Genomic DNA, 576,716 nt, shown 5'->3' on the forward strand with positions numbered 1-576,716 from the left:
CAATATAGAAAGTTCACTGATAGATGTTAATCAGGATTATTTTTATATTTTTCAAAATAATTTGAGGTAATGTAGAAATTGATACATGAAACAATGTTAATTTATTCGCAAAACTGAAAAAATTAAATTTGGTAAGCGTTTGTGATAGACTGATGCACAAAGTAAGATGTTTTGCTGTGATTCTTTCTCATTTGCAAATACACAGGGGCCCTGTCAATGAGGGGCTTTGGGAGTTCATAGCATTGCTCAATAACGCATCATTTGGGAAGATCAGCATGCCTGGCCTATGGAACATCCTACTATTGATGTACTGTGACATTTGCTCCCAACTGGCTGATCTGAAAGGAGACATAATATGCATCTGAAAGTCTAGGCTGGGGTTTCTATCAACTGCCAAAACATCTTAGGGAGATATTTATGCAAGCGAGATTAGAACAACTTGACACAATGGTCAGATATAGGAGATTCCATTCTATACCCTACAATGAGCGTTTCTGCATTTGTGGAGCTGCAGAGTTAGAAGACCTGGCTTACATCCTATTTGTTGCTTGTATAAAGAGGTAAGGGACAGGTACCTTGGTCTATATACTAAACGAATGACCCATTGGGATCCCCATATCAAAACTACTTACCTTATGTGCGCCCAGAACCAGAAAATAACATTTAACACAGCAGATCTGCATATATGGGACTGCATATATAGGACTGATTGGGGTAGATTGCAGAGGTGACACCAAAATATAATTTTATCATATTTTGTCTATATCTTAAATTATTGTATTCTATTCCAATTTCATTTTAGACTGTATTTTATTCCAATTCCATTTTAAATTGTATTTTATCAAATTCCATTTTATATTGCTTTTACCAAATTTTAGTAATAATTTGTTTCTGGAACTTTGCACTTTGATATGGCCCAAGGGCTAATCAATAAAGACTCAATGTCAATGTCAAGAATGTATACTGTCCTACGGGATAGGGGGAGTTTTTTTCCTTTAAACTAATGCATAAGGATATTGGAAGACAACTAATGTGGCTTTGAACCCATTCAGCAATTGAGCACTTTGGGTGCACTGATATGTCATTTTACTTTTGCTTAATTTAACCAGAGTTTGGCAGATGGTTAAATATTTGAATAATTATGAAGAAATAAACATAATTTCCACTATCATTTTTAGGAATTTGGAAACTTAGTATTTGTTCAATTGCTGAATTTGTAAATAACGACATGGTAACTTCATCTAAAGTTTTTGCTGTTTAGACAAAGGGAGTAGAGAAAATGTACCCTGGACTAAGTGAAATCCCTGCTACCATTATAGAATCATAGTGAAAATAAAGCTCCAGTAGGTTCACCATATTGCGAAGAAAATATTTTATATTATCTAGATATAGGCACAAGAGAATAATTGTGGAATAAGAGAATGGAATATGACAAATATTAAGATATGAAATGCTAGGAAAAGGGATAACTGCTTACATTTGGAATAAGCAGATTTCTGCATTTTAAAAAACTAGAATAAAATGTTAAAATTCTATGCAAAAACAAAACTCTGTATGGACGTGAAATCACTAGAAGTCTACCTGAATCAAAGCAGGTTTCACCTTTCATATAACTATTATACACAAGTATATACCTGTACATGGTATGGGTTATGTAATTAATTTTATCTAGTAATTGACAAGATTGGGAATGAAAATAGCCAGTTTGATGTAACCAACCAAAGAGGAATAATGGACAGGTCAGGATGCTCTAGGAGTGCCATTAGAGAGCAGACTTAAATTTATTGTTCATTTTTAATAGCAGCTGCAGCTTTTGAAATTGATTGCTTCAAAAATGCAATTGATTGCCCTCAAAAGAAAGCTTTGCTTTCTATCTTCATTACTGTCTCCAATGGTGCAGGCTTAACGTTCTTTTGCAGGTTATTAATTGTAGTTAATTTACAATGTAAATAGTTGACAGCCTTTGATCTACATGGGCCTTGAAACTGCTCCCAGAGGGTAGGTCAATATTATGTGTTTTACAGGTGATCCTTTCATGTTCCGTCACTATATAGATGCTTATATGAGAAGCTGGAGAAGTACCAGGAACTATAGGAGAAACTAGAGGGCACATGGAAAGAAAAGACAAAAGTGGTTCCAGTGGTGGACTTTAACTTTAACTTTTATTTAATTTCTATACCGCACCCTCTCCCAGAAGGGACTCGGGGCGGTGTACAGTCATATTAAAAGCAATAAACATACATAATATAAATATAAAATAAATATAGGTGTGGCTGGAGGAGGTAACATATACTTTGCTGTACAATAATAGTTAAAGTTAGATTTAAAATTTAAAATTTAAAATACTTTAAAAGACTACCCCTAAAAACTATCCCGGGATAAAAATATTTGCCAGGAGGTATAAATGGGACTATAAATGGGCCAGGCCGGCTAATTGGAACAGGTGGGCCTTGAGTTTCTGTCGGAAGGAGCGGAGGTCGGTAGTAGTTCTGATATCGGGGGGGAGGTCATTCCAGAGGGTTGGGCCCATCACAGAGAAGGCTCTACTCCTGGGCGCCGCCTGTTGGCATTGCTTGGTGGACGGCACCCCGAGGAGTCCCTCCCTGTGAGAGCGAATTGGTCGCAGGGATGTGTGTGGTAGGATGCGATCCCGCAGGTAACTAGGTCCTGTGCCATGGAGCGCTTTGAAGATGGTGATCAACACCTTGAAACGCACCTGAAAAACCACAGGCAGCCAGTGCAGCTCGCGCAGGAGAGGTGTTATGTGGGAGTACCTAGTACTCCCCATGATAGCCCGCGCGGCCGCATTCTGAACTAGCTGCAGTCTTCGGGTGCATCTCAAGGGGAGCCCCATGTAGAGGGCATTGCAGTAGTCCAGACGGGACGTCACCAGCGCATGAGTGATTGTGCGTAAGGCGTCCCGGTCCAATAGGGGGCGCAATTGGCGCACCAGGCGAACCTGGTGGAACGCCCCCCTAGCCACAGCTGCCACATGGTCATCCATCGACAGCCGGGCATCTAGGAGGACGCCCAAATTGCGCGCCCGTTCCACAGGGGGCAGTTGCTCGCCCCCTATGGCCAGCGATGGAGTCCACTGGTTGAACCGAGGCACCGGTAGCCACAGCCACTCTGTCTTGGAGGGGTTGAGCCTGAGTCTGTTGTCCCCCATCCAGACCCGAACGGCTTCCAAGCACCGGGACATCATTTCGACAGCCTCGTTGGGGTGGTTTGAGGTGGAAATGTACAGCTGTGTGTCATTAGCGTACAGGTGGTATCCGACCCCAAAACCACGGATGATCTCACCCAGTGGCTTCACATATGTGTTGAACAGAAGGGGCAAGAGGACCGACCCCTGCGGCACCCCGCAAGTGAGCGAGCTCAGGGTCGACCTCTGCTCCCCTGCCAACACACATTGCATCCGGTCGGAGAGGTAGGAGCCGAACCACCATAAGACGGTGCCCCTTACTCCCATCCCCTCCAGCCGGCGCAATAGGATACCATGGTCGATGGTATCAAAAGCCGCTGATAGATCTAATAGGACCAGGATAGAGGAGCAACCCCTATCTCTGGCCCTCCAGAGATCATCAACCAACGCGACCAAGGCCGTCTCCGTGCTGTGCCCGGGTCGGAAACCGGACTGGCGCGGGTCTAGATAATCGGTTTCCTCCAGGTGCTGTGGGAATTGCTGTGCCACCACACTCTCTACAACCTGCTGCACTGGCTTCCTGTGGTCTATCGGGTGCGTTTCAAGGTTTTGATAACTATCTTTAAAGCGCTCCATGGCTCAGGACCTAGTTACTTGCGGGATCGTATTCTGCCCCATACATCCCTACGACCAATTCACTCGCACAGAGAGGGACTCCTCCAGGTGCCGTCCACCAGAAGTGTCGAGGGGCGGCGCCTAGGAGTAGAGCCTTCTCTGTGGCGGGCCCAGCCCTGTGGAATGACCTCCCTCCGGATATTAGGACTACGTCTGACCTCCGTTCCTTCAGAGTTAAGCTCAAGACCCACCTATTCCAAGTAGCTGGCCTGGCTCAACCATGATCTAACTATATCGCTCCTGACGGGTTTTTATTAGTGTAATTCAATTAAATTTATTTATTGGGGTTTTTAAATATTGTGACTTTTTAATTGTTTTAATTGTTAATTGTTTAATTGTTTTTTAGCTATCAGCCTACCTCCTCCTTGTATACGTCTTATATACGTCCTTCTTATATGTATGTCCTGTCCAGATTTGTATTGTATTGTATTGTATTGTACTTTGTATTTTATTTGTTTTATTGTACGCTGCCCCGAGTCCTTCGGGAGAGGGTGCGGCTTAGAAATAAATATTCTATTCTATTCTATTCTAACCTTCGCTAAGAAGGGAAGGTTGGAGACAGGACGATAATTAGCTAGTTCCGTCGGGTCCAGGGAAGGCTACTTGAGTAAGGGCCTCACCACCGCCTCTTTCAAGGCGGCCGGTAAGGACCCCTCGCCCAGTGAAGCGTTCACTAGACCCAGGAGCCAGCCTCGTGTAACCTCCCAGGATGCCAGTACAAACCAGGAGGGGCACGGGTCCAATAAACATGTAGTGGCTCGCAGCCGCCCACGTAACCTGTCCAAATCCTCAGGGGCAACAGAGTCAAACTCCTCCCAGTGTGGTCCCTCAAGACTCGCTTCTGACGTCTCCTCTGGTCCACTGAAGGGGGCCCATCCACTCCGGGTCTGAGCGATTTTGTCCTGCAGATAATCCCCAAACTCCTCTGCTCTGCCCTGTAGAGGGGCTTCCCGCGGCCTCTGTGATAAGAGGGAGCGGGTCACCCGAAACAGGGCGGCAGGGCGGTTATCAGCGGATGCAATAAGAGCGGCACAATGTCTACGTTTGGCCGCTCTTAGTGCCACAAGGTAGGTCTGTGAATAGGCTCTTACCTGTGTTCAGTCAGATTCGGAGCACGAGGACCTCCACCTGCTCTCTAGGTGTCTCCTGTGGCGTTTCATCACCCTTAGGTCCTTGGTAAACCAAGGAGCCAGGGTGGTTCGTTGCCGCAGGAGAGGCTGCAAAGGCGCAACCCGGTCCAAGGCTCCAGCAGCCGTCCTATTCCAGGCGGCCACTAGGTCCTCCGTCCGAGAGCGGGTCAGGGCTACAGGAAGTGGCCCAAGCTCCGTCTGGAACCTATCTGGTTCCATCAGGCGCCTGGGGCGGAACCATCTTGGACAGTCTGGTTCCGCCTCCCCGCGGCGGGGGGTAGCGCCAGGGAAGTCGAGCCGAAGAGATGAGTGATCTGACCATGACAGGGGGGTAACGACCAAATCCCCTATTCCCAGATCACTCGTCCACTGCCCAGATACAAAAACAAGGTCCAGCGTGTGGCCGCCCTCGTGTGTGGGGCCCTGAATTAATTGGGTCAGGTCCATGGCTGTCATGGAAGCCATGAACTCCCGAGCCACCTCGGACGCTTCCCCCGTCGACGGCAGGTTGAAGTCCCCCATAACCAAGAGTTTGGGGGTCTCAACTGCCGTCTCTGAGATCAGCTCGAGGAGCTCGGGCAGGGCTGCTGACGCATAGCGAGGAGCCAAGTATACAATCAGCAAGCCCCACTGCCTCCCTGGGCCCCATTTCACACCAAGGGATTCACACCCGGATATCTGTGGCACAGTGAACTCCCTCGGCTCCAGACTCTCCCGTATAACTACCGCCACCCCACCACCCTTACCCAGGGCCCGGGGCTGATGGAATGCACGGAAGCCCGGTGGGCACATTTCCACGAGGGGTAAACCACCCTCGTGGCCCAGCCAGGTCTCCGTTATCCCTGCAAGGTCCAGCTCCCCCTCCAAGATCAACTCATTGATGAGGGGGGCCTTGTTGACAACGGACCTTGCATTGCAAAGCATCAACCTCAGGCCCTGGCTCTGTAGGTCCTGGCCACCTAGACTGCGGGGGTTGGTACAAGCGACCGGGCGTGTCCAACAGCCATGGTCTCCCAACCGACTACGAGATCTTCTTCTATCCTCGTATCCACCCCTCCCCACGACCGTTGTAATAAGGCAACCCTCTATTGGAGTGTCATTCTCCTTCCCCCCCCCTACTCCGCTCACTTCCCTCCTGACCTCACCTGTTCGCCTGGCACTAGTCCCCCTCCTGGCCTGATTAGCCCACCCACCCACCCACCCTGGAGCCCCGTAAAAAAGATAAAAAACATTTCGTTAAAAAACCCCTAAGTCTGCGCTTCCTCCACCTCTCTGGGTGGAGAATTCAGGGTTGTGATTCCTAAGTTAGGAGAGTGGTTCTCCTAACAAGATTCCAGAAACATGAGAGCTCTCTGTCCACACCAAAGCAGTGTTAGGACAGGTAAGATACTGCGCAAAAACCTCAAACACCCAGGCTTGTGATTTACACATACACATGCACCAGGGGTGGGCTCTGGCTGACACTACTGCTGGTTTGCTCATGTGCGCTTGATGCACGCTGTGTGCGCATGTGCAGTGAAATTAAAATTGTTCCATGCATGCACAGAAGCAAAAAACAAGATGGCGCCACCATAGGAGAACTAGTTCGGGGGCATGGCAGGCCTGGGTCACTGCCGGTTCCAGTGACCCAGGCAGCCAAACCACTCAGCTGAACCGGTCCGAACCAGTAGGAACCCACCAGTGACATGCACACATATGCATACGAACTTATGTGAGAGAGGTGGGGAGGAGAAATTGTATTTATTTGGCATTCTGAATACCATACTAAGCTCATTCGAAGGTGGCTATCCCTATCTAATTCTTTCTAGTTCTATGATTTTCATCAGCACTAGCCAAGCACATGCAATGAATGGGCTAAGGATGCTGGGAATTGTCTTTAAATTAACAAAAACTGAATCACATCTGGAAAACATTCTAAAAATTCTAGTCCCACTCACTTTGGTGACATGACAATGCCTTTCTGTGCCTGTTGGGCTCCCTGAAAAGTCGATTGCTTCTGGCTCAAGGAAATGTAGCAAAGGTTATTTCTTCTAGGATGGTGTTACCTCTCATTTCTCCCTTCTTTTCTCTCACACATGTAGATGCTACACCAGGTGCTACCTTATCCTTTATTCCAGCCAACAAAATGCCTTCCAGTAAATAATTGTTGGATTCAGATGTATGATACCACTAATTTGTAATGTGGTACCTATAGTTTTGGCTTAGCTTGGGTATGTATCTATCTAGTCTGACTTAAGTGTTACGTGCATAGAACTGAGGAGAGGGGTAATGGTGCAGCCAGTACATTGTTCTGGGGCCCATGGGGCTCAAAGGGGGCCCATGAAGGGATTTTTTTAAAAAAAATTACAAAACCAATTTTTAAAAAAGAAAAACAATATTGGATATATACTTCATACTCTATACTTTGTGTGTGTAGCAAAACCGCCTTGCTCTTGACAGTCTTTGACATAACCTTTATTAATCTGAAACTCAGTAAACAGTTATTTATGTAATTTATTGAATTTTAATTTCATTACTTGTTTAAGTTCATTTCATTTATGAATATATTTTATATATCATTTCAGTTTTATGAATGGTTACGAAATGTCATCTCAAAAATCTGGAGCTCAAAAATGCAAGGAAAAGCAGAAACGTGTGTCCATGAGAGGACCCATATTAGTCTTGTTCCAGCACTTAATAATCCTCTCGGCAGCCCTGTACGTGCAGACTTGGTTCCACTAAGCACAGCTGAAACACCTACAAGAATGCAACTAACAGAATTTGCACAGGTGAATGAGTGTCCTATTTGAGCAATGATTCGATAAGGCTGCTTTAAGAGCTGACTTCTCTGTTGAAGCCATGGAACATTTCGTCGGCAATTTATCAGCATGACTGCACTGTTGGGAAGTAAACTGGGGAGATTTGCAAATTCAGAGAGGCATAGAGTTTTGCACTTTAGAAGGAAAGGACATTTCAAACCTGGGAAATACATTTTTCCCCCAATGCTGGATAGATGTAAAGCCTTTGGCTTTAGGCATAGGACACGAAGGCTGGAGAAGATGGTTTCATTCGAATTACACAGGGTATAAAATTCTACCCAGAGAGATCATTCTCTCTTCCTGTCCCCCCTTCCAATAATCTGAGAACATAAGCATTTCCCCCTTCTTGTTCTTTTCTTTATTACGCATGGACCCAATTTTTAACACTAGAAATTTTTATTTTGAAAGATTCCATGGATATAGTGGGAGATGATGGTTACTTCACAAGGCAAATGGCTATAGGCATCCAATAGCCAATGACAACAAGGTCATTGCTATTTGGGAAATATTTGCAGAACTACAGGGACGCTGGCTGGGGAATTCTGGGAGTTGAAGTCCACATGTCTTAACATTGATGAAATTGATAAAAGTTGCTTTATGAGATCTACTTATTGCAATTCAGGATCACTAAATGAAGCACTTACCTCCACATTCTGAAATTTCTCTTCGTAGTACTGATTTCCCACATTCTTTGTTCACAGTTCTGAAAAATATGAAAACAGGCATGTTGTGTTTTCAGTAGATTTTTCTTTCAAATTGTCTTGTTTTCCCTCCACAAAACAGATACTCCAAGATCATGTTGATGATTGAAAATCATCTCCGTGTTGATTTGTATGGATTTGGCTGTATGGAAATGCTTATCCCTTGGGAATGTTTTTTTGGTCTTACTGCTGTCATCCAGATATCAAGGTTTTATGTTCCATCCAGATTTGCCAAAAAGAAATTGAGTGATACTTTAAAAAAAATGGAAATGGGGAATAAAATGCTATGGACTTTGTGGCAATTCTATGGGACTTCAAAGGACACAATTGCCAATTATTGGTGGGGGAAGGTACTGGAGTTGTAATCCATTTTAAGAAAGGAACAGTGGACAGGGAAGGTCCATGATAAGAGCTACTGAGAGAGAAGGATAAGGGAACATCATATCATTCTTCCCAGGTCTGCACAAATGCCTGAATGCTTTGTCTAAATTTTTGTGTGTTGTATTCCATATTAAGGGATGTCTAAAGATCTCAAAACAAAGACTGGTCTGGAGCAGGGATTCTAACTATGCCTTTCGGGAGGGAAGCAAGCTAGCTAGCAATAGGTTTTCATCTTAAACTTCCCTAAGATTTTACGGAGCGAGCATAACTGCGTTAAAGGTTGCTAAGGGAGTGGCCGGGAGCCATCACAGAAAACCATTTCTCTATATTTTCAAAGATGTGTGCGCACGCACAGAACTGAAATACACATGGATTAGTGAAGTGATGGCTTTGAAAAGGAGCTGTTGCATCAGGCTATAGCAAGGAGCAGCTATAATTCCTTGTGTAATTCCTCGCCGCCGCCCCCCCCCTGCCCCACACCCCAGCTTTTTAATGAAGGGTGGGACAAGCTGGTAACAGCTTTACGGGTTGCTAAGGGAGGGGCTTTGACGATCCAATTTTCTCTATAGATTGGCAGAGAAGGGGAACGTTGCATCACGCAAGTGGTGGCGAGGGCACTCCCGTTCTTTCTTTCTTTCCCTCCTTCCTAGCCTCTCCGCGTCGCCTCCCCCCCCCCCCCCGCCGCTTTCCCCAACGTGCGAAAGAGACAGGAGCCTCACATGATCCGCTACAGGCTGTGCCTTTGGATGACTACGAGAAAGGAGCGAGCAGGGAGGGGCCGCGGGGTGGAGACAGGCAAGCAAAGGGCTAGATCGTGCGCTCTGCAGCTGTGCCCGCTGCTACCTCCAGTTCCACCGGAGATACTCCCTTTCCCTATGGATCGCCCCTGCGCCGCCCTTTGGAGATCGCGAGGGGTTTAGCATGGAAGAGGTAAGGGGGCAGCGTGGCTTCTGGGGAAGGCTGCTAGCATCAGGGCGTGGCGCTTCTGGTGTGCTTATTTGAGAGGAGAGGGCTGTATTTGCCATAGGGAGGGTGCGTACGGGAAGAAGTGGAGGGGTGATGACTTTAGTGGGTGCGGTGCGTCTGGTCTGGATGGACGTCGAGGTGAGACTTTGATGGCAATAGAGGGTAGGGGGTGGGTGGAGGGAGAGAACGTGTGCTGAGGCGTTGGTTGGTAGCAAAAGTGCCCGAGGCAGGGCTGCAGACTCAGTCACAAGGGGTGTGGGAAGCCGGGATGCGCCCGTGTGGAGCGAAAGCGGGCAGAGGCGGCTTCGGTGGAGATGCCTGGGGATGGATGAGAACAAAGCTTTTCAGGAGGAGGGTAGGGGATGGCATTTGGTGAGTTGGGATTGTTAAACATCTGTGGGTCACCAGAGACCCTGTCGGATAAACACTGGGCAAAGGCGGTGGTTCTTTTGAGCGCCAGAGGTGCTGCTTGGTGCTTTCAGCTAGGAAACCTGATGGAGGTGCTGAAGATCTAAGGTGGAGCTATTCTGAGTAAAGTATTTCGGGATATACAGAAAAGACAACAAAGAATATTGGTTGCCTTTAAAAAACAAGCCACATTTTAATTTTTGACATTTTAAACTTTAATTTTACCCTTTAAAGACTAGCCATATTTTGGTGGAAGCTGTGATGGGCTAGAAATGATCCCATCAAAAACAGGTACAGGAAATGTGAAGATTATAAAGTTATAATTCAGGGCATGGCTGGGTGGTGCTGGACCTTTGTGTCACCTGCTGGGCAGCTGTAATGTCAGGCAGAACAAGAATCAAGTGACAAACTGAGTTTCAAAAGGCAATGAGAATTGGTGGCATAATATAAACAGGGTTTTATGTGACAGTTAGGGAGTGCATATCATAAACAACTGTGATATGTTTAATAGTTTTGGTCTTAACGTGAATCCAGCCATAATGTTATAAACCATAGTCTTGTTCATACTGAGTCATTGTGTCTTCTTCAATAAACCATCATTACAACAAACCAGTGTGCAAAACCAGCTCTGTAATAGGTAAAAATTTTATCAAATGGAGTACAATGGACATTTGAATTGAGGTAATTAGGCAAATGATTAATCAGAAAAGCCTACACAGAGTTAAGGTGTAGGACAATAGGAGCATACAATAGATTTACAGAATTTGGGCGGTTCTGCTGGGGGGAAAGAGTTGAATTGTTTAAGATGTGGGATTGAGATAATTTGGATTTGGAGGGATGGAGGCAGAACAGTGCTTTGATTAGTTGGATCAGCATGTGAGTTTAGGGAGCTTATGAATATTTACAGTATATAAGTTGCCATATGATTTTGGAAGTCTGAAGCCTTAAAAAAACTATCTCCAAAGCATATTGTCCCTAGAAGTGACATTTAAATCCTAGAGTTTAAGAACGGAGGGGGGATTATTACTTTGTTATTACATTATCCAATTATGACATAAATGGAGTTCAGCTTGATTTTATGGATTAATTGCATGGATTTGAGCAGTAAAAAGAAAGCACTATACAATCCTTATTTATTGTGCTTTGTATATAGACAGAGGCAATGGGATAAAATGGTTGGTATGTCAGACTATTTTATTTTTCACATTTTTATACTGTTCATCTCCTTCAAAGAGGGTCTAAGATTTTTAACTCAAATTCAGATCTCCATTTATCTAAGAAGTTTACTATGATGTCTACTGTCTACCTCAGAAGATTGCTGTAAAACCAAGATAGGAATAAAGAGAAATGGGTACAGAATCATATATACAAGTTTGAGACCTTTGGAAAAAGCTGAATATTTTGAAATTGCAATGTATTATGTTTTGCTTTATTTTAATGTGTGCAGTTTTTGGATTTTTTTTTGTCTCCAATACAATACAATACAATACAATACAATACAATACAATACAATAGCAGAGTTGGAAGGGACCTTGCAGGTCTTCTAGTCCAACCCCATGCCTAGGCAGGAAACCCATAAAAATAATAAAAAACACATATCTAATATAAAATATGTATCTTTTTAAAACTCTGATCACTTACTTGTAAAACATTTATTTAAAAAGTTTGCTTTATTTTCAGGAAGTTTTAAGTTAAAATGTGAAAATAAGAAAAATTGTTTTTAAGCAATTTTAAAACAATTTTATTGGGATTATTTTTTGCTTGGAATATTGCCAAAAGTATCTCCAGTGAGATGTTTGGATAACAGTAAATAAATTTCCTTGAAAGATAATTTATTAATTCCCTGCTGATTTTTCTCAGCAAAGTACAGCTTTGAAAAATGCTTGGTGTTTTCTACAGTCTTGATTCACACAGGGTGTCTGTGAGATCAGTGGGCCATCTGAACTGATCCTAAATCCTAGAATAAATCTGGATGTCTAGATTTTCTGTACATTCAATGATTCCAAGTGAAAATGAGTACAGGAAGTCCTCGACTTACAGAAGTTCATGTAGTGACCATTCAAAGTTACAACAGCACTGAAAAAGTGACTTATGACCATTTTTCACAGTTAACGACCTTTCCGGCATGCCCCTAGTCAAGTGATCAGAATTCAAATGCTTGGCATCTAGTTCATATTTATGACGGTTGCAGTGTCCTGGGGTCATGTGATCCCCTTTTGTTACCTTCTGGCAAGCAAAGTCAGTGGGGAAGCCGGATTCACTTAACAACTGAGTTACTAACTTATCAACTGCACTGAGTCACTTAGCAACAGTGGTAGGGAATGTTGTAAAATGGGGCAAAACTCACTTAACAACAGACAATTTGGGCTCAATTGTGGTCATATGTCGAGGACTACCTTAATGTACTCTAAAATTGAAGAGTTAAGGGGGCGCTTCAGTATAAGGAAAGCCAATTTTCTCAAATAATGCTGTGGGGAGGCAATCACAATTCTTTTCTGCATTTCCACAATACATATGCGCCGATAGTGGAAGCCTTAGTAAAAGTATTCAGTTGAATTCTAAGCTATCAGACTGAGTCTCCTTCTGCAGTAAGAGATGAGTGATTGGTTTGGTCGTGTCTTAATGGGGCTTATGAGCTCAGCCAATTTTGATTTATTCAATAAAACTACATTTAAGCAGGCCAGGGCTTATTGTGATATGTGAATGTAGCCATTGAGTTTATGTCTAAGATTAGATTTGGGCATCTCCCAATCTATGCGTCATTCTTTTAGTTGCAACATGTCACCAGTTCTGATCAGAAATCATGTATAATTTGTGTCTCAATTGATGCAGAGGCCTAGGAACCCTTGTTTCTGTACTTTTCCATCTATCAACCTTAGTTTTGCCTGCTTATTCCCTATACGTTCCTCCTTTCCCAGGAATTTAATTATTAGAAATAACAGTCTATGGCAAGATGTCCACTGCAGAATGGAAAGCATTTTGGTATCTAATGCTAATGAAAATAAATTAGAATAGCCCTAAAAATTATACCCATTCATCTTTAAAGGCTTGCCTGAATACAAATGCCTTGTAGCAACATGCGGATATTTAAGACTAGCTGGTAATTAAACAATTGCACTTTGAGCATGCTCACTGGAAATTGGTTCTTGCTTCCAGTTTGGCAGAGATCAGTGTGTTCTATCTTCTAGCTGCTAATGCATTATATGAGCCATAATGTATAATTATGTATCCCCCAATGCATTTCTATTTATCATTTTATTCTGGCTTTTGAACCAATGACAAAATCCAGTGACACTTATTTCCTTTTCAAATGAAGTATCTGATGCACATTCTTGCATGGAAACATTTGCAATTTTGTCAGAAAAAAGTATGCTGGGCTCTTGTTGTTGGTTTATCCATAAAGCAACACAAATGTTTTTTTTCTCCTGTCCTTGAGAAAGGAGAAAAATATGAAAATGTTTTTTTTTTAAAAAATGCTACTCCCACAGTCTACAGGAATGAGGCTGGAATCATATGTGGGATGTATTATGAGTTATTTTTAGGGCTGTCTTTGATGGACGTCAAGCTGTTTGATGCTCTGTGGACTAACAATAACCATGGTGGGAAAACCAGCAACCTCTTCCTGTCCTAAATGTGTGGTGGGGCAGAGTTCATTGTTTGATCTACTATTTTTGTTGTTTCCTACTTATTTTGCCTTATTTGTATGCTTACCAGGGCAAAAAGGCAGTCTACTTCTCTTCATGCAGGGACTGATCATCATTTTTTAATCTCTCAAAGTCAGTATTCCTATGATATTCCTATAGCTTAAAAGAATCTTTGCTTTTACCCAGAATTATCCAGTCACACAAATTATCTAAACTGTAGGGAACACAATCTGTAGTACAAGTTACTTGGCTTCTTCCCTCATTTTATCTCCTAACATAAGGAAAAGCTTGTTGGGTAAAAATTCTGCTTTTTGTTTATTAGTGGGATCTTATGGTAGAATTGAAATTTGGCCTTATATGAGGCTGATATCCCCATTTTCATCCTCCCCCCCCCTCACCACCTTCCCAAGAAATTGGCTATGCATATAATGTGTCTGTTCTCTGTTACAGCTGAAATAGCTTTGAGGCATAGAGTCTAATGGCCCATAGAGCCCAATGGCTGGAGATAAATGGTAGCACATCATCTTAGATTACTGACTTGAGCCTGGTTGATTAACTACCTCCAAATGCTGCTCTTACCTGCACCCTATAATATGGTCTCCAACCTTGGCAACTTTAAGACTTGTGGACTTCAACTCCCAGAATTCTAGGAGTTGAAGTCCACAAGTCTTAAAGTTGCCAAGGTTGGAGACCCCTGCTCTATAATACCTACATTGTGCTAAAAAGGATCTGGGTAGTTTGTGGTACAGCATGTGGTCCCAAGCATGTGGTGTAAACCACGTCTCCTAGATGATGATTTCATACATTGATTTCATACATTGTATGTCTTGCTTAACTGTGGATTATTAAACCTATCATAGTTGGTTGATTTTACATTGCAAGCTAGGCTAAAACCAAGCTTCCTGCCTTATAGTTTATCAAGTGTAATTAATTAGATTGTTAAAAAAGCAAAGAATTATATGAGAAACTCTCATTACAGTTGTGGGATGGATTGAAGTAAAAGGCAATTCTCAAATAACTTAATAGAAAATAGTAGCCCTCTTTTTGCCAAGACACCTGGATGGACAGGTCTGTGTAATTATTGGGGACTAAGTGTGATTTGAAGAAGAGTTTTCTTCTTAATGAGGAAATGGTGACTGTCAAGTGTTGAATAATGGTTTATGTTTTTGGACGATGGCTGCAGGAGATGGTGACTGGATGCAGTCCAGCTAAATTGGGAGAAGCTAGAAAAAAGGATAGTAAAAGTGCCCATCAGAAGTTGGCAGGGGCAAAAGAAAGAAAGAAAAGGAAACAGTGCGCTAATGAAAATTGGACAATAGAAATATTTTCTAGGAAGGAATGAGTTCTACATTTAGGCAAGACAAATGAAATGCACAGGTACAGTATAGATGGTACCTTGCTCAATAGTAGTAACTGTGAAAGGGATCTTGGAATCCTAGTGGACAACCATTTAAATATGAGCCAGCAGTGTGCAGCAGCTGCCAAAAAAGCCAACACAGTTCTAGGCTACATAAACAGAGGGATAGAATCAAGATCACGTGAAGTGTTAATACCACTTTATAATGGCTTGGTAAGGCCACACTTGGAATACTGCATTAAGTTTTGGTTGCCACGATGTAGAAAAGATGTGGAGACTCTAGAAAGAGTGCAGAGAAGAGCAACAAAGATGATTAGAGAACTGGAAACTAAAACATATGAAGAACGGTTGCAGGAACTGGGTATGTCTAGTTTAATGAAAAGAAGGACTGGGGAGACATGATAGCAGTGTTTCAATATCTCAGGGGTTGCCACAAAGAAGAGGGAGTCAAACTATTCTCCAAGGCATCTGAGGATAGAACAAGAAGCAATGGGTGGAAATTAATCAAGGAGAGAAGCAACTTAGAACTGAGGAGAAACTTCCTGACAGTTAGAACAATTAATCGGTGGAATAGCTTGCCTCCAGAAGTTGTGAATGCCCCAACGCTGGAACTCTTTAAGAAGATGTTGGATAGCCATTTGTCTGGAACAGTATAGGGTTTCCTGCCTAGGCAGAGGGTTGGAATAGAAGACCTCCAAGATCCCTTCCAGTTCTGCTATTGTATTGAGTTGCCTCGTGTGTGTGTGTGTGTGTGTTTATATGTGTGTGTGTTTGTGTGTGTTGGGCAGCATATACTCAGTCATATACTGGTAATGAAATGCCTGAAACTTTTAAAAGTAAAATAGTTGTAACAAATAATTAAACCACTCAGGTATATAAAAAGCAAAGTTGCAATAGTTTGCTTTTTTCATGTAATTGATTCTGCACCTGCCAATCAAGTGTGACAAGAGAAGGAGCTATTCAAGGTGCTGAAATATCCCATCAGTGCTGGAAATCCTGTTCAGAATCCCCCACCTCAAAGTTACTTCTCTTTGAAAACATTTTTTCAACCAGCTATGAGAACTAGAAATATCTATGTTTTAAGCAAACATAAATTCTGCTGAGATTAAGTGGATATTCCAATCTTCCAATCTTGTTAAATTCTGAGGATTCCAGTCCTTGACCATGCACATACTCTGTTAAAAATGTGCATTCTCCATGTCCTAGTTCAATAGTGAAGAAAAAAGTACATTTTTTGCAAATAATTTCTTCCTATTCGTTAAATAACTTGTTATTGTTCCTGGAGTTTTCCTGAAAAATCAGTCCTAATGATTAATTTGACTGTAATATTTTTCCCGTATGTATGTATGTATATATGTATGTATGTATGTATGTATGTATGTATGTATGTATGTATGGTATGTAATGTGTGTGTGTGTGTGTGTGTGTGTGTGTGTGTGTACTTTGTGCATACTATAACTTTTGGGCGGAAGAAGGTTTGCTTTGCAGAAGAGATATGCTGTATTGAGTTATATTTCTACTGACTTCCTGGAGAGCATCTGTTTAACTGTAGTTAATAAACAAGAAGTCTGCAGCTTGATAATATCTCCTGGTAAAATGAGCAGCTGTAATTGAGAAAAGTTTTAATCACTGAAACATCTGAGATGCAAACCGCTCCCACTGCTCCACACGGGCCTGAAATCCCAGTTGCACAAAGAATACACAGACGTAAGAGGAAAATATTTTGCTATTTGCTCCCAGAGAGATCTTGGTGGATTCAAACTTATCCTTCTTCTAAGCATCCGTTCCAAGTTTCCTTCTCAGCCTGGTGCAGACTGAGAATTGTGGAGGGTCCCAGGCTGGGGAAAGAATGGAGCATGCCTATTGAAAAATTGACACTTTTAATTGTTGTATTTTAATTGTTGTATTTTACTCTAAGCACCATAAAATCTGGCTCTATACGTTGCATATGCCATCGGACTCTGAATGTTGGCTTGGATGCTAAGTTAGGTTGGTGTCAGTGCTGGTTTCTGTTTCCAACCCAGCAATCCTGTCATCTCATACAAATATCCCGAATTACTTATTTACCATTGATTTTCAAATTCATTTGATGTCCTTGAAGATACAAATGGTTGTGGTTTGAAGAATCTGTCTGCTTTCCAGCTTCTCTTGGCTTGAGGTCACTTATTTTCTTCCCTTCCTTCCAGTTTAAATTTCAGGAATTGGCTACCTCCTTTGTCTAATATTGCAATGGCTACACACTTTCAGTACCCTTCTAACTACTTATGTAATGTAATCCCTATCCCCATGCTTCTTTTTTCTGCCTTTCAATTCACCCTCACTGGATTATTATTTTGATAAGCCTGTTATGTAAGACTATTGTAGCACTGGCTCTTAATGTTTCTATTTCCTCGTGTTCTTGATGCTTTCTTTCTACTCTTCAAGGTGGAGCCTTTTATTCCTGTCTTCAAGTACCCACAAGTTTTTCACCCCAAGAAATAAAGATGTTGAAAGGAACATTTTGGAGAGTGGCCAGATATGTTCTCCAACAATCTTTTCTAGTTCCTAAATACAGCTATTATATGAATTGCTTCTGTCTATAGACTGTGAGCACAAGGGAAATAGGCCTGGCAATGTTCAGCAATATGGGGAGTCAGATTAAAGGTAAAAGTTCCCCTCGCAGATATGTGCTAGTCGTTCCCGACTCTAGAGGGTGGTGCTCATCTCCGTTTCAAAGCCAACGAGCCAGCACTGTCCAAAGACATCTCTGTGGTCATGTTGCTGGCATGAATACATGCCAAAGGCACTTGGAATGCTGTTACCTTCCCACCAAAGTGGTCCCTATTTTTCGACTTGCATTTTTATGTGCTTTTGAGCTGGTAGATTGGCAGAAGCTGGAACAAGTAATGGGAGCTCACTCAGTTACGCAGCACTAGGGATTTAAACTGCTGAACTGCCAACCTTTCTGATGGAGAAGCTCAGTGTCTTAGCCACTGATCCACCGCATCCCTTGAGTCAGATTAGAAAGACTTATTATTGAGGTGTGACTTGTTGAATAGTAAGAGCTGGGTTTCTACCAGTTGTCCAGCAGAGCAATCCTTTATAGAGTAATCTTTCCTATGCCTTGCCCCCACCTCTAATTCCCAAGTTTCAAAATAACACACTAGGACTGAATGCAAGTACAGTTTTTGTCTGAGATGGGGCAGACAAGTTTTGGGAGTGTGTTTGAAGAGGGCATCATATTCAAATGCCTATTCACAAAACGACTGTAGTTGATCACAAAACGTTAATGGCCAGGGCACAGAATTGCCACAGAATGGTCTCTGGTAACTTAGTTGTCTGCTGTTCTAGCTTAATTTTTTCTTCACAAACACAATACTAGTCTTCAATTACCTACCATATGTGTTAAGAGCTCAAGGTGCTGAGAGAAATTCTTATTTTTTTAAAAAACCAAGAAAAACTAGAGTATATAGAAGCTAGTAATGTGTTTTGGCATATGCAATGTATTTATTTAAAATGACATTTGCTATTTGAAAACAATCAAGCCAAATGTATGCCCTTAAGAAGATTAATACTGCTCTCTATCCTGGCACATCTGGGATTTTTTTTTGCTGGCACATCTGTTATCTCTCTTTTTTAGAGTTATAGTAAATGACCTTGGATAACTGTTTCCAATCAAGACTCTGGGATTGATTGGGTAACTTGTCTTGTTCTAAACTAGAGATGTTTTGGATTATAATTCCCAACATGTTTCAGGTGAGTTGTTGTACAACATTTCTGAAGATTACCAGGTAAGAGGCTGATCTGAGTTATACTGTTGGAATGAAAGTTTATTATATGAGACACCTGAACCTTGGAACATGACCCTATGACTGATGTGTTGCACCTTCCTTCCTCTTCCTGACATTCTGCCCATGAGAGAACTTTAGAATTTTCAAAGGTGGTCATGTTGGCTTTTGAATTCTGGGAAATCCACTAGAAAGCATTGGTGGAAGAAACCCATCCAAGACTCTCCTCTGGCACCCTTCAGATTTTCTGACAAATCAACATCCAGTCTTCTTAGCCAAAGTCCATGAAGCCTAGGAAATTTCTATTACAAAACATCTGGAGGCACTTTGAAGAAAGTGGATTTCTAGCATCTTTATCTTCCAACACATTCTGTTTTCCTGGGTTCTAGGCAGGCAGCAGAGATTCCCTCTGCTGGAAGGTGGCTAAAAAAGTGGGCCTCTTGCCTACTCAAAATAGTTTCTCCTTTGTATCATAAGCAGATAGTCTTGATTTTTTTAACATGTGTTTTTTTATATTGCATGATGCAAGTATAGGTGAGTTGGCTAGCAGCATCAGTGCAAAGACGTTGTAATTTAAAACCACAAATTAGCAGTGACACAGGTATTAAAATGTTCAAAATACAAGTCAATACCTCTAAGAAACTGGCTGATTAAAACAATACCTCTTTTTTTTGGCCACACCAACTTCTTGGTCAAAGACTTAGTAAAGAAAAAATGCTGATGAAAATTCAATTAAAGCCGGAGTGAGCTTTATCTCAGAAAGATGTTGCAGAACTTAGAAGATCCACTTAGAAAGGTCTCTCTTGAACAATTGACAAAAGTTATTTAGAGTTGGCAGAAGAGAAATAAATTTCTGATAGAGATTTATAAGGGCACTTCTCAAATGTAATCAGAATAGGAACTGCCCAAATTTAGGTCTCGTGCCTTTGAGCCTTAAGTGTGATTTCCTGAGTGCCCTACTTTCAGATGAGAAAATTATAAGCAAATTTGGGCAGTTCTGGTTCTTTTCCCCCCATGAGGAGAGTTGTCTGTTGGTAATGGGAGAGGGGGTAGATAGATGATAAGACATACCTCTTTTCACCTGTGTAACTAATTCTCATGCTAATACAATGTAAAAAAAAGCCGCTACCCCAGTGGTGAAATTAACTTTTTTTTTACTACTGGTTATGTGGGCTTGGCTTGGTGGGCGTGGCAGGGGAAGGACATTGAAAAATCTCCATTCCCACCCCACTTTGGGGCCAGCCAGAAGTGGTATTTGCCAGTTCTCCAAACTACTCCAAAATTTCTTCTACTGGTTCTCCAGTGTCAGGGGAAGTTCCACCCTGAATTAATGAGGCGTGGACCATTGGCTCTCCTAGCAGCATATTTCCGAATAAGCAGAAATAAAACGCGAAGCATGTTCTAATAAAAAAAAACTTTAATATAAATTCAATTCAATTCAATTTCAATTCAATTTATTAGATTTCTAGACCGCCCCCTCTCCCCGGAGGGACTCGGGGCGGTGTACAGGAATAAATTTAAAAAACCGTACAAACAATCATATACATAGCTAAAAATCAAATTAAACAACCCCTGTACGAATTTATAAAAATTAAAAACAGACCCTAAAACCAATCCTAAAAATTTAGAAATAAAACTGAGGTGGGAAAGGTGGAATTAGGCCAAGCCGGCTAGCTGGAATAGGTGGGTTTTAAGTTTCTGACGGAAGGATAAAAGAAAATAATAATACAAAATTTGCTATCTAAATCTTACATTTTGGCAAAAGCTATGTTGCCCACCTTCTTGGCAGGTGAACGGAAGATCAGAAGGAAAGTAAAAAATGTGTGACGTATTATGTGACATGCGCATTAATCATTGTCAGATAAGAAACAGTCCAGTCTACTGTATAACTCAGAATATAAGCACAAGTTGGCAAACCAATTAACACAGTGACATCCAGAACCTGTCAGAACCTGCTGAATTTCACCCCTGCGTTACCCTAATAATAAAGATAGCTCTGAGTAAATGCAGATAGACATTTCCTCACCACTCTGATCAACATTGTCTCAGCCACACACTTAGAATTAAGTAGTAGAGTTTCCTAATTTATATTAACAGTGCTGTATGCCCGAACCAGAGAAAGCATACAATAATCTGTAAAATAAGATGTCTGTCATGATAGATCTGAACGAAAAAGTAAGAGGAAGGGAAATATCAGATTTAGCTATTTCCTTTTCCTTTGTGATTTGAATAAAGCCAATAACATTGCTAAGATTAAACCTGCTGTGCCTCTACTTACGGCATTCTGAGAACACAAGGCGTTTAAATTTAAATGATTCTTATGCTATAGCTAACTTTTCACAAACTAACTGATTTTGGACACAGTAGATCTATTGTATAAAGACTCCACAGGAAAATTAAACATCTTTTATGCCAATGGACAACTTTAGAAGTCTGATTCACAGATGCTGTCACAAAATTGCTACCATGGTTGCAGCCACAGTCAGTCACAAAAGACTCAGTCACTAGAAGGCAAGCTTTCATCTTCCCTATCCCCTCTTCTAGTCCCCTATATAGCTCTCTTCCACTTTTGATGTTGCTGTTTTTTCTGAGCAGGTGGGACTGTTTCAGGGGTGGGTTTTAGCCAGTACACACCCGTATGGGTGTACCGGTTGGTGAAATTTATCGTGCCTTCCCATACCTGTACCGGAACGCTCCCTCCCCTTGCATGCCCCCCCTGCTCAGTCCCCCCGCCTGCCCAGTCACTGCTCACTCACTTGCCCCGCCTGTCCACACCAGGCTTGCCCCACCGCTCCCTTCTCTTTGACAGCCGCCTTGTTTCCTGTTTGGGGGGAATCCATGCAGAGGGGCAAAAACGCATGGATTTTCCTACTCCCCCAATGGAAACCAGGTGGCTGTCAAAGAGAAGGGAGAAAGGACAGGCTGCAGGGAAATCCATCCCCTTTTCCTGCCGATCATTCTGTACTTGGGATTGTAGCACCAGAAACACATCCCCAAAAGGCTCAATCCAAAGCCTTTAGCCTTGCAATCCTGGGAGGGGTGTCTGTGCTGCGATTCCAGAGAAAGGATAGGCTGCAGGAAAATCAACCCCCTTTTCCTGCCGATCGTTCTTTACTGGGATTGCAGCACCAAAAATCCAAATCCAAAGCCTTCAGTTTTGCAATCCTGAAAGGGGTGTCTGTGCTCTTATCCCAAAGAAAGAATGGTGTGTGTGTGTGTGTGTGTGTGTGTGTGTGTGTGTGTGTGTGAGAGAGAGAGAGAGAGAGAGAGAGAGAGAGAGAGAGAGAGAGAGAGAGAGACGATCCAACGGAGAGTTATCCAGGGCTGGCAGCAATGTTCTCTCCATCTCCCCTCTTCTCTCTCACACACAAACACACACGGATCCCTCACCCCCCCCCCAAGACAGCCACATCCCTTCACTGACCTGCTTACCTGCTCTATTCTCAACTGAAAAGTAGTCTGTGGGACTACTTCCAACTTCGCAATACTTTTTTTTTTTTTTACGTTGGAAGGTCTGAATTTCTGGTATTTTTTTTGCCATGGTCACACAGACTAATTTTCTTGTCCTAAACGTGCAGTGGAAAACAGAGCTGGAAAGCAGGTTAGTGAAGGGATGTGGCTCCCCTAGGAAGGGGGGAGGGTTTGGCATGGGTAGCCTGGCTGAAGGGCCTTCAGGTAAGCCGGTGTGGGGCCTTGGGGCAGCTCCGTAGCCCTGCCTTACTTCGTCCTCCATCCCCACCCCCCACCACCTTGTTCCGTTCTTTGCAACATGCAGCCTCTCACAGTAACAAGAATTGCAGGCAATTCCCATGATTGCCTGATTCTCAACCAGCCAGGTGCATGGTAGGAGGGAGCTTCCTGTCCACTTGAAAGGGAGGCTGGGTTGCATAAAGGGGCTTCCCCCCCAAGATCCTCTCAAGCGCTGGGCTGCAGGCTCCACCCCTGGGAGCCTCAATTGGGGCCAAACTCTTGGCAACTGATTGAGGTAAGACTGTTCTTGAAGGGGGTGCAAGGCACGTGGGGCCTCCTGCTACTTTTGCAGCCTCAATCGTTGCAAAAGCAGCCATGATTCTTGTCATGTCTTCTCCCCCCCCCCCCTTTGCGGGCACGGCAGGGTTTTCTGCCTCTCGCCCCTTTATGGATGCAACTTGGGGGTGGCAGGTGGGGCGGGGTGGGGCGTGAGAGAAGCAAGACGCGCATCTTGCCTGACTTCCAGCTCCGTCATATTTCTCGCCATTGATGGAGCTGGAAGTCAGGTAAAACACGTGTCTCACTTCTTCCCCTGCCCATCTGCCACCCCAAGTTGTGCCCCAAAATAGTAAGATCTCCCCGAAAATAAGGCCAAATGCTTATTTCAGGGTTCAAAAAAATATAAGACAGAGAGAGGGATGGGAGAGAGATAAAAAGAGAGAAAGTAAGAGAGAAAGAAAGGAAGGAAGGAAGGAAGAAAGTGGGAGAGATACACACAAGAAATGAAGGAAGGAAGAAAGGAAGGAATGGAGGGAGAGCGAGAGAAAAAAGAGAAAGAGAAAGAAAGAAAAAAGAAAGAAAAAAGAAAGAAAAAAGAAAGAAAAAAAGAAAGAAAAAGAAAGTGGGAGACAAAAGAAAGAAAAAGAGGGAGAGAGGAACAAAAGGAAGGAAGGAAAGAAAGAAAGAAAAGAGAAAGAAAGAGAATTTATGACTGCAATTAAGCCCAAAATTTTGGTTGCTAAGCAAGAGCATTGTTAAGTGAGTTTCACCACATTTTCCAAGTTGGCCATGCCCACCCAGTCACCCGACCGCCAAGCCACTTCCACCCAGTCACATGACCACCAAGCCACTCCCACAAAACAGGCCACACCTACAGAATAAGTTCTAAACAGTTTTGAAACCCACCACTGGACTGTTCCCATGCAAAACAGCAGGCTAAAATTACCCACTATTTTTTTTACTAAAAATAGCCTGAGCAGCAGAAGTCGGTTGCTCCTGGTTTGGGCCGGATCGGGCGAACCGGTAGTAGCAATGGCAGGAGGCTCCACCCACCCGCCCGGACATGAGCAGAAGCATCCAGGTGGGGGCGCGCCCGAATCGGTAGTAGAAAAATTGGCAACCCACCTCTGCTGTGCAGGTGCAGAAAGTATGAAAATAGTTTAAAGCAAATATTCAGAATTTTATCTTATGTAAACAAAAAAGAACAGAAGCATTCCTAAAGTCCAGGGAAGGAATATAGAGTTAAGAAGAGACTCAAGCTGGCTCCTCTCTGGCTCTGGGAGATAAAAGAGAAGGGAGGAAAAGTACAGTCAAATTGTAGGATTCTGTTATTATAGTCTTTCAATGGAGTCAGCTTCCTGATCTGGCCTATCTTGTGAGGCTAACAGCAGGATTATGTGAGGCCCAGAGGTATTTTTGTTGCTAAAAGCTGACATTGATTTACAATAGCCAATTTTCCAATTATTCATGTATTTTAATTAAAATACAATTTTAAAACCATAAAGTCGATAAACTAGAAAAGATAGTGCCGAAAGGTATATTGGTTTCATTGACATCTGATTTCCTGGTTCTGCCCGGTGACTGTTGCGGCCTGTAACATGTTCATCCTTGAGGCAAAGTATTCCTTTTCATGCAAGGTAATTGAAGAAGTGTGGGGAAAGACGAGGCTTGACACACTGAGGAATGTCCAACTCTATTTTATTAACATTTAACAACAGCAAGCAATACAGGAGAGAATCCCGTTCCTTTGCCTGACAGCTATTTATACAAAGAGCTGTCAGGCCGAAGGACCAATCAGGGAAGCGGATCAGCCCGCTTTCAGCCATGCTGCGCCTGATTGGCTAAGGCGCAGCATGGCTGTTGCTGGCTGACAACAGAGGGAATCCCCGGTCGTATGTCGGGGAGGAAAGGAATATAACACTCCTTCCCCCCTAGCGAGGACGCATGCGTGACAGCGGAGCATGCGTAATCGCTAAGATAGGCTGGGCGGCGTCGGACACGCCCAGAACGCCTCAGAACTGGGCAGATTGTCGGAGGAGGAGGTGGTGTCCGTGGGAGCTCCTCCCTGGAGGGAGTGGAGCTCCGGGCGTCATCTTGAAGGCCCAACCCAGCCGGAGGCGGAGACTCAGGAGCAGGTAGGCAGGGCCGGGGTGGCGCGGCCGCTGGCGGGCTTGAGTCAGGGAAGTTTGAATTGTTTTGAGGGACAGGCTGGCCTGATTTAGGGAAGGCCAATACTGGGTGCAACGACGGAACTGGTAGCCCAACGGGGGCTGGGACGATGGGCGGCTGTGGAAGGCGGAAGGCGCCTGGAACAGTCTCTGTTGAAACTTCTTGCGGCCTGGGCAATGGCCACGGCGGGGGAATCGGGTGCGGCGCCAACCCCAGGGCCTCTGGTGGAATGGTCGAGGCCGACCTTGCGGGGTTGTTGTGTGGATCCGAAGGTTCGCGACGCCTTAACTGATCCACGTGGCGGCGCCAGTCTGCACCGTCGGCGGTCCGGACTCTGTAAGAGCAGGGGCCGGTTACAGAAGTGACGGTGGCAGGCACCCACTTAAGATCCCTGGAGAAAGCCCTTGCCCAGACTGGATCGCCCTCACGGAAGGAACGGGGAGGGGGTCCCAGGTTGCTCGGCTGTGCCTCAGAATAGGTTGGGTGCAACCTATCTAAGGTGGTCCGCAGGCGCCGGCCCATCAGCAGCTCAGCAGGGGTTTTTCCTGTCAGTGGACACGGGGTGGAATGCTGAACCAGTAGGTAAGCAGCCACCCTCGTGGGCCAGTCGCCCTTGTCCATTCGTCCAAGGGCGTCCTTGGCCGAGCGGACAGCGCGTTCCGCCCGGCCATTGCTGGCCGGATGATAGGGAGCGACTGGGGCGTGCCGGATGCCCCGGGAGGCCAGGAACTCCTGGAACACGGTGGACGCGAACTGAGGCCCATTGTCCGACACAACGACGTCTGGCAAGCCGTGGGTGGCAAACAGGCGTGTTAGTGCTCGGACAGTGGCCTCGGCTGTGGTGGAGGACATGAGGATGAGCTCCACCCAGCGCGAGTAAGCGTCCACCACGACCAGGAAAACCTGGCCTCGGAAAGGCCCAGCGAAATCCAGGTGGAGGCGTGACCATGGGCCGCGAGGAATCTCCCACTCCCGCGGCGGGGCCGCCGGAGGCGCTGGACGGGAGACCTGGCAGGTCGAGCACCTGGCAACCCAGGTAGCTATCTCGTCGTCCAGACGGGGCCACCAGACATAGCTGCGCGCCAATGCCTTCATGCGCGCTATGCCAGGGTGGCCCTCATGGAGGCGAGACAGCACCTGGTCACGCAGTGTGGGTGGAATGATCACCCTGTCCCCCCACAGGAGGCACCCACTGTGAAGGGACAGCTCTAACTGCCTGGCCTTGTAGGGGCGGTGGTCGTCGGACACCGGCCCCCCAGGCCACCCCCGCAGAACCCAGGTCATCACCTGGGAGAGGGTGGGGTCGGCCAGAGACGCTGCCGCCACATCGCCCGCAGAGAGCGGCAAGGCGAGGTCTGCAATGGCCAAAACAGACAGGCAAGGCACTGTCTGAGGGTTGGAGACGGGCAAGGGGCAGCGGCTGAGGGCATCAGCGTGCCCCAGCTGCTTGCCAGGGCCGTAGACCAGGGCATACGAGTATGCCGCTAGGAACTCCACCCAACGTGTCATCCGGGGTGACAGAATGGGAGGGGTCGGACGGTCACCGGCCAGAAGCCCAAGGAGCGGCTTGTGGTCAGTGAAGAGCGTGAAATGCCGTCCGTAGAGGTACTCGTGGAACTTTTTAACCCCGGACACAGCAGCCAGAGCCTCCTTGTCGATCTGGCTGTAGTTTCTCTCCGCTGGAGAGAGTGTCCGGGAATAAAAAGCTATGGGGGCTTCCGAGCCGTTGGGGAGGACGTGGCTCAGGACAGCCCCCAAACCCACGGGGGAGGCGTCACACGCTAGAGTCAGGGGCATCCTGTCACTATATTGGACTAGGACTGCCTCTGACGTCAGCATATCTTTGACAGCCGCGAACGCATGCGCTTCGCGGCTGCCCCAGCGCCAGGCCGCCGATCGGTCGAGCAACCGATGCAGCGGCTCGGCTAGTGACGCCTTGTGCGGCAAAAATGGCGCGTAGAAATTTAAAAGCCCCAAGAACGACTGCAGCTCCGCCTTAGAGGCGGGGGTGGGGGCGTTCTTGATGGCTGCGACTTTGGCAGGGGTGGGGTGGATTCCGTGGGCATCTATGGAGAAGCCAAGGAAGTCCACTTTAGGCACAGCAAATGAACATTTGCTGCGCTTTAATTTGAGACCCGCGCCCCTAAAACGGTCGAGGACCTTCCCCAGTACTTCGAGGAGTCCTGAGCGGCTGGATGCAGCGATCAGGACATCGTTGAAATAGGGTACAACGCCAGGGAGCCCATGGAGCAATCGCTCCATGAGGCTCTGGAAGATCCCCGGGGCCACGGAAACGCCGAATTGGAGGCGGCGGCAACGGAAAGCCCCTCGGTGGGTGACGATAGTCTGCGCAGCCGCCGCTTCGTCATCCACCGGGAGCTGCTGGTAGGCCTGCGCCATATCCAGTTTCGCGAAAATACAGCCCTGCCCCAGGGAGTGGAGCAGGTGCTGTACGACAGGGACTGGATAGGGGTTTGCCTGAAGGGCCAAATTGATGGTGGATTTAAAATCGGCGCAGAGGCGTATGGAACCGTCGGCCTTCACAGGGACCACTATTGGGGTCTCCCAACGTGAGTAGTCAACAGGCTCCAATACGCCCTGCGCCAACAAGCGGTCAATCGCCTCATCAACTTTGGCCCTTAAGGCAAAAGGCACCCTGCGGGCCTTCAGCCTAATGGGAGCAACCTGGGGATCTAAGTTAAGAGAGATGGGGGTGCCCTTGTATAGTCCCAGCTGGCCGTCAAAGACGTCCGCGTAGGCGGAGATGACAGCAGCTACGTCAGGGGGCGTGTCTGAGATGGAGTGCACCCCCTGCACGGAGAGACCAAGGGCGGGGAACCAATCCAGCCCCAGCAATGCGGGGAGGGGCTTCTCAACTACGAGGACTGGCAGGCAACCCGAAAACCCCCCGTATTCAACCCTGACCGTATAGCAGCCCAGGGTTGGGATAAGTGACCCCTGATAGTCCCTTAGGGCCACGGGGCTGGCAGTCAATTGGCGTTTAAGGACGCCGGGGCACAGTTTGTGAAAGTCAGCCCAGGCAATTATGGAGCGGGACGAGCCGGAGTCCACCTCCATTACACAAGGCGCGCCCTCAATGAGGACTGACGCCTTGATTCTGTCCGCACCTGCGGAGGCCTGGTAGATCGCCTCAGCAGGGGCGGCTGCTGGGCCTGGCTCCACGGTGTAGCAGCTGGCTCTCGAGCGCGGCTGGCGGCGGGGCTGCTGCGGTCCTGCTGTCATCTGCTGGCCTGTGGCTCCTTGGGGTGGTGGTGGTGGCAGCACAGCTCGGCAAACTTGGGCCAGGTGCCCCTTTTTTGAACACCGGCGGCAGATGGATGCCCGGAATGGGCAGGCGGACCGGTCGTGGCTGCCCCTGCAGCCAAGGCAGGTTGTCAAAGTCTGGCGCGGAGGTCGCGGATTGCGGCATCTCTGCAGTTCTGCCAGGCGAGCCACGAGCTCTTCCTCTTCTTCAGCCGGGCTCGGCATGGGCACCAGCTGATCAATGAGGCAGGTATGCGCTGGGGAAGATGGAAACGGGTGGCGGTCCATCTCAGCGATGGATTGCTCAGACAACTCCACCGCCCGTGCCTCAGCGACCGCCTCTGCCAAGGTGATTTCTGGCCGAGCCAGGAGACGCCTCCTCAGCCGGCGGTCCCTGATTCCGCTGACAAATTGTTCCACCAGGTTGTCCTCCAAGTTCGGGAACTCGCAGGGTATAGCTGTGGTCCGCAAGGACTGGAGGAACTGGCTGACGTCTTCGTGCGGCTTCTGGACGCACTGACGGAAAGCATACCGCCTGGTAATTTTCGATGGGGTCGGGGCGTAATGTCCCTTCAGCTTGGCCATCAGCGTATCCCAGTCGAGATCGTGGACTGGCAAAGGGGCTGCCAACGCCCGGGCGGCGTTGAACATCGGGGTTCCGCAGCTACTGAGGAAGAAGCTGCACTTCTCCTCCATCGGGATACCCCTTTTCCCGTTGGCTCGCAGGAAACACTCGAAGCGTTCCAAAAATCCCGTCCATCCTTCTCCCTCGGTTCCGAAGGGAGCGAACGGAGGAAGCGAAGACATAGCGGCTTGGAGTTGTGCGGCTCGGGGAGCTAAACTCAAGCGGCTGTGTGAAGAGGTCGGGTTCCGTCAGGGTCGTCGCCTCAGGAGTATCCCACCTTCGTCGCCAGTGAAGAAGTGTGGGGAAAGACGAGGCTTGACACACTGAGGAATGTCCAACTCTATTTTATTAACGTTTAACAACAGCAAGCAATACAGGAGAGAATCCCGTTCCTTTGCCTGATAGCTATTTATACAAAGAGCTGTCAGGCCGAAGGACCAATCAGGGAAGCGGATCAGCCCGCCTTCAGCCATGCTGCGCCTGATTGGCTAAGGCGCAGCATGGCTGTTGCTGGCTGACAACAGAGGGAATCCCCGGTCGTATGTCGGGGAGGAAAGGAATATAACAGTAATCATCCTCATCATAATGATATATTTATAGGTAAAGGCAAAGGTTCCCCTCACACATATGTGCTAGTTGTTCCTGACTCTAGGGGGCAGTACTCATCTCCATTTCAAAGCTGAAGAATCAGCGCTGTCTGAAGACATATCCATGGTCATGTGGCCGGCATGACTAAATGCTGAAGGTGCACGGAACGCTGTTACTTTCCCACCAAAGGTGGTCCCTATTTTTGTACTTGCATTTTTACATGCTTTCGAACTGCTAGGTTGGCAGAAGCTGGGACAAGTAACAAGAGCTCACTCCGTTACACGGCACTAGGGATTTGAACTGCTGACCTTTCTGATTGACAAGCTCAGTGTCTTAGCCACCGAGACACCACTGCCCTTAATGATATATATATATATAAATCTATATAATACCTTCCCTTTAAAAAAAGTATGTGGGCCTGGCATTTGATTTGATTCTATAAACTTCTATTAAGCTAATTCATGTTGTCTCGTATCCTATTTTCTTCCCATGTTGAATTTGCGGATTATCCTGGTTCTGATGATATACCCTTTATTAATTTAATATTGGATAGTCCCCTTTCTGACCCCAACGTTCCATTAAAATTAATAATGAACCTTTTAACTAAGATCCATTGCTAATGATCTGCCCACATCTTCTGCATCTATCTCTACTAAACTCTTGCTTGGTGATGTGGTGATGTTGATGCCTTTACATTTCCTTTATACAACATTCAATTCTTCTATGTATGCTTGTGCTAATACCCCTGAAAGTTCATTACTTTAACAATAATTGTTATAATTAGCATCGTCTTGTCTCTTTTTTCTCATTCTTTGCCCAGGTTGAATATAAATGGTAAACAGAAAGCATTAACCAATGATCATTTTAGTTAGGACAAAAAGGCTCTCCAAAATATAGGTCATTGTACAGTATTTGTGAGCTTTAATCAGTGCCTGCCTTCTGTCTGCAGTTTAAAAAGACCACACTGCACGCCCCACCGCAAGCTGCTGTCAAGCTAAGTCCTCCTTTCTCTTGTTTAGCCAAGATTGCTACTGATCTGACCCTCAGCTCTTAGTAATCCTTTTCAAAATTATTCTCAACAAGGCTGGATTTAGCTGTGATTTCCAGGTTGCCTCAGATCCTCCCAGTATAGGTACATTTCCTTTAAATGCATATGTACATTTCCAAAACTCTGCTGATACTTCTGGAACATCATTTTATTTCTTAGTTTTCTCTGTTCTCTGGCTCAGATGCATGTAAAACACAGGGATAGTGTAGCCTTGGGCTTTGCATAGCATTTTTGGACATTTGGCAGACTCTGAGCTCTCCAATGGGCATATTAAGGACCCAGGAAAGTCAGATTATCTTCCTCCTGTTATCTGTTATAGTTTGAAAAACATGTGATTACAGTATGGCTGGCAAACGAACACACAATTCTTTAGGCAGATATTGACATTTTAGCTGTTATTATTGTTGAGTTGTGCTATCAATGGTCGAGTGGCATCTTCCTGGGGAGTATGTTTTAAATTGTCTTTCTGAACAACTAAATGTGTTTTCATTATAACTAGAAGCTTCTTTTAAGAGCTGCTGTTTTTAGCTGAAAGGAAGGGTATAAATTCAATAAATAATCAGTGCTCATGAATGACCACCTCTGCTTCCCTTGTTGAAACTGGTGGGGGAGCTTCCCTGTTGGGTAAATGGAGCTGCTGATCCACTCTCATTTTCTGACAATGTATTTAGGGCTCAGTCAAGAAGGATCAGAGATGATTTGTAGGAAGATTTAAATATCAGAGATTGCGGTGATGTTTCCCAGCCTGATTACCTTTCCCCCCCTCATCTGAGAAGCGGGAGATAGTTTGTCTACTAATACCATCTGTCCCAATGTTTCTGACCTGATAAAAAGAGTAATGGCTTTGCTTACACTCGTCCGTTTGACACCATTTTTGGCAGTACTGTGAGTATCTACTATCTGCAAAAGGGTATTTGCAAGATATTTGTGATATCTTTGTATTTCTAGCAGGCAGGACAGGACTTGGTGTGCTTGAGCCTATCTAAAATTGTGGACAAGCACACCAAGGAAAGTGATAGGGTACAGGGATGGGTTTCAATGTTTTTTACTACCGGTTCTGTGGGTGTGGCTAGGTTGGGGGGCATGTGACTGAGTGGGCATGGCCAACGTGACATCACTCATGCACACTCAGTCACATGACACCCCCCCCCACCTAGTCATGGCCATCGAAATGGTAGCGAAAAGTTTTGGGACTCTGACAGAGGGAGGGAGGGAAGAGAGGGGGAAACCCCCCCCCAAAATAGACCACCAGATATTTAAGGTGTGGAAAAGCCATAAGTTTTCTAGAAGGAATTGAAGCATTCAACTTTGCAGCCCGGAGGCCACGCCTGTGTTTATAAATCTGGCGGGTGAGTGGAGGGGGATACAACGGAAAGGAAAAGATGGGAGATAGGAAAAAATGCAGGCGAGGTGCTGGACTGTGCAAGCAGGGTGAGAGGGAGGGAGGGAAGTTCACCCAATCCTGGCTTGGCACAAGGGAGGAGGAGGAACAGGCTGCAACCCACCAAAACACCCTCAGGTGCAGCAGGGGCCATGGAAAATTTTAGAGCCCGGATTGCACACGCGCACTTGTGCCCTGCAGTCACACGTGTCACCCCCACCCCACCCCAGATTCTTCCTATTGTGGCTTAGGTGCAATATTGGAGGGTATCCCTAAAATATATGGACCAAGTAACAGCACGACAAAGCAACACAAGCGACTCCATGCATCTCTCTCTGTAAAGTTGCTCGTGTGTGTCCATTATATTCACACATACGGATGGAACATGCATGCATATAAAACCCCCATAAAAACCCCTAGGCGTGCTAACCATAGTGAAAAAAAGATCAGCTTTGGGGTTGGGGGTGGAGAGGTCTTCAGCCAACCCCCCTCCTCTCTGCACCCATCCCCTCCCCAGCCAGATCTGTTTTGCTGTAGTTTGCATGCAGAGAGATTTTCCAACTGGGCCCTGCCTGCCCCTTTGACCCGTCTGCCCCTTTGACCTGCCTCACCGAGAAAGCGGCTGCTTTTGATTTCCGCTGCCAAGAGGAAGCTTCTGCTGCTGTCTTTACAGGCACTGCAGAGGTGCACAACTTTCTGTAGGCTTTTTCCTCAATGGCAACGAATCTGGAGCTCTGAGGATGCTGCGGCCGCCTGCTTTGCGGAAGGCAAAGTAGCTGATTGCTGTGAGGACTCAATGATGACTGCTTCCAGCCCCAGCAGGGAAAAACCATCTGTTCCCAGCCAGGACGAAACGGCAGCAAAGGCAAAGAGGCCTGGAAAAACCAATGCTCCTAGCTAGTTGTGGCTCTCAATGGCATCGATTGCCCCAACTAGCATCTTTCAAGCCCGGAGAGGGCGGGGGGCTGCTTAGAGTGAGTGAGGGAAGCACTTCCTTGCCGCTGGCAACGGCCTCAGGAGCGCCCTTTGCTATATTGCTTTGCTGCTGCCGCTGGGATTTTTCCTCAGGGCGATCCCAGGTGGCTTGGCAAAGCTGTTGCCTGCAGGAGCTGAGGGGACAGGGTGAGATGGGACCGGAGTCAGGACTTGATGTGCCCTTCCTGGCCGCTTGCCCAGTAGCCTCCCCATCTCTTCCTTCTGTAACTGAAGAGAGAGAGAACCCAGCTTGGCCAAGGTGCCTCTTCCCGAGCCAGAAGAAGCAGTTAAGGGCAGAGATTGTGACGCTCCCCAGTGCGAGTGAGAAAATAAAGACCCTTTTCTCAGGCGGTGTGGGGTGGAATTTAAAGCTAACCTGGAAGGGGTGGTGGCCTGGTGCTTGCTGCTTTTTCTAACTCGAGGAGATGGAGCTCAGCCGAGTCAGTCTCTCTCTCTCTCTGTGTGTCTCTCCCTATCTCCCTCCTTCCTTGGGTGGATCTGGCAGGAGGAGCGGGCAACCTTGCTGGACTTGAGGAGGGGAGGAGGCGGAGCTGTTGCCTAAGGGTGAGGGCAAACCTCGGCCACCTCTGGGTTAGTGTGGAGAGCCATCTTGAGTCTCCTTCTCTCAGTCTCTTTGCGCCTGGAGCATCCTTCTCTGGGCAGGGGTGAAGAAGAGCCGCCGCCCTCCTCCTCCTCATGTGGCTTCTGCCCAGCACTCTCTCTTCTTTCTCCCCTTTGCCTCCCCACACTTGTTTGCCCGTCCCAGAGAGCTCGGTCTACACCTCCCTCCGACCTGTCTGCCTTCCTCACTGGCATCATTCCTGAGCGAATTCTTCCATCCTTGGCTCTTGCGAAGGGATCAAGCCTACTGCTTAACTGGAAGCTGAGAGGCTTCTTTTCCACCCAGCTCCTGGCACAGGGCGCTGAAAAGACCTCTGGTTGCTGCTGCCATCTTTGCGCATGCGCAGCTTTCTTTTCACCGGCTGAAGGAGCCAGCTAAGAAGCTTCTTTGCCAGCCAACCACTTCCCAGCTCTGGTCAGCTTGCTGTCTGATGGACGCGTTGGGTGGGCAAGTGAGCAGCAACCGGGGGACTGGTTCGGGGGCGTGGCTAGCCTGCCGATCCTACCGGTTTGGAGAGGCAGGCCTGATTTTCACTACTGGTTCAGCTGAACCAGTACAAACCAGTAGGAACTCACCTCTGGTAGGGTAGGGTGGTTACTCTATCCTTCAAATTTGCCCAATTATTTTCTCTCCTTTTCCAATTACTATTTATTCCATTGTTTGGGAAGTGAGTGTATGTTCATTCAGAACCAGTCATAATTTAAAAGACATTCAGACTTCCGGTTCCGGCGGCTGATGGCGACGGGCAAGCCTTGTTCGCCCCGCGCTTCCCCGGTGGGCTCCCCACTCCTTGGGGGGCACAGGACGCCCCGTAGAGGCTCCTGCCGGAGGGGCGGCACCGCGGGAGATCCCCTGGATCGGCGGCGGCCGGTGGGGGGGCCCCCGCCTCGCTCCAGGCACTGGGGAGCACGATGGGGAGACGCTCCGGCGTCTTCGCTGCAAGGCTGTGCGGAGAATAAGCGAGCAGAAGGACGCGGCTGCGGTGCGGTGAGGCGTAAACTCCCTTCCATTCCCTTTACCAAGCTGAAGAAATTGTCAGCAGTTTAAGTTTTTTCCTTTCGGCTTGATTTGGAGAGGCGCGGCTGGAGGGAGGGGGATTTCCCCCCCCTCGGACAGGTGGCTTGAAACAATTCTGCTCTCAGCCCCAGGGGAAGGAGGAGGGGGAGAGCCAACCAATGATGTCACGCCCTTACTAAAAGTGAATTTTCGGATTTAACCCCATGACATAATGATGATCTGGAAACTTTGGGAACTTTGAACTTTGAAAACTTTGTTATGCCTCTAAACCCGAAGCTGGCAGGGCAAGATGGCACACTTCCGTTGTCTTTATGAACTGTGAAACCTGACTCCACCTTTAAAACTTCAGGCTTCCGGTCTTTGTCTCCGTGCTACTCAGACAAATCTCTTGTTGATTGCTACCTTCTGAACTCCCTGGAGTGAAAAACTTTGCTCTATTGCCAGGGTATTATAAAAATCCTCTTCTGCCTGGACCTTCTGTCTCCTGGACTCTCCTGGCTGTTCTGCCTCTCTGACTGATCATTCTCTATACTGACTGAACTCTTTACTCCATAAACAATGTCACCTAAAAAAACCACCTCCTGGAAAGCCTGGCTTTGCTGCCTCTGCCCCGACATCTGCAACCTCCAGTCCTAGTATACAATCAACGATAACAGCTTTGATGCAACCTAAAACTACAGAGATGGAGTTTCAACAAATGTTCTAGCAACTTCTACAGGGACAAGAGGAAATAAAGAAACAACTAAAGGAGATGAAAGAAGAAATTAAAGAGAACCAGGCTCAAATTAATAAGAACTCACAGAGACTGGATCTTTTGGAGGGTGGGACGGCTGAGATGAGGGAGGGGATGGAAGGGGTGCAGAAGGGAAACAAAGAACTTGATACCCAACAGATGAAAATAGAGTTTGAGAGAATGTCCTTTTACCTTAGATTTCAAAACGTGATGGAGGCAGATGATGAAAATATAAGGGACATCATGACAAGTATTTTGGCTGAATACATCCAGAAAGAAAAACAACAGATGGGGTGGGAAATAGATCTGGTTTATAGAGTGAACTCAGCTTACACTAGAACACATAACGTACCCAGGGAGGTACACATTAAATTTCTCAGAAAAAGTACAAGAGATGAAATTCTGAGTGCACAAAGGGGGCAAGCCTTGACATACCAAGATAGGGAAATAACCATTCTGAAACAGATCCCCAAGAAAGTGAGGGAAAAAAGAAAAAGCTATTCGCAATTAGCGAATAAATTATACCAGAAGGGGGTGTGGTTCAGATGGCTGATGCCTGAAGGTATGCTAATATTCTGGGAGGAGACAAGAGTTAGAATTAATACACCCATAGAGGCGCAGGCCTTTATGGAAAAAAACAAAGCACTCCTAGAAAAACCAGATGATCCTACAACAGACATGCAGGATACGGGAGGGGCCGGAGCTCTGTCGGCAGAGGGAGATGGGGCAATACCGAGAAAGCTCAGATCACAAAAATGAGCAAGAAAATCCACCTGACATAAACTGATCGAAATTACTAACTGAATTTATATGCTGACTATATGTTACTACTTAGTAATGAATTTTGTGTAAATGTATACTATGAGTATGGAGGGAGGGGGCACCTACCGCACATCGCAACTGCCAAAATTTGTAACCTTTCCTTTACCTTTTTCCCTGTAAAATGTTAAAAAAACCAATAAAACTTTGTTTAAAAAATAATAATTAAAAAGACATTCTACAGCTTACCATATTAGATTACATTGTGACCCTTACCTGGCCTTGACGATGATGATGTGTTGTATTGAAATTAGATGAAGAAAGGATCTATGGTAACTTTGCATCTTTCAACTGCCTTGTTGTAAGTTTTGTTTTGTTTTGCTTAAAGAAGGAAATAAAAATGCTAAGTACAGTATGAGTGTGTGTGTGTGTGTGTTTGTTGTGTTTTGCAAATCATCTACACTTGTAGGGTATGGCTCTCCAGTCTCTTAAACAATTAGACATCCATGAAGTAAATAATAATGATAGTTATAGTAAATAATGATAAGCGTTATGACATTATCATGTAAATGCTGCAAGTTATGTCTTTACAACAGATATTGGGAACTCATTATATTATAATTGTGTCATTTATGCTATGCTACCATATGAAACTATATGTTATTTTGACATCATACCTCCTGTTTAGGATAATTTTTTCCCAGGCCTCAATTTTTCTAGCCCTCTTACAATGATCACAATCATTTTAGAAAAAGATATGAAGATGAGAATTTAAGGTTGAGTGTTTCCTTTGACTTAATTCTAAGATTCAGTATATTCTTTAGTTTCTTTGCTCATAACAAACATATCTGGTACGTAGGCTAGATCTAGAGAAATCTGTCTGAAAAAATATTCTTTGAAAATTATATGCTATTTTTTATTTACAGCAAAAGATACCAAAAAACTGTTTGGATTTTACTGGCATTGTTACTTGGAATCTGATCTTTTCTATATGTATTTTAAAAATGAAAATATCTTCAACCATTTTAGCTCCTATCCTGCATTCTGTAATTATGGAATTCATTGGCCTCTGGTATGATAGACATCAACAGACATTTAAAAAGTGGTGTGGAGGGCGGGGGAGGATATAGCTTCCATTTTTAAATGTTTAATAAAAGCTAAATTGAAATCAAAATCTTATTACTAGTTAAAGTCTTATTCAAAAGGAAATCTAAACTGAATACAAAACCTTGTTTAGTTGAGAGCAACTCATGTAATTAAAATGCAAAAAAACAAAAGCAGCTTATTTGAAATAAAATACCTGTTTTCATTTTTTAAAAAAAGTTTTCCCTAATATGTAAGTAAACTATACAATTCATTGTTACAGCTACTGTGGTGACTTTCGGAAAAGGTTTGAGAAACACAGTTGAAACTTTTTCTGTGTAATCCAGTAGAACCTTTACTCGATCCTACAAATAACAAATAAGGTAGCTGTTTTTGTCATGTTCTGATTATGGAGTTTTGCCTGATCTGTAGAGACTGAGAACATTATAATACAGACTTTTGAACTAACTACAAGAATTCTTGAATTTATTTAAGAATTTTGAACAGTATATATTATTCATGTCCAGTCTTCAGCACTGTTCTTCTTGCATATATTACTGAAATCTCCAGATACTTCTCTAAAAGGAAATATGATACACCTTATATAATATTTCTGATTTCCTGAACCTGCGTCTATGAAAGAGTAATACTGAAGAATTTAAATGTCAGTTTAGCAGTCTTTTGTATTTTTCAGTGATGTAACAGGGAACTTATTCTTCAAAGGGGATTTAAGTATTATAGTAACAATTTAGTCTGCTAAGGTTAAATTTTATTTCTTAATACTTAAGTAATTTTTTAAACTGCTTTGTTTGGATGTCCTCTAAGGTATCTACTGACACTAGTTTTTATCAAAATAACATTTTAAAAAGCCTCCCTGAATTTCTTTGATCAAAACATTTTTAAAGATTATTATCCTACTTATTTTTCATATATAGTTCAAGCTGGTGAACATGGCAATATTCCTTTCTTCTACTTTCCCACACAATGAACTTATGAGATAAATGGGGGTGCAAGAGAGTGACTGGCTCAAAGTCAACCAGCCAGTTTTATATGCCTAAGGCAGAATTAGAATTCACAGTCTTCTGGTTTCTAAGCCAGCAACATAAGTATATCAAACTGAGTCCCAATTTTGAAAATATATAATACTTTATGAATGTTCTTGAAGAAAGAGGGAAGTATGGGGTGGTAATAGAGTCTCATGATATGGTCTTTGGATGATTAAACTATAGAGCATTTTCTTTTACAAAATTATTCAGTTCTATGTTTCACACAGCCACTTTTCAACAGTTTTTAAATTAGAAATGTATGAAATTGGTCTCTTTACAATTATTTGATGTATATTTCCTCTCTTGTCTGATGGTTTATCTATGAAAAAATTGTTTTTCTGTCTTGAACATTCTTTCTCTTGGGGAGTATAGCAATACATTAATTCCATATGCAAATGTAGCAGTTGACTTTTATTGCTTTGCAAGGAATATATATGTTCACACGTGGAGGTTGGTCATATATTTTTGTTTTAACCATTTTTATTAGTTTTATAATATAGCATACAAAGAAAATACAAAAGTAAATAGTAGGGAATTTAGGCAAGGGAAAAATGGGAGAAAGCAAAGGGAAAAAAGAAGAAAAGGCATTGACTTCTGACTCTCTTTAGTGCAGTAGATAAGTCATTAACATCAAACATCAACTTTTTACTTTTACATAATAATATAAACTAGCCATTTCTATAACAATAAATCTATTTAATCGATAAAACTGATTCAAAGTTTCAAAAATCAAAGTTTCATTTTTTTCCACGTCAAGCACAAAGTTTAGAAGGGATCTCCAAGTAGAAATAAGCTGACCATTAATTTTTAAATGTGACACAACTATATTTTTATTTTTAAATTTTGCTTTACCAGAGATAAAAAGGGGATATCAAAAATATATTCGGTTGCCAAGGTTTTTCCCCCCCTCATTCTTAAGCCCCTGGGTTCGCTTTGAAACTTGACATCTTGTGCTTTATGACCCAGGTTCTTGACAGTTTGATTTCCACACTGCCCCTGCCAGAATTGTTTTGGGGAATTATGAGAAAGTAGAATGACACTCTCTAATGTTACACTGCAACTGAAGTCAATGCAATCTAAGTACCCAGAAACACAGGCCTTCTTCCCCATGTTTATATAACTTGGTTAGGGCTCCATCAAATTGGAGCTTTGCTTTCCTAAGCTCAACTGGATAAAACACAGGGATCAGACATCTGTTCCTTCTACAAAAGTATAATAAATGCTTTGGAAATTAAACCTCTCATATTGCTATCAAAAATACACTACTTGCTAATCCTGTTTACTGTAAAGGGACCATGCTATTTTAGAATTTTTGGAACACATAGAGTATCACTGGAAAAAAACCCTGGCAATTATATTTTTAAAATTGCATTAGCTTGATCAACCAAAGATGTAAGAAAGTGCTGCATGAAATCACTCCCTCTTTCTTTTTTTTGGGGTGCTTGGCAATCCACATATATTTACAATAGTTACAATCATGTGATTACCATTTACAATATTCCCAGTCAGCTTCTAACAAGCAAAATCAATGGGGAAAGTCAAATTTGCTTGAAGACTGCAAATTCACCTAACAACTGCTGTGATTCACTAAACAACAATAGCAAAATTGGACATAACTAATTTAACAATCATCTTGTTTAGCAATAGAAATTCTAGTCCAATAGAAAGACATGGACGTAAGTAGAGGACAGCCTGTGTTTGCTTTCCATGTGGGAGTGTGCTGTATCAGAAAGCCACTAGAGGGCGTATGTTCTCCTTTTATTACTTAGTTCCCTTCCAAATGAAAGTTCCTACAATCAAGTAATTCGAAATTAGACACCAACTTGCCATTGTGGAATATAAATTAAGTGACAGGTATGCATTGATTAAGCAAACAAGTGTAGAAATACACGTGATAGTGAAATGATCAGCTATGAAATGAGTTCCAAAATATTTATCTTAGTCAATGCTAAATTTTCAGTCCATGAACCTCTTCTGAGACTCCTCTAGCACATGGAGACTGCAGGGAATTAGCACAGCAAAATGTTTCTGTACATCTTCAGAATATCTTTTTCTCACAGCTGAAGAGTGGTAACCTGACTCTAAATGCTAAAACAGAGAAAAGGAATCTAGTAAAGCACTTTTGGGAAGGTCTGATTCTAAACACATTTACTTTAAAAACATTGTGTTTCTAGTAATAGCTATTTTTTCTCAAGAAGGCAGCAAATGCTGTTTGTGCCACTTTGCATTTTCATAGCTATTTAGATTGGCTAAAAACTCTCCCTATACAGGGTATCCTCTGTGCAGTTTTAAGACTTTTGGGACACTGTTTGAAATACAGCAAATCTTTGGCTCATAGGTCTGTATTGTTAAAAGCCCAGGTATGATAGAGCTGCTTTAGTCTAATCCTGCTGGCAGGATGCACTGAGATTAAGACATGTGGGTTATTTTTTAAAAGATTGTCTAGTAAGTTTAAGAAAAAAATGCACTGAGAATGGTGTTTGCATAAACATTCTTGGCTGCTGCAAGGAAATGAGTGGACAGCTGTCTTCAATTCATCCGCACACAAACCCAAGTTCCCAGGTTGCTACATCAGATTTAGGATTAAGGAAAAGGTAGCCCTTGCAGGCTCAACATCTCCCTTTCTCATTCAGAAGCACAAATAAAAGGTTATGCTACTCCCATATGTTCCTTAACCCATACTCTGTGAATGCTTCCCCCTCCCCACTGATTTCTAACACAGAAACAGAAATATAGAGAACTCATATGTCCGTTAATATAAATAAATGAACAATATCTTTATGCGCTTATGCTGTAGCGACTTTGTTTCATCCTCTGTATTTTGTTTTATCTCAAACAGCCAATTTTGAGTTCCGCAGACAACTTAAAAAAAATATTAAGATTGCTAATGTTTTGATGCTAAGGGACCCATAAGACCCCTGAAGGGAAGGCACACACTTCCTCTAATTTCCAATACATCAATACTAATTTCCAATACATCCAATACTAATTTTCAATACATCCAATACTAATTTCCAATACATCCATCAAGTCAAACTGTCTACATCCCATAGCCAGTCTTGAAATAAGATTAAGATGGGTATATTAATTTATTTACAAAAATTATTGGCCGCCCATCTTACTACAAGGTAATTCTGGGTGACTTACAAACGTAAAAATATATATCCGTATCTATTTATCTGTGTGTCTCTGTGTACTTACACACACACGCGCACACAAACGCACACACACATGCACGCACACGTGTCAATAGAAGCCAAATGTTATGATCCAGTTAAAGAAGGGGAGGGCAGGGGTAGGATGGGAGTTCGGAAGATTTAGAAGATAATTCATATTGTTCTGAAGAACCAGGAGTTGAGATACTGAGACTGGTCAGAATGATCAGCTCAACATGGTGGGAATCAAAAAGGATTTTTAAAAAATGTTTACTGTTTTCTCTTCTAGCCTTTATAGAGCAGATCTCCGTTCAATCCTTTTGCCCACTTATGACTTGAGGTTTTGGGTCACATGCCATGTTCTCATAACCATTGAGCAAGGCGGCACCAAAACTGGAAAGCGGACAACAATGGAATAAAACTCAGAATTAATCACTCCTATTTGCATAATGTCTTTTAAATTGCTTACATCAGATTCAATACAAAAAACTTTTCATATCAAACCATTCTTCCCTAACACTCTTCTCCAGATGCTTTGCGTTATACATCATCCCCACACCTGGAGGGCAGCTGGGGAATGTGGGCTAAGTGGCCAAAAGTATGCTTCTGTGGAAGCTTGATATATTTTGAAGATTGCTTGAAATAAAATATAAAGTATTCTCTACATCTGCCTTCATTTGAAGATTGGTGTTTTCATTGGGAAAAACACCCAAGCCAAATATTCTCCCTGCCTCTCTGTTCTTGTGTTTGCTGTCACATGTCATTCTCTCTATTTGTACAAACTCCACACACACACACATATTTTTTTTCCTGGGACTGACTAGCTCTGGCTGCAACTATACACTGTGTCCTGTGATCTCATCCTTCGGATGAAACTCCGTCTATAGAGCACATGCTGGCTCATCCCTCTGCTTGTACCAGGCTGCATCTGCCCGGCCTGAAAGTGTCATTATCCCTGTGCCTGGCTGTGACAGCTTGCTATCATTCTTCCTCCACACACACCCTCTACAGACACACACACACAAACCCCACCCCCAATGCTAAACCCCCCCCCCCGCCCCCAGCTGCTCCTGTTCTGTTCCTCTGCAGTCTGCCTTGGAGTGGGGCTGCCTTCACAGGCTTGGTTTAAGACTCAGTTTGAGAAACTCTTTTAACACTCGTGAGGTTAAGCTTTTGTATTGAGAAGATTCTCAAGTATTTATGATACAGCAGTATTACCTCAGGTTTCACATGCAGGTGCGGCTTTAAAAAAAAACACCCAAAGACTTAAAAGACACATACATTATGTAACCGTGTGAAATTCTCCATTTATTTTCCCTTGTCAGGTATCTTTGCAATTAGTACCGCCCACCAGAGACGGCATCATTGGGCAGCATTTCTCGACAATGCTGTCTCAAAATCCTCGGAAACCTCAAGGCTTATAATTCTGCCTAGTTTATTCAATAGCTGGAGAAGCTTTTTCCAGCCTGGGCCGTCATAGGTCCAATTCCCATAGGGAGGAAAGGCGCTCTAGTGGATGGGAGCTATAGTACTATAACGCATCGGAAGGCCCCCCGACAGTTAACCTGGACGATGGAGAGTGTCACTGCCTAGGCGCCTGCTAACTTGCTTCTCACCCCAATGATTTTCCAGCTCAGGATCGTCCCTTCTCCTCAGGATCGCCCTTCCCCTCTTCACCCGCTCTTTCTTTTTTCTCCCAGCCTTTCCTGTCTAATGCTGGCGCCCGGGCCATTCTCTGCTGCCGGATCTGGGGCAGCCCGCTTGCTCATGTGCGCTCCCACAGCTCCTCCTCTCGCCCTCTGTGAGCGGCTTAGTGGGCGGCCAGGCCTTCTCTTCCCTCCTCTCTTCGCCTTCCCCTCGACACCGCCGCCCGCCTTGGAAGAGGCGGAGCTGTCCGTACAGCCTGGCCCAACCGAGTCGAGCTTCGCCGAGCCTGGCTGTGGCTTTTACTGCCCCCACGGCCGGCCCGCGTTCCGTCCCGCCAGCTCTCGCTTCCTTCTCGGCCAACTTGGCCGCTTGTCCGCCCCGTCGGGGCCAGTGCCGCGCCCGATGAATGGAGTCGCCTTTTGTCTGGTTGGGATCCCGCCGCCAAAGAGCCCCGAGGACAGCCGGAGCCGGGATGGGGAAAGCGGCCCGCGGGTGCGTTGGTTTCGGAGCGCAAGAGGGGTAGTAAATGGGCTTTTGGGAGGCAAATAGTTCATTAAACTGCTGGACGTGGAAAGGGAGGCTATCCAGACAGAGGGAAACCGGGAGACTGATTAAGGACGGGCAAACGGGGAGGTGGGGGGTGGGCGGCGAAGAAAGTTGGGCGCAATGAACTGGGGCTTTATACTGGCCGAATGGCGGGAGAGCACATTCGTTGGTTGCAGGGAATTCCTCTGCTCAGTCTGTGCCAGGAAAGCTACGGCGCTCCTAGTGCTGAGAGAGATGGTGCCCAGGAATCTAAGAATAAGAAGGGGGAGGATTGCCTGTTAGGTTTAAGAATGGCAGATGGGAAGTTGAGTGAAGATGCTACTGGGCAACGTGGAAGGTCAAATTGGATGAGAGGGTTGACCGAGGACGGAAACTTGAATCAATTGCTCAAGGCAGATAAATGTGTTTTTGAGATGGTACAAGCTGGTGATGCAACTGGGAAGCTTGCTTGTAATGGTGGAATTATAGAAAGGTCCTAGGATTCTTTGAATCTGGAATGGACGCTCTGAGGAGATTATGGGGACAAATTGTGGAGGCAAACTTTTAGAAGTGAGGGAATATTGCAGCAGAATGCAATGAATGCAACGTATGATATTTATATGGTGTTACATTTATAATATAAGTCCGAATTTCACTTCAGCAAAGTGAGCAAACTTGACCAAGTGAGCAAACTTCACTAGGGTCATTTCCTCACTAGTATTGAAGAGCACCTTCATAGTCTTCTTCACCTACTCATCACTGAAGTGAAATAACTGATGTGAAGTAACGTTTATCCACATCTCTTCTTTCTTGGCATAAGGGTAGTTGAACTCTTGAAAGTCCTGTAAATTGCTAGTACAGAAGTGACTTAAGTTTGAGTAATCTTATGAATATTGTCCTACTGATGGACTGAAGTTGATTCAGCAGTCATATCGAGATGCTCCAAGTATATAATTTTATCTGCCTTATTTGGAGTGAAACATACTGTAAATCTGTGTGATGTAAATATTATGATGAGAATGAACGGTAAACTGAAGTACTTGGTTTTATATACTTCTTGGTATCCATATTTTTTTGGTACTAGTTGTGGAAGATTTCTGACCTTGATACTATGTTCTTGTTTTGGAGACAATTCTGGTATCACCATAACCTGAAATTCTGTTTCTGGCATTAAACAGGAGCTGTTTGAAGATGTAAAATAATCACCTCATGTTGGTCACAGATCCTAAGGAGAAAATACAGCATAGCAGTTGACTTAGATTGTTCTAAGGGTTAGAACAATCTTGCACTTCCAATGTTTCCATATAATTCCCAGCCATGTTTCATTGCTATATGAAGTGGAAGAATGCTTCTTTCAATCTCGTTCTCATCTTTCCCTCATTCATTTAGCCTTCATAGATGCTGGAGATTTTGCTGCCATCTTGGTATAGGGTATAGGATAGCTGATCCAAGGAAATATTCTTCTATTCTATTCTTGATTTCCTAAGCAAAAATTGCTTCAGGATCCTGACTGAGTAAAGGATTCTGAGGTTAAGACTTGATGCAGATATGGTAGGCTCACATTCAAACCCACAAATTATTTTCCAGTACCATACGCATGTCCTTGCTTGGTGGTCTGATTCATACTCAGAATTAAACATATTTTTTGCATGAGATGGAGAAGAAAAATGTAGCAGGGAAAATAGATCCTGTGAAACATATGCATGGTATCAGTATACATATAAAAGATAAATGCTCTAATATAATTTTGTGTTGCATGCTGCAACAACAAAACAAAAACATTAAAGCTAAGAAAAGCCCAAACTCGTGTGATTTAATGAGATTTCAGCCAAATTTGATTTTTTAGATTTTGAACATTAGTAAATATCTTTTATGAGTGCTGTGTGAACAACTGTTCTAACAAAATATGACTTGTTTTAACTTTTCAGAAGTGAGGCACTGAATTTCTTTCCTGACCCATTGAAATGTAAAACTTCAGTGTAACTTGAATGTTAATTTTCTCCAAACCAGTTAATCCTATTGAACAAGTTATTTTGGAATCATTTTAGCCTGTATAGCAGAATAAACACAAAGCTTAATCATCACCTTTGCTGTTGAAAAAATCACTCTCCTTGTGTTTGAAAAGGCAGTGTCCTTTTGTCCTAAGATTGTGTATTTGCTTGTTTGCCTGCTTCTCTGTTGCCTGTATATTGCTGGCTGATCCCTCTTCCCACCCTCTCTATGTTGTTGGAGTCAAAAGCTCTTGAACTGAACTTTCTTGAAAATATACCCTAATGGAATATGTATTTATAGCTTAATTTAGACTATAAATTAATAATGACACTTACTTTGGTCAAGCTTTTGGATCATATAGGGTAGCATGGGTTCTTCTTCATATTGTATATGGAATTGATTTCTGTGTTGGCCCTGAAAATCTACGCCTTGACTTCTCCAGAGTTTAGAAGATCAGGGCCTTTGGTTCAGGATATGGGACTTCCAGACAGGCCTTCTTTATTTTTTTTAGAAAAAGTTTATTCCAGGATTTACCTGTCTCCGCTTTAGTATATTACACTGAATATGCTTTCTTCATACTCAACTTTCCAATTAGAAAATCGCCCATGCCTTTTTTCTTTGTCTTTTCTTCTGTTTAAAACTCTTTGTCAGCTTGGTCTCTCTCACAGGCTCCAGGCTTCCATGCTTATCAGCTTCGCAGTGTACAGAAGTTCCTGCCTGCTTGTCCCAAGCTATCCGGTTCAGCTTGCATTTGAAAAAAAAAAAAAAAGCTGGATAGCTGTGGCTTAAAATAATGTGATGGAACGTTGTTCTTTCCAGTTGAATTTAATTCCAGTTTATAAACAGTATTTCTAAATTTCAAATGTTTGCCACTCAAGCATGATTCTAACACCTGAGCTGTGCTGGCTGGATAGATGCAAAAATAACTAAATGAAGCATTTACTTATACCGTCCTATACATCTGTTCTTAAATATTCATATATTGCTCTAAAAGAGTTTGCCTAAGGGGAGCAAGCCTTGTAGGTCGTTAACCTTAAAAGCCTTAAATGGATGAAACAAATGTAATTTGGACTGACTTTCTTCATCAATCTGCTTGTCTGCTAGGATTGCTGTCTGATGTCTTTATCCTGATATGCCCATTAGTTGAATTGTGGTAGGTGGTGGCTTGCAAGACATTTTTCTGGTGGTAGTAGTTTGCCTTGAACATGCCTTCACCAGTGAGGCCAATAGTTTGAACCCCAGGCCAAAATATGAGTTTACTGAGCAATTGAAGAATGTTAACTAAATATAAAAATAATGGAGGCAGGAAGTGCAGAAGAATAGGATGCAATCCATTTGATCTCCATGTAGTATTGGACGGTTAGCTTACCACCAGATGTGGTGTTTGCCACAATTATCAGGGTTTAATCCACATTTGGTAGCCCTATGATGTTTGCTTATTATACATATTTCAGTTCAAGCCTCGGCTCTCAGTTGATATATATTCCCAGATAACTTAGTTCTATTATAATTTGAATGTGTAAGGTGTCTTTAGAAAAAAAAAAGTCCTAATCACATACTTTATATTTTAGGATTATTAGCTTTAGATCTGATTGAAAGATGGTGGAAGTTGGCAGAAAAGATTTATTGTTATATAATAGTCATCCATATGTGTAGCCTTGGCCCAATAGTTCTGTTGTTTTCAAATATAACGATGATGAGCGTATGGTCCAAACAATCATGGTTTGTATTACTATGATTTCTCAAATAAGCCAAAATTGGATTGAATAAGCTACAATTGTCTGGATACACAAGCCATAAATTATAGTTCATAAACTATAATTTGGCTACTCCAAGCCAAGTAGAGCATATTATGGCTTTATGAATTTTTAAAAGCCAGTTAATGACTCCCACGTGAATTATAAAACTAGATGATCTTTAATTGTGTCTAAGTTTTTAGCAGATTTAAAACTGCTGCCATTCCTCCTAGGTTATTTTAAAAGAGGATAAACAGGATTGGATCTGGCTGGGATTTGGATGGGAGAGCATTGAGAAGTTTGACAAAAACAAAACAAAACAAACAAACAAAAACACAAGGAAAGGCAGAGACAAACCATTTCTATATTGTTGTTAGAAAAAATGGATGTGTCCCCAAAGAAACAAGATGTTGAACATGGCTCAAAGGGACTTTGTGGCTAGGAAGAAATCAAAATGGGTGCCCTGTACTTCCTTGTACTGCAGGAAATGGAGGGGTTGGAGCAACACTGCCGTTGGAGAAAAGCTGTGCCACAATTGCTTCTGAAGGCTTTATTTAGAGCCATCTGCACTGTCTCGTTTGCTGCTCTCTTGCCCTAAAGGGTTGAAACCACTATTAATCTCTTAGCAGTAATTTAACACTACATTATGGCTGACCATGTGGGAATCCTACCAAGACAAAGGCACACCCAATGTTGTTCTGGCAGTTGTTCCAGATAAATTAATTGTGAACATCATAGAAAGTTATCATTCGGTCTAGGAATTCATATCTCATTTAAGAATGAGCTTCCTCAATCTTCCAGGAGATTGTTCTTGAGAGAAGTTAACTAGCATAGTCTTTTGGGAGTTGAATCCCTTAATTTTAGCAGGCGTGGGTATAGTCATCAGAAGTTAGAGGAGGTAAAGTCCGTCACTTCTGGTTGAAGTCACATTTTTCTCTGACTGTGCAGGTGGCCTGTAGGAGAGATATCTACGCATATACAATGTCACTTTCTATTTATTGACTTGTTACACCCAGTTCCTGCACAGCTGGAGCTGGAGGCAATGATTTCCCAAATGACAAAAGTTCTTCCACATCTTTTCCACTCCTCATCTAATTTACCAGTAACCTCGCCTAGCTGGGCCTTCCATCTTCTGCTAATGACGATTAAGCATTTCCATTGTGCTATGAAAGTGTATTTTCCTGCTAATGCAGTGCTCAGATTGCTAACACTGAATGGAGTTAAGGTGTGGACCATAAATGCGGTGGTTTTAAGAAAGGAGCACAAATACCAAGGGAAAACACAAAACAGAGAAAAAGGCCAGTGAACCAAAGGAGGAGAAAATGAAGTAATTTTTGCATTTATCTGGGTTACAGAACAAGGTGCTTATTTTCCTAAGAACACATGGCATTTTCAACATTACATATGTGATCTAGATTTGGCTGTTCCAAAACACTGTTTCTGAGGAGTGAAAAGAAAAGTTCTAAAAAGGATGCAGCGGTATTTGATTAATTTTTGCATCTCTTTTTCCTTGTTTCAGGGTTCATATTGTTCTTGATTGCATTGGCTGCTTCATGTTCTAGGATAATTTTGTGTCTTCAGATAAATAAAAACAAAAGTATTCTCTGGATATTTGCCATTCGCAAGGGACTTGTTAAGACAGTGCAAAGACTTGGTGATGGAAAAATAGCATGCTAAAATAGCACATGTCCTTTGTTGCATTAGCTTCCATCTTTGCAACCTCCATCTTAAAGGGTGGATACAGAAGATGTGTGTGTGTGTGTGTTTGTGTGTGCGCGCGCTTCTAAACCCACATGGTTTATTAAGAAACTTTAGCCAATTTTACCATGTTATATGCATCATAGTTCTTTAATTATTTTTTTTTCTTTTTGTCTAGAGCAGGGGTGTCCAAACTTGGGAACTTTAAGACTTGTGGACTTCAACTCCCAGAATTCCCCAGCCAGAATTCTGGGAGTTGAAGTCCACAAGTCTTAAAGTTCCCAAGTTTGGACACCCCTGCTCTAGAGCTATTTATGGTTTAAAAGAGCACTCTATCCTTACGGAGTCAGGCAGTCTGCCACATAAAGTGAAACCAAGAGGAAAATGAAGATATTTAGTTTTCTCTTTGGTGGCCAACGACTAGTGTGCTAGCCTCCTGAGACAGAGCAAATGTAGTGGTTAAGTATCCTGGTTAAAGTATTTGAATATCAGCTGAGGAAATTCAAGTTCAGTTTCCCACTTAAGTTTCAGTTCAATTATAAAATTTTAAATCAATTACTTTCTCTCAATTCAACAATCTCAGAGGACTATTATTGTGGGGATAAATGAAAAGACTACTCAAACACATGCTAATACGAAACCTCAGGTAACATTGGGCTGTAAATATAATAAATAAATGTGTTCATTTCTGCAATCAGTTTTGTATTCTGACAGAATTTCTACCATTTATTTTAAAGTACTTAATAAATGTGTCAGTAGTTTAACATTCCATCATGGTAGTACATTCAAAGACCAGCCCCATCATGTCCTGTCAGCCTTCCCAGTTAGACCAGACAGGAAACATGACCAGATGAGCTAATTTCACTCTATTGTAAGGCTACATTAACAGAATATTGCAAGTATGAAAGTACAAAACTCCTACCTCCTTTACAATCTAAGAAGCAGGGGTTGGTCCCTTCTGAATCCCTTTCTCGTTATGCAGCTGCATCCATTATTCAGCTGCAGCCTATGACCTCCCTTATCTGATTGTCCCCTAAGCAGCATTTCTTTGCTCATCCCTCAAAGTCTTTCTCACATATGATTACATCTTCTTATATTTACTTATTACAAGAGTCAGATAATGTGTGGAGTCAAATAAGTGAAATTATGGCTGCAAGTTACGATTAAAGCTTCACGTATTTTTATGGGCAACACCATCTTATAAGTATCCTGGTAGTGCTACTTACCCGATTCCAAGTAGGTAAATAGATCTACAGCAAAAATTAAATATTGTTAAAATCCATATTAAATGGATTTTATAGATGCAACAAGGTGGTGCCTTATTGAACCACCTGTGCCCTGAACAAATCCAGATTATTCATTTCTTTTCTAAAAGGGCTTATGGAGCCATCAGTTGCCAAATTTTCTTATCTGGATGCTATTCTTGCAAACCCTGGTCATAAATGTGCACCTATTCCAAGTCCATGCTAGTGTGATATTATGAGGCTTAAGTATTAATTTTTCTTTTGGTATGTTTTTGTTATATTTTAAAATTATTATTAAATTTGTATTGCCATCTATTTGTCCATGGCGACTCATATGGATGGTCTGTGGGATAAAGCTATCCATTTATCTGCAAAACCTCTTGAAATTTTCATGTGAGGACAAAGAGATACATAAGCATCTTGCTGCTAAGTATAATTCTGCATGCTATTTAATGGATCACATTTGCGCTACCAAATATGTATAGCTATTATGTACATACTAGTCGAAAGCAACAGAATCAATCTACATTTTTCTTAATTAAAAAAGAGCATATTCCTAGAACTTACTTGAATTGGTAAAAAGTATAAAGGATGTTTAATGGACTTTTACAGTTTGTACATCTTATTTTTGGTCCATATTCTCCACTGGTGACTTTCCCTTAAAGTGTACCTTATAGTTGATGGCTTATTTATGGATGTTGTTTGGCAGCTGCTGGAATTTCCTAGCTTAGACTGCTACTCTTTTTTTTCTCTCTCTCTACCTCCTTCCCTCGCTCCATCCATTCCTTCCTCTATGTCTCTCCTCCCCCCCCAAACTGTTGAACTTGAAATACCAGAAAAGTGTGTAGTCATACACCTTTTGCATATAAACTCTGTGTTTAGGAACTAGTGAAGGTGCTGAATGCTGAGATGGCATCCCCAAATTTGAATTTACAGAATCAGCACTGAATTGTATGCTCTGAATATGATTATGCTCTTTCAAAATGCCTTAGAACTAAAAATGTGAAGTTGTGGCTACCCATATGTTGCTGAATTCTAACCCCTTAGCATCCTTCAGTATTGGCTATGCTGGCTGGAACTATTTAAAACTAGAGATTAGTAGTAACCAGAGAGCCTGTATTATATATTAGTGAATCAATTTGTTCTAGAATTCAATCCCAGAACCAGTTTTTGGTGCGGGTTCAATACTGGAACCCAGTTTGTAGTTTGTTTATTGAGCTATCACACTTGAAGACCAGCAAGTTCCTAAAGATTCTCAGACTCTTAATTTTAAATTCTCTATTTGTAGTTTATAATCTCAATTTTAGAGAGCTTGCAGTGCCTTGAATACATGATGTATGCAATTTCAAGATCCAAATCTATTTGTTCTGTAATTTTATATTAATGAATCTTTAGATATGAAGCTAAAATGAAATCTGTAGATCAATAAAAAATATTGTATCATGATTTTTAACTAATTTCAAGATATTTGCTGTACAAAGCTTTTCAAAACTACATATTCTGGCATGTTATGTGGCAAAATGTGGCAAAATACAGCATTCAACTGAGTTTTAAATTTAATGATGGTGATATTTCTTATTGCATGAATAACTGAGAATAGCAGGAAGACTGAAAGCTACTGAAAAGAAGATAAGAGCTTTAACACTAAGTAAAATAGAACTTCTCTATAAGCTTGTCTGCCTAGGTGTAGAAAGGAGATGATGATCTAAAAAAAGCCACTGCCATCTGGAACAAACCAAGTCTGCCTGAGCAATTCTCAAAGGCTCCTAGGTTTTCTGCCATTCCAGACTTTTCTGTTTTGTTTTCTTATTAGATTTATATCCCATTTTTCTTTCAGAAGTTTAGTGAATTCATAGTGCTCCTTCTTCCTACTTTTCCCCATAGCAACAATCCTTTGAGGTACCTTGCGATGACTGTCAGTGACTGGCCTAAATTCATCCAGAAATCTTTCATGGGTGGGAATGGGGTAGAAGACGAATCTTTAAGTCTAGCAGCTGAACCACTGCACTATTGATTCCCTAATATATGCAGCAATAAACAAACTATAAACTGGGTTCTAGTATTTAACATGCACCAAAAACTGGTTCTGGGATTGAATCCTAGAACAAATTAATTCACTAATAGTGTACTGTACTTGTGGCTTGTGGCTTGTTTCTAAAAAAAGTTTGGGCTGAAAGACATGTTATTTTGATAATATTAATGAAGCACATTTTGAATTAACCTTGTAAATAGGGTGAGGACATGATGTGGAATATCCATAGAATATATTTTTATCTCTGATCTGCCCAAGATTTGATACCTGCCCATGATATTCAAATAAGTGCTCAAATTTGGTGGCATCCCCAGGTGTTAGTTTAGAATATAGGTTAGATTCCATGTAGGATGTTTTAGGTTTTTAATTGTTGCTTTTCTCCAAACTGTCTTTTGATTATATAATTCTGTATTTTTGTTGTGTTTTTATTGAGATACTTTGTAGGCCATCAGATTGGTATGACTTATAAAGAAATAAATATATCTCATCATTAAGAATGCCTGTTTCCGCTTTGGTTGAGTCCTGGGATATGTGTTTTAGCCCAAAACTCTGTTCTGGATCATTTTAAATACTACTACTACTACTACTATTATCCAATTTTACAAATTTTATAAAACACATCAAGAAATTGCAGCTTCCTGCAATAACACCAGCGGAACTGCAAAAAACTGCGCTCTCGGAACATCGCATATTTTAAGAAGATAATAATAATAATAATAATAATAATAATAATAATAATAATAATAATAATAATAATAATAAAAAAAATAAATAACAACAACAACAACATTATTTCACATTTATTATATATGGATGATTTGAAACTCTATGGTAAGTCAGAAATAGAAATCCAATCACTGACAAACACAGTCTGAGTATTCAGCACCGATATTTCAATGCAGTTTGGCATGGAAAAATGCGCCACTGTATCCATAAAAAGAGGCAAAATCACTGCGTGTGAGGGAATTAAAATGCCCAATGGCCAACTAATTAAATGCAACGAAAATGAAGCCTACAAATACTTAGGCATTCTGCAGTTGGATAACATCAAACATGGAGAAGTAAAAACTATTGTCAGGAGAGAGTACACCAACAGAGTTAGGAAAATTTTGAAATCTAAATTAAATGGTGGAAATACAATCAAGGCCATAAATACTTGGGCAATACCAGTTATAAGATACACAGCTGGTATAGTTAACTGGACACAAGCTGATTTGGACATTTTGGACCGAAAAACCAGGAAATTAATGACAATGCACTACAGTTTACATCCACGCGGTGACACTAATAGATTATACCTGCCCCAAAAATCAGGTGGCAGAGGATTATTACAAGTGAAGCAAATAGTTGAAGAAGAAAAGCATGCACTGGCTGATTATTTAAAAGAAAGTCAAGAACATCTATTAATCGAAGTAAAGAACAAAAATGTACTGAAGGCCCAACAGACGAAACAAGAATACAGAAAAGATGTGATAAAATCAAGAATGGAGAGTTGGCAGAACAAAGCATTGCATGGTCAATTTCTGGAAAAAATAAAAGATAAAGTGGACAGTGAAAAAACTTGGTTATGGTTAACAACAGATACATTAAAGAAAGAAACAGAGTCACTAATCCTGGCTGCGCAAGAAGAAGCTATCCGAACAAATGCCATTAAGGCCAAAATTGAAAAATCCTCTGATGATGCCAAATGCAGACTCTGCAAAGAAGTTGTTGAAACTGTTGACCACATACTCAGCCGCTGTAAAAAAATTGCGCAGACTGATTATAAATTGCGGCACAATTCAGTAGCACAAATGATCCACTAGAATTTGTGCCAAAATTATAATTTTAGAACAACAAGAAACTGGTGGGAACATAAGCCTGAAAAAGTCACCGAAAATCAGATGGTCAAGATCCTATGGGATTTTCGTATACAAACGGACAAAATACTGGTGCATAACACACCAGACATCACACTGGTTGAGAAAAATAAGGTTACAATCATAGACATCGCAATACCAGGTGATAGCAGGGTCAACGAGAAGGAACATGAAAAAATCGCGAAATACCAGGACCTAAAAATTGAAATTCAACAATTATGGCACAAACCAGCAGTGGTAATTCCAGTGGTAATAGGCATACTGGGTGCTATTCCAAAAGCACTGGAATTACATTTAAAACTCACCATCAGTCAAATGCAAAAAGCTGCACTGCTTGGATCCGCACGTATATTATGAAAATACGCTACGAGGTCCTAGGCCCCTGGGTGGGTAATCAATGCCAAATCCGGCGAAACAACTGGCCACTGTGATACAATTGTATAATAATAATAATAACAACAACAACAACAACAACAACAACAACATAGTTTCCTTCACTTAAAAAAGAATGGAGTCTGGTTCACACAGCACAATAGACCAATGATGCCATCTGTTTTGGATTGCCTATTTTGGTAAGTCCTATTCTGGCTTGTAACATTTTAACCCACTCAGATGTCTTTTAAATGTATTGGGAATACAATTCCTAAAGTTCCCTGAAAGCATAGCCTTAGAAGCTATACTGAGAATTGGAGTCGTAAAATTTTCAAAAAGGTACAATTTGGGAAAACTGGTGTATATTCAGTGTACTGGAAAGACCCAGTGGATTCTAGCTTATTCAAAATGCTGAAGTATAGAGTGTACAAACCTCATCTAGATGTTCTTAAAGAGAATTTATCTATATCCCCAGTGAAAATCTGTCACGAGATAAGGATATGTGCTTTCTATCCAAGCTTGAATTCAGCCACTTTCCATTTCAAACATTTCTACTCATTGTCTAACACAGTAGGTCTTCCTAATCTCCTAGCCTTCTGTTTGACATGATTGAGCATGTTCTGTTCTAAAATGGTTGAAAGAACCTTTAACAGTAACATCCTTCATGGAGCTGCTTGTGTGGGAAAGGGTAAAGATTTGTTGAGGAGGGAGAGGGGATGGGTATTGGCAATGGTAGCCTTGCAAGCACAGTAGCTCCATTGTGGTCCTTGATATATATCTTCCTCACATTCTTGGCTCTTTGTAATGATTCACCACAGATCACGCTTCTGCAGTCTCTAAATGGCGTCTTAGCTGGAACAAGTAGATTGTCTTTAGTGGGTCACTCTTTTATTTCATCTCTATTATTAGCGCCTAAGCCAAACATATATATGAATAATGAATTGTACTGTGCCTGCTCTATAGAGCATAATTAATTTTATGAAGGCTATCTAGTGGATTTTGAAAACATCTGCAGAAATCGGGTTTAATCGTTCAGATTTCTTTACACTTAGTAGAGAAGGTAAGGATCCAACATAAGTGGCTTTGCTCCCTATGCTTTTCAGATAGGTGATGTATCCCACCTCATGATTCCCAGACTCGTAAGGAATTGAGGAAGTAATGATAATAGTTTTCTGGACTGTACTAGGTTTGGAAATGAGAATGTAATAGAACAAAGTTGAGATGTTACAACATTTTAAATACAAACTCTGAACTTCTAAGTTGTGGTCAGCAATAGTTAGCACATGTCTGAGATTAGAAAGATAGCTTCCTAATGTTTTGAAAAAATGAAAGGGAAAAAAACCCTTCACAGGGATGGACAGCCTAGGGCCTTTCTCCACAGCTGAGTTAAAGAGCTATTCATCCATTTCCAAGATGCAAAAAGTTAACACTGGCATGAAATTTAGTATCAACCATTGCCAATTCTTATCCTGCCTCTGCATCCTGTTTCAGATCACTGCAATCACCTAACTCCAAGGTGGCAAAATCTAGTGATAGTAGAATTGTTTCCTCTACAGTCTGCTAAATTTTTAAGAAATGAGTATGCTAGAAGTGATTTTTTTTCTAATATAATGATACAGTGATGAAAAAAGCACTGATTGCTGAATTTATCTTCAGTTCCTTTATACAAAAAGGTGAAAAAATAGTAACTCTTTAGAGCAGGTGAGGATGACACACTGATAAAATTAAATCAACTAACCACATGGCTGGCAATGGATCTTGCCCAGCAGCTAAAAAGTCTCTCCATCCATCTTTAAAAAGGTCGTAATCTATATGAGAATGAATTTTGTTGCTGATCCATTGCTGAACCCTCTTCCTGCCTCTTTCACACCTATCCTGTATTACCTCTGAATAGCAGTGTCCTGATGAAATACATGCAGCACATGTTAGGCAAAGCAAGAGACTGATTATTTTGCCTTTATAGCCCTCCCTCTTCAGTACATCACAGCTGGCAAGAAAAATAACTGCTTATCCTGGGCAAAGCCTCCTTGCAAAACTTTGTCATCTCTAAACTCCTTCCTATGCCCATTGTTTATATCTCAATCCCATTCTGCCATGGCCTTATTTGGATAAAGTTAAAAAAAGTTTAGAGTCAGGAAAGAACTGAATCACAAGCAATACTTTTATTTAAGATTTCTCTACTTTACCTTAGGTTCTTTACATGGGTCTCAAATGCTGATTCACAGATTTCTGTGTTCTGTTTAGAGACCATAAAGGGGTCAAATCTATCATTCTATCAGTCAAAAATAGATCATGCCAGACTAATCTTATTGCATTCTTTGACAAAGTGACAAAATTAGTGGATCAGAGGAATGCCGTTGATATAGTTTACTTGGACTTCATTAAGGCATTTGATAAGGTAGACCATAACCTACTACTAGATAAAGTAGAAGAATGTGTGTTAGACAGCATCACCACCAGATGGATTCTACTTCCTGTTTCTGTGGACGACGGACATGCTGTCTGCCGCTCGCCATCCCGGTGGCCCCCCCCTGATCCACGGGGGGGGCACAGGATGCCTTTTAGGGGCGTGCTGCCGAGAGGGCGGCTTGCTGGAGCCCCCTGGAGCAGCGGTGGCTGCAGGGGGCTGCCAGCTTTGCCCTAGGCACTGGGAGACTTTGGGGGGGGCGCGCCTGCCACGCGCGCTTTCGTCTGGAGGAGATCAGAAGAAAACGCTCCACTTGAAGGCAACAGCAGAAATGCGGTGAGGGGGGAACCCCCCCGGTGTCTTTCTTTTTACTTTCTTTGAACAACTAAGTAAATGAGGATTAGCAGTATCCTTAAGACTTTGATCTTCGCGAAGTGTTAAGATTGGAGAGGGGGGTTTGCTCTTCCCCCCCTCTCGGAAAAGCGGCTCTACACGATCTCTCTCTCTCAGAGGAGAGAGGGAGAATTGGGAAAAAAAACCTTTGATATTCACTTCTTTCAAGCAATGGGGTAACGATCCTTTTTAACAATTGCGGAAGAAAGAAGTGAGCTGACCTAAAAAGCTATGAATGGAAACTTTCTAAACGACTGTTCTCCGATCCCTGGGGAGGGCTGAGCCAAAATGGCGTTTCTTCCCCCATTTCTGTTGTTGTTACAAATGAACTGTCGTCTCTGAAAAAACTTTTTGGGCTGGAATTATAAAACCCAGGTGAACCCTAGAGGAATCTCCTTGTACAACTCTTCCTTGGATTGGGAAAAATTGAACTTAACCAGAGGGGAGCCGTATTGAAGATTGATATCCCACACTGGACTTTGCCTGTCTCTTGGCCCCCCCTGACGGCGCGCTCCTACAGACGCCATCTTTTCTGCTTAGACCTATAACTTTTTTTGAACTTTGAAATGCCTGCAAAAAAGCCTCCACCCAAACCAGCCTCGGCTCCATCTTCTGCTGTCTCAAGCCCGGTTCCCCCGCAAACGCAATTAACCTCTTTTTTGCAACCAAAAGCTCCCGAAGGGGAACAGCATTCTCAAGAAACGTTCCACCAAATGTTTCAGACACTCTTAAAGGGACAGGATGAAATAAAAAAGCAGCTGGCAGACTTAAAGGAAGAACTCAGACAGAATCAACAACAGAGTTTACAAAATAGTCCAAAAATAAATGCTCTGGAGGAGGGTGCTGTGGGGGTGGGAGAAGAGATGAAGGCTTTACAAAAAAAAAAAAAATGTTGGGTTTGAGAGTTACATGGAAAAAATGGAATTTGAAAGGATGTCTTTTTTTCTTAGATTTCAAAATATACCTGAAACAGAGGGTGAAGACTTAAGAGAGACTATGATAACAATGCTAGCAGATTATATTAAAAGAGACAGGCAGCAGCTGGGGTGGGATATTGACCTGATATATAGAATCAATTTAGCATATGCTAGAATACACAATGTTCCAAGGGAGGTACATGTTAAGTTTTTTAGAAAGACTACAAGAGATGAGATTCTAGGAGTTCAAAGGGGGGAACCTCTAAGATATAAGGACAAAGAAATAACCATTCTGAAACAGATACCAAAAAGAATAAGAGATAAGAGGAAGAAATTCTTCTTTCTAACTAAAAAGCTATATGAAAAAAATATCTGGTTTCGGTGGTTAATTCCAGAAGGCTTGTTGATTTTTTGGGAGGAGGATAGAGTGAGAATTAACACAGTAGTGGAGGCCGAAGCCTTCATGGGAAAACATAAGGACCTCCTAGGTGAAACAAGAGACGGCACACAAAACATGAAGGGGGGAGGAGCCTTGGCTCAGCCAACAGACAGGGGAGAGGAGACAGCAATGAAACTTAGGTCACAGAAATGAATTAAAAACATATCGCAATTGCTAATATAATGAAATGTAGAAGTGATATAAAGTATGGTTGAAGATGTCAAAGAATTGAGTAAAATAACTGCTAATATGAATGTAACAATGATATTTTGATATATATAAAATATGAAAGAGATGCAAGATTCCGGGGAAGTACCACCTTCCGTATGATGTAGCTGTCAAAAAATTTTTCCCACACTTATGTACCCTTTTCCCCAAAATATTTGAAAAAAACCAATAAAACTTTTGTTATAGAAAGCATCATCACCAGATGGATTCGTAACTGGCTGACCAACCACACTCAACGTGTAGTCCTCAATGGAACTGCATCTACATGGAGGGAGGTATGCAGTAGAGTACCCCAAGGCTCTGTTTTAGGCCCAGTTCTCTTCAACATCTTCATCAATGATTTGGATGAGGAAATAAATGGGGAACTCATCAAATTTGCAGATGACATCAAGCTGGCAGGAATAGCCAACACTCCAGAAGATAGGCTTAAGATACATAATGATCTTGACAAACTTGAATATTGGGCACTAGCTAATAAAATGAAAAGAGTAAGGTTCTACATTTAAGCAACAAAAATGAAATGCACAGGTACAGTATAGGTGGTACCTTGCTCAACAGTAGTAACTGTGAAAGGGATCTTGGAGTCCTAGTGGACAACCATTTAAATATGAGCCAGCAGTGTGCAGCAGCTGCCAAAAAAGCCAACACAGTTCTAGGCTACATAAACAGAGGGATAGAATCAAGATCACGTGAAGTGTTAATACCACTTTATAATGCCTTTGTAAGGCTACACTTGGAATACAACATTCAGTTTTGGTCACCACGATGTAGAAAAGATGTGGAGACTCTAGAAAGAGTGCAGAGAAGAGCAACAAAGATGATTAGGGGACTGGAGACTAAAACATATGAAGAACGGTTGCAAGAACTGGGTATGTTTAGCTTAAGAGAAAGAAAGACTAGGGGAGACATGATAGCAGTGTTCCAATATCTCAGGGGTTGCCACAAAGAAGAGGGAGTCAAACTATTTTCCAAGGCACCTGAGGGTAGAACAAGAAGCAATGGGTGGAAACTAATCAAGGAGAGAAGCAACTTAGAACTGAGGAGAAATTTCCTGACAGTTAGAACAATTAATCAGTGGAAGAGCTTGCCTCCAGAAGTTGTGAATGCCCCAACACTGGAAGTCTTTAAGGAGATGTTGGATAGCCATTTGTCTGAAAAGGTATAGGGTTTCCTGCCTAGGCAGGGGGGTTGGACTAGAAGACCTCCAAGGTCCCTTCCAACTCTGCTATTGTATTGTATTCTCTTCCTAGTTGTACACTAAACTCTTAAGATTTTTAAATGTTAAGCCTTTCAACTATAAAACTGTTGGCAATTCTGATAGACTTGCCGAAACCTCCCACCCATCATCTCATGAGAATGTAAAATGGCAACATCTATGTGCTGTATTGTACTATGTAAGTAGATATGTGGCAGGGAACGGTCTGCATATAGCTAGAACAGAGTTGCTGGAGTAATACAAAGGGAACTCTTGTGCTACTCCTCCTCTCCCCCCCCCCCCGCAGCATTTATGATCTTGTGCATGTTTGAACAAACGTCTACTAGTATAGCATGGATGTGTCTCTTTCAATAGAAAATAATAGAGGCAGGTTTCTAGAGATTGAAGAAGATGTGTCATCCTGAAAAGGTGAATAAGCATGAGAGCATCCCATCCAACTTTGCCTGCAATGGAAGAGTGGCAAAGCATAAAATGTTTGTATACCTTGTAGCTGTCATTAGTTACTCTTAAGTTAAATGGGGAAGCATTACTTTAATGTGGGTAAAGACCATTTAGCTCTCACTCATATGCTGGGAGGAAATTGAAGGCAACTTCATGGGGACGTAGCAGAAAGGTGTTGCCAGGGCATAGTTCTAGCATGAAATTAAGAGCAAGCGAGGGAAGAAAGAGTGTCTGCTTAAAGAAAATTGTAAAAACATGGAAATTTTTGGTGAAAATCTGTACTACAATGTAGACAGGGTAAGCTAACAGGAATATTTGCTTTTGACAGCACATAAAATAAAGCAGCAACCAATGTCATTAACACGTTAGACATTTCATTGATATTAGTACTTTAGTTTTAGACTGGACTAATTAAACATATTTTAAAGATAACAAATGTGGGGTTAGCCTGATTATCTGAATGTCTAATAAAGTGAGATGCCTTATGTGCAAAAAAGTTATATGTTCTTTTCACGGCACATTCAAGTAGAACTTGGTACACTTTCTAAAACCTTAGCGACCCATTATTTGATACTGAGCAAGACTGAACAACTGTGCAAGACTGAAGAGCTGCTGCCCGACTCTCTGGCCATGTTTGCCCAGTATGCTTAACCATAATTAGCTATCTACATTTATTCTAGCATAGTGTGGAAACTTAGGGACAAAACTGTTAGATTGGGAAATCCTTAACGTATTGTGTGAACCCAGCCATTATTCTTATTCAGTTAATGTAATGATGTGTAGCTATTTAGATTCAGGGTGGAAAAGAAGGAGAACATGGGAATCATTTTAGAAGAGACCCTTCAGTAAAATGCAAGGAAGGGAAAAATACTTTTAGACTTGCAAGATTCTGATATTGTAATCTTTCAATAAAGATATATTTAGTACTCATAGTTATGCTTTTTGCCTGGACTTAGCTTGAAAACTAACAAGTAGTGATCACAGATAGGAATACTTAAAATACATTTCACTAACAGTGGGGAAGAGCAATCTGAATATATGTGAATTTGGATAATGGTTACTATTGAGACAGCAACAACTCTCGGTTTCTTGGTTATATTCACATACCTGCTTTTATAAACATTGATAGTTATCTTTTGGACCTATTCATTCAGAAGCAGCGAAGCAAATTATCTGATTTTGGGAAAACAGTATTTTCATGCCTTGTTATTTTTAAGGACCAATATATATTATATTAAGGACTCCCTACTAAAGTAAATTCAGAAATATTTTTGTTGTTGTTGATCTATTAAATTAAATTTATTATATGAAGAACTTGTACAATACTGGATTCATGGAGGCTGGGAAGCTTGTCCTTAATATGGAAGAGAGAGGGTAGTTATAGAATGCAGCTTTTGACAGAACAAAGAGATTTTTCATTTCTCCAATGCAGCCTCAGAATTGACTCAACCCCCTAGAGAAAATATATTATGGGTGAGAATATATGTGATCAAGAGAAGCTTCACTGAAAAACTCCCATGTTTTTGATTATGGCATGGGTGGTCTCAAGTGGAGTGTGAGAAAAAGAGAAAAGAAAAACATACCACTAATAATCTTGTGGAGAACATCTGGTACATTCTGAAGGATAGCAGAAGAATAATGAACTGAAAATAATTTGCTTCCCTCTTATGAAAGAGCAGCAGTGGGAAATGCCACAGATAGTGTTATCCTGTCCATGTTGGATAAAAATAAACCTTCTTGGGTTGTATCTCAAACAGGATTAGAATTAACTTACTTCTCCTTCAGTCATCATCACTAAGAGAAGGCTGCATTGGGAAGAGGAAAGACATAGTCATCACTATTGTCTCTCAGCTTTTACCCAATTTTGGTGAGTGATACAAATAAAGGGCAGGCAGGCAGGCAAGCAGGCAGGCAGGCAGCATAATGCTAGAAATCCCATGCTCGCCCCCTCTTCTCAGATCTGAGTTCAAATACTGAGGAATATGGGTGTATGCAAAAATAGCAGTTGGAAAAATATAAATACGGGCCCTAATGGACTTTGCTTGGACTTCCCATAGAAACCATCTCTTTATCCTTCTCCAAAATAGATTCTTGTGATATTTAAGCTTTAACATTTAAGCAAGTTTTTAAAAGATGTGTGTGTGCGTGTGTGTGTGTGTGTGTGTGTGTGTGTGTGTGAGAAGGCTGGTGTGTCGGAAAGTGGGAGGGACATTGTTTCTCCACTGACCTTGTCATTTAGGATATCCCGCCTGAAATACTAAGACAAACCGGAATGTGAGTTATGAGGTCTCCCTTCCAGACTGAGGCAGGAAATAGCGCATTGTTTTGCTTTTGTATTTTATTTTTTTGTGGGTTTTGTTTAAAAAAGGAAAATAGCCACGAAGCCAAGATCTATTTGCAGGGTCCCTTGTTTTAAAAACAGGAAGTCAAAAACTCCTTTTCTGGGGGAAATGCCTCTGGTTTCAATGCTGTTTGTTTGGGCTTTTTTCTGAAGAAGGCTGAGGAAAGAGAAAAGGATGTAAGTAAATGGTGGGGCTGTTTCCTCTGTTTCTAGAAGGCTCTATTACATTTCCTCTTGCATTCTTACCGCCATTCCGGGATGAGTTAATCTAAGATTCGACTCACCCTTGGACCCTATTTTAAGGATCAGGTTTCTTTCTTGAAACATGAGAAACCATGATGACATATAGAGCATCTACAATGTATATGGCAATGCTTCTCAACTTTGATAACTAAGATTTGGGGACATTGGTAGTTTGCTGGCTAGGGAATTCTGGGAGTTGAAGTCCACACATCTTAAAGCTGGTATTTAGGGACCATGCATGGCATATAAATGGGTCGCAGTTAGATAGGGAGTGGTTTTAGGTGATGTTTTCTCTTAATTATTTATCTTTGGTTGTTCAGGAGGGAATCTAACTGTTGTCTTCTTACATTTTTACATTTTTTGTGCTTCTCTATTTTTTTTTTGGTCTGTTTTTCTTTTCACAAAGAGGTCTACTGAGAAGGAAAAGATAGAATGAGATGCAATGAATATTTTGTTGTGTAGGAGAAATGCCAACACGTCTGGTGTAAAGCTCCTTGGTGAGGGAGCTCGATTTAGTGCCCGCATAAACAGAGTGAGAACCAGAACTAGTTTTTAATGACTTTAGGTAAAAGATGCCATTTTGAATGTGTTCCTTCCCCCCCTTCAAATGAAAAACTAATTTAGTAAGAAGGGAGCTGGGCTAGAATGCATCTCTATTACATGATATTTTCATAGCAGCAGAAGAAAATACAATGAACACATAGGGAGAAGTCTAAAATCCAAGGGTCCATCTACTTTAAAGTCTTATGTTCTCTGTTTGCTAACCATATTTTATTTATTATCCAATTTTATAGGGCTGCCCATCTAAACCTAATAACTTGGAATAGCTACCAAGCACAAAAGTATATATATATAAAATTGATAGAAAAAGTAGGAAGAGACGCTGGGTAAAATGATTCTCAAATCAATCAAAGCAAAAAATTCAAAATGAGTTCCATTAACATCCTAGGGCCTGAGGGAACAGCCAGGTTTTAAAGACATCTTGACAGGCCATCAAGAACGGGATAATCTAAATTTTAGTGGAGAGGTTGATTTACATGAGGGCCATCTGAACTTCACTGGGGAGACTGTTCCACAGGACTAGTTGTATTCTAGGAGCTTCCAAAACATGGGTAGAGGAGCGATAGCCACTTCCAGTCTTGTTTCCCACCAGGTAGAATTTAAGATATCCTGCCTGTGGAGGAACCTCCTTTAGCCTTCCAAAGAAAGATGGCATGTTTCTGCTTGTTACATGTCAGAATATTTCAGAATTATCTTCTCCACCAGAGGTGGGTTCCTACCAGTTCGGACCGGTTTGGTTGAACTGGTAGTAACTTGGTAGCCTGGGTCGCTGGAAATGTCAGCGACCCAGGCCTGCCACACCCCCAAACCAGTTCTCTTGGCGGTGCCGTAGGTGGCGCCATCTTGTTTTTGCCTTCTGCACATGGGCAGAGCAATTTTTGTAGCACTGTGCATGCATGCCCATACAGCATGCCTATGCGTGCGGCATGTTCCTAAGTGAACTGGCAGGAGCGGCAGCTGGAACCCATCCCTGTTCTCCACATAGTATGAGGGATGTGAATCTGCTGTACCATTTCCATCTTCACATTGTTGTATGTGCTGCAGTGAGGAACACTGAGTGTGTGTTTTGCCTTAGGCAATACTCGATCTCCCTGAAAGGAGAATGCTAATCTACAGGTAGTCCTCGACTTACAACCAAAATTGAGCACAACATTTCTGTTGCTAAGTGAGACAGCTGTTAGATGAGTTTTTCCCTATTAAAGACCTTTCTTGCCAGTTTTTATGTGGGTCACTGCAATTATTAAATTAGTCACATGGTTGTTAAGTGACTCTGACTTCCCCATTGACTTTGCTTGTCGAAAGATCACAAAAGGGTCACATGACCCCAGGATATTGCAACTTTCATAAATTCATAAATTTCATAAGTGTCTGAATTTTGATCACGTGACAATAGGAATGCTGCAATGATTGTATGAAAAACGTCATTTCACCTTTTTCAGAGCAATTGTAACTTCAGAGTCAGTAAATGAACAGTTGTAAGTCAAGGATTACCTGTAATTGAGTCTTGCCTGTTCTTTAGTAACAATTAATTACTGCATCAAGACCCCTGTACTGAAAGACACTGTCTGTACTTTTGTGTAAAATTCAGGCAAAACTCTATTCTCTTATTGCTTTGTCTTCTAACATCTGTATTTGTATGATAGCTTTGTTTACAGGTGATGAGGAAGCGGGAGAGAGGGAGGTGTACGTATAAAGCCTTTGAAACCAGGAGATGGTAGTTAATAGTGATGTCACTGAAAGAATTTAGGCTATCTATCTTTTTACTATTGGATTCTAGTGGGCATTAAAATAAAACAGGTTTGTTGAGCTTTCTGGAAGCTTAATAATCTGTTTCATCATAGTTTTTTTTTAAAGAGAGAAATTTATATATGTAAAAACGACTGTGTGTGTGTGTGTGTGTGTGTGTGTGCGTATGTCTGTGTGTGTGTGTGTTTTCCAGCATAACTCTGGAACACCTTGAGCAATTTCAACCAAACTTGGTACACAGATGACTTACTCTCTGGAGAAAAATACTGTGGGTGTAAGACACCCATAACACCCCTCAGGGTGTGTGTCCTGTTGCCATAGTTGCCATGCTTCACAGTACTCCACAAGGGGGCTCCCTCTGGCAAGGGGGAAAATCCAACATTAAAAATTATGTTTGGTCCGGACATCCCCCCACCCTATAAATAAATACCCGGCCAATGCCGGGTTATCGGCTAGTGTATAAATATAAATCTTGTTGTGTAGCTTCAAACAGAAGGATAAATTCATCCTTCAGTTGTGTGAGCCCAACATTACTGAGACATGGCCCAGATGTCAGAGCTGTCCTTACTTTTGGGGTCCCTTCAGTCTTGTCTCTTCCATGAATTATGTTTTGTTTTTTTTACTCGCAGGAGAGCCTGGTAAAAGTAAGCAAAGATTACTCTATGTTATAAGTTGAATTGAAGAGTCAATATTACCAGACATTAGGAAACTGATGAATGTCCATTATTATCTGTAAATGGTCAACCAAGCATCCCTAGAAACCTTTAGAGGTTTCTAAAGTTGGCAGTGCTGTTTTTTTCCTCCATTGCTCTTGATCTAAGGTTCTGGAAATGCGCTTTGCCTCTGATTTGAGGGTATTAGATTATTGAATAGGAATTGGAGAAATACTGTATAGGTATACTCTCTTTCCAGTCCTTCATCATTACACCTTACAGGTAACCTTGAGTCAGCTTCATTTCGTAACCTAACTTACTTCTCTGTTATAAGCACAATCTGTTGTATAAATGTCTAAGGGGCAATTGATCCAGATTTCTTAGAGGGAAGCTCTAAGGATGTAGTTATAACTAATTAATTATACCTAATTAATTAATTAGAAGTGCTATTTGGGGAGGGAATTGAGGAAAACAAATAGCAAGCTAAACAAATGCCTGATACACAGTGAGAAAACCATGCCTTTTTCATGTATGTTGGGATTAACTGAATGATGCAACACTTGTTTTATACAAAAATAGTCCTAGTATCAATTCTTGACTTTTGTAAGTTGATCTGGAAACTTTTGTATCTGGAATCCTGAAATCTTGCCAACCAGTGTTAACAATATTAAAATAAATGAATCAATGATTGACTCAATAGAAGGCAGCTTCCTGTCTATGCTTAAAATTGTAGGTCTAACTTGGACTAGGAAATATGATTTCCAGATGGGTTGAGGCTCCTCTGTCTTTTTGAGATTGTTAATTTGAGATATGCATGGTCAATTCCTTATGCTTTTTGTTTGGAGAAGGTTGGTTGCTTGTCTCTGAACTGGAGATCTTAGGATGGTCTGTTACAGATTTTGAATGCAGCGGGTGAAGGTCATTTTTTGAATAGTAAAATGCGGCCACATTTGGAAGATCAGGAAACAATCTGGATCCCCAGGATGTTCTGCTACTAACCCCCCGTAGAAAGATTGGGCCAAGAGCCCAGTAAAGGAACTCACTTTCAAACCTGAAAGCGCCGAAAACAAAACTTAGCCTAAATTGGCAATCCGAGTATTGAAGCCTGCCAAAGAAGACAGAAGTTTAGTCATGATGCAAAGGACCCTGGATGAAAGCCAGATGTGAATCTGGCATTGACCAGCAAAGGGAGGCAGAATGGAGCATGGCTGTAATTATAATTTAAAAAATGCTTAAAATGTCTAAAACTGCTTTCCTTCCTATGTTCACACCCTGCAAGACATGTCAGCTATCCAGATAGCACAGGATGAAGAAAGCTATTGTGTTTAGGCCCAGTCCACTTTAGCTTAATTTTCTTGGTCACGTTCTCAAAAGCTTTCTCCATGATCCCAAGGGATCAATTATCTGCAACTGGATGTGGCCAGTATAAAGATCTGGCAAAGGTTTGCAGCTTTGATTTTTGCAGAGGAAAGAGGTATATATACTCCTTTGGCTTCCTAGGAGAATGACAAATTTAAGAAATATGCTACTGATATGTGAAGAAAAAAAACCTATAGCATTTTGTTTAATCCAACCTATTGTCCCAAATAGGAAACAATAGCACAGTCTCTAACTGAGAAACAGCCCAGCACGGAACACAACAAGCTGATTTTTTACTTAGTAAGGAAAGTGTTAAGCAGCTGCCTGGCACCATACATAATTAGCAATGCAATTAGCGCTTTCATTTTTCATACTTAAGCATTTATTTATGAAGCTTAACACTTTCTTGATGAAAATATCTCCTATTCCTAAACTAATATTCTCCCCAGTTGTAGTGTCTATCCTAAATAATAGCTTTGTAGACAAATAGCGGCTAGAGTGTTAAATACACTGCAGTAATCCAGGGTGAAACCTTAGTTCATTGTTCAGATACTACAGTCTCAGACCTACTGGACCTGGCTTGTATTGCTGAAAAAAGTCGCCAGAGCTAAATTTTGTTCTTTATTTTAAAAAAAACCTGATGTTCATGCTGGGATACGTGAATCTAGTAAGTATCTAGGAAAGATTTCAGTTCCACTTTCAAGGATAATAATTAATCAGTGAACCTAATATTCCAAGAAGTCTAGGCACTGAAAGAATTAAAGCAAGACCTGACTGTCAATACAGATAAATAGGCAGAGGCATCTGAAACTTTTACTCCCACTTCCCATTTTCTTTATTTCAACTTCCTGCTATGTATGTATAATATAGATAGCAAAGACATCGATTCTTAATTAAATGGTGACACCCATTCTAGGGAAAGAAATTAGGTTTTAGCACACATCTCGCCATCCAGTCAAACTTTCCTACTGGAGGAAAGGTCCTTTGCCTTTTGAATAATTTAAGGAAATTTCTCTGGAGTAAATGATGCCAGCATTACTAGGTCATGTTTTATTATTGAATGGGATTTTACACAACTGACACAATCTATGTTCAGTTTCTAGAGTCCATCATTCTTAGACCTGTATTTCTACAGTATTACAAAGACTGATATATTACAAACGCTGCAGTTGTTTGGAATGCCTCATAGAGGTTGTTCCAATTTCTTTTGTCAGAATTACAAGTTATAATTCCTATATAGCCCTTTGAATATAGCCCTTTGACTGGAAGAATTCACTAGGACTCTGCAAAGCAACAGAAGGACATTTTATAAAGTACATTAGTGCAGAAACATCTGTCTTCAAACTACTGAGGCAGCCTCAGTCCATGAGAGGCTTGACATGGTGGCTTTAAAGGCTTTTCCAGAATGCATGTTCATGCACATATGCAAACAATGTGTCCAACAAAGTGAAGCAGCTGTTGTATGCCTAAGGATACCGGGATGACCTGGGAAAGCCTTATAACAGCTGCATCAAGTCTTCTGGAAAAATCAGCTGCTTAAGTGCTTCAGGGTGGGACACTTGGCTTGCACCAATGTGCATTGCAAAGCACTCCTTTAAATGCTTTGCACAGCTCTCAAACTTATTATAGCAAATTAAAAAAATCACTGATGCAGTTGCAGTGTAATTTATATTGCTGAATGCCTTCTCTGGCAGAACCAATCTTCTCTACATTTGCCATCAAGCTCTGATTGAAGTGAATGAGTAGGTACGTCAGATCAAGACCAGGTAAAGATGAGAAGTATAAGAGAGTTATCTCATCAATAATGTGGCATATAGCTGGGATGTGTGGGTAGAAGGCACAAGGTACATCTGTTGTGGGTAGTACTTAGCCACCGATTGCTGAGGTACGCTCAACCTGGTTTCTCAACCTGGGCAAATTGAAGATGTGTGGATTTCAACAGAAATCTTAAAGTAGCCTAGGTTGAGAAACATTGGATTAGGAACTTATGCAAATCATTCCAACAGAGATTTTACTGCCTCCCTGTTCTTTCCAGAAAGAGTTTGTGTATTTTAGTGTGAAGGGAAGTAATGTTATATGAGGTTGCTTCTGAGTTTATTTTACTTCACACTACAATGCGTATCTCATTTGGGATCTGAGTTGTGATAATCAGGATGGAAAAAACTAATTCTTCTCCTTCACTCCTTGGTTTTAAAGTAATCTTCCATATTAGAAAAACCCCCTTATTCTTCTGATGGCCTGTGATAGGTAGGTAGGTAGGTAGATAGGAAGGAAGGAAAGAAAGAAAGAAAGAAAAAAGAAAGAAAGAAAGAAAGAAGATGGATGGATAGATATTGATTTATACCTGCCCTACCACCTCATGAATTTAAGGTGACATTTTTTATTATAAACTCATATTTGAAATGGTATAAGAAAATAGTCTTAAAACACTACAGTATCTTTTGATTAAAACCGTAACAGCATTTAAAACCATCTTTGCTAAAGTTCAGGAAATTCCAAGGTAAAGAGATAGATCTTCAGCTAACTTCTAAGAATCCAAAAGGAAGGACTCTGCTTCAGTAGAAGTTTATTCCAAAGACTGGATGCTGCTCTAGAGAAAACACATGCACTGAAAAACTCTTGCACAGATTTGACCATTAGCAATCTCTCCCCAGATCTCAAATTGATCAATTGACTCGATTTATATAGCTGTCCATCACATATTCATGACTCTGAATGACTTATAATTAAAATGTATACACTATCCAAAACAGAATAAAACAACCATACAAACAATAAACACTAAAACAATTTTTTAAAAGCCAAGCAATAAAGTCACTGAGATAGTACAATGATTAATAAATAGCATAGCCATTTTATGGGCTTTGCCCCATTCTCTGATCCCTAGGCCAAGTGAAAAACCCAATGCTGTCAAGATTGGGACCAGGCTGACATAGGGGGAATGATGTTCCATAGGGCAAATGCAATAGCAGCAAAAACCCTATTCCTGAATCCAATCAGATGTCACTTTCTAATAGATGGAACACATTCTGTTCTGCTGGACATGAGGAAATAGGTAGATGTCACTGGGGAGAAGCAGTCTCTCAAATAACCCTGTCCCATGCCATGTAGGGCTATACAGTTTTCACCAGAACTTTAAATTGAACCTGGGAGCGTGTGACTCACAGAGCAGAAATGGTATGCAGAGATCTTGAGGTGCACATACTTTGCTGCATTTTGAACCAACTGAAGCTTCCAAATACTCTTCAAGGGAAGCTCTATGTTGACGAGTATGGTCGGTACTTGGGGAGACAATCTTTCAACTATCCAGGTCCTGAACTCTTTAGGATTTAGGATCCTACGAACAGGCAGTGAAGCACTTGCAGAGCGGAATACACATCTTCCAAGCCTACTTACTATTCTGGTTGCACCATTCTTCAGCCCCAAACTATTTTCAAGGGTAGTTCCACATGGAATGCATGCATCATTGAGGTCAGTTTACATCCTTCTGGAAAATGGCACAGTAGATTACCATTGAAGCTACCACGATAGACTTTGCAATAGGATGTTTTGTGTAGAAACATAGAACATCCTAAATCTATACCTCATCCTATAGAAAGAAAACAGTCACACCAGTTAAGGCAAGTTTTTGAGTTTTTAAGAACTGTCCATAAAGTTTATGTCTTACTGGGAGATACAGCCTCATCCAGCCCATCACAGCCTGTATGTTCTGATTTAACACCTCCCTTGGTTTAGATAAAAGGGAGAGCTCAAGTTGAGAATCATCTCAATAAAATTGGCCGTAATTCAATTACACTGAACCCCACAGTGTAACTCCTATGGAGTTGAACAGAATATCCCAGCATGATATTTGAGACTATCCTTGAAAGTAGGAATAGCACCACTGCCATAGAGTCCCTGTAATTACTAACTCATGGAGTTGGCCCAGTAAGATACTGTAGTCCATGGTATCAATAGTGGCTGAGAGACTGAGAAATATCGATAGAGGAGCATTCCCTCTGTCTGTTTTATAAAAACAACTACTACCGGGCTACCAAAGTTATTTCTGGGGTGAAGCCAGCCCTACAATTATGTCAAACCCGGAACATTAATTTGCTGTAACAGTTGCCATAGTTGTCTAGCTACTATCTTCTTAATGACCTTGTTCCAAAAGGAGATGATACCGGTAGTAGAAGGACAATCATTTGAAATTAGAAGCTGGATCAGTAACATCAGCACTGAACACAGTGATGGACTTGCTTTTAAGAGCTATGAAAAGTAATGTTCAAGGGACAGGTGACCAGAAAAGGGTCAGTGAAAATCTTATCTATTTTCTTAGGTCTCAGTGTTTGAAATTAATCTTGCAATAATGATCAGTTGATTGTCTGATTATCTTAGTTCAGCTTCAATTTTGGTGCCTAGATCACTGTGAAATTGATTTTTTGTGTGTGTATAAAATGCACCAAAACTCATTGCATCATTTATCTGAATTGGGGTTTAAGTATTAAGTAAGTATAATCTTTATTGTCACTGTACTTAAATACAACGAAATTGGTTAATCTGGCATGCTGACACTGGTCAAATATTTAACTACTTGGAAAAGTTCTGTTGGGGGACTTTAGAGGAGGCTTTGGGGGGCATAGGCTTGTCCATGCCTATGCCCCCCAATAATCCAAAGGTTTGTGTTCTTGCTAAATTGCAAGTCTTTACTTCAGTCTGCCCAGTATACAGTACATCCAGCTGTGTTACAAGGCCATGACCAGGATGCTGCTTTGTTAGCTTTGTAAGTCAGCAGATCAATATTTGTCTGCAGTTTTAATGGGGTTTTTGTGTCAAGCCTGGTAAAGCCTTGTGTGTACTTTTATTATAGACATAGCAAAGAAGCCAGTGCAGGCAGGTAACATTGAAATCCTGTTGTTTATTCTATCATTTGGAGATGACAAATGACAGTGGATAAAAATGGTTAGTAATAATAAAAATAGTAATCATAAATGTGTGTGTGTGTGTGTGTGTGTGTGTGTTTGCATTTTCACTGCATATTGAAAAAGATTACAGCAATAAAAGAAATAAAAAAAGATCCATAGTGTAAAGACAAATAAAAAAGGAAGACAATCAATCCATTATTCCTGTTTTTCAATTAAAAAATATTGATGAGTTCATGAATTTTCTCTAGGGAGAAAATCCTAATGACTTTTCATCTGTCAAAAAAAAAAAAAGAGCAGAAGAAAACATTTGTTTAATGTTAGAGAACTTTCTTCAGCTGTCTTCTCTAATCTGGCACCATCCATATGTATTAGAAATGAGAATTTTAACAATGGCAGTTTCCACTATATTTGCAGATTGTCTGTTCTGGAAGACAAGTCTTCTATCAGAGGATATGAATTGCCCATAATACGATAATTGAAGGCGATTGAGTTCTATTTCTTTATGGCTTCATGTGCTCTGCAAGCGAGCCAGTTGTGGTTTATTCAGTAAACTATGGTTGAGCCACCTAGTCTGGCAGCTTCCTTTGAAACATGAATAACTTTGGGGAACAAATCTCTGAATCTTTCTTGAATGTTAATACTACATTAAAAATACTTCTCTTGAAGCATTTGAGGTTTCCTAGTTTGTGTGATCTGCCTACTATATAAAAAGGGTGGAGAAATGATATGAATGGCACCCACTCTTGAAGATATTTGTACTTATTAGCTCCAATTTAGAATGAAAGATCTGTGGAGGAAGGCATATGACCTCACAGCTTGCTAATATGTCCTTGCCATATGTAAAATCTACACACTGGGCCCTTGTGTGGAAGAGACCTCAATGGTGGCGTTTTTTTGAGAGGGTAAGGGTGCAAACAAAGTTACTATTCATCTTCAGAGATGTCTGCCATCACAGCATTAATGAGACTGGCAGTGCTGTGACTCTTTTAGGACTGTGAGTTCAGGTAATGAATCATCATGAGATGGAAATTACCAGTTGATGTAATTCTATTGTCCCGGGTTGTGCTCATCATACATATTTTTAAACAGATCAGCCTGTATGGTTTGATAGAATCTAAAAGTTGTGCATTAATTGTAGAAATTACTGGCAATGCCTTGGCAAACCACAGATGCTGTTGAGACACACAGAGGTTGTTTTGTACAAACTTCATGTGGATAAAGTGTCTCTCCCTCTCCCCTCCTTTCTAAATCTTTCCATATGGAACCAACTGGTTTAAATCTTAGTAGTAACTATTGGCTGAATTGCCATATCTGTGAAATATTCATAAACATTCTATTCAGTCAGGTAGAAGAGCTGCTGGGAATAATGTTCCAATATCAACAAGGAAACCATTTGGCTTTGAGAGAATTTTTTTTTTACAAGGCCTAGATTTAAGGTAGGTAAATTGCTGGGCGAGAAGGTAGGTACCGTAATACAGGTAAGTGGACTGAGAAGGATTGGAATATGACCACGGCCAGTGTTTTCCAAACGTGAAACTTTAAGGTATGGGTGCACATCTAAAAGTGTCCAACTTTGAAAAACATTGATCTAGGCAACAGAGAAATAGGTGTAGAGGGAGAAACAGAAATCCAAAGAGATCATACCAGTTTGGTCTTTCACAGACTAGCTGGCAGTCAAGTTAGTAGCTCGCATGCTTTTAAAAGCCAATTACCATCAAATCATAGTATTTGTTAACATCTAAGTTTGAAACCACTCTGCAGATTCAACCCTGGAGAAAACACACACTGCTATTTTCCATATTGGAGCTGCTTTAATCGTGGGTATTGCCATGTCTGGATTGCACCTCTCCCCCCCCCCCCCCAAATATTTGGTTCACATAAAGATCTTTTGCCATCTCTACATAGTCCAGGTGTATTTGCATGGTGGTATGCACGTACAGGAACGGCTGGTCTCATTCCTTTCCTGCCAGCATTCCAAGTTCTCATTTTTCAGACAGCTGATGATGTTTGGAATGGGAGCTGTCACTGATACATTTTTTTCCAGCTCTTTTGCTTGCTTGTGCCACTTTTTCTGTTTATTATATTTTCCTTCATTCAAAACAGTGGCTTCGATTTAATTAGTGTTTGCTTTGTAAGATACAGACGATCAAATGGAATCAGTAACAGCTGAACTTAGTAGAAATCAACATATCCCGCCTTCTGAAAACCGAGCATCTTTCTTGGTTGGACTGGGGCCATGACATTTGGTGTGCCATCAGGGGTGCAAAACTAATAGGTCGTAGTTTATATCTTGCCTTCTTGTAGCTTAAGGTCTTCTAATAGCTGGTTCTTAATGTTGCAAGCTAAAACCCGTTGGTTTTGTTTGCATGTCATACTGATCCACAAAGTAGCCAATCATATTGCCCTAACGTTGTATAAACTCAACCTACTTGGTTAGGTTACCAATCAGGGCTTTATGCAAACCTAGAATAGAGTCACTGAATAAACCATTATTAAGCTGATCATGTATAAGTATATAGTTATTCAGAAGCACACATTGTGCAACTATCTCGTATTTCCTCTAACCCAATTGTGATTTTTTTTTTGAAAAAAGAGCAGGTATGTTAATGCACATTACTTCCATTTGCTATCTCCCAAACGATCTCAGAAGGAAAAAAACATAAATATTCCTCAAGGACTGCAATGTGACTAGACTTTGGTGAATGGAACTTAGTTGTATTCATAATTGTCTATTCAACAACTTGCCCCCAAATGTGCATGTATAGGAAGTAATATATTTAGGAAGGGCATACCTAATGATAATGGATTTGGATAATTCGCTTTAAACCATTAGATTGAATGTTGTATACATTTGCTTTAGTTATAACAATAACCACACGATCACATAATAGTTAAGAAAAAATGAATAAATTGTGAATTCAGCCAAAAACTGAAGCCATAGTTTAGTTTTGGCTTAAGCTGTGTCTTGTTCTAGAGAGACAAGTAGATATGACACTAAAGAAAAACCATCAGAGGAGGTTAATTTGTTTATCCAGTGCCAATAATAGGAAACTATGTTGGAGTGATCACGAGCATGTGAGTCTGAGTGGCTGAGTGGGGAATGTCCCATGCATTATGGTGTCATTACATGGTGAATAATACACTCTATAGCATTCATATTGTGATGTCATTTGTGTTACTTACATAATCACATCATGATGGATATGACCTCTTTATGGGTTATAACATATAACTATGGCTATGCATTTTGTTCCAGTATATATGATCCTTCTTAGTAAGCCATCATTTCCGATAAACAGTGCTGATTCACATATCAAAGTCACACAACATCATAAACTATAGTTTGTTTGATATAACATATAACCTAACTATTGTGATTTGTAAACCAAATTTACAATTATTTAGTAAATTATGGTTAAACATGCTCTGGCACAGCTGGGTATGTGAATCATTACAATATAGTTTGCACTTGACTAAGTATATTATTTGAATCTGGTCGCTTTGATTTGTACACTGTAGAGTATGAACCAAATGAGTTTTTCATTGCTACATATTATTCTAACTTTTTTTCTTTTTCTAAGCTCAATTAAAATGATATATTCTTGTCATTTTGAATTGTAGGTCATTGCCTCAATTTTCTTCCTTTTCAGAATGCACTTTCATCTTAGGGGGTATTCTGTAATACAGGTAGTCCTCGACTTAAAATAGTTCATTTAGTGACTATCTGAAGTTACAATGACACTGAAAAAAGTGACATGACAATTTTCCACATTTATGACTGTTGCAGGTCACATGATTTGCACTCAGATGCTTGACAACTGACTCATATTTGTGTCAGTTGCAGTACCCTAGGGTCATGTGATCATCTTTTGCGACTTTCTGAGGAGCCAATGGGGAAACCAGATTCACCGAACAACTGTGTTACTGACTTAACTGCAGTGATTCACTTAACAAATGTGGCAAGAAAAGTCATAAAAGGGGGAAAAACTCATTTAACAAATACCTAATTTATTGACACAAACTCTGGGCTCAATTGTGGTCATAGGTTGAGGACTACCTGTACTAAACTATCATTAAATTATATTCAAATAGAGAAGTTGATTCTTAATCTTTAATGATCTTCAAATAGCCTTTTTTTTTGCCCCAAAGATTGAAAGTTTTCCCAGATAACATGATCAAAATTATAAGAATCCTTTGAAAATAGGTGGGTTTTCTTGTGAAGAAAGAACATTAGAGGAATATCAGTGGTTATTTTAAACTGATCTCTGGGTGAGATGCTGGGAATTCGGACTTAAAACCCTTAGATAAGGCTTGCTGACTACTGGAACATTCTCTCCTGTTTGCTCTTTGACTTCTAGTTTAGGACTGTCTTGTTTACTTAGACTTTTGCTGGACATCTGACATCTTGAACTGCTGACCTCTCTTTGAGTTCATATCAGTTCTTTTTTCTCATCTGAATTTGGGCTTTGTTCAGGATCCCGATCCTTGTGGTATAACACTGATACTATTCAAGTCTCTTCTTTGCTTGACTGTGATTCTCATCATGAATATAATCCAGGGGTGAAATCAATTTACCTTCGCTACCGGTTCTCAAATGTGAGTGCGCGGACCTTCTATGCTTGTGTCGAGCATCCAAAACAGGATGTGATGACATCCGGGTGGGTGGGTGGAGCCTCCCCCCCCCACCGCCGCTACAGGTTCGCCCAAATCAGATAGAACCGATAGAATTTCACCCCTGATAAAGTCTATCTGAACCAGTGTTTCCCAAATTTGGCGCTTTAAGATACCAACTTTCATGTTTTGAGAGCTGCTTTTTAGTAACACACATCCAAAGAAAACAAGCTTTCAGTGTGCCATAATGTTATCCAACTTACAAAGTCAGTCCTTCAGTACAAAATAATACCTAGGGTGCCAGTCAGAGGTGGTTGCTCCTGGTTTGGCCCGGTTCAGCCAAACTGGTAGTGGCGGTGTCGGGAGGCTCTGCCCATCTACTCGCGTGCGTGCGCACGAGCGAACTGGTAGTAAAATCGGTACAAACCTACCACTGGTGCCAGTACAATAGACAACAGGAGGACAGTAATATTGGTAAACCCCTTGAAATAAAATATAAATTTGTTGTATAAACAACAAATGGATAGAAATGTGCCATTTACTTTATTTCTAGAAATATTGTAATATAAAAATCTTTGTTTTGGTAAACCTAAACAGAACAGAATACTATGAGCAAATGTTATAGTTCTCCAAAATATTTGTACAGGTTTGATATTAAAATTAGAAGGATGTGTGTGTGTGTGTGGGGGTGATGGGGGACAGGGGAAAGTAAGAAAAAAGAAGGAAATGTGTTTAAAATGCTAAAGTGTCTTTAAATGGCATGCAACAAGTTACTGCCAGACTTAGGGGTCCTATGTACAAGGGGCTAAGCACATTTCAATTTTCATCATGAGGTACCAAAATAAATTAATGGTAATGATTTAAAAATAAACAAAACCTCAAAGGTTGTTTGTATGACATACTTTATTGGGTCAAGTGCTGATGTCATATATCATGCAAACTCTATAACCCATTTAGCTAAATTCATCCCAGGGATGTTTGAGGCTAAATTGAGACACACCTACGCCCACACATTCATACTTCTCCTGGGACCTAGTAAATTAGTGGAGTATTAATCCTTTCTTCCATGTAGAATAGATACTATATTTTCTTTTACAGTACTGGATTGTCCCATTCTAATTTCCAAGAACGTAGCAAAATTCTTTCCAGTTGTAAATGCCATCTGGAAGTATAGGGTTTGAACTTGGCCTTACAGTTTTTATTTATTTATTTATGAATCTTCTTAATAATTGCTATTATTTTTTCTGCTTTTAACCCTGTATTACTTTATTATTACACTTGATTTTACTTAGTTGTTGACCATAAAGTAATAACAAGAACTACAACCTTCTTTCTCTTCTGAAACAGGAAATCCTAATGCTGCCCTGTAAAAATGCTGCCCTGATTTTTCTAAGACTTCCATTTGGTTATCTTTACTTTTTTTTACTGTGGTGGCCATGCAGAAAGGGGGTGGAGTCAGAGGTGGGTTGCTACCTGGTTTGGCCCTACCAAAAGAATGAATGGTTTAATTAGGATGACCCTTTCTTTTTATTGGGGGGGGGGGGAGGGACAGGATCTTTGTTTTATGTATGTATTAAATGAATTTATATATAGTACTTGACCATCTCAGTACATGATTCTGGGCAGCTCACAACATTAAACAAATAAAAACTTAGTGTACAGAAACAGAAATCCAAAATAAATAAACAATTAAAAACAGACCAGTCAAAAAATCATAAAATGCCCTCAGTTCATCCAGGAAATGGCAATTGAGGGATCACCATCTTACCCAAGCTGTGGTTTGGATAGCTTCAAATAAACACTGGGTTTTCATACTTCCTTAATTAATTCAAAAGTTGCTTATTAACAGATTTTAAGATAGCAAATTTTTGTTATTCTGGGTGAGTTTGTTCAATCTTGTTTTATGTTAGTTTAAGTACTTAAAAAAAAATCTTATTTTGGAACAAAGAGCAAAAGTGATTGGGATATTGATTTTAGAAAGTTATAAACAGACTAAGGGACCAAATGGATTTAAAATAAGATTTTGAAATTAATTACAACAGTTGTTTAAAATTCCATTCACATACACATATACATGATTTTGAAATTAAGTGTAAGAAACGGTATAGGGTTTCCTGCCTAGGCAGGGGGTTGGACTAGAAGACCTCCAAGGTCCCTTCCAACTCTACTATTGTATTATTACCTTCCAATGGGGAATGGAGGTTGAACCAGAAAGAATTAAAAATTAGAATTGTGGCAGAAGAGATCCACTAATAAGAATGGAACAAAATATTTTTGGGGAGAATTCAAGGCTATTTGGGAATAGTAAATTCAGAAGCTATGCTTAAGATTGTCTGTTATCATAAAAAATGATTTAAAATTAAATAAATTTAACAGGATTGGCTGATGTCCTATCAGTGAAAAGAAATATACAAATAAGAAATCAGAAGAGTGGCTTTACTACTGAATACTGAAGTTTTAAAATCTGTTTATAGGTAAGAAATGAGATATGGGGAAAATATTTTTGTTGTAATATCAGAGTAGGCAATAAGTTACTGAAATTGTTCGTACTTGTAATTAGCAGGAATTAGTTCTTTATATATTTGTTTTATTTATTATTTTTCTGTTCATTATTTTTCTCTACAATTTTTTTCTTTTTCTTTTTATGTATTTTTTAGTTTGTATTAGTTTTTATCTTTATATCTGTACATTTTAATTATATATATATGTAAAATTGTAGGTAGGGGCATGTACATCTGTTTTGCAAGCTGAGATTTGCAGGTTTCCACAAGGGGGCAGTATGATTATATGCCAAAGTTTGTTTGACTAATATGCAGATTTCTGGTGGGTTTATCACCATTATATGTATAGCATAATCAAGATTAGTGAAAAGCACTTGCACGAGGAGAGTAGGAAGAAACCAGAATGGATCTAGCCAAAATGATGGGCATATTTGTGGCTCTGGGATAAAAAGAAGAGAAAGAGAAAGAAAACAGGATGATTACCAAACCTAATCCTTTTCACAACATACATGAGATGAAAATCATAAACATGAGGCTTTAGTATGATTTTTGGAAGGATAAAGCTTGGTTGTAACATTAACTTTAATCCCTGGCCTTATATAGGAAAAATGTATCCTTCCACCTCCGAAGGATTCTTTATTGTAAGGCAGTCGCGAAGGAAGAGGGCGAAAAATAATACACCTAGGAGAATAGTATTGTCCATTCATACATTATTCTGGGACAAGAACTCACAGTCTTCTGGTTTCTAAACTGGTACTTTAACCATTACGCCAAATCAATCCTGAAATATTTGCTTTAAAATGTTAGTGCTTAAATGTTTACATTTCATGTCAATGATTTAAAGAGGCAATTCATATGATTTATTTAATACAAGAGACAATATGGTATAGGCAGAAATGATTTCTAAATTGGTTTGATTACAAAACATGCAATTAGTGGAGATGGAGACTTGCAGGTAAACTTTTAGAGTAAGGCAGAATTATATAGTATGCCTTGAAACAATAGAATAAGAAGTCATCCAAGATGTTCAGGCAAGACTGCTACTTCCTTGATCGTTTTCATCCCTTGTTCTTCATTTGATCTTCAGCTCTGATTTGCTCATCTGTCTAAGTTTCTGGTATTTCCTTTGGTTCTGATGACAGGTTTGCCTGCAATGGCTCTTTGCAGCTGCTTTGCAGCTGCTTATAGCTTATATAGTCTGAAGTGCTGCTATTTTTTCTGCTCTAGGATGCACCATTCCAGTTGTTTTCTCCCAGCTTTTTCTCTTGGATTAGAGAAGTAAATGGGGAAGATGTAGAAGGATAGTGAATGCCAATCTGGATGTGGTCATTTCCCTCCTTATCTAATGAAAAATCTAAGGCAGGAGTGTCAAACTTCCAGCGTCACATTGCTGTCACTTGACATATCACAACTTCCCCCCCCCCTCAATAAAATGTGGGTTGGCGTGATGCATCCGGCCCATGGGCCACGAGTTTGATACCACTGATCTGAGGGTAGCCTCCTGGTATATTTTAAATTTGGATTGAGATCTCATCTGCTTTGTGTATTCAGCTTATAGATTCTGACATTGTGACCGAACAGTAGCAGCTTGTGAATTTTTTCTGTAAAAGGAATGTTTGGTAGATTAAAGGAAGTTGCAGAACACTCTAATACACAGGTGTCAAACTTGCAGCGTCACATTGTTGTCACATGATGTATCACAATGTTTTCCCCCTTCATGGAGCTGGAGTGGGTGTGGTGTCTACGTGATGCATCCGCCCTGTGGACCGCCAGTTTGACATCACTGCTCTAGTATGTAAAATCAGATAGACAAGCATTCAGACAGAAAGACTGATGTAACCAGACATGCATCTATAAGTCCAACCAAAATTATCTATTTTTCCTTATATAGCGCTTTTTCTTTGCTAATTTCAGTGTCTTTCAAAATGTTTGCTATCAGCGTTACACCAGGCATACCGTGTTTTCACGAAAATAAGACGGGCTTTTTCTTGACCCCCCCCCCCGAAATAAGCACTTGGCCTTATTTTTGGGGAGGTCTTATTTTTGAGGTGCAGGAGATGGCGAGCTTGGTCACCTCACGGCTGCTGCTGTGTTGCAATATGCGCTATTGTCCGGGGAGGTCTTTTTTTTCGTGGAAACAGGATAAAAAGGGTCAGTCACACATCCTGGCCAATCAAGTGTTCACATTTTATATAATGATAAGGCCAAAATAAACCAATTTCAGTTTTGTTTTTTTTGCAGTAGTGGCCGAAGGGTTCAACAGACCCTAGTTTGCTGATATGGGAATTATCTTTTGATGTAGACAGAGTTCTGTCTCATGGATCATAGGTCCCTATTATAATTTTAAAATTAATTTTCTTTCATCCTGTCCCAGCCTTTCTTCTGTCTTCATTGTGATGTAATCCTTATTCCATTGCTTTTCTGCCAGGACGTCTCAGCGTTGTGTAAATAGCCAGCTGCAGATGTGAGAACAGGATGTGTGCATGGAAGGCCTTGGTGTGAGGAATGCAGAGTTCTGAAAAGCATTGGGACAGGCAACAGTGCAATGTCACAGTAACTGTTCCTTTTTATCTTTTATCAGCTAGATGTAGGGGGGAAAGCCCAGAATTTTTGGCTCCATCCGCTAAAGATATAATTTTTGCTCTGTCCATTAAAGACAAATTTTTAAATATATTTGGAGCTAACTGAGAATATGAAACATTTTTGGAAAGATCCCAAGATTTTCTTTCAGATTGGAGATGAAGCAATTTCTATGTTGCTTTCATTTATATACATTTATAATTGTCATATACTATCCTTCAGCTAAGATTTGCAGAGCATTTCATCATAATTTGAAATCAGTGTCTCCTGGTGGACTTGACGCAGAGAAGCTAATATTATGCGAGTCCAAGTAATGAATAAGACTATAAACAGCGGTACGCAAGTTAATTTAATGCTTGTGAAAGCAAAGTACAAGATGGGGTTTATCCCAGTACTAGATCAAGAATACAGAATTTTAATCCCAAATGTCTGCACTTCAGAACTGCAGAAATTTATTGTGTAATGAAAACAACGGAAACAGATTTGAGTTTGGGTTCTTCATCACAGAGGAAATTCTACACAGAACTTGAATTTAAGAATTTCTGTAGGCAACTTACATCTGTATTTATTATTCAGATTTCTGGGTCTGCCTTCTTCTCACTCGAAATTGCTCTTGACTATTGCAATAGTGGTATATGAAAATATTTTGTCCAAAGCAAGCTTTGCTATCATTGGGCCTTACTAAGTTTTTTTTCTCATTTATGTCTTGCTTGAGGTCTTTAATTTTAGGTATGCTGATTACATTCTGCAAGTACCAAAGCGTTACTGTTGTTTACTGTACCTTGGTGGGTGGAGGCGTTATCTTGTATCACCTAAACAGGCATGAAGGATCTTCAAGAATGCAGTCATATCTTTGGGAGCTAGTCTGCAGGCTTCACCAGATATGCTGAAAAGGTAAATTGCTCTGCCACCTGTGATGTTTTCTCCAATGTTTCAACATTTCTTGAATATTTCTATGATTTCCCATCATTGCCCTGCCTTGGCAATTCCCTTTCCCCCCCCTCCCCCCCAAAATATGCACACTGGATATTATTTTGATCCATCTTTCCAGCATGTGCTTTTTAAGGAGACAATCACAAGATCAAAGATATTCATTTTCAAAAGGCAAGGAAGATAAAGAGAAGGGGAGGCCATGTCCATAATGTTTCCATGTTTGTGTCAAGAGTCCCACAAATAAAATTTGTATTTTGTATTTATTAGTTTGTCAAACATGTACAAGATAGCAGCTATAAATATAAACATGGATATAAACCAAAGAAATGAACACAAATAGATGTGGATAATAGGACAGAGACGTTAGGCATGTTGGTGCGCTTATGCATGCCCCCTTTATGGGCCTCTTAGGAATGGAGTAAGGTCCACAGTTTAAGTGCTTAGACAGTTTAAGGTTGGAGCTGTGAGGTTAGAGGATGTAACAACAGAGTCAGGTAGAGCATACCAGGTGTTGACCACTCTGTTGCTGAAGTATTTTCTGCAATCGAGTTTGGAACGGTTTATCTTGAGTTTGTATTGATTGTTTGCCGGTGTATTATTGAGGTTGAAGCTGAAGAAATCATTGACAGGTAAGATGTTGTAGCAGACAATTTTATGTACTGTGTTTAGAACATACCACAGGTGGCGCAGTTCCAGATTGTCCAAGCCCAAAATTTCAAGTCTGGTGGCATAGGGAATTCTATTGTGAGTAGAGGAGTGGAGTACTCATCTTGTGAAATATTTCTGGACCCGCTCAATCGTATTAATGTCCGATGTACAGTGTGGATTCCAGGCAGATGAGCTGTATTTGAGAATTGGTCTGGCAAAGGTTTTGTATGCCCTAGTTAGCAATACAATGTTACCGGAGAAGAAGCTTCACAAAATTAGGTTAACAACTCTTAATGTTTTTTTTGGCAATGCTGTTACAGTTAAAATAAAAAGAAATGAAGTGATCCATTAAAGTACATTTCAGTCTGAACAAGAAATTAGCAATTGCCTCCCCTTTGTTCAGTCCAGGAACTGTAACACCCCTCGCTCCACTCCACTCCAGTCAGCTGCTTTTTGAAAGAGGGAATGCCAGAAATGGATTTTTCTTGCCAAATGACTGAGAAAACAAAAGACCTTTCTCTTCCCTCTCTCATGCTATGGCCAGTAATGGCTGAGCTAACCAGCATCAGAGGATCTGAAACAAAGTTTGCCCCCAACCTCCCAAATGCATCACTTCTCCAACTCATGACAAAATTGAATGATAGACCCTCTTTTAAATAGGAATAAATCAAAGACTATATTCAAGGTTTTTGGGATGCCCAGAGAGTAAAGGGATTTTTAAAATTATCTCTCCCATCCCCACCACACCTTCTTATTGTGTGCTGTTTAAATGTAATCTTTTAATGCATTGTTTTGTTTTTACCATTGGTCAATTAAATGGCTTTGCGTGGAAATCCAAAATACTGAAATAATTCCTAGGATGAAATAGTCATCAGTTTGTTTTATTGTCTTAATGAAATATTAATCCATCCATTTTAAGTGAACCCTCCTTTGGATGGAACCCCTACTGGCTGCAGACGCCAGGGCAATTGCCTCCATCCATAAAGAGTTTATTCTTTAAAAACCTCTGATTGATTATTATATTAGGCTTGAGGACTAATTATGGAGCAGTTCGATTCACTCACTTAAGTTATCTGGAGTTACATGCTCCCCAAAGGATTTTAGAGTTATATACCTACCACCTGTTAACCAGTGTCAAAGAACACGGCAGCAAAAATTCAGATAACTGTTGGATGGCAGCAAGACAATATAGCTATCCAATTGTAGTAATCCTACTATGTTTGCCTTTTCCAGCAAGTTTAATACAAGATGTGAAATCACAGTTTGCTTTTTCATGGTTCCCGGAATAAGGTAGAATTGGTGGAGTTCATACTGCACTGAGTTTTAAATATGATAATGACTAGCCAAAACCAAAGAACATATATTATGAGCTGAAAGTTAGAAAGCTAGTTATTGATCTCAACAGCAATGAATGAATGGTTTTTGCACCCAGGTACTTCAGTAGGTTGCTACTATTCTTCTCAGGATTATCCATGATAACATCTAGACAATGTAGATCAATCTAAATTAATAAAAAAGAAGTTGATCCTGATAGGGCTTGGATGGAAGGCTTTGCAGCCCATCCTTTATCAAGCCCAAGATTTTGAATCTGTATCAAGGAAAGAATGTTTTTCAGCTTATGCTACTTGCTTTGAGATTATTGATTGAATTATTAATTTAGAAGGTTGCCCATCTAAAGCTAGTGATTCTGATCAAATACACAAATTAGTGCAATTAAATAAGAACAATGCAGATGCCTAGCAAATTTCTCCCCTAGCATATTGTAATATATACCGTACATCTTGGGTTCAGTTAACTCCTCACTCCAAGGTCTCAAGAAATAAGGACTACAAAGCCTTCTGGAAGAGTCTATGCTATCTGAATCTCAGGAGGGGGGATGTTCTATAGTACATGTTTCATAACAGAGAAGGCATACCATTTGGACTTAGGTGACACTATTTCACAGGACCTGGAACATGTGGTGGGATGAGTAGAAACCATCGAAAATAGATGGACCCTAAGGTAACCTGGCTCTGTATTATGCAGTGCCTAATAGGTGGAATCCAACATCTTGAATTGCATGCAGAAGCCTACTCGAAACTGTAGAGAAATAGAGAAAGCCTTGAAAAAGGTATGTAGTAGTCATTAGGAGAACATGAATTTAGCTTGGAAATCCAGGAGGGGATGACAGAGACACTCAAGGCTGCCCCAGCTTGATTGGAAGGAGGAAGATCGCAACTCTGCTAGACTCTCAAGTTGTTTTACCCTATAACAAGTTGAGTTCATGCAGTGTTTGTTTCCCGGCTTGCCCTACTTTAAAGGGATGACAGAAGCCAGTCAGCTCACAAAGAAATGATGTTAAATGGCTGTACTATGATATGGCCATAATTGTATTCATTGATGAATTCTGGATCAGCTGCAGGTTCCTCCAAAGCAGCTTGATCTGCATTGAACATTACTGATCACCGTTTGACCATGAGGTCACTAAAATATGAATGACTATAAGCAGAACCTCCCAATCCAGGAATGGGAAGATTTGATGCACAAGACAAACATTGACAACAGCTGTTATCTGTCCTTCATGCAGGAATCTCCACTCGCCCAGATTCCACATCAGCTTTGTTGGGGGGGAGGAGTGTTTCTACTCTGTCCAGAAATGGATGGAAATTTTCCAAATTATGGTGAGACAGCCGAACCTAAAGCCAACCACATGGTCTTACCAACATTGAGTCAAATCCCCCCTCCCCCCCCCCATCAAGTTGCCTAGAGCTTCTAGGCAGTGAAAAGGAATCTTGATGATATTTCTGTACACATCCAGGAACAGAGATGTGCAATTGAGTATTTTGGCATGCTCACAATACTTGACTTCATGCTGATAAATGACCCCATCCCATGGCCTCATACAGATGATAAATAGGAATAGGGAATATACCCTGAATGAAGGGTTCTAAGGCTGGATCTGTCTTACTTTATCAAAACTGACTGGAATTGACTTTAGAGAAAACCCTTTTAAAACTATGCTTCCCATCGCCAACCTCCTAAGCCAATCTAGAAGGATATTGTGATCTATGGCTGGGATCTCCAAACTTGGCAGATCTTGATTTGTAGATTTCAACTTCCAGAATTCCCCAGCGATCGTGGCTGGTGAGGAATTCTGGAAGTTCAAATCCAAAAGTCTTAAAGTTGTCAAGTTTGGAGGCCCCTGATCAGTGGTATTGAAAGGCACTGAATGATCAAGAAGGAAAGGCACCGAATGATCAAAAAAGGCACTGAATGGTACAGGATGAATGCATCATGCCCATTTCCAGTCTACTAGAAACCATAGCCACAAGTTTCTTGAATAGCTACAAGCTTCTGTTTTGAATTAATGGCTGATGCCATATATGAAATCCAGATAGGCCCATTTATGAGAAGGTGACAGCCTATCCAATTGGCCAGCCAAGTTTTGATAGTGCATACCAAGTTCAATCCTCCCATCCATAATGAGCCATTGATGAAATAGACTGTATTCCATACTTTGCTTGTATTAAGTAGCAATAGCAACTTCCAAAATTTGAAGTCAGTGAATCTCCAAAAATCAAGTCCTAGGGCAGAGCACAAACAGCTGGCATGTAGTATCACTGAAGAGTATGTCTTTCTTGAGACCAACCTCTTTGCCACGTGTCTCCATGCCCATTGTCACTGTTATGTTATCACCTACTCTTCCCCCCCACCCACACAAGACACCATTCTCTACTAAGCCTTACCTATCCTCTTTCAGAACAAAGGGCCCCATTATGTTGTAGAAACATCAACAGGAAATACCACTAATTCTCGGGTGTCAAACTTGCCGTGTCACATTGCCATCACGTGACATTTTGCCACGTTTTTTTCATTCACGGAGCTGGGGTGGGCATGGCCTGCACTTAACACATCCAGGCCACGGGTCACCAGTTTGTCACCCCTGCAACATGGACTGGCTAACTCAGAGAGTTTATACTGCTAATATAACACAGAAATAAATTTGCAGAATAGTTCTAATAACTTACTGGGCTGTAACAAGTTTTAGTGCCTGATCTATAAACAGCTTTTTCTGGCTAATTTAGTCACCGGTATTGGCTTATAAGATGGGATAGCTATGAAGGGCAGGCATTTAATTGCTCATCTTCAGATAAAATTCAGTCTCCAAATTAGAGGTGCTCTGCAAACAGGGCAAACAATCAAAGCAAAACTGTCCTTTTGTAAGAAATAACCATAATACAAAAAAGAAACTTTTAGGTTTGTGGAGGTTGAGTGACCGATAAAGAACCCACACATTTATGGGCATCATCATCTGGTTTGGTTTACATGGTCCCTGGAGTTTCCTTTTCTTCACTCTTCCTAGTGTTTGCTCCGTTAAGTCAGCAGAGGTCTCTGCAATCCATGGGGTAGCTCCTGAACTGAAGGAACTGTATATGTTTGTGAAAATGATAAAGACTGGCATGAGGTTGCAGCTGCATTCTGGGACATCTCTGCTTTCTCTCAGCATGACTATCTATTTAGGGCACTCCTGTGCAAAACTCCCAAATATGTTGGAAGGAGTCCAGCTGCTCTGGTGTTCCTGCGTGTAGAATTTGCCCCGATGAACATTGCCTGACCTTTTTCCTCTTTCAAGTTGTTGGGGACTAATATAGTTGGAAGAGATCCTCAGATTTTCACTGTATATTTTTTGTTACTTTTAATTAACAGAATAAGATGTGGGCACTCTAAATTGGGAGATGATATGTTATAAATGAAATATTAATTATTTTGGTGAATTTCTCCAAGAATATGTCCTGGTAAAATCGATGTAGGCCTCAATGTCCATCTTTCTGTCATCACATTCGGTGCTCAATTCCTTCTAGATTCTGAAAGGTATAGCTAATAATATTATTTTAACTTTATCCTTTGGAAAAATTAAATTCCAAGATAAAGTACTGTAGGAGAGAAAGAAAATTGACTAGGAAATGAATGCCTCAATTAATGTTAAAACACAAGGAATTGGACTTTAGGCTCTTATTATTGAATCGTCTTTTTTGTGTGTGTGTGAGATGAGAGAAGCAGGTTAATCAGTAATGAAGGAAGGCATTCTGCATGTGCTTTGAAAGCAGTTTTTCTTTTCGGTCTACGTCTGAGCTCCTCTTGCATTGAAAGCAAGTTTCCTGACTTAGCCTGAAGTAAATCCTGAATCAAAATGAAGTCTGCTAATTCACCACACCTTAAATCTCACCTCACACCCTTCTGTCTCCTGCAGTTTGTCTGATTCAACGCAACACCAGATATGCATACATTGACTAAAAATATGCAGCATGGCATGCTTGTCTAGCTGGAAAGCAGCTGTGTGATAAACATTGGCACCGAGTTGCAGAATTATATTTGCATGCATGTGGAGGTGGGGAGGTTGATCAGGGTCTCCTAACCAATAACTCCTTTTCGTCCTTCTACACCCCCCACCCTCCAGTTTCGTCCAATGGATGGAGATCTCTGCTGTGGTCAAGAGCTGGATTTTTCTTCATAATTTCTCATCATTTTAGAAAAAAAGAGTGGCTTCGCTGTAAATGCCAGTGCTCATAGGTTCAGAAAGGAATGGAGACAAACACATGGAAATGTTAACAATGGCACAGAATTTAAAATTGCATAATTAACCAGCAAAGAAGTTGTGCCAGATATGCTTTGATTACTTCGGTGTACCATATTGGACTTAGCTATACTGCAAAATGGAGGTGATGTTTCCCTTCCTGAGTGCTGGGATATTGTCCATTGTTATTGTTATTTCATCAGCTGTAGTAGCCTTAAGAAATGGACTGATCATAGCCATCTTGCTATGTTATATATATCATGCACTGACTTGCAAGGGGCTTATGTTTTAATATTTATTGTGTCTACCATCCAGGACTGAATATAGCAAGTTAGGAACAGAATACAAGCAGATGGGAGTTTCCCCATGTTTTTGATCTTTATTATGTTTATGATATAATGCATCATAAATAAAGATCACAGTTATTTTTTGATATAATCTTTATTATATGAAATAATATATTGTGATATATTTCTGCCTTATCTTTTCTTCTAGGAATCCAAGATATCAATCCAGGCGCCAAACATACATTCTTTCCATCAATTTTATTTTCACAAGAAACTCGGATCTCTTCAACCTAGTATAGTGAATGGAAGCTTTCTGATAATGTTATTTCAGTTTGTACACACGGACAGAAAAATCAATTATCACTCTTCTACCCATTCATAAGAACTCATACAATATTGACACGAATGGAAAAATTCCAAAAAGGCTTTCTGAGTTGGCCTGTTGTTGGAGCTCATTCATAAATGCATATATTTAATTTGAATGTTTGCATTTATATCTGCTTAGTTACAGTTTTTATTGTACCTGCTCCATATATATGGTTATGAGTGGGGTGGGTTTTTTTTTGGTATGGGAGGATAATGGTGAAAATATTCATATAATCATAGTACTATAAATATTGATACATTCACATATTTTTTCTTATTACTCATAGGGGAACTTTTTATGCACTGGGTCCCCCATTCTTACTCTTAAGTAAATAAATCAAAGTAAACGTTATCCAGTAAATTTTCAATTAGAACTTCAGAGGCTGAGTACCGGTATACAGATTTTGAAGTGGAAAAAGACTTGAAGGCTGGGTGAGGCGACTGCTTTTCTCTTGTTGGGCAGTTGGGAAACAAAGCCTGTTTTCCCTCCCTCTCTCTGGCCTGTTATGTCAGCACCCGCAGCTGTGCTGAAGCAGAAAGCCTCGTCTTGTTCCTTGGGCTCTGTAACTTGGGCTTGTTGAAACATGTGAGAAAACGCAAATGGGGGCGAATCTAAACTGGGCACAAAGCTGTAATTTTGCTTGTGCCATCAGGAAAGGGAATCTTGAAAATGGGGCCATGGGAGGAGTTTGTGGTTTGAAAAATAGCTGTGAAGTGGAAGGTCAGGAAAGAGGTGGCAGGAAAAGTTTACAAGATTTCTTTGTGGCAGCCGTGGCAGGTTGGGCTTTGTGTGGGAAACCACTGTGGTAGTCCCATGCCTGGTTCTAGGAGAACATCAGAAGTGATTATTTTGTGAGAGAAAATATGTGCATGTTTAAGAGTTCACTGAAAGAAGTTCATCTATTTATCAACATCTAGATAACTGTATGCCAGAAATGAGTGCAAATGTTGCCGTTTGTCTATTTGACATCTGTTATTTGTGGAGAAATTTTAAAAGAGGATGAATGTCTAGTTATATGATTCAAAAATAAACAAACTGAAGTGGAATAACCGAGCAATAGTTTATCACTCCAGTAGAAGCCAATCTGAAAAGCACTGGAGTAGGGAAAACAAGGACCGAGTAAAAGTAGTTTCTAATTTTGCTTTATTTGTTTTTCACACTTCTTCAGAAGCATTAAGTATATATGTAATGCGTAAAATAGCAGGAGGACAAATTTTAGGAAGTAGCTGGAGGGAAAAATGTGATCACCACCTAAAAGATAGGCAGAAAAAGCTGGAGGATATCACACAGCCACTGTCCTGTTTTCTCTTTTTTATGTATTGTTATCTGATCTCTCCTTAGCAGCTAATTATTTCTTTTCTTCCCTCTCCAAGCCTTTAGGGAAAATGAACTCAAACAGGTACTTTTCTCTAAAGTGATATAAGGTAATAAACAATGGAAAGAGACAAATAACTGGCACTCCAGGTCTATTTATTTGGCAGAATGAGAATGAATTGGACAACCTCAGGGAAGTCATGTCAGTTTACAATATAATTCTATGTGAATAATCCCTTCTGTGTTAATTATGGGGGGGGGGGGGAATCACACTATCATAGGGATACAGCACTTATAAAATAATGTGGTCTCTACTTACAACTAAAAATAAATCCATTTTTCTTCATATGTGACGACCCAGACTCACCAGCTCTGTTTAGATGGCTGTACATGTCACCATAGTTTTTGGCATTTTTCCTACACTGTATTTTTTTAATGTATTTTTACTCCCCCCCTCCAGAAAGTTTGGTTGGTTTGATTCATGAATTATTTGGATCATTTGCAGTCTAAATGTCTAAAATCTGCATAGAGTGAGAGAAAAGAGTCTCATTCTCTGCCTTTTTGGAAGTGAAAGAAAAGGATAGTGAAATGTACAGCAGTGTGTGTGTATGTGTGAACAAAATGGGCTCCTTCCTAGGAAGGGGGTGGGGCTATCCTAGGTCATCTGAGCAAGAAGCCATCTGGATCTGGCATTGAGTTATTTCTCTTCTTTGCCTTAATCCTTCTCAGGTTCTGATCTCACCCATTATGCTTTTACGTACAGTACATAGACATCACAAATTGTTAAGTTTCTAGGCATAAGTGCAGATTCATATAGGTATGCAACTTTTAATACTAATTTAATTGGCAAATTGATGCATTGGCATTTAGCATGACTTACCATACAACCCTAGGCCTGCCCACACAGCAGAAAGTCCCTTTGCATTTAATATAATTTGTTCCTAGTATTGCAGCTCTACATACAAAGTGATTTTCATGAAACAGAATGGGAATTTAGCATTAAAACTATTTCGGTTATTTTTGTGTGTGTGTGTGTATGTGTGTATGTGTGTGTGTATATATATATATATATATATATATATCCTCTTTAACAGATTAACAGAGGACCTTGTAGGTAATCCAATCCAACCCCCCTCCCAAGCAGGAGACTCTACACCATTTCTGACAGATGGATATATGAATTATATAAGAATATATGGGAATGTAAGATGTGGGTTTTATCAAAAAGGCTGTTTTGGTTTTTTCAGAAAGAAGGGCAAGTGGAGAAAAATCGAACACACACACACACACACACACACACACACACACACACACAGAGAAATGCATGGTATAGGAATTGCTATCTCAATAATGCTTGGCATGCTTCCAGACACATTCATATATTTTTCCTTCCTTCCTTTCCCCCCCTCTTTCCTTCTTCAACATACTTCTGCAAATGTTTAGAATAGCTGGAATGCTTCTTTGTCTCCTCTCTGTCCCCTTGATCTGACTCAAAAATACCATGTGGTTGAAGGAATAGCCTGTTGTCTTTAGTGACATGGGTTCCCTCAGAAATACTGTTTCAGCTGGCTGAACTGATTCTGCTTTTTCTCCTTCTTTACTGAACAAAGTGTTTTATGCATTTTCGCCAATGCATTTTCAGGCTACTTCACAGTGGTTCTTTGACTGCAGGTTCTTATTTCTTTTGATTTCTTTTTCTGTTTATTTTCTCTGAAACGAAGCTCCATTGTCTCTTGAATATTTTGAGTGGTTTTTTTTTAATCCTTTGAGTCAGTATTGACTCCTGATGACTGCCTGGACAAGTTCCTGCTGGTTTCATTCCAAGATTTTTTATAGTAGTTTGCCATTGCCTCTGTCCTAGGGCTGAGAGAGCAAGACTGGCCCAAAGTCACCCAGCTACCTTTGTGCCTACGGTGAGACTAGAACTCATGGTCACCCGGTTTCTAGCCTGATATCTTACCCATTAAACCAGATTGGCTTTTCCTCATCCTTTTACCTCTGGGGAAAAATCATGGCACTATAAAGTTTACGATTTTCAGCAAGAGAAGTTCTGTTTTGATTCTGATTCTCCAACACATGCTTGCAGACCCTAGATATGTAACAACCTGGACATTAATGAAAGAAGCATTTATTTTATTTCATTTGCTGTGAAGTTGTCCTTCCTATCTCTATTCCAATCAATTTTTTTCTGTCAGGGTTAAAATGTGGCAGCATTGATTGGTTATGTCTTAAGAACTGAAAACTTTGACGTCTTAGTATGTACACTAAGTATGTACTAAGTATATATTCAGTTTGCCATAACTCCCATACTTTAATCTCTGACTCCTAGTATAATATAAGCAGAGGTGGGTTCCACAAATCTAGAGTGCCGTTCAGAACCGGTTCCAGCTCCCTCCCCCCGCCTGTCCACACATCATCAAGATGAAGAGCCAGAGGAAGAATTCTGGGAGTTGAAATCCACAAGACTTAAAGCTGTCAAGTTTGAACACCCATGGGTTTTTTTTTTCTAAAGGGTTAGGGGTGCAAGGATCTTGTAACTTGACAGCTTTAAGACTTGCGTGCTTCAATGCCAGAGTTCCTGAGCCAACATGACTGGAGGAGGAATTCTAGGAGTTGAAGTCCACAAGTCTTAAAGCTGTCAAGTTTGAACACCCGTGGGTTTTTTTTTCTAAAGGGTTAGGGGTGCAAGGGTCTTGTAACTTGACAGCTTTAAGGCTTGCACACTTCAATGCCAGAGTTCCTGAGCCAAAATTTTGGTTGCTAAACAAGGGTGCTGTTAAGTGAGTTTCATCACATTTTACAAGTTGGGCCATGCCCATCCAGTCACATGACTGCCAAGTCGCTCCCACTCAGTCACGTGGCTGGCAAGCCACTCCCACCCAGTCAAATGGCCGGCAAGCCACTCCCACCCAGTCACATAGTCAGCAAGCCACTCCTACCCAGTCACATGGCTGGCAAAACCACTCCCACAAAGCAGGCCACACCTATAGAAGAGGTTCTAAAAAAATTTGAAACCCACCACTGAATATAAGGCTATATTACTGGCCTATTTGTATGGATTATTGTATATATTTTTGAATCAATACACTTGAAGCCATTTAATTACAACAACAACAACAACAACAACAACAACAACAACAACAACAACAACAAAAATTATAGGCCTTTTTGAAATTACACTTTGGTCCTGGGAGTCAGTACAATGAGACATATGAAACTGGCTCTGATTATTCCTAGCAAAGACAGATATAATATTAGAGAAGAGGATCAGGGTGGTCCCTTAGCTGTGGAAATCCAGCTTCGCATCTGAAATGGCAGACATGCATTCCAGCAATAGCAGCAAATCAAATGCTAGTTCAGCTGTTAGTCTTGCTTTTCCTTAGGTTTCAAAAGATGAAGATGTTCTTTAATGAAAAATATGGAACGTCAGACAATCAGGACTATGTATAGTTTGCTTTTGTTTCCAGCATACATGTTATTTTTTAAATAGATCTTGGTTTGGAAGAAGAAAGGTATGCTTTGACTGAGTGCAGGAAAGAAGAATACCCCTAAATTACCCCTCTCCTCTCCTCACCTCCATATTAAGTCTGTTTACCAAGAGGCCTCTACATATGTTCAGAGGACAGTCCTCATTTTATTGTCTATTTCCATGTTCCAAAAAATAATGGTCAAAAAAAGATTCTGTGACTAAAGTAGTAAACCAAATTAAGACTTAAATGAAAAGAGCTTTCTTAATGCTATCTCTTTCCAGCTTCCAGGTTTCTCATCTCCAGAACTAAGGGGATCAACAAAGCTGAATTGGTATTAGACGTATGCCATCCTTTCTCCCACTCCCATCCCAAACACACAGCCAACTAATTCCGGCTCATTAAACAAGATTGCTTCCATAGAATTGTGACTGCCAGCAGCATCACAGTTTTCTTTGTTCTCTTCAGAATAGCATCCCAGGGGTGCTGATATTGCAGAAGGACTGAAATGGGTGCACTGAATGAACTAACCCCCCAGTAATGAGACTGTTTTCAGTAGCACTTCCATGTGACCCTCTAGAATCAACCTTTTTGAGGGCGAGAAAGTTGCTGTATGCTTTTCTATATCCAGAATATTCACCCCAAGAGCAAACTATTTCCTCCATCTGAAGAATCTTTTAAAACTAACTTTTTGGTTGCTATGTGTGTTTTGGAAAGAGAATCCCCATCTGCAAATCTTTGGAACATAGAATGAAATACTCTTGCCCATTCATCTTACTTTCCCCCGTCCTATCTTACATGGTTTAAATTATAAATGTAACATATGGGGAAGACTGTAGTGTAGATAATAACAATAATTCTCATAAACATTGAGTCCTTTTATTGAATGCTGGAAAACATATTTAATATTGTAACAGTTTATTTAGAGCTTTCAGTCTGCTCCATTTTTGGGAGTCTTGAAGATGGATAACAGTGATTTAGAAGAGCACAACTTTATGAAGATTTCAAGTAACCTCATATTGGCTGGAAATTATTAGTTACTTAAAATAAGCCATGAAAATTCCTAAGCAAACAGGTCCAAGAAAGTTCCTAGGTTTCTCTCACCTTATAGCAGCCAAAATAGAGAGATCTTAGGATAATCCTTCTGAAAATGATTGAACTTGAGATACCACAAGTTATTGTGAGTGGAGGGATTCCATACTTGCAATAGAAGTGCTGATGTGGATGTTACAGCAATGCGGATGCTGAAGAAAACAGCTAAATCCCCAGTCAACCCACAGTAATATTTAAATGCCTCCTTTGCATACTTATGAACAACTTCTGGTTTGTGTGATTCATCTATTGCTTTCTAAACTGGTTATGCCAATGGAATATGAACACTGTATGCTAACTATGATGCCATGGCTCATTGATTGGGATAGTAACTCCCAGAATTCTTGTGGGGATATACTCATGAATCTCCAACTGTTCTCCCATGCTTTCCACCAGTGCAACTAATACAAACAAGTCTGTCTTTGACTCTGCATTGACTTGACCATATAGACCACATTAAGTACTTTTTTCTGGTGGGTTTGTTGAAATATGAGAAGTGAGAAAGCAGAGAGGGATGTCTAAGTACAGCTCTACCAAAATTGTCCCCACCACTTTGTTTCCAAAATTCCCCATACTTTTTGTAACATCCATTATCACCTTCTCGCAAAATACAGAAGCAACGTCCTTACTATTGGAGTGGGTGCTCTGTTTTATGCATACTTTGGAATATCCTTTGCTTCACTCTTGCCATAGCTAAAATTAATTTCCAATTAATTTTAACATTTTCTTGGTATGTATGTGGAAAGTGGGGTAGAATCAGAATTGAATGAATGGAATGTTACTTGAGAAAGAAAGGATGAAAAGTAGATAGGAGAGTAGGATAAGTGAAAAAGATCTGGAAAGAAAAAAGATTGTGGACAAGACAAAGGGTTACAACACATTATAGCTTCTAAAATAATTATCTTGAAAGAGGGATCATATTATTAGGCAGAAACATTCATCCATGTACTTTATTGAATAATTACGTGCTCTGGATTTTACATTAATAGTTGATTCAAATTCTGGATATTTTCTGGTTTTGATAGGATCTAAGATCCATATCACATCCTCTTTGAAGTAAGGCATGTTTTAGAAGACTCTCGCTGTTCTTTATATTAAACAGATGATGAAAGCAGCTTATCTTGAGTAAGTTTATAGTCAATCAGGACCAAATATGCAAGCTGAATTACTAGATATTAGATCAGTGTTTCTCAATATTGGCAACCTTTGAGATGCATGAACTTTAACTCCCAAAATTCTCTGGCCAGGCTTGCCACAGCCTGATCTAAATAGTTTGATATATCAGATAATTATAAGGAAGAAGTCAAAACTTTGTTGATGACATCATGTGAATAAAGATAAAATCCATCATATATTGTGGTGTCTGAAATATTCTAATTCAACAGTTCCTTCTTTCCTTGGAGTTCTTTTTAGGAATCTTTATGTTTAGCATAGGTCATGTATGATCCAAGATTGCTTATTGAATAAGGACCCTATGTTGAGTGTCCCCCATGTTCACACTGCAGAATTTTTTGATCAAAAGAAAATTAGGTTCTTTTTAATTCTTTTCAAATAAATTTAAGAAGAAAGTAAATTGTGTGTACGTTCTGTTATTTGGGAGAAATGCAGGGGATTAAAGAGAGTGTAACCGTAGCAAAATGCACTTAACTCTTTCCCTTCTCTCTCCCCCCCCCCCCAGTAGCCCAGCTCAGCCTGAGCGCTGATGGTGTCAGCTGGAGTGGGCTGGGTCACTGGGAGGTGGGGTGGGGCAGAGATGGTCTGATAGTTCAGAGCAGCTGCAGGACTGTCTGTGTGAAGGAGTAAAGCTCTATTCTCTTTCTGCCTGCCTAGCTGTCAAGTCCCAACCCAGTCTCTCTGATTTGCATCCATCTCATTCTCATCGGGTAGATTTTGCTATGCTATTGCTGCCTCCTCCTCCTCCTCCTCCTCCTCTTCCACTTCTCCCCTTGCAATTAGCTTTGTGCATGCAGCCCTAGGGGCTTTTCCCTCTCTGTTTCCACCTTCTCTAGGAAGGGGAACGTGTTATTCCAAGGCCAGTTGACATGTTCACTTGAGTGTATGTGCCTACAGATATCTGGCGTGCCTGGACTTGGAAATCAACGTTTGATATGCAAGACAAAAGGCTTGAGACAGCGAGAACAACTTTTTGAATAGGAGAGAAGAGAAACAAATGAGCAAATAGGCTGAAGCTCAGAACAGTAAGGGAGAAAGCTGTGTTTTACTGACCAGAGAATCTCAATGAAACTAGAACAATCTTGCTTTGGGGAAAAAAGCTATTGAAGCCTCCAAGTTTGCTCTGATCAGCTGGTTCTCTCCCTTTTGATATTGTTGCTTCTGGATCAGAAATTTTCTTTGCTTCAGAGTGGAATGGTAGAAGAAGGTAGAAGCCGGGGAGATCCAGCTCCCTGTAGTGGCAGGCAACAGAGATCTCCACACTTTCCTGCCTCATCACAACGGGACATTTCAGTGGTAAGCAAAGCAGTATGGAGTGTGGCACGAACAGGGAATGGATGGCATTTTGAGCAAGCTGTTGGAGTAGATTGTAGTTTGCCGGAACCCCGTTGCATCTGGCTGACAAGTTTGCGGAACAACGATGCTGAATGTTGGGAGAGACGATGGCGGCGTGCTGGAGCAATGATGGCCTGGCAGAAATGCCAGGCACGACCCAGGAGGGCCAGGAAGCTCACGGTGAGAGGGGAACGTTGCCCTGTCTTTTAGGATGTCTGTAAACTTTTAGCAAATCATTTACTTCTGAGCCTTGCTTTTCTCATCTGCAAAATAGGAATAATTGTAATGTAGTTTTATGTTCTATTAATTAGCAGAATGACCAAAAATAGCCATGTAAAATTATTTACCTTATAGAAGTTATTGATCCTGGTAGAATGCATTATTGATCTGACCCCCCCCCCCCCCGGCTTCTACATTCTTCTCAGTACTATGATTGATATTTAAGTTTTGGAAAATAATTAGAGAGATGACTTTCATATGTGTGGCTCATATTTTCTCACTAATATATAATCACTGAAGATCTATAGTTCTGAAAATTGAGCTAGGAGTTGGTGGTCAACAACTCAACTTTCAGCCGAGCTTGAGATCTGGCTCCTTCATTTTAGAAATGAGAGCTGAGATGTGCCTGTGCCCTTCTCAGAAACATTGAATAATTTCCCCGGAGCATATATGTAAACACCTGATCCTGTTTTGTTTATTTGTAAACTACTGACTAATGCTAAGGATGACCAAATGTAGCATCTTTAAAGCAAGGATTCAGTCTTTCCATTGCTTTTATTTATTGTAGTGATGGTTGCTTTTGCGTTTGCTTGTTAAACAATTGCTGTATTTTGATTTTTATAAGCTACTTAGTAGGAAGGGAGGGCAAAGCACAAGATAAAATCACTCATTAGGAAAAGAGTGGATTCCTGAATGGAAGGAGGAGGGAAATCAAGACAACTTTGTACATACTAGATGGGCAAGCTGCTGATTTGCATGGATTTCAAGGAGTGTGGATAGTAGGCAAGGAATAAATGATAGCTCATAGCCTTGGTTTCCATGATCTACAACAGGGGAATACTTAACATAACAATGACGTAAAGGGGACTTACGAAAACGTATTGGTTCCTTGAACTGATAAAGGTTGTGCTCTGTTTTAAGAATGTCAGATTGTTTTGTGAGGCTATAAGTTGGACTTGAATTTGGGAAAAGTGGTTACAAGTCTTTCACAAACATGAAGTTTTATCTTACTTAATCTTACTTACTTATTACTTAATATTACATGTATATTTTTTGGGTATTTCATGTTATTCTTTCTATCAAGGGCACCATGGACAATTATTAGATATGGAATGGGAATATATCTCATTTATTGTTTCCTAGATCCCTAGGAAGTAGCTTTGAACAATTACTAACTCAAAATGAGTTCAGGAGCTTTATAGCTGAGTAAAGATTTGGATGTACATTGTGCGATTTTCTGCATTTGTTAGAATTGTTCCTAGTCAACTTAACTTATTATCTGGGTGAAAACTGAGTTTTTCAACCTGTGACCATTATGTAAATTTAGAAAACCTGTATATCTTTTAATTTGTATAATGCATTCAATAGGGTAATATTTTCTGTATTTTAATTTTGCTTTTACTAAGTTTGAAGGTAGTGAGAAGCTGTAAACTTTTCAAGAAACTGGATTGTTTTTCTTCATGTAATTGTTGCACGTGTGTAAATGTCACTGAGTCTCCAGTTGTTAGATTCTATCCATTGTGCATTAAACATAAATGATTCTTTTCATGCTTCCAGTCAAGAGCTGAGATTGACCACAAGTTATTACATCTATTATCTGATTTTTACCTTTTAGTTTTACCATTTGTTTATTGATTAATGCATTCAATCCATTTATGCTGTCATTTTATTAATTTACATGAATATACTGCAGCTATTTGATAAACGTATACCAGACAGGGTAGGTATTGAGAATTACCATTTCTGATCATCTGTCAGGATTAACTCTTTAGTAGGCCTGTTGTTCATCTATGGAAATTCACAACCTTTTTCCTGGTTACTTTTTTTTCAATTCATCTGACGTCCCAAAGCAGGCAAGCAAGCTAGTATAGCAAAAGTTTGTTCTCCATCTATATAATGATAATGAGAGTATAAGGCAGGTTAATGAGTCTAAAGAGCACTAGTGTATTGACAGTAAGTTGTCAAGGGCCAAGCTTGCAAGCAATAATGATTGTAAAATACTGTAGGATAGATACCATATACAGATAGCCCTTTACTTACAACTCATGACAAGTGGTCATAAGTTGAGGCATCCACATAACTGAACCAATTTTAAGACTTTATGACTGTCCAAGCAAACACAGAAGTTGTAAAGTGAGTCCATGCATTCCTATGAGTATTGTTTGCTGAAAACTGGCCCCAAAGGAAATTCACAAAAACAATTATAAATCGCAGTTACATAACTGTGGAATACTGCAATCTACCTTAAAAGTGAACTGGTTTCCAAGTGCCCAAAATGCAGTCATGTGATCACAGGGCAGGAGCTGGGTTTTAAGTACATTTTGGAGGTCTGTTGTAGCTTTGATCATTAAGTGACCAGTTGTTAAGCAAGGACTATCTGCGGAAACTTGCAATTTTAAGAGTTTTAATGCATCTGACTAAAACATATTGTAATTCCCATTTGGACCAGGAAGTATTTTTTCATTCATCAGTAAAAAGTTCTGCAGTAGTAGAAGCAACTAAGAAATCATATTTATGTACTCTTAAAACAATCAAGAGGGAGCTTTTCAAGACTTAAGAAAGCTTACTTTTAAATGGAAAGAAAGTCTGAGGGTTTGCTTGTGTAAAATACTCTAACCAAAATTTTATATTATCCAATGATTTAGGTTATGTGAGTTTTGTATAGTGATGACTTTTATCTTTTGTATATGCATGTTTTCCCTGACAGCATTTGCATCCTAAATCTATTCAATATTGAGAGTATATTGAATAGAGATAAGATATTTAAAAGTACAGATGGTCATCTAATCTGCGTTTTTAAAGTAAATTAAGTGGGAAAGGATTATTGTTTGGAATAATTGGCTCAAATTACTTATATTTTTAAAATGTGAGAATTGCCTCTTACAATATATGCAAGTTTGATTTGACAGTGGCTGTTGATTGATATGGAGAGAAATAGCCCGAGACACCAAGTGGCAATGTGTTCATAAATTATTCAGAAACATTGAAAGGTTCACTACACTTCTCTTAGTTATTCCAATAAAGAGATAGTTCAAGATCAGCATATTAATTCATGATTAAGGAAAATGTGACTCCAAATACTATTGTTGGAGGTTTATATGTAAACCTTGGAGTATACTGGTGGAATGTAGTTGAAAATGGGGAAAAGATATAGAACCAAAAGTGAATTAGGTCCTCTCTTTCTCTCTCAAACTTGTCATCTTTTTTTTTCTCCTGCCCATGTCCTTCCATGAGGAAGACCAAGACACTTTTTTTCAGAATCTGAACTGACTACATGCCCAAGACAAGTGAACCAGTTAGTAAGATAGATAGATAGATAGATGATAGATAGATAGATAGATAGATAGATAGATAGATAGATAGATAGATAGATAGATAGATATTGGATTGGCAATGGAAGGACCAGGTTCTAATCTATTCTCAGCCCAATCCTCATCTCAACAATTGTTATGGAAAAATAGGAGGAGAAAGTGAGGTGGTACTACCTGGTGTTCCTGTATGAAAAGCAAGACATCGATTTTATAACTAAGTAAATGAGCCATTAACTAATTCTAACCCTTAGCCATTGAAGTTGAAGGCAGTCCCTATCTCTTGATCCAATCTATTTCACAAGGTTATTATTTTTGGGAAAAAGGGGAGGATGCTACATGGATTACCTTGAACCTCTGGAGAAAAAGGAGATTCTCATTATTGTCTGCTATGGCCCATAAAAGTCTTACATCGGAGTAGAATGCTAATGAGTCGATATTTGTTTATTATCTGGAATTTTTTTTATCGAAGATCAAAAAATTGTTCCTGACTAGGAGTGTTCAAATTTGAGATGTTCAAATAATTCTGAATTTGAGATGTGACATGAAAGTCTAGTCTGGGTAACTTTGACCCAACAATTCTTTCTCAGCCCATAACATCAGGCTTGGGCAACAAGTTGATTGGTCAACCAATGTTGCAGCCAGTGAATCAACACTCAGTTGATCGGAAAAAAAGCAGAATCTGCATTTCTAGGAAAACACTGGGAAGAAAATTGCTTGTGTAAACTTGAGGAGTGCAATGTATGTTCATGTACTTGTGTAAATCAGAACTACTAATTATTATTGCTGTTAGCATAGCTGACAGTTATATAATAAAAGCAACAGTGGAACATGGTTTTAGTTGTAATGTGGAAGGAAAAGCGTGAATGTAGGTGCAGAAACCTTCTGCACTTTGCATTGCGTCCCTACTTCCTCTGCTGATCTTTTGTTTCCTGTTATCAGGAACTTTGGTCATTCAGTATGAATGAATGAACAAGAGGCCACTCGTGCAAAGTTTTAATCTGTGTGCTTGGCTTGCAGTGCATCCACATCCGCTGTCTCTTCCTGAGGGCTGCTGAGTCCATTGACAATAGGAGGCAAACTGCAGAGCAGACAAAATGCACATGGAGAATGACCTGGGGGCCAGCCAGGCACAGAAAAGAAACATTGACAGACAGGCTCAGAGAGGGTTAGACTTTTGTCCTAGGCTGCATTCTCTGAGCCCAGGAATCTGCCATGCAGGAAGAAGAGGGCAAACTCACACAGGCTGTTTTCCTAGGGAGCCAAGTCAGTCACCTCAGTTCCAAATCAGATATCATTTGGGAAAGGTAAGAGTGTGTTGAGTTACATATACAGGTCAGACCAGTTGGGCTTCCTTCTCTTTAGGATTTCAGTCAAATAAACTAATCTACAACAGCTTCTGTATTTTTAGGCAGCTGAGTTCTTGAATTAGTCATAAAAATAATTTATGCATCATTCTAAAACTCTATTTTGTCCATAATCATTTCCCATCTTGCTTTTACTGGCTGTTTTCATTCTGTATGAGAACATACTAGAGGCTAACATTCATGGCTTAACAAATGTCCATGGATGGGCATGGAGAATAAACATAGAAAGAGGGGCTCCAATTTCAAAGGTTCAGCACTTGAGATTTACAGTAGTTCCTGATTAGTTATCTTGTGTCATTCTTCGGTTAATGCTGTTCGAGCCTAAAACATCCTCCTGATCTCCCTTCTTCCCTCTACTCCAAATTGAATTTTCTCTACTAACAAACTTACTTCAAACTCTTCAATTCTAGCAGCATTTTCACAATTGTACAATTCCTATCTCTATCTCCATAATTTGCAGTCAGGCACTTGTCCAGCCACCCTGTTACTTTCCAAGTGCTGATGGAAGTTATGATCTGGGGTTGTGGTCCATCTGGCTGGGTCCAAATTAGAGCAGTTCTGCATGCTCCTCTCCTCTCTCCAACCACAACTTCTTTTTAAGACTGATTATAAGACCAGGGAGTAACAGTGTCAGCTCAAAGCTGTAATCAGATGCAGAAATGATGCTCTCAGTAGAATTTAGCGTGGAGTTAGATGGTGCCGTATGGGGCAAATATCTCCAGGCAGGTCATTCTAAGGGCAGGGGTCAAGTGGAAGCCACGTTCTGAGCCAAGGAGAGATGACATCAAGAAGTGGGGGGAGACATAGAAGTGCAGGCAGGCACTTAAAGAGGACACTGGCAAATAAGCACTGAGGCAATGAAGAATGAGAACCCAAGAAGAAGGCTCAGACCTTCATAAGAAAGGTTAAAGACTAGAACTGCATAATCTTAGGAAGATACTTCTTGTGTTGGAGGAAAATTTGGCTAAGTGGGCGCTTTTCATAATCTATGCCTTCTGCAAATAATATGGGTGCCGCTTTTAATTTTTTTTGTAATTTGGGAGGAGGAAAAACAACTTTATATACATGCTAACCTTACAGACAGTCCTCAGTTCGGGACCTTAATGGAACCTATCCAATATGGTTGAAAGTTGTAATAGCCATTAAGTGAAGTGCCGGCTTGATTGCCTAACTTATAACCCCCACCATCACTGATCATCTTAATACAGTCGTTAAATGACCCATGGGTTGTTAAGCAAAATCACAGAGTGGGTCACTGGCCTTGGGGGAAGGCCCTGAGAGGCCTAGCCCAGGCCCTGCCCCGGGCTTCCCAAGCCCCCCCCCCCCCCATGCTTGGCTTCCAACACTTTGGTCCCTGCAGGCATTGGGCCTGCTTCCTACCCCAGCAGGCCCAGCAGCACCTACTCCTCATTCTGCAGCCATTGTGCACTTACCTTTGAACATCTCCTGAACTTTCCCAGTTTAGGCCTCTCCATTCCTCAGCCGCACAGGATGATCCCAGAAGCAGTGGCCATTTTCTGCCTAGCAGCATTGAACTGTGAGCACTTTGAAAATGGCCGCTGCCCCAAGATTGTGCCATGCAGCCCAAGAATGGAGCATCCTTCCTTCCTTTTCCTAATTCAAGCTGTGGAGATCCTCAAAAGGTAAATGAGGAGAAGGGTCTGGAACCGTGAGAAGCAAGTCCAAGGCCTTTAGTGACCAGGTGGGGGAAATAGGCGGGGGGTTCTGCTGCAGCGTCCCTGAAGTTGTCGTAAAGCGAACAACCATGGGGGTGTTTCAGCAGCTGTAACTTTGGAATTTTCACCATAATGTTGAATGGTTGCTAAGTAACCGATCATAAAGCAAGGACTACCTGTATTCAATAATATACCAAATTTGGACTTTTTTTGGGTCTTGACGCAAAGGTTGTAGCCATTGTCAAGATTAACAAATATCATAATATCAAGGCATAAAGGAAATGTATGCACAGGGTGGAAAACTAATAACTATTGGAATGTCACTTCATATACAAATTATCCAAAGCAAATACTAAGTTAAAATAGGTAGCTAGTTGTTTGGCTTCCTCTATCTGTGTGTTTTAGGAACACCTCTATACATACTGTATCAAATGCAGAAGGCATTAATATATTCAGGTCTCGAAGGATGTCTTACACTTGGAACCATGCTGTATTGAGTGCCTAAATTATGATTGAACCACCACTATGCTACTGATAGGTTTTCAGGTACAATTCAAAGTGCTAGTTTAATCTATAAAATCCTATATGTTTGGCTCGCAGGTATCTCCAGGGTGACCATATGGAACTGGGCCACTGTAAAAGTATGCCTTGAATGGGCATGTTCAAAGTCCCTATATGCATAAGGTGCAATTGAAGTCCTGTTTTCTCTGTAGATTGCTTTTTTTCCAGTTTTCCCTGTTCATTCTTTGAGATTTATACAAGAGGCCTCTTTGGGTTTCAACCATGACAGAATGTCGTATGCAGGGAGTTAGAGTTGGCTCTCCTCAGCGGCTGACCAAGCAGTCCTGAATTTTTCAGTCTTTCATAGAGCCCTTAAGGCTAGTATCTTTTAGCAAAATTTTAGCAAAATTTGATTGCTAAGGAGAGCAAAAACCATCTTAGTCTATCCTAGATAATGATTGTATTACAGTAGTTCCTTGGTGCTTGAGTGTATTTATTGCATCATGAATTTATTTATTTGGCAAATTATATAGCTACCCAACTCACAAATGTGACTCTAGGCAGCATACTACAATGGACAGTTAAAACAAGTACAAACAACCATTAAACACAATTAAACTTAAGCAGCATTAAGACTGTAGGAGAATAGGCAACATTCTAAACACAATGTAACTGTATTGCAGGCTCCCTTTTCCCATGAGTTCCCCAAGGGTGCTGGGAAAATTTAAAAACTTTCCAGAAGGTTTTTAGGATTGTTGCCTCACCATGGAAGGAATGTTATCCAAGGTAGGAGCCATGTCAGAAAAGGCTCATCTCCTGGGTTCTATGATCAGGTGTAACTCTCTGACATGGCCTATATAACATACTCCCCCTACCAGACCTGAGGGCTTATACAGTTATATTTTGTTTTAACCTTATTGTTTCGGAGATCTGTAGGTTGTTCAAAGTTGGTCATAATTGAGCAGCATAGAAACCTAATAAAGTTTTAGAGAAGTCTCCCTCAATGAATCACAAAAAGAATGTACATTTATTTTATTTATGCATTTTTATGGAAGTCATATTAGAAGAATCACCCTACTCTGGATACATTATGCAAAGACCTACAATGTAGAAAAGATATGGAGACCCTAAAAAGAGTGCAGAGAAGAGCAACAAAAACGATTAGGGGACTGGAAGCTAAAACATATAAAGAACGGTGACTGGAACTGGGTATGTCTAGTTTAAGAGAAAGAAAGACTAGGGGAGACATGATAGCAGTGTTCCAGTATCTTTGTGGGATTGCCACAAAGAAGAGGGAGACAAACTATTCTCCAAGACACCCGAGAGTAGAACAAGAAGCAATGGGTGGAAACTAATCAAGGAGAGAAGCAACTTAGAATTGAGGAGAAATTTCCTTACAGTTAGAACAATTAATCGGTGGAACAACCTGCCTCCAGAAGTTGTGAATGCCCCAACACTGGAAGTCTTTAAGAAGATGTTGGATAGCCATTTGTCTGAAGTGGTGTAGGGTTTCCTGCTTAGGCAGGTGGCTGAACTAGAAGACCTCCAAGGTCCCTTTCAACTCTGTTATTCTAAGACAACCTTCCTTTTCTCTTACCTGTGTCATTTATGAAGTGACTATATCAAAAGCTGATTTTGAGAAGCCATCTTCCCTTCATCATTAAGAGTTCTATTATTTCCTAATAGAAATATTGGCTGGTTGGCTGGTGCATCTTGAGGATAAAAAGTGAAAGAAAGGAAAGTCCTGTTTCCTGATCTTGATTCTGCAAATTTAAGGCCTCTCTTCCTCTTCCATAATTTAGCTTGGTACTGAATGTATAACAATTTAGTGGTTAGGGTGGGAGGATCACAGATAATCCTTGTTACTGACTGCCTTGTTTAGCAACCATTTACAGTTACAACTGTGATAAAAAGTAACTTTACAACCAACCAAGCCTTGTATTTACAAACTTTACAGTTCCATAAAGCAAAAGAAAGCATAAGAAGAATTGCAGTGTCACTTAGTGACTGCTTGATTTAACAACTGAGTTGCCAGTCCCAAATATAGTCACTAAATAAGGACTACCTATGCTGAAATAGTGCTAGAACGTTCTTTGGCATGTAGAAGCTTTGACACACATCAGCTTCTTGTCCATCTTTTTTTCTGAATTGGTCTTGTGTAGAGTGTTATCATTTATCTGGAATGAAACAGAATATTTCACAGTTTGGGGCTCAGTTGGTGCCTTGGAAAGGTGGTTGGAAATTGCATGAAAATGAGGTGTTTTTTTGTTTTTTTTTTAATAAACTCCTTAAGAAAATGGTTGATTTACTGCTTTAGATTTTGAAAACCATTTGTCTTCTTTTAACTTGATCCTGACGCGAAGGGGTAATAAACTAGGATTAGAGAAAATAACTGTGAGTAAAGAATGGCATGCTGGCTGGGGAAAGAGCCAACCCTTCATTGCCCTTTTCTCCTAAAACCTCCTTGTTTACAAGCCTTCAGCAATAAAGGAACTACTACTCAGATTGGCCTGGAGGCAGATGGATTTTTGTTTCCAAAGATAACAAAACTGATGGTATGGTTACTGGGGCCCTATTAGTCTAGATGCTATGTGAAAAATGATACAAATGATAACTTTAAAATTTCAAAGATTCGCCCTTTGCTTTCTCTCTGTATTTACTGTTGAATAACCAATTTAATTTTCAGTATTATAAATGTCTCTCCATTCAACTCTAACCTGTTCCTCTCCATTAATTAGGCGTACTCATTTTAATTTATCTGATTAAAAAATAAAATTTGCAAACCTCAATGCCATTGGTTAAGTTGTCAGAAGTCTCAGAATGATCTTGACACTTGTGACACATCTAATTTCATCTAAAAAGTTTTGTTGTGGTTTTTAAAATAAATTTCAATAGAATAAATTCATATAGTACACTGAACTAAACTCAAACAAACCACATAAATGCAGAGTGTGCCAAGCAAGCCTTTTAAATGATCAGGGAAGCAGTTCAGAAATAAGATGCTTGGCAGGACAAGACATATTATAGATAGAACTATAGGACTGTGGGGAACTCCTTTCCCCTTGGTCTTTATTTTACAGAGCAGCAAAAAAAAATCCTAAATGTTAACTATTGTACACACGGACACTATCTTGGATTTCAGTATCATGCTTTTTTTATTCAAATACCAACTTATTATTCTGCTTAGTGTGATGAGCATGCCAGCGAAGCTATCACTGGGTGTGAGAAGGAAGTCACTTTTAACCCACTCACTCGGTTACACCCTTTCCCTAAAATCTCACTCTACATTTAATGGAGTTGCTTTTGGCGTCCCTTAGGCTGAAGCAAACCAGCTGATGTGGCATAACGAGCAACTGCCTCAGGGGCAGCACGCTTGCAGACAGAGTTGTCTGTTGTGATAAAATATAGCTTATTGTAATTACCCTGAATCCCCAAACCTGCTATTTTCTCCATTTTTAATTGGGCTTGAGGAATGATAAACAGCAGGCTTTTACGATTTCCTCTATTGCAACTACTTTGTTGACTGGGTAAACGTTCCAGGTGGCTAGCTCACATTTCACATTTTCTGTCGGTTTTCATCAGTGATAGTTAAATATGTATAATATTTATCTGTGCTTTTTCCGGATTTATAATTTGTATAAGTCTGACAACTTGTTAAAATTGTCAAGTGAACATTGGTTTCTCCTCATTTATATTCCACAATACGAATAACCATAAATATTGTGTCCTAAATTAAATGTGAATTTTTACCTCATTGTTTGATATCAGAGTGGATTCTGTTGGTTAATTTCTTGCTATTATATAAATATAGGGATCATAGTAGCATGGAACCTGTGGTCGAGATATTGCTGAATTATAGCTTCTAGCAACCCCAACACAGCAAGGATGAGGGGAGCCCAAAAGTATCAGAAAAGCCACAGGTTCCTCCTTGACCTACATGAGTTTTTGACTTCCTGAGGCATTAATTGCTTTGTTCTTGCAAAGTCTCATTGGAAGCAGAAAATATTGCAACCTGATAACAACATATTGCAATTTTTTGCCATAAAATGCGTCTGAAGATGATGACCATTCTCTTTTTTTATTACATTTTTTTGATGTAATAAAAATACAAAACAGGAAGAAAGATAGAAGATAAGAGATAGAGAAACAAGAAACTAGGTGGGGGGGGGGGAGAAATCACACGCACTAACAATTGTGCCATCTGTCCCTCTTTCTATTAAGTAACTGTCATCTTAAACTTTTTCTGTTTCATCTAATTTTTAATCCTCAAATCTCATAATTATCAATGCATTTTCTCCCTGCTTTCAGCAAAAAGTCCATATAAGGGTTCTAATTTTTTCAAAAAGTGTTTTTGTTTTTCTCTGACCAAAGTAGTCAAGATTCACCATTTCTGCAAGTCCAATTGATTTTATGACCCAATGTTCCAATATAGGGTTTTCATTGCTTTTCCAATATATTTGCATACAATAATCTTGCCTCAGTTACTATATACAATATTGTTTTCCCATATTTTGTTTGTGTTTCCTTAAATTTATTGAAATAATAGCGGTGTCAGCATTTTATTACTTTTTAATATCTTTTGCATCTTTGAATGAATTTGACCACAGGAAATAAACTTCCTTCATGCACAACTCAGTATTATAATTGCTATGCCACTATGTTTCTACTATTTTTTTTGGGGGGGGGGGAGTTTCAAGGGATCAAAGTGCTTCATCCTTTTGGCAGAGAAAATGGATGGCAGAAATAGGGAGGTTGAGCAATTGGGAAGAAAAAAGTTACAGCTCTGAAGAGGCAGGGAAGCTGAGAGGCTGAAATAGAAGGGAATTCTGCTTTTTGGTGGGAGAGACGCACCGAAAAGCAAAGAACTGAGCAAAAGGAGAATAGGCACATAAAAATGTTGCTGTGGGGAGTTTAAGTGGAAGAGAGGGTCAGCAAGGAAGCATGAGAAGTGGGGGATGGGGTAGTGCAAAGAAAACAAAGCAAGGAAGTGATAGCAATGAGGTTAGTCAGTGATTTGAAAGGACTGGCTTAATCTTTTTGAGCGCCTTAGTATGATTATGTAAATAGACACAGAATAAATTATTAAAGAATTGTATATATGTGTACCCTTTCCCTGTCCTTGGGGAAATGTGAGTGCCCATGAGTACGAAGGCACCATCTGCAGCTTTGTTGCTGGGGCAGCTCATGGTTTTGTTCAGGTTATTAACAGCAAAACAGCTGTTTGTGTTTGGGTGAGAAGTTTCCCCTGGGGTGGAGAGTGTTATAGAAAAGCTCTCTCTCTGTGCATTGGTGGGAGAGGGTCCTGCCTGACATGGTGTGCCTTTGTCTGAACAAGGTATATATAACAGTGTATTGTCTGGCAGTTTTGTCCCAATTTTCATTTCTCATAATGAGCGTTGCCACTTTCCCTTTAGGTAGAATATGATGGGGTGGGGGTGGGGGAGACCACTCAGAGACTGTCTGGTAACAAACCCCCCACTCCTTTATTTATTTTGTTCGTTGGAGGTAGGCAAATTTGCCAGAAGTATATGCGCATGTAATTATAATAATGTGTTAATTAAAATGATGCGTTTCCTTTGACTTGAAAGGTTTGTTCAATTTCTGCCCCATAATCTTCAATGTGGAATATGCACCATTTCCAGCCTTTTTTTGTTCCATGTTCTTGCTTCCTTTCTTCATTCTCCCTTACTTTCTCCTTTTCACTGATCAATTATTTTTGTAACACTCTTTTGGCCTCAGGCAAAGCTATAAAATAACCCTCTTTTTTTGGTTAAAAAGGTACAGACTTGCATGATATTTTTGCTCTCTGAATTCGTACACCTCTTAGTTAAACCTTTCTGTTCTTGCTATTTGCATATTGGTCTCAGGCCTCTTGTTCCCTTCCTTAGTAATGTTGTAGTTGACATGTTACATGAACTATAAAGCAATCACTACTACTGTTTCTCTCAATGCTTTAAGAACATGACTTAATTTTATTGAGATAATACAGGTGGAATGTAGAGTAAATCATACTGGATCCAGTAATGTCAGTGCCCAATATTGACCGGTTTTCTTATTGTTTGATCCTATAATAAATTAGAACTATTATATTTATATAGTATACACATTACACCTCAAACACGGGAGATATATGTGTTAATATCTCCATCCCAAATATAAACCTGTTAACTAATAAGCCATGAAGGAAGTTAGACAGCAATCCATTTCCTGATATACTAACTTTCTGTGCTGTTCTTCTGTTTGTAATGGAGGAGCATTCCATCATATGAACCTCTTTCAGCAATATGAAATGGTATAGTCCAAGTATTTTGCTACATCAGTGAGGACTAGCTGATGTTACATTGGAAATTGTTGTGGCATATCCCAGTGCACTTTAAAAAATTAATATATATATATATATATATATATATATATATATATATATATATATATATATATATATATATATATATATATATATATATATATATATATATATATATATATATGTTTTCTGAGGTTTTCGCGGGTGTTTGTATGTATGTCTTTGGTTGTTCGGGTTTTCTCCCGCGTTTTCTCTACGCGGGAGAAAACCTGAACAACCAAAGACAGACAGACAGACATACATACATACATACATACATACATACATACATACATACATACATACATATATATGTAATATATAAAAACAAGAGAGCCACTCTTGGTATAATGGTTAAAGGTGTCAGGCTTTAGAAAGCAAGAGACTAGAATTTTATTCTCACCTAAGACATCTGGGGGACTTTGGGCCAATTGCTCTCATTCAGCCCTATGAGAAGTCAATGAGAAAGGAAAACATTGTCAAGAGAACTTCATTGACTTGTCTAGGAAATCCCCAGGAATCAAAAATACCTTTAAAGAGAAGGTGTGCAGATGTATAGGCACCTGTGCATGAACATGCATGCACACAGACCAACAAATAGACAAAAGTGCACATAGTGGAAGAATGTTAATTATTCCTTACCACAATTCGTCCTTGAAATTGGTAATGCTCCTATAGTGACAGAAAGATAGCCAGCTATTTCAAGTACTATTTTATATTAAATATTGATAACTTGTTGATGTTACTTGTTCTTTTGAAATTATATTGTGAAACAAGGATGTTCTATTTTTACCAGAACTTGTAAGTAGGCTTTTTAATGAAGAAATGTCTTTTCTACTGCTGCTTTTTTTTTAAAAAAAAAATCTAAATATTTCATTTCCCCCCCTTCATGTTATTTAGGATTTCCCCACTTTTTATCTATTCTTTAGAGGACCATCTCATTTTGTATATTTTCAACCTATTCTATTTCAAATAATTTTCTATAAATCCACATTTCTTTTGATTGTACTTGTGGTCATTGTCCATTATTCATGCTTCTATTCCATACAAGTAAGGCAGAATATATTCCTCAGAGAAATACTTTTTTTTCAGTCTCAGTGCCACTTATGACATTCTTGGGCATACCTTTTGTCAGTGAGATTCCAATATTAAATCCCAATAGCAAACAAATGTATTTTTCAAAAAGCTGTTCTGTTTTAGATACATCTTCTTATATTTATTTTTTATTCCTATCGATCACTCAAAATACAGCTCAGGATAGTTGCTTGTTCTCTTGTGGATTTAGTTGCAGACAAAAACAGAAGGGTAGACCAGAAGTTAACCTAGTGGTCTCTGGATGCCTTGATTTCTTAAGTCCCATCATCTACACCCAGTACAGTGCTCTCCAATCAATAATGAGATCATCTGGTTGATGGAAGACTTTCCTTGCATTCTCTCTTCCCAAGAGATGTGGCCTTGATTTAATGTGGAGCCTCCTGCCAATTGCAAAAAATCCAGATCCAGTTTGGCCTTCATATACAAACATTGAAGATTTGTTAGAAAATATTAATAATAATAATAGTAATAATATCCTATTCTGGTTGGGTGGATAATGGTTTTATAATACTTAAAACCTAAAAGTTCACCCATGAACTCATTCAAGTAAATGGTTCAGGGGCTACGTTATCAGCAACAAAAGCAGAACTACATCAAGAAAGAATGATTTTTAGAGAAAACTAGAATGACTTATGTTTAGCATTGTTAGTAGGACGGGTTTGACAAAGCAACAACTGAAAGAACTGAGTTTAAGATAAGCAGGCATAGCACAAGTAAATAGATACTTGGATAGGTATTCCCTGAATGAAGTTATAATCAGATAATGAAAGAAAAGGGGCTATATTTGTGACACCTATTCCTGCCATTCCATCAACAATGCATACCTGTGGTCCCATATTAAAGGAACATCTATAAAGTAGAAACTACTTTATGTTTATTGTTTTGATGCAATCATGAGTTTTCATGATTAACTAGTTAGTCTGACATTGATTGTCATTGTGATAGAAAGCCAGTTGATTTAGCCATTTATTCTCTACTTAATTTTACTCCCCCCTCCCACCTTCATAAGGAGCACCTAGCTGTCTTTGGCCTATCTCAAAATTGCAATATTGTTAGCTGGATTAATAAAAGGTGAAGAGGCAGATCATGAAAGGGAGTAGTTGTGCATGATATTGCGTGGGGAAATGTGGATGAATGGAAGCAAGTATATAACAAGAAGTCATTTGGGTCTCCATTCATACATAATTATTTTTAATTGACAATGAGTTAAATTGTGTTCTTGTTTGCACATAAAACTTAGACATACTTACCCTTTTGTGCACAAAACATAAACTAAACTAATTGTGGTTTACTGACATTTGAATCCATATTGTATGTGTGTCGTGATATGCTAATTTGAATATGATTGGCTTTGTATATAAAAAAATCGCATTCTTTTGGTTAAACTGAATGTTGCAAAGGAGAAATAGAAATCTGTATTCTGAACTGGAGGACATTAGGTTGGAAAAACTGACCTAACCTATGTGCGTATATTTTATTCTATTTATAAATGCATTTATTTGATCTGGGGTAAACACTCCTGTGTTTGGCTTTAACAATACTATGTTTTAGTATATGGCTAAAGTCATAGTAGATTCTAATATTACTATATAATTGCAAATATCTACACTATGCACATGCACGCCAATCTCCAAAGGAAAGAGGAGGAGGAGAGATATTTATTTGTAAATAGAGGTAATCCTGTTTACAAAGAGGTCTAGGGTGGTTGCTTCTGGAATTATACTGAGAGATTAATTTCATGAATACGAGGCAACCTTATTAGTCTTCTCTTCTAAATGGTGGGTGGGTTTTGTTACCGAAAGATAGGGATGGTGCGCCAGTAGAGTGTAATACTTGAGAACCATTGGGAGTATCTAGGCATTGTGTCCTAGGATAAAGTAGCTCGTGTTTTCTCTTCATTAACTCTGGTTCATCGCCTACAAAAGCTGCTGGGAGGAAGGGAGGCTGGAAGGGCTGAGTGATGAATCTGCGTTTTCCACCTGATCTTTTTGCTCTTTTTGCTCTTTTGCTGTTCTGCTTAGAATATTCATGCTTGACTCTAGCTAGCCGACTGCCTCGGGGAGGTTCAAAGGGGGCTGTATTGGAAGTGGTTTGAGAGTGGGGTTGACTGTCAATTGCTCATTTGGTGCATTGCACCTGCTCACTGAAAGGGAGCTATGCTAAAATTGACAGTTGGGGGCCTGCTTTTCCTCTTGAAGTGTGTTATTTCTTTATCATACTAACTCTTTATGCTGCCTCTTCCCCAATCACAATCTGGCAACCTGCTAATTCTCATAAAACACTTTTCCAAATCTCTGCTGACAGTATCTGCTTTCTCTTTCTCTTTGCTTCTTTGCTGCTTCTTCTTCTTCTTCTTTTTTTTGATGGTGATCTCTAGCCTTGAAAGTAGAAATATACAGTGTCTGTATATTGTTGGTGTCGGTATCACATATATTCTGTTTGTTCCATCAATGTATATTTTTATAAAAAATAAATGAGGTAAACTAATTACTTTCATATATCTATGCTATTTCTCTTTATGTGGAGAATGCAGGTATTTGACACCCATTATCTCAGGAAAAATATAGGTCTTTTCAGTAATGGTGTGAGGCATACCCATGTCTGTATAAATCTATGATCGCATATACATACGCAGACAGACACACAGACACACACACACAAAACCTGCTTCTTGCGCACCCACAATTTCATGCATAGGTTCACAAACATTCTTCCCAGTGGTGGGATTCAGCCAGTTCGCACCTATTTGGGAGAACCGCTTGTTAACTTTCTAAGCAGTTCGGAGAACCAGTTGTTGGAAGAAATCTCATTTTGTTTTTGTTCCACTTTACAGGGCTAATCTTGTAAGGAAGGAAACATTCTGGTGTTGTTTCTAACCTCATCTTTATTGCCCTGCTTACAGGAACTGCCTCTCTGGTTAACCCTTATTACACTGTAAAGGCTAAGGTGAAGCGCCCATTGACATGAGTGAGGTTGAGTTAGCCACACCCACCCAGTCACATAACCACCGAGCCACTCCTACCCAGCTGGTCATTAGGGCAGAGAACCGATTGTTAAATTATTTGAATCCCACCACTGATTCTTCCTATACCTATGTTTACATAGCCTCCATAAGAAAGTAAAATTAATTGCCACAGAAATATCGTATTTTTCCGAGTATAAGACACACCGTTTTTCCTCCAAAAAGAGGCTGAAAATCTGGGTGCGTCTTATAAACTGCATACAACACTTTTTGCCTTCCGAAGCTCCGCCCCTTCACCAAAATGGCCGTGCATACCCTTATGGAGGCTTTCAGAGAGCTCCTGGGAGGTTAGGAGGAGAGAAATGAGCAAAAAAACAGGCCATTTTTTGCTCCCGCCTCCAGCAGCACTCTATAAGCCTCCATAAGGCTTTGCATTCAATTTTTTTGACAAAACACAGTCCTGTTTTTGCGAAAATGGGCCATTCTTTGCTTGTTTTTTGGGGGGCCACCCCCCAGGAGTATTCTGCAAGCCCCCCCAAGGCTATTCATGACTTTTTAAAAAAAGAAACGGGCCCGTTTTTGGGAGGTTTGCATAATGCAAAACCTTCCCCCCCCTTTGGAAAGCTCTTTAATTGATTGATGAGAATTACATTAATCAAGTGCTGTGCCAGCAGAAACAAAGTCTTAGGTGCTGCAGATTGTCAGCGATTTCCTTCTACAGCGCATGGATAAACATGGAAACATCTACCTACCTATCTACACACACTCTCTCTCTCTCTCCCCCTATCTACCTACTGTATTTCTCTCTCTCTCTCTCTCTCCCCCTCCCTCCCTCCCTCCCTCCCTACACACACTCTCTCTCCCCCTACCTACATATTATATTTCCCTCCCTCTCTATTTCTCTCTCTATCCCTTTACCTACCTACCTACCTACCTACCTACCTACCTACCTACCTACTCTCTTCCTCTCTCCCTACCTACCTACTGTATTTCTCTCTGTTTCTCTCCCTCTCTATCACTCTATCTACCTACCTACTTTTTAAAAAAATTACCTCTTCAAAACCTTGGTGCTCCGGTGCATCTTATACTCCGGAAAATACGGTACATGGTTCTTATTCTTTTTAGTGAGCTAGAGTGACATTCAATATTATTATCTGAAGGAAAGTAAAAACCCCTTGCTTGCCCATCCTTCTAGCAGAGATGCTTCTTGCAGCCTGATGATCATTTGTAGGCACATGGTGGGAAGAGGCTATGGATCTCCAGGAGGTCTCCACAGCTGGATGACTCTTGTGAGCTATTTACCTTTGGTCTAATGAATGCATCCAACTGTAACATGTGATATAAAGTCTTTGGACTAAGTAATATTTCAAGACTCAGGTCATTGGACAACTTTTGTTCTGCTTTGTAATGGTTGCCTTAGGAACAATATCAGTCCCTTTTGGGAGAAGGGGCGGTCTATAAATACGAATAATAAATAAATAAATAAAATAAATCAGGCAAAGGAAGGGCATAATGTGGCCACTTTTTTCTCAGGAGGCTAGATCTCTCCATAATATGCCTTGCTGCAGAAGATATAATATTGTCTGTCTTTTCCTTGCTTTAAACTGGTTGTCCTATTAGGTTCATCATCTTCAGTGTTGGATTACTGGGAAAATAACAGACCCCTCTTTCTTAGATACAGTAATAAGCATTATTTTTAAAAGCTTCCTCTGGAGGAAGGAGAATTTGGCATATTCTGTTTTGTTTAATTTCTGAGCTTTGTGAATTGAAGATAATGTAGAAGAATGGACATAATAATTTATTCATATATGTATTCTACACGGGCTAACCCTGCCCCAAGTCTGGGAGATCAGCCAAGTTCTCCTAGGCGCTGCTTGGAGTGTCCAAGCATGGGTTAACTTCAGCTTGCTGCCCAAGGACTGAGTTCAAATCTTTGTGTAGCCACGCCTCCTGCTCCCTCCAGGAGCTCAGTTTTAAAAACTCAGTCGCCCTAAAAGGATGCAATTAGAGAGTCTCCAGACCTTGAGCAGCAAATTGAACTCTCCATACAGTTAGTGTAGCCTCTTTTTATTATTTTTGTATTAGTTTAGTGTAGTTTGTTAAACTAGTATTCTTATAAAAGTGTTGTGAGAGCGTGGGACAGGCGCTCGGAGCACGTGGGTCTTCTGCGATTTCTGCGGTCAAGGCTCCACCGGGAGGCGCGTTAGCGGCTGCTGACGGGCTTTGAGGGCAGGTAGGTAGCCAGGAACCCCTCGAATTTGCTGCCTGGCCTTTAAAACATAGATCGGAAGCCCTACTGAGCTCTCCAATCTGCAGGCAGTTCCCCGGTGTGCTCCGTAGCAAGTTTTCAAAGTTTTTCTGAAATCTTCAAGGTGGGAGCCAAATCCATCTCAAACATATTACTCTGAGTTGTGTATATACTTTTGTATCTGCTTTTCCTATTATGCACATTTTCCAAACAATTATCCCAATTATTTTAAGTATTGTATTTGTTTTTGTCTCACTTAAATATTTTTATATGGACGGTTTCCTTAAATTGTGAGTTTCAGCACCAGTGTGGATAATGTAGATAGAGCTTTTTAATTTCAATTCTATAAATTAAGAAACTGCAAATATGATAAATTAATTTAAAATATTAAATGGAACACATTTCTTATCCATCTGAAACTATCTTCTGGAGAGGGTATTTTTCTCAATTAAAAGGATTAGGTTAAAAGTACAGATGTTACTAAGGGTTCCCTCACCTTAATGTGCCGATACTAAAGATAGCGTATTCTAGGGAAAAGCAAAATTGCCAAAATAGTAACTGCGTAGGGTTGAAAAAAAATGAACATAATTTTGTTTAGGTTAGTTAATAGGATTAAGAGACATATGATTGCTATTAAAGGGGAGGATGTCATTTATAGCACTATGTATCGTAAAAGACAGATGATAAATCAGAGGTGGTATTCAGTTGGTTCTGATCAGTTCTGAGAACTGGTACTGGACCTTTTGAGTAGTTTGGAGAACCGGTAAATACCACCTCTGAATAGCCCTGCCCCCATCTCTTCTCTGCCTCCCAAGTCCCAGCTGATTGGGAGGAAATTCGGATTTTGCAGTAACCGTCCGCTGAAGTGGGGTGGGAATGGAGATTTTACAGTATCCTTCCTCTGCGATGGCCACCAAGCCACGCCATGCCATGCCATACCACGCCACGCCCACCAAGCCATGCCCACAGAACCAGTAGTAAAAAAAATTGAATCCCACCCCTGCGATAAACCATTGTTTATAATATCTAGATGCAAGCTAACAGGCCTAATGTACTAATATATAAGTTAAAAACAATTTTGTTTAGTAGCTAAAATATACGTTTTTGTGCTTAATATTTCTTCCTTTGCTTTTTTTGTGTCTTTTATGCAAATATATCAAAGAAAGAAAGAAGTGAAGTATATTTTAGGGAAATGTAAGCTGAAGAATGATATTCTACATAGGTGAGAACATACAGATATCTGCTCCTTTTGGGGAACTGTGTCTACAAATCACAAGATGCATTTGGCTTCAACAGAGGAAACGTGTGATGCAGATTGCATTCATTTTTCTATATCTTCTTCTTCAGTTAGTTGGCGGAAGAAAAGGTTCACGTTACTGTTTAAAAACTTGGCAGAAGATTTGAAAAATATTTGTTTAGAAATGTACTCCTCCTCAAAGCCAGGTAGTACTGGGCTCTGGTCATAGCAAATGCCACATTTTTCTCTCTTAAATTAACATTGCCAGATATCTCAGTGATTTGAAGGGATTGAAAATATGGAGAGGATCTCTTTTTGTCTTCTGTAGGAGAAGGCAAGAATCTGGAGAAGCAGTGGTTTCTGGGACTGTTTTCTTTTCAAGAAGCCCCTGTGGCTATGTAATTGCTAAGTGGAATTACATAATGTTTGCTTGTCTGCTGCTTTGCTTCTTGGCAGCTCTCTGAAACATTCCATTAACACAGAGAGGATCTTCCGCCTTTGCTTTTACTACCTTTTGCATTCAAAATGTGTGATGCTTGTTTCCCTTCACAAGCACAACGAGGAAGCTGGGGTTATCGCCAGGCAGGCGGATGGGTAACTTGCTTAGAGTTAGGCACTGAAGAATTTTGAGTTGAAATCGTTTGCTTTGTTTGTAGGCTGTCAAACTCCAGACTTTTTGTTTTATTTTATTCTTTCCATCAGATTAACTCTAACTTTTAGTATCTACTGGGATCTTTCTATTGGCTAATGTGGAACTTTTGTTTCCCCCGCCCCTCAGCTGCTTCTAGTCATTAACCATCACAGACTTAGACCTAGAAGACTTAGAATAACTTTACTGTCGCTTTAAATGTACACTAATCCGCATACATTAAAATGAAATTTTGTTGTATACAGCTCTCAAAGGGTCACCATCTTCAGATACACACTACATAAACATGACAAATAAATAAATAATTATGCGTATACCCATATGCCCACATATATTATATGACACAGACAAACAACCGTCTAGTTGGGATCTATACATGTAGATAGAGAGAAAAATGAATTTTGTGAGTTTACCAGATGGATGGCATAGGGAACAAACTGTTACAGAATCGGGTAGTCCTATAGAAATACTTTGAAACCTCCTTCCAGAGGGGAGCAACAGAAACAGACCGTAAAGTGGGTGTATGGGATGTCTAACAAAGCTTTGAGTTCTAAGCACATAGTACTTATAAGCAGTATCCTGAATAACTGGAAGCGAGCTTTCTATCATCTTCTCAGCTGTCCTTGCCACTCTCTGTAGGGACCTTTTATCTGACGCATTGCTACCACCAAACCAAATAGTGATGCTGTTTGTTAAAAAACTCTCAATCATGCCTCTGTAAGAAATGGCCAAGACAGAAAGAAAAAGATGTTATCCTCATCCGATTCAGGAAATACAGACGCTCGTTTGCATGCTTCACTACGAATGATCTAAAGAGAGATCAATTCAGATTGTTACTTATCTCCCCAGATACTTAATACTGTTGACCATCTCTACAGCTGCATCCTTGATACTGAGTGGAGTATGATTATTCTGGCTCTTTCTAAAATCTAGAATGATCTCCGTTGTTTTATTAACAACCAGGTTACTTTTATTGCACCAGTCCACCAGAGTCTTCATCTCTTCCCTATAAGCAACTTCACTTTTGTCCTGGATAAGACCCACCACTTCTGTGTCATCTGCATACTTCACAATATGATAGATTCGGCACAGCAATCGTGGGTCATCAAGGTGAACAATAATGGACTCAAAACACAGCCCTGTGGGGAACCTGTACTCAAGGAGATAGAGTTGGAGACTTCTCTTCCAACTTACACACATGGGCCTATCAATAAGGGAAATCAAGTATTCAGTTACATAAAGGAGTATTAAAACCTAAGAGGCCCAGTTTCTTCACCAAATGCTGAGGAATGGTTGTGTTGAATGACAAACAGAGCTGGGTAGAGTGGCTCATATGAAAATCTTGTTGATCTAGAGAAAATATGAAGGTCTGTGTCACAGAGGGTGCCAGAGTGATGAAGGTAGGCAGCTGCAACTTCTTCATTTTCACATCCATAGATTGCTCACTTACAGCCCTACCTGATAAAATATGTGGGCCAGTTTTGTCCAAAACTAGAAGTAAATGCTGGTTTTGGGGAAAAAAACATCATAAAACATGATCAGCTGCTTGCAAGATGCGGCAATGGCCATCAATGCAAGCTGGTTGCCATATACCTGACATGCAGTAACTTGACTGTGGGGGAGGGCATATCATCGGTACTTTGGAGCCAGATTGTAAGTATTCCTGGGGAGTTCTTGGAACTTTGAACAATTGCTAAGCATCTGATCTTAAGTTGGGGACTACCTTTAACAAACATGCCGAGCAAGATACAGAAATCTGTAACATTGACTTCTTGTCCAAGGCAACCTATTCTCCATCACTAACCTAATGTGGAACCTCTGTATATTAAAATCCATCCTGGGTGAAGCTTTTCTTGAAATGTGTTTACAAGCAACTTTATCTTACATGACCTGTTTTGAGAACATTTTGTTTCAAAACAGTATATGAAACATCTGACTAAATAAATAGTTAATATTGATCACAAATTCAATTCCCCTGTATACATTTTGTTTATGTTAACCTGCATTGTCTGTTAATGAAGAATATTTAATATTTTGAGGTCTCCTTTGCTGTCTTGTAGTTTCTCCAAAACTCAAAGTTGATAGCAAGCCATGTGGTTTGAACGATGAGACAAAGAGGTGTATAATTCCCAGGGCATAATTCCATCCTAAAGTATACAGTGTCATATTGCAAACAACAGGCATTCCACAGCTTTAGGGAGAAGAAAGGAGACAGAGAGCCTTTAGATTACATGTCAGCCTTGACTGATGCATTCCTCTGGTTTACTGATGGAATGTGGTTTTGGGGGGAGCTCTCTTGCTGTCTTAAAATCTTACAGTGAATAGTGGTGGTAGGGACTTTAGCAATAAAAGTGTGGTTTATTCAGATAGCTATAGTTTGCAAACAGTGGGCAATTTTTTTCCTTGCTTGTGTTAAAATTTGCCTGCATTTAAAACTGGCAGATTTTTCCTTTCCTTTCCTTTCTTTCTTTCTTTTTTTTAGGACTCAGGTTGCAGTGATGTGGAAAAAGAATTTCCACTTGGATCACTCCCCACCCTCCATGCTGAGACCAGTTCTTTTCTTTAGCCCCAAGGTGTCATATCTCTCAGCTCATTCCTTCCCTTTCACTCTTTAATTCATCACCCTGGACCTTATCTGTGGAAAATAGAGAAGGAAGCTTTTAAAGCCTGCCAAGCAATTTTCAAGCACTACTGTATTGTTTCCATGCTGTTTCCTTCCATCTTTTAGAAGTTTGGACTGAGAACTCAGTGCATGATAAAAGTAAAATTGCAGATGCGAATGTTTCTCTGTTGAATTCAGGAAAGAATCCAATGTATAAAAAGCAGTTCCTTTTTATTACATGGTCTCTCAAAATATTAGAAGTTCAGTAGTTGGATTTTTTTGGGAGAAATAGGTATTTAAATCCAACTTCTTGTTTGGGATTTGAAGGTATTGTCAGGCATACTTTTCCCCTCTCTCCAAGCACGTACTAGGTATCAATTTATATTCAACAAATGTTCAACAGCCTTTGTCTCTAGGTCCTTATTATTCGTAAATGTCCAGTTATTTTTGGAGGGGCTTCTGTTCTTTGTTATCTTAAAGCTTAGAAACCAATAATAATCATATAAAAATGGAAACTTCCTTAATTTGATAAGAGATAGATTAGGCCATGATTCTATCTTGCTACTGCTTATTGTGTCAGGGACCAAAAAAGATTATAAGAACAGGTTACATTTGACATGAACAAATTGTGAAGGGGTATTGTTATATTTAGGATTGGAGTGGGAATTGACACTGGGAAAAATTTATTAGTGGCATTAGGGTACTCGTCCATACCTTCATATTGCAACTCTAACAATCATTTTGACAGTACTTCACTACTGACCCCATGACTGTTATCTTGGGAATACTTAGATTGGCAGATTTAACAGTATAGGTGTCAAATACAGGAATGAAAAAAAAATCAGAATCCAACCAGCAACTCCCCCCACTTTCCCTTATCCTTAATTCATACTGATTTTTCCCATTGGTGATGTAAAAGAAAACTGACTGCTTGTTCAGTATCAAAAGGCTAGTCTGAGGATGATAATGTGGCAGTGCAATTTGAAACTGAGGGAAAAGAGGTTAAGACAGAGTATAAGGAAGTCATTCTTACACACGTCTGGCCAATTTTCAAACTAATTGACAAAACTATATCCACAGTCGTTTTGGGGTGTAAGAATGAAGCTGGAAATTATTTGATTTATTGCAGAATGGATATAATACTATGCAATCATACAGAAGCTGAACCAATCCAGGGATAACATAAATGCAGTTGTACTTTGAAAATGTTCTGGAAGGTATAATTGGAGATTATTTTATTTTATTCCACAAACAATTCATTGAGGGGTGTGTGTGTGTGTGTGTGTGTGTGTACACACACATACACATACCATGCACAGGGTCTACATCTGGTTACATCTGGTCCTACCTGCTTATGAGTCAGAGGGTCCAATTCTGTCCATTTCTGTTCTTTTCTGCCTACAGTGAACGATGTAAAACTCATTCTGGATGCAAAAGTTCATGATTTTTCAGATAGACAAATGTGTTATGATATTCAGAGTTAATACAGTAAAAAAAAAAATCAACCCTCCCTCCCTTAGGAAACATTAATTATTTCACTCTTAATCTTACTTTTCTCCAACTTGATAAACTCTTAGCAAATGATATATTCAATAGAAAAATCCCATAACTTTATAACAGGTTGAAGGAACAATACTATTCTTTTTACAACAAACTGAATTCACTGGGAAAAGTTGAAGTCTATCTCTCCAACCTAGAGCCCTCGGCCCACAAAAGAAAAGAGTTTCTGTCAGGAAGGAGCCATTGAAGCCAGAGAACTGAAGAGCTGGATGTGTTCCAGGAATATCTACTGCCAAGGCCTTTAAAAACACTTGTTTCTCTCCCAACCCATTTTTTTGAAAAGTATTTCTAGCCAAATATAGTCTGTTTTAATCACCAAAAATCTGTGTTCAAGTATTTACATGGGTGAGGGGGTGGATTTTATCTTTCTCCTGATATTTCTTGGAACTTTGATTTTGTGCTCATTCTTCTCCTTTTGTTTTTAACAACAGCCAAAACTGGTCCAGAGAGATGGTACAGCCACAAATGCCAATGCGCCCCCCATGGAGTCCTTTCCCTGGGTGGGGCCAAAGACAGTGGTGCTGCACAAGAACCTTCAGGGCGGTTATGGCTTCACTCTCCGGCATTTCATTGTCTACCCCCCAGAATCAGCTGTACACACCAACGTGAAGGTAATGTGCTTTTGAATTCATAAAATACATGCAGTCATTTGGGAGCTGTGTATTTATCACACACTATATCAGAATATATTCCTGGAGGTACCCAGTATGCCATCTTGCTTAATCAAAGCAGGTCTTGTATGTTCAGTTCTTGGAGAACTGGAACCTGCTTGTGAGGTGCATCATAGAAGACAGGTAGGTTACATGTAAATACTATGCGGAAAAAACACCAACTCAAGATGTGTCGCTAATGTGATATTGGAGACACTGCTTCTATTGCCCACCTTTTGTTTACATAGGTAAATCTACATTTTACACTAGAAATAATTAATTGATTACAGACTTGATTTCTCTTCCCCCCCTCCCCCACTTTAATGTGCAAAGGAAAGAAGAATTAGATCATCGGCTTATCTAGCTCAGAATTGACGCACATAATTTTTGGCAGGAGTCTCTTCTGCATGTTATGTTAAGTTATCATTTATGTTCAGTTCTGCCTTAAATTGTCCTGAATTAGCTACATTTACAGTTACATGACATACTCACTAACCAATGAACTATAGGATTCACCTTCAAATAAGGGACTTTTTATCTTTCATGAATGGATTACATGTGGTGATTTTGTTCTTTGATTTTGACTTACTTACAGTCTTTTTCTTTGTTTTATTCTCTTTGATCCTCTCAGATTTTATTAGCACATGTCCATGATTTTGACTTACTTACAGTCTTTTTCTTTGTTTTATTCTCCTTGATTCTCTCATATTTCATTAGTACTTGTGTCCGTGGTTGCCAATTGCACAGATTAGGCACTGAAGTGCCCAAAGCAAACCCAACTGTTGACAAACCTAAGTGCTTTTTCCCCCATTTCTTGTGCATTAGCCAATAACTTTCTTCCTCCTCTTCCTTTCAGGAACATTTATTGGCTCCTATATTTCTCTCCAAAGCTACTTTAGCTTAGTAATATATCTAATTGCTTATTGGTATCTCAGGAATCAAACATATCTGCTTCTTTTTTCTGTTCTTCTCAAACATAAATAAGTTTATTTTTTTTTAAAAAAATTACAGAAGTATATTCTGTTAGTAAACAGTAATAGCCTCATTACCTTTCAGATATATTGATTATAATTTCACTAAATATAGTGTGCCTATTAGTCAAAATAACTTGGAATTCTGGAAGGTGTACTTCAACATAATTGAGAGCACCAAGCCAGGAAAGGTAGGTACAGATTTGTGAATTCTTTATACCTGACCTGCCATATCATCCTGCGACAAAATCAGAAATCTATTTTTTTATTATTTAAATTATTTATTTTATTTTTTATTTTAGAAGTTTATATTGCTGCCTATTCGCACATGGTGACTCAAGGCAGCTTACAACAATATAAAAACCACATATATAAAACAATAAAACTAATAAAACATAATAATCATATAATACATTATTAAATAATATAATAAAATAACCCCCCACCCTGGCAACAACACATCACACGAGCCATTTAATGGGCTCCATTCCACTCGGCATTCCCCAGACCTGCGAGCAGAACCAGGTCTTCAGCGCCTTCCAGAAGGAATGATGTTCCAGAGAGAGGACCATCATGGAGAAGGCCCTTCTTTTGGGTCCCACCAGATGTATATCCCTAGGGCAGTGTTGGTGAACCTTTTCGGCACCGAGTGCCAAAACAGGAACATGTGCGTGCCCAGTTCTGGAAACCAGAAGAGCAGATGATTTTTTGGTTTCCCTCTCTGCTCGCCCCCCTGGTCCCTACTGATGACCCAGTTCTGTAGCCCCGGATAGGGAGAGATAGTTGAGCGGGCAGTGCCACCTCCCTTCACTGGAAAGCTGGAGCCCCCTCCCAGCCTTGGAGGCATTCCCGGGGCTCAGATTGGGGGGTCAGCAGGCACGAGAGCTTCACCCCAACTCTGGCCAGGATGAAGCGCCCCTCCCAGCCCGCCACTGAGAACAAGCCATGGTAGCCCCCCCACTTCCTGGCCCCTGGAGAAGGCCACTGAGCTAGCCTTTTCTCTTTCACAAACACCTCCTGAGAAAGGAGTAGAATCACTATAAAACTGCCCAACCCAGTGTCATCCACCACCAAATAGGTAAAAAGGTTAATGAGTCTCTGTGGATTTTACTCCACTAGCCATACCCCACTTTAGAGGGCAGAGCTTATCTCCAGTTCAAGGCTGTTGAGGCAGGACTGTTTGAACACCTTTCTGTGGTCCTGTGGCCAGCATGCGATCATGGAACACTACTGCTTTCCCACTGAAGTGGTACCTATTTATTGAGTAGCATGATGGCTCAGTGGTTAAGAAGCTGTCAGCTGGATGCCCCAGATTTGAGACCTGAGTACCAGGGGACTGGGTGAGATCTTCGTTCTTGTTCTAGGTCCTGCCAACCAGAAGTTTGAAAGCACTTTGGTAGAAAAGTAATAGCGTTCCACCAGTTAGAAGAAACCACAAATCAACCCCAGAAGACTAAGACGTTTATTGAGATTGGCTATAATAACAAGCTTTCAAGTCTGATTGTGCTGTGCCTCCTCCCCTTTTTATATCCACATGAATTTGTTGTCTGTCTGAGACACTTACATGCAGTTTCTGCTTGTTTTGGACTTAAGCCATACTTTTTTTCTTCATCACTTGGTAAAGGATCCATCAAGGTCATCTCCTTTATTCTTTAGATACCAGAATCGGTGGTATTGAAGGACATTAAAGATTATTTATTTAATTGGTCACTCATTTGGTACACCATCAGTAAACAGCACAACTTATCAAATCAAATCTTTATTACTTTATTACTTCATAGCAATACTTTATTACTATGAAATCTTTATTATTTTATTACTTCATAGACCAGCATCAGTAAGCAGCAATACATCCACATAAAACAACACAGTAAACCAATAATAAAAACAAAGACCGATCATCAGAACACAAGGGGCACACGCCTTCTATTCATCTCCTAACAATGGTTATCTACCAACAAGACCAATACCATTTTCACCCCAGACTTGTATTCAGACTGAAAAAGTCTAGATAATTCTCTTCTTTTAAATATTTCTAGATTATTTTCTTCAATTGGAGCATGTTTCTTAAAATGTGGTCCTATGATCTTGGAGATCCAAGACACTCTGAGAAGACTTTGAAATTAAAATGATTTGCCGTTCTGTGTTAAAAAAAATAATGCAATATTAGAATCCCATCAAAAAATCATGAAAAACAATAGCACCGGTAAACGCATCAATTTTAATTTTAATACGTAAATATTGATAAATATAACCCATACAAGCAAAAGTTCTTTTAGAGTCCTCCTTAATTTTTAAAAGTGGGAAAGGATCCTGAGAGAGAAAAAATTAAGAAACCTTGATTTAGAGCACACTCACTATCCTCTCAGCAACACCAAAGGGAAAGCTTGGAGTTTGGGCAATAGTTACATATGGCCAATAGTTAGAGGGCCTCTTAAGGAGACAGCACACCATCGCTCTTTCGAGGCTGTTCATAATTATCCTTCCCAAAGTGAGGCATTGATCACTCATGGTTCTGGTCTGCATAGGGACTTGCTGGTAATATGTTGTCGCTTTATCATAGACCAAAAGAAGCTCTGATTATGATGACAATATGATGCCATCTGTGAAAATTCAAGACATGTAGAGTTTTGAGCAACTTTGTTAGCAAAATGCGGTGCAAAAGAGTCATGATTTCCAACAGATCTACCAGCATATCTGTTTGCAACATGGAGTTGGACATTTTAAACAAGGCACCGACGAAAGAGAAGTTGTTTTCTTACTATGTTGTCTTAAACCTTGTGTTATACACATATATAGCCAAATTACCTTTTTATCAATCAACTTAAAACAATGTTGTAAGAGATCTCTTTCCCAACATACACACTTTTCTTCAAATTGGTTCATACTAAGATGAACCTACTAAGCACGAACTGCTTCATAGTAAGATGAACCCCTCATCCCATATTGCTGTTAGTACTATTGTAATCATATAGTGGCTGGCACCCTAATAAAAAAAGGCATCTTCATGGAACAACACACAGACCTAACTTTAAGGCACCAAACTCACCATAAGGACCAGGGTAAGCCTAGCCTTTCCAGTGCAGGATCCTTCCTATCTTTCATATTGTGACCCAACAGTATTTTTCCTCTTCACAATGAATTCTAGTTGGTATAAAGTAGTGCACTTCTGAGTTCTTTCTCATATCCAAGTAAGGAGAATAATGGCAGTCTTCACTCCCCATTTCCCCACCCCATGTAGTCTAAGAAGACATATTAAGTAATATACTTTTTCAATGAGGGGAAAAATGTTCATTTTTATATGGTTGGTTACAGCAAATTCAGGATCCAAATAGGAACTAAGACAATAGATAATTAGCCCTCAATGCAAGTTTTCTAGGCGCTATATGGTTTTTGTCTGGGTAAAGTTCTCCCTAACTCATCTGTACTGAGATGGGAAGAATCATCTCCATCTCTTTGTTCAGTGGCTACAACCCAGAGATTTTCCATTTCAGTTTGCTAAGTTGTCTCCAGTCCCTTAATCATCTTTGTTGCTCTTCTCTGCACTCTTTCTAGAGTCTCCACATCTTTTCTACATCTAAACTACTATTAGTTTAGTTTATCTTATTATCTTATATTATATTTCCTGTCTGATAACAGAATTTTGCAAATCTGAAAATACAAACTTCCCTCTTTTAGTCATTTGAGCCATTAGGCACACTAAGCCTTTTTCCCAAGTCTCTTTTTCTGGCTATAAAGTGACTGCACTGTCTTGTCTAATTGTTTCTTCGGCAGCATGTTCTTCTCTCTTTTCCTAAGGTCATTCTTACATTCTCTCACAGAGTCTATGTCCTTTCTCAAGACTCAATCAAATATATCCAGACTACCTGAATTACGAGGTATTATTTTCTTGCTTCTTGTCTCCCTATTGCTCTACTGTATACAGTAGTAAGGGAGGTGCAGTGGATAAGTAGTTAAAGATGCTGAGCTTGTCAGCAGGAGACACTGAGCTTGTCAAGCCAGAGAAGCTGGGGTTCAAGACCTGAACTCTGCACAATGGGGTGAGCTCCCATTATTTGTCCTAGCTCCTACTCATCTAGCAGATTGAAAGCATGCAAATGCAAGTAGATAAATAAATATCACTTCATTGGGAAGGTCATATTTGGTATATATTCATGTTGGCCACATGACCACAGAAATATCTTAGGACAACGCGGGATCACTGGGTTAAGAAACAGAGAAGAGCACCACTCCTTAGAAATGACTGGAGAGGGAAAATCTTTATCTTTACACAGTAGAAATGAGTTTTTATACAAATAATGTGTAGTTTGTGGAGCCTTTTTGGCAATGAGACAACAAAGATGACTTTTTATTAGCAAAGTCAATTTTTTTGGAATTTCTCATAGATAGTTCTCAATTTACGACTGCAATTGAGCCTGCAATTTTGGTCATAGGTTGTGATCATTGTAATACAAATCTCTAGACACTCTCAAGTGTTTATTTATTTTTGATTTATATAATAAATATTAATAAAGTATAAGAAAACAATTCAGGAATGAATCTCTCATGCACATTATTTATAAAAACACATTGTGATTACAGTTTATGTTGTTATTCACGGTAATTTTAAAAAGACCTCTAGCTTTTGGTTAGATCCACAAGATCTTTATTATTGTAATTTGGTGTCCTTTGAATTACCAAATTGGGTGCAGAAGTACGGCACTTCCATTTTTGAAAGTTATAAGCCTCATCTCTATTTGTCTTGCCATGCAATTCCACACTCACTGAATCTGTTTCTAAATGGCTGAAAACAACTACTTCTGTATGTCCTGTTCTGTTCAGATATAATATCTGGTGTGTAGAGCCAGCTTTCCACTTACAGACCAAAGAATTTACCCCCTCTTTTTCTTCTTTTTTTGCTTTTGTCATTTCAGAAAGAGAAAATGGGTCCTTTGCCAGATACGTTCAAAGGCATTGGAGGGTGGCAGGAAAAGAGATGGGTTTAGGATGTGTTAAACCACTCCCTGTCTGTTTCATTTCTGCAGTGTCAGCTCCATCTGTACAAAAGGGTGACTGTTATGTTCCATGGTTTGGACAAAAGGCTGCCCCTCTTCTCTCTAACCCCCTCCCCTCTTTAGATACAGCCAACCAAAAGTTGGCTCTGTTCTCTGTTGATCCCTTTCTCCACCCAAGAATTAAATCTCTATCCAAAGTTCTTTCTTTGTGACAGAAGTTCTAAAACTTGAGTGATCTAAAAGTTTTTTTTTTTTTTTTTTGTACTGGGAAAGTTTGGCCAGTGCGGGAAACAGCTGAGGACCTCAAAGGAAGAGCAGTAACATTGGTAAAAGAGAAAAGAAAGACAGCCAACTAGATAGGTGAAATATACAGATATAATGCCTTGGTAAGGCCACACTTGGAATACTGCATTCACTTCTGGTCGCTACGATGTAAAAAAGATGTGGAGACTCTAGAAAGAGTGCAGAGAAGAGCAACAAAGATGATTAGGGGACTGGAGACTAAAACATATGAAGAACGGTTGCAGGAACTGGGTATGTTTAGCTTAAGAGAAAGGACTAGGGGAGACATGATAGCATTGTTCCAATATCTCAGGGGTTGCCACAAAGAAGAGGGAGTCAAACTATTCTCCAAGGCACCTGAGGGTAGAACAAGAAGCAATGGGTGGAAACTAATCAAGGAGAGAAGCAACTTAGAACTGAGGAGAAATTTCCTGACAGTTAGAGCAATTAATCAGTGGAACAGCTTGCCTCCAGAAGTTGTGAATGCCCCAACACTGGAAGTCTTTAAGAAGATGTTGGATAGCTATTTGCCTGAAATGGTATAGGGTTTCCTGCCTGGGCAGGGGGTTGGACTAGAAGACCTCCCAGGTCCCTTCCAACTCTACTATTGCATTGTTTTGTATTGTATTGAAACTCTGGGGAAAACAAGTTTGAGGAAGAGCCCTTTTGGGTAAAGGCACAAGGCAGAGTAAGGATATGCTGTTGGTATCTTATTTGGAGATGAGGACAAGCAACGCTAGATAAATATGAGAATAAAGATAAAGAATACAGATAATGCTGTGGTAAATAAGAACATTTGCTAAATCAGACCACTGGTACGTACTGTATGTATTAATATGTTGGCAACTCAATTCAGAGTTATGGTGGCTTACAAGCAAGGATTTAAAATATTCATTGTACAACACAAAAATGTAAGTGATAAAACATCCATAATAAATATAGAAACCTAAACATCTGTAAGAATGATATTAAATGTCTACTATAAACATCTCAACCCAAACAATAATATTCTAGCATCCCAATAGGATAATTAATAAAAAAACAATACTAATCTTGCAATAAAATCATCAAGAAGGCAATCCTGAAGCCCTTAAGAATATTTTTTCTTTCAACCTTTTTGGGAAACCTGTCACAGAGTCTATTGAGTTCAGTTCCTTGTAGCAGTTTTAACTTCTCTTGTGTTACCCTAGGACCGCGAACCTATGGCACATGTGCCACGGGTGGCACGCGGAGCCATTTGTTAGGGCATGCGAGGCATTGCCCTGTCAGCTGTCCAGCACGCATGTACGGGCTGGCCAGCTGAATTCAGCCTTTTTTAAAGCTATTTTTCGTCTTTCCCAGGCTCCAGAGGCTTTATAGGAGTCTGGGGAGGGCGAAAACAGCCTCCCCCGCCCCCCTGGAGGCCCTCCGGAGGCTTCAGGAGCTTCCCTGAAGCCTCTGGAGTGCAAAAAAGTGGCCCTATGGGCAAACCAGAAGTTTAGGAGCAGACTTCTGGTTTGCTCGTAGGGCCGGTTTAAGACCTCTGGAGCCTTCAGGGATTGGCTCCGGAGGGCTTAAACTGGCCCTACGAGCAAAATGGAAGTCCGTTCCTGAACTTGTGGTTTGCCCATAAGGCTGTTTTTTTGCGCTCTGGAGGCTTCAGGAAAGCTCCTGAACCCTCCTGAGGGCCTCCCGGGGAGGGGGAGGGTGTTTTTGCTCTCTTCAGGCTCCTATAAAGTCTCTGGAGCCTGGGGAGGGCAAAAATAGCATGCAAAATATGGGGAGGGGGGTGCGCCTGTCAGGTGCTCCTGTGCACTGTGGGAGTCGTGCATTGCATTATGGGTGCGGCACACCTGCGCATGACCCCCCTGCGGTTCCCCCGGCCCATGGCACACAAGCCAAAAAAGGTTCGCTATCGCTACACTAGGATAATTGGAGATTAGACTGTGAGCATTCTATTTCCTTTTGCAGGACTTTGTATTTTGTGATTTTTGTCCAGTTCTTTTCTGTTCTGATATTGTCAGATAGTGCCACATCCATAATCCAGACTTTTTTTGTCTTTCTTATCAATAGTTGTTAAATCTGGGGCATTATGTGTCAGGTGCTTCTCTGTTTGAATTCTTAAATCCCAGAGCATTTTAGCTTCTTCATTTACTACTATGCTTTCTGTTTTATGGCTCCACTAGTTTTGGTTTGCAGGCAAATGATACTTCTTGCAGGTATTCTAATGCACCATTGTTGCTATTTTGTCTTGGTGTTCTTTGCAGTCACTTTGTACTTTGTAGGATCGTGTAGTAGCTGTGTAGCTTTCCTCTATTTATAGATGCCTGCAAAGCTTATATGGTTGTCAAATTGACAGTTTGGGAAGCATGCATTTTTGGTATTCAGATATCTGGTTACACCCGGTCGCTTGTACCAACCCCCGCGTTCTAGGTGGTCAGGATCTGCAGGCCCAGGGCCTGAGGCTGTTGTTATGCAATGCGAGGTCCGTTGTCAATAAGGCCCCCCTCATTCATGATCTAATTTTGGAGGGGGAGCCGGACCTCGCGGGAATAACGGAAACCTGGTTGGGCCACGAGGGAGGGTTACCCCTCGTGGAAATGTGCCCACCAGGTTACCAAGCATTTCACCAGCCCCGGGCCCGGGGAAGGGGCGGTGGAGTAGCAGTGATTATCCGGGAGGACTTAGAGCCGAGGGAGTCCACTGTGCCACAGATGTCCGGATGTGAATCCCTTGTTGTGAAATGGGGCCCTGGGAGGCCGTTGGGCCTGCTGATAGTATACCTGGCTCCCCGCCATACATCAGCGACCCTGCCTGAGCTCCTCGAGCTGATCTCATCGGTGGCGGTTGAGACCCCCAAACTTTTAGTGATGGGGGATTTTAACCTGCCGTCGGTGGGAGAAGCATCAGAGGGGGTTCGGGAGTTCATGGCTTCCATGATAGCCATGGACCTGACTCAAATGATTCAGGGCCCGACACACGAGGGAGGTCACACCTTGGACCTTGTTTTTGTCTCTCGCCAGTGGTTGAGTGATCTGGGAGGAGTGAATTTAACCATCACTCCTCTGTCATGGTCAGATCACTCACTCCTCCGACTTGACTTCCCTGGTGCTACCCCTCGCTGCGGGGAGGCGGAACCGGAAAACACTAGATGGTTCCGCCCCAGGCGCTTGATGGAACCAGACAGGTTCCAGACGGAGCTTGGGCCACCTCCTGCAGCCCTGACCCGCCCTCGGGTAGAGGACCTGGTGGCCGCGTGGAATAATGCGACTACCGGGGCCTTGAACCGGGTGGCGCCTTCGCGGCCTCTCCGGCGGCAACGATCCACCCTGGCTCCTTGGTTCACCCAGGAGCTAAGGGTGATGAAGCGCCGCAAGAGATGCCTAGAGAGTCGTTGGAGATCCTCCCGATCCGAATTTGACCGAGCACAGGTACGAGCCCATTTAAGGACGTACCTAGTGGCATTGAGAACGGCCAAACGCCAATATTGTGCCGCTCTCATTGCATCCGCAGAGAACCGCCCTGCCGCCCTGTTTCGGGTGTCCCGCTCCCTTCTGTTTCAGAGGCCGCGGGAGGCCCCTCTACAGGGTAGGGCAGAGGAGTTTGGGAAATATCTGCATGATAAAGTCGCTCAAATCCGGAAGGATTGGGTCCCCTTCAGTGGCCCAGTCGAGACGCCAGTGGCGAGTCTTGAGAAACCTTTTTGGGAGGAGTTTGACTTGGTTGTCATCGAGGATTTGGACAGATTGCGTGGACGACTGCGACCTACCACATGTTTGCTGGACCCGTGTCCCTCCTGGCTTGTACTGGCTTCCTGGGAGGTTACACGCGACTGGCTCCTGGGCCTAGTGAATGCTTCGTTGGGTGAGGGGTCTCTCCCGGCCGCCTTGAAAGAGGCGGTGGTGAGACCCTTGCTCAAGAAGCCTTCCCTGGACCCTACGGAGCTGGCCAATTATCGTCCTGTCTCCAACCTTCCCTTTTTGGCGAAGGTTGTAGAGAGTGTGGTGGCTTCTCAGTTTCCATGACATCTGGAGGAGAATGATTATCTAGACCCGCGCCAGTCCGGCTTTCGCCCTGGGCACAGCACAGAGACGGCCTTGGTCGCGTTGGTAGATGATCTCTGGAGGGCCAGAGATAGGGGTTGTTCCTCTATCCTGGTCCTATTAGACCTCTCGGCGGCTTTTGATACCATCGACCATGGTATCCTGTTGCACCGACTGGAGGTGTTGGGGGCCCGGGGCACCGTTTTGCGGTGGTTCGGCTCCTACCTCTCCGGCCGGATGCAACGTGTGTTGGCAGGGGAGCAGAGGTCGACCCTAAGCCCCCTTACTTGTGGAGTGCCACAGGGGTCGGTCCTCTCGCCACTCCTGTTCAACACATACATGAAGCCGCTGGGTGAGATCATCCGTGGTTTCGGGGTGGGATATCACCTGTACGCTGATGATACTCAGCTGTACATCTCCACCCCGAACCACCCCAACGAGGCCGTCGAAGTGATGTCCCGGTGTGTGGAAGCCGTACGGGTCTGGATGGATGACAACCGACTCAGGCTCAACCCTTCCAAGACGGAGTGGCTGTGGGTTTTGGCTCCCCGGTTCAACCAGATAATTCCATCTCTGGCCATTGGGGGCATTCAACTCGCCCCCGTGGAGCGGGCGCGCAATTTGGGCGTCCTCCTGGATGCCAGGCTGTCCATGGATGAACATGTGACAGCCGTGGCCAGGGGGGCGTTCCACCAGGTTCGCCTGGTGCGCCAATTGCGCCCCCTATTGGACCGGGACGCCTTACGCACAGTCACCCATGCGCTGGTGACGTCTCGCCTGGACTACTGTAACGCTCTCTACATGGGGCTTCCCTTGAAATGCACTCGGAGACTGCAGTTGGTCCAGAATGCGGCCGCGCGGGTGATTATGGGGAGTACTAAGTACTCCCATGTGACACCTCTCCTGCGCGAGCTGCACTGGCTTCCTGTGGTCTATCGAGTGCGTTTCAAGGTCTTGATTACGATCTTTAAAGCGCTCCATGGCTCAGGACCTAGTTACCTGCGGGATCGTATTCTGCCCCATACATCCCTACGACCCATCCGCTCGCACAGAGAGGGACTTCTCCAGGTGCCGCCCACCAGACAGTGCCATGGGGCGGCGCCTAGGAGCAGAGCCTTCTCTGTGGCGGGCCCAGCCCTGTGGAATGACCTCCCCCCGGATATTAGGACCACTACTGACCTCCGCTCCTTCCGTGTCAAGCTCAAGACCCACCTTTTCCAAATAGCTGGCCTGGCTCAACCATAACTTCGTAACGCTCCTGATGGGTTTTTTAATTTAGTAATTTTATTTAAGGGGATTTTAAATTGTGTTTTTAATTGTCTTTCACCTATAAGTCAACTCTCCTCCATGCACATATGTATATGTCTCTGTTCTTTTTGTATATATGTTTGTCTTATGTGTATTTTTATCCGTTTTGATTGTACGCCGCCCCGAGTCCTTCGGGAGAGGGTTGCGGCTAATCAAATAAAAGTATTATTATTATTATTATTATTATTATTATTATTATTATTATTATTATTATTATTATTATTATTATTATTATTATTATTATTATCATCTTCCATTTCCCAAGGCTGATGAACCATGTAGTCTATTCATTTTTGTTTACATTATTACTAGATTATGTATATACACATACACTTACACTCTTATATATTATGTCATGTCATATATATATCATGTTCCTTTCATGTCATGTAATGTAATGTCATATGTCAAGTTTCTTTCATATAAGTCACTTGAAAGGTAGGATATCAGTCTTCTTAATAAATACATTTCTCATATGCTTTATAGGACTGAGGCATTTCTATTTTTGTTTCAATCCAAACATTGTTCATCTTGAAAAATACTTCCTTAGATATTTATGTCTTCCTTGAAAAACAGTTTATTAGATATTTATCTTTTTAAATATTTGGTGTCATTGTTTTACTTGATATCTGTAGTGGTGGCATAACTTTAAAAAAACACCTCTTTTCCTTTTTTGACTGTTGCTGTTTCTTTTTTGGATTTGTCATAATGTTAAAGGGATAAGAATCTTGAGACATTTCAATCAATTATGGGATTTTACAATGAAAAGTAACAACAAAATACTACATAGTCAATCAGATTTGATTACAGAATCATGGCCTTGAGGACAAGTGAAATCAAGTAAAAATTATGGAGAAGTAATGTCAATGAATTAGTAAACATTTTTTTTTATGAGGAGTGCCAAATAATATAGTGAAAGATAGTTTTGATTATTAATATGTAGAAAATTTCTTGCAAAAGCTGAAAATAATATTCAAATCAGCATGGTTTTTTTTTATATTTTGCATTTATTTCTATATAATGAAGCACTTTCCGTTCACTTAGCAAGCTCCCTTCCTGCGATGCTTGCCACATGGAGCTTACAATAAAAATTAGAAACAATAAAGAAGAGAAGGATGAGAGTAATATAGGAACGAATGGAAGCAGATTAATTTCTACAAGGGTTTTTTTTTTTGGTCTTCCCTTGTTCCATTGAGCATGTTTATTTAGCACCACCATTCTTCCTCTCTCAGCATGGTGGTTTTTGACTCTGGAGCCAGATTAAATAAAAAGGTAAGTGAAGAAACCAAACCAGGAAGAGGGCCTTCAGCAGTCTTTTTGAAAGATTCCCATCTCTAGGGCAAGGTGGAGGCTCACCAGCAGGGTGAGGCTCCAGATCCAGGGGCTGGGTTTCGATGGAAATGATTCATTAGGGTGGGAGCAAGAAACCATGTCTTTCATACCAATGATTTTTTTTACCAACTGCTAAAAGATGTCTTCATCGCTTCTTTGTGCCCCATGGGAAAATAGGTTACCTTATGCTTGCAATGGAAAGTACGAAAGATACCAGCTGCCAGAAGCAAGTAGGAAACGACTAAGAGATAGGTGTATGAACAAAACAGAATTACAACTAGGGATTTTCTCTCTGTTGTCTGTGCTCCACCCTTTCTGGCTCTTGATTGTATTTATCATCTTAACCAGAACAGAAAATTCCATGAAATAAATAGAGCTAGTTAAAAAAAAAAGCAGACTTGAGATTAACAATACCAGTAACAATATCATAGTGGTGACATTCAGTTGCCATTCTGAATGGAAATATAAATAGGATAGGATAGTAGTAATAATAGTAGTAGTAATAGTAGTAGTAGTAGTAGTAGTACTTTATTGTCATTGCACCTCGTACAATGAAATTAAATGCCATCTTCAGTGTACATTATACATAAGAAAGCTATAAAAATAAAACAACAACACTTATCCTTCACATTTTATGGAGTTGAATTGAAAACCCCTGATATTGCACTAATATTGCATTATACAGTAGAATTCAATATAATTATTGCTCTGGGATATAAACTGTATTTGTCCTTGTTTTTATTGTCCTATACCGTCTGCCAGATAGTTAAAAAAAGGGTGCCCAGGTTGAAATGGATCTTTAAGAATGTTTTGAACTTACTTAAGGCAGCGGAAGCAGAGGTGGTTTCCTCCCAGTCCTGTCCGGTACGTCAGAAGAGCTAGTGAAAATCTGGCATACCGCCCCCCCTCCCCCCGAACCTCCATCAGAAACTTTTTTTTAAAAGCCCTTTTTCCCTGCCGGTTCAGGAAAGGGAAAAGAGGTTTTAAAAACTAAAAGAGAGATAGAAGGAGTTGGAAAGGGAGGAAGGAAGGGAAGGGAGAGAGAAAAAGAAATAAAAAAGAAAGAAGGAATCTCACTTTTTAACCGGGATTCAGCAAAGTAGGAAAAAATGTTGTTGCTTTAAATCAGAACTGAGCATGCCTGTCTGTGGAATTCTGGGAGTTGAAGTCCACAAGTCTTAATGCTACAAATTTTAAATTGAAACCTGCTTTAAATTGAAAAGCTGCTCAAAAGGAAGTTTGCAAAGTGACATTCAGCAGTTTCTTTCTGGGTCAACTGAAAAACAAACTGGATACAAGGTAGGATTCTTATGTGGTTCTATGTTTTTGAAGTTTTGGAGTTTGTGCAATATGGGCTTTGTGTTTCTGAAAGGGCTTGAGTCATTCCCTGCTTGTGAATGGAGCCAAACCTTCTATAGGTTCATCTCATTATCTATCTGGCAGGCATGTGGAATGAGGCTTTCTGGGAGTAATATTTTATTATCCTAAAACTAGCATCATAGATTTGCATCAACTGCAATGATGGGGGAAATACTGTATATTACGAACAGAGTTGTATTGCTCCATCACTTCCCTTCCTCTTACAGATGCCTATTCTCACTTTCAGTTCTTCCTGAATAGCCATATATTATTGGCAAATGGCATAGGATTTCTGTTTCTGGGTTTCTCTTTCTGTGATTCAAACAGGAGTGAATGCTGTTAGAGCCAAATTGCAGATTTAAATGGATCTGTTCAATCAAATAATTAATAATGGTGCCAGAATTCACAAGTAGGAAGCTTGTAGACATGAAGGCAAAAGATTGCTTAACCTTCTTCAGCTAACTAACAGCTAACTTTCTATCAATACTCTCTGGTTTGAAATAGCTTCTTCCTAGAGCTACTGTGCAGTGGCTCAGTGGCTAAGACGCTGAGCTTGTTGATTAGAATGGTTGGCAGTTCGGCGGTTCGAATCCCTAGTGCCAAGTAACGGAGTGAGCTCCCGTTACTTGTCCCAGCTTCTGCCAACCTAGTAGTTCGAAAGCATGTAAAAATGCCAGTAGAAAAATAGGGACCACTTTGGTGGGAAGGTAATAATGTTCCCGGCATCTTTGGTGTTTAGTCATGCCAGCCACATGACCATGGAGACGTCTTCGGACAACGCTGGTTCTTCGGCTTTGAAACAGAGATGAGCACCGCCCCCTTGGAACGACTAGCACATATGTGTGAGGAGAACCTTTACCTTTAGAGCTACCTGCTTTGCTTCCCTTTCTTCTGAAAACGTACTTTAATGAAAAAGGTCTAAATGTAAAAGAGGTTTTAGCAATAATAGAGACTTCCTTTCTAAGATCAACGTAAGCATCCAGTATGATCACAATAACTTTTGAGACAGACCTTGGAGCTAAAAGACATAAAATATTTGTTTACCAGATTTGTCCATGAGTGCTGCACACAAGTGTTATCCTACAGCTTTATAGAGGAAGTACTATGAGCTTTTCCTGCCTCTATTCTTCTTTTCAAGTGTTTTGTGTTGTGAAAAAGGGATTTATGATAGAATTGATGCAGGACATTCCCTTGGAGTACCATCATATTTTATGTTCTGGGGAAAACATTGAAATATTCCTTAAAACATATTAAAACTCAAGTAATTATGAGAACAGACAGGTGTGTGTACATTACTTCTAAGAATGCCACTACAGTCTCTGCATATGCTAATTAATATAGTGCTATTGGTGTATATTTAGAAAGAACAGGAATGACTGGTCTCTATCTCTACAAGTTTAAAATTTTTAGTTGTAAGGAAATTCCAGATAAATTAGAGACGGGTGGATAAGCAAAGGGAGATTATGCAATGATTTCAATTACACATGCTTTGATTGAGTTATAGAAAACTTACGTATTTACAGAAACCTAGTACACTTCATGGATATTAATAAATTTTGTGATGGACTAAAAAGAAAAGTCAATGAACTGTTTTAATAGTGGTGAGCAATTCCACAAGAATCAAGGAGGAAGAGAAGATGATAAATAGGAATAAGGTTTGGAATGGGAGTATGAGTGGCTCATCATTCTCATACCCCTTCAATCATTCTGTGCCAATCTTCTTCCCATGCCTGAAGGAATTGGATTTCAGAAAGGAGTGTGCTTCTACAGGTGATATAAGCAAACATGATGTATTGCGTAGTGTGGGGAGAAAGAAAAATTCTCTTTTGCAAAATCTCTTTTCCCATTACATTTGCTGTTAAACAAGTGCATGCAGTTGAGGTGGCAATAGTTCTCTGCATCCTCCAGCAAAGCAGACAATTGCTGCTTAGCCTATCCCATCATCCCAAAAATTCAATTTCTGCCTTACTAGAACCAGTCAGATTCTATAAACATGAGTTTATTTAGCATCTTCATTTCTGCATTGCTACATTTTTATGGCTTCATATTTGAATATATGTTAGCTGAAGGGTCTGTTTTTAAGAATCTTACATTTTGATATGAGTTGACAAGATCTAATTCTCAGAGGAGAAAAAACATTGAGTTAGGAATAAAGGAAGGTGTTACAGCCTTTTGAGATAATCAAGGAAATATGCTGGCATTAAGGTTTGAAATCAAAGTCTTTCTCACTTCAAATTAGTTATCAGGCAGAAGCTTCAGAGATTTAATTTATACTTAACTACAAGAAAAAAAAATCAGAATAATACAACATTAAATTTGATAAAGGTATATATATATATATATATATATATATATATATATATATATATATATATATATATATATATATATATATATATATATATATATATATATGTTTACAAATACCGCTTACTTATAGTTTCCAATTGTCACTGTGTTCCTATGGATGAGAATTGGAGCAGGAAGCAGAAGACATAATTGTTTTCTGGAAACTGCCATCCTATTTCCCTTTGTTGAAAAACTGTAATTTAGGAAAGGGAATGCTCCCTCCTCTTGGGATTGGACTATTAAAATATAACTGTTTTTTCTTATGTTTAGCTTGAGAAATTCAAATCTGTATTTATAAAGTAAATTGAACCAATCATCCCTAAACTTAATTAATTATTCAAATAGTTAAGAGGATGTTTAAATGCTCATTGGGGGGTTCACCATCTCTACTGTTTGTGGGAGAGGCAGATATGGTGGGGGCCGAGGGCCAAATGATGTTCGGAGGACGCGGGTTTGCTGTTTAAGAGCATTCCGACCCTCATCGCCCTTCTCGCACCCCCGGGTGCTCGGGATTACAGGACCCTGGTCTCCGGCTGGTGTTGCTTAACGCCAGGTCCATTGAGGATTTGGACAGGTTGCGTGGACGTCTGCGACCCACCACATGTTTATTGGACCCGTGTCCCTCCTGGCTTGTACTGGCATCCTGGGAGGTTACGCGCGACTGGCTCCTGGGCCTGGTGAACGCCTCGTTGGGTGAGGGGTCTCTACCGGCCGCCTTGAAAGAGGCGGTGGTGAGGCCCCTGCTCAAGAAGCCTTCCCTGGACCCAACGGACCTAGTCAATTATCGTCCAGTCTCCAACCTTCCTTTTTTAGCGAAGGTTGTAGAGAGTGTGGTGGCACAGCAGTTCCCACGTCACCTGGAGGAAAATGATTATCTAGACCCGCGCCAGTCCGGCTTCCGACCCGGGCACAGCACGGAGACGGCCTTGGTCGCATTGGTTGATGATCTCTGGAGGGCCAGAGATAGGGGTTGTTCCTCTATCCTGGTCCTATTAGATCTCTCGGCGGCGTTCGATACCATCGACCATGGTATCCTGTTGCACCGGCTAGAGGGGCTGGGAGTCAGGGGCACCGTTTTACGGTGGTTTGGCTCCTACCTCTCTGATCGGACGCAACGTGTGTTGGCAGGGGAGCAGAGTTCGACCCAGAGGCCACTCACATGTGGAGTGCCACAGGGATCGGTGCTCTCGCCTCTCCTGTTCAACACATATATGAAACCGCTGGGCGAGATCATCCGTGGTTTTGGGGTGGGATATCATCTGTATGCTGATGATACTCAGCTATACATTTCCACCCCGAACCACCCCAATGAGGCCGTCGAAATGATGTCCCGGTGTCTGGAGGCCGTACGGGTCTGGATGGATGGCAACCGACTAAAACTCAACCCTTCCAAGACGGAGTGGCTGTGGCTTCCGGCCTCCCGGTTCAACCAGGTGCTTCCATCTCTGGCCATCGGGGGCGTCCAACTAGCCCCCATGGAACAGGTGCGCAATTTGGGCGTCCTCCTAGATGCCCGGCTGTCCATGGATGACCATGTAACAGCCGTGGCAAGGGGGGCATTCCATCAGGTCCGCCTGATGCGCCAATTGCGCCCCTTATTGGACCGGGATGCCCTACGCACAGTCACCCATGCGCTAGTGACGACTCGCCTGGATTACTGCAATGCTCTCTACATGGGGCTTCCCTTGAGATGCACTCGGAGACTACAGTTGGTCCAGAACGCGGCCGCGCAGGTGATTATGGGGAGGACTAGATACTCCCCTGTAACACCTCTCCTGCGCGAGCTGCACTGGCTTCCTGTGGTCTACCGAGTGCGTTTCAAGGTTTTGATTATGATCTTTAAAGCGCTTCATGGCACAGGGCCTAGTTACATGCAGGATCGCATCCTGCCCCACACATCCCTACGACCAATTCGCTCACACAGAGAGGGACTTCTCCGGGTGCCGTCCGCCAAACAGTGCCGGGGGGCGACACCCAGGAGCAGAGCCTTCTCTGTGATGGGCCCAGCCCTGTGGAATGACCTCCCCCATGACATCAGGATTACTTCCGATCTCCGCTCCTTCCGTGTACAGCTGAAGACCCACCTCTTTCAATTATCTGGCCTGGCTCAATCGCAATCGTAATCTCTCTTATTCCTCCTACTGTTTTTTAAATTGTCTTTTAAATGTCAAATTTTTAACTGCATATTGGGTTTCCTACAATTGGGGTATTTTAATGCTGATTTTTAACTGTCTAAATGATGTAATTTGTTACCTCCTCCGTGTATGTGTGTTTTGTATGTATGTACGTTTATGTGTTTTGATACATCTTCTATGTTTTATATGCTCCATTGTACGCCGCCCCGAGTCCTACTTGGAAAGGGAGCGGCTAATAAATTCAAATTATTATTATTATTATTATTATTAGGTCCGTGGTACATAAGGCTCCCCTCATTTACGACCTCATCCAAGAGGGTAGAATGGACCTGGCGTGCATTACGGAGACCTGGTTGGGCCATGAGGGGTGTGTGCCCCTTAACGAACTATGCCCACCAGGCTTCCGGGCGTTTCACCAGCCGAGAGCCCAGGGCAGGGGCGGGGTGGCGGCGATGGTTATCAGGAAAAGTCTCAGACCTCAGGAGGTCACTGTGCCTCAGATAGGCGGGTGTGAGTCCCTCTGTGTGAAGTGGGGCCTTGGAGCTCAGGTGGGCCTTTTTGTTACATACCTGTCTCCCTGCTATGTTTCATCGGCCCTGCCGGAGCTGCTAGCTGTATTAGCTGGATTGGTGGTTGATTTCCCCAGGCTCATGGTCCTGGGGGATTTCAATCTGCCTTCCATTGGCGAGACATCCGAGTCAGTTCGGGAGTTCATGGCTTCCATGGACCTAACTCAGTTAATTCAAGACCCCACCCATAATGGGGGACACATTCGACCTGATTTTTGTCTCTGGGCAGTGGATGAATGATCTAGATTTAGGGGATATTTCTATTCAACCCTTGTCATGGTCTGATCATTTCCTCATCAGGCTTGACTTCCATACTGCTACCCCTCACCTCAGGGAGGCGGAACCAACTAGATGGTTCCGCCCCAGGCACTTGATGGACCCTGAAAGGTTCCTGATGGAGCTTGGGACTTTTCCTGAATCCCTTGCTCACAACTCGACCAAAGCCCTAGTGGAGGCCTGGGATAGGGCTGCCGCTGGGGTCTTGGATCGTGTTGTGCCTTTGCGGCCTCTGACCCGGTGTCGATCCCGGATGGCTCCCTGGTTTACCAAGGAGCTCCGGGAGATGAAACGCCGGAAAAGATGCCTAGAGAGTGGCTGGAGGGCCAGCCGGTCCGAATCTGATCGAACACTAGTAAGAATTCATATTAAATCCTACTTAGTGGCGATAGAAGCGGCAAAATGGCAATATTTTTCCGCTCTTATCGCTTCCGCAGATAACCGCCCAGCCGCCCTGTTTAGGGTGACCTGCTCCTTACTTAACCAAGGAACTGGGGAAGACCCCTTGCAGGGTAGGGCTGAAGAATTTGTTCAGTATCTGCAGGATAAAATCGCTCAGATCCGGACAGGCTTGGACTCTGACTGGGTAGATTTGGGTGAGCCGACGGGGGTGAATCTTGAGGAGACAATCTGGGATGGGTTTGACCGTGTGACCCCCGAAGGCATGGACAGGATTATGGGGAGATTCAGTGCTGCCACTTGTGTGCTGGACCCGTGTCCCTCTTGGTTAGTTTCGGCTTCCTGCGAGGTGACACGAGGCTGGCTCCAGGCGATTACCAATGCTTCATTGAGAGAGGGGTTCTTTCCCACCGCCTTGAAGGAGGCGGTGGTGAGGCCCCTCCTCAAGAAGCCTTCCCTGGACCCAGCTTCTTTAGCCAACTATCGTCCGGTCTCCAACCTTCGCTTTGTAGCAAAGGTTGTCGAGAGTGTGGTAGCACGTCAGCTTCCCCAGTACCTGGATAAAGCTGTCTACCTGGATCCGTTTCAGTCGGGTTTCAGGCCCGGGTACAGCACGGAGACGGCATTGGTCGCGTTCGTCGATGATCTCTGGCGGGCCCGGGACAGAGGCTGCTCCTCTGTCCTGGTCCTATTAGACCTCTCGGTGGCTTTCGATACCATCGACCATGGTATCCTACTGCGATGACTCGGGGGGTTGGGAGTGGGGGGCACTGTTTTACAGTGGTTCTCCTCCTACCTGTCGGATCGGTCGCAGTTTGTGTTGACTGGAGGGCAGAGATCGACCCCCAGGCGCGTCACTTGTGGGGTGCCCCAGGGGTCGGTTCTCTCACCCCTCCTGTTCAACATATACATGAAACTGCTGGGCGAGATCATCTGTGGTTTTGGGATATGGTATCATCAATATGCTGATGATACCCAACTTTTCATCTCTACCCCAAACCACCCAAACGATGCCCTCGACGTGATGTCCCGATGCCTGGAGGCTGTGCGGATCTGGATGGGGAGGAACAGGCTCAAGCTCAATCCCTCCAAGACTGAGTGGCTATGGTTTCCGTCATCCCGATTTGTACATCTTGTTCCATCTTTGACAATAGGGGGAGAAATTTTAGCCCCCTCAGAGAAGGCTCGCAATCTGGGAGTCCTCCTGGATACGCGGCTTAGTTTAGAACATCTGACGGCTGTGACCAGGGGGGCCTTTTACCAGGTTCGCCTGGTACGTCAGTTGCGCCCCTTCCTGGATCGGGATGCTCTGTGCACAGTCACTCATGCCCTCGTCCTTTCTCGCCTGGACTACTGCAATGCTCTCTACATGGGGCTGCCCTTGAAGAGCACCCGGAGGGTTCAGCTGGTCCAGAATGCGGCCACGCGGGTTGTCATGGGGGTACCTATGTGCTCCCATGTTACACCCCTTTTAGGCGGCCTGCACTGGTTGCCGGTTGTCTTCCGGGTGCGATTCAAGGTATTAATTATGACCTTTAAAGCACTCCATGGCTTAGGCCCAGGGTACCTGCAAGACCACCTACTGCCACCAGTAGCCTCCCACCGTCCAGTACGATCCCACAGAGTTGGCCTTCTCAGGGTGCCGTTGGCCAGACAGTGTCAGCTGGTGACCCCCAGGGGGAGAGCCTTCTCTGTGGGAGCGCCTTCCCTCTGGAATGAGCTGCCCCGGAGCTTCGCATAATCCCTGACCTCCGGTCCTTCCGATGCGCCCTAAAAAGTTGGCTTTTCCAGCAAGCCGGCCTGGCCTGTTATTTTAACTTATTTTAAATGTATTGTCTTTTAATTCGGTTTGTTTTTGGATATGGATTTAATTTTTTTTTAACTTTTGGAATGTATGTTTTTTAATGTTGTACGCCGCCCTGAGTCCTTTTGGAGATGGGCGGCATATAAATCCAAATAAATAAACAAACAAATAATTCAGTGACTCTCGAACTGGCTTTTTTGATCAAAAATATCCTGGCACTAAGATGATTTGCACAGTACTGTTGCTACAATAACAGAGTTGTCAATACATCCCAGGGAGTTTTAGCCCACCTGGCCAATGTTGAGGAACAGGATGTGGATCATAGTTTCCTTTTGTAATAACAGTGAAACTTAATGGGAAATTCAAACCTTCATAGAAACATTTTTGTTTAACAGCTGGAACAGAATCATTTTCTAACTGATCACAGTACAGAGAAGAGATTTGCTTCCTTGTCATTCTTATCCAGCATTGTACTAAGAAAACCATTGTACTCTGAACTCTTCTCTCAAAAAGCACTAACTATGATGGGTGGGTAGCTTTTATATTTTCCTTCCTTTCTTCCTCTTTTCCTTGGCTTTAATTGTACACACTGTACATGCACATTGTTTTTCTGCTGTTTTGGCTAGTGGGAGTGGAACAGGGAAGAGGGGTTTTTTTTCCTTTACAGGCTGATGCTGAGTTTTCTGGATTTGACATCTGTTTGCCGTGGTTAACTCTTCTATTTTAAGGCTGGTTTGAATTATATGTAATTTTATGCTTAGCTTAACTGAAAACTTAAAAGCAAGTTGGCCAAAGTTTGTATGTAGACTAGAAGATTGCAATATAGAAGCTGAAAATGGGATGCTATTTACGAGAAATAACAAATTTAATTGATCAGGTGACTATTAATTTAGGAATAGTTCTAAGTTAGTTGTGGCACAAGGTATAAGACAATGAGAACTATTCAGTTTAAATGGTAAAATGTAAGCTAATATATGCCTTAAAGGTGCTCATCTTTGGCTTGATTGTAGCCATTATTGCTTGAATATCTTGGGTTTTCTGATAAATCAAATTAGCTTTTGAAAAGAAAATATAATAGCAGAGAGGCCATAATTCTATAGTAGATTGAAAATATTTCATTTAAAGAAGCTTTGAGATAAAGCAAGATGAGTACATGGATAATTGACTTACATGATAGCTTCAAATGCTGATATGGATCTTATAAATTGCATACATAGTAATGATTCTAAAACTTGTTTTTAGCTATAGCTGCATACCTGTTCTGGTCAATAGTATAAATCAGGGAAGCCACTAAATGCTTTAGAAGCTACATAAATTTATGGACGTCACATTTAAAATGATCTTCTCCTAAAATCTACAAATAAATGTTCCAATGATTGAACACTAGTCACTATATTTTTAGATAGCCAATTTAATGGTAAAGATGCAGTTCCAAGAAAATATGTGGTATTGCACACAGAAGCATGAATGGGATCTATTATCCTCAGTTTAAAAAAAGGAAAATAACAATTTCGCAGTTATACATCTAGAATTTTGTAGGTAGACCTTGATATACAACCATTATTTTAGTGACACTTTGAACTTAGAACAGCACTTCAAAAAGTGACCTATAATAGATTCTCACACTTATAGCCATCACAGCATCCCACCAGTCACTTGTCCAAAATTTGGGCACTTGGCAACCGGCATATATTTATGATGTTTGCAGCATCCCTGTGTCATATGATCCCCATTTATAACCTTCCCAGTTGGCTTCTGACATCCAAGTCAATGGAGAAAGTTGGATTTGCTTTATTATCATGTGAGTCACTTAAAAACTGCAGTGATTTACTTAACAAGTGTTGCCAAAGTATAACATGATTCATTTAACAATTACTTTGCTTAGCAATGGAAATTCCAGTCCCAATTGTGTTCGTAAGTTGAGAACAAAAATCATGTGGATGTTTCCTTTTACAATAGCCAATCATAGGTAATACTAAAGGTTATTAAACGAGGATATATTATTACTCAACTGATTTTAGAGGTTAAAGCGAAACGAAAAGTGCAGCATGGTTGAAAAAAAAGTGCTATTAATATAGCTTGTCAGTTCCATCAGATTGCAATCAGACTAATTATACATACAGGAGATTCATCTAAATCAATCGGCTTTCAGTTAAGATTAATTTGCTTCATTTATTTCAGCATAAGTAGACTGGATCAAGCCCAGTAGAATTTCCACACATTGTTTATAGCACATTCTATTTTTTTTCAATTCTTTTTGAACATAAGATTTAGTTTTGGAATGTAATAGGCTGTTCAGTATGAACTAAACCCATGACTGCTCAGTTCTAATAAAAGGACCCCATCACCTGGTGAACTTACAGGAGTATAACAGGTGCAGAAGTGAGCCAACGTAAGGCAGCATTTGCAAGTTCCTCTCTTGCCTGTGAGCAATGCTGATGACATTCTTGGTATTAATCTTTGCTTCCACAGTTTCTCGGGTTCCCTTGTTTCTACAATAATATTAACAACATTTGTATTACAACAGTTCAGAACTAAATAGGTATCTTTACTACAGACTACATTCTGTAAATTTTGCACTGCTTTTAAATTAAAAAAAAAGTTTGTGTATTGATTTTTAAAAATCGCGATGCACATTACATATATTAACAAAAATATTTATATAAGTGAAAATGACATGTATGATAAACAATTATTTGCTGTCAGTAATACATACATTAGAATTGTATACCAGCACTGAATGTTAGAATGGCCCCAGTCTTGTTACCTTTTCTTAAGACCCTAAAACGTGGCTATGTTCCTGAGCCTGGGGCTGAATGTGTTAAGGGCCCCCAATTTGGATGTTCCTGGCTATATTGCTAAACTGGCCAAGTATCTTGCTCCCATATATATTTAATTTGGATGTTTTAGTGTTTTTATTGGTTTTACTGTTTCTATTATTTTAAAATGTTTATAATTTTTGAATTGTAAGCCAATCAGAGTCATAGACTGAAATGGGCAGCCATAGAAACTGAACAATCAAATAAACAAATAAAATAAATTAGAACTATAACCCTTTCCTGGAACCGGAACTTTGATATATTATGAAGTGCTAGTCTATTTAGAAATCAGGAATTGGGTTCTGCACCATTTCTTTAGTCTTGCTTCAGTTGAGGAAAAAAACCTTTCAGCATCTTTATTATTAGAACACAATTTTCCTGCTCTTCACTACCCTGGATTAAAAAGAAGAATTACAGGTTTTCAAATATCATCGGTTTTATATAGAAATGTTTTATTATATTAATATTTAATGTAAGTAATAACAAGCATTTCTGTTGCAGCATCAGTAATTATGGATAATAATTTCAATCCGGTGTGTCATTTATGACTTTTTGATCTATGGCAAATGCCTGTTAAATCCATATACATTGCATTGTATTATAAATCTTATCAAACATTAGCTAAAAATAAGAGACAAACCTATATGCCTTTTTATCAGCATCTCTAAGGCTCCAGCAACATAATTTAGCAGTGCGTGGAATTTTGTGATTTTCTAAAAAGAAAAGTCAATAGCAGGCTTAACTTTCCTTTACTAGTTACTTTTTTTTTAGGATTAGTACAGTGGTGGGTTTCAATTTATTTTACTACTGGTTTGCTCGTGCGCATGTGCAGAAGCGTCCGGGCAGGTGGGTGGAGCCTATGGCCGTCGCCACTACCAGTTCGCCCAACCCGTGGTGAACTGGCAGAAACCCACCTCTGGATTAGTTACTTAAACTATTCTACCTGCTGTTTTGTCCAGTGTAAGGTTAAATACTTTGGAGAGGGAAGCAATCCCCCCCCCCAAAAAAAAAGAGAAAGAAAAAGAAAAAATGTAAAATGAAAAAGGACTTCTCCCCTGAACATCTGTGTATAGTGTAAGTGGTATGTGCGTTTTAACATCTTCTGTTTTCTGTCCTCCAGGAAGAAGAAAATGGAAACAGAACAGGTATGTTGCTGTATTTCTTTGATCATTCCTTCGGATAAGATGCATGTGCTAAACAGAATGTTTAATGTCCGTCAAGGTGTTGAAGGAGGAAGTGTACACCTAGGACAATTTAACATGTCAGTTTAACCTGCTTGTGTCTTATGCTGCTTCTGTTCCTAAAGTCAATTTTAAAATTTTGAGTCTTGATTATGGTGGTTTGGCAACAGAGATGGGTTGGTGCTCAGTCCATATCACAGCCATTGCAGATTCTTATTGGTTGTTCCCTGTGTCATACCTTTCCCATCAGCTCAGGAAAAGCAAGCCTCATTGGCAAGATTCTGTATGAGTACTGGCACTTACCTTCTTTTAAGGATTATTTCTTCTCATTAGTTCCCTTTCTTTCCTTATGCATTTCCTATTTCCACTTTATTCTTGAATGCAATACATTGGATATTTTAATTCATCCATGTATTCTAATTAATTTTTGTTATATTTGTTTTCCCTCTCTTTCTCCCTTCTGCTGAAGACAGGTTAGGATTGATTTACTCTTTGTGCTTCAATGGATAAAAACATAAAATCTCTTATGAGTCAGGCTTGACCTCTGGTGATCTCATGAATGCATATGCATAATTTTATCGGCAATACTACAGAATTGCTTTGCCATTGCTGCCTTCAGGATGTTTTTGATTTCCCAGTCTAGCTTACCTAAAATTCCCTATAACTTTCATCCACATATTCAGCAGGCTCAACCCTGCTTTGCTTTTGAGCCCAGACAGAACCAGTGAAATCATGAATAAACTCTTTCCATTTGCAAAATCGCTGCAATGTCACAAATAGAATTCTTGATATGCATGCAAAGACCATCATTCTTATAATGGTCGAATGCAGTGAAAGGCATATTTTTATCTAGAAGGATACAACATTAGCCTTCTGCAGTAACCTTCAAGGCTCACAAGAAAACAGGGCCATGTACATACAGATAATCTCAATCTGAAGCAGGAGCCACAAACTCCCCCCCTCCCCTCACCACCCTCCAGTCAGAACTCTTGTTTGTTTGCCTTTATTGTATACAAAGTCAGGAAACTATAAAACTTGATATCCAATTATCATGTGTAGCATGATCAAGTGGGTGGTGGAAAAGAGTAGTGTTGATGGCTGCGATCATCTGGGTAGCAGAGGGAGCCCTGGACCTCCTGCTGAGTGGCACAGGTGACCTGGGCTCCCAATTGCCACATGGCACCCCACAGACATCCGCTGGAAATTAGGGGGGAAGGGGCGGCTCAGGGGAGATGAAAAGGGAAGGAGGGAAGGAGACTCATGGTGTAGGGAAAGAGAAAGAAGGGATGAAGGAAAGATGGAGAGAAATTGAGACAGAAAAACAACAAGAGGGGAAAGAGACAGTGGAGATGGGAAAAAGGAAACAGATGAGGAGGAGGTGAGAGAAGGGATAGAGGGGTAAGCATTTTTCAGCTTACCCTGTCACCACCCTACCACCTGGTCCCTGCTTAGCAGAGTTGCATGGGAGCCAGTAGGAGCCAGACAGAGGGGCGGGGGAAGAGGTAAGCCGGTCCAAAGAGAGAGAAGGAGAACAACACTGATCCAGAGGGAGGGAGGGAGTGAAGCTAATCCAGAGAGAGTAGTGAGAAAGCAAGCCAGTGATTAGAGACAGGACTGAGGAGGAAAACTGAGGTAGAGGCAACTACGCGAATGATCAAAATGAGAGATCTTGAGACACTAGGTTAGTAACTATAAGCCAAAGGACCCCAATTTATTTGGGAAAAAGGGAAGAGGGATCTGGATTTTTGTGGCCCTATTGGGGGTAATGTTACAAACGGGGGCTCATCTGGGATCTTCTTTTATCCTTTCTTCAAAGGGGTGGGTGTGACCCCATCCAGAGCAATGAGCCAAATGGATTCCACCCCTGTCACTATGCGGTGTGAGGAACAGAGCAGTGAGATAGAGACAAGTGCAGCAGTGGACCCCCTCCCTGAGGATGCCTGATCAAATCCTAAAGGCAATGAGGGCCCATGTCCCAGATCAGAGGGTTTACATGGTAGATACAAAGAGGACAAAGATTCTTCTCACTCTATGTGGTATTAGAGTGGAAGGAAAGGATCCCAGAATGCTTTAGGATTAAGAGCCTTCAAGGATGTCAGGGCAAGGGTTGTATACCTGACCTTCAGTTGTTCCACTGAAGTTGTTCCACTGATTAATTGTTCTAATTGTCAGGAAATTTCTCTTTAGTTCTAAATTGCTTCTCTCCTTGATTAGTTTCCACCCATTGCTTCTTGTCCTACCCTCAGGTGCTTTGAAGAATAGCTTGACTCCCTCTTCTTTGTAGCAGCCCCTGAGATATTGAGACACTGATATCATGTCTCCCCTAGTCCTTCTTTTCATTAAACTAGACATACCCAGTTCCTGCAACCGTTCTTCATATGTTTTAGCCTCCAGTCCCCAAATCATCTTTGTTGCTCTTCTCTGCACTCTTTCTAGAGTCTCCACATCTTTTCTACATTGTGGTGACCAAAACTGAATGCAGTATTCCAAGTGTGGCCTTCCCAAGGCCTTATAAAGTGGTATTAACACTTCACGGGATCTTGATTCTATTCCTCTGTTTATGTACCCTAGAACTGTGTTGACTTTTTTGGCAGCTGCTGCATACTGCTGGCTCATATTTAAATGGTTGTCCACTAGGACTCCAAGATCCCTTTCACAGTTACTACTGTTGAGCAAGGTACCACCTATACTGTACCTGTGCATTTTGTTTTTCTTGCCTAAATGTAGAACCTTACTCTTTTCACCATTGAATTTCATCTTGTTAGACAGCGTCCAATGTTCAAGCCTGTCAAGATCCTTCTGTATCTTAAGCCTATCTTCTGGAGTGTTTGCTGTTCCTGCCAGCTTGATGTCATCTGCAGATTTGATGAGTTCGCCACCCATCCAAGTCATTGATAAAGATGTTGAAGAGCACTGGGCCTAAAACAGAGCATTGGGGTACTCCGCTGCATACTTCCCTCCATGTAGATGCAGTTCCATTGAGGACTACACATTGAGTGTGGTTAGCAGCCAGTTACAAATCCATCTGATGGTGATGCTGTCTAGCCCACATTCTTCTACTTTATCCAGTAGTAGGTTATTTTGTCACATATTTGTGACAAAATTAGTAGACCAGAGGAATACTGTTGATATCATTTGCCTGGACTTCAATAAGGCATTTGATAAAGTAGATCATAACCTACTACTAGATAAAGTAGAAAATTTACACACGGGCCCTCTTGGATGCACAAGAGATATTACTGTACCAGGATTGCCATGATAGGCACCTGAAGCACCTGACCATACAAAAGTTGGGCAATTTGGAAATTTGGGACATTGGAGAGATTCCCATATGAGGGTATCTATATATTCAGCTAACATTTGGCCCCCCAGTTGTTGGATACTCTGAAACCTTTGACACAACATCAATGATTAGCCACTTTGTCCAGATTCCGTTTTAGCCTAAAATACTGGCCCGGAATAGGAAACAGAGAAGCAGATGCCTTATTGAGAAGGCCTCATGGCACTAAGGCCACTGGCAAAGAGTGGACTAGGATATCCCCAAATGCTACACAAGCCATATATCAAAGGATCGAAAACTGGGTTAGAGGAACAGTGGGAGCCGAGGTTCCTGGGGTCATAATACGAGTGTCCTCATGTTATACTGCAATCCCACCCAGATGAGAGAAGTGGGGATGCTAGATATTAAGCAAGAAGAATTTGAGAAGGGATCAGGTGGAAGAGCCACTCTGTGGATTGACCTTGAAGGCTGTGCAGAGTGGTCATTGGGAAATCTTGTTGACCGACTCCCTGAAGACAGTCTGGCTGCTGCTTAAAAAATGTGACCGGTTCCAACTTCGGAGTGGGGTGTCTTATTGGAGAGGCCTCTCCAATGGCCTCGAGGAAAAGTGGCAGCTGTTCCTCCCAGAGAAACATAGAAAAGTAGTACTATTCACATTACACAACGGCCATGTATATTTGGAGCAAGAAAGCACCTTCAAACCATTGAGGGATCAGTTCTATTGGCCATGTATGAGAGCAGAAGTTGAACTATAGGTCCTGTATATGCTGCATTCAGCAAAAGGCCCTATCTTCGAGGTCTGCTCCACCTACACTGCCAAGGGCCCATGGAGCTAGTCTGAATTGACTTTCTGTATCTAGAGCCTGATATTAATGGGCAGGGGAATGTATTAGTGATGACAGACCACTTCACTCATTACACACAAGCATTCCCAATGAAAACCAATGGGCAGTCATGGTAGCCTAGGTTCTAGTGGAGAATTCCTTCGTTCATTATGGGTTGCTCCAGCGAATACACTCTGATCAAGGGAGAGACTGTGAGAGGTTGGCTCATCAAACAATTGCTCAACTTGTTGGGCATCCAGAAACCATACACCATTCTCTATTATCCCCAAAGGGATCTGCAGCCTGAGAAGTGTAACCGCACTCTCCTTTATATGTTAGGAACACTGAACTGCAGAACAAAAGCAGCACTGGAGTGGACACATTTCTGTCCTGATGCATGCATACAACAGTATGGAAAACGCGGCTACTGGATACTCTCCCTATGGCTGATGTTTGGTAGGAAAGCCCAATTGCCATTAGACTTAGCATTTGGAGTTTCATTAGACCAGACCACATTGGCTTGTCTGAAATTATGTGGACAGGTTGAAGAGGAATCTGAAAACTGCATATGAGAGGGCCCAGTCTATCTCAGAGATCCGAGACTGCAGGAACAAAAGGATTGATGACCTGAAGGTGAGAATCCAGAACTTGCAGCCAGGTGATTAAGTGCTACTGAGGAATCTGGGCATCCCAGAGAAACATAAACCAGCTGATTGGTGGAACTCCCAACTCTACATTGTTTGTGAGAAACCAGTGAGTACCAGTATACCGGATCCGCCCAGACAAGGCCATGGGACCACTGAAGATGTGGTACAGAAACCCTCTCCTACCTTTGGATTAGAGAGTACGTGTCTCCCAGCAGCATACATTACCTCCCGTGGAATCCCACCCAGAGATGAGAGGTCCAGTGATTTCTATACATCCGCCTTCTGTGCCAAAGAAGGAGGAGGAGGAGAGGACAGTGATTAGGAGGAGAGCTATATGAACTGGTTATTATCACTCAAGGTCTTTGAGGTGGACCCACCCATGTCAGACACAAGTACTGGACCAGGAGCACTTAGGCCAGAAGCACCTGAATTTGTTTCCCATGTGCAGGAATAGGAGCACTAGTAAGGGCAGGCCAGTAAGCATTCTACGCAACAGCTAGAAATGCAGAACAAGAGACAACCTGACATACTCCCAGAGAAAGTCCTGTCCATGCCAGCTGAACCTAGATAATCAAGACCAAAAAAGGGTGATTCATTCCCTGCAAAGACTGACATAAGACTCTTTGGGCCACAGGATGGCAGAGGTGGCATTCACTACCAGGCAGACCTCAGAAACACAATTTTAGCCCAATGACCCTACGGGGAAGGACATGCCAAACCCATCTTCCAACACATACACAGACGCCATTGATAGGAAATGCTATAGATTAGCATCATCTCACCAGTGAGACACTTACAATGTACATACGGGCTATTAGTAAGCTGGCTCTCTCTCTTTGGGGGACCAAATAAATTTGGGTGGAGGGATTATATAGCTGGGGTGACGAGGAGAGCAGCATTGATGGGCAGCTCTTTTGGAAGTAGCACTATACACATAATATTCCTTTTGTGGATTGCATTCATTTACTTTGCCAAAAAGTGACCCACTGAAAATGGTTAGGTAGTGTTTGGCAATATAATTTTTTACTTAGGTCAAAACCCATCGTAAGATGGAAGTCAAACAATTATAAATATTTTTCTCCATGTTAAAATTACAGTTGAATTTCTATTGCATTCTTTTAAGTAAAAAGAAAAAAAAAGTGGTTTGTTTGGAAGACTTCAAACTAAATATATAATATATTTGGTTTGAAGTCTTCCAAACAAACCACCCATTTTATATCTACATACTATATGTGATTTATAAATCCTCCTTTCAAAATGAATTCAACCTTCCCTAATTTAAGTGCCTTCTTGATATGTGGACTACAGTTCCAGAATTCTCAGCAATGTTCCAACCAGCAATGATTGGAAAAATCTGAGAAAGGATGTATGTGATGGAGCGTTTGTAGTCATATCTGTTAAGTCTTTTAAAAGAATGACATCAAGGATTTGAAAAGATTAAGGCAATTTCAGTTTTTTTTTTGTTTTGCATTTTAAATATTTATTTAGCGTATGGCAAATACATCAACTTATAATAGTTAGAGAGCCATGAGTTCTACTGAGATGTCTGGCTGCCAATTTCAGTATATTTTTAAAGGCACTGTAAGAGAATCAGTGTGAAGTCAGTTAAGTTTTAATTAACTATTTTCTCTCTCTTTTCCATTTGGAAGACAGGATGCAATTCCAGTGCCTTGAAGCAGAATACTAAATTGAGCAGACTTAATGCCATCCCAGCCCATCAGAAATACATTTTTTCTCTTTTTCTTTCATAAAAATATTTTGACTTTTCTGGATGCTCCCTTTAAGATGTAGGCACTGAGCACTATTTGAATAGTTAAATCAGGGCAGTATTGTAGTAGTCATGGAAAACAGCTGTGCATTATTATTTTTTAATTGGATGATGATGATAATGTGCCATCACATTGATATCAGCTCTTAGTGACCATATACATAGATTTTTTTCCCCAGGATGATCTACCTTCAGTATAGATGTTCAGGTCTTCCAGTGATGTGCCCATTGCTGCTGTAATTAAATCCATCTACTTTGTTGTTGTTTGTCCTCTTTTTCTTTCTGTCCATGAATTTTGTAATGCCATATGATTATTTTTCAGGGAATGTTGGGATAATTTTGCATAAAGTTCCCATTTCATTTAATTTCATAGACAGCCTGCCAAACAATTTGTTGTTGCCATAATTCAGTTCTCAGAATTCTGCATGGCTTTATCATAGAACATGCAAATAAATAAGACAGATATCAAAACTCCTGGTACTATATATATGTATATTTAATCATCAACATACAGCGCCTCCACGGAACCGGTTGGAACCCATGGACACCATCTTTGTCAAAAATGTAAAGGAAGATGGGCCAGCACATCAGGCTGGTCTCCAGACAGGTAAGATATGAATGTCTTTATTACAGCTATATGTCAGTATTTTAATGACATGATCAACCCATTTCCCCTGTTCCCTGTTAGTAGCTACTATGCACTAATAGCACACAGGGATGGTTGGATCTATATTGAAACAACCAGTCTTCCAAGCTGTTACCTCCTGCATCATATCCTTTTCTTTTTTCCCAAACTGAAGCAGAAAGGGGAAAAAAAGATAAATTCCACAAAAGTTTCAACGGTTCTCCCCTCCCTTTTCTGTTTCTCTTCCGGAAGAGTAAAAACCAAATCAGATATAGAGATGAAATGTGTGGGATGGTTCCTTTTTCACTGGATATCTCAATTATGTAAGAGATAAGGATTAATTCATCTCACATCAGCAGTTGCCAAGACACTTGGGACAGAGGAATAAATTAAATCTTATGCATGACTACATTTACCTCTTGGGAGGTTAACTAATGCACCAAGATCCTCATTATTGGCCCACTTAAGAGTTTTGTATAACATGACTTTATGTAGAAGTTTGAAAAAACAATTCTCATTTGATTTTTTTCGTCCTGTTTTTTCATACTGTTATTTGGAGATCTTCGTATTAGTAAACTAAAACAAGCACTGTGCAAATACGGAAAATACTCCATGTTGCTGCCTTATGCACATTCATCTCTCCAATTTCCTTGGTTTTAGTGTATATGTTACTGTGAAAGTCCGAAATCTGGTGAATGTCGACATTCACCGGTGAATGTCGACATTCACATAGTCGCTTGGTATATGTCCGAAATATTTGCTAAATACCCTTATCCTCTCGACACCCTTACCCTAATACCCTTATCCTAATACCCTTATCCTCTCGACACCTCGGCTCCTCGCTTCCTTTTAAGCATCTTCTATTCACGGACTTCTTTTTTTTAAAAACCTGCGATCCTGCGCGGTTAGAACGAGTAGTTTCCAGGACCACGAATTGAAAAGCAAAAGTAAAGCGTTACGCTGACTCGTTATATATATGTCACCGTGAAAGACCGAAATTGGTATGTGTCGACATTCACCGGTGAATGTCGACATTCACCAATTTCGGTCTTTCCATTCACCGGTGAATGTCGACATTCACCAATTTCGGTCTTTCACGGTGACATATACATAAAAACATTGTTCCCTATGATTCTTTATTTCTCTATACAAATCAGGAATCTGTTTTCCTACCCATCTATCAGGTTCTGTCTGAAGATACCAGCTTTTTCCAGAATAAGCTTATAGTCTTCAATATTAATTAAAGCTCCTAACCAATTTCCATTTTAAATGAGACTTTAGACAAAAAGAAACCATTTATAGCTGATCTCCACCATAAATTTATTATCATTGTATGAGGAATTACAGATTTACCCTCATGAAGCACAGCAATTTCTCTCACACTCATATTCTCTTGGAAAGAGGGTGATTCGAGATTTACAAATTTGAATGGAAAGTAACCTGCTTTCTATTTATAAATTGCCTCCATTAATGTAATGGAAAAACTGATCAATATTCCATCTGTTCAAGTTTTAACAATGTACATAAACATTTGTTGGAATGATTTCTTGTATTAATGATATAATATATTTTTGTTGTTTCCTTCTTTTTTCTATTTTGTTTGATTTGTGTCTTTTAACCTTTTAATTTTAGTTCATTTTAGAAATTAAAACAACACATTTTTTAAAAAGCAATTACTTTATTCCAAAAAGCATCTCTTTTTTTTTCAAGCTATGCTTTTTTTTAAAGTGTTACTTTTCCTACTGCAGAACATCTAAATTCAAAGGTTTTTTTTTTTAAATGTAGATTGTACCTTGCTATCTTCCTTACTATCTTTGTGAATTGTAACGTTAATGTTAATATTTGAATGCTTTATCTTGTTTTTATTTATTTTATATGCTGACTAGTGTTGTCGCTAGACAAGAGGGGTGACATATAAGTTAAACGAATGAATAAATAATAAAAATGGTTTGGCAAATTTTATCAGTAAAATATGCTTTCTCTTTTCTCTTCTTTGCTTTCAGTGCAAGATGCAATGGATGTAAGAAGGCTGTGCTTTCTCAGTTTCCTGTCTTTTTATTTTTTTGCAGGAGATCGACTGGTTAAAGTAAATGGTGAAAGCATCATTGGGAAAACCTATTCACAGGTTATCAGCCTCATACAGAACTGGTGAGTTGTTTCCACTATCCTTCCTCTTCCAGATCTGTTATAGATACCAATAAAATCCTGTGAACTTCATAGCATTATAGCATTAGAAGCAAGGAACAGATATAACTGATTCTGTCAATTAGATAGGTGAAACCATGTGAGAACAAAAAACTTGTTAGGCCTAAGATCATAGTCCTTGATGCTGCCATTTTCTTTCTTTCTTCTTCTCTTCTCAAATGCTGTTTGAAAATTGATTGTAAGGCTCTTGTATCAGGCTTCCAAATATTCTCCTGACTACTAGATTGCAGCAAAGCATGAGTAAAACTGTGAGGAGTACATCTCTTGAAGAGGTGTGGGCAGAATTCATGCAAGTTGTGAAGAACATTTCAGCGCATTATTACAATATATCAATCTTTTCCAAAGTTTCATTATGTTTTTAGGGGAAGAGTATCAGAGGTGGCTCAGTGGCTAAGACGCTGAGCTTGTCGATCAGAAAGGTTGGCAGTTTGGTGATTTGAATCCCTAGCGCCATGTGAACTCCTGTTACTTATCCCAGCTTCTGCCAGCCTAGCAGTTCGAAAGCATGTAAAAATACAAGTAGAAAAATAGGGACCATCTTTGGTGGGAAGGTAACAGTGCACGGCCTTTGACGTTTAGTCATGCCGGCCACATGACCACAGAGACATCTTCGAACAGTGCTGGCTCTTCGGCTTTGAAACGGAGATGAGCACTGCCCCCTAGAGTCGGGAATGACTAGCACACTTATACGTTAAGATTAAGAGAGGTTTGATGCCAGAAGATTTAGGAACCCCTGTCTTACAAGATGGTAGCTAGGGCTTGCATAAGACAATAAACAAGCCTCTTAGTCATCTTCTCCATTGTCTTCTTTGACAGCGTAATTTAATTTGCTTTAGAGAAAAGTCCTTTCCTTTGCTCAAAAGTAAAATGAACTGCTTGCTAAATATGGATCTAGGTCAGTGATGGCGAACCTTTTTTTGCTCGCGTGCCACAAGTGGGGGGAGCGCAGGGGGGTCGAGTGCAGGCGTGCCGCACCCATAATGCAACGTGCGACCACCCCAGTGCGCATGTGCTCAAAACGCGCGACCACCCCCATTTTTACATTTTTTTGCCCTACCCAGGCTCCAGGGGCTTTATAGGAGCCTGGGGAGGGCGAAAAGAGCCTCCCCCGCCCCCCCGGAGGCCCTCCGGAGGTTTCAGGGACTGTCCAGAGGCTTTCCTGAAGCCTTCGGAGCGCTTAAAACGACCCTCCGAGCAAACCGGAAGTGACTTCCGGGTTGCTCGGAGGGTCGTTTTAAGCGCTCTGAAGGCTTCAGGAAAACCCCGGACGGTCCCTGAAGCCTTCGGAGCGCTTAAAATGACCCTCCGAGCAAACCGGAAGTCACTTCCGGTTTGCTTGGAGGGTGGTTTTAAGCGTTCCGAAGGCTTCAGGGACGGTCCCTGAAGCCTCCGGGGGGGCGGGGGAGGTTCTTTTCGCCCTCCCCAGGCTCCTATAAAGCCTCTGGAGCCTGGGGAAGACGAAAAATAGCTTTTAAAAAGGTGAACTCAGCTGGCCAGCGCGCGCATGTGCGCTGGCCAGCTGACAGGGCAGCGCCTCGCGTGCCCTGACAAATGGCTCCGCGTGCCACTTGTGGCACGCGTGCCATAGGTTCGCCATCACGGATCTAGGTTGATTCAATTTCAGGTTATTTAGAATGCTGGCTGTATCCTTTTGTTTTCCTCATCTTAGTTTCCCACATCCTCCAAATATTTTTATCACATGTGGTAAATAAATGATTTTGCAACATAATTATTGCTGGCCTACTAATTTCACAAGTATCTATTAAGTTGGATCTGCCAAAATAATTGCCGTAACTGTTTATTTTGGGCTGGGAGAGGACTAAATACAAAGTCTATTCTGCTACTCTCAATTTTGGTTGCTCTTTTCACATTCCCCACATTAGGCCTGTCAAATATTTACTGTACTCTTATTTGTGTGACTTTAAGAATTTGGTATTTCTTCTATTCCCCTTTCCTACTGTTAAAACTTTGGGTGGTAGGGGACAAGGACATTCCCCATGGCAGTCTGTTTTCTTTTCAAGGACTCTAAAATTAATTATGGAATCAAATTAAACTTCCTTACACAGACTAGTCTGTCTACTCAATGAGTTTATAAATCATCCTTTAATCTGTTCTGGTAATAAAGGTAGCATTAATCATTTGGCACTTAGTTTATTCCTTATTTCTTAGGTTTTTTTTCCCTGTTATATTCCCCACCTTGTGTTATTTATAAAACAATGTCTAATATTCCTTCTTCCTCCTATTTTTATCACAACTGCAACCCTATGAAGTAGATTGGGCTGAAAGAGTGTGACCGAAGTCACTCATCTGGCTTTTATATTTAAGGTCGGACTAGAACTCACAGTCTCTTGGTTTCTAGACTTGTGCCTTAACCACTACACCAAATTGGCTTTCCCCCCCAAATCCGACAGATTCAGAATTTAATCACAAAATATAATACCCAACATGAAAATTGGATGATTTTTCCAAAATTGTGAGGGACTTTTTTAAGAGCAGGTCTCCCCCTGGTGGTTATGTAAGCACACTTCTGAAAAAGTTTTCGACAGAGGAATTTTGCTCAAGATACCATTGATGTTTGGTGCCAATCATGTCATGAAAATAGCCATATGAATTTTGTGGTGTCATGATATACTCTCCCCAACCATTGTACTATAATGCAGTAAGCAAATATGTAATTTAATATAGTTATGTTGCCCTATGTCACTTCCCACAGATGTCCATGCAGCTGTTGGAATTCAATATAATTGAATTGAATTGAATGAAAATGTGGAAAGTCAAGAAGGCTGCATATTTCCAAACATATTTTTACACTGAAAGTCAGAATGATCATACACGCTTTGTATAGCAGTGGCAAATTTTCTGGGAACTTTTCTCCTTTATGTGACTTTCTAAAATAGATTGTTTCATCATATTGTTTGAAAATTATAGAGAAAATGTATTAGAGCTTATCTTCTCACCATTACCTTTAGAAGAGCAACAACTCTTAAGCTTACAAGTTTGCAGGTGAAGAAATTATAATTGAGGTTTTTTAAAATTTAAACCAGGCAAACAAAAGAGGTTTATTTGAGAAAGAAAATAACGAATACAGAATTCTAAACTAATATTGCTGAAATCAGTTTGGCTATCTGTACTGAGTTTCAGTGTTTATGCACAGATCCTTACAAACAGAGTAAAATACTAGAACTTGATTTAATATTTCACTGAAGATCTAGAGTAAGATTGGAATCCATACAAATTACAGATATGTCAGGTCCTATAAAATCCTTGACTACTCACTCATTGCTTTACCAAAGGCAGATTGCTGTTTGCTTCCATTGAGATAAATTGTAGGTCAATCCTTAAAACAATTAGAAGTTATTTGTATCCATTGTAGAATCTTGCATTTTCATTATTCAAAAGGTAGATAGTCTGGAACAATAACAGTAACAATGTGGAACGTTCGAATCCAAACATACAGACATCTGGCCCACAACATGCCTGATATCACTATTATAGGAAAGTAAAAGTCTGGTTCATTGATATTACAATACCAGGTGATGCACAAATTGAAGAGAAACAGTTTAAAAAAATATCACAATCTGCAAATTGAAGTTGAGCATTTGTGGAGGAAGAAATCAGTGATTACACCAATAATAATAGGAGCACTTGGAGCAATACTCAAAGAGTTGCGTAGATACATGGAAAATTTAAAATTATTAGACCTGAATATTCAAACATTACAAAAAAAATCTTTCTCAGAACTGCCTATATATTCAGATGTTACCTTAATAGCTCTTAAATTCTTGATTAGGACTTGAACTGTTAAGTTTTTACCAGTCTCAGACTGTGAATGGAATTGAAGCTTAAATCAACAACAACAGCAGCAGCAGCAACAACAACAACAGTACAAGAGCTGGATTAGATCTTGAAGAGCCAACATCTAGATCTGAATTAACAGAGAAGATTAAGACTCAGATGGAAACACTGAAAGAATTCGATTGCCAAAACTGAATTAAGTTAGTAAGAAAAGTTTAGTTAAATTATTGAAGATGGTGAATGAAGCTCTTGAGACTACTCCAACAGAAACATTACCTCAAACACCAACTAATGTACACAGCACTTACGTTACTATTGAAGAATTGGTCTTGAAAATTAGAAAGAATAAAGCAATTAAGAATGGAAAACCAAAGTGGAAAATCCGGCTGGAGTTAAAAAATAAAGATAATTCGATTGGATTTAAATTACAAGGATTATAAGCAATTTGAAGAATTTGAGGCAAGGAAACCTGAAGAATAAAAAAAACCAGAATTAGCCTGACAAGAAGATATGACCTGGAAAACAAGGAAATTGCAGTTGTGGTTGAAGAGTTGAAACAAGGAGGTATAGCTATTGCAGGGAAAATAAAGTTATAGGATACCTGAATAATGCAGTTTCAGCAAAATCCACAATTTTGAGTGAACCAGCATTATTTCTATAAGACCCTTGAAAGTGGACATAGTGCTACTACAAGTGAAAAACCTAGCAAAAAAATACCCTGAAATTTTGGAAGAACTTGCAGGAAAACAACAAAAACACAATGAAAATGCAAAATGGATCAAGCAGGTTAAAAGTAAAAGTGACTAGAATGGAAGATGTTGACATAACAAAAGAAATGGTGCAAAAACAAGCAAAGAAGGTCAAAAATGGAAGTGCTCTTGGTTTAGATGAGCTGCATGGATTCTGCTTGAAATCACTAACATGTTTAAATGCAAAATTAGATGAATCAGTTCTGGAAGCATCAAAAAGTGAAAAATGGTAACAACTGAAATAACCTTTTGATTCAGACGGATGCAAAAAAGGGAAATAAACCCAAAAATTAAAAGCTAATCATTTGTCTGCCAACAACATACAAATTACTTACAGGCATTATTGCAAACCAAATTTATGGATGTCTAGAAAACAAGGATTTGCTACCTGTAGAACAGAATTGTGCTACAAAAATTAAAAAAGAACCAAAGACCAATTGATGATTGATAAATCTGGTTTTGAAGAATTCAAAGAAAAGACGAACAAATTTGTTCATGGCCTGGATTGATAAGAAAGCATTTTATTCTGTTCCACACAGCTGGATTGAGAAATGCTTAGACATTTTTGGAATTAGCAGCAACATCCAGAAATTCCTGGAAAACATCCATGAAGCTATGGCAAACTAAATTGATGGCCTGTGGAGAAGAACTTGGTGAACTTGAAATCAAACAAGGAATCTTCCAAAGCGACACATTGTCACCTCTGTTATTTGTACTTTTGATGGTGCCATTGAACAAAACAAACTGTGGCTATAAACTGACTAAAAAAGTGTCGAAAATTTCCCATTTGCTCTACGTGGATGATATAAAATTATTTGGGAAAACAAAAGCTGAATTTAGCTCACTGCTGAAAAGCCCTGAGGAGTTTAGCAGATACATTGAAATGCAATTTGGCATTGACAAATGTGCAACAATTGCAGGAAAAATTATTGAAGATGATGGATTCAAACTTGATAACGAAGAGTTGATAAAAGCAATAACACCAGAAGAATGGTATAAGTACTTAGGGAGTCGGAAGCCTTTGACCTGTTGCACAAACAAATCAAGGAAGCTACTTCAACAAAATACATAAAGCAAGTCCAGAAAATCTTGAGATCAAAGCTAATTGGAGGAAATATCATAAAGGCAATTAACATTTGGGCAGTGCCTGTAAAAGATAATCAGTTGGAATAATTGATTGGACTCAGCTAGAGTTGCTACAGTGGTTATGTGTCCTAGGTGTAGTTATTTATTGGTCAGGGTCGGGAGTATCACAGTTAGTATAGGGAAGAAGTATTAGCTATGTGAGATCCTAAATATGGTATATAGGAATGCTGGATATATGGATCATAAGAATGCTGAATGCTGGATATATGGGTCATAAGAATGCTGAATATATGGCTCCTAAGAATATACGGATCATAAGAATGCTATGAATTTACTCTGTGAAATTACTCACAGTGATTGTGAGGCATGACAAAGTAACATATATATGACATATACAAAGTGACATCCTGGCTTATAGTACACCAGATTGAAATGTACTTAAAAAGAAGAAAGTGTGGATAATTGATGTGGCAATATCAGAGGATAGTGGAGTAGAAGATAAAGAACTGGGAAAGACCACAAACTATCAAGATCTGAAAATTGAAGTTGAAAAATTATGGCATAAACTATTCATGGTACTTCCAATGGTTCTCAGCATACCAAATGGTACTGTAACAGTTGTCCCAGATGGAGCTGGGATGACAAGGAAGAGATTCAGGAACTTCTGAGCGGATCACAGATGAGTGTCATAAAAACATAAGGGAGTGTGAACCAGGAGGCAGTGGGCAAGAGGAAGAGGAGCAGCCAGGGCTGTTGGAGGAGCGACCAGGCAAGAGCCTGGCTGAATAGGAGAGAGAAGAGATGGATGACTAGGCAGAAGCAATGGGCAGAGAAGAATGTCCCGATGACCAGGCAGAAGCAATGGTGCATCTGAATTTGATTACTACGGATGAGGAAGAATTGCTACCTATCCCTATCCAGGGGCATGCAGGGCTGAAAGGAGGGAAGCACAATGGCTGGCCCCTCCTAATGAGCTGCACCAGCTGGCAGCTACTTGACCCAGCAAAGTAAAGTTAGAGGCAACTGGTCTGTTTGCTTCCCTATTGTGTGTGTACTCTTACTTTGTGTTTTCCTGATTCTGGACCATGCCTTGGTTTCTGACCTCATGACTAGACCTTGTACTTTGGTGCTTGGATTCTGGACTTGGACCTTGGCTTTGGTTACTGTGTGTGGAATTTGGACTTGTGCCTGGACTTCGGACTTTTATGTGTGGATTTGGAAGTTGTGGCTTGTGCTCGGACTTTGTACTTGCTTTTGACTTTGTGCCTTGGCTGTTGTGACTCGGATTCATTGGGATTTAGCATTTCTTGTCAGTGGGATCCGGGGAATAATATTAGGGGCTTTCAGTGTTTAAAAGCTGTAAAACTCTTTTGTGTGTGGAAAATGGAAACACCAAGTCAGCCACAGCAAACAATTTTGAATGGCACTGCCATTCAAACCTGCCCATTGATAAAAATTTCCACCTGTCAATTACAAAAGCTACACTGCTTGGTCCACACATATACTATGGCAACAAATTATGAATCCTAGGTTCTTGGGAAGAACTCAATGGATAATCAGTTCAGTGGCTGCCAAAGATGTAATGGCTCCCTCAGATGCCAAATCAGACAATGTGGAAGGGCCAGCTCCGGGGACATCAGAGGGGGACAATGGGTAATGTCAGGGGGATGTGGAAGGCTCTTGGTCAGAAGCAGATCATCAAGATGAGATGGTGTGGAGGATAGTGGTGGAATCTGCAAGCAAGCAACTGAAAGCAGGCAAAAGGAGAGACTTAGTTGCTGCCAGTGGTCACACGGGCCAGAGAAGATATGCAGTTGTAGCTGGTCAGTGATGAAGAGGAGTTGCTTCCTCCGCCAGATCCTAGATCATGCAGAGCTGAGCAGAGGGAGGGACAAAGGAGGTTGGGGGGTTTACTCAAAAGGATGCAGTCTCACCCCTCCCAATGAGGCATACTAGTCGGCACCAATTTAGTTTGGCCTTTGGAGCTGGAACATTGTCAGAGACAACTATTCACAGTCTGTTCGTGCTCTCTTCCTTGGATCTGTTGATTTTATGGGGCCTTTACTCCTAGATTCCTGCTGTCTTCCTAATGCTTTTGAACTGTGGCCTTTATTGACTTCATTGTGCCATGATCCCATTGACTCTGTTGTTTCTCATGTCTTGGATTAGTTATTGAATTTGTTGACCTTTGGCTTCACTGATTTTGCTGGGAGCAAGTTTCTAAAGCATTGAAGTCAGGACTTGGGGAATGATAAAGGGGCTTGGTGGTGTGACATATACACATTAAAGCCCATGTGTTTGTGTATGTATGGACTGGGACAGGGCAGTTTGTCTCTGACCTAAGCATTTTTCAGGAGAAAGTCCCATAAGCTCAGTTCCATGAAGCAACTACTTGTTGACAATACTTGTCTGGCCCAAGAAGTTGCCTTCTATTGTCACAGCTGGATCCGTTGCAAGTATCTGGGCCAGCCCAACCCAGTCTCTGTGCCAGTTAAATTTGATGGCAGGCTGGCACAGTTTCTAGTGTTCTTGGCCAGTGCCAATTGTTCATGAGTTTGTGAGCAGGGACTCAGATTGGGGAAAGGTGGAATTAGTGATTAGCCTGTTGACAGGTGCTGTGGCAGGTCGGCCACCCCATTTCTGGCCTGCTGTTTGGTGACCTTGCAGGGTTTTATGCTCAGTGATAGTTCATTTGTCATGGCAGAGCTGCCAAGAATACAGCCCCAACAAACTGAGGACAGCCGCAGTTTGGGATTAGTGACTTTCACCTTGTAAACCAGGAAATGAAATTGAAGTGTGGATAATTGATGTGGCTGTACCGGGGAATACTGGAATAGAAGACAGAGAATTAGGGTAGATCGCAAAGTATCAAGATCTGAAAATGGAAGATGAAAGATTATGGCATTAACTGTCTGTGGTAGTGCCATTGGTTATCAGCACACTGGAAGCCATTGTAATGGTTTTGCTGGATGCTGCCTTGGACAACAAGGTAGAGACGGCTTCAGAGATTTTGGAACAGGGCAGAGAGGAGTGCCATGGAGATGAGGATGATTCTGAACCGGGAGGCAATAGGAAGAACAAAAAGGAGAGGCCAGGAACTTGGAAGGGCTGTTGGAGGAGTGACCACACGAGTATATAGCTAAAAAGGAGAGATGAGGGACACAGCTACAGCCAGGAGACTTATTATTATTATTTTTATTTAGGAGATTTATATTGCAGCCTATTTGCACATGGCGACTCAGGGCGGCTTAGAAGAATATAAAACACCATATAAAAACAATAAAAGTAATAAAAGAGAGAACCATATTTAATAAAATAAAATAACTCCCCACCCACCCCACTCCGGAGACAATACATCATATGAGCCATTTAATGGGCTCCATCCCGCTCTGTGCTCCCCAGGCCCGCTGGCAGAAGCAGGTCTTCAGCACCGTCTGGAAGAGTGTTAGAGTGGGGGGCATTCTAATCTCAAAGGGGGGGGGGAATGATGTTCCAGAGAGAGGAAGCCACCACGGAGAAGACTTGTATTACCAGGCAGAAGCAATGGGCAGAGGAGAGTTGCATCTCCAGTTGGTTAGCAGGGATGAGGAAGAATTGCTACCTCCCCCATCTCAAGGTGCATAAGGCTGAACGAAGGGAGGCACAACAGAGATCAGTGTGACTACTTACAAGCAGACAGCCTGGCCCCTTCTAATGAGCTGTTCCAGTTGGTGGCTACTTCACCCAGCGTGTGGAGCGAAGTAAAGTTGGAGGCAATTGATCTGTTTGCTTCCCTGATGTGTGTGTGCTCTGACTTCATGTTTTCCTGATTCTGGACCTAGGTCTTGGTTTCTGACCTCGTAACTGGACCTTATAGTTTGGTGCTTGGATTCTGGACTTGGACTTCTAGCTTTGGTTATTGTATGTGGAATTTGGACTTGTGCCTGGGTTTTGGATTTTTGTGTGTGGATTTGCGAACTTGTGGCTCGTGCTTGGACTTTGAACTTGCTTTTGACTTCATGCCTTGGCTATGCTGACTTGGATTCATTGGGACTTTGCGTTTCTTGTTATTAGGATCTGTGGGACCATATTAGGGACTAGCAATGCTTAAATAAAGCTGTAAAAATCCCTGGTCTATGCATGTATGGGCACACCAAGTCAGCCACATCAAACAATTTCCGATGAAAGTGCATAGCTGCTCCAAGAAGATACCCGTCCATCATTGCAACTGACCCAGTTGCAAGTATCTGGGTCATTAGACCTCAGCATAAATGCCAAGTTTGTTTGCTGAATAAATTTGATGGCAGGCTGGCACAGTAATTCAGTATTGTTTGACCAGTGACAGTTATTCATGAATTTGTGAAAAGGGATTTTCAAACTGACTGGGACAAGGTGGGATTCGTGATTTAGCCTGTTGACAAGTCCTGCGACCAGGTCGGCCACCCCATTTTCACTCAGTGGCTTTTGTGGGACTTTGCAGGGTTTTGTTGAAGTGCAAGTTTAAGTATCCTGAGAAAGTCCAGACCAACAACAGGCATCTGCAGGAGTTGAACAAGTGGCAGCAGGTGGCCAACTGCATTGGGTATTTTCGTCTGGTAAACCAGGATCTAAAATGGAATGAGGAGGCCTTTACGGACCAGTTTCAGGAGGGGTGAAGCTGTCAGATTAGTAGGCAAGGCAGGAATCCTTCCAAACCTTCAGGAGTTGATGTACCTGTGTCTTCATATTAATAGCTGCCTCAAGCAAACAATAGTGAGAAAGTGCAAAGCAAGGTTGCCAGGGCTGTGCAAGAAGCGGCACCAACTCATGAGGAACTTATGCAAGCCAGACATGCTCAACTGTGCATGAAACAGGCACAAAAGGACCACCGTCATTGGAAGGGCTCTGCCCCAGCACCAAATCTATTCTCCCCCAACATTCTCAGGCCGGCATTGGTCCAGCCTAAGCAAGCTGGGAGAGCATGGACACACCAAGTCAGCCACATCAAACAACTTTGGATGACAATGCTTAGCTCATTCAAGAAGATGCCTGTCTATCATTGCAGCTGACCCAGTTGCATGTATCTGGGCCATTAGACACCAGCATAAATGCCAAATTTGTTTGCCAGATAAATTTGATGGCAGGCTGGCAGAGTTTCCAGTGTTGTTTGACCAGTGCCAGTTCTTCATGAATTTGTGACAAGGGATTTTCAGACTGATTTGGATAAGGTGGTATTCATGATTAGCCTGTTGACAGGTCTTGCGGTCAGGTTGGACACCCTGTTTCTTCTTCTGCTGCTCTTGGGTGACTTTGACTTTGCAGGATTTTGTGTTCAGTGCGAGTTTGAGGATTTTGTGAAAGTCCAGACTACCACAGGCATCTGCAGAAGTTGAAACAGGTGGCAACAGGTCGCCAATTACATTGGTGACTTTTGCCTGACAAATCAGGTCCTAAAATGGAATGAGGAGGCCTTAACAGACCAGTTTCAGGAGGGGGCACATAGACAAGACAGGAATGCCTCCAACCCTTCAGGAGTTGATATACCTGTGTCTTCAAATTAATAGCTGCCTCGAGCAAACAATAGTGAGATGGTGCAAAGCAGGGTTGCCATGGTGGTGCGAGAAGAGACACCATATCATAAGGAACCTATGCAAACCAGACATGCTTGACTGCGTGAAACAGGCACAGAATGATCACTGGCATTGGAAGGGCTCTCCCTGCATTGTAGGAGCAGGTCATTTGACAGACAAGAACAGAGACCACGTGAGCATCAAATATATTCTCTCCCAACAATCTCAGGCCGGCCTTTTGTCTAGGTTGACCAAGCTGCGAAGACCATCAGAGCTGCCACAAACACAACCGCAGCCAACTGGGGACAGCCACACATTGGGATTGGTTATTTTTCCTGGAGAGTTACACAATTAACAGTTGAGCACCCACAGAAGTCACCTGGGATTGCTCATTCAGAAAGCATCTGACCAGAAGTGTGCATCTGAGCAAATGTGTATTCTTAAAAACAGGTGCAGGATCCATGCTTAGCCTGGTGACATGTCCTCCGCCCAGGTTGGCCAACCCGTTTCTCACTCTGCTGCTCTTGGGTGCTTTGCATGGTTTTGTGCTCAGTTGAAGTGCATGTTTGAGAAGCATGTGAAAGTCCAGACCACCAAGAGGCATCTGCCGGAATTGAAATGGGCGGCAGGAGATGCCGAGTAAATTGGGGACTTTTGTCTGGTAAGCCAGAACCTAAAATGAAACGAAGAGGCTTTTACAAACCAGTTTCAGGAGGGGCAAAGCTGTCAGATTAGTAGGCAAGGCACGCATCCCCCAACCCTTTAGGAGTTGATGCAACTGCATCTTCATATTAATAGCCATCTCGGGCGAATGGTGAGGAGGTGCAAAGCAGGGTCGCCAGGTCCCATGGTGGTGCGAGAAGCAACACCACTTCATGAGGAACCTCTGCAAGTCAGACATGCTCGACTGTGTATGAAATAGCCAGAGAAGTACCCCTTGGCATTGAAAAGGCTTTGCCTGCATTGTGGAGGGGCAGGTCATTTGCAGAGAACAGAAGTCATGTGAGAATCCCTAGCACCAAATCTATTTCCCCCCAACATTCTCAGGCCAGCTCTTGGTCCAGCTGAGCAACTTGGGAGGCCACCAGAGTTGCCACAAACACAGCCCCAGAAAACTGAGGACAGCTGCAGGTTGGGAATCCATGAGTCCATGGACAGAAATTGGCAGTGCTTGGTATTTTAAAGTAATTCAGTTTGATTGTCTGAAAAGTTTTACTCGCTTGGTAGTTCTGAGAACATCTGACCAGAAATGTGCTTCTGAGAAAAAGTGTAGTTTTAAAAACATCAGAATTTTGAAAACAGCAACACTTCAACCTTAGTAAGTATTTATGTGATTTCAATTTTATCTTTAGAACGACTGGTTTAATTTAGTGCAAACTTTGTTTTGCTACTGTACTGTTTTTAAGTTTGGATATTGTCCTATTTGTATGCAAATTGCTAGTTTAAATGGACATATTGTTTGTCTAGAATCTTTAGTTTGTGCTCTTCAGGTGATATTAGGTAGCCGACTCAGCCACTATTTTCTGTTAAACTGGCTGCCCATTTATCAGCCTCCTCTTCCACAAAGACCCTGCAGGAGAAGGCAGTATGGACAATTGTTGGATCTCACAAAGTGAGAGCTATGGGCCATAAACATGGCTTTTGATGTGTTGCTGCATAATAGTGATAGTGTCACTGGTGAACTTAATAAGAATAATAAGGTGGCAGTTACAGCTGTCTGTGATGATAGTGATTCAACTGGGCAGGGAATTGTGGTCCATGAGGAACAAGTTGTCTTGGATAAGGGAAGAAAAAGAAAGCTATCTTCTGGTTGGGGATTTAACTGTAAGAGGTGTCTAGTTAGGAAAGGATGTGGAGATTTTGAAAGAGGTGAGATACCTGCCTGGTGCTACACCCAGCAGAGAAAAGAAATACATTGTTAAGATTGTCAAGAATGCTAGTAAGGATTGTGGTATTGATGTTCATATTTGCACTAATGATCTGTGTTAAAAAAATGTGTTTCCTGTGCAGAAAGATTTCTAGAGTTTGGGCCAGGAACATAGCAGTCTTATTATTGTAGAGGCTTTACCTGTATATAAGGAGCAAAGGGAGGAAGAATAAGCACTTATAACAGTTCAATATGCGGCTAAAAGAACGGTATAAAGTTGATGGCTTTTGTTATTTTGGTCATGTTATTTGCAGTTGGTCTCATATAAAGGTGAATAGGAGAGATGGTTTGCATCCATCACAAAAAGGAACTGAGCTACTTAGTATTAAATTTGGGGTTTTCTGGAGAAGCATTTAAACTGAATAACGGAGACAAAGAATTAATTGATACAGAATATTTCTGCTCCAACAATCTAAAACTAATGGGGTTGTCATTGTTTCAAAGATAGATGTTTGTGTGATTAGTAGTATTAAGGTCGCTGCTAAGAAAACAAAATCAAGATTTTGATAGTGTGTGCCATATCATCTACACTAATGCTTACAGTTTAGGCCAGGGGTCTCCAACCTTAGCCACTTTAGGACTTTTGGACTTCAACTCCCAGAATTCCTCACCCAGCTTTAGGAATTAAAGTCCACAAGTCTTAAAGTGGCCAAGCTTGGAGACCCCTGGTTTAGGCAACAGTCTTTGTGAACTAATAGCTGTTACGTCCAGAGATAGCATGGTTCTTGTTGCAATTACAGAAACACGGTTCAGGGATTCAAATGATTGGGGTATAAGTATTCCAGGCTACATAGTATGCAGAAAAGGCAGTAGAAAATGGGATGGGTTGGAGTTGCTATTTATGTCAAAAAGGGCATAAAACTACAACTATTTCAGAAAAAAACATGTGATCTACTTGAAACTCTGTGGGTTTGATGACAAACTAGAGAAGGATCAGACATCAGAATTGATGTCATATACAGGCTTCCAGAGAATTCTGATAGCATTTGAGTTTAGGAGATAACCCAGATGGCAATCAAGGGAAAGGCTGTAATCTGTGTGATTTCAACATGCACAACTGGACTCTTTCAACTGCACTTAGAAGCAGGAGCAGGGATATATTAGAGGAATTAAAAACTGCTTTTCTAAAAAAAAAGGTGCGTGAACAGGAAAGGCGCCCCTTCTGACCCCTAAACAGCATTAGGACTTGACAGAAGTATTCAGTGAGAAGGATTCAGACATATTACCAATCACCCACCCTCACAGACTGCTCCATAGAGATACTGCTGGCAGCAAAATTACCGAAGCCATAATTATACTCTTTGACTCCAAGGGATGAACTCCAATCCTTTATAGATAAGAATCTAACACAGGGTTTCATTTAGCCAGCAAAATCCTGTATGGCACTGCATGTACTATTTCAGGGAAAAAAGATGGGTCCCTTTGCCTCTGCATGAATTACTGTGGCTAAACACCATTTGCATTGAAAACATCTCCTTGCCACCTAACCAAAAGGAAGATATTGACAAAATTAGACCACAGGGAAGCACATTACCAAGTATCCATTAAAGAAGGAAATGTGTGGACAACAACCTCCAATTACCTCTTGGAGTGCTTCCAATTGTGAGTGTTGCCTTTCAAGCTACAAGGAGTTCTTGCAGTCTTCATGCAATTAATTAACAAAGTCCTGCATGAACATTCGTATAAATGGGTCCTAGTTTACTTAGCCGATATTCTGATTTATACTGAAACTATGGAGGAACAATGAAGCTGGTCAGAGTAGTACTGAAAAAGCTCCATGCCACATAATTATACACAAAACTCTCCAAGGAGTTCCACAGGGATAAGATTGACTTTTTGGGCTAATTGAATATTTTCCCACAAGGAGGTGGAGATGAAGCTGTGAGCGATACTAGAATGGTGGAGCCCGCATACCCGAAAACCATTCCAAAACTTCTAGGGATTTGCTACCTTCTATTGGCAATTCATCCCCTCATTCACTCAAATAGCGTTCGTTATTAACCTAAAGACAAAGGGAGAGGGAAAACCTAACCCGAGCCAGCCCCTTAAATGAACAACGGAAGGCCAAGCAGCTTTTGAAAAATGTCTATCCATAGCCAAGCCCGTGCTAAAACACCCAGACCCAAATGCAACATGCAACAAGCCGATGTGGTAGTCAGTGGCGGAGTAAGGCTCACTGGTATCGTAAGCACTGACAAATCTTGGTGCCCCCCTCCCTTATTTGTATATACTGTACAAACAAAGCCAAGCTACATTGGATTTTTTTTTTCTTTCTCAACTTTGTGGTCCCCTTTGGGCCTGGTGCCCTAAGCATGTGCTTAGTCTGTTAATGGTTAATACACCACTGGTAGCAATGAGGGCTTTCATCAGAAAAACCACCAAGGGATGTTGCAGCCATGTGCTTACAACTCTAGAAAACTATCCAATTCTGCGTGCAGATGGGCAGCCTGGGAAAAGGAAGTTTATATGCAGTGAGCTCTCCTCATCTGGAGACACTTTCTAGAAGGCATTAAAACCTCCTTTGAGGTGTGGACAGATCACAAAAATCTGGAGGTTTTGAAAACACTTAAAGCAGAAGCTGAGAGCCATATTTACCTTTGAGAAATATTCAGAGCCAGGACACATAGGGAAGAGCCAGGACAAAAGCTAACTTAATTTAAATACTGTAATAGATATTATGAAATCCTTGCTCCCCATACACTTAATCATTTTCTTAGTCAATACTGATTCCTATACTGTGAAGCAACTTGGGACCACCAATGAAAGTCCTTGAAATTTCACATGCCTATAATGTGAAACTGGCTAAATAATCTTGCATTCTACTTCTGAGTAAACATATTGAAATAATTACTTTTCTATTAAAGTTATTATTATGGTTCATCACTCAGCCAGATGTATAGGCTGGATTTGCCATAGTTATATACACAACAATATGAAGTCATAGCTGCCAGTTTTTCATCTGGTGCTCCTATATTAACATGGAATGTAGAGGAATGGAAGAACAAACTGTGATCTATCTAAATTTCTGTACAATTTTGGTCTGATCGCAGTATAAAAGATCTGGTTAACAGTTGGGGATGAATAAATCTTGATACCTGGATTTAACTCCTGGGTCACCCCAACATAGAAACTAAAAAAAAAGACCATGCAATAAGGGGTCTGGTCTATTGGTCTATTAATCAAGGAAGAACTGGGATGGAAAGGCACAGAAAAGAAAAGACCGTAGGTGCCTTCATGTGGCTGCCCAAGATAATATTGCAGTACTTAAATGTGTCAAGTTTTTGAAGTGGCTGGCTGAACAAATCAGGCTTAGAAAAAAACATTAAAAAATTACATGCCTCAACATCTCAGAAGTTTCTCTAGAGCAGTGGTCCCCAGATTTTTTATCGCCATGGACCGGTCAACGTTTTACCGCGGCCCGCTGATGGGAGCGATGTTGATTGTTTATATTTTAGATTGTTTTGATTTAATAATTTTAATTTAATTGTATTTAAACATGCCTTCAAAATAAAATACAGTTACACAAAAAAATGAATATAAAGTGATTTAACATTTTAACTCACTAGAACGCTAAATCAATGAGAACTCTGAGCTTGTTTCTTTGCAATGAGATGGTTTCATCTGGGGGTAATAGGAGACAATGACACCAGAAGTGTGTTGCTTATGTCCAGTTTATTCCGTTGTTTTGTTTTGGTTGCTGTCACTGCAGAAAACCCCACTTCACACAGATAGGATGTCGGAAATGGCAATAGGGATTTAAGTGCTGTGGTGGCAATCTCAGGGTATTCCGCCATGAGTTTAATCCAGAACACCAGCAGAGTTGTTGTCTCAAACATCGTTTTAAGGCCACCGTCATTTTGTAATCTCCTGCAGTTAATCTTCTTCTTGCACAGACATGCTAGATTCGCCTGGTTTGTTGACAAATGGGTCGCAGATCCATTCCTTACCAGTTTGTGGGTCTTTTGTGGTTGGGAAGTAGCACTCAAACTCTTTTAAAAGCAAAGACAGGTGATCGTGCACCAATTGGGAGAATGAATGCTCAGTCTCAGTCTCGCCTAAAATCCCTGCTAATGTCTGAAACATGTCCAAAATGCCTCTGTTCACGCGCCGTCCCCACAACTCCAGTTTGGCTTTAAATGCAGCTACTTTATCTGCCAACTTGAAAACAGTTGTCATTTTTCCCTGAAGGGACAGATTGAGTTCATTGAGCAGGCTGAATATGTCACACAGGTAAGCCAGTTTTGCGACCCATACCTTGTCACTGAAATGTGCTGCCAGCGGTGACTTCTTTTCTGAGAGAAATCTTTGCAATGGCTCTCATAATTCAAATACTCTGGTTAGCGATTTTCTTCTGGATAACCATCTTATTTCTGTGTATAAGAGAAGGCATCAGTGCTCTGTGTCCATCTCCTCACAAAGCTGCTCGAACAGGCGTGAGTTAAGGGCGTGTGCTTTGATGTGGTTAATAACTTTAATGACATCAATCAATACGCTGTTAAATTCAGGTGACATTTTTCGGTTTGCCAGCATTTCCCTGTGAATGATACAATGCATAGATTCACTCTCAGGTGCAGCCTCCTTAATCCAAGCAGTTAAACCAGACAGTCGTCCGGTCATGACAGCAGCTCCGTCTGTGCATATGCCGACACAAAAGGACCATTTTAGTTGTCCTGATATATAACCATCCAATGACGTGAACAGTTCTGCTCCTATGGTGTTGGTTGGCAAAGATAGTGCACATAAGAAATCCTCATGCACATCCTCCTGATATAGATATCGCACATAAACAAGTAGTATTGCCTTGTTGTCAATATCTGTAGATTCGTCAACCTGGAGTGCGTACCATGGTGATGTATTAATCCTCTCCAACAATTGTGTCTCAATGTCTTCGGCTATTTCCTCAATGCGCCTAGTCACAGTGCTAGCCGACAAAGGCACATGTGCTATCTTTTCCACAGCAGCCTTTCCTAGAGGTTCACGGCAAATGTCTTTAGTGGAGGGCAAGATAAATTCTTCACCGATAGTGAATGGCTTTTTAGCCTTCGCAGTACGGTTAGCCACCAAATATGATGCTCTCATGCATTCTCCTTTATTGATGTGGTGGCCCTCATAAATTTCTTCTGTCCTTCGTGTTCCTGTTTTTTTCTTTCAAAATACTCCAGGGGCTTGTCTTTTAATCCAGGGTGCTTGGTGTTCAAGTGGCGAAGCAGTTTTGAAGGTTTAATTGCCTCATTAGAAAGCTGGTGCCACAAACTATGCAGAGCGGGGTTGGTGTGTGGGAATCACCTGTCCCGATAAATCGATATTTCAAGTAGGACTCATGGTATTGTCTGTTAAAATTTTTATGTTTCTTTGATGTTGAAGGCTCTTCTTCTGTCTCTTCACTGGGCCTTTTCTTTTTCCCAAGGAAACTTTCTAACGACGTCTGTTTTGTACTCATTTTTGCTAATTTGTGGGTTAAATTTGAGCAAACACAATATACACGTACACCAAGCACTGTTAAACATGAGAAAGTACCGGTGAACAGAGAGAAGAGCGCCCCGATATCACGATATTTTGTGCATGCGCGGTATTGGTGTGGCTTTAGGTGACGTCTCTCAGCTCCTGGTTAACCTCTCGTTCATGGAAGGTCGAACAAACCCAAGAGAAATACACCACAGTAAATAAAATGGAAATAATTTCATGTTCCTTGGGCGGCCCGGTACCATTTGATCCAGGGGTTTGGGGCCACTGCTCTAGAGCATAACTCGGCTTTACTTCATGGTAAAGCAAGGGAGTCCCAATCGAAGAAATATTTTGCATTTGTGAAGCACCTCCCACTGAAGATACCTGACACATTTTTGTTGACAGCAAATTTTACTATCGAGAAAGGGCAGCTTATTTAGACCTTTAATTTCAAAACTAAAAAATATTGGGAGATATCTGGGGGGGGGGGGGGGAGTCTTGCTTATTTTAGGGAACTAACCTGCACACCATCAATAAGGTTGTAATCTTCATTTCAAAGGCCATCTCAAAGAGGACAGAATACCTTTGTCAAATTGGGTTTAATTGTAGGGATGATTATGTATTATAAAGTTTTGTTTTATTATTATTTGAATTTTTATATCAGTTTTACATAGTCAAATGATTTAATAAAGTTCTCTTCTTTTTTTGCCTTATACTATTTTATCTTATATTTTATCTTCACTTTATCTTTAACTATTAGATTTTATTCTATTTTAACTCACTGTAGCTATTTTAACCTATTTCACTGTAATCTTTTCTGATTTTATTGTAAAACACTGTGGTTGATGCTCCTATTTGCTATGATCAATTGACTAATCAATAAAGTATATAATATCACATTGTGATTCTCCTGGTACGTTTAACTTCTGATGTTTTAATTAGACTTTTATTCTGTTCCTTTTTTAAAAAGAAAATAGCTTTTCCATTTGTATTAATAATTAATGTTGAGTTCAGATAGACCACAAAAATGTTGCAGTGTGATTAGTTTCCTGAAAGGATGGAGGAGAACGAGATCTTATGAGAAAGTCATCTTTAGGGAAAAACCTTATGTTCTCGTGAGATTTTCACCCTATTAAAAATAATTTACATTAAAAAGTGCTTAGGCAAAATTGACTGAAGGTAATACTGAAAGTATTTATTTTCTGGAAAAATTGCTGACCCCTGTAATTAAAAGTATCTGAAACCCAAATAGAAGAGCAATATTAGTATCTTGTCTATTAGTTTTATGGAAGAATATTATGCACAGAAAAAAAAAGCATTTCCTTCTCTCCATCCTTTCATTAAATGGAACAGAGGTGAGGAATCTATATTTCTCCAGGTGTAGCTCAACTTCAGCTCCAAGCAGTGCCACGCCCACTTGGCCTATTGTGAAGGATGGTAGGAATGGTAGTTCAGCAACTGCTAGTTACCATATCCCCATTCTTGTTTTTTTCTTTAATACCTTCTGATAATATAGAGGGCATGCATAAGTGCACTAACGTGCCTAGCGTCCTTGTCATTGTATTTTTATTAGCTTATTCTTGTTCTTGTTTTTGTTTGACATGGCATACTGGTATTGGTTTGGGTAAAAGAGATTTGACTATATAGTCAAGAGTCAGTGTATGTGGAGAACAATAGTGCCCTTAGATAATTCTAGACTCTTAATTTAGCAATCTTGTGTGCTTGTGCATGGGGTTTTTAAAGTAATCCTTTAAACTCTTTCTAAACTGAAGTTTGATGGATGTATTAAATTACAATCCCTTTCTTATCTACCAGTACAGCCACAATGCTAAGGTTAACGGGGAGAGCATAATCCCACACATTTGCAAGACACCAAGTCAAACAGAACACAGATGTGTTATGGCAATCTTGCCAATTTGGAATCTAGGTATTAGATCTAATGCCTACCTTTGAGCACAGCCTTGCTTGAGCTTTGTTACAGTGCAGTGTGGTAGAAAATTCCTATTCATCATTAATCTTTTAAAAAATGCCTTCTCTCTTCTGCAGTGAAGATGCTTTGGAACTCTCCATTATGCCAAAAGATGAGGATATTCTGCAACTGGTGAGTTATTTGCCAGGGACAGGAGATATTCTCCTGACTGTTGATTGGAAAGCAAGTTGGGCTTAATGATATTTTCACCAAGTATCTTTTGAGGGTTTAAATGTACCTATGCATACACAAATACAAAAACACACTAACACACCAGTGTCTATTGATTTGAATGGAGGAAAACCTTCAGGGACGAGGCATTTGGGGACAAAGAATGGCAGTTGAAAACCTAGAGTAAAGAAGCAGGGCTTAAAGAGCCTTGTTTATCATTTCCCACTAATTCTGTGCTCTGAATTTTTTATTTCTGAAACCATTGAAAAATAATTGTGTTTTTTTATGTACTACACATAGTTGGGTCAAAAATTAGATTGCACCAGCCATAGCAATATATAGTACAAATTGTTGTGTACCGAGGCCGTCCACCAGCAGGTGGCGCTGTCCCGGTCTTCACTGATTGGCCCATCCGTTCGGCGGGAGAATGCTGGTTACCCCATTGGTTCCCCGACTGACAGCTATCAGTATAAATCGCTGTCAGCCGGGGTTTCTGTTGCTCTGTTCTGTCAAGTTACTGTTACTAATAAAAGGTTAATCGTTCAGCAGCCTCCTCGTATTTCATTACCTCAGAACGTAATAATATAGCCAGGATCAATATTATCATTAATGTTCTCTTTTAGGGAAGGGTGCTGAAGAAGAATACATCACTTAGCAAAGTAATAGCAGTGTCCTTGGTGTTTGTGAAGAATCCCCCTTGTTTTCATTATTCCTTCCCAATGCTCAAAGTTTTCCTCGTGTGAATTTTAAAATGAAGCTGGTCTTCCATTCTCACCAGAAGATGCTTGTTTGTGTTTTAATATATATGCATTTTGTAACATTACTTATAATTTTTAATTTCAGCTAAGGTTTATTATAGTTAATAGTTTCTACTGCAAGTAATAAGGAAATAGAATCTTTTCTCTGGGCTTTGAAGCTAGATAAAGGATAGAAGTTTGCTTTATTTTTTCTGAAATAAGAAGTGAGATTTCTAGGTATTTCATTCTGGAAATTATTCTATACTTAATGCACAGACATATCCCATATTCATAACATCTCCATCTGGATTGACTTTGTGCTTACAACATGGTTTTCTCTTTGCAGAGGGAACTAGTGTTATTCATGTTATACACTAAGACTCAGTGACTACGATCTTGCTCATGACTCCTTTTGAGCCCAAAGAAAGAACTCTTGTATTTTCTCTTCAACAAGCTGAGAATACCAAAAGACTCATTCTTTCAGGGTTATAAATAACATGAAGACAACCAAGGTGATTTACAAAATGGAATGAATATCCCAGGTTGATACACAGAGTATAAGAGCAAACAAAGAAAACACTGTATTTTATGTAGTCTGTGATGGGGTGTTTTTTTTAAAAAAATTGAGCAAACAACAAAACCCATTTTTATTAGGCCCTTAAGAGGATGTACAAGTTTTGGACTAGAATTCTAGTACATAGCTAGAATTCTAAATGAGGTGGTATTAAAGTCAGAGGATTAAGTAGAGCTCTCTGGTGGCTTGAATCAGTTAGCTTGGTAGAGCTGACTTGCTTCAGATGGCGCTGCTATAGAAGTATCAACATCTCTTAAAATTAGACCCATTGACCATGGCTCCTGGGAGTTGGAGCTGAGCAATATTGAAAGTGTGACAGATTACACATTCCTGTTTCAGAGCCTTGGGTTGTATTAATGGCAAAAAAAACAGCAATTAGCAGCTTGCTATTTCTTTTGCTTTTTTTTCACCTCCTTGTTTACTTTGTTCTTTTTCTCTTCAATTCTATCATATCATATCTATCTATCTATCTATCTATCTATCTATCTATCTATCTATCTATCCATCTATCTATCCATCTATCTTTCATCTATCTATCTATTACAATTACAGGAGCTTCTGTTATAATAGCCTCCCAATAACTTCCAAATTTGAACAAAGGCATTTTGAAATTGTATTGAGCACTACTCTGCCTACAATTAAGCATTGGCAGAAGGGTTTATAGCCAGAGATGCAGGAACTGTAGGTCTGTGCAAGGCGCTGTTACCCTAAGTTGCTTTTGCTTTTACATGTCTCATAGCAAAGGAACCTTTGTGTGGGTTTCCCCCCTATCCTGGTGCCTCACAGGGGTGTGTCGGCATTCCTGTGGTGCGGAAGCCGGCTTAGCCAGCCAATGACAGAGCCTGGGTTACAGAGTTACTCTTGACAGGATGCATTAAGAGACATTCTTGGCTCTCTTCACCCCTCCCACATTGAGGCGTCCTAGTTTATGTCATTTTTTCCCCCTGAAAGCAACATTTAAAAAGGAAGATTGAGAAAGAGAAGAAATATTAGCTTGAGCATTAGAGATTTCCAGGGGAAGGGAACATTTCTCTTTTTGAAGAAGGGAGACCGAGAATGCGCAACAAAAATACAAGACTAGAAATACAACAGAGAAGACAAAGGTAATGATTTTAAATTCTAAGCATTTCATCCCCATATAAATAAACATTGTGCTATTTATGTTGGGCCAGTTCCCGACCAGAACTAGGGTGACTTTTTCCTGGCAGACAGAAAGGCAGAATTTGGATTTAAGGAGAAGCCTAGCCACTTCTGAACAGCATGTAAAATAGAGTGCGTATATGTTTTGATAGACTTGTTATCCTGCGTCAGGATTAAGCAAGAGGAGTTGAGTATTTAATTATTTTCACAGGAGCTGCTGCCAGGCAGAAATAAACAAATACCATATAGCATAGTAACCAGCCTTTCTTTTCTTTTCTATTCTTTTTTTCTTCTCTTTTCTCTTTTCATTCTTATGGCTCCTTTAAGCGAAGGTCTGGTTTAAACATAACTCCTTTTTTGGAACTTGACAAGTCCCTGGCCTGAAATGTGGTTTCATCTATCAAGGGCAAGTTTCCAGTGTGTAATAGAATGGCTAGGCCAGGAGAAGTTGATTTTTTTTTTCTCGATTCTGAAGCATGGTATTTGGACTTTATTATTATCTAACAAAAGTCTTTTCATGGTTAGGTGGTAGTTTAGGGAAAAGAGATATTTGTGAGGTGGGATAAAAGCCACACCAGTATTCTTCCAGGCCATCTCTCAGCAAACCTGACCAGACATTTTTCACTATGATGCAACTTACTTTTCTTTGCATATGTATGATTTCCTAGTATGACTGCCAACTTGCAGAATGTTAGATGTGAAATGAGTCAGCCTGTTTTCTATTCTGAAGTTCAGAGATTTATACATTTCTTAGTTTTCTTCCTTTCTCTTTAATGAGAGACATAGCCTTACCCCGATACCTAACTGTCATAACTTCACGTTCCTCCAAAATATATAAATAACATCCATTTCTATATGGATTTTAAATACTAGCAGCTTCCTGGCAAATCTCCAATGTTATTTTCAACTTTCCTAAACTCCAACTGTAGGAAATCTGGTGGTTGAGGAAGGAGAGAGGGAGTTGACTTTAATACTTTGAAACAGGTTTGTGGAATGGTATGTTTAAATAAGATGAAAAAGAAATATAAGGCTGCAGTGCTATGTTTACTTTGGTGGAGCATGCAGCACTAAACGTAATGGGAATGATTTCTGAGGAAAAAAATATCTACCAAAGTGACACTGCATCACTTTTTGGGGGGAACAAATCCACATTCTCTCCTGATAGATCTCTGATGTTAGTAGAAGTTAAGAGGTTCACTTTTAGGAGTATTGGGGCCTTGTTTTGGAGAGTTCTGGGTAATTCTCCCTTGGTGGCCAGCCCTTTTAATACTTCCCATTCCTTGGGTTTATTGTCACTTTGCTTGCCAGAGAACTGACATATCTTGAGTTGCCTCACACTGTGAGATGGGTGGGGTATCAATTTAATAATAAATTTTTAAAATGTCATGGTTCTTCCTTAGTTTTGTAACCACAACAAAGTTTCTTGCCTTCTCGGAAAGCCAGTAAAGAAAAGTATAGTTAGTGGAACACGAGCTACTCTTTTTCAAAATCTCATTGGATGCTTTTGCACCCACAATTGTATCTTTGCTGTTTTGTTGATCAAATTGACATACTTACAAACATACCAAAAACCAAAAGTTGACAAAATGTTCTAAAATAATATGAACTAAACAATCAATAACTTTTTTACTGTCTAAATTGATTGAACTGCTGTATAAACATCTGGCGAATTTGTAAGTACATAGTAAGGAAAACATTTGTGACTATGGCAATGTGCAGAAGCATCTTATTCTCTAGAAACTGGAGGATCTCATGGAAGGTACAAATCAGAGGTGGGTTCCTGCCAGTTCTAATCTCTTCTATAGAAGAGGTTCCACAAATCTACAGTCTCGTTTAGAACCAGTTCCATCTCCCTCCCCCCACCCATCCGTACCACGCTTGCCCCGCCCGCTGCTCAGTGATTGGCTGGCTCACCAATCGCCCCGCCGGCCTCTAAGAGTCCCATCTAAACCTTAAAGTCTTAAAGCTGTCAGGTTTGAACATCCCTGGGTTTTTTTTTTCTAAAGGGTTAGGGTTGCAAAGGTCTTGTAACTTGACAGCTTTAAGACTTGCGTGCTTCAAATTCCAGAGTGTCTGAGCCAACATTTTGGTTGCTAAGCAAGAGCGTTGTTAAGTGAGTTTCACCACATTTCGAAAGTTGGCCACGCCCACCTAGTCACATGATTGCCAAGCCACTCCCACCCGGTCACATGGCCAACAAGCCACTCCCACAAAGCAGGCCACACCTACAGAAGAGGTTCTAAAAAATTTTGAAACCCACCACTGGTGCAGATGATAGGGTCAACTGGAAAGAGGATGAAGAAGCTGAAGAATAGTGATGCTAACAAATGTGAAGGTCTAGTGGAAGAAAAAGAAAGTTCCTCGGAGATTACGTTCAGCATGTGTGGGATGCATGCTCTTTACAGAAGGAGGCACAGACAAGGAATTATAAAAGTTTAAAGTTCTTCCATTTTTAACTTCCAAAAATAATTCTACGGTTTGCCTTAGATCACTAGTATTAGCAGCTAGCTTTGCTAAAGGGACAACTTTTGAATAAAATATGATCACTTAAGGCACCTGTCCTCTTAAACACTATAGTTGTAGTTTTCCTTCATACTGCAATTCCTGGCTCCTTTACTGTTGCTGACTTGGCGTCTGGATTGCTAAGGAAAACATTTCTGACTGCTAGAATTGGACTTAAAGTATTCCATTGCTGAACTGCAATGTGTAATGCTAGAATACACAGCCACATCTGAAACATAACATCCTGATTAGCAAGCTGGTTAATTGTGGGTTAGATGGAATGACAAGTGGATATGTAGACAGCTTTAAAATCCGACTCAAAGAAAGCACAATAATATTTCTTCATCAAATGGAGTGTTATAAGAGTCAGTCCTAGGTCTTCTGCTCTTACATATTTTCATTAATGATTTGAGTGAAGCATGAGTGGAATGGTTATCAAACTGAAAAAGTATACAGAATTGGGTAGCAAAGTTAATACATTAGACGTCAAAATTGCAATCCGGATCTTGTAAGTTGGAAAACAAGCTGAAAGTAATTATGAAATTTAAAAATATAAAATTGCTCATATAGGAAACAAAAAATTGAAATCAAATTGAAAAATACTTCATGGGGCATAATTAGCCTGTTAATGGGACTTGTGGAAAAAAATGGAATAGTGATCAATTGTAAACTTAATCAATCACCACTATAATAATATAGTTGCAAAGGAGACAAATGCAAATATTAGATTTCATTAACTGAAGAATAATTTTCAAATTATGGGAAGTTAAGTATTCCCTTTATTTTTGTCAGATCTGTGCATCATGCATTGTATCCATTTCTGAATATCATACTTTAAAAGGGATTCTGAAAAATTGAATATTTTCAGAAAAGATGATACAGGAACTAGAAACTAAGTCAATGAAGAAACTTCATATATTTAGTCTTGAGAAAAGATTACTTGGGAGGGTGGAATGTGATAACACCCTTCAGATACTTGAAATGATACATGAACAAAAATCTTTTTTCAGAGTGTTGATGGTTGCCTGATTGGACATAAAGGTCTCCCCAAGTCCAGAATGTCTCTGGGAAACTTACAATGTAAAATAGAGAAAAAAAGGAATTTAACAAATCACTGAAGGTGATCAACAAGCATCCTACCTGAACTTATGGGAAAATAACTATGTTTTTAAAGATTTCTAGAATATCACCAGAGTTGAAACTATGCAAATTTCCGGGGAGCTATCATTTAATTTACAATTTAATCTAAGGAAGGCAGACACATTGAATATTACAAACAATGTATTTATAGTAAGAACAGTTCAAATATGAAATCAATTACCCAGAAATGTAATTTTCCTTTCATTATATATGTGCGGCTGAGGCTAGACAGTTATCTATCTGCAAACTTTAACTTGAATTCCTGCTCTGAACACAAATTCAAACTTGATGGCCTAAATAATCCATTCCAAGCCTGATTATTGTAATTGATAATTCACAGAAATATTATTGGTAAAAAGTCATAGAATTTATGTACTCCATGATTTTAAAATATAGACTCCATATAATTTGTAACCTGTTCATCTGTATACATAAATATTTGACTCAGTAGCTCAGTTTTCTAGACCAGTTCTTACCCATTTTTCCCTTTGTTCCTTTTTCCAGGCATATTCTCAAGATGCATACTTAAAGGGCAATGAACCATACTCTGGAGGGGCACAGAGCATTCCTGAGCCACCACCTATATGCTATCCTCGTAAAAATTATCCATTTCAGTCAAGACGGGATGTTTCAACAGCTGAAATTTACCAGGGACAACAGGTGGATAATAGGCAGTCCTACCATTCAGGCTCCTCAGGCCCATCTTCTCCTTTGAATAGCACTGCAGTTCACAAAACTCATCTAAGTGCCTGGACTGAATCCAAACAAAATTTCACTAGCAACCATTCCAGTCCTGCCCATTGTACAGAGGAGGTCCAGTATGGAATGACTCAACGGGCACCTATTCCAAGGCATATCCCAGCTTCTGGTTCTTTCTCCCAGTACCCCAATAGCAGTTGTCCAGGTTCTGTAGCTTCTCCCTCATCTTACATTCCTTCCACTTACTCTATGCCCAACCACGGCTGCTATGGACCCCCCAAACATCTTCCTGATCATCAACCACATGGTGGATTGAAGGATGCTCATCGTGAGGGCAGGCCCTCACGGGAATGCATTCGAGCTGGACCCAAATCTATTAGCCGTCTAGAATGCCAACAGGCCTTGTCCAACTGGATCTCAAATCAAGTACCACGGCGAAGCTCTTCAGAGGAGCGATGCAGTGCTATGCCACCTCGTTACCGAAGTGTATCACAAGACCATCTGGGAGACGTTTCGTCTTCCAGGGGTTGGTCTCATAGTGCTTCCCAAGAAACTTTAATCCAGTCTTCAGCTCATGATAACTGGACTTACCGTGCAAGATCAGATAACTATCTGGTGAAATATGGGCAATCCATGGAAGCTCTTGAACAGGCTGACTTGGTTTCTCCTAGTTATGGAAGGTGCATATTGCCATCAGACAGGTTTTACCAGCATGGGCAAATTAACCGAGCCCAGCCTAATCATCCAAATACTTGTATTCCTTCTGCCTCTTCCAGAGATCCTCCCTCTGTACATGTGCAAAAACATCCTTCTCAGCCCAACCTCCAGAGCATTGATGACTCTGGTTATATTGGCTACCGAAGCTACAGCCCTTCATTCCAGCGTCGGACTGGCTTACTCCATGCTCTTTCTTTCCGCGATGCTACTTTTGGTGATCTTCCAACATTTAATATTTCTCAAAGGCAGTTGAGTCACTCAACACCATCTTATGTTGAGAAGTCTTTGCCTACTGCTGTGCTTTCAAGTGCTCCTTCTACTTGTCCAGACCCTTTCCTGGCCAGCAGCCCAGAGATCCTAATGGACCAAAGATCAGCCAAACAGGAGAATGATGTGAAATCTTTTGAGCAGATTTCTTCATCTCAAGCTATAGAACCACTACAGTCTGATGCTGATGAGAGAAAAGATGAAGTAGTTCTTCGACAGAAGCCCCCAACTGGACGTAAAATGCCTCCTCCTGCAAGGCAGATGAATTTTGTCTTCCCCAGTGATCTAAAGGAAACAGACATTTGTGATCCACCTGCACCGGCGCCGGCAGCCAATAAAGAAAACAAGAAGGGTGTGGCCCCTTTGGCTACACCAGAGGATTCACTTGCGTTCATCCCATTTATTGGTAGGTTTACAAAACAATATTCTGTTGAAGGAGGGGGTAAAATTGATAATGTGTTTATGCCTGGTGCACTATTTCAAGATCATTTGGAAGAAAGCAGAAGTAGGAGATATTTATCTAGGCAATCTTTGGACCCAAATAAATTGTCCCTGGCCTTCATTTATGCTATTTCCTTATGTCAACTATGTTTTTGCTCTTGAGATTTATTTTTCATAGTCAATGTATATATGTATACAACTTAAACCTCATATGAATGTTTAAATCAGTTAGAGAGTTAGGGGTCCTAGAAATGGATTCTAGTATACGATTTCTCCAGAACAGAATTTTGTTAAGATAATTCCTTTGTCAACTTCATAAATTGTTTGCAATGAGGTCCAAACATTACTAAATAAGACTACTATAAAAAAAAACCTTGGGGGTGGGGGGGTGGGGAATGCTATAACTGTGCAGAGTTTATGTCTTTCTGAGATTTAGAGTATATTGGTGTGATTTACGTTTGAGAGCTGCACAGCTGCACAAAGACAATGTTAATTTTGCTAGTAAAATTATTAATTTTGCTAGTAATTTTCAGGAAATTGTCGATTTATCATATATGGTGAATATGTGAAAAACTTTGGATGCAAATACATGCACTAATTTAGATTTAGGAATAGAACTGGATCTTATTACCTGTAATGTGCAATTGAAACCAGATACTTTTCTGTTGGGATTTATGGCTAACTAAATGGATAAATAGATGGGAAAAAAAGTCATGGAACTTCACTTTTTTGAGCAAAGCCCTGAGATTATGATGGTGATGGAGCTTGCAGGGATGGCTAAATTGAATTGTTTTTATTAGAGGAGAGGCAACATTTACTTTTGGAGCTGACTGGAAGCTCTTTAGAAACTTTTTGCATGAAACAGAAAAAAATAAAGTTTTGATTTGAATGTAGAAAACATTCAACAACAACAACAAAAACTTTGTAGTATCCATAAAGGCAATTTTATAAACCTAGTTATATTTGCTTTCATAGGAGCTTTTTATTTCTAATTTTTTTTACTCTTTTGTACTTTTGTCTTTTTCTCTCTCTTGAATTTTCCTTTCTTTCTTTACTTTATATTAGTTTTTGTTAGTTTTAATCTCCTTTTTAAAACTTTTAATACATATATGAGTAATTTTTAGGAAATTCTCAAGAAGAGCATTTTTCTCTTCTAATCTTCCATTTTCAAACTTTAATTGCAGCCCTGTTTTTTAGTTGCATAATATGATTAAGATGCTAGTAGTTCTATCAGTTTGCAAAACAGAACTTTAATACAAATGGCAGATTCACAGCCCAGTAGTTGATGGATACAAAAGAGCAGAGTTTGGGAAGACATTTATTCTTTGCCTTTGCACCCATGAACATTACATCCAGGTCATTAGCCATAGAGTCATGGGGATAAATGAAAATTGCCTAACCAGTTGTTGGCATTCCTTCCTTGATTTTTGTTAGGTCAGACTTTATCATAAAGACTTAACTAAGATACTTGCCATTGAGCTAGATTAAAGAAGGAGAATAACAAGATTACTTGAATGGTCATAAAATGAGGTGGGATGGTTTCTTGTAGAATGGAATAGTTTTTGATCTTTGATATATTGATGAATGATATATGGTCCTTAATACAGCTTGTATTCTTATGCTTGCAAAGAGGAATTATACATTGGTGGTGCAGTAAGGATTTTTTTGCACATTGTTATTTTTCCAAACCAATGAACTGATGGAAAGAAATTGTGTAGAAGGGCTCAGGGCTGTCTATCATTACAATAAATCACTGAAGACAGAAAGAAAATTTGGGATGGACAGAGAAATTGGCAGAATTAAAAATGGGTTTAAAATGGCCTAGATTCAGCAGTTTGGAAGGTGTCCATTTTAAGTCTTTTTCCTGATTATGTGACTAAGAGCTGTGCATATGCAGCCTGCCCTATGCTTTCCAATTCCCTCCCTTCCCCATCTCTCTCTCTCACACACACACACACCATACCCCCAAGGCATAACATGTAACATGGGAAAAATATTGACAGGTCCTATGTACATTGCTGGAGAAGAGGAATTTAAAAAGCCATTCTTGCATGTTTTCCCAACCTTGTTTACATTTTAGGCACATGTCTGTAAGTGATTCATGGAGGCAGTTTTGAAGTGGTGAAGTGAAATTGGAGAGCTTGCATCCACTTTTCCAAACAATCAATCAGCACAATAGCTTCCCCCCTAAATAAATATTGTATACGTACAGTTTATATCCTATGGACAGTGATTCACTCTCCCTCTATACAGAGAGTGAGAAAAGGGAATCTTATTTTTATAAAAAGAGTGATAGTGAAACTGATGTAAGGATCACTCAGCTTGATTCAGTGAGGAGGCTAGAATTTGGGTAAGCTGTATATTACTTTCTTCTCTATCTTGGCCTCTGATCTACCATGCCACAACCATCTCTTTTCCAGATTCTACATATCCTTGCTTCATCTGTTAGTCACCTTTTCCTATATATCTGTAGCCATGGGCTGTACCATTTAGAAATGATTCCATGTTTTTGTGGGAATTTGGGAAAATCTATGATGAGGGCATCCTGAATTCTTTCTTGCTGTACTTTGAGTACTTAGGGAACTGGATGTCACCATTCTTGTGTCGGTGCTGAAAGAGCTAGTCCCCCCCCCCCCCCCAATCTTTTACTGTATAAGATGTAACTCATAGTGAATAGACATGATTAGAAGACTTCAACAAGAGATTTGGAATGAAGTATCATGACTATGTTGATATTTCTCAATTATATACCAACATCTCAGGTACAGAATTCCTGTGGAAATCTTGCCTCATTCTCTGGAGATTGTTAGAGTTTGGATGGGAGAAAACCCTCTGAAGCAGGCATGTCTAAACTATTGGCTTGCCTGAGCCACATTGAGTGAGAGAAATTGTCTTGGCACACATATAAAATATGCAATATAGTAAATGTATATAAATGCATCTGTATACAATCCATCATTTTATGGTTGTTCTGTTTCAGATGAACCGACAAGCCCCAGCATTGATCTGAAGGCAAAGCACATCCCTGCTTCCTCTGTTGTTTCCAGTGCCATGAATTCTGCACCGGTGCTCTCCGCTAGTCCTTCTTCACCTACCTTCACCTTTGCCATGAATCGCCATTATTCCCAGGATTGTAGTAAGTACTTAGCCAACATTGCCTTTCTTGAACTTGAGCTGTTCAAATTTGGATTGCAAACTGGCTTGCAAACATCCAGTAATCTACAAGATGACTGCAAATAACTAACCTTTTTGTATAGCATCGCTGCCATCTATTACATATCCAGATGTTTTTGCTCAGTGTGATAGCATTACCTTTAGCTCATAGTATCAGCTTACATTAGGTAGCATCAGTGAAAAAAAGCAAAAGAAAGGCAAAACTCTCGAAATTATGTAACAAAATTATGCTACTTCTTAGCGAGATCCAGTCCTTTCTCGCCATCGTTATCTCATTTACCTATATGCGGTTTTTCACTGCTTGTAGTTACCAGGTTGTTGCATAAATTAAAAACAATATCTGGCAAGCTGGGAACTCAGACCCAGAGTATGCGCGCGTGCGCGCGCACACACACACACACACACACACACACACACACACACACATATATATATATATATATATATATATATATATATATATATAATGTTGTATTTGTGCTGATAAATAAATAAAGGGAGACTAGTATGGATCCATTTGAAGCTATTTAGCTCTCATCAGCTAGCCATACCCTTACTGGGATTTGAACCTGGGCTGTGTTATATATTAGGCAGATTTGTTAGCCGCTACACCACAGGCTCTCCTCCTTTATCAGCTAAGCCAGGGAAATAGGTATGTATTTGTGTTACAACCCCTGGTATGGCCAAATATGCCCAAATACATACCTATTTCCCCGGCTTAGCTGATAAAGGAAGAGAGCCTGTGGTGTAGTGGCTAACAAATCTACCTAATATATAACACAGCCCAGGTTCAAATCCCAGTAAGGGTATGGCTAGCTGATGAGAGCTAAATAGCTTGAAATGGATCCATACTAGTCTCCCTTTATTTATTTATCAGCACAAATACAACACAAATATAAAAAGGCAACATTAAAAATAAAAATATGGGTTTCTGCCTGGATGGTTTTCTGTGATGAGCTGAAGGACAGAAAGAGGGAGTAGTTATATATAAAATGAATGCTACGGTAAGGACTCAGTAGGTAAACTTAGTACCTTTATGGTTTGTATGAACCATTCTGGAGCATTCTGATAAATTTTACTTGTTAGCATTGCAGTTTTAGTCAAATTAGAAAAATGCAGATTTATTATATATTGTTCTAGAAAAATTCTAGGAAAAATTGCATCAGATTTTCTCCTTGAAGTGATTTGCTATGTAAAAAAAAAGGTGGGGAGGAGATGACAGCATGTTTACAACAAATTCCACTGAAACGGACTCATAAGGAGAGGCAGTTGGATGGGGAAGGAAATTTAGAAAATTATCAGCCTTAAGCTTTAGACTTATAAACTAGTTATTTTTCAGTTGTGCCTTATATATATATATATATGTATATCTAAGGTAGTCATTCTTAAATTGTGTGCTATGAGAGCATTACAAAATGAAATTAAGAGCTACCACAACTCTGAATTATTCAACAATGAATGTGGGTGGGAATATTTGTGTGCATTCATGCACAAGTGCACTACACACTTATGGAGATAACAGAAGGTAGATCACTCTGATATTAGGTCACATTAACTTTTTTTATATTTCCAAAGTGTATTCTTAGGGCTATAAATATACAGCGCAGTTGTGGGTTCCTACCAGTTCGGCCCGGTTCGGCTGAACAGGTAGTGGTATGGCAGCCTGGGTCGCTGGAACTGGCAGTGACCCAGGCCTGCCACGCCCCTCAACCGGTTCCGCCGTCATTGCCATTTTGTTTTTTTGTTCTGCGCAGAACAATTTAAATTGAACTGTGCATGCCTGCGCATCCAGCTCGCATGCAGCACACATCCAGTGCGCAGCACACAGACGCGAACAAACCGGCAGTAAAGCCAGGGAGAACCCACCCCTGATACAAAGGCTCCTCAAGTTAAATTTGGTTCTTTAATCCGAAGAAGTATACCTCAAAATTATCAGAAATTTAAGGAAGAACCATATTCTGTCTCTTCCTAGATAGGCATCTAGGAAGCCTGCTAAATTTTGACATCATTATGCTGACATGAATACTTAATATATAAACTTGGAATTCATTTATACATAAATTTTTGAATACCTATGATTTAGAATCCATATAGGTCAGTTTCTTCACATCCTCTTGTTTATGAGAGAAGGAAGAAGATGCGAGATGTGTACTAAGAACTGACATAAAATTATATATTGTGGCCTACATGCATTCATTCAGTAATAAACGTACATTAAAGGTACAAGTGAAAGACATGGAAGTGTAGGAAAGAAGAAGATATTTGCATTTCTTGTGAACATCATCGATTTAACTTCCCTCTGTAAGATATCAAACTACTGTAGAACAAAAAGCCAGTTTGAAGTATTTCAGGTTCTGATAAAAAACTTAGATCAAGAGGTGCAGAAAGGATGGAAATTAGTGGATTTCATAGAGTTCTTCCTGATAAAGGGAATAATCAGGATCAAACTGAAAAGAGGCAAAATCTGACTCTACATCTTTGATAGATAGACCCATGGGTGGGCTTCAAAAATTTGAGCAAGTGGTTCTTTGCCTTGTTGCTGGGTCGGCGTGGTTATGGTGGGTGTAGCCTAGTTGGCCTCCTGCACCATGGCGGGGAGGGGGTTTGCCCTTCCTGGGCTGTGGAGGCTTTGACCGAGCCTCCGGGAGGGTAAAAACGGCCTCCCCAGGTCCTGGAGGCCCTCTGGAGGGCAGAAACGGGTCCATTTCTGACCTTCCCAAACTTTCGGTAGGTCTGTTTTTAGCCCTCCCGGAACCTCCACACATGCCCTGCACTTACCTGCATCCTAAATGGGCCATGTGGGGACTCCTGGGAGAGGTTGGGCAGGCAGGGCAGAGCCAGCCAGGAGTGGAATTTTGGGGTTCTCCGAACTGCACAGAATCTTAGCTACAGGTTTTCCCAAACCCCTGTGAATCCTCAGCAGCCCACCCCTGGATAGACCTACTGAGTGTTTTATTATAGTAATTTGTGGGAAGTCTACTTTCAGATTCCATCTCCTTGAACTTAATGGTATCTGTAAGGCTTTCTCCATAAGCATGATTACTTATGGAAAACATTAGAGCACTAAACCTGAGGATAATGTTGCTTTAGACCAATTTCTGGCAACCGCTATTGACAGACACTCTGCTGTGAGATGTACAAATGGGAAAGAATTCAATCCACTCTTGCCAAAAAATGATAGGCATTTCCTTGAGATTCTAAATTAGTGCTTGGTGTTTTAAAATATGCATCTCTTATTTACATCCAAGCAGGTTAGACTGAGCCTCCCAGTTTCTACAGAGTCATGTTTATGAGTAATTCTTTCATAGTTACCCCTTCCTGTAACAACTGTACATATATAGCCAAGTACTAAGTTGCATTTTTGACTGAAAAATGCTTTCAGCCAGTGTAATTTATTATATTGCCTGTTGATTGCCTTGTAGAAGCAAGGGAAATTAACTTAGATATACACGTTAGAGGAGGTTACTGGATAACTTTGAGGAATAAGAGTTCTTCATGCTCAGAATTATCCGAGATGGCAGTGTTTGAACTCAGAAAGGGATTATTCTTTCTGTATAATGTTCCCATCCACTTTAGTACATTTTCTCTGTGGATTCAGATTCTTGAATGAGATGAGCCTTTTTGCCCCTTCTGTGCTGTTTCGTCTTTGCTGTCTTGCCAACATTTGTCTTCGTACTTGTCACAGGCAATATCAAAGCCAGCCGTCGATCTTCCTACCTCTTAGCCATAACCACAGAACGCTCCAAGTCATGTGATGATGGTCTGAACACATTTCGGGATGAGGGAAAACTTTTAAGGTGGGTTTGGTACTTTGTACATTCTTTTTGGCATTGGTGAAGAGCAGCTACATAAAGTGGAAGGCAGACTAATTCTGCAGAAGGTCTTAGAACAATTTTGCTTCCCTGAAAGTTTACATACGTTTTGTCTCCTGCCAAATGAGTTTTTAGAGCACTTTTTTAAAAACTGCAAAACCTCTTAACTAGAGCTGAAGCTGTTAATATAAGCAGTGTTTTTTTCTGTTAGACATCTCAGACTCTGAGGCAGCTTTCAACCTTTGGTCTTTATAGCAAAATTAATCTAAGAATTGTATGAGTCCGTAAAGAAAAATGAATAGGTGAGAAATTAACATGTGACAATCTTAAGATATTTTGATATTGAGTTAGATATTGGGGTTCAATAAATAGCACTTTTAAAAAACTTGAATCAGTTATTTGAACCAAAAATGTATATTAATTACATGTGTGAGGAGAACTATTTATCTATATATGATCTATAGGGAATTGTTACCGCTGAACATTTTCTCTAAGACATACTATTGTCTATGGTTCCACATGCTGATTTGAAATTGATGTAGATAGTATTAATACTACTATCTTATAGTATTAGTGATTAGAACTAGTGATGAAACAATCAGGTACATCTTGCTGAATTGACTAAAACTTTATACTCAAAAAATGAGGGATGCCCAGTGAAAGGATCCTATTCAATAAACACAGCTCTTTCTTTTTTTTTTTACTTTGTATTGTTTATGCTAACCATACGTAATCTTGTGTTTGCAGGAGGTTGCCAAGTCGTGTGCCTAGCCTACGTATGTTAAGAAGTTTCTTTACTGATGGGGTGAGTATTTGTGGTTCTCTCTTTAAATAAGTGTGAATGGGTAGATTTGGTTTCCTTCTTTCCCTATACTTTGGAGAAATCTAAATAAAGATTTAGAAATGTGCTAGCATTACACTCAAAAGCATTCTTTCCAATTACAAAGATCAGGGTTTTTTTCTGGCTAAGGGACACCTTTTATTATTCTTGAAACCTCTATGGGCTGCAGATGTTATAATTGGAAAATGCAGAGCTATACTATTGTGTTGGGGAGAGAATTTACCCTTTAATAATACCATCAAAATTTGATATTGATTTCATTTATTTTATAAACAATGTTATACAACATAAAATGTGCCAGTATGAAAAGGTCATTGACCCAATCAATTTAATTAAATGGAAAACTAGGGCCCACTGACTACTGTATTAAATTATCACAGCTAATTTAGATCACCCATGACTTATCTAAATCCCATCATCATAGTGAATTTCTTCCCATACAGATTCTAGAAACATATCATGCCCTACTTAAAATAAATTACCAAAGATCTCTATAAAAAAAGTCAATGTTTGGAAAAATTTACAAGATCATTTTTACAGCTTCAGCAATCCATAGTTAGAAACACAGACTAGTGGCTTTTCCCAAGAATGGCTTTTCTATAAAAATTGCTTAAGTGCAGCATAACATTATGCATGAAATCACAAGGTACCCCTGGTAGTACCTAGGGATTTGCAAGCCTTTTTTCAGTTTTGATGAAGTCAATGTTCAGTATACCACCACCAGGAAAGCATAGAGATGTGAGAAACACGAATGTAGCATGGATAAAAATGGACAAAACATGATTCATTATAGTTATGTGCCTTGTTTAGAAGAAAATTTATACTTTTTCCAGAGTTTGCTTAAAAACACTTGGATGACCTCCCAGACACCTTGGTGAATACACCATTGACTGCTAAGTAAAAAACCATAACTTTTCAGGATATACTGACCTTGTTGTATCTGAGAGAGAAACTAAGCACTGAAATCCACAATAAGAATCATATACCTGTGATAACAAAAAAAGACACTGCTATGGCTGTGGGTGCTTCCATGTCCCAGAATGGATGATTGGCCATCACTGAAAGAAACATGTATTTTGCTTTGGGTCAGAAAAATCTACATGAAAATTTCAGTTTATTTGTCAGCTGAAACTGATGTGCAGGTAGCTCATGCAATGAGGCAATAATTCCAACATACAAGGAAGTCCATAAGAAAATGGATGGAGAAAAATATTCATTGTTTTGGAATGATCAAATCAAAATCTGGATGTAAAACTGATCCAAATAATATGGCTGGACCTGAAAGAGAAGTTCAATTCTAAAATAAATCTGATCCAATTCACCATTGAGGAATGGGCCAGAAATATAAGAGACTGATTGCCAACTATATGAAATGTTTTTATTGTAACTAAATGTGTAACTAATTCTATGAGATTGAATTAACTTTAGGAAAATGGCAGCATTTTGGTTGATTTAGATTTGAATCAGTGGTCAGACAATTGCCAGAACACTTCACAAGTCCTGTTGTCCATAAATATATATTTCTTATTTCTTCCTATTGGGAACAAAATCAAATGTCATGTGATAGTAAGACTATTGAAGTACAGTATGTCAGAGAGAACTCGGTTTCAGTTACTGAATATATCTAACTGCACCACTTTGATATAGTCACTATCTTCAACCCTGACTTACTAGCACAGTCGGTGTATCTTTCCTTCTTTCTGCCTTCTCCAAACTAAGCATATTGTTTTTTCCAATCAGACAACATACTGCTTGGTTAGGACAGCTATTCCATTCTTCTGTTTAATCACAGCCGCATCCTTCTCTATATTCAGCCTTTCCTTTCTTAAAATTCAATATTTCTTTTAATCCACTGATGATATTTATTGAGCTGTGTTTTCCTCTCTTCTAACAGTCTTTGGATAGCTTGGGCACCTCTGAAGACACACGTTCAAAGAGGCATTCCACCTCTGATCTTTCGGATGTCACTTTCAGTGATGTGAGGAAAGAGGGCTGGCTCCACTATAAACAGATCCTCACCAAAAAAGGCAAAGTATGTCTGAAATTTTCTATAAGGCTCTCCTTAAGAGAAAAGAATAATGTTAAGTTTTGGTAATACAGGGCATCTCTGTTCATGTGCATGATAGGGTTTGAGGAGGTAAGAATTGTAATTTTACAAACCCATAAAACCTGAACTTGTAATGATTTCAAGAATGAAATGTTTGGGTAATAGTAGAGGTGATGATTCAGTAGAAATAGCCAGAACATTGATTGGAATAGGTTAAGTTGGCCAAAATAAAATTAATTCAGTCGAAATAAAATTTTGATTTCAATGAGAGTTAAATATTGGTTAAATATTAAATTATTCTGTGACTATTCATTGTGATGACTGAGGTTAATGAAGGCTGTAGTTTATTAACACCCATAGGTACACATATGTTTATCTCCTTTAAAGAAAAGATGGTTGAACGGAGGCATTAATAGAGAATTATAAAATTACTCCTGAAGAAAGTAAGAATATGCAGGGGAATCAATCAATGAAATTGATTTGTTATTAGGAATTGGCTGCTTCAAGATGTGGCTTTGTCGTCTGAAATTAAAGTGGGTAGCAATTAGTAGGTGTTGGGACACTTATGGATTTTTCTATGGGAAAGTGTGCTGGGATATGTGCATCCTTTATATAAAAGAGTCACTGTATATTCCTATTGCTTATTAATAAACAGATATGAGTCCAGTGCTGTCCTTTGGCTATCAGGGATGATGAACTTAGGGGCAAGTGGCACCAATGATTGTTTCTCTTTTGGGGCTGCCATGAATAGGAGGAAGTAAATCAGGCCAGGATATTGCAATAAGGATTTGTTTCCTATTCAATGCAAACTGGAATCTCTGACTTGCCCCAGCTTCGAATTCTGTTCACTGTATTCCTTCATATAGGAACGAAACCCAATTCAGTACAGCAACCCTGATTTTTCTTGGAATCTGAGTGTTCTTTCCTCTTTTTCTGCTGCTAACCAACAATGTTTTAATGTTGGGTCTTTCTTTTGCAAGAGGCCTAAATGAATTTTCCATTATCCCTGAGGGTTCACCTCTAGCTCTCAGCCTTTGCTAAAGCTTTGCCCTTGTGTAGGACATCACATTTCTCTTATTAAATCAGAGCTATGAAGAATCCTATATTCCTTCCCTTCTTGCTTCTTTCCATCGTCTTCTTTGCCTTAGACTGCACTCTTATGCTTGCTTCCACCATCTTAGCCTCCTTTTCCTACATACAGGCCCCTGTAAGTGGAAAATAAGTTCCAATCACTAGGTTACATTATAAGTTAGAAATTATTCCTACCACCTTTACCTATTCCTTTCCCTCTCCTTGCGCTTTGGTTGTAACGGATGGGATCATTTCATAAACACACTTGTAAGTTTTCCTATCAATGCTGCCTTTATTTAATGAGAATGTATCAATGCCTGTCTATTCCCAGTATCTTCTAAGACTCTAACAGTGAGCCCATTAACATATTTTCCCCCCAGAGATGTTTGTATTACTGCAGATATTTCATTTTTCCTCTAACCTTTACAGTTTTAACAAACACCTATTTTTGCCACAGTTGTAACAACTACAGGTCCTTTGACTTTCCAGTGCTTTCCTTTTATTTGAGCAGGAGCTAAAGCAGGGATGAAATGCTACCAGTTCAGACCGGTTCGCTTTAAAAAATGCTAGCAGTTTGCCTGAACCAATAGTAAAAAAATGCTACAGGTTCGGGTGAACCGGTATTTCCGACAATCAGCTGTGGTTCACGATTTATATTAGCTAGAATCGTCGGATTTCCCGCTTTCTAGCTAATCTAAATTGCGTGGTGCAGCAGATCTCCCCCCCCCCCCCATCCGGGTCGCTGTTCTACTTACATTTGCAGACTTGGAAGCCTTCAAAATGTTCCTGTTTAGCACTGTGCTGGCACGCCTCAGGTGTGCACGCGTGCAAAGCTCCTACTTTCCTACTTTCTGGAGTAGGATTTCTTCTTTGGTATCTTCCTTTCTAATATCCTGTGACCATTTTGCTGCCAAGCAGTCCTCAGACAATTCTACTGCCCTTTGATCTGTTTCTGGGTTGTGCTGTTACATTCAAAACCTCACTTTAATAGGGAGTATGTGTAGGAACTATTCTAAAATTACTTCCTCTACCACTTTTCCTTTGCTCCTTTCATCTGGCCTCAACCATTTCCTGCCTAAGTCTTCTAACCCCACCCACTATTCATGAATCCCTTCATGGTTGTCATTTGTCATAGCTTCTATAAATTCCTCTCTATAGATGTAGGAAAATCATACCCGTATAGAATTATCTCTTTAACATTACTTCTCTTGCTTGAAAGCTATTATAAGCTCTTTCCTATTAAACATAGGGCTAGTCTCACTCCCAGGCCATTTACAAGAGTTAGCAATTTACCAGGTATTTCAAACCTGATAAAGTAGGCTTCTATGTCTTCTTCCTCTGATAATTTAGAGATTTTTATGTCTTTGGGACCACCTCCCCTCTCCGCACATTCTGAAAATCCTAGAGATGATATGCCTCATCTGATGACTGTATTCTTTTAAGGAAGTCTACCAGCCTCCGCCACCCCCTTGTCTTCTTGCTCTCTTTCACTCCTTTTTAATTCTGGCCTGGCCCTCTACAAAGCAATTGTTATCTTTAATTAATGAATTTAATTAATTAATGTTATCTTCCCCCAACCCCCACAATTTTAACCTTAGACTGTCTGCTGTTGACCTCAACTCAGCATTCCTAAGAGGTCTGTAAGAGGCATGCATAAGCGCACCAACATGCCTACCGTCCCTGTCCTAACAACCCCATTTATTCATATTCATTTCATGTATTCATAATCTTGTAGGTACTTACATCTATTATCTTATACATGCTTGACAAAACAAACAAGCAAACAAAATAAAAATAAAGCCTTTCCTCTTGCTGTTGCTCTAACATCCTGGTGATGATATTGGCCCAGGTATGTGAGCCTTTTCTGACCATTCTGCCTTCTTTGGCTTAACTACAGGCATAGGGTGGATACTTGGCTCAAATTAAGGTAAGTAGTCTTTTCTAAGGAAGAATCTTCCTTGCTACCTTTTCCATATCCGTGTGGTAAACTGTAGGTTCTGGTGAAAGATCTGATTTCTGCAGTCAATATGATGGTGGTTTCCTGCAATGTCTGAGCTCTACAACAGTCAAACTACCTTTGTGTTTGCACCTAATGTTTTGCTTTTTCATGGCAGATATGATTGTATGGTTGTTACACTCTATTGGACATCCCACTTCTACCATTTAGTCAGGAGTTCTTTTAAGTATAACTAATTTCATGAGCTCACAACACAAAAGAGCCAACACAGGTCTCTAGACAACACACACACACACACATGCATTCACAAGCTATTACTCACTCCTACTCCACTTTTACCCACTGCTATTACTAGTCCAATGACTGCTACTCTAATTTCACTCCTTATAAATTCTACAATTCCTACTCTTTGTGAATACTGCTAGAGAAAATTAGCTTTTTAGCTGCTTTACTTCCACACAGAAACAAACATCCCCTTGCCTCACAACCATCAGCCATTTCTCAGCACAGCTTTTATAGATAATGTTTCCCTGCAGGCTGAGGAGAAAGGTTAAAGAGACTGAAAACAGCACAAGTGCTAGTCATTTTCTGGGCAGCCTGTTCTTTAATACAGAGATTCTGTCAAGTAACATTGGAATTTTAACAAGGAAGGGGAGGGTGCAATCTATAATTGGTAAAAGAGCAATAAGAGGGAAGGAGCTCTTCCTTTTCCATTTAATATATATACATTCTGATTTGATGCATCTTTATTGTTACAGGATCCAGTTGCTTTAAAAATAATACAATAAAGGCTTATATTTTAGAACAGGTTTCTCTTCTAGTAGGGAATGACAGTTATGTATTGATATGCTTTGCATGCCAATTCTTGGAAATGAATCTGTATTGAAATGTTAGCAATATTTTAATATGGAAGTTGTTAGATTAATAACAGTTTTACAAACAAGCAGACATGTCAATGTGCTTGGTTTTAATTTCAGATTTAAAACAAGTATAAATCTATAAGATAAATCTGTTCAATACTACAAGACAGCTTTAACTTTTGAAGACCCTAATTATTCAGTTTATATTGCGTTGTTATATTTTTAGAAGACAATTATAATTTTGGCACCATGGTGAAATGCCATTTTTGCACGTTAAAGGGTCTAGGCTTGGCTCAGCACATTTCTAGGTAGGTCTAGTATAAAATTCTGGAGAGCTACAGGAAGGATGCGATGAATTGTTTGATATAAATCCAGATGGAAGGCTGAAAACAAGAAATGATCGTAGGATTAACCTTACATGGCATTTGGTTTTGAGTTCATCAAACTGAGTCAAGCTAGCTGCAATCTTTCTTAATATGGGCACCCTATGTAGAATTGTATACTGATCATTTTTTGAAACTGAAATCCACATATCTGCCCAGATTGGGAAACACTAGAGTACATTCATCTCCTGAGCTAACATGTTGACAAAATATAAGATGGAATTTCCAGTTACAGTAAAGGAGGGGAGTAAAGAGTCTATCTTGGATTCTCTCCATAAGAAGAAGGGACAGAGGCCAAACTCTTGAAGCCTGTAATTGCCTGTTCCCAAGAAAATGCACTTAGTCCGGCAAGATTTTTGTAAATAGAGGACAAATAATAAGGAAATTATGTTGGCAGTTACTTTTTCATGGAGTTGTTCTCGTTCCTTGTGCCCAACAAATTTGCATCAGTCTCTCACTTTGTTTTTCCTACATCCCTCCTGGGGATCTTTTTCTCCTCCTCATCCTTCTCATGTCTCATCCCTCCTTTCATCTCCCCTCTGCAGAAAGTTGGCGGAGGCATCCGGCAGTGGAAACGTGCCTTTGCTGTCCTGCGTGCACACTCACTCTACTTATGCAAGGACCGAAGGGAGGCTGTGGCCCTTGCCCCGCCCCCAGGTGAGGAGGAGCAGCCACCAATCAGCATCCGAGCGTGCCTGGTAGACATCTCCTACAGTGACACCAAGAGGAAGCACGTCTTCCGGCTGACGACCGCTGACTTCTGTGAATGTCTCTTTCAGGCCGAGGACCGGGATGACATGCTGGCCTGGATTAAAGCCATCAGGGAGAGTAGCAAAGCCGAGGGCGAGGTGAGAAGTGGTGGCTTCGACACTGGCCCTCTAAATATACTTCTTTTAGCAGTTCCACCATTGCTTTTTCTTAATTTATCTTCCACCCTTGGGAAGAACCCAACTGCAAATGCTTCGTGTAATTATTAACTTGTATGGCTAAGGACAGTCAAGGCTTTCCTGCAATATACAAGGATCTCTGGGTACTTTCCAATGTTGCAACCACTGAATGGAAACATGGCAAGGATTGTGAACATAAAGCCTACAGAGGCTACTGAACTACACTCACCAAAACTTCAAACAGAATAGCCAATGGCTGCTGGAATGTATCGTAAAGCAATCTTTAGAGGCTCATGATTTGTGTGCCTATAGCATCTTAGAATTGTAAAGTCTGGGGAAGAATATTATCAAATTTATACAGTTCCTGAGTTCTGTTCTAATGTAGAACATTGTTGTATTCGGGTCTTACATGTAAGAATCTTACATGGGAAAATACCTGAACACATGGGATCTTACATGGGAAAAGACCCGAATATAACAAGACCAGCATACCTACACCCATGAAAATCTACGAAAACGTGTGTGTGTGTGTGTGTGTGTGTGTGTGTGTGTGTGTGTGTGTATGTATGTATGTATGTATGTATGTATGTATGTATGTATGTATTTAAAGATCAAACTATTGGAACTGTTAGGAGGTTTTTTTATCAGTAATTCCAAAAACTTTTGATTTATTTTAACTTTTTCAAGAAAGTTGGCAAAAAGATTGTTTCAGTCAAATAGAAAAACATTGCAATGAGAGTTTACTGGAGTTTTCATATCCCTTATCTGTTTTTCTCCCTTCCCTTCTGTATTCCTTTTTTTAAAAAATCACCAGGACCCTGGGTTTGCAAGCCAAGCACTGATCAATAAGAAACTAAATGATTACCGAAAAGTGAGGTAAATTACTTACCATCTTACTATTTTTCTCTTTGAGAATTAGCCCTCTTCCTGCCAAAAATTATGTTTCATATTTCTTAGATGATAAATCTAAATCTAGTCTATTTCATTTGAAGTTCAGGTTGCTATCCATTAAAAATATTGCTATATACATTTTTATATTTATTTATTTTATTTTATGAAATGCCTTTATTATTTTTTATACAATCCTCAAGAGAGCAGACATATCTATTATTCCTTTCTCCTCCTATGTTCTCTATAACAATTCATAAGTGACTGGGCCAAGATCAGACAGCTGGTTTATGTAGCTACTGTGCAGTGGTGGGTTGCAGGTGGTACGCCCTGATGCGGGCGTACCAAAGCCTGCCCGGAACACCGGATACCGTTCAGGTATGGTGCTCTGGAGAGCCCACCCGTTTGCCCACGCTCCTTACCTGCCTTTAAACTCTTCGGCGCTTCCGTGCACAAGCATGGCGCATAGAGCACCTGCGCGACTCTCCACCGAGCAGCTGGAGCGTCGCGGAGGCTCACGGAGGTATTGCTGGATGGTAAGATGCATGTGCGCGCACTGCACACATTCATGTGGAGGACGCCGGGTCTCACTGCAACTGTACCGGTTGCAATGGGATCCAGAACCCACCACTGCTACTGTGGGACTAGAACTCGCAGTTTCTAATCTGATGCCTTAACCACTACTTTAGATTGGTTTAGGATGAACTGGAACTCTTTTCAATCTGATCTACAGAAATCTTTATGATTCAGGGATTTGTTTTCTAAGAATGTAACATTATAGATTATATTAATCCCTGTTTGTATAGTGAGGTTCAGAAAGAATTTACACCTTATCGCTGAAGGACTTGATCTCAGGAGATGTATTTGAGGAAACTGAAAAATTAGAGAATTATATCCATACATCATACACACACGCACACACACACACACACACACACACATTTTAAAATGTTACAGTTTACTCTTTTAAATATCTGGATGAAGGTCAGTTTGTAAAGAAACTCTGGGTACAGTGATCTCAGCAACTCGGCATATGCAAGCATGAGACTTTCCCCCTCCAAATGGTAGGGTGGGATTCTTTTGTGAAAATAGGTAACATTTTGGGGAGGGGTGTCTTAGCTTATAGCTTCCATTTGCCCCTGCTTTGTTTATCTTGTTAACTTTGGTCTGAATGTATGTGTGAACAGCAATCAGGGACAAATTAAAAACATGCATGGAAGAACACTGTACATACATATGGATAAAAAAAAAAAAAAATTGAAACCACTTCTATAATTTCTGCTCCCAGTCTTGACATAGTAGCTTGGACTTCTATATTAGCATTCCCAGAGTGTTCTTCATTTCTTCAAGTTTTGCCGTCAAATCAAAGGGAACCTTGAAAAGCAAAGTCCTCTCTGTGTTTATGCATGCAGAATATATAGGATGGTTTATTCCTGAGTTTTGAAGCATGGTCTTTTTTCCTTTCAGTTCCTCAGGGACCAAACCAGATTCTTCCCCCAAAGGTCTTCGAGTGTCAGGGATGAAGTCAGAAGGCCAGAAGCAAACAGGAGTAGCTCCACCCTACTCCCCACGGCAAGATGGAGTAACAGTAAAAGGTATAGAAGGCTTGTGCAGTTGCTCCAGAATGGGGGATTACTATATAGACCCACTTCCATTATCTCTATCCAGTACCTATTTCTGATTGAATTTTGTACTCTGATTCTGTTTCCTATTTTCCTAATCCTAATCTTATTATGTGTCCCAACTTTGCTTATTTTGTATAGTCAAAAACTAAATTAAGAACAAGATTAAAATGTATAAGTTAAAAGTGAAAACCAAAGCTAAAAAACTCAGAATGCTAAAATGTTAACAAAGCAGAGTCAGTTCTCAAACGACCAACCATCCTCAGAGTTGCATAGATTCTTAATCTTCCATGGTAAATGGTTGAGCCAGTTCTTAACACTCTTTTAAACAAGCAGAAGAATGGTTTGCTTGCCTCACCCTGAAGGTAAGATGTTACAAAGCATGGGGGCAACTGCAGAGAAGGCCCTCCTCCTATAACACACCAGTAGACACACATGCAGGGAATCCCATCAATTCTTTGATTGATGGGATTCCTCGCATGCCCTCCTTGCTTGACTGGGTGGGATGAGTTGATGTAACTGAGACAAGACCAAGCACCCTGGTCCCATGCGTTGAAGAGCTTTAAGAGTGATAACCACACCCTGAATTGGACCAATTGAATTGTTCTTAAAGTAATGCCAAATTTTGTTTATGAAACAAGAAAAAACTATCAAAAAGATTAGACTATGACCTATGACTTATCACTTACTTTGTATGCACACTGGCTGACAGCTTATGCGCCAGAGACAAGTGTCCAATCACACTTGACCAGTAAAGAATTGTGCTATTCTATTCTATTCTATTCTATTCTATTTTATTTGACTAGACTGCACTGCACTACACTACACTACACTACACTACAGAACACAATTATTTACTAGTCAAGTGTGAATAGACACACAAGGAATTTGTCTCTGGTGAATAAACTGTCTGTACATACAAATAAAATGATAAGTCATAGGTCATAAATCATACAATATAATCATAATTATGATATAACAACAATTGATAAATCATAATATATCAATATGAGAAGATACTAGAAAGATGAGAGGTGAGAAAGATTAAAAGATGAGAAGTATGTGAAAGATGACAAGAATAATAGTAATACAGCCTACTGCATGGGTAAATATCTTTAGGCATAAGTTAGGTGTTTAGCAGAGTGATGGCATGGGGACAAAAACTGCTAGATAGTTGCCATTGACGGCACTGTCCCGAGTCAGAATCCAAAATGGCAGCGTTGATCCAAAACCACAGTTACATCATAATGAATTCTGCTGGAGACTTGGATTCAAGTCTCTTCAACTAGGGATTTGTATGATGATCTCAGAGAATCATTTGCAGTTTTGTATCTGCATTTTTGTGAATTTACTTTTTTAACACTTTGTTTTATTACTGACTTAAAAATGTGTTACATAAATTCCTAATGATAGTTTTAATAATGTTCCAAGAAGCACCCCGTACTATACACTTTTTGTCCCATCTGATCCGTTGCATAAAGATGAGTTCAAGTGCATGGATATTCATGTGATGACTTTGGAGACATTGGAGGCCAAGACTTTTTCAAGTGTCTTTCAAGCACAAAGTACTTTAAAAGTACTTTTATTCTCCAGTTTTTAGAAATGTTTTGTGGTCATGACATTATAGTTTTTAAACTGGTTTTGAGATTATTTTTCATTTTAATATCTTATTTGAGTATATTCTGATATATGTATTCTTTTTTTGTTTGTCATAAATCTGAAAACTTATATCCTCTGTAAGGCAGGTTATGAATTCTATAAAATAAAATTTGATTTCTTACTCATCTCAGATTATTTCTTCTCATAATATCTGGACTGCATAATTTCTTCTGTTATCAATACTTTTGGTATACAGGTGAAACTTAAAAAATTAGAATATCGTGCAAAAGTTCATTTATTTCAGTAATGCAACTTAAAAGGTGAAACTAATATATGGGATAAAACTCATTACGTGCAAAGCAAGATAGTTCAAGCTGTGATTTGTCATAATTGTGATGATTATGGTGTACAGCTCATGAAAACCCCAAATCCACCATCTCAGAAAATTGGAATATTACATGCAATCAATAAAACAAGAATTGTATATAGAACAATATCGGACCTCTGAAAAGTATAAGCATGCATATGTACTCAGTACTTGGTTTGGGCCCCTTTTGCAGCAATTACTGCCTCAATGTGGCGTGGCATGGAAGCTATCAGCCTGTGGCATTGCTGAGGTGTTATGGAGGACCAGGATGCTTCAATAGTGGCCTTCAGCTCTTCTGCATTGTTCGGTCTCATGTCTCTCATCCTTCTCTTGGCAATGCCCTATAGATTCTCTATAGGGTTCAAGTCAGGCGAGTTTGCTGGCCAATCAAGCACAGTAATCCAACAGTCATTGAACCAGGTTTTGGTGCTTTTGGCAGTGTGGGCAGCGGGAAAATGAAGTCAGCATCCCCATAAATCTCGTCTGCGGAAGGAAGCATGAAGTGCTCCAAAATCTCCTGGAAGACGGCTGCATTGACCCTGGTCTTAATGTAGCACACTGGTCCAAAGTCCTGTTGCTCAGTGGTCCAAAGTCTTCTTTTCTGATGAGAGCAACTTTTGCATCTCATTTGGAAACCAAGGACCCAGAGTATGGAGGAAGAATGGAGAGGCCAATCAAGCACAGTAATCCCATGGTCATTGAACCAGTTTTTGGTGCTTTATGCAAAAGTTGCTCTCATCAGAAAATAGGACTTTGGACCACTGAGCAACAGGACTTTGGACCAGTGTGCTTCATTAAGACCAGGGTCAACCCAGCCGTCTGCCAGGAGATTTTGGAGCACTTCATGCTTCTTTCTGCAGACAAGCTTTATGGAGATGCTGACTTCATTTTCCAGCTGTCCACACTGCCAAAAGCACCAAAACCTGGTTCAATGACTGTGGGATTACTGTGCTTGATTGGCAGCAAACACGTCTGACCTGAACCCCATAGAGAATCTATGGGGTATTGCAAGAGAAAGATGAGAGACATGAGATTGAACAATGCAGAACAGCTAAAGGCTGCTATTGAAGCATCCTGGTCTTCCATAACACCTCAGCAGTGCCACAGGCTGATAGCTTCCATGCCACGCCGCATTGAGGCAGTAATTGCTGCAAAAGGGGCCCAAACCAAGTACTGCTGCCATTTATTGTCAGGGGAAATTACACTCTGAGCTAATGAGGTGTAGACCGTCGGCTTTCCTAAAAAGCATATCTTCAAAAAAAGGGAAAATAAGACCCGATAAAATGTTCTAATTGAAATAAAATTTAATATGAAAATAAAATAAAACAAATCTATCTAATTGTTACATTTTGGCAAGAGCAATTGTCGTCCACCTTCTTGGCAGACGAACAGAAGAAAAAAAAGTCTCTGGAATGTGTGAGCAGGCGCAGTACATCACTTGCTGATAAAACCTATGACCTGCGTAGTGATATCTCAGCATAGCTAGCAAACAAATAACGCAGTGACACCAAGTACTGAGTACATATGCATGCTTATACTTTTCAGAGGTCCGATATTGTTCTATGTACAATTCTTGTTTTATTGATTGCATGTAATATTCTAATTTTCTGAGATTGTGGATTTGGGGTTTTCATGATCTGTAAACCATAATCATCACCATTATGACAAATCACGGCTTGAACTATCTTGCTTTGCATGTAATGAGTTTTATCTCATATATTAGTTTCACCTTTTAAGTTATATTACTGAAATAAATGGACTTTTGCATGATATTCTAATTTTTTGAGTTTCACCTGTTTTTTCCCCTTTCTATTTTTATATATTCTGCCCTGTTGGATTCTTTGTTCCAAAATATTCGTCCTGAGCTTGCTTATATCATAGGAACTTTATGAAGAAACCTTATCACCAAGTATCCTTTTCCCATTCAACACATTTTTCATAAATTTGACCGTAGATATCTTTGACTGATCTGCTGTTTTTATTTTCTCTACGATTTCTACTTCTCAGTTAACGGTTTCTTTTTTTCTCCCTCTTCTGTCCAGATGACAGTGTTCCTCAGAAAGCACCTTGGGGCATCAACTTAATGAAGAAGAGCAAGAAACCTGTTCCAAGAGCATTTGGTATAAGGTTAGAAGATTGCCAGCCAGCTTCTGACAACAAGGTAGTCTTTTCAATTGCACTAGATCTTTTATTCTGCATAAGAAAAGAACAGTGTCTAGGGAACTTTGTTAAGGAAAAACTGTTATCACTTCAACATGCCCAATTATCTGCCATGGGATCTAATTTGTGAGCCTTCTGCTTAGAACATAATTACAGCTTAGCCTGTTTTCTTGGTTTTAGTAAACCCGTAGGCAGGTGTATGCAGGGAAAGAGATCTATGTTGAATTGGGAAATGGGGAATGGCAGTAAAGGACATTGAGTTTTAATCTAATGGGAAGAACTAGATTGCTCAGACATAGCGTTATTTCTTGAGGAATATCCACATAACACTTTCCTAAATAAGAAAGATGGCACATAATGTTAGCAAAATTAACATGGCTTGAAATCTGATTGGAGCACAATATTGTTTGTGGTTTCTTTGGAAATGTGAAACTCATTCCTGAATTTCATTCCCACTTAAAAGACAAGAATCCAAGTTTTGAGCATGGATTCATTAGTAGTCAGATCTGGAAGTTGCTCCAGAGAACTTGGATTTGAGTCCTGGTAAAATAAATGTGCTTAGAACTCAAAAGATAATGTACTGTATACTGTATACGACAGAGGTGTCCAAACTTGGGAACTTTAAGACTTGTGGACTTCAACTGGGGAATTCTGGGAGTTGAAGTCCACAAGTCTTAAAGTTCCCAAGTTTGGACACCCCTGGTATACGATATATCTTTGGGACTAGTCAACTGGTTTAGGCTTCAAATTGCTTCTACTGCATAAAAAAGGTTCTTGGTTTTTAAGGTTCCCAACCCTGGTACCAGTATCTTTATCATCTTGTCTTCCACAGAAAATCCCCCTGATTGTGGAAGCCTGTTGCAAGGTAGTGGAAGACAAAGGTTTGGAATACATGGGCATCTATCGAGTCCCAGGGAACAATGCTGTGGTATCCAGCCTACAAGAGCAACTAAACAAAGGGGCAGCAGACATCAACTTGCAAGATGAGGTGAGAATAAGATTGCTATGCTCATACTCTGCTCTCTTCACTTCTATTGAAAGAAAATATCCCAGTACTATTAGATAGTACTGACACCTAGCTGTCAGTTGCTTATAGTACATGTGTTTACACATGAGGCCTGTATATGTATTGTTTTGGGTTAGTTATGGAGCAGATCCAAAACCAGTCCACAATGGCCTTTCTATTAGAAGACACGGCAAGATCAGCAGCAAATAAATTTGTCAAATAAATAAAAATGAATAAGTAATGCAAATACTAATAACATTTATTAACTTGTCTTAGCTTCTTAGCAGTCTTAATCTTATTATTAACAGTGTGAAGAAAACATTACTTTCCTATTGTTAAAGAATTCTTGCAAGGATTATAAAAGTGAATATACCAGAATTATTTTGAGCACTTTAAATAGTTTGTACTCCAGGTTTCTGGATTGCAACTTTCATTTCCTTTGTCAGCTTGGCAACAGGAGTTCTTGCTCAAAACAATGGAAGTTTAGAATCTTAATGCATCAGGATGACACAAGATTATGTAATATTACTCTTAAGTCCTTTATGAAAGTGTAAATATTTCCTCCTGTTAATCAGGCCCAGGAAAAGTAGGGAATAGGCTTCTTTAGTAGAAGACTACCAATATACTTGCAAATGCATAAAATGCAGCTTCCTACACTGTGTGCACAATTATTAGGCAAGTTGTGTTTTAGAGGATTAATTTCATTATTGAACAACTACAGTGCTCTCGTAAAACTCAAACCTGAATATTTAAGAAAGTAAAAGTGAGGTTTTGGCTTTCTTATGAGAATATCTATGTGTGCAAAATTATTGGGCAAGTATTAATGTGCAGATTTATTATGCAACTCTGAAAAAATAAAAAGTTCCCATTTCACTCATTTATTTTATCTGTTAAAGTGAGAATAATAAAGAAACAACTCAAAATATACAAATAAACATTTCTGACATTTCAAAAAAAAAAAAGTCAGTGACTAATATAGCCACCCTTCTTTTCAATAACAGTCATAAGCCTTCCATTTATGGAGATGCATTTATGGAGTCTGTCAGTTTCTTTGTCTCTTGATGATAAACCTTTTGTGCAACAGAAACCACAGCCTCCCAAAACACTGTCTAGAGAGTTGTGCTGTTTTCCTTTGCCATAAATCTCCCATTTAAGAAGGGCCCACAAGTTCTCAATAGGGTTTAGAACAGGTGAGGAAGGGGGCCATGTCATTATTCTGTTATCTTTAAGGCCTTTAACGCCATGCAGTGGAATATTGTCCTGCATAAAAAGCATTGTTTTCTTGAAAGATGCAAACTTTTTCCTGTTCCACTACTTGAAGAAACTATCTTCTAAAAAATGGCAGTAGGTTTGGGAGTTAAATTTCAACCCAAAAATTCCAACTAGCTCATCTTTAATAATATTAGCCCATACCAGTACCCCACCTCCACCTTGCTGGCATCTGAGTCGAAGTGGAGCTCTGTCCCCATTACTGATCCAACCTTGGGTCCATCCATTTGGTCTATCAAGAGTCACTCTCATCTTTTGCCAGAAGGAATGCTAATTTTCTGGGAGGGCAGTAGAATTAGAATTAACACAGTTGTGGAGGCGGAGGCCTTTATTAAAAAAAATAGTGCCCTCCTAGATCAAACAGGGGACAGTACACAAGATGTGAAGGAGGGAGGAGCCAGCAGACAGGGGAGAGGATGCAACACTTAGAAGACTCAGATCACAAAAATGAGCTGAAACATTTTTGCAATTGTTGTTATAATGTAACTCTTGGAAGTGATATAAAAGATGATTGAATATATTGATGATTGAATGTAAAAACAAAAAGCTGCCAATGTTTATTCAAATTTTGATGTTTTTTCTTTTCTTTTTTGTTAAAGTTGTGAGATTCGGGGGGATTTCTACCTCCCGCATGATGTAGCTGTCAAAATTTTTCTACACCTATTTACCTTTTCCCCTAAAACATTTGTAAAAAATCAATAAAATTTTACAATTAAAAAAAAAGAGTCACTCTCATCTCATCAGCCCATAAAACTTTTGAAAAACCTGCCTTCAGATATTTCTTGGCCCAGTCTTGTTGTTTCAGCTTATGTGTCTTGTTCAGTGGTGGTTTCAGCCTTCCTTACCTTAGCCATGTGTCTAAGCATTGAACACCTTGTACTTTTGGGCAGTCCAGTCCAGGTAGGTTGCAATTCTGGAATATGACAGCACTGGGAGATAATAGGTTCCTGGTAGCTTCACGTTTGATTCTTCTCAAATATTTTGGCAGTTAATTGTATCTTTTTTCCTCAACACTTTTCTTGTGACCTTGTGGATTATTTGCATCAAAGATTTGATGGTTCTGTGATTATCCCTCAATATCTTAGAAATTTCAAGAGTGCTGCATCTCTCTGAAAGACTTGTGACTTTTCAGAGTCACTTAAATTTCTTTTTTTGGCCCATTTTGCCTGAGAAAAAGAAGCTGCCTAATAATTATGCATGCCTTGATATAGGGTGTTGATCTCCTTAGGTCACATCCTCCTTCATTACACAAATGCACATCACCTGATGTGCTTATATCCACTAAGTACTCAAGTTTATAAGCTTGGAGGTGGAAAGTATGCATAAACATGATGATATGGTCAAAATATTCACTTGCCTGATCATTGTGCACACAATGTATTATAATCTAATTGCTGATCTAATTAGAAAAAGTAGATGAAGCCAGTGAAGAATGTTGGTAGCCCTTGCCGGGGCCATTTGCCTTCTTTAAAAAATTATTTTTTAGAAAATAAATGTTTGATCTCAACATGCTTTATGGTGTTTGGGAAATGTAAAATGTTTTATGTAATAATAAGTGAAAATTGAAATTGAAATAAGTATCAAAGAACTGTTTTCATTTTCCAACTCCAGAGATGGCAAGACTTGAATGTTATTTGCAGCCTCTTGAAGTCTTTCTTTCGGAAGCTCCCAGAGCCTCTATTTACCGACGGTGAGTTATGGTGGTCTACTATCCCTTCGCTGCTTTACCAGTCATGATTTTTCCCAGAAATTCAGACAGGAAATATTAACCTTTGATTTCTAAGGGACTTTGTATGATCTTTTTCTGGTTGAATCAGAGCATAGTTTCTCTCTTGCCTAAGCCATAGCTGGTAAAACACATTTGTCTAAGAGGTGTAGAAGTTGGTATTACAAAATCACTCAGGATTCAGCTTCAGTTTCATTTTTCAAGAACTGATAGAAACTTTTATTCAGACTTTTAGGGCCTGAGTTTCAATTGGAATGTGATTGTGGGGGGTGGGAAAAACTCTTCACTTCTCTGGTAACTTGCTATTATAATGCAGTTCTCACAGCTGCACATTGCATGCTTCAACTAAAACTAAAATATGTAGTTTCTGTGAAGAATGATTTCCAGAGCTTGGGGTATGAACTTAGTAGTGTAGGTTGTAGGCTTATCTTTTCAGAGGTTTTACCAGTATATAAGGAGAAAAAGGGAAGGGCCAGTGTGTAGCAGAATTTAATGTGTGGCTAAAGGAGTGGTGCAAAAGGGAAGGCTTTGGTTTTATTAATCATTATGTCTGCAGCTGGTCCAATAAAAAAACTGTACAAAAGAGATGGTTTGCACCCATCCAAGAAAGAGACTGAGTTACTTGGCATTAAATTCACAGATTTTCTGGATAAACATTTAAACTGAACAGCGGGGACAGATAATTAATTGATACGGAACATTTCTGACCCCAGTAATCTAAAATTCATAGAGTTATCAGTGCATGTAACACAGATTTTTGTGCGAGTAAGATTATCACTCCTGCTGTCAAGCAAAACCAAGCATTTAATAGTGAGTGCCATACCATGTGCATGAATCATACAAGTGGCAAGAAAATAGAGGCAGTCAGGCATAACACAGGTTATGTAGACAGTAAACACAGGGTCAATCAAAATGGACTCAAATGTCTATACACCAATGCCTAGAGTATGAGGAATAAACAGGGCAAATTAGAAATTCAAGTAAAAGAGGGCAGATACAATATTGTTGCCATTATAGAAACTTGGTGGGATGAAACTGACAAATGGAACATACAGCTAGAAGGATTTAAATTATTTAAAAGAAATAGACCAAATAAAAGAGGAGGTGGAGTTGCACTATATATAAGAAATAATGACCTCTCTACAGAAATAGAACACAACAATGATGAGAACTATCTTCAATGCATTTGAGTCAATATTAAAGGTTGGGAGGGAAATGACATCGCCATAGTCTATACTACAGGCCACCCAACCAAGCAGAGGAAGTAGCTGAACCTTTTCCTAGTCAGCTAACTAAAGTATGTAGGAAGCACACTACAATAGTAGTGGGGGATTTTAACTACCCTGACATCAACTGGGAAACAAACTCTGCACCAAGTGGAAGATCCAACAGGTTCCTAACAAACCTAGCAGACAACTTTGTTTCCCAAAAAGTAGAGAAGGGAACAAGGGGATCAGCCATATTGGACTTAATTCTCACTAACAGAGAGGAAATGATAGAAAGTGTTGAAGCCACAGGAACCCTGGGGACAAGTGACCATGCAATATTGGAATTCAACATTATGCAAACACAAGTAGTAGAACAAAGTGAAACTAGAGTCCTGGACTTTAAGAGAGTTAATTTCAATAAACTTAGAGAGAGCTTGGGAAAAATTCAATGGATGAGAATCCTCAAGGGGAAAACAACTCAAGAAGCTTGGGAAATTTTGAAAAATGAGATTACAAAAGCTCAGTCTAGCACAATACCTATGAAGAAGAAAAATAACAGCTCCCAAAAGAAACCAGCATGGCTGCATAAAAAACTCTCTGACAAATTAAAAGACAAAAAAAGATAAGTATAAAAAGTGGAAAGGGGGGGACATAACTAAGGCAGAATATCAGCAAATAGCCCGAGCATGTAAAGATGAAGTGAGGAAAGCTAAGGCTCACAATGAAGAAAGGCTTGCCAAAAAAGTAAAAAATAACAAAAAAAGCTTCTTCCAACATGTTAAAAACAAGAAAAAGTTAAGGAAACAATTGGTCCACTGCTGGGAGAAAGTGGCAAGAAGGTGACAAGCAACAGGGAGAAAGCAGAACTATTTAACTCATGTTTTGCATCTGTCTTTACACAAAGGGATAAAACAGTCCAACCTATCAAAAACAGCACCACAAAAATCAGATTAGGAACACAAGTTGAAATAGGGAAGAAAATGGTAAGTGAGCACCTGTCTACCTAGACGAGTTCAAATCACCAGGATCGGATGGATTACACCCCAGGGTTCTGAAGGAACTGGCAGACAAGATCTCAGAACCACTGAACTATATCTTTCAGAGATCCTGGCGCACCGGGGAACTACCAGAGGACTGGAAAAGAGCTGATGTGGTTTCCATCTTCAAAAAAGGGGAAAAAACAGATCCAGGAAACTACAGACATATCAGCCTGACCTCAATACCAGGAAAGATTCTGGAAAAGATAATCAAGCAACGAATTTGCGAACATCTAGAAGCAAACAAAGTAATAGCTAAAAGCCAACATGGGTTTGTCAAAAACAGATCATGCCAGACTAATCTTATTGCATTATTTGATAATGTGACAAAATTAGTGGACCAGAGGAATGCCGTTGATATAGTTTACTTGGACTTCAGTAAGGCATTTGATAAGGTAGATCATAATCTACTACTAGATAAAGTAGAAGAATGTGGGTTAGACAGCATCACCACCAGATGGATTGGTAACTGGCTGACCAACCGCACTCAACGTGTAGTCCTCAATGGAACTGCATCTACATGGAGGGAGGTATGCAGTAGAGTACCCCAAGGCTCTGTTTTGGGCCCAGTACTCTTCAACATCTTCATCAATGATTTGGATGAGGGAATAAATGGGGAACTCATCAAATTTGCAGATGACACCAAGCTGGCAGGAATAGCCAACACTCCAGAAGATAGGCTAAAGATACAGAAGGATCTTGACAAACTTGAACATTGGGCACTATCTAATAAAATGAAATTCAATGGTGAAAAGAGTAAGATTCTATATTTAGGCAAAAAAACGAAATGTACAGGTACAGTATAGGTGGTATCTTGCTCAACAGTAGTAACTGCGAAAGGTATCTTGGAGTCCTAGCGGAAAACTATTTAAATATGAGCCAACAGTGTGCAGCAGCTGCCAACACAGTTCTAGGCTGGATAAACAGAGGGATAGAATCAAGATCATGTGAAGTGTTAATACCACTTTATAAGGCCTTGGTAAGGCCACACTTGGAATACTGTATTCAGTTCTGGTCACCATGATGTAGAAAAGATGTGGAGACTCTAGAAAGAGTGCAGAGAAGAGCAACAAAGATGATTAGGGGACTGGAGACTAAAACATATGAAGAACGGTTGGAGGAACTGGGTATGTTTAGCTTAAGAGAAAGAAGGACTAGGGGAGACATGATAGCAGTATTCCAATATCTCAGGGGTTGCCGCAAAGAAGAGGGAGTCAAACTATTTCCCAAGGCACCTGAGGGTAGAACAAGAAGCAATGGGTGGAAACTAATCAAGGAGAGAAGCAACTTAGAACTGAGGAAAAATTTCCTGACAGTTGGAACAATTAATCAGTGGAACAGCTTGCCTCCAGAAGTTGTGAATGCCCCAACACTGGAAGTCTTAAAGAAGATTTTGGATAACCATTTGTCTGAAACAGTATAGGGTTTCCTGCCTAGGCAGGGGGTTGGACTAGAAGTCCTCCAAGGTCCCTTCCAACTCTGCTATTGTATTGTATTGTATTGTATTGTAACTGTAGTAATAATACCACAATGCATATTACTGCATGGTAGTATGTGTTGTGTGCGGAGGTAAGGACTACCTCATCTAATTGTTTTAGAAGAAGATGGAGAAAAGAATGCCCTGGTAGTTGTGGCATAGTGTAGGGGAGGAGGGGGTTCATTAAACCATAGACAGTAGCAAGACACCAAGAAGTGATGGTGATTTCTTTCCCCAATGCCTGAAATTCTTTATATAATACTTTTGCTGCCTGCAAAAATCCATTTTCTTTCACAGGAAATGAATAATTTCGAAATGCAGATTCCCAAGCTGCCCTAAGTTTAGCAGGGAGAGAGAAAGCATAGTTTAATTTCAGGAGGGAAGAAATCAAATGTTTTAGACAGGCAAGTTGTAGTAAGTTCTCAAATAAGTTTTCAAGAAGCCTGTTAGAATTATATTTTCCCAAGCCAGTAAGGCTGAAATGTTTCCAATTTGCCTCCTATTTCCATGTCTTGAAAAAAACTGGCACTCTGACCTTTTCAGGTCTATTCACTATAATCTATAAATGAGGTTTTATTAAGAAAAGGAGCTGCATTTTCCTTATGTTCAACTAAACCAGGGGTGTCCAAACTTGGGAACTTTAAGACTTGTGGACTTCAATTCCCAGAATTCCCCAGCCATGCTGGCTGGGGAATTCTGGGAGTTGAAGTCCACAAGTCTTAAAGTTCCCAAGTTTGGACACCCCTGAACTAAACACTGCTTAGTTAGGTAAAAATGGGTTAGACTCATATGGCAATACATGTTTATTTCACTAACTCTCTATTTGTGTCAGGTCAGGAATGAATTCAAATAGTTGATTGCAGGAACACAATTTTTTACGGGCTGAGTCTATGGCATGAGGACTATGAAGTTGTGCTGGAGGAATTCAGTCCATTGTTGCTGATGCAGTCATGGAAGAGAATAGGATGTGACAAGAAAGAATATATATATAAATTAAAGAAATTCATTAATTAATATATATTTTTCACAAACAACCAAACTTTGGGGAGGTCACGGCGTATCTCAGGCTTTAAATTTCTAAATAGCTAAGAAGCAGTTACCTTAAGATAGCTTTTCCTTTCAGGTATGCCAGATTACATACCGTATTTTTCAGAGTATAAGACACACCTTTTTCCCTCAAAAAAGAAGGTGAAAATCTGGGTGCGTCTTATACATTGAAGATGGCATTTTTGGCCTACTGAAACCCTGCCCCCTTTGCAAAAATGGACGTGCAGAGGGTTTGGGAGGCTTGCAAATTGCTCCTGGGGGTTGGAGAGGGCAAAAAAGAGCAAAAAACGGCCCATTTTTGTCCCCCCCAGCCCTCAGGAGCACCTACAAGCCTCCAAAAGCCTCTGCATGCCCCCCCTTTTTTTCCTCGTTTTTGGCCCCCTCCAGCCCCCAGGAGCATTCTACAAGCCTCCCAAAGCTCTGCATACCCCTTCTTTTTTTCTCTCCAAAAAATGAGGCGTGCAGAGGGTTTAGGAGGCCTGCAGAGTGCAAAACCTTTTTTTTTTTTTAAATTTACCTCTTCAAAATCTTGGTGCGTCTTATACTCCGGTGTGTCTTATAGTCTAAAAATACCGTAGGTCCCATTACTCACAGATAATAACCAAGATTTATTTTTTAATTCCATCTTTCTTTTGGAAAGTGGAATCACACCTGATTTTTCAGAAACTTATTTCCCCCTATAATACTATGCTGTACTTGTTCATGGCTATGATAAAAGTGAATGTTGTATCTTCCCCCACCAAATTTACAGTCAAGTGTTTTCCTAATTATTCTTACCACTTAAATACAAAACAGAAGTTAAATAAATTAAACAAATTCAGAATTTTGGATTTAAGAAATTAAGTTAGTAAGAGAACTCAGAAATTAGCAGCAGCTCTAGATACCTTAACTCCCAATCCCAAAGCTGAAATTAAATTGTAGAAATGAATGGTGTCTTTCAAGACGTATTTTGAATCTCATTCTCAATTGTTCTGAACTGCTCAATTTGTTTTGTCCTAAAATTGATACCACAAATCAGAAATGTTTTTCTTTTCAAGATAAATACAATGACTTTATTGAAGCCAACCGGATCGAAGATGCCAGTGAAAGGATGAAGACCTTACGCAAACTGGTAAGCCCCTGGAAGTTGCTGCTAGTTTTTTCCTTGGAGAACTACTATGGGGAAATGTCAACATCTGCTCTCTGCTTTGAAAGGAAAGGCTGCAGTTCAGTGATAGAACACTATTGATTGATTGATTGATTGATTGATTGATTGGGTGTGTGTGGAGAGAATCCAGGATAGGATGATTGAGCCTCTCCTATATGCTTTCTGCACTCCAACAAGGAACAATCTTCATAATGAAAAGTAACACTTCCTTTTATGCTGAAGATTCAGTCTCTAGCATTTTAAATTAGCCAGAGATAGATTCCCATCAGAAGTCTTTCTGAGCCACTGAAGATTATATTGAACTTAATATATCTAGGCAGCGAGTGCAACTTCTGACCACCAATACATCAGCTTCATTGGACACAGCTAGACCATAGAATACTTGCTTTAAATCCTGATATCTCACATTATACACTTTAAAAGAAGGTACTATTGTAGAGAATGGCCCAGATTGCTCAGTAACATTATTTTGTGTAAGATTAATCTTGAATTTATAAGAGATAAAAGACATGTGAATATAAGCATCAGTCTCCTGTAGTAGGGGATAGAATGAGTTTGTAATATGTTTGCTTGATGCAGATCTGAAAACTGATTCTTTTATTGTATATATCACTGTTAAGCACATTTCCCCCTTCCTTTTTTTCTTTTTTCTCATGTATTAAGAATCACTGTATCATTATTGGTGGCCTGCCAGTTTCTTTATATGTCTTTTGATGTTTTTAAGAATTGAGAGCATGAAGCATTCCTTATTCAATTGAAAGCCATCTGGGTAACTAATTTAAAACAAGCTTGAGGCGGGAATGTCACACAGAATTAATGCAAGAAATAGTGGGCAGTACTAAGGCAAGCAAAACACACTTTTCTTAAAGAGCAGAGAACACGTAACTATTAGGAAACATTGTCTAGCCTTGTCATAGTGCAGGGCATACAAATATACATATTATTGGTATGCTTTAAAAATTCTTATAAGAGTAAATATATTCTTATATAATATATAAGAGAAGATAGTATGGAAGACTATCTTTCCTTATAGAAGAACAGGGGAATTCTAGAGCTGACATCTTCCTATGGTACCACTTCTTTTGTGTCAATTTTTAAAAAGCAAAGTAATGGTTTGAAACTAGAGAAGGAGAGAGAATAGGATCTAGTCTCATAAAATGAGACAAATAAATACTCCTGATTGGTTTTTAAAAATATATTTCTTCCATCTCTGATTCAGATCCGGGATTTGCCAGGCCATTATTATGAGACCCTCAAGTTCCTGGTGGAACACCTCAAGACAATTGCAGACCATTCTGAGAAGAATAAGGTAATGTTTGTTCACTGCACCCGCCATCCCTTCCCTACCCAAAAGCCTGTGTACAGTAGAATATTCAACTATTTCATGGAAAGGAGGATTAAGAGGTACATGATCTAGGAAACTGAATTTTTAGTTTGTTTGTGGGATGCAGCTCTTCAAATATCACTAAGATTTTATCTGGGGACATATCAGCTTTATCTTTCAAAATTCTGTTCACCAATCTGATTCTCTTCCAATGTGCTCTTATGATTTCTAATTATTGGAATAAACACTTGGAATGACAGACATAACAGCCCAATATGCCTGGACTTCACCAATGAAGAAACCTGTGATAGTTCTGTATCCTGTATTCCTGCAACATATTCTCAAGCGAAAGAAAGGATGTAGGGTTTGTGGGTTATGGTTAGGAAACACTTTCCATAATGGAATATCAGAGATCACCTCTTGAATATTCATTAGAGAGAATCTTTTCCTAAGAATTTAACACTGAAAGCTTTTTGCTTTAGTTGCAAGAATGAACAATTCTGCCTCAAAAGGAAATGTCCGTCCATCTCTTCCTAATTTAGTTAACCTGTAGCATAGATGGAAAGTTGTGGCCCAAGAAGAAATTCTCTCCCTCCCTCCTTTCCTTCCTTCCCCTATCCATCCATTTTAATTCAATTAACCTTCAGAATAATATAATTCCAGACACTTTTAAAAAAAAGGGATTTAACATCAATACCTTAGCATATGAAACAATGATCAATGAATGAATTTCACTTGTTTCTTAAAACAATTCTTACTTTTTGTATTTCGTTGTAATATGTACTTTTAGCTAAGAAGCACAAGAATCTTTTACTCACTTATTATTTTTGTGAATGGATTGCCAACTAATTTTATAATAACCTGTAGATGAACCAGAATTCACATTATGTAATAGTTTTGCTGTTTATTTCCGATTCTTTAAGTTCTTAAACTTAATAGTTAATTTTGTTTTGTTCAAAGTTGAAGATAAACTCATCCAATGAAGACTTTTCAACCTTGTCATTTGGAAGGTCTCTAATAGCTATAAATGGCTAATAGGCAATTTCTGAAAGCGATTAGAAAGTGAGATTTGCAAATTTATTGTCCTTTAAAAGGGACAGCTGCCATTGCAAGTAGGATTGCTAATCCCTTGGTCTCCTGTCATTCAAATTCATGGAGAACCATTGTCCTTTGGTATGTTCGCATGGAGCAGCCATCAGGAGCATACATGAACAATTGCCCATCCTTTCCTTGTCTGGAGAGGTTCCATGGAAGCAATCTATCCAACTGCTTCTTTGGCCATTGTCATGGTTATCAGCTCTGCAAAAGCTATTTTCAGTTTTTCAAATCTCCCTTGGAAGTCCCCATAATTCACCTTTTTTCTTACCCAGCAACATATTTTAGGAATGGCCTAAGCCAGCGATGGCGAACCTTTTTTGGCTCGTGTGCCACAAGTGGGGGGAGCGCAGGGAGCCGTGTGCAGGCGTGCCGCACCCATAATGCAATGCGTGACCCCAGTGACTTCCGGTTTGCTCGGAGGGTCATTTTAAGCATTCCAAAGGCTTCAGGGAAGCCTCCGGACGGTCCCTGAAGCCTCCGGAGGGCCTCCGGGGGGGCGGGGGGGCTCTTTTCGCCCTCCCCAGGCTCCTATAAAGCCTCTGGAGCCTGGGGAGGGCGAAAAATGGCTTTTAAAAAGGATGAACTCAGCTGGCCAGCGCACGCATGCGCACTGGCCAACTGACAGGGCAGCGCCTCGCGTGCCCTGACAAATGGCTCCGCGTGCCACCTGTGGCACGTGTGCCATAGGTTCGCCATCACTGGCCTAAGCAGAGTCTGAACCTTGATGGGTTTAAACAAAATTTCCCTCTATTGTACTTTGATGAACTCCCATGTGGTGTTTCAGGCCTGTTTTCCTGAATTATTCTATTTGTAGTCCTTATATAAAAGTAAATTTCTAAACTCCCAATTTGCTCCCTTCCTTACCAAATTCCACAAAGAGATATCTGTAGTGAAAGGGCTGTATAAATAACAGACTTTCTAATTTCCCCCTTGTGTTAGGACAGGGGTGGCGAACAAGTTCGACAAAAAGAGCCAAAATTTTAAACTGTGAGAGTCAGAGAGCCACACCACGCGCTCCCTTTCGGCGCTAAACCCGGAAGTACGGTCTTGCCCCGCCCCTGGCGACGCGACGATGCTTGCCTGCGCTCCACCAGCTCGGCTGGGAACGGAGACGTTTCCTCAGCGGAGCGGAGCGCCTGAAACGGACGCAGGCTCAGCCTGCCAGGCTGCCACCACTCCACTGAAGACATTGCTGAGCAGAGAAACGTCTCCGTTCCCAGCCGAGCTGGTGGAGCGCAGGCAAGCGTCGTCACGTCGCCAGGGGCGGGGCAAGACCGTACTTCCGGGTTTAGCACCGAAAGGGAGCGCGCGATCCGGGTTTAGCGCCGAAAGGGACAAAATCCAAACTTGGCAAAGAGCCACAGTATACAAAATAATGATAAGAGCAAAGAGCAAAGAGCCGCATTCATTTTGGCCGGGAGCCGCATGCGGCTCGAGAGCCGCGTGTTCGCCACCCCTGTGTTAGGAGAATGTGAAATGAGTTTGCTAGTTGCAACACCCCTTCCTGCTACATGAACTCTGCTATGCTTGTTTGTGTCCTGCAGAATTTAGAAATCTGACTTCCCTGAGTTTAAATTGCCTTGAATTTGGCTCTTTGCCATATTTAAAACGGTTCTTTGTGGATGAGATGCATGAAAAAAAATATCATAGGGCTTTCTTAGAACTCAAAACAGAGAGGCTAATGTGACATGAATTCAGAGATAAGATGTATAACTTCACTCCAGCCTTGTTGACAACTGTTCCATCTTATAGAAACAAAAATGGAATGGATTGTATTGCAGATGGAGCCGCGGAATCTTGCCTTGGTATTTGGCCCCACGCTAGTTCGAACGTCGGAGGATAACATGACTGACATGGTGACACATATGCCTGATCGGTATAAAATTGTGGAGACCCTCATACAACATGTAAGTAGCAAGGGGGGATTGGATCTAGGATCTAAGTAGTGGACAATTTAGAGTGGCCTGATTCTATATACATTGCCAAAAGTATTCGCTCACCTGCCTTTACTTGCATATGAACTTACTGTAAGTGACATCCCATTCCTAATTCATAGGATTCAATATGACGTCGGTCCACTCTTTGCAGCTATAACAGCTTCAATTCTTCTGGGAAGGCTGTCCACAAGGTTTAGCAGTGTGTTTATGGGAATTTTTGACCATTCTTCCAGAAGCGCATTTGTGAGGTCACACACTGATGTTGGACGAGAAAGCTTGGCTCTCAGTCTCCGCTCTAATTCATCCCAAAGGTGTCAGGACTCTGTGCAGGCCAGTCAAATTCATCCACACCAGACTCTGTCATCCATGTTTTTATGGACCTTGCTTTGTGCCCTGGTGCACAGTCATGTTGGAAGAGGAAGGGGCCAGCTCCAAACTGTTCCCACAAAGTTGGGAACATGGAATTGTCCAAAATGTCTTGGTATGCTGAAGCATTCAGAGTTCCTTTCACTGGAACTAAGGGGCCAAGCCCAGCTCCTGAAAAACAACCCCACATCATAATTCCCCTTCCACCAAACTTTACACTTGGCACAATGCAGTCAGACAAGTACTGTTTTCCTGGCACTCGCCAAACCCAGGCTCGTTCATCAGATTGCCAGATGGAGAAGCGCAATTCGCCACTCCAGAGAACGCGTCTCCACTGCTCTAGAGTCCAGTGGCAGTGTGCTTTATACCACTGCATCCGATGTTTTGCATTGGTGTTGTATGGCTTGGATGCAGCTGCTCGGCCATGGAAACCCATTCCATGAAGCTCTCTGCTTACAGTTCGTGAGCTAATCTGAAGGCCACATGATGTTTGGAGGTCTGTAGCGATTGACTGCAGAAAGTTGGTGACCTCTTCGCACTATGCGCCTCAGCATCTGCTGACCCTGCTCCGTCAGTTTACGTGGGCTACCACTTCGTGGCTGAGTTGCTGTCGTTCCCAAACACTTCCACGTTCTTATAATACAGCTGACAGTTGACCATGGAATAGGAGCAAGGAAATTTCACGACTGGATTTGTTGCACAGGTGGCATCCTATCACAGTTCCACGCTGTAATTCACTGAGCTCCTGAGAGCGACCCATTCTTTCACAAATGTTTGTAAAAACAGTCTGCATGCCTAGGTACTTGGTTTTATACACCTGCGGCCAGGGGAGTGATTGGAACACCTGATTCTGATTATTTGGATGGGTGAGCGAATACTTTTGGCAATATAGTGTATATCAATAATTATGCATATGAGTTGATTTTAAAATTGTCTTCAGAAGTCCTTGCTTGGTGTTGTCATTAAATGTATCATCACATGAATCACAAGTATTTGTTGGGAAGATTCTCTATTTGGGGAAGATTGCTTTATAAAAGGAATGTGTGATCTGCTAGATATTATTGAATGACACATACTAGCAGCAGTATTTCTAATTCAGGAGCATATGGGGAGTCCTACTTTCCCCATTGCTCTTTTAAATAAATTAAGGGCAGTAATAGTACTAAAGCATCAAAGGTAAACAAAATAATAAGACCCTTTATTAGAATATTAATTCTGCTAATTAGTAGCACCCAGTTCTTTATTTTATAGTGTGCAAATCCTTTACATTGAATTGTAGTGTTCAGTTTCCGGATTGATTGCAAATAATTCAAAGGATTTCTATTTTTAGATAATAATTTTTAAAAAACCCTTTCAATTGTTTTATTAGAGTTGTAAAGATATACTTCGGTAATCCCCAGTAATCATTAGGGCAGAAGAGGAGAATTTATTTATTATGCCTATATGATCATACTCCTCATAAATAGTGTATGGTATTTATATGCAGCCTGTTTCTTCAGAAGGTTATGTTGGTGTACACCATTCTTTTCTCTCACTTCCTCTTTTTATCCTTACACCAATCCTGTTTAATATAGTAGACTGAGAAAAAAATGTTTGGTTCCAAATCACTCAATCATTGTCATGGCTAAATAGAGATTTCAACCTGGATCTTCTTGGTCCTGGCCCAGCTTTCATTATAGCTGGAAAGAGCTAATCATGCTCTAGTTTTGTATCTCCTCATTCTTTATGCATGCCCAAATTCTTTCCAAAGAGTTGGTAACTTCTCATTCAGAAGTTCAAAGAATGGTTCTGTATATGGCTTATCTGTTTTAAAATGTTACACTTAGTTTCAGTAAGCAGTGAAGGGGTGCCCCAACATGGCAAGTACTTTTTGGATTGTTTAGTGTGCCACATTAGCATGTAAAATATGATCAACTCTAAATGAATACAAGCAGAAGGCCAGAGAAAGTGTCAAGTGCTTACCTCAAAAACATTGGGGTATTTATAAGATGTGTCAGTTGACTGTAAGACTCATATTTCTAATTTAGGGCAGTAATCATGTATGACTTCACGCAATGATTCAGAGCATGTAAATTATATTGAATTAGCTCTTGAATATTAAGTCAATGGTGGAATGAAGCACTGCACAAATCTTGCAACAGACTGTAAAATTTATTTGAATCTGAAACAAAAAGCTAACTTCCTTTTTCTGCGGGGAAATAAGCATCAGTGTTGAGCATAAGAGAGGAAGAGAGAGTACCTACTGGCAAATGTTTGTGGAATCACAAATATATTCACCCCAAACCTGAAAGCCATTTTGCAGAGAAAACATTTCTAGCTTCTGAGAATTTTATCTTAAAAATATTATAGTAGACAGGCAGCCCTCCCAGAGAGATAGCATTTTGATAGGTAATTTTGGGTTCAATTAATAAGCTATATGTCTCTCATGAAAAATTAAATGCTAGAAATAAAATCTGGTTCACAACCCAATATTTGTAATCACCCTGCTGTGATTTCATTTAACATTGCGTTTTATATATAAAGTATACTCTTGATTTTATTTGATTCTCTGATTTCTCCTTTGTTTTTTTCCCCACAGTCAGACTGGTTTTTCAGTGACAAGGAAGAAAAAGGTGAAAAGGTAAGTGATTAAGAAGGAGGCAATACTCACTTTAAGGCTGACTGCTGAGAAATGCCAGAAGAGAAATGTCTCTAATTCATGACATGGAGGTGCTTTCTTCTGAACTCTGTGCGTTGTTGAGAATCCATTAATAAAGGAAGACAAGGACTGTAACTACTTTTACAGAGGCAGCATCCTTAAGGATAGTTTTGTCTCTCAAATTTTCTTTTCTTTTCTTTCCAACTCTTGTTTTCAAATACCTGCATTGACATAGACACGTATATGTATCTGTCTATTATGTCTTCAAGTCAAACTGTCTTTGGAGTTTGCTGTGTACACCTGTAAAGGAGCCAAATCTGTATTTTTTAATCAAAATACTACCATGTTTCCCCAAAAATAAGACAGGGTCTTATTTTCTTTTGACCCTCCAAATAAGGGGTTGGCCTTATTTCGGGGAGGGCTTATTATTTTTCAGGTGCAGGAGGCAGCAAGCCCACCAGCCCCACCCCCTCAGTCCCACCACCTGCTTGCCTGCGGCCACAATGACCCAAGTTCTCCTTGCATCCTGGCCTTTCCCTGCCCTGCTTGCTGGCTGTGAAACAGCTGACTGTGCTGCTCTGGCCTCGCGGGGGGGAGGGGCTCTTCCTGGCAGAACGAATGAACACACACACACACACACACACACACACACACACACACTCTCTCCAAGACAGCCACATCCCTTCACTAACTTGCTTTCCAGTTCCACGTGCAAGACAAGAAAAGTAGACTGTGCCTATGGTAAAAAAATACCAGAAAATACCTTCCAAGTTCTTGAAAAGAAAAAAAAAAGATCTCGCGAAGTTGGAGGTAGTCCCACAAAATACTTTTCTTGCCCTGCACGTGGCAGTGGAGAATGGAGCAGGAAAGCAGTTTAGTGGAGGGATGTGGCTGCTCTGGGAGGGGTGGGGTTAGGAATCTCTCTCACACACACACATACACACCATCCTTTCCTTGGGAGCTCTGCATAGAGTATTTGGGGGATGTGCGTCTACGCTGAGATCCCAAGGAAAGAACGATTGCCAGGAAAAGTGGGGGGGGGGGATTTGCCTCTTATCCTGTTCTGAGTCTGTGCTGAGCCTCAGAACAGGGTAAGAGAAAGTAAAATCTCCCCTCCACGTTTTCAAGTTGTTCGCAAAAATGCCCCATTCCGAACCTTAAATGCTGCAATCCTGGAATATGCTGAAGGCTCGAAATGGGGCATTTTTTCAAACAGTTTGAAAATGTGAAGGGGGATATTCCCGCCTCTCCCCCTGTTCTGAAGGTCAGCACAGACTGAAAACAGGATAAGAGACAAATCCCGCCTCCACATTTTCAAGCGGTTTGCAAAAACGCCCCATCCCATGCCTTCAATCCTGCAATCCTGGATAATGTGAAGGATCAGAATGGAGCGTTTTTGCAAACCACTTGAAAATGGGGAGGGGGGGATTTTGTCTCTTATCCTGTTTTCAGTCTGCGCTGATCTTCAGAACAGGGGGAGAGGCGGGAATATCCCCCTTCACATTTTCAAGCTGTTTGCAAAAACGCCCCATTTTGAGCCTTCAATGTGAATATGCAGGTGAGAAGCGAACTCCTATAGGCATGAAAATCCATACACTTGGGACATTGGAAGAAGCCCTGCGAGGAGACGCTGCTGCCGAAGTGCAGGAAATCTCCCCCCCCCCGCCCCAACTTGCAGATCGTCCTTTCAAAGAGGAATTTCACCAGGACGAAGAAATTGCTGAAGGCAGCGTTTGTGTCGCCTACATCCTGGTGAAACTCCTATTTAAATGGACGATCTGCAGGGGGGAGGGATTTCCTGCACATCTCCTTGCAGGGCTTCTTCCGATGTCCCAGGTGCATTGATTTCCATGTCTTCCTTTCCTGTTCCGTGGATGGAATTGCGAGCTGTGACTGTCACCGTTATGTAAGGAGGGCATGAGGCATTTGGGTTGTGTTGCTTGGCCTCCGGCTTCTTTTGCAGCTGCAATTGGCTGCAAAAGCAACCGGCATTTGCCGGAGACAGAGGCCTGAGTGGCACCCGTGAATCAGCTGTTTTGTGAATGGAGCGGCCCAGCTGATCCAATTAGGGGGCCAAGAAGCCCTGAGGTGACCGGGGAAGGGAAGGGCTGCCCCCAGTTCTGGCTAAACCCACCCCTTTACTAGGGCTTATTTTCGGGAGAGGGTTTATATTTTTGCCCACTGCGAAAATCTGGCATGGCCAGATTAGTTTCAGGACATGTTGTATTTTCAGGGAAACATAGTATGAAAAGTGTGAAACACAATGATAAGCTAAACCTATTTCCAAAAGAGTTGGGAATGACTAGCATATATGTGCGAGGGGAACCTTTACCTTTAGGTCCAAAAAAACAATACCTGATTTACATACTACTATATGTTTTGGCGTATAAGACACACAGCAGTATAAGACACACCTTAGTTTTGGGGGAGGAAAATGGGGGGGGGGGATTCTGCCTACCAAGTAGGCAGAATGAGGGTAGGCACCTGAGGGTAGAACAAGAAGCAATGGGTGGAAACTAATCAAAGAGAGAAGCAACAGAACTGAGGAGAAATTTCCTGACAGTTAGAACAATTAATCATTGGAACAGCTTGCCTCCAGAAGTTGTGAATGCCCCAACACTGGAAGTCTTTAAGAAGATGTTCCAGCCATTTGTCTGGAACGGTATAGGGTTTCCTGCCTAGGCAGGGGGTTGGACTAGAAGACCTCCAAGGTCCCTTCCAACTCTACTGTTGTATTGTATTATTGTAAGTATTCATTTGGCTAGTCCTTAGCCTGGTTAGCTTCAGCACATTAGTTCTCTTGCAGGTTTTGAGGTTGGGGATGGTGGGGCCTGTGCTTCTAAAGCACAGCTGATTGTTGGAGGGAGCAGCAGTTAGAAAAGCAGGCAAAGCCTGGAAGATCGCTTAGCTCATGTTTTGGCTGAAAAACAGCTTCAAAAGCACAGTTGATCCTCAGAGGGAGTTCCAGTGACTAAAGCAGGCAAAGCGGGGAAGGGTTAAGAGAAGGCAGCAGCTGTTCCGGGTAGCCATTTTGGGCACTGCACATCAGCATTTGGAGGCCAAAAACGCAACGCGCAGAGCTCAAAGACACAAGCCATTGTCGATGGCAATCTCTGCAGCCAGGAAGAGGATGTGCGGAGGGTAGGATAGGGGCTGGAGGGCTGGCGGGGCTACATTCATGTATAAGCATAAGAGTGCAAGTATAAGACACATCCAAATTTTCAGCCTCTCTAGGAGGGAAAAAAGTGCATCTTATACTCCGAAAAATACAGTAATAGAGTGTTGGTCATAGCCTTTCTTTGCGCCATCAACCTATCAATTGGGCTGTTTTGATTTATGAGTTTATAATATTAGAGCTTTATCTCATCCCTTAAAAAAAAATCAGTGGTCAGCTCAAGACAACTAATATACCTCCTGTCTCCTATTTGCCCCACAATAACAGCCCAGGGAGGTGCTGAGAGAGAGCAACTGACCCAAAGTAACCCAACCACCCCATTTTTTAATGCCTAAGAGAGGCCTCCTGCGTACATCTCCTGATTTATAGGTCAGCACTTTCACCAATGAATTGCCTCTCAGTTCAGCCCTTCTCTGGAAAATTGTTAATTTGCTTCAGAAAAGTCTTGAGAAATTTGTTCTAGCTAGGGAGAACTCGGGTGGACAGAGAGAGGCGAGCCAGGACTTCAAGCAGCTAACAGCTTTTATTCATAACAGGTTGCCAGCGCGGCATTCGCATTTCGCGTGCGTAGCTAACAGGCAACAGCTGTGCCCTGCTTTGACAGCCTTTATATATGCCGGCTGTCAAACCGGGAACCAATCAGCATCGAGCACAGCGCCCTCTGGTGGAACGGACCAGAGGGAAAACTATAATACATAACAAAATTGATCACCAGCATGCTAGAAATGTTTCAAGAGTGTTAGGTGATATTATTTCAGTTGCCCCTTATGGTCCTCTATCATGCCTATGGTGTCTCACTGGTCAATTTTACTGCAGCTTCCATGTATAGATATTTGTTCACGTTAATGCTGGCAGCAAGTGGCCATAACTGACAGGATGCAAAAAAAAAAAAAAAAGTTTATGGACAAAATAAATGGTTTACAGAGTACAAAAGGGCTTGTAAGTGCTATCATGGCCCTCATGCCAAACTAAGCAAAACAATAAAGAAATTGTCTAAATAAACCCCCTTCGTAGTGGAAGTAGTTTAAACAGTGGTAGGATTCAGCCAGTTCACACCTATTTGGGACAACCGGTTGCTAACTTTCGGAGAACCGATTGTTGGAAGAAATCTTATTTTGTTTTTTTCCCCACTTTACAGGGTTAATCCTGTAAGGAAGGCAGGAAGGAAACATTCTGGTGTTATTTTTAGCCTAATCTTCATTGCCCTGCTTACAGAAACTGCCTCTCTTATTACATTGTAACAGCTAAGGTGAAGCGCCCATCGACCTGAGTGATGTTGAGCTGGCCATGCCCACACAGTCACATGACCACCGAGCCACGCCTACCCAGCTGGTCATTAGGGCATAGAACCAGTTGTTAAATTATTTGAATCCCACCACTGAGTTTAAACCTATAATTCACTCAATAGTCACAGGATGAAGAATACAGAATTTGACCCTCTTTTCCATTTTAAATCAACATATAGTTTAAACCTTTTTTTCTTCTAAGTACATATGTATCCATTTCACAGACCCCTATAGATGAACAAGAGGCCCAGTCAATGCCAAATATTGAGTACCTTCTACCCAACATTGGAAGAACAGCAGCATCAGGAGATGCTTCAGGTAAGCAAACTGAAAGTTTTGACTGAATGAGATCTCCTGGACATGAAAATCCCCCAGAACAAGATTTCCCATAGTTGTTCCAATCTTTGTCTACTTTTGAATCAAGCATCCAAGTCCAATAATTCCCCATGGATATATGCATAGAGGTTCTATTAATCCAGTGTTTCTTAAGCTTGGCAACACTTTAAGATGTATGGATTGCAATTCTCAGAATTTCCCAGCCAGTTATGGATTAATCTGAGACAAATATGTAAAAAAAAGGGGATACTCTGACAGCTTCTGAAACATTGGACTCTAGGGAGTTTCATGGAGGCAACAACTAGGAATGCCTCCCCTCCATGCTTTCTCTGGTGCTTTGCCAGTTGCATTGATAACAGCAAAAGTAATGTTGTGATCCTTAGAATTTAGGCATATGTGGCTATTTCATTCTAGTTTACATCTGTGCTAGTGGTGAAGTAACATTTGCTTTGCTAGAAAAGAAACCAACATTTAGAGTTAGATCTCTTTATGTTCCATCTATGGTTGCTAATGCTGATGAGCATATTTCTGATTAATAGTGATGTTTTTGTCCTCTACTAGTTATAGCTGCCTTTAACTTTTCTGCTGTCTTTCTTCTCTTTTCTCTCTTTATCTTGTGTCTCCTCCTCCTTCCAACTCCAGCGGATCTGCCGGAGCTCTAGAGCTGGTACAGTGTGGTTGTGCTCTGATGTTCATGCACTAATTCCATTGGCTGATTATGAGAGATGGGGAAAGGCAGAACTTTAGATTTTGGCTCCTTATTGGATTTTTCATGTTGATTTGAAAAAAATGCTAAAGGCATTTGCCATAATGTAAAGATTAGGGTGTGGTTTTGCCTTCCAATTATTTGCCTTCCTGTTTAAAATCAGGGAGCTTCTTAAAGTCAACCAGTAGAAATTCCCATTTCGAGCAGCTGTATATGAAAGGGTGATAAATGAAATATCAATCAATCTAAAACAAATGCTTATGGGCATTTCTAAGTAATTTTTTGATGGGGAAGCAACCGCTTGATCTATTGAATTTTCCCACTATATAGATTGTGAACCCTTCTTTATTTTCTCACTATTTTTAAAATCTTTTTTTAAAATCACCATATATAGGTTTGGGAAGCATAAAAAGGTTAATTCTTATCTTTGGCAGCATTAGTAACATATAAATCATATGTTCAGTGCCTTAATATGACTATTATTGTGTCACAGAGTACTCTTACATTTTTATTAGATAATTTCTAATATTCTAATTTCTATTTTCATTTTCTCTTTTTTCCTTTTATTACAGTATAAATAACTTGAGTAGTAAAGCATTAAAACATAACATTTTTAAAAAACAATAACTAAATGTGATTATATTAAGTATATTTGCAGTCACACTTTAAGGCTTCAGTATAATACTCACTAGGGATAAGCTGTCACTGAGGTTTATTATTTAATGAGTAGATATTAAATTATTTAAAAAAAAACCTGAGCATTGTAAAGTAAAATAATCACAATCATAAATGTTAAAAGTTTTCAGTAAAGTTGTTTGGATAAATTCTTATTATCGGATGTCCAGAAAAATGTGCTGAAGGACATTCTTCACCCAGCCTTTTTTGCCTGACTACTCTAATTTTAAACTGAGATATGAGTTTGACGTATAATTTGATGAAGTATCCCATGTGGCTTGAGAGCCTGTAGTATATTTTCCCACCCACAAATATCAAAATTCAATAAAGCTTTTATCTCAAAGTGTGATGCCATTTCCTTCAGAGACAGTACTTCTTTAAGGTGGGTGTTGAGTAAGTGTGATTGTTTTGCCTTTTCTCTCTCTTGTGATTGCCAGCCACTAAATTCCACATGAATGTTGTGGTCAAACCTGCAATGGAGTAACCTCGTGGGGACATCCATTAATTTGTCCATTGGTTTCATTGTTGCTGACATTGCTGTGGCAAATATATGTGTGTACTTGTGTGGGGAGGTTTGTTCAGAAAAGTTTATTCAAACCACCTGCTTGATGATGTGCTCATTTTATGAGACCACTGTTAATTCTGACAGATTTCTTGTGGTTCCTTCAGCTGGGCAGGAACCATTTTTGTTGGCTTAAAAGCCCCTTTTCAAATTGATTTTTGAGAGAAGCATAAGGAAAAGCTGATTTAGTGACTAATGTCACTGTAAGAGTCGGAACAGAATTTTAAAATTCGTTTTCCATTTATAGGGAGGGTGGTGTGATTTTTTTTAAAAAAAGCTCATTGGTGCTTAACATACCTGTCTTAGTTCTTGATTGATGAAAACCATGAGAAATTGTGCAGTTGATACTCAGCAGCTCACTGTCATGATGTGGTGGTTTGAAGGCTGCAGAGAATAGGGTGATGGCTGTTTACAGCCTATTTGATTGCAAAGCTGTTTACTTCTGACTTTAGTTTGACAGCTTTTTCTCCCCATTCTCCCCACACCTTGCAATTGTCCCTTGGTTGCTTTCTTTGGTTGTCTGGCTTGGCTGTTGACAGTGCTTAAAATGAAGAGCATAGGAGGAGACTACCTGGTATGATTACATTGGCATTGGGCAGTTGCTACTCTTTTCCTAGTTCACACTGTCTATTAGTAGTTAGCTTTAGGGGAGCTCCCTGTTGCAACTTAATTTGGCAGAGGAAGCAATTTCTTCAGATCCTCTCTCCTATCTGCATATAATTGTTTGAAATGCAAGGTATAGAATTTGGACAATGACAGCTATCCCCAAAGACTTATGAGAGCCTCCCAAGATATGAATACATAAAAAATAATCTGATAATTCATAAAGGGCTATTATAATGCTTGCTATTCTTTTGATTTGACTGATCTTTGTGGGTTATTGTTTACTAAATATATTCACATATGTATTAATGCTCTGAAATAATTTAAGGCAATATTAAAATTGTGTATGTAAACTCATTCACCCAATCCCTCTGTGCCCCTCTGTGAGGGAGATGGGGAGTTAATAAGTTTAATAGATAGATAGATAAATGAATGAAACCTGCACACTCTAAAATGAGGAGGAGGAGAAGGAGGGGAGGAAGAAAGAGGAGGAGGAAGAGGTGGTGGTGGAGAAGGAGGAGGAGGAGATGATGATTGAAAAGGATTCTCTACTTATTTGCTTCCTAATACATTTTTCTTGGCATGGCATTTAAACAGGAGCCTTCGAGGCTGATCGGAAAGTACAGATAAAAGTCCTGGAATTGAGCATTGGTAACTCTGAAACAGTATATCTTGAAAGACGTTCCTTGTATATCCTCGGGAACTCTGAAACCATTCAAAATGTCACATTAGTATCTTACATCACATTACCAAAATCTCATGATATTTCAGTTTTGTGGGAGTTAGGGCAGATTCTCTACTGAGCCCTGGCTGTTGTCTAAAAAGACAGCAAAGTATTGCTGTGATGAAATAAAGAACTTCTACTTTCAGTTAACAGCCCAGTAATGTCATTGTAAATAATTGAAATTTCTGGACCCTTCGCAAACATCACCTCATATACAACATATTGCAATAATCCAAAAATAAAGGGTGTCAATTGAAGTATTTTTAACAGTTCAAGCATTATTCCTTGGAACAGTTTTTGAGTTATAACCTAGCCCCCATAAAGTTTTGCTTCAATTGTGCTAAGTAATTAATAACTTTCTTTAGAACTGATCACATAATTTCCTTTGGAATTCATATCAGTTCCTCTTTCTCCTCTTCCTCCTCCTCTTTGGGAAAAGTGGTAGAGATGAGAGATTAAAACTTGAAATAATTCAGTTCTTCTCCATACCTCCATGGAAAATGTGTTACAGTCTCTCTAAATGTTTCAGGCTATATTCATAGTTCATCCAGACAAACTGAGTCTGGAATTACGCATCTCCAGCATGAGTGTTGCTTTTTGAGATGAAATGTTGACACTTTTAATAGAATTTGTTATGTGCCTATGCCTGTATGAATGCATGTGGGTATGCAAATGTGTGCATGTATAATATGTATATATTTCTTATTCCTTTATAGCTAATTTGGGGCTTCTATTGTTTAAGTCCCTGCAGGAGATTGGTAATAATGACTGGTAATAGGTCTCCCACTGATACTAATTTTTTGTGCTTTCTATACTAAATTTCATTGTCACTGTTCGCAAATGTATTGGTTATTTCCATTGCAGAAACTGTTATCCTGGGCTGCTTCTCTTTCATTTAGTCATCCACAACTGCATCATTTTGTTGAGCATTTCAAAAATGAAATAAAATGAAATGCATTTCTTGATTAATTTCCAAATACTCTCTGGTATATTTCTGGTCATTTTTGAGATCTTCCTTTCATATAACTATTTAATAAAAAGTAATCAAATAGCTGAGAAGAAAGATTTGCTTTCATGAAAAAGTATTGAAAGATTAACTGACTTTGGAATACCTATTTGTGTATTTTGTGTACTTCTCAAATTGGGGGTGTTCTCCTACAGGATATGTCAAAGGGGATACTGTAGTCCTGAATATGTAATTAGTGACTGAATTATTAAAACAACAAAGGGAGCTGTCAATCTAAAACTTGTGGTTATAAATCCCTGCCTGCTTCATGATATAGATTCCTGTTTTAGCGCATGTGAGGCCCCTCTTATATCTGTAATCATTTTCTGTGGCCAGCACAATGAAGAGGCAGAAGGTAGCATAGGAACCTGGTGTTATACAACTGTTCCCTCCATTTTTCATGTTGATGTTTTAGCTGGAAAAATCATTGGACAATATGCTTATTTGGCTTTGTTGATCCTTTGATTGCATGCCATCAAGTCAATATCAAATCTTAGTGATCACATAGATTTTCTCCAGGATCACTTATCATTGCAATCATTAAGCCCTTCAATTTGCTAATCTTGCACAGTTCCATTTTTAACTCTCTTCTTTTTGTGTATTAATCCCTGCAGATTCAACTAATAGTGGATCAGCTAAATCAAAGGTAAGATCTCCTCTGGATTATTTTTGCATTTGAGAGATGTTGGGGATGAGAAAAAGATGGTTAAGCAAAAGGCCCTTAAACTTCCCAAGTTGGAAGTAAAGAGTTTGTGTTACTTTGACACATGGTGTGTCTTGATTTAAATTTTTTTAAAAATAACAACAACCTTGTAGACACTCAAGCATGACACATTTTTCTGGTGTTATGATTTTTTGCCAGCAGCTGCAATTGGCCTTTTCAGAGAGCTGCTTTGTAATGTACTTCTCAGCAGGTTGCAGGTGACTGAGTTGTATTCCAGTGTACTGACTCAACTTACCCTTTTCTTTCTTGCCTTAAACTAAGAATAAGATTATTCCACATCTCCTCTCATGCTTCTTTTCTTTTTTACACCTTTTTCTGGTTGGTTTTATATGTATATGTAGCAGTGAATACACTGTTCTAAAGCATTATACCACAAAAAAAAAAGAACTGGAAGCCAGAAATTAGTTCCATAGTGTGCATAATACATTTAATTAAAAAGAAGAAAAAAAGTTGAACAGAGAAGAGAATCTCTGAGAATCTTTAGTGGGAATATCTGCAGGTGTTTTAGTGCATTTAGGGGATCCTAAAATTAGAATTTCTAATTGCTCTATCTGCAAATATGTTTCCCAAAAGAGGGGAAATAATTCACTTTTTAAAAAGCAAAGTATGCTTATGCAATAACTAATCTATATTGTTAATTACCATTAAGGATTCTGTAGAGTAAGACATTACTAACCAAGGCAATCCATTCAATAAACAATGCCAATGTCACTGGATTTTTTTTTAAATTTTTTTTTTTTGTTATCTGTTCTTTAGCATCTCTAAAATGTTCTGGTTTTTTTGCTTCTGTTCCAGGCTTCATGTGGCTCACGGAAAGAGCACTACCATAAAGAGATGCTTGCCATCTCCTTCATCTCAGCCGTCAACCGCAAGAGGAAGAAGCGGAGAGAGGCCAAGCGTTTTGGGAGCAGCACAGATGATGATTCTGAGCATGAATCAGCTGTCAAGAGAGACGAGGAGGAGGAGGAAGAAGTAGCTCAGGAGGAAGAAAGAGAGGCTGAAAGATTCGAGAGTAGCAGCAGAGCTCCAGTTCCTGATGTGCAGGATGTCTTCCAAAGCCGGGCAAAATTAGAAGCAGAGCAAGTAGAAAGAAAAGTGGCACCCCGAGGAAGCCCAGAGTTGGCCCTGGATGCCCGCTCAATTGTTTCAGGTTACTCCACTCTGTCTACCATTGATCGCAGCCTATGCTCTGAGGTGCAGTCAGTAGCAGAGAGCCGTGGGGAGGAGGCAGATGATGAGCGGAGTGAATTTAGCCATGTGGAGACAGATACTGAGAATAGCTTTGTGCCAAAACAGCTTGGGATGCTTCCCAAAGGAGCTGGTGTGGCAGTAGTGGAGGAAGGGGGGGCTGCTGCTTCTGAAAAGATATCACACAACCGAACCTCCTTTAGTTCCCATCACCTCATGCAGTGTGACACTCTGGCACGGCGCAAGCTTTTGCGGCCCCGACACAATAGTGAGTCTTCTTCCAAGTGTAGCACTGATGTCCCAAGTTCCAGTTCCCCAGGCAGTCAAGAGTCATTGCAGCCTGTGGGTGCCCCTGAGATCCACACCCGGCTTTCCCTCACAGAACAACTTCGACTCCGCCTCCGCGGCTCTGCAGATGACATGCTGGCTGTGCGCCTGCGAAAGCCACACTCACCTGAGACACGGCGCAAGAAGAACAGTTGGCGGCGCCATACTGTAGTGGTCCCTGGTGGTCTCAAAGACCTCAATTATGAGTGGAAGGAACAACATGTATTGGGGACTACTGAGGCTGGTCCACTAGACTCCTCGAATAGAGGTGCGCTAAGGGACAACAAAGACTCTGGGCTTAGCAGCCTAGAGTCAACCAAAGCTCGGTCTTCCTCAATCACACCAGGGAACATGACAGTTCCTAACCAGCAGAGTGAGCCACAGCATCGTAAAGGCAGCTCTGAGGGGCGTTCAGCTCCCCGACGTACAGCCTCCTTACGTTTCCACCAATGTCTTTAGGTAGCCTTTTGTTGAAGCTCTTGTAGAATGGATGAAAGGAAAACTTGGCTTGCCCATGGTAACAGCCTTGTCTTGAGAATGGAGGACGGTGCTCATAGGTGCAGCCACACTTGAAAGTTCCTAGTACTGGCCTTACTTTGTCTTTTTTCATACCTCGATCTGCAGTGGAGCAAGAAACTCTCCTACCTACCCCATACTTATCCTTGTTTTCTAATTCCCCCAGATATTAATTTAATCACACCATGGTTTTGTGATTTGTGAATTTATTTATTCTCCTCTTTCCTTATCCCCAGGATGGCAGTCAAAAACGAAACAAAACAAAAAAGCTGAGGTAGGTCTGATACAAAGAGGGCCATTCATTCAGCCCATTGAAAGATCTTGATTTGGGATTGACTAGAGTTATCCAATTGATGGGATAAGCAGCTTCATCCCTGCTTCAAAATGCTGGGTCTGCAAATAAAAGATATTTTTGGAGGAGGAGAGAATCAGAAATAGAATTCCTCCAGTTAATTTTTCCAATTTTCATTAGTCCATGGTACCTCTTTTCTGTATTTATCTGAAAGAGGCCTTGGAACTGGGCAAACCAAATGAGAGTTATTCATGAATTGAGCCCACATCCATTTAATCACTGCTGTGAGTTCACATTGACACGATGGATTCCTCTCTACCCAAAGTTCCTCTCACTGTTATCTAAGTGGCAGTTGATTGCGTTGGGAGCTTTTGAATGTTCCCCTAAAATATCCATTGCTCCTTTTCTACCTTTCCTCTAGAAAAGCAAATTCAAAAATCTTCCATCTATCATAGCTTGGCCTTTGTCAGGTTCCTACAGGGAGGGTTGTATCATCTTGACTCCTAGCACATGCATCAAAATCTTGTAGATATAAGCAAACTCAGGATTATGTATGGTATAGTCTCAGCTGCACTTGAAGACTGTTTCATGTGAAAACTGCAGAGGTATAATGGTCCATGAAAGGTGCATGATCTCTACCACCTGTAAAGGGCACTGCTGTTTTCCTCCTCCTCCTAAAGCACAGGTGTCAAACTCGATCACGTCACATGATGTATCGCAACGTTTTTGCCTTTGCAGAGCCGGGGTGGGCGTGGCCTGCACGTGACGCATCCGGCTCGCAGGCCGCCAGTTTGACACCCCTGCCTTAAAGTGATGTTGTCTCTAATTTTCAAAAGTCACAAAAGAGATCTATGGCATCACACTATCTGATGCATTGCAGCTTTGGCTTTGGAAGCTTTGGCTGCAGTAAATCTGCTGGTATTTAACAGCATCTCAAAATGCTTTGGTTTTGTTGCAAGACTAACATGATATATATAACTGATGATATGAATTCTAATGATACAGTACTAAATGGTACAACTCACTGTGCTTTTAAGAATATAGTCCCATTTTTTGCTTAGCTCATTTAAGATTTTCTTGTGAGTCTTAGCTAAGGATGCAAACTTTTTCCAGAAGGATTTTTCCTTTCAGGCTGTGACTGTATCCCCATTTGAATAGCACTCTCTGCTCCTATTCCCTCATAACAGATAGCACAGTCTAGGGGAAACAGATGTGATTAATACCATTAACACAATACTGTATGCAGCATTCACGAGGGCAGTATTTTAGGGAGAAAATTAGCTTAAGCAAATGATAATTGCGTGGAGTGAATCACCTGCTAAGGTGACATATGTGTACCGTGTTTTAGTTAACAGTGCTTTTCTATGTGACTTCCTGTGTTCAGTGGGGGAAAGGATGAGTACAGGCGCTATGTGATTTTTTTGGGTTTGGAAAAGAGCAAGAAGAGGTAGAGGAAAAACACACCAGGGCCCTGTGTAGACGTGCCAAAAAGGAGCCTCAGTGATTTTTTTTAAAAGAGCGTAAGTTGACATGATTCCATGCAAGCCTTTGTTAGGATAAAAGGCTGAAATGTCAAGTCCGTGCCATTTTCTGCTTTACTGGTAACTTCTACAACTCACCCTCTCTTACAAAAGAGCAATATTTGATTTTTATGGTGCTACTTTTATTTTCAACAGTGTCTTTCTCTTTAGTTTTCTCATTATACCACATGGAAGTAAATCAAGGAGTCATTTTATTACATGTTGCAGATCAAGTAGGGTTTTCCATTTTGCTATTCCTTGCAATCCCTTCAAAATGAGAGACTTAACATTTGTTTTTATCTTGTGGATATAAAAGATTCCCACATCATGTGTCTCTGTAGAATTTCATTTGGTCATAAAAGCAGGAAGTACTTTTGTGATGAATAAATATGAGAGATGATCTTTTAAGATACATGTTTTGGTGTGTAATAGTTACTACTTCACCCCTTATGCCTCAATACAAAATTGTTACCCCCCTTGGAAAGAGTTGCATAACCCTTAAGAAAAAAATGTTGCTGTGAAATAACTTTTTCCACTTTCTCATCAAGATACTGTATATTTTAATTGGAAAAAGGAAAAAAAAGTCATTTGGGGAGGGGGGGCAACCAAATTAAAATCCTGACATTCTTGAAATTCAGAGCAAACTGCTGTGTCTAGCATAGCCTACATCAAAAGTACTCTTTCTGCAAAATAATAATAATAGAAAAAGTGGCAAATTGCTCTTGAATTTCAGTATTTGCTGATAAATTCCAAATTCGTTATCACTGAATGAAAAGGAAATATCATTTTCATGGAAATAACTCTCCTGCCACATGTTGTGTTGTTTTGTTTATGTATCATATTCCAGGTATTACACACGGATGACATTCCAGTTGTAACACCAAATATAAGACTCAGGCTTAAAAAAAAATCAATGAATATATTAGGTTATAATGCAAAACCAATTCACAACAAGAACAGGCAAGGGACAAGATGTCCTTGGTTAAGGATAGATTTTAATGCTGGTCTTGCTGATATTAAATGCAGCACCTAATTGGGTTTGCCACTGATTATAGACATGTTGCAGTACATTTTTCACTATAGTCTGCCTAGCTCATTCTATGATGTCTGTGGTTTAATGGCAGATGGCTATTTTCTGTAGGAAGGATTAGCTATAGATTCTTTGTAAAGATGTTATGAAGAAATGCTTTTGTATCTGGAGTTTTAAAGAACAAAGTGCATTAAAGTTGATGGTTCCTCTCTGCCAACATCAATTGACAGCAACACTAGGCACTAAATGTCACACTTTGACCCAATGCCATCGTACAGTCCCTGCAGGGTTGGTTGCAATGTTATATTTCCAGGAAGTATGTGTCACCACAGATTCAGCAGTAAGGCCAAAACAGAATGACAATGAATGGGAGCTTGCCAGCTTGATAATTATTCCAAGTATTTTATTTTTAAAGGGGGGGGGGGGAGAGCAATGTGTGTTTTGGTGCAAAACTGAGATCCTGTTTATACAGCAAGGTCAAGATCCTATTGGTTACTGATTCTCCACTTGTAAAGTTGAAAAGACAAAGGTAATACTAATTCTGTAACTTCCTAACCAAGAACAGAACAGGCCTCTCAGGCCTGCCTTCATTTTCATTATGAAATGAAAGGGTCAGGAGTACGGTCTATCTTGATTAAGCTAGTCTGGTAGCTTGGTAATTGAAGAGGTAAAAACAATTTTAAAGTACACTGTATGTAGCATCTATACCAGGGGTGTCAAACTTTTTTCGAGGGCCGGATCAGCATTATAGTTGTCCTTCGTGGGCCAGCTGGGAGATGGGACGGACGCCTCCTGCAGTACCCTGCCGGGCAAAATGGGGTGCAGAGGGGCTGTGAGCAAGGGCCCCCATGCCCCATTTTCAGCCTGGATGGCCTCTAGCACTTTGTCGGCCAAAATGGGATGTTGGGGGGGGGGGGAAATACATGCATCCCATGCATCCCATTGGGCCAGCACTGTGCTGTAGAAGGCCATCCAGGCCGAAATGGGTTGCCCCCTCTTTTTGGCTGCCAGAGGCACCGTGCGCCAGTCCTTTGCTATTTCCAGGCCAGCACTACAGGCCACATTTAAGTACTCTGCAGTCCAGATCCAGCCCACAGGCTTGAATTTGACACCCTTGATCTATACTGAACTTTCAAACGTTTGAAGCATTCTTGTTGAACTGTCACAGCCATCTTTATAAATTACCTAATAGAATTTGTAGTGATTATAAAGAGATGCAAAACAATCCCACATGAAATTAGATCAATTATACTCTTGCCTCTGGATCTGGGCAAGTGACTGGTGCTGTACATAGCCCCAACTCCCTTCCCTTAAAAACTTCCAGCATATTGTGTCCAGAGGTGTCATTGGGATGTGTCAAAAAGTCAAGATGGTTTGTGTGATTCAACAATTGAAGCTGTGTGATGCATGATGAAAAAGAGGCAGAGTTTCCATTGTTTAGGTGCAACGTTTCCCTCATACGATCTTGACTTTTTGAACAATCCTGCTGGTGGATATTCCTGATTATCTTTTGGGTTATTATTTAACAATAATGGCTCAGTGTCATTCTATGTATATGACTTTTTTTAAAAAAAGAAACCATTTTGCAATCATTCTTAAGGATTCATTGTCTCACTGCCAGTGTATGTGTGAAAAAGCATCTCTTTTGCTCACAACTGGATTCTCCCTTCCAGACAAAATCCATCAGATTGAGACTACCCAGTTCCATGTGAAGTAGAGTTGGACTGCAAGCTAAAGTGGTGGTTTATACTTCAAAAATTTCAATTGAAGTCAAAGTATTACAGAAGTGCCTCCTTGGTGCTGTCAAATGACAGCTGTTTTTTTTTTAATATGCATCTGGTGTGCAACATATGAAAAAAGGACAGAGCTATGATCATCTACTTGCAGCTACCATGTTGACTTCTCTTCAAGCCTTTCTTACAAGCATACCTGTTTCATTTTTTTTTATTTTTTATTTTTTATTTTTTGGTTTTGAGGGAGACATCCCAAGTTGTCTATATGTGCCTTTCACAAGAAGACTTCTTTCCCTATTTGTTACAGGCTCTTCAGTATCTGGTGGTTGAAGTGTTAGCCTAAGGGGTAGTCAGTAAATGTACAAAATGTATTAAAATATTTCATTGAGATAAACAATCTTAAAAACTTCAATTTTTAACTGTTCATGCAACTCCCTTATTGCTTCTGCTTGAAGGACATTCTATGAAACTTGAAAGCTCACATAGGATTTAGGTAATTGCATGTCTCCTCTTCAAAAAGCGCATCTATCTTCTAGTGTTGGCCTGTTTGTGACTATGAAAGTCGATCCCTAGCGGGATGTAAAGAACTTAAATTCTGTGATATTGGAAACATAAAAGGAAGGTAAAACCACAAGGCACCAAAACTACAACTTCCCTAGCAGGTGTACAGTTTGTGCTGTATTTGAAGAAGCAGAAAATTTGTCTCTGCTTTGCTCTGTCTTCCATGTGTTCTAAGTATATGTCTTACCACAATTCCATTGAAACTTTGAAAAGGAGCATGTAGATGTGTGCAGGTGTGGAATTTAAAACTGAACAAAATTAAGTAGTTAGCTGTACTGTAATATGTTGTCCTTATCCTTTTATGCAACTATGTGCTGTAAAGTTTTATTCACATTTTTCACATTTATTTTGTAAATAGCTTTTACATGTGTAACATATGATAAAGAGTTTATAAGGATTTTAAGGGGAGTGGGGGAAGCCCAAGACTTTTATTTTTTTCCTTTTTAAAATGGAAGTTATACAACCGTAGATATTTTGGTGGTTTTTTTTTTTTTTAGAAAAAACAAAACTTCCTTGCATGGTTTGTCCCTCTTTTCATCTTTATGTTGTATAATATATATGGTCAAACAAAACAATTCTGCTTTAAATATAGCCCCAAAATTACAATTATATATATATATATATATTGGAAATAAACTGCCTTATTCAAAAAACAAGTTTGCTTACTTATTTAAAGCATAAGCTCTAGCTAGTAAAACACACTATGGATTAATAGTGTTGAAAGTATGCTATTAGATGTGATTTATTTGCATCAATTACCAATTATCCATAAGCAAAAGTTTGACAAAAGAAAGTTCTCTTCACACTCCACTGTAATACATTAAAAATAAACACATTATGAGATCCCTACTATTTTAAATTATGCAGCTTCCACATATTACACAGTTGATATTTTTCCTGCACGCATATGAAGCATTAGTGAATTATATCAGGCACTGAAACTGTACATAATCATACGGGAACTCTCTTCTTGTAGCTTCAGAGGGTTTATCAAACATCAATTAAGTTTCAAGGTTTTGCAACAATAAAATGTAGACAATTGTTAATAGTAGCAGCAAGTCAATTTTACTATTAATCTAAATAAAACAGAATTTAGATGTTAATTTTTTAAAAAGATCTAATCTGAATAAATTTGGAGGAGTAAATTAGTGTGCAATGATGCCTTTCTCCTTCTTCCACTTTTGGGCCTCTTTTTTTTTTTAAACTTGCTCTTCATCTTCTGCTTATATGGCAGTCTAGCTTCCTTTTCTCGAGCTCTCGACAGAGCAGCATGGATGTTACAAAAATGAGGGCATGGCATAATGTGCTCGTATCTCTCCATCTAAGAGCTTAGAAAATAGAAAGTGGGCTGTACATCATAAAAGATAAACCCTCATCTTCTGGTAAGCTCCAAATCTCGAAATCAGTCAATAAGAAGTGACAATGTAAAGGATATGGTGTTTATACAGTTTATACACTCCGCAAAAGGTGCACATAAGTACAGCTTAGTATTTAACATGCTAATTTATAAACTAATTTAAACCCAAGGATTGAAAATTAAATAGAAATACAGTGTAGAATTCCTTCCTACGGCAGGGGAGATGGTCTGCATTCAGTCCTGGTTGCTGCCAAAATGTCACCTCTGGGCCACCTCTTTCCCTTCTTTACCTTTAACCAGCCTGGAAAGATCCTTCAAGACCAAAGACTTCTTCAAATAGAGGACACGACTATTCTTGTTCCTGTTCCATCTGCTCAACTTCTTTGGTTGTATGGAATCCGAAATACCTGCCTCTAAGCAAAACTGTAAATCACGTTTATTTTAAAGAATAACCCTTAAAACTGTAATTTGCATCTGTTTTTTTTTTAAAGGAATAACCCCTTAAGAAATAAACCTTAAGAAAAGTATTATGGGGAGGAAAGAGTATTTTATTAAATTCAGACACACTGCTAGAAAACACCAGAAATAGAAAAGAAAAAAAAAGAAAAAGAAAAATTAAAGGAAAAAAGCAACCTTCCTTCATTTGGAATTTCTGACAAACAAAGATCACAGTTGTCACAGAAGAAAACATGGCATAAAATTTATACATAGGACTCTACCTACAGATAGCAGAAAAGATTTACAAAACTTACAGTGTATTTCAAGACTGCTTGTTTCAGTAACCAGTTTTGGTATGGTATCTTTTTTTTTTTAATAGAGTGGTCTTCTATTGTTTTTGTGTCCCTTTTAAAAAAAACAGTACATAATAAAATCCATGCGAAAGATAGGTCATCAGTCCTTCATACACAGCGTTCAAAGATTTCTGTTTTATTAATTTTTTTAACCTTTTTTTTAAAGTGCTTAAAACAACAACCAGACAAGTAAAGCGAGGCTCATGGCATGCAGTGGTGATCGCTTCCTCCACAACACGCACATATACCTATTACATCAAAAGTACATGCATATTTTGGTGCTTTGTAACTTATATTTTTAAATTTGACACGCACGCACACACGCACCCACACACACATTTATTTTAAATAAAAGGAAAGCAGACTTATTTGTGAAAGTTAATTCACTGTGTTGCTCATTTGCAGTTTGATGATGTGACACATTCATACATACAAACATTGTGCCACGTACTTAAAGTGTATTTTTAGGCAAATGAAAGGATCTAAAACAGAATTGCTCTGGAGATCACTACCTTCCCACTTACAGATTTTTAAAGCTGCCTTAACAAAGATTATTGGCAGGATTTGTTAACCTGATGATTGTGAGCTTCAATTTTGCCTGAAGAAATCCTTTGTCCAAAGTGACTTTTATGCAGTACCTCATGGCAGGAAGTGATCACTTTATTGCCTCCCAGCTATGGTAGACATTTCCCATGTGGGTTGGTTGGGCAGATGGAGTTAATAACTGGTTTGTAAAGACAGGGAGACTGGGCATTACTAGAATCTGTTTATATGCAGGGTTGCTCCATGCTTGTGGCTTTGCTTTAATCCAGAGAAGAAAACTTATTTGAGTGCTGCCTAAGCTTTTTATGATTCTTTCATTCTACTCTTACAGAAACTTCCTAGTGACTTTGATACCTTGTGATGACATAAAATATCAACTGAACTTTAAAAATGCTGCATTTGCAAAAGTTTCAAAAGCCATGCCTAGCATGGGGTGAAAAAATGCTTATTCTTTTAAATGAAATCAAATAAAAATAAACTGAGACAGATGAAGAAAACTATTAAAAGAGCAGTTGAAATAATGTATAAAATGCTGAAAACCTTAAAATGTAGATAATTTTTTCTTCTCTTTCCACATCAACAAAGATGGGAATTAAAAAGCTGCAGTGAGTGAGTCATGATTCCAAAAATGATGGCTTTTTTCTATGCATTGCTGACAAATTGTTGCAAAACAACAGAGACAGGTCTATTCATTTTTTTCTACTCTGAAAAAATATTTTCACACCTGCCTTTTAGGACATCTTTTCTTGCCATGGATTCCTTCTACGTGTTGCAAAGATTCCCTACAACATTTTAAATTTATTTATTTATTTATTTATTACTTGAACTTATTAGTCGCCCCCTCTCCCCACAGGGACTCGGGGCGACGTACAAAAGTATTATATAGCGTACAGAGGAGGTAAGAATAAATAAATAAGTTACAATACCTAAAAAAGTTAAAACCCCAGTGAAATTAACCCTTAAAAACTAAAATTACCAATTAAAAATGCCCTGGGCTGGAGAGATTGTAGTATTATGCCAGGTCAGCTAGTCGAAACAGGTAGGTTTTCAGCTTCATACGGAAGGAGTGAAGGTCGGTTGTTGTCCTGATGTCTGGGGGGAGGTCATTCCAAAGGGTGGGGCCCACTACAGAGAAGGCCCTACTCCTGGGCGTCGCCCTCTGGCACTCTCTGGAGTGACTACTATAGTCAGTTTGAGGGAGACTACAGCATGGATGAGCTAGTTTGTTGGTGTCAGCATGACATTGAGTATGCTAGCATTCTCCAACTAACTCAGCTCACATGATCCTCCATCAAGAAGATTGTGAATTATGTAATTGGTGGTGTGCTAGGGGAATTTTGATGAAATTTACTGCTTTTATGTGGTTCTCCAGAATACAGTTTGAAAACCACAATTCCAAAAATGCTGGATTGGAGCAAGGCTTTGATTCCAATGATACTAATTTTCTATAAGCACAATTCATTATTGGGTTACTTAAAATAGCAAACACAGATCTTAGTGTTTTGGACTGTGGTCTACCCAAACAGTAGAATATTCAAATCTCTGTTAGGCAAGGACTTTCCCAGTGTTTCTACCCAGATCCCTTTAAGCAACAATGCCTGAACTTGAGCCTGGGGCTCTGGGCAAGGCAATGCACACAATTTATATCAGAGTTAAAAGTTCTTCATGAATCTAAACTAACAAATAGCTGTTTCTGTTCTCAGCAACAAAGGGTTATTATAGTTTTCAAAAATTATTTTAATTTGGAACCATCATTAGAATGCTACACAGAGAGAATATGCCAATTTATATATATATGAAGATTAGAAGAAAATGACTTTGAATACATTGAAGAGAAATATATATGTTATGCTGGCATGTCCATCATTGAGAAAGTGTATTCACTAATACTTCATAGAGTCAATTAGGCATTCTGTAACATAATTTGCAACTTTAGTACTCTCTTTTGGATAGGTATCTTCTGTTGGTGTTGCAGAAGAATTTTAATGCATGATAATGGTTACATATGTATGAAAAATGAACTAATAAAATGGGTCTATAAAATGATGTAAGATAATAAAATTATACCATTTCAGTTTTTTCACACAGAATAGCATGATTTGAATTTTCAAATATTTAGCCAGACTAATGATGTAGCATAGTGCAACATAAACCATAAAGGCAGTATGCATCTGTTGGACATTTTCTAGAAAAAAATATATCTTGGTTTTCCAATTTAAAAAAAAAGATGCTTAGACACAATCCAGCTTGTGTTTGTCCAGATAATACTAAAGGCTAATATAAAAAATAAAGCCAATATTCCAACGCTGAAAATTATGTATTTTCCACTCCGGATACAATGCTGAGCATTAGATAGCAAAAACTCAGTTGGGAGCTCGTTCTGAAGAAAATGAGAGCTAAGATGCTCTCAAGCACTTCCACCTAGGGCTGGTTAAGTTAGTCCTAATCCTAAAACTTTAGGCAAGCTTTTGGCATGGAATCAAGTTTGGAGGTTGAAAGAAGGTGACCCTTTTGTAGTTTTAAACTGAATTTTTAACTACATTGTTGTTTTAATTATTTGAATTGGCGATTCTGAATAATAGTCATGGGCAGAAATATTATGCATGTATCATTTAAATACGGGAAATAATTTGGCCTAAAATCTAATTGTTGTAGGTCTATCATTTCCAAGATAAGGTTTTTTTATCTTATTTTCTAACAGGAATTGTTTTATTTAACCACACGGTAACATTTTACTGTGGGATGAGTATAAGCAATCTACAGCTGGCATGTAACTCTCCCAAAACCTATACTCTAGTCCGATACATGGCACAACTTTTCTTTTTCTGATGCAGATGGAGGAAATGCAGTAACCTAAGACTTCAATACTTGCAACAATTTCATCAGAACCCTTAAAAGAAAAAACTTAAAATCCTACCTCCATCAACACACTCAGAAATTCACTATATTGTTAAACTATCTCTCCATACCCCTAGTTATCTTAAAATAATTACCAGATCAAAAATTTGGCTCCTGATGCATAAAATTTGCCTCTCGTGCTCTAGGGAAATAGTTTGTATGTGATGTTGACTTTATCTTGATATGTTGCTTAATTCCTGTATCTTCATATTGTAAATTTGCAACAAGGATATCATGTGTATAACTAAGTATTCCAGACTAAGGAATAGCCTGGGCATATGTGGGAAGGGCATATGACACGTGCATGTTGAAATCATATAAATGCCATTACTTTATGTGGTTGCATCAAAGAATGTGATGTAAGAATGCAATTGTGATGTTATCACATGTGCTTTGTCATTTTGCTCTCACTGATTTCACACAGATGCCACTATTGTATAGGGCAGTGACCCCCAACCTTTCTGGCTCTATGGTCCGGCAGCCACAACACAGGGGAGGGAAAAGGGATGGTTTCACGCATGCGCCCACCATTGCCCAAATGGACCTTCATGCACTTGCAGGCTTGCCCACTGCTTGCTTGGCCTGGTTCCCAATAGGTTGGGGACCCCTGGTATAGGAGTCTTTGAACCCTTTCCCATAATGTATTATAATATGCTCTTTGTTTTTCAAAGACATTACAGCCATGTTCTATTTGTTATGACTTCACTATTATAACTATTGCTTTCTTTTGCTGTTCTAGACTCACTGCCAAATTTTAGTTGTAAAATTCAGTGTATTTTAACAGTTTGAGAGTAAAGTGCTTTTCAGAATAAATAAATTTAATTTAATTTCAAATTTTAAAATGTTTCATTGGAGCTTCCTGATAGAATAATATTGTAGAATGCTATTGTCTGAAAAAAATAGGGTGAGGGGGAAGTCTATGATATCTTAATATATATTAAGGGAAAAGACATTTAATCCAATGTAATCATTTTAGCAGGGTTAAAATGAGTAATTCTGTGCAAAAATGATATGGACCCCAAAATAATCTTACATACAGTATTTGTGGGTTCTGTAAAGCCAAACAGATTTTTTTCTGTTTTGTTGCTATTTGCTGCAGAACAGATATTTATATACACTATTAATTCAATTCCTCTTTTATTGTAGTGGTTCCTTTTCCCAAATTCTGAAAACAATAACTGGCAGAGTTATTAAATAATTTGTGAGTGTTTAATCTTTTAAGGTGAATAAGACTTAATACATAGGACTTAGTCCTTAGTTCCCTAGTTCTTAGTCAGCATAGATTGTATAAAAAAACCCTTATTTTACCTTATTAAACTACAAATCCCAAAATGCACTGTGGTACATTTAAATTAATTTAAGACATATTATAGAATGAATTTATAATACTGTTTACAGTACAGAAAATTCTCATCAGATTTTAGGACTCCTGTTGCTTTATTCTTTTGAAGCCACTTTTTTCTGTTAAGTAAGTTTCTTTAGTCTTTGTCTAAGAACATCTGAGAGATATCCAAGGATTTATCACTACAAAGTATACATTTTTTCCAAATGAAGACACATATTGCCTCAGATCTTTAAAAGAGTTCCATATGTCTTATCTTAAAAGTAGGCTAGTGATAATATTTCTCACATATATTTTTCTTGGAGCTTTGAATCAGGAGCAACAATCAGAACTAACAAATGTTTATAAAAGATATAAAAAACATACACTCAATTAAGTGAGCTGTAGTTCAGAAATATTTATGCCTTTTATAGTAATAACATTTGGAAAAGGACTATCAGACTCTTGATATTTAACTAATACAACATAGTTGTCCTAGAATGCCTACAAAGATTTGGAGTGGCTAGAAGCCCCTGCTTTATTTACTAGTAAAAGTATCTAGTAATGCCACTTGCCATTGAATTTGAATTTCAGTAGCTAACTCCTGGGAAACATCTTTGTTATATTGGGGGTTCATTATCTTAAAGAGCATCAAGTTAAAGTCTCCTGAAAATTTAGGTCAAACTCTTTGCAGTTGTGTGGACATGTTTACATATTTTTTTTCCAATAAACAGTTGACTAATGAAATTTATGTAGAGTATATATTAAACCTTTGTATATTAAACCCTTGTCAATAAACTCAATAAATATTTTAGAACTGATCTGCTTATTGATGACAAAATGAATTTAAATGTTTTTTTAAAAAAATACATTTTGCTAGATTTGGAGATCTATCTAAAATTTTAAGAAAATAAATTGATGGGTGATGGGCATATGAAAAATTGCTTTGCCTATAAACTTTGCTAACTTCTTAGAGGCACAATCAACTGATGCTGAAGGAATAACATTATGTTTTACTTAGACATATATTTCATTTGTTAAATATTAATTTATCCCTTTTTTATTCTGGATATGCCTATTTAAAATTTTAGGTCTGTCCATGTTCTTTTGATCTTACCCATTTTGTAAGTATAGACCTCAGAACTGAATATGGTTCTTGATTCAAAATGTGCTGTAGGCTATTGAATGAGATTTATTAAGCATGGTGATGACAATAATGTAAAATTTTTTTAAAAAATGAATTAAATTAAAATTAAATTAAGAAACAAACACCCTACAGTATTTTATTCTTCATTATCCTCAGAGCTTGAAGTGGGAAAGAGGAAATAATACATAGGAAAATTTCAAAGTAGATTAGAATTAATTAATTGTATTACAATGTAAAAGCATTTGCTACGAAGTTTAAATCAATATATTTAAATCAATATAGCTATCGTTTAAAATAAGTGGAATCACTAATAAATCATTATAACAAGAACACAATAGAATTTCTAATTTTGTCTTTAAAGCCTATGTAGATCATAGCTATTGATGAGGTTGGAAAAGTAAGGAAACAGACATTGGACAAATAACTTCTGTTCCCCAGAATGCCCTTTGCTGGTATTCGCTAAGGCAACCTTCCTTAAAATGACACTCCAGTATTTTCATGCATAATCTGAGGACTGATGGAAGCTTGGAGAAACAAGAATCTCTTTAATCAAATGACTGATTCTTGGAGCTCCGCAAAAGAAGCTGTGGTCTAACTTATATGACTTTTGTGGCATTAATTAAAATATCTATATGTAATTCTCAATGACATTTTTTAAATCAATTGAAAGTAAGTGAAATAAAAACCTATGGGGAACTTTCTACTTCCATTCTAGGAAATCCTAGAATTTAAGTTTTTGTCAAAACGCTGAGAGGTACAATCACAATTCTTCTGTTTGTTCCAAGAATGCTTTTTCAAAAGGCATAAGGACTTTATTCGTTTTTTCATGAAGACATTTCGCTTCTGATCCAAGAAGTTTCTTCAGTTCTGATTGAATTGAAGCTTCTTCAGTCAGAACTGAAGAAGCTTTTTGGATGAAAACAAACAAACGTCTTCAAAGAAAAATAAGGAAAGTTCAGTTGTCTTTTGAAAAAGTTCCTTTGGGACAGCCATGACCTGGGTGACTGAGAATCTACACAAATAATTCTTCTGCTTAATTAACCCCATCTCCAACTATCGTCAAGTTCTTTGAGATATAAGAATCACAGCTTAAAGGCAATTATTAAAAGGATATGCCTTCAAGACTAATTACAAGTATAGGTAATTCTTCTCAATTACTCAAATGTAGTTCTTCTTTTGCTAGTCTTTTGACTCTCCTTTCTGCCCAAGAGGAGGGGAAGGAGGAGAAATTGAGTGGGCACCTTAAGCTCCATTCCTGCCAGAGACACACAGATAAAGAGGAAACATGAACAATGGAAAACTGACACACAAGGGCACAAATCTAGAATGTTACAACTTAATGAAACAATTTCCACAATGTCAAAAGCCAAAACCAACAGGAAACATGCCCTGCACAACCACAACTACCCCTAAAAAAGAATGGGGCTTTTCAGGAGCAAGTAATTGCCCTGTGGAATAGTACTTTTAGCTGTTTGCACCATCATTACTTAAAATAGCTTCTAAAGCACAAAGAATTGAATCAAGGAGAAAACAAAATCATTCATTCTCTCTCTCTCTCTCTTTTTCTCTCTCTCTCTCTCTCTCTCCACTCTCTTTCTCTCTCTCCCTCCCCCTCCCCCATATACTAGACACAACAAGAAATTCATTTTCTTTTTTGTCAATATTTATATATTTATATTACGTATATTATATATATATAATATGTAAATATATTTCTTAAAACAAATATATAAAATGTTAAGACACTTCACTGAAATGTAAAGAGGTTGCTTTTTTGTTTTTTGTTTGTTCTGCAATCCCAAGAAATTGCATTATGGATTGTTGTTACATAGTTAATTTTTAAAACGTTTTTAAAACTTCGTTATTCAAAAAAAGATTTTCTTAAAATTTTTATACAAAAATGATTTGATTTACAAAAAAAAAAGACAGAAGAGAAACCATAAAAAACGAATACCCACTTTCCTCCCACCAAAAAGTCCCAATAATAAAATTAAAAAGAACAAGGTAGTCAACAAAACCAGGAGTGATTACATCTTGTAATATGTTGCATACAAACTCTTCATTTTCTTTTTTTACAATAGCACACCATTTTGCTATACACATGAAGAGGCATGCCCTCACAGATGCACGTATTCTATGTCAAATATTTATTCATATACTGTATGTGCTTAACATTTCAGGACATAAATCTGGGAGGGGGGGTGTTAATTATCACACAGAAACACCACTGAAAAGAATGGGAATTGTGCCAGGATGTGTTTTTGCATCTGCCCAAGTACCATTGATTTCATGGTGGTTGTGCATGATGAGAGACACACAAACACACCCGATGGGTTATGCCCTTTTTTTCTTTCTTTAAGGAACTTCCTCCCTCCCCCAGCCCGCTTCCTCTTGGCATGCCTTTCTGGACACATGCATGCATATGGTGTTTTTATTTTCATAAATTATCCATGATTATAAACACTCACCCACCTTTCTTGCCAGATCCTCAAGGGTTTCAGAGTTTGGCATTTGTGATTCTACCAAAACATTCTTCCCTTACCATACATACTCACATTCCCATGACTGATATATCTTCTTTTCTGTGCTGTATTTTTTAAAAAGGTCATACTGTGCAGATCATCATGCAGAATCTAATAGAAAATCACTAACACTTCTGCATCTCATCAGTTAAAAAAAAACAGAATTATTTTTGATAACTTACTAAACATAAAGGTTTTTTTCTATCCAAACCCAAGATGAAAATTCTTTTCCAGAGATACAGTAGTACATTTAAGCTTCTGGCAATCGCTCCATAAATAGTCAAGAACCATCCAATTTGGTTGATCTTTCTATAATCCACTACTCTGAAACTCAGCTCTTTTAGAGACTGAGACATAATCCTATGGGAAATTCTTCCATGAAAGCCCCACTGAATTTAAGGACTTCCCCAACTGTCCTTTCTTTCACTCCACGCTATCCCACTGCCCCCCCCCCTACTGCCATTCTTGTCTCCTAGTTTGAGCTTTCATAAATAAGGAACAGAATCCCTGCAAATTTCAGATTCTGCCAGCATCATTTTTCCAGCCTCATTTTGAAAAAAATCTGACAGTCACCTGGACAAAATCACCTTTGCCCCCACCCCACCCCCTGCACCCCTGCAATTGCAGCAAATATTACTTAGTCTCTTTTGATTTGCTGCAAAGTTCGCATAAAACTCTTCTTTGTCCTTCTAACTTAGCTTCTCTGATACCCTGACGCCCTCATCTCCCTGACTATTGCCTCCTATTTGGTATCCCACACATTTGGGGGGCTCTTTCCCCTCACATACATGGTCACTGAAGAGACATTTAAAGTGCTACATTCGATGGATTAATTTTCTAGGAAGCGTAACTTTCCATTTTAGACCCTGTTCTCAACACTGTTCAGTTAAACCTTCTGCTACCTATTATGGATGTGTCCTGCCTCCTTCCCTCCCTTTTTTTTTAAAAGTGTACACTTAAGAAGATTTAAAGGGGCTAATATTATTACCAGCTTGATATTCAGTGCTTTTACCCCCAAACCCTTTATTTTTCTGCTAAATCAAATCCAATGTTTTGGAAGGAACATTACCCCCTCCCTCCCAAAGCTATCAAATTGCAAGAGACATGCGTGTGTGCACACATATGCACACACGCACATACATACACACCCATATCCCACCCCAGTCTTTGATACAGCAAATAGAACAACAGAAATCCACAATAGTGGAAGCACACACATGCCCCAAAGTCAAAACACCATTGATTCATGAATGATTTAGCACATACCTACAAAGATTCATATTAATCTATTAATTACAACTACCTTTGTTTTTCATATAAGGAAAGATGAATAGCAGCAATGTCCAAGGGGTTCTGAGGCATCTTCAGAAATGGGTCTCTTCCCTTCCCACCTATAGGCTTCTGATATGATTTGGTTTCCCTCCCCCACCCATGTGCCCAATAATGTCCTTGTTGCTTCCAAACATGCTGCAGAATGTTTGAATATTCTTTGAACAAGAACCTAAATTGCCAGAGTAGAAAAGTGAGATTGGGCTAGGAATGGGTGAGGAAGGGCAGGGAGGATTCATGGGAGAAATAGAGACCTCGTCAGTTACATTATAGCATGTAAACGGATAAACCAGTTGGTCAACTTAGGAACCGAAGAGGTGGAACAGTCAACTAGCCATTCTTGAGCACACTAAGATGCCCAAAGTGACCCTTTTGGCTAAGATCAAGTGTAGTATAAGCATTGGCCATTTTGGAAGTGACCAAGATTGGCCATTTTGATGTAATGCTGAAAAATACAAGGAAGGGGGAGACCTTTCTGAGGTGCCTCAGGAAGAGCTGGGAGGAGGAAACAGAGAGACACGAGCCCTCCCCAGACCACCCCACCCCCACCCCCACCCCCATTACAGTATGTAGGAAAAACTACCAACGGAGAATTTGGCAAAGGAGCTTCTAGAATGAAATGGAGGAGTTCCGTGACCCAAAGGAAGTCAGAACTGGGATGGAGGTCCTGCCCGAAGTAGGTTTCTCTGAGACTGGGCTGGAAGTCTCATTCCCCGTGCCAGAGTCCTTGGTTGATCTAGCGGCCTAGAAAGAAAAGCGAGATTCAGGGAAAAAAAGAAGGTGAGGGGGAGAAAAGGGAAATGGCCAAGGGAAAAACAAATATTTTCTTCTCAAAGGGCAGAACAAAATAGAAGGAAACAGAGAGAGAAAGGGTAGGGTAGGGGCTAATTGGGAACATGAAAAAAACCTAAAGCAAAAGGTGTGCTTGACAAAAACATGAGGTCAAGGTGAGTAGCTTGTTAACAAGATTACTGAACAAGGGCAAGGAGTGAATGTGAGACGATATAAAGAAGACAGAATGAGAAGAAAGAGAAGTCGGGTGGGAAAATACAAACACACAGGCAGGTTGAAAAAAGGGATTTAGGGAAATGAGGAAGAAAAGGAATTAAAATATTTAGTTTGTAGCCATGGACAGTAAGCTAGAACAATATTATCCTATTGCAGAAGCAGGCAAAGCAAAAAATGAGAATAGCACAAAGGAGGAAAGGAATGCTGGTACTTGCAAAGGTGCTGTTTATCAAATTTAGGCCCAAAGAAACTATTTTTGGTTGGGATTAAGAGATGTCATTTGTTTTTGAAGAATGACATAATATGCAGACTACATTTTGGATTTGGGATAGAGGGAAGAAAGCTCTTTTTTATTTTTATTGCTAAATATTGTCAAGTTTTTCAAGTAGTTCTCAGTTTGACAGCTAAAGATGTGGTAAGGAGAGAAAGAAAAAACAGGTGAGTGAGAATATAATATAAACCCATTGTGTATAAACAGGCTTCTTTTACAGTCATCACTTAAGTGAATTCTATCTATTAAACCTGGCCATTTTGTAATCCCATAAAAAAACCTTTTCTTCTGTAGTTGAACACACATGAAATAAAATCACTTGTCACGGGGATTTGTTGTGGATTTTACACTAAATATATTAGCAAGGCACTCAGAAATGTACTTGCTTGAAAGAGAACTGGATGGGTGAACGATAAAATCCAATTCAAGTACTAAGACGCTACACTAATCCATTCATGGATACTTCTGTGATAGCACATATATCCGTCATGCTATTCCTCTACAAGATAAGAGACATTATGAAAAATGTAGAAAAGGAATAAAAAATATTAAGCCAACAAAATTAAAGGTATAAGATACAGGTAGTCCTCAAGTTACTACCACAATTGGAACAAGAATCTTGATTGTTGAGCAAAGACGTTATCAAGTGAGATACCAATGTGACTGCATCACTAACAGCCACAATTCTAGCAATCCCAGTTGCAATTAGAGAAAAACAACTTCCTGCCAAAGGAGGCAAGCAGCTCTCTACCATGTGCAGAAGGGAACTTACGTACTGGACTGGAGAAACAGTGCTGGATTCTTCCCACTTTGCTTCCCCCAGTTCCCCTCTCCTCTGAACATGGAAAGAAACTTGTGTGATGGCTGGAGAAACAAAACTCAGATTTTTGCAATCCCTGCTTCATTTCTCCAGCCCAGCGCACAAGTTCCCTTCATGCAATAAAACTACACATATGCATAAAGTTTGCATTGAAATGCAGGCAAGCCTAAATATATGACTAGAAATGCTGCAAATAAGTCATATCAAGAAGGTACTGGTGATATTCTAGAAATCAAATCCCATAATCCTCCTCCAAAGATATTATGTAATGTGGTGAAAACACTACTCATATCGCTCTAAGCCTCACCTCCGTCTGTTGCCATTTGTGCCAAAAGCAATAAAGAGGGACGATTCTGATGTAACTTATTCTTGTAGATAAGATTTTTTTTTTGCAAGAGGTGGCTTCTAAATTTTTGCTGAGATTTGCCTACAAATCTCAGCCCACTTGCTATTTCAAATTTTGTGTCATAGCTAGCTTAGTGATAAAGGCAAGTGTTTACTGATGCATCTGCACATCATTCACGTAAATTGTTTTGGAGAAAGCTGACCTTTAGAAATGTTCCCAACAGGCAAACAGCACCTGTGCTAGGTTTGTATTGCAATAGTATAAATACATAAAAATAAAAATCATGGGATGCAGAGATATAGAGTGAAGGGGGCTATGCAGAGAACAGTGATGAAGGAGGGGTTTTAGACTCATTTTGCTCATAATGTATATCTCATAATAAACCATGTTTCCCCAGTCTGATATCCTCCAGATACATTGAGACTACAACTTCTAGAATGTTGCCTGGGCATTTTTACTTTTAATACATCTAGAAACAAAATGCAAAACATTTCAAAAGGTCAAAAGAAGACAGCCAAATGCACCACCAGCCATTTATTCTCCCACGTTTAGAGTAAGAGGGGAGAACTTATTTATATATTGCCAAATGAGCAAAACGGAGAGTCATTTAGGGAGATATTGAGCACATGGGAAAGCAAGTGTCCATGGTCTTTGATCTACTCACATATGACAGGAAAAGAAAACAGAAGCAGGAGTGAATTTTGGAGAAAGCATCAGCAAATCAAAAGTGCTTAGGGACCAAAAAGGGAAAAGGATTTATGGAAAGGAAAGTCAGGTCTCCGGGAACAAAGGGGGATGGGGAAACAGGTAGACACGTTGTGCTTAAGGAATGGAAAAATGCCGGTTGTTACCTTGCTTTGTGGCCTCAGAAAGTTGGCAAGCCACTGGGTACACTGTCAGCATCAGCAAGAACACAGAAGCATGTCAACCCAGCTGACTACACCATTAAGTCCCTAACCATTACTAATGCACTTAGACCAGTAGGATGGCAAGAAGTTTGGATAAATAGTGAATAGTGATACCAATAAAGTAGAAAAATTGTATTGTGTTTGTAATTCCTTCATTTTCCAGAGAATGATAAATCAGGAACTGTCCCTGTGCATTGCATGATTATAACTGTTAAATATTGCAGTCAATTAGTTTATGCTCAGATAGGAAAGGCTCAACTTAGTGCTGAACAGAACTGTCTGCATAAAAGTTATATCCACTAGGTGCATTGGATTTTCATTTGGAAATGTATAAAATTTAGCCCTCTTCCATCAGAATCATAAAACTGGCAAGAGTTTAAATCTTAGACTGGGAAGAATTAAAAAAATCTTGAAAAAAGACAGTGATGAATCACTTCTGTACTATATTGTTGCCAATGAAATTATATGGATGTATCCATGGTCTTGCCAGGAATCAATGTCAAATAAAAGAGGACTTTAACTTCCCAACTGCAATCCCAATAAAAACCCCTTGTGTGCTGCATTTAGATGTGGGAAAATCAAATCGTTAATGCTGTAAATGGAAGGTTTGGTTTTCTTATTTCTAATTGTGTTGCTGGGGAAGAATTTTCATTGTGATTACCTCTACTGGGAGGAAAATGAAACCTCCTATGTTGCCTATGTAGTTGTGAAAGCAGGGCATTAATATAGAATAATTAAAACTATATGCAGCTGCAGACTGGATAATTCACATAACAGCTGCTATTTTCATTGTAAACAATTTTATACAGCTGTTATAAAGGCATGTAATATACTGTCAATGTTTGTAGCTATGGGAAAGACAGAATCATGATAAGAACAGTACCAACACTAAAATATTCTCATAAAAATACCATTTGTCATACTTTAACAGTCTGATGTTTAGATTGCTTGCCTACCTCATTCTCCATCCAGGCATATTCACAAACAAAGAACTGTATGGCCAGAGAAAGAAAAGGAATGCTGGGATAGGGCTATATGACTGGGTTTTAAATGGGTGGAGGGACGGGGGCACCGCTTTGAAGAGCGAAGAGACTGCTGATATAACTTGAATTCCAGAAAATGTACTGGGAGCCAATCTGCCCATCCAGCCAGAAAGTAACTTTAACCCTTGCCTAAATGCTGATGACAGTTCCATATAATTTGACTTTCCACTGCTGAAATCTAGAGAAGGCTGTTTTGACTAATTAAACTTATTGGGATGCTATGCAACAGGCATGTTTATTGCTTTGTCTACCTTTCTTGGATGAGAGCTTGCAATTTTCCAGTCCTGTTTTTCAGGCCTTTCTACACAGACAAGGCAAAGCACTATAAAACATATAAAACTGTCCACAGCATTTTGAGTTTGATCCTAGTCAGAAATCTAAAAGAACACCCAGTAGATCATTGAGGTATGATTGATGTATTCATCATGGCACACTCTACATGTTAGGGCTCCTCAAATTGACCCATGAGATTAGCTATTTCTCTTTTGTGTGTGTGCAAGAGTAGTTCTAGCTCATTAGAGGAGGAAAAATGAAGAACAGTTGTAGAATATAGAAGGACTGAATCATTACAATCTGTGGCCAATATCCATTTCTTGGGCAAAGTGCTCAACGAGACAACACCTTATCAGATTTAGACATTCTTCCATCATTTCTCAATCCATGTTAATCATTAGGTATAGCATAGACTGGGAATTTATGGGTGATGAGTCAGACCAGCAGAGTTTCCAGAAAAAGAAAAGATGAAGAGATTGATGATTGTATTTTGAAAGGCAGCTCCTCATGAGGAAGTCTGCAGGACCAGGAGGCATTGAAAGGGAGCTGAGGAAGAAAGATACAGCCTCAGCAGGCCCTTTATGGACATCGGATACAACTCTGCTCTACCTGTTTAGACACATTTGAAATACTGTTATTTAAATGCTAAAGAGATCTTCAGAGCAGCAGAGCAACCAAACCATCCAGTGAGTGCTCTTATGACCTGAGGTATGTTCAAAGGACAAGATGGGGGGGAGGGAGGATTTAAAAATTAATCTGAGCAAAAAACAAGCAAACCCGTTCTTACTAACAGGTTGAACTATAAAAATTTTAATGGATAAAGGGGCCAGTGGATTTTGAATTTTAGTTTAAGTTCCTTCAAATTCATTAAATAAATGGCACATATGTCCATGGGAAAATGTTTGAGTTCTCCATTGGAAATAACAAATGGATCATTATTTATTTTTACAAATTTTAAATTGTGATGTTATTATGTTATCCTGAGAAAGCTGTTTTGATGGACGAGATCATTAAAATAAAATAAATATCAATTCATGCTCAAGGGAACCAATCCAGATGAAAATAAATAACTAAGATAAGTATTAAAGTTTTACCTCCAAGTCAATGGGGAAAAATACCACCTGCATAGAAACTGCAGCATCTATGAAATATTAATGCTTGGCACAATAAGCTTAGAGTCCATGGGGATTTTTATTGATCTCTTTAAAAAAAGATTGCCACAACTTGCAACTTTCAGGGACCAACTCATTCATTTTTATATTGCCTCCCAAAAGTCTTATTATTAATTCAGCAAAATGAATTATAAAATAACTGTATTCAAATGTATAGGTAGTAAACATAATTTACATTAAACAAAAAGAGATATTAACTTCTATTTGATGGTTCTTTTTAATTATTCAGAGGATTTATTTTAAATTTCTCGTTTAATATTTTTGATTGATTTTGATTGTTTTTCCTCAAGCCATTATAATGCAACCATCGTAATTGCTCTAACTTTTTTCTGCTTTTTGCCTTCAAAAAGTATTGCAGAGTTACTGTGAACTGATCTTTTTATAACTTTTGCAGAAAGTTTTTTTTTCAATAGCACCTCTTATGACATCTCTATATTTGGGTTATTATAATGTGCCAGGCATTCCGAAAGGGTAAATTCAAGCTAATGTCTGAAATCTGGGTGACTCTTCTGGAAGATGCATGCGGACGGTCCTTAACAACTGAGAGAAAGGGGTGGGTGAAAACCTGGGTGAAAGGCGTGGCCTATTTTGAGATAACAGTAGATCTGGAAAAATGATTGTGCTCTAGTGTTTGGTGTACATATACCTGCAGAGAATGGAATAATCTCAATTTCCACTGTCACTGTTAATAAATAAATAAATAATATCCCTTCATTTTGAAATTCCAGTCTATAAATCATTGTGTACTTTACCTCAGTTAGGATAAAGATCAATACAATTTTAAAACCACATTCCAAATCTAAAGGGCTATTAAGGATCTACATTCAAAATGGATGCAAATGTGCCTCTCTTCATACCCACCCAAAGCCTCAGAGACAGGACTATTTTCCTGGGAACAACTCCCCCCACCCTACAACTGCCAAAATGAAGAGTTGCTAACCTGTCTCCATGCTCCCCCAGAATAATGACAAAGTGGCCTACAAATAAACTACCTGCTGTTGTCCCTGGATGCGCATGTATTCCATGCGTTGCTTTATGTGTTTGCTTTTGTCTGGGGTGCCTTGCTGGGTTTGCTTTAGTCGTGATGCTGGATTGACCATCTTCATGGCTGGAATCGAGACACCGCCACCACTCTGGGGAAATAACAGATTAAGTGATATTGTTGGGGATAGATTAAGAAACAAGGATGTTGAAAACTGACACAATTAATAGTTTAAGGGATTGACTTTGGTTCTGCAGTTGTGATGACATAGTGTGAATTGGCAGCTGTGTTTCCTGCCAAAAGCAAATGCCTCTATCCACCAGTAAATTGAATTGCTAGGATGTCATGAAATATCCCCAAGCATTCTAACTGTTCAATTACTATCTGTCTGATAATTTTGACCCAAAATGCACAAAAGGACTATTTTTTTCCTTTGAATTCTCATCAGGACAAGTATTTCTTGCAACCTTATCTGTTTCAATTTTATTGTGTTGTGGCGCAAGAAAGTTCAATAGTTTTTAAATGTAAAACCATGTTCCATCAGTATTCAAACATATCATATTACACTACCAAACACATCACGTTCTTTGATCAGCCTGTCAAAGAACAGACAGATAGTGATGCCATAGGCTCAGGAAATTACAGAATGAGAGTTTTGTACAAGTTTTTAAAATGAGTCCTTACTCTGTTCACCCCAACTTCCTTTGCCAGTCTGAAAATGCACGAGACGTTTGGGGAACAAGAAGAGTTGAACAAAGAAATAGAGAAGTTAATTGAATAACAGAAAATAACAGAGGGATAACGTAGGAATGAGATAAAGGGTTTTATTTTTAGCATATGGGTTTCTTCATACAACTTAATGTAGCAGATCTAGCATAGGTAAGATGTAAAGCAGTTCCTGTAGATAGATAATTTATGCTCAAAAATGTAATAATAAATATGTCTTATCCTTCACCTCAAACAACTTAAATAATAGTTTTAAAAGTGTCAAAAATCTTTTAACACTGTAATACAACTTTTAAAAAATAATAATTTAAAGCAGTGCCAAAATAATTACAATTTTAGCCGAAGTATTGATAAAGGCTCACATCACTTCATAATTTATCTATTCAAATACACAGAAAAAGTAGGAATGTTCTACCTATACCAATTCCAATGAGGAAGAAGAAACCAGTCTACATAAAAAGCTTAGTGAAGATCTGAAAGCAATGAGAACCACATTTAGGAAGGATACTGACAGAGCTGTAGAGTTAATGCCTAAAAAGTAAAGCGTGGAATGACCTGAGATACCCACACTATAAAATAGTTTCTTGTTCAAAACAAAATAGCCAGGATATTAACTGAACAGTGAAAAGGGCAAAATGCTAACAGATTGTACACACAAACACACAGACATGGGCAATGCTGCTAACACTTTGATTCGATCTTCTCCAATAATAATATAAGTAATATAAATATAAAATGGATAAAGGAAAGGGGCTGAAACATGATGATGATGAAAACATTTTCAGGATACATCTGTCTATGACTAAATTTAAAACTGCAATCAGATCAGCACCATCCCAGGTATTAACCAATAGTTTCAATGAGCGTTTACATAGTATGGGAGGAGAAAGGAAGTTCTAGGAACATTAATGGATCCAGGAACTATTGAACAGTCAGTTTAACATTAACACTTAGGAAAATTTTAAGTATTTGCATGTGCTTTGAAAAAGATGAGGCAATCATCAGAAGTCAGCATGAGTTTTTCTAGTGGTTTTGCATGATTAACCTTAATAGATGGGAATACAACCTTAATAGATGAGGATATTGAGAACATAATACATTTTGATTTCAACTAGGCATTTTTCAAAATACCCCGTTATTCTGATTAATAAATTTGATATATATGGGCATGACAATTAAACTGCTGCAAAGCTAGCTTGAAAGTGGTGTTTAATGAACACTTAAACACTCTTCATCAAATTAAAGACAAACATGTACTATGATGAAACAAAGTTATGTTCTGGATCTTCCTATTTTTAATATTTTTATCAGTTTATATTATTTTCTCAGCAAGATTAAAAAAGTGGAAGGAAATATTTTAGGGTGATACAAATTGGGTGTGAGAACACACACTCTAAAAAAATCCTTAAAAGTAATGTTGACAGTAGAATAATTTACCAGGAGTTAATTGTGTTCCCTGTCAATAGATTTGTTCACAGGTTAAACAACCAACAATCACAAATACTATGAGCAGGGAACTAATTCAGTGACATAAATGGTCCCTTCTAATTCTATGATTTCTCCATGCGGATTACAAAAAATGCACCAACAATTTACGGACAGATCCACGAAATTGTATGCAATTTTTATACTGAACTTGGATTCTTGAGAAAACTGCTATTTTGATTTTATTGATGCTAATTACTGCTTGTGCTGGATGAAAGTAGATGATTAAATCTAGGAATCCCATTTCCAGTAACAACTTTTAAAAAATGTATCTTTTACTCTGTCAAATGCTTTATGAATATCTAAGGACAGGAAGACTAAGAGAGTTTGATACACTTACCTTCTGAATTAATATAGTGGCTATATGAGAGAAGAGACACAGAGACTTCCTGTGTTTTATTCCCATCACATATTAGGCAGATTTGGAGTACTAATGTTATCTATATATTTTAATTCTCTTCCCCAAATTTAACAAAATTATCAGTTATGTGCAAATCCTTGCCTGAAATCATTGTCAAGACAACTTGGCTTCATTGTACAATTCACAAGTTTGAATTTCAACAAGCTTGAACATAAACTTTATTTCAATATGTTGATATTCATGTCAGTATATATTTACATGCAGATACCAGAAACCTAAAAATATTAGGTTTCATTTTTTTCTATTTTCACAACTTTCTAGTTCTTAGGGAATGTTCATGAAATTTTGCAATCTACATTCAGAGATGGGTCAGAATTTCCAGAGGATTAAATCCGAATGCATAGGTCTTTGTATGCCTAAAGGCTGTCAACCAAATTATAAAAATATTCTTGATTTGCATGTTTTATGGAGGTTATCATTTTTGAACAATTTCTTCAAAATTGTTCCTTTGATAAAAAGCTGTATGTGAATGTGAGCACATGCATATGTAATATATACTACTTGAAAATAATAAAACAACTGTAAATATCTTTACCCCAACAAATAAAATTAAGCTCTTTAAAGCTCATAGCTATAAAAAAAAATCAGGCAATCATAAAAAAAAATCATCTCTCACATTTTATTAACAGGATTGAGAATGTTTAACTTGCTAATCGATCACAATTTGTGATTAATTTAGGTTCCTGGGTACTGCAACATTTAAAAATGCTATAGTTCTAACTCAAATTTTGTCATAGAACAAGAAGATTATAGGAGAATTATAATCATTGTCTTCACATATTTAATTTTTGGCATGGGGGAGGGGGAATAATACAGAGGAAAATGCAGGAAGCAGAGTTAAAAACAGAAGATGACTATATGTCTGAGAAGCACAATGAATGAAACCTTCATCATGAAGCACCCAGATATCTGAAATAAACTTTAGTTGCCAAATATTATCCTAAAATAATGGAGGATGCTTATCAAATTAAGGACTTTGTTCTCAGTTATTTATTTCTGTAGTTTGGAAAAAATGTAATAAAATGGAGATTGTGTCTAAGATCTTCTTTTAAGAAACTAACTAGAACCTGTCATAATTAAAGTTAAGTAAACAAAAAGACATAATTATATTTAAGTAACAAAACTGGGGAAAAGCCCAGCACCTCCACTGCTTCCAGCTGCCGCCTTTCTTCCAATTTCATAGAGTTTTGCTGATTAATGTAGCATGTAGAAGATTGGATCTTTATCACTGCTGATTTGAAAATTCATGGAAAATCTAACCTTCTGTGCAATAAACCTACTGCCTATTTTCCCAGTGTGCAGATAAATATGGGTGGGGAAGATTTCTTTTTAAAGGGAGACCAAAGCAGGCCTTTAAACCTGAAGTAGTATGAAAAAACGAGACCCTTCCAGCTTATGCAAAAGAGAAAAATATATATATATTTTCACATAACTGAGAAAATTTGTTTTAAAGTGCTTTCTCTTCCCAATTTCAAAGGGAAGGAAAGAGAAGAATGTAGGAGGAGGGCAGCATTTTATATTTACAATTCTGTCTAAACTGACATTGTCAACCTTTCATTTTATTACATAGCCTAATTCCTTTAGTAGTTCTAGAATTCCAAATCAGAAGACAACATACCTTCCTAGCTCTTTTTGAAACAATTGGAAGAGAAATTAATACTGTAGCTATAGCTAATACATGTACAGTTCTATGCTGGTTGGCTTTATAAGAAAAGGTATTTTTAACTGCATTTCAGAAATAAAAAAAGAAGAGGCTTGTTTTCATCCACCAGGATTGAATATTGTTTGGTGCAGCTTCTTGTGTATTTGATTTATTTTTTACCAGTTCAAATCGCAAAATGTTCTCATTTTATAGACATGTAAGAAGTCCATAAAACCTCCCAATCTTGGAAAATAAATAAATAATCTGCAATGGCATACAGAGAGATTTGTCCTCTCTGCTATATTTGGAATGGAGAGTGAATTCAGAAAGTTTTCATGTTTCACTCCTAAAACAAATTCACATACTTTAATTAAGAAAGCCAAGTCCATTTTTATCAAATTGTGTCCCTTGACTTCCTGGTAACTAAAAGGAAAAGATTTTGGGTTGGTTCACAAACCTAACTCTTTTCTGGGATTTGGTAAGAGAAATACATTAAATACAAATCTAATCTTCTAGTTCTATACGGCACAACATCCCCCTTCTCCCTATCTATTAATGAAATAAATAGATTAAAATATAGAGTATGGCTATTAGCTGAAAGAATTGGAGAGAAAGTAGATGGACAAACGGTGGTATTTCGTAAAGGGACAATGACACTATCCATTTAAACTCATCTAAAATTATTTTCACTGTTTATCCCCATCGTATCATTTCAAGCTATTATTTTTATTTTCTAATGGTGGTCATGGGTTGCTAAGAATTTTGCATTAGATATTCAAGGAATTCCCCCCCCCAAAAAAACCCTCTATTTTCCCATGATTGACAGTGAACTACAGTTGCTGAACAACCGAGCTGTGCTAAGTAGTTTAAATTTGTAGTTCAGATCTGTTCAAAATGAAAACTCAAGAAAGCTCCCTTCATTTCTATGAAGAGGCAGTCCTTAATACATTTTAGAGATAGATTTGATGGAGATGAGAAAAGTTAGTACAAACAGGAAGCAGAATGTGGTAGTTACAACAGTATTAAAGAAACAGCAATAAACTTAAAGAACACCAAAACTATTTTTATAAAAAGAAAGAACAGATAATGAAGTTAAAACAGTTCATTTGACTTTTCAAGTGAGACTGAAGTCCCATTTTACAGAGTCCCAGCAACTGGTGGTTTCATACCTTTTCTCTTTTAAACAAATGAAATCTTGAGAGGACAGACAGTAAATGACACTTTCAAGAAGAATCGAGAGGAGGAGCAGATCAAGAGGAACATCAAACAAGTTAACCTTTTCAACAGAAACTGAGACTTGGATAGTAAAAGAGGCTTCGAGATGATTGGAGAAGAATTAGGAGGGCTGTCATTGGCATTTGCACTGTTTTGAACCTTGCATTCTAACTTCACATCCCTGTCAACAGTAATGCTACTTCTGGGCACATTCATGCCTTCCTTTCCTTCTCTATTTTTTAATCTTTGGATTTTAACTGTCCAGAAATATTAGGTCAATAGATGCCTGGCAGCTAAATTACATCGATAGTCATTGATGGTCTCTTCTAGGATGTCCAGCTTTTGGCAAGTGTCTTTTTCAAATGTCTTGGATTCTTATAGTCATGACATCAACAGTAGCACACACCTTTTATTTTTCATCCAGATTCCTTTACTGATCTTCTCTTAAAATATCATCCTCTTCCGTAGAATTCTGGTATTGCTGCCTAAACAATTTCTCATATTTAGCAGGTATTTGATTCCCAAGGGATTGTAGATTTTCTAAGGGAAAATACTATTCGAAACATCAGCCTGGTTACCTCTAAGCATCTGTTTTCAATCTTCATTAAAGGTTTCTCAAAACTGAAAGTATATCTTCTGAGTTCTGTCTTCTTTGCTTTTTAGTTCTGTAGTGCCATGTTTGTTATCCAACCCCATGAGTACTTCACCTTCTTCTGTGGATGAAGAAAAAGTCTTATCACCAAGTATGACATTTGATAGGATGACACAGCTGTTTGTCTCATGTATGGACCCCAGCCCCTTTAGCAAATGTTGGTAGATTCTTTGCTTGGTTGACCCCAGCATTCACAACTATATGATATTGCTTTCCAGTTGAATAACTTTATCCTCCAGAGATGTTTTGACGCTTCGTGTATTATACTTCCCATTCCCCTAACCAATTACACAAAAGTACCAAAATATGTAGTTGTTTAGAGCCACCCCATCCCAACTTCCTGTTCTGCAGACAAAGAATGAATATATGATGGCCTTACTACACATCAAATGATGAGTGAACCAAACATTTCACTTTCTTCTCACTGTTGCTCAGCTTTTCCAACAAGGCCCTTTGTTTCTTTTTCATTTGTCTGTAATCCATCCAGAGTCCCAACTGCCCCTCAATGCTTCAGTAATAGGACTGCATAACTCCAAGCCTGTTTGTGGCTTAAATTTAGGAAATTTGGATACTCATACAGAAGGAAACTTCAAGCCTGCTTGTGGCTTAGATTTAGAAAATTTGGATACTCATATAGAAGGAAAAATAAGAGGAAAATGGGAATTATTACCAAAAGAGGCCACAGAGAGTCCTAACTCTTAGGAAAAAAATTATACAGAATTATTGAGACAGGAGTATTTAAGCAGTGTGCAAATCAGGAAATTTCTCTGTTCAATAATCTAATTATTTTAATAGTGTGGGGTTAATGGTTTGCCCACATAGACCATTCCTTTATCTTAGATAGTTGGTATCCTGTGGTCCTAAAAACTTGGGATAATGGCAGATCAACATCTCTCATTACAAGTCATACCCAAACAAGTAATACACAATATGGGTTAAATATTGGGAATAACTGAGGAGCAGAGACAAAGAAATAACTCTAGGTAGCTTCCCAACCATCTCTATGCTGACTGGAGAGTCTGTACATTTGGAAGATGCCCAGATTGAGGAAAAAGAATTTTTATGAATTGTCACTTTCTCTGGTTTCACCAACTTTTTTTAAAGTTGACAAGCTTACTTTGCTCATTCTTGACTCTCACAGCCTGCTATTTATGAATTTATGAAACTCTTTGTTAAAGCCACATCAAAATTGGCATTGAATCAGGGAGGAGAAAGTAATGCATGCATGCAGCACACGCCATGAATAGGCCCCTTTTGTGGCCTATTCAACTATTTTATAAACAACTTACTTCCAGGAAAGAAATAATCAACTATATAGTACATACACACACTATCTATCTATCTATCTATCTATCTATCTATCTATCTATCTATCTATCTATCTATCTATCTATCTATCTATCATCTATCTATCTATCTATCTATCATCTATCTACCTATCTACCTATCTACCTATCTACCTACCTACCTACCTACCTACCTACCTACCTACCTACCTATCTCAGCTAGCCAAAGATGGAAGCTTTCCTTAGATGGTGTTTGTCCTCTCATAATTAACAGGGGGTTTAATAACATAGATAAGAGCAGCTTTCATAAGCAAATGTCAATGTGGAAAATCAAAGTGGCTCTCCTATTTTAATTTCTCCAAGGTTAAGCTAGGTTCCAAATTCTTTCCTTCCTAAGATTACTTTCTCCATAAAAAATAGGCATAAGAGGGGAAAGTTTTTAGGAACTTTCAGGAATAAAATTTCTTAAATTTGGGAACGAAGAAGCCTTACCTGATAAATAAAGAGCTGGGGGAAATTACTAGGGTATGTTTGTGGTATAACAAGTGGGAAAAGATTCTATGGTAACTCTTATTTCTTGAATTGCAGCATTTTCTTGGGCTATGTCCTCCTGCTTTACAATTTGCAGGCTTACCTGAATTGTAGTGCATGGACACTTGGGACATTGAAGTTTGGCCCAGCTATATGAAGACTGGTAGAATAGTCTATTAATAGAAAATGCAGCTAGAATGTTAGATTGCTTTCTCCACATCCTCAACCTTCCAATAAAAAGGAGTCAACAAAAATTACAGCAAAAAGAGATCTTCTGTTGTGTCATCCTTCCATGAAAAGGGCAAAAGAGCATTTGAATATGCCATCAATTAAGGACCTGGAATTTTCAGCAGCCATTTTGTTGAAGCCAAATACTTTTTCCTCACCTTTACATGAGCAAATATATCATAAGAGATACAATAAGAGAAGAATCCAAAGATAATGTAGACATACACTTTTCCTTACTATAAAACGAAGCATGGTCATACATAGATGGGGATTTTCCCATTTAGTTCTTTGGATTGTTCTACGTATTTTTTATTTGATCCTAATCTCTATTAGTTTATAGATAAAATCCAGAGGCAGAAAATAAACACTCTTCCTTCTGTGTACATTTATACTTCCAGTTTCAATACTATATTTTTGTTTGGCTTTAGACAATTTTCTCACTTGGAATTTCTCCCTTTTTAAATTTATATTTTATTATCCACCAGCAAATCTGTAACTGTAAATTGAAATGACTAATTTAATTAACAGATGATGCAATAAATAATTTATTTATGGCAGATGAATGGTTTGAATTGTTTCCCTCAACTTTCCCTTGGGTATAAAATGAAGACATTTTTTTTCCTTAGAAAAATTAGGCAAGGGAGAGTTAGGGTCACCTGCAAGAAGAAGACTTTCATTCTCAAAACCAAGATATCTTAAGAATCCTCAGAAGATGAAGACATCCACAATATAAGAAATGAATTCTATTTATAATTCCAAATTATAAAATGAATTATTTATTTAATTATTAAATGTATATGGCACCCATATAAATTTACGGGTTTGAATACTAAAATAGATTTGTATAAAAAATTCATTTAATCTATTTCATGCCCTTAGAATTTAGACTAATTGTTCTATTGCCCAGAATATTTCAAAATTGGCCCAGATCACAAGTCATCTTTTCAGGAAAGCTTCACTCATGTTATTATCAAACTACACACATGTTTGCAATGTTATATAATCCCCTTAACTAAGTAGAGATAACCCATCCTCCTACGAAAGTGAGGGAAGTGCTGAAAAGCTAGAGTCAACTGAGGTCTCTAGGAATAATGTATTTAAGATACCAAGCACATTCTAGGTATCCTCTGAAAAACACTTAAAAATATTATGCTATAAGACCTAGTGAAATTGGACTTGTAAGGCAGCATATCTGGCATCTTCAAATTGTGTTACAGCAATGCAGTGGCGTAATCTTCTGACGTCTGCTACCAGTTTGGTAAGTATGCTACCGAGCACGTGCTTTGTGTGCATGTGCACCTCAGGCGCGCCCACCCAGTGCTAAAAAAGGAACATTTTGAAGCTTTCCGAGTCTGCAAAGGTAAATAGAACAGTGAAGGGGGGGGGGGGAATCCGCTGTGCCATGCAATTTAGATTAGCTAGAAAGCAGGAAATCTGTCGATTCTAGCTAATATAAATCACACGTCACAGCTGATCATCATCCCAGCTGATCGTCGGAAATATCAGTTTGCCTGAACTGGTAGCATTTTTTACTACTGGTTTAACTACTGTTTTGGGCAAACCGAACCAGTAGCATTTCACCCCGTAGCTACGCCTGCAAATAATCATCTACAATGTTTGTATGTGAAGGATAGCCTCATATGCTATGAAAAACATGTAATTGTCTCATAATGAACATCAGGTGATTAGAAAAGTAACCTTATTTTTAATATAAATCAAATTATGAAAATATGAAGTGGACCAGCCTTCCCCAGCTACAGTCCAATGTATCTGGAAGGCCCCTAGATAGGGAAAAAAACAGAGGTGGGGGTCGGAGGGGAGTAGGTAATCCATTTATAATGAAGCCAAACCTGAAAACCTAATTTTCCCAAAACAAAACTCAGTAACAATAATAAATATTAATAAGTAGGCATAAGCCACTTTAAGGTGTCCTGAGTAAACTTATTGTTTGTATGCCCACTAGGCTATGAGAATTGGCTTCAATAACTTTCAGGACTTCCTTTTGGAAAAGAGTTGAGATAGCAAAAGCCCTAACAAAGCACAGCTTCTAAATGGTATCAACATCTATAATATAAATGATAGTTCTTCAGTGCTTCTGAGAAAGAATTATTCTTAAGTCCTGAAAACCAGATGGAGGCAACTAACATTCCAGATTCAGCATATGGACTGGAGGTTCACCATCTTTGACATTTGCTATGGAATTGTAGGAAAATGACAAAGAACCATGCAGTCTTTAGAATGAGTATTTAGGATGTTAAAAAGAAAAAGCTAAGGAAGAAAATTAGCAAGCTGAGCAACGGCTATCAGAATTAAAACAATGTTATAGTTTAGCCAGATCAGAAACAAGTAGATTTGGCAAGACACTTGCTAAGTATAATTATATTTTGAAAACTGAAAGGGCAGAATTCAGAAACTAAGTATGAATTACAGCAATTATGCATTATTGGAAACAATATGGCACTAAAGCTAATGTTATTATATTGGCTCATTAATCAAATCTTGTATTTAAATATATGCTCCAAGAAAAGAGTTATCATAAATAAAGGATTTTCATTTTGGGATTGCATCTCTATATTATATAATATCCAACTGTCCACATAAGAAACAGGTTTTAATTTATCATATTTAATTTATTCATATTAATGTTTCCCAATGAGAGAAATAAGAAACTGATACCAGGAAAGAAGAACAAATGACCTATCCTGATTTTCAATATATTCATTTCAAGTTTCCTAGGATAAGCATCAGACAGAAGACACATTTAATTGGGATAGTTTTCCAGGTTTTCCTTTCATTGTAAGATTTACAATGCATCATGGAGTTTAATTCTGTAAATGCTTTCTGTTCCCCATTTTAAAGTCCTTCCTTAATCAAATCTTCCCCCCTCTTATAATTACTTATTCCAAAATGAAACACAACAAGGCAATCATCTTGTCAGTTATTGTTCCTTTTTTCTTTCTTTGTTTTAATGCCTGATTCTCACATCCAAGTGTTAAACCTGGGAACAAATAAGGTGTATGGTTAATGTTAAGGCTGAAACATGTTTATTGCAAATTTTAAAAATGTGTGGGCGTGGGAGTGAGACTCAGAACTGAAATTACATGACAGAATAATTTTTAGCTTTTTCTGTTTCCCCTCCAGCCTTCCTTGAGACCCTAATCATCATTCACACTGCTGTAGTTGAAGACTTCCATTAACATCAGTGGAAGGTAGCAAGTTCAAGATTTATTAACCCAAGACAAGCAAACAAATAAAGCAAGATCCTTAACAGACCTCCCTTCTGTTGCTGAGAAATACATAATAACAAATTACATACTTTATTATGTATATATGTAAGTTTTATATCATGACTTCCCCTTGAAGCCATGGAATATTCTTGGTAATATTTCAAAGAGAATAGACAAACTTTATTTCCCATGGAGTTCATTGAACTGTCAGATGTCTACCTTGCACTGATTGGTCTATAACAATCCAGGCTCAGCTTGACCTAAACAAACATCAGACTCCCATCCCCCCCAACCCCCCCCCCCCAGCAACTATGAAATAGGTAACTCATACATATAACAGGTGAGAGACACAATCTATCATGGCCACAGTCGATGGGATCTGGGGAAAATATTCAGAAACCCAAACGAAAGTACTCTGAATACCAATGAAGCCCATATTGTAAATTGACCAATTTACCTCCATATCATTTTATCAGTAGTATCTCAGGTGTGTTTGGAAGTTAGGCAAGAGGCAGAAATAGCATTTTTATGGAAATTGATGAATAACAACTTGTTTCTCCAATCTGTAGCTGAAATCCTCTTAGGTTAAGGCTCAAATTTTTACAGTGGTTTAGCCCACTGATTTTAAACAAACATCAGACTCCCACCCCACCCCAACTCCCCCAGTAACTATGGAATAGGTAACTCATACATATAACAGGTGAGAGATACAATCTATCATGGCCACAGTCGATGGGATCTGGGGAAAATATTCAGAAACCCAAACGAAAGTACTCTGAATACCAATGAAGCCCATATTGTAAATTGACCAATTTACCTCCATATCATTTTATCAGTAGTATCTCAGGTGTGTTTGGAAGTTAGGCAAGAGGCATAAATAGCATTTTTTAAACCTAACAGTGAGACTGATGCATATGAATAGAAATCACTTATTTTTTGGATTCAATGAAGTGGCTCATTATTTTTAAACTATAATAATATTTTTATTTCCAAAGATGATAAAATAAGTTGTTAACTCATAACTAAGATGACAATAGTTGAGTTAAAGCAATTCCGAGTTCAGAATAAATGCACTATCAAGTATGGGAATTAGTACACAGGCTTACTAAATGGTATGACTTTGATCAGAGTACCTTTCTTATTTATAAGAGCAAAGAAATATAATTCAGTACAAAAGAGTGAGATATAGTTCATAAATAAGAAGCAAATATGGCAAATTGTTCTCATGTCCAGTTCCCCAAGTAGTTTTTGTACCCCTGTAAACAGTTCAATATTTTAGTACCCTGCAGGTTTTCAATTTTGTATCAACATAATTCACACCACTTTGTGTCAGTAGAATGATAAGATAGCATAAAGGCCATTAGTTGATTAATGTATAGAAAGAAAGAAGAAGATGAATTAATAAAGGCTGTAGACAAGAATTGGACCCCTGTTAGAGAGTGGGTAACCAGTCAGAAGGAAAGAAGAAAGGAGTTGTAATCCATCTGAACAACAGCTGTTACCTTCCATCCTTTGGTGGTTACGGTGGCCCCATTGGGCCACATGTCTGTGGTTGGCACAGGTTGGTCGCAACGAAATTTAGGAATAAATGAAGAGCTTCTCTGAAATACCTGAGGAAGTCAGAACATGGAAGGTGGTTGTTTTTTACATAGAAAAAGCAAAATAACGTGGATTGCTAATTCTGGTTCAAGGAAGAACATTTATCAAATTAAACCTAAAATAGAGTTTTGAAGAAGAGAAGAACTCCAAACCTGAGAACCAATAATCCAACCATGAGGCTTAGTTACATTGTCTGTTTCAACTACTTCAATGTAGCTGTTTAAAGTATATCTATAATCAGAGTTTACACGATATATAATGAAATTATGAGGACTTCTGCCTGAATTTAAAGCACATTTATGCATGACCTTTAGAAAGGAAATACAACAATAAACAACGGCATGTATTTTTTAATGTTATGGAAATTGGTGAATAACAACTTGTTTCTCCAATCTGTAGCTGAAATACACTTAGGTTAAGGCTCAAATTTTTACAGTGGTTAGCCCACTGATTTTAAAATAATGTTTGAGTAGACATGGCAAAAGGTTTATTTCAGGCTAAAAGCTCCCAACAAATCTATACTTTTGGCAATTCTATATTTCTTTTTTACAGCCAATAAAAATGTTATTTAATTCTAAAACTGTTTCAAAAGCCATTAATATTAATGAACCTGCAATATAAAATTATTTTTTATAATCTGCTTTCCCTGCTATTTTTTTAAAAAGTACTGGCCATGTATTGCTTTGTCTTTCCATGGTTCCATTCTGTTCTTCATTTGGTCTTTCTTGTAGACCAATTTGCTCTTTCCAGTAATCAGTAAGCCTTCACTGATTATTATTATAAATATATACTTTTTTCATTAAACATGAAACTCAGTCAACTGAACACTCAAAAATGCATCACAAATACCATTGGCTATTATTATTATTATTATTATTATTATTATTATTATTATTATTATTATTATTATTATTATTATTATTATTATTATTGACACAGTCAGTCAGATGTTCAGTCTGGATTTGGCATTTTTGACTACCTATCAAGTTCTTACCAAGACCAGGGATAGGCAAATCTGGATGTTTGATGATGTTACAGATATCATTGCAGGATGGAAGCAGTTCCAAGTAAAACCACCTTCTGCAATTGACTGATGGCAAATTTGACAATTCCTATGGTGCTCAAGTGGTGCTCCACCATATTCAGAAAAAACACTATTTTTGTACATAGAAATATTCTACTCATTCATCTCTACCATGGCCTGCCGAAAATCTACCTACAATGAATATTTTTAACACTTTAAAAATCCTCTAAGATCTGACACAATCTCTTATTTTTTGTTTTTCTTAGATTTAACTTATTTATAGAACTGAACAGAAGATAAATTTCCCTGATTTATCATTGCTTTCAGCTTTCTTATTTTTTATTGTCACCTTTTATGCAATGGAAGCCTGAATTTTGTCATTATTCATTATTCTGCAAAAGAACCATGCAAATAATGCATCATAGTGATGCATTTTGTGTGTATATATATATATATTTCAATCTTACACGGGAAAAGACCCGAATACAACAAAACCAGCATATGTATGTATGTATGTATGTATGTATGTATGTATGTATGTATGTTGGTTTTGTTGTATTCGGGTCTTTTCCCATGTAAGATTGAAATTGTCTTTGCAACATTTCGACAAGATCTCACCTGCCATCTTCAAGCTTGGGCTTAAAATGGGAACTGAGCTGCCGTCTTTCTGTAAATCTTGGTGGGAGGGGATGGGGTGCTGGCTTTGTTTCAGTAAGTGGAATGATTGGTTGTGTGGTTGTATCATGATTGGTAGATTGGTGCTGATTGGTGCTGGCTGTGTGTGCATTGTTGTTTTGTATTGTAACGGCTTGGGTGGTGGGTGGTGTTCGTTTATTGGCTAGGGCTGGTTTCCAGATGTTTGGTAGGTGGGAGGTATCATCACATTTATTCATGATTTCATGAAGGAGCCAGATTAATCTCCAAAACAGAACACCTCAACAAGAGAATAATTATGGAAGCCATTGAAATAGAGAAACACCCCCACAACATGAATAAATGTGATGATACCTCCCGCCTACCAAACATCTGGAAACCAGCCCTAGCCAATAAACGAACACCACCCACCACCCAAGCCGTTACAATACAAAACAACAATGCACACACAGCCAGCACCAATCAGCACCAATCTACCAATCATGATACAACCACACAACCAATCATTCCACTTACTGAAACAAAGCCAGCACCCCATCCCCTCCCACCAAGATTTACAGAAAGACGGCAGCTCCGTTCCCATTTTAAGCCCAAGCCCGAAGATGGCAGGTGAGATCTTGCCGAAACGTTGCAAAGACAATCTCAATCTTACACGGGAAAAGACCTGAATACAACAAAACCAGCATACCTACACCCGTGAAAATCTACAAAAACAAATATATATATATATATATATATATATATATATATATATATATATATATATATATATATATATATATATATATATATATATATATATATATATATATATATATATATATATATATATATATATATATATATGCATATTATATATATATATATATATGCATATTATATATATATATATATATATATATATATATATATATATATATATATATATATATATATATATATATATATATATATATATATATATATATATAATCTCCAAAAGTACATATAGTGCTAATGGTCACATGTAGCTAATAGATTAGACACATTGGCTAATATTTTAAAACTAACATTCAGAATCATCTAAGCAGAATACTTTCTATTATTCAGTTGCCCACAAAATTGAACTATTTCTTTGCATACTGTTTTTAGTCCCATATTTAATTCAAGCTGATCTGTATTAAACTACTCTACATTATCTCCATTTTCAGTGTTGTATTTCAAGTCATTCAATCATATAATAACTGGAGTACCTGGACAATTCTTTGGATCTTATAAATCTTGGGTTTTATAATTCTTATAATTAAACTCCTTTGTAAAATGTACTATCCTCTACTCAGATTTCACTACTGGATTTGGAACCCACAGGGCCACTTTTGTCAACTAGTAAATATTCAATTTTTCAAAACTTTTTTCCAACATAATTTAATTATTCTTCCTTCTTGGTACAGAAAGTGTGTTTGCCTTTTTTGCAGGATTGGGTTGGGGGTGAAGGTGGCAGGCAGATTATTTCCTGATATCTCATTCTTTGCTAAATTAATAACTATGACAGATACATAATTTTTAAATGAGGTGAACAGCATTACCTTACAATAACTTACACACACCTGTTAAGTGGTCCCTTTCTTGAATGCATCACTATTTAGGTGGTAAGCAGATGATACAGTAGATATTGTGGTATTTATTTTATTGGGATTAGGTTATATAGTTGTAGTAGACCCTGGAGAAGTATTTGTTCAAATTTGTATTTTTGCATATATTTTTTATAAAAAAGAAGAAATGGCTAGTTAAATCCCTAGAAAAGGATGTTAAACAACCACTAACTCATTATACACACCCACTGAATATTAAGTCAATGGCTTTGATAAATATTTGGTCCCAATAAGCATTGTGCTTCTGAAATAGAACTATTAATATTGTACCAAATATCTCGTCTGCAAGTTCAGTAAACTGAGTTTTAGCTTAAAAAAACTATTATATTAAAAACTACGTATTATATCTACAGTGATGGATTTCTTATATATGATGCTTATAAACATCTGGATTAATTTTTGAGACAATAAAGGAAGGTAAAGTACTTTCAATAATTTAATATTTTTTTAAAGTTATTTTGTAAATGGTATACTGTATTTTCCAGACATTCTCATCACCTTTTAAAATTTATCTTAAAATAACTATATGATAGTTACATGTGTGCAATTTTGTTAGTTTGGTGTAATACTATAGTATATAAATAAATCTGAGTTTGATGAAATCTTTTATAAGTATTTGTATATGAAAATTACAAAAATCAACACAATACTTGTTGGGAGACATTCTCAAACTAGTACAGAGGACTTAAATAAAACTGAGTTTTCAACAGAGAGATATTGTTGAAAACATCAGTAATTCCTGATCAGGAATTCCTTGGTTATATACTCTAGTAAACTATATTAGTATACAAACGGGCTTTAGGTAAACAATTGAAAAATCAGCAAGGTATTCATTGCTTGATCAGGACGGACGCTTTACTGAAGCCTTTCCTAATCTGATGTCCTTCATATGTATTGGAAATCCACTCTTTTTTTCACCAATTCTATACAGTCACTGGCCATGGCAAGTTGAAGAGCAACATACCTTAAGGAAGGGGTCCCCAACAGTCGGGCTGTGGCCCACTACCAGGCTGAGGCCTGTTTTAACCTGGACTGTGGGAAAGATAGGCAAATGTGTGCACATGAAGGCTCATTTGCATAAGTAGCGGAAAAATGCATGTGTGTGAAGGTCCGCTCACACAAGCGGGGGGCAAGTGTGTGCATTCATTCATGTGAGCAGAGAGCACTCTTCACTTGCACACAAAGTTCAATTTGTACAAGTGGAGGGGCGTACCTGACTGTGACTGTGCTCACCTCTTGCACAAATGGAGCGGTGTATGCATTTGTGCGCCTGCCACTCACACACCCATACTTGTGCCTATTTGGAAAGGTTAGGGACCACTTAAGGCATCGGGCTGAGAAAGTCTGTCTTATTGTATAATGATATTATAACAGATTTATATAATGCTTCACAACCTATGTCAATGTTGAAATGTATCAGTCAGTCAGTCTTAGACCAGCATAAGCAATGTATTCATGAGCAATGTTCCCGCTAAGCTGCGTGGCTGCGCGGCTGCACGGCCGCGCGGCCACGCATGTAACAAGAAAACACTGTGCAGAAGTTTCAAACTGCCGCACAGTGTTTTTTAATGTCTTAAAATATGACTGAAAATATCCCCCCTCCCTCCCTTCTCTCTCTCTGCACCGAATTCTCTCCTCCATCTGGTGATTGGTGAAATCAAGGAAGACTCTGCCCGGAGACCGATGATGTTGCAGAAGGGAGAATTCCCATTGGTCCTCTGGGGCTTCGTCGGTTCCTGGGAAAACGTGATTCGCTGGTTGTAGCCTGCATTTCTCTGCACATCTGGGGTTTCTCAGTCATTGCATTGTCTGAAGCCCCGTTCTGGACTCGGCAGTCTTTCTGCGATCTCTTCACTTTGCAGAGAGAAGGAAGCAGCGTGGAGTTGGACTGCCTGAGCAAAGGGGTCCACGGGATCTTGAGCCTTGATTTTTGAGCAGTACCAATCCATTCCACTCTTTCCTTTCCCTTTCTGTCCTTCTTCTATCTTCCTTTCTTTTTCCTTTTCTTTTTCCTTTTCCTTTCTCTTTTCCTTTCTCCTTTCCTTCCCTTTTTCCTTTTCTTCTTTTCCATTTCCTTTCCTTTTTCCTTTCCTTTCTCTTTTCCTTTCCTTTTCTTCTTTTCCATTTCCTTTCCTTTCCCTCTCCCTTCCTTCCTTCCTGGGGGTCTGAGGGAGAGGGAGGGCACCCTTTTCCTCCTTGCCCCCCTCCCCAACATCTGCTCTGATGGCAATTATGGCTTAAAAAAAATTCAGGTACTCAGGGATGAAAATGTGCCGCTCAAACACTATACTTTTCCATACACACTGGAAAAAAAACCTAGAGGGAACATTGTTCATGAGTGTCTGTGAGTACTCATAAATCTATCTATATTAATAAATGTATTAATAAAACCTAGTTGCGATATCTGATAATAACCTGAAAAATGAAGTTGTAAGAGTAAACAAATATTTGAAACTGCAGGAGAGAAATACTGGAGGGGGCAATTTGGAGCATCAAAATGAAACCCACATGGAAAAAAGATAAATTCTCCTTTCCCGTCTGCATCTGCATTCCAAATCCATAAACTGCAGTTACAGAGAATTTGTGTTAATATAATGTGCAAACCAGACCACACACCAGCATGCCATATGTAGTGACTTGGCTCTTATTGTCCAGTTCTTATTGTCTGGTGACACAAATACAGGCAGATTCAATAAACACTTATGAAAGATTCCTACAATAGCAACTTAAATAAATAATAAAATAATAACCATATAATTGCTCAATAGAGAATGTTTTGAGCTTGTTCCAAAGTATGAAGATTTGGGAGTCTTGTACCTGATCAAAGATTCAACAGCAGAGGAGTACAATCTCTAGCAATCAAGACTATATTTAGGTGAAGAATATATATTTGCTGAGATTAAGTCATAAAGTTATCTGCATAATGAATCTCTCCTTTGCAAATTTCCAGTCTGGCGAGATTTTTCTCAGAATTTGTTGAATGTTAAAATTGTTTCTTTGCAAAACTCTAGAACCTCAGACCTTACTTTTAGTCTAATGCCCTTTTCCCATCCTACCTCAAGCTCAGCAATGATCCTATCCTCCTCATCGTCATCTTTGATGGCAGAAGCAATGATGGGGGGTGTTGAAGCAGGCCTAGCAACCTCAGATACGGTTCTTCTCAGTTTCACTTGAGGCTTTTGGGTTTCCAGCTCTTCTGATTCAGCTTTCTGATATCATAAAAAGCAAAAAACAAAACAAAAACGTGTTAATGGGAAGAAAGAACAAAGCTAAACCACTGGATCCTCTTTGGTTTTACTGGTCCATATTTCTTCATTGGGAAAAATGGTCTGTGTACCTTCATGAAACTGGATTCTTTTTTGCTGGTGATGATCACCTCTCCTGTGCGGGTGGTTGTCAGCCCATGAGAAGATGGAAAGCTTCGCCGGGGTGGGGGAGGAGGGGGAGATTTGGAGGGCTTCTCTGTACGATATCTGGGCACCGTCAGCTCATCTACAATGATAATATTATTAGAATGAATTAGAATGAATCCATGTTTATATTTATACCTACATGTTTGACAAACTAATAAATTCAAATACCATGGCTAATAGTTAGACCATTTTTTAAAGGAACAATTTAAAACTAAGGAGAGAAACATTAAAAGTGGCAATTTGGAACATTTAAAAAAATGGGAAAAGTATATATTCTCTTTCGCCTTCCTCTTAAGTTTTCCCCTTAGGTTTTAAGGGGAAGAGGAATATTCAATCCCTTCCTGCAAAAAGTTAAAACAAATCATTTTCCGAAATTCCAATTAATTAAACCAACTACATGGATTCCTTTTCTGATGAATTACATGAGGCTGCCAGTGTTGTAACAATGATATTAGAACATGAGACAATTCAGCTGAGGTTACACTTTCCTCATAATTAAATCTGCAACATGTTTTTCTGTTGCTGATAAATAAAATACTGGTTAAAATAAACTATTTCTCAAAGGACTATCCAAGTTTTTCTACAGGTATTATAAGATAGGCCTTCAACCATGTTTGTAAATGTGTGGTTACTGCATAAATGTGTGATTACTTAATTAAATTTTCTACAGTGGCCCTTACACCAAATCCCCCATATTGTCTCTAAAATACTGTCAAGAATTAGCCAAAAGGCATGTGTGTTTCTTGTAATTTTCCACTGTCTGTCTCTCTGTCTGTTTCAGTTGTGACTCAGTTTCTATTTTAAATAACACATTATTTGTCAGTCCAGGAAGCAACAGGTCAAACCCACTCCTCGATGTGTGGCAATCCTGCTTGGTCCTCTCCTTACAAGCTGTACCCAATTTTGTGTCTGTCTTACCCGATCCCCGGCGACCATTGGGGTCCATTTTGGTTGTGGTCTTTTGTGCATGCTGGGGTTTGGTAGGCTTGTGCTCTGGGGTGGAGGCAATGCTTCCACTGCCACCACAGCTGGAAGACTGCTTGTGCTTGGCCGCAAACTCCAAATCAGGGATGGCTTTCATCAGCTCAGCTTGGGTCTCTTCCAGAAGCCGGTTAATGTCTTTAGCACTGTATTGGGTCAAGGCTGCACGTTTTTCCTCCCAGTCTCGTTCTGCAGCCTGTAAAATAGGTTTGTATTAACTACAATGCGGCTTCTGTACAATACTGTTCAGTTGGCTTCTATTACAGGGGTGGGCTTCAAAAATTTCAGCAACGAGTTCTCTGCCTGGTTGCTGGGTGGGTGTGGCCATGGTGGACGTGGTCTAGTCGGCCTCCTGTACCACAGGGGGGGGCATTTTCACCTTCCTCAGGCTCTGGAGGCTTTCTTGAGCCAATTGGGGGGGGGTGAAACTTCCTCCCCTGGGCTCCCAAGGCCTCTGGAAACAGAACTTCCAGGAGGCCTATTTCCCCCCCTCCCCGAGTCTCCGCACTTACCTCGCATCCAAAATGGGCCATGTGGAGACTCCTAGGAGGGGAGAGGACTGAGGGGCCAGGTGGGGCAGCCAGGGTTGGGATTTGGAGCCATAACATTAGCTACAGGTTCTCCTGAACCTGGGCAAACCCATTGCAGCATACCCTAATCTATTATGTGGCCATTCTACAGACAAATTCTGGCTTTCCAAGAAGTGCTGAGTCTCTTTGTGGTTGAGAAAATGGGGCAATGAATAAAGAACCCTATTCCCCATTCCAGTTTGATTGGAAGTGCTATCATAAAGTAGGGAATCAAAGTCATTGTTACATTGGAAAATTCAGGAAAATTGCTGGCATACATTATCAATTGGGCTGGGAAAAGGATAGTTCCAGAAATAGTTAGGACTCTCTCCTCTCTCTCTGCTTATACATTCCAAACCAATTCCTTTGAAGTTGGTAGGGAGGGTGAGTTGCCTGCAAAAAGTGCTGTTTGATTCAACTTCTAGGAATTATGGGAAAAATAGTTTCTTTACAAAGATTTTTTAAACTGAGTCATTGAAGTCCATCGGGGTTCAGGCACACAATTCTTCTATGTATATACACAGACAGATATAGTACATACATACATATAAAATACTTAACCTTATATATTGTGTATCCCAATTTTGTGAATTTAATGTATAATTTTCTTGTTTCTTAATCTTGGAGTTTTAGATGGAAGGTGGAATGAAAAATAGAGGATTGTAAATGGAAGCTATATTTGTCTGACTATGGTAAAATACGGAAGAAAATCTATACGGAAGGAAGAGAATGTGGAAGAATATGGAAATCTTGCCAGTAGTTGTAAACCATTTGGTGCTGGAATAGCTTTTCTCAACTGGTGCTTTTCATGATTCCAATTACAGTTTTTATTATTCCTTCCTTTTGGGCTGGTTTTGGAAATTTAGATCAGACCCTGGATCAGTCCAAGGACTATCAGTTGTCAAAGGACAATGCAAATTCAACAACAATGCAAATTCAGGAGCATTCTTCTTTTTTGTGTGCTCAAAGTATATAAATTTCACTCACCTCCACAGACACTGATCTGTCCATACTTTTTTTGCTAGGAGTATCAGAGCCTGTTTGGGGCTTGGCACCAATCATTTCTGAGCCCCGGGATGGATTGCTACTTTTGGATGCGTGGCTCTGCCCTTGGCTTGGTCCAAAGCTGATTGTGCCTAGGCTGTCAGTGGAAGAAGTTAGGTCATGGAGGTTCGTTGGAGGGCTGGTGGGAAGCTCAAAATCCAGGCTTCTGGTGAAGTCACTTTCCAGCTCTACCTTCTTTGGAGATTGGTTGAGAAGGTTACTGGAGGAATCCCAGACACCTTCATCTACTTGCCTACCAGGAAAATGCCAAGAAGAGTTAAAAGCAGGTTAGGAGTTTCAGAAAGAAGCTTGCAGGTACAGCAATATACTAAAATGGTTCTTCTCATGTATTGTAGTTTGTCTGCCTGGAGGAGCTATTTTTGAATCTGCGTGCATGTATGCATGAATAGTAGCATTAACAGAATGATGGCTGGTTTCTGAAATCAGTGAGAACAAGAGAAGCTGTGACCATCAGGAAGAAGCAATCATGAGTGGATTGTAATAGGGATGATGATGGCAGTTGAACCCCAGCAAGTGATAAGAGGGCCTTGGGTCTAAATGCAAATGTTAAAGGAAGTCTTCCGATTATACAGCCCAGAGAATGGGCCACATACACCCAGTATATTTCCATTTGCAAAATAAGTATATCTGACCCCTGTCAAGGTACAAGGGACAGAAATACAACACTTAAATTGTATGCTAGTACATTTGCAAGATAGCTAAGAGTATCTATTAGGAATGCTAATACCCCAGCCTATTCCCAAGGGGTTTTTTTTTTCTCTCATTCAGGAAGGGCTCACTCACTTGCGGACTTCTGTCAGGGTGTCAGTCACTGCCTTGCACCGCTTGAATAAGCCATCCAGGCGATGTGGCTCTTCTTTGAGGAACTTCACAGCCTCTACCTCTACACGAAGAACTACACGCATTTTGCTCTGCAGGCTGGGAAAATTAGCTGCAATGGCAGGAATGAACAGAGAAGGAAATGAGAGGCATGGGAGTCAGAGCAGGTTTTGAAAGAAGGTTTTTAACTGAAGGCAATGGGGGCATGGAGCCAAGTAGGGAAGCAGGAGGGCAGACTGGTAAGGCTTAGGATGAGTGAGAAATGAGGCTTTTCCTGGTTGTTGTTTGGCAAAGATGAAACAGCACTGACCCTCTATCCAAACACCCATCCCAGCACTTTTCACCTCCTGCAAGTAGTCAATTTTAGCCAAATAAACACTAGTGTGTTTTGAGGAATGAGGGGCATGAAGAAGGATTTGCAAAATCATAACTGTTCTGCTGATGGATAAATACCATGTGTTTTTGTTTTACAGACTAATCAGGTATGATATACTATAGCTACAGACGATATGTAAGGAAGGAGAAAGACACTTAGGATATCAGCAATGTGGATTGCTGACAACTATACTAAATACACTTATCTAGCACAGCATAAAGAAAAAAGTGGTCCAGAAACTACTAACACTATACTTAGGCAGATATTTTATCAAGACGAACTCTTTAGTGCATCATGAAATATATCTGCACCACCTTCCTTTTATTTTGATTTATCCACGTAAATGTCAAAAACCTGGCAAAACAGACAATAAAAGGCCCAGTGAGAAATGTTAGGAAACAAAATGCTGTCAAGCTGCTTTTTGACATTTACAACTCAAAATGTGAAAGGGGAAATGAGACTGACATTTGGATAATTTACCAAAGGCATAGTTGCTGTTTACATTTCTTGGAAAACTTTAGGATTTTCTGTAATCTTTCTCTTGATCCTATTGTATTGATGTTTTGGACATTTACCAGAAAAGAATAAAGTATATTATCCTCTGGATTATTGGGTTTGTCCTTTTTTTTAAAGCAGCACTACAAAGTGATATCCAATTGCCTGAAGTACAGAAGCATTGTCTCCAGGTAGCAGATACATAGAGAAAAGCTTGTAAGCTCATACAACACATCCACACAGCAATCAAACCAGTACAAATGCCATAAAAAAGGAAAATGGGTCTTACTCCTTGTGATGTATGTACAGGATTGCAAGCACAGTACTTCTGTCATAGTAATTGGAGAGCATAAAATAAAGCTGATGAGAGTTCTACCTGGGAGACTGCCATGCTGAGAGATGCGTTTTGAAAGAAAGACTGTATCTTTATGCAATACTATTATGTTGCTCCTGGAAGGAGACAAGGGAAAGGTCCAAGACCTCTGGCTGGGTACTGTGTCTACTTTTCTGCCTATCTTGAGTCTTGTAAAGAGAACAAATTCAAAGTACTTTTTGCCTCGATGATTCTTAAGATAAAGATCAATATGTATTTTTGATATATCAAAAATACAAGCACGAAATATGATAAGAATGTTCAGCAAACAGGGTTTTTTGAAGTCATTTGGGAAATTATTGAAGTAATTTAGGATATGCATAACATATTCCAGCAGGTAACTTACATTTCTCTGGATATACTGACCATGCAAAGCTAAAGAGCACGATGAATGATCCTTATCCTTTTCTCTTTGATTTCCAACCAAACATAAAAATATGATTACATTTCTCACATTCTTTCTTTCTCCCTTATTTTGCTCAAAACATTTAAAATGATATTTTGCAACAAGATAATTGTAAACATTTACAACTGAAAATTGATGACTACTGTAAATATACCAGCAGTTATTGGCAAGGCTGAACGCAGAACTTTGGAGTAGAATCCAGGGTCTGGGTCCACTTAAGAGAATGAGCAGAAGAGTCCTCAAAAGCAATGAAGCAAGACTGCTTCACCATGTGAAAAGGGGAAATTCTTATGAGGCATTAGCTTCCGGAAACTTCCATCTAATGCAATGCTCACATAGTAACTTAAAATGTTGCCTCATTTTTAATATCAGGACATCTCTGATTGCTCGAGACCAACCACAAATTATAGAGATTGCATATGAGATCTACTAGTAAATTCTTTGGGCATTTGCTTGATCACAGTTGGATTATTGGATTTAACAAGTCTTTGGTCTAAGACAGCTTCAAAATACAAGTGTCATGACTTATGTCCTGGAAAACCCATGGCTTCCAGATTGTTCATAATGTATGTAACAAATTTTGCAAGTGTAAGGACAATTACTATAAAAGATTCCTCATAAATTTGCACTCAAGAAAATACAGAATATATAATTTTCTTGTTTCTAAAAAAATACTTCTTGAAATATGTGGGCTGATGTGTTTGTTACTTTTTAAAGAACTTAGACATTATTTTAATATGAAGGTGTAATTAATGAATATTAAGGATAAAGAGCTGTGAAAACGTGCATGATACGGAAAATAAACCTCAAGTCAGCAACTTTTGAATATGGAACATTGTATGAACTAATAGAAACACTGGAATGAATCTAAGAGTAAGCAAGAAAGGGCCATTCATCCACCAATAAACAAAATCAGCCCTGCCTTTTCCTGGGATCTTGGAGCTATCATCTGCAATTGTCATGCAAGTTTAGGAAAAGATGTGCTTGATTTATGAAACTGTAAACAAATGCTACCTGTATATCCTCCAAAACATATTTTTGCCTTTAATTCTAAATCACAGCACAATCTTAATATATCCTACCTATAAATTTTCAGTTTAATTTCTAATGAGGGCTAGACCTTTCCTGATTTGTTTGTATGATTGTTTTATAGGACTGCTGAGCTTGGTAAATATGATACCAAATGTTACCATGCACGATTTCTCCTCCATGAAATAGACTTCTTCCAATTTTGTTATATTTATCTGATCTCAAACCCAGCCCCATCTCACCTTTCAGTTCTGTCAAGGTATCTCCCAACTGTTTGAGCACCAGTGATTTCTCCTCTAGCTCTTGTATGGAAATGAATCTGTGATTATGCATCAAATCCTTTTGGATCTTCTCTACAGATTTTTCCAAGTCACTGTGGATACACAAAGACAATACACTGACGTCAGGGAGAAAGGGAAAAGAAAAGACATCTGTTGCCATTCTCTCGAAATGTTATAAAAGGCAATACAGCACTAAGAAAGTTAATTTCTCATTCTTTCCTGACCACTGGCCTTCATCTTCTACTTTTCCTCTTTCCATGAGGTAAACTAGTGGTATAACTTGGATTCAGACTCTTAAATAGCCACTTGCCTGTGGAAAGTTACAAGTAGGACCAATCCAGGTGGCTGCTATATATATATATGTATGTGTGTGTGTGTGTGTGTGTGTGTGTATATATATATGCTGGTTTTGTTGTATTCGGGTCTTTTCCCGTGTAAGGTTGAGATTGTCTTTGCAACGTTTTGGCAGGATCATACCTGCCATCTTCAAGCTGTGGGCTTAAAATTTTTAAGCCCACAGCTTGAAGATGGCAGGTGTGATCCTGCCGAAACGTTGCAAAGACAATCTCAACCTTACACGGGAAAAGACCCGAATACAACAAAACCAGCATACCTACACCCGTGAAAATCTATGAAAACAAATATATATATATATATATATATATATATATATATATATATATATATATATATATATATATATATATATATATATATATATATATATATATATATATATATATATATATATATACACACACACACATACATACATACATACATACATATACAGTGGGGCAAAAAAGTATTTAGTCAACTACTAATTGTGCAAGTTCTCCCACTTAAAAAGATGAGAGAGGCCTGTAATTGGCATCATAGGTAGACCTCAACTATATGAGACAAAATATAAAAAAAAAGACCAAATGATCACATTGGCTGATTTGGAAAGAGTTTATTTGTAAATTATGGTGGAAAATAAGTATTTGGTCACCTACAAACAAGCAAGATTTCTGGCTCTCACAGACCTGTACCTTCTTCTTTAGGAGGGTCCTCTGTCCTGCACTCATTACCTGTATCAATGGCAACTGTTTGAACTTGTTATCAGTATAAAAGACACCTGTCCACAACCTCAAACAGTCACACTCCAAACTCCACTATGGTGAAGACCAAAGAGCTGTCAAAGGACACCAGAAACAAAATTGTAGACCTGCACCAGGCTGGGAAGACTGAATCTGCAATAGGCAAGCAGCTTGGTGTGAACAAATCAACTGTGGGAGCAATAATTAGAAAATGGAAGACATACAAGACCACTGATAATCTCCCTCGATCTGGGGCTCCACGCAAGATCTCACCCCGTGGGGTCAAAATGATCCCAAGAACGGTGAGCAAAAATCCCATGATCACACGGGGGGACCTAGTGAATGACCTGCAGAGAGCTGGGACCAATGTAACAAAGGCTACCATCAGTAACACACTACGCCGCCAGGGACTCAGATCCTGCAGTGCCAGACGTGTCCCCCTGCTTAAGCCAGTCTATGTCCAGGCCCATCTGAAGTTTGCTAGAGAGCATTTGGATGATCCAGAAGAGGATTGGGAGAATGTCATATGATCAGATGAAACTAAAATAGAACTGTTTGGTAGAAACACAACTCGTCGTGTTTGGAGGAGAGAGAATGCTGAGTTGCATCCAAAGAACACCATACCTACTGTGAAGCATGGGAGTGGCAACATCATGCTTTGGGGCTGTTTCTCTGCAAAGGGACCAGGACGACTGATCCGTGTACAGGACAGAATGAATGGGGCCATGTATCATGAGATTTTGAGTGCAAACCTCCTTCCATCAGCAAGGGCATTGAAGATGAAACGTGGCTGGGTCTTTCAACATGACAATGATTCCAAACATACCGCCCAGGCAACGAAGGAGTGGCTTCGTAAGAAGCATTTCAAGGTCCTGGAGTGGCCTAGCCAGTCTCCAGATCTCAACCCCATAGAAAACGTTTGGAGGGAGTTGAAAGTCCGTGTTGCCCAGCGACAGCCCCAAAACATCACTGCTCTAGAGGAGATCTGCATGGAGGAATGGGCCAACATACCAGCAACAGTGTGTGCCAACCTTGTGAAGACTTACAGAAAACGTTTGACCTCTGTCATTGCCAACAAGGGATATATAACGAAATATTGAGATGAACTTTTGATATTGACCAAATACTTATTTTCCACCATAATTTACAAATAAATTATTTCCAAATCAGCCAATGTGATTGTTTGGTTTTTTTTTTACATTTTGTCTCTCATGGTTGAGGTCTACCTATGATGCCAATTACAGGCCTCTCTCATCTTTTTAAGTGGGAGAACTTGCACAATTGGTCGCTGACTAAATACTTTTTTGCCCCACTGTATGTATGTATATATATATATATATATATATATATATATATGTATGTATGTATGTATGTATGTATGTATGTATGTATGTATGTATGTATGTAAATGTGTTTGTTAGTATAATGAAAAATTCAAGTCCACTAGAATGAATTAGCTTAAATATCTCTGTATTTGTTTTTGGCCATATATATGAAGAAGCCAGTGCTTTGTGTTTGCTAGAATGAACAACAAACAACATGAAATCAAGCTAGTAAGTAATAAACCAGTTTTAAAAATCCCCAGAGATTGTACATCTTAATCATTTGACAGATTTATTTGGGGACGTAGGAAGCAATCAGGAAGGTACCAAAATAGAACTGTAATAATGTAGAACTTCGGCTGCTTTTAAATTGGCTGAATCAATCTCAGTTTGATTTAAAAAAAGAATCATTTTTACATGCAATGAATTATGTGCAGACAAATGAAACTATTGACTAAATCTTCAGTTATGCCTAGAAAGTATTTTAATTTTAAAAAGTGGGGGGGACCTCCCCCATCCCGGAAATAAGGTTCAGTTTCATTAAAGAAAAAAAAAAGGTACAACTTGAAAGGTTGAAATCCTGGATTTGGAAGTAATGTAGATTCATTATAACAGTCTCCAAGTTACATGTTTTTGATGAATTTAAAAAAAAGACACCAAGAAATTCCCAAAAGTCATCAGCATGATTAGATCCAGGAAGCTATGCAACTTCCTCAGCAGTATAGTAACTGTTTATGTAAGATAAACGGGGAATGAGAAAGATAGGGACTATATCATTGTCATAATATGTACCTCACATCCAGAGAAAATCAGTAGTTTCATATGGATGATAAAATAGATGCGGACAAAGAGGAACTTAAGCCAGTAAGCAGAATGAATCCTCCAGAATTATGTTCACCAGGCTTGAATCACTCAAGGCCTTTGACCTAATTTGAGACAGCCCTCAGCCTAATTTCAAAAGCTTTTTGAAATAAGTAGTTCAGATATCTGACAAAAGTAATTTGATTCTTTTCCAGAAATCTGTTGAAGGAGCAGGAGGGAAAGGAAAGTGTATAAGTGTGCGTGTGTGTATGTATGAGAGAGGTTTTTTTTTTGAAGAGACAGAAAAATAAGAGAAAATGGCTGCTTAATTCACTTTTTGTGATGTCTCATCCAGTTGAAATGGAACACTCAAGAGAGTGAAGATGATGGCCAAAATTTCATAGTCAAAGCCTTGACCCTTTCTTCTGCATTGCAACTTTTGTAAAAAGTAGGCAGCGCTTCACTTGTACAATCACAGCTTGTGGTTATGAATGTTGCCATAATGCGCACCTTTATATCTTTGTACTTATAGCTGTTTAGGTTTAAAAGGAAGAAATATTTTTAATTCCTAAATTCTTTCTCAGCCTCTTTGTCCAAACTAAACAACTGATTACCATTCTGATTGGCGCATACTTGAAGGGCAAGATATATATTTTCAAACCAACAATGCTTTACTTGTCTCAGCAGTGTAAATATTAAATCTAACTGTGCATTATGGTATTAAGTTGTATCACTCACAGAATACTTGACCTTGAAATGCCATTCCCACCAGAGGCATACAGGGTCACTTCCCCCAGCCCCCATAGACTATGACAAACAAGTTCTTCGTGATGATCAAGCCTTGCCCTAGATCAGTGTTTCTCAAACTTGGCGACTTTAAGTCCTGTGGACTTCAACTCCCAGAATCCCCCAGCCAGCATAGCTGGCTGGGGAATTCTGGGAGTTGAAGTCCACAGGACTTAAAGTCGCCAAGTTTGAGAAACACTGCCCTAGATAAACATGAACATTTTTACAGGATCCTCACTTAAGCTGCTGAGTTATGAGTTCTTCCTCATTGAGGTAGCGGAGGCGTTCCTCTTCAACCAGAGTGCGCTGCCGTTGTAAGGGATCTTCCTGTTTGCGCATGGTGTCGGTCACCCGCACACTGATTTCAGTCTCTGTCCGTCGCAACATGGTCTTCACTGTTTCTTGATTTTGAAGCTGAAATAGAAGGGAGGGGGAAGAAAAGCAACAGGAAAATAATCAGATGCAACTAAGCTGCTTCAGTCATCAGAGCCACCTTATATTGGATTGTGCAAAAAAGTGTATTAAGAAGAGTCTGGATCTGAGACTTTTCTGCACCATATCTGAGACTTTCCTGAATCATCAAGTGTCTTCTTCAGTGTGCATCACTTTCCTCTTACTGATTCTGGTTTTGTTCCAATGGTACTTGCTTTGATCTAGCAAACAGAACTGCTTTTGTACACAAATTTGCCAGACTAAAAATTTTGTGTGCATAGTGGCATTATTAAGCACGTAGGAATCCTTGTATGCTCCAATCTAACATGTGAGGTATTTTCTTGTGGAACCACCAGAGTGTGTTTGATCATGTGCATTTGTGCAGTCCTGTGTTATTTCTACAGTTTGTTATGATTTAGGATAAGGCTCCCTAGGGTCAGCTGAATGATAGCTTTCCATGGTCATAGCTAAGACATTAAAGGAAAATTGGAAAAGTAGAAAGCAGATAAAGCAATCCACACTGTTTCTTCCATTGACAGTCAGGACCAATCAATCATTGGTGTAGGAAACAACTGTTAATATTAATAAACCATGGAATTTAAAGAAAGATGCACAGCTAATTCCCTTCAGGAATACTGTCACAGTCCAGCATTAAATTTTCACTGCTAAACAGATGTATAAAATGGATAAAATAATTTATTTTCACAACAAACATATACGCTTACTTCTTTCCAATAAGATTTGCACAAAAGGAATACTGAATTGGTTATATAATTAAAAAGGGTTTATATGTACCTACATTTAAAAAGACCTCTGGTTATTCTGTTTTCTCCCAAACAATGCAAAACTAGTGGTAAAGGAGACAGTACATGAGGAATTGGACCTAAATGTACATCTAAACCAGGGGTCAGCAACCTGTGACTCTGGAGCCACGTGTGACTCTTTCATCCCTCTGTTGCGACTCCCAGTCGCCGGTCGGCTCCACAGTTGATAGGGCTTTTGATTAGGACAGGTAGAGGAAAAAGGACACCGCCCTAGGAGGAGACTCCATGGTGGGGGAAGCGGACTTCCGGTTGGCTCCAGAATTGAATGGGGGTTTCTGGTTAGAACTTTTGTGGCTCTTTGAATGTTTAAGGTTGCCGACCCCTGATCTAAACTCATAACACAAATTAATATTTATAGAGTCGCTTTATTGATGAGATGGGGACATATAAATTTTATTAATAAATATTTGTTTTATATTTAGAAGCATACAAGGTGTATACATGCATTTTTATTTTCTGTCCAAAGTCAGTGAATGTATGATTCTTCAAAGGCCTGGAATTTTCATTTTGTAATTTAGACTTGTGTGTTGCCATTGGAGAGAAATCCAATCTTATTACTGTTACATGCAAAATACCGCAGCTGTCATAAATAAAATCTGACAGCCTTTATTGTTTAACACTTCATGTTCTTCTATAGTCATGCTGAAATTGGATTGGAACACTGCATACATAATTAGAATTGTTTAAATTTCTATGAGACTAATTTGGATTCCAAATTAAGAATGGTTAAAAACAAATACTTTTAAAAATATAACATAGCCTAGTGCTATCTTCTAACATTAATAATACTTCTGAATTGGCAATCAATACTTATTTTTTGTTTCTCTCTTCCATAGAGCTTGATTTCTTTTACTTATATTTGCAAAGTAACAAAAGAACATACCAGCTAGTCAAAGCTGATCTTCTAGAAATACTAATTTCTATACAGATTACATATAGAATTTTGCATGTCCTGACCAATGTGTTATGAATCCCTTGCCATTGGCTATTCTAGCAGGGTCTGGTGGGATTGGATGCCAGTTTATTTATCTTTGGAGCACCCTTTGTTGAATGCATTTGCCACAATCCAAACCCTCCCATAGGAATGAGGTTACTACATGTGATTGACACCACAGAAGACATCCACGCAAATCTGGACACCAAATCTGTTGCAGAGTTTCAAAGCATCTGGGAGAAATGTGAGAGTGTGAGCCATTTGCCTTTCCACCACTCAGCACTGTTTGCTGCTTTCCAGTTTCCAACAAGCTGTCACTGTTAATTATCTCTGGAGTTAAGCAACTCAGAGAAAAAAACACAAGCACCTCCCACAGTTTGGGAGGGAAGATCAGATTGCTGGCTCTGGATGCACAGCTACCATCTGCCCTTTTATTTGGTGCCACAGACTCCAAATTAATCTCACCTGGCACCAAGGCAGTTTGTTTTGGTGAGCACAACTAATGAGAATAAATGTCAACAGAAAAGAGAAACAAAATTGGGAGCAAAAAGATAGCAAGGCAAACTCTTGTGGCAAGGTGGAGAAAGCCAAAATCTTATTTTTCATGGTGTCTGAAAGACAAGGAGAGATTTTAGGATTAAAATCCATCTTATCACTAAGTTAAATGAAACCCAAATAGAAATGGAAAAATAACAAGCTGGATTCAGATAACGGATCCATGTGGCCCATTACCAGGGGTGGGTTCCTGCCAGTTCTAACCTCTTCTATAGAAGAGGTTCCACATCTACCATGCCATTTAGAACCAGTTCCAGCTCCCTCCCCCCATCCATCTGCACCACGCTTGCCCCACCCACTGCTCACTGATTGGCTGGCTCACCAATCGCCCCGCCTGCCTCTAAGAGTCCTATCTAAACCTTAAAGTCTTAAAGCTGTCAAGTTTGAACACCCCTGGAGTTTTTTTTCCTAAAGGTTAAGGGGTGCAAGGGTCTTGTAACTTGACAGCTTTAAGATTTGCACACTTAAGTGCCAGAGTTCCTGAGCCAACATGACTGGAGGAGGAATTCTGGAAGTTGAAGTCCACAAGTCTTAAAGCTGTCAAGTTTGAACACCCCTGAAGTTTCTTTTTCTAAAGGGTTATGGATGCAAGGGTCTTGTAACTTGACAGCTTTAAGACTTGTGTGCTTCAAATGCCAGAGTTTCTGAGCCAACATTTTGGTTGTTAAGCAAGAGCGTTGTTAAGTATGTTTCACCACATTTTACAAGTTGGCCATGCCCACCCAGTCACATGGCTGGCAAGCCACTCCCACCGGGTCACATGGCTGGCAAGCCACTCCCACCCGGTCACATGGCCAGCAAGCCACTTCCACAAAGCAGGCCATACCTATAGAAGAGGTTCTAAAAAAATTTGAAACCCACCACTGCCCATTACTGTCAGTATTGATTGGCAATAACCCTTCAAAGTTTTAGACAGAGAACATTTTGCAATCTTAGTTGATGCCAAGGATTAAACTAAGACATTCTGTGAGTAATGTGTATGTGATAATGCTTAACTATAGAGTTTCTCTATACCTACATTTCATTTGCATTGCTCCTTGTTCTTTGTGCCCCTTCCTTTCTCCCTCAATGGAACAATGGAAAATTACAAGGAAAGGTTAGTTTATTAAATGGAGTCAAAATGTGTGTGTGCAGGAAGAGAGGAATGAGCAGTATTGAAATTCAGTGTCTACGATTGCTGAATGAATACTGTTGCTTTCCTCTATGAAAGAAAAGTGAGACACAATTAGTTTTTGTCAACCTTAAAATCAATTCACTCCTTATGGAATTTAGCCAGAAACTATTTTTTTTTCTTAAAAAAGAAAAGAAATAAGTTCTGGTTTAGGTCTTTCAATTTTGTGTTATATGAAGGATAAGATTACATCAAATAATATAATTTTATTTCCAAGTGCCTCTCCAAATTCTCCATCAAGTGAAGCTAAATCCACAGAGCTGTATATATTGAGTAATTTGAACAAATTTGCAATGCTTCTGCTTCACCTAATTTATTTGTTTTCTGGTGTTATGCAGAGCACACTCTGACAACTGGGCATCAGATTCAGCATTCTCTGGCTTCTGAACTCTGACTATGAAGCATCATTTACTTTCAAAACGCATCATTTCTAATGCATGGGGAAAAGGTTCAGTCTCATGGAACCAACATAATATTCTAAAATTTTCTCCTCCCTTGGAAAAAGAATAAAAACAATATCCCTTCCAATTCAGCTTACCTGCAGCTTCTTGAGTTGGTGCAGCTGGTTGCGGAGTTCACTGGCATTCTGCTGCAGGTCATGGAGGTGCAGCTGCATGTGCAGGCGAGTGATTGCAGTGGGCTGCCCAGCTGGTGTGCCAGTAGTTGATGTGGGTGGAGGTCCAAGAACTGGAGTCCCTACATTGCTCTTGCTTGGGTCTGAAACAGAAAAAAAAATACCAGAAGTGCATGATAATCCATGGATATTGAAAAAAAAAAGAGAAAAATTATGTCATTAAAATCCTTTATCGAGCTTGGGTAAAAATACAAATTCTGTAACTTTCAGTTCAAAGCATTATAAAATTATTATCAAAGAGAAGACAATATCCTGAGCAACACCCTCTGCATGAATAAAAAAATATACTAGTGTGTAGTAGCTTCATTTTTTACTACAAATTGGTCTGGATAATGCTATTTTTTTTCAGCAACTGCAGAGAACTGTGAATTTCAGTATTAGCTTCCCCTCATTTATCTAATACTTTTCTTTCAAACCAGCATGCAGGAGGGCAGTTATGTGAAGCTATCTTACCTCAGTTTATCTTTGTAACAAAGCCGATTTATTTTTTAAGGTAAGAATAACTTCTCTCACTTTAAACTGCATTTTTAATATCATGCTTCAAATCTGTTCAACTATGGGGGCATCATCAAGAATTTGAAGCAAGAGTGAAGTCAAATTCTTGCTTCCATTTTGTTCCAGACAGCCCCAAAAGTGGGAAAAGTACCAGTGAATATGAGAAGAGCATACAGGTTTCTATAACTTACAGCAGAAAAGGAAAATCACAAATAATAAAATGGAAGGGTGGGAGATTTTCATGAAACTTCCTAACTCTAAAGTCCACCTATCAAGATAAAAAATACTTTTAGTATATTTCTCCTGTTCCAGATAAAGCAGCAACTACAATTGGAATTTATACTTCTGGTTTTACTGCTCTGTTATTGAATTTAAGATTATTTCTTTTTGTTGGGATAAGTAACATTTGAGGATGGATTTCAAATGCTCACTTACGTGCTGATGGAGGCGTTCCTCCGTTGGTCCCTTCTGTTTTCTCACTGTAATGACAAGCAAGACATAGATATTCCAAAACCATTTCTAGGTTTAAGATGTTTAGATGGGAGTAAAAATTATTACACTGTCAACAGCGAGTGATTTGTGTATATGATTAAAAGTGAACCTTACTTGCATTCATAATATTCTAGGTGTCCGCAGTAATGCTAAACATAGAAAACACATTTATTCATCTCAGATGTAGAATGTACATCTTTAAGTGGGAAGCATGTCTGCTCCAGGTCACAGAGAGAACAAAATTCTATTATTTATTTATTAACTAGATTTAGAAGGTTTCCCAACTCAATCAGTGTGACTCAGGGTAATGTACAAAGCTTTGCCCCAAGAGATAGAAGAGTTGAAAGCTGAGTAGTGGAGGTAGGAAGAGGAAATAATTAACATTATATTCCTGAGCTTTTGATTAAAGGTTGGAATTACGAGAAGTGGAAAAGTCCAGGGAAATAAGCAGAGAGCTTTTGCTTCAGGAAATTGTATCTCAGGAATAGGTAAATAAGACTAGAAGCACAAAACTATGTTAATTTTTATCTTTATTTTTTTCTATACAGTATTATTTGAGCTTCACTAACTTTTGTTCTTTTCAGCCTTTTTTTAAAATAACAGGGTGTGTGCCCAAAGATCTAAATTTTTCTTTATGTTTTCTACCATGCAACTTGATAGAAAATGTATGGTAGACAAGCTTAACTTAGGATCTATTTGTCTCTTTTTATGTTATCTCATACACTTTGTTTTATTTATCATGAATATTTGCACTTTAAAAATGTTAAAAAGTAAGATTTAATTTTATTTCTTTAAAAAAAAATAAAGTTTGATTTTTATTAATATCTTGTGAGGTTGATCTGTTTTTCAAAAAAGGGTAGGAAAGCATATGTACATTGCCAAACTTGACGAAACAGTAGGAGTTTATGCTAAAGCAACAATTTTGTATCTCATGTCACCCCATAAGATAGGTCAGACTAAGAAACAGACCATGCAAACCTAAAGATTTAATTGGAACTATAGTAACAAAATATTACAAGTCTGAATGTCCTTTCTTTCCCTTTCTTTCAAGGCCATCCTCTACACAATATTCACTATATCACCCCATTCTCATTTTAATTATTAGCGCCACCAAAGCAGCATGGATTACCAATGTCCTATTTCTTTAAAAGGAGGAGTGTGCTAGAAACCATAGCAATAACAACCCTTCCATTATCCCAATTAGGTACAATTTAAGCTAAGTAACTGATTACTGTACAAAGGTACTTCACAAGATATTGATGGAGTAAAGGAAGTGATATCCTCAATAATGATTCTCCTTGGAATAGAGGGCTATATAATGCGGGAAGGATGAGTTTGGAGATATGTATATAATCTTTGTAAAATTTGTCAAAAACAGATCATGCCAGACTAATTTTATTGCATTCTTTGATAATGTGACAAAATTAGTGGACCAGAGGAATGCCGTCAATATAGTTTACTTGGACTTCAGTAAGGCATTTGATAAGGTAGACCATAACCTACTACTAGATAAAGTAGAAGAATGTGGGTTAGACAGCATCACCACCAGATGGATTCGTAACTGGATGACTAACCACACTCAATGTGTAGTCCTCAATGGAACTGCATCTACATGGAGGGAAGTATGCAGTGGAGTACCCCAAGGCTCTGTTTTAGGCCCAGTACTCAACATCTTCATCAATGATTTGAATGAGGGAATCAAATTTGCAGATGACACCAAGCTGGCAGGAATAGCCAACACTCCAGAAGATAGGCTTAAGATACAGAAGGATCTTGACAAACTTGAACATTGGGTACTATCTAATAAAATGAAATTCAATGGTGAAAAGAGTAAGGTTCTACATTTAGGCAACAAAAATGGAATGCACGGGTACAGTATAGATGATACCTTGCTCAGTAGTAGTAACTGTGAAAGGGATCTTGGAGTCCTAGTGGACAACCATTTAAATATGACTCAGCAGTGTGCAGCAGCTGCCAAAAAAGCCAACACAGTTCTAGGCTGCATAAATAGAGGGATAGAATCAAGATTAACACGTGAAGTTTTAATACCACTTTATAATGCCTTGGTAAGGCCACACTTGGAATACTGCATTCAGTTCTGGTCGCCATGATGTAAAAAAGATGTGGAGACTCTAGAAAGAGTGCAGAGAAGAGCAACAAAGATGATTAGGGGACTGGAGACTAAAACATATGAAGAATGGTTGCAGGAACTGGGTATGTCTAGTTTAATAGAAAGAAGGACAAGGGGAGACATGATAGCAGTGTTCCAATATCTCAGGGGTTGCCACAAAGAAGAGGGAGTCAAACTATTATCCAAGGCACCTGAGGATAGAACAAGAAGCAATGGGTGGAAACTAATCAAGGAGAGAAGCAACTTAGAACTGAGGAGAAATTTCCTGACAGTTAGAACAAATCAGTGGAACAGCTTGCCTCCAGAAGTTGTGAATGCCCCAACACTGGAAGTCTTTAAGAAAATGTTGGATAGCCATCTGTCTGAAACAGCATAGGGTTTCCTGCCTAGGCAGGGGGTTGGACTAGAAGACCTCCAAGGTCCCTTCCAACTCTACTATTGTATTGTATTGTATTATTGTATTGTAAAATGTTGCTCTACTACTAGGTGTTTTGCCTCATAGTTATTGGAATAGAAACTTTATGGACTGATTGGTTGAGCATATATGGCCCGAGAGTTATTGCCTTAAGATCATCTGCAATTTGGGTGACCAACTACAAAAGATCCATGTTTTTTCACTTAAAATGCATCTTGCCACTCTACTATAATTCATGACTGAACAAAGATTCGGCCAAAATCCCATATACTATCCTTTATATCACAGTGACTTTCCTTCTATTTTTAATCCACTACAAAAACAATTTGGCCAGTTTAGTTAGATTGTTGAAAATATGAAGTTCACCATCTCTATCAATGCCAAAGGGAAGAGCAGCAGTTCATGTAGTTTCACCCATCAAGCCCCTTACCTGGGGGTCTCTCCATCTGAGCTTCTCATTAATGCACTCTGTACCAATCCTGTGAGGCTGGCAATCTGTTTTTCCATCGCTTCCATGCGGTCCCTTAATAAAAAGAGAGAGGAAAAGGGAGAAAGACTGTATACATTAAAAGATCCAGACAAAGCAGTAGGACAGATATATGCTTTTTTTGTTGTTTCCTAGTATTATGGCAATATTAGTAAACATAAGAATACAGTATCGCATCCTGCCCCATAAATCCCTGCGACCAATCCGCTCGCACAGAGAGGGACTTCTCCAGGTGCCGTCCACTAAACAGTGTTGGGGGGCGACGCCTAGGAGCAGAGCCTTCTCTGTGATGGGCCCAGCCCTGTGGAATGACCTCCCCCTTGACATCAGGATTACCTCCGATCTCCGCTCCTTCCGTGTAAAGACCCACCTTTTCCAATTAGCTGGCCTGGCTCAACCATAGTTTTATCCCATTGCTCCTGACAGTCTTTTTTAAATTTGTAATTTTAACTGAGGGTATTTTAATTGTTAATTTTAATTCTATGATTACTATTGTATGCTTTTAACGATTGTTACCTCCTCCATGTACATGTACGTGTATGTGTTTATATGTATGTGTATATGTATTGTATGTATATGTATATTTGTATGGGTTTTTATTGTACGCCGCCCCGAGTCCTTTTGGAGAGGGAGCGGCTAACAAATTAAATTTATTTTATTTTATTATTTATTTAGTATATTTATTTGTATTCAATTTTGAAACAGCATTCCTGCGCGTCTCTCAGTTTGATAATCTAAACCTGTTTGTAATAATATAAACAAGCTAAAAGTATAAAATCACCAAAGCAAGAAAAAATAATAGCAAAGAAACAATATCATATCCCAGATAAAACAGCCAGGAAATTACACCTTAAAAAGCACCTAAGACTACCCACTCAGTTGTCAAGTAATGTAAGGGCAGAACTTGCAAGAAAAGGAATCTAAATAAAGGTACACAGAAGACCGGAATGCTGCAACAGTATTTTGCATTGTTGCACTGGATTAATCTACTGCTGGTGTAAGCACATGGCAAATTAAAAAGGGAAAAATAAACAAAGATCTGGAAAAAAAAATAAAACAACACTGGAAATGCCATTATTAGAATACTTTGGAATAAGGCTTCCTTTGCCTGACTCCCTTTGAGTGACTGCCTTCGTTACTCAATTTTATTTTATTTTTACAGAGGATCAAGATAGCTTCCATTTGTAATTTTGCTGATTTCCCCCCATTTTTTTTATTCCAACTAGCTTTCTCATCTGAGAAAAGCTGAAGAGAAGAGGGACAGAAAAGAAGGACCTTACCCAGGCCTTAAATCAAGAGACATTTATGTCATCATCAGCAGGAAGCCTGCTTAACATGTCTTCCTCCAGTCCGTAAGAAGACACAAATGTATGCCAACATTACTTGCATTGTCTTACAGCTGATCTCTGCTCTGCGTTGGTAATGAGACAGCAGTGGGAGGTTCTGTTCTGACAGGTTAACATGGAACTGATTATGGAAAATGATTGGTGGATTTCCTGCTGCTGAGAAAAACAACTTCCAATTGCTCTCCTTAATCAGAGGTGAGGCTAGGGAAAGAGGTTAATTTTGACAGATAGCTAGACCTATCTCCTGGCTTTAATTGAAAGCAGACTGCTGATGATTTATTTCTCTTGCATATTTGCTCAAATCCTCCTTTCTTCTTTGTGTAATATTTTGCTTTTCACTCACTTATCTGTCTCTTTTGTGCTTCCTTGTTCTTTTGCTTACTCATGTTCTCTTGCTGTCTCTTTTGCTTTGTCGAAAAAGAGCTGACAGGGGGCTATGGGCAAGTGGACTCACCACTTCATCCAGCAGAGTGCTCTTTTGTGCAAGCTGCCTTGTCAATCAGGCTCTAGTAATCTCACATGAGAGTGCTAGACCCATGCAGGCAATTATCCTTCATAGTGCCTGATCATTGATTATAAAAGCACTAGTCAAGCATCCCGTGCTCAAAAGCATAGTGTGTCTCATCACTCCTACTACTCCAGCCAAAATGACTCCTATGGTCATTTTGGCTGGAGCAGCTGGAGTGATCAGATACAAACAAACCATTTAATAACCCATGTGCATTTATTTTAACATATTGGCACAAAATAACCAAAATCACTTGGGTTTTTTTGTGGCAACAGCATCAATAGGGTAGAAATCTCATTTGCTCATTTGTCATTTTTGTACTCTATCAAATTTAGTTCAGAATAAGAAAGCCTGCATTTTAAGATCCAACTTTCCAGTATGCAAATTATTCAAGCTGCTGATCCCTGTGTTATTAATAATGGTACATCTATTGTTAGCAAGAAATGATACACTTCCACCTTTTTACCTTGTTTCGGTATCCTTGGCAGGCACAGGTGAACTGAATCCAGAATGAGGTCGTTCCCCAGGTCCAGGGAATAGTTCTGAAGCACCTGAAGAACTGAGATTCCGTGGTTTATTGACAGGGCTTTCCATGAACACTGAGGAACAAGAGTCCTTGCGGAAAGTCTGCCGTACTGGTGAGGATCGACTTGGAGGCCCTGAATAAGGGCTGTGAGGACTTTGGCTCTGCTGAACATCCACCAGTCGGCCATCAGCTATTTTCTGGGGAGATGATGGTGGCAAACGGAACCCCATCCCTGGGCCGTAAGTATCACTGTAGATCTGTGCATTGGGCTTATATAAACTATCTTCCAGTTCTGATTGTAGGGCAGCAGCTGAATAGGTGCTAAGAGAACGCACTGAGCCCCGCTTATAAAGCCCTCCAGGGTAAGCGAATGGATCCCCCATCCCAGCCAGTGACTGAGTAGATGTAATGCTCAAACGTCCCTCATGCACCATACTATATGGATCAGCATACAGGCCTTCATTCTTCACCAGAACCATATTTTTTCCCACCAGGTCTTCATCCGGCTTGACATCCCGGCGCTCCAAGATAGCACTTGGACTTGGTGAGACTCCCTGAGCTGGAGGGAGGTTGGAGAGGCGTTCTGCGTGATGCACAGGACTGCCAGCATAGGAGGGTGGGCGCCCACCACTGTAAGACATACGGGAACGGGAAGGTGAGGATGACTGGAGCACTGGAGGAGGAGAGCCAGAAGTAAGGTGGGAAGCAGGAGACATGCTGTTTAGGCGCCGGGTGGGAGAGGATTCTCTGGAAGTGTAGACCACCTCCCTCTAGAACAATGAGATGTCAGAGAAATTCAGAATGTCATAAATCTTTTCTGCATTATCACAGTATATAGGTGAAAATATGTGATCTTATCATATGAAACAACATATAAGTGCATAATATATACTGAGCTGCATAAACATGGAGAACAAAATGTCTTATTCTTATTCCGGAACAGAGCTAGCTAGCTAGCTAGCTAGCGCTCTCTCTCTCTCTCTCCCTCTCTCTTTTCTTTCTTATAGTTTTTTTTTACTGATGATTCATTCCATCCCCTTTTTTGGAAACATATTTTACTCTGATGAATGCCTTGATGGGCGTATTTATTATTTCCCTGCCAAAGTTCTGCTTATGCTAGTGAAATAGTCATTGGCAACTTGCCAATGTTTTTCAGCTTCCTGACTTCCAAGTTCCAAAGAAATTGTTTTCCTTACTAAACTAGGTTGTTCCTTATAATAGATGGATAGCTTGTACTTACTTTTCTAAAACTAATCACTTGTGGGATTAGTGGGATTTTTCCATGTAGGAAGTTGTGGGATAACATGATTTTGCACTACATAAATGCAAGTCCCATCCTACATTTTTCAAAGCTCATGGACACCATCCATTAACAGAGGATTCTCTATAGTCTTTTCTTTCTTACGACAGAACTACAGAACTAAATTAGAATCCCTCAGAAGCAAAATTTTATAGGATATATAAATTGTTCCCACAGTGGAGATACTTAAAAAAAATTCTGAATAGCTAAAGCTCAGGGAAAATACAGATCTTCCAGTGATCCTCTCTACTGAAGAGATTTGATTCAAGTATTTTAGTTTTGCTGAAAAGGAAAGAAGAAAAGAAGGGGTGAGGAAGGTGCTTAGATTAGAATTGTTAGGATTTTTCAGTTACTTTCTGAGGAAATAATCACCCCAGTGCACATCTATAGCTCTCAAACTGCAAGGAGGAAATTGCTGTCTTCTGCTAGAGTACATTGAACATTAGAGGAAGATTATCACTGCAAATCTGCAGAACCGCAATGCTAGTCAATGCATGTCTACATGCATCATATAAAAAAAGGTATTAATGAAACATTCCTTAATACGTTGCCCATTTCATCTCTTGTGGCACTGACAATAAAGAACAGAATGGCCTCTGTGCAATGCTTTGCTCTTACCCGAAGGTCACCATTGGTGATGTGGGATCCAGGGAATGAGGCATAAAGTGGTTCTTTCCGGTAAATTTTGATAATACTTCTGTCCTGAATATCCCTGGAAGAACAAAGCCCAAAGAATCACATGAGATAAATGCATATTAGCTTTCGTTATCATTTCAGGTCCTAAAATATGCTTGAGCACAGTGATAGGAGCAACGGTGACAGATGCATAATGCACAGGCATTTCCTGTGCCATTGTTTCCTGTTCATTCCAAAAAGCCTTCAAGCAGATCACATCAGAGTTTAGAATTCATAATCTTTTTGCAGCAATCTGTTGCTTTGATATACAGCAGCATGTCCATGCAAATAGTTCTGTGGGGATCAAATTTGTACCTAGAGTCAACATTGTATGAGTCCTTTACATCTGTGGGCCTCCTTTCTTACTTGTAAGTTTGGGCTGAATTGCCAAAGCTCACACAAAAGGAACCATGAAGATCTACAAAGGGGTGGGGGTGTTTCTAGCAAAATGGATCCTCCTAGTGTTATCAATCAAAAGGTACTGTTTAATTAAATCTCTTTTATTCCTGAATGAGTTGTCGACGAAAGGTAAAAAGAGAAAAGAAGCTGTAGGAACCACTATAGGGAGGGCTACAAAAAAGAGATTAAAAAGTGCTAGTCTTGTATAAAAATACTTTGCAAGAAAATATACCAAGTTCCTCAAGGGGGTGATAAAAACAAGGATGACTAACTTGATAGAAGTATTTAACAATGATGCATAATAGAAAGAGAATGGCTAGAGACAATTTTTTATCCGTTTCCTAACACTAGCATCGTAACAATAGAACTTGACATTAAATAATTAAATTGATTGGCAATAGATTTTTTTTTTTGCATGACAAGGAAAAATGTTTCTTTCCATAAGAAATACTCTACTAACAGAATCAGTTACTGCAAGATTTATTTATCTATAATAATGGCTTCTATGTTGCTACATTCCCATAGACTGTAAATCACTTACAGAACAAAACACCACAGCAAAGGTAAAATGTAAACTTATAAAACTCCCAAAATCAGGACCCATCATCTCATAAGGGTGGGTTAAACCTCCATAGCCCTCATACTTCCTTGGAGGGTCAAATCTTTATGGCCTTTCAAAAGATGCAGGTGGACTGCCAAATATCCAAGAGTAAAGGTAAAGGTTCCCCTTGCATATATGTGCTAGTCATTCCCAACTCTAGGGGGTGGTGCTCATCACCGTTTCAAAGCCGGAGAGCCAGCTCTGTCCAAAGACGTCTCTATGGCCATGTGGCCAGCATGACTAAATGCTGAAGGGGCATGGAATGCTTTTACCTTCCCACCAAAGGTGGTTCCTTATTTTTGTACTTGCATTTTTACATGTTTTTTAACTGCTAGGTTGGCAGAAGCTGGGACAAGTAACAGGATCTCACTTCATTACGCTGTGCTAGGAATTCGAACCGCCAAACTGCTGACCTTTCTGATTGACAAGCTCAGCGTCTTAGCCACTGAGCCACTGCGTCTGTTCCAAATCAGGAACAAAATCAGTCTGTTCCAAGAAGGCTTGCCTTCTCTTCTTGATCTCATCTGCACCTTCAATGCAGAGAAGGCAGTCTCATAGGTATAAAACACTGAGTCATGAAAATATGGCAATAGCTCACAGTTCAGACAGATTGAACAAAGAATGATTTTTTAAATATCATATTGCTATAGTAAACAAATAAATGTTTATGATAATCATGATCAAGGCATCTCTCTTGCCAGGTAAGTATGCTGGAGTTGGTGTTCTTAATGATTAGAACAGGGAAAAAATATAACATTATAAGTAAATACAATGAACCAGGTATGTTGCCACAGGCTGTATTTGATTAATATTTTCCTAAAATATATTTTGACATATTCTTGACAGAAATAACATTTCTGTTTTCATCCCTCTACCCAGCCTTCTACAATTCCTCTGGAGCAAAAAGAAACATTAGGAGAAACTTCTTGATGGAAAGAAGTATTTGGCAGCAGAATAATAGAGCAAAGGGTCTATTTTTCTATTGCTGAAAATCTTCTAGAAAAGCTGAAAGCCATCTTTCGAGGTTCCTTTAGCAAGGGATCAGACTAAGGGATAGAAGACCTTTCCACAGAGATCATACAGAAGTGAACGTTCTGTTTCCACTGTTATTTCCTACCAGGAGTTAATATCTACAGCAAGACATACCTGACATCCTCCAATTCATAGAAAACATTGCGGGATTCGTCTTTAATCAGAATGGCAGTGTTTGGGGACTTGAGCATCCCCATTGTCAACTTCTGAGGAAACATGTGAACAATGAGGGCATGCAGAGTATCCATGCTGCTGATTTCGTGGGTGATATGAACCCTCCTTGTCTCATCCCCAAACTGTAGGAAAAGGATTCCTGCGGAAATGGAGAATAATAGGAAAAAATAGAACAGGAAGGAAACAGTTCAAAAGATGGAATTGTTGAGTGACTCATAATTATAAATTTTAGCAAAAGGTTCTCTGCCCGGTTGCTGCTGGGTCAGCCTTCTGCACCATGGCGTGGGGGGGGGCATTTTTGCCCTCCCCAGGTTCTGGACCTTTTCCTCAAGGATCCGGGAGGGTGAAAATGGCCTCCCTAGGCTCTGGAAGCCCCCCGGAGGCCAGAAATGGGGCAGTTTCTAGCCTTCCTGAACTTCTGTTAGGCCCGTTTTTTACCCTCCCCGAGCCTCCGGACGTACCCTGCACTCAAAATAGGCTGTGCGGGGACTCCTGGGAGGGGGTGGGTGGGTGGGCAGGGCCAGCCAGGAGTGGGATTTGGGGATTCTCTGAACTGCATAGAATCTTAGCTAGAGGTTCTCCCGAACCCCTGAGAACCATCAGCAGCCACCTCCCACTGCTCCCAAGTAATTCTCTCACATTTGTATGATGATAGCATATGACCCAGGAAGCAAAGACGGTAACTTTATTTTTAGTATTTCCAGCAATTGAAAAGAGCTCTGAAAAGAAATCTTTGTAATGTTTGGCTCTTCCCCCTGCCCCCATATTTCTATTGGGGGGACAAAAAAGGTGACCCATGGTGGTGGAACCAGAACTTTGTCTTTCATTGAGTGGCTTGGAGGAACATACCCCACTTCTCAAAATTTCAGTCTTTTGGCTCCCAAGCCACGCATTTCCCTGAAACAAGCAACAGTCACAGAGACTGAAATCCTAGAGAAGCCCTAGTTTTGCAGTCTCCTGCAGGATTTCTTACATAGATGTTGGAAGTTTGTTTACCTCAAACAAATCTGCATCAGCTTCAATGGCTAGCTCATGGTTAATTGGGAGAATTAGTTAATTTAGTTTTAGAAGTTTCAGAGACATCTATCTCCAATTCCCCCATCCTCTTGGGCCCTTGTTAATAGGTGCATAAATGGTAAAATATGGAATAATCTTCTCCAATTTTGCATGTTTCAGGTATAGAGAACATTGCCAAAAAGATTCCCAACATTGCCAAAAAGCTCTTCTAGATTGTTATGCAATTATAATCTAGCATATTTTAAGAACAACATTATAAGGGGAAAAAATAGAATCACAAATACAAATGGAACTATGTGCTGTCAGATATATGGCTAAATATTCAATTTCTATTTTAGTATGTACTAGTAGCACATGCAATTAGTAACAAGATTTTGAGATGTGTGAGTATGAAATTACACAATCTCACCATTTTCACAGAAAAGCTAAAGTTATTAATAGGTGATCAGGAATATAGCAACAATCAGGAGACTGGAGAGTAAGTAATATTCTGCTTCTTCTACTCTATTAATTCAAAGATTTTAACTGATGCTTTGATTGTCCTGGATTTCTAGATTTATTTTTTTATTTTTTTTTAAAAAATAATGTTTTGTGAAGTTTGGAAGCTAAGTTGTTGCTAATAAAAATAATTGTGAACAAGTAAATTAATATGGCTAAACTTTTTGAATTCACTCAAAATACTGGTATCCTTGGAATAGCATTGCTTGTTCTCTCTAGCAGTCATTTTCTAAGACAGCCTTTCCAAATCTGGAACATGCTGGTTATGATGGAATATAGTTTTCATTATCTCTCACAGAATGTCTAATGACTCTGTTGACTAAAAGTCAGAACATCCAGAGAAGGATCTATAGAAAAGTTTTATGCTAGGGTCTTTCCTACACTTATAATCCAATATCTTTTAAACTAAGGATGTCAATATTTTAACCTTAACCCTAACCCTTCTCTCCTAAAAATGTCAGACCCTTTCTCCAAAAACAATTTAAGTAAATAAAATAAACATGCTACTGCTTCATCTAAGATGCTTATATACCCTGTAAGTGAAAAAAGTGCTTATACAGAAACAGATTTAATCACATCCTCTTTGAGTGCTACACTAGAAAACCTCCAAAAAGGTAACACAAAAGCAGCTTTCATTTAAAAGAAAAATGACATTTCCTGCCCAAGATCATGCACTGTAGTGCACAAAGAATTTACCTGGTGATCGAAGTTTTGTTTGGCTGGTGGAACGAGACAATGGCAGGCTTTGCCTAAAGCGATTCATTCTGTTGAACCCAATGGGCAGTTCAGCTTCAGACATGGTTTCCAGAGATTCTGCTGAAGCAAAGGAAAGCTTGGCTTGATCAGCCAGGCCAGGCTGAGAACCCTGTGAATGCCGAGAGCTTCGGGTCTAAAAGCACAACAGAGAGAGAGAGGGAGGGAGGGAGGGAGGGAGGGAGGGAGAGAGAGAGGGGAGGGAGGGAGGGAGGGAGGTGAGACATTAGGACAGATATTTTCTATCACATTTCTAAAACACAGACTTAAACATGTTATTGTCTCTCAACATTTTGATATAGCCAAATGTTCAGCTGTTATAGAAGGAATCCTCCTTTTGTTAAGAGAAGGGAAATTTGCTAAGGATTAAATATGAGTTGGCAGCAGAAGGTTGTATCTCTAGTTTGTATCTGTCATCTTCTTTGTAAATTAAGCATGACAGTGAGCCCTGAAACACAACAACCTGTTGGGAATAAAAACTGCTCTCAATCAAAACAGAACCAGACCTAGTGATGCTCTTACACCATTCAATTTGCCCTCCATATTTGGAAGGCAGAATGTGTGGCAGACCGAGCCTCATAACAACAACAACAACAACAACAACAACAACAAGGCTGGAAGACAAATGGAGAAATGTGATTTCTGAAGTGCCCCAGTTGCCTCTGTATTCCAATGGTCAAAAAAGCATCTAACAGAACCACCAGCCAAAATATAGCTAACAACTCCCCAAGCAGTAACAGGAATCTTTGCGGATCCATCAGATGTCAGTTGTGGACCTGAATAAGTTTTTCCTTCCTTTGGAAGGGGGCAGCCATAGTCAAGGCCATTATCACAAGGAAGTGATCTGTCCATGGCAATGAACTGATGGAAAAGTACCTCCCCCAAAAGATAACAATATATTTGCTCCAAGGTGATTGCAAGATCTAAAACATAGCCATGTGCGCAAGGGCCAGTGGTAGCCTATGACAAACATGTGATTGCCATGATGACAATGAACTTCCAAGTGAGCTCTAATTCCAGAGAGAGGGGATTGAAATCACTTTCTACTCTTTGGTGTTATTGTGAATCCAAGATCTTACAATAATTGTAATATGACAAAATATAAACATATAGGGAAACAATCCTACTACCTAAATCTATTTAAATTGTTTTAAATGGAGTACAATCAAATGTGATCCTCCACTTTATCTATTTCTTTGTCCAGTTGTATTATTATTTGGAACATGATCTGCTTGCTCAAAGGCAGAATGTGGCCTCAACCTGAAAAAAAGGTCGCACATCCCTTATTTACAAGAAATGTTACAGTCCATAAATAGAAACCTTCCCAAAATATTTTTTCTGAAAACTACAGAATCAATGTTTTATTCCAACATCTAGCATGGAAGTGGAATTAGGAAGCATAGTTATAAATTTTAACCAATTTAATTGATATAGAAGCACTTTACTTAATTAATAGTGGTTGATTAATTTTAATCAGCAGAGCTCTACATTAACAATGCTTGTTTAATTTTAAGCCTATTTTCATTCTGCTATATTGCTACATATGGAATGAAATACAAGATATTAAATATGCTATTCGCACAATACCTTTTTTAATAATTTTATGGTACATGCTTCCTTTAGTATCTAAAAAAAGTACAGTTTATTGAGCTTTGGCTTGTATGCAAATGTACATAAATTCAGTCAATTAGATGACTGCTCTATTAAAGGCAAGTGATTAATCAGGAAAGATGTTTTAATTGGTCAATAGCTTCCACTGGAATGAGCTTCTGCCAGACTTGACAGACCAGCTCAATTAATCTAGTAGCCAAGCATTCATCCAATTTGTTCCTCAAGATTCCCAGCGATGAAAATTGTGTTTATGCAGGCATGGGCACACAGTCCTTGGCAATCAGTTCTAGTGCTGTATCAGTACTTAATATCAGTATGAAGTTAGATTTATGTCCAATGTTCTGATTTCTTTCCTTGATTATTGTTTTATTCCTATTTATTCCTGGCCCAATTGTAACTATAAATATAGTATAATCTAATCCTGCCCTTCCTGGATGGCATTTTAAAAATTTTAAATTCTGGGGTTTTTAATAGGTTTTAATTGGAATTATTTTAACTATCAGTTAGTTTGTTTATTATACAGACTGTGTGTTTAAGTTGGTTTGTCCGCGTTTTGTGTTTTGCTTTGTTGTCTATTATATTTATTGTCTGTACTCCGCCCCGAGTCCCTTCGGGGAGAGGGGGCGGTTTATAAATTTAATAAACTAAACTAAACTAAACCAAACCAAACTAAACTAAACTAAACTATAGTTTCTTCCCTTTCGCCTATGCTGCCTTTCTAATGTGTTCAAGGAAGCTTTTAGAGCTTGACAAAGAGGAAATGAATTATTTTATCGCAACAGCAACTTGACAATCAAAAGAACTGTTAAGATGCAAATTCCATCCCTTTTTGTACATCCCACATATGTACATGAGCAGAAGAACCCATGACATCACAGCATACATTTCATCATTTTAACAAAAACCACAGGATGCAGGGGATACTTAAGGGTGGTGACATTCAGGAAGGGGAGGGGCTAGTAAAGATAGAGGGTTTAACATATTTTGCACCTATCTCAATTGGTTACAAACACAACTGGGACTGGAATTTGCATTGCTAAGTGATGTGATCATTATATGAGTTTTGCCTGATTTAATGAACTTTTTTGGTTGCAATCTTTCAGTAAGCCACATGGCTTTCCCCAACTGGGAAGGTCGCAACTTCCCCCCTGGGAAGGTCACAATTGGAAAACATATGACCTTGGGATGCTGCAACTATCATTAATACATGCCAAACACCCAAATGTCGATCATGTGACCACAGGGATGTTGTGGATGGTCCTAATTGCCAGGCCTGGCTGTAAATTATAACTTCAAACATTTATTAAATAAATGATCATAAGTTGAAGACTACATGTAATGGAAAGCCAAAACAGAGGTTAGATGTAGCACAGCAATCAGCAGTGAGGAAAGCAATGTTTATACTAGCTCAAGGATAGGTGGGTGGCATTTTAATTGAGCTTTGGGGAAAATCCCACAGAGCTACCAAATAGATATTCTCTCGTTCCTCCCTCAATAATAATTTTTGTGGTAAAAGAGAGAAGTAAACTTGGAAAGTATGACAAAATTGCAAAAAGGCATGTTTCCTGAACATCCCCTTAATAAAATCTATATTTGAGATATGCTTTATTCTGACTATACAATAAAAGCTTTTTCTGGAAGCACATTTCCTCTCCTCACAGCAGGAGGGAGAGATGTAAAGAGGGATGATGGGGAGGGGGGAACAGAATACATTAACTGTCCTTAATCAAAGCTGGAAGAGAGTTTACAAGAAGGTAAGTTGCTTTTCTTCCCCTTCAGGGCCTATCTTGCCCCCTCCATAAAGAACATAACCTGTTATGAGAGAGCAGCTTCCTTTTATGGCATAGGAGGAAACCTTCCATATCCAAGATCAGAAGAAGTTCTTATATAAATCTTGATGGCTTTGCTACTGATTGCAGACAAATAAACAGACAAAAAACTCAAGACCTTGGGATCACCCTTGAAATTGCCATAGACTACCTATCTCTTGTGTGAAAGAGACATATAGGACTCGTCTTGATTCTGGGATATATGTGATTCAAGGTTTATGGCAGCAGGAAGTAGGAGAAATGGGCATACATTCTCAGCATAGACAAACCAGGAATACATTAAAAAATGTTTCTTCTACTATAATGTTCCTTTTGCATAGGTGATTGTAACAAGCAGAAGCAATGCACACAAACACAAAAGTAATTGCCATTACTTTTTAAAAAAATTTCTGGATCAGCTTTTGTTATCAAAAAGTAATTCGCTTCCTATAATGAAATAATGAGAGTTGTGTACAGTGGCTGAATGACATTTTTACTTAAATCACCAATCCCATTCCTTAAGTCCAGATAGTAATAAATATATTTCAGTTGTAGACTTCTAAAAACAATTTTAAATCAGAAAATAAAGGATAAATAACCTATGAAGTGCTCTGTTTTGGTTGAGGCCACAACCTTTATCCAATTATCCTGTTTCTAGCACATGAGCATAAAATTATACCCACCAGGACATGATCAATTTGGTAGTTGTAAGCCAAGATAAAACAGAAACAGGGCTAGACAGAGTATTCCTTTTGGGGCATTTAGTAGGCAATCTTGACATTTAGGGCTCTCCCGTAAAATTCTTCTACAGTATTTTACAATGTCTTGTTGCAAATGGGTTATTTTCCTCTCTCTGATTTAGGAACAAAATAGTTTGAAGTGCTTTATCTTTCCATTATCTGTTTTCAATTTCCCTGCCATGCCCTTTGCTTTGCCAAACAGACTGGAAAGTTGAAGGTGTGAGTGACTCCAGATGATCAATAAACTGGCTTTACTTTGAGTTGACAGCGGCTGATCGTCTCCAGTGGGTTAGTATGTAGAAGGCTGAAGCTCTATAATAAACACTGAATAATAATAATAATACTAATAATGATAATTTTGGTATTGAAGTCAAATATAGAAGAAATAATGCTTTATTCCAGTTAGTTTTTATATGCAGAAATATATATGTTAGAAAGCAACATGAAAAGCATCTTCTTAAAAGCTTGCTCTTGTTCTTTACACAAACTGGCTTTTCATACTGGGAGATACTGACATTTTATGGAAGACATCCATGAAATAATTATTATACCAGAAAGTAACCTTAGGTTTAATTCTGTGGGCAAACCGTTGACATTCTAAATTTCTTCCTCTAGCATTCCTATGTAAATCCATGTAGATTTTTCTTTCTTTCTTGAGGAGACACAGAATAAAATGCCAAAACTAGACGATTGAACTGATTTAAATTTAAAGGCTCTTTATATAGACCTATTTCCTGAGCAATGCTTTCGGTATAGATTTACTTTGTCCAAAAAATATTGCATTTCATATCATTCATTATTATTTTAACTAAGAGAGAATCAATATTCTGAATGTAAAAATTCTCAGGAATGTGCCACCTTTTCCATCAATACATACATAGAAATCTATTTTTTTTTAAAAAAAATCTTGTTCCAAACCTAGAAGGGAAACTTCAGAAGAGAGACTTCTGCATGCACACAGTAGGGTCCCCCATCATTCCTGAATAGCTGAAGAAAGCAAATCTGGCAATCATAACCTTTTTTTGCATAATTTTTACAGTATAAAGAATTTGTATGAAAGTGTGTGAAAGTTTTGAATTTTTATCAGAAAGAAAAATAGCTGCACTCTTGGACCATTGTCACATTAGTGAGGAAAAAAGTGTTGAAAGGCAGCTTTGAAATCATTTCAAAATGAAAGACCATAAAAGCCAATGCAGCAGCCAAACAGATGATGTGTATGTGTGTGTATGTTCTAGGAGAGTTGTGTAATGGCTTTAACTTACTCCTTGCCAACTGTTCATTCATATACCCTTTGGCCTGCCAGCTAAAGATCCTAGCGTGAGATGTTTGTGATTGCACATCACAGCAGCTCAAGCTAGAGATACTTCTAGAAATGTTTCCAATGTGCATTCATAGTCCCCCTATATTGTCTTCACATTTGCTCTGTTATTTTCCTTAACCCCTCCTCACCCCTATTCAATCAAGGAATAAAAATCAAAATAGTACACTATGTACTTTCACTAGTAGTGCGAATAACCATTTATCTAGATGTATTCCATTATTTTAGAACTGGTTCAGAATGGATTGTTATCAAATCACTGTATGATACCATTATAACACTTTGGCTAATGAAACTGAGATTGAGGAAATTGGATTTTCTGTTCCCATGGCCATCTGGGTCTATTGCTTCAATACAGCATTGGCATTTGTTTTATTTATTAGAGCCTGCCTGAAGGTCAGAAGAATCTATATAGAGTTCCCATGTAATCTACTGTTCAGACCACAACCATCAGAAATCTGCTTAATTTTGAACAATAAAATAGCAGCACAAACTATCACATAATTTTCTGCGTACCTTCCCCCAATACTTTTTAAAAACATTACATTATTTATATTCTGGGTGAGCAATGGACAGCATTTTAGAACAAAGACTCACTGAGAATAATAAGTATATATTTGGGTGGAATGTACATTTTTATTATATTAGTATATATAAAAAAAGATGTAGAATCTTAAGAAAAAAAGGGGAGCAAAATCACAATTATTTTCTGAAAGCTTGCATTATTGCTATAAGTACATGAAATAACACCAGTTTAATTTCTGAAATATGTTTACTGAAATATTTGCAAGTACGTCTATTGCAAGTTTATCTGCATAAGATTATTGCACAAAATTAAATATAGTCTTCTATATCAGGGGTCTTCAACCCCAGTCTCTGGACTGGTACCAGAAACCAGGCTGCACAAACAAGCAAAGCCCCATCCGTGGAAGGCAGGCAGCACATGAAACCAACTCCCCTCTGCCCCACGGAAAAACCTCTCTCCATGGAACTGGTCCCTAGTGTCCAAAGCGTTGGGGGCCACTGCTCTATATTATGGACACAGTTTTTATTTTCCAGAATCTGGAGTCCAAACATTTTACATCCTTACCTTTGGTTCATACATAATTTATCAGGATGTTCCCGCTTTTATTCATGGGTTCATCTTCATAGTTACTTTTAAGCCATATTGTTCATTTACTCTCCCAAACCTTCAATGCCCATATTACCTGACTCTATTTTCAAACACACAGAGTTATGAACACAAATAATACTTGAGTGCCTTCTTGTTGACAATCTCTAGTTAAGAACAAATAATACATTGAAGAAACAATTTGAGAAAGATGGAAGGAAGAACTAGGATTCTGAAACTAGATTTTAAAAAGGGGGAAAGAGGAAGGAAGGACATCAATATTGAAATTATAACAGCTATAATCATTGTTTAAATGGGGGCATTAATTGGACTTTAATTAGTCCCTGTGGGCAAGACAGAAAATGTTCTTTCTATAAATAATTTATTGTTACATTTGCTATTATTTTTTGAAGCTGTTGACAACTTTAAAAACTTTGTGAAGTCCTCGATGCTCTCGGAGTTTGGTTCCTTGCTTGAAGACATTTCATTACCCAATTAGATAACATCATCAGTGCGAATGAAAGTAACGTTTAGTTGCTTGCCCTATCAGCATTGGTGTTTGTGTGTTTGTGATTTTTTCCCCATTGGTAATTCCTTTGAATAGATAATTATTTTTAGATAGATTGTTTTTTAGTGTTAATTCCTGCTTATCTAGTTGATAGCTGCTACAAAGGATATATTTTTTGTTTCCTTCTTTTAGACTTACTTTTCTGTATTTTATTCAGAAACTAATGATGTAATATTTCAGTCCCTTCTCTAAGTTATCTCTTCTCTTCACTTAAAAGAGGGCTAAAATGTTACATATTTGATTTCCCAACACTAACCAAAGTGATTTTTTTTAACCTATAAAGCCCAATATGGTTTGACTCTGTATTACCTACAAGACTTCTTTTCTAAACAGAACCTTTACACCAGGGGTGTCCAAACTTGGGAACTTTAAGACTTGTGGACTTCAACTCCCAGAATTCCCCAGCCAGCATGGCTGGCTGGGGAATTCTGGGAGTTGAAGTCCACAAGTCTTAAAGTTCCCAAGTTTGGACACCCCTGCTTTACACCCTATGCATTCAACTGGAGAGATATTTAGGATGCTTCAAGGTGCCTGGAGAAAGATAAGGTTGGCAAGTAGATCTTGGCAATTGCCTCCATCTTTGTGAAACAGCTTACTACTCCTTGCCCCAGATCTAGATAATTCCTCTTTGTTCATATTTTGGATAGGATGAAAAATATTTTTTCTGCTAGGTGTTTTAAGTTTAAGTTTAATTGGTTGACATTTTCATTTGTTTTGTACATCAATTTACAAACTGCCTTTTCAGTGACCTTTTTGGGTACTTTTATTGTTTGAAAATTGTGATTCACCCAGAATCCTTGGACAGGCAGTTTTATAATAAATAAATCCAGTCTTCTAGTTTCTAAAACTACACACATCCATATCCATAAATGTATGCATTTGCCATGCATATTTTGTCTTTCATCACTAAATGATCTTCAAAACTACCTATAATAGGGTGTTTCTGAATTTCTGAGGCAAAACGTTTGCAGTCTACATCAAACAGTTTGTTTTTTTACTCCCTATTCCAATAATTTATTTTGTTGAGGAGAAAAAAAAAGGAAGCAAAAGATGATCGGATCAAGAAGAGGAAGGGAAAAGCTTACAGCTATATTTTGACAATGGAATGGATTTTTTTCAGCCAAATAGCTGTCGTTGCTATGCTTTTAAGTTGGTTGCTATGAGGTTTGAGCACACATGCATGTCAGAATGTCTGGGTAGTTAATTTGACATTTTTTTCAAATCAGTGGAGCTTGAACTTTAAGAGATGTGACATTGTTCAGTTTTATCAGATGGAACTTCAGAGGAAAGGAAAGTATAATTTATGCCATAAGCTAATATAAATGTAAGCCTTGCATTTCTTCATTACCAATTATAGAAGACATACTTTCTATCTAGATCCCGTTTATATGATGATACCTGAGTAGTGTGGGAATTGTTTGTACTACACTGCCTTACAGTGGTTCAGTAAACATTCCCAAATGGGAACAATCCTACTCTTTATGGTCTGGTCTGGATCTTTACTCCATTTTTGCACTTGAGTTCAGCAAAAACATGCCATGACAATATCTTGCTTTCTTCCATATCTCTGTGACTTTGCCTTCTTGTCATCTCCAGCCCAAGAGAGACATTTAAATTGTCCTGAACTGTACCAGCATTAGTACTTCTCTTCCTTTAAGCATTGTAATAGTAGCTGCAAGGTATGAAAAACCCATATCACTATTGGAAATATCAGATGACTTTTTAGGGGGTAGGGTGAAATCTTTCCATGGAGACAGGTTAGAGAGGGAGATTGCCTGGACTCTACTGGACACCAAAGGGAGGCAAAAGGACCTCTGAGAAATTGTGCTTACTTTCCTTAAGGCACATTTGGCAAAAGCGACAGCACAAAAGTGCAGTAGTTATAGACTTCATTCAGTAACTGCTATATGGTACCCATCCATGCATTTTCACCAACCTTGCAGGAGGGCAGTGTGCATATAGAACCCCCAGCCTGACTCTATCTGGTGAAACAAGCCAGTGCAAATAATGGCTCAGGCTATGTAATAAACAGTTTGACAATGATACTAGCACTCACAGGATCTCTTTCTCGACTGGGTCAAGTAAACTCTTGCATTTTCTACTCACAAGCTTTGCTGTTGTATTGAATGGCTTCAAAAGCTTATGAAGAGGATGCTCATCATGGAGGAGGTTGGGCTCAGTGAATAAGGATTATGAGCACTGCATGCCTCTCCTCTCCTGCTTGAGTTATGCTCCAGCTTCATGCAAGCCTTGAAAGCATTGGTTAAAGCAGTTTAACATAGAACTGTACAAGAGTACTAGAATTCTCTGGAGTTTCTCAGTCATCCAGACCCTGGTTGTTCCAAAGGTGCTTTTTCAAGAGGCAACTGGACTTTCTTTGTTTACAACACAGTCTCTTCAGCAGTTCCAGAAAGGTTCCACACACCTTTGCAGTATCCAGATGATCCCGAAGGCACAGATAAACTTCCAAATGGCCTCAACCCTCAGAAAGAGTGCTAATAACCAGATGACTGCAAGGAATATAAATCCTTCCATTCTCCATCAATCAATCAGAACTGAAGAAGCTTCTTGGATGAGAAGCAAAATGTCTTCAAGGAAAAACAAAGGAAGTCCAGTTGCCTCTTGAAAAAGCACCTTTGGGACAAGAGTATTAGACCACACTCTTCCACTTCGTGCATTTTTAATGCATGTAATGGAGGCTCCCTGTATGCTCTTTTTTTACTTCCCAATGTTTAATTTAAAAGGACAATGAAACTCAGTCATCAGACCCCACTCTGTTCACCCAGCACTATCATGAGTAGTGAATATATTTTCTTGCTGACAGTAATATTTAGGAAGCACATCTAGAGGAATGAACTAAATACTCTGTTTAACATGCCCTTTGCCATCACCACAATTCACCAATGAATGAGGATAATGCAATAGAGGCAGGATAAGAAACAACAACAAGGGCACCAAGGATAATGCAAGCATAATTATAAGAATTATGAAAATTCTGTTTTGGTTAGGATGTGAATTGGCCCAGGAAATTATGCCTGCATGAACCTTGACCAACCAATTCAGGGATATATATGTCAGCTATAGCTGAGCTATTTAGAAGCTGAATTTTTCTATGGCAAAACAAGATGACATAGATTAGGACTACCATCTCACAAAATTTAACTATTTTAAAAAAGAAGTAGAATGTATTATTATCTCCCTACCCTTGATATGGACCTCTGATCACTTAGAAATGTTTATTATATACTGTACATACTTTCCATAGAAGTTGCATGCCAATATCACTTAAAAGAAATATATTCCATTCCATTAATTTGTGAAATTGCTAAAAGGCTTTATTTATGACACAGATTTCACAAATGAATTAGCCAAGAACAAGATAATGTTTCCTAGCAGATCACATTTTTGGAAACCTCAGAGCCTAACTAAACTACAAACTTAATCAATTTAACAGTAGAACAGCTGCACTTATAAAGTATGAAAGGAGGAGCAAACAAATTTACCAGAACCATTACTGAATCCCTGGGATTCTTTCATAGTCATAGTTTTCTTTCTAAATATGTATGTCTGAATGGAAGAAAATGGTGTAAATTAGTGGAACTACTGAAGTATCTTTGAGGTTGTGGGCATGGGACCCAGACCACATTAAGTTTATAGTAGCACTATGAAAAAGGCAGAATTTAGGGACTAGTTAGAAAAAGGGAACCACAATGGGATCTATAAACACCCATCTCTAGATTGAGGTTGTTTATGTTGCACCAGCAAGGATGGAGTTCACAGTACCACTAGGGGGCATCCACTGACTACAACATTTTTCAGAACATTTTTTTTTTAAAGGCGGACATTTTTCCCAAGTATGCTGGGATCGTAATTTTCAAAATACTAAACCAGCATTCCCAAACCTGTCTATAAATTTGGGCAGGAATAGTTCCAGTATATTTGGAGGATAAAAATTGGGAAGGGCTTCTATAGACTGCACCGAGTTGATTACTTGGCATTTAGTTAGAAGGTGCATTCTTAATATAGGTAAATAAATAGAGGTAGAGGTCACATGTATATGAGGGAAATCCTACTAATAGACATAAGCAAATGTGCCTCAGAAAACCCCTAAACTCTTCATCTATTCAGCCGTAATTTCTATGTAGGCTTGGAATTAAATAGGACTAATTTGAAAATACCAAAGAACCCTCAAACTCTAACCTAGAGGGAGAAGTTGAAAAAAGACCCCAGAAGGAAACTGTGGCAAACCACTTTTCTATAGTTGTCAAAAAGCTATATAGATAAATCCATGAAATCACCAATAACCAAGTTCACCTAAGAGACTTTGTTTTATTTGTCTAATTTTGAAACCGTTATGTTTTGCTTCTGAAATTCTTATTCTTTAATTCTCAGCATGCAGTCTGTTGGGGAAGGGGGGGGGGGAGTGAAGATACCATCCAATAGCTATTTAACTGTTTGTTTCATTCAGATTATTACGACGAAAGCATGTCCCCATCTTAAAGGAAAAGGCATGAATGTGCTTCTTATGCTAGAGTGCTTTTTACAATATTGCTGAACTTTTGATCAGGCAATTTTTCACGATTAATTTGAAATATGGTGCTGTTGCTTTTAAAAAATGTTATATTTTGATCTATTAACTTGGCTTGGCAAGTCTTATTAAGGACAAAGTTTGGTGGATCAAAGCAAATAATTTTACAACAAACTGGAACTGGATTTAAAGCACTTTTTACATGGCATTTTGGTATTGGAGTTTTCAGCACAGCTTTACAGGCCAATTAGCTTCACAAAGTTCTAGGGTACACAGTTGCAAAGGACTGGTAAAATAGTTTGCTTTCATCTCCTGGAAAAGCCATTGTGTAAATAATACTGTACAGGAAATAGCAATAAACCTCTGCTAAATAAGAAGAAAGTTTCCAAAAACAATAGAAGAGGCAATGAAAGCAGTTCAAGGGAGATATAAAACTTTAAACTTGGAAGTGCCCTAAACTGCAAGCAGGCCTTATAAATCAATAACAGTTGTGACTAGATAATCATATCTAGATTGCAAAATCAAATCAATGTTGATGCAGCCACAAACTATCACAAAGCAAATATAACAGTAGGTCTAGGATGAGAGTAAAAATAATTAAAATAAGGGACAATGTAAAATAATTAATTTTAACTAAAGAAAGTTTTAAAGCTAAATATTGTCACTTAACAATCGGCCTAAAGATAAAACTAAAAGGATTACAATAAATGAAAGGTTGGGTTTTTAAAATGGCAATCAATTACCATAAATAATTCATTTAAAAGGGGGCAGCTTGGCCAATGAAAAAGTCAGTCCGTTTTAAACTTAATGCTAGTATCTGGCAGATGATAATCAAATAGGTACAACTGTTCTTAGTTACAGGTAGTCCTTGTCTAGTGACTGCCTTGTTTAGCAACTGTTCACAATGAGTGCAATCATGGAAAAGTAATTTTACAGCCAATCCTTGCATTTATCTCCTTTGCAAGTCTAAAAAGCAAAGAAAAACTGAAGTAAGATGATAAGCACAGTCACCATTTCACATAGCAACTACTTGACTTACAATACAATACAATAGTAGAGTTGGAAGGGACCTTGGAGGTCTTCTAGTCCAACCCCCTGCCTAGGCAGGAAACCCTATACCGTTTCAGACAAATAGCTATCCAACATCTTCTTAAAGACTTCCAGTGTTGGGGCATTCACAACTTCTGGAGGCAAGCTGTTCCACTGATTAATTGTTCTAACTGTCAGGAAGTTTCTCCTCAGTTCTAAGTTGCTTCTCTCCTTGATTAGTTTCCACCCATTGCTTCTTGTTCTACCCTCAGGTGCCTTGGAGAATAGTTTGACTCCCTCTTCTTTGTGGCAACCCCTGAGATATTGGAACAATGCTATCATGTCTCCCCTAGTCCTTCTTTCTCTTAAGCTAAACATACCCAGTTCCTGCAACCGTTCTTCATATGTTTTAGTCTCCAGTCCCCTAATCATCTTTGTTGCTCTTCTCTGCACTCTTTCTAGAGTCTCCACATCTTTTTTACATCGTGGCGACCAGAACTGAATGCAGTATTCCAAGTGTGGCCTTACCAAGGCATTATAAAGTGGTATTAACACTTCACGTGTTAATCTTGATTCTATCCCTCTGTTGATGCAGCCTAGGACTGTGTTGGCTTTTTTGGCAGCTGCTGCACACTGCTGGCTCATATTTAAATGGTTGTCCACTAGGATTCCAAGATCCCTTTCACAGTTACTACTACTGAGCAAGGTATCACCTATACTGTACCTGTGCATTCCATGTTTGTTGCCTAAATGTAGAATCTTACTCTTTTCACCATTGAATTTTATTTTATTAGATAGTGCCCAATGTTCAAGTTTGTCAAGATCCTTCTGTATCTTAAACCTATCTTCTGGAGTGTTGGCTATTCCTGCCAGCTTGGTGTCATCTGCAAATTTGATGAGTTCCCCATTTATTCCCTCATCCAAATCATTGATGAAGATGTTGAAGAGAACTGGGCCTAAAACAGAACCTTGGGGTACTCCACTGCATACTTCCCTCCATGAAGATGCAGTTCCATTGAGGACTACACGTTGAGTGTGGTTGGTCAGACAGTTACGAATCCATCTGGTGGTGATGCTGTCTAACCCACATTCTTCTATTTTATCTAGTAGTAGGTTATGGTATACCTTATCAAAAGCCTTACTGAAGTCCAAGTAAACTATATCGACGGCATTCCTCTGGTCCACTAATTTTGTCACATTATCAAAGAATGCAATAAGATTAGTCTGGCATGATCTGTTTTTGACAAATCCATGTTGGCTTTTGGCTATTACTTTAATTGCTTCTAGGTGTTCGCAAATTCGTTGCTTAATTATTTTTTCCAGAATCTTTCCTGGTATTGAGGTCAGGCTGATAGGTCTGTAGTTTCCTGGATCTATTTTTTTTCCTTTTTTGAAGATGGGAACCACATCACTTAATGTCTGAGTTGCTGGTACCAAATGGAATCACTAAATCAGGACTACCTGTGTCTTAGTTTATATACAATACCTTGCAGTGTTAGCTCAGGGTTAGTATCAGAAAGCAAAAGCAATACATATTGCTTGATGGTAAATCATGTAATAATATTCAGAAGGAAAATAATTAGAAGTCTGCTGGGCTCCTGCAAAATTAATAACAGACGGCATTCCGAGTCCTTCGGGAGAGGGTGCGGCTAAGAAATAAATATTTATTATTTTATTAAATATTTATAGAAAAGGACATGCCGAATAGATTCTATTTATCCCGACTCCTAGAAGCAAATGCCTAATGCCTGGGCATCTTCTCACAGCCACATTCCTGATGCAACAAGCAAAAGGCATTGCATTGGATTAAGGTAGAAGCTCTTCTCTATTTGGTGATAAAGAACTACAGTGATGCAACAGCTGATGCCATAACATTTCTGAAACTGATACTCCATGAAGAGCTGGAGGATACTGCTGTATCAGCTTGGTGTTCTGTATCAAACAAGCACTACTTAAACATTGTGCTTGAGTAAATAAGATGAAAAGCCAAGCAATGGAAATTTGAAATGTCTACTCTCATATTTGCGACATAACCTGTAGCAAGGAATGTCAGTCTCACCCAGTAATGTAAAGTGGCATGCTGTATTTTGGTTTCTATTCTTGCTGCTTTTATGTATATGGTGGAAATAGGGGGGAAGAGGAGGGGGGAGGAGATTGTTGGAAGACTGTTTTTCAGGTGAAAATCCAGATGTCCACTAGGTGCAGAAAACTGCTGTGGATTTACTAGGTTTCAGCAGCCCAGATTGGGTAGCCCTGGGTTAGCTATCGTATAATTGTACACTTTGGTATCACTCTTAATTGATACATTCTAAAAGTGTGACTTAAAAAAGATACCTTTGAGCCAAGAATCCTACCTTTCCTGCATTCAAGATTAGGTATTATATAAGAAAGAGGACTTTACAAATAGCCTTAAGTCTTTTATTTTTTTCAGTTAAGACAAGAATAAGTCGTTTTCTGTTATTCAAACATTTTAGTCCATTTCAAAAAAATAGGCAAAGAAAAATCCATTAGGTGCCAGACAAATATCTATCCCAGTATGTGTTCTGTGCTCCAAGTCTCATTAGTTAAAGAGTTCCATCTGATGGGAATCAGGAAGAGAGCATTTTTTTGCCATGGCACCTACCCTCTGGGATATCTTTCAAGTCCATTGATGATTCTTTTGAAACCCAAAAGCCAAAAGCATAGTGACTTTGGCTTGAAACATTCTATTCTATTTTCCTTGTATCTTCTTATATTGCAAGATGTATTTTATAATGAAGAATAGGGGCTACAAGATTTCAAATATCAATACTTGCATAATACCATTAAATTAATAGAATTCCTTTCAACAGGAAAGGTTTTATTTATAAACTTTAGTTCTGCTAAGTTGCTTAAGATTTAAAAGCACCCATTTAAGCAGACAGGTAGCAAATTCAAGAACAAATATACACTATAGTAATACAAAACTACATGGGAAGTTTTAAAAGCTACAGTGTGGGTGATGAACAAAAGAATTGGAGGACAGGAGTGGATAGGGAACACAGCCTTCTGAATCAGCAAGGGAGGGATAAATTTCGATTGACATCTTCAACTAAGGATCCTTAAATTGTTTTCCAAGAAAAATTACAGTAAATGATTTATTATGCAAATGAATGCTATGTTATGCTAATCAATTGCTTTGTTTTTCTAACTATGACATTCAGAATGTTGCGCAGCTCTTCAAAAAAGACCTGAGGGTTGTGTGTGTGTGTGTGTGTGTGTGTGTGTGGTGATGATGGTAGTGGTGGTGAAATATTATTTATTAAATATAGGAGTAAAGATATAAGACACAAACCGTCCGATTTTGAAATCCACTGATTCTAGTGGGAAATTTAAACAAATTCTTAATCATTTTAGCAGAAACCTATAAAATACAAAACTGAGCTGGACAGCTGAATTCTGTCCAAAATGCTAGTGATTAATAACATAAGTTAGGGTTAGGTTAAGCTAACCCTAAGAGCCAATCAAAAGCTTCAAGGTATTTCTGGCATAAGTTACAGTTAGGGTTTGTTAGGGTTAACCCTAACCATAACCCTAAGAGCCAGCCAAAAGCTTCAGGATAATTCCAAACACAACATGAAAACAACTTTTCCTGGAAATGCGAGCCAGGATACAACCAAGAAAACATTCGTTTGCATTGAAGTGATGTGCATCATCTCATTCCATTCAAAGACATGCTTCTTTGAAAACTAGAAGAGTCAAATGCAGAGACCTCCTAGTACGTAGTTCCTAATCAGAAGTGGCCACTTTCAAATAATTCCGTGCAAAACTTCAAATGGAATTCTTCCAGTGGCGTTTTGTTCATGTCTAAGCTTGGCAGAAACAGTTAAAAACATTTAAACTTCATCTAGCCCTGGATCTTGCACTGATCCTGTACTGTATCTTTCATCATCGCTACTGGGTCTTTTGTTCTATCCTAAATTGAAAATGTGTGAATAGACAGGTGTTAGCTTTGCAGCCTGCCATTCTTTTCCAAACAACAAATAAACCGGTGTCCACAAAGCTAAAAAATTTCCCCCTCCTACACCAAGTAAATGAACAAAGACCACACACATCTAAGGGGGAAAGGGAGCAATTCCCTCTTTCCACAAATTCAGCTTCTTTACCACCAAGATTAATCTAATGTTGCCAATTTGAAACAATCTAAAATATCACAGTCTTAATGTTTGTTACAGACCTGAGACTCTGGATGCCCAATAGCCAGGATTTATATACCACTAGCTGATAACCCGGTATTGACAGGTATTTATGTATCCCAATTCTGTATTAGACAGGAATGGTGATGTCAAGTGGCAACGTAAGTGCGGAATGGGCTGTCTTCCCTCCTTCCAGGAATGTTGCTGCAATTCCTGAATAGGTGATGGCAAGAGCAATTTCTCCCTAAGCCCTGATTTTGGGAACAATTAAATTAGTTAAAAATAGTTTCCCTGTGCCCCCAGAAGGGTAATTTCCAAGGTTGGATTTTCCCCCTTACCAGAGGGAGCCCCCTTGTGAGTACTGTGAAGCCATTACCATGGCGATTCCACTGTGCTGTACAGCCATTTTAAGGCAGTACAGTATAAGCCATTTAAGACACAACAGGCTGTATCTTAACAGAACACCCAGAGTGTTAGGGGTGTTTTATCCCCACAGTATTTTTTTCCAGAGAGTAAGTCATCTGTGTACCAAGTTTGGTTGAAATTGCAGAGTTATGCTGGAACATACACACACAGACACAGCCATTTATATATAGAGAGAGATTGGGCTTGGAAATGCAATGCCTCATTTTAAATACCAAGGCAACAAAATATTTAGAATGTAGCACAGATATACATTTTAACATAAAAATGATCAGAGATAATAACTGAAATCGAGAGACAGAGAGAGGGGGGGGAGGGGGGGAGGGAGGGGAGAAGTTTGGACATATAATAACAGGTACAGGAACCCTCGGCTACCTATTTCCACTGACTCAAAAGATAGTCTCTAAGCATATCAGAGTACTAACGTTCTGCTATATGGTACATTGGCAGAGATTCATCTAGTCACGTTTTATTTTCTCCTTCCTGTTTCACCAATATTGCTATCTAGTCATACATTTCTTTAGTTAGCTCTATGTGTGCACTGGTTCTCTGGCAGCCTTTATAGCTGCTATACTAACATCTTTGCCTCAGCTTAGTCTTACTGGTGCCCAGCGATCTTCTCCACTCGTGCCTGCATACTTGTGAGTTTTTTATAGTCCTTGGAGTGCCTCTCAGATAATCTCACATTCATCCTCTGATGCACACAGGATGCACTGAAGAGCCAACTGGAGGCTATAAATTAGAGAGCACTGAGACCCAGGGATATGAGGGAAAATGCTGTAAGAGTAAGTCTGTAGATACTCTTATCAAGTCTCAACAATGTACCCATTCAATATGAATACATATATCTGAAAACATTAATGCAAGAATTGTTCTCCTTCCTTTTATACACTGAATGGATTTCACATTGCTTTAATTTACTAGAGTTGAAAGCTTTTTTTTTTTTTACTTATAACATTGGGCAACACAAAAGTGAGGCATTGCTCTCTCTCTCCCCCCTCCCAATCTTTACCCCTGAAGTCTGTTTCACATGCTATACAGAATGATATAGGTTCCAATTCATGCTCCATTTGTTACATGGGAACCATGCAGTACGAGCACATATACTTCCGATTCATATAAAAGTAATCTAGGGAAAACTAGGCAACATGGGGAAAAATAACCCCTTAATTAATGGGGCAATTACCATTTAAGAGAGCTAACTTTGTAGTGTGAGAGAAAGCCACACTCTGCTCTACACAAAATGAAAAGGTAACCCGAGAGGACAAAGTTACAGGGGAAATTGCTTTATAGAAATAAAGTAAGACTGGCTTGATGGAATGAGCATTCTGCCTTTTAAACTATTTTTCCCCCAAATATGTTCAATGTGGTATGACACAAAACTTAAAACAAAAAAAAGGATATTGAACGTAAAATATAAAAATATTCTAATATTTAAATTTGCACCATGAATAAGTCATTTCCCTCCCCAAGTACCGCAGAGAGAATGCTAATATAGGGAACCTCTGAAGTACAGGAACAATCAAAGCAATAATGCCTGACCAAATAGCTGCATCGTGAAGTAGCATAGCATAGTCCATAATCCAGCTACCTACGTAGAACAGCACACCAACTTAATGCCTTTCAGATACACAGGACTCCAGTTTCAATAATTTCAAACCAAAACAATGGGATTGGTAGACTAATATCTGAGTAGGCTATCAGGCTAGGGAAGGCTTGCAGAGAATGTTCTTAAATATCTAAAACCATCTTACTTTTATCATACCTGACATTAGGAAGTACAGCTTCTGAGGGCAAGATTTTGAGGTGTCCAAGACTTGAATTTTTTATTCTTCTAGGATCTTTAGCACCTTTGAAATGGGATGTATTATTAAAACCGGAAATGAAAAGAAAGGAGGTGAAAAAACTACTGCTTCTCAGGACACAGACAAGGAGAGGAAAGTGTATTGATACAATTAAGCAATTCTCACTTCGCATCCAACAATTCCTTCATTGTCCCTGCTGAGAAACAACTTCATTATATCTGCCTGGTTAGATAAAATAGCTTTTCTGCTTCTGCTTCTCTGTGTGCCTGCCTCTCTCTTCTCCGCTCTCATGTCTTTGTACCATCAGGTCAGTTGATACTATACTTGCCAATCCCACTCTATTTAATATTTTGTAGCTAGAGACCCTGAGAAGAGAATTGAAGGGAGAAGTGGAATACAGTCCAACTTTTTGTACTACACAGAAATTCTTTCCAGACAATCTTTTTATCAGATGTACATGTAAAACTATTCCAAACTTCACTATCTTATTTTAATTAAAGGTACAGATGCAAAGCTTTTATGTAGCCAAACTATTGTACCTTTAAGCCTACCATGTGAAGATATCAGAGATAGGAGAGGGGAGCAGATACTGGAGTGAGTCTTAATGCTATCTCTTAATTAACAAAACTCCTTTGATTTTGCAGCTATGAGTTTGTTTTTGGAATAGAAACACAAGGATGGGGGAAGCTTCAATAACTGATGATTGTCTATCAAGGCCTAGGAGACTGGATTCTTCAGCTCAATATTTACTTAAGGTTTTTCTCAATTTTCCATTGCCAATCTTTGTGCAAATCCTTGCTTAAAATCAAAGAACAATCACAGTTAATGAAACAAAGTGTGTTAAATAAATAGATGCTTTCTGTTTTATTGAGTTGAAATTACTGTCTGATTTCCATGCACAGAGCTAAAAATCAGATACAATCTGAATCCTAAGAGGTGTGTTGAAGCATTTGCTAACTAAGAGGGACAAATTGCAGAACCTAAAGGGGGCCAAAAATCTCTCTGAAATAACTGCTGTGTACATGCTTTTAATTTACATGTAATTAAAATATAATTTTCTAATTTAAATTAATGATTTATCAAATAGGACTGCTAATTTTTTTCACATAAGTAATATTTTTCAATACTCCTATCACACTATCTGACCCAGCCTCTGTAAAACATTATGGAAAACAGTATATTAAAATTTACTATAGATATTAGCTAATTCACGCAGCTTTTAAGTATTCCAGAAGCAGGATCAGTTACTGGTAGAAGCTTGCAAAATTGAATATGATCTAAATAATTTCATACATAGAAAACAAATATAACTCAACTCCAGTCCAACATAACCATTTATTCAAGAATCCCAATATGATGGAAGAAAGGAACTGACATCGCAACGATACGGACGTGCGATCTCAGAGCTCCGAGATCGCAGCCGATACTTTTACCGGCTGGGTGGTTCATCTGGACCAAAACTGTCCCGAAGGGAAGAGCACATCTTGCTGATCTCAGGGACATTGCAAACTCCCTGGTTGATCCAAGAGAATATCTTCTAGCCGACGATAGAAGCGCAGCCCCAAGCTGCTGAAGTCGGGACAGCTCCGCAACCAGAGGAAAGCGGAAAGAGAAAGTGTGTCCATCTGGTGAGGAAAATTTATTTTTACAAAAGAGACTACCCAAAAAAAGATTAAAACCAAATCAAACTTGTAAAGAAAAGAAAAGAAAATAAGCGGCAAATTTAAGCTATTTTGGACAGTGTGTTATCCATTTTTTTTAAATTGGCTTCTATGGATGGAAGTTTTGCAAACACTTCCTACTTTTTAAAGTGAAAGTATTGGCTTTTCTTCTTCTACTTTTTTTTAACTTATGGATTAAATCTTTTTCCCCCCACAATACTGATTTGGATGGGTTTTTTTCTTTCTGTATATTTTGTTCTATTTAAGAGCCTTGTTTCTTTTAAGCTTGGAATATAAAGAGGATATAAAAGGAATATAAAGAGAGCAGTAACATCAGAGGGAAAAGAAGTTACACTGCCACTTGGAGGTTGGAGGCTGAGTTCTAGAAATATTTCTCTCTCTCTTTTCTTTGATCATTTTGACCTTGCACTTCAAAGATTTTAGCTTGCAAAGAGATAAGATGGGTTGTCAATACCAAGAAGAAACCATAACAGTACAACAGATTATGTTTGAAATTCAAAAATTATTAGAAACATCAGAGAATTGAGAAGAAATTGGAAAATATAGATGGTAATGTAGCAAATTTTGATGAAATTGAAGATAGCCAGCTAATGGAAAAAGTGGAGGTTAGAGTCTCAAAAACCCAAGGGAAAAATGAACAAAGAGGCAAGATAACTGTGGATATTGACAGTGATCTATGCGTGGTTGGAATGGAAAGAATGGAACATGGAAAGGGAAAAGAGATGGAAAGGAGCTCTACCCCAGATTTCAAGGTATAGAAGGAGAAAAAAGAGAAGAATTGATGGATTTAAGGAGAGGAACTTTGACAAAAGCACTACTGATAACCAAAGATAAGCTGATTAAAGAGGCTGATGGAGGGTTTCGAGAATTTATAAGACATGCAACAAGCAACAAGGTGCGAAGAGAAGTCCACACAAAGTTGATTAAGGAAATAACCAGAAGATTAATCCCACATAAGGCAAAAGAAATAAGACTGTACTACTACTGGAAAGACACAGGTTGAGACATGAAAACTATTGACAAAATACTAGCTAAATAGTTAAAATTAGAGCATTATGTTAAAAATGAAGTGATAATGGATATAGCTAGATAGATAATTGATAATGATATAATGTATTGGTTTGACAAGAGAAAAATTGGTATAAATTTTTAAATGGTGACCATGAAAGGAAGTTTAGAAATTTTGTTATGTATGAAAACCTATAATATTGAAATTGGATTGATCATGGATATAGTTAAATAAATAATTGATAATGATATAATGTATACATATATATTGGTTCGACAAGAGGAAATTTGGTATAAATTTTAAATGGTGACCATGAAAGGAAGTTTTGAAACTTAGTTATGTATGAAAGCCTATAATATTGAAATTGGATATAAATTGTAAACAGTGATTAAGAAAGGAGGTTTGGAAACTTTATCAAGCATAATTAATTTTTATTTAGAACGTTTCAGAAAGATAGAATATTGTTGGATGATATTGAAAATAGACAATGGAATGCCATTATGTGGTTTTGCTTTGAATTTTGGAATATTTGTTATAAAGGGATGTTAAAACAACTATAGTCATATGCAGGATGAGGTATGATGATAGTAATATACTTCATCTTAGTTTGGCATATCTGGAGAAGAATAGTTATGTGTGAATGCTGGTTGTTGATTTTAGTTTGAGATTCAACACAATCATTCATCTGCACAAACTGGGTTTTAATATTTCTTTATGTAATTGGATACTTCATTTCTTTATTGATTGGTCCCATCTGGTGCGAATTGGAAGAAAAGTTTCAAATTCCATCTTCTTGAGTACGGGTTCCACACAGGGCTGTGTCCCGATACATTATTGCTCACCTTGATGACCCATGACTACAGTCTTCTACAAATCATATTGTGAAGGATGTAGAGGACACGGCAGTAGTGGGTCTTATCAAGGATGACAATGAAGACTCTTATAGGGAGGAGATGAAGGCTTTGGTTTTGAATGTTAATAAAACAAAGGAGATCCTTGTTGATTTTAGAAAAAGTGTGGCATAATCATACTCCACTTTGTATCAAGCTGCAGCCGTGGAGGGGATCAATATCATTAAGTATCTGAGGGCACAGATAATGAACAATCTGATTTGGTCTCTTCACACATTATCTTTAGTGAAGCGTGCAAACCAGCTTTTGGACTTCCTGCATCGGATGAGGAGAGCACATCTTTCTCCTTCTGTCCTGGCCACTTTTTGCAGAGGCATGATGGAGACTGTTTTAACAATTGCATCACCAAACATGTTTTTTTTTGCATTAGATTTGTCTGACATTAAATGCTGCTTCAAACTATGGTTTAAAACAGAATGCATCAAATCAAAGTGTTCCTATTAATATATGTGACAAAAGCACTTGCATCCCATTTCAAAGTACTATTCATAACATCATTGCAAGAAAGCCACATCAAGATTTCATATGCCAGATGTGTTTTCAAATCAAGGCATATTTTGCATAGAATGATACAGAAACATTGTATATAAGTACTAATTAAAAACAAAGACAAATACTGTAAACCTGCACAATGACTCTAGATATTCAGCAGAGCGATTCCAAGCAATGTATTTATTCAAGCATAATGCTCTAAGCATCTAATAAAGATACCTACCCCTCCAAAAAAATGTAACAACACAGTGCAATATTGTAAAAATACAAAATCCTCCCCATCATCAGTGTTAGTCAGTCAATCAATAATTTTGAACTGGGTGAATGGATAGGAAACTGAATATCTAAATATAAAGCTCCTACATCCTACTTTACTGGAGCCATCTCACACTTGTTATCTCCTATTGATTTCTATCTTTTTAAAAGCTCTGCTCTATGATTACATTGGCAAATAAATGTTTGTAATCCTCCAAATCTTCTACCTCTTTCTGTCTGAAATATGTACTTTTTCCAGTAAAGATGATGGAATCTCCCTCTTTGAGTGAATTTCCCTCACTAAAAGAAAATATTAATGCTAGCAACGATTACATTTTGTTGGCATTTTCTAGCACTATTTTTCACTCAGAAGGTGGTCCCAGAAATGTATTTCAGATTTCACAATGCGAAAGATCTCTCTATAGAAAGTAATATTTGCACAGTATGAAAACCAGAAAAGTAAAATCATTTGCCCAGACTAATTCTTGAACAATTTACAACCTCATTCTTTTAAAGTAGGAAGAGAGTCGCAGCCATGAACATGTAAAGGGAATCATTCCTTGCAGTGAGAATGGATTACTTTGGAGGCTATTAGTAATATAATAACCTAACACATGGCGCCAATGTTACTGAATTTCCACTATGTATGAGATGTACATAATTGTCAAACATAAATATCTGCAGAAGGGAAATATCTTTTTTTCTCTGGGATGGGAGGCTATTAAAGACTTCGGATACCTTCCCTAATAACTGATTGTTTAGAAGGTGAGCATAGGAGAGCAAGCAGGTCAGCATTCAGAAGTGCTGACCGATACTTGCTGCAGCAATACTGTAATAATGTTTTGATTTTGCTCTTCACTGGACTTTCTCCTACCATTGCAAATGCTAGAAGTCAGCTTTATGCACATGAATGACAGCCACATGAGGGCTTATGCACACACTAACCTCATTGTCATATAAGCAGAGAGAGAGAGAGAGAGATGAAATTGTGTTTACATATTTACCATGATCCCTTAGAAATTCTGCTACCACAACATGCACCATCCTTAAAATAGCTACCTGCTAGATCTGGAAGATGAAATTATGGTATGCTTAGAAAAGAATCATTCGGACTTTTTCTTGCTGTTACTGCTCTACTAGAGGAGGAGGAGGAGGAGGAGGAGGAGGAGGAGGAGGAGGAGGAGGAGGAGGAGGAGGAGGAGATCAAGAGATAATAGTCTTGGAAGAGGTGATTCCAGCAGCATTAAAGCCAATGAGCCAATGACTGGGCAAGGCAGGTCCAGCATGCCATCAACATTCTCTGTCTGTCCATACTGATAATCTGTTAGACTCTGAAGTCCATCCATCCAGACCCAAGTACATCTGTGCTTTAAAGACCCAGTATTAAAAGGCTCAGCTCTGTAGGTCAGATAGATTGGCCAAAAACAACTCAGCAGAAGAATAAACTCATAATGTGCCTCTATTTGTGCATATGGGTGATATCTTATTTATTTGTTATAGTACATTTTTATTGGGTTATAAAGTATTATAAAATACAAAATACAAAAACAAATAAGAGGACGGGGAGAGGGAAGGGGAAAGGGCAAAGAAAAGTGAAAAAGGGTAGGGAAAGAAAAAGAAAAAGTATTGACTTCCGACTCTATTTGTTACAGTAGAATAAGGCATTAACAATAAACCACAACTTTTTGTTTTACCATAATAGTACAAACCAGTCATTTCTACAAAAGTCTATCAGTCTAATCTGTAAAACCCAGAATCAAAGTTTCATTCTTTTCCACATCAAACACAAAGTTCAGAAGCTGTTTTCTGGCATGGTGTCTTATTTTTGACTTGACTCCCTGACAGCAAATGGTGGGAACAAATTTCCAAGCCTCAGTTTAGTCATGTTTACCTTGTTAGGCTGTGCTTTGAACTCTGGATTCCACTTCACCATGTCTTTTGTCTTTTCCCTTGAATTAGTTGTTTATTGGATCCTTGGTCTCAATCTGTGCCAGTCTTTGACTATGTTAATAGGTAAAGGTAAAGGCTCCACTCGCACATATGTGCTAGTTGTTCCCGACTCTAGGGGGTGGTGCTCATCTCCATTTCAAAGCCAAAGAGCCAACGATGCCCGAAGATGTCTCCAAGGTCATGTGGCCAGCATAACTAAACACCGAAGGCGAATGGAACACTGTTACCTTCCCACCAAAGGTGGTTCCCATTTTTCTACTTGCATTTTTACATGCTTTCGAATTGCTAGGTTGACAGAAGCTGGAACAAGTAATGGGAGATCACTCCATTATGCGGCCCTAGGGATTTGAACCACTGAACTGCTGATCTTTCTGATCGCCAAGCTCACTGAGCCACTGTGTCACTCTTTGACTATGTTAGACTATGTTGACTATGTTTGACTATGTCTAAAAACAAAAGTTGGCATTTTCAATCTTTTAACGTCTCATTAAAAAAACCAAGATGGCCCAGATTAGAATCTGTGTATGCTAGACATGTTGAAAACCATATTCTCAAATTTCTTCCTTTCAGTCCTAGAGCATTCCAGTATCCCTATAGTAGGTGATTCAGAAATACAGTACAATTTCAATGCATCAGATTTCAGGTGCATACCCAGTGTCTCATGAAACCACGGTCAATTATCATCAGTCAGAATCAATTATATTAATTAAGCTTTGGGTTTGATTCAGTGTAAACGAGCTGCCTATCTTTCTGTATCCCAGCAGGCAACCCGATCTAGAAAGTGAACTGTGAATGTTGGGCATTCAAGACCTCAAAATGCATTTTGAGGAATTGCTACAAGTGAAGATTCCTACAGAGCCATGAAAGGAAGGGCTACTAAGAAATGCAAGGAAACAGTGACAGTTTGTTTCAAATTTTGGAACAGCAAATGGTTTATTTACAGATTCTCATTTTCTCTGAGGCCTAACATTCTCTATAATGATCACATGAATGGGCCTATCCAGAGGGAAAATGAAGCATCTGCCTTGGGCGGCAGAGTGAACATAACAATGTAGAACTGAAAACAAATCTGACCGATAATCCACTGAAAATAGTCACTTGCAACTTTCTCTCATTTCAATCTGTATAAAAATTATTCCCAATGGACTAAGTATCATGCTGATGTATGGGGAAATGTTTTGATTTTCCTTTTCTGCACATTCTCTTGGACTCAACATGCATAGGACACCTTCATCATAATCAAATTGGCTCAATCCATATTGCAGTGCTCTATGAGGAGAGCTTCAGATATTTGAATAAACAGGCTAAGCTTTCTCTTGCAGAGAGAGGCAAGCACATCCATTGCAAGGATACACACACACTTAGAGAAATGGACACTGACATACATTCAGGAATTTTTTCTGATTCCTTGGATAAAGATAACCTCTGGGTCTATACATTGTTTATCCAACAAGAATCCTCTTAAGCACCAAAACAGCATCCACTACCTCTAGAGAGATATTTCCCTTTCCCACTCTTGACCTCAAAATCCTAACCTTACTTCTAATTTTATTTTCACCCACTTATATCCCTCCTGATCAAAGAATTTCAATATTATTTTAAATCCAAATGTCACTTAGGCTAAAAAAAATAATCTGCTGGAAGTTTAAAATGCTAACCATTTTGTCAGGATTATCCCAATTAATCCAGAATTAATCCTAATCTTTACATTAACAGGATTAATGTTAAAATCAGATTAGCAGATAGACTGCGCACCCCCAGCACTGGAGGGGGTGATATTCAAGTGTGAAAAAAATGAATGTTTGTTGAAGATAATAATGGATTACCAAGAAAATATGGAAATGTATTAAAGGAGATTAAAAAAACCACAGTGATTCCCATACAAAATGTAAAACAATACAATAATAATAATAAATATTTTTGGTTGTTTGGAATTTTTGGAATGTTGCTTCAGAAGCAAACTCGATTAAGTTCAATGGAACAAATTTTTGGGTAAGAGGAAGCAGGATTGTAGTCTTTTGTATTTTACAATTGACAATTGTATTCAATTGTAGATTGGACAACCATTTGTCTGAAATGGTATAGAGTTTTCTGCCTGAGCAGAGGGTTGGATTAGAAGACCTCCAATACCTCGTCTAACTTTTATTCTATTATTCTGCTATTCTGTCTAACCGAATAATGATAGGCAAGATTCCTTGTGCAGCAACATGCAAGTTTCATAGAGGTAACATTGCCGCATTTCAGTTTTCTCATTTCATGTCACAGACTAATTTAAGGACTGGCTAAGGACCTCTTCACTTTTAAGGAGAGCAAAGTAAGAAGATTCTATGCACTTCATCCTACCTCATATTCTTTAAAAACAACAACAGCCAGACACCCAATGAAATGTGTGACAAAAATAAATACTTCTTCACAGAATGTATATTTTGCCCTTACCACAAGAGCTGGGTTGGGCATTATTAGCTGTCTTTTCTTTCTTTTCTTTTTTTAAAAAAGTGAGGTTATTTTTTCCCAGCTGAAGTGCTGGGTTAATGTACTTCATAAATAAGGCACCCACACAGAAGTTATTTATTACTGTTTTTACCAAGACAACTAAAATGAAGCCTCAGCATTTAACAATGGAAATAGAGTAATTTTTAAGGCTTTGACCATTTCTTGAACTTGGTAAACACATAAGCCTTAGATGTTTTCAGGCTATAATTGCATAAAAGAATCTGAGGACCACAAGTTACTATACAATTTCATCTTCAAGGTGACCTGAGCGTTCAGGGTCTGCTTTACAATTATAATATTGCAGAGAGCTGGGGTTGTGTGAGTAAGATTTGTTGACTTCCCATAAGCAAAGTCAATGGGGAAGCCTGCAGGAATTTGGAAGTTGCTCCCACTCTTGTTGCTTTTTCGCCTGTCCCCTATGGTGACCATTCACCTAACTATACTCCACAGCATTTGCCTATGGAACCCACCACCTGCCCACAGCTCTCATCCTAAACTCTTACTTGCTTGCCTACTAACCTGGGACTCTTTCCTCTTCCTGCTTAACAACCTGTGTAGTCCTGGGATTACAACAACAGCCCTGACTATCTTTGTTAAGTGGTGCAATTATGTGACATCAAACTTTATGAATTAAGCAATGGAAACTGTAACCCAAGAACTATCTTAGTCAGTACTTCCTGCATCAAAAGTCTAATTCTAATATCAGAAAAGATGAAAAGATGACAAAAAATATTAAAGACCCATTGGAATCAATCCTCCCCCAACAAAAAGTATGTCACCCAGAGGAAGGTTTTATAGCAAGAAGATGTACTTCTTCCAACAGGGAATTCCCCAGACAACATGGCCTCTACAGTTTAAACACATCTGGAAGATACAAAGCAGTCTCATAGGCTCTGATTTCAAAACTGTCAAAGTACAAAGAGAGTTGTTATATTACCTTTCAATCTGTTTGTAATTTTCCTCTTCTGTTTTGGGCAAATAGAGCACCTTGTAGAAGCTGATGCATATCCCAAAAAACATTGCATTCAAATAAAACTGCTCAAACATTAAATAAAAGAAACCACATTACTGAAGGAAAACACTGTAAATAAGAAAAATATATATACACAACACATCCTTTGACAGGAGGACTCTTTCCCAAGATGTCAGGTGGATAGATATTTAGAATCTATTCATGTTATATACCACCTTTCCCCCATAACTTGAAAACTAAACTATAGTACTATAGTTTTCTAGGGATGAAAACTGACTCATATCAAACTTTGGTTGCCATGCAAAGTGTGACTTGCAAAATTTAATCATTATCAGGGAGAATTCCTTAGTAATAACTGCAACAGTAGCCCAGATGTCATTTAGAGAGCCAGCTGGTGTGGCTTTCAGGGCTGTGGTTGCATTTGGACAGAAGATTATAGGCATTAATCCTCCTTGATATTTGCTTGATTCATTGGAACAGACATCTCTGATGCATGCAGTGCCAATCCCCCAAACTCCCAAGTTTGGAAATAAATCATCAGTATCTGCAAATTAAAACAAAGTTCTTCTTTGACAGCAATCACTCTTGACCCAGCCTAAGATGCCACACTGAATTAAGGGAGGGGGAGAGAATCACCTTTCTAATATTGAATATAGGACATTGTATCCATTGGGACTTCTGAAATGAACAAAACCCACAGTTGATAAATCAATGCTCCTTTAAACATACTGTAGATACAATGTGTTTATCTGGTCACTTTAATATTCGAATTTCCACTGCGACATTGTCGTACAATTGTATTGTGAGAACTCAATTTCAAAAAAATAAAAATAAAGAAGTGTGTGGAATTATTTTCAATCATCAGTAAGATAACCACAGACTGCAAGTGGACATTAGATATTATGAAAAGAGATTTACAGTGTTTGATTTGATGGAGGTGAGACATGAGACTTATTCACTGAAAATTAGTCATTGCAGGTTAAAGATTATCTAATACACATAAAAACTACATAAGCTGAGAAAAATACTTGGAAAATAATGTACACAAATGGGGGAGAAATCTTTTTTAAAAAGTCTTAATAAACAAAGTGGATGATGGATTTTTTTTCTACACTGAAGTGCCTGAATCAGCTTCCTTTCTCTGGTTGCTGGAGCTGCAGTTGCTAGGTTACTAAAGAACCAAAATGCATTTGGATGATAGATGATAGAACTTGCAATGGGAAAGAGGGACCAGAAGTTCCTCTGATAAGTATGGATGAAGGTTGAGGGTGAGAGAGCAAGTTGAAAGAAAGACCAATCTTCCTTGGGTGATAAATGGGATAAAATGGGAAGAAGAAAGGAAAAAGGGAATTTAGCATTGAAACATTGATGGGCAGACCCAGCTCATGCTATACCAAATTACTACAATGCAGACTAAGGTTTTTTTAGAAGGACTTTCTGCTCGTGAAGATTGGTTTGGACAATGGAGTCCTTCCCGCAGGAGAAAAATAATTTTAAAATGTGATTTTGGAGAGTGTAGGAACAGAAAAGAGAACAAGTAAAGTTCATAAAGCTGATTAGATTCAGAGGGTGCACTTAACTTAGATACTCAATTAAATCATTTTCTGCATTCACACAATATATACAACCATAAAATAGTAGATTGGCTGGTTTTACAAAACACAAACGGCAATTAACAAAAAATAGCCAAATTAAAATTAATAAAGCTTCATGTGTTGTTCAAATTCAGTCATTGCTTACAAGCTCAATTTACTACATTGTGCAGTGTAACCATGCTATTTAAAGCTCCGTCTTTTCTCTTTGCACTTTGTGAAAGTATTTGGTGAAGAATCAATCTTAACATACACAGTTGTAATTATCATTTTTACTTTTGCTGTCTCTGCTGGCAAGCATTTGTCCATGACTTTCTGTAGTCTTTGAAAATGGTGAGCTTCAGATATCTAAGAGTGGACACAGGGAACCATTGTCTATAACCTGCTACTTCCTACATATGTTGGACCATAACTCCTTTTTCACCACCATGGTAGTAATCAGAATGGCTGGATATGATAAATAAATAAATAAATAAATAAATAAATAAATAAATAAATAAATAAATAAATATAAATATAAATATAAATATAAATATAAATATAAATATAAATATAAATATAAATATAAATATAAATATAAATATAAATATAAATATAAATATAATATATATATATATATATATATATATATATATATATATATATATATATATATATATATATATACAAATGCACTCGAGAAACATCAAGTTGACATATGTTAATCCAGAATATACTAATTTGGATTATAATTTCCACTCTATTCTTGATCATTTCTTTTTTTTTATATAAATATTGTTTTATTTTTGAATAAACACAAACAGACAAAACACACACACAGACAAACACAAAACCATCTTCCATTACAAATTGTAGAAAGTGTGTTGATTGGTTACAAAAACTTACATGCATCCCTTCCACAGTCATCACCTACAATTCATATCAAATCATATATTTTAAATCAAATATATTTATATATATTACTATCATCATACCTCAACCTTCATTTGACTTTAATTGTTTTTACGTCCTTTTATATAAAATATTCCAGATTTAAAGCAAAACCACATAATGGCATTTCATTAGGTCTTCCCAATATCATCCAGTAACATTACATCTTTATAACATGTTCTAAATAAAAATTGGTTATATTTAATAACAGAGTTTCTAAACCTCCTTTTGTAGTCACCATTTGCAATTTATATCAAATTACCTCTTATCAAACCAATACATATACATGCATTATTATCATTATAAATCAATTTATATACATATACATGCATTATTATCATTATAAATCAATTATTTAACTGTATCCATAATCATTTTATACATAATGCTCTAAATTTAACTAAATTTATAATGCTCTAAATTTAACTAAATTTGACTTAATTTCTTATTATAAGCTTTCATTACATCAACCTGTGCCTTTCCAGTAATAGTGCAGTCTTATGTCTCTTGCCATTTGTGGCATTAGTATTCTGGTTATTTCCTTAGTAAGTTTTGTATGGACTTCTCTTCACAACTTATTGCTTATTGCATATCTTGCATAAGCTCAAAACCCTCCATCTGCTTCTTCGATCAGCTTATCTTTGGTTATCACTAGTGCTTTTGACAAAATTTCCCTCCTTAGTTCCATCAATTCTTCTCTCTTTTTTTCTTCTATACTGTGAAATCTGGGGTAGAGCTCCAGTCCATCTATTTCCCCTTTCCATATTCCACTCTTTCCATTTCCAACCACGCTCAGTTCACAGTCAGTATCAACAATTTTCTTGTCTCTTTGTTTATTTTTTTCTTCAGTTTTTAGAACTCTGACCTCCACTTTCTTCATTTGATGAACATTCTCAATTTTTCCATCAAATTTTACTGTTCTACAATCTATGTTCTCCAATCTCTTCTCAATTTTCTCCGTTACTTCTAATAACTTTTGAATTTCAAACATAATCTTTTGCAATGTTAAGGTTTCTTTTTCATGTTGCGCCATTCTTCCAACTTGTAAACACTGCCACTCTGGCATTCAAAACTTTTTATTAAATTTAAAGCAAGTTCATTTATAATCTTTCAAGACAAGGCTTTATTTTCACTCCATTCCAGCTGCCAATAAAGCTCCCGATGAGCACCTGTATAAACAACCCATGCTCTTCTCACTATCACTCACTATCACTCTCTGTAAAGAGGAGGAGCTTCCGGGGCAATGGCGGCCCTTCCTAGAGCTCCGTGAATGATGGGCTCCCTGGCAGGGATAGCGGGCGCTTTCGGCCCCCACCGGTCATTCAGGGGGGTCTAGAGCTGGCCAGTGGCAACCCTGGCTGTCTCTGAGAACAATCTGGGACCCGGGGGGAACAGCTGAGACCCGGGAGAATCAGACAGCCAGATGGACAGGAGATCGAGGATTGAGAATTGTGGATGGCGGCTAAGAGGCGAGAACGCTGAACGCTGAATGCTGAGGCTGGGCCGCGGCAGCCGAAAAACTGGAAAAACTGGAAAAACTGGAAGAGCGGAGGATGAGGTTTGCGTGGCTGCCAGGGTGGCGAGAAAGCGGTGAGACAGCTGAGGAGCGGAGGAGTGATTCCATGAGGGGAGTGAGTGAGTCGGTGAGGAGGAGAACGAATTTACATCTTGCTTGAGCTGCCTATTTAGGAGGCTGAGGGGGGCGGAGAGGAGCTGCGGGGATCGAAGAAGCAAGCCAGGGGGGGCCGCCGGAGGTTTGGGCGACCCCCAGAAGATCAACAGGCCAGGAAACTGGCCTTGGCACTTTGCCCATTCCCCCCCGCCCCCCCCCCCCCATGGATGGATTTGCGATTTGTGGTTTCTACGCACTTTAAGAACTTAAGAAGCACTTTAAGAACTACCTCTGGGCCTCGATGGTGGACTGTTTGACTATTGTGGTTTGGCGATGTAGGCTTCCTCTCTCCTTTTAGTTACCTTTTACATCTATTTACATCTTGGCTTTTTTACATTTATCTACATCTTGGACTTATTGCAAAGAAAACCCTGCCATAGCCATACTCACGGACTGAGTAACAGCATAATTTATTCTAGGGCTGACATTCTACGACTGCGAGGGTCCCCCCTCTCGCAGATATGCCCCCCTGCCCTGGTGAGGGCCCACCTCGATGAAGGGTTTATTAACCCAGAGAGGTGGAGGAAGCGGGGGATTAGGGGTTTTTTAGCGAAATGTTTTTAAAAAATTTTAAGGGGTTCCAGGGAGGGGGGAGGGTTATTCAACCTGGGGGTATGGATACAGCCAGGTCAACAGGTGGGATCAGGACGGAGAGGAGCGGAGTGGGGGAGGCGAGAGGATACAGTATTCCTATAGGGGGGATTCCGATAGCGACGGTCGTAGGGAGGGGCGGGCTCGAGGACACCAGAAGAACGCATGGTCGGTTGGGAGACCGGGGCTGTTGGACACGCCCGGTCACTTGTACCAACCCCCGCAGTCTAGGTGGACAGGATCGGCAGAGCCTGGGCCTTAGGCTGATGTTATGTAACGCGAGGTCCGTGGTTAACAAGGCCCCCCTCATCAGGGACTTGATCTCAGAGGGAGAGCCGGACCTCGCAGGAATAACGGAAACCTGGTTGGGCCCGGAGGGGGGGTTGCCCCTTGGGGAAATGTGCCCTCCAGGTTACCGGGTATTCCATCAGCCACGGGCCCAGGGTAGGGGCGGTGGGGTAGCGATAATCATCCGGGAAGATTTGGCTCCAAGAGAATTCACTGTGTCGCAGACATCTGGTTGTGAGTCTCTGGGCATGAAATGGGGCCCAGGGAGTCAGTTGGGTCTGTTGATAGTATACCTGGCTCCCCGCCATACATCAACGGCCCTGCCCGGACTCCTCGAGCTGATCGCGGAGATGGCGGTTGAGACCCCCAAGTTATTAGTGATGGGGGATTTCAATCTGCCGTCGACGGGAGAGGCATCCGAGGCAGCCCGGGAATTCATGGCTTCCATGACAGCCATGGATCTGACTCAAGTAGTTCGGGACCCCACACACGAAAGAGGCCACATACTGGATCTTGTGTTTGTCTCCGACCAGTGGACGAGTGATCTGGGAAGAGGGAATTTAGTCATCACGCCCTTGTCATGGTCAGATCACTCACTTCTCCAACTGGACTTCCCTGGCGCTACCCCCCGCAGCGGGGAGGCGGAAACAGTTGGTCCCAGATGGTTCCGCCCCAGGCGTCTGATGGAACCAGATAGGTTCCAGGCGGAGCTTGGGCCACCTCCTGCAGACCTGTCCCGCTCCCGGGCAGAGGACCTGGTGGCCGCGTGGAACAGTGCGGCCGCCGGGGCCTTGGACCGGGTTGCGCCTTTGTGGCCTCTCCGATGGCAACGATCGACTCGGGCTCCCTGGTTTAACGGGGAGCTAAGGGTGATGAAACGCCACAGGAGACGCCTAGAGAACAAGTGGAGATCCTCCCGCTCCGAATCCGATCGAACACAGGTAAGAGCCTACTTAAGGACCTACCTTGTGGCAATAAGGGTGGCCAAACGTCAATATTGTGCCACCCTTATAGCGTCCGCAGAGAACCGCCCTGCCGCCCTGTTTCGGGTGACCCGCTCCCTGCTGTCGCAGGGACAACGGGACCCCCCATTGCAGGGCAGGGCAGAGGAGTTTGGGGAATACCTGCAGGATAAAATTGATCAGATCCGGAGGGGGTGGACCCACTCCAGTGCTCCAGGGGGGGCGTCCGAGGCTAGTCTTGAGATTCCACGCTGGGAGGAGTTTGACCCTGTTGTCACCGAAGATTTGGACAGGTTGGGCGGGCGACTGCGAGCCACCACATGTTTATTGGACCCGTGCCCCTCCTGGTTGGTACTGGCTTCCTGGGAGGGTTCACGTGGCTGGCTACTGGGACTGGTGAACGCTTCGTTGGGTGAGGGCCTTTTACCAACCGCCTTGAAAGAGGCGGTGGTGAGACCCCTGCTCAAGAAGCCTTCTCTGGACCCACTGGAGCTAGCAAATTATCGTCCTGTCTCCAACCTTCCTTTTTTAGCGAAGGTTGTTGAGAGTGTGGTGGCTCAGCAGTTCCCACGTCACCTGGAGGAAGATGATTATCTAGACCCGCGCCAGTCCGGCTTCCGACCCGGTCACAGCACGGAGACGGCCTTGGTCGCGTTGGTGGATGATCTCTGGAGGGCAAAGGATGGGGGTTGTTCCTCCATCCTTGTCCTATTAGACCTCTCGGCGGCTTTCGATACCATCGACCATGGTATCCTATTGCGCCGTCTGGAGGGGTTGTGGATCGGGGGCACCGTATTGCGGTGGTTCCGCTCCTACCTCTCTGGCTGGATGCAATGTGTGTTGACAGGGGAGCAGAGGTCGACCCCGAGGCCCCTCACTTGTGGGGTCCCACAGGGGTCGATCCTCTCGCCTCTCCTGTTCAACACATATATGAAACCGCTGGGCGAGATCATCCGTGGTTTTGGGGTGAGATATCATCTGTACGCTGATGACACTCAGCTGTATTTTTCCACCCCAAACCACCCCAACGAGGCTGTTGAAGTGATGTGCCGTTGTCTGGAAGCCATGCGGGTCTGGATGGGTGACAACAGGCTCAAGCTCAACCCCTCCAAGACAGAGTGGCTGTGGCTTCCGGCACCCCGGTACAACCAGCACATTCCATCGCTGGCCATCGGGGCTGAACAATTAGCCCCGGTGGAACGGGCACGCAATTTGGGCGTCCTCCTTGATGCCCGGCTGGCTATGGAAGATCATGTGGCAGCCGTGGCGAGGGGGACATTCCACCAGGTTCGCCTGGTGCGCCAATTGCGACCCCTTTTGGACCAGGAGGCCCTGCACACAGTCACTCACGCGCTGGTGACGTCTCGCCTGGACTACTGTAATGCTCTCTACATGGGGCTCCCCTTGAGGTGCACCCGGAGACTGCAGTTGGTCCAGAATGCAGCCGCGCGGGTAATTATGGGGAGATCGAGGTTCTCCCATATAACACCGCTCCTGCGCGAGCTGCACTGGCTTCCTGTGGCCTACCGGGTGCGCTTCAAGGTGTTAGTTACCATCTTCAAAGCGCTCCATGGCACAGGGCCTAGTTACCTGCGGGATCGTGTCCTGCCCCATACATCCCTGCGACCCATTCGCTCACACAGAGAGGGTCTCCTCTGGGTGCCGTCCTCTAGAGATTGTCAGAGGGCGGTGCCCAGGAGTAGGTCCTTCTCTGTGGCGGGCCCTACCCTTTGGAACGACCTCCCCCCAGACATTAGAACAACAACCGATCTCCGCTCCTTCCGCAGTAAACTGAAGACCCACCTGTTTCGGCTAGCTGGCCTGGCATAATTCGACAACTTTTCCACCCCTAGGTCATTTTTAATTGTCAATTTTAGTTTTTAAACTATTAATGTTATTTATTGTAACTATTTATTTATTTTTTACCTCCTCTGTATGACACTGTGCTAACTGTTGCTTGTGTACGTCGCCCCGAGTCCCTGTGGGGAGAGGGGGCGACTAATAAGTTTAAATAAATAAATAAATAAATAAATAAATAAATAAATAAATAAATAAATAAATAAATAAGCTGAGGAACCTTGAAAATGCAAAGTCAAATGATCAAAGAGAAAAAAGAAAAGACAATATTTCCAAGCCTTCCAAGCCTCCAGCCTCCAGGTGACAGTGTTACTTCCTTTCCCTCTGTTATTACAGCCCTCTTTGTATTCCTTTTATATCTTCTTTATATTCCAGGCTTAAAGAAATCAAAATTCTTAAATGGAGCAAAAAAAAAAACACCTTCCAATCCAGCATTATAAAAATAAGAAAAAATATTTTAATCCATAGGTATAAAATAAATATAAAAAGTAGTAGAAGAAAAACGAATCCATTCAATTTAAAGAATAGGAAACATTTGCAAAAGTTCCATCCATAATTTTTTTAAAAAAAGGATAATACACTATCTAGTGTAGCTTAATTTCGCCGCTTGTTCTCTTCTGTTTTCAAATTTAATTTAGCTTTAATTTTTTTGGGGGGGTAGTCTCTTTTATAATAATAAGATTTCCTCACCAGATGGACACACTTTCTCTTTCCGTTTTCCTCCCATTCTGGAGCTGTCCCAATTTCAGCAGCTTCAATGGCTGCGCTTCTGTTGCCGGCAAAAAGAGATTCTCCTGGATCAATCAGGGACTTTGCGGTTTCCCTGAGATCAACAGGACGTACTCTTCCCTGTCACCATCTCTTTGGGACAGTTTAGGTCCAAAAGTGTAGCAGCAAAAGTATCGACTGCGATCTTGGAGCTCCAAGATCGCATCATGTCATTGCGACGTCAGCTCCTCCTTCTTATTCTTGATCATTTCTTAATGTGCAATAAGAGCAGATATCCTCCATTCTTTATGTTGCGCAATATTCTGGTTTGTGCTTTCAATGGTAAATATAAACATCATATGTCTGTTGGCATTAAGCAAGAAAATGCATTGTTGTTGTTGAATTCACCTCAATGTGGAACAAGACAATATCCTAGTCCCTCAGATCATGGAATAGGAGAGGGAGAAGGGACAATACAGTCTTATCTCATGTTGCAAAGCATTAATTCTGTTTCCTTCCTCTCCTAAACCATCCATAGCAATAAAACCTAGTAATATTTTGTCATGAATATTTGTCTACTCAGAATATTACTTATATCTCCCTTCTGAAATCAATTTAAGAAGCACAGACAGAGCCATATATCTATTCATAAAATACAAATACTTATGGTAGATTTGAAGAACACCTTCTCCTTTACCCTCTCCTCTGACTCAAAGTTCTCCAGTGAAACTCATTGGAAGTAGACTTAAGACAAGAGAGGGGGGGAAAGCAATCCTTCATACAGCATACGACAATAGGTCATGGAACTTATTGTCGTAGGATGTGGTGGAATGTATGTATTTAAAAGGGCATGTGTCATGGTCATGGAGATGAAGAGGTTCATTTAAGGCTATTTGCCACACTAACTACATGGAACCCACAGCAGCAAGAGTAACCTACTTCCAAAGTATTTATTAGAGCAGTATGCAGACATTTTGTGTTTCATAGAATTCATTATACACAAAACACACTTTCTTGAATTCCAATGCCTCGTATTGGTTGAATGTGAATTTACAGTATGTATAACTTTCAACTAGGTGGGAAAAATGGGAAGCTTTCAGATTCGGATTAATGTCAGAGTTCCAAATAGCATCCAAAAGTAAATCAGAGTCCAAGGCAAAGTATTGCTCAAAGTTCCAATTTATTAAGAGAGCAATGTTGGCACATCTGGGAAAACCCGAATCTGAAAGCTTTCTCCACCCAGTTGAAAGTTCAAGATCTTACCCCCACACGCACAAGTTTATCTCCCACTGCCATGCTGGCAGTTCCACCCATCCAATTCCAGTCAGGTGCAAATGTGCAAAGACAAAGTATGACCTTGGCTTTCTAGAAAGAATTTTGTTATGGCTACATAGTACGCAACTTCTTACAATCCCCCCTCCCATTTTCCCACAATAGAAAATTTATAGCAGAAAAATAGAAAGTGTGGCAGGCCAAAGACCCAAAAGAAAAGATGGCTGCAGACCTGGCACAGTATACAAATTTCTTCTACAAAAAGCAAAGCAAGAACAAAGCTTTGGCTTACATATACCTATTCTTATTTTTTGTAAGTCAATGACCAATATTGGCTTCTGACTGTACTCTAAATCTGAGCACACAGAAACTGAACCTGCCCAAAAGTATTTGCCTTACAAAGCTTGCTGCCATGTGTTGAGTCCAGGAAACAAATAAAGCATTAGGAAGAGAATCAGACTGGCTCCTTCCTGATTGCCTAGACTCTACGAGGGAAGGAAGGGAAAATATAAGGTGTGCAAGTTTCTGTTACTATTATGAATCTCAATAAGGTGTAGTTTTAATCATCTTGAGGAGTCTGCTTCCTAGTCAGATCTATCTCAAAGGCATCACCAAGGACCATAATTTATTCTCTTTCATCACTTAGAAAAAATGCAGAGTCATCCTGGAAATAAGTTTTGGCTTATATCTACATTGCTCCAGGTTGCATGTGCAATTAACATAACAAAAATATTTTCCATATTAAAAATGTATATTTTTAAAACTAAAATGAAATCTCCTCTGAACATATCAGGGAACAAGCCAGGCTGTAACCCTTCTCTTGAAACAGATTGTTATACACATGCAGGCAGTCTTTTGAATGAATTACTTTATAAAATTATTTAAAAAGTAAGATCTCACCTGCAATTTGACAGGGTGTTATATAGTCACAGTTTGAATTCTCAGTGAGAATGTAGCCTTTCATGCAGTGTTGTAACTTTGAGACCACAAAAAAAAGGAGACTAGTATTTATTTTCTCCCAGTTGATATTTATTTCTAGTTGGAAGCATATACCTTTTTCTAGAGTAGTCATTACAAATCAGGTCTTAAAAGCAGGCTGCCAATACTGAGAAGAGTGTTAATTATGTGATTCAGCATTTATATCAGAATTCAGCATAAACTGGAAATCTTAGCTTTGAGCCAAATAGCAAAACTCATGCTTTTCAAGTAGAAGGGACAGGATACAACCCTTGATATACCTAGTTTAAAGCTTTATAAGGTAGCAAGTGATGGGAAAGGATATATTAAGTAGCCTGAGTGGATTTTAATCCACGTCTTGTGTTAAAAAATTAAAATGAGATTCACATTAGAATAGAACACAGTAATTTGATTTGCTTTAGGCCTAAAACTATCTAACGCCGCTGCAGGGAACACCAGCGTCAATCTTTTTCTTTCTGCAAACTGGAGAAAAGCTGGCTTGGAAGCAAACCATGATTTGCACCTTAACACAACTTTATTTATTTATTTAAAACAATTATATTCAGCCTATCTTGCGCTGAATTTTAGACAGCTGCCAATCAACAGTTAAAACAACTGTATACATAAATCAATTAAAACCATAAACATTAAAAATGTAACACCAAAGTTAAACTTCCAACATCCTTACTCTATCCTTTCATCCATCTCACCCCAGTGGTGGGTTTCCATTTTTCTGACTACCAGTTTGCTCATGTGCAATGTTTTTGCACATGCACAGAGGCGTCCGGAGGGTGGGTGGAGCCTCCCGCCACCACCACTACTGTTTTTCCCAATCCGGGCCAAACCGGGAGCAACCCACCTCTGCCTCAGCCTATACCAGTGTTTGGGAGGGGGAAAATCAAGTCTTCAGTGCTTTTTGGAGGGCTAGAAGGGGAGTGGTTTGCCAAACCTCAAGTGGAAGAGTGTTCCACAGGGCAGAAGTCACCACAGAAAAGGCACCTTTCCTGGATTCCCTAAAATGGCCACATTTAAGGGAAAAGATCAGGGCCATGCTCACTGACCTGATAGGATGTGTAGATGTCCTTAGTGCCATAGGCTCTAAGACAGCAACAGGGATAGAATGTACTGATGAGTTGGATCCCCAGGTGGGAGGATAGGAGTAAGGGGCAACTCAAGCCAGGTGTTAGATATGAGTGGAACAGGATGAGAAGACAGTCCCTCCCTAATAGTTCACAGACTCTATTGTATATGCAGATAGTCTTCAGTCTGGCAAGATTTACATCAGACCCCAAACCAAGAATAACGTAATATTCTTTTCAAGCTGGGTTTTTAAAAATTATTTTACACCTATAGACAAAATCATCCCCTCCTGCAAACAGACATTAATCACTGCTTGAACCTAACCACATGTGCCCTCCTGGGGTGGGGGGTGGGGGGGCATTAATCAACCAGGAGGGACATGAGTCCAAAACACAGGTAGCCAAATTCATTGCCTCAAGGAACTGTCCTCAAGAGCAACTGATTTTAACTCCTTCAGATAACAAGGCTGAGGCTTGTCTCCATCACCTCCAAAGGATCTGGCCCAGTCCTGGGTGAATTCAAGCAAGAGTATTTCTCATTGTGACCCTGCATGGACTGCTTAGGCTACTCCTTATGCAGAAGAACTTTTTTTACCCAAAACAGAGATGCCAATTGGCTACCTGCAGATGCATTGAGAAGTAATTAAACTGCCCTTATCATCACAAGGTAAGTTCTAATATAGTCTCTTACCCTTGCTTGATCAGGCTTGCTCTTTTCCTCAAGTGTGTTCTCTCTTATGTCGCTTCGTTTTTCTGAGTCTCTTGGTAAACAATGGAGCTCTATAAGTTCCACATACAGAGAGTGTCCACACAGTAGAGATTCAGTCCATGATCCTCATCACCTGCTCATTCCAAGCTGTGACGAAAGCCTCTGCTGAACCATGTAACACAGTTTCAGGGAAAATCCCAAGCTCCTCCTGAAACCACACTGGTTCATCAGTGCTTGGGGCAGGGCAGTCAAATAGGCTCCACCACCCAGAGGTGGGTAGCAACTGTGGAGAACTCCAAGGCCAAGAGAGAGTGGTCTGTCCATGAGAATGAACTAATGACAAGTCCTCCAAATCCAGATCATGATACTATTGCCTGGAGACTACTAACAGCAGATCTAATGCGTGACCCCCTTTGAGAGTAGGGCCATGAATAAGTTGGGCCAGATCCATGACTGTCATGATAGCCATGAACTATCTCACACCTTGCTCCCCCCCACAGAACTTTAGCATGGAAATCTCCACTGTGTAGACAAGAGCCCAATAGCATGAGGAGGGATGCTGCTGCCCTACAGGGAGGAAGCAATCTCCATTGGCCCAACCCCACAAATAGGGTCTTATACCTAGTGATTTCAGGGCCTCTAGTGACTACTGCAGACTCACAAAAGACAACAGCCTCCGTGCACAACCAAATTTCAGTGATACAGACCAGATCAGCATTCTCATCCATGATCAAGTTGTGGATGACAACATTTTTATTACATGCTGATCTGGCATTCAAAAGAGAGTTCAATCAGTGAGACTAAAACTTTGAAACCTGGTAATGGAGCTGAGCAGAGGAGGTCAGAACATGACAGGCAGCCTTAAGCACTGATGCTTCCTTGCCTGAGAATAGCCTTCCCCTTGTCTCCTGCTCATATTTCCCTACAGCTGTCACCACTGCAATACCTTCTCCTGACCTCTCTTCTCTTTTACCATTTCTTGTTACTTCACTTTTATTACTTTACTTTTTTATTCATCTATTTTTATTTGTTTTAATTGCTATGTTTTGCTTTGATTATAATTTTTTTATCTTTATTTTTATTATTCATAATTGTCCTGAGTGCCATTTGTGGGGAGAAAGAAAGAGGATAGATTTAATAAATATGTGATTTTCTTCAAATAGTTTACCGTCTTTGTGCATTCTTAGGCTGCAGGTAATATGCAAGTGATGTGGGTATCTTCCATGAGAGGCTGCCACAATTTAAGAAGGGAAGGGGGTGGGACACTAATTTCTATATGTCATGGTCTTTGCTAATGAGAGTGAGACAGATCTCATGCAGAAAGTAAGATAAAGGAAAATTTATAATTTTACTTAATTTAGCAATTTGGATGTATACAAAGACCAGACTCTTCTCCATTCCTTAATCAGATGTATGACCATTACAATCTATAGCACTTTAAATCTGCCCATCACCTTGGTATTTCTGCAAAAGAAAATCCCAATATATACATCCAGTATTCTATTTACTTTATCCCAAATGGGAATAACCACATCATGCAGAATTGATATGAATTGTAGGTTTGGTTCAGATAAAACTCAATCTGTCAAATCTGAATTAATAAAGCACTACATCTATGTTCCCATAACATGTTATGTCCAAACATATGAATATTGTTAAGACTTAACATGATGACAACATTCATACACGCTATAGCAGTATCTTGGTTTTTGCAATACAATAGATCAGAAAAAGTGCAACTCAGTTTGAATCTAGTAGAGCATTTTGTGTTACCTGAGCCACAGTCTCTTAGTTCTTGCTTATTTTTTACACCTCACAATGGCAAATAATATACATGTGTCTGGGCAGGATATTTTTCTACTGTTAAAAAAAAATCCTCTATTTTAAATGCAAGGCATGAGTTTAAAATATGACAAATTCCTAGTCCTGCCCCTGCCTTCAGTTCTTAGATAGATGTGTTATACCCAATACTACTATTAGCAAAAGCCTAGTTTTCTGCTTTTTTTTTAAGTGAAGAAGGAAATTCTTCTAACTAGGAAGAAAGGAATTTCCTTTTCCAAACCATGTGTGCAATATGTGAGTCATTGCTAAGAATGTTCATTCATCCACTGAAAACCAAGAAAAAGTCTTAAAATAGCCTGTGACAATAAGATATTTATACCTCAGATTCTAGAAGTGTTACAAGCTTGATCTTTTTTCAAAAAAACCAAAAGCTGAAAGTGTGGGCATTGTGGTTTACTTGAGGAATAATTCTTACTCTCGTAGAAGCTTACATTTTTCTGTTCTGTCTCACAGACTTAGGGTGATATCCTGCATTTAGCAAAAGGTTGTTTCTTTGGTCCTGGTTTAAAATGTTGCATGCATTGTGATATTGTATTTGCTGTTGGGGAAAAGAGTAGTTCTAAATTTGATAAATAAAAAATAAACATATGGTTTTGAATATGTGATTATGCAAGCCCAATCATTACCCATATTTAAAGCAGCTGGGGCAAGAATCCTAGATTATCACTGGTGTGTAAAAGAAAAAAATCACTTAGAACTGTTTTGAAATTAAATTCACTGTCCCTTCAATAAAGAATATTGGGGATGATAGTGTTTTGTATCTAGAATTATGAGCATTTCTGTCCTTTGGAAAAGTGGTACTTGGTTATCAAAAGCTTTTGTAGACCACCATGAAATGTTAAGAGTGATCTCATACCACCAAATGTTGTAAGATGTTGGTGTTCTCGGTTGAACTCTCACTTTTGTGAAGAATTGAATGGATCAGTCGCAATACTCTTGCAGACTGCTAGTTATCCACAGACTACTGTTGGGAACTGTTAAGATTTAATATTTAGACCAAAACTGTCAAACTCATTGTTCACTATTTTGAAACCAGAAGATAATCCACAGTCATTTATCAACAAATTAAGTACTATAGTTCCACTATATATTTTCATTGAGTGTAGCCATTGAGCTCAGTCATTTCGATCATGCACAGTTCTGTGGTTTCTTTCCCATAAATGCAATAAATCTGTTCCCATTTATTCTCTTCCTCCATGGGTTCATTACTCTACTGACTCTTCCAGCAATGAGCCATAACATCATTGATAAGATTGTGTGCTTTTAGAAGAATTGGGAGCAAATGAAGTCTCAGTCCTTTGTGTGCAATATTTACAGACTCCTTGCTGGATGAAATAAACAAATATAAATCAGAGATCAGCCATGTGTAGCTGTACTAATATTACTGGACTGAAACTTCTGTTATTCCTCATCGTTGGTCATGCTGGATAGGACAGACGGAGTTGGAGCTTAACGACATCTGGAAAGCTGCACCTTTCCCATGCCTGCTTGAATAAACTGAATTGGTATAAAACATCTTCTTGTGCTCTTCTGTCTACTCTGCTATCCCATTACTCCACATGGCCATCTTCCAGGGCTGTAATCATTTGTAAACAGTTGGGAAAGTTGTACATCTATTTGTAATATCTAATTCTCTTAACTCCCACAGCTGCAGTTTTGCACTTGCAGATGGTGAAACAGGTTCCAAGACCACTTAATGCTTGCAAAGTTGGCAGCAAATGTAAGTAATGCAACAAATGTCAAGGTGTATATTAAGAGCCAAGATAGATCAAGTTTATTGATTTGGAGCGGAACATTTTACTCATAGCATTTCCTGGCAGAGTAGATGTGTATGTATGTAATGTATATGAATGTGTGTCTTGGTATGTTTTAAGGTATATGCATGCATATTTGTGTGTATGTACATGTATGCATGTAAACATCTATAGACAGACACATTGTTTTCTGCCTTTCACTTAAAATTAACTGCCTGAAGCAGCCAGGTAGCTCTGCCGAATAACAGAACCAGGCAAACATGTTTGGGGAATTAAAATCTGCCTATTAAAAATAAGAAATGTGCTGCAAGAAAAAGGGCTAAGGAAGCCGAGTTTTCAATTGCCCATTCCTTCATGGACATATCTGCCTACACACACATAAAATACAGAGAAAAGGTGGCTAAGCACATGCATTTGTTTCAAATAAAAGCATGGAGGGGAAAAATTGGAAGTACTGACCTTAAAGCTCCAGTAGTTGGGTTGCTAACAAAAAAAGAACAAAAAACAGAACAACAAAAAAATACCATTAAGATTCTGTTTTGAGAAAACAGTTGACTTTAAACAGTGTGATAAGTGATCATGTTTAATTGGTTTGTTTAAAGTCCCCTCCCAATGGTTTTTTTAAAAACAAAAGTCATGAATTCCCTAAAATGAATTGAAATGGGCAGTGTGTATCACATAGGAAGGCTTCAGTCAGGTAGATACACTGATATAGATGTGAAATTTTACTGCAAGAATAAATAAAAGAGCAAAGAGTTCAAGATCCTACTTCATCCTAAAATAATGTTTTCCCATCTAGAAACTATGGTTAAACTAGTTATATATGTAATATTGCATGAGTTATTTCACTACCTAAAGGAAAAGAAAGGAAGGGAAAGGAAAGCAACGTCAGTATCACATATTGATTTTTATCTTGAAGTCTGATTATAAAGAATATTTTTAATTATGACTAAACAGAATAACACATAGAGGACAAATGCCTCTCTGTAAAATAGTTTATTCAAACTGGTTCCCTGCCAGGTATGGCTTTATTTTATTTTAAATAATTCCAATTATTATTATTTAATTGCAAACAATAAGAACACGTGATAGGTTACACAGCAATGTAAAGAGAGAGAGAGAATATGGAGCACAGTCCAGCTGCCATTAAATATTTGCCCTCCCCACTGATCGCTAAGGAATAATTCATCATGTACTCAGTCTCCAAATAAAGCTATAAACGTTGCTTAATTTTGGCTAGGTTTTACTCATGAGATATATACCTTATTTTCTTAAGGTAGAATTATACTTCTGATTAGCACACCTATATATAACCCTAGATACCTGGAAAAAGTATGCAATTTCAATTTACATGGCAATCAAAGCAGCAGTGGAGATGCTCAAATGGATATGCCATAAGGAAGTTAAGCCATATTGAGAAGTGAAAGACTCTGAAACGAAGCTTAACAATGTACATAGTTCCATCTATGAAAAAAAAAGATGCCATCTTATTTTCTTTGCTCACTGAGACTGAGCAAAATGAAATTTAACTACCTTTGGTTTATAATGCAGTAGTATAGAACCTTGAGAAGTATTCTTAATTTGGTATGTGAATAGAACAAAATATCTTATTTATTTCTTCTCCAATGGACATGCACTTAAGGAATTTCAGAAACAAAATTATTCAGAAACAAAATGGGCGCAGGTTGGGAGGGCTAGGAAGGGTTGGGATTCCGGGGGAGACATTAAGCCATTCCATTGGGGGGTTCACCATCTCTACTGTTTGTGGGAGAGGCAGATATGGTGGGGGCCGAGGGCCAAATGATGCTCGGAAGATGCGGGTTTGCTGTTTAAGAGCGATCGCGCGTTCCGACCCTCATAGCCCTTCTCGCACCCCCAGGTGCTCGGGATTACAGGACCCTGGTCTCCGGCTGGTGTCGCTTAATGCCAGGTCTGTGGTACATAAGGCTCCCCTCATTTACGACCTCATACAAGAGGGTAGAGCAGACCTGGCGTGCATTACGGAGACCTGGTTGGGCCATGAGGGGGTGTGTGCCCCTTAGCAAACTATGCCCACCAGGCTTCCGGGCGTTTCACCAGCTGAGAGCCCAGGGCAGGGGTGGGGGGGTAGCGGTGGTTATTAGGGAAAGTCTCAGACCTCAGGAGGTCACTGTGCCTCAGATAGGTGGGTGTGAGTCCCTCTTTCTGAAGTGGGGCCTTGGAGCTCAGGTGGGCCTTTTTGTTACATACCTGTCTCCCTGCTATGTTTCATCGGCCCTGCCGGAGCTGCTGGATGTGTTAGCTGGATTGGCGGTTGATTTCCCCAGGCTTATGGTCCTGGGGGATTTCAATCTGCCTTCCATTGGCGAGACATCCGAGTCAGCTCGGGAGTTCATGGCTTCCATGACAGCTATGGACCTAACTCAGTTAATTCAAGACCCCACCCATAATGGGGGACACACGCTCGACCTGATTTTTGTCTCTGGGCAGTGGATGAATGATCTAGATTTAGGGGATATTTCTATTCAACCCTTGTCATGGTCTGATCATTTCCTCATCAGGCTTGACTTCCATACCGCTACCCTTCGCCGACCAGATGGTTCCGCCCCAGGCACCTGATGGACCCCGAAAGGTTCCTGATGGAGCTTGGGACTTTTCCTGAATCCCTTGCTCACAACTCGACCAAAGCCCTAGTGGAAGCCTGGGATAGGGCGGCCGCTGGGGCCTTGGATCGCGTTGTGCCTTTGTGGCCTCTGACCCGGTGTTGATCCCGGGTGGCTCCCTGGTTTACCGAGGAGCTCCGGGAGATGAAACGCCGGAAAAGACGCCTAGAGAGTGGCTGGAGGGCCAGCCGGTCCGAATCTGATCGAACACTAGTAAGAATTCATATTAAATCCTACTTAGTGGCGATGGAAGCGGCAAAATGCCAACATTTTTCTGCTCTTCTCACATACGCAGATAACCGCCCAGCCGCCCTGTTCAGGGTGACCCGTTCCTTACTTAACCAAGGAACTGGGAAAGACCCCTTGCAGGGTAGGGCTGAAGAATTTGTTCAGTATCTGCAGGATAAAATCACTCAGATCCGGACAGGCTTGGACTGAGCCGACGGGGATGAATCTTGAGGAGACAATCTGGGATGAGTTTGACCCTGTGACCCCCGAGGGCATGGACAGGATTATGGGGAGACTCAGTGCTGCCACTTGTGTGCTGGACCCGTGTCCCTCGTGGTTAGTTTCGGCTTCCCGGGAGGTGACATGAGGCTGGATCCAGGCGATTACCAACTCTTCATTGAGAGAGACCGTCCGGTCTCCAACCTTCGCTTTGTAGCGAAGGCTGTCGAGAGTGTGGTAGCACGTCAGCTTCCCCAGTACCTGGATGAAGCTGTCTACCTGGATCCGTTTCAGTTGGGTTTCAGGCCCGGGTACAGCACGTAGACGGCATTGGTTGTGTTCATCGATGATCTCTGGCAGGCCCGGGACAGGGGCTGCTCCTCTGTCCTGGTCCTATTAGACCTCTCGGCGGCTTTCAATACCATCGACCATGGTATCCTACTGCGATGACTCGGGGGGTTGGGAGTGGGGGGCACCATTTTACAGTGGTTCTCCTCCTACCTGTCAGATCGGTCGCAGTTTGTGTTGACTGGAGGGCAGAGATCGACCCCCAGGCGCGTCACTTGTGGATAGGGGGAGAAATTTTAGCCCCCTCAGAGAAGGCTTGCAATCTGGGAGTCCTCCTGGATACACGGCTTAGTTTAGAAGAACATCTGACGGCCATGACCAGGGGGGCCTTTTACCAGGTTCACCTGGTACATCAGTTGCGCCCCTTCCTGGATCAGGATGCTCTGTGCACAGTCACTCATGCCCTCGTCCTTTCTCACCTGGACTACTGCAACGCTCTCTACATGGGGCTGCCCTTGAAGAGCACCCGGAGGCTTCAGCTGGTCCAGAATGCGGCCGCACAGGTTATCATGGGGGTACATAGGTGCTCCCATGTTACACCCCTTTTAGGCGGCCTGCACTGGTTACCGGTTGTCTTCCGAGTGCGATTCAAGGTACTAATTATGACCTTTAAAGCGCTCCATGGCTTAGGCCCAGGGTACCTGCGAGACCACCTACTGTCACCAGTAGCCTCCCACCGTCCAGTACGATCCCACAGAGTTGGCCTCCTCAGGGTGCCGTCGGCCAGACAGTGTCAGCCGGTGACCCTCAGGGGGAGAGCCTTCTCTGTGGGAGCGCCTTCCCTCTGGAATGAGCTGCCCCCAGAGCTTCGCATAATCCCTGACCTCCGGTCCTTCCGACGCGCCCTAAAAAGTTGGCTTTTCCAGCAAGCCGGCCTGGCCTGTTAATTTTATTTAATTTTTAAAATGTGAGTGTTATATAAATTGGGTTTGTTTTTTGGACTGTTTCTAATTTCCTTTTAACTTTTGTACTATGTGTTTTTTAATGCTGTACGCCACCCTGAGTCCTTGGGAGAAGGGCGGCATATAAATCTAATAAATCCAAATCCAATAGGTCTATATCCCCAAATCTAAACATAAGAAGTAGAAACAAGAGACTGAATAAAGAGCCACAAATGATGAACATATTGAAATCTGCATTGCCAGCATTACAATGTGGAATAATTGATTGCAACTCAGAATGTCATGAACTGTAGTAAAAAAATCATTTGTAGTTTTCTCATTTTCTAGTCTTGGGGGGTGGGGAAATTAGAATTTAAACAATGAACTTGCAGCAGCCCAGATCAATACATCTTGTGAAACTAAATGTTTTCTGGTTTGTGGTGTTAGCTTCTAATTAAATATTTCTTTATGAACATGCAGATCTGGAACACAGAACCACTAAAATGAAGGGAGGAAAATGCCACAGGTTTTGATGACTTAACTACACCGATTCAATCAGCCTTAAATCCTTCCTGGTGTTGAATGATATCTAATTCACTCAAAAGATATATTCTTTCTTAGCTTCAGAACATAACAGATATAGATTGAATTCCTACATTAATTTATTTACCATAAGTTTGTTTAGATCAGTAGATTGTATTTCTGAGCAATAAACATGCATTGGAATACATGCTATTCATTAAAAAGGAGAATTCTATAGCAGAAAGATAGAAAAAGTCCCTGTGCATGATGTCATTAAACCCCTCCTAAAATTCAGAATTTATTAATCCAGCACAACTTTGTTAAACAATGATTCATCATCCTACATTTAGAGAGCAGCGTGTCAGGGGGGTATGCTTAGCTAGAGCTTCTCTTAGCACATTAGCTTTCCATGTGTAGTAAAGAGAGTTAATGACTTGGGACAGCTTTCATGCAATCCTTCATGATTCGGTAAAAGATGAGCTGAACTTCCAACTGCTACTTACACATTACAACCATGTTTTGGCCTGCAGGACAAATATCTGCTTCGCTGGTACTGATGGAATTTTAATAAGAAAAACACTGTGCAGCTCTGCTGTCCCTATTCAATTTCTTTTTCCTCTCAGCTATTAGCTTTGGAAAACAAAACATTTAGGAGATCATGATCAAAAATTTCCATTGTCATTCCTAATTCTGAAACCCAGGAAGTGGGGTAGTTCTACACTGAGCCCAATTGAAAAATCAGATCTTCAGTAAAGGTAAAGGTTCTCCTTGCACATATATGCTAGTCTTTCCCAATTCTAGGGGGCAGTATTCATCTGTTTCAAAGCTGAAGAGCCAGCGCTGTCCGAAGACGTCTCCGTGGTCATGTGGCCGGCATGACAAAATGCCAAAGGCTCACAGAATGCTGTTACCTTCAAACCAAAGGTGTTCCCTACTTTTCTACTTGCATTTTTTATTTGCTTTAGAACTGCTAGGTTGGCAGAAGCTGGGACAAGTAATGGGAGTTTACTCCGTTACGCAGCGCTAGTGATTCGAACTACTGAACTGCCAACCTTTTGATTGACAAACTCAGCATCTTAGCCACTGAACCACTGCGTCCAGATCTTTAATACCAAGTGGTAAATATAAACAGATTACTGTACTTTCACAGCTTGTTTTGCCCTATAAGCATCCCCCCACCTCATTCTTTTAGTTTTTGCTTTCCACCATATGGAACCTTCAGTGGAAGATAATTCTTTGCATACAGATGAGTCATTTGAGAAGATAATGATTTGTTTGCAACCTATTGAGTGGAGAAGATTGTGTTCTGTGTTACCATATTGCTCTACTGAAGATTCTAGTTGTCTCGCAAATCCAGGAAGAATGCATAGATTTCTCCATATTTCAATTACTCAAATTAACGGAGGGCATGCTTATTTCTGACTTAAAGCAAAGTATTATTTGAAGCAAGCTAGGTTTTCTTTTAATAAAAATAGTGGGGAAGCAGAATAATTAATTGTGGTTCAATGATATTTTTTAGGCTAGGCTGAACATGCTAACTATCTGGTTCTTGGCAACATTTTCAACCCTTGCATTATGCTTATTTCCCAAAGCTATCTACCATACTGCATACCCTTCAGTGCAGCTATTGGCACAGGAAATCAATTGTATTGCAGCAGACTGAGATGGTGTTGACATCAGCGGATTTTCCTCCTATTTTAGAGAAAAGCAGGAAGAAGAACCACAATTAATTACATTCTGTTTGTACTGGCAGATCAGAGGACGATAGGAATAAATGATAGACTTATCAATACCAATAAAAACAGGAGAAATGATGCAGAAAGGGCAGTATGAAGAATAGCAAAGGCTAACGAATAGATTATATCAAGGAATAAAACATACCAGTATGACTATGAAACTGCAGGTCACTGAAGGTTGATTTCAGGGCAGTGAAACAAAATTAAGGTTCCAAAACTTGTTTTCAGTGCAATGATTGAAAGTTCACAAAGACATATGTGTTTTTAATATATACAAAATATTTTTCATAAGCAAACAAATGGAATGTTACGCACCCTAGATAATTCATTTTATTCTTTCTTCCCCAATCATATCTTTCTTAATCTTTTCCCTCATGCAATCGTTATTCTGTGACTAAGATGCATGATCTTTATTGATACAATTTTGTTGGTTTTCAGGGCTGCAATATCATGAGTGTACATCAATACACTGCATATACTTCCTAACGAATGGGATATAGGTAACAGTATGTTTGTTTATGATATCATTCCCAGATGAGAGATCCTAGCTTGTATATGTGGACTGAATGTAAAACTAGGTCTTGAGAATCCTTCCTACTTCTTAATTTGAGACAAACAAATTCCAATAAAGATCTTCTTCAATTTTGGAAAAAGATGAAAGTTGCATGGTATCAAATCTGGACTACAAATCAGGTATATGGAAGATGAGGTCAAACAGTAGACCCAACTTCACAATTGTCTATTGCAGCAACTTTTCTTTTTAATGTTCTATAGCTTTGAGCATCGCAATGTAGCTCTATCAGGTGTTGGTAAAGTCTAGATTCAAAGAAATCCATGTGAATAGCACCATATTTGCTCCAAAAAGTAGCTTCAAGTTTTCCTTCTGGGAAAAAAATTGGAAATTGTGATAATATTTCATGGATGAATGCTTCATTTCTGGGTCATAAAGATAAGCTGATATTTCATCTGCTGTCACAATACTGTGAAGAAATTTCTTACCTACATTCTTATAGTGTGACAACAATTCTAGCAAATTTTAACTCTTGAAGTTTTCATCTCTGCTATCAGCATGCAAAGGAACCTGTCTTGTACAGATATTTCCATATTGAAGAACATAAATATGACCCACATATTTCAGTGAAATGCCAAACCTGTGAACAATTTTTTGAGTGATCTGCTGACTGTCCTTAATCAGTTTGTTAACCTTACTTGTTCTATGTGAAACTTGTCATTTGTTGCTACAAGTTGTCCACTTCATTCTTGATCACAAAAATCAGGGTTTTTTTCTGTTTCACAATCACTATGTTGGCCCAGTAACACATTGTCATCATCATTAATAGCTTTCCTTTGATACTGAATTTCAATTGGAAGGACTCTTGGTGTTCCAAAATTCAATGATAGCACATTGCTGAAAGTAGGTTCACAAATATTCACTGTGGGCTTCCATTTCAAAATTGCAATAGTTTTCTCCTAGAAATTTCCCATCAACAGAAGTGAAAGGGCTGATGCTAAAGAACATGTCAGAGTTTTGAGTGTATGTACTGCCATTTGTTGGTAACTTTTTATACTAAGGCTTTGTTTAGAGAAAAGGTTGTTTCTAATATATGCTTTAAACATCTTGTTAAGTCCATACATATAAATGGAAAAAGCATGAATTGAATAAGATGAGATAATTAGTGAAAGAATTAAAGGTGATAACAGGTTCTGAATGTGGGTCACGGCTCTTTTGGTAGAGTCAAAAATTGGTCATGAAAAAAAATGCCAATGGAAGAAAAAGAGTAAAAGAAAGTATAATAGTAGAATGGCCAAAGGAAAAGAAAGTATGATTCCTGCCTGAAAAATATAATGAAATAAATTTCCAAATAGAATGAACAGAATGTTGATGTAAGGAAAGAGCATATGAAAACTGCTTGAAAGAGATTAAAACAATTACATAGTACCAGAGAAGTGTTATACAAATGGGAAGTATGAAAAGGGATTCTTGTTGGAATAATGGAATGAAATAAATTCATACAAGGGAATGATTGTTGTCTATTTGGTTTTTTGTTGCTTTGTTTTTTAGGATAAGTGAAAGAGAACAAGATCAAAAGATATGGAAAAAATATTTGTTTGATACTAAAATTGTTTTGGAAATGGATTCCAAAAGTTCAACAAGAAGCCTCCATCAGAGTAAATAGCATTAAAAAATAAAGAAGTGAAATTATTTGGATGAAATTTAAGGGTGAGTATTCTGGAAGGAGCATTTTAGAATTCTGGAAAGGCTAGATGTATATCAAAGAGCACTAATATTTAAATTAATATAAAATTATTAAAAGTTAAGTTATAAATGTGATAAATGAAATTCAGCAACGAGTATCAATAGCACTTAGATTTATATATCACTCCATAGTGCTTTATAGACTCTCTGAGTAGCTTACAATGTCAGCAAATTTCCCCCAACAATCTGGGTCTTCATTCTACCAACCTCAGAAAAATGGAAGGCTGAGTCAACCTTGAGCCAGTCAGAACCAAACATCTGGCAGTGAGTAGACTTAGCCTGCAACGCTGCATTCCAACCACTATGCCACCACAGCTTAAGTATGACATGTATATATGTTAATTCCTTGTTTGGTTAAGGTACTTGTGGATAAGGAATACAATAGTAATATTTGAGGTACAGAAACAAATTCTCACAAAATCAAAAGAAAACAGCCTGAAACCAAAGTCCAGACAGCTATAAAAGGGGAAAAAAAGAGAAGAAGAAAGAGAAGAAGAAAAGAGGAAAGAGAAAGGACTTAACATTCTGCAGGCAGTAGAAAGAGGCAAAAGAATGTAAACCTTGATTTTACTATAAATGAGGCTTGCATTTTAAACATAGCAGTGCTTGAAATTCTTTCATATTGTCTTTACTATGTTTTTTCAATGTCTTTTCTTTAAAATCAAAAACACCTTTTGTGCCTTTTTTAGCCCAGCCTTTTTGAAACAAATCTGATATGAAGTAGATGTGAATGATATGTACCTTTGCATGCAGACAATGCTATGTTCTTGGCTGACAATCTGAATGATGTGCAGCATATGTTACATACAGTATGATGCAATAAGTGTAAATTTTGAAATTATATTGAACACATACTTGTGTTGACATGGTAACTCTTGCAAATAATTGCAAGCATGCATAAATGTTGGAAAACTGAAGCAAAGACATGACTGCAGAAATTTGCAGTTTGTGTAGAATGTTTATTAAAAATGAAGCAATTCTAATAAAAGTAGTGTGTAGGGTTTTGTGAGGAATGAGTATGTGTGAAAGAAAAGGAAAAGGGCTGTATATACTGTAAATGAATCTGGATGGGCTGCACTCTGGTAAGACTGAGTGGCTTTGAGAAAATGGAGCTCCGGGTTCCAGGACTTTAACATGATTAGTTTTAAATAGGGTTGCACTACCCCAAGTCCAGAATGTCAGAAAAACAGAAGAAATTCGTTGACAATAGTAAGAATTGTTTACTTAAGAAGTGTCCATGGTCCAACAAAAAGGTAATGAAAAATGAATGGGTTCTGAATGAACAGAAAAATGAGTGACTGGTACAAAAGAGATGCACTGAGATGGTTTGTTATAAAACAAATATAAGAGGGAAGAATAACTGGATAAAAATTGTGATTGGATGGAGCTAATGAAAAATATAAAGCTAAAAAAGGTTAAGGAACAAAAGGCTACCAAGGAGGATGTGTTTCAACTTGGGGAAATGAAATATAGTTTACAAACATAGACAATTACAGTATGAAAACTAGATTTAGTTCTGGTTCCTTCCTTCTGATTTTGCTTATCATACTGGGTTGCATACTGCTTTGAATAGTAATGCTTACCCTGAAAGGAAGGAGTCTAATCGATATGTGTATATGTATGTTTGTTATGTCAATGTCTCTTTCTACCCACTTACTATGTATTTTCCATTGTGGAATGTTTAACACCGTGCTAAGTTTTTTTTTCTTTCTCTTATGGTATGTATTCTTCTGGTATTGAAATATTTTCTTCATATGTTTACAATAAGTTTCAGTTAAGAAATGATGAAAAAGAGTAGCCATTTCATAAAAGGAAAAGACTGATTCCTACTGCTATAAATAAATAAAAAATATCCCATAGCAAAACCCATTTAAGAAAGACATATATTTTATGCATAGAAAAAAAAAACTATGTATATGAAAGATAAAATGGCCATTTAAAAAGACATCTAACTCAAAATAAGGGGACAATAAATAAGGAGACATCTGTTTTAATTCTAGATAATGAAACATTTATTTCTAATAAGCTAACGCATTCCATTCAATAATAATTGGCTAAATCTTTAAAGTAAAAAAAACCCTATATAATAAGAGAACTGGGGGAGCACTACATACGGCTGCCACCCAACTGTTTCTGGCAAAATTGTGTTCAATAAATATATTTCCTTCGACTTCCACTGATCTCTGGTGTGTTTTATTCGATTCCCAGATTACATGAACAAGAGGAAAAGAAAGTATCTGACCTTCCAGAAGAAGCTATTTAAAGATTCATACTTGGAAATGAATTAGGTAGAAATTTATGAAAGAAAAGTTGCTGTGTTGCTTGTCAGACAAAGCAACATCCATCTAGCCGAATACTAGAATCTCCAAAACCACTGGAGATTCTAGAACGCCACTGAAAATATTTGAATGCCAAAGAACTTTAATCTACCAAGGAACATTAATTTAAGACTGAAAATCAAGTCAATTTATTCTAGCCCTTATATTTGGGAATAAAAGTGGCTTATGTTATGAGAAAAATATGGTCTTAATAGCTATTGCATATGTATGTATGTATGTATGTATGTATGTATGTATGTATGTATGCATGTATGTATGTATGTATATCATCACCATTATCATTTTAGCTATTGTCTATCCACTGCAGGGTAAAGGCCTCTTCCACATGTTTCCAACCAATACAGTACTTTCGTTTGTTGCAGGTTTTACTATCTTGTCTTATAATGCATATTTAGGATAGCAATAACACAGAATTTTGAGACAATCTACTCCAGATTTTGCACAGTCTACTTTTCAACTATAGAATTAGAGTATGCAAAATCTGGAGCACATTGTCTCAAAATTTGGTCCTACTACTATCTTAAATTATTCCCTTACTGCAAAAAGAAAGTTCTTTTGTCAGTTTCCTCTGATTCTGCAGATGGAGATAGCTAGTTTTCTGAATGACTGATTTGCTCATCAGTGTAGTACAAGCTTCTCAAGTATCCATGATCAGTTCTTAAACTTGGGAGAAGAGGAATGTGTATCTCAGCAAACCATATTCCAATTCAATAGCACTCCAAAGTGAAAGCAGCTGCTAGGCCTTGATAAGACTGAATTGTCATGCAGCGGCACTACTTCCCACCCAAGCAGTCTCCCTAGTTTCTATTCAGTGACAGAGCCATGGGAACACATCCAGGAAGTAGCAAAGCTGATCAAATTTTAAGCTCAGCCATGACAACAAAGGCCAAACAGAAAAGGGTGGATGAAAAAAGGACAAAAAATATATAGGGTAAATTCAAATAGTATTCCCAACTTTCCTCTTAAGGCAGAGAGCTGGAATGATTAAAACTGATTAATAAACAATTAAAATAGCAATAGCACTTAGACTTATATACCACTTCACAGTGCTTTTACAGTCTCTCTAAGTGGTTACAGAGTCAGTATATTGCCCTCAAAAATCTGGGTCCTCATTTTACTGACTTTGGAAGGATGGAAGGCCGAGTTATCCTTGAGCCGGTAAGAATTGAACTGCTGCTGGCAGCTAGCAATCAGCAGAAGTAGCCTGCAGTACTGCATTTTAACCACTGTGCTACCACAGCTCTTAGAATTAAAATATAACATCTTTTCTTTTTAGTAGTAGCAACAGTATTATTATTAATAATAATATTGCTTAAACATTTCATATACAGGTAGTCCTTGACTTATGACTGCAATTGAGCCCAAAATTTCTGTTGTTAAGTGAGACAGGTATTAAGTGAGTTTTTTAAGTAGAATATAATAAAAGCGTTGGAAGGGACCTTGGAGGTCTTCTAGTCCAACCCCCTGCTTAAGCAGGAAACCCTACACCACTTCAGAGTTATCTAATATCTTCTTTCAAAACTCAAGACCCACCTTTTTCAACTAGCCGGCCTGGCTCAATTATAGTTCCATCTTTATCCTCCTGGCAATCTTTTAAATTTGTAATTTTATATTGGGGTATTTTAATTTTAATTTTATTATGACTATTCCTATGTATTGTACTATGTGATTTTGACACCTCCTCCGTGAAATATTTTAATTGTATAATATGTGTTTATTTATTGTACACCGCCCCGAGTCCCTTTGTGGAGAGGGAACGGATAACAAATCTAATAAATTCAATTCAATTCAATTCAATTCTTTAAAACTTCCAGTGTTGGAGAATTCACAACTTCTGGAGGCAACTTGTTCCACTGATTAATTGTTCTGTCAGGAAATTTCTCCTTAGTTCTAAGTTGTTTCTCTACTTGATTAGTTTCCACCCTGTGCTTCTTGTTCTATCTTCATGTGCTTTAGAAAATAATTTGACTCCCTCTTCTTTGTGGCAACCCCTGAGATATTGGAACACTGCTATCATGTCATCCCTAGTCCAGACTGAAATAAATTTACCTTCGCTACTTGTTCGCAAATGTGAGTGTGCCCATGTATGTTTTATCAATACATTAATTTGATAGCAGATGTTAAGAAATTAGTGGAATAAAGTGAAATAAAGTATTAGAGGTTGTCTAGTCAATGGGAGAATGTCTTAACTTTTATAAACAAGAGTGTCAATGAACCTCAAATATTATTTAGAATATTATTTCTTGGATTCTCCCTACCTCTTTGTTCCACTGGACAAACTCTATCAAATATTATATCAAAATCCTATTTTCTTTCTTCATGCTTTATGGATACATCCAATATTATGTTCCATCTTACAAGGCAACTATTTCTTATCAAAGTAATGAAGCATGCATGTATTGTGACATCATGACACATGTGCCACTTTTTTGTATATGCATCACAACTTGACACAGAAGGGTGTAGAAATCTGTAGGTCAAATCTTTATACAAGTGTACATTAAGGAATTGGGAAGAATTTGTGTCATAATATATGCCTTCTAAAGTGACAGATTTCAAACTTTATACAGTTTCCTCATAAGGAAGTTACTTACCTGTTAATTGCTTTCCTGCTTTAAGTACCTTCCCCGATTTACAATGTCTCTTTTGAGATGTCTTCAAAACAGCATAGTATTCTCCAAGGGTGGTCATTTTGTACCCAGACAATTCATTAATGAAACTAAGAACACAGTAGTGGCATCCTTTGCCTAGTGCCAAATGTTGTCCATATCCCCCCTCACATTTCTGACAAACATGTTTTGCTAAGTTCTTCTCTCTTTTTATTTTACTCTATAATGCTTATCCTTTACGGCTTTTCAAACCAAGGCAAATTTTTTTTTTGGTTAATAGAAAAATCTTGATATAGCTTATCGGGCTGGTGTGTAGGTCAACATCTAATGGCAAATAGAGTTGACTGGAATGGAAGCAGTTACAAAAACTATCCCAGCCCCCCAAAAAATCATAGATTCCTGGCATGATGTTATGCTGCAAGTCAGTCACAGAAGCATCTTTCAAATGTTGGTGCTTTCAGATGATACTGTAAAAAACCACGACCTTGCTGCTTTTGGCTTAAGACTATTATGCAGATTTAATTAAAACTGTTGAACAAATGTATGCACAGAATTTTAATGGGAAAAGGACAATGTAAAGAAGACCATTGCTATCTGTTCTATTGTATCAAAGAAAATGATTCAATTCAACCCCCCCAAAAAAAAGTAATTAAAAGGCTAAAGTGCAGCATTCTTAATAAATAATTTCACTTCCAAAACTGTGACCATACAGTTCAGGAGAGAAAGAAAAGAGAGAGAGAGAGAGGTCTGGAGGGAGGAAACATTGATAGTAATTGGATGTTGTAAAACTGGTATCATGCCAATGAATAACCAGCTGGTGTTTACGAGGGTGCCACAAGAGGATGTGATGGATGCTAACCTACAGCCAACAATGCAGATGCCCTTTTTTCAGAATTGTTTTCTGGTGGGGCAGAAGTGCTGAACATTTTGTTAAAAGCTAAGTCATCCATATACTTTTTTTCAAGTGTAACTGCGCATAAGAGACAGCAATAATCTTCCAAGCTGCTTCTCTCTTCTTTCCAAGTGAACTTATCCTACACTCAGTCCTCAACTAATGCTTTCCTGCCTCATCCCATTTGGTTCCCTGACCATTTCTCTCCACTAATCCTGTATAAGTGAATATTTTCTCTTTTCTTTCCCACGTGCTTCACTGTCTCCCTACCAAAAATGCTTACCAAGCAGGAATGTGGAAATTCACTACAGTACTCAGCATCCTAATATGAGGACATGGCTCTCAAAATGAATGCGGTCAGTGGAACAATGCTCTGCATTAAAGTTAAACTGTTAGAGGAGTTTAGAAGGAGAAATAATACCTGCTATCTGGAATATAGTTGCCCCTCCCTGCCCAACCTGAGATTTGAACAGCTTCCACCCCACTGGTGTTTCAAAGGGTTCCTCACCAGGTCTTTTGAGAGGATGACTGGTGCTCTTCCCTTCCCTTCCCTTCCTTACTTCTTCTTTGCCACTAATGTTCCAGCTGGCTTACAATAAGCAATAAGAAAATAAGAAAATGGTGCAAGTTGGATTAATCTAACAACCATGTTTTTCACCTAATAACCATGTTGATATGTTCAACAACAAGAAGCAGCAAAAAAGACTGTAAAATCACAACCCCTTAATAATTGCATCACTTAGCAATGAAAGTTCCATCCCCAATTGTGATGGTAAGTTGGGGATTACCTGTATCACCTCTTATCTGCAATATTAAAGGCAAAACACCAATCCATCATTTGCTGGGGGAAAAAAATTATTGTAGAGATGCTATCGCAGTTACCTCCTGGTGTGGGCTTCCCAAAGGCATTAGATTGGCTATTCTCAAAAATAAATGCTGGACTGAGAAGTCTTAGATCTCATCCAGAACAGCTATTTTTATATGTTTTAAGCTTTAAGACAAATTTCTCACTAAGGAGTGCTTAATTAAATATGCCTTTGAAAATGTTTTAAGTCTGCAGGAAGAACTAGTGATGATTGAATGCCTTTTTGTAAAAAAAAAAAAAATACTCTTCCTGATAGAAAAACACTGTGTTAAAAAGAATGGCTTTACTTTATCACCGTAAATTCATTAGTTTTCTAAGCACAGTGACTTGGTTTGGGAAGGGGATATAAATCCAATGCAATCAATCAATTTATGTGCATATAAAACAGAACATGACAGAAAATTGATTGTGAAAATAACGGGGTTGCAAGCTGAAACTTCTGCTTTTGAATGCTCCTTTCAAGTGTCAAACTCCACGCAAGAAGAAGCCTAATGTATCAGTTAGAATGTACTTAAAGTTTACTCCTAACTGTGCTATGTTCTATTCTGTACTAAGGAAGACTGTCAAGGTTTTTTTTTTCTTTTTTTATTGCAACGGAGCATTTGAAAATTATCACATATTAATTCTGCCATGCATCAAATTACTAGTTATCATCCATTCTGCTATCTGTATTATTTCTAAACCATTTCCCTGTACAAATGTGATGGTGTAACCCAGTTACAGATTTACTATCTCTGTGAGAATAAGTCTCCTGTAAAACACTACTGATTTTAGTTCACTGATTACACCACTGGTCCCAGACAGTGCCCAGTTATTGCATAAATTAATAGTAGTAGTTCTTGGGAGAATACCCAATTAACATTGTATAAGTGAACTACAAAATGATGTAATACATATATGCAAAATTCGACATTGCACTCTTAATGAACAGTGGATAAGACATAGCTTACATCATTGTCAAAGAAAGGGTATGGGGGGAAAACATAGATGGATTTTCTGGATTCTGGAATGTCCTGGGGAAAAATATTTCACGTATACATCCTCCTGAAAATTTTATACTGAGGAGTGTTGCAGGAATGAACAGGTGGGCATCAATGACCAATTTTTTTCTCCAAGAAGCAGTCTTAAGAAAGAAGTAGATAAAGTCTTAACTTTTAAAAAAGCTTATCAGATTGCTGCTCCAGTCTCAATGCTAGAACCAAGTTTATAATGAATGAAATAAAATTAAGACTGTATTTTAACATTTGCAGTTCATTTATCTTACAAACGATGCAGTACCAACAAACAGAGGAGTAGAAATTTCTGGATTAAAAGATAAACCATATGTTCTCTTTCAGAATGCATTTATGACTGCATTTACTTTTCTAATAAAAATGGAAAATAATAAAATGGGAGAAGTAAGTCTTGTCTCAGTTATGAAAAGAATAAGAGAAAGGAATTGCTTTTTAAAAATATACTGTTTAAAAACAAAAAACAAAGCACCATTGTAGTAGAAAAAAGCAGACACCCGGCTAAAATGAGCCAGATAGGGATTTCTCAGCTCTGAGCCATAAATATTATTAAAGGTCTTTGGACCATTATGGTTGTCAGTCAATCTTGACCTACCTCACATGGCTGTTGTAAAATTTAAAGGACACCATGCCCATTTATACCAGGATTTCTTTGCAAATAGGTGGGATGTAAAAATTAACACCCCCCCTCCACTCCAACGCAAACGTTACTGCTTCAGTTTCTCATCCCAAAGGGTCCCTGTTGTTTTCTACAAATATCCTAAAGGAAACCTTCCTTCTCTCCCCTTAATTCCTTACCACCCTGACAATTCACTCTGACCTCTGGAGTCTTATGGTTGCTATGGCTTAGCAACAATCCAAAGGCACATATAAACATTTCTCCTCTTTTTTTCTCCTTCCCTTCTCACAGAGTGAAAGTCTGCTATATCTCCATAGTGCCGTACTTATTTCACTATGCACCGGTTACATCAAAGGAGCAATACGGAATCATCTTCCGTATTGGTCTATGGGTGCACCTACAGGGGCAGCCAGACATCCCTTGTTGCCTTCATTGCCTCAGAAAACATTTGCAGCCCCAGGACATATTGTGGTGTCCTTTGCTTTTAGGCAGAGCTTGTTCAATCTGGGCTGGGATGTGGAGGGGAATGCTAGCCAGTTGCACTGTTTGGTGCAATGAATTACAGGAGGCATAGAAAGAACAATTTTCCTTTCAAAAAGATTGACTTCCCACCATCACCATAAAAGAGGGGAAGAAGCTGTCTTTATTTTTCTTCCCTCCACAATGCAAACAGTAAGACAGGCAAGAGCTCAGCTGTGGGTCCCGCTCCCCTCCCCCTCCTCCTCTCCCTTCCCGGCTCCACTGACATTTCCCTGCATCACCTCCCCATCTTCGTCCGGCAGCCTCCTTACCTGCCACAGGTTAGAACAAGCCAGGCCACCTTAAAGAACCTTCTGCCTCTGCCATCCTCAAGCCAGCCCACTTCACACAATGGGAGGCTGCAGTGTCTATAAATTCATCCGTCAGCAGCTCGGCTGTTTTCTTTCTGCACTCTCTTAGCTGCTGCTGGATACGGTTGTTCTTGGGTATACAGAGGTGATGTAGAGAGGGGAAGATGCAAGCTTTCTTTGGGGAGGGGAGAGAAATCACCCATTGGAGAAGAAGTAATGCAGGTGCAGCTCCCCCCACCAACTCCATTACACACTTGCCATCATACTCCTTCACTCCTCCTCCCCCCCTGACCTTAGCAATGCAAGCGAGCTTCCTCTCGCTTTCCTTATTAGGACACAGTCACCGTGGCAACCAGGACTCCACCTGTCTTTTGGAGGCGGGGATTACGCCAGGCAGGCGGGCCAGAGAGATGGCAGTCGCCTCCGGCCTTGGCTGCCACTAGGCTGAGATCTTTTATTTCTCACCCTCGGACTTAGAGCTGCCTTGATAGTGAGGCAGGCTGCTTATCCATCCCCAACTCAAGGTTATCTACATGAGTAGAACTACAACTTCTATCATTCTCAGTAAGAAGATCCCCATGAGAAGTCTGAGACCTTGCAGGAAAAGATTTCTCTTAGTTTTTCTGGTCCTGGAATTCTCTGAAGGCTATTAGAGATTTCTACACATGCTTTTCTACGGATTCACTGCTCCTTTACAGAGCCCTTAATTTTGCTCAAACTAGGCATCTCCTCTCAACCTTGTTACTTCTAGTTGGGCAGGGAATATAATTCCCTGAATTCCCAAGCAGCATGCAACAAGCTGAACAATATTGCATCAATAGCAATATCTGGAACTATAAATCCATAAGGTGATAAACAAGGATTTACTTAGCTGCATAAGATGACAGCAAGGATTCCCTTAGCCCCCAAATGTCCATTTGGTGATCATCCAGATTTTTGCAGCCAAGCAATGGTACACCTTATTTTGATATCTCACAAATAAATTTGTATTTAGTCAACAGAAGCTATGGTTTATAATATGCTTGCATGAAAGCTACTAAAGCAGAAAGTGTTACAGTGCATCTCTGTTATCCAGATTTAGGGCTTAGTGTGTAGTGCAACTACAAGCCAAAAGACAAGGATTTCAGGATAGGGGAAGATCATACCGAGGTCAGAAGATGATATTAAGGCAACTTTTGTATTTGTGCTACATCCTAAAGTTGAATTCACACATCGCACACTTAATCATGGTTTATTGGATAAACTATGGTTGAGTCCACATCCTACCAAAACACAATTTATTATTCTGTAAACCCACATTGAGCCACATTTGTTTTAACATGTGTTGGGTATTATATTTCTATGTCAGAAATAAATCTGACTAACAATAATTTTCCCTTTCCATTCAATCACGGCCAATTCTCAGAGACATCTTGAAGAAATACCAACTTTCCTTGGCTTTCTTGGTTTGCCATTGCCACCTTCCTTTCCTTTCCTGAGAAAAAGTGATTGACCCACGGCCACCCAGCTGGCTTTGTGCCTAAGGGGGAAAACTAGAACTCACAGTCTTCCAGTTTTTAGTGTGGTGTCTTAACCACTATACCAAACTAGCTCTCCACAATAATTCATTAGAGACCAAAATATAACAAAATTACAAAGGCAGAGCAGTTAAATAAAACTGTTAATAAAACACAAAAACCACAGGTGCCAGGTCTAAAATACATAGCTTAATAATTATGTATCAGAGGTCAATAGCGACATTCTGTGGCCTTTATAAAATGAAAAGATTTGCTTTGATGAGCTCTTAGCGTGATATCTGGATAGAAAAAAAAAACCTCAAAAAATATCTAGCATCCAAAAACTGCTTTGCCTTTAACTTCCCTGTTTAAGAGGATATGCCACATGGAGGAGATGGTCGTGAACATGGCTGAGAACTAAATGATATAAGGGTTTTTTAAGTTAGAAACAGCATATTGAATTATACTTGGAAATCTATTGGAAGCCAAAGCAACACATACAACCTTAATGTTATGTTCCTTTGTGATTCTGAACTGCTACCTGCTGCATTTTGTACCAATTACAGTCTCCAAATAGTCTACAAAGATAGTTCCACTTAAACATTTTGCAAAAACCTAATCTAGTGGTGATAACAACATGAATCATTGTTGCTAAGGCTTCCCATTCCAAGTAAGGCACAACTAGTGCCATAATCCAATCAAAACCTGGTCAAGATTCCCCTGGCTATGGCTTCCATTTGGGAATACAGTAGGAATTATGAATCCTGGAGGAGTCTCAAGGTAGAGTGGTACAAAATGCTGTCCTCTTCAGAATTATGACCAAACCAAACAGATGGCTAGACAGGTTTCTAAACAAACAGCAACTCTGCTTGGTTGGAGGACAGCTGGTTTTGTCGCATCTAGGCTTCCTAATGGTCCATTAGGTAAAGATTTCCAAGAAATATTACTAAGGCTATCAGATCTATGAATGAAAATCCAAAAGATTACTGGATGGCAACAAAGAGAAACAGGTGATTGCCACCTAGTGATAGCCTCAACTTGGGCAGCTGGTAGTTCTACATAGAATGCTAAGGCAAAACAAAATCACATTATACCTGGCCCAATGCGACATGTATGTCAGCTACGATTTGTGCCAGCAGTCGCTGACCACAACATTGATTTTTACAAAATTACATTTTGATATGTTTGAAATAAAAGTGAATGTGTGAAGCTTAGAAGAGGAAAATGGAAGCAGATGTGCAGTCTTTATCCACAATTTTCCCGTTGTATTTTTGGAAGCTGGAACCATAGTTTGGATTCTATAGTATGGTGATTGCAAACCACAAGCGGGATGTCTGGAGAATTTGCTATAATGCCACACACAATTTATAATCCAAGGTTTGCAGAGTCATTTTAATGGTGATGGGTGTGGGTGTGGGAATCCATTGATTTTCAGCCAACATTCTCAACCTGTGCAAGCTCAATTTTACAAGCCAGGCTGCCAGACTGGCATCTGGCATACACAACTGCAATGACTTGTCACAAGTCAGTTGTAGAATTTGTTGCTAACTGGAAGCAAAATCCCAAGCATCCTTTCATTAAAATGTCTGTCTTGCATAAGGAAAGACTTGGTTTGGCTGAATAGGTAGTAACTCAGGCTGCCATGTCCCCGAACTGGTTCTCTCGGCGGTGCTATAGGCACCGCCATCTTGTTTTTGCTTCTGCACATGCACAGAAGTATTTTTAGTACTGCGCATGCACACGTATCATGCATCAAGTGTGCACAGCATGTACCTGAGCAAACCGGCAGTAGCAGCAGCCAGAACAGACCCCTGGCCTGAACCAATGTGGGTAATGGTGAAGATGTTGATCTCAGGCAAAGGACAATGTTCAAGTCCATCCTCAGTCATGGAACCTCTCTGGGTGACTTTTGGCCACTACTCTCCCTTAGCTGTATTCACCTCTATTGCCTGTCTCTGTTGTGGGGTTAAATTGAAAGGACATTCTTATGCAAGCTATCTGGAGCTCTTGAAGGAAAACAGGATATAAAATTAATAAAACCCAACTACTTTTTATCATAGCAAATATTACTAAGCAAACTGGGAATGTTGCTCCAATTCATATATTTCAACGTTTGGGAGCAGAAATCTATTTTGTGCCATGAGAGCAAAACTTTGTTGCCTTAAGAAAGAAACAGCTATCAAAGCAGGGTTTGTTTGTGGAGCACCTTGAGTGGCATAAAATGCCAGCATCTATTTCAGATACATGTGATTTTTGTTCTCCACTTTTAATACAGAATCCTCAAATAGTGATGATTTTAGTGCATTTGTGGGTTACCAGATTTTGCTGAACTCTATTTTTTATAAGCCCTGCCAGTATCGCCACAGAGTAGTTAAGGATCCAGAGGACTAGACTGCCCATTCCTGCATCATTATGGTCAGATGCAAAACAATAAAAGGATTTTCACCTTTTATTAATAGCAACAGGAATTTCACCAACTGTGAAATGCCATGTAGGGCTGAGTAAAGCTGAATCTGCTGAAAATTCTCTTTCAGCATTTAGAACTGTCTGCTTCTACATTTGATTTTCATAACACAAATTTATGAAGCTGCCTTTTACTGAATTAGATTGCTGGCCATCTACTTTCCAAAATTTTAAGCAAAAATCTTTTTTCAGCTTGGTACCAGGCTTCTTTCAAGTAAAGGCTTGAACTTTGTAATATATACAGTGTTTTCTAGTTGACCAACTGTTGGAAAGTGTTAATATTCCTGCACAAGTAATGATTTATTGGGTGGTCTAAAGCAAGTTATTGTTTTTCAGTTTTTTCACTAGTCTGTCAAATGAAGTTAGAAGTGCTAAGCCTCACAAGTGGGAGATTGGGGAGAGGGGAAGAATAAAAAAAAACTGAATAGAACAAGGGATTATGCAAACATTGTTGCTTCTTTAATGCCTCCATCTCTCAATCTGAGATAGAGAGACACTCTATGAATGAAAGGCTCTTTTCAATAATGTTTTGCACAATCTTTTTCCTTGCCTTCCTGTTCTAGTCATTCAGCAGACTTTTTAAAGAATCAATTTTTAGTGCACACGTCTTTCTGCCAGGGCTCCTGACCTTTGGAAATTAAATATTACACTCTCTTCATTTCATTATGAATTTTGCATAGCAGTTTTCTGCTCTGCAAATATTATTTTACGGTTCTCTGTATTATATGATAGTTAATGAAAGCCTGTTAAATCTCGAACTAGATTGCCTTGATATGGCTGTACCTTTTATGGGGATTTTGTGGCATTACCAACTGATGTTTACTGCAACAGTGATTTTAATTTGTACTAATCTGTAGCTTGCCTAGAAAACAGGAAGGTGGGAGGTTCTTACAGTGTGAAAGTTTAATGTTGAAAGTCACCAAGAGTCACTGTGTGTGAATTTGTTGCCCATATAAATTAGATTAATAATAAATTTGTTTTGGACTCTCCTTTACCCTCAAACAGATCTTAGCAGTGACAGCATACTGTAGACTTGCTCCCCTCAAACCTCCATTCAACTGCATCGAATACTTAGAGACTCTCCGGATAAGGCATGCAGTTTTCTTGACAAAGTTTTTCAGAAGTAGTTTGCCACTGCTTCCTTCCTAGGGCTCAGGAAAAGTGACAAACCCAAGGTTATTCTTAGGCTTGTGTCTAAGACAGGACCAGAACTCAGGGTCTCCCAATTTCCAGCCTGATGCCTTAACCATTAGACAAAATTGGCTCCCAGGCCTTGCTATGTAATGTCAAAAACACCAGATCCCCAATATGGATGCATGAAATTACCCAATATGGATGCATGAAATTACTTCTTACTGAATCAAATTACAAAAAATAAGATTAGAATAGATTAGAAAGAATGTAATAGGTCATCCATGCCGAATATAGGTGCCTGAATTTTAGATACAGGATGCAAGGACAGTGTCTCTGATAAATGGTCATCCTAGCTCTGTTAAATTATAGTAGTGAAGGAGAGTCCACCAGTTCTATCCTGTAATAAATTCACTTTAATAATTCTCTTTCACCTAAGATGCAGCAAGATCTTTAGGCAGCAAGAAAATCTTATCCCTAAAGCCACTGGCATTCAGATCTACCACATCATTTTTTTATTCGGACTTGTTTATTCATACTTTAAGAAGCGTTCACTATGGTCTAAGTAGTTATTCTGCAGTTCCAATTTCTCTCCACACACTCCCAGTGAGCTCTCAGTAAATACTAGATTCCATTGTAATTCTTCTTAATTTTGGTATAAGTTTAGTGCTGTAAGATTTAAAGTAGCACTTCAAACCAGCAAGGAATGTAATATGTACAAGGACCAGGTTCCCTTATGGCTTGAAGCCTCAATTTGGTTATATTGTTTTACTGAATAACTAAAATAATTTCTGACTGATAAGAACCATAATTTTTATTTCCGCAATGACATCATGGCAAACATATTATTTACCCCATCACCATCCAAATGTCCAGGCTTATAATTTTCTGGATCCCTGCATTAAAATATGTCTTGAACCATATTTTAAAACATTGGAAGCTGGCTTCTACAGTTTGCAAAGCAGGCAAGCACATGATGGCTTAGCATAATGTGAGAATCAGGTCAAGAAATAAGAGTTTTCAATGCTGTCCAGCATTTCTTTTGCATTTCTGAGATGTCTAATCTCAAGGGAAGTTTTACACAAAATCTGTTTCTATATATGAATCATTCTTGATGGATGAGGTGATGATAGATTCTAAAATGCCTCTGCATATGTTAAAATCCTTTATAAAGGAAATAAAATAATGATGCAGCTGTTTGGAATAATTGGTATATAAAAATATTATTTCTATTAGTTCTTCTTGGAAGGCAGAAATTTCTGTCATCTAAAGTTGCATTTGGAAACCCCAAATTTTCTCTCCCTCCCTTCTTTAAGGGGAACTTTGACATGATCTCTATAAATTTGATTGGAGAACACTTTAAAGTGTTTGTTCTTATGTCTGTTTTGACAGCTGTACAGATACAGTTGTTAAAATGCTCATTAATCCTCTACATTTGGTCTTTTCAAGAATCTTAACCCACCCCCACCCCCAGCAGCTGCAAATTCTCCTAACTTTTATGTGCTTTCATGTGGCTTGTACTCAAAAGAGTAGGAGGAATGAGTGGGGGAAGAGTTGGGTACAAAATAAGAAAACAACCAATTTTAATTCCTCCTCCCTCTTCCATGCCATCCACGCCAGCATAGAAAGCAATTGGACTTGCCATGGTGTCACATCTTTCTTTCAAAGGCCAAGGTCAAGTTGATCCTTGTAATCTCCTATTTTTTATGTTTATAATTTTATGTATATGGGGTTTTGCAACATATCCCTGCCTGGCACATGTCGCCCAGATCTCAGCTGACACGGACATTTTCATAGCAATTTAACTGCTCGAAAACAACAAAGACAGCAGAAGGGTAGAAGAGGCCAACCATTTTAAAATTACTGCATTTTTACTCCTTTTTTCAACTTCTATTTCAAACTGAGTATGGAATAATATGGATTACACCAAGGACATCTGAAGGAGGGCTAGTCCTTTTGTAAAGGCAGAGAAATCCTTTACAGCTTTTTTTTTTTTTAAAAAAACAAGAATATGAATGGCCTTTTCTGCATTGCAAAGTTACATTAATCTGAGACCTGCACATTCCTTCGAAATCAACACTGACTTCTTTCCATTCTTCAGGTAGGGTGTGTATTCCTTAGCACATTTGTTCAATAAATCCTCATCCTTATCTTATAATAGGGAGGAAGGAAAAGAAGGGAAGGAACTATGATATCTCCAAAGTTAAATAATCAGCACCTTGACTATAGCAGGTTCTGCAGAGGATAGGCTCAGGCAATTACTTCTTGGCTTAATCATTCAGGGGACATCATAGTTGCAATCCAATACACATCTATCTGCCAGATCCTACTGAACTCAGTGGGATTTAATTCAAAAAGACCTATACATCTAATCCAAATGAAGTCTCATTGTATTTTGATTCTTCTAATTATGTGTATCAGAACCTCCTGAGATAGCCATTAATCCTCACTGCTTTTGGTAACTCATTGTTATTCCCCTAGGAGGATTAAAGGGGGAGGAAAGGGAGGGGGGAGATTGCACCACAACCCTTTCTGTCAATGGGGGAATGGAAAACCACTGTGCTCCAGTTGCTGTCTTTTTGCTTTCTTGTTATATTTTTTTTCCATAGGAAGGGGATCAATTGAACAAGCTGGGGATTATGAAGCAGGAGCAAAAGTACCTCTCTAATCATTCCTAAAGCAGAAAAGAGATGGTGCTGGGGCTCTATAGTGGCAGCAAAGGAAAATTGGGAGAGTAAGATAAGACAAGAGCCCATGTTAATAGGAGGGACCCTGCAGCTTCAGAGGAGACATGCATAAATGGCATCTCAATGATTATTCTTAAGAGCTAAGATGGTAGTTAACCAATTCAATTTTCCAACATTCACTGAAGCCCTGCAATATTGTGAAGACTTGGGGAGGCAGTACAAAGGTTGAAACTATTCCAACATATGGCAATATCTTAGTATTCCTTCTGTATTTTATCTCAATCTATATAGAGTTTACCAAAAGGGAAGCTACTTGCAGGGTCTTGATGGTGCCTCATAAGCAGGGGTGAAATTCAGCAGGTTCTGATGGTTCTGGAGAACAGGTAGCGGAAATTTTGAGTAGTTTGGAGAACCGGCAAATATCACCTCTGGCTGGCCTCTGAGTGGGGTGGGAATGTAGATTTTGCAATATTCTTCCCCCAGGAGTGGGGTGGGAATGGGGATTTTGCAGTATCTTTCCCTTGCCACCCCCACCAAACCACACCCACAGAACTGGTAGTAAAAAATAATAATTTCACCACTGTTCACAAGTACCAGACAGATGAGTGTATCCCAGAAACTTTTGATGAATCTAGACTTGGCTCAAGTGCATGGAATGAGGTATATAGGAAAGAGACAAGGCTAACACAGGAATTGGATACTGAAGACAGGAATGGGGCAGTGGTTATCACAATCATAAAGTTAGATTGAACCAACTCAGAAATGGACTGCGGGGATTGCTGCAGATGAGTTGGTTAAAGAGGATGGAGGGAATGGAAGGAAGGCTTCTTAACCGGCAAAGAGCAAAAAAGAACAAGGAAAGGTGATGAGAAGAATGTCCAAATGTTGCTCAGGAGACAATAGTCCCAATTTATTTTATTTATTTATTATTCGTATTTATAGACCGCCCCCTCTCCCGAAAGGGATTCGGGGCGGTGTACAGTCACTAAAATGCGTTATAAAATACATACATAAAACAGTTAAATAATTAAATACGTAGGTGGAGGAGGTTGCAAGGCTGTATATAGAATAATAAATATAGTACATTAAAAGCTCTAATAACCCAGGAGTTAAAATATTACCCAGAATTACCCATTAAAATATATCCACCGGGAGGTAAAAACTAAGAATGTGCCAGGCCAGCTAATCGAAACAGGTGAGTCTTTAATTTTTGACGGAAGGAACGGAAGTCAGTGGTAGTTCTAATGTCGGGGGGGGGGAGGTCATTCCAGAGGGTTGGGCCCATCACAGAGAAGGTCCTACCCCTAGGCGTCGCCCGCTGGCACTGCCTAGTGGACGGCACCAGTAGTAGTCCCTCCCTGTGAGAGCGGATTGGTCGTAGGGATGTGTGCGGGAGGATACATTAAGATTCCATATTTTTAACCTAGATTAGAAATTGTAAAATTGCAGGTATTTTCTGATGGGACCTGACTTGCAGCATTTGCTTTAACCACTATTAAGAAAAAGCAAAGAGAACCTGAGATATTCCAGAAGCTTCTCAAGTACAATGTGTGAGAATATGAATAGTTTTTTCAGTGTTGCAAGATGATATTGCATCAGCAGTGGAGTGTGGACCTGATAGGAAATCTAAGCATCATCAAGGAGTCCACAATAAACCCATTCCTGAGTTAGATTAGGTAGATAGCTAAGAAATAGATAACTAACATTTGGCACCTGAAAAATCTTATTTCTCTATATGCTAGTTGTGGTAGGGGAAAAATTGAAATCATTTGCTTATCTTATGAAGAACTCTTGATCTTTCTGCTTGATGAATTCAATGACATTCAAAAGAATGTATTCTACTACATCTTAGTAAATCTGCTCAATGAAATATTCCATTTCACATGTACTGATAACATCAGTTGCTACTGGATTATTTGACCTGAGCAGCTAAAAAAGGAAGGCCAATTTCTAAACTAATCAGATTTATTTGACAATATTTGGCAGCTAGTTCCCATTCAGCCACTGTACTATGAATGTTAAAAAGGTCAGATATATATGAGTAAGCTCTCTTACCATGTTTAATTCTTGTTCAAGCTTTCCAAGCTTTACTTATGCCTGGATAACATTTGGCAGACACAATTTGAGACAGAATGCAAGATTTTGTCAGGGACACAGCTACTAGTGCCTCCCCCTCATCCTTCCTCTTCTTTACCAAATAGTGAAAGATAGTAGGTTTCTACCAGTTAAACATTCACATCCCAAATGATCTCTTTCCCATCTGGATCTTAAATTAGCTGAGTTTTTCTTTTCCTTTCTTGTTGTTGTTGATGGATATATTTGCTATTATACATATGCTTCTTGCTTACATTCATTGCTGTGCTTCCATCAGTTATATACGCAATTAAAATTAACTTTGCACTCAGTTTTCTGATTACATTGCATATAATAGCAGCACCACTGAACAAAGAGTAACATATACAGATTATATTTTTATTTATAGCAAGGTCTCTTTTTTGATATCACCACCATTATCACTACCTATTTTTCAACAAGAGGCTATGAAACAAAAGTCCATATTCTCACCTCCAATATAAAATAGTATCTTCTTTTGGGATTTTTAATAAAAAAACAATATATAAATAACTCAATATTTCAACTAATTTATACAATACAATAGTAGAGTTGGAAGGGACCTTGGAGGCCTTCTAGTCCAACCCCCTGCCTAGGCAGGAAACCCTATACCGTTTCAGAGAGATGGGTATCCAACATCTTCTTAAAGACTTCCAGTGTTGGGGCATTCACAACTTCTGGAGGCAAGCTGTTCCACTGATTAATTGTTCTAACTGTCAGGAAATTTCTCCTCAGTTCTAAGTTGCTTCTCTCCTTGATTAGTTTCCACCCATTGCGTCTTGTTCTGCCCTCAGGTGCCTTGGAAAATAGTTTGACTCCCTCTTCTTTGTGGCAACCCCTGAGATATTGGAACACTGCTATCATGTCTCCCCTAGTTCTTCTTTCTCTTAAGCTAAACATACCCAGTTCCTGCAACCGTTCTTCACATGTTTCAGTCTCCAGTCTCCTAATCATCTTTGTTGCTCTTCTCTGCACTCTTTCTAGAGTCTCCACATCTTTTTTACATCGTGGCGACCAGAACTGAATGCAGTATTCCAAATGTGGCCTTACCACACTTGGAATACTGCATTTAATTTAATTACTTTTTAAAATTCATTCTCCATGGTAAAATTGTGATCCATCCATTGTGCCCATTGTTACATCTCCATATGATTTCTGAATTGCACGCACGTAACACTCTATGAATTAGGATTTACCAATCCATGGTTTACAGTCAGTAGCTCATTGTTTAACCAAGAACAAAAAATGGAGATTTATACAGCTTTAAATGGGTTACCATTATGGGTTACAACAATGAAACTGACCACGTTTGGTTTTAATGGGTCATAACTGAGTAGTGGTGGCACAGTAGTTAAAATGCAGTATTGCAGGCCAATTTTGGCAATTGCCAGAAGTTTGATCCTCACCAGCTGAAGGTTGATTCAGCTTTCCATCCTTCTGATGTTGGTAAAATGAGGACCCAGATTGTTGAGGGCAATCTCCTCTGATCGTAATAAAATTCCTTATCCCAGGCTTGAAATTTTAGGCCTGGATAACCTTGAACTATGTTGTCTACATTCCAACCAGAGCTTAGTGCACAAGATAATCTGCCATAACGTCCTACCTGTTAATGACTACTTTTACTTCAATTGCAATAGCACAAGAGCTATAAATAAATACAAACTAAATGTAATACATTCTAATCTTGATTGCATGAAAAATGATTTCAGCAATAGAGTAGTAAATATGTGGGACACCTTACCTGATCCTGTTAGTTCCTCTAACCCCCATACCTTTTACCTTAAGCTGTCTACCGTGGCCTTATGTGTTTCTTAAGAAGTCCCTAAGGGGGCATGTATAAGCGCACCAGTAGCCTGTCCCATTTATATGTACTCTTTTTATGTGTTTATGGCTATGTTTTGCTTATTTATATCCATTTATTTGTGCCATTTTTTCATGTGCTTTCATACTTGTTTTCTTGTACTTGTTGACAAATAAAAATAAAATGAATGAATGAATGAATGAATGAATGAATGTGATGACCCTGTAAGCTACTTTAGGTGGCTGTAAAGCACTATGAAGATATATATGTATGTATGTATGTATGTATGTATGTATGTATGTATGTATGAATGTATGTATATGTATATGTATATGTATATGTATATGTATATGTATATGTATATGTATATGTATATGTATATGTATATGTATATGTATGTATGTATGATCAACTAGGTACTATTGCTATTGCTTGCTTGTGTGTTCTAGAGCAAATTCCAGGGCAAATGTTAATTAGGACTGAATATTTGTTCTCTTCCTTGGTTCACCCAATTAAAGATTTCATCTGACACTTTGCACTGACAAAGACATTGAGATATTTAAAGGTCATACTTTATTACAACCACTTTCTTTCTTAATAATTACCTCTTCCATCCCTTTATTGCAAACCCAATACTTTCTTACAATTATAGCCATCTCAGTCTTTCATCTGAAGGCCAGTATTATAAATATCCATCAGTTATTACTTATTGCCTTAAAATCCCAGAGAAGAAATAAAGCACTTCTATATGAGGAATCTGAGCCAGTTCAGCAGCAATCCACATCCTCTGTGCCAATGTTGGAGAACTAAGCAAACTTATTTCTGGCTCAGCCTTGGAGTATTTGCAACCACATAAAACTAGCCATTTCTGCATATTCCCAGACAAGCCTACATCATGTACAGTAGGGAAGAGTGCAAGCAACTTATTTTCTTTTTGTGTGAACCGGGTTAAGGAATGCTTGTTTCTCCAGGATTTGCAGCAGCTAAGGGCAGGCCAGTGATTCTTTGTTCCTAGTTCTTGGGGCTCAAAGGTCAGCAAAAGAGAAAACAATAATTATTGCTGCTGTTGTTTTCAATTTGCTTTTAACAGATTGGAAAACACAATGGTGGTGTGTAAGTGCTCTCCATTTGACAACACTTGAAAATCTGACCCTGGAAGAATTTAATGCCCTTTATAAAAGTCTGCTTATTTCATTCAATCTGTGGGGACTTGGAACAAGATCCTTTCAGCAAGATTCTTTTAGTTCTGCTCTTGTGGAATATCGGCAGTTTCCGATCTTGTTGCATTCTTGAGGAAAATAGTCATTTTCTTTTTAATGCAGGCCTATCCTCCATGTAAACACATTGGGAAACTAAGCTATTGTTACTACTACTTTTTAATTTACATATTTGTTTTGTAATTTGTCTAAAATTTCCTCAGATGTCAGATTGTCGGACAGAACTTTGGACCCTCTTTTTTCATTTTAAAGACATATTTGCTTATCTAATATTTCACCCATCCTCCAGATTTCTCCAAGATAAAGGAATGCGGTTTGGCTAGACAATGAACAGATGTTTCATTTAATTTGAATCTAACTATTACAGAACTTACCACCAAAATTGGAACCAATATTTCCATTGCTATGCAAGGCAGATAAGTGAATAATGACCAATTTTACGACCTTTTTGTCACAGTTGTTAAGCAAATCTTGCTTCCCCCATTGACTTTGCTTATTATTAGCTGGCTGGGAACATTGCAAAGGGTGATCACATGATCCCACAACACTGCAACCTTCATAAATACATGTGGGTTGCCAAGCAGCTGACCATGTCGATGCTGTGAAAGTTGTAACTGTGAGGGTCACTTTAAGAATGCCATTAAGACTTCTTCATTGCTAAATGAATGGTTGTAAGTCACTGACTACCTATACACAAATTCAAATGAGTTATCCATTGCAATTATATTTCAGTAATATAATTATTCCATGTCAAAAATGATAGTTGAAGAAAAATAGGAAGAGGACAATATGAATTTAAAATTATAAGTTTACATAATTACAGAAGCACAATTTTTCAGGTGCTACATGGTTTAGGGACCTCAAAAAAGCCAGTCTCAGGGTGCCGTCGGCCAGACAGTGTCAGCTGGTGACCCCCAGGGGGAGAGCCTTCTCTGTGGGAGCGCCTTCCCTCTGGAATGAGCTGCCCCTGGAGCTTCGCCTAAACCCCGACCTCCGATCCTTCCAACACGCCCTAAAAAGTTGGCTTTTCCAGCAAGCCAGCCTGGCCTGTTAATTGTATTTAATTTTTAAAATGTGAGTGTTATATAAATTGGGTTTGTTTTTTGGACTGTTTCTAATTTCCTTTTAACTTTTGTACTATGTGTTTTTTAATGCTGTACGCCGCCCTGAGTCCTTGGGAGAAGGGCGGCATATAAATCCAATAAATCCAATCCAATCCAATCCAATCCAGATATGAAAGCAAAAGCCATCTCATTCTATTTTTCTCTCAGGAACTGGAAAATATATATTCTGTTTTTGAAGAATATGCTCTATTATTGTGATCACGAATATGTTTAATCCTTTTCTGAAGAACCATCAAAGTCATAATGACATCTAGAAAAATAGAGGTGCAAGGAGATAAAACTTGATGACAAAGTAGTAATGGTTGACAATGAAAAAGTGAAGGTGGTAAATAATCTTGATTTCTTAAGCTCAGTAAGCCTAAAGCAAAAAAAGATGGCAGTGTGTTGGAGATATAAAGGGATTAATCCTAGCAACAAACACAATGAAAAACTTAGAAATAAAGTAATAAAGAGTAAGATATTTCCATGACAACAAAGATCTAAATAGTTAAAGCAAGGATGTTTTCCCCTCAGTGCTAATATTTGGCCATGCAAACTCAACATTGAGAAAGAGTGAGAGGAAAAAAGAGAGGTATCTTCAATTATAGATTCAGAGATAGTTATCACGAATACCGTGTTTTATAAAAAAAATTGTACCAACGAAATAAGGAATAACTGTAACATTAAGGCAATAATTAACAAGCAAAAACTTATTTTATTTGGACACGTGAGACAAATAAATAATAGATTAGAAAAAACTGTATTTGTCAAAAAAAAAAAAAAACCAAGTGAAAAGCAAGGGGTCAAAATTAGAAATACCACTGGAATGTGTCTGTAAATGCTGAGGATTCTTGTTGGGAACAGGTTGAGATGAAGGACATTTGTCCATGCAATCAGCAAGATTTAATGGCATTTAGCTATTACTTAAGCAGCTTAAGTAACCAGAGTTCAGATACTCTGATCACTCTCACTTTTGCAGACATCTGGAGCAAAAGAATGGTCAAGCAATTTGTTTTAAGGTATGTATATGAATCTAACTGTATTTTCAACTGATAACAGGCTTAGGAATATATTCTGGTACAGAAATGAAATGCAAAACAAATCTACTTACAAATAAACATATATAGAAATGATTATAAACTTAAAAATATTTGGGATATTGTTTTAGAAAACATGTATATTATTATTTAAAATAGGCTCCAAATGCATACTGTACATTGGGAGAAATGAATCTGAAGAAATGTGCATTTTTTTAAAACATGCACAAAACTGTGAAACAGCAAAATTCAGTTTGATGAATGTATAGCCTTTAAAAATAAATTTGGGCCAAAGGCCTATCTGCTCATCTCTATGCATCATATTATGCTATATGGAATCTTGTGTTCTCACTAGGAAAAGTGAAAGATTTATTTAATATTATCAACATTTCAATTCCTTTATGAAAATCCTGGATTTTAGAAATACATGGGCATTGGTGAAGGCCAGTTAATATATATGGTGATAAAAATAAATATCCAATTTTTAGTATATCTAGAATGTAATAAGGCCTCTTCCTTGGAAGCCTATAGATTTCCACTAGTTATAGATTACTGTTGGAGTTGGTTGTTGTTATTTAGTAGTCAGTGAAAAGTATTCGGCATAATTAGGGTAAATACCATCCCCACCTATCCACTGATTAAGATATATCACAGACAAGATCTTAGCCTGATACTTCCTATTATTGGGGAAAGCCTCAAATGTTTATTATTTATTTGGGTTGTCTCATTCCCAAAATAGATATAAAATACAATGTTTTATGATCTGGAAACTAGCCTCCAGATCGGGCTAGGTAATGAGCATTTTATATTACCCAGGCCCCGGAGAATAGAATTCAGACCTGCCCAAGTGAATTTTTGCTCAAGTGGTTGAAAAAAGTTGCAAGACAAGCAGCAATGAAAAAAAGATACATGGATTAATGAAATCCCACCCCTTTCTCAATGATGAAGTAGTCAATTTGCACAAAATAAACAGCTGTTTTAGGATATCAGCAATGGGAGACCATCTGCATTGTTTCTGGAACTAAATAGCAAAATCTGGATTTTTCTGGCCACAAAACTTTAGCGCTACTTTGGAAATAAAATTGTCTAAATGTACCATATTCTTACATCAATAAGTTTAATTTGATGGCTTATATTGTTTGCACAATTCTGCATTTTTTTTAAAAAAAGTTATCAATAAGCATATCTTGGTAAATAATATAAAGGAGAAAGGAGAAATTATTCTTAATATAAAGCCCAGATAAAATGGAATTTAAATAGAATATATGTCTTCTAGCAACAATCTTCTCATGTGTTTCTTCTTAATTACTTTCAACAGATTTAAAGTTACTTATTCTAAAATATTTATTTGACTTTCTGCCAGTATATAAACCTGAACCATACCAGTTTATTGCCTTAATATTTATTTATTTATTTATTGGCTATTATTTAAGTCACAAACATCCACATTCCATTCCTTCTGATCCCAGGAATGTTTACTGTAACTTAATTTTTTTTAAAAAGGGGTCAGTGCAGTAAAAGAGAATGTTGCTTCTGTTTTCTAATTGTAGGAACAAACAGAAAAAGATGATCCGACTTCCTGTATAAGTCCACTGAAATTAATAGGAGTTGAGCAGGAGCATTATTTGGTGTCATTCATATTCCACTGTAGAGAACTTTGTTTAATTGGATTCATCTTGTTTTTAAAAGACTGTACACCTTGGGAGAGGACTCTCATTAACATGGCCTAATGCAACCAATGCCGTGGTTAGTTGTTGAAGTAATTAAAAATGAAAGAACTCTGCACAACCGGAATAAGAGCAAGGCTGAGCTGGAAAACATTGTGTAAGATTCAGGGATGGCCTGGTTATTATCAAGCACTTGCCTAGAGCAAAAGCTCTGGTTATTCTAATACCGTGTTTCCCTGAAAATAAGACTGGGCCTTATGTTAATTTTTGCTCCAAACAATTCATCAGGGCTTATTTTCCAGTTAGATCTCATTTTCAGGGAAATACGGTACTAAATGCGTCCGTCTGGCTGACGATCTTAACTGGGGCTTATTTAGGGGATAGATATTACAACCATCCTAAAAAAATCATGCTAGGTCTTATTTTCCAGCTGGGTCTTATTTTTGGGGAAACAGGGTGCATGATAGACTGGTAAGTCAGTCTAAAATCCAAGTCAAATACAGCTGACAGTTATGGAGAATTTCACAAGCACAATTTAGTATCCTGCAGAGATATAATATGAGGTCTCAAATATGTTTGAACACAAATAAAGAGCTAGGAAAAGTTATTCAAAAATATTTCATTCATATTTTTTTAAAAATAAAATGTAATGCTTTAAAAAAATGCAAAATCTATTTCAAATATTCTACCCTTGTAGCCCTTCGAGAGAGGGATAGACTTTGCTACAACTTATCACATCTGCACCAAGGCTCTGCACACACTCATAATAAATAAACATCCTTAATTTAATCCAATGGCAATGAGAATTGGTAATGGTAATGGCACCCACTGCAAAGAATGTACAGTAAATAAAGTCAGGTTCAAAAGAAAAGAGAATCCAAATTAACTAGAATTGTAAGAAGGATAGCTTTCCTTAGAGTCACAGGGTGCAAAAAGAGTGGCTGTGAATATAAAGTAGTTGCACTAAGAACTTTGTAGCTGAAGATGATAGTGTGTCAGCTTTATGAATGAAGAAGAAAGAGACCTGCGGGGTTCTCTGCAAGCAGGCTCCCTCTTCCCATCAAACCATTTTTATAGATCTAAGCCACCTTTATGCCCTTAGGGAAAAAAAACCTCCTTAGTCTTCTTACAGGATTTCTCTGATGCAAGCTTGGGGAATTGGGTCTGAAATCTATTAGTAAGTGCTTAGAAATTACATCCAGAAAAGCTTGCAGATGGAAATAGAGGGGATATGTGGCTTTTTTATCTCCCAAATCCTCTCTCGGTTTATTCCTGAAGTTAAGCATTCTGTACCCAGAAAACTAGGCATATGAAAGAAAGCTTGAAAATCCTTTGTGAATTACAAAATCTGACAAACAAATATAGGCTTCTCTGTGGCTGAATACAAATGTGGATGCATGCTGTTTGATATTTGATAATATTTGATTAAAATATTAATCAAATGTTGTTTTAACTCTGGTTTAGGTTCCAAATACTAGAATCTAGCCAAGTTAACAACTAAATATTGCATGTATAAATCTAAGGTGTATAAATCTTATTAAATCAACATGCAATTAAATGAATTTTGGAATTGCAACTAACTTTCCTAACTTTTTTCTTGGAAATATTCAAATATTACTTCTTAAATTGGAAAATTGTTGTTACTAAGTTTGGATTAAGTTAGGATTTTAAACTAACTTCAAGTCATGGGATAGAATAAAGAGATATTCAAAATCTGATGTATTTTATGTATATTGATGTCTTGTCTGTGAAAAATACTATGTAATCTGACAATAATTAAACAATTTACAAATGTAATTTGCAATGTAGAAAAATAGAATAATTCAACAGCTATTAAAATTTGTTAATATTAATGGGCTAATTAAAACAGCAAGTAAAATGTAATATTGAATGACTTCCTAAAAAAAGGAAAGTCTTCATAACTTCTGAAAGCAATAATGGAAGATGGGCCTCAATTGAAAGAAAGCCACCCCAAAAAAGTCCTTTTCCTTAAATAATCAGTGACATATTTCAAGTTATTGGGACAAAAAAGAGGATTTCAAAAGAATATTTCATTAAACAGGCCGGCTCACTTGTAAAGGAGCAGGTGGTTCTTCAAATAACCAGACCCTTGATCATTTAGAGCAGGGATGTCAAACTCGTGGCCCATGGGCTGGATGCGTCATGTGCTGGCCCCATCCCCGCCTGGTTTAGCAAAGGGGGGAAAAGTTCCAATACGTCACATGACAACTCTGAGTTTTAGAATTTTAGAAGCAACCAATGAAACGAAGCAAAGAAATTCTTCTTCCCATCCATAATTATTCAGTTTGTGTTTTCAAATGTTCTTCCAAAGGAGGAGAGAACATTAGCAAAATTCCAAAGGTTGAAGTGCTATTACCTTTACTTAGTTAGTGATGAGATGGCTAAGTGTGACATATATGCTTGTCATGGCTTTAATTATATCAGCATCTCAACATTTAAACTTCTCATACCTCAATTTAAACACAAAGGATGACATCATAAGAAGCTCCTATCATGGGACTTTTTCAATAGCAACACTACTAAAATTGATTAAAAAATCATTTCCTTTGGAATTGTTGATGAATTACTCCTCTCCCTGGAGATGGTCCAAGAAATTGTCCATCCAATTGCTATGTCAACACATCTGACAGAGAACTGATGAAAGCTATTTGTGCTTGGCTGTACTTTGAATTATACAGAAAACAAATTGGAAGTTCACCAAGCAGTCCAACAAGGGAATCCCAGACTTACTGTATACAATTTCTGTCAACAAGTAACCTGTAATGTTGCTGATAAAGGGAATTTTCTGAATACCCTTTAAAGTTTATATAGAGTACTTTGCAAAAATTTATGTGATACATATTTAAAAAAAAAACATTGATCATCTAGCTGAAATCTGGATTTTCCAGGTATGAGAATAGCTGACATCCTAACTTTAGTTGCACAAGGACACATCTGACTCCCACAGAGATTTGTTCATTCAAAGAACTGTATATTCCACTAAGATCGGATTGTCCGAAATGAATCCATAAAATTCAATTATAGAAAAAGCAAACTATTCCAGAAGCTCAAAAAACACATTATCAAAACATTTTTAAAGAGACAGCCACAAATTTAACACAACTGAAAACAATCACTGTGGTTAACTACAACACCTTGAATTTAGCTTGCAGTAATATGCATCTCATACATACTGTTTACATGCATGCAAATGTGATGTGCTAAATTGGGACCATTCATTTGCATTAATTATAACAGGTGTATTTCTCTCTTGCTCTTTCTCTCTCTCTTTTCTTTTTACCAATCTTTCTCCTTCTTTGTATCCCACATCTCTGATAAAATCTGGTTTAGAGTCATAATAAGGTAATATCATATTTCTTTCTTTTTCCAAAACCAGAACTGACACTAATAACTAATAACATTTCAATGAGCATTGTCATTTTCTGGCTTTGAAAAGCTGTTAGAAAACATGCTTTCAGCTTTGTTGTCCTCATCTTCCCCCCATTCTCTCCATTTTGAGAGCATCCAAAATCTCTTTGGCTGCCATTTTGCTAGGTCTAATGATTTATACTGCCCAGACAAGAAGCATGACAAACAGTGAATTAAACAGCCTCTTATTCTTTGCTACTTTCTTAGTAGAGAAACACAACTAAGATGTTTCACAACTAAGGGTTTGGTCCTGAGCTGCCACCTCTTAGAATATTGTCTCAAATCACTAGAAAGAAAGCCACTTTATTAGTATAATATATATGCTATCAAAGATCTCCTCTGTTATTCAAAGTCATTGTTCCCATTATCAACTTATATATTGCTAGCTAACCTTAGCATTATGAAGAATAACCTATTGTATACTTCCAATTGTCATCTCCATGAAAGATTATCTACACCCATAGAGGGTGAAGCTGACCACACCCTTGCCATAAAAAGAGAAAATAGTAGCTTCTCTGCTACTAATAGTTTGTATTCAGCCATGCTGAATGCAGTACTGTAGGGCTAACACACTGCTCACTTCAGGATTTCGATTCTGAGTAGCTCAAGGTTGACTCAGCCTTCCACCCTTTCGAGGTGGTTAAAATGAGGAGCCATATTGCTGGGGGCAATATGCTGACTCTCTAAACTACTTAGAGAGATCTGTAAAGCTCTTTGAAATGGTATAAAAGTCTAAGTACTATTGTTATCCTTCTTAAAGTTGCTAAGTTTGAGGAACACTGCATTCACTCAATAATAATATTCCATTAAAAACAAGTTTCTATTCCTTAGTGCTTCTTAAAAAAGGCTTGGACATACATAGGAAATTGTGGATGCTTCTCAGATGTGCTTCTGAAAAAACAGAGTGGGTGGCAAAATAGCAATGTATTGCATAATGGTCAGTGCAAATTAGATTTCCTTTATCTAAGACTTTTCTAGCAGTATCATCATCATCATCACCATCCCGGTAAAATTAGCAATAATAATGTGCTAAATAAGTAAAAAAAAAAAAAAAAAGTAAAGGTTTCCCTGTCCATTCAGTCTGACTTTAGGGCACAGTGCTCATCTACATTTCTTGGCCAAGGGAGACAGAGTCGTCAGAAGACATTTTTCATGGTCATATGGCCAGCATGATTATATGTCAAAGCTGTACCGAGTACCGTTTGCATGTTTCCAAACTGCTAAATGGACTGGGGCAGGAACACAAGCTTCCCCATTTGAAAGGTGCTATTAATTCCAACTGACAAGCTGAGCATCTTTAACTGCTGATCCATTATGCCCTTCTGTTAAATAAGTAGCATTTTGCTATCTTTGTTAAAGCAGTACTATACAGTTAAAGGAATACCACCTAGTTAGAGTTTTAAAAAACCAAGCCAAAAACCTTGCTTAAAGAGCGGCACCCTGGAAGAGTAAAATGCAATTGTATAACCATACTGTGGTTTATAAAGCCAGCTTTGCTGCATTTGTTTATTAAGATTGGATAGAGGTACTACAGTGATAAAGGAGAATATTTAGTGGTAATAACCTTTTCAGTTCTGTGCAGATAGCACAGCTAATGCTGAATACTCCTGACCATGCTTTCAACGTTTACTAAAGTGGTCCAGAGTGCCCCTTACCTTGCCAAAGCCATTCAATTTGGATTTTTGCTTTCATTTACTGTTTTCATTTTGGAACCTGAAAGCAGTTCTTCTTGATCTGTAGCTCCATCTGCTGTTTCAGCCTGGTCTTTCTCACCACTATGATTTTTTCTTCAGAAGGAAAGTTGTCATTGGAGCCTGAAAGTCAAATATAGTTGCCTCTGATCTGGGGAATCCAGGTGTGTTTGAATGGGTTCTAGACTTCAAAGCCAGTGGCCATCCTGTAGGATGGTAGATATAATCCACAAGTCTAGGAACTATGCGTTGTCATGGGCAAGCTAACTGAAAAAAGATATAACAAGCAATTCTGCTATAAGAGGCAAATAACCAACTATATGCATTATAAAATGTATTTTGCTTAGTTTGTATTTTGCTCCATATGTTGTGTGAATTCATCAAATGTTTGCTTTAGGATGGAAACCAATAATGAAGATAGATAATGATGACAGTCTATCATCATGGCTTTGCATATTTGTTCATTATCTTTTTTTCAAAGTATAACTTTTTACTGAACATTTTTGTTATCATGACAACGTACAAAAAGAAAGAACATTTTGTCCTCAAAAAGGAATATTTTGCTTTAAGGAAATGTGCAATTTATATAATAGCAGGATAATATGCCTTACATCAGTTCAGAAAAAAAAGCCAATTAGATCTAAAAAAACCCAGAAAAGAGAAACAGAGGCATTATTGATCCCTCTGAAAAAACTTTTCATCTTATTTCACAGTGTCACATGGGCAGGTTTAGGTATAAATTCCAGCTATTGATCATGCACAGGACACTAATTTTAAATCCCACCAGCTGATTTATGTTAGGCTCACCATGTCTTCTGAATCCTTAAGAGATACTACTGAAATATCATGTCTTTAACTCATACATTGTATGAAGTCACTTAATTGTCCAGCACTCGGATTAAAAGTATGGGAAATATGGGGAAATAAAAACACTATCTTGCAAACATCTTGAGGTTTATAATCAAGCATGTCATTTGAATACTGGATCCTGCCCCCCCCCCCCACCAAATGCAATTCAGTAATGAGAAAAGTTATTTCCTACACATCAGCAAGAAAAAATAAATGCATAGGTATAGAACAGGTGGTTCCTGGCTCACCTACTAGGCCACCACTTAAGTATGAGCCAGCAATGTTCTGCATCTGCCAACAGAGTTAATGAAGTCCTGGGTTGTATCAACAGAGGAATAGTTTCAAGATCACATGAAATAATAGTACCACTTTAAACTGCAGTAGTAAGACCACACTTGGAATACTATATCAAGTTCTGGTCACCACAATACAAAAATGTGTAGAGACCCTAGAAAGAGTGCAGAGAAGAGCCACAACAGATGATATGGGATCTGGAAGACAGGTCATATGATGGACAATTGAGGAATTTAACTCTGGGTGATATGATAGCAGTCTTCCAGGCGTGGTCACAGAGAAGAGGCAATCAACCTACTCTCCAAAGTACTTGAAGACAGGAAAAGAAGTTACAGATCATAAAACAGAGATCCAAACAAGATCTCTGAGATCTTCCCTGTCAAAGAGAACAACTAATCAATGGAATGGCTTGCTTCCAGAATGGGGTGCTAAATCACTGGAGATTTTCAAAAAATCTCCAAGACATCCACTTGTCTGGAATGATAAAGAATCTCCTGCTTAAGCAAGGGGTTGGACTAGAAGTTCTCCAAGGTCCCTTCCTATTCTATTATTCTATGTATTTCTTTGTTTTTCTTTCAACTATGGAAGGGCTTCTAATGTTAGCAATATTGGATTCTTGCTTTTTTAAACCAACTCTTCCTTTCAAATAATCAATAAAAGACAAAGAAATTCTGACCATATCACAACAGCTACTAAATCACAACTACACCATTATTGGTTATTACAGCATCAATACACCACTAAAAATTGTTTCTTTCGCTCCTTTTTCTCCAGTTTCTCCTTCTCTTGTGTCTTTATTGACTCTTAACTTACAGAAGGATACAATCATACAAATATATTTAAGAACATGGATTCTTAGCAATAAAAGTTCCACCAGGGCCATATTTAAGCATATTATATATTGGATTGTTTATTTTTATGCTTGTTTCTCGATTCCTTCGACTTAAGATTCTTCCATCTTACAACAACACAACATAAATTCTGATTCTATTCTTCATCACGGAGATATATAATAATAATAATAATAATAATAATAATAATAATAATAATAATAATAATAATAATAATAATAATAATAATAATAATAATAAATTTTATTTGTTAGCCGCACCCTCTCCAGAAGGACTAGAGGCGGCGTACAATAAAAACACATAAAATACAAATATGGACAATACATACACAAAAATGTAGACGTATACGTGGAGGAGGTAGACAGATAAATGGAAATAGAATTAAGATTGCAATTTAAAATCCCCTAAGTAAAATTACAAAATTAAAAACCCGTCAGGAGCGATATGATCAAACTATGGTTGAGCCAGGCCAGCTACTTGGAAAAGGTGGGTCTTGAGCTTTGCACGGAAGGAGCGGAGGTCAGAGGTAGTCCTGATATCCGGGGGGAGGTCATTCCACAGGGCTGGGCCCACCACAGAGAAGGCTCTGCTCCTAGGCGCCGCCCCCCAACACTGTCTGGTGGACGGCACCTGGAGAAGTCCCTCTCTGTGCGAGCGAATTGGTCGCAGGGATGTATGGGGCATATAGATCTCCTCTGTTAGTTATTGCACAGATCAGAAGAGTTATACAGAGCACTAAAATCTACTTAGAATCTATGGGATATCATATGACCATTTATTCCTTCATTCAAATCATGAGACTTATATTCTACGTTTCCTCTAAAAGATTAAGGCTATGTGTGTGTATGTGTGTCTGGATAGATGGATGGATGGATGGATGGATGGATGGATGGATGGATAGATAGATAGATAGATAGACAGACAGACAGACAGACAGACAGACAGACAGACAGACAGACAGACAGACAGACAGACAGATGATAGATAAACATTGATATGACTATTTTCAGACCTACCTTTGCTTTCTGAAAAACATGAATAAATGAAAAGTTTATTTCCCAGGATCATCCATATCTAGGCAAAATTCCTCAGAGTTGCAGTCATTTTAGACAATTAGAAATTTCATGAGTAGACTCCAGAGAAGGTCTGAAGCTAGATCACAATCTTAACACACACATCCTGTGAGACTAAATTCAGAAACATTCTCTCGAGTTATGGGCTGGATTTTAAATGGAAATCCCCAGTGAGATATCTTCGATTTTAGCTTAGTGTAAATATACAGTATTAACCCAGACATTACAGATTCTAAAGCCATGGTTTGTAACATAATTTGTGAATCCAATCAATTGTAGTTTATTCAATATTGTTAAACAAGTTACAGCTTGGTATGTAACCTATAGCCCAATAAAGTTTAACTTTTTAAAAATTGAATCTACTTTTATGCTTTTAAAGATATATCAGACTTTGACAGATGTCTAGCTCAGAATTCAGATTACTTGAAAATTCAAAAAAGGCCCTTCAAGGTGAACCAGTCCCATTTGTGTCACTCCCAGCAATTATAAACACAAGCAGCAACTAAAATGATTTCATTATAATAATCCCAAGTGGTCTCTCTCAACTCAAGTTCATAGTTTCAGTTTGTTACTCCACTCCTTACTATAAGCTCTTCCTCAAAATTGATGAGTCCCAGCAGGATTAGGACCGGAGTCAAACAGAATTGTGGGATAGATCTTCAAGGGAGACATCTTAAACTAAACACTTTATCCAAAGTGCAGCAGGAAGAAATGTCAGAGGGTTGTTGCAAATTGTAAGATAACTAGACAGGCATAAAAATATGTATTAAACTTGGGAAGCTACCCAAATAAAAACAAACTAATCTTAGTCAAAGCCAAGGAACTCAGTGATATGGGAGATCATTCACATATTTTGAAAACTTAGAAGCACAGGCATAGACAGGGTAGAAGTAAATGAAGTTGGGGTTCTGAAAGAAGGAATTTAATCATTTCTTCCAACCTCACTTCTTAATAAATTGTCCCCTACTTGATATTTTCCACTCAGAAGAATTTTCATAAAATCTCCCACATGGTGCTTGTACATTTTTCAAATCATGAATAATTAAAGCATTGTATGGTTGGCAGGGAATATTTTTGGAAATAACTAAGGAAAGGAGGGACATGTGGAAAACAAAACAAAATGAAAGAGCAATGTGATTATGACCTAATTTAGACCCCTCCCCTCATGCTCCACTGTCTCCCCACTCCAAATATAAGGAAGCCAGAAATGGGACAATTGAGGCAGAACAGTCAACAAGTCACAGTATATAACTTATTTCATCCTGAAGTTCAACATAGAGATGTGTGGATGTTAGACAATGTCAGCCTTTTGCAGTAGCCCAGAGAAAAAACCAACAACATGAGTATTAACATCACCTTTATTGTATGGTTACAGTGAAATAATATTGCAAATCTGAAAGCATTTCTCTCCTCCCTTGTCTTTCCAAGCTAAAGAACTAGTGAGGATCTCTTCTGAGACACTTTTTCCACCCTTGTTTCTTCTTCTTCTGATATCTCTTGTCTGACTGTCTTCCTCCTCTCTTCCAAGGTTATTCTGAAAGTCCATTACAATGCATATATCAGGATATTCATACTTTGAATAATGAAAGATCTTAAGAGTCCCAACTTGTGTAATATTGAGAGGAACTCTTGGGATCTTAACAATCCACCCAAGTGTATGATGTCCACCCACTTCCTACCTGAAAATCAAACAGCAGTTTAGCTCTTGTAACTCACAAAGATTAGAAGAATTGTCCTTTAGCAAAAGGTACTTATCTAGATGTTTTAAAATTCTACTGTATTTTCTGGTATTGATCTTTGGATTTGAAAATATGTTCTCACATTGATCTTAACATCAAATGATGCTCAGTTGTAATATGTACACACCCATAACAACTTACTCTGATAGCTGTATATTATCTCCAATACTAGAGGCACTATGTCACTCAAACCAGTTGCTAGGCAACATGAGCAGAAAAGTGCTATTGCACTATTATTTTTGAAAGCTTTCCAACGATATCACCACTGTGGAAATAGAATTAGATATCCCTGAGATCAAATCCAGAACATCTTTATTATATTCTGAGGTATTCCTTGCTTTTATTCAATAGGTTTCCCGAAGCTTAAGGTCACTTTGAACATTCTATATCTTACAAAAATGTCTTCTTTACCAATTTCTTTAAAAATAAATACAAATGCCATGTGCTTCAATTAAGCCTAACAAATGATAATGTAAATAGAACACTAAAGAATAGCAACCCACCCATTTAAAAACATTAGTGTTCTATTCTCGATATATGTTTATTCATTTACCACATGCATTCATTACTATTTATCATTATTGTCTAGGAGACCACAATGCTATTGCAGAGAAGTAGTTAGGCTGCCAATTTGCCAGCTCTGTTGTAGAACATGTCTGTGTGCTTCCCAAGGTATGTCAGAGGAGGGCAAGCTGGCTTTGCACCAGAAAAAAAGATGATCAGCTTTTTCTGCAGCATCATCCTAGGTCCCCTCCCTTTCCGGAGCTGCCTTGTAAATGGGCCCTGCAACTGGGAAGGTTCAGAGCCAGCAGGAATCTAACTGCCTGCGCAGAGCACAAACTTGCCTTTCCACCAAAGTAGTACTTATTTATCTACTCGCATAGAAAATGCTTTCGAACTATTAGATAGAAAGCAGCTGAGGCAAGTGATGGAAGTTCAACCTGACACACAATGCTAGAATTCGAACCACTGAAGCAGGGGCCATCTTCAGTCTCATTAAGGTTATTCAGCCATGGTGCCTCTACATGCCCACATAAGCCTTATGAAGGCAGTATAAGCAGCCTTTTGGTTGACCTGTGCTATAATTTTTCCCAGCAATTATCCCACTCTTTCTTCCATAATTTTAATGATTTTCTCCATCTTCAAAAAATCAAAGCAAAACTACTTTTACATTGAATTTCTGCAATAGTCTCAGAATACACATTGAATAAAAAGCTATGTGTGCATAAAGGGCATTATAGAAAGCATATGTACAATTTTGTTAAAGATAAATTTTGTTCCTAATCTCTTAAATAGAATGTTTACATTTGAATCCAAATGTCAGTGATTTTATTTATATTTATTTGTTAGATGTCTATCTTCCAAGAGCTCTAGGCAGCTTACATGGCACCATAAAGGCAACTCTGTGAGGTAGATTGATCTGACAGAGAGCAGCTAGCCCAAGGTGATCCTGTGAGTTTTGAGGTCTGAAGGCAAAAGTGAAGTTAATTTTCTCCCATTTTACTCCTAACAGTTTAAACTACAATACCACAATGACTCTGTTTTAGATCTTTTATGACTGTTTCAACAAGATAAACCCATTCATTTAGCCATCCTTTTTATGTATTTTGTTTTTGTTTTTAAGAAACTAATTTTTAGTTAGGTGTGTGTTAAATATTGCTCTAGATTGTTTTCTGATTGTCAAAAACGATCAGAATCATGTCCTATACATCAAGAGTTCAATAAGTCCTTTAACAGAACAGATACAGTAAACCACAGATCATCCCACTCTGCAGTAACCCACTCAGTTAGAGTAATCACCCGATCTGTAAACTAGATCAAATTTCTATAACCCACTATTGCAATTCCCAAGATTTTTAGAAATTGAAATCAATTTATTTGAATGATGTTCAGATTGCAAAAGTTTGATTTAAAGGATGACTCTTTTATGGCTTCATCTGAGCCGCACCCATAGAAGAATTTGAGTTTCAGAAATGACCATCGGTGGTTTTTTTTAGGACTACAAACAGAAATGGAGCAACAAGGTAGTCAGGTCCAATCGCCTTTTAAAAATAATCAATGGGCCACAGCTACTTGATGGAACAATGCTGAGGGTAAATTCAATTGGCAAACTGCAGCGCGCTCTCCATGTTCCTTTAGTCCCTTGATCTTTCCTTGACTATACCACAGTGGTTTCCAACTTTTCTGATTCCACAGACTAGTTGTGACAATGGGAGCAGTGACGGGGGAGATGATTTCGCTCATGCAATCTAAATCCTGCCCATGTGCAAATGAAGCTTTGTGTGTTCACCCACTATTTGCACATCATGGACCTGTACTGGTCTGTGGAACTGTTATACCAAACTTTATTGTATATGAACCAATTTCCTTATGGCTCCCTGCTGAACCAGGGCAGCTGGCACTGGGCTTAGATACATAGGAAGTCAGGATTTAGGTGGGCTTCCTAGCTTTCCATAGCCTGTTAATCTTCATCCACAAAATCTTTGTTTTCTCTAGAACACAATCAAACTATAAATCCTAGAACATAAGCAATTAGGGAAGCAACTTTGATAATTGTTATAAGGGCAAAGCAAGTTTTAGAGCTCCCTTGACCTGGAAATTTGAAAAACAAATTATTCCCAAACATAAATCTTGTCAATCAGTTGTAAATCTTGCCCAAAGGTGTGTGAATCCAGAACAGAATCGTCTAATTTAATCTTCTAAATTTAATCTTCCAATAGCCTAATTTAATCTTAGTTAAACATGAACATGAAAGGCCAAAAGGATTATCATTTTTAAAGATCACCTTGTAGTACATGGATTTGGACATTTAAGAACACAGGGACCAATTTCTGAAAGAGGGAGAATCTCCATAAAGGGAAAAAATATTACTACTAGAATCATGACAAAACTTCCCCAAAGTTAATTGAAACTGGAGTCCTCGACTAAACCATCTCCAAATAAAACATATGATAGAATATCTTTAAAAACATTTAAAATTCAGCATTTAGAATCTACTTTCAAATTTAGGATAATCTATTGAGCTAAAGCAGTGGTTTCCAAAGTGGGCAGTACCACCTTCTGGGGGGCGGTGGGATGACTTGGGGGGGGTGCTAAGAGGCAAGGGGGCAGCAGGGGGGGGCGCTAAGGGGACAACCTGAAGGGGACATTCTCCCAGTGGCGTCTCAGGCACATTTCTCTCTTGCCCGCAAGGAAGCAAAGCCAAATTTGTTTATTTAACCTCCCGCTTCAGCCTCCCCCGACCTACTATATTAAGATCCCTGCACTTCCCATTTCTGCTGGAAGCATGCAGGCCATGTATACGAGCAGGTGCGTGAGGCCCCTCAATGATCTGAGGGGAGCCGGGAGGTGCCAAACTGCACCCAGCCATCATCACTCCCTCGTGGCTAAGGGTGGGAGCGCCTGAGATGCCGCTGGGAGAATGTCCCCTTCGGGTTGCCGGGACAGCAAATTTTAAGGGAAAACGCAGCTGCTGGAATTGGTGCGCCTGCAACTTAATGCTCTCCAAGAAGCCTGCATTACCAGGAGCAGCAGCAGGAGCGGGCAACACTGCCATCCCTGGTGTCAAGCATCCTCCTTAGGAGCCACAAGTTATGGCCATTTGCGTGTCTCTCCTGAGCTTCTCTCGGGAGATGAAATGGCAGGCACCCTACTGGCAGATCCTCTGGGTGAAAGGCGAGTGAAGGGTGAGTGACGGGAGAGGTTGGCCGTCCTGAAGCCAGCTCTCGAGGAAGGAGGCAGAAATGAGGCCCGGGGCTCACTTCACTTCCTCCTTCCTCCTTCCTCCTAGAGCCTCAGGTGACAGGGAAAATGAGGCTTCTTTGCCAGCTTCCCAGCTAGCAAAACAAAAATTTTCACCAACTGAAAGGTATGTGTGTGTGTGAGAGAGAGAGAGTGCGGGAGAGAGTGAAAGAGAAAGAGTAAGAGAGAATAAAAGGAAGGAAGACGGAGAGAGAGAGAAAAAAAGAGAGACAAGGGAGAAAGAGAAAGAAAGAAAAAGAGGAAGAAGGAAAGAGAAAGTAAGTGGGGGAGAGAGAGACAAGAAAGGAAGAAGGAACAAAGTAAGGAAGACAAGAGAAGAAAAGAGAGAGAGACCCACAAGAAAAAAAGAATGGAAAGAAGGAAGGAAAAGAAAGAAAGAAATAAGGAAAGAGAGATATAAAAAAGAAAGAAGAAAGAAAGAAAGAAAAAGAAAGAAAGAGAACTTATGATCACAACTGAGCCCAACATTTTGGTTGCTAAGCAAGAGCATTGTTAAATGAGTTTCACCACATTTTACAAGTTGGCCACTCCCACCCGGTCACATAACTGCCAAGCCATGCCCACAAAATAGGCCACACCTACAGAATAGGTTCTAAAATTTTTGAAACCCACCACTGGTATATGTGTATGTTTGTGAGGGAGAGAAAGAATAATTAAGGTCATTGATCTAAAGATGAAAAACTTTAGATAAAAGTGTTTATTATCTATTTTGGGTATCTTACAACATCTTTTTGTGTAAGTTTGTGATATCTTAATGATATTTGTTGCAATTTTGTGCTTTGTGATAATACCTTACTGAGATTACTTCTTTCAATATCTACACAGGAATGAACATCTACTAAGAACAGTGAAGTAGTTACTAAATTTTACTGAGTTTATTAAGTTACTAGTTACTAAGGTACTGATAAAGTCATTGATAAATGACTATCAGACTTTGAAAACCTGGTATCACTGGATCACGTTCAACAATTTTGTTAAATTAACATTTTTTAAAAATATTTTTAAATTGGGGGGGGGGGGCACTGGGGATCAGTTTGTAGCACCAAGGGGGCGGTGGACTGAAAAAGTTTGGGAACCACTGAGCTAAAGGATTACCTCTGCAGTTCTGACTGCAAAGACCAATTTTTCTTTAAGCCTGAAGAACATTGGGGGAAATGTGTCTTAGCCCCCAATTTGCTCTTGGCCCATGGTGAGAAAAAAAACCCTTTGCAACTATTAGCAAAGGTATAACAATAGTGTGATTAAAAACTAAAAATAATAATTGTGGAACATAAAATGTTCCAAATAAAGACTAAAATAAGGAAATGAAAACTTGTAAAAATTCTAAAATATAGCTAATACTTCCAGTTTGAAAATTTCTGAAATAATCAGTCTCAGTAATTTCTTTTTTTAAAAAAAATCTGGGAAATCATAATTTCATGATACTTCAAAATTATATATTGACAATGCCTTCATTAAATTATGATATATGTTCTTAAGAATACAGTAATCTGAAATATACTTAAATCTGTAATACAGTTAGTCCTCAATTTACAACCACAATTGAGCTGAGCTTGACTTTTATGTTGTAACGTGAGAAATTTGTTAAGTAAATTTTGTCGTATTTTATGACTTTTCATGCCATATTTGTTAAGTGAATCACTGCAGTTGTTAAACTAGTAACACAGTTGTTAAGTGAATCTGGCTTCCCCATTGACTTTGTTTGTCAGAGGATCTAAAAGGAGATCACATGACCCCGAGACACTGCAACTGTTAAAAATTGAGTCAGTTGTCAAACATCCAAATGTAAATCACATGACCATGGGAATGCTTCAATGGTCGTAAGCATGAAAAATGGTCTTAAATCACTTTTTTCAGTGCCATTGTAACTTCGATTGGTCACTAAATGAACTTTTGTAAGTCGAGGACTGCCTGTATATAGATAACCTGTGGAAATGAAGAGACTGGAACCTTAATCATTGGGTAAAAAAAAACATCATTTCACATCATTGTCAAAAACGCATCTCAATAAACTTGGGCTTTAAGGAAAGAGGAACACTGTATATGCAAGAAAATATCCAGATAACATTTCCGGTCTGGTCTGGTCTAGGACCATGTTTCTCAGTCTTGACATTCAGCCTAGGGAATTCTAGGAACTGAAGTCCACACACTTTAAAACTGTCAGGAAACACTAGGAAAACATTATTTGCACATATGTCTGGACTGGATTAAGTCCTATTGTTGTCAAGAGAAAAGCAATTTTGTGATAGAGAAAAGCTGCTCTTACCTGATCCCGGATCCTGTCCTGTTGTCCTCGAATTGCTAAGGCATGCTGTGGGTATTTGTTCTTTAAGTGGTCCATGAATGCATCCCTCTTGCGTTCCATCTCAGACTTCTGGAGCCCCGTGAGGGCTTCTAGACTCTGGGCAGCAATGACAGTATGACGACGTTCTGAGGTGTGAACCAACCCTACGTTGGAGAAGCGACGTGTGCCGTTGCCCAGGGTGCGGTATTCCCGTGGATATTCTGCATCATCTGCTGAGATCATGTGGGCGCTAGTCTTCTCAGGATCTACGCAAATTTTGGAGGAGGGAAGGAAAGCAGAGAGGGAGTCAGGGCATCTTTCCACTTATCTCAATAGTAAAGAAAAGGAATCAGGGATGTTTGATCAGGGAGAAATTTAGTAAGGGTAAGAGACAAAAAATCAACCATGGGCTTAAATCAGGTTTCCATTATATTATACCCTCACTTGGATAGGGCAAGCCAGAAAGAAGGCCAACTAGCTGCTCACGTGAATTTCATTTTGGTAAGTAGCCAACTATCTCACCCATGGAATGAAATATTTGATTTTGCATTCTCATTCCAAGATGCAGAGGCAGCTTCTGCACAAAGTCACATACATTTCTGACTTTTAAAGTCATGGGCAGATTTTAGCTTTTTGCAAACTTTAGGTTTGGGCCAAAACAGATTAGAAATTGAGGAACAAAGAGTTCATTCCTATAACTTTTGACCCCAAAGTGATTTCCAGGAAATTTCTAAGATGAAAGGGAGAAAACGTTTGTGGGAATAGGGGCAGAAAAGGCCGTCATCCTTGAAAAGACAAGACAATAACAGCAAGACAAGTACTGGGGGGATCACAAAGACATCAAAACTGCTCCAAAGGAGCTAAAATTAAAACATAAATGGTCAAAAGACCTTAATAGAGGATGACGGCCCAAGTACCCCTTCTCTGCAGAAGAGGTAGGAAGTGGACAAAGACAGACAAATATTCTGAAACAGCAAATACAGAAAGAAAAAACTGAAAGAAAACACAAACAAAATTCAGATTACTTATAGGAAAGGAGGTTGTAAGGAGCACTACAGTACAATAGTACTACTATTTCTTTACTTCTGAAGTAAAGAAATACATAATTTTTTAAAACAGAAACACTGGATTTTAGTACCTGCTTCTTCAAAGGGCGCAGTTATTCAGTTTTCTAGGCCCCCAAACACCCACATTTCTATCCCAAATATTTTTACTCATACCAATGGGGAGGAGATTCATAAGTCTCATAAGCTAGCCAGATATAAAGAATTATCTCACCCGTCATCTCAATTACCCTGCTGAAATAACCAGCATCTATAATGATAGTGGTGATATACAAAGGTATTGGAGATTTGTATCTAGATGATTGCTTTAGTAACAATGCTATAATGTGGGGAAAGGCAAAAGTAAACCACGATTATATTTTACTAAGAAAACCACACAGATTAAAAAGAGAGAGCAAGAGAAGGAAAGTGATTGATGACATTGTGCTGACTGATGGACCCCTCAATGTGAATGGCATTCAATATGATAGTGAGGAAGAGCTGAGGTCTTTCAGAATATTAATTGTATCTATGATGCATCTAGATTAAAGCCTTTGGGATGTCTAGTTGATATTGCTTCTATGAAGTTAAAAAATGTGAAGCAATAGAAATAGATTGTGGATATAAAATATAAAGAAAATGAACATAAGAATAGTCAAGAAGTGAAATATAAAGTGAATTGATTACACACTTACACCTTAGGCACCAGCAAATTGGACTGAAATCAGATGCTTTCAGTCAGTTCATACTGTTTACTAAGGTCCCAAAAAAACCCCACTGCTTTCATAGTCAGGAAGGATATCAAAGACAGGACTCGGGCACAGTGCAATCAATGACTAGTAATAACAGTTAAACTTCATGGACAGCCCTTTAATATGATGGTTATCCAGGTTGATGGTCCAATCATTGAGGCTGAAGAAGAGGTTGACAACTTTTATGGCTAAGTTCAATCTGAAATTGGCAGAATATGCAAATAAGATGTATTACTTGAGGGTATAACCACTGGAATTTACAAGTAGGAAATAGTAAGGAAAAAAAAACATAGACAGTATAGAAAAAGAAATAAAGCAGGGAATGACTCATGAGTTTCTGCCAACCCAATTATTTCTTCATTGAGATTATAACCATTTCAAAAAATATCAAACAAGGAAAGAGTTTGCTGAACTTTTAGAAGGTACATTAGAAGGTAGTCGAGACATGAAGTACACGCAGATGAGCTAATTCTTTTTTACGGTTATAGTAACAGAACCTTCCAAGTTGAAAGCACATTTCTCACCTGCCTTTATAGCCCAAGAAACTAAGGTGGATCATACTGAGACTTTTGTCATGTCCATGTTTCTGCTTCAGGCTAAGCTGCCTCTTACTGAATTATTATCTTGAACTGGATGTTTCCCTGTCTCACAAGGTCATTCCAGGGGTGAAATCCATTTACCTTTGCTACTGATTTGCTAGCAATGTGAGTGCACATGGAAGGCAGGCCTTCCACGCATGTGCAGAGTGTCAAAATGACATCCACGCGGAGCCTGCTACCAAGCGCACCTGACAAGCGAGTAAGCGAACAGCAAAGTAAGTGAACAGCAAGGGGGAGAATTCGCTGTGTCATGCAATTTAGATTAGTTAGAAAGCAGGAAATTCTGCTTTCTAGTTAACATAAATCAGCACAGCTGATCATCAGAAAAAACAGTTCACCTGAACCACCAGCATTTTTTTTACTACCGGTTTGGGCGAACAGCTAGTATCTTTGCTACCGGTTCAGGTGAACCGGTCCAAACTGGTAGCATTTCACCCCTGGGTCATTCCCATATACTGTTACAATACCTTAGAAGATGTTATCTATTTTAAAGAAACTCTAATGATGAACAATGATCTTAGATCAGCATTCTGGTCATTGTCAAATCAGAAATAGGGCAAACTACAGAAGAAGAATAAGTAAATGTTGTAATCAAACCACACTAGCAAATCTAGAGAACAATCCAGTGGCCGACAAATCAATCAAAATGCCAATACCAAAGAAAATTAATTTGACAGAGTATGTAGTTTATCACAAAATGTCCTTAATTTTCTCACTAGCAAAATAATGTTTGGGATTAGAGTATTACATGGAAAAGGAGATGCCAGATAATCAAATTGGTTTTAGAAAAAGCCGAGGAACAAGTAATATTATCACTGATGTACGTTAGATAATTGAGAAAACCAAGGGATACCAAAAAAAGAAATAAATATATGTTTTGTTGATTGTAGAAAGGCCTTTGATTTTGTCAATTGTATGATGTCCATTGGAAAATGAGAATTTCAAAATATCTCAGGCAAAACCTATAAACAGAATAGGAAACCACTGTTTGGATAGAACATGGCAAAACAGACTGGTTCTAGTTTGGTAACAACTAACTTTTTTTCTTATTTATTCTGAATATATATTGAATAAGATTTATTTGAAGAAGATGAAGAAGAAGAAACATCAATACCTCTGCTGTGCTTATGACACTACTCTGATAACTGAAAATGTAAATGGGTCTGGAATTAAATATAAAGAACACCAGACCCATAACAATAAGTACAGCTACCAGCCTGAGAACTGACAACAAAGATGGAGTAGGTAATTTCTGCCTTTCTCAGCAGAGATAAAGAAATATATCAAAGATTAGGACTTGATAAGGTAGCAATGAAGGCCCTGCAAAAAGTATTGAGATGCCCTTGACATCTACAAAAATCAGAATGTTTGTGAAGTCCTTGGTGCTCCCTGAACTTGATTGTGGGTTCATGTATCAAAAAGAAGCCATAAAATAGTTTCCTTGTGATTCAACAGGTAGAAGAAACCAAGTCATTCTGGTTTGCAACCATGTTTTTTTTAATTAACTAGGAATTATTCTTCTCTATGGGTAGATACATGGGAGTATCTAAAATATTAATCTTAGATAATTTCTACCTTTGGCCATTTTAGCTCTGAAGTAAGCCCAAGTGATTAGAGTATTGCGATGTGTTTCTTAAGTTCATTTACTAACTCAAAGTAGGCTACTTTAATCAATCTTACTCACTGAAATCAGATTGATGATTCATAAGAATATTTCATGCCTTTAGACAGGATGTCAGATTAAGCTAGTTTGATAGTAATGTATAGAGTACATCCATCCAAAGATAGTTAGGTAAGTCATGTAAGTATGTATATGGTGATTCTCAGCCATCCAGGCTTTTTTTTAAAGCACCTTTGAGACAAGCTTGGAAGTATGAAACCAGCTTCTGGTGGATGCTGCAATGCAAAAGGAAACAAAGTAAAAAGATTGAAAAGATGCCTGGTATAGTAAAATGAAATTAATTATTTTTTCAGGTTGTTTTAACAAAATGTAAAATACTTAGTGAACTCTTTCTAGGATTGGAGGGAGGGACGGAAAGAGGAGGGAAGGAAGGAAGGGAAGAAGGAAGAAAGGGAAGAAGAAAGGAAATTTGTGTCATGCAGACTAGGTTCATACAACATGCTAATAAACTAAATTAAAATGGAGTTAGGTGGGCCCACTTCTCGCGGGACCTTTGGGGCTGGCGGTCACCATGGTGGCTGCCGCAATCATCCAAGCTGTTGGGGGCAGCCTTGCCCAGAATCTCAAGGAAATTCGGACCCACCTTTGCCAGTACTCAGTGGCTAGTCAGGGAGTCTGAGATTTCATTGAATAGCACTATGTCACATTGAAGAAGGCAAATCCAAACTTCTTTGCAACGTTTCAGCAGGATCTCACCTGCCATCTTCAAGCTGTGGGCTTAAAATGTGATCGGAGCTGCCGTCTTTCTGTAAGTCCCATCCCCTCCCACCAAGACTTACAGAAAGACGGCAGCTCCGATCACATTTTAAGCCCACAGCTTGAAGATGGCAGGTGAGATCCTGCCGAAACGTTGCAAAGACAATCTCAACCTTACACGGGAAAAGACCCGAATACAACAAAACCAGCATATATATATATATATATATATATATATATATATATATATATATGTATGTATGTATGTATGTATGTATGTATGTATGTATGTATGTATGTATGTAGGTAGGTAGGTAGGTAGGTAGGTAGGTAGGTAGGTAGGTAGGTAGGTAGGTAGGTAGGTAGGTAGGTAGGTAGGTAGGCAGGCAGGCAGGCAGGCAGGCAGGCAGGCAGGCAGGCAGGCAGGCAGGCAGGCAGGCAGGCAGGTAGATGATATAGATATAGATATAGATATAGATATAGATATAGATATAGATATAGATATAGAGAGATATAGATATAGAGATATATATAAATAGATATATAGATATAGATATAAATATAGATATAGATATAGATAGATAAATAGATAGATAGATAGATAGATAGATAGATAGATAGATAGATAGATAGATATGTATGTTTGTAATTTCCATGTAATTAATTGTGATCTACAAATAAAGTCATATACAATGAAAAAAATGGAGTTAGGTGGCTTTATGGAAATATTCAGCTGTTCTCTCAGAATATCATGATAATCATCTTTTTGAGACATTGGTAATCAAGATTTGTAAGTCTTATCTGGATAGTTGTGGGGCCTTTTCTTCTCTGACCATGTGTATCTAAAAATAATATACTTATAGAAGACAGAAGTACATCACTATCAAAGATCGTTTCATTTACTGTGTATGCTTAGATATAACATGGTTATGTAAACACACAACCTATGCAATCACTCTAGTTTAAGATTTATCATGGTATCTGAATCCAACCCACTGTCCATATATTCAGAACTAACCTTATGAACATTATATACTATGGTGGTGACAGGACAAAATGGAGAGAAGCAGGTGACATGGAAATCTACTGGCAGTGAGTAACTGAAGGGGAGGATCAGTGACCCACAGTTTATATAGCCATCCCTTAGTGCAGGGGTGAGGAGCTATGGCCCTTTTATGACTTGTGGACTCCAACTCCCAGAATTCCTGGGTCAGGAATTCTGGGAGTTGAAGTCCACAAGTCATAAAAGGACCATAGTTCCCCATTTCTACCTTAATGCAATGCATAAAACCCACTATTTTTTTTATCAAATAAGGCAGAACAATGCCATTTCTATGCCCATCACAGTTTCACAGAGTCGTTAAATCTAAAGAAATAAGGAAATGTGTTAGATTGTGAATAATTAACATCTATTTTTGCAACCTTGGAAAAAATGGCTACTAATTATACCAATCAACTTAATAGAAACCTGAGGAATGTTTCAAATCAGGTGTCAGTCCACAGGCTAGATCATTTCCCCCCCAAAATTATGACGCCCCAACAGCAGCACCAAATGTTATTCAAAATATAATGAAAAAATATAATCACACTTTAAATGGCTAAATGAAACAACTATTCAGGCTGCCAAGAACAACATTTTTCTTCTAGATTTGCTATTGTATTTAACAGTGTTTCTTAAACTTTCTTTTATCTTGAAATCCCTTCCTATTTTTTAAAATTAGAACTTTATGTGGGATACATTGATCAATATTTACTATATTAAAAATTAAAAGTGGTGCATTTGCTTCCACTACCACTTCTAATGATTGCCTGATGGGATTTTACCATTGTATTCTTTTCCCACATAGATTGGTAAATAGTTTTGATTTTGCAGACTTGGAGGGACCACACTTTAGCATTATTTCTAAAGCAGGATTTCCTGACAGCAATAATATTATGACCTCCTTGCCCTGCTACGAGGACAGTAATATGGAAAGAGACCAGTCCACAGGGACACAGAAATTAGTCATGGTTGCATGATCAATTCTTTGGGGCTCATGAAGAACAGAAGTTGTGATCAAGCATCTCCAACAAGTCTAAGAAACAATAATCTATTCACACATGTTGCTAGACTGTATTTTATTAAATAATTGGCAGGCTACTGGCAGACATACTAAATCACTGCTTACTAATCTCGGTATGTTAAGAGAAGTAGATAAAATTTCTGATCCATTTTATTAAAAATGGTGGAGGGGGAGGGAGAATAAGGGTAATGATAAGAGAAAATAGCTTCTTAGAACAAAACTATGTGCAAGAAAAATGCTAGTTTTAAAGATGGGGAATAAAAGCTTGCAGTGTCAATGGCTCTTATTCTCGCCCTTAAAATCTTTTTTTTAAATCTGAAAAATAGGTCAACATTGCCCCATCAATCAATCAATAAAATAATAATAAAATATTAGTAAAAATAGTAATATTGCTGTTGAATTTCAAAAATGTTGGGGAACAATATTGGTCCTTGAGCCATTCTCCTTGTGCAATTCTTGCCAAGTCCTGATATTCACATACTTTTAACTGATATAGCACATATATTATTGTTCATCACATTACAGATAATGATTCTTAAGAAATAGTCAAAGCATTTTTTTCACTGATTCAGTCATAATTCTATTGAGTCCATTTCTGACATTTTCTTACCCAGTTATAGAAAAATATACAGAAAAGCAATAGCCAGAATCACTGTTCTCTGATCTGTTTGTTAAAATAGAAAGTAATAGTTATATTGATTTACTTAAAAATGCATACTGAACAGAATCCTCTCTGGCCTCCATTGGCTCAGCCTATGCAAAACAGGACCACAACTTTAAGAAAGGTAATTTTTTGAACTTTGCTTTAATAACCTGAATAAAAAATTTATGAGATAGTAGCTTTCAAATAAAGCAGTTTCAGCAGTGTATGATCTAGTTCCCATACAGCGCTAAGTGAACAGTTCCCAACGTTTTCTTTAATGTAGACCTCCATATCATGCGTGAAAGGTTGAAACACATTCATATAGGCCAGTGATGACGAACCCTTTTCTTATGGCGTGCCAAAATTGTGTGCCTGTGTGCTATCATGCACGCACATGTGCCCATACCAATTCAATCTTCCCCGCCCATCTGCGCATGTACCCATGGCCACCCATCCACCCATGCATATGTGCATGACCCCACAGGCTCCGGAGGCTTTCCTGAAGCCTGGGGAGGGCAAAAATGGCCTCCCCCGGCCCTCCGGAAGGCTGAAAATCAGCTGGCATGCCAGAGCTGATGACTGGCGTGCCAGCAAATATGGCTCTGTGTTCCACTTGTGGCATGCGTGCCATAGGTTTGCCATCATGGATATAGGCCCAGGGTTTGCAGTATTGTGCCTGCAAATACTGTGACCTTTGACTTCAGGTGATGCCTACAGCCTTTAAAAATACAAGATTCTCCAAGCTCCCAAGATTTTAGGGTTTTTGCCTAAATCTTCTAAGAAATTGAATGAAAAGGCCAAAACCTTATCTGATCATTCAAATGTGAACATATTTAATAGCTCCCTCTTTCTCTCCTTCACCCCCCCATCTCTCTGTGTGTTTGCATCAAGAACCATTCTAGTATCTTTATCAACCAGGCCTGCTGTAAGACCAGGTGGAAACAGTTTTATGGTTGTTTGTGTCCTGTCCATCTTGCTACTGTAATTTGCATTTTTTAAAAAATAATAACAGTGATAAATGAGCCATGCCAATTATGGTTTATTCAATTAATCACAGTTAATAAAACTATGATTTAATGTAATGTTTGTGCAATAAATGTGTCTATGTACATGTAGTGCAACTAGCTACAAATGATAACCACAGAACTTGACCAAGCAGATTATTGCAACAATTACTATAACTTCAAATCTATTCAATATATTGTCACTGATTTTACATACTTTGCAAATGTTTGAATGTCACAAAATCCACAAGATCCTATTTCTAGCTTGTTGGTTTCATCTCCTAAGAATAGCACTAGCTCAGTGTCAAAATAGCCATTTGCAATAATAGACACTTTCAAAATATCCACTTGCTCTAATAGAGAACTATATTGCAGCTAGAGCTGCAATAAGCACTAGTAAGACTAAGGCTCACAAATTGGCACAGAAAAAAACAACCCTTTTACCTCCATCATGTGGAATATGGGGAGGGGGGGCGGAAAGGTCAAGCATCCTCACCAATTCAACAAGACAGTAGAAAATATTGGATATCTGCTAGAGTGCACTGAAGAATAAGAAAGGTTTCCTTAATAATAAAATCATCTTCATGCTAAGTGTTCTTTTCGTTGAAATGTTATGTGTAAAAAATTGCAGAGGACACAGTTAGGCGTATCATTCTACTTCCTAACAAAGTTATACATGTTAAGCAATTTTGCCTTTTTTGTTTGAAGTGGCAGGCTCAATGTTACTAAACTTGCAATATTCCTATCTTTCTGCTGTTCCAAAAATGTCTGTTTTCTGTCTCTTTGAAAGTTCTATTTTCAACATAACTGTCTTTATCTTCTTTCAGAGCTCTGTTTCTCTATGCTATGGCTTGTCTTGTCGGTGTTAAAGGAAGTGGTGGTTCCTTGATTGGGCTGTTGTTTAGCTTGTTTGTCTGAATTAGTGGTTTCTTGATTTGGGATACTGTTTGCTTCTTGATTGTTGGTCTAGTGCTACTCTCGGTGTTAATCTGTATTCATCTGGGTGTTGATTGTTGGTGAGGAGGTATTTTTGCCAGAGAGCACCAAGGACCCCACAGTTCAACCCTGAGCTACAAATATTCACTTCTATTAATATTAAAGTATGTTCCATCAGTCCCTCAAAGGCAGGGCTTCTGTAGAGCATTATCAGGAGAGGGGTCAATTGGAGGTCTTTCAATGAAGCCAAAGAACATGGCTCTAAGCGGAGCCAGATTTAGGCATAAACTGAGCAGGTTTAGGGACTCACAATCTGAAGAGGCCTCTCAAAATTTTTAGATTGTTTTCATTTGTTATACTGTTGTTACAATTACATTCATGAAAGTAAACTAAGTTCTTCTACAGAGCTTACATGAATCTCAATATTAAGATACACTTCTGCTTGCATCAGTACCTTCTGTTGAAAGAGGAACCTTCCTCTTTTTGTGATGGATTTATTATGCATCCTGTTTGCCATTCTTGCCAATTTTAGTTGTCACACAGCCTTATTCTCTGTTGCATTCGCCAAATAGGGTCACTAGAGCATTCCTTAGCTTAGGACCTCACTACATTTAAATCCAGCTCTGGCTGCAAGCTATAATCTCTCTTCCCCCCATACCACCATTCATCACTCTACTGCATATACAAAAGTATGTCATATACAATATACTCCCACATACATTTTACTGCCTAAGTGTCTGTCCGACTATCTTCCTACTGACAAGCTTAATCAATTCACTGAAAATGATCTTCTCATACAGAGAATTGACTATAGAATTGGCTAAAATGTTGTCAATTTTACTTCATGGTTCTAGCTATGAGTTAATGATTTTACTTTATAACAATTTGCCTTGCCCAAAGTCATCTAAAAATTGACAGCTGAAAAAGAATTTTAAAAATTCTCCAGTCTTTGCCAGCACTCATTTACAATCCTACTTTTATTTTGTCTTTCACAAAATAATCTCTTAATATGTGAAAAAATAATAATGAAGGAAGTAGAGAAATGTTATTGTGGACAAAAATCATTGACAAAGAGGAAACTCTTTGCTGCATCACTGCATGATATCATGTTTCACTTCTTTCCTGATTAATAAACTTCCACCGTGTCTTTTCATTAAGCGGATGAGAAAACACAAATGAAAAATGAAAAACAAATTCAAAAGGCTGAAGAAAAATGGGAGGGTTTTTTTTTATTCTGTCCTGCAAATAACTAAATATTTAGCATGAAAGAAGGTACCCACTGATATCAATGGAAATTTCCCTCCCACGGTTAAATCATAGTGGGGGAGTGTGATTTTTTAAATGAGATGTGACATGGGGGAAGGAGAAGATTGCCCATTAGCCTCGAACACGATGCTCTCACATCTCAAGAGTTGCTATTGTTGGAGGGGGGGAAAAATCTGATGTCATTTAATGCATTCATCCACATAACATCAGGTCTATTTTGTGCCCAAGTTTTACACTCCAAACATAAACTTTTTCAGGTGTAACGGTGAAATGTTTTAATTCAGACATTTAGGAACTCTTAATTTAGAAATGTTCATTAAAAACATAAAAAGGAAAATGCTGTGAGGTGTAAAGTAAGCCTTGGAACTGAGAGGTACAAATAGTTACAAAAGACAAACAACACAAAGAAGCAGCGGAAACATGCATTTACTGACCTATCTATTTTGTTTAATTTCATTTATATCCCATTTTCTTGGGGAGTTCAACTCAATAGGCCTGGAGATAGTCCCTTATTTTATTCCAGCAAGCAAGCAAGCAAGCAAGCAAGCAAGCAAGCAAGCAAGCAAGCAAGCAAGCAAGCAAGCAAGCAAGCAAGCAAGCAAGCAAGCAAGCAAGCAAGCAAGTAAGTAGTAAGTAAGTAAGAAAGTAAGAAAGAAAGACTGACTGGCTACAGTCAGTTCCATACTCTAATGGGATTCCACCGTCCTTTGGAACATTTTAACTTCTATATCACACTGGTCCTTAAAATGAGATCAAATGTGATGTGAAAGGAGGGTGAGCCAGGAATGCCTTCTACATGGTCAAGTATAGTCTTCCTTAACTTGGTGTCCTCCAGATATGCTGGATTTTAAGTCTAAGCATTTCCTAAATAATTAGCCTTTGTCTGTGGAATCCAAAATAGCTGGAAAGCATTAAATTAAAGAAAGATAGTCTACAACGTGCATAACAATAAGTGCAGATATAGTAGGATTGTTCTTACTTCTGTCTCTTGTTACATGTATGTGGAGCAACGCTACAAAGCACCCTAATGCACTCCAGAGTAGTGGGGGAAAGACTCGAGGCAAAGAAACTTGTTCTTGGGCAGTGAAGTTCAGATCAAGAGGAGAGAAATTCCGGATGTTCTGGTATTGGATTCCCATTAGTCCCACTTGATTTTTCCCCCTCTCCAAAGCCTTCTTAAGGGCAATCTGGGGTCAGGCTGAAGTGGGAGAATTTGTTATGGAAATCTTTCTCCACTAAAGCTCATCCGTGGCCTGCCTATATGTGCTCCATAGACAGCCTTTCCTAGCATACACTTTTATGCTTTCGGGAAGGGTAGTTATGTCAATTTACTGCAACAGAAATAACAGAGGGTCTTTTGGGCCCTAAAATTCTCAACAGATTTATTATGGCATGTTTGTCTAACTGCCATAAAGGGCTTAGTCAACAAAAGCTAATGCTACTGAACGTTTAAGATGCTGCAACATGTTTTTGTTGTTTTTTGGTACACACTTGTTACTGAATTTTAAATGGATGTATATATTATTGAGAGCTGCCCAGTTCACAATGAACATCCATTTCACAATAGAATAATAAACATTTTTCTTCGTCAAATACGTAGATTTTTCAATTTGTCCATCAGATGAATTTTAATAGTTTTTGTTTAATTGATTCTATTTTGTTCAGCAGTTTTATTGATGATTGTTTTATTGCATTTTTTGTTTTAATTATTTGTGGACTTGAGAATTTATTGAAAGGTGGTAAGGACTAAAAGGTAATTACATATCCAACACTGCTCCTCTGCATGTCTCAAACACCTATTTTTAATAGCCCTTGCACAAAATTGTTGTACCAAAACAAGCTGCTTGTTATATTTTAACTGATAGGCCTCTATAATTGTATCACTTAAAAACCATAGATGAATTACATCTTTTCTTCCTTAATGGATTTTTGTAAGATAAAGAGAAAAAAAAAATGGAAAAAATAGTAGGAAAACACAAGAAGACTCCTAGTGGGGTGACAATTAAAAGTGGCATTACAATTATAAGAAGAAAGCCAGGTAGTTTTCCAAAGAAACCATCATATCAAGGCTTCTGTAGGCTTCTGAATTTTCTCTGTGGAAGATATCTGTGGAGATTCTCAGTCATCTAGGTCATGGTTGTCCCAAAGGTGCTTTTTCAAGAAGCAACCAGAAAGTCTGGTTGCCTCTTGAAAAAGCACCTTTGGGATATCTCTGTGGAAGAGTAATAAAATAATCCCACATACTACAACATCTCAAAGAAACCTTATTTCAAGAAAGCTTTCTGACTTTGATACTCATCCACCACCACCCTAATGCTAACCATTATCTCTTCATCAGTGCCATATTTTATGAATGGCTTTGAATAAGGTACCAGGCTAGAAATTGGGAGACCTAGTCCCCAGGGGTGGGTTGCTGCCAGCGTTAGTACCGGTTCGCAACCCACGAGCAACGTGCGTGCACACACACACACACACACACACAATTTAGAGTAAACTGCGAACGCCCAGTCACTAAAATCCAAAATGGTGGCAGCCAAGTGGCAGCGAGGGAACAGGTTCAGGGGCGTAGCAGGCCTGGATTGCTGCCGGTTCTGTGACCTAGGCCTGAATTCCACTACCGGTTTGGCCGAACCGGGCTGAACAGGCGGCAACCCACCATTGCTAGTCCCACCTTAGCCATTAAAAAAAGCTGGATGACCTTGGTCCAGTCATTCTCTCTCTTTTATATGGTTGTTGTAGGGAAAATAGGAGGAGGATGGTGTATTAGACATATTTGCTAGCTTGAGTTATTTGAAAAAATAATAAAGGCAGGATACAAACTGTAGTGTCCTGGCAATGACGTCGGGAGTTTTCCCCGAGTCAGCCAGCAACAGCAACAGCCAGGTCGCATCTGATTGGTTAAGACGCGGCCTGGCTAAACGCGGGCAACTCTCTGTTACTTGATTGGCTATCCTGCCTGTCTTTGTTCCTATATCTCTATTATATCCCAAAGGTGGGTGCCTTAGAATCTCTGCCACATTCTGAAATGGCTCTTGCGCACTAAGGTTCAAATTTTAGGATGGTTTTTAAGAGTAGGACAGCCACCCTTCAACTTGATAAATTATGGCGGCTCTGCTATTTACCACAGGAGCAAAACAAATTGGTCATTAGAGAGGATTTATTGATATGCGGGATGTCTGTGGACTCAGTTGAGAATCCTTGTGGTAATTATTAAGTGGATTATTTGAGCAATGAAAAAATCCCTATTAAATTATGGAATTTAAGAACTGGAAAGATAAACAAAATAACAACTTGCTTAGATCACATATCTACAAATTTCTTGGTCTAAAAGTATACTTAGTGTTTGTCTTCCTATAAACCAGGCATCCATCTTTAATATTGCTAAAGCAGGAAGGTGGGATGAGCAAATACTAACATGCCAAAATGGATGGGTAGAAGGAAGAAACACAAACTTTTTATGGGTTCTAAAATAGTTATAATTTCATTTTTATTCTAGTAGGGAGAATTTATTTGCCTCGACCACATAGAATACATCACGGAGAGTTTAATGATAATAAAATAAAAAGCAAATGAGAAGCATTGTTCTATTTGTACACTTTCAGTCCAACTCAGCTCCTAAATTATATAGATTCACCAGATTAAACATGCCTGTTGTTATAGAAGATGAGCAGGCTCAGCCTGAGGTGGGGATAAACATGTGATCAGTCAACCCTAAACATGTGATCATTGACCCTAGCAGCAATTTGTGTATAAGAAACATGTAATAAACTCTTAGTGCTTTGAAGTCAATTTCTCTCCCTGGTTACTTGTGCCTGACAGTTGTCCTTCAAGTTAGTTTGCTTTTAATTATTTGTAACTATACATTTTTGTCAACATGTTGTTTTCATTAAATTGAATTCTATTACAGATTGCATTTTAATGTGTTTCTAAAAATGTACTATGGAGCTGTAGAATCCTGCAAATCCTGTAAAATCCTGAGCACTATTTTACAAATAATAATGAATTTATCATATCTATTTGTCAGAGACAGAAATCTGTTTACCAATTATTATTTGAGAATAAAGGTAAATGTTTCCCCTGTCCAATCATGCCCAGCTCCTTTGTCTATTCATCTCCATTTTTAACCAAGGGAGACAGAGTTATCCAAAGATATTTCTGCTATCATGTGGCCAGGATGACTGTACACTGAGGCATATGGAATGCTATGATCTTCCCATCAAAGTGGAACCTATTTATTTGCATTTGTATGCTTCCAAACTGCTGGGTGGGCAGGGGCAAATAATGGGGGCTCATCCCATCACACAGTGCTCGGGTCTTGAACCTGGGCTGTCAGTTTTCCAATGGTTTTTTAACCACTGAGCAACTGTGCCCCATTTATTTCAGAATAATAATTCTCAATTGTTCAATTTCTTTTCCCCTCATTTTTTCTGTAAACATCAAAATGACAGCCATTTCTTTTTGCATTTACTTTTTCTGGATTATAGATGCTTTTCCTTTTCAGATTTCAGAAATGGAGTTAGGACAAATGAGAGCATTCATAAAAAGGTGGCAAGATAAAATCACAATCTAGATAGAGAGGAAGAATTGCTCTTGGCTTGGTTCATTCCCTGTGGCTGAAGTGCTTGTGCTGTTGCCATTTGTTAAAAACTATTCTCACAAGATAAGCAGTTTTGTCAAGAATTAACTCTGGAAATGCCAGTTGGCCCAGATGACTCTAAAACTGGCATCTAGGTGCTCACAAGAGAAAAAATTAGAAGCAGCAGCAGTAGCAGACTGTTGGATGGATAAGAAAACAGTTTCAGAAAGCAAAGTATATCCTGGATAGTGGTCTACTAAGACACACATAGCCAACAGCACCTAAGTTAGAGAAGATGCAAGTGTCAAATTCCAAAACTGAAATAGGTTACAAGAAAGGTCTATTTTTCAAAGTTGGAAAATTGCATTGGCTATGAGAAAAGGGAGGCGGCTTTAGAGAAGATTTGGGCATTTTATGGCTCCCAGGCCACTGCATTGCTTTTATTTTGAAGGCAACTACTTCCTTTTCAATTTACATATATTCATGTGTGTGCCTACACACCTTCACAGCTCTATTGGTTTAGCCTCCATAACAGTCCCAGTTTCTCATTTGGCCAGAGCAGTGGGTTTCGGCTCCTGTTGCAACCGGTACGCTACAACAGGAGCTGCAACAGGAGCCAGGCATGCACCACAGGCATGCATGCTGCGCACGCATGCACGCCCCCCGCCTATGATGCTCCAGTTGTTCAGCGGAGCAACGCGCAGGTGCCATACGATGCGCATGCATGCACAAGTGGCCCATTTCCTTCAAATACAGGTAAGGAATGAGGGAGGGAGGGCCCTCCAAAGCACAATTCCGGTACGGAGGCTGCTGCTTCTGGCAGGCACCAGTACGCACGTACCGGGGCGTACTGCCTGCAACCCACCACTGCTGCATGGGAACGTTAATTACCTACCTCTGCTTTAGAGGTTCACTATTCTAATAATTGCTATGAAGCAATTGAGAGTGTGCATGTGGACACAGGAGAAAGAGAAGTTGGAATTTCAAATCTATGTTCAGAAATGTCTTTCAACATACTGTTCATCTATTGTGAGCCAATCCACTAAGCCACATGGGGGAGTTTAACCCTTCCCATCCTGGCATAAAATCATATATATATTGCTATACACTCAGTTAGAAAGTTTTTTTTCTTCCTTAACCTTAATGAGCAAAAATTACAACATTAGTTGTAAGGGGGCAGAATTAACTTTCTATCCCCCTCCCCATTTCTCTGACATTACTCAGCTGATCAGCAGGCAATTCCTAGCAGTAGGAAAAGCAAGGCTGTAACCACACCCCTTTATCAGCAGGAGACACTGCAGATTTCCTAAAATTAGACTGCTGCTTGAATACAACCTGCCTGCACTGAGATGCATTTTCCTGAATTAAAGATAAAAGCAAGGGCATATTTATTGGAAACTGAAGAATGATAGGAATTATACATAAAAGCATATATACAAAAGGCACAGTTGATGGATACATAGCCCCCAAAGCCTATCAGAAAACACATACATGAAAACTAGGAAATGAGTATAAATTATTGTATAGTAAAAGATTTTTGTGCCTTTTTTCTATGGTCTTCAATATATATAAGATTGTCCTGCACAATAGCTGCTTAAATTCATATTTATTTAATATCTAGGCAAACTACAAGTATAGTTTGTTGAGATTGGAATTTCCATTGTAAGTTGATGCAATTGTAAAGCAAGTCATCACATAACTGGACTCAATTTTATGACTGTTTTTACACCATGGATACTAAGTGAATCATACAATCATTAAGCAAATCCAGTATCTTGAATTGATTTTGCTTGTCAGCAGCCAGCTGGAAACTTGCAAATTGTGATTATCTGACCATAAGACTTTGCAATGATCATAAATGTGAGCTAGTTGCCTAGTGTCCAAATTACAATCATATGACTACAGAAGTGGTGCAAGACAATGGTGGTATTCTACCGGTTGGGACCAGATCACACAGATCAGTAGTGGAAATCACAGGTGGCTCTGTCTACCCGCGCCCAACTCTACGGCATCCCATTTAGGCCATTTTTTTTGCCAAAAGCACATGCACGGAAGGATCTGGGCATGAGCATGCATGCACATGCTCACATTTCTGAGCTGGTAGGGAAGGTAACTGTATACCACCTCTGGTGCAAGAGGGATAATTTTGAGGATGGGTTGTAAATCCCTTTTTGCCAAGGCCATTATAACTTCAAAGTGTCTTTAAACAAAGAATTGTAAGCTGAGGACTACTGCACTTGCCATGTTTCCCATCTAGCTGCATCCATCAAGGACTGTAGATCAAGAACTTTCTACATGCAATTCATGAGCCTTATCTGCTCCTCCCTTTTTAAAGGGTTCAATTATCTAGTCTGATGAAATTTGAAAATATTTTTTCCTAAATAAACCTGATATAGTTAGAGACAACAGCGTGCATGGTTTTTCCTGACATAAAAAAATAGGACTGCTTTTGGCTAGAGGCAATATATAATAATATAGTGATACAATAGATACCAAAAATATGAATAGGATAAATGTGCTTTATAATCAGAGCTAACTGTCTAAAGGAAACATGCCAAATTAATGAACAATTCTTCATGCAAATAAAAGTGGATATCATATGCAAAAACCCCTTGACCTTCTATGGATTGACAAACAGCAAATCCAAGTGTGCCATTGAATAATGTGTGATATCAACTTCCCTATCAAGATAAATCAGGAAAGACTTCATTGAAGAAGTGATTGAGGAAAATTGAAGACTCGACAAGTCACAAAAATGGGGCTGTTTTCTGCACAAGAAATGGCTTGAATTGGAATAAAGATTAGATGGTACATAAAATCTGGTAACAGATGAGCTTGAATCGTATGGAACAATAAAAATGTATCTTATACCCAAGACATTATTAGCCTTCTGGAGTTGTAATTCCTTCTCTTTTTTATTTTGTAAAAATTGCTTTAGACTCCTGTACTCTTTACAAGAAGTTCAGTAGCAATGCTCCTCTTTGTTTTCATATGCAATAAAAGAAAATTCACAACCTTAATAGATTATTTCTCATGGGAAGAAATTGCGCTCACACAGAGAAACAACATTGAAAAACAGAAAGGAATTTCAGGGAACTTGCAGATCACACACTGAATTGGAGTTGGGGAAGGGTGAATGATATACCTCTGGTGAAGAAACAGTCAGATTTCCCCAAATTTATAAAGCATTAAGAATGATAACTATAGAATGAATGTAAGAATTTCCACAGTTGTATATGAATGGAACAGACTGCCTTGGAAAACGACGAACTCCTATTTGATAAGATTTTTAAACTAAGATAAGAATGTTTTTCTAAGAGGTCAAGCCATCTGAGTTTTGAAGAAGGATTAGCACATGCTTTGCTGTGCATTCAGGTTTAACAGATGGCATTGGGGGCTGAACTAGACAGTCTTCTGTTACTGTTAATATAAACTAGCAGCAAGAAGAATGTAGATCTAGGCCTGATAGTAAACCTCTAGAATGATTTGCAACAGATTAGCATTTCTGACTTCTAGTCAATTAAGAAGAAGACTCTTTTTTTTAAAGTTAAGCTACTGAGACGAAGGCAGTTTAAGACAAAATCAGGATATTTATATGCAAGAAGTATTTGCTCTGCTCTGCTATAGAAAATATATTTCCTTGTTAAATATTTGCAGAGGCATCTTGTTCCTTAAGTTAAGGTGTATCTGAATCTTTATCCATCCTACTCCCCCCGCCTTTAAAAAACAAACAACCCTATAGCCTGAATTCTGTCCAAACAATTGTAAACAATACTAAGTTACACACAAATATGGCCCAAAGTTTGACTTTATAGAAGGCAGCTCCTGGGGTTCTATAACGTAATTACTAATTATGTTAGTGTTAAATCCCTAATGAGTGCTTTTATTTTGTTTGCTGGTTTGTTTAAGGTGTCTCCAATTCAGTGCTGAGTCTTGGTGGGGAAGTTCATGCCGTTTTTTGGCAAAATTTCAGAACTGGTTTTGCATTGCCTCCTTCCTAGGAGTGAAATAGAATAACTAGCCAAAATTACACACCTGCATAGTGCCTAGGGCAGGACTAGAATTCACAGTCTCCTGGTTTCTATCCTGTTGCCTTAAACACCAATATTAGACAGGCTCTCCTTTCCAAATGAGTTTTTTACTAAACTAATGTAATATGTTTTGCATTTAAAGTGGAAACCAGAAGTAATCAAAATCCTTGCAGTCAAACAATATAAAATACAAACTATTACATAGCTTATAATGTCTTTGAAGCAGTGACGTGCGGTGAGCTTTATGGCTGGTGAGGCTGGTGAAGTCATCAGCGTGAGCCGCGGTCCCCTTCATGTTGACTCAGGAAGGAGGGGAATGGGACCACGTCAGCCTCCCTCCTGCGGACGTCCCATTCCCCGCCTTCCTAAGTCAACATGAAGGGGACCGCAGCTCACGCTGACTTAGGAAGGCGGGGAATGGGACGTGCGCAGGAGGGAGGCTGGAGGGATCGCGGAGGAGGGATCGCGCAGCGTGAGCCGCAGGACAGCGGCTCACGCTTCGTGATCCCCTTCATGTTGACTCAGGAGTCAGGAAGGAGGGGAATTCCCCTCCTTCCTGACTCCTGAGTCAACATGAAGGGGACCACAGAGTGTGCTCCGCGGGACCGCGGCTCACGCTCCGCGGTCCCCTTCATGTTGACTTAGGAAGGCGGGGAATGGGACGTCCGCAGGAGGGAGGCTGAGGCTAGAGGAGCCTCCTGCACACGTGGTCCCATTCCCCTCCTTCCTGACTCCTGAGTCAACATGAAGCGGACCACGGAGCGCTCCCATTCCCGACCACGTGTGCAGAAGGCTCCTCAGCGCCTTTTCCCTTTTTAAAAATTTTTTCATGATGAGAACGGTGCGGCTCTGCCTCCCCTGCCTCCCCTGACTGCACGTCCCTGCTTTGAAGGACACCTAGCTGATCACTTTCAGTGATAAAATGCTGAATTTAATGTATGCTTGGTCTGATCCTACAATATTATCTCTGGACATGTTTGGGGAAGAGATGGATGAATTTTGAAATAAAAGAAGTGGAATTAGAAAGGAAAGAATCATGGTTAGATTAATAGCATTAATATTGCTAGCAAAATGTCCATCATTATGACAGGCAGGATAATGTGAGGGAAAGCAATAATGTTCCCTAATAAAGATCTTTACTTTTACCCTTTATGTGAATGACCATTTAGCAATAACCCGCTAATGCATGAGAAAGCAGATGAGTGCCTTCTCAAATGAAAAGACCAGATCAATCTATTTTTCATTTAGATACATTTTTGTGCTTCATAATTAGGCCACCGCATCCCTTTTTTCATTAAAGAGGACAAAATCCAGAATTTATACTATAACAACCCCTTCCTACAAGATATGCTTTGTGTGCAATTTGTAGCATTTTTTCCCCTGGAGCTATGCATTATGAAGAATAACAGCATGTATTAGCCCAAAGAATCCTCCCAAGTAACTCAGGAATACTATGGTATAAGGCTGCTCTCTGCCTTGAACTATAGTTGAGAATGAAGTCAGAGCCCTAGCTGCACAGCCATGTCCTGAATTCTATTTTTTAGTGACATGAAAATGGTGCAGCTTGAAGGACTTCTCTTTTTTATAGTACCTACTTCCTCCCTAAAGGATGTGGTAGCTTAGTGGCTAAGACGCTGAGCTTGTTGATCAGAAAGGTTGGCAGTTTGATACAATCTCTACAATCCCTAGTGCTGCATAATGGAGTGAGCTCCCATTACTTGTCCCAGCTTCTGCCAACCTAGCAGTTCGAAACCATGTAAAAATGCAAGTAGAAAAAGAGAGACCACCTTTGGTGGGAGGTTAACAGCATTCCGTGCATCTCTGGCATTTAATCATGCTGGCCACATAACCACGGAGACGTCTTCGGACAGCACTGGCTCTTCGGCTTTGAAACAGAGATGAGCCCCCTAGAGTCAGGAACGACTAGCACATATGTGCAAAGGGAACCTTTACCTTTTTACTGTCTCCCTACTAGGGCTAAATGTCACAAAAAAGTCACCGTTCTTTGCCCCAAGGAGGTTACAAACTAAATATGGAGAGAGTGAGGGAGATGCACAGCTAGCAGTATAGAAAGAGGGTGTGTGTGTGTTTGATGCAGGTACACAATAGCGGACAAAAGATGCTGATGATACAGATGTATTTGGGCAGTAGAGCAGAAAGGCACATTTTGAGAGAAAAGACAGTTGATGAAGGGGCAGAGAGACTGGGAGCTTTAGAACTGACAGAACTAGCAAAAGCGTTAGTATCTCTGATAAATGATTGCCACTTCTGCTGATGCTTTAAAGCCATTTTGTCCACAATCAGGCCTCATTTGCATAATGAAAAACATCTGCACTATTTTTTTTCTGCTCCACTGCCAAAAATAGTTTTTGTGACTGCAGGATTTGCATATGGTTTACCACCCTCTTTCTTGCTCCCCCAAAATGTAAATTAACCCTTACCTGAAGATGCCTTCCATGACTGCTGTTTAGAATTTTTTGCATATAACTAGTTAAGAACAATAATTAGTGGCTCTAAAGAAAATGGCAGATTGCTCTCTTTCCCCACCCCCCTCCAGCCACCCATCGCCGACACATTTCTAGCAGCTTAAAGAGGAGTGTGTAAGCATTACAATGTGCAATGCTTTGGGATACTTGTGGTTCCTGTCTAAAAACGTCCACTAGAACCAATGATCCAGCGGTCCCAATATTCAAAAGGACAAAGACATATGTTTAGCTCTACTTTCAAAGAGATGCTTTTTTTTAAAAAATGAAACTGATTATTTTAGTATTATTTATTTCAGGAAAACACACCTTTGCATCCTTAATTGTACATCATTCTAATTATTATAAAACCAGTTTTACTGCATTAACACAAGGCAGAAGACAAAAGATCTGTTCCATTAAGCTTATTGTCTGTTCTGAAAGCCAAAAGGATAGACTTGAACATTGGTGCTATCCCAAAATGTAGAATTTGATAATAAGCAATGTAGAGCGCTACACTTAGATGGAGAAAACAGGTGCACAAATATAGGATAGGTGGTACTTCACTTTGCAATACTACTTACGAAAATGTCTTGCAGACCACAAATTAAACATCAGCCCCCACTGTAGCTGCAAAAGAGCTAATGCAATCTTGCTGAATCAACAGAATTATAGTGTCAAGAACATAGGAAGTAGGAGTGGGATTCACTTGCCTTCCCTACCGGTCTGCAAATGTGACCTCTGCACATTCGCACAGCCTTCTTTTTGGAGAAAAGGGAGTCTAAATGGGATGCAGTAAAGCTCGGGCAAGTGGGCGGGGCCACCCACAATTTCTGCTACCAGTTCGGTATTCAGTCCGAACTGGTAGAATGTCATGATAGGAAGTGATATTTCTGTCTCATATTGATATTTCTGGGATGTTACTGATTTCTGATATTTCTGAGATATTTCATGATAGGAAATGATATTTCTGAGATATTTATGTCTCATTGGCTAGACACCTGGAATACCGCATTTAGTTATAGTTGCTGCAATACAAATACACTGAGAAATTGGAAGGGGCAATGATGAAAGAGCAGAAGGGCTTGGAGGTTAAATCTAATGAAGGAAGTTTTAATGAGCTACGTAGCCTAAAGAAAAGAAGACTAAGGGGCAGTGGTGGGTTACGACCGGTACGTCCCAGTATGGGCGTACGGGTGCCTGCCAGGAGCATGGGTACCGTCCCGGTATGGTGCTCTGGAGGGCCCACCCTCCTTATCGGCATTTGAGCTCTTCGGTGCTTTCACGCACGGAGCATACAGCGCCTGAGCAATGCTCCACCGAGCAGCTGGAGTGTCACGGAGGCGTCGCAGAGCGTCGCAGGAGGTAAGAATGCATGCATGCGCTGTGTGCTGCACACATTCATGTGGTGGATGCCGGGCCCCGTTGCACCATACCGGTTGCAATGGGATCTGGAAACCACCACTGCTAAGGAGACACATGAAGCAGTCGTCAAATACAGGATATGCTAACAAAATTCAAGAGGTGGAAGTTCCACAGGGGGAGCTACAAGAGGAAAAACAGAGGACTTACTGTGAAAGCTATTAAACAATAGTTCCATCCCTGGAAGTTTTCAAGCAAAAGGTGGACAACTATTTTTATCTTGGACAGCATGAGAATTTATGTCCTGGGCAGGGAATTGGTCTAGAATTTCTTCCAAACCCAGAATTCTATGATAAGACTTTCTCAGTCATGCCGATTGACAGTCATCATGACATGAAACAAAATCCCATCAGTTGGTTCTCACCTTTTTCAATAGGATAGTAGCAGGCAAGAACAGTCCCCATAAGAATTATTTGCTTCTCCTAAAGATACTGAAGGGGACACAGTGGCTAAGACACTGAGCTTGTCGATCAGAAAGGTCAGCAGTTCAAATCCCTAGTGCCACATAACAGAGTGAGCTCCCGTAACTTATTCCAGCTTCTGCCAACCTAGCAGTTTGAAAGCACATAAAAATGCAAGTAGAAAAATAGGAACCACCTTTGGTGGGAAGGTAACAGTGTTCTGTGCGCCTTCGGCATTTAGTCATGCAGACCCAATGACCATGGAGACATCTTCAGACAGTTCTGGCTTTTTGGTTTTGAAACAGAGATGAGCACCGCCCCCTAGAGTTGGGAACGACTAGCACATATGTGCGAGGTGAACCTTTACCTTTTACTGATACTAAAATATCCCCATTAACCTTCTCTTTAGTATACTTGATCTGATGGATTTCACTGGCAAAATCATAGGGGAGAAATAATGTTACTCCTTTCACTATACTGTAAACCAACTAAAATTGGTTCTTTTATGATTTATTTAAATTTCAAACATAAAAATGTGTGACCCATAGATATTAATTAAACATGTCAGAACTGAACCTTTTGTATTGTTTAAGTCCAACTCTTACAGCTTCCACAATATGGTTGAAAGTTTATAAGAAATGCCTCCTGAAATCTTGCAAGAAAGCATTTTTTCATTAATTGGGGGAGAATTTTGGTGTCTAACAATATCCCTTCCCCATATAGCCCAATAAAATTAAAAGTGCCACAGAATGAAAAGCATTAAATAAGAGCACAGGCACTTTTGTTCTGTTTGAGTGATTCATGCAGATAATAGAATTCAGATTCCTATTTGTGATTTATACTGATAAGTTGCTTTCTTTTTACAAGATAGAAATGAAATTAATAGCCTGCAAACAGTTTTATATTTTGAATCATTGAATGGTACAAATGCACTGTTCAGAATGGCTTTGAAAGATTTAGGAAATATTTATTGCATGTGTAGAAATGATAAAAAGTGCAGCTCTGTTCCACACCATCCCACTTCCATGGTATATAATTTAGAGTCATTATTCTATCCACCCAACCAATTGCTGATTGCTGAGCATTTTACTGGCATATATGAATGTCAGGAAGCACAAGATGGCTGGAGCTACTGCATCACAGTGCACTGGAGGGTATCACTAGAGCCAGACATTTCTTCTACACCAAGGTTAGCAATGGTTTCAGTGCAGCATTTCAAGACATAGTACTGATTCATCTCACAATGCAACTGATTAAAAGTGCAAGCCTAAATATCTCTACTTCGAAATTCCACCAAGTTCAGTACAACTTATTCAAGTGGTTTAAATGGCTGCAGGTTCACCCTATTAGAAATTAAGAATGGAGTGAGGGAGGGAAAAAAAGATGTAGTTACAACATTTTGCATTTAGGAATCTCTTTAGGCACACATGTTGCATTGCTCCTATGTTCAGTGCTTTTTCTCTTTCCCTTTTACTCCAATCCATATGCAGTTCCCTTTTCTCCAATTACACGCTTCAGTAGTGGAACATGCCAGAGCTTCTGACTGCTAAAGAGAATTAGTTTTAAAAGGCTATTTGTGCAAACCACACAACAGGATGCTGCTTCTTGTAGTCGTTTTTTTCTTTAAAAGAAAAAAAAAACCTTCCTTCCAACAAGCCTTTTTTATTTTCTTTTTTAATACTAATCTTATTAAAGATTACAATTTACAACAATATACTAATGCAAACTAAAAATAAAAAATAGAAGGTGCAGAAAAGTTAATAAGATAACAAAGATTTTAAAAGGAAAAATAAGAATATAGTAAATAAAAATAAAAATAGATAAAGCCTCTTTTATTTTCTGTCTCAGTTTTTTTTTTAAAAAAACCTGACTCATCATCAGATACTGCTCTCCCCGAATTTTTTGGGGGAGGCAAACTGAATAGGGAGGCAATCTTGCAGAGAAAAGAAATGCCTTCAGTTGAGCCCAGTCCAGTGAGAAGTAGCCATGCAAAGAAGCTTTCTCCATGAAACTCAGCAGCAAGGAGTTCATCAGAAGATGGATGGAGATGAATGGAGAATCCCCAAGATTGGAGAGTGTACAGCACTCTGCATGATAGCAACCATGACCTCATAGCAATATTAAAATCCAGGACCTTAATGATTAGTGTTGGGGAAGTCTTCCAGTTTCTACCCACAATGTTACAGGTCTAATTTCATGGCAACTTCTGCATTTCGCTTTTAAATGTTGGTGAACTGCATGCTGTGGGTCATATCTGGGGTCAGTTTCAATCCTCAAGGCAGGTGTGTCTGCATGTTGGCTTGCTAATGAAGAATCCCTGGTGGTCTATGAGCTTGGTTGTTTCCTTGCAGATGTTTCATTACCTAAACTAGGAAACCTTATCAGTGCCAGTCCTACAAGTTTCTCCTTTATTGGACTGCTACTAAAAGTGATGTGGGAAGTACTGTTTTTAATTAACTGTCTGGACAAGTCCATTAAGTTTTCTTACCAAAGCTTTTGGAAATAGTTTGCCATTGCCTCCTTCCTATCGCTGAGAGAGAAAGTGACTGGCCCAAGGTCACCCAGGTGGCTTTGTGCCTAAGGTAGGACTAGAACTCGTGAACCTGGTTTATAAACTGATTCCTTCCAATTTTTAACCTGATTCCTTATTCCTTCATTGTCCTAGCTTAACTTCTAAACTATGACACCGTACTTCAAAAATTTTGGTAATGCCCCGGTCACTTGTACATTAAGATAAATATAGAGATGTGGTATCTGGTTAGCTTAGTGAAAATACACGAAAACTTGAATTTAAAAAAGGTGGGTGTGTATTCGAATACATACATGTATTCTATGGAGCCTATCTGATATATTTACACATCATGAGAACATAGTAGTTCCTCATTAGATAAGTATATGTCACAATTAAAAGTAGTAGAGATAACTGATTGATGGAGCACAATCTGCTGAGGTTTCCAGGGGATTATTTCCTTGTTAATTATTGGGAAGAAAGACAACACTGATACTTGGGTTTTCTGCCTCAAGCATGAAAATATTTCTGGATCAAGAAAAGCTTGTATTACATGCTAATCCGATAAACTGATGATGGCAGAAATATGCTCAATGTATGGGCAAAATCTAAAATGTAGGTGCATGGTCTGCGTTTGCTGCTCTAGCCAAATTTCAAAGCCACAGAAAAACTCTCTGTAATTTGCTTGAATTTAGTTCCTGCACTCTACCTTTTCACTTGGATTCTATCCCTGCAAACCTCTCCTCCCCCATCCTTTTCACCTGCCAAAAACTGTCCGGTTTTTATCCTGCTCTCTGAACAATAGCAAATTGCCTGAAGCTCTGCCCAGTCTGTAGAATATCCTCAACACACTCTCTCTCTCTCTCTCTCTCTCTCTCTCTCTCTCTCTCTCTCTCTCTCTCTCTCTCTCTCTCTCTCTCTCTCCCTCTCTCCCTCTCTCCCTCCCTCTCTCTCTCTCTCTCTCTCTCTCTCTCTCTCTCTCTCTCTCTCTCTCTCACTCCCACAGCTTCTCTCTCAGTAGCTAATGGCTGAGATTCTGTTTGTAATGCCAGAAGCAATTTGAGCACAAAAAATGGGAAGTCTCTCTCACTCTCTCACTCCCTCCTACCCCCTCCCACTCTCTCCCATCCTCCCTCCTGGAAGGGAATTGCTCCGACTCTCAACCCAGTTTCTCTCGCATTAGGCTGGGCTTAACCTCTTTAATAACAAGCATTTATCCCAAAAAGAAATCCCAAGCCTTGCATTTTTAAAAGCTTAAATTATCAGGAGCACCTCATTTATTGTTTCATATGCATGGACCTGCAACCTCCATACCCCAGATATAATGTCAAACATTTGCCCTACAGCAACTCCTGCTCAGCTAAGGGTCATTGTGGGGTTTGTGTATAAAGGAAAATAGGGATCCTCCTCTTACGATGGGGTGATAGCAGCACTGCTATATGGATGAAATAAAAGATCAGTGTCACCTGCTAGGATTTTGGTTGGTGGGAATGTCCTTCAGCCATGTGACTAGCTGAACTAGGAGTTTAGAGAAGAAGGCTTTTTAGAGTTCAATAAAGCCATGCCACAACTTCCTTAGTTTTTATTAATTAAGACTACACAATTTTATAATTGAATATTGTATGTTTTTCTTTTTCTTTTGCAACCTCTAGTTTTATAATCTGATGTGGTTGACTATTTAGCACTCTGTGGTATTTTATTGCTATATTTTCTTTATTCCTAATTTAATCAGAATTCTTTAATAGATTTCTATTTGAATGCCATAAGCTCTGTTATAAACTGTGCATTGTGGTCAGTGACCACAATGAAGAAGTTCTGCCCCTGCCTATCCCACCAGGTTTTGCCCAAGCAGCCATTTTGAACCAGGATAAGGGTGGAGAAAGCAACTGCCTAGCAATTAATTATCTCTCACAGAGAGGTCAAGAGGTCTAGGGCAAAACAGATTTGCCTAGTGCAACTAGGGACGAAAGTAGTAATGAAGTATGAATGAGTTAATCAGATGGATGTAGTGATGGGCAGAGAAGAAGAACAAAAATGAACATAGAAACAGAAAGGCCTGTCCCAATTCCCAAACAAGCTGACTAATGAAAAGATTTCCTTTCTCTTACCCTCTGGATAATTCAGGAGGAGCTCCAAGCAAGCTGGAACAGTGTCACTCCAAGAGTTTTCAAGATCTTTTCTTGGATGTGCAGAGACTCCTTAGGTCACAACCAGGATCAGAGCCAAACCAATGCCAAGACAAAAATCTTCCAGAAACAGAGATGCATCAAAGGACTTCACTGAAGCAAGTGTTGCATTCAGGTCCATATATTCTGATTCATCCATTCATTTTCCTTCTACCTGCAATGGAGGTTTTGTTCCTTAGGTGGAAGACACACCTGAGGATGTCACTGGGTTAGAGATGTGGTAGTCTCTTCCTCACATACAGAAATATAGCTGCCTCAGAAAATGTGATCCTGCAGCAAAGGCAGTTCAGGTTGGTAAAGCTCCTCTCTCCTTTCAAAATGAGAGCAGAAAACCTTGCTAGGTCCGTACTGCTGCCAGTACCTCACTAGCTGCTGACACCACAGTGGGGAGGGGTCCCAAGCTGGACATGATGGCAGGCTTGCTCAAATCACACCCACCTTGTTGGGCGCTCACCCGAAGATTATCGGAAAAGAGGATCGCTCAAATACAGTTTATTACTGCAGTTCCATAAATCTTCATGAGGCAAGGCAGAGCGAGACAGGCAGCTGGGCCATGAAAAGGAGGGAACAGCACTCAACAGAGCATGAAAAATAGGCAGAGTGATCATCTAGAAATGGACCAGAAAAAAAAGAAGCAAGAGGCAGATAGATAGATAGATAGATAGATAGATAGATAGATAGATAGATAGATAGATAAATAGATAGATAGATGATAGATAGATAGATGGAGACCTGCTGCAGGACATGAAATTGCATTGAGGGGGAGAGTTGCAGGGGGGAATGAAAGAAAACAAATGAAAAATCCACCAGAGTGATGAGAATCTTCAGGGTCCAGCCATTAAGGGGGAGAAGGAAAAGAGAGGCACGCTTCTGCTCCCAAGTCCTGCTGCAGCTGCCAAGACGTGAGTCTTTCCACTCTGCATACGCAGCGCCTGAGGAAAATGCAAGCCATTCGCTGGCTCAGTAGAGTTTCCCCATACAGAGATAACCCTTTCCATTCCTCACTACTGGTAAATTCATGGCTTCCATTCCCTGACCTTCCATCTCTGACTCCATATGCTCAATCTCTAAAGTCAGTCATGCACATGGCTATAACTTTACACCAGGATTTCGTCCACAGATTTGTACAAGATCTCAGAGATTTCAGACGCAGGGTATTTTTTTTCCTGGAGCAATTAAGAGCTTTAAATATATTTCTTGTGAAGAAAAGTCCAAATAATCCAAGGCAATGGGATATGGGTGATGGGTGTTTTGGTCATCACCATTAATTATTTAAAATCTACCATATATAATATACAAGACACATATGAGAGTGATGCCCCTTCATCTGAAGATAAATGTCTATCCAGGTCGATGGGGCTCGTACGCAGGACCTAGAATATCTGACGAAAGGGCATGATCTCTGGGATAGACTAACAGATGAATCAAGAAAACTGCAAAGAGAATTCCCATCCACGTCTGAATTTCAAATATGTGGGCTCACATATGTCATTAAAGCATAGTGTAACAGGGCTTTTTGAGGAAATAAAATTTTCTAACCAGCCTTCAATAGTTGGATTTTATACAATACATTTAAGTACAATTTAGTTTTTTTTAATTTAATGTACAGTGTAGCTACTGAAAAATATCACGATGAACATATTCAGGAATATGCTAGATTGTTGTTGCTAGTTGTGAAGTCATGTATGACCCACCGCAACCCCATGGACAATGTTCCTCTACCAACTTCCAGAGTCCATTTGAGCTCTTTCCTACTGCTTCAGTCACTCCATCCAGCCACCCCATTCTCTGTCGTCCTTTTCTTCTTTTGCCCTCAATCTTTCCCAGCATTAGGCCCTTCTACAGTGAGCCCTTCTTTCTCATTTGGTGACCAAAGTATTTGAGTTTCATCTTCAGGATCTGGCCTTCTAAAGAGCAGTCAAAGTTGATCTCCTCTAAGACTGACTGGTTTGATCACCTTGTAGTCCAAGGGACTCGTAAGAGTCTTCTCTAGCACCATAGTTCAAAGGCCTCAATTCTTTGGCGCTCAGCCTTTCTTATGGTCCAGCCGTACATTGCAACTGGGAAAACCATAGCCTTGACTATGCACTCTTTTGTTGGCAGGGTGATATTTCTGCTTTTTAGTATGATGTCTAGATTTGCCATAACTTTCCTCCCCAGGACCAAGCGTCTTTTAATTTCTTGGCTACAGTCTCCATCTGCAGTGATCTTGGAGCCCAGGAAAATAAAATCTGTCACTACCTTAATTTCTTCCCCATCTGTTTAGCAGGAATTGAGAGGGCCAGATGCCATGATCTTAGTTTTCTTAATATTGAATTTCAAGCCAGCTTTTGCTCTCTCTTTCTTTACCCGCATCAAGAGGTGGTGCTAGGTTATAGCTAACTTATAGCTACATAAAAAGTGTAAGTTAGTCTGTTGCAAAATTCACTTGAATTCTCCAAATTCTCTAGCTTGACTAACAGTTGGAGGTGATATGAGAAATAACATCTCGCAGGTTATTTTACACACTGAGATGTTCCAGGTTGGCATATAGTAATCTAATCAAAGCAACTGCATCTAATTTCCCCAAAAAATTAGTGCCAAATTTAATAGGCAACTCAACTGTCAATTGTTCAATTTTTCTTTTCTTTTCTTTCTTTTTTCTTTAGCTTTGATTGGTTCACTACCAGGACATCAGTGCATAAATTAGAATCTCACTCATTCCAATTGGAGAGGCATTGTGTTTATAGTCAAGTAGTTTTTAATGAAAAACATCAGAAAGAACTGCATGGTGTAGTAGTAATTTCAATATCGTTGGGACTTGTCTTTCCAATCACACTTGTGCAATAAATAATATTCTATTCTATTCTGGTCTGGTCTGGCCTGGTCTGGCCTGGTCTGGCCTAGTCTCCTCATTAATTAAATGTCTAGTCTCGTCTAGTCTTGTTTCCTCATTAATTAAACAAATGTCTAGTCCAGTCTCATCTTCTCATTAATTAAACAAAAACCTACTCTAGTCTAGTCCCCTAATTAAACAAATGTTTTTGAAACTTTCTGGATGGAATGTTAACTTTCCTGAAAGTTGATTAGAGGTTGTTCGATGCAAGAAAACACTGTCAAAGAGCCTGAAAGATAGCTCTGACACCATTAGTAAGGATTTCCCTGCAGTACAGATACACAAAGAATGGGCAGAGTTCCATTTCTACACTCGAGTTGCTGCTGTTATGTCTCACCTTCCAACAGCAGTAATCACTGGTCAAATTACAGAATCATGAGCTGTTTTCCCCAGTCTGGTTTCTTCTACATTTTCTGGACTACAGTTCTAATTTACAGTTCTGATAATGGAGAATATAGGTAGCTCAGGGTTGAAATGAAGTTTTTCACTTGGGTGCTTTCTTGCAGACATTTCATTACCAAACTTGGTAACATCATCAGTGGACTGGTGTAATGAAATGTCTGCAAGAAAATAACCAACCTCAGAGAACACCAAGGTCTATAATTTCTATAATGTAACTTACCAGTTGGCTATGCTGACCAGAAAATATGAGAGTTTTGGTGCACCCTACTGGAAGATAGTATATTCAAGAAGAAACCTGTCTCAGCAATAATGAACACCAATGAGCAGGAACCTTTTATAAAGTCCATATTTTCATCTCATTTACACTATTCCCAGAATTCTCTTCAATATTCTTGCTTAGTCCGCAAGCCAAGATAACGCCAGATGCCAAGTTGCAGTCAAACCATTTATTAACAAGCTAACGTAAAACTACACAAACGAGCAACAGGGGCTGTCTGACAGCCATTTGTAAAACTGCCATCAGGCGGTCGGCCAATCAGAGGGCTACGCTCAATGTGCCTGTCTCCAGGCATGCTGGAACCAATCAGTGAAGCCTGAGCGAGTTCGACTCGGCCCAGGTCATAAGCCCGAGGACTTAACACTCCTTCCCCCAGATCGCGGAAGCGTATTCAGACAGGTAGGTGGGCCGATGGCGGATCTGCCCTAACCTGCGCAGTTCGGGGGATGATACTGGTGGAGGAGAAGGAGCATCACAGTCCTCTGGCAGTGGACTCAAAGAGCAAGGAACGCCCACGGAAGACTCCGCCTATGGAGCAGAACAACCCACTGCAGGTACGGGAGCTGGCGTGAGCGAGTTGGGTTGTAGAGGAGGTGAAGCTGGAGATGGTGGAGAGCATGGCCAGTAGGCATCATCAGAGGGCAGGTCGGCGTTCTCTCGGGGCTGGAAATCGAGAAGGTCGTCAGAACCCCGCCGTCATAATTGATTTATATGATGCTGCCATCGTCTGCCATCATCAAGGCATACCCTATAAGAACAGGGCCCGACACAAGTACCCGACCCAGCAACCACTTAGGGTCTCCCGCAAAATTCTGTGCGAAAACCCGATCCCCCACCTGGAAAGCCCTACAGACAGGGGACTGCCGTGGCTCAGGATACTCAGGATGGAGTCTGTCCAATGAGGTGCGGAGCCGACAACCCATTAAAATCTCCGCTGGACTCTTGCCCATGCTTTGGCATGAGGTGGTATGTTGCATTAGTAAGAATGTGGCGAGATGAGTGTGCCAGCTGCCAGGACCAAGACAATGTAATGCGTCCTTCACCGAGCGCACCGCTCACTCTGCTAAACTGTTCCCTGCCAGGTGGTAAGCAGCCACAAAAACTTGCCTAATTCCGAGGGAGGCTAAGTACGTCTGGAAGGTAGCAGACGTAGACTGTGGGCCATTATCGCATACAATAGTATCCGACAGCCCATGCGTCGCAAATAGCTTGCCCAGCACCCTAATGGTAGCATCTGAGGTGATGGAAATCATGGGGCAAACATCTATTCATTTAGACAATGCATCCACCACCACAAAGAGATATGTCTGTCCCTCCAATGGTCCCGCAAAATCATGGAGCCTAGACCATGGGCTTTGTGGCGATTTCCACTCCTGAACCGGGACAGTGGGGGGAACCGGCCGGCTTTGTTGGCAACGCTGAACCCAGGACATAATGTCAGCATCCATATTAGGCCACCAGGCATAGGCACGGCTACGTGCCTTCATCCGCACTATGCCTGGATGGCTATTGTGGAGGCGGGCGAGGACAGTGGCCCGCAGTTCCGCCGTCACCACAACCTAGTCCCCCATAACAAACACCCTTGGAGCTCCGAGAGCTCCGTGCAGTGGCGGAGGAAAGGGGAAAAGGCCAGCGCCATCGGCCCCTGAGGCCACCCCCGCTGGACCCACTCCAGCACCTTGGACAACAGAGCATCCTTCTTAGAATAACAGGCAATGTCAATGGCGGAAAGGGGTAAATCGCCGTCATCCACTAGAAAAACAGCGGAAACAGGAGCGGCGTCTGAAATCAAAATGGGTAATGGACAACGGCTGAGGGCATCCGCATGCCCGATGGCTTTGCCTGGCCTATAGGACAGAGAGTAATTATAGGATGCTAAAAATTCCGTCCACCGCAACATGTGCGGGGACAAAACCGGTGGGGTAGGACGATCTCGGCCAGCAGATCCAGAAGGGCTGATGGTCGGTCACCAAATGGAATGGCCAGCCATAAAGGTAGTAATGAAAACGTTTAATTCCCGCAACAGCAGCCAAGGCCTCCTTATCGAGTTGGCTATAATTATGCTCTATCCTTGACAAGGTGCAGAAATAAAACGTGATGGGAGCCTCGAGACCGTTAGGCAAAACGTGGCTCAACACCGCACCCACCCCAAAAGGTGAAGCATCACAGGCTAATACCAAAGGAAGCCACTCACTGTATTGCACCAACATGGCAGAAGAGGTCAGCAAATTCTTGACAGCCACGAATGCCTGGGATTCACAGTCTGTCCAGACCCATGGGGCTGTGCTATCCAATAACCAGTGCAACTGTTCTGCTACAGTGGCCTTATGGGGCAAAAATATGGAATAGAAATTAAGGAACCCCAGGAATGCCTGCAGATCAGCTATAGAGGTGGGAACAGGAGATGCCAAAATAGCGTCAACCTTGGAGGGGGTCAGATATATACCCTGCTATCAATCAAGAAGCCAAGGAACTCAACTGATGTCACTCCAAGGTGACACTTCGATTTTTTAAGCTTCTTCCCACCCTCGCCGCCAATGCTTAATCCACAAGCCAAGATAATGCCAGATGCCAAGTTGCAGTCAAACCATTTATTAACAAGCTAATGTAAAACTACGAACGAGCAACAGGGGCTGTCTGACATTCATTTGTAAAACCGAGGCCCAGGTCGTAAGCCCAAGGACTTAACAATTCTATCTGTGATTTCAGCACACTGCTCATTAGAAAATTTGATGGAGAAAAAATTAACTTCAGGACTCTAAAAAAAACCTATATTGATCTGCAAAGAAGACTGTAACAATACAACTACTTCATTTTACTCTGTATGCACCCAATTAAATTATTTTGGGGGGAAAGTGGAGAATTTTTGTGACTATCCTCATAGTCCAAGCTACTTTGTCGAACATTGCCAAATCCAGACTGTTTTCCAGCTAACAGAATTATTATATTGTAATTTGTTTGACCAATTTAATTATCATATTTGTACATCAGTTTCATCTACTGGATTCAGGTTAATAAACAGCAAATAGATCGAATATATTGTTTGGTTGGACTTTGTAAGATTAACTGCTAGTTCATTGTTGTTTTAACTGTATAGTTGCTGAAGATCTGTTTTTAGTTTCTCTTCTGACCTTTTTACTTGATTTTTTTTATGGAATGGGAAGAATGTTTTTTAATGTGTTCATTGTTATATTTCTGTGTATGCTTTTATAATTGCAAACTGCTTGGAGCCATTTGGAATTTGAAGGTATATAAAGGCTGTAATAAATCAATAAACAAATCCTCAACATAAGCAGATTAATGATACAGTAAAACACTAGTAAAGCACACTGTAAGCTAAACGTTTTCTCAAATTAAAACATCAGCAAAACAGGCAAGTCTTTAACTTAGCATCAAAAAGCATACGATGTAAGTGCCACACTTCTTTTTAAGAAGCATTGCATATGGACATAACCCTCCCACCCCCACCCCCACCCCCACCATTTTTTGTTGCTGTATACCATTTTTCAGATAGGACAATAACCACTATAGACAGAAGGAGGATTTATATATTCTGAGGTTTGTATGGACACAAATTTCTTACTTTCCAGTACTGGTCAAGCCATCAGTGTTAGCACAAATGCAGTTCCCGTATCACAAATTATATTCTCCTTTAGGAGTGAATAATAACTGTTAGATACTTATACCAACTACAGTGGTTTCCACCAAGGTCCTCTGTTCTGGTGGGAACAGAGATTTAATCCTATTGGTCGAAGGGTCTGACAGCTCCCTATAAAAGGGCTGCTGTCAGACTCAACCTTCGCTAGATTCTTCTTACTTGTTGTACTTAATAAAGAGCTGTGGTTACCGTTAAGCCCATGTGTGTCTATCCATTACTCAATTTAACACTGGCGACGAGGGTGCGATTGGAAGGCAACTAGGCGAACTGAAAAGAGCGTAGCAATCCAGCAAGTACATCCAGCCCGGGGCTCAGTGCGGCTTCGAGCAGCCATTTTTGAGTGGCAAACTCAAAACGCCCTCAGAACACAAAATGGCCATGCACGCCTCACCGATTCTGTATGACCCAGTCACCGAGCTCTGGGACTCGTGCATGCTACGATTTGACTGCTTCCTCGAGGCAAACGACCTCATTCTGAAGGCTGCAAGAAGAACATGTTCCTTGGATACTGTGGCTGGGAAGTGTTCGAGGCGGCAAAAGACCTCTCTGAGCCGACACCATTCCAATCAGTTGCCTAGTCCATGCTCCAGCAGATGCTTAGGACCCATTACGCGCCCAAGCCATCCAAGCATGTTTGCCGGCATGAATTCAATATCAGGAATCAGAAGGAGGACGAGTCGATTGACGAATACGTTGCTGCACTCTGTAAGGCCGTAGCATACTGCGAATTCAGAGACTTAGACGAGCTGGACTGCATAATAGTGGCGTATGGGACATTAATTTACAAAGGAGGTTGCTCGCAAAATCAAACCTGCAGATTGCCTTGGACGAACCCAGGGCATCAGAATCAGCTGTAAAATCAACTGAAACTCTGCAGCTCCAAAGCTCACCCCAAGAAGCGCGGAAAAGCACATGCGTTCATCGCGAGGCCACAGAGCACAAGAGTTCTGAAGCAGAAGAAGATGACAGCTGCTGCATGTGCAGTAGTTGCACCCAGCCGGTACGCACTTTCAAACAGCGTCTCTCGCCTTGCGTGAGCTGTGGAGGAGACCATGTCAGATTGGCTTGCCATTTCCACGACGCAACCTGCCAGCACTGCGAGCGAAAGGGGCACATCACAAAGGTGTGCCGGAATGAATTCCCTGCCACTGCCTGGCAGCCTAGAGGCGCACCAAGCTGCCAACCAAGGCCCAGCCAAGGGGCCTGGAAGAAGCCACCATGGCGCTCAGAGGGCGATGACAGAGTCACCTACTACACATCAATCGGACAAGTCCGCACCAGGCGGCCAAAAAAGCTAAAGGTCACAGTCCTCATCGAGGACTCTCCATGTGAGATGGAGATCGACACCGGGTCATCACTGACCATCATACCATGGTCTACCCTGAAACAGGCTAATCCCTAGCCTCAAGAAGCAGCACCTTCACACCCCTGACATCTGCCTACGTGATTACCAGGGAAACCGGGTCCCCATCATGTGCCAAGGCACCTTCCAGGTGAACTTCAAACAGTTCAGCAGGAAACTCCCAGTGACAGTGGTCAGCGGCAACCTGAAAAGTCTCTTAGGGCTAGATTGGTTCCAAGCCCTAGAGGTGACCGGTATCAACACCTAGAAATATGACGGCGCTGAAGCCAAGGAGTTTGAGGATGTCTTCGGCACCGGTATAGGTAAATATGTGGGGATCCCAATTTCATTTAACTTGGACCCCAACATAGCCCCAATAAGGCTAAGACCCAGGAGAGTGCCTTTTGCTCTCCGCCCCAAAATTGACAGGGAAATTGACAAGCTCATAGGCCAGGGAATCCTAGAGCCGGTCGATCATGCATGCTGGGAGACTCCTATAGTGACACCTGTCAAACCTGATGGGTAAGTCCGCATCTGCGCGGACTACAAATGCACAATTAATAAAGCGCTACAACAAAGCACCTACCCTGTACCCATTGTACAGCACCTCCTCCATTCATTAGGCCCCAGAAAGTTTTTCGCTAAATTGGACATGGCACAGGCATACCAACAATTGCCTGTAGATGACACTACGGTGGAGGTCCAAACCATCGTGACGCACAGAGTGCATTCAAATGTCACCGCCTGCAATTCGGCGTTAGTATTGCCCCTGGACTGTTCCAAAGTGTCATGGAATGGCTTTTGCAGGGGATTCCAGGAGTCGCCCCCTATTTTGACGACATCTTGGTATCGGCTGAAAATGAGGCGCAACTTTTAAAATGAGTACGAACAGTTTTGGCTAGAATTAGGGACAAGGGCCTCCGTCTCAAAAAGAATGCCAAATTAACGTGCCAAGGGTTGAATTCCTAGGGTACATGATCGACGGCTCTAGGATTCATCCGACCACATAAAAAATCAAAGTAATTCAGGACGCCCCCACACCTCGCAATCAAACTGAGCTGCAGGTGTTCCTCAGGCTCCTTAATTTCTACAGCGTCTTTCTTAAACAGAAAGCCACAGTTGCTGAGCCCCTACATCATCTCCTGGCCAAGAATGCGAAGTGGTCCTGGGGAAAAGCTGAGGCTGCCGCATTTGCCGCAGTAAAACGACTCCTGTCGGTGGATTCTTTCCTTGTCCGGTACAGCCAGACCCTGCCGTTGGCGCTGACTTGCGATGCTTCACAGTTCGGCGTTGGCGCCATCCTCAGCCATGTATGCCCAATGGAACCGAAGCCCCTATTGCATTTTACTCCAGGACCCTACCTGCTGCAGAGCGGAACTGCAGCCAATTGGACCGTGAGGCTTTGGCTGCTGTGGCAGGAGTAAAAAGGTTCCACGAGTACCTTTATGGACGGGGCTTTGAACTGATTAAAGACCACAAACCGTTGTTGGGTCTACTGGCTGGGGACCGTCCTACCCTGGTGTCCTTACCACCTCCCATGACCAGATGGACTATTTTCCGGGCTGCCTACACCTACCACCTTATCCACCGACCTGCCTCCATTTTGGGGCATGCTGATGCTCTCAGCCGCTGCCCACTGCCTGAACTTCTTGCTGACCCTACCCCCGAGACACCAGTCTTCCTCATTGACTGCCTGGAGACGGGGCCTGTCTCGTCCACTGACGTTGCCCGTCACTCTGCAAAGGACTCTACCATCAAGCAAATTTTGAACTGGGTGTGTAAGGAGTGGCTCAAGGGGCCTGTTGAGGCTTATTTTAAAATGTACTTTCCTAAATGCGATGAGTTATTGGTGGTAAATGGCTGTCTTCTGTGGGGGGATCGGGTTGTTGTTCCACCCAAACTGCATATTGCAGTATTAGAGGCTTTACATGTAGGGCATCTTGGAATAATCAGGATGACGTCCTTGGCTAGGAGTTATGTGTGGTGGCCTAATATGGATAGGGAGATGAAGAATGGGTGGTTACCTGCACACCGTGCCAGGAGTCCAGACCAGCTCCCCCAGAGGTGCCCGCTAAGGAGTGGGAGCGACCTCAAGCACCATGGTCTAGGGTGCACATTGACTTTGCTGGCCCAGTTCATGGCCAGACATACTTAGTAGTTGTGGATGCTTACTCGAAGTGGTTAGAGGTAGTCCTGATGACCTCCACAATGGCAGAAGTGGTCATCAAGGTGCTACGGAGACTTTTCTCTATGCACGGCCTGCCCGATGTCTTGGTCTCTAACAACGGACCCCAATTCATGGCCATGCAATTTGAGACCTTCCTAGCAGCTCAGGGAATCAGCCATGCCCTGGTCACGCCATTCCATCCGGCCTCCAATGGTCAGGCAGAGAAAATGGTGAGATCTGCAAAAGAGGCCCTCTCTAGAATAGGCCCGGGAGTTTGGCAAACACGAGTTGACCATTACTTACTAATTCAGCACATCACACCCAGTGCCACTACTGGGAGAAGCCCCTCCAAGCTTCTCATTGGTCTCCAGCTAAGGTCCCACTTAGACTGGCTACACCCCAATTATTCTGCCTTATCGCCCCCAGACTCCACAAGCAAGATTCAGACATTTAGCGTAGGGATTCGGTATCCGCCCACAAGTACGCCAGGGGAACTCTGTGGATTCCTGCCACAGTGATAGGCATCACCGGCCCTTGCTCTTACCTCCTAGAGCTTGAGGACGGTAGGAATTGGAGAAGGCATATTGACCAACTCTGTGGCAGCCTCTTCAACTCCAATCTTAGACAACCAGAGGTAACTCCTGCACGAGGTAGCCAAAGCCCTACCCAAAGGGAGCAAACACTCACTCCTTCCACAGTCAGCTCAAGCCCGAGGGTACTGGGAAACTTGTCTGGTTTTGTTGCAGGCCCGCAGCGAGCTCCGAGCGAACCGGCTCTAGAAGCTCCAGCCGTGGCCTGTGAAAGTTTCCAGGAGCTCCCACCAAGCGGAGCTGCAGAGTAAACAGGTCCATCTAATCTGTCCAAGGAAATCCCTCCTATTGAACTGCGCAGGTCAGGCAGAGCTACCCAAAAGCCTGCCTACCTGCGTGACTACGTTACCAGTAGGATTGTTCCATCTAAGAGGGGAGGGGTGTTAGATACTTATACCAACTACAGTGATTTCCACCAAAGTCCTCTCTTCTGACGGGAACAGATGTTTAATCCTATTGGTCGAAGGGTCTGACAGCTCCCTATAAAAGGGCTGCTGTCAGACTCAACCTTCGCTGGATTCTTCTTACTTGTTGTATTTAATAAAGAGCTGTGGTTACCGTTAAGCCTGTGTGTGACTATCCATTACCCAATCTAACAATAACAATTAATTTATATTCAGAAAGTTAACAAGATGCAGACGCCAGACCTATTTGGTTGTATGCAGATCTGTGCCAGACCTTCCTTCCTTTCTTCCCTTTCCTTCCCACTATTGGCACTCTGAAGGTGATTAGTCTTATAGTACTACAGTAAAACCATTGTCTCTCTGTGTTATATAGTTCTGTTTTTCATTATAGAAACAATAGACCTCTCAAGGAATGTTCCCTGGGATTATTGTTCAGATAATGCAATGGATATGAAAAATATTGGGTGATATGAAATGGTGAATGTACAGTATGTAGTAGCCCTGTCGTTTTTATCATTTTTTCATTTTATTAGTGGAATGGAAATTTGAGAGCAAAAAAACCCCAAAACACCTGCCCAGTGACAGGGCAAGATAGTGATGACTCAGTGAAAGGGAGGGGATGCAGCAGCAGCAGCAGAATTGCCCAATGGTTGCCTTGGTGGTCATAATCTGGACTAAGCAACTAACCAGCACCACTTCCAATGTGCCAAATTCAGATTGAATTTTGGTTTAGCTATAGCTAGGAACAACACTAGACAGGAGCAGTTAATACTGCAATGCAGAATTTCTCCCAGTACTTCTCAAATCTTCCCAAACTTAAATTCATATCCAGGGCTAGAAGTAGAAACACCACATTCTTACAGTACATAAGTATAAATTCAACTGCTTATCCTCTAATCAGATATATGTTGCCATTGACCTAAAATGATGTCATGCATTCTATGTCAAACAAACAAAGCAATCCCTACAACAAATACAAATCTGACATCAAATATGGCAACTTTTAGAATTTGATTAGGAGACCATTTCAGTCTATCAGGACATTCCATTACAGATCTTAAATTTTCCATTCATGAACAAGGGAATTGCCAACGAAAGCTACAAGGTGATTATCTCTGAGTTATAGTTCATCAAGTAGTCACCTGGGTTTGAACAGAAGACAATGATTCCTATCCACTGTACATGTTAATTAATACTGCATTGCTAACCTGACTGCTTTGGTAGCTATCATTTCTATTGAGCAAGTCACTGCACTTACTTTACATATGTTTGCACTTCAGTTGAATTGCTGTGATTGATAATTTCTGTGTATCATTTCCCTATAAATTCTGTCTTTAGACTCCCTACCAAGTTTATCAAGTTGCACTTCATGTCATATCCTTAATATGTTAGGTTTCTCAGAGAGCGCTAGGCTTTTTGCCATGAATATGCTCTAAAAGAGATATGGTGGTTCAGTGGCTAAGATGCTGAGCTTGTCAATCAAAAAGATCAACCGTTCGGCTGTTTGAACCCCTAGCGCCGCATAATGGAGTGAGCTCCCGTTACTTGTCCCAGTTTCTTCCAACCTAGAAATTCGAAAGCATGTAAAAATGCAAGTAGAAAAATAGGAACCATCTTTGGTGGGAAGGTAACAGCGATCCATGCGTTTAGTTATGCCGGTCCTATGACCACAGAAATGTCTTTGGGCAGTGCTGGCTCTTCGACTTTGAAACAGAGATGAACACCGCCCCCTAGAGTCGGGAACAACTAGCACATATTTATGAGGGGAACCTTTACCTTATGCTCCAAACAACATAACACCTCACAAATTACAGATTCAACCTGTCCCCAGTTTATTGGTTTTTAAATTTTAAATGAAACTTGTCAGTTTGTGTGTCTTCTTCCACCCAATAGAGACCACTAGAAAGAGAAAGAAGAGAATACAGGATGAAAACAGATGCGACGACCCAAAATCTGTAACACACAAATAACTACGGTAGTCCTGAAGGCTTTGCTGAAAGTCACTGTCTCTTATAAGGGACTGCAGTGCAAAAGCTAGCTAATGACTAATATACAGGTCTGGGGAAGAAAGCAGAGTTCATCTCTGTTCATTTTATTACTTCTTTTTATGATCAGATGGTCGACATTTTCCCAGGATTGTCTATCAGTCACTGCTTCTTTAAGTTCTTATAAACTGGTGCTTGTGTCATCAGTGATAGTATCAGGGACGTGCGGTCAGGGGAGGCAGGGGAGGCAGAGCCTCACCTCTCTTCATGAAATAATAGTATATAATATTATATACTATATATATATATATATATATATATATATATATATATATATGTGTGTGTGTGTGTGTGTGTGTGTGTGTGTGTGTGTGTGTGTGTGTGTGTTTGTGTTACAACCCCTGGTATGACCTAATATGGGAGGGAGCTCACTCCTCCCTCTTTCTGTCCTTTCGGCTCATCACAGAAAACCATCCAGGCAGAAACCCATATTTTTATTTTTAATGTTGCCTTTTTATATTTGTGTATACTGCAATATGCAGTCGCGAGGAGCGCGCAAAGTCCAGCAGAGGCAGGAAGGTTCTCGTCGTTCCCCAGTCGCTTTCGAGGACTGCGGAGCACGAGCCGGCGGAGCACGCTCAGGAAGGCGGGGAATGGGATCACGTGTGCTGGAGGCTGAGGCAGCCTGAGCCTCCAGCACATGTGGTCCCATTCCCCACCTTCCTGATGACGTCACCAGCCATAAACCTCACCGCACGTTACTGGATAGTATCTATCTACAGTGCCATCTGTCAGACTTGTTTTTGATTGCCTCCCATTTTTGTAAGCATCAGGATCTTTATTCATGACTCTTATATCTACATTAGCATGTTTAAGCATTATCTTCATTATTAGTATATCCAGTGAGCAGTTTTATTTTGCTTCATCTAATATTGAATGACTTGTTCATCTTGTGTTCTTTCTTCTCCTTTTCTTCTGCCAATTCCAACAAATTTCTCCAGTATTCAAATTCAATTCAAAAGCATTCAGTTTTCTTTGTTCAGCCTTTCTTATGCTCCGGCTTTCACAGTCATATATTAAAACTGGAAAAAACCATGGTTTTGACAGTACGTATTTTTGTTGTCAGTGTGATGTCTTTGCCCTTTAATGTTTCTTCTAGATCTGTCATAGCAGGTAAGTCTTTATTTCATAGCTTTAGTCACTATCCCTGTGAATTTTTGAGTCTAGGAAGATACAAATCTGTAACAGCTTGAACGTCTTATGTACCCATTTGCTTTGAGTTGACATTGCTGGCTGATCTAATCTTACATTTTTTTGTTTTTGCTTTTATATTTGTTTTTATATTTGAGCAGATTTTTTTTTCATTCGTTACTTTTATCTTTAACAAAAAAGTGTCTCTAAGTCTATATGGAAATTGACTCTGGGGCTATAGTCCCTGTTTCCCTTAGCTCAACTGTAAATTAATGAATAAATAGATACATATTTCTGTATGTACAGGCATACATAATTATAAATGAGGATAATCCTTTTCCTTCCTTCCTTCCTTCCTTCCTTCCTTCCTTCCTTCCTTCCTTCCTTCCATCCATCCATCCATCCTTCTTTCTTTTTAGAAAACACCATCCTTATTCTTGCAGAACGAATAAATTCATCCTTGATATATGCAGAAATGGTGAATGGAAACTAAGAATAAGTTTCAGTCTCTCATGCCCTAGTAACTTCCGTCTTGACTATTGCAACACACTCTACATGGGGCTGCCCTTGAAGAACATCTGGAAGCTCCTGTTGGTGTAAAATGCAGTGGACCCCTTGGTTTTGTGCAGACCTTGGTGTGCACATGCAATTTTCTCCTGCGAAAATTGCATTGGTTGCCGATTTGCTTCCGGGTGCAATTCAAGGTGCTGATTGCCAACTTTAAAGCCCTTCATGGCTTGGGACCAGGTTATCTGAGGGACCGTCTCTTGCTGGTCACATCTACCTGACCCACTAGATTGGGGAGGGAAGGAATATTGTGGGTCCCATCCCCTAAGGAGATATACCTGCTGAGACCCGGAAGGGCCTTCTCCATTGTGGCTCCCTCTCTCTGGAACATTATTCTCCCAAAGATTAGAATTGCGCCCAGTCTAACACTCTTCTGGAAAGTGCAAAAAATCTGGTTTTGCCAGTGGGCCTGGAGATCCCAGACTGGGATGGAGCACATTAAATTGCTCGTATAATGTGTTGTCACTGGCGCAGGGAGTTATTTTATTACATTATTTTTATTAATTTATTATATAATTCTCTCTTTTATTAGTTTTATTGTTTTTATAAAAGGTTTTATATTCTTGCAAGCCACCTTGAGTCGCCATGTGCGAATGGGAAACAATATCAATATAAATTTCCAAATAAATAAATAAAATATCAACAATGTACAATATTTTTCTGTTTGGCCCTTTTTGTTCCTTTAAAAGCATCCATCCTTTCACTCACAGAGAGATTATGAATGGATGGGATATAAACATGTATGAATGAATATAAGTTATTTTTACACTCTTCCTAGCATACACAAATTAAGCAAAATGCTAAAACCATAATATGATTTGATATGGGGACAGGCTCATCGAGATGGCCATTATATATGATAACATTATAACAGCTTCTACAATCTTTACTGTACCTCAACAATACATTGAGGGAGTGTTCCTACCTTCACAAAATTGAATGCAGATAGTCCTTGCTTAATTATCACAATTGGGACAGGCAACTCCATCACTAAGCAATGTGATCATTAAGTGAGACATTGTGTGATTGCAACTTGTGTTTTTTTTCTACCAGCTTCTTCATTGACTTTCCTTGACAGAAGCCAACTGTGAAGATGCAATTTGTGATTTTGTCACCGTGATTGCTGTAAATGCTTGCAATTATGAAGAACATAACTCTCAAATGACTATGGAGTTGCTGTGATGGTCATAAGAGTGGGAACCAGTCATAAAATTACTTTTTCAGTCATTACTTGTTGTCTCAGGGCCACAGTTGATATTCCTTCTACCACCCAGCATCATCTACTGTCAAGCAAATCAATCACAAACTGCTTCCCTGATTATTATTTTTTTATCATGATGGGGTTGACCTGTGAAGTTCTATGTCTTGACTTCTTCCCCACTGGAAATCTCTCAATTTCTCAGAAGGCAGGGCAGTTTGAGAGACAGCAATTTCCATGGCAAAAATAGCCATTTTTTTTCAAAGCTGTTACTAAGAAATCAAACATTTGCACCAGGGGTGAGTTGCTGCCAGTTCGCTTCACGTGCACTTTGTGTGCACTGCACATGTGTGCACAGTTGACTATAAATTTTTCTGTGCATGCGCAGAACATGAAAAAATTATTGAAAAACACCAGGGAACCAGTTTGGGGGCATGGCCAGCCTGGGACGCTGCCGGTTCTCCGACCCAGGCCAAAATACCACTACCAGTTCGGCAGAAACAGGCCAAACCAGTAGCAATCACCTCTGATTTGCATTGGACAGGAGATGGGGACTACCATGGAAGCTGTCCTTTTAAGGGATGAATGATTTTTTAAAATTCTGTTTGCCTGATGAAGTGCACACTGTTTTATCCCCTGATAAGACAATGTTCTTATCTCATCTTTAGTTTCCTACATATTTGGCCTTTTGTGGACTTAACATTCTCAGGTCCAAGCATATAGGGAAAAAAAAAACAGGTTGCACAAGTGAGATATCCAATGTCTCTGGCTGCCAAAATCAGAATGACCAGAAAGGCACAGTGCCCAGTAATTAGGCAAGGACAGAATCCTTGCCAAGCCAATTGAAGCAGAGTAAATGGCTATTTCTGACCATTATTCTCCCAGGCTATTTTCCCAAAGGGTCTACGTGGAAAATTCTATGTTGGGAAAAGAAGGAAAGCACCATTTCAAAACCAGAACAACAAAAGATGGCTCTAGGCTGTGTCAGCACTTGATTTGGTATGACATAGAGATAACATTATGAGGACGCCGCCTTAGAATGCTTAGTATTTATGTGTTGTGGCATGCAAATAATGAGAATGAACCTTTAATATGTTGTATTAACCCAGCCAGTTATGATTTGTTTAATATTATTATCATTCTTTAACATCATTAAAGAAACTAGCCTTGTGTGAACCCATTCTATTATTCTTTGCTATGGCTGGAATACTCTGTTCTGTCTCAGAACGTACACACACACACACACACACACACACACACACACACACACACAAACAAAACTATATATATATATATATATATATATATATATATATATATATATATATATATATATATATATATATATATATATATATATATAGGTCTTTGGTTGTTCGAGTTTTCTCCCGCGTAGAATTGGAAGTATCTTCACGACGTTTCGATGAAGTCTCATTCATCATCTTCAGGCTGCTGCTTCCGGCTTGGTGCTTCTGGCTTGGTGCTTCCAGGAGCAATGTGAGATCTCAGCCGGTTCCTCTTTTTAACTGCCAGTGGGGGTTTGTGCTGATTGGGTGGGAGCTTGGCTGCATTCTGATTGGGTGGAGGTGTATTCTGATTGGTAGGGGGCTTGGCTGTGCTCTGATTGGATGGGAGTTTGGCTGTGCTCTGATTGGATGGGGGCGTGTTCTGTTTGGGTGGGGGCCTGGTTGTGCTTGTGTTAGTCTGAGTTGCAGAGGGATTTGAGCTGGTGAGCTGCGTTACTGTTGTTTGGCTTCGCGTTTGTGGTCGTGCCACATCTCCGTGGTGGGCATCAGTTTGCTTCATGTATGGATTGGAGGGGTTTAAAGTGGCTAATAATGCAGCTGTGGTCTGGCTTCTGGTTTGTGGTCGGGCTTCTGGTTTGTGGTCATTATCGGTGTGGGTTTGGGCTTGCTTTTTACGTGGATGTGTGATAGTGACATCCTGTGTGGTTTTCGTGAGTGTGGGTCTGGTATCATTCTTAGTGTTAGGGACTCGTTTGTCAGTGAGGGCGGGTTTCCAAATGGCTGGTAGGCGGGAGGTATCATCTCGTTTATTCATGCTGTGTGGTTGTTTTTCTATCTCAATAGCTTCTCTGATTATTCTGTTGTTAAAGTGTTCAATTTTGGCAATAGTTCTGGTCTTTTTAAAGTCTATATCATGTCCTGTGGCTTTGAGGTGTTGGACCAGGGAGGAAGTTGGTTCCTCCTTTCTGACTGAGTTTTTGTGTTCTTCAATGCGTGCCTTTATTCAATGCGTGCCTTTATAAAAACCCGAACAACCAAAGACCTACATACAAACACCCGCGAAAACCTCAGAAAACAAATATATATATTTATATAAATCATATATATATATATATAAAATCAATTTAGTGAACAGTGCTCAGGGTCACCTAGCTGTCATGAAATGGCTGTATCGCTCAACCAATCTCTGTAAAACACGTACCCAGTTCACTCCAAGGTATTTCAACTATAACACTTCAGAGAAAAAGCTCCTTTAGAACTAAGAGCTTTCACTGGTTCAATCAACGTAACCAACACTCAGGATATAGGAAAAACATCCATCCTGCAGTATCATTATTTTAAGTACTGGAGATGGGGGAGGAAATTCCTGAGTCCAAGTATGTCCCACATCCTAATGATTCAGAATCCATTAATTGATTCTTCTCAAAAGAGGGGAAGGAATGAAATGTGTTTGGCAAAGTTTTAGGAATGTTACTTTAAATCTCTTTACCAGAATGGTTCAATGTATTCTACAAAGGGTAGAATGTAATTTTTTAAAAAGTTTAATGGTTTTGCTACAACACCAGGTGATCTGATTCAGTGGTTATTATTTTGCTCCATTCATTTATTTCCTAAAAACAGTAATTTGTGGACAGTTGCATCCAGATTCCTTGTGGTTTTCTCTAATGTTTCTCATTTCAGCCAAGATTCAGAGGACTCGCATTCTTGTTATAATTCTTTATCCTAAAAATCAGTGAGCCATTCATTATTGTTTTGTAGCATTATTCAGAATTTTGGACAGATTGTTACTGTTTATTTACAAAGATGCCATAATATGCATTACCATAAAAATATTTTAAAATTCAATAATTCTCAATGCAATAGCTAAACAATTGTCTTCCAAACTTTAGTGCCAATAGCACACAATTTTGCAATATTCCTATACATAAAAAATACTGGTAAATAAACCAAAAAGACACAGTTTGAGGATGTAACTTATCTCTTTCTGCAAGTCTAAGTCAAAGACTTGTGGTTTCAACCTGTTTCTGCAATTTTTTATTTCACACAAAAATGCTACAAAGATGTTGAATAACGTTCATTCCAAACAAGATACGATGCACATCACTATCAGCACTAAAATCAACATTAATAACATTAACATTGGGTGGCAAGAATCTATCTAGAATGAAAGCAATGCCTTTGCCATTCCTCTTTTCTTTTGAATCACGACCACTGATGACAGATAATCCCTTGTGATGCAGAAAGGGGAAGAAGGAAAAAACCAGCTAGAGCAGGGGTGTCCAAACTTGGCAACTTTAAGACTTGTGGACTTCAACTCCCAGAATTCCCCAGCCACTGGCCACTGGCTGGGGAATTCTGGGAGTTGAAGTCCACAAGTCTTAAAGTTGCCAAGTTTGGACACCCCTGAGCTAGAGCAAGGCTGTTAAACCTGCAGGCTGGTTGCATCGCGCGCTGGCCACACCCATGGCCGGTTTAGCGAAAGGGGGAAAAGTCACAATACATCACATGACAATACTGTGATGATGCGAGTTTGACACTCCTGAGCTAGAGCAAAGCTGACTCTTATGAACATCAGCAGAATTTCCTTTTGAATGGTAAACTGAATGCTAACTGAACTCAGGAAAGACTAGCTCCATATATTTGCTTCCCAGGATATTCCCCTATGTCTCAACTCATTATATTATCAGAGATCAATCTGATTCCACTAAGTTTTTGCCGTACAGTGTTCTCAATTACAATTGCTGGAAAAAAAAATACAACCTTATCACTCTACTAAAAATCTGAAGGATGACTGACACAATGCCACAATGCTAAATTCTTTAAGGAGATAATAGCAGAATGAATCTGACCTGTGGTTTAGGAGGAGACGGGCATTCCCACATCAGCCTGGAATGGCCAGTAGGCATTGTGGTACTAAAAGTGTATGTATGTATGGTATGTAATGTCATGACACACAAGCAAAGTTGAGGGATTTGCATCATGATATTGTACAGGTAACCCTTGACTTACAGCCACAATTGAGCCCAAAGGTTCTGTGGCTAAGCAGCAAAATAAACCTTGCCCCATTTCCCCCCATTTTACTATGTTTCTTGCCATGGTTATTAAGTGAATCATTGCAGTTGTTAAGTTAAAGGTAAAGATTCCCCTCGCACATATGTGTTAGTCGTTCCCGACTCTAGAGGCCTATGCTCATCTCCATTTCAAAACCGAAGAGCCAGCACTGCCCTAAGACGTCTCCGTGGTCATGTGGCCGGCATGACTAAATGCCCAAGGCGCACAGAATGCTGTTACCTTCTCACCAAAGGTAGTTCCTATTTTTTTTCTACTTGCATTTCACATGCTTTCGAACTGCTAGGTTGGCAGAAGCTGGGACAAGTAATGGGAGCTCACTTTGTTATGTGGCGCTAGGGATTCGAACTGCTGGCCTTTCTGATCAACAAGCTCAGCGTCTTAGCCATTGAGCCACCACGTCCCCTTGAGTTAGTAACACATTTTTAAGTGTAATCTAGTTCCCCCATTGTCTTTGTCTGTCAAAAGTTCACAAAAGGCCATCACATACCTCCAGGGCCCTGCAACGATCATGAATATAAACCAGTTGCCAAGCATCTGAATTTTGATTGTGGTCATGTCACTTTTTTCAATGTGGCTGTAACTTTGAACAGTCACTAAATGAACTATTGTAAGTCAGGGACTACCTGTAATTCTACTTTTGTGATCCTCCCTCCCTTTGCTTCTTTGGCAAATGCCACTGAATAATCCCCTTTCTGATCCTACAAATAACTGTCACCTGATTTTGTCTCTGACATAGTAGGTATCAAATTTTACACACCTGGAGGCAGTTGGAGGCAGTTGGGTTAAGGGTCAAAACATTATTTAAACAGCAGTTACAGTTAAGAATGACAAACAGCCTTTGTCCTCCCCCATGGAAGGGCAGAAAGTCAAAGTATCATACATAGACCAAACAAAAAGAAGATGTTACCTGAACATATTTCTGTCATAGTTAAGTGCTAATGGGATCACTCCAAAGGACACAATTTAGAAATATTGCACAATCATAGAAAAACTAAAATCTTTCTCATCAGAGTTTGATCTCTTGACCTTAACTGCCTCTCTCTATTGAAATCCCAATTCCTTTCTGCTCAGCTATAGTCCTCCAATGCCTTTACTTTTGTCTCCTTTTCTCAAATTATAGGGCTTAATATTGAATCCAATAATCTACCAATCACTTCGGCATTTCAAGACTAAACATCTCTCTTCCTCCATAATAGAAAATAATATTATATATTATTATATTAAATAATGAGCATATTCATGTTATTTTAAAACACCCAAATTATTTGCCGGGATCAGCTGCTTCATTCAGTTTAACTGCTGGTCCAGATCTATACACCCTACGGTATGTTTCCAAGATAGACAGAAGTAAGGTACTGCAGTCAGTTGCTGAGTCCCAAAAAATCAATTACATCTCTAACTCCTTTGCAACTATTAGTCCAGCCAGTTACCTGCTCTTTACATGGGAGATCTTATCCATATCTAGTTATTTTTAGATGTCCCTCTTTCAGAATCTCCTTGGGACTCACATTATTGTTCAACTATAAAGCTTCTTGAACTGTAATCCTGGGAATCCTGAATATCTCTTTCTCCCCATCACCCAGATTTTTTTTTTAAAGGATTTGCACAAGGAAAGGGAATGTGTTAAAGACAAGAGATTTAACAACAGAGATTTGTACTGTGGGTAAAAAACACAAATGTATAACCATAAAAGTCAAAACTCAGAATCTAAGCAGGAAGATAATTTAGGGGCTGGGGAGCAAAGGGTAGAGAGTTACTTAAGTTATGAGTCACAATGAACAATGCAGACATTGAGAAAAAAAATCAAAGTTTGGAGCCACTGATCTTTTAGTTCTTTGTGTTTGAACGTCCCTAGAAGTAGACACCAATACAGCTTTGAAACCTACACTGAAAACAAATCACAGCTGTCCTGAGAATACCAACTTTAATACCAGCTGTTGAATAGAATTGTACCATTTTAATTTTTAATATCCCTTGATTCTTTTCCGCCTCATTTAACTATTCAAAGTTCAAAGTGCCAAAATCATCATGTAACAATCAGGAGGCATTCGGCTCCAAGTAAATTATCTTCCCCTTTAAAACTTGTAACTAGACTTCAAATTATAGCAAGACATCATGGCTTATATATCATATCTAACCATTGCTGGAACAAATGTTCACTTGATAGAAGCTAGTTCCAAATTTTTACGGGGTGGCTATTTCCAGATACACCCTTCAATTGTATCCTCTGCAATTGGTCCTCTTCTTTTCTTTCCTGAAACCAGTAAGAAATAATATGCTGGCACCTGTGAACACCAGTAACTCATTGCTGTTTTCCCAGAAAAGGACATTCTCTAGCACCGTGATGGCGAACCTATGGCCTGATCAAAGGCTTTATTTTCCACACTGCACTGGCTTTTGTTGAGTTTTAATAGAAGTAGTTCATACATTAAAATAAGTCAAGACACATATTTAAAGGAATTAGTTCTCACCAGGATGCTATAATAAATGGTCTCTCCGTCTCCCCATCTTTCCATTGATTGCCTCCCTGCCTATCTTGCTTTCTTGGCAATGAGCTACAGCTGTGGAATCTTTACACAATGACAGCTCATCCACTATGACATTTAGACATTAGAACTCAAACTTCTAATGTGATGTGAGAAACTTACTTCTCAGCAGGGAGATGCATGCAACATTGCCAAGAAAGGGTGGGAATACTTTTCTAACATATGCAGAAACAGCTTTTGGTTTTGAAAGATGTCTCTTCTTTTATCCGCTGCAGAATCATTTTATTGCACAGCAATACAAGACTTTTCAAATGCAACGCACACACACACACACACACACACACACACACCTCACCCCAATTTTACAAATTTATTTCCATATATTCTTTAATAACTATCTCTGCATATATTTTCTTTCTTGCTGGCTTAACAGTGTTTCTGAACCTCAGCAACTTTTAAGATATGTGGCTCTTAACTCCCAGGATTCTGGCTGGAGAATTCTGGGAGTTGAAGTCCTACATTTAAAGTTACTGAGGTTGAAAAACAGTAATCTAAAGAATGCAAGTTCAAAAATAGGAAATCTAGGCCTAAAAACCAGCAAAGTTTTTTTAAAGCATTGAAAATAATATTTAAAAGGCTTTATTTTGTATCACAATTGCACACTTTTGTCACTGACTGAATAAATTGTAGAGCAATACCAAAATTAACTAAACTGTTGAGGAAAGCTGAAATTACTGTCCAAAAGCAAGACAAAACACCTCTTATCCAATACATGAGTTTCAGTAGGGAGGAGGTTCCTCAGTGGAGCAAGTTTGGCTTCTTCCCATGTTTGGAAGACACTTCTCTTGATCTGATCCTCATGTTTTATATGGGGTGTCCATCCTTTCTTTTGTTAAGTTAGAAAATGGTGAAAAAGATCTAGAGCCATGATAAGGTACCTATGGCATGAGTGCCAGAAATGGCACACAGAGCCAATCTCTCTGGGCATGCCAGCTGTTGCACATTGTTCTTCTGGGTTGTGGAGCCAGTCAGCTGTTCTTTGCATGCAAGGAGTGCCAGAAACTGGAAGAGCAGCTCCCTGGCACACATGTGCACCCTGGGAATTTGAGCTTTTGGTTTCTGATGTAAACATGCACATTGGCCAGTAGGTCTTTGCATGTGCATGCGCGGCAGAAACCAGACAACCAGGTGACCAGCACACATGCACATGCTAGAAACCAGAAGGTCAGCTTCCTGGGGCACACCTGCATGCCGGGGAACTGCTTTTCCGGTTCCGGTGCTCTCCTGCCCATGTGTACGCTCCCGTTTTGGCACTCGGTGCTGAAAAGGTTCGCCAACACTGATCTAGAGTGGCAATATTTACATGACAATATTGATCAGTCATTCAGAGTTGTGCATGTTTAGTTTTTACAGCAGACACAAAATCTGGTTTCCTGTGGTTTTAAACTTTGGGTGGCATTATGCCATATCCTTTTGTTTAGCTGTATGATTTATTTAGGTGCACAGTTTTGTTGCAAAAATTAATAATTGTTAATTAGAAGTAAAATAAATGATTTTATGTACATGATCTCAAGAGTGTATCATTTTTTTAAAAACCCCAAAAAAGACAGAATGGTAGGCATTGACCCTGAGCCTGTTTGCTCCTGTTCCATCATTTTCAACTGCTTTAGGGATCATTTCAAGTCTCTCCTAAGTCATGAGTTCTAAACTTGCAACACTGTTGGTTTCTCCTTGACTTGATCTGGAAAGAATTTGAATACGTGCTCTTCCTTTGCAGCTGCAAGAATAGATTTTTTAATCTGGTTTTCCTGCCTAAGAAATTTAATTCTGCTTTGGACCCTCCAGAAGCATCTCTATATGATATGTATTATTGTGTTTCAAAATTGAGGTATTCTGATCAGAAAATGATCCATACCTGGCCTTAGCAGAAGTACTTCAGTATGGTTCTATCCTAAATGGAATTTCCAGTGTAGCAAAATAGACTATTCTAACTGTGAACAGTTTATATACTTTTATTTGTGAACCATCGGAAAGTGTCTTCAATAACTGTGAGAATGTAACTAAAAAAAAGGAAGCAAAGGAAACTTTAAAATCTAATTAGAAAACTAGAACAATTTTATAAGAAGCATATTATCACCATATCGATTAATAGATGTAACACTTTTTATTGTCAACCCTGTGAATGCAATAAGCAAGATTAAAAGATGCACATGCATGCAAAAACATATGTTACATATATACATAATGCATACATATTATTTTGGAGTAAGCAGTGTCATGAATAGCCAAAAAAGAGGAATAAGGTATCAAAGAAATTGAAATTTTGAGATATCTAAGAAAAGGAAATATACATCCATACAATTTATTATACCTCTCCACATATCTCTATCCTTGCAAAGTATTCTTGCTTTCCTACCCATTACTACATCCTACTGCCTTCTCTTACAAATTTCTACTTTTCTTTTGGATGATTTAATCAATTCCATTCAATCACAAGTTCCTCCCCTTTCTCTTGAATCATTTGTTCTTCCTTCATATGATTGTTTTGCAATTTGATTCATCCCTTTGTGCAACCAAACCACCTCAAGATACTTCCCTTGTCCTAGTCACTCATGTAATGACTCTTGATACAATTGTTCAACATCCATCAATCCTTTATTCTGTTTTGTTTTATTACATCTCTACTTAATTATTTTTAGATCCTATTGTATTTTTTCCCTGATATACTGTATGTATGTGGTCCTACTATTATATATTTTATTGTATCTGGTCTGAGGGCTATAATAAGCCGATCAATTAATCCTAGAATACACACACTTCTAAGTAAATCATTCCTACTTCAGCAACTAACTTTAGTGTTTTTCCTGACAAACCAGATCCTCACTTTCATAAAACAAGGTGGGCAGAAACGAGTGGGCACATATAGATAGAACTTTTCACTTCTTTCAAAAATATTCACTCCTTGCAACAGGCCACCCACTAACATTCTACCAACATTTGCACATTTTAAAATTCAACTACTTTCTGACTTATCCTATGTGTAATAAACTTTTTATCAAGGTTTTTCCATCTACAGTAAACCTGCCATAATGTTTAAATAAATCTTACCCTATTTTTATTCTAATTACTCCAGGTTTTTTTAACCATTTGTATAAAATATAAAAGTTCACTTGAGTTTCCCCCTGTTGAAATCAACTATCTTGGTCTAATACATTGATGTTGAGATCTCTATGCTTTGTGCGGACTATTTATTCATTGCAAATCTGTTGGACTCTCCACCATGGCATAATCTATGTATAGGTATATAGACATGCATGCCCCCAACAGACACTGTCTCTAACCAGAAGCATTCCATATATACTTAGCCATATACATGGAAATATCACATATTCTGATCTTTCTCCCTATTCAGGTTGAGTAGTGAATCATTATTCACTAAACATTTCATTTATTTTCATGCTTTCATCATTTACCATTCTTATCACATTCACTAACCACTCTGCAACTTTATATTCACACAAAACAATCCATAATTCAAGCCTATTCATTATATACTTTCAAAATAATCAGACATAAAATAAACAACTTTTCTTACACCATACATTTTTCAATGACTTCCTGAAGAACAAAAATTTCATCTGTCCAAATCTTTTTGTGGGTGCATTTTCCAAGTTTTACTCACTTCATTTTTTAACCCTTTGAAACAGAATTTTGCCAAATCTATCCAGACATAATGAACAAACTGATCTTCATATAGTTTCTGCATTTTCTTTTGTTATCTTTCCCTTTATATATGGGAAATATAAAATATACATCCCTGTTTTAACATTTCTTCAATTACACCCATCTATCTCTGAAATCCTTCATTTTTTCAACATTGTTACACAATCCATGCCTTTTTTTCCCTTGAATGTTAATATTGTAGCATTTGTAATCATTCTACTTTTAGACACACCAATATTATTCCCATAAAATCTCTGAAATATTTTTTCCAGCATTTCTTCAGTTTAGGTTTATCGTTTTTTCTCCACCACCACCCCCCAAAAAAAACATTACATTAAAAAATACAAAGCAAAGCAAAGCAAAGAAGTTGCAAAAGAAAAGGGAAAGGGCTAACACAAAATATTAGGGAGTACAAGCAATAACAATAAAAAGCTTCTGGGGTGTTGCCTTGCCAGCTTGTGTCATTGGCAAATTTGATGAGTTCCCTTCTATCCCAACATTATCACATCCTTTACTATTCATTCTCTTTACTATTTACTCTTCTTATATTCTAAGTCACAATCCTCCATATGCCACCATCATTGCCAGATGGACCCACAGATGTTGACTTCCAGCCTCTATCATGGCTTTCATCAATCAAAAAAAGTTTCACATAACACTTTTAATAAGATAAGAAAAGGTTACCAGCATTCCCAACTAAGGACAGTACTTGTCATTTGAGGCACATTTTGGCCAGTATGCCATAAGTGCAACCAAAACCTGGTTTTATTCCATGCTATTTGATCTAAGATAAATCTCTAATATACAGATTACTCTGCAAGCCTACATACTGCTGTCTGTCTCCTACCAAGAAGTACCATACTAAAACACACTCTAGTTGTAGAATAAAATACTAAATTTCTAAAGGAGTGAACTATGAAAATCAATCATTTGATATGCCTGAAAAGTAAAGCACATTGACTGCAATTGAAATCCAATGTGAATCTCTTACTTTTGATACCTTTCCAAAGTGGGTCTTTTCTTAGCAAGCTGCTGCTCTGAAGCATAACAATTTCTTTCTTTCTTTCTTTCTTTCTTTATATCTTTAAAAATAATTATTTAGCTTTTGTGCTGCATTCTATATATACAAAGTACTTACAACCTGAAATAGTCAGTGTGGTGTGATAATTAAGGGACTGGACTAGGCTGGGGGAGGCACAGGTTCCAGGCCGCCATTAATTGTGGGAGGTCACTGGATGATTTGGGACTCCCTTCCAGCTCAACCTAGTTCACAGAGTTATGAAGCAAAAAGGAGGAGCGATACTTGTACGCAATATTTGAGCTCCTGAAGGAAAGGAGGGACATAAGTCTAGCCAAGAGGAAATTCTTTGTCATGGAATCTCTATCATCCTCATCTTGTGTAATTATGCTATTACCATCAATTCAGCTGACTATAATTCTTCCTTTCTCATGTTTATCCATAAGACATCTCCATATTTTTTACAACTAATTTGACATTGCCACCAGATGTTTGAATTCATTATGCCTCCAGATGTTTGAATTATGATTGCTATAATCTCTGACCATTGATTGCGGTAGCTCAGGCTTATGAGGAATGGGGGTAAAAACATCTGGAGAGTACCAAATTACCTATGGTTTCCTGCTTACATTTCTATTAACCAGAATGAAGAGGAGTGGATTCACAATTCTGCATTGCACCACTCCAAACCTGAAAATAGAAGATTGGAATTTTGAATAATCACCCATTTAAAAAGTACCTACTATAATAGTCATCTAACACATGTGGCTACATTTCCCAAATCTCTCTTTGCATGACAACTTAATAGAAGCAGGGAAGGAGTCAGAATTATGTCCCTGCACTGAAATGGGAAGTAATGCTATTCAGAATTACATTATTTTATTTTCTGTAATGTAAGCTGGCTTTTGTATATCTGGGAGTAGACCATGATGGGCTGGATAAATAGTCAAGCACAAGATAAGCTGACTTTATGTTTTCAATTATTTCTATCTGCACTTTAGAATTTTCATTTAAAATCCCATCTATCAGTTATTGGCTGAACAAATAATAGGTTTGAACATATTTCTATAACTCCCTCTTTCTACACAGCAAACACAAATTCATATCATAAGGGTGGGTCTTTGTTGTTAGACTCTCACAAAATTATAAGGTAGGTCAGTGCTAATTCCATTTAATGGAAGAGCATAGAATGACCCACTGCATTGGTATTGCAGTGTTTGATTCTCTATATCAGGGATTAGGGATCTGTAGTTTTACAGATGTTGATGAAATAGAAGAAATTATTCAACACATATGCTACCTGGCTTCTGGTGGCTCTTAGTGGCTTACAAATTGTTTAGAATATTAGAGCAACAAAAAATAAAAATGAAGATAAAGTAAATGTATCAAAAATGACATACCAGAAAAGGAACAAAGAACAACCCACACAATTTAAAGAGGACTTCACTCTCCCTTGCCAAAGGCTGAATGAAGAGTCAGAGTCCTTCAAAATACTTGTAGGCTGGAAACTATTCAAATCTTGACAGAAACCTCAATCCAGCAAGGAGGTTCTGCTACCGAGAAGTCATATTTCCAATACAGCAATAAATGTCATGGTTTTAATTGAAAAAACCCAGAGTGTGACAACTCAAATCAAACAGACATATGCTATGGAAGATAGGCAGTCCCTCAAGTAACTACTAGACTCTATGCCATTGTCGAGTCAAACCCTGGAAGCAAAGTGGCAACCAATGCAAGATGTGAAGCAGAGGTGTTACACGGGGATCCTGAGGCAAATACAGATCCTAACATTCTACTATATGGGTTGTGCTAGCTGGGGATGCTGGGAGCTGTAGTTCTGCAACATCTGGAGGTGACATTCAATTTTGTCACTTGCTATAATAATTCCTAGTAAGTGCATGCTAGTATGTGTGTCTCTAGAACAGAGGTATCAAACTCAAATCATCATGGTATTGTAACGTATTGTAATTCTCCCCCCTTCGCTAAATCGGGGTGAGTGTGGCCAGTGCATGACGCATCCGAGCCACAGGCTGTAAGTTTGACATCCTAGCTCCATAATTCAATGATTTTCTTACAGTTTTACTATGGATGGATGGATGGATGGGAGGAAAGAAGGAAAGAAGGAAAAGAAAGGAAAGGAAAGGAAAGGAAAGGGAAGGAAGGAAGGAAGGAAGGAAGGAAGGAAGGAAGGAAGGAAGGTAGGTAGGTAGGTATGTAGGTAGGTAGGTAGGTACTGGAAAAACAAATTTTTCCCATACCAAAAATTGAATAACCATTATTTACCCTCCTCAATTAAAAGGAACTTAGATAAAGATTCCCTTGGACTCAGCACTGAACTGAGACACGCTTCACATTTTGTAATGTAATATATATTTTCACTCCAAAATTTTTTAATTGTTTTTTACACATACATGGGGAAAGGTATAGGGATATACAAATTTTTTTGGCAGCTCCCACCCTAGTGATAGAAACCCATCCAACACTCACAATTTTTACAGTCTTAAAAACAAAATATAAAAGATAAGCAGAAAACAAGGTCTTATTCTATATTGTCAACCATGTGTTCATTCATTTTCCTTTGTCACTTTCTAGAGTATCACCAATTGCTATTTATTTCAAATGCTTTTATTTTTGTGATCTGAGCCTTTTCAATATTGTTCCTTCCTCCCTGTCCCCAAAGGAGACCTCAGGCCCTCCTCCTTCTTATCTTGCACCATACTGTCCCTTCCACTACCTTCGCTATGTTTGTCCTCTAGGAGGAGAAAATTCTTTTTAATGAAGGCTTCCGCCTCCTGCACTGTATTAATTCTAATCCTGTTTCCCTCCCAAAAGATCAACATTCCTTCTGGCAATAACCATCTAAACCAAATTCCTTTCTTGTATAATTTCTTTGATAAGGAGGAATACTTCCTTCTTCTTCTCTCTTATCTTTTTTGGAATCTGCTTAAGAATGGTGATTTCTTCATCTTTATATTTCAATGGTCTCTCCCTTTGGGTCCCAAGCACCTCGTCCCTTGTGGTCCTCCTGAGAAATTTAACATGTACCGCCCTTGGAACATTATGACTTCTAGCATATGCTGAATTTATCCTATAAACTAAGTCCATATCCCACCACAGCTGATTTTTATCTCTCTTAATATAATCTGCTAAGATTGTACTCATGATATTCTTAAGGTCTTCATTTTCTGTCTCTGGTAGGTTCTGGAATCTAAGAAAAAAGGACATTCTTTCAAATTCTATTTTTGCCAAAAAGTTTTCCAAGTCTATATTTCCCTTCCGGATTGTTTTAATTTCTTCCCCCAACCCAGCCTCTCCCTTCTCCAACACCACAATCCTTTGTTTATTTTCTGCAATATGATGTTTAACATATCTGAGTTCTTCTTTAAGCTCTGTCATTTCTTTTTTCAAATCATTTTGACCACTCATAAGTTCTTGAAACATTTGTTGCATACTAGGACTGGAGGAAACAGATGAGGGGTGACTTGCCCGTCGGTGGCTTCTTGGGCCCCATTTGTTTAAAATTCAGAGATGTAAGTCTTTTCCCAGGAAGATGGCATCCGAGGATTGCGCAGCTGTGCTGATCCCAAAATGCAAAACAAAGCCGAAAGCAACAGTTCACAGTTCCAAGGCACTGAGGCAAACCAAATAAAGGGTATCAAATAGTCAAAGTTCAGAAGAGCCACATTCAGGGAGGGGTCTCAGTTTCCCTCAGAGAGAGTAATAAGGCTGAAGGTAGTTTCAAAGGGCAGACTTCATTTATAAGTAAACAAACAGAGAAGGGCAGGTGCCATCTTGGCTCCTCTTTCCACAGGGAGAAAGAAAACGGATATCTCTTATCAAAGCTTTTAAAGGAAAAACAGCTCCATAGTCATTACTAGCAGTTGTGATAAAGATCTTTCTCCGTTGGCTAGCTGAAGTGACAGATCAGCCTTTGTTCTCTCTCTTCTAAGAGAGATTGTTCAAACGCCGCTTAATCCGAAGGGGGGGTAGAAGAAAGAAACACCCCCCTCTAATCTCCATTCAAATAGATTGAACACAGAACTTACAAAAGTCTGCTGCTTTTCTTTTAAATGATCAGAGAGTTCAGGATGGGTCCCCTACCACCAGGATCCAGCCGCACTTCTCCAGATACGCTCTTTCCTCCGGATCCATTCGGCAAAAGGGCGGACAGCACAACGCTGTCCCTCGCCCCCCCCCCCCCCCGCTCCCAGGCTCCTAGGCGAAGCTGAAAAGCACCCCCGCTGGCTGCTGCCAATTCCGGGGGGCTTCAGCAAGCCACCCTTCGGCAGAGAAACCCTCCAGGGCCCCCTGTGCTCCTTATGGAGCCAGCCGGGGAGATGAGCAGCGGACAACACGTCCGTTGCCTTCAGGAACCGGAAGTCATCTACAATTTAATATATATTTTCAGATGCCATACTCAAAGCTCTGACCACCGGCTCTTTAGAAAAGCAACCAGGATGTTCCTGGAATCATGTGCGCTAATATTTCTAAGGACATTTATTAGCTCACCTTGACTGCTTCAGTTTGCCATCATGGCTGATGTGTATAGAAATTAGAACCCTGTATTCTTCCACTAAGCAAAGGAATAATCTCCACAGGTTTTCTCAGACCAATTAAAACTCTATAACTGGACACTGGCAACCAGGACCATTAAAGAAAACAACACCTAAGCCCACCACACTAGTAGTGGGTTCCTACCGGTCCAAACCGGTACGCCCAGACTGGTAGCTGAAATTGGGCGTATGTTTGCATACCGGTAGAGCTGGAGGCCCCTGTACTGGTACGGTCCTCCCCCTGGCTTACCCTCACTCACCGCTCTCTCTCTCGCCCCACCTGTTTGCACCATGCTTGCCCTCCCCCCACCCACTTCCTTTGCCAGAGCGGAGGACTCAGCTGTTGAAAGAAGCCCCGTGCTTTGTTCTCTTTGACAACCGCCTCGTTTGCAGTGGGGTGGGGAGAAATCCATGGGTTAGAGAGAGGAGAAGGGCATTCCTAGCAAAAGCTTGGCTTTCTCCTCCCTCTAACCCATGGATTTCTCCCCACCCCATTGCAAATGAGGCGGCTGTCAAAGTCCTCCACTCCTTTTCTTTCTTCAGCTGTTGAAAGAAGCCCCTTGCTTCATTCTCTTTGACAGCCACCTCGTTTGCAGTGGGGTGGGGAGAAATCCACAGGTTAGTGGGAGGAGAACGCCGAGCTTCTGTTAGGGACGGCCTTCTCCTCCCTCTAACCCATGGATTTCTCAGCAGCAGAAGCGGCAGCGGTGGCTGAAACACAGTCCCGGGCAGTCAGTTCCAGCTCTCCCTTCCCCGAGCATGTCCCTTTGTGTCTGGCACCACTTTTGGTGAATCCGGCTCAGTGGTGGGGCTCTTGCCATCGCTGAGGCAGCAGCAACAGGACATGCTTTGGGAAGGGAGAGTCAGAACTGACTGCCTGGGATTGTGTTTCAGCTGCAGTCGCTTTTGCTGCTGCTACAGCCACCAGAGACTCCTTCCTCACCGCTGCTTTGTTTCAGGATGAAAAGTGGAAAAAAGAGCAGCTCCATTGTTCCCTCTCATTTTCTCAGCCTATGCACTATTCGGGGAGTGGGGGGAAATGGCCCTTGGCTGCCCCTCCAGGAGGACCACCATGCATCCTCCATGGGTGGGAGGTTGAAGGGGTGACCACAAGTGAAGAGTGGCGAGGGGTTTTGGCAGTGCGAGAGAAAGACTTCAAAGTCAGTGGAGGTGGTATGTGGCTGGTGTGCCCTTCTGACTTTCCCGGGTGCAAAATGCTTTAAAAATAAAGTTTTAGTTTTGGAGGGGAGGTTGTAAAGGGTTAGGGGTGCAAGGGTCTTGTAACTTGATAACTTTAAGTCTTGCACATTTCAAATGCCAGAGTTCCTGAGCCAACATGGCTGGAGGAGGAATTCTGGGAGTTGAAGTCGACAAGTCTTAAAGCTGTCAACTATGAACACCCCTGGATTTTTTTTGTAAAGGGTTAAGGGTGCAAGGGTCTTGTAACTTGACAGCTTTAAGACTTCCACACTTCAAATGCCAGAGTTTCTGAGCCAACATTTTGGTTGCTAAGCAAGAGCATTGTTAAGTGAGTTTCATCACATTTTACAAATTGGCCACAACCACCTGGTCACATGACCGCCAGGCCCACAAAACAGGCCATGCCCACAGAATAGGTAGTAAAAAATTTTTGAAACCCTCCCCTGCACCACACCCAAAGTGAAAGGCAATATGACAAATATGCAGAAATAATACTTATCTCTTTTCATATACTTATTTATCTATTTAGGGTATGGCATATCTTCCCATATATTAAAAGCAAATGAAACACAGTTAACTAATCACTTGACATTTAAAGCAACAATCTCTTTTAAGTCAAATCCAAAGAGACAGATCACCTTTGCTTTTAGCTGTTTATGTTAATTAAACACAGAGCCCACTTCATTATGAAAACATACTACTTCCACTGCCTTGCAGTTAACTCCCATCCTCTTCTACTTTGTGAGCAGAACAAACTTGATAGATATTATATTACAGAGCCCCACAATCTGTCGGTTTAGGGATTGACTCTATCAGCATTTTAATGAAGCTGTTGCATTAGATGAGGGAGCAGTATTTATGCGTCATGATGACATCAATGTATAAGGATGTGGGGCAATGCATTAAGAAGGAATGAGATTGGATAGTACTCAGCCTAACAGTGCCTGAATTAAGGGATTACAAGGTTGTAAAAAGGGAGTAATTTTCTTCACTGCGGAAATCCTCCTGCCAGACTAAACAAGCTACCAGGAATCTTAATTCTTGAGCTTCATTAATTCTGGAAGAAGACTTTATCTTTTCAGGCATTAGGTTCTTCTCGCTTTCTGAAATCATCCTTTCACCTTTTCCTAACTGCTCCATTCATGGTTGTGAAAAAATCCCTCAATGCTATCTGAAAATACTGGAGATTGAATCTAGAACATTTTCAACACAAAGCATATGGTATACTGCTCATTCTTACTTGTTCTCCATATATATATATGTGTGTGTGTGTGTGTGTGTGTGTGTGTGTGTGTTTTCGTAGATTTTCACGGGTGTAGGTATGCTGGTTTTGTTGTATTCGGGTCTTTTCCCGTGTAAGGTTGAGATTGTCTTTGCAACGTTTCGGCAGGATCACACCTGCCATCTTCAAGGTGTGGGCTTAAAATGGGAACGGAGCTGCCGTCTTTCTGTAAGTCTTGGTGGGAGGGGATGGGGTGGTGGCTTTGTTTCAGTAAGTGGAATGATTGGTTGTGTGGTTGTATCATGATTGGTAGATTGGTGCTGATTGGTGCAGGTTGTGTGTGCATTGTTGTTTTGTATTTTAACGGCTTGGGTGGTGGGTGGTGTTCATTTGTTGGCTAGGGCTGGTTTCCAGATGTTTGGTAGGCGGGAGGTATCATCACGTTTGTTCATGCTGTGGGGGTGTTTCTCTATTTCAATGGCTTCCATGATTATTCTCTTGTGGAGGTGTTCTGTTTTGGAGATTAACCTGGCTCCTTCAAAGTTGATTTCGTGTCCTGTAGCTTTAAGGTGCTGGAAAAGGGAAGAAGTTTTTTCTTTTTTTCTTACTGCATTTTTGTGTTCTGTGATGCGTGCATTTATTCTCCTGTTTGTTTGCCCTATGTATATTGCTGGGCAGATTTTGCATGGTATTTCGTAGACTCCTTGGTTTTCTAGCTGGATTTTGTCTTTGGGGTTTCTTAAGATGTTGGCTATTTTTTGGTCAGTGGTGAAGGCTGTCCTGATATTGTGCTTGTGGAGAATTTTGCTGATTTTATCTGTGGTGCCTTTGATGTAAGGGAGGAGGGCGATGCCATTTTCCTGTTCTGTATCTTGGTTTTTTGGGGGAGTCTCCTTTTGGATTAGGTTGGTGATTGTTTTTCTTTGGAATCCATTGGAGATTAATACATTTGTGAGTTTGTGTAATTCAGTTTTCAGGTGGTCTTTGTCGGCTAGGCGTTTGGTTCTGGAGATGAGGGTCTTGGCTACAGTGTTGATCTGTGCAGGGTGGTGATGGGATTGTGCATTTAAGTAGCGGTTGGTGTGTGTTTTTTTCTGGTAGATGGTGTGTCCTAGGGAGCCATTGGGTTTTTTGTAGATTAGGACATCCAGAAAGGGAAGTTGGTTGTTTGCTTCTATTTCCATGATGAATTGTATTTTGGGGTGTAGGTTGTTGAGATGTGTGAGGAAGTTGTCCAGTTTTTCTTTTCCGTGTGGCCAAATCACGAAAGTGTCATCAACATATCTAAGCCAGAGTTTGGGTTTGTGTTCAGATTTGTCTAAGGCATTGGTTTCAAAATGTTCCATGTATAAGTTTGCAATGACAGGAGAGAGGGGTGATCCCATGGGTGCTCCTTCTATCTGTTTGTATCTTTGTCCATTATGGATGAAATATGTGTTGGTTAGGCAGTGGTTGGTCAGGTCTAGGATGTGTTTAGGGGGGTTGTGTTTCTTCTGGATGGCTGTCAAGGCTTCTTTTATGGGCACCTGGGTGAAGAGGGATATGACGTCGAAACTCACAAGTAGGTCACTGGGTTGTAAGTTTTGTTTCTTTATTGTTTCTATGAAGTGGAGTGAGTTTTGTACGTTTGAGGTGATGGATTCTGCGTAGGGTTGGAGTTGTTTGGCGAGGAATTTGGCAAGGTTCTGTAGAGGTGAGCCTATGGAGCTGACTATGGGTCTGAGTGGTGTTCCTTCTTTGTGTATCTTGGGGAGTCCATAGAGTTTGGGGCATCTGGAAGATTTCTCTCTGGGGATGATTCTTTGCTGGATCTCTTCACTGATGGCAGAGGCTTTTATTTTGGATTTGGTGGTTTTTTCCAGGTAGGTGGTGGGGTCTGTGTTTATAGGTTTGTAAGCAGGGTCTTGGAGTAGGTTGGATAGTTTGGCTTGGTAGTCAGATGTGTTCATCACCACTGTGGCGTTTCCTTTGTCTGCTGGGAGAATGATTATGTTGTTGTCTTTCTTCAGGTTGGAGAGTGCTTTTTCTTCTTGTTGCTGTAAGTTGCTTCTGGGTGGAATGCTGGAGCAAAGGACGTTGCTGACTGCAAGTCTGATTTTATTGGCTTCCTCTGCGTTGATTTTGATGAGTGTAGCTTCAACTCCGCATATGATGTCTTCAGTGGGGATGCGTTTAGGGGCAACTGCAAAGTTGAATCCTCTGGAAAGGACATTGGTTTCAGCTGTGGTGAGGGTTCTGTCTGATATGTTGTGTACTGTTTGTTTCATGAGTTGCTGAGGAGGGGGGTTAGGCTTCTGTCGTTTTTCTAGTCTGTAGAGTTTGTTGGAGTGTTTTTCTGTCTTATAGAAGGTTTCTTTTTCTGCTCTCCAAAGGGCTAGTTGTTTGAATTTGTCCCAGAGTGCTGGGTGGATTTTGTTGCTGAGTTTGAGGTGAAGAGTGAGTAGGTCCCGGTTGGTTTGGTCTAGTAGGAATCTTTTCCTGTGGAGTTCGTTTCTGATTAGGGCTAATTCAGTTCTTTTCAGGATCCTTTCGGTGGCTGAGGTTTGTGAATGGAATTTTAGTTGGAAGCATGTGGGGATCAGGCTTTTGTCTCGGCAGTTGCGTAGGAATGTTAGGTCACATAAGATGGTGGCTCTCCGGACTTCAAGCCTCTCGTAGGATCTGGTGAGCAAGAAGGTTTCATCCCCGTAGAGGTAAGATATTTGTTTTCGTAGATTTTCACGGGTGTAGGTATGCTGGTTTTGTTGTATTCGGGTCTTTTCCCGTGTAAGGTTGAGATTGTCTTTGCAACGTTTCGGCAGGATCTCACCTGCCATCTTCAAGCTGTGGGCTCAAAATGTGATCGGAGCTGCCATCTTTCTATAAGTTTTGGTGGGAGAGGATGGGGTGCTGGCTTTGTTTCAGTAAGTGGAATGATTGGTTGTGTGGTTGTATCATGATTGGTAGATTGGTGATGATTAGTGCAGGCTGTGTGTGCATTGTTGTTTTGTATTTTAACGGCTTGGGTGGTGGGTGGTGTTCGTTTGTTGGCTAGGGCTGGTTTCCAGATGTTTGGTAGGCGGGAGGTATCATCACGTTTGTTCATGTTGTGGGGGTGTTTCTCTATTTCGATGGCTTCCATGATTATTCTCTTGTGGAGGTGTTCTGTTTTGGAGATTAACCTGGCTCCTTCAAAGTTGATTTCATGTCCTGTAGCTTTAAGGTGCTGGAAAAGGGAGGAAGTTTTTTCTTTTTTTCTTACTGCATTCTTGTGTTCTGTGATGCGTGCATTTATCCTTCTGTTTGTTTGTCCTATGTATATTGCTGGGCAGATTTTGCATGGTATTTTGTAGACTTGGTTTTCTAGCTGGATTTTGTCTTTGGGGTTTCTTAAGATGTTGGCTATTTTTTGGTCAGTGGTGAAGGCTGTCCTGATATCATGCTTGTGGAGAATTTTGCTGATTTTATCTGTGGTGCCTTTGATATAAGGGAGGAGGGCGATGCCATTGTCCTGTTCTGTGTCTTGGTTTTTTGGGGGAGTCTCTTTTTGGATTAGGTTGGTGATTGTTTTTCTTTGGAATCCATTGGAGATTAATACATTTGTGTGTTTGTGTAATTCAGTTTTCAGGTGGTTTTTGACGGCTAGGCATTTGGTTCTGGAGATGAGGGTCTTGGCTACAGAGTTGATCTGTGCAGGGTGGTGATGGGATTGTGCATTTAAGTAGCGGTTGGTGTGTGTTTTTTTCTGGTAGATGGTGTGTCCTAGGGAGCCATTAGGTTTTTTGTAGATTAGGACATCCAGAAAGGGAAGTTGGTTGTTTGCTTCTATTTCCATGGTGAATTGTATTTTGGGGTGTAGGCTGTTGAGATGTGTGAGGAAGTTGTCCAGTTTTTCTTTTCCGTGTGGCCAAATCACGAAAGTGTCATCAACATATCTAAGCCAGAGTTTGGGTTTGTGTTCAGATTTGTCTAAGGCGTTGGTTTCAAAATGTTCCATGTATAAGTGTGCAATGACAGGTGAGAGGGGTGATCCCATGGGTGCTCCTTCTATCTGTTTGTATCTTTGTCCATTATGGATGAAGTATGTGTTGGTTAGGCAGTGGTTGGTCAGGTGCAGGATGTGTTTGGGGTGTGTGTGTTTTTTCTGGATGGCTGTCAAGGCTTCTTTTATAGGCACTTGGGTGAAGAGGGATATGACATCGAAACTCACAAGTAGGTCGCTGGGTTGTATGTTTTGTTTCTTTATTGTTTCTATGAAGTGGAGTGAGTTTTGTACGTTTGAGGTGATGGTTTCTGCGTAGGGTTGGAGTTGTTTGGCGAGGAATTTGGCAAGATTCTGTAGAGGTGAGCCTATGGAGCTGACTATGGGTCTGAGTGGTGTTCCTTCTTTGTGTATCTTGGGGAGCCCATAGAGTTTGGGGCATCTGGAAGATTTCTCCCTGGGGATGATTCTTTGCTGGATCTCTTCACTTATGGCAGAGGCTTTTATTTTGGATTTGGTGGTTTTTTCCAGGTAGGTGGTGGGGTCTGTGTTTATAGGTTTGTAAGCAGGGTCTTGGAGTAGGTTGGATAGTTTGGCTTGGTAGTCAGATGTGTTCATCACCACTGTGGCATTTTATATATATATACATATACGAGCCCCACCCACCACCAAGGCCGTTACAACATGAAACAACAATAGATACACAGCCAACACCAATCAGCACCAATCTACCAATCATGATACAACCACACAACCAATCATTCCACTTACTGAAACAAAGCCAGCACTCCACACACCTCCCACCAAGATTTATAGAAAGACGACAGCTCCGATCACACTATAAGGCCAAAACCAAGCCTGAAGATGGCAAGTTAGACCTTGCTGAATCATTGCCAAGACAATCTCAATCTTACATGGGAAAAGATCTGAATACAAGAAGACCAGCATACCTACACCCGTGAAAATCTACGAAAACGTGTGTGTGTGTGTGTGTGTGTGTGTGTGTGTGTGTATGAGTGATGCGCGGTGAGGTTTATGGCTGGTGAGGCTGGTGACATCATCAAATTATCATCATGAAGGGAGGACTGTGACAACTTTCTCACTCTGTGTGTGTTTGTCTGTCTGTCTGTCTGTCTCTGCCTCTCCCCCCTCTCTCTTTGGGCACCTCGACATGATTAAGGCTGTTTTGCTTCTCCTTTGTGCTTCTTGCCCACGGGCACGCACTGCCCTCTTCTCTCTGATAGCCCATCTGCGGGGGGAGGGATCCCCCTTGCGTTCCTCGTCTTCCCGGATGGGCTCTGGACTAGCGGAGCCGCTTCCTCCTTTTTAACCAGGCGGCCATCGGAGAGAAGAGGGCAGTGTGTGCCCGTGGGCTTGTGCAGCAGCCGAATCCTCGCCTCCTGTTCTTCAGCTGCTGCACAAGCTCAAGGGCATGTGCTGCCTGGTGCTTGCTGAATCCGGCGCGGCTTCAGAGAAAGAAGGCGTGCGAGAAACACCCCCCCCCCCACTGCCTGAATGTTTGAATAAAGGAGGTTGGAGGCTTCTTTGTCCTTGGCTATGCAACCTCATTTCGTTCTCTGCTTCCCGAACGAGTGGCAGAGGGAGAATGAAAGGAGATTGCGTCGGGCGGGGAAGGTGAGCCAAGCATTCTGGACAGAAAAGATTGATTTCTTCCCCACCCCAATTGGAAACGAGGTGGCTGTCAAAGCAAGGGGCCACCCTGCCGCCCCGTGCTTTGCTGGGCAAGTCTGGGGAGGTGCTTTGCTGGCATCCAGGCCACACCACGCAAGCTACTGCCGCACTGCCACCCCGTGCTTTGCTGGGCAAGCAAAATACCCCAGGATCACGGTGGCAGGGACAGCAATTCCTTCCACTGTGCTGCGGAGAAGAGCCACAGGAAGGAGGGGAATGGGACCACGTGTGCAGGAGGCAGCCCTTCATGTTGGCTCAGGAAGGAGGGGAATGGTATCACGTGTGCAGGAGGCTCCTCAGCGCCAGCCTCAGATCAGCACGAGCCACAGTCCCCTTACCCTGCACACGTGGTCCCATTCCCCTCCTTCCTGTGGCTCTTCTCCGCATTGCAGCGGAAGGAGTTGCTGTCCCCGCCACCGTGATCCTGGGGTATTTTGCTTGCATGCGCAAGAAACAGATGAAAGAGAAAAGGGGAGAAATTTTTTTTCATGATGAGAGCAGTGAGGCTCTGCCTCACCTGCTCCCCTGACTGCACGTCACTGGTATGTATGTATGTATGTATGTATGTATGTATGTATGTATGTATGTATGTATGTATGTATTGTGTCACAACTCCTGGTATACCCAAATATGGGAGGGAGCATACTGCTTCCCTTTTCTGTCTTACGGCTCATCCTAGGAGCCATCCAGGCAGAAAGCCATTTTTTATGTTGCCTTGTTACATTTATCAGCACAAATGCAACACACACACACACACATATTTGAGAAACCTTCAAGAAAGCATTAATACAGTAGAACTAACTGCTTAATAATCACTTGTAAGTGATGCTGAAAAGCCAATTGTGTCTGCCATCCAAGGCAAATCATTACAATTGTAATTACTGTTTCTTTTTACACAGCACATGGGAGCTTTTTAAAATGTGTATGTACCATCCACTTATCTCTTACCTTTCAGAATCCCAATATTTCATCAGAACTTTAGTTTGGCTAGCCTTCCGCTATCCTAATGGTATATTACATGGATACTCCCCCACTTCAGTGTATACTGTACAGGTCCTCATGGAGATGGCTCATTAGAACTCTTGGTATTCCTTCACTGGTATCTCTACAGGAAATTAGAAATGGTTTTTATCTATCCCTCAATTTTGCCAATTTGAAATGGATGAACTTCAACTTCCAAATTTCCTCATGCTGGCTGGGGAATTCTGGAAGTTAAAGCCCACCCATCTTCATATTGCCATGGCTGAGATACACTGATTTAACCTATCCTGAAGAAATCCCATGGCAGGGTTTGATTTTGCTTCTCTTTTGTTTGACAATTGTTCAGGTATTTCTTCCTGCCCTGCCCAATTCCATGCCTCTCCTTAGGTCTTTTTCTTTGCTTTATATTTTTGTGTTTACCTGTTATATCTGTATCTGCTATTTCTACTGACCTTATGCCTGCAATAAAAGTTTGATTTGATTATCTATCTATATCATTGAAACTCTACACACCTCTCTCGTGCTTCTCTCTTATTCACAGATGCACCTGTTTTTTAAATAAAAACACCTCAATCTTGCATCGTATAAAAAGTATTATTTTTCTGCATCTTTTTCATAACTGCCATATTCTTTTTTTAAGATACAGAATCACACACAATATTCCAAATAAGGTTGCATACAATAAATGCACAAGGTGATATTAGCAATTCTATTTTTATTCCATTCCCACTGGTCCTCAATATGGAATTTATCTTTCTTCACAGAAGATTATACTGTGTTGGCATTTCCACTAAACTCTACCATTGCCATAAGGTCACTTGATATGTCACATTACTTCCCAGGACAAAATATCATCCCATTGTTCAAAAAAAAAAAAAAAAAGAGGGAGAGCTGTTGATCCTAACTTTACTGAAGTTTTCCTCAGAAATACAAAAATCAAGAATCTCTCTGTGGCAAATCACTGCAATTAGCACCCTTAATTTCTCTGTGCAACCCCTCAAATTATTTCAAAATCACACAATTGAAATCTGGTCATTTTGCTGTTAAAATTCACTTCTTCTTTAACCAGGGTACAAATAATAATGTTCCTCTACATTTTTATAATGCCAACATTATTATTTGCTGTGAAAAGCAATTCATCGAACCACATTGAGAAGGTACCATGCTAAGAAAGATTGCCCTACATGTCTGAACAATATGTTTCTCCCTCCCCTATCCTTAATGATGCCCCAAACCTTCAACTTTAAGTAACTGTGTCATATTTGTCTCATCAAATGGCCACCTCTATAAGTAGGACATAATGTAGTTGTCTATATAATTTGGTATTTATTGCAGAGTCCTCCCTTCTTTTACCTATTCTAGGCCTTAAAAATAAAGGAAGACTTGGATGTACAGAGGATAAGCAGATAATAAAATTCTATTGGAGGTACAGAAAATCCATCCCATTAATTATTCATTTTAATAAGCACCATTTTTCACAATTTATTCTAAATATAAATATAGATATCAACATGTTGTATACTACATAATTGTTAAAGAATTTGTGCAAATACCTGTTGTAATCAGGACTAAGCGAAATGGTTCATTCATTTCCATTATATGTAGCATCCATGCATCTCCATCATTCCTGACTTTCTTCTACAACTAATAATGTTAGGGTTGGGGTTAAAAAAGAACTGAATGTATCAGGTGGTACATCATACCTGTAGAACTGAAAATCCCTTGAAGACCTGAATACAAGCCCATTTAAAAATTGGGAGCAGTTTTGTAATGTGACAGAAGAGGAAAAATATTCAGGTTAAGATTGGAGAGTAGTTATATTAGCTACATTTTATATAGTTAATCAGATTTCATTTGCATCAGTTTCTACTTGTGGAGTGTGGCTGCTGAAGAGCCATGTGGTGCCTTGATGGGATAGACATATGTAATTAAATTATTCCAGTAAAAGAGAATATTAGTAACTCAGTGTTGAACTATGGAATTCTTAATGTTCCCTGAGCTGGGTTATTTGTTTGCATTTCAATACCCAACCAGATAACATTCTCCATGAACACCAGCAACATCAATAACATCAGTGATCATCAAAACTAGCAAAAAATTTAGCAAGTAACTAAACTTAGGTAGGAGCAAGGGTCCAAAGTATATTCTTCTTTTCTTTTTCACCCTCAAATATAGGGCAATTGAAGATAATAATAATGAGAAAGGATAAGAACAATTGCCACTGCTGATGATCTCTACCCCACTATAAAAGCTATTCTCAGGTACAGGTGAGTTTGCAATGTATCCTTATGTACAGAAATGCACCAGACATATTCCCCCAAGTATTCATGCAATATACAGTTATTTACATAAATAATAAAGGGGAAATGTTAGTTAAGTTAAGAAGAAATGTGAAGTGCATGCGCGCTAAATCACTTGCAGTTAAGAACTGTGACCTGCGCAGTAAATATCAGCACAGCTAAGCAAACCAATTAACGCAATGACACTGAATCCCTCAGAAATTGATCAAACAGAAAAGTGTGAGTACCCCACCTGTCCAAAGCACTTTACAAACCAGACAGACTGGCATATTATTTCAGCTCTTCTCAAAGTACTAGATATGGGCTAACCAAACAACAGATGTTTAACATGGCCCAAACCATATTATAGGCTAGAGGAAGATATCCTATCAAGGCTGATGTCAGTAATGAATCCTAAGCAAATGGGCCCCGTTGGAGTCTGTACCCCATGGCTCCTGAGTTAATGGCTACATCAACGTTCAAAGGAACAAGTTCTCAGCATGCCTAATCTAGCTTCACAAAGGGAAAGGAGTTGATAACATTTGGAATTTGCTGCTAATGGAAAGTTTTAATTTAAAAGTAGTGGTCAAACCATTTATTTGCCCTAAAAGCAAATGCCAAAAAAATCAAGTCAATGAAATAGATTGAGTTCAAGTAGTCCCTATTGAATGTCTGCCTCATATAATGACTGTACAATGACTTTGCAGTTATAGCAGCAATGATGAAAAAGTAACCCATCCTTGTGACCAATCCTCTCATTTACAACTTTCTTATGTCTGTAAAGCAAATGAAAATTGTAATAACATCATAAACACAGTCACAGTTTCATCTTTGCTTAATTCCTTGATTGTCGGTCCCACCTATGATCACTAAATGAATATTATCTGTGTTAGATTGGATGAAACAATTATAGGCTACAATGTATAGTAACATTTATTTACTAAATTTATATGCCGCTCATCTTGCAGTTTGAGGCAATTCTGAGCAACCTATAACCTAACAAAACATACACCTATAAAACAATTATAAATGTAAATATAAAACAGTAATACAATGTAACCAACCCAGTAGTTTAGTTAGAGTCTGATATTTTACTAGTGTTAAAAATAAAAATAGCATATAATAGAACGTATGATCTGAGCCAGTTTTAGGCAGAAGGTGCATTATTTAAATCAATAATTCAAATGGGTTTGTAACAGAAAATTGTATGTGAACAATTTACTAGCAGCAGAAACACATTCAAAGGACTTAAAATGTTCTAAAGAGTGAAAGTTCCACAATCCACCAACTTTTTTTATTTCATATTATCATCACCCTCCAGGAATTTTATTATTATGTTTGTTTTCCTTTTATTTCTTTTCAATCAGGTTTCCACACAAGGCAGATATACTGCTCTTTTCAGTATTTTCAAAGTAGTATAATGTAATTGTGTAAAAGTAAAATTATAAGTAAGAAGATAATAGAATAGAATAGTAGAATAGAATAGAATAAAATAGAATAGAATAGAATAAACAGAGTTGGAAGGGACCTTGGAGGTCTTCTAGTCCAGTCTCCTGTTTAGGCGGGAAACCCTACACCACTTCAGACAAATGGTTATCCAACATCTCCTTAAAAACTTTCAGTGTTTGAGCATTCACAATGTCTGGAGGCAAGCTGTTCCACTGATTAATTATTGTAACTGTCAGGAAATTTCTCCTCAGTTCTAGGTTGCTTCTCTCCTTGGTTAGTTTCTACCAATTGCTTCTTGTCCTGCCCTCAGGTGCTTTGGAGAATAGCTTATCTTCTTTGTGGCAGCCCGTGAAATATTCAAACATTGCTATGATGTCTCCCCTAGTCCTTCTTTTCATTAAAAGATCTATATGATGTTAGATCTATGTGATGTTAGAACTTGAAATGTAATTTTCTTCTCTGAATATGAATACCACCTTAATGCTCTGTCTTAATAGCATAGAGTAAACAAGTAAGCGGTACCAAATGAATAAAATTAAACAACTCACTTAATTTAGCTAACAAATAATTCTGAAAAGGATGGAACTATCTGATGTGATCAGAAAGATGTTGGTCTTCTTCACAGACTTAAGACAAAGTTACCAGATTGCATCACTCCTAAAAAAAAGCCTACCACATCATCTGAGGTATATGTGATACATTGGTTGGTCTTAGGCTTCGGAATTCCTTGTCAAGGAGATCTAGCTGGTCTATTTCTTTCTCAAAGGATCTTTCACCATCTGCAGGTAGATGTCAGTTTAATTCTCCAATACGGGTTTACTATGATAATGTAAATAGAAGTCATTCATTTCTTTTTGTCATTTTAATACTGCAAAACATTTTTAATATTTTTTAAAAAGTTATATGCTTGATTTCATTTTACTTATTTTACCTTTTATAGATAGTCTTTGACATCATCTCAATTGAGCCCAAAATTTATGTTGCTAAGTGAGACAGCTGTTAAGTGAGTTTTGTCCCTTTTTACAACTTGTTTAGTGAATCACTGTAGTTATTAAGTTAGTAACCCAGTTGTTAAGTTAATCTTGTTTCCCCATTGACTTTGCTTGTCAGAAGTCCACAAAAGTTGACCACATGACCCCAGGACCATTGCAACTGGCATTAGTATGAGTCAGTTGCTAAGCATCTGAATTTTGAACATGAGACCATCGACATCTGCAATTGCCTGTGATTGTAAGTGTGAAAAGCAGTCATTTTTTTTCAATGCTGTTGTAACTTCGAACAGTCATTAAATAAACTATTGCAGGTTGAAGACTACCTATATTGCTGTTAGTCATTTTGAGCATTCTTTGATGAATGTTATGTTTAGCATTATAGAATGATCAAATAAATCATATTTCTGCACAATATAATTAATAAATAAGTCATAAATTCCTTTTTAAAAAAAAACTTTTAAATAACTACATTAGGCTTATCTACTTCTTTTTGAAAGGATATTAATTTTTCACTGTGTTATTGCATTTTTCTCCCACTTCACAGGAAATGTTATGGGATACCTTGCTATATGTGTTATGAAAATAATGGTTCTAAGGGGATTGAGAATGAGAAATTATTTATTACTGTAGTTAAAAGGCATAAAACAAAACATCAATGATATAGTTGATTTTCCTGTAATAAAAGACTGATTAAAATTAATTAGGAAACACCCTGTCTACTTTAAGATTAATATGAAAAGTCTGAGAAATCGAATCACTGAATTCTCCTGTAGTTTAGTTTAGATTAGAAATAGAAAAACTCTGTTGTACGAACTAGATCTGGCTCAATATGGAGTATGGAAAAAGAGAGACAGAAAGAGAGATAGAGGCAGGTGGGGATGGGAATTGCCTATTAGAAATCTTGCTCAGCACTTGCGTTCTCTCTCTCTCTCTCTCTCTCTCTCTCTCTCTCTCTCTCTCTCTCTCTCTCTCTCTCTCTCTCTTCTCGGGAGGGGGGGAAAACCAGTTCAGGGGCATGGCAGGCCTGAGTCGCTGCTAGTTGCAGTGACCCAGGCCGCCACACCACTACTGGTTCAGCCGAATCGGTCTGAGCCCGTAGGAACCCACCACTGGTTCTAGTCCTGCCTTAGGCACAAAGCCAGCTGGATGACTTTGGGCCAGTCACATCCTATCAGCCCTGGGAAGGAACCAATGGCAAGCCACTTCTGAAAATCTTGTCAAGAACAAGGCAGGAATTTGTTCAGGCACTCCACTTACTCAAAGACACACACACACACACACACACACAAAATCTATCAATATCAGAAATGATACTGTATAGGTGAAGTGGTCGTAATTCACCACGCCTTCATTTTTTCCACAGCTTTTATTAGGGATATCATTCTTGTCTACTGTTACTTTTTATCAACATTTAAGTAAAAAGAATATTTAAAAAATTAAAATGCAGTGGATACAAAATGCCACTTAAATTAAATACTGCAGTTTTATAATGGCACAGTGAAATATATGTATACAGTATAATATAGTTGCTATTTATCAACTTGCTGAAATGGCAGTGGCCAATTTTAATTTAAAACTGATTAAAATAGTCATTCTCATTTTAGCAAAGCAGGTTAATAGTATACATTTCCTCTCCGAATCCCTTTTTAAAAGGATATTCTATTGCTTTAATTTTCTTTGCCTGGGGTTTGAAGGGCAAGGAAGCTTCATCCCTTCTGGAGTTAGATTAGAAATTAGTACTGGGAGAATTCTGGCCCCTAGAATTAGGAACTCCAGATTTATTTATATGACATTGCACATAGACGTCACCTGGGGATCTGGATGGAGATGCCAGCGGTATTCAGATGATACATAGTTATATTCTTTCTCTTTTTTTTCACTGTCTAATTTTTAACAGACAGTTGAAATTGTGAGCAAGTTTGTGGGGAGAATATTGAGATAGGATATTTTGAACAAACTAAAGTTTAATCCATCTAAGCATGGACTATGAAATTCATTGATCTAATGGAAGTTGGAGTTATGATGTTGCTGCCCTGTGAAATACCAGATCCGCAGTTAGCAAATATACTTAGATTCACAATCTATGATGACCAATTCTCAAATACAACTCATCTGCCTGGAATCCACACTGTATATCAGACATTAATATGACTGAGCGGGTCCAGAGGTACTTCACAAGAAGAGTACTCCACTCTCTACTCACAACAGAATTCCCTATGCCACCAGACTTGAAATTTTGGGCTTGGACAATCTGGAACTGCGCCACCTGTGGTATGATCTAAGTACAGTACACAAAATTGTTTGCTACAATGTCTTACTTGTCAACTACTTCTTCAGCTTCAACCTCAATAATACAAAGGCAAGCAATCGATACAAAGTCAAGGTAAACCACTCCAAACTCGATTGCAGAAAATACAACTTCAGCAAGAGTGGTCAATGCCTGGAATGCTCTACCTCACTCCATTGTTACATCCTCAAACCCCCACAGTCTCAACCTTAAACTGTCTAAACTTAAACCTCACCCCATTCCTAAGAGTCCGTAAAGGGTGCATGCTTAAGCACACCAGCGTGCCTACTGTCCATATTCTATTGTCCCTATCTATTTGTATTAATTTCTTTCACTTATATCCATGTTTATATTTACATCTGCTATCTTGTACATGTTTGACAAAGTAATAAATACAAATACATTGTCAAATACTAGGAACTAGATATTTTTCAGTGGCAGCCAAAGAGTTAAGAACATTTAAAAAAAAAAAAGCTAAAAATGCTCATTCTGGGCCCAATTTAGTCCAACATTACATTTTTTTTAATAGAAGGAAATATACTCTTTTTCTGCTATTGTTCTCCCTCAGTTGTTATTTGGAGGCAGGCAAATGGAATAATATGAATCTTCTAGACTAAGAACCCTTAACAGATGGATCTTCCATAATGTATCCATCTCTTAAAAAAAAAAAAAACCTTTCACGTTATTGAAAAGTACCACATTTTGTGGAAATTACTAGTGAAGTTTGAAGTTTTATGTCTTGATTCTAAAATCTTTTTTTAACCCCCTTCATTGACTGATGTCTAATACTACTATTTGCTTCTCTCTTTTCACTCTCTCCATGCTGTGAATGATGGTGTCCATCTGAGTTGCCTTTATTTCTTACTTAAATAATCTATAAAATTCTAGTCTTTCTTATAAATACACTGATTATATACCAAATAGCTCAGGTCCCATAATAAGATATATGAAGTTGAAGGTATGGGCCTATTATCTGAATTAATTAATTCTTTTGAATCTTTTGAATTTCATTTGCTAATTTCATTCATTTGACTACCTACAGAGTTGAAAAAGATCCTTCTGAAGTTCTTCAAGGTCACATTTGATTTTCAACATTTTTGATTTGGTATCACCAACTCACTTAGCCAGCTCATTGTTTATTCCCAAATGAAGATATTTTATGGATAAGTTAAAAAGCACCTATGTAGTGAAAGAGGGAATGTGGCAGAAGATTGTTGTAATCTTGAAAAAGAGTAAACCATCATTCACAACAAACCAAAACTGCCTCAAAATCAGGGGTGGGCTGCTGGGGTTTGGGACAACCTCTAGCTAAGATTCTGTACAGTTTCGAGAGCCCCCAAATCCCACTCCTGGCTGGCCCCGCCCATCCTTCCTCTCCACTCCCAGGAGTTCCCATGTGGCCCATTTTGGATACAGGTAAATGCAGTATGCGCGTGGAGGCTCGGGGAGAGCAAAAAATTGGCATACCAGAAGTTTGGGAAGGGCAGAAATGGACCTGTTTCTGGACTCCAGGGGGCCTCCGGAGCCTGTGGAGGCCATTTTCACCCTCTCAGAGGCTCAAAGAAAGCCTCCAGAGCCCGGGGAGGACAAAATACCCCCCTCCCACCATGGTGCAGGTGGCCGACTAGATCATGCCCACCCTGGCCACACTTACAGCAACTGGGAAGAGAACCCTTGCTAAAAATTTTGAAGCCCACCCCAGCTCAAAATGATTAGCACACTATGATATTAGAACCCATTCTTCCTTGAGCCAGCAGAAAACTATAACAACAAAAAGTGTGGGGTGCCCATTCCCAAACTGCCTCTATTGCTGACAAATGGTGGTGTTCTCATTTCACATGTGTTGAACATAAGGAAAGTGATAGTTTCCTTTGGCCTTGTCACCTCCCTGTCCATGAACATCACAAGCTGGGAAGAAAACATTTTACCAAACCAGACTGCAGAAGAAATGAGGTCTGAAGTTTTACATCTTTGATACAAATAACCTCCCTGTTGATAATAAAAAGTCAGCAAGCAAACAACTAAGTTTAGAGAGTACCAAGGACTCCACAATTCAACTCTGGGTTACACACATATTCTCTTCTATTTGTAAGTCTGATTGTGTTGTAACTTGTCTTTCTTGTAGTTCCATTAATTAAGGAGGAAATTGCCTGAGCTATTTCTGAATGTTATATTTTTTTTGGACTTTAAAAATGCTTTAGCCCCTTTTGTCTAGGAAACACAGCCTACACACCTCTGTCAAGGCCATCTTCCTTACTCCTACCTACACCAAAGGAAATAAAGAACCAAAAAAAATGTCGTCATTTAATTTTTAAATATTATTTTTCCCAATAGTCATCAAGCGACATGTCCAAGGAAAGGAAAACAACTCGTGTTTACCAGAGGAGGGTTGCTCCTGGTTTGGCCCGGTTCAGTTGTGATGGTGATTTGTCCTGGGTCGCAGAACCGGCAGCAACTCAGACTGGCCACACCCCTGAACCGGTTCCCTGGTCTCTTCTGTTGTCACCGGCATGTTTCTGCGCATGCACAGAACAATTTTCAGTCAACTGAGCATGCGCGAGCAATGCATGGCGTGCATGTGTGAGTGAAGCTAGCAGCGTGTGAGCAAAGCTAGCAGCACACAAGCGGAGCTAGCAGCATGTACACAAAGCACGCACAAAGCAAACTGGTACCAACCGGTACAGGAATCCACCCGTGGTGTTTACGTAAGTTATCGAGATGTGGAGTTATTAGTAAACTCACTGTAATCAAAATGGAACAACAGGTTACATTCGGAACAATATTTCTCAAGTGGCTTAGTTTCCAGTCAGATTAAATATGGGGAAAAAGCAGCTGAAGTCTGCAGTGAATAACAGCCTTTAGTTTCAGAGGGAGGAATGGCATATACATTAAATAAATATAGCAAATAAATAACGGAACTAATAATCTCAGGTCTGGTTTATTACAATTAAATCTATGCTGGGCATCCTTGAAGACAATTCAGACAGAAATTGAAATAGTTTTGAATGTAATGAGTGAAACTCCTTGGATCTGATTTTACCCTATTGTGAAGAGTTTCACTAGTTGCCAGCTATCTTTTAGCCAATTCACTTCTAGCCAAAAATTCACAAGGACTATAAGTTTAGCATGACTTAGGCTCAAGCTACTTCCATGACTGTCATCTCCATTTCAGTCCAATTCATTCTAAAGTTATTGATGAGCAGCATTTACTGGTCCACTACAGATACATTTGACGTTATCAACCAATTGGGCTTTCTTCTTGATGAGTCCCATTAATATAAAATAAAATTCCCATGGAATTGAAAAAAGACTCTCTCTTAGTACATATTAGGAGAGAACCAGAAGTATTTATTTTCCAGGCTGCTTTATTATCACTGTTTTAACTTGTGTGCTATTATACCTGCTTTTAATGGATACCTTTATTGTACCTCATTAGCCATGTAGAGACTTTAAGGTACGTAATAGGTAGAATGTAACATAAGTAAACTAATAAATAATCAAGAAATGCACATTTTGTGTAAAAAATGTTCCCATTCTAGTCACACATGCTCAAAGCTCTTACTAAAAATCAGGCTTCTTTCTAAGGAATTCCAGAGTTCAACTACTTATTCTGTTCCCCAACTTCTTTTAAGGTAGAATTTGCAATTTGCAGGTATGGATTCTTGCTCTTCAGAGACTTTGCTGTTCAGAGGAGACATGTTAGAATTTTAGAGATTGCTAAATTTTATTTTTTACTAAAATCATTTATGTCCAGTTTCAATGTTTTTATGTATGGAATAAAAAGAAGGAAGTGCAAAAAGAGATTTAACAATTTTGGTTTTTGTTCTCAAATCAGGAAAAGCTGCTATTATGATTGTGATTGTGATTGTGATTGTGATTGATTATGGTTATGGTTATGGCTATGATTATGATTAGGTGCCGAATACTCAGACTGTTTTTGTTGTTGTTGTTGTTGTTGTTGTTATTCAATTGTATCACAGCGGTCAGTTGTTTCACCAGATTTGGCATTGATTACTAGTCGGGCCCCACCCAGGGGCCTAGGACATCATAACGTATTTTCGTAATATACGTGCAGATCCAAGCAGTGCAGCTTTTTGCATTTGACTGGTGGTGATTTTGGCAAGTTTTAACTGTTTTAAATGTAATTTCAGTGCTTTTGGAATAGCACCCAGTGTGCCGATTACCACTGGAATTACCACTACTGGTTTGTGCCATAATCGTTGAATTTCAATTTTTAGGTCCTGGTATTTCGAGATTTTTTCATGTTCCTTCTCGTCGACCCTACTATCACCTGGTATTGCGATGTCTATGATTGTAATGTTATTTTTCTCAACCAGCGTGATGTCTGGTGTGTTATGCGCCAGTATTTTGTCTGTTTGTATACAAAAATATCATAGGATTTTGACCATCTGATTTTCGGTGACTTTTTCAGGCTTATGTTCCCACCAGTTTGTTGTTGTTTTAATATTATAATTTTTGCACAAATTCCAGTGGATCATTTGTGCTACTGAATTGTGCCGCAATTTATAATCAGTCTGTGTGATTTTTTCACAGCAGCTAAGTATGTGGTCAACAGTTTCATCAACTTCTTTGCAGAGTCTGCATTTGGCATCATCAGAGGATTTTTCAATTTTGGCCTTAATGGCATTTGTTCGGATAGCTTGTTCTTGCGCAGCCAGGATTAATGACTCTGTTTCTTTCTTCAATGTACCTGTTGTTAACCATAACCAAGTTTTTTCACTATCCACTTTGTAACCTTATTTTTCTCAACCAGTGTGATGTCTGGCGTGTTGTGCGCCAGTATTTTGTCCATTTGTATATGAAAATCCCATAGGATCTTGGCCATCTGACCACCCTGTTAACCATAACCAAGTTTTTTCACTGTCCACTTTATCTTTTATTTTTTCCAAAAATTGACCATGTAATGCTTTGCTCTGCCAACTCTCCATTCTTGATTTTATCACATCTTTTCTGTATTCTTGTTTCGTCTGTTGGCCTTCGGTAGATTTTTGTTCTTTACTTCGATTAATAGATGTTCTTGACTTTCTTTTAGATAATCAGCCAGTGCATGTTTTTCTTCTTTAACTATTTGCTTCACTTGTAATAATCCTCTGCCACCTGATTTTCGGGGCAGGTATAGTCTATCAATGTCACCGCATGGATGTAAACTGTAGTGCATTGTCATTAGTTTCTTGGTTTTTCGGTCCAAAATGTCCAAATCAGCTTGTGTCCAGTTAACTATACCAGCTGTGTATCTTATAACTGGTATTGCCCAGGTGGATTGTATTTCCACCATTTAATTTAGATTTCAAAATTTTACTAACTCTGTTGGTGTACTCTCTCCTGACAATAGTTTTTACTTCTCCATGTTTGATGTTACCCAACTGCAGAATGCCTAAGTATTTGTAGACTTCATTTTCGTTGCATTTAATTAGTTGGCCATTGGGCATTTCAATTCCCTCACATGCAGTGATTTTGCCCCTTTTTATGGATACAGTGGCGCATTTTTCCATGCCAAACTGCATTGAAATATCGGTGCTGAATACTCGGACTGTGTTTGTTGTTATTGTTGTTCTTCTTCTTGTTGTTGTTGTTGTTGTTGTTGTTGTTGTTGTTATTATTATTATTATTATTATTATTATTATTATTATTATTATTATTATTATTTTCCTTGAAAGTAATTGGGGGAAACCTGAGAAGATGCTAACATGTAACACAGCCAATTGTTTAAATACAGTGTACATGGTAAAATAAGTGGTTCCAAACTTATCAAATATAAGTGGTTCCAAACTTACCAAACCCCTGTACAACATCATCACAACTTTTGCTGATCCCTACATGGTTGTGCCTGTACGTTTGGTATTTGTTAGCTGAAAAAAAAATGATCCAAAAGCCATTATGTATTAGCTACATACAGGGGAGGGCTGTTACAGGTTCGCCCGGGTTCAGGAGAACCCATAGCTAATGTTATGGCTAGCTTGGAGTACCTCCAAATCCCACCTCTGGCTTGCCCCACCCACCCCCACCCCTCCATGAGGCCCATTTGGATACAAGATAAGTGCAGGACCCTTGCGGAGGATTAGGGAGGGGGAAAACGGGACTCCCAGAAGTTCCATAAGGCCTCCGGAGGGCTCCACAGCCCGGGGGAGGTAGTTTTCATCCTCCCAAAGGCTTGAGGAAAGCCTCCGGAGCCTGGGGAAGGGAACCCCCCCCCCCCAGCTACTGTGGTGCAGAAGGCCAACTAGGATGAGGTTGAGGAAGAAACCGTGTAATCTGGCCCTGAAAATTCTGCAGTCCGCAACAGCTTCCCCAACCCAATCTCTTAATCACCTTCTCTTCTCTCGACTTGCTTGCTGGAGTCATGTTGTCCAAAGCTTTGTGTTTTGTGGATTGGAGTTTTTTTCCCCTGGTATTTCTCTCTGCTAATTATAAAGACTAACAGCTTTCCCTTTGATTGCAGGACTATGAGTGTGGGAGAAGTTGATAATTAGCAGGAAAGAGGACCCACTCTGAAACCTAATTTATGAAAAGGGTTTGAAGGGCCAATGACAGCTTTTCCCACTGCTGTACCAACAAAGAATCCTCCAGCATAAGAAAAAAAAAAGAAAACTATAAACTACTTTTTTAAAATGATGTAGCTAAAACAGTTCTGAATATTACAAGAAGCCCAATTATAATATGGAATCAAAGAAACTCTTGATCTAATCTTCTGCAAAGCCAGGAATGAGATGGAAGATGAACATATTTTATAAATGATGGGTTTTTTTTCCTGCAAATCAGTGAAGGTAATATGTATATGAAGGAGGGAGGGAGGGAGGGAGGGAGGATACTAAATAAATTGTTGTGCCAAACAAAGGTGATGTCTGCCTTTGTTTGCTGCGTTGTTCTGGCACAAAGAACCAGAGCAATTGAGTAGCCTTCTCCTTATGGAGGATAATTGTAAATCATCATGGGTTAGGACTATTTCACAAAACCCCCAATATCTTGGCCTCAAGGAGGAAGTCTTACTGATTCATTAGTGATAGTGCATATACTGTAAACAATGTATTAAATACCAGGAAGTCTAACATGACCTGTCTGCTCTACCCAAGATATTTTCTTGAGCAGTCACTACCTTCCCTCTTCACAAACCAGGAGATAGTTATATTAAGTTACTGTTTCTAAATTTCAGAGGCCACGAACCCTAATGCGTTGTAATGATTCCCCAGAGCAGTTCGGGGGGTGGGGGTGTCCCATATCAGCCGAGATTGTGTCTCTTTGGACAAGTGTCTGTTGAAACCACAGCTGATGTCCTGTTATACTGTATCTTCTATAAAAACTAATCTTATAACTCCTTACCTGATATATCCAGGGAATTCTATTTTATTTTATGTACAGTTGTTACTATCAGATCAGTATGATATAGTTTCTTTGAACATAGCTAAAATTTGCTATGTAAAATTAGGGAGTCCTTGGCCACTTATCAATCTCATCACTAAGTGTAATGTACTATTATGTTTTGTTCTATTTTGCTTTATTTTAATGTTTCAGTTTTTTATTCCGGTCTCTCTTTGTGTGTAGCTGAGATCAAAGAACCTTATGGAGCCTCTTTGGAAGGAAAGGGAAAAGTTCTAAACATCTCAAGGAGAATTGGAAGTTTATTCTGCTTTGATTGCAACAAGAAAGGATGTTTGAGGAAACATCTTAGAATACTACCTTAATGCAAGAATTTAATGAGCCTCTTTTCCTCTGGGCCAGGTTTTTTTTAGGAATTTTATTTTGTTTTTTTAAAAGGGGAATAGAGAAATTATGAGTCAAAGAGATATTTGCAGTACAAAGTGTTCAAAGGCCAACAATTTTATAATTTTTCAGATAAGCTTTTACCTTAGAGGATAAAGATCACCCCAATGGAATTATTCTACCTCTTCTTTCACATAACCAGTATAAGGAAATGGTGATTTAAAGTATTATGTACTCTTTTTGAATCTAATGTTGACAATATTCTAAAAAGCAAACTAAAATATAAAAATGAAGACATATCCACATGATTTGATATTGACAGTAGATTCTGCACTGCAGTGGTGGGTTTCAAAAAATTTTGGAACCTCTTCTGTAGGTGTGACTTGCTTTGTGGGAGTGGCGTGTTGGCCAAGTGACTGAGTGGGAGTGGCTTGCCAGCCAAGTGACTGAGTGGGAGTGGCTTGCCAGCCATGTGACTGAGTGGGAGTTGCTTGCCGGCCATGTGACCGAGTAGGACTGGCTTGCCGGCCATGTGACTGAGTGGGAGTGGCTTGCCGGCCATGGGACTCAGTGGGAGTGGCCTGCTGGCCATGTGACCAGGTGGGAGTGGCTTGGCAGTCATGTGACCAGGTGGGAGTGGCCAAGATGATGTCACTGAATTCTTTGCCCCAATGGATGAGCTACAAAAAGAAGATATAAAAAAGGGAAATTATTATTTTGTGCGCTTACTACTTGAATAAGATTAAAATAAGTACACAAAACAATAAAAGAGCTACTTACAGAAGGTAAGTAGCTTACTACTTACTAATTGTATTTCAAAGGGAATACAATACATATTTAATTTTACACATGTTAACAGCTGCTGGAATTGTGTTTGCACAACAGTGGAAAAACAAAGATATGAAAATGAATAAATATTAGAATGTGCAGAAATGAATAAATTGACAATTAAAATCAAGAATGCTTCGAATACTTTTTCACATGGTATTTGTTTTATCAATTGCTAACTAACAGAAACAATTAGAAATCTAGAAGTATGAAAGAAAACACCAATTATGTAAGGAAAGGTCACTAAAATGTATAAGGAAATATTATTACTACTTGATCATTATTAATGTGTAGATAACTGTGGGACACACACACACACTATGACAGTGCCAGGAAAACACAAAAAAATAACAATTTCCCCCCAAAAGACTGCAGATGAAACAGTTTTTTTCCTAACCCTAAGAACAGGAAAGACAAAGCCACTGGAATAAAAACCATCAAGGCATTGTAGGAAATTATAAAGGACAGTGCCAGGAAGCTCACAGAATCAGCAACCATCTCACAATTACCTAAACAACCAGGTATCACACAGAAACACACAAAATCTGGCAAAGCTATCTTGCACCAACCTGGCCTGCCCATAGAAAAGCAGCCACTTTGAGACACATAAACCATGCACCAACCTGCACACTTAAAAGCAACATATTGCATCACAAATAAAACATTTGCAAGAAGGAATAACATTTCTTATAATAAACATATTCTATAAACAATAAATAAATAAAAAATTCCTAAAAATAATTAAAAAAAGATATTCTACATACAATAAATTGAAATAAAACCATTAAAATATTCTATACATAATAAATTAAAATAAAATCATTAAAATATTCTATACACAATAAATAAAATTTGAGATTGTGGAGATGTAATTCTGAGGCCAGTCATTGTGGAAGGTCCTGATGAGGAGTTCATGATGACCACAAGGCAGGAGGCATATAAATTTAATAATTGAAGAAATAAATGCCCTGTGGTCTCGATGGTTTGCTTGCAGATGTTTTATTGTCATCGGTGTGAGATACCTACAGTAGCTGGATCATGAAATGTCTGCAAGGAAACCACTAAGCTCAGGGAACACCAAGGACCCCGCTGTTGTCTTCCCCCCACTCCTCTTCCTCCTCTCAATATATCCCACTCTTTCTAGCATTGATGATGATGATAATATCTGGTTTGGGTAATGAAACATCTGCAAGAAAACAAGCAAGGACCAAGGACCACACAGTCGTCGCCCTCCTCCTCCTCTCTGTATACCACATTTTTTTCTAGCACTGATGATGACACCTGGTTGGGTAATGAAATGTCTGTAAGAAAACCACCAAGCTCAGAAAGCAACAAGGATCCCACTATCCCCCACCTCCTCTTTCTCCTTCTCCTTTTTGTCCTTCTATCTTTCTCCTCCTTCCCCCCCAAAGAACCTCCCCGGAGTTGCTTTTCTGAGCATGGGGAGATGGATGGCGCAAATTACCATCCATCTCCCCGTGCAAGTCCTTTGCTAGCAAGGCAGGTTCTAGGATGCCTGCTGCCACCAAAGGACCTTCCTGGAGTTGCTTTTCTTACTACGGGAAGACGGATGGCGCAACCTACTGTCCGTCTCCCCATGCTCAGAAAAGGAAGCCCGTGTAAGTCCTTTGTTAGCAGGCAGGTTTTAGGATGCCTGCCGCCACCAAAGGACTTCCCCGGAGTTGCTTTTCTGAGCACGGGGAGACGGACGGTAGTTTGTGTGGTGCGGCCAGCGCCTAGGAAGTCTTAGGAGACCAACCATGCCACGTAAGCTCCCGCTGCCATAACCACCCCTGTGCCCGTGCTTTCTGGCGACCAGACATCTTAGGCAAGTCCGGGGACCTTTGCCTTGCGAGGTCCCCGAACTTGTCAATGATGCCAGTCGTGCTGCGCAAGCTCCCACCGGCGTCTCCACCCCCGTGCCCATGCTTTCTGGTGGCCAGGCATCTTAGGCAAGTCCGGGGACCTTGCAAAGGCCTTGTGAGGTCCCCAAACTTGTCAAAGATGCTGGCCATGTCATGTAAGCTCCCGCCACCATGCCCACCGCCGTGCCCATGCTTTCTGGCGGCCAGGCATCTTAGGCAAGTCCGAGGACCTTGCAAAGGCCTTGCGAGGTTCCTGAACTCGTCAAAAACACCAGCTGCACTGCTAAGCTCCTGCCGCCGTCCCCACCCTCGCACCCTGCTTGCTGACGGCCCTGCGGCCCTGCGCTATAAGTGAGCCCAGGATCCTAGCTAGGCCGCAAAAGGTCACTGGACTCGTGGAGGGAGGAGCTGAAGTTGCAACAACACGACGTGCGATCTCAATATTCTGAGATCGCAGTTGATACTTTTGCCCCTGGGTGGTCCAAACAGACCTAAACCATCGCGCAGAGGCAGTGAACAGGAAGAATACATCTTGGTGATCTCAAGGACATCAAAAAATCCCTGATTGAGATCACTTCCGGTCCCTGCAGGCGACGGACGTTTGTCTGCTGCTTGTCTTCTTGGTGGGCTCAGTTTGGAGCACAGGGGGGCCTTGGAGGGGACCCCCTGCCGTAGGGTGGCTTGCTGGAGCTCCCCAGACTTGGCGGCAGCCGGTGGGGAGTTTTCCAGCTTCACCCCAGGAGCCGGGGAGCAGAAGGGGGGCATGACTGCCCCTTCGCTGAACGGGCCCCGGAGGAAATAAGCTAACTAAGAGCGTGGCTGAAATGTTGGTTGTGGAGGATCCTTCCTAATCTCTTTAATTATTGGTAGCGGATAAGCAGCAGGCTATCGTAAATTACTGTTCAATCTATTTAAAACCGAAGATTAGAGGAGGGAGTTTTCCTTCTTTAACCCCCCCCCTTGGATGAAGCGGCATTTAAACTCTTAATCTCCATTCAGGAATGGAGGGAGAACAAAGGCTGACTTGTTATTTGAGCTAACTATGTGAGAAAGACTGAATACACAGTTGCAAGAGAGCGTGCTGAGCTGTTTTTAAAGAAGATTAAAACTTCTGCTCTTTTCACTGCGAAAGGAAGGAGTTAAAATGGCTCCCCTTCATTCCCATCTTTGTACTCATAAATGAAGCTGCCTTTTGTAACCACCCCGGGGGAAAAAATGACTTCTGGCATCTTTTGATACCTCCCTGGAGGGTGCTCTGGATCTCTTCTGCTGCGTGGATCTTTTGGATTTGTCCCCTCTTGGTGTACCTTTGTGCCTTGGAATAGTGAAGCAGAACTAACTTTTTCACTTTCGGATTTGCCTGTCACCTTGGACTATCCCGGCTGTGTGCTCCAGTGGTGCCATTTTCTTTGTGAAAGATTTATCATCTCTGAACATAGACAATGGGACCTAAGAAACCACCAACAGACAAGTCACTTTCGGCTCCCACCTCAACGACTTCCAGCCCAAATATCCAACAGCCGAAGATTACTTCATTGCTACAAAAAGAAGCAGTTGAAGCGGCTGAAGAGAGTTCAAAAGAATTGTCTGTTAATGAAATGTTTTGGGAAATTATGAGATGTCAAAAAGAACTGAGGAAGGAAGTGGCCGACCTTAAAGATGAACTCAGAGGGGTACAACATAATGCAACAGAAAATAAACAGAAGATTGTGGTGCTAGAGGAGAGGGCAGCCGGGATGGAGGAGGGGGTCAGGGAGGTCCGAAAGGGTAATTTAGAACTGGAAAATTTTATGACCAAAATAGAATTTGAAAGAATGTTTTTTTTTTCCTCAGGTTCCAGAATCTACCAGAGACAGAAAATGAAGACCTTAAAGATATTATGAGCACAATTTTAGCAGAATATCTTAAATGAAACAAAGAGCAGATCTGGTGGGATATGGACCTGGTTTATAGAATTAATTCAGCTTATGCTAGAATCCATAATGTTCCAAGAGAGGTACATGTTAAATTTCTCAGGAGAGCCACGAGAGACGAGGTGCTAGGGGCCCAAAGGGAGGGACCTTTAAAATATCAAGATAAAGAAATCACCATTCTAAAGCAAATTCCAAAAAAGAAAAGAGAAAAAAGGAGGAAATATTCCTCCTTATCAAAGAAACTATATAATAGCGGAATTTGGTTTAGATGGTTATTGCTAGAAGGAATGTTGATTTTCTGGGAGGGAAGCCGAATTAGAATTAAGACAGTGGATGAGGCCGAAGCCTTTATTAAAAAATATTTTTCTCTCCCAGAGGACGAAGATAGCGGAGGTGGGGATAAAGGCAGCAATGTACAAGACATGGGGAAGGGGGGGGGCTATGGATCCACCTGGAACAGGGAGGAGGGAGCAATATCGCAAAGGCTCAGGTCACAAAAATAAATATATTTGAAATATTATTGTAATTGCTGATATTCTAGAAAGTGATAAAGAAAGAGAGGATTGAACATATGGTTGATATAATGTAAGAACTCTGTATATGCTTACCCGTTACATGTTATTTTTAAAATTGTAGAAGCGTGAGAATTGGGGGGATTTCTACTGCTAACATGGGAGCTACCAAAATTTTCTATGTACCTTATTACCTTTTTCCCATAAATGTTTTAAAATCAATAAAAAAAAATTACAAAAAAAAAAATCCCTGATTGATCCAAGAGAGGTTCTTCAAGCCAGTGACAAAAAATCCAGCCATTTGGCTGATGAAGTTGGGGCGGCTCCAAAATGGAAGGATATGGAAAGAGGAAGTGTTTCCAGCTGGTGAGGAATTTTTACTGTTTTAAGAGTGACTGCCTATTTAAAAAACTTGGGTGGAGAACAGAAGAAATAGGTGGCAGAATTAAATTTGGACTGGTTTTGGACAGTGGGTTATCTTACTTTTTAAACACTATCTTCACGGATGGAATTTATGCACGCCTTTTAAAACGAATGGATTATTTCCTTCTATTTTTTTTCTTTTACTATTTTCTGTAATCTATGGACTAAAATTCTCATCTTTCATTACTGTGAATGTTTTTCTAACTCGTTTAAGAATCAGACTTTTTAAAACTTGAAATACAAAAAAAGAAAGAAAAAGAAACAAACAAATTGTAACAGTGTAACACTGCTACTTGGAAGCTGGAGGTTTGTGTATTGGAAACGAAACACTTTTATTTTTTTTCCACTAATTATCCTGGCTTGGCACTTCAAGATCTCACAGCTTGTTTATAGAGAGTGATAAGAAGAAAAGCACACAGATGTTCCTTTGAAGTATATTTTTAACCACAGAAAGGTGAAATGTTATTGTGAATCTATGCTTAATCCTGTTGCAACCTCCTCAACTAGAGCAGCCGTGTTTGTTGGCTGAAGATAATGGCACAATTTCAACAGCAGAAAGAAGTTTTAACTCTGCAAAAGATACTCTCAGAAATACAGAAATTATCAGGTGAGAGGATAGAAAATAAGTTGAAAGACTTAGTGAACCTAACAGAAAAATATGATGAAGAAGTTGAAGATGCTAATCAAATGGAAAAAGTGGTGGTTAAAATCCTAAAAATCGAAGAGGAAAATGAATATAAAGAAATTAAAATTGCTGATATTTATGGTGATTGGTTTGTCTCTGAAAAGGGAAAGAGTGGAATGCTGAAAGAGGAATTAAATGGAGGGGAAATCTACCCCAGATGGCAAGATACAGAAGAGAAAACAAAAGAATTTATGGATTTAAAGAGAGAATTTTTATTAGCAATATCATTGATAACACTACCGACAATCAAAGATAAGCTGATTAAGGAAACAGAAGAAGGGCATTGAAATTACATGACAAATTTTATAAGCAAAGAGCTGCTAAGAGGAGCCCATACAAAATTGATTAAGGAGATGATTAGAGGACTGACATCACAAATGGCAGAAGATATGAGACTGTTTTGCTACTGGAAAGATACAGGTTGATAGATGGAAAAGTATAATTTAAAACTAGCTAAACTTAGTGAAATTTAGTGACAATAGATATAGTTAAATAAATAATTGATAATGATAATGTATACAATGTGTAGTGTTATGATAAGTAATAACTGGATATGAATATTCAATGGTACCCATGAAAGGAAGATTAGAAACCCTTTTGGATTATATATAAAGGTTAATAAAAAAGAATCAAGTTAGATTCAGTTAAGTCTTGATTATTAGGGGGGAAAATGATAGAGTCAAATAAAGGAGGGATAATGATAATATGTATGTATGTATGTATGTATGTATGTATGTATGTATGTATGTATGTGTACAACATAAGGAAATGGGATGTAAATTGTAAACAGTGATTTGGAAAGAAGGAATAGGAAACTTTGTTATTAAATATTATGGATGTTTAGCTAGAATAGGGCATAAGGACTCAGTCTCATTGGAGGATTTTAGAAATAGTAAATGAAATGCCAGTATGTGGTTATGTATTAAATCTTGGTATATTTTATGATGAAGGACGTTTAAACAATTATAGTCAAATGAAAATGGGGGTATGATGACAGTAACATGAATAAATATCTGAGTTAAAATACTTGAGTTAATATGAATTATGCTTGATGACTGTGGAAGAGATGCACAAAAGTCTTTTGAAGCCAACTGATACACTTTCTACAGTATGTAAAGAAGGAAGATTTTATGTGTTGTGTTTGTTTTGAAAATTAAAACTAAAAAATTTTTTTTTAAAAAAAAAGGTCACTGGACTCGCTTATAGTGCAGGGCCATGGCAGGCCGCTCCAGATGGCCTGCCACCGCCCCCCCTGCCCCGTGCTTAGTTGCAGCTTATTACCTCCTTGGAGTCGGCAAGCAGCAATAGACAGCCAAGCAGGAAAAAAGGTAAGTGGGTTTAGATAGGGTTCTTAGAGGCGTGCAGGCCGATTGGTGAGCCAGCCAATCAGTGAGGGCTAGGATATTGCGGACGGCAGAGGGAGCAAGCAATGGAGCAGCTTCCGGATGGGGAGGGAGCAAGCGAACGAGCGGCCTCTGGACGGGCGGGGGTGAGTGAGCGAGCGACAGGGCCAGGGCAGGCGTTCTGGAACTTACTTCCAGGTCCGCCGGTGGAACCTCTTCTAACGGGTTCAGTAGATTTGACGAACTGGTTCTACTGAACCGGGGTGAACCAGTAGGAACCCACCTCTGCTGCACTGTCTTGTGTAGGCACCAGTATGGCTTTTCTCATAGTGGAAAAACAGAATAATGAATATTGAACAGAATAACTGAATATTATGAGTTGTAAACTACCTTGGAGGTCTTCTAATCCAACATCCTGTCTAAGCATTCTGGACAAATGGCTGTCCAATCTCTTATTAAAATCCTCCAGTTTTGAAGCACCACAACTTCTGAAGCAAGCCATTCCACTGATTAATTATTCTCGTTGTCAGGAAATTTCTCTTTAATTCTAGGTTGGATCTCTCTTTGATAAGTTTACAGCCATTACTTTTGGTATTGCCTTTAGGTACTTTGGAGAATAGGTTGTGCCCTTCTTCTCTGTGACCTCTCAAATATTGGAAGACAGTCATCATGTTATCTATAGCCCTTCTCTTCATTTTCATTATGATATAATCAGGTGACAACACTAATAGATGGAGTAATTATAATATATAATTATTTATATATTATGAACTATGTATTTCAGTGACCAAAGTCATCTGATCTGAAGCCTATCAAAATAATTGTCCCTTCTCAACTGTTTATATATGTGAGTATTATTTTCCAACTTAATAACACACTAATAACATTGGGGGGGGGAGATAATTTCAATTTCTTTGTGGAAAGTCAATGAATCTGAACTTTGCTGTGGAAGGAGGATGAAAGTTTGCGCTTCCATCAAAGACGCATTCTTGTATAAACCCATTTCCATATACCATTCATGAAATTTGAATATCTCAATGCATGTGTCTCACACATATTAAGTGACCTCACAATCAAAAGTGTCATTAAAAAAGATACAGCTTAAGTCTTTTGTCGAAGAAAAGGCTTTTAATCAACTTTATAAGGGTACAGTATAGCAGAAACCCACAGCACCATCTGTTTCCATTGCTCACTATAGTGTTAGTTTGTTTTTTAATCCCTTCTCACTGTCATATTTTTGGTGGTTTTTAAAAGTGGGCAGTGCAGAATTAAACAGACTTCTGTTCTGTGAAAGAAGAAAAGGGGAAATTATGATAATAACAGTGCCCAAAGTTTTGGCAGAAGAAAATGGTTACAGTTGCTGCAACCTCCATGACGTTTAGGGAATGACGTCCATTTACATCACATTCTCCCCATTCCATCACCCTGCCTGCTGTCTGCATGTTTTTTTCTGACATCTTCTCATTCCCATCAATGGGAGTTGGGTCAGGAAAATGAAATGTACTAATATATTTCTACTAGAACACATTTTTCAGTCCTAATCCCAGCTACTACAAACATTATTGAATCCATGCAATGATCTGGCCATAACTTCTACATTCATTTAATAGAGGACTCTGCTCCTTATTATAGGCCCATTTCATTGGGATCTAAATGTTATTTTCCAGTTGCAATCTCAGACTTCAGTCATCAAGTTCAGTGCCTATTTATTGTGTGCCTTCTTTATAGACAACACTTCTATTGTGGTTTTCGTACTCAGTGGCTTTTGGAAATTCACCCATGCATTCCAATGCTCCTAAATTTTCTTGGAGAATCTTGGGGAATCCCAAAGCTCCATCTATCTAGCTCTATACCTAGCTATATTTGAGCAGTAAATCCTGAATGAGAAAAGGCACAATGGTTACAATGCAGTATTTCAGGCTAAGTCTGCTGACTGCCAGGGGTTTGTCACCAGCTCAAGGTTGACTCAGCCTTCTATCCTGATAAAATGAGGACCCAGATTGTTGGGGACAATATGCTGACTCTATAAACCATTTAGACAGGACTGTGAAGCACTGCGAAGAGGTATATAAGTCTAAGTGCTATTGCTATTGCTATTATTGGATAAAATGCTCAAAGTTGCTTCTTATATACATCCATTGTGTAATTGAATTCCTATAACTGATAGTACAGTAGTTGATCTTCTGCACAAATATGATTTAAAGCAATCAGTTTTATCTAACATTGTTGAGCCCTTGAATGTTTTGCTGTTAGTAAATGTGAAGCCTGAGTATCTGAAGAGTCGTGAATCAAGCTGGGCCTGCATGAAGTCTGACAGCTGGTAAGCAAAAAGCTTTGTTTGTTTCTCTCTGTTACAACATCATTTTCTGGGCAATAGGAAGCCTTGCTGCTTTTTTCCTTTTAAAGAAAGCTGTCTCAGTTATGCAGATTATATGACCAAGCTTTGTATTGCACTATGGCACAATTTGTTCAAATATGGTTTATTGAATATAACACACTCCTGCATGAGCTGCACTGGCTGCCTGTGGTTTTTCGGGTGCGTTTCAAGGTATTGGTTACCATCTTCAAAGCGCTTCATGGCATGGGACCTAGTTACCTGCGGGATCGCATCTCACCTCATACATCCCTGCGACCAATCCGCTCCCACAGGGAGGGACTCCTCCGGGTGCCGTCCACTAAGCAGTGTCAACGGGCGGCGCCCAGGAGTAGAGCCTTCTCTGTGATGGGCCCAACCCTCTGGAATGACCTCCCCCTGATATTAGAACTACTACCGACCTCCGCTCCTTCCGACAGAAACTTAAGACCCACCTGTTCCAATTAGCTGGCCTGGCTGATTTATAGTCCCACTTTCAACCTCCTGGCAAACACCTTATTTTGGGGTAATTTTTAAGGGTAATTTTAATTTATATTCGAATTTTAATCTATTGTACATTGTACAACCTACCTCCTCTGTATATTTATGTATATCTATGTATATTTTTGTACTTACATTGTTTTAATATGACTGTACACCGCCCCGAGTCCTGTTTAGGAAAGGGTGCGGTCTATAAATTAAAGATGATGATGATGATGATGATGATGATGATGATGATGATGATTATAAACCTCAAGTAACTGGACCCATAATGCAAATGTACATCATGGTGTCATTGTGTAAACTATTTAATTTGTGTTATTTGCATTACAATACCATAATGCATGAAACTTCATTTGTTCCCATTCCATAGATGTTCATGATCCCACTAAGACACCATGCTACGTTTTAGTACAAAATGTGAAAGTGTGTATATGATAACAACAAACAAGTATGTATTAGAATTTTGCATCCCTCAGGTCTAAAACAGGCTGCATCACCAATATTAATAATGGATCAATAATTTTAAATAAATAAAGGTTGAACTGAAGATTCACCTATGTCCAGATAATATGCAGAAAATGAATCTTACACATTTATTTTACTTTTCATTTATCACCATAATAGCTCTCTGGGGATTTGAGCCATCTTGTAATCATCATAGTTATATAGTGACTTAAATCTCAAATGCCTTAAATCTCTTTATCCCTCCTTCAAAGGCATTTGTTCAAATTATGTGACTAGATGTAATATACTGCTATGATTGAACAATGGTGTCAAAACTATGATAATAAATGTTTCTCACTTCAGAAAAATAAAGTGTTATCAGGCCCTTCTCTATGGGTTTAGTCAGGTAACGTATTTGGCTGGGTGCAACATATTATCAGGTTAAAGGCACATATATATTTATATCTGGAACATTAATCAGATGCATACCTTATAATCCAGTCATCTCTTTCTTCAAACCACCATTACGTTCACTCCTGCCCAAAGGAATGGCCCAAACATACATATTATGTATGGGCATAATACATAATACATACATATTATCAGAACATTTATGTGGTTCTTTGGAAGCGGGGGGAGAATGATCTCGCATTCTAATTGTTCTAATTATTAGAACAATTAATCAATGAAATGATTTCCCCCCAGAAGTTGTGGGTGCTCTAGCACTAAAGATTTTTACAAAGAAATTGGACAACCATTTGTCTGAAATGGTAAAGAGTTTCCTGCCTGAGTCCCAGTTAGATTAGAGACCTCCAATATCTCTTCCAACTCTGTTATTCTATCATTCTGCTATTCTGTCTAAATGAGCAATGATAAGAAAGATTCCTTGTGCACAGGAAACATTAAACACTCAGTTTCACAGAGATAACGTTGTAAAATTTCAGTTTTTTCATTTCATTTCACAGACTACATTTAAGGGCTGACTAAGGACCTCTTCCCTTTTAAGAAGAGCTTTACCATCCTTAATAGAAATCAGTGGTTATCTAAGACATCCTCTGATAGAAATAATATGGAAAAAGATTCTATATGCTGTTTCCATAAAGCAGTCGTGCCAGTTCATAAATAATAGAACTATAAGAAGACAGATCAGTACAAAGGTCTACTTCTACAACCAACAGTTTGCAATTCTTGGTTCACAAGAAAAATGAAAGGGCTGAACCTTGTGAACAGAGAAAAATGATTTGTCAATTAAAGACCAAGTGGAAATCCAGATGAGTACTGTAAATGGAACAGTAGATTAGGGACCCATCTTTGATAGCATTTTATCTTCATTTTCTAATGTCTGATTCATTCTTGCAGAATACAACATAACTCCCCAGGCCATCTTTTCACACTGTTTCTCTCTCAATTATTTGTGGTTTCCTCTGATTACTTTTCCTGACAGATTTTGGGGTGATTTTGGTTCTGTGCACTATTGGTTTTTAATATTCCAGTCAACTAGTGTAATTGCTTCAACCAAGATGGTCAAATTTAAAACAATATGTCCTGTTTTGCAAAATTTCCAATCTTGACTTAAAGCTAGAGAAGGAAATCAACATGATATATCTGTATACAAATGATCAAAGGCAATAGCAGACTTAAAGAGTTCACATTCATTTAATTGTGAATCCTCTGTGAGTCTGCCTGCAGGTATCAAACTGGTGGGGAAAAAATGAAAGAAAAACTCATGGAAGGGTAGCATGATTCTTCAAATTCTTCTTATTTCTCTCACACTTAACAGCCTTTTGCATCGGTATATGTTTGTGTTCATTACACTTGAGTAATGAATATATTGTTCATTGCAAATAGTAATTATATAAAAATATTGCATAGTAATGTTTCAGAAATAAATAAGTTTTAGCATAGATACTACTTTGATTTTACCCAACAAGAGTAATTTTATGTTCTTTTCTTCATACATTTATTTTTTATTGATCCAAGGAACCATATTTCTTCCAGTCTATAATAAAAAACAATAGTTTATTATATGGCACAACAGTAGTTTTTGAAGCACAAAGTACATTGATTGCATGCTGAGAGGCCTAAATAGATGAGATTCAGCTTTTGTTTCCTCACAAAGTCTCTCCCATATAATTGCATTTCTTTTAATGCACAACTGGTGAAAGCAAGACATTATTTTATTCTTCTACCAAGGATGCTTCAGAAGATAAATTTAGAAAAAAAAATCACTAGAAAAATTCTCCTTTGCTGGCTGGACCCAGGATAACAGAGATGGCACAGTTTCCTTGACTGAACAAAGCAACATTGAGTTTCCCAAAAAGAACTAGCTTCCAGTTGTCTTCTACATTCTGAAAACTGAGGATGATGCTTTAAAAAACAAATGAAGAAGGAAGTAGCTCTTTCTCTAATTCCTGAAATTTCATAAGCCATTGTTACCATCCCCATATTTTATCAATTATAAGGGTTGAAAACTTGTATTTTTATGTATGTAAATAAAAACACTAACATCGTCAGGAAGCCTCATTTCAAACCCAATAATGTATTCTGAATTTCTATTAAATTACAGCATGTTATAGTTCTGTCTTTAACTTAAACACAACCACTCATTACATGCAGACATACAGCCAATATTGTAAGCTGGGCTGCAAATTATCCTTGCGCAGGCCACACAGATTCTATACCTTCTCTTATACTGGCACCTCCATGCCTGATGATAACAGAAAAGATTAATTATGGGAAGCAGATGTTGGGATTTGCACAGGATTCTTAGCACTAATTTGCTAAGGATATGATTAAACTATGTATGTAAATCAACATCTGATTTGGAAATAAATTTAGAAGAGACATCTCTATTTAATTTAGACTTATTTATTTATTTTGATGTTGCCTGATTCTAAATGGCTCTGGCTGGCTCACAATACAGCAGACAGTATAAAAACAATATAATAGAAACCACAGGGAACCAACCAGCACCATCTAGAACAAAGGAGAGAGGGAAGGGGAGGGAGAGAAGGAAGGAAGGAAGGAAGGAAGGAAAGAAGGAAAGAACGAGCGAGACAGCAAATCTAAGGAGGCTCCAAAAATTCCTCTAACATTCATCAAAGAGCACCCTAATTACCCCAGCGCAAGGCCTAGAAGGTCTTTATAGCCCCTTATGAGAGATATGAAAGGGAATAAATTGTGGGAAGGAAATTGCTGACTGATAGTTTGGTCACCACACCCAGCCCCTTTGCCCAATGCATCATGAACATCAAACATTTTTTTAAAGAAAAGATGTCCAAAGTTTACACCAGGCAAAAATCATATATTATCCCAAAGGTAGTTTATATGCTACTAGGAATAACCAATATAATTATAATACATATATTTACAACCCATCCCCAAAGTAATACCCCTGGAGGTATTCAGGGAATACTGGGAATGTATATGCAGGAAGGAATTTTAAGGCCAGCTTTCTTTTGCTCCTGATGATAACTTAAATCTGAGAGGGCCTTAAACCAGAAGGAGGAGAACTGCTCTGCTCTCCACTGTTTATCAGTGATACTCAACCAACACCATAGCTGTCAGGTGACATAGCTTCCCCATGATTAGACTTGAACCAGATTATTAACTCCACAAAAATTTATATTGTCCATGTCAACTTGACTGTGAAGTGCTTGCTTCATTCTGTACTTTCTGAGTTGTATTGATCTTTCATGTTGACAGCTCACACTCTATTCTTTTGTTCTCCAAAATTGATCCCTAATACAGTGTAATAACTTTAAACACACTAGACTACTAATGATCCTAGCTTATTTTCTCTCCACCTTACCTCTGCCAAGGAGGCTTGAAATTTCTGCTATCAGTGGAGGAATGTTTTACAAGAAAAATTACTGCATTGTCCCTGTCTAGTATGATGCAATCGCTGGGGAAGGGTTCTCGTATTTTTAAAAAGTTTTAATTTTTTCCCTTGGTCTTATTTCCTTTATTAGCCAAATACTCAGCACATTAATTTCATAAGGGTCATTGCCTTAGATCAGGGGTGTCAAACTCAATTTCATTGACGGCCACATCAGGGCTGTGTTTAACCTTGGGGGGCTGGGATGGGCATGGTCAGGGTGGGTGTAGCCAGTCAGCAAAAAAGGGTTCCCAAGCTCCATTTTTGGCTGCAAAGGCCTCCTGCAACCCTCTGCCAGTGAAAATGGAGCTTGGGAGGGCTGCACACAGCTCTCCTGAGCTCCATTTTCACTGGCAGAGGCACTGCAAACCGGTCCTTCACTGCTTCCAGGGCGGCCCTGCAGGCAGGATCCAAGCACCCTGTGGACCAGATCCAGCCCCCGGGCCTTGTGTTTGACACCCCTGCCTTAGATGCTATCGCAGTAATATTCCTATGTCCTCAGAGCACCTGCAGAATGCATTTCCACAAAGATATGCATAATCTTGCAGGTTCAATTATGAAAAATACTTTCCAAACAAGTATTTGCCCAGACTCTGCCTGAAACATATTTATGCTTCAAGTAAAACCCATATATAGGAATCTATCTTGTGTAACTATCATTTGAAGATAACGTGTCTGTAACATTTAAGAGACCACCTTAACTACGTCACTTTGTCCAGCTACATGGCAAGGTTGCCTCTGTTTGAAGCATTATAGCTCACACAACAACAAAAAATCCCTTTGTATCACAGCAAGCAGAAAGATGTTAGTGCAATATGACTAACAATAAAACCTAAGCCTTCTCCTGCCTTCTTCTTTCACATTTCTTAAGGTCTCTTCCTCCCATACTGATTTATACAGTATGTCCTGATTTATTTATGTTTTAAATCTGAACTCTGTTAGCTAAGCACTCTTACCATTATTTCTTAATCCTCCCCCTTCCCTGACCAATACTGTTCTCACTGAGCCCTCCATTTATATTTTGCCGCTTGTTACCCATTTATAAGCCCTGGAAGGGAGATGTTTAAAGCATCTGAGAGATATGTTTAAATTAACGATTTACGAATAGCTTAATTGAAGTCCTGCTCTTTCTGTCCTGAACAGAAGCTGCTAAGTGATTCCAAATTTCTTCCCCAGTCTCTTTTTGTTAACTCTACTGTGATGTGAATTGCAAACCCTGGGATTAGGATCCTGGACTCAATAGCATTTTACAAGGTTGGAGACAGAGGGATGGTGTGTTGTTGAGAAGACTGGAGACACAAGATTTGCTGTGTTGAAGACAAGAGGAGCTACAATCAGACTTTAAAATAAAAGACTGAAGCTGTCAAAAGACAGGCATAGACAGCTGGCCTTGAAATAAGACACAGAGTTCTAAAGATATTTAGAAGTATCAAGTAATTGGAAAGGAAAAACTTAGAAAAGAAATGACTGTTTATTCATCAGGAAACCAGGTCAGAACACAGAGTTTCTCCTCTCTGCCTAAAATTGACATCACTTTTAATGGCCAGGGCCATTAAAAAAACAACTCAGACCTCTATTTAGAGCTATGGTGGTGCAGTGGTTAGAATGCAGTATTGCATGCTAATTCTGCCGACTGCCAGCAGTTTGGCAGTTACCATCTCAAGGCTGACTTGGCCTTTCAGCCTTCTGAGGATGGTAAAATGAGGACCCAGATTATTGGAGGCAATATGCTGACTCTATAAGTTGCTTAGAGAGGGATGTAAAGCATTATGAAGAGGTAAATAAGTCTAAGATCTATTTTAGATCTAAGGGAGAAAACAGGTTGTGGAGGACTCCCTGAAGTTTTCCTTTTTAGACATGAAAACAAAACAATTTGACACTTCTAGACTTGCAGGGCAAAAAAAGAAAAGAAATAAAACTCTTCATATAATTATGGAAGAGGGATATATAGTTTGATATAATCAAGTAGCACATTTTGGTCTCTTGAATACTAGCTATTAGTTAATAACTAACATTAGACCATTCTCCTCACCATCAACTAATGGGATCAATACAAAACAATACAATACAATACAATAGCAAAGTTGGAAGGGACCTTGGAGGTCTTCTAGTCCAACCCCCTGCCTAGGCAGGAAACCCTATACTGTTTCAGACAAATGGCTATCCAACATCTTCTTAAAGACTTCCAGTGTTGGGGCATTCACAACTTCTGGAGGCAAGCTGTTCCACTGATTAATTTTCTAACTGTCAGGAAATTTCTCCTCAGTTCTAAGTTGCTTCTCTCCTTGATTAGTTTCCACCCATTGCTTCTTGTTCTACCCTCAGTACCATGGAGAATAGTTTGACTCCCTCTTCTTTCTGGCAACCCGTGAGATATTGAAACACTGCTATCATGTCTCCCCTAGTCCTTCTTTTCATTAAACTAGACATACCCAGTTCCTGCAATCGTTCTTCATATGTTTTAGTCTCCAGTCCCCTAATCATCTTTGTTGCTCTTCTCTGCACTCTTTCTAGAGTCTCCACATCTTTTCTACATCGTGGCAACCAAAACTGAATGCAGTATTCAAGTGTGGCCTTACCAAGGCATTATAAAGTGGTATTAACACTTCACGTGATCTTGATTATATACCTCTGTTTATGTAGCCTAGAACTGTGTTGGCTTTTTTGGCAGCTGCTGCACACTGCTGGCTCATATTTAAATGGTTGTCCACTAGGACTCCAAGATCCCTCTCACAGTTACTACTATTGAGCAAGGTACCACCTATACTGTACCTGTGCATTTCATTTTTGTTGCCTAAATGTAGAACCTTACTCTTTTCACCATTGAATTTCATTTTATTAGATAGTGTCCAATGTTCAAGTTTGTCAAGATCCTTCTGTATCTTAAGCCTGTCTTCTGGAGTGGTGGCTATTCCTGCCAGCTTGGTGTCATCTGCAAATTTGATGAGTTCCCCATTTATTCCCTTATCCAAATCATTGATGAAGATGTTGAAGAGTAGGATCTCTGAAAAATATAGTTCAATGGTTCTGAGATCTCGTCTGCCTTCCTTCAGAACTCTGGTTTGTAATCCATCCGGTCCTGGTGATTTGAACTCATCTCGGGTAGACATGTGCTCACTTACCATTTTCCTCCCTATTTCAATTTGTGTTCCTAATCTGATTTTTGTGGTGCTATTTTTGATAGGTTGGACTGTTTTATTCCTTTGTGTAAAGACAGGTGCAAAAAAATGAGTTAAATAGTTCTGCTTTCTCCCTGTTGTTTGTCACCTTTTTGCCACTTTCTCCCAGCAATGGGCCAATTGTTTCCTTAACGTTTTTCTTGTTTTTAGCATGTTGAAAGAAGCTTTGTTTGTTATTTTTTACTTTTGTGGCAAGCCTTTCTTCATTGTGAGCCTTAGCTTTCCTTGCTTCATCTTTACAGGCTCAGGCTATTTGCTGATATTCTGCTTTAGTTTTGTGCCCCTCTTTCCACTTTTTATACTTATCTTTTTTGTTTTTCAATTTGTCAGAGAGTTCTTTATTCAGCCATGCTGGTTTCTTTTGGGAGCTGTTATTTTTTTTCTTCACTGGTATTGTGCTAGACTGAGCTTTTGTAATCTCATTTTTCAAAATTTCCCACGCTTCTTGAGTTGTTTTCCCCTTGAGGATTCTGATCCATGGAATTCTTCCCAAGCTCTCTTTGTTTATTGAAATTAGCTCTCTTAAAGTCCAAGGCTCTAGTTTCACTTTGTTCTACTACTTGTGTTTGCATAATGTTGAATTCCAATATTGCATGGTCACTTGTCCCCAGGGTTCCTGTGGCTTCTACACCTTCTATCTTTTCCTCTCTGTTAGTGAGAATTAAGTCCAATATGGCTAATCCCCTTGTTCCCTTCTCTACTTTTTTGGAAACAAAGTTGTCTGCTAGGTTCGTTAGGAACCTGTGGGATCTTCCACTTGGTGCAGAGTTTGTTTCCCAGTTGATATCAGGGTAGTTAAAATCGCCCATTACTATTGTGGTGTGCTTCCTACATACTTTAGTTAGCTGACTAGCAAAAAGTTCATCTTCTTCCTCTGCTTGGTTGGGTGGCCTGTAGTATAGACCTATGGCAATGTCATTTCCCCCTCCCTTTAATATTGACCCAAATGCATTCAAGATAGTTCTCATTATTGTCATGCTTTTTTTCTGTAGAAATGTAGTTATTTCTTGTTATAGTGCAACTCCACCTCCTCTTTTATTTGGTCTATTTCTTTTAAATAATTTAAATCCTTCTAGCTGTATGATGTAGGGTCAAGAGATAGAGAACCAACATGACATATCTGATCAGACATTTTTTCTCAAGAAATCTAGTACATATAGTCTTGGTGAGCAGACTGGATATATTTCTCAGGTTCAGTGATAAATTGATAATATATCACTTAGCACTGACTAAATTTCTTTTGGCTTCATTTGTAAATTCTTGGAAATTTTAATCTAAGAAGCCTCAAATTAGGTTTCAAATTTTCACTGCAGTTAAAATCTGATTACCCACTGATCATGACGCTTTACAATGTCCTTGATTTCTTTTTGTTTTATAAAGTTTATAAAAGATTGGCTTCCAGTAGGGAATAGCAAATTTATGTTCCATGGATTGCAGAAAACGTTATTACCAAAATGCAGTAGTATTTTGGATCCAGACTACCCAAATCTCTAAAGGTAGTTTAGAGTAAAAGAAAGATCTTGAAATTCTGGACAGCTACTTTTAGTAAGTACAAGACAGAATAGATTCAGAATATGCAGACTATGCACCGGAGACAAATTCCTTGTGTGTGTCCAATCACAATTGGCAATAAAGAATTCTATTCTAAATAGATGCTTTTGTAGTCATTTGCAATTAGCTGGGATTCCAGCATGTTCTGAGCTTTTAATGCATCCTCTTTTGAAAAAAGTTCAGCCAAGTCTCATACTTCTTTTCAGAGATTGGTATAAGATGAACTATCTAAATATTTTAAATAAATGAAATATAATAGATTTAATAAGTTTTTATGTTATTTTATTATTGTTTTAATTCTTGATTGGAAGCTCAGAGTTTGGTATAAAATGAATTGCTATGTAATTGTTTTAAATAAATAAATACAAACTTTTAAATCACTTTGGAATTTATTTTTTATTTTGAATATTTATTAAAGATTGAGCAGTTTCAAAATCATAAGTTTAGCTGTTGGCTGTGTGAGTTTCCCTTCAATATATTTAGAAAGAAATGTATATGCCTACAGTTTTTGTAAGCGTTTTCTTTGTTGCAATATATAGCAAAAGGGTAATTATAGTGTTGATTTAGAAAGTTTTTTTTAATGGATTAAGGGTTTAGATGAATTTAAATTAAAGAAGGACTTTGAAGTTAATTAAAAGGATCCTCTCTTGTGGGAAGAATTTCTTTGCTGACGTTATGAACTGATAATAAGACCTTGAGGTTTGGATACTAGAGGGCACTAGATGGCTACTTTAAAGGAATTGCTTGACGCTTTGGGTCCAAGTAATTCTTGGGTTATTTAGATCTATAATGGAAACAAAATGCACTTTTAAGGTGCATTTAAAAACGTCTTTTTTAATGAGATGGAAATATTGGATTTATAATTGAAATTGGATCACAACTTAAGAACTAAAAAAGTCCAAATAATAAGTGTAGTGTGAATTATTTTATTAAAATGGAGTATAAAAAGTTTATTGGAACTACTTCACTGGGACTATAAAAATACTTTGATAAAGATGTAAGAATTCTGAGAGAATATGAGAAAGCAAATGTTGGAAATGTATTGGCAGTATTTAAAGATTGTTGGCAGAAAGAAGGAAAAAATACAAAATTGATTTATTTGATTATGGTTAAATGAATGATTTATTATTTCTGTTGCTGTCTAAGAAATTTCACTGCCAAATTTCAGGCATCAGAATAATAAGGAACAACATTCAATCTTGCTTTTATGTTCTGTTGCTTGTTGTGTCTTATACCCAGTTGCATTATGGAACAAAAAAGAAACCCTTCACTTGAGCACTTTTCTTACTTCACTAACTGACTTTCATAGCCAAGACATACTGTGGAGATCAGTGCCATCAGCTAATGCCAGCGCACATGTTATTTTTGTAACTAAATGTTATTATTTAAAAAGTACTATATTAGAATGCAGTTTTTGGTAAATAGTTTGCACCAAATTTGGAGAAGGCACAAATTCTCATTTGCTTTTAAAATATTAAAAATATTTTGTGGCAATTGGAATGCAAAATAACAAACCTACATTCAGGGAATGAGTCCAGGAAATTGTTATGAATGTCATCTATTTCAAATTTCAAAGATGCGGGAATGGAAAGGGACCAAGAATAATTAGAGTAAACATATTAACAGAGACCAGAGACAAATGCTGGGTTATTCAAGATTTCATTCCTTTGATTAGTTCAGACTTAAATTTTACTTATTTATATGGCAGCCCACATAAAAAGGGGCGACTGGAGAGGGTTAAAATCAGAGGTTATGTTCTGCCAGTTCACCCCAATTCAGGGGAACTGGTAGTAGCAGTGGTGGGAGGCTCCACCCACCTGCCCAGACATCATCATGGATGCTCTGCGCACGCACAGAAGCGCTGTGTGCTCCTGGTTTCAAACTAATAACAAAGGTAAGAGGATTTCATGCCTGGTTAAAATATGACAATATGAAGAGAAAAACAATAAAACTCACCATATCCCCTTCCCTATCCTAACATTGAATGGAATTGAAATCCCAAACATCCATTCTAGAAACACATTCATACACAATTCCTCTGAGCGTTGGAAAAATGGCTCATTCTGTTGCTGTTATTAAACTGTTCAATTTCAGATAAAAACTATAGGTCAGTTTAATTATACATTGTGGTATTTAATAGAATTACTCTCTCTTCTCTCTAGTGACTCAGCAGGTAAAACAGCAAAATAGCCATGTAGTAAGCTTGTCAAACACCCCGTACAAAAGCAATCCCTCTCAAAGGAAATAAAGACAAAAGGCAAATCTTGACAGTTTTCAGTAAACTAGCCAATCTCATATTTCTGTATTTATTATTATATTTTGGTCTACTTTTTTCCTCAATAAGGTTCCTTCACGTATGAAGGAAATTAATATTTTACAAATATATAGAAGTTAAAATAACAGGGACTTAATGATCTTCAAGGTATAGAAGCATTTGAGCCTAGATATATCTAGTTAAAGTCTGACTATTTGCTACACTACAGAAGTTCCAAAAAGCAGCTAAACATCTATCTAAAGCAGAAAAGATTTGTGCCACCCCCCTCCAAAAAAAAGTAAGAAGAGCAAAATTCCCTAATATATTTGCTTGCTGGAATATTTATCCTTAATCAAACGAAAGGCCCATCTTTCATCACACTTGCCAATCAGATATCTTAGCAAAATTCAGAAGCAGAAAATGAGGCAACAGCTCCCTCTCACTGTTGCTCCCAACAACTTGGTATTCAGCAAGATTCAGCTTCTAAAATCTGTGGTAGCATATAGTTACCATAACTAGTCACCATTAATAAACTTATTTTATATTGTCTGATCTCCTCTAAAACTATCCAAACTGATAGCCTTCATCCCATTTTTGGAGCAATGAGCTTCATATTCTAGTTTGCCCTAAATCTCCTTCCAATTAGTTTAGAAAACAACGAGTTAATATTATGATAGATGCATTTTCCTCTTTATTGCATTATGATAAAGTTTAGCCAGTTTCATATTTTCAAATGGTGCTTAGAACTATTCAAGTGGAAACCCTAATATAACCCACATTTTGCTTAAATGTCATCTATTTAACTTTTGTATGATGAAAAGGTTTCCATGATATTCTATCTGCATCTCTTTTTAGCAGGGTATTATTATTATTATTTCTGAGCTTCTTTTAAGAGGTCATGCTTGGTCATGTTTCAGGCTTTGGACAAATACCTGCAATGTTCCAACAAGCTGGTACATCAAGATAACCTTCAAAATGTGCCTGTCACCTCCAGAGGCAGGATGACAGCCCACTTGGCTAAGTGTTGAGAGATTAATTCCACCCTTTCTCTTAATGGAGGTCAAAGATGTGGAATCCACAGAGGTCTTCACTTCCATACAAGTCTCCAGTGATCTTCATTACCCTTTGCAAACCAGCCAAGGACAACCCCCTCTGTAGCAGTCACTTTGCCCTCATTCTAATTCTAACACATCAGACAGTAATTATAGGTATATCAATGGTGTTGACAGATTGGAAGCTTATTATCCTTGCACCTGTCAGTGTTCAAAATGAGACATTTCAGGAGATGAATGGAAAAATGAGGGATGTCTTGCTTTGTTTTCTTATCCCACATCACTTTTTTCTGGGCAGATGCATCTTGCCTGCTTATTTTACCTGAAACTTTCTGAAATTGTAGGAGTATAGGAAGCAGCACAGTCTTCTCTCCCACCCTGTAATGTTCATGCTGTTCATGCTGCAATTCATTTCTCACCTTTCTGCTTGCTTAATCATTATCCTCTTCCATAAAACCTATCACAGCCATTCAATGTAATCCATTGAGAAGAGTAATTAAGATCCTGGCTCAGGTTGTGAAAGGCCAGCACGCTTCCACTTCAAATTCATTGGCAGCCATGAGGCATCTAGGTTTTAAAATATCTTCAGGCTTGGGATGATATAGATGGATGGGTGGATGGATGGATGGAACCATAATTCTCATTTTTTGCTGGCTAGAAACAATTTGAAATAAGATTTTATCCAAAATTAAGCTTGATATTATTTCTCTCTTGTGAGATTAGACCATGTTCTTGCAGGAGCGGGATACAAAAAAGGTCTATTCATTTAGTTACACATCTCAGTTCTGGAGGGGGAAAGCTTACATATTTATTTCATGTTTAGTCCTTTTTACCTTTTTTATTTTTTATATACAAAGTGTGGGAGTATTATCTTTTATACCAGTATTAGAGGAAGGATGTCTGATAAAATGGTTCCTGGAAAGATAAGGATTAGCTGCATTAATTACCAAGCCATTTCAAAAAGGTAGAAATTTGAGCTTTGTTATGTATTAGTTCAGAAGGGACGCAGTGGCTCAGTGGCTAAGACGCTGAGTTTGTTGATCAGAAAGGTCAGCAGTTCAGTGGTTTGAATCCCTAGCACCGCATAACAGAGTGAGCTCACATTACTTGTCCCAGCTTCTGCTAACCTAACAGTTTGAAAGCATGTAAAAATGCAAGTAGAAAAACTAAGGACCACTTTGGTGGGAAGGTAACAGCATTCCATGTGCCTTCGGCGTTTAGTCATGCTGGCCGCGTGACCACGAAGACATCTTCAGACAGTGCTGGCTCTTCGGCTTTGAAAAGGGGGTGAGCACAGCCACCTAAGAGTTGGTAACAACTAGCACATATGTGCGAGGGGAACCTTTACCTTATGTATCAGTTCAAGATGTCCAACCTTTCATCCTACATACTTAGCCATACCATGACAATTTGGTATCACAGACACCTAATTCAAGCCCCAAAATTAGCTGTGGGGCATGCTGGCAAATTATGGATCAGTTACTATATCTCAATCTATTCTACTTGGTAAGGCTGTTGTAAGAATACAATGCAGAGGTCCCCTATACAGTCTTTAACTCTCAGAGGAAAGATGTGATATAAATGTAATAATAACATTAAGGTATCAAAAGCATTGTTGATTGGCAAACTGAATTGCTTAATGTATCATTTTTTTAAACTACGAATCCTGAACTTTGAACAGAAAACTGTCAGCATAATGGCAATTATCTAGGCTTTCCTATAATTCAGTGTTAAAATATATATCATTAAGGGATATTGAAAGGAAGAAGATATATTCTTAAATGAATATATGGAATGTTGATGATATCTAGTGGATGCTATTACCCACCCCACTTGCCCAAAGATAAAAGGTTAAAATATAGGCAATGATTGAGAAGATTATATGAAATTTTACAAAAGAAACAAGAGGCTTAGGAAAAGAGCCAGAAATCTACCAATTACAGTTAGAAAATATTCTGTTTCATTAAAGATTAGCAGTGTCCATTGGGGAGTGTATCAAATCAAATCTTTCAAATCATCAAATAAGTGCAATATATGCTTGTACATAATATATTTCATAAAAAATACTAGAAATCTTCACAAAGAAAACATATATAAAGTCTGGAAAATTGTACCATTTGAATGGTAGCAATTGATAAAACTCAGGAAGACATTATAACTAATAAGAATACAGGCAGTAATTCTGCCAGCGGGACATAAAATTGATATGTCAGCCTGCAGAAAAATACAGAATAACTTTTAAGGTCAGCAGTGGCTTTGAATCTCCTATTTTTATAATCCAGCGCAGATGTATCTGCAGTTTCTAATTTGGAAGGGGGGGAAAAAAAACCCAGAAAACAAAAAAACCAAACTAATATTTAGTTGTCAGAAACATAATAGTGAAAAATCACGGTCATCCTGCCATAGCAGAACTCATATGAATATCGTTAGAGCCTCAGATAGCATTTCTTTTCCATTTTCCCTGTAACACTCATAGTCTTTATTGGGAGTGGAGAATGCTAATGGGGGGGGGGGGGGGGAATGAAGCAGGACAGTTCACTTATTTCTTTTCACAACTCCTCCTACCTGTATGTTATGCTAAAATTTTTAAATAAATGTTTTACACTTTTTGGAAAGAGTGATAATTCCATGTTCAAGGACAACTTGATGATAGGTAAATGAGACAGAAGTACAGAGAGAAGTGGAGGGTAAGATAGCGATTAGAAATTAGCAGCTCCATCCTTGACCACTCCTGCAAGGGAAATGTCCTGGTAGACAACAAGGAATCCAGTTCTAAATCCAGAAGTAATCAGTCATAGAGACCATGCAATTGTGATTGAAGAGCCATGGTGGCGCAGTGGTTAGAATGCGGTATTGCAGGCTAACTCACTGCTCACACCAGGAGTTCGATCCTGAATGGCTCAGCCTTCCATCCTTCCAAGGTCGGTAAAATGAGGATCCAGATTGTTGGAGGCAATAGGCTGACTCTGGAAACTACTTAGAGAAGGCCATAAAGCATTATGAAGCTGTATATAAATCTAAGCGCTATTGCTATCGGCCTATAGGTAATCATAGCAATCATCACCAATACTTCTAGTGCTACCCAAATTAGAGTGGCAAAATTGAGCCATCTGCTCCATGAAGGCCAACACAAGTAACCATACTGCCTTGCACAACCAACCATGGGACCGCAATAGCATGATACAGATCCTAGAGCATTGATCAATTGGGATATTAATTCTGGTGCTCATGTGTAAATCCTCAGAAAGTTTGTGATGCCAATATACCAATAGGAAAACCTGGTTCTCTGTCTCAGAACTATAGCTCATTCAGAAGCTCAACAGAATGCTAAACCCTAGTTAATAAGAAGCCTATGTAAGACTTGTCAAATTCTATTGAAAGTACTATGGAAAACAAAAGGCTCTAGGGAAGCCATGAGCATTTCTCCTGCAGTCTAAGCAAAAAGAAAATAGTTCCCAATAATCAGAGAGGAGGGGCAGCAGTCTGAAGTGGTTGTATCATTGATGAAGCATGCCGGAGTGTATCTGTGGCATAAATTATATAAAGAGAAACTGAACAGCTCATAATTATTTTAAGTTGTTTCCGCTTTGGGATGTGGATAAGATAAAGGCAATGTCATGAGGACATGTCATGAGGACATGGCTGGGGGGAAAAAATTACAGTTGATTTGAGTCAGCGTCTCCCAAAGTACAAAAATTATTTGGATTATCACTTGCAATCTTTTCATAGTTCTGATAGCAGTACACTTATTTTGTATCTAGAAATCTCAAACTTATGCTAGTGCTAGAGATTAGTCTGAATCTTCAGATTTAGAAGTTGAAGAATTTTTATTTTGAACCACAGGTATTAGATGGAAAAACTGTACATGAGAAGGCACAAATGCAGACTGAGTCTGACTATCTAGAGCAGTGGTTCCCAACCTTTTTTTGGCCATGCCCCACCTTAGCATCTTTAAAATCCTGATGCCTCACCCTTACCCCGTGACTTACTTTACTCGAAAAGTGAACTCTACTCACATAGAGGAAGCCTAAAAGGCCATTAACTTGGTTTAAACAAGGTTCAAATTGCCCCCATTAAAAATCAAATTGCCCCCCTGTGGGGCATGGACTTCATGTTAGGAACCACTCATCTGGAGTATGAGCTAGCAAAAACCAGCAACGTATCACAAATTAAGAAGAGCAAAAGAAGTCAAGAAGAGGAAAAGAAATCTACTTGAAAGAAAGAAGCATGACTCGGGGAATTAATATAGCTGGGGTGGGCAACATTCCACCTCCACCAGCTTGAGACCCTCCCAGTGCATGCTGCTTTAGATTACCTGGCTAAATTTTGGAGTGAAAATTGATTACTCTCAGAACATTCTTGAACTGGCATCTTGAATGTTTTGGCTATCTGAAAGTTATTGGATGCTTGTTTTCTAAGCTGAAAGCTTGCAATCAATCTTTTATTGTAGTCATAAAGTTTGCAGTTTGCAACATGTTTCTGATACTACAGCTAACAATTTATGACTGCAATAAATGCCTTTCGTATTGGAAAGGGTGTGTAATTGTCAACAGAGAACATTTTGAACATTTTCTGCTACAAATAGTCATTGGTATCATCAAGGCAGAACTTTGAGACAAAATTTAATGCCTCACTCAGTCAAATGAGCAGAATAGCCTACAAATGCAATAGAACTAGCTTATCTCATTTGAAATAAATGAAGTTGTACAACTAAAATCAAAAGAGTTGGTTATATATGGGAGAGAATTTATCTGTTACCAACTTTTTCCATGGATGATGGAAAATGATGGATATGGCTGTGTGTGTGTGTGTGTGTGTGTGTTCCAGCATAACTCTGGAATGCCTTGAGCAATTTCAACCAAACTTAGTACACAGATGTCTTACTCTCTGGAAACAAATACTGTGGGAGTAAGACACCCCTAACACCCCTTGTGGGGGATGTTCTGTTACGATACAGCCTGTTGTGCTTTAAAATGGCTTCTACTGTACTGCCATAAAATGGCTTCTACTGTACAGTGCAGTGGAATTGCCATGGTAATAGCTTCACAGTACTCCACAAGGGGGCTCCCTCTGGTAAGGGGAAAAATCCATCATTAGAAATTATGTTTGGTCTGGACATTTCCCCCCTATAAATAAGTACCTAGGCAATGCTGGGTTATCAGCACTAGTCTAATATAAAATGAGTTTATCTGATTGATCTGAGGGAATCCTTAAGTAGAGTAAAATCAGTAGGAACAATATATGGATTATCTTAATTAGGGAAGGGAACACAGGCGGGGGCGAAATAGGTTTTTAGGAAAACTTGTTGCTATTACAACTCTGAAAATACAATGAGGAAAGTACGGCATCATTATAGTTCAGGTTTTTTTTAGCTTTTAGCTTTTGGCCTAAAACTACTTTGGATAGATAGAGAAAATAGGGGCAGTCAGGCATAACACAGGTTATGTAGACAGTAAACACAGGGTCAATCAAAATAGACTCAAATGTCCATACACCAATGCACAGAGTATGAGGAATAAACAAGGTGAATTAGAAATTCAAGTAAATGGGGGCAGATATGATATTGTTGCCATTACAGAAACTTGGTGGGATGAAACCCACAAATGGAACATACAGCTAGAAGGATTTAAATTATTTAAAAGAAATAGACCAAATAAAAGAGGAGGTGGAGTTGCACTATACATAAGAAATAACTATATCTCTACAGAAATAGAGCACAACAATGATGAGAACTATCTTGAATGCATTTGGGTCAATATTAAAGGTTGGGGGGGGGGGGAATTGCCATTGCCATAGATCTATACTACAGGCCACCCAACCAAGCAGAGGAAGTAGATGAACTTTTTGCTAGTCAGCTAACTAAGGTATGTAGGAAGCACACCACAATAGTAGTGGGGGATTTTAACTACCTTGACATCAACTGGGAAACAAACTCTGCACCAAGTGGAAGATCCAACAGGTTCCTAACAAACCTAGCAGACAACTTTGTTTCCAAAAAAGTAGAGAAGGGAACAAGGGGATTAGCCATATTGGACTTAATTCTCACTAACAGAGAGGAAAAGATAGAAGGTGTTGAAGCCACAGGAACCCTGGGGGCAAGTGACCATGCAATATTGGAATTCAACATTATGCAAACACAAGTAGTAGAACAAAGTGAAACTAGAGCCTTGGACTTTAAGAGAGCTAATTTCAATAAACAAAGAGAGCTTGGGAAGAATTCCATGGATCAGAATCCTCAAGGAGAAAACAACTCAAGAAGCTTGGGAAATTTTGAAAAATGAGATTACAAAAGCTCAGTCTAGCACAATACCAGTGAAGAAAAAAAATAACAGCTCCCAAAAGAAACCAGCATGGCTGCATAAAGAACTCTCTGACAAATTGAAAAACAAAAAAGATAAGTATAAAAAGTGGAAAGAGGGGCACAAAACTAAGGCAGAATATCAGCAAATAGCCTGAGCCTGTAAAGATGAAGTAAGGAAAGCTAAGGCTCACAATGAAGAAAGGCTTGCCACAAAAGTAAAAAATAACAAACAAAGCTTCTTTCAACACGTTAAAAACAAGAAAAGCATTAAGGAAACAATTGGTCCATTGCTGGGAGAAAGTGGCAAGAAAGTGACAAGCAACAGGGAGAAAGCAAAACTATTAAACTCATTTTTTGCATCTGTCTTTACACCAAGGGATAAAATAGTCCAACCTATCAAAAACAGCAGCACAAAAATCAGATTAGGAACACAAATTGAAATAGGGAAGAAAATGATAAGTGAGCACTTGTCTACCTGAGATGAGTTCAAATCACCAGGACCGGACGGATTACAAACCAGAGTTCTGAAGGAACTGGCAGATGAGATCTCAGAACCACTTAATTATATCTTTCAGAGATCCTAGAGCACCGGGGAACTGCCAGAGGACTGGAAAAGAGCTGATGTGGTTTCCATTTTCAAAAAAGGGAAAAAAACAGATCCAGGAAACTATAGACCTATCAGCCTGACCTCAATACCAGGAAAGATTCTGGAAAAGATAATCAAGCAAGGAATTAGCGAACACCTAGAAGTAAACAAAGTAATAGCCAAAATTCCCTCTGGAATGAGCTGCCCCCAGAGCTTCGCATAATCCCTGACCTCCGGTCCTTCCGACGCGCCCTAAAAAGTTGGCTTTTTCAGCAAGCCGGCCTGGCCTGTTAATTTTAACTTATTTTAAATGTATTGTCTTTAAATTCGGTTTGTTTTTTTGGATATGGATTTAATTTTTTTTTAACTTTTGGGATGTGTGTTTTTTAATGTTATATGCCACCCTGAGTCCTTTTGGAGAAGGGCAGCATATAAATCCAAACAAACAAACAAACAAACAAACAAAAGCCAACATGGCTTTGTCAAAAACAGATCATGCCAGACTAATCTTATTAGTGACAAAATTAGTGGATCAGAGGAATGCCGTCAATATTGTTTACTTAGACTTCAGTAAGGCATTTGACAAGTTAGACCATTACCTAATAATACATAAAGTAGAAGAATGTGGGTTAGACAGTATCACCACCAGATAGATTCGTAACTGGCTAACCAACCGCACTCAATGTGTAGTCCTCAATGGAACTGCATCTCCATGGAGGGAAGTATGCAGTGGAGTACCCCAAGGCTCTGTTTTAGGCCCAGTACTCTTCAACATCTTCATCAATGATTTGGATGGGGAACTCATCAAATTTGCAGATGACACCAAGCTGGCAGGAATAGTCAACACTCCAGAAGACAGGCTTAAGATACAGAAGGATCTTGACAAACTTGAACATTGGGCACTAAAATGAAATTCAATGGTGAAAAGAGTAAGGTTCTACATTTAGGCAAGAAAAATGAAATGCACAGATACAGTATAGGTGGTACCTTGCTCAATGTAGTAACTGTGAGAGGGATCTTGGATTCCTAGTGGACAACCATTTAAATATCAGCCAGCAGTGTGCAGCAGCTGCCAAAAAAGCCAACACAGTTCTAGGCTACATAAACAGAGGGATAGAATCAAGGTCACATGAAGTGTTAATACCACTTTATAATGCCGTGGTAAGGCCACACTTGGAATACTGCATTCAGTTTTAGTTGCCACAATGTAGAAAAGATGTGGAGACTCTAGAAAGAGTGCAGAGAAGAGCAACAAAGATGATTAGGGGACTGGAAACTAAAACATATGAAGAACGGTTGCAGGAACTGGGTATGTCTAGTTTAACGAAAAGAAGGACTAGGGAAGACATGATAGCAGTGTTTCAATATCTGAAGGGTTGCCACAAAGACGAGGGAGTCAAACTCTTCTCCAAGGTACCTGAGTGTAGAACAAGAAGCAATGGGTAGAAACTGATCAAGGAAAGGAGCAACTTAGAACTGAGGAGAAATTTCCTGACAGTTAGAACAATTAATCAGTGGAACAGCTTGCCTCCAGAAGTTGTGAATGCCCCAACACTGGAAGTCTTTAAGAAGATGTTGGATAGCCATTTGTCTGAACAGTATAAGGTTTCCTGCCTAGGCAGGGGATTGGACTAGAAGACCTCCAAAGTCCCTTCTAACTCTACTATGGAAATGGATGTTCCTGAACCATATCTAACATTTGGTAATAAAGTCTGTTTTACTCTGATTATTCTCTTTTTTCCCAATTACATTTAGTGATGCAGGCTAGGAAACGACCACTAGATAAAGAAAATCCTAATGTTTCTTTTTGTTATTAACCTTTTCTTTATTGAAAGAAAAAGAATAAAACAAGATGATGGAGGTACATGCATTGTCAAACAGAAAAGAACATATTACAATTTTTTTTAACAAAAGTGAAAGAAATGCAACAAAGGGAAAAGAAGTAGCATGATATGTCTTCATAAGAGTAAACAATTACAGTTTTATATACTTATCTAAGGCAAATATTATTCAAATTTTCTAATACATATATCTGACTATCATTTTTAACCTATTGTATTCTGTATCTGTCAGTATCATATTTAATCATATACGTATTCATAAGTGGCAAATACAATCAAGTATTCGATCCACTGAATAAACTGAGCCATACTTTTATCTTTACAATGATAAATGTCACTCTTTTAGCCACAGTGAAGGCATGAACAATCCATTTCTGTTATCCAACTGTCAAATTCCAAATACTAGGTACCCTATTTCCCTGAAAATAACTCCCCCTCCCAGATAATAAGCCCAATCAGGCTTTTGAGGGCATGCACTAAAATAAGCCCTTTCCCCAAAATAAGCCCTCCTCGAACATATTGCAGCACAGCAGCAGCCATGAGATGACCATGCTTACCACCTCCTGCACCTCAAAAATAATAGGACCTCTCCAAAAATAAGGCCAAATGCTTATATCGGGGGGGGGGGGGTTTCAAAAGAAAATAATACCCTGTCTTATTTTCGGGGAAACATGGTATATAGTTTAAAAGAATATTATCCTCTGAAAGTTTTAGTTTTGGTTGCACAATCGCGTTTATATAATCTACCGCTTTCTCCCCAAATTTAGGGTAAATATAAGACATTGTGGAAATATGTTTTAAAGAAATACTGTTTTTGACTGACCTTTTCTATAGAAATGTAATGGAAATAAGTTCTATTATGTTTTGCTGTGTAAGTCATAATTTAAAATCCATCAACACTCTTGTTATAGAACTTAAAATACTCCAATAATTCTAATAATATAAGAAGTTTTAATTTGGTGTTCCTTTCATTTGTTAATATCTGCATTCTACATTGATTTAATTGATAACAAATATGTATAAAAACTAATCTTTTAAAGGATTGAACAAATTGTTCCAATATTCAGTGTCTCAGAAGAAAATGCTGCTAGTCTAAACAATGTTGTTAACAAATTTAACTGTAATATTGGACTCTAATGTTCTTTTCATTAGAATGGATTTCTGGAGAATAATACATAGCCAGAATCCACTCAACAGGCAGCAAACGAATACAAAAATGCAGCTCACATGGTTTCTCTATACTTAAAAATAATGAAAACTTCGGATGAGTGTTGAGTTTATGGAGAATGCATATCATTTGGAGTAATTTTTTAAAAGTTTCATGTGCATTTATGAAGATTGGGAGAATAGGTATCAGAACATAGTGGAATCAAATGTAAAGAGTTGCATATTGGGGCAGAAAAAAAAACCCTAACTATAGATTCATGAGCTCTAAGTTAGTAGCAATTGACTAGAAAAATACTCAGAGATGGTCAAAATAATGAAAATATTATTCAACATGTGGTTCTTATATAAAGACAAATCCCATATTGGCAATCAATATTAAAGGAACTGAAAATAAACTCCTATTACCACAATGCACTTAACTCAATTTTATGCTGTGACCATGCTTGAATATAGTTCCGATCAATGCGTTGCAAAATAAATATTGTTGAACTAGAAAAGTAGACCCTAAATGGGCTATAATAATCTAATTCTAAAATATTATGTCTGGAATGTTTAAACTTTGAAGTTCAAAGTTTGAAAGTTTTAAACTTAAACTACAAAGCGGAGGATAATAATTTGAAAAAATACTTATTAATGAAAATAGAAGATAGACTCTACTTTGGAGAGCTTTCAAAGTTGTTCCCGGTAGTTCCTCTGAGTAAGGGTCTGATTACATTTATATTCTGGGTTATGGTTATTCTATCCTTCTGTCTATCTAAGGATGCCATTAAATAAGTGAAGCAAATAACCTGTTGATTTTGTACTAAATCCTGAGTTGAAGACCTTAGATTTGTATGGAGAGAAAAGGAAAATGAATCCATAACTTACCGTATTTATCGGTGTATAACACGCACAGGCGTATAACACGCACCTTCATTTTAAGAGGGAAATTTCAGGAAAAAAATTTAAATTTCAAATAAAGAACTTTGAAGCAAAATAAGGGTAGCTCAGAACTTTTTTTTATTAACTTTTAGTCGGGAGTCCGGGGAGAGGAGAGACGGCTCATCCATTCTCTCCTCCTCCTCTCACCCACACCCCGCTGTCTAAAGCGCTTACTTTCGCCCGCCCGAGCTCTTCCGCAAGCGAAAGAAAGCGTTTTAGTTGGGTGTCGGGGAGAGGAGAGACGGCTCATCCATTCTCTCCTCCTCTCGCGTGTTATACGCCGATAAATACGGTAACTGATGTCATAAAAGGATTCCATTGTTTGTTATAGAGCCAAAAGCACACAGGTCTTGGGGAACCTATCTGGGTCAAAAGAAGGTTGGGTGTACAAATTCCCATGCATGAGGATGGGATCAGATTCCTACCCCCCATACACCCAAAAGTTATGTTGTTAGCTACTTATGTTGTTAGGAAAAATGTTATTTTAATTAAAAGTCAAAATGGAAATTGACTCAAAGCATAGTTATTAAAAAACCATTGAGGCAGTGACTTAACCTTCCTATGCTGCCTGCTTTGGGAGGGCAATTATGTTGCAGCTGGGAGTGCTAATGGCTCATGTCTCTAAGGAGATGCTAAATGTGAGAGACAGAAACAGTCACCAAGCAGCTGAGAAGAGCAGGTTCTTTTCATCTCCTTGACCACAGATCTGATTACCTGCATATTTTATTAAGAAAACTTCTCAGCTGCCAAATCGCTTCTCTTTGGCTTCTGAGCTTTGCCAGCAAATATTAGCATAGAAAAGGGTCTCTCTAAAAGTAAGCAGATATAGCTGGCCCAAATGGGTCCCATCTCTCATGTATATCTACTGCCCAGCATTTGCTGGCAATAATGGTATAGTAGTTGACCCTACCATCAAATTCACTAGATAACTTTAGGCCACTCCACCCTAATGTACCCAGTGGTCAGGATAAAATGAGACATAGCTATATCTTGACTTGAGTTCTCAGAAAAATAAGTAAAACATCCACGTAGTTATCAAATACTCAACATTGAAAAATGGAAACAAAAGTGAAATGAATCTATGCCAACAGGAATCATTTACAACATTTATGAAGAACCTGAAAAAGATTATACATTTAGAGATTTTGCATTTAAGGGGAAATTTATAACTTTAAAAATTACCAAAAAGGGAAATGTATCTTATTTTTAAAAGCTATCATCTAAATTTAAATGCATATTAAAATTTGTATCCAGGAAAATATTCAAAATTAATTAGGAAAATGTAGGTTTTAGAAGTATGTATTTTTGAGTATTAAAATATATATAATTTATATTGGGAAAATTTTTATACAAAGCTTTGCTTATTAGGGATACTCACAAATAAAATTCTACATTAACAGAACACAATAATATTGCAAAGCCTTAGCATGGACCAACATGGTGATGGGTACTACTATCAAGGTACCTCTTTTGCACAATCTTAAGAATTAAAGTGACAACACTCAAAATGATACTATCAAAGACAAATTTCCTTGCACTAGATGAATCTCTCTTTGAGGAAGATGGGAGGTTCAGAAATGTGAAAAATGCATTAAAAAAATAGTAAAATGACTAGAGAGAAAAAAATTCCAATAATTTAAGACAAAATTAACATAGAATCAAATTGTGGAATTTGCTTTCATCAGAAACGATAATCAGGATAAGCCATTGCATTTGGAAGGAATAACTAACAATTTAAACATTAACCAGGAAGATGGGAGCGAAGAGTTTAGAAACTTTGCTGAAGGATTAAGTATTCAGCAGCACTAACCATGCAGACTATGGATTATTTTTGGGACTAAAAACTGTAAGCTTTTCAAGAACATTACTGGGGAGGACAGGAGGGGGAGAATGCAGTTGTTTTATACGTGGGATTACCAAAGGCATCTGTCTGACCACTATTGCTACTCAATGGCCTTCAATCTGATCCAACAAGTACATATTTTCTTACCTAAAATTGCTGTGGATTTCACACAAAGGTTCCAACATGTTAAAGTGTTTTCATTTCCTACCAAACAGCATTCATAAATAGTGTTGTTGTGTAGCAAAAGAATACTGAAAGAAAAATTAAAGAATAAAAAACAGTATGAAGCTCTACATCTGTGCTTTCTTTGGCCTCCCATGTATGCCAGTGCAGGTTTCCTGCTTGGAATTTCATTGCATTCTTACTCAGGCAATCAGCTTTTGGCGGAGCTCATTCATTTTCAGTCAATTACTCAACTCAACCAAAAGAAAGAAAAGATACACTGAGCAGCATGGGGGTAGGGGGAAGCTGAGGATAGTAAGGGAGTGAAGAATTTTCATGTTAGAGTAGAAGCATCACCAGTTATCTATGCCCTTGGCCATCGTTACCTCTTATAGCAATTAATTCCATGGATTAATTAGACATTATCTGAAGGAGTATTTTCCTTTGTCTCCACTGAACTTGCTACAGATTAGATTTGGGTGATTTACTAAGAATTTTAGGCCTAAACAGATGATCAATTAAAGATACACTATATCTTCATATTAATGGCTTGCTCTTTCCCAACCTAGTGCTTCCTAGATGTATTTACAGAAATTTCCAGAAATTTCCAGCCATCAGCATTCTAGCTTGGAATTTTGAGAACAATATTCCCAATACACATAAATACCATCAAATTGGAGATATTCAAAATAAATCCTTCCCATGCTCAATTAAATGTCAAAGGTATTGGAAGAGAGCTGCATTCTTCTCCATCAGTGTTATCACAGGCATCACCCAACAGATGCCCCTGGCAGTGATCCAAAGTATGACACAATAGATTTGGCAGCTGGATAAAAACTGAAATATATGCCCCCATGAGGGAACCACCCATGCACAAGCAAAGTATGAAAAAACATATATTTTGAGGTAGAGTGTAAAACATATCATACCACTTCGAAGAGATATTTACACATTTTCCTCTATTCGCCCTTTTTAAAGGCTTTGAGGTTTTATACAGTATTTTCACACATGGAGTTCTGATAATTACAGAACTAAGTGACTTAGATGTTTAGGAACAGCAAACTAGTCCTTTGGGCATGAAAAACAGCTGGGCAGCTTTGGGCCAGTCACTCTCTTGTCAACCCAACTGGCTTCACAGATTGTTGTTGTGGGGAAAATTGGAGGAGGAAAGAGTATTAGCTATGTAAACATTTATCAGTGGAAGTAGTTGACATGATCAGTTTCAAAGGCTCACATGAGTCTTTGAATGTGGTCTGTGAATTTGTGAAGCACACCTGACCTGAGTTAATATAAAATATAGTCAGCTCTGAAATATGAGCATTCAAAGAAAATTAACCACCTCAAATCTATGTTTAATTAGGTCTTGGCATGTCTAAGCCTGATATCTAATGAATCCAAGTTACATAAAGGAGCTACATAGCCTATAGCAGAAAATGGGTTTTTTAAAAAATGTTTTTTTTAAAACAAATTATTAGCCTGTGGTTTTGAGGAAGGGGGAACTGCAGAAGCTGCAGCAGGAAAAATCAATGCTTCTTTTTCCGGCTGCAACATGATGACATTGATGAACATTTTCTTTAAAGCAAAATTGCTACATAAAAGCAATTTAAAGGTTGTTAGCAGCAGATTCAAGCCCCCGTGATCTGTAAAATACAGTCTGTGTTAATTCTATTAAAATCTAACATGAATTCAAAAAAAGTAAGACCCTCTCAATACAATAGGATTTACTCACTTGCAAGGGGACTTAGGACTTAAGGCTAATGGAGGCAACATTTCTACAAACACCTAAATATAAACCATCACTGAATACAGTGGAAGATATACATGCATGCATTTTGTAAAATTTCTTAGCTGCCTTTTAAAGTAACCTGAAGAAGCACTACAAAATTAGACTATTAACAACAAATCTACACATTATCAAAAAAATGATATTTTTCTTAGTTTGGATTATTATTATTATTATTATTATTATTATTATTATTATTATTATTATTATTATGTTAATCTTTGGTGAGATTCACAGCCTTTGGGTCTGGTTGGTAGCTCAACAGCTGGAGTCCTAACCAAGGACCTAGGAACTGTTAAGGTAACATCAGAGAATATAAGCTGTTCCAAGTAGAGTGGTTTTTTGTAGAGTCAGAATGTTCAAGTCCGATAAATTTAGACTTTCCAAATAGGTAATACCTTTAGGTATTGCTCCAAGGGCTCCAATTACAATCGGGACAACACTCAATTTCTTTTTCCACAGTTGCTTAACTTCAATTTGCAAGTCCCGGTACTTTGTGATTTTTTCTTGCTGCTATCTTCAGTTCATGCATCACCAGGTATTGCAATGTCAATGAACCAAACTTTTTTCTTTTCAACTATTGTTATATCAGATGTGTTGTGGACCAAGTGTCTGTCAGTCTGAATTCTGAAATCCCACAAGATTTTTCATTCTCTAGAACCTTCTCAACCTGATGTTCCCAGTTATTATTGTTGTTGTTGTTGTTGTTGTTGTTGTTGTTGTCGTCATCATCATCATCATCATCATCATCTAGAGTTTAAACATTTCAAACCATTTTTAATGCTATTTGATTTTGAAGATAAATGCAATGCATTGCAATGGCATTTTATTTTATTTATTAGTTTTATAAATAACTCAAAGTGGCAAATACGCCTATTATTCCTTCCTCCTATTTTCCGCATAACAACCCTGTGAGATGATAATAAACAGGGAAAGATATTTGGGATATTTTATATTATATTTGTAGGCCACCTTTGTTTTTGTGCCATTCACATTGGTATACTTAGCTCAGGGGTGGGTTCGTTGTGCAGTAAGGCCACTTGGGCTGAGACAGATTGACTGACCCAACATCATCCAGTGGGCTTTTATTACTAAGGGAGTGATTATAATCCATTAGTTCTGGCCTAGAGGTTTAGACATAAGAAATGTCCAGTCAGCCACTTTGCTCCTAGTACAATATAGGAGAGGGCCCAGCACAATTGATTCTCCTTCACAATAGTAAACATACTATATATACTTAACTATTTACAGTTAGGGAAAAAATTCTTTTTCCCTAAACAGCATTTCGGTGGTGCCAGTATTTGTGAGACTGACATGAATGATAAATAATATTAGTGCATGTTTTCACTCCTTGCCTGTAGGATTTTTCTTTTTAGACTCCATTTTCCCTGAATTTAAATAAGCCAAAGCTCTTTCTTGGCAGCTGCTTCACATCAAAGTATTCTTTATCCACAATGTTCAACACTGGCCCTTGCCACAGAAATAAAATCTTTCACAGTGACAAAAACAACTGCAGGACGGCAATGCCTTTAGCTTTCCTATTATATTTTTATTGTTGTTTTGTAAGTCTACCCAATAGCTCAGCCATGGTTATTTTGCTAACAAATGAGTCTTTCAGAATAAAGCCAGCTAGATTAAAGATTTGATAACATGGGTAAAGAAGATGCTGTAGCTAAACTTTCATGCCAAGACTTTAAACATTTTCAATAAGAAATAGTACATGGCACCAAAAACACACAATTTCCATTCCTCTTACAACAGCTTTTTAGATTGTACCACATTTACAATCAAAAGTCAAACAATAATTCTGCATTAGTACCAGAAATGACCATATAGTGCTCACACCCTCCACCTTATATAAAAGTATAAAAGAAAATCGGTCAATCAGAAAAAAAATATTCCATCCACCTTTCTATATACAGTAGGTGGCAAACCTAATATTCCTTCCTTTTTCTATTTTCCCTACAACAGTGCTCTGAAATCACTTTGGCTAAGAGAGAGTGTCTGGCCCAAGGTCACCAAGCTGGCTTTCATGGCTAAGGTGGGGCAAAACCTCATGATCTTTCAGCTTCTAATTTGGTGCCTTAGCCATTAAACCGGCTGATTTGCCAGTTTAATATCAGTCAAACTTGCTAGACTGTAATGATCTCATCTCTTATGTACACTTCTTTGTTTGAAATTAAAAGTCGCTGCAGGATATTGGGAATCAGCTGGAGCACAAGCAACAAGGTGGCTTACTTACTTCTTCCTTCTATGCTGACTTCTCAGACTTAAACCATTCCCACCTGCTACTATTTTCTCTACTAAATATTATCCTTTCTACTTTTCCTGGAATTTCCACTCTTTCTGGAATTTCCACTCTCACTTGTGAGGATAAACAGCAACTAGAGCTAGGATGTATAGAATTAGACTAGGGATAGTTCGACATATTTTACCCCTCTATGTCCTTTCAGCTCTAAAAAGCTTTCCCACAGATCTCCCAGCATACTTTTAACCATAGCTCATTCACACATTATTGTGCCAGGCTAAGTGCAAATGCAGCAGACCTATTTCACAAATAAATACTGTGATAGATCAATAACTAGATGTGGCTACGGCTCCTTAAAACCCACCCTTGGCTTGGCAGGATAATTAATCTCCTCTTTCATCTCTTTTTCTTCTGGACCTTCACAAATAAATGTATCCACATGAAATTGATTCTAAGATTATTTTTAAATCAAATCTTAAATGATTCTAAAATAATTAGTAGATGATCCTTCTTCTTGTTTTCCACTGAAGAGTGGAAGCCCAAGAGAGAGAGTTCCATCAAAGGGAACAAGTAGAATTCACTTTCATTCCTCACTCTGGAAGTAGTGTTAACTTGGCTTAGAGGACAAGGCCAAAAACCAGGTAAAAGCAATAAGGTGAGAGTTTCAGAGACAGGGGTAAAACTAAGCTCTCCAAGGATAGTTTAGAGTCTGCAGAAACATCAAACCAAGAACATCAGCAGAGCAGAGCTACCAAATATAAGAATACATTCTTGCTGGTTCTGAGACACATAGTTATATATCAACAACATTGAACAACCCTGGACATGAATGCCTCAGAAGCCTGCTTAAGATAATCTATTTCGCACCATGACTTCCATAAAATGATAAATCCTCTCCTTGACATATTCAAAACCTCCCATCAAAATCAACAAACCACAGAGGTTACTTTCCTACAGAAAAAGTTCCAAGAATCTAAACAAGTTTTAGAAAACCATCAGTGGGGATCTAAGTGCTACATGAGGTGGTTGCAGTGAAGAGAATGATGTCTAGGGTAAATGGTTTGGTGAAGAATGGAAGGAAGAGTGGCTGACAAGACTATCCCACCCATTAATACAACCACTCCATTTACTAACCTGGTGACTTTAAACAAAGGGAACAGAGTCCAGGTTTCTTCCCTCCTGCAATTCGCCCGACGCCTGGTTAAGGACAGGAAAGGAGGACATTCAGGAACAAACATGTTCAGCAGGGCATTGGGAGTAGGCAACAGGTTGGGATGAATGGAGATTGTAAGAGATAAATGCATCAGATAAAACAGTGATGTGGATCTCTTTTTTTAAACAAATACCAGAAAAAAATTTTGTTTAAAAACCAAACACGATGAAAAATGGGGAAGGAGAAGCAGAAGGGAAGGAGGTAAGTTTTGCATCACAACATGTAACTCTGCAACGTTTCTTTTTGTACATGCAGATGGCTTGCCGGCTACTACAACAGACATAAGGGGGGGGGGGAATTAGATTCAGGCTTACTTCATTCATGCAACTTACCAGCCGGTGCAAAGTACAGTAACAGAAATCTTGCCTATTTTACACATAACCTGGTATTCTGGCAATCTATATATACAACTGCTTAATTAAAGAACATGAACAGGTGTGCTGCAGATGTGGCACCTACAAGCTAGAACATCCGTAAATCTATTCTGGGGCAATGAACACATCTGGCATACTGGGAGCATGTAATAGACACTCTCACAAGATGCCAATTTCTTCAAAATGTCCATTGTCCAGAAAGCAAATTGATAAGGTTACTCCCCCTTCTACCAACAGCTACCAAGGTTGGTCTCTACCACTTAATCTTATTTCATCTTAAGGGACAAAATCAGACGGATCTATTTCCAAAAAACTGAGGTATAATTGCCCAGTGTTACACTTTCTAAGAGTGGTTCTGGGTTTATTGCTGACCCAGAAAACTAACTGGAAATACTGTTTAACAGTATTTAACAGGCATATGTTTTATAGCATGCTAGCTTTCCATTTATTTTTAATGTAAATCACCCCAATGGATGCTTACCTGATCCTATCCTAAACTTGTGTCTATTCTTTTAAGTGCTGGAAAAGCATTGTAATAGCTATAGCTTTTCTTCACTCTTTTTACCTATCAGCCTTCCTACCTATTTCATCAAGATGCTGAACTGTATAACAGTAGATGAAAATATGTATAAGGTGAACACAAGAGCTTCTGATGATTTAAAAGACATCACCATCAGCTCCCTAGTTGGGGATTGGCAACCTAGCAGCCATTAATAAAATATTCTGAAAATTTCAGACCACCTATAAAAGGATATGCAAATAGGTGGGCCTTATGATTCTAGAATACATTTCATATTTTGCTGGCATTGTTAGGCTTGTATATATGCTGCGCTTCCAAACAGAAGACAAAATTCGCAAAATAGAAGGTTTAGTGCAGAATTTGGATTTCCAAGAATTCCAGCTGTCGTCTACAAATAAACAAAATCAAGACACTGAATTATAAAAGTGTGTTTATGTAATAATTACTGAATAGGTCTCTAGAAATCATTGAGCAGATCACAAGAATTCCCATGCAATCAGCAAGTTTTAGATTTTTGCTTTTTTAAAATACTCTTTGCTAGTAGGAGCAGAATATGTTGTTCCAAAAAATTGAAAGTGTCATATACACACATGTATGTGTGTATGTATACACATATATACACATATACAATATGTACATATCTATACATAAAATACACATAATTAAAAGAACATTTCTCTTTGGCATCCCTTTTTAAGGGTTGCACAATTATCAATTTATCAAAACACTTGCTTATTTTTTGCTAAATAAAAATAATTTATTTCCAGGAAATTATATTTAAAAGTAAATTATCTGAATAAAATATGATTGCCATTAGTGGTAGGGGAGAAACGTGTTTAGTTCTCATTTAAAATAAAAACATACCTCCTTCCACAGTTATGAACAAATACATTGCCAGAATACTTTCACACAAAGACTATATTATTCTGAAAGTAGCTGCAGATTTCTTCAATTTTCTCCACTTGCCATTTTTTTGCAATTCCTATAGCCACTTTCCCACAAAGCAAGCACAACCTACATGATGCAAATGAAGAGCCAATGTCTACCAACTATTTTGAATAATATTAACTTTGAGAAAACTACCTTGTATGCAGGAACAATCAGACAGTTGCTTTCTTCCTGAAAGAAATACATACTCAGCTGCACGTTCTTACAAGAGTGGTGGAATTTTGATAGATAATACGGTCCTGGTCTATTTATGACATTTTTATAGATAAATAGACTGTACTGAAGTACTACAAATACATTTTATATTTCCAAGCTGCTGATTATATATATGTAGATCCTTCTACCTTTTCCTCTAATGGAAAGTAGCTGAGATCTTGCCTATGGAAGATTCTGTAAATCATCAGAAGTGATAATACTCATTCATATTTGAGTTTAGATTATTTTCTTCAATCTTCCATAGGGAAGTCTGATTGGCAAGATATTTGGCATTTCAACTCTCAAAATTCATAGGTAGTAGAAGAGACTGTGATATTCATACAGTACACACACACACACACACACACACACACACTCTTACACATTCGACTCTAAATATATTATACTGCTGAAAGCAATGACCAAAATAATACAATACATCAACCTTCCCAATATGATGCTTTGTAGCGTTGTTGAAGAAATCAAGTTGTATAGTTTTGGAAACAAAAGTGTATATTATGTAAATACTCTGTGTATATTATGGACTCTATTTTTTAAAATTTAAGCACACAAAAACTGGAAATGAATAAATGGATAAGATGAAATAATTCAGTATGGATAGATGCATGATGAAAGGTTCTAAAGATGACTTTATCAAAAAAAAAAGCCTCACATAATTTTATGGAATGATGGCATTAAAATCAGCAATCTATTTTTCTGTATTCCAGATATGGAGGTTTGGAACCAGTCTGTTGGTATTGCAATGTGTTACATTTGAGCTTGGGAGTGAACAGTTGGCCTAACTCAGGGTTTCTTAAATTTTCCACTCTGAAAACCCCTTCCCACTTTTAAAAATTACTTCCTACATTAAAAAACCCCAGAAGAGCTTTTTTTTTTGTATGGATTATATTTATCAAATTTTACAGTCTTAACCCATTAGATAGTTAACAGTAATAAAATATTTTTCATGAAAAACCTAACTTTTTAATGAATAAAAAAATAATGAGAAGAGTGACTTTAACACACAGCTGTAGCTGTAATTCCCACTTACTTTCTTCAGCCCCCTTTTCAATGATCTCTCCAAAGTGAAAAAGAATATTTGGCTTTGAAAACTGGGTGCCTGGTCCTAAAAATACACAGCATCCAAAACTGTTGTATTTCTTCCTTTGCTTCAATAGGAAACAAGGCAATTCTCTTATCCCGCCCTCATTGTGCTGTTCTAATCAAGGCTCCAGGGCCTGGCTGGATAAAAGAGAGATGAGGAATGAGTGTGTAATAGATGACACTGCGTAAAAACTTTTGCAAAAAGCCGCATTCCACCAGTTGGCAGAAATTGAGGAAAGAAGGACCAATGGAACTGGCACTTCCACCATCCTTCAAGGCATGTTGCCACATGACCCTTTTGTCATATTTTTCTGCTCCTGGTCTTCTAGTTGTCACGCAGCTGCCAGACTTTGCATTTATACTCTAGCTCCTCTAAGTCTGCAACACTGACAAAGGGTTCATAACAAGGCTTATGCTTGTTTCTCCCCATCCACTCACCTCACCAGCTCCAATATTCATAGTTACTTCCACTTATAAAATGAAATAGCGAAGAACAAAGGAACCAGGCAAGAGTAGGCTTCTGTGAATCTGAAGACCAAAATTCTTCAGATTCAACAAAACCTCAGTTTAGTGCCCTTGACCAACAGCAAGCTTTTAGCTGTTGCTTTCATAAATTTCCATACTAGTCTTCTGGCGAGTTGGATTTCTACTTTCATATAGGCAATATGCCTATAGGCAAACCTCTGTGCCTATTTGGTTATTTATTTATAAACAGAATAGAATAGAATTCTTTATTGGCCAAATGTGATTGGACACACAAAGAATTTGTCTTTAGTGCATATGCTCTCAGTGTACATAAGGAGAATAAAAATTCATTCATCAAGAATAAAAATATACAACATTTAGTGATAGTCAAGGTTACTAATAAGCTATCAAATCGTACTAGGAAACAAATAAAAACCATATAAATTGAAAAATGCAAGCAACATGGTTACAGTCATAAGTGGGGAGAGGTAGATACCAGGAAGGAAGAGAAGAATAATAGTAATACATTCTTAGCAAATTATTGACAGTGTTGTAGTTGTTAAGCAGAGTGATGGCATTCAGGGGGAAACTGTCCTTGTGTCTAATTGTTTTGGTGTGCAGAGATCTGTAGCATCGTTTTGAGTATAGAAGTTGAAACAATTTATGTCCAGGTTGTGAGGGGTCTGTAGATGCTTTTTCCATATCACAAATCTTATTATGATTATTTGATTTTGCCTTCTAAAGACCTTTAGCTTTGATAAGTTAATTGCTCTATATATTCATCAAACCAGGATGTTTCTATATCTTTATCTAATGCATCATAAGGAACAAAGGGTATCCTTTTGGTACAACTCTGTGTGGTAGTCCTGACAGATGCTACTTATACATATAAAGGCCTAGAAAAATATAGGAGAAAAACTTTCTCTCCCATCATATCTTTCATTTGTTCAATACTATTGTAAATTTGCACTCAGGCACTGCAAACCAATAAAGTTTTTAAAAATTATATTTGTAATTTATGCTCATGCCAATTTGTCTCTCCTGTTCTCCTTCTAGAGCCTTTGAATTTCAATAACAATATAACATTATTGTTCTAAAATCCTTTGATGGACTACTATAATTTCGGATCTATGATTTTTCCCATACTAATAGCATCTAAGAACACTGTCGTGTACAACACAAGTTGCAAAATTAGATCACCAAGAATAAATGAGATATTTAGCCCAATTGAAAATCTATTCATTTTGATAAAAATTCAAAACAATCTGGAATTGTGCTTCTGGATTCCACATCCCCCTCCCTCCACCCACCACCCCCGCTATTTTGATTTGGTTCACAACTCAAAAAATGTAACAAAAGTATATGTAAAGAAAAAAATACACATAGAAAATATAATTAAAGAAATGCATACAAATATTTATTTCACTATTTTAAAAAAACTGCTTTAGAGCAGAGCACAATTTAAGAAAAATTAGGATATATTAACATTCATGCATAATTGAAAACATGTATTTTTTTCTGAAAAATTTCAAAACACTGGAGTCGAAAGAGAAAACTAAAAATGAACAAATTGTTTATTATTGAACAGTAATGCCAAAGCAAACTATCTTTTATCAAGCTGCAGCCTTGTGTGATATAACACTTCCTCCTCCTCCTCTTCCTCCTTCTATTGCTCCTCCCTCTCTCCCTCTTTCATATCTAGATCAAACTTTAAGCTGCCAGAATGAAGCCACCTTCTTAGCTTTGTCCTTGGCCAAAAATAAGTCATTATTAGTACATATTTCTGGTAATAGTCAACATATCAGCAGATGAGCCAGGCTTTGCTTCTCTCCACACTCACACAGTATGTTGTTATCTGCTAAGAGCCATCACTTATTGGTTTTACACTTAGGCACTCCAATTCTCAACCTATCCAGGGTTCTCCAAGTAGTATAAGAGACATTGGATCCTTCAGTCATATCTTTCTTTGATGTCATTCCTTGTTCATTAGTCTCTTTCCTCCATCTTTTAGTTAGATTTTCTTCTTGCATATCCTCAAGAATGTTTGTTCTTCATTTATTTTATTTATTTATTAGAATTTGTCAAACAAAAACAAGAACAAGAATAAAAGAAAGAAAATACGACAGAGATGATAGGCATGTTAGTTTACTTACTCACACGGCTCTCTCTACTGACCACTTATGTATGAGGTATGCCATAAAGGTTTTCTTAGATCTGAGTGGCATATTTGGGTCATTCAGAGCATATCAAGGATCATTCTCTTGCTTAGTTCTCTTTGCTACTACCTCTCTCCTGATCTTAGGTGGACAATGCCAGCAAGCGGATATGTTTTTTTCATTTGGTGGAGATTTGAGAAACTTGTCATTAAGCATATTGCTTCATTGGTGGCGATGTCAAACTTGTTTCTCATATACAGCTGCATCTTACACTGGAACAGCAGCAGATATAATACACCAATATGCATCAAAATCAAAAGCCATACATGGAAAGCAGGCTGCACCCTATGCATCAGAGGTGGTATTCAGCAGGTTCTGACCAGTTCTGGAGAACCAGTAGCAGAAATTTTGAGGAGTTCGGAGAACCATTAATTACCACCTCTGATTGGCTCCACCCCTGCCTCCTGAGTCCCAGCTGATTGGGAGGGAATGAGGATTTTGCAATAACCTTCCCTTGGAGTGGGGAGGGAATGGAGATTTTACAGTATCCTTTCCCTGTCATGCCCCAAACCATGCCCATCAAGCCACACCATGCCACACCCACCAAGCCACGCCCACAGAACCGGTATTTAAAAAAATGAATCCCACCACTGCTATGCAAAAACATTTCTTTCATTTTTGTGGTAAAGTCCATTTTAGAACTCCTTGCCTTGTTATATCGTTTATCCTATGCCCCCTGGAGCAATAGATACAGCGAAAGTATCTATTGGGCAGCTATTCATTACCATTATGACACACCTAGTACTGTGCTTCTAATTGGCTAGACTGATTTTCTCAGAGCTACAATTATTTCCGTGTTCTGTTTCTTGTTTCAACAATTCCTCCCTCCATTGATAATAGAAGAAATGCCATTCCTTTGATTAATTTACCTAGAATACAGCTGGATCATGTATTCTTAACATTTTTTTTATCTAAATGGAATTTCCTAATAAAGATTTTCTTCATAAAAAAAGCAGTTTTTTCCAGAAATCTTTCTGAATTATTCCATTATTCCCCCCGCCACCCTTCTCTGCAGGCATATTCTGCTGCTTAATGCTATTCCCACAGCCTTCAGCCTTGTTTGGCTTCAGAAGCTAATGTTGAATTTAGAATGTCTCCTTGATGTGATTTTCCCCCCTTTCTCATAATGCAAGGAAAAGAAGAAGAAAATTGATTCTGTTGAAAAGAAATCCATACAGAAAGAAAAATTAGCCATGTTAATTTTTCACAAATAGTACTTTGTTCATTTGTTTTAACAATAATTTATGCTGAATTGTTTACGTAGCATTTATTTACATCCACTGCTGCCCCCCACTAAACAGGCAATCTGAAGATTATGTATTGTTTTTATCTATACAAAACCTTGAGTATTTGGGAATAAGTTAATAAATTCTTTAGCCATGAACCTACAATAATAGTTCATCATTTGCCTCTTGCAAGAGAACAACCTAATGAAAGTGGGATGGGCAAAACAAGGTGGATTAACCCTCAGAGTCAGTTTCTGTTGAGAGCTTACATAAGGTACTGACTCAGCTGAAAGCAAGACTCAGCTGAAAGCAAGATTCCCACAGAGTCTTCTTTAACAAGATTTATTGAAACATTAAGGAATAAAACTACAAAAGCTCTAGCAACTGGATTATGTTCATTTTAGAACTCCATTTATCTTTCACATCGATAGGGTAGAGACTTTTTTTTCTCAATGTCTTTTCTGTGAACCAGTGAGCTAATTTCGCTTTTCCAAGCTAACTGGGGGAAGTATAAGTATTGTTTTAGATCAGGGGTGTCAAACTCAAGGTCCTGCGGCTGGATCCCGCTCTTGGGATGCTTAGATGTGCCCCCCAGGACTTTTCTCAAACCAGAGAAGGATTGGCCCACAGTGTTTTGGCCAGCAAAAACACCCGTTTTCACTGACAGAGGGTTGCAAGAGGCTGTCACATTTGAAAACGGAGCCCAGGAGCTTGTTTTCGATTTCAGAGCACTCAGGTAACCACAGGCGTCCCTGACACGAATGGTGTCCAGCTGGCCATGCCTACCCTGGCCTTGCCCACCCTGGCCCCCGAGGTCAAACACAACCCTGATGTGGTGTTTAATTGAGTTTGTCATCCCTGTTTTAGAGAGTCTAAACACCTTGGATGAGAGGAATTCTGACACAATCTGAGATTCTGGGTCAAATCTGTTACTGGCCATTATGCTACTGGAACAAGAAAAGAAATACTAACTTACCCCAACATTTGAAGAATGCAATTTCTATATTTTTAGTATAAACGGTGTAAAAATACTGAAGGTAGCAAATAAGGACTGCATCAGAACTAACCTTTTGAACCTAGGATATATTTTACTCACTTTACTCTATGGAAAAAAAATACTGAATGATCACTGCCCAAGTTGTCATGTTCAGCTGGAAGCAGAAAGCACCGAATCAAAAACAAAAGGAAAGACTTGAATCCTTGGGATGAATTCACACAATATATGAAGTCACAAGCTATAGTATTACCTCCACACATTGCTTATAACCCATGATTAATAACTGGGCACAGGATGAACCCAGCTATTGCCTAAGATCCCTGCCTGCTCAAACACCTGACTGGCCAACAAGAAAGAATGTAAACAATTGTTGAAGACATACCTAGACAATTGGGGAAATAATTAAATTGTCCATGTTACAATGGCTGCTTAGTAATTTGCAATGGGATTGGAAATCATACATTCCATGTACGGTAGCTTAGATTTCTACCTCTGAATACCAGTATTATTTGAGCAATATTTCACCTATGCTGAACCACATGCTGCATACATATGCTGAGTCACATATCCTATGCATATGCCTGTGCCTTCCCCCTAAACAGCTGCAACAAATTTTACATTGCAGATCCAGGAAATTTTGAGCTTTGTCGTATTTCATTGTGCAGACTGGAACAAACTGTCAAAGAATTAAAGGGACATTCAGGTTTAATCTGGGCCAGGTTTAAATCACAAAACTGATGTCAATTCATGGACTGAGCCCCCAAATACATGAAAGAACAGAGATGTGTTTCTAAACATGCAGAGTGCCTTTCGCTCACCACTGAGTATCTGCAACAAGCCCCTCATACATCTGGGAATAGGGGCCAGTATGATATCTCTTCTGGAAGACTCCTCGTCAGAAGACGAAGAAGAACTGGACATGCCACAGGCTTTGCACGGCTCAGGGACAGATGTGCCACAGGCTCCACACGGCGCAGCTCCAGGCTCAGACCACCAGGAGGCAGATCGTCCCTCTCCTGGGTCAGAAGGAGAAGCCGAAGCTCCACCAAGCCCTAGGGAACATAGGCATTTGCAGGTTCAGTACCACAGATGCAGCACACATCCAAGAACAGGTCTCCTGTACAAGAGTGGAGCCACAGTCACAAGGAAGAATTACTTCTGTTGGATGTAATGTCCAGCACTGGGGCATTAGCAGAGACTACAGATGGAAAGAATCTTTTTGAATGTTTAGTGACCAACACAGCCGTTCTACTTGCCTACTTGGCAACATAGTCATTCCAAAGGCTTTGGTAGAGCAGATAATGTTTTCAGGTCTACCACTGTTAAACATTGTGAACAGGGGATGAAAAAAGATTTTTCAAGTAGGGTATCACTATAATCTATATTTTAATCACACCTGTTTATCACTGCAAAAATCAGTTTGATGTAAGGTTAAACGGCTGAGCCAGAAACCAGGTGAGGGTGGCATCCAGCTGTGAATTTAAGGGTAACCTTAAGCCAGACATTCCTTCTCAGTTCTAGGAAGAGGTTTGGGTAATGCCAAACTACTTCTGAAAATGCTGCCACAAAAACTGCATCCAGGCAATTGCCAGGAGTCCACCCTGATTCCCAAATGTGCGTGTGCACGCACACACACATACAAGCCCACTTTTAAAAAAAGAAAAACATAGGATATGAATTATAAAGAACAGAACCCCAGCATATTTTTTTACACAACAGATTAACACAGTGGTAAGATTCAAAAAAAATTACTACTAGTTCTGTGGGCATGGCTTTGTGGGCGTGGCTTTGTGGGCATGGCAGGGGAAGGACACTGTAAAATCCCCATTTCCTCCCACTCCAGGGGAAGCTTACTGTGAAATCTCCATTTTCTCCCCATCAGCTGGGACTCGGGAGGCAGATAAAAGATGAGGGCGGGGTCAGTCAGAAGTGGTATTTACCAGTTCTCCGAACTACTCAAAATTTCCGCTACTGGTTCTCTAGAACTGGTCAGAAGATGCGGAATACAATCTCTGGAGTAACATCAGCCAACTTGTACACCTGTTATAAAACAGACTTTTGCCTACCTCATTCACAAGTTCCTTAGCATTTTAGTTAGAAAGAGGGTTTTTATGCAGTACCTCATGTTTTCATTCTTAATTGTGTTTTATTTTTAAATATAATTAGTTTAGTTTTTTCTAGATTTATGAACCCACTCCAAAAACAGCTGCTAGGGGGTAGCCATATAAATTCACTAATCAATAAATTGTGTCCTCTGTATTTATCAGTGACTTTTGATTCTTGCAGGGAGCTGATTCTTTTAGTTCTGGAATCTATAAATTAAATATCTTAAGAAAATAATAATAATCTTTTAAATAAGTGTCAAAAGACATTTCTGAAATCTATGGAAATTCTGAAAGGCACAAAATGTAGCAATGCTTCTAAATCCTATTTGTAGGAAGCAGAAAGGATGCCTTTCTATAATTAAGACTTCATCATAAAAATTGGTTGGAAAATGGCATGGCAACTCTGTGAGAATTAACTAGAAGAATGTTGATTTTTTTTTTCTCCTTCCTTAGGAAGAGGCAGGGGGAGAGAAGATTCTCAGTAGCATTGTCCTTGAGCGTCTTTTATCAGCTTTTTACATGCAGTGCAGTGGGTAGGAACAGAATGAGAAATCCCCAAATGATTTTTGTTGATTTCATTTCTTCTTTCCTTTCCCACCCTTCATTCCAATGAATCCACTAACACAAAAAGGAAGAGAAAAGACATTAAAAGATGGAATTTTAAAGAACAACAGAAGCTAATAACCATTTTATACATCTGAAAAAAGGGTATATGAACGAGGAATCTTAAACAGAATTCTGAGTACAAGTACCTGAACATTTTTTTTTTGCAATCCGCCCTCATTACAAATTTTAAGTCTGCTTATTCTGTGCATGACGTTTCCTTAGCCTCCTTGTTTATTTATATACTGCCCTTGCCCTGGGGACTTTGGTGCAGCATATACTATATGAGAAAGGTTTTCTGATGCCATCTTTGGAGCAACAACCTTGCGAGTTAAATAGGTTATGAAATAATGATTCATTCAAGATCTACCAGTATGTACATATCCTATGAATGGGTAGATTTAAGGAGGTAAGTTACAGGCTGATTTACATACTGCACAAACACACAGCAAACTGTTTAACATGTAGACCTTCAGTTGAAGTATGGCACAATAATGCTCTCTAAAGCATCTGGCAAGTTGGCCGCATGCTGAGAGGTCTGAATAAATGGAATTATTGTTTTCCCTAAAAACTTTTCCAACATAACCCATCCCATTTATAACATGGCACAGCTAGGGAAAACTAGATTGAGCCGAAGGGTTGCCAGGAAGGTGGGTTTACCCACTCATTCATTTCTGATTTCAGTATTTTTATTTGATGTGCAATGATATCTATTTTTTACATAACAGAGCTGAGAAAAACTAACTAAGGCAGATTCAGCCAGTGAGCTTCTGTGACTGAGAATACATAAAACAGCTTCTTGCTAGATTGGATCCCTGGTCCATCTAGTCCAGCAGTTTGTTCCCACAGTGGCCAAGCAGCCACACAAAGAGGCCCACTAGTCTTCCAGCAGATGACTTGCCATCCAGATGACATTGCCATCCAGGCTAATTCCCATTGATCCCCAGGCTTCCCTGAAATGGTCCATCTCTTTTCAGGCAGGGGTGAAATGCTACCGGTTCGGGCCAGTTCTCCCAAACCGGTAGTAAAAATACTACCGCTTCGCCCGAACCAGTGGTAAAAAAATGCTACCGGTTCAGGTGAACCGGTTTTTCTGACAATCAGCTGTGACGCCCAATTTGTATTTGCTAGAAAGCAGGATTTCCTGCTTTTTAGCTAATCTAAATCACATGGCACAGAGGATTCCCCCCACCCTGCTGTTCTCTTACCTTTGCAGGCATGCTCAGTAGCAGGATCCGCCCAACCTCCCAGATATTATTTTGATGCCCAGTGCATGCGCTGAAGGTCCCGCGCATGCTCACATTGCTACCGAACCGATAGCAAAGATAAGTGGATTTCACCCCTGATCTCATGCTAGTAAATTCCAATGTTTTATTAGAATCTGTGTCTCCCCAATTCTATTCCAATAACTTAACTACGGCCATGGGGGTTAGAATGTCGTATAGCAAGTTAACTCACTACTCGGTCCAGGAGTTTGATCCTTACCAGATCAAGGTTGACTCAGCCTTCCATCCTTCCAAGGTGGGTAAAATGAGGACCCAAATTGTTGGGGGCAATCGTCTGACTCTGTAAACTGCTTAGAGAGGGCTGTAAAGCACTGTGAAGCGATATATAAGTCTAAGTGCTATTGCTATTGCTACACCACCATAGGATCTGCTGCCTAAACCCTGGATATCAGAGATGGATTGTTTTTCTTAACTAGGCAAGGTAGCAGCTGATCTTCCCTGAGAAACCAGTTTTCGCTTATTTTACACATTTACAAAACTAAGGCTATTACTCTGGGAAAAAGAAGGAGGAATTATGTCACTGTGTCAGACTTGTCTGCAAGTAGTCCAGCAGGAGATCTAGATTATCTGTTTCCAATCATGCCATCTGCAATGAATCCTGAACACAGTGAAACCCAAGGGCTTTTGAAAGAAATAATATATACCCAGTTGAGCTTGGCTGACGGTATTGATTTTATATGAAAATCTATGTGTGATTGTTGCTTCTTCCTTTTCATATATTTTCCTTTCGCGAATAAATTCCTTTTTATAACCAGATTTGGTTTCATTCATTTTATAAGTGAATTTCTTGTTTATACTTGTGCCCATACAAGAATGCAGCATGATTACCTAGCTAGTCTTGTGCTCTAGGATTGGCAAAAGGTTTAAGTATTGGATTTCTGATTCCTTTTCAAACCAAGGTTTGGGCTTAATTTATCATTATCTTCTGTTAAGGAATTTTTTGAAGGAGTTTGCTAAAGATGGTTTAAATATATTCCTGTCCACGTTATGCTACAATATAGTTAATAAATCACAAGTCAAAACCAATCAGAACATGGATGTAACATATGAACCAACTGGAGAGTTGCCTAGATTGTGAGTTTGAAACAAAACTATATGAATTCTGAAATCCAGGTCAAGTCCCTGTTGCAAACAGGAATTGCAGCATAAATTCCTAATTATGAGTTTATATGTTTATCTTTGATAATATCACAGACTACCCATAATGCGCCCTGAAGCAGAGGGAGCATGACTTTAGGTCTAAGTAATATTTCGCATTGGCAGGCAATTATCACTATAATAGAATATGAGTCCAGGGACATAAACTTTCTGTCACAAGTATTTTTTACTTTCATTACAATCCTTGAGTCAAGGTAATCCTGAATCAATGTTTGGAATTAGCAATGAATTGGATGCATGTGAGCAAACTGAAATTTTATTGGGACTCAACAAAATGTATTTTATTCTGAAGGAAGAAGGCAGCAAAAGGAATAGTGCATGCTGTATTTTAGGTGGGTCTGCAATCCCCTTAAGAAACAGGTTTGCAATAATTATTTAGTGTTATCCATTTTTAAAAAGAAAACTTAACCATTGCTGCACTTGCTTTTTTTAAAAAACCAATATTGGATTAACATAACTGCAACATTCTGCAATTTAGTGCCGTAAGTATGTGCTGTACTACATCTGCTTCAAGAGCCTAGCCCAGTGATGGCTAACCTTTTTGTCATCACGTGCCGAAAGCGTGTGTGTGTACGTGGGTGTGTGGGTATGCAACAACACGCATTCCCCACACCCATAATGCAATGCACACATGACACTCCCCGAATGCTCTGCACCCCTGTTCATGTGCATGCCACACCCCCACACTCCCTTTGCACATGTGCCCCCACACCCATTATGGGCCTAATAGGCCTCCATGCAGCCTCCTGGGACCAAAAATGAGCCACAGGGGGGCACCGCACCCCACGTATACACACATGAGCCCCAACACCCTCCGGTGCATGCACACATGTTTCCCGCATGTGCCCCACCCCTGTGTATTTGTGGCAGAGACCCAAAAATTAGCTGGCCGGCAAGAGGCACATGCACATGCGTGGTGGAGCTCAGCTGGACGATGGCTCACGTGCCTGCAGAGAGGACTCTGCGTGTCATCTGTGTCATGTGTGCTATAGGTTCACCATCAGGGGCCTAGCCCATGCCAAGTAGAGATGACAGAACTGCTGTAATGTTCAGAAAGACTCCTGTATGGAGGTTGAATCGATATGAAAGGTCCAGTTTGTGAAGCAGATATTGAGAAATTCATACAAATTAGTACTCCAATTTAATGTTCTCTGTTTAAAGCTATAAATGGTTCTTATTCATAACATCAGTATGAAAAAATGGACCTTACTTTGTCATATTATCGTACATCCCCTCATTTTGGCATCACCATGGTTAGGAACAAATGTCTCTATGGACAACATCTAGCTTCTTCAACTAGTGATTGTGATTGTGTGCTACCAGAACCCCTAATAAGGAACCCACACTGGATCAGGGGCTGATCAGGTTGAGCTTGTTGCGGAAACAGATATATATTCTTTCTGAGAATGGGTGAGTCCCATCTCAGAAATTCAGTTGGCAATAATATGTCAAATGGCTTACGTCAGGGCACTAGTAGGCTGCAATGGGCTAGATCACTCAGTGAATGACTAGTAACCATAGCAACAGACAGGAAAATTGTTGCATGACAGTCTCTGCCACATCTCTATATACAGCAGGATTCTATGCATCTCAAATCAGAAGTAATTCTTGGAAAGTTCAATGGGCTAACTCCTGTTAGATTTGCCGCTTGTTGTGTTTTTGAGACTGATTATTAATAATGGTCTTTAATACCACGTATCAGTGGCCTTAAGTACTTTAAATTCTGAAAGGGAGACAAGCTTAAAATGCTCTTGATGATAAAAAAAGTGATTTGGTAATGGCAGTTGTCTTTTCAGACAAAAGAAATTCACAAGTGGAAGAAGAGTTCTCCTAAGAATCAGTATGCAGCCAACTTTCTAGGACCTTTATAAGTTAGAATCTGCATTTTCATTAGAACATTTTTATTTTATTTTATTTTTGGCTGAGAATGGTTCTCTGCTCATTGAGCAACATCTAGAACACTTTTCTTATACTCATGCTAGGTTTGATTCTGGAATATCAGCAAGCCTGCAAATTAAATATTGCTTATCTTTTTTAGATTGAAAGAGAATGATGGAGGGGGGTGGGGTGGGATGGGGGAGGTGGAGTGGGCAAGCAGGGAAGTTAATCCTCAACTTGCAACCATTTCTTTAGTGACCAAAATGGAAATTTTGAGCTCAACTGAGGTTGTAAGTCAAGGATTACCTATACAGATCTTTGACAAACAAAATGTATCTTGTAACATTATACAACTGGTGGTTAAACAGGGATCAATCCTATCACAAATTATCTAGCCTTTCTCTCCCCACAACCAAAAATCAAGATAAATAATTAGAATATTTTTTTAAAGGGTAAGCTATGAATCCCACAAAGGAGGTCAAGTGACAGATGACATTAATTGTGACAATGGCAAATTCCCCCACTTATATAGTTCCAGTCTGGATTTTCTTCCCTTGATTGATCTTGACATTCTTGTTTCTTCACTAAATAGTAGCCATGGTTAAGGGAAGAAAATCCAGACTGGAACTATATAACTGGGGGAATTTGTCATTGTTACAATCCCAATGTTTCTATACCAATTGTTTCAGCTACTATTCACACTTCCCACACTTCAACCACTTTTAGAAGCCAACAAATTCCGACCCCTGGCTTACCCCTAGGTCAGGGGTGTCAAACTTGCAACAACACATCATCACATGACATATCGCAACTTGTTCCCCATTCGCTAAACTGAGGGTGGGCGTGGCCAATGCATGACACATCCAGCCACTAGTTGGACACCCCCTGCCCTAGTTTATATGATGAACATTATCAAATTGTAGAGCTTTGCTCAGATCTCCACCATCAAGGCTGTGTGTTGAGACCCTCATCAGAGGTGGTATTCAGCAGGTTCTGACCAATTCTGGAGAACCGGTAGCAGAAATTTTGAGTAGTTCGGAGAACCAGTAAATACCACCTGCGACTGGCCCCACCCCCATCTATTACCTGCCTCCTAAGTCCCAACTGATCAGGAGGGAATGGGGATTTTACAGTATCCTTCCCCTGCCATGCTCACCAAGCAGAACTGGTAGTAAAAAAAAATGAATTCCACCACATGATTTGAATCCTTTGTTTCCTCATTTTTATCTAATAAGCTAGGAAGGCTAGCTTTCACCATCTTTTCAGGTTTATTTGTTTTTTTAAATTTAATTCTGCTGAATATATTAACCTACTGTCCTTCATAAGGCTCAAGGAAAGGGAGGAGATCAGTTTGTCAAGACACTTGGTGCTATTTACAGCCCCCCTCCCTTACTTTATAATACAAACCTTGGAAAAGGCTGTCAGGGATGCCTTTGAGCCAGCAAACACTATTTTGCTTGGTCTGCACAATGTCTTTTTAATGAGCCATATAATGCTGTTCAAATTATGTTGGAATCATTAATTTTTCCGAAATGAGACAGATTTCCCCTTCGCATCCTGAGGCAATGCCAAGGCAGCTTGTTATGCTTCTAAGAGCTCTCTCTCTGTTTTATAACTGTGTCAAGACTCAGTGGTACAGCTCAGCGCTGCCGGTATTCTTTGCAATCTCATGCAAATGAGTCGCATGACCCTTCTCTCTCCCTTTCTCCTGGCATTTCTTAAACAAAGAAAAACAGGACAGTTGGAAAAGCTACCACCAGAAACATAAAAAACAAGTAGATCGACTGCAATGAAAGACTTCAAACAGATGAATGCAGGTGGAGGATGGAGTTGCATACAGATATCTAAAGGCGCCAGGAGCAAGGAGGGAGAGAGAAAGAGCCAAGGACATGGCTAAGAAAAAAAAAACTCATCCTGGCACCAAAATTTGATTTCTTCATTGTGTACCAGATGCTACATACTCCATTCTCCTAAGGCTTCCTATTTCTTTTTCCAATTTTGTTTTATTTTAAAAATAAAATTAAGCTTTCTTAAGTATTTGATGATAATATAAGACACCCCATCCTTAGATTACAATTGCAATCAGTATAATCCATGACTGGGGGCAAAAGAATAAGGGAATGACAGAGAATGAAGTAGCTGGATAGAGTCATTGAAGCAGTAGGGGTGAGCTTAAATGGACTCCAGAGGATGGTAGAGGATAGGAAGGCCTGGAGGAACGTTGTCCATGGGAGGGGGGGGAGTCGGACTTGACTTCGCAACTAACAACAACAACAACCCATGACTATACAAGTCCTTTAAAATATATACTTATGTCTATGAAAAAAATGACTTTGTGCATTTCTTTGTGGAGGCAATATCTTTGAATTTGGGAAACCCCAATATACAAAAAGCGAGGAGACACACAGATTTTATTTAAAAATAGGAGAAACTTCTTTGCCTGGGAAAAACAGAATGGGAATTTAAGAGAAAACACCCCTAAATCAAGAGCTGTGGTTGATTAATGTAAAGCTTCGGAAAGAAGAAATAATAGTCCTCCTACAAGAGTCTACAACTGTAATCTGCAATGTTTGTGCCATATCTGTCTTCCTGCCCGAAAATAGCATAGTTTACATTCGTAGCAAATGCCAGCTCATAGCAATCCTTTAAAAATAATAATAAAGGATTAGAATAGCAAACAGCCATCCTTCAATTGATTTAAAAGGACGAGGATTTTTAGCTCAAAGAAAAGAGTCAGTGGAAGTAATCCCCCATAAGGAAGACTGACAAAGAGAAGAGCAAACACAATGGTTGAGAGTAGAATCAGAAGCCAGAAATGCAGAAGATGCACGGCACCTATGGGACTTAAAAAACAGCTCACAGATGAAACAAGATCTGAGCATTTAAGAGAAGGAAAAGAGACACTGCAGAATGGGAGAGAAAATGGTGGGGTCTCTGAATTATCCAGCTAAAGGACTGCTGGTACAAGATGGGGGCCAGTCCTAAAAAGGATTGGTAAAAATGAGTATCTCTAAAGCACAGCAGGCTTCATTAAGAGCCTATAAGAAAAATCCTGAGGGAAAGTGGAAATGAAAGCTTTGAAGTAAAGAACTTGGATTTAAAAAAAAAAACATGCGCCATGTGGAATGTGGGAATGTTGCTGAAATGGTTCTCTTAAATCACTGGAATAAAAACAAAGAAAAGTACATTGATTTATAAAGTTAATGGGCTTCACTATTTATACAAAAATGCTTAGTGCCTGGGCAATAAATACACTGAGCTTCAGCTCTTAGGGCAGAAGAAAAAGCATGATTTAATATGCCAGAATTGTAACAGAGCACTGGGAGGAATTGCTCCTATCACTAGACTGTAGTAACTGAATAATATTATTTATTCAAAAGGAGCAGAACCAGTACAAAGCAAAGAGATTGAACTGTATGCTAAAAATATCTTGTACTGCTCAGAAATCCAGATCTACCAGTTATCGACTACAGAAATCCAGGTGAGTGTTAGATGAGAGCAAAGTAATCTTGTTTCCCCATAAACTGAGTACTTCTGAGCAACAGAAAATGGTTTTTACTACAGAGAATATATTCCAACGATATACCACAACCACAAAACACATTTATAGGCCTTTCTCTTTCTCCTAGATCCATCTATGCCAGGATGAGAAAGGTGTTGAGACCAGGTAAAGCATGGGTGGGCAGAGACCAGCTCACAAGCTACTGCTCTTTGCCTCCCACCAGTGGTGGGTTGCCAATTTTTTTACTACCGGTTTGGGTGCGTTCCCCCACGTGCGGCAACATTTCTGTGCATGCGCATAAGCGTCTGGGTGGGTGGCCAGAGCCTCCCGCTGCTGCTACAAATGGTTTGCCCGATCCGGGAGCAACCCAACTCTGCCTTCCACGTAGCAAGACAGCATAACCGGAAGAGCTGCAGAAAGTCTGCTAAACTGACACATGTCAGTACACTTCTGCACACATATGTGATTTGGCTAGCGATGCCAAAAGCTGAGAGCCCATATAAAATTTGTTTGTTCATTTATTTTTATTTGTCAACAAGTACAAGGAAACAGGTAAGAAAACACATGGAAAAAATGGCACAAATAAATGGATATAAATAAGCAAAACATAGCCATAAACACATAAAAAGAGTACATATAAATGGGACAATGGGACAGGGATGGTAGGCACGCTGGTGCGCTTATGCACGCCCCCTTAAGTTGCAGGATTCACCATGCTCTTTCTCCCTGGGCAAGCTTACATTGCTTCACAATATTCTTTAAAAGATCACAAAAGATGTGGAAGCTCTATTACCATATTATCATGCTGAGTTTGGAGGAAATCAGTACATTTGCCTGGCACAAATTCATAATTCCTGAATATCATTTATAAATATCATGATAGTCATGTCATGAATTAAATAGCATATATTATATTGATAGTTATATAATCAAATGGTGCATGACAATTGAACTGGGGTGGGAAAACAACCAAAAATTATATTGTTATCACTTATTCTCTAGTCTTGGAGATTTATGTGTCCCACTAGATGGCACTAGATGGCAGCAGAATGCCTAAGCCTGCTTAGGAAAATCGAACTTACCTGGAGAGAGGTCACACAGAATGATATCCTCAGAGGACTTCCTCAAATCACTTACCCAAATTAACATGTCCTCAGGCTGTAATATGGAGCAAGCAGGAAGAAGTGTATGGGTAGAAATCTATTTACAATCATTTGTTTAATGACCATTCAAGGTTATGACTTTAAAAAGTGACTTTGGCCAATCAGCCAGTTCTATCCGGTAGCGGTGGTAGTGGGAGGCTCCGCCCACCTTCCCGGACATCATCAAGTCCTGTTTTTGATGTTCTGCACATGCGCAGAAGGTCCTGCACAAGTGCAGAGGTGGCGCATGCTCACATTTGCGAACCGGTAGCGAAGGTAAATTGATTTCACCCCTGGACCAATCCTTTCCCTTACAACCATCACAATATTCCCTCAGTCTTGTGATCAGAATTTGGGTGCTGGGCAACCAACATGCAACATCCCAAGATCATGTAATCACCATTTGTGATTTTCCCAATCAGCTTCTGACAAGCAAAGCCAATGGGGGAAGCCAGCTGACCATGTGATTCACTTAACTGCAGTGATTCACTTAACAACCATGGCAAAATAGGCCATGAACTTGGCTGTGACTCAGTTACAACCACCTTGGTTAGTAATGGAAATTCTGATCCCAACTGAGGTTGTAAGCTGAGATCTACCTGTCATCAAAGAAACAAGGTGATCATGGACCTCCCAATATGGAATACAACTAAATGAAACCTCTATAACTTGAGAATACAATGGCAACAGTCAGTCAGTCATTCAATCAATCAATTTAATTTATTGCAGTCAAAGACAAAGATACAGATGATAAACAAATAAAATTTAAGACATAGTTGAAATACGTTTGTAAAATAACCTAACTAGCATTTAATATGTGAAATCCAGGATATAACCTACACTAAATTATAATGTAAACACTGAAATTATATTAAGCACGATATCTAACTTACACCAAAGTCTCTATTATATTAGCAAAATGATAATATCTAAAATTTAAATGAATCATAACTACAGAGAATGAATTGTGGGATATTGGCCCATCAGAATTGGACAGATCTTCTGTGCCGTTGTACAAAACGTAGCTACATGCTGTGTACAACAGTCAGTCAAAAATATGGTAGTGAAGTAATTCCTACAATGAGATAACAGGTGCGGTGTTATATAAAGGTTAAACCCAAGCTCAGTTTCTCATTTAGCCGTGCCAAGTTTATGCTGTTATTATGCTGGATGTTACCACAAGAGTATCCCAATTTACAGTACTATAAAAATCTGCAGTAAGCCACAATTAAAGCTAAGGAAATCACTTGTGGGGTTTTTTTATCTCCCTGGACACTGGGATTTCTCACCAGTGTTTTGCTTGCTTTTGACCTAGTATACTGTGAAAATCTACCCAATTATGGTTTATTATGTAAGCCGTGATTAGACAAATCACAGGTTAACAGTTACTTTACTCAGCAATAAGAGAGAAAAAATTGGAGAGGCCATGTAGGAAAAAGCACTACAGCGCCACAATTTGGCAAGTATCTCACAACTATTTAAATCCCTCTATTGGTATCATTATCATTATCATCCTTTGTTATTATGATTATTACTGTTCGTTATTTTGCATGTACACTGAGAGCTTATGCACCAGAGACAAATTCTTTGTCTGTCTAATCACACTTGGCCAATAAAGAATATTCTATTCTATTCCATTCCATTTTCCATTCCATTCCATTCTCTATTTTCTACTTTCTACTTTCTATTTCCTATTCAAGACATAGATTAAATGAAAGATTGAAGAACTTGTATAATAACTAAGAGAGAGGAAGAATTATAAAATTGTAACTGAAAAAAATATTGAAAATCATTACTAGTATCCCCCACAACTGAGCCCAAAATTTATATTGCTAAGTGAAACATTTGTTAAGTGAGATTTGTTCCATTTTGCAACTTTTCTTGCCACTCTTGTTAAGTGAATCACCAGTTGTTAAATTAGTAACATGGTTGATAAATGAATCTGGCTTCCCCATTGAGTTTGCTTGTCAGAAGTTCGCAAAAGCTGATCACACGATCCCAGGAAACTGCAACCGTCATAAATATGAACCAGTTGCTAAACATCTGAGTTTTGATCACAGGACCATGAAGATGCTACAATGGTCGTCAGTGTGAAAAACAATCGTAAGTCACTTTTTGCAGTGCCGTTCTAACTTTGACACTGAATGAACTGTTGTAAGTCAAGGACTACTTGTACTGTTTTTAACTTTAGGTTTTTTTCTGTTTTTGTTTCTTGCACCTTTCCTTTATTTTTTTATATATGAAAATTTCATAATAAATATAAATTTTAAAAATATCACAAATGTGAATGCTACTTTAACTGCTGTATATGTCCAAATACTGAACTGAATTCAATGTCAGCAATCAGAAATCTACAAAAGTCTGGACATAGTTACTTCTAAATGCTAGTAAAACACAAATGACCTTTAATACTTGTATTAAGGTCTGTGGGGTTTTAGAATACATACCTGGGAGAAAGCAGAGCTATAGGTATTATCAAGTTCAGCAGGTTTAAATTTAGATTAGCCTGGAATCATTGTTAGCATTTATTTGTAACATATTCAGCAGAATCAGATAATATGATTCTCCTGTATGGTGTGTGCAACTTTGCAGTGTTTTCATGTATACTTCTGAATAAAACGATATTTATGCAATACAAGTTAGCCTGACAGAGAGATTGCATATAATTTCATTTTGATATGCTGTCTTTCTGCCTGCCTGCCTGCCTGCCTGCCTCTGGGTTTACAGGTGATTGCAATTGCAATGATTCTGAACCGGGTTAAAAGCAATGCAGAAAAAAAAAGAAAGTAAATAAATAACATTATACAATCCACTGTTCACACCAGGAATATTAACTGAAAATCAAAAGATATACCACTATGAGAGAGAAAAGGAGCACAACTTTGCATCCCTCAGGGCCTGATGAAATAACCATGTTTTAATGGCCTTCCTAAAACTAGTAAGAAAACAGCATCTGGCTATCCAGAAGAGTGCGGTTCCATAAAACAGGAGCAGTGACTGAAAAAGCTTTGCCATTTAGCTCTGCTAAATCTGTAAATATTGTGCTTTAAACTATCCGTTTAAATCAAACCCTTGCCCTTTGCTTTAGAAAAAAGTCAACTTTGTTCAGTCTCGGCAGACATATAAGAAAAGAAAACAATATTATAATCAAATATATTGGAGTTTTCTCTGCATTCTTGTGCTTGGAAAATTCTGAGTAGTTGAAAAGTGCGCACTCTTCATTTTGAATCTAGTTTTCCCAAAACAGAATTTGCCACTTTGTTCCCTCTGTGTTATTCCTGTATGGAAAGCACGCAGCTGCCAGCACTCTGATACTTTGCACATTCTAGCTTCACACCCACTTCTCTTCTCTAGAGATCATTTTATTCCAATGATAGAAGACATACTGCTTAGGATTTTTCCATGTACAGTGATCTATAAAAGCAATCATCTCCCCCTAGCCCTCCAACTGAAAGGAGCAGAGGGAGCAAGCCCAGTTCATTAACATAAAGCCAATCAGACAAACAAACACATGTGTCGTGACAGCATTTGCTTGAAATAACGGGAAAAGGATTGTTATATTTATCCTCAGTTCTGCCCTTGCCGACAGTAATGGCAACCAGAAACTGACAGGTGGTTGCTTAAGTCCCAATTACCACATCATTTCATGCAACAAGGCCTAGTTCCTTTTGTCTTTTCCAGACAAGACTGAAAATATTTCTAGCTCTGGGTTCAGCAGGGAGCAAGCATAGAGATTTTTTTAAAAAGCTCAATTGCTGTAGATGTACAGAAGGAAGGAATTCAGCCCGAGTGACCTTGGATTCATCATCCAGCTTTACCTTGATAGCATGAAGGAGGCATCATGTGCAGTAAATAATGCAGCCTATAGCCTTACCTCTAACTTTATCTCCAGCTACAAATATGCTATACAAATAAAACATGAAAAGGGAAAAGTACACTGAGAAACAAATCCATAGAGGACTGTGGGAATATCAAAGAACTGCTGAGACCATACATCAGACCCAATGTCTTGTCTTCAGAGATATGCCCTGAGAGTAGAATAGATTCCTAAAGAATAGATTCCATACTGCAACATTCCTGGCCAATTTTCCTCACTATGACTATATTGTACTTCTATTGTTATTATTTAGTGTATGATGAGAAGATGATGGAAAAGAAGTAAGCATATACAAATAATCCATGTAATTATATTCAAAACTTCTACAGAGGTATGGCAGTGGCCTCATGACCGGATGGCCAGCTATCCAGGCAGTTGCCTCTGGCATGGCTTCATGCAGTTCTTCTAGGGAAGCAGAGAATGCATGTCATGGGCAAGCCCACAAATCAGTGGTGGAATCAAAAATGTTTACTACTGGGTCTGTGGGTTGGTTTGGTGGGCATGGTTTGGTTTGGTGGGTGTGGCAGGGGGAGGATACTGTAAAATCTCCATTCCCTCCCCACTCCAGGGGAAGGTTACTGCAAAATCCCAATTTCCTCCCCATCAGCTGGGACTCAGGAGGCAGAGAATAGATGGGGGTGGGGCCAATCAGAGGTGGTATTTACCAGTTCTCTGAACTACTCAAAATTTCCACTACTGGTTTTCCAGAACTGGTCAGAACCTGCTGAATACCACCTCTGCCACAAAAGTGTAATAGTTGCATATCAGATCCACAACTGCAACAAGGGGAATCTTTCCATCCCATTGATACAAGGCTGAGACATTCCCCCCCCAGTATTACAGCTAATCGTGTTTAATTTCAATCAGACAGAGCAAGGACTGTACGTCTATTAAAACTAGTGATTATTTCTAAACGTACATCTATTTTTATAAATCAGCATGTGCCAACTGAATGAAAAAAATGCTCTATTCTAGCAACTCATAAGCATTTACTCCAAAACAGCCCCTCTCCAGCATCTCTCCAGCTCTCCTGACAATATATGCTCAGAACATTATTCAAGTAATGCTTCACATATACACAATGTGTTTTTCTTCATATATGAATGCACCATATTCATATATTTGGGAAACGAAATTTATCAATAACAAAAAAAAGTGACTGTACTTTTCCTTTCCAAACATAAAAGCTTTGGAGACCAAAAGAGAGAGGGAAAAGAAGCTTCCACATGCACATATCCAAGCTGCAAAGAATAAATGATAGCACAAATAAAAGGAAAATATGAGGGAAGAAGAGTAACAGTTGAGCATAAGGCATATATCAATGTATGCCTCCATTTTCTCTTATTGAATGGGTATTTGGATAGGTGCACATTACTAAGAACATAAAAAATGAGACTCCTCTTTTTAATTAGCACGGTATTCATGAGGAAAATGCATGAGCAGGAAAAAGGAAATAAATATAATGCTACTTGAAGAGTTTGAGCATTAAATGTTCCAAGTCATTTGACTGTATCAGATTCCCCCCCCCCCCAGCTAGCTAGAAATAGAGAATATAAAGGAAGAAGCAGGTAGCAATAGTTATTAGAAGATGATATAAAATACTCTCTAAGGTCAATCCATAAACATTGGAAGCTGCATATAGAACACTACAATGCTACAAAGAATTATGATATTGGGAAACTAGACATCACACTAATTTGTTTGTTTGTTTGTTTGCTTGCTTGTTTTTGCAATGCTGACAGAATTATTTTGCTTAAAATGAACAATTGAGTCATTCTTCTAAATCTATAGGATTATAATAGCCTTCAACCAGTCCCAGCCGAACATCTTACTAGCCCTCCTTTGTATAATGATCTCATCCAACACTCCACAGATCTATTTTCAGTAGGATAACTAACTTGTTTTATTCAATTCAGTCCTACTTGTCCGGATTAATCCCAAAGTTTTTATTAACCAGGCTTTCACTTATCTAATGAGAAATATATCTTCATACCTAATTACAAAGATTTAGAAGATACAGAGCCTAAACAAAAGCAGTGATCAGCACTGCTTGCTACAGTAGCTGCATATGCAAATGAAACCATTACACAGAGGACCCATTACTGCATATGCAGTGTAATGTGAACCCAGATAATAAACCAAAACAATACCAACATACGGAGGCAGCTGTTATGATTTTGCAGAATCTGTTTGTTGACTGGATGTGTGTGTGTGTGTGTGTTGTCCCACCAGCTGCCTTTAAGCCAGAAAATGAGTTCAAAAGTCTTCCCCTCAACTGAGCTGACTATCAGCCATATGTTTCTCATACCAAACCACCTTTCAGGCCGTTGCAATGTTCACAATGTAGCTGTCATCTTAAATAAGGGTCAGGAATGGTCTATGAAGCACCAAGACGGGGTTCAGTACATCAGATTCCACATTTCATCTTCTCAGTCCACTGAGAGACAAGTTAACAGAAGAAAGGAAGTCTATGGATGCTCAGAAGTACTGAATATACATTATATCACTCAGTAAACCAAAGCAAAGGCACCACAAGACTAATTCTCACTCATGGCGTTTGTCCTCTGATTGAATAGTCCAGGGTAATCCCAATTAATTATAAGAAATCTATTTACATAAAACAGTATCCATATTTATGGCTGGCTAGAGACCTCTTGGGGACTTTTTGCTTGAAATGAAAAAAATGGACTTATGATTTGTGGTTTTGATGATTAGGGAAAAAACTGTATAACAGAACTAAGCCTTTTTCTAATCCTAAAGAAAGAAACAATTGTATTATGTAATTGTATTATTTTGGCTGCAGAGGAAATTGGAAGCTTTTTCTTTTTTATTATTTCTTTCCATCCTTTTCTTTCTTTTCTTTCTTTTCTTTCTTTTCTTTTTTCTTTTTTTCTTTTTTTCTTTCTTTTCTTCCTTCCTTCCTTCCTTTCTTCCTATCTTCTTTTCTTTTTCTCTCTCCTTCCCTCCTTCCCTCCCTTTCTCCCTTCCTTTTTTTAGTTTGTGTTAGTTTTAATGTTCTTTATAAAACTTTTAATAGAACTTATTTTTTAAAGGACTGTGGTATTGAATTGATGTTGACTCTTTGTGCTCTCATGCTTTGTACTCCACTTAGCAATGTCTTAGTTAAAAGCTTGGTTAAAACTCTTGCATAACCTCTGCATTCCCCAACTTTGACTGCTGTACATCTGTGTAGTGTTTCAGCTGATTGGATTGCCACAAAGTCTTGCTCTTTTGACTTTTGACATGACACATTTCAAACCCTGCATATTCTGTCCCAATCCAATTAAGCTATCAGCCTTCAACAAATCATTCTGTTTTACCTACATTTCTGTACATATTTGGTTTTCCTGAGTTGTACTGATGTGAGCATAATTATTCATACATTAGTTACTGCACATGTGCTCTACATAGCTGTACCCTATAGAGTAATTGAACATTATGATTAGTAAAAATCTGGCAGTAAGTTTGCTAATTGCTGCTTCAATATTTCTGAAATATTGAAGAAGAAGCACTGGTTACTTATTGTTTTTTGGCCCAATTTAAGAAGCTGCTTTTAACCTTTAAAGACCAAATTGGTTTAGACTCTGTTCATTGCAGAACTGTTAAGTCTATTTATTATTATATACAGTTGGTAAGATCTGCAGAAGCTCTTGAGGGCACAGTTGCTTTCAGAAATCTTAATTGGCATTCATCATACCCAAATTTTGGAATTCCCTTCATGATCTTTGCTTGAAGAAAAATCTACATCAAAGTTTTCTCATTTTGTCTTTTAATATAAGTAATATCTAGTATTTTAATCAGTGTCTCCATATATTATATTATTATGATTTTGTTACTTTATTTTAATCTCTGTAATGCCCCAATGATATTATAGCACAGGAACTAAATATATAATTATTTGTTGTAATAAAATTCTAAATAAATGGCAATTGCTATAACCATAATTGCTCAAAAGTTTTTTAGAATTTGTAATTCTGTGAAGTTGCTCTGAATATTTCCTTTTTCAAGAAATCCCAAGAGACAAATTATCAGTTGCATATCTATGCTACGACCACATTCTTATCCAAGGTGTCCCCCCCAAAAAAATCAATAATCAGAGAAGAGAGTTCTAGTATATGTCCCAAGCCCATCTCCTCCCTGAAATGAAGGTATCTTCAGTGGGACATTTACCTGGGGAAAGGGTTAAATAGAGTCTCCTCAGCATGGCTCTTCTCATAACATTCGTAGCTTTCTACACAATATGAAATACTGGTGTTAGGGAGGCCAATCACAATCTCATTACATTCATTTGATAATGCTTTAAAGAGGATTTTGCAAGACCCAACAAAGACCCATATCTAAAGCAGGAATTGGCAATTAAATTTCCCAAGGGGACCATATTAGAAACTGGGATCATTGTGAGGGCTGCTGTCACCTCCCTCTTGCCACCGCCATCCCCCACTGCTGCCTCTTATAGTCACTGGGCCAAATGTGGCCCATGGGCCATAAAATGCCCAGGTCTGATCAACATTTAAATAATGTTGCAATTTACAGACAGCATAGAAAATAGCTGGAAGAGCCCTACCATTAAGGGGGATTGAGTGGTATGGCTATGACTTCCTAAAGCCTGGGCATCTGCAAAATTATTCTTATTTTCTTACTTTCTGCTGTGAAATTTTCCAGGACTGCAAAATCCACACAGCCTTGTTTCTAAACTAGATTGATAATATTCAGCTGCTAATTGCTGCTGTTGTTTTTTCTTCCATAAACACAATCACTAGAATATTAAAATGGCATCAGACCTCAGAAGTCATTTGGGACCTTGACATGACAGAAAGCACAAAATTGGAAATGCAAAAGGGTGTCTTCTAATCATCCTAAAAAGTCAAGCTACAGCTACTTTCTATTTCAGAAGACACTTCAGGAGGGAACAAACCAATAACTGCACAGGATCAAAAAGCCTTTGTTATTAAAATAAAAATAAATAAAAGTCAGTTCAATGGGTATACTAGGGAGACATATAAGACACAAGATGTTGCCATATAATTTCTACAGTCAGAATGAGATTTCAGGATTTAAGTACTTCTAGACCCAGATTAACAAAAAGTTAACATTTCAAATAATCTGAACTACTTTGAACAATTTAAACACTAGAGTCACCAAGGACAAAGTTTGCAATGACAGCTGTGGAAGCAATACAAATGATGTCAAGATCAGCCAGGAGCTTTGTGGTTGTTATTGTTGTTAATTGCAGTCATGTCTGACCTATCACAATTCCATGGACAACATTCCTCCAGGCCTTCCTGTCCTCTACCATCCTCTGGAGTCCATTTAAGGTCACGCCTACTGCTTCGGTGACTCCATCCAGCCACCTCATTTTCTGTCGTTCCCTTCTTCTTTTGCCCTCAGTCATTCCCTGCATTAGGCTCATCTCCAGTCCTTCCTTCTCATTAGGTGGCCTAAGTATTTAAATTTCATGTTCAGGATCTTGCCTTCTAAAGAGCAGTCAAAGTTGATCTCCTCTAAGACTGACCAGTTTGATCACCTTGCAGTCCAAGTGACTTGCAGGAGTCTTCTCCAGAACCATAGTTCATTAAGCCAGGAACTGGGGACCTCTTAATGACATTTGTTATGTGTATTACAAGGCTTCAGAATGGAGCCTTTTCCCAGCTTTTAGATTAGAACTGGGATGAAGAGCTGGAAGAGTTCTGCTGTTGTCAATGTGCTTTTACCTCTCTGTGAGTAGAGTTATTTGTCTTTGAGTGTCTGGGGTTATTGTTTATGAGGGGTTTGTGTTTCTAATCCTTGTTGGACATGAAGAATCAGGATCATATATAAGTTCTACTTCAGAAGATTTATTGCTCAAGTCTACACTGTTCAATTAATAGACAGCACTATTTTGATGCTAGATAAAAGTTAACAGAATTCAAGAGGGGCCAGGACTTGGAGCTTTTGTGGACACTTTAGAATTCTAGGGTGAGCTCTTTCTTGACTCCATCCCCAGGCTCTACCAGTTCACCTCTTACATAAACTGCCAGAGTCATTTGTGTGAGATTGACAGCTCTATAAATCATATAAATAAATAAAATCCTGCCATTCCTAAACTGGGGGGACTAGTCCAGGCAATTGACAAGAATCAACTAACTTGTAGGCACACAAAGATTTGAACTATATGTTTAGAGTTTTTGATGTGCATAATTTATAACAAAAAGCAATCTGGTTCCCTTCAGATACTTCCTGGGACTATTCATGCCCAACTAATTTAACTAAGATATGAATCCATACAATAAAACATTTCCCTACAACTAATACCACTGTTTTTGCATTCAACCAAAATATCAAATCTATTTACAATCCAGCCTTCTCTCTTTTTTTAAATTAATCTTAGTAGTGCTTTGAAAATATTTGACAATAACTGGAAAAATGCAATATATTCCTTGTATGATGTCAACTCTGGCCTTAGCGACTTGACCTTGTTCATTCTTTCAGTGTTCCTCCTTATCTGGCCCTCTTCCAACCATCCTGCCTACTTTTGATTCGAGTCCCACCACCATAACATTGCCACTACTCATTAAGTGTGTAATGGAAACTGCTTCCGGATCAGTTGTGCTCTGGGTCTATCCCCATCTAGTCCCAATTAAATCAAGACATGCCTACAACACAGCTCTGAAATTCAATTGAGAAAACTAGTGTTCTTTCTTTCCTAAAAGTTGTAAGCAAATCAATCTATTCCCCAGTTTCTACAAGGAGATAGTCTAACTCACAAATAAATACAGAGTCCTTTTTTAAAAGGACTATATTTCCAGGCTTCTAAAATGGCTGTTCATAGCATTTTATTTCATTCATTAGCGTATACAACAAGAGAAAGCACAAAACAAAAGATTATTTGTTATTCATGACTGCCTCAAATTGGTAAAAAAAGGAAAGGGATGGTGTGGGGGAGGTGTTTGGCATGCTAAAACTTGAATTATTCCAAATTTCTAAAGAACTGAATTAGTGTGTATAAAAAGAATCTGCCTTGTCCACTTCAAGGAATTGCTTGTTAATTGCTCATTACAGCTTGATATAAACTCCCTCAATCTACAGCACTCAAGCTGTAGGTCTGCTCTCAGAGTGAATCAATAATTGGGAACTTTTAAATTTTGCACCTCATCATTCGGCAGCAAGTACTCTTCATTATATAATAGTTTATTCATTTATCCTTTTAATGCATTTATATGCAACATCAAAGTCATGCTAGGTGGTGAGTTTTGAGAGTTGAAGTCCATATATCTTAAAATTGCCAAGCCTGAGAAACACTGGTCTAAGTCCTTATACAAAGTAAGAAAAATGTGAAAAATGAAAAAAAATATGAGAGAAATTTAGGGTTTTGAGAAGGATATGAACATGAGTAGCAAACTAACAGAGTTCAGAGGAACCTTAGATGTCTTCTAATCCAACCCAGGAGTTGCAAATAACTTGAGCTACAAGGGAAAATGGCCATATTTTCTTTTTAAAAAAGAAAATACAAAGATATAATCAACATTGTATTAAATAACTAACTATGGTAGCAATGTTTGAAACTGTTTTGAAATTTTCAATATAGGAAGAGAAATTAAATTACTATCATTTCCTTTAGAAAGTCATCAATGTCTGTGTGTTTTTTACTGTACAGTAGATCTGTGTGTGAGAGGGGGGGGGAGAGAGAGAGAGAGAGAAAGAGAGAAAGAGAGAGAGATGTTCTTTTTAATCTCCAATAATATTGCTTATTCTTTTATTTTTATGTACAATCACATTTTTTATTTTTAAATAGAGACTCTATATGTAATAGAATGGCATTTGAATGCTAAACTGAGTCTTTATGTAGGTTCTATATCGATCAGCAATATTAGTAAATAGATATTTAAATAGATATTTGTTAAATGGCACAGGTCATAAAATCAATTTGGATTGGGAAAGTGGGCCAAAATAAAAAAAAATATGAAGTTAATATATGCAGATTACAATTTAAAAAACAAAATGTAATCTTACCATATTTATTAAGGGCAGATAACACTTAGCACATTAGAACATCAATTAACAATGGTGGTGGTGGTAGTGGAGGAGGAAGAGGAGAGGGAGGGAGGGAGAGAGGGAGGGAGGGAGGACGAGGAGGAGGAGAGGAGGAGGAGGAGAACTTGCTTATTTGCAGGAGATTCACTTAACAAAGCAGGATAAATCTCTATTAATAAAGAACTGGGTGAGACAGGTTTATTTCACAAATACTTCGATAAAACTTAAATAAGTGGTCATTTTGGTTTGAAAAGGATTTCTAATTGATGTACAGTAAGGTATTACTGATGGACATACTGATATTTAAATTTATGTGCTACTGTAAAATAGTAGAGACTGCAATAGTTGTGGTTAATGTTTATGATCAGAATTTAAATTATCATATGCTATTAGTGTTTTCAGCACTTAAATGAGTATATTTATGATAAATTAATAATAAAAAGAAATTTTGGATCCCGAGCTTGATAAAAATATATCAGTTCAAAAAGAAAAGAAAAGAAAAAATCTCAAACATTAATAAGGAAAATAATGATGATTTATATGGAAGAATAAAATTTAATAGATCCCTATGTGCAGCAGAATTTTTTTATGCTTGATTATTTCTTAATATCATCATTCTTATATCACCAATTTTGGCGATGTAACATGAATGTTTGTTAAGTATCTTGAAATACTGTGAAATATACATTTTCAGAAACCTACTTAGGTATCAAGAAATTGGTATTTTAATATTTCCTTATTGAATGATAATGAATTTGTTCAACAAATGTGGATGGGGACTTCACAATATTTTGATTTAAATTCAGAAATATCAAGTGCCCAATTTTTTGAATAGGAAACATATAAAGTATATATTTGAATAATATATATATATCATACAAAAACACTAAAAAATAAAGAAAAAATAATTTGAAGGATGAATTGAAACATTTATCAGCACAGTCAGATGCCCAATTACTTTTATACAGAAAAAATTCAGAAAAATAAATATGAATTAATTAATATAATACCACAGTAAACAGAAATTATGCTAAGATGTTTAGACAGTGATACTGGGAAGGCAACGAAAGACCCACAAAGATTTTGTCTAACTGCTTAAAATAAAATAAAGATAAGACAATGATTCCAATTATTAGAAGTGAAAGAAATGAAATATAAAAAACTTCAATTGGATATAAATTGTAATTTTTTAAATTTTATTTGGAATTGTATAGTAAATCAGATAATTTATCAAATAATATCTTTTTATATCATTCTGAATTTTTATACTTTTTATGAGTTTATATATCTGACCCCATCCCATTAGGACCACCACCTCTGTTAATTACAGAAAATGAGGTGCAAGGTCTATTTCACATACCAAAGCCAAGAAAAGCACCAGGCCCAGACAAGATAACTCCTTCTTGCTTAAAAGCCTGTGCTGACCAACATCTTCACCCCCATCTTCGCCCACATCTTTAATAAATCACTAGAGATGTGCTATGTTCCTTCTTGCTTCAAATGCTCTACCATCATCCCAGTGCCAAAGAAACCCTCCATCAAGGAACTGAATGACTTCAGACCGGTTGCTCTAACATCTGTAGTTATGAAAACCTTTGAAAAGTTAGTGTTGGCCCACCTGAAACCATCACGGATCCCCTGTTAGACCCTTGCAATTTGCCTACGGAGCAAATAGATCAACAGATGATGCTGTTAATATGATTCTGCACTACTTCCTACAACATCTTGAATCTCCAAAGACCTATGCAAGGGTCCTCTTTATAGACTTCAGTTCACCATTCAGTACCATCATTCCAGATATTCTTCTAACTAAACTAAATCAGCTAGCTATACCTCACCACACTTGTAAAAGGATCATAAGCTTCCTAACAGACAGGAAGCAACAGGTGAAGTTAGGCAAAATCACATTAGATACTTGTACAATTAGCACAGGAGCCCCCCAGGACTGTGAGCTCTCCCCCTTCTCTCTATACACCAATGATTACATCTTAAAATATCTGGTAAGGTACTGAAGCTTACAGATGATACAACAGTGGTAGGTCTCATTCAAGACAACGACGAATCTGCATATAGACGGGAGGTTGAACAACTACCCTTGTGGTGCAACCAGAACAATCTTGAACGCAAAACTGTAGAAGTGGTAGTAGGTTTTAATAGAAACCCTCCTTTACTACCACCTCTTACAATACTAGACAACACAGTATCAACAACAGAAACCTTCAAGTTTCTAGGTTCTATCATATCTCAAGACTTAAATGGACACCTAACATCAAAAATGTCATTAAAAAAGCACAACAAAGAATATATTTCTGCATCAACTCAGAAAGTTCAAACTGCCCAAAGAGCTGCTGATTTAGTTCTACAGAGGAATTATTGAGTCTGTCATCTGTACCTCTATAACTATATAGTTTGCCTCTGCAACCAAACAAAGCAGACACAGACTTCAATGGATAATTAGAACTGCCGAAAAAATAATTGCTACCAACCTGCCTTCCAAAGAAGAGCTGCATATTGCATGAGTCAAAAAGGGGGCTGAGAAAATATCTACAGACCCCTCAAATCCTGGACATAAATTGTTTCAACTTCTATCCTCTATCCTCAAAATGACACTATAGGGCCGTGATGGCGAACCTACGAGCAAACCGGAAGTCTGTGCCTGAATTTCCAGTTTGCCAGTAGGGCCATTTTTTTGTGCTCCAGAGGCTTCAGGGAAGCTCCTGAAGCTTCCAGAGGGCCTCCAGGGGCAGGCTGTTTTCGCCCTCCCCAGGCTCCTAGAAAACCTCTGGAGTCTGGAGAGGGTGAAAAAGTCATGCCAAAAGTGGGGGGAGCACTGGTTGCATGCACATGTGCGCAGGGGGGGAAACGCACACATGCACACAGGGGAATAATGTACATAGCATTATGGGTGTGGCACACCCACGCATGACCCCCCTTCCACTCTCCCCCCCACTTTTGGTACGTGAGCCAAAAAAGGTTCGCTATCACTGCTATAGGGCATTGCATACTAGAACAACTAGACACAAGGACAGTTTTTCCCTGAATGCATCACTCTGCTAAAAAAACTAATCCCCACAACACTGTCAAACTATTTACAAGGACTGTATTTCTATTCTTCTTCTCATCCTTCCTATTACCTATTTCCTCCCACTTATAACTATAACCATGTTGCTTGTATTTTTAAAGTTTATATTGTTCTGTTTGTTTCCTAGTATAGTTTGATTGCTTATTAGTAACCTGTGACTATCACTAAGTGTTGTAGCTTATGATTCTTGATGAATTGATTTTTTTCCTTTTTTTCCTTTTATGTACACTGAGAGCATATGCACCAAAGACAAATTCCTTGTATGTCCAATCACACTTGGCCAATAAATAATTATATTCTATTCTATTAAATAAAATTAATTTACCAGAATTATATATACACAAAACAACTTGCATTTGCTCCATTATCTGAGAGAAAGGTTAAATAATTAAATTTTAAAATGGGGAGTGCAAGATTAGATTGATTCCCTATTGAGGGTATAAAAATACCCTCTTTTGGTGCCAAAACTTTGTAGATGTACGAAGATATATTTAATAAGGGAATTTTACCATCAGCTTTTAATTAGACTCATATTAAAGTTATACCAAAAGCAGATAATACTTACAGAGAATACTTGTTATCACCTGATCTCATTGATTAATGTTAATAAAAAAAACTTTAACAGCATGTTAGCGAATAGATCATAGCAAGTGATATAATTTATTATTAAAATGATCAAGAAGAGTTTATACAAATTAGGCAATCGGGAAACAACATTAGGTTAAATGTACTGTAGATCTAATGGGCTTGAATAAAAATAGAAGTATTCTATCCCACTATTGATTTGGATCAATAGATAGATGCCTTTAGCAAACTGGCAGGTTACTCTATTAACTGATCCAAATCAGAATTGATGCCAATAGGTGAAAATTGTGTTATCTGCCCATTTAAAGAATATGAATTCCATATTTGCACTGAATCCAAAGGATTAAACTCAATAACATTTAGTAAAGCTATTGTTTTTTTCAGATATTGATAGATAGTAGTCATTAAACTCTATCTTCTAGAAAAGCGTGAACTCTCAAAATCAATATTATTGCTAGATTAATTTATATTCTGAGAGAAATTCCAGTTTCTACAAATATGTCCACAAAATGAATTATTTAGAAATTTTCTTTAGGAGTTTTTGTTTTTATTTTTACAGAAAATGTGTTTACCAGTTAATGAGGGAGGTTTTGATTTTCCAAATCTGGAGCTACTGTATATCATCATGCTTACTGATTGTCAAGTATTAAATACTGAAAGCCAATTGATTTCAGTAATTTTGGAATATACCGTACATATAACACCCTTGGTTGGGTAGACAGTGGTACCTATGGAACCAGTTGTGCCAATTAGAAAACTATGGAATGAAATGTCTAATAAAAAAGAGTTTTTCCCATGCTAAATTGACTGTATGGTTGGGGAAGCCCAACTTTAAAAATTGTGGAAAAGATAGGGATATGGAAAATAGGAATGAAGTAGAGATAATGACTTGGGACCAACTGATAGATGATGAAGATTTTTAACATACTCTGCGTTAAGAGACAAATATCATCTATCCGATCTAACCTAATAACAATATTTATAATTACAAAATGCATTAAAAATGTTATTTGGGGCAGCAGAATTTAAAAGTTAAATCCTTAAAACTAAAATAAACAACTCTACCCTTGTTAAATCAATTTGATATGCAGATGCAAAGAAATTAGTGAAATATAGAAATAGAGGTTACTATATTGCCTAGACATTGGGAAAGTGTCTAAAGCAAGAGTGTCAATGCACTTCAAAGTATGACTTATACAACAAGAAACACTATTTAAAATTTATTACACTCAATTTTGTTTGCATAGAAAAAGCTAGCAAAAAAAGCACTTGGTCGGAGATGTAATAAGGATATACAGTATCTTTAAAATGTTCTACATTTGCCAGGTTTTGCGAGGAAGAAGTGGATTATATAAATATTGTTGTGTCAGGAGATAATATTATTTTGAACTATGTAGCTAGTGCATGGAATCTGATAACTGAACAACTTAGATGAGGTTTGTCTATAGACATAGATTTGTAAAGACAAACTTAATGAAATATAGGACTCATTTATAAAAAATAGAGTACTGTAGTTTTAAAAATATACATTGAATACTATGTACTTGAATAATATTTGCATTAATATCTATAAACAATTATAGAGATACAATAGTTTACTGTTATGACATATCATCAGCATATTGTTTTTTCCTTTGTAGTATTTTTTTCACTTTTTTGTCAAAGCTTTTTAAATATGTTTTTCCCTCTTCTCTTTGACAGTGTATGCACCCCCATTATTATTATATTTGTGTTTTTTCATTATTAATTAAAAAGCAATAAAATACATTAAAAATAACATTGTATTAAGGAACTATACAAGAATTAGGTGACATTGTAAAAAAAAGTAATATTTACGCTACTAGATTGGAGCCAATATTTTTGAAAATCCTATACTTTTATCTATTCACTATGAAGTCTGCAAGAGCTGAAATAATGTGATTTCAAACATATATTCATTCACAGGTGTTGGCAATCTGCAGCTCTAGAGCCGCATGAGGGCTCTTTCACCTCTCTGCTGCGGCTCCCTGCGGCCCTGTTGTGGCACAGGGATGAAAAGAACTGTCGCCCTATCGCCTTAGTGTAGGAGTGAAACACCTCTGTACTTCCCTTTGTGCTGCAACAGGATTCCGCATGGTACATTTGCTGTTGCCACCAGCAAAGAGGGCTCGGAGAGAATGGGTGGGCAGATCTTGTGGTGTGTCTTCCTCCTCCCTCATCAATGGGGCCAAGAGAAAGAAGGGGAAGTGCTCCCCAGAAAGCTCCCGGTAAAGCACCAAGCACAAAAGCCCAGTGGGAGAGGGTGGCTGGACCAGCAGAAGCGATCCCATTGGTGAGTCAGATGGTGGAGAGGCGTGACCTGGCTCTCGCAGCTGTCCCACTGTTCAGCACCTCCAACACAAGCTGCCACCTTTGAAATGTGCCGTGCCTTTGAGAAAGCCAGGCAGTGATGGCTGGGGCTGTGGGAGGGGGAGCAGAGGCATCAGGGTGCGTTTCCACCTCTTCAGAAAGCTGGGCCTGGAGGAGGGCATAGAGTTGCAGGCCAAGTAGCGAAGGGTCGCTCCAATATATGTTTCAGCACGCTCCTTTGTGCCAAAGTGGAATTGAGTGGGGGGTAGGGGGAAAGGAACGGGGAGCAGAGGGTGAGTAGGGGGAATTCAGAGGAGCCCAGCTGGGTTTCCTTTTGGCATGGGGTGGGGGGAAGACCCAATATCCCTTCCACGGCCTGCCTGCTGCTCTCATAGTGTCTTGCACACCACAATGAAAGTGTGTTTCATCATGGGGGAAACTGGGTCTCCTCCTCCTCCTGGAGCCCCTTCTCTGCCCCACTTGCCCCTGGCAACTCTCTCTCTCTCTCAGAGCAGAGAGCAGATCATGCATCCAGCACCAACAAAGCCAGAAGTAGTTGTCCACCATTTCCTGCTGCAGTTGGGCAGCGAGAGAGACACACACACACACACAGAGGCAGATTCATCTTGATTCAGCTCTGTCTGCCCACCTTTGCCCAGTTTTGCAAGGATTCTGCTGCCTTAGTGATTGAGGGTGTGTACTTGGCCTACCAAGTGTCTTCGGGGACACCCAGGGAGGGAGGAAAGGAAGGAGAGAGCAAGAGAGAGTGGGGGGAGAGAAAGAAAGAAAGAAAGAAAGAAAGAAAGAAAGAAAGAAAGAAAGAAAGAAAGAAAGAAAGAAAGAGAAAGAGAGGGACATAGAGAGAGATAGGGGGAAAGAGAGAAAGAGAGATGAGTGAGAGAGAAGAGGAGGGAGGAAGATGGGAGAGAGAGAGAGAGAGATGAGAGAGAAAGAGATGAGAGAGGGAGTGAGGAAAGGAGAGGGAGAAAGAGAGATGGGAGAGAGATATGAGAGAGAGAGAGAGAGAAGAAAACACCTGGAGCCACAAAACCTGGGTAGGCATGGCTAGGAGGGGGGTCATGTGGTGGGTTGGGAGTGCCGTCAAGTTGGCTATCCCCACCCAGATTTTGTGGCTCTTGGTGTTTTTTGTTTTCTGTGGAAAATGGATCCAAATGGCTCTTTGAGTGTTTAAGATTACAATACAATACAATACAATACAATACAATACAATACAATACAATACAATACAATAGTCGAGTTGGAAGGGACCTTGGAGGTCTTCTAGTCCAACCCCCTGCCTAGGCAGGAAACCCTATACCGTTCCAGACAAATGGCTATCCAACATCTTCTGAAAGACTTCCAGTGTTGGGGCATTCACAACTTCTGGAGGCAAGCTGCTCCACTGATTAATTGTTCTAACTGTCAGGAAGTTTCTCCTCAGTTCTAAGTTGCTTCTCTCCTTGATTAGTTTCCACCCATTGCTTCTTGTTCTGTCCTCAGGTGCCTTGGAGAGTAGTTTGACTCCCACCTCTTTGTAGCAGCCCCTGAGATATTGGAACACTGCTATCATGTCTCCCCTAGTCCTTCTTTCTCTTAAGCTAGACATACCTAGTTCCTGCAACCGTTCTTCATATGTTTTAGTCTCCAGTCCCCTAATCATCTTTGTTGCTCTTCTCTGCACTCTTTGCAGACCCTTGGCCTATATTATTAAATCTGTGACCTTTTCATCCATCTTGTTTTCCACATGTATGCATACCAAACACAACAAAATATATGGAATGCAAGGAGGTTAAGAAATGCCTCAACTTATTCATTTTTCTTTTAACAATTTGCATCCTTTTTAAAAAAAATAATACTTTTATGAAAATACTAACAAATTTGGAATTTTTTTAAAAAAAACTACATGTGTTTTTTTATTATTTCCTTCAAAGAAAAGGTGTCTGACAAATCGACAACCAGAAAATGTAAATTGAATTGTCATGCCTTTACTATAGCTAAAAAACTGATGTTGCAGCTTCAGAAAAGTATGGTAAATGTATGACTCCATTTATTCAGTGGATTGAAGATTTGATTGTACTTGCCACTATATGCTTTGTCACCTCTGAAGCAATCTTCTGAAAGAAGAGGAAAATGTATATACAGGATAGACCAAAAAAATCCATTTTCTTGATCTAGCAGCTGGATATGAGGATATAAATAGAAAGAAAATAAGTATTTAAAGTGTTTTTTTTTCATATTTAATTTTAAAAATAGTGTAGGCACAACTAAACATATACATTTAAGAATCCATTTATTCAATTAGCCTAATAATATCACCAAAACAGTCCTTAAAAAGCGCAGAAGAGCGCATGCATGCATTGCGAGGCTACAGAGCCTGAAGGCTCGGAGAGCGAAGATGACAGGTACTGCATGCGCAGTGACCGCACCAAGCTGGCGTGAAAATTCGAACCGCGTTTCCCGCCTTGCGCCAATTGTAGAGAAGACCATCTCAGAACACATTGCCGTTTCCGCGACATAATCTACCAACGCTGCGATTGAAAAGGGCACATTGCCAAGGTATGCAGAAGTGATCACCTCACTACAACCTAGAAGCTCAGAAGCCGACCTAAGTGCCAGCAGAGGCCCAACCGAGGGGCATGGCAGCTGCCACCATGGCAAACAGAATGCGACACCAGAGTCACCTACCACACCTCCATAGGCCAAGTCCACACAAAGCAGCCAAAAAAGCTGAAAGTCACAGTCCTCATCGAGGACTCTCCACGCAAAATGGAGATTGACACTGGGTCATCCTTGACCATAATACGTTAGGCAGCACTCAAGCAGGCTCTCCCTAGCCTTAAGAAGCAGCATCTACGGGTTCCTGACATCCACCTTCGTGACTACCAGGAGAACTGAGTCCCCATCGTGGGCCAGGGCACCTTCCAGGTAAAATTCAAGACTTTCTGCGGCCAGCTACCAGTGACAGTAGTCAACAGAGACCTGCAGAGCCTCCTGGGGCTTGACTGGTTCGAAGCCCTGGGCCTAGAAGTGACGGGAATCAACGCCATACAAGACAGTTATCACCTTGGTGTACAAAGGGGGCAGGCACTGACATACAACGACAGGGAAATAACCATCCTGAAGCAGATCCACAAGAAAATTAGGGAAAAAAGGAAAAGTTATTCGCAATTGGCGAATAAATTATACCAGAAGGGGGTGTGGTTTAGATGGTTGATGCCTGAAGGTATGCTGATATTCTGGGAGGAGACAAGAATTAGAATTAACACACCCATAGAGGCACAGGCCTTTATGGAAAAAAACAAAACAAACCTAGAAAAAACAGAAGATCCCACTACGGATATGCAGGACACAGGAGGGGCAGGAGCTCTGCCAGCGGGGGGAGAAGGGGCGATACCAAGAAAGCTCAGATCACAAAAATAAACAAGAAAATTTAATAGAACTAACATGCTGATTATATATGATTATGTATCAATGTTTTATACTTAGATGTATTCTATGAGTTTGGAGGGGGGGGCGCCTGCCACACTTTGCAACTGCCAAAATTTGTATACCTTTCCATTTACCTTTTCCCTTATAAATGTTAAAAAAACCAATAAAATTCTTTTTTTTTTTAAAAAAAAGACAGTTATCACCTTGTCCATCGATCTGGCTCTACATTGGGGCATGCTTGAGTTGATGCCCACTGCCTGAACTGCTTGCAGACCCTACCCCCGGGACGCCAGTCCTCCTCATTGACTGCCTAGAGACTGGTCCTGTTGCCCGCCACTCTGCAAAAGACTCTACACTCAAACAGGTTTTGAAATGGGGGTGGAGGGGGTGGCCCAAGGGGCCTGTCGGGTCTGAATTTAAAATGTTTTACTGCAAATGTGATGAACTGTCTATAATAAATTGCTGTTTACTGTGGGGGGACTGGGTCGTTGTTCCACCCAAACTGCACATTGCAGTATTAGAGACTTTGCATGTAGGGCATGCTGGAATTGTCAAGATGAAGTCTTTGGCCAGGAGTTACGTGTGGTGGCCTAACATGGACAGGGAGATAGAAGAATGGGTAGCTACCTGCACACTGTGCCAGGAGTCCAGACCAGCTCCCCCAGAGGCACCTGCTAAGGAATGGGAGCGACCTCAAGCGCCATGGTCTAGAGTGCATATAGATTTCGCTGGTCCAGTTCACGGCCAGACTTTCATGGTAGTTGTGGATGCCTACTTGAAATGGCTAGAGGTAGTCCTCATGACCTTTACCACAGCAGAAGCAGTCATCAAGGCACTACGGAGAGTTTTCTCCACTCATGGCCTGCCCGAGGTCTTGGTCTCTGACAACGGGCCCCAATTTACAGTTCAAGACCTACTTAGCAGCACAGGGAATCAGATATGCCCTGGTCGCTCCATTCCCTCCAGCCTCCAATGGTCAGGCGGAGAGAATGGTAAGATCTGCAAAAGAGGCCCTATCCAGGATGGGCCTGGGAGATTGGCAAACACGGGTTGATCAATTCCTCCTCATACAGCACATCATGCCAAGTGCTACCACTGGGAGAAGCCCTTCCGAGCTTCTAATGGGTCGCCGGCTAAGGTCCCACTTAGACCAGCTACACCCAAACAACTCTGCCGCATCGCCCTCAGATTCAAAAAGCAAAATAAGGAACTTTAGTGTAGGGGATTCAGTTTACGCCCACAACTACGCTGGGGGAACTCTGTGGATTCCTGCCACAGTAATAGGCATCACCAAACCTTACTTTTACCTAGTAGAGCTCGAGGATGGTAGGAATTGGAGACGGCACATTGACCAACTCCGTGGCCGCCTCTCTAACTCCAGTCATAGGCAACCAGAGGTAACTCCTGCACGAGTTAGCCAAAATCCTATCCAAAAGGAGCACAAAGTCACTCCTTCCACAGACAACTCAAGCCTGAAAGTACCGGGGCACTTATCTATTAGTGTTGCAGCCCACAGCAAGCTCCGAGCGAACCGGCTCTAGAAGCTCCAGTCGCAGCCTGGGAAAAGTTCCAGGAGCTTTCACCAGGCGTAGCCACAGAGTCAACAGGTCAGTCTGACCTGACTGAAGAACACCCACCTACTGAACTTTGCAGGTCTGGGCGAGCCACCACAAAGCCCACCTACCTGCGTGACTACGTCACAAGTCGGTTGATCCCATCTAAGAGGGGAGGGGTGTTAGATACCAGAATCAGTTGCAATGGTTTACACCAAGGTCCTCTGTTCCGGCAAGAACAGAGATTCAATCTGATTGGTCGAAGGGTCTGACAGCTCCTTATAAAAGGGCTGCTGTCAGACTGAACCTTCGCTGGATTGTACATAGTTGTTTCAGAGTTAATAAAGAGCTGTTGCTGCCTAAGCCTGAGTGTGCCTTTCCTTTACCCGATCTAACAATATCAATTTACAAACAGATTTCCTATCCCAATTATGGTTGTAAATCAAGGTCTACCTGCATGTCTTATGTAAAAAAAACTACACCAATATCTGCCTGATTATTTTATCCCAGGTTCAGTTTCTGGCCTTTCTAGCTAAGGCAAGAAAGTCTGAAACCTTAGAGGTCTTCTCTTATCATTATCCACCATATTGAGTGAAAGATCAATAATTTAATTGTGATAAAACAATTTCCTTTGTTTGTGCAAAGAAAATGGAATGTTTCAAATTTAAATTTGAGTAGTACTATTTGCACATTTTCAACAGTGCTCACAACTTTAAAAAAGTGCCCAGAAACTTAAAACAAAGACAATGCACATTCATTTAAGCAAGATTTCTCTAACCTAATGAATTCTAGCCAGGGTGGAAGTTAGAAGGCTATTGATGGTGGAAGTCATGATCCTAGACACGTGGATGGTCTTTGACTGAGGAAGTCTGATCTAAACCTCAAGCTCCTTGCCACTCCAATTAATCTGGAAAGAAAATGAAGCACGCTTAAACAGGGATTTAAAATAATTAAATTTTATAAGCTATTGTTAAAGAAAGAGATCCTTAGAATATTAGACCCTATTAATTAATAATATATTCCACGATAGAGGTAAGTAACTTTGTTCATAACAATATGGGAAGCCTATGGCAGTTAGAAATGATTACCGTATTTTTCGGAGTATAAGGCACACTTTTCCCCCCTAAAAGAGAGTGAAAATTTGGGTGCATCTTATACACCAAATGTAGCCCCACACCCCCACCCTTCAGCCTCCTCACGTCGCATTTCAGATCTGTTCCAGGCTGCAGGGATTGCCATAGACCATCTGCAACTTGCGTTTTCAGCCTCTGAAAGCTCTGCTCGAGACCCATTCAAGGCTGTAGAGAACACGAGAGCACATCGTCACCGATTGCCACCTCCACCTATCGTGTTTTCTGCCTCTGCGCATAGCATTTTAGGCCTCCACATGCCTCATTTTTGGCCTTTGTGTGTCACATTTTTGGGTGGCGATCAGCGGCAATATGCTTTGGCAATCCCTGTAGTCTTGAATGGGTCTCAAAAGGAGCATTCAGAGGCTGAAAATGCAAGGCACAGAGGCCAAAATGGCAACCCGGAACAGCTGCTGCCTTGTCTGGCCTGTTCCACATTTTGCCTGCTGTACTCACTGGAGCACCCTGTGATGATCAGCTGTGTTTTTGAAGCTATGTATTAGCCCCAACCTGCGCTCATAACCAGCGAACCTGTTGCTAAAGTTCACCTCTGGGAACAGTTGATTGGGGGGTATTCTGGGAGGCCGATCCACCCACCAAATAGGTTGCTCATGCTGAATCAGGCTAATGTGCTGAACCAAGCTGTTTGCTAAGGACGCTAGCCAGATGAATAGCTATGGATGCTGGTAGGCAGAGGCAGAATTTTGTTTTCTTATTTTCCTCCCCAAAATCTAAGGTACGTCTTATACTCTGAAAAATA

General features: G+C 39.3%; 2 protein-coding genes across 6 annotated transcripts; one reads left to right on the plus strand and one right to left on the minus strand.

The window, feature by feature from the left end:
• The first annotated feature begins 43,333 nt into the window (after nucleotides 1-43,333).
• On the plus strand, nucleotides 43,334-245,242 carry ARHGAP23 (Rho GTPase activating protein 23). 5 transcript variants are annotated; one of them, XM_081932091.1, is made up of 26 exons: nucleotides 43,334-43,545; nucleotides 124,420-124,599; nucleotides 150,378-150,402; nucleotides 157,472-157,564; nucleotides 159,652-159,730; nucleotides 180,364-180,418; nucleotides 187,055-188,639; nucleotides 191,655-191,810; nucleotides 195,534-195,645; nucleotides 196,408-196,465; nucleotides 198,396-198,533; nucleotides 203,365-203,667; nucleotides 204,521-204,582; nucleotides 206,062-206,189; nucleotides 210,225-210,343; nucleotides 211,175-211,330; nucleotides 214,229-214,307; nucleotides 220,150-220,223; nucleotides 221,479-221,568; nucleotides 224,463-224,588; nucleotides 227,563-227,604; nucleotides 232,308-232,401; nucleotides 237,310-237,341; nucleotides 238,215-238,569; nucleotides 239,687-239,724; nucleotides 243,966-245,242. In XM_081932091.1, exons 1-26 carry the CDS (start codon nucleotides 43,456-43,458, stop codon nucleotides 244,002-244,004), a joined length of 4,308 nt encoding a protein of 1,435 aa, XP_081788217.1. In that variant the 5' UTR covers nucleotides 43,334-43,455; the 3' UTR covers nucleotides 244,005-245,242. The 5 variants fall into 5 exon arrangements, 4 of the variants coding, with proteins under 4 accessions (XP_081788217.1, XP_081788216.1, XP_081788214.1 ...); XR_014173530.1 differs by having other exon boundaries at nucleotides 238,215-239,724; XM_081932090.1 differs by having other exon boundaries at nucleotides 239,687-245,242.
• An 11,861-nt stretch (nucleotides 245,243-257,103) lies between these two features.
• Nucleotides 257,104-434,833, minus strand: SRCIN1 (SRC kinase signaling inhibitor 1; the record flags this gene model as incomplete). Its single annotated transcript, XM_081932097.1, has 20 exons — nucleotides 434,781-434,833; nucleotides 406,571-406,854; nucleotides 356,365-356,388; nucleotides 310,776-310,968; nucleotides 308,505-308,703; nucleotides 306,302-306,395; nucleotides 304,324-305,153; nucleotides 301,947-302,039; nucleotides 298,914-298,957; nucleotides 297,888-298,066; nucleotides 293,672-293,847; nucleotides 289,407-289,537; nucleotides 286,450-286,597; nucleotides 285,589-285,898; nucleotides 283,970-284,228; nucleotides 282,976-283,130; nucleotides 282,695-282,847; nucleotides 263,328-263,468; nucleotides 259,791-259,832; nucleotides 257,104-257,238 (listed from the first exon to the last, which is right to left on the minus strand). Exons 2-20 carry the CDS (start codon nucleotides 406,829-406,831, stop codon nucleotides 257,104-257,106), a joined length of 3,567 nt encoding a protein of 1,188 aa, XP_081788223.1. The 5' UTR covers nucleotides 406,832-406,854; nucleotides 434,781-434,833.
• Between the last annotated feature and the right edge of the window lie 141,883 nt (nucleotides 434,834-576,716).

Source organism: Natrix helvetica (genome assembly GCF_964273705.1).
Source record: "Natrix helvetica genome assembly, chromosome: Z".
NCBI classification, from domain to species: Eukaryota; Metazoa; Chordata; class Lepidosauria; order Squamata; family Natricidae; genus Natrix; species Natrix helvetica.

Bases quoted from the DNA above. Each gene is read 5' to 3' on its own strand.
- ARHGAP23 (XM_081932088.1), top strand. From the start codon at position 43,456: ATGAATGGAGTCGCCTTTTGTCTGGTTGGGATCCCGCCGCCAAAGAGC. The intron at 191,811-195,533 runs GTAAGTACTTAG...TACTTGTCACAG, and splicing joins CCATTATTCCCAGGATTGTA to GCAATATCAAAGCCAGCCGT. The intron at 196,466-198,395 runs GTGAGTATTTGT...CTCTTCTAACAG, and splicing joins GAAGTTTCTTTACTGATGGG to TCTTTGGATAGCTTGGGCAC.